This window comes from Anabrus simplex, chromosome 2 (genome assembly GCF_040414725.1).
Source record: "Anabrus simplex isolate iqAnaSimp1 chromosome 2, ASM4041472v1, whole genome shotgun sequence".
NCBI lineage: Eukaryota > Metazoa > Arthropoda > Insecta > Orthoptera > Tettigoniidae > Anabrus > Anabrus simplex.
In genome coordinates, this window is record NC_090266.1 from 981,075,716 (window position 1) to 981,652,431 (window position 576,716).

The 576,716-nt window shown below is 39.8% G+C and overlaps 1 protein-coding gene across 5 annotated transcripts; it reads right to left on the minus strand.

Annotated features, from left to right (window-relative positions):
- Positions 1-74,287: 74,287 nt before the first annotated feature.
- On the minus strand, positions 74,288-466,946 carry LOC136864599 (transmembrane protein 65). Of its 5 annotated transcripts, none has more exons than XM_067141817.2 (6): positions 466,867-466,946; positions 380,975-381,100; positions 282,185-282,226; positions 262,367-262,434; positions 196,999-197,202; positions 74,288-79,738 (listed from the first exon to the last, which is right to left on the minus strand). In XM_067141817.2, the coding sequence occupies exons 1-6, from the start codon at positions 466,889-466,891 to the stop codon at positions 79,631-79,633; spliced, it is 573 nt and encodes a 190-aa protein (XP_066997918.1). In that variant the 5' UTR covers positions 466,892-466,946; the 3' UTR covers positions 74,288-79,630. The 5 variants fall into 5 exon arrangements, with proteins under 5 accessions (XP_066997918.1, XP_066997915.1, XP_066997919.1 ...); XM_067141814.2 differs by having other exon boundaries at positions 466,441-466,945; XM_067141816.2 differs by lacking the exon at positions 74,288-79,738 and adding an exon at positions 191,025-191,147 and having other exon boundaries at positions 466,441-466,945.
- Positions 466,947-576,716: the final 109,770 nt, after the last annotated feature.

The following is a 576,716-nucleotide window of genomic DNA, read 5'->3' on the forward strand; positions in this document are numbered from 1 at the left end:
TTCGCCTATCGTCCTACCGAAAAGAAGAATGGGGAGTATCGACTGTGTGGAAACGTGATCTTACCATACTTCACAGAGCTACCCCACGATAAGATTCGACCCCCTAGTGAATGTATCACAACCTGACCTGAAAGACTCGCTGAAACAAGTGTGTCTAGGATTTTCAGCACGCTGGATCTCAACTCCTGATACTGGCAAACGGAGGTCGAGGAGAGTTACAGACCACTGACCGCCTTCATGACACCGAGAGGATTGTACCAGTTTACTGGAATGCCTTTTGGACTGAAGAATGCTCCTGCAACCTTCATGCGACTGATGGATAAGGTATTGTCAGGATATGTTAGAGAATTCTGCCAAGTGTATCTCGACATCTTAATTCACAACAAGAATTTTCAAGAAGACCTTGTGCATCTGAGGAAAATGCTGGAACGACTGAAGAATCATGGACTGACTTGCCAACTGGAGAAGTGCCACTTTGCCCAGCCCCGTGTAGAATATCTTGAACATGTCCTAACATCTAAAGGCTTAGAAAGGCAAGCGGAGAAAAATCGAGAAATCGAGAAATCTGAACGCCCGCGGACCAAGCAACAAGTAAGTCAATTCCTTGGCCTGTGTGGACGGTATAGCAGCAACATACGGAATGACATCCTGGACTGTGTTAAGGGGTGCTACATCTGCGCCTGCACCAAGGCGAACAACAGAAAGGCAGATTCCACTCAGTGAGGAAGACGGCCACAACGCCCTTAGGAGGTCATAGCCCTGGACTTGACGGGTCCTTACCCTTGAACACCACGGGGTAAATAAGGACTCCTAGTAATCACCGACCTCTTCACAAGATCGCCTTTCTGATACCAGAAGCCACGACAGGACGCATCACCAGTCTTCTACAGGAAGGGGTATTCAGCCACTACGGCTATTCACTGTGCATTCTGTCAGACAACGAGAGTCAGTTTACGTCTACGAAGTGGCAGCAAATGATGACTTAATGGGGTGTGGAGCACCGGACCACCCCTATCTACCGCACAAGGGCCAATCCAATAGAACGACGGAACCATGAGCTAAAACGGATGCTACGGGTCAACCTAATAGACAGAGGACATCGACTGTGGGACCGTCAGATACAACAGCCACTCTTTGCCCTGCGACGACGCATCAACCGTGTCACTGGCTATTCCCCAGCGGAGCTTTTCCTTGATTGACAGCTATACGGCACCGGGGATTGGGAGATTATTCCACCATCCACTTCCAGTCAAGATGATGCAGTTGTTTCCCTGGCAGAGTGGCAGCATAAGCAGCAACAGGACGTCCAGGAAAATCAATCTTTGGCCGAGAAGAAATCCCTTACCCAGGCCAAGGTTCAAGGTGTCAAAGAGACCCAGATCTTCCTAACACGCCAACAAATATTTCTACGTATCCACCCAGTCAGTAATAAGATTGGAGGGTTTCACGCATGCCTCACACCTAAGTGGATAAGTGGGTTGGAGTCGTCGAGGTGGATAAGCAGCTGGGCCATGGGGTCTAGGCTACTTACTAAAGACCAACCCTCCTATCAAGGTCCAGGCATCGGAGTTCGGCGAGTCACCCAACCGCTGCGTATACAGAGTAAGCCTGGTACTACCACGGGTCCACCTGGACGAGATACTACTAATGGCACTGTTACGAAAATTTGGATATGTTTATTTGCTCTTGGCCTCAAAAATGGACACTGGCAGGTTATCAATGTTTTACTTGGACTCGGTGGTGTGTGATACCTGATGGGACAGAAGAAGACAAAAGAGTGATGTATAATGGCGGTAGCCATGTGTATGTATCATGTTTTGTGTCGTGTACAATAAACAGTATGTTCTATCTTTTTGGTTAATACTAGTTCAGTGAATTAGTCCCTTAACGAAACAATATGGTGACCCCGACGTGATAATTAACGCGTAAAGTAAGAAAAGTTGCTATAGAATACGGTACGTAAGATTTCTTTTGTCAGTGAAAAATACCGACAGACGACTATGGAAAGGTTAGTGAAACAACGTAAACCAATTCGGGCGTCGTTTACAAAGGTGTATAACGAACTAATGCGAAGTTTAACTAGTGAAGTAGTTGAGCTGGAATCGGCACAGAAGATGCTGATGAAATTGGAGAGGTTAAGTGCTGACCTTTCCCCACTAGATGAAAAAATATTAGAACTAACATTGGAACAAGGGGACGATATTTATAACCGTGAGTACAAGGCAATTGAAACATACCGGTATAGAGAAAATTTGGACGAAGTTAAGTTAAAGATGACGAATTTATGTGCTGAAAATGTAGGCATAGTTAAAGATCACAGATCGGATATTTCATCTACAGCTAAAAAGAATTTAAAACTACCCAAATTGGAACTAGCCAAGTTTTGGGGGGAAATAAAGGATTGGCTCGGATTCTGGAGCATGTTTAAAAGAATCCATGATGACTGTGATATAGAATCTGAAGATAAATTTCAGTATCTGATTCAGTGCACCAAACCTGACAGTCGAGCCAGATAACTGGTAAATAGCTTCCCTGCCACTGCCGAAAACTATCCAAAGGTTATAGAGTGTATGAAGGAACGCTTTGGACGTGAAGATCTTTTGACTTGAGTATTACGTGAGGGAGCTTATTGGGTTAGTCATCCAGAATGTGTCCCATAAGAAAGATAAATCAGGGATAGCCGCTTTGTATGATACATTAGAGAGCAAGTTAAGGGCTTTAGAATCCATAGGTGTAACCAGGGATAAATATGGGTCAATGTTGTTCCCCCTCGTAGAATCGTGCTTACCTGAAGATGTTTTAAGGGTATGGCTCAGAAATCAATCATCAGTGAATGAAGATTTTATCAGTCCACATAAAGATAAAATGGAGACTCTTCTTAATTTCCTTAAACGTGAAGTGGGGGGAGAAGAAAGGCAGGTTTCAGTTTAGCCGATAGGAAAAAACAAGAAAAGGGAAGAGGGAAAATTTCTGAAGACACATCGCTACCAACTGCGAGTTCATTGTTCTCTGCAAAATTTGATGGCAAGAAGCGAAAGTGTGTATTTTGCAGTAAACCACATGAGAGTAAGGAATGCCATCTTGCTCAACAAATGAGCTTGGAAGAAAAGCGTAACAAGCTAGCCAAAGGAAACTGTTGTTTTCCATGTTTGAAGTTAGGGCACAGATCCAAGAATTGCAAGGCACACATTCGATGCCCCTTGTGCACTAACCCTCACTTTGTTATTGTGTGCCATAAACTAAATGTGAAAGTGGCTGAAGAGAAATTTGAACCTAGAACTCGGGAAGGTGGGGAAAACCAGAGCAATATATCCATGAACATTCAGAGTGCCACAAAAGAGGTGTTTCTTCAAACATTGTGTATCAAGCTGACACATAAGGGGAAACAGAAGAAGGTCCGAGCATTGATAGACAGTGGATCTCAGAGATCCTACATCTTGAAGAAGACGGCTAAGGAAATGGGTTACATACATTCGAAAACAAAGACGATGAATCATAAGTTGTTTGGAGGCGCTGAGACCTGTGAAGAAGACCACCATGTGTACAACGTAGAGGTGACCAGCTGCGATGGTTCATATAGTACAACGTTGCAGTTAATCGATCAGGAGGTAATTTGTGGTAAAATTCCAAAGTTGAAGTTTGGGCCCTGGATGAAGGAGATGAGAGAGAAAAAGTTATGGCTCTCAGATGTGGGGACTGATCGAGCTGAGGTGGAAGTTCTTCTAGGAGCTGATGTTGCTAGAAATATTTTGATGGATGAAATGCATAAGCTTGAATCAGGATTGGTAGCCGTTAAGACTGCGCTTGGCTGGACAGTGATAGGCAGTCTGAAGGAAGGGGAGAATGACACTCTAGCTCTATATACAACCTCACTGTTCATTCAATCTGCCTCGATAGCTGACTTATGGAACTTGGATACCATAGGCATATTTGATCCAGTGGAAAACAAATCGAGAGAAGAAATGGAAGAAGCCGCACGTAACTACTTTCAAAATACAGTAAGAATTAATGGCGATGGCCAATAAGAAGTTGCGTTTCCTTGGCTGGAGAGCCGTCAGTATCTACGGAACAACAAGGAGAAAGCGGAAAAGAGATTGATCTCTGTTTCGAACAGGCTGATCAAGGAAGGAAAGGTGTTTCAGGAGTGGATAAATGAGGACATCATTGAAGAGGTTCCAGAGGAAGAAAAAAATGTTCGATGTTACTACTTACCACATCGAGGAATATTTAAAGACAACTCTGCCACTAAGGTGAGACCAGTTTTTTTATGGTTCCTGCAAGTCAGAGGATACCCCTTCATTGAACGAGTGCCTCGAGAAAGGACCTAATTTGCTACTACAAATCCCCACACTTCTTTTGATGTTTCGGAAGAATAGCATAGGGGTGATTTCGGATATTAGAAAGGCTTTTCTTCAGATATCTGTCCAAGAAACTGACCGTGATTGGTTACGCTTCTTAAGGTGGAAGGATTTAGAGAGAAGAGAATTAAAGGCATTTCGTCACTGCCGAGTAGTATTTGGACTGGACTGCAGCCCATTTTGGCTGGAAGCAGTGTTAGATCTACACTTGAAACATAGTACAGACTACCGAGAGACAGCTGAAAGGTTGAGAAACTTCTTTTATGTTGATAATTGTATCATTTCTGTGGACAACGAGGAAGAATTATCTATGTTTATGGAAGAATCTACTGCATTGCTGAGCAGAGCACGGTTCAATCTTCGTAACTGGGAGCACACATGGTTAAATTCTTCTGAAAGAGATTCATCCGCTTCTGAAGTAACTTCAGTGTTAGGTCTTCGATGGAATAAAGCAAGAGATGTTCTTTCCTGTGAACAAATTGACGTATCGAGGATTGGTGAGAAGATCACTAGAAGAAATGTATTGGCTGTTGCCCAGAGCATCTTTGACCCCATCGGTTTTACCTGCCCTGTCTCTATAGTACCCAAGTTGCTGTTACAGGAAAGTTCGCGGAAGAAATTGGAGGACGAAATGAGGAAAACGTTTGAAAATTGGCTTCAAGAACTGAACGTATTGCCTGATATTAAAATTCCTAAACAAATAGCACCTTGTGAAACACAGGAATCTTGGAGCCTTCACACATTTTGCGATGCGAGCGGCGTAGCACATGCCGCAGTTATATTCCTTCGATCACAAGATGGTCGAAATTCAAATGTAACACTCTTACAGGCAAAATCTCGTGTAGCACCTCTGAAGAAAACTACTACCTATTTCTCGGTTGGAACTCTTAGCTTGTTCAATTGGAGCTCGTCTTGCTTCCTCCGTAAAGGCAAGTTTAGGAATTGGAGATCTTTCAACTTATTATTGGACGGATTCGACAACAGCGATCTGCTGGATCAAGAGGAAAGAAGTCTGGGGAACTTTCGTGGCCAACCGGGTGAAGGGAATTAAACAGTTGTCGAGCCCTGATAGCTGAAATCATGTGCGTGGAGTGAGTAATCCGGCTGACCTACCCTCCAAGGGCTGCTCCGCTACCAAACTTCTGATATCGAAATGGTGGGAGGGCCCTCAGTGGCTGAGATGCCCCAGTTCTGAGTGACCTGTTGACGATGCCATGCCTGATGAAGAAAAGGTCAATGAAGAGAAAAAGAAACGACTTTCTACTGTTTTTGTTTCTGCGAAACCAGAAGAAAAATGGTATCTTCAGTATTTTTCAAAGTATACGAAAGTTGTCAGGATGACAGCTCGGATTCTGCGATTCATCCGCAACACGGCAGGAAAAAGAGGACGACACACTTCAAAGGAACTTGAAGTGGAAGAATTGCAAATGGCTGAAAGGAGGCTATGGAAAATTGTGACGCAAGAGATGCTTGGAGAAGAGGAGCAGTTGTCCCTCAAATCTCTCAATGTGTTTGAAGATGAAAGTGGGTTACTTCGAGTCAAGACGAGGTTAATAAAAATAAAGGATGAAGAATTATTCCTTTCTCCCATTCTGATACCTGCAAACCATAAGCTAGTTCACATGATGATCATGGAGAAACATTTGGAATAGTCGCATGCTGGAGTACAAGTTCTGCTCTCTACTTTGCGAGAGCTGTTTTGGATCGTCAATGGTAGGAGAACCATAAGAAAGGTGATTTCTGGCTGTGTCAAGTGTAGAAGATACCAAGTGAAAGAAATTACCACAGAAGTCGCACCTTTGCCTGAGGATCGAATTCGAGATGCTTCTCTTTTTGAGATTGAAGGGGGTGGATTTGGCTGGCCCTTTACATCTCCGAGGGGGTGAAAAGGCGTGGATAGTGATATTCACGTGTGCGGTTTTCAGAGCTGTACACATTGAGCTCATCAGGACTTTGTCTACTCCAGGGTTTATTCAAGCGTTACGAAGATTCATTGCTCGAATTGGGAGACCAAATGTTATTTACAGTGATAATGGAAGGAATTTTGTGGGAGCTGAAAATGCATTCCGTGATCTTGACTGGACGAAAGTGAGTGTAGAGGCTAGTTGTCTGAGAATCGCTTGGAAATTCATTTTTTTTTTTTTGCTAGTTGCTTTACGTCGCACCGATTCAGATAGGTCTTATGGCGACGGTGGGACAAGGAAGGGCTAGGAGTGGGAAGGAAGCGGCCGTGGCCTTAATTAAGGTACAGCCCCAGCATTTGCCTGGTGTGAAAATGGGAAACCACGGAAAACCATTTTCAGGGCTGCTGACAGTGGGGTTCGAACCTACTATCTCCCGAATACTGGATACTGGCCGCACTTAAGCGACTGCAGCTATCGAGCTCGGTCTTGGAAATTCAATCCTCCCACGGCTGCATTGTGGGGAGGCTTTTGTGAACGTATTGTTCAGACGCTAAAGAAGTTGTTGCGACGACTCTTAGGTCGTTCCTCTTTGGATTACGAGGAACTGTTGACTGTACTAATGGACAGTGAAGCAGTTATTAATTCCCGACCATTGACTTACTTATCTGAAGACAGCGATGATTTTTTTTTTTAGAGGAAGTTGGTTGGTTTATTAATGAACAACACAGGCGATTAGCCCCAATACATGTTCACATTAGAGCATAATATTAACTAGCTACTACTACTACTGTCCGGCCATGTCATCACCCTTGGTGAGAGAAAGGCCACCCTCCCGTCGATGACATGGCCGGCCCTCTCCCTGGGGTCTAACTATGGACCCCCATAATCCTCACAGGTGACAATGTGATTCCCTCTCACCAATCCAATGCGGCCCATCCACTTCACTGGCGCCGCTCCCTTCTCCTATTCCTCTATTCCCATCTTATCTTCTTAACTCTAATCTGCGTGGGCCCCTCCCACCCCCTTCTTCATTTGGAATGGGCCCACCCCCACTCCGTCTTTATACATGACTAGGGAGAGAAAACCACATGCCATCCTGCACTCCTTTGGGCGCGCCATGGAGTCCATCAGATGCTCCGGAAACGTGCCTTCAAATATAGGTCACCACGGCAGCCATCCTTTTTTCCCCATGGCACGTCCATGCTTCCCTTCTAAAAAATACTCAATTCCTAAGCCACTCTACACTATCACGTCATATAAATAATTATTTGAATAAATAAATAAATAACTAAATATAAAATACCCCCTACCCACATATAAAATAATAATAATGATGTCAATAATAATAATAATAATAATAATAATAATAATAATAATAATAATAATAATAATAATAATAATATAATAAAATAATGATAATAATCATAATAATAAAGTAATAATAATATTAATAATCAACTGGCCAACGGTAGATTCCCTCTATGAACCGTTTGCCTTACTTGCAGTAAATAATAAACTAAAAATATCACATATGCGATCCCGGAGCAAGACTACACCTTTCACCGACTCTCCTTTCTTACTCAGCACATTCCCACACCGCCATTGTTTTTCTGTTTGACCTACTCTGCTTTGGTGTGCTCAGGCCAACCATGCCTATGTTTACCTTCAGCATTTTCATCACCTTTATTGTTCCCTGACCTACTCCAAAACAAACTACCACAGCAACATTACACGATTGGATACCAAACCAGCCATAATAACAACAATATTCCGTCATTACATTCCAATCCACCATACCACAACTTTTACAAATCCTCGGTAACATTGCTTCATTTCATTTCATTCCGTCATAGCACTCCATAATCAAATTACCTCTCCATCTCCAAAAAATTTCGGTAATCATATACCAACACCTCTCCAACATCATATTTCTTCGTCCCTTCTACACAAACAAACCAAAATTTACAAAATGATAATAAAATCATCTCTCTCCAACTCCAAAAATTCAATACTCATACCAGACACCAATACAATAATACCACCTCCCAACTCCTACGAATTCAGCCGTAAATAAACCATCTCAATACCAAGCCATACATCACCTCATAACCACATTTCCAACACCTCATTTCTATATATACCACTTCTACTTCTCCGGCAATTACACTCACCTTCTGCCTTCCACTATCTTATATCACCACTTCTCCCACACCACATAACACCTCATACAACACCAACTCCACATACAAATAGCCAAATTACATCACTACATCTTCATACTTTACCAACACCACATTTCAACATCTACAAATACCACCCACTCATATACCATCACATTAGATACAACTTACTCATGAGTACACCCTCACTTCTCCATACCTTTCCAACACCACATTTCAACATATACCACCTCTACTTCCAACACCACATTTCAGCTCTAGCACACACTCGTCTACCATCAAATAAATCTCCATCTACAAATACCATACACTCATACATCATCACAACCTTCAAAATATCACTTCATCTTCACCTACAAATACCAAACACTCATTCCTCAACACTACATTATTTACTTACTCGCTATATTATTGTTTTTTGCTTCTTGTTACAATACCCTCATTACTTTGCGCAACTCTCCACATGTCCCTTAAGCTTCTATTCCTCCCTCCGCTAAAACTCTGATTCTGCTCGAAAATCTCCCGGGTTAACACTGACCTTACTTTTTTACCCTGATCTTGCCTTGCTACACCACTACACTCGGCTCTCTCAGCTTCTTGCTGCTCACTCTTCTTGCCCCCATCACCCATTTGTTCTTCAGCCTCTCGACTGCACTGTCCGTCCACTGCTCTTTCCTTGCCGTTAGCACTTGTCATTTCTCCCTGCCTCTCTTCACACGGTACACTGTTACTTCTGGTATTTTGCCTATCCTCTCCACTAATCGCTGCACTACACTCTTTTTCTTCGGCCTGTCTTGACTTCTCTAACTCCATCAATCTATCCGCAGACCAGATCCTCTTCCAGCTTCTGTCTGACACCACTAGATTTTGACCTCTAATAGTTGCCCTCAGCCCCTGTTTTACAGCCAGTATCTTGTGTTTTCTGAGAATCCTCTCATTTCTGATCGCGTCGCTTCCAACGTCTCTTTTTATCCATATTTTCTCCCTCTGGACGTTTCCCGCATTTGTTAACACAACATCCGCCATCAACGTTGAAAATAATTGTAGCTTTATAGGCCTGTTGCCTCTAGTTCTCCCCACTCTCTGCACATCGTCAATATCTACTTCACTAAAATTTATTTTCATTTTCCCCTGTATAAGGTCCACTACTTTATAAGTAGTAAGTACTTTGCCTTCTCTCGACTCCTCAGGCACTCCATAAATAAACAAGCACTTCTTCCTTCTGTATAAAGTATTTGCTTCCACTTCTGCTTTCAACTTGCAATTCTCCTCTTCAAGTCTTCCTACTTTTTCCCTTAATGCTACCACTTCCTCGGTGTTATTTCTCGCCTGTGCAACGATGTCGTCCGTTTTTTCTCTTATCCATACTTCCATTTCTTCAATCTTACTGGTTTGTTCTTCAATCATCTCTTTTATTTGCCCAAAAGGGCAAACTTCTGTCAACACCTCTCTTACAGCTCTTTTGATTGCATCCATATTTTCCCTATCCTCATTTCTACCAGATGACGGGCCTGGGTTCAACTCGACCCCCCCAATACATAATAAAATTATAATCACTGCTGCCGATAACAATAGTTCTCCTTTCCTCTCCATATCCATTTTACACCCACCTGGCTTCTTTTCTTCTTTCTTCATTCTCCTCTGCCATCTTCCTATCGTCACTCTGTACTGCTCTATGCCAATCATTATCGGCCCACTTCTCGGCGACCTTCCAGCACTTCACACTCTCTAACTCCACTCCCCCTCTCGGGACCCACAGCTCACTGCGACCTCCTTCGTCCGTGGCTTAGGCAAGACTGTGACAGCGATGATTTGCTAGCATTGACTCCAGCAATGTTTCTTCAGGATATTCCTGGGGTGGGAGTGCCGGATATTGATCACATTGATCAGATAAGTTACGGAAAGAGATACAGATATATGCAGCATCTGAGGACAGAATTACGCAACAAAAGATTCAGGATAGAGTACTTAGGACAACTTAAACCGGGGAAAGGTCAGACGAACCCTCATCGAGAGTTAAAGGTTGGGGAAGTGGTGATCCTTGGAAGTGACGGAGCACGTATAATGGACTGGCCTTTAGGAAAATTGGTTGCTGTATATCCCGGGAAAGACAATGTCATCAGGGTGGTCAAGGTGAAGACTGCTGGTGGTGAGTTGGACCGGCCTCTGCAGAACATCTATCCACTGGAAGCAACTCCCATTGCTGAGTGGCAGAATGAAGAAGAGGTCCAGGAGAACAGCCCTGTTGTGCTTGTCTCTAGCAGAACTGTTCCACGAGTGGTTACTACAAGATGTGGGAGGAAGATACGAATTCCCTCTCGTCTCAATTTGTAGATTTTTTCTTTGCTTTTGTTTTGTTTTGGTTGGGAATTTAGTGGTTTTAATCTTGTCATTAAAAGGTGGGAGGACGTTACGAAAATTTTATTATGTTTATTTGCTCTTGGCCTCAAAAATGGTGGACACTGGCAGGATATCAATGTTTTACTTGGACTCGGTGGTGTGTGATGCCTGATGGGACAGTGAAGACAAAAGAGTGATTATAATGGCGGTAGCCATGTGTATCATGTTTTGTGTCGTGTGCAATAAATAATATGTTCTACCTTTGTGGTTAATACTACTTCAGTGAATTAGTCCCTTAATGAAACAGACACAGCGCAATCTGGTTATGAGGAGAACGCATCGACTATCATCGAGCAAGAGGCTGGCAGCTAGGCAACACCGACCCCCGACATGGCACGATCCGGTCAAGAGGAGGAGGGCACATCCAGCGACGTTGCGGAAGAGAGAAGATACAGTCTACGGCCAAAGCAAAGTCGACGAGTGTGATGGACTTTTGAAATTATTTCATGTTATAAGGGAGGATAATGACGCAAGTGTAATAGACTAATATAACTTGGAAACAATATTCTTTAACCCATGGGTAAATGATGCAAATATTGATCATGATTATTATAATTATGACTTGTGAGGTATGGCTATAAAGTGTTTACATCCATTTAGTATTATTATTATTTACGTAGTTACGTCCGGACTGTATTTTGTATCAATTACCATCATATTATGTGTGAGGTTATGTCATGAAACATCTGCCGTATGTATATTAATATGTGTTTATTTAATGTAAGAACACGTCATTAATAGTATGTATAATCCAATGTAACATTGTGCAACACACTGTAATAAACCCAGAACAATGCACTGAGTGACTAGATTTGTGTAGAAACTTCCTTACATTTGTAAGTAGGCTATTGGTGACTCTCGAATCTACGAGAAAATACGTTGTGTCATATTCTACTAGAAGCCTGGCAAGGTAACATATATATAAAGTGGCAGTCTTGAGTTGTTTTGATGAGACGTGTGTGGAAGTCATGTTAGCCAAGTGTTTGAAGACAAGTATGTGAATTCATTTTCTTGGATTGGTAGTTGACATGCCTCACTTGCAGTCTCTCTCTATTCTCCGTAGTAGTGTTTTGTTTATCAAGATGGCTGTTCATTAGTGCATGCATGTGGAAGATGTAAATACAATTTGTAAATAAATAGTGTACACAACTGACAGTATATTGTGTGCGTCTTCGTGAGTACAACACCCTCAAACTCTTTTCTTTCAAGTTGTCTAGATCCCATATCCTGGCATTCCTTCCTTTCTTTCTTCAATTTCAGATGGCATTTAATGACCAACAGGTTGTGGTCAGAGTCCACATCTGCTCCTGAGAAAGTCTTGCAATCCAACACCTGGTTTCTGAATCTCAGCCTAATCATAATGAAGTCTATTTGATACCTTCCAGTGTCTCCAGGTCTCATCCATGTATACCACCGTTGTTTGCGGTGTTTGAACCAAGTGTTAGCAAGGACTAAATTATGATCGGTGCAAAATTCAAACAGCCAGCTTTCTCTTTCATTCCTTTGTCCTAATCCAAATTCTCCTACTATGCTACCTTCTCTTCCTTAGCCTACCACTGCATTCCAGTCTCACATCACAATGAGATTTTCGTAACCTTTTACATATTGTATTACGTCTTCTATCTCTTTGTATATTCTTTTGATGTCTTCGTTATACGCTGAACTTGTAAGCATATAGTCCTGCACTATTGTGGTGGGCATTGGCTTGGTGTCTATCTTGACAACAGTAATTCTTTCACTATGCTGGTCATAGTAGCTTACCGCTGCCCTATTTTCTTATTCATTATTAAACCAACTCCTGCATTCCCCTTGTTTAATTTTGTGTTGATAATTCTGTAGTCGCCTTACCAAAAATCCTGCTCTTCCTGCCAACGTACTTCACTTATACCAACTACATCTAGCTTTAGTCTATCCATCTCCATTTTCAGATTCTCTAACTTACCACAACGATTCAAACTTCTAACATTCCACACTCCGACTCACAGAATGTCAGTATCCATCTTCCTGATGATTGCCCCCTCTCGTGTAGTCCCCACCCGGAGATCTGAATGGGGGACTGTTTTACCTCCGGTATATTGTACCCAGGAGGAAGCCATCATCAGCACATCATTCATACAGGAGAGCTCCGTGTCCTCCGGAGTTAGTTACAGCTGTAGTTTCCCGTTGCTTTCAGCCATGTAGCAGTGTCAACATGGCTAAGCCATGTTAAATAGTATTACAAGACCATATCTGTCAATCATCTAGACTGCCACCCTTGCAACTTCTAAAATGGTGCTAGCCCCCCATTTGATGAACAATTCGTTAGTCTGGTCTCTCGACAGATACCCATCTTATATGGTTGTACCTATGGCTTGGCTATCTGCTTCATTGGGACACACAAGCCTCCCCACCACATTAACGTCACATGGTTCCCGGGGGGGAATACAACATTACTTAACTTCTTATGGTTAAGAAGAGCAGAACAGAGCTCCTTCAATCACAATTAATTTCACAACGCTTATGGGTAGCATAATGAAGCAACGAGCGAATAAGTATCATTGACAACTCATATGCACTGAAATGAGGAGGGTTGAGCAGAAACGTTTGAAATTTTATTTCCTTTTTTTTTTATTATAGAAAATTATTTTTTGTGATAATGTTGTTTTTCCATAATAATTTCCCCTTTGACAGTAACATAATAAATTGTGAGGTGAAATCTGCAATAATTGTAGACAATCCATAATAGTTGGCACCTCTGAAAATACAAAAATATGGAGGGCAGAAAAGAATCCAGGTGATTAAAGAATGAAGTAGATAGAAAGTGCAGGACGAATGACTGAAAGAGGAATGCTAGGCTGTTGAAGGTTGCATGTTCATAGGAAAGGTAGATGCTGCACACACCAAAATCAAGGAAAACCTTAAGATGCGTTTTCCAAGGTGTGATTGTAGCCGCACGGCGACAGCAGTCTTCATCTCCACGTATGCGCAGTTTGAATTTGGTCTGCGACTCGCGGATATTGCGGCTTGAGCCGCCACACTGGTGCAGTGAGCAGTACTGGTGGCCGCAGTCACTGCGACAGAAGCAAGTGACTATTGCTCAACATCTCTCTGTCATTCTCCTCTGTCAATCAAGGACCGATAAAAGCCCAGCCACGCACAGATGTAAACAGTCATATCTTGTCAAGATTACTGGGTCATTATAGGAATGAATATACAGTGTAATATGTACTTTTAAATAAAATGTAAATCCCACTCTGCATTATCATTTTTATGCGTTTCTATTGATTCCTTCTTTTCCTAGATTGAGTAGTAGTACGCTAGACAGTTTTGCAACTGCATAAATTAAATTATGTCCGCTTCCACGAAATTACACCGATGGAATGGCATGTCTAAGTATGTAAATAATTAACATATTGGTGCAATTAATGTTGTGTCACTCAATTAAGTTGTGGGTTTGTTGACCTTGCAAATTTACCGGGCGAGTTGACCGTGCTGTTAGGGGTGCACAGCTGTGAGCTTGCATTTGGGAGATAGTGGGATCGAATCCTACTATCGGCAGTCCTGAAGATGGTTTTCTGTGGTTTTCCATTTTTACACCAGGCAAATGCTGTGGCTGTAACTTAATGTGGCCACGGCCGCTTCCTTCTAACTCCAAGGCCTTTCCTATACCATTGTCGCCATAAGACCTATCTGTGTTGGTGTGACTTAAAGCCACTGGCAAAATAATCTTGAAGTCTATTATGACTACAGATTTACTGATCGTTATGTCTTACTGTACAAACATTTATTCAGCTGAGCTAAACACTGTTAAAATAAGATTAAAATGTCCATACCTGAGAGTGAGTTCAAGTTTCTCAGCTGGGCTGATAGGCTTGTTGTACCGATTGCACGGGGTTTTCATAATTTCACTTTTTATAAGTTCGAGAATATAACTAAACTAACATTCAGTCTGAAATACTTCCTGTACTTTGTCTCATTTCTTAGAAGATGCCTATTAATTAAAATGTTATAGCATCCTTCCTCACAGTGCGATGCAAATATACTGTTGACTTTCCTTTTTTTTTTGGATCGAGGTACCACATTAACAATATTTCTTCTTCTTCCTCCACTAAAATGTCGAGGAAAGCCCTGCCACTAACAAAATTGCCTGTGCTCTCATCCATTTCTGATGGACTGGACTGCGCAACTGGAGTCGTGTCAAAGAAAACACCCCACGTGCCCGTCATTTACGGCTGCTGTTGCCAACGTATATGGCGACCCCAGTCGTTGCGGCTCTGGCCGCCATGGCGGCTACAGTTGCACTTTGGAAAACACCTTTGGAGGAAGAAAAGCTAGGTGTATGAATATTAAGAGCTCAGATGGAAAACCACTTCTAGGGAAAGAATACAAGGCAGAAATATGCCAGGAACATATCAACCAGTTGTATCAAGGGAAAGAATTTGATGATAAGGATTTTGAACAAGAAGAGGCTGCTGATGCTGATGAAATGGGAGACCCAATTTTGAGGTCAGAATTCGACAGCGCCTTGAGAGACCTAAATAGGAACTTGGCACCTGGAATTGATGACATACCCTTAGAATTACTGACTCCCGTAGGAAAAACTAGCATGGCGAGTTTATTCCATTTAGTGTGTTAGATGTAAGATATAGGAGAAGAGCCATCTGATTTTAGACACAATGTTGTTATACCTATTCCCAAGAAAGCAGGTGCTGACAAGTGTGAAAACTACCGCACTATTAGTTTAGTATCTCATGCCTACAACATTTTTACACATATTATTTACAGAAGGATGGAAAGACAAGTTGAAGCTGAGTTGGAAGAAGATCAGTTTGGTTTCAGAAGAAATGTAGGAACACTTGAAGCAATCCTGAATTTGATTCTGATCTTAGAGGATCGATATACTGCATTGTAGGGTGGTAATATTCTGCGTGAGCAGGCTACTGGAATGAGGTTTATTATGATTATCATCCCAAACACAAAGTAATAAAGGACAAATGGAAATAAAGATCACATCAGGTAAGAATGTGCAAAGGAAAGTCGTTATACTGAGTTATATCCCAAGCTCAGCGATGAATATCTTAAACAACTTCAATGAACTTTCATGTAAGTTGAATTTGCGTACAGTCTTTATTCATATTCTACTTTTTTATTTATTTATAATTTACATGCACTAACCGTATATCTACATTTCAGGTTTTCATTTCATTGCTGTAGAACAAGCATCTATGGCATACTTTGAAGACTTTATAATACTGTACATCAAGTGCAAACGGAACATTGGTGTAAATTGAGTTATTGGTTGACTGGCAAGAGTAAAATTAGTTCCCCACTGACAGATTTAATTTATACCAGAGATGCTTCAGATAATCTGCATTATCCAGCTGAAGAATCAGTGTGGATAAAGACCACAATTTCCCGATTCATCTGCAAAACTGCAAAATTCGTGTCTACCAGAGTATGTGGATGAGTGAGTGCATTTTTTCTGTTTGTACTGAAAAAATATCCTTTACTGATACACACCTCATCTTCTCTCAGCAGTCATAAGGAGCAGTTAAGCAAACAGACTTGTAAAATAGAAATTCTAATCTTACTTGACAAAATTGCTTGGGAAAGAACAGAACAATTTAAACATAATAAGTACCTAATCGGAAAACCTTTAAGTCGGAAGATATTAAGAGATCTGCCTGCAGCTAGTGTTGGGCCGCTCAGGAGCGAGTTGTTACTGATGAATGACTCTTTTTGTCGAGCGACTCCCCGTTCGCTCCTTTCAAGAGAGCGGACCGTTCAAACATAACACTCGCTCGTACTGAGAGCGTCAAGGGAGAGAGAGAGAGAGAGTGAGAGTGAAGTGAACTTACTTTGACTTTCAGCTCATCCCCCAAGCTCGCCCCGCTCCTCGCCATGCCGCTCTTTCCTCTCCAACTCCGCTCCTTAGACACGTACACGTAACCAGTCTGTCTGCCCGTAAATTATCACTTAAAATGGAATGAAATAGTGTTTAATACGGTAAAGTAATCCGGCTGCATTCCTATAATAATATTCTTAGGCATATAAAACTAGAAGCTAAAGTTTATGTACAAACTATTTACACAAACACATCACCCGAAATACATCACTCACTTAAATTAGAAATTAAAAATAAAATCTGGGACACTCGCTTTCCTGTGAGTTGGCTCCTTCTCTCAGTTATAGTCCATCCTGCCTTTGAAAAAATTCTCTCACAAGGCGTTGAAGTAGCGACTACACATAAACGCTTCAATGCCAGTTGGTGGAGAGAAGAGTACACATGTTGTCTTTCTGACCACCAAACAAATGGATTCCCTTTCAGAGGCAACAATGGCTCTTGAAAGAATTTATCCACTTGAATTATCGCAGCTGATTTTGGGTGTGGACTCCAGACAAAACAAAATGGACTTCTTATCAGGGAGGGCAATAGGAGAAACATCATCTGAGCTGACGGGAAGTTGGTGACTTTCACAGTTGTGGATAAGTCCTTGTTTGCAAGAGTTATAACAACATTTATCCACGAAACCATGTAATTTAAAGTGCGGATCTACTGCTGTTGCCTCTGAAAATATGGCATTCTCTTTGATATTTCTAAACCTTATCGTGAGAGCTTCCAGTATCTTTTGAACCATCTCCTGCACTTCCGTACACATTGCAGAGTTATTTACAAACTGGGTACACCATTGTTTAAGTGACTGGCTCAACAGAATCACTTTAGAGGCTGTCACTTGTTTCTCACTGCTCATCTCTTCAGTGACCAGTTTGAAAGCTCTGAGCGCTTCACAAACTTGCTTAATCTTCTCGATGTCATCGCTAGTTAGCTGCGGCAGATCAGGGTAGTTTAAGGCAATTGTTGAAATAAGAGCCCGTTGGACCTCAATAATCCTCTCGAGCATAACGAAAGTGGAATTCCACCTCGTTACCACATCTTGTTTAATACTCAAGACTGGTTCACCCATCTGCTCCTGCATTTTTTGCAGTTTGCCTTCAGCTTGTGAGCTGTGTTTGAAAAAGTCCACAATTTTTTTCACTTTTGCAATGATTTCTTTAACACAGTGGAGTCCGCACTTCACAACTAAATTTAAATTATGGGCAAAACATGGGATATGCCTCCAGGCTGTCTGATGTATTGCAGCCACAATATTTGCAGTGTTATCGCTACCAATACACACGATTTTAGTCTCCACTTTCCACTCTCGAGCAACTCTTATGAGTTCTTCAGCCAAGTTTTGAGCCATGTGCTTCTCGTTGTACTTGAAACATTCCAGTAGAACAGATACCAACTCGACTCCCTTGATGAAATGAGCCGTCATGGACAAGTAGGAATCGTTGTTCATAGAACTCCAACCATCAGTAGTTAATGTCACATAGGCTGCGGACTCCAATTGTTCTTTGACAAATTCTTTCGTCATATTATACAATTGTGGAAGAATTACTTGCGACAGAGTTTTTCTTGTAGGCAAGTTATAAGCGTTATTGAGTTTATGAATCAGTGTCCTAAATTTTTTACTTTCAACGATGCGGAATGGCAAGTAATTTTCCACAATTGTCTCCAAAACTAAAAAATCAATTTCTCTATTCCTTTTGTTAGAAAGAGGTCGGTGCATGTAGGAACTAATGGACGTCTGACCCGAATTCCGGTGCGCCATTCCTCTTTGCTCAGCTGATGCTGGTGTGACTGCACAATCATCATCATTAGAAGTTGCAATCGAAGCCACTCCTGACCTACGATCATCCGAAATTCCTTCTGAAGAGGGAAGAGCGGGCGTAAGCTGTTCTGTAGATAATGACATAGTAGGATGTAAATTTCGAACGTGGCGTGAGAGATTGAACGTACTGCCACTTTTATATGAAATCTGTTTTGAGCAAAAATTGCACTTTGTTTTCCCATCGCCTAAATCTTTAAAAAAGTTCCAAATGTCGCTCTTTTTCTTTTGCCTTAAAGCCATGATTCCCACTAAGCACTGTAGACAAAACTGACCATAGACCTATATTCGACAAACTCCAGTTCACAGTGGATCATTGGTGACAATGAATAAAACAAAAAAAGCAGGTAATGTTGTCTACTCGAAATTTTGATGCATTCGTTTTAGTATAAAATAATTAAAGAAAGACATAGGAATTTGTCGCGTTATGGAAGTGATCACATTCTGCATAAGAGAAATGACGAATTTTCTCAGTGTACACTGGAATTATGAGAATTTATTTATTAATGAATGGTTTACGGGTTGAGTTGGTCATTATGGCAGGGGCAGGTACATTGCAAATGACAGATCTGGTTAACATATGTTGATACCCTGTCTCTTCCTGTGTGATGTGTTTCTCACAATTGGTCGTGTTTCCAAGAAAGATATTCTTCGAGAAGAACAGTATTGCAATGCTATCTATTGGCTATTTGATGAATTACGTCCTAAACACAGATTGTAGTAAGGGGTGGGGGTGAACAAGGGTACAGCCTACCAACACAGATTGTTTGTCATCTTTATTTTTAAAATATTTAACAGGAAAAAATATTCTTCTTCTTGGAATTATATCATTCTAATATTCTATGCAAGGACATACATTAGAATGTATTTATTAATACTATAGATTTTAAACTATTTCCTTCCTTTCCTTCTCACAATGTCATTGGCAGCAGTGGCACAGACGCACACATCTTTAAATGAGAGAAGGAAGAGCGATACAATGCTGGAGCGAGTGAATGTGGTGTGTGGGGTGGGAGTGTGGAAGAGGCTAGGCTCTTTGGGCCGTGCGATGCTTGGAGCAAACCGCTCCTTCGAATGACTCCTTGGAGCTGACTCCATCTGGAGAGCGGAGCGAAAGAGCGCGCTCCTTTCTTTGAATGACTCCGACCCAACTCTACCCGGAGCAGATGGCGATGGTGAGGTATAATGGTTAGCTATATGTCCGGCCACCTTTCCCGCAAGAATTAACCTGGAACTCAATTTTGGTGTAGGCTGAGTGAGCCTCAGATCCATGTACACCTCCGGAAGTGGAAATCTGTTTTCTTAAATTATTTGACTGCCAGACGTGGAACTGAACCCAGATCCTTCTGGGTGGACTGACATGCCTTTACTATCTCAGTCAGGTAGCCCCTACGGAATCTGAAACCTTAAAATTATTCACGGTATGTTGACAGTGCGTGGAGGAAGAATATTCAGTCAAAAGCTAGCACGAAGGAAAAACAAGGAAATGTTTATAAAATGATTTGAACAGTAATACATGAGACAGATTCAGTTGTTTTTGAAAGAATGCTTCCTTCAGCAGTAAATAATTTAATGGACGATACAGACACCAATGAATTTTCCATGTACTTCTAAAGTAACTACACAAGAAATACATGATCCTGTGCTTATTGTTACAGTCTTGATAGTGGACTAAATGCCAATATGCACATTGAAAGAATGCATGGTACAGTTAAGTAGGTACAGATACTTCTTGCACAGGGAAATGATTAGATAATGATATATATGCCAATGCATTAAGACACTCTTTGACAGGTTAATTGTGCTGAATCTGGGACAACTGATGAGTAAGATGAAGGACATAAGAATAAGACATAAATGTTGCCTTGAAGTAAACAGCGAGATGAGGAAGAAAGAAAGAATATACTGTACTGGAGAGTACCGCCATCTTCAGATGTTATGCAGGCTATACTGTTCAAGAAAATGATAGTTCCTGCAATTGCAGCACATGCTTTTGCCAGAATGGATGTGCATGTGTAAACTACAGTATGAAATGGAATATGTGTAAACACACTCATTCCATCTGCCAACTGAAAAAACCTAGGTAAATAAATTAAGCAACAGATAATGACACTACTTATCATCTGGTTATAGATGTTGAACGCAAACGTAAGACCTATTATTGTTGAAGAAGCAGAAATACTGACCTAAGTAAACAAGAGAAGACCACCTGTGTAATATCTGTAAAATGAAGAAACATCAAAGTAGAGAATCATGGGTTTAGTGGATGGAATTACATCATCAAAAGAAAGAGTTTTTAAAATGATATATGGCATCCTTGCAAGGAACAATTCACACAGTTTGCAATCACGAAGGGCAGCACCCTTCCCCTAAGAGACAACTGCTTGAAAGAGGAATACTATGCCACATATAAGACTATTTTCAACAAACAAAAAAAAAAAAAGAGATACGACCTCTACAACAAACACTGACTAAACTTTGTGAGATGGAAGTTGAAAACATTACCATTTCATTCCTTCAAAGTTAGAATTGGGAGTGAATGGGTAAGTATGGGCCAGAGGAAGATAAAGTGTGACTTCAAGTTTCCTAGCAGTGGAGACTGTGTAAGAACTGCATGTAACAATAAGGTACAGCCAAACTTTCCTCATACATAGGAGAAAAAAATATATTATATGGACATGGGCCCGGAAACATTTTATTTCCATGTTAGAACCCATATTCTACAACTCCTACAGAGTACATTAGTCATGCGAAACACACAGGAACAGAACATACCAGCATACCACGTGAAACTCTCTCTTAGATGAAATGTTCAAAATGCCCTCCGTTAGCATTGATACATGCATGAACTCCCTATCGCAGGAATACATCAGCGCATTTGGGATTCAATGCTCAGTAACTGAGAAAACCCTGTACACCTGCCAGACAAGGTCCTGAAGCTCATCAACAAGCTTCGTTTCAGCAACAAGGAGAGGAAGAACAACAACAACGACAGCAAGAGGACATAATTGTGCCCTTTGAAATGTTTCTTACTAAAGCTTGAAATGAGACTCAATTTAATGAGCCGAAAATAATATATTTTGGCAAATATGGTTGTGTTTTATCAGCTGGTGTTTGGTGTCAGCTAGTGATTGGCAATGCTCTCGCTCGAGACTGACATCATGGATCTCTAGACTCTCGCCAGAATCTTGAGACTGATTCTCCTGTGCAGCAATCTCTGCAACGTCCCAGTAAATAGGAGTGTAAGCTTGATAGTATATCGTCAGCTGTTCTCATATGGAAAAGTGTGTGCTGATAAATTTTGTCAAAAGCCTAGGAAAGTACTGCAAGTTGAACGATGAGCCCCTTAATCCCATTAACGAAAGTGAAAACAGAATGTCAGTATACATGGATATTAGAGGCGTGCATTATTCAAACTTGAGACGGGGAAAGATGTACTTTGCTGCATATGCAACCACCATAACATGAGTGGAACGTATAATCTAAAGTACCCGAGTTTGCTCCAATTCTTTGGCGGGGGTGATGGGCAACACTCTCGAGACCAATTCTCGTGTGATGCGAGCTGTGCGATATCCCAGTAACTACGAGCGTAAGCTTGATGTATATCATCAGCAGTTCTCATATGGGAACTTGTGTGCCGATAAATACATTTTGTCTAAAGCCTAGGAAAGTACTGCATGTTGAACTATGAGCTCCTTAATATTATTAATAAAAGTGAAAACAGAATGTCAGTCAGTGGCGTATGCTGGGATCAAGACGTGGGCTACCACTAGACTTAGGTTACCCCTTTTCGATAGTCAGTTTGGTGAATGTCAAGCCCTAAGCATTCTGAGATGCAGCCAATAGCCAACAGAGTAGCCTACTGTATAGTCAGCCCTATTTCACAAGCTACTGCCCTGGGCTCTGCTACTGTCAATAATCAACACCTGATCAGTGAAGATAGTAGCCTAAGGTTTAGCAAGTTAAAGTCCGGCTTTGTGGCGAAATTGATAGAATGCTTGCCTTTGGTCCGATGGGCCCGGTTCAATTCTCAGAATCAACCCCCTCATACTCTTTAATTCCCCTGGCTTGGGAACTGGGTGTTTATCACGTCTTCGCCATTCATTTTATACAGATGCCATCCACCATTATTATTAAATTAAAATTTTGAATTTTACAACATTTCCAGCAGTGGTACCCATCGTTCACTGGTTTATTAGCTTTCTTCTTGGGAGATCAGTGGTGGTTTCAGACCCATGATCATAGGTTCGATTCCAACCAACCAAAGAGAACACTAAACCTGAAAGATTGCATTTCATTTTAGCAGATCTACCTATAAAAAGAAAACTGTATCACTCCTGTAACAGTAGGCCTGCAGTGACTTTCTATTCTCTTTGGATCTGACAGACCGAACCCCAGCACACATATTTCCCACCAGTCCCCATGCCAGTCGGACATTTAGCTGCAAGCCGTGTGAGGTGAGGACGGAGTGCCTGGGCTGCGATACCTTTCTCCGATGTCTTGCACTCAAAAATACGAGAGACGTTTTATCTCATTGTGTTCAAGATTTGTAAATGGAACAATGTGTCAGATGCTTACATTACAATATGTTCTAGATTTACATCATTCTCACTTGAGGATAGGGCTTCACCGATAGCCTTGGTAGCCCTCAGTATACGCCACTGATGTCAGTATCTTAAACTGCTCACGACTTATTTGAGGTGGACATCTTAGCTGAATAATCGTGCATAATTTGTAAATAACCTGTAGAAAGGATATACACCTACCTGGATACCTCGCCGTTGTTGCTGACAGGATAGCTTCTTGTGATGCAGACCGGGCTGGAGGTGTTTGTGATGATTCCCCTTCATTGATATTGTGTGTTTTTAAGTGTCAGATCATCCCAGAAGTATTTCTGCTGAGATATTGTACTTCTTTTGAAAAACAACACAACGGGCTGTGCTATGTGGCATCTCTTCATAATAACCGACATCTACAACTTATGTTGCGTTTCGGACATCCTCTTAAAGTTGTCGCATACAATTACACATTAAGACGCGAGTACTCTATAACATTGTAAGGAATTATTTCCTCTGTCACCACAATATCGGTAAACACAAGCAGTGGTCATGTGATATTGAATGTGGTGTCTGATAACGATGTACACCTACCTGTCGGAAGAACTGGAGAAAACTCAGGCATTTTAGATTACACATTCCACTCATGCGTAATGGTGGTTGCATATGCAGCAAGGTGCATCTTGTCCTGTCTCGAGTTTGAATAATTCATGCCTCTAGTATCCAGGTAGGTGTACCTACAGCAGCCTCTGTTTCTGTACTTAGCCTACTCATTCGTGTACTTACTGCTGCATATAAAGCCAGAAAGCATATCCTTTATAATTATGTTATACTGCGTCAAAATAGACCGGCAGAAATGAAAGCCTTAGTTGCTTGTTGACACGTATTTACGGAATGGAGAAGGTCCGTGGTTGGCTATTCGCATACTCGGCACAAACAACTTTCAGCTCCATCTACCTGTAGGCCTATGATATGCTGCTCGTCACACAATTAGGGGACAATGCTCTCGAGATTTCTTGAAATTTCTCGCGAGAAACAGTGCCTGCGCTAGTGTCAGCATTCCGCTCCAAACTCAAGCACTTTATTAGCAGTGTCAGAGCAGAATGGAAGATACAGATAAAGACAGAGGTCATGAATAGCAAACTAGATGTTGTAATTGCCCCATTTAATCTTTTCTTTCTGTATCAAAAAGAGGCTATGAATATGAAACTAGATGTTGTACTTAACCCATTTCATCTTTTCTCTCTGCTAGAACATAGAAGATAGTTGAAAGTATTCAGTTCACATGATGCTATGTGCATTGATAGCGATGATCTTGCTTTGCTCTATACTTGTGGCTTTTGAAGGTACAGAAGTAGGCCAAAACATGTACTATTTATGTGAATTCACTTCAAGTTTCTTTTAAGACACATTTCCTTGCATTCATCAGGGTGAAATAATTATATATTTTCTGTACTGAACAGTCAATATGGAACAACCCAAATATGAGAACCCCCGGATGTTAATGCAAAAACTGTTGTTTGTTGCATTAATAAGTAATGCAATGTGGACTACATATAAGAATTGCCACGATACAACTTAGAATTCCTTAACATAATCATGAAAAAGAACACATATTTAGGTGTTCACAAACTACTGTTTATTGTACTTCTTTTGAACAAACAACTCCTCTGATTATTTTGATAGGTAGGTATTTCAAAACAGGATATTAGGATAGAGGTGATGCATTACCTGTTGAGTCCCAACTTATAATACTTGTTTTACAATTATCCCTTTAAAGGGTACAAGTTTGGTAGCTGAAATATCATTCTTTGTTTCTGCTAGATCTACTTAAGGGAGTAGGTACATACAATAATAGATTAGACTGGAAAATTTCATGTGATTTGATCTTTTTGCAATAGAGACAAGGGGTATATTGATGTAGCCACTGTATTCCAGGGATCCCAGCTGCCTTAATCATGTCTGTTGTTAGTTCACCTACTCCTGCTGACTTCCCACTTTTCATTTACTTCAGGGCATTTTCTGTCTCTTTCCAAGTAATTGGAGGTTGTTCCTTCTGTAATTCATTAGTGACTTTGCTTACTTGTTCTTGTTCACACTCACCATCCAATAATTTTTCAGAATAACTCTTCATCTCTTCTCTGATAATGATTCTGTCTTCTATTTCAATAGCTTTAATTTCTTCCCTATTTGATGTTTTACTTTTCATTAACCTGTATAACATTTTCCGATTTCCTTTACTCAAGGCCCGATTTCAAGTAGTTAGCACCCTGGGCAAACAATATTTAGCCACCCCCCACCCCTGCTCATTTTCCTGTTCCTCTAAAAAATAATTGTTTACAAATTAAATATTACAGTTTTCAAGATTATAAGTTTTAAAACAGCACATTATGCAAATACAGTTAATTCTCATAATTAAACTTATCAAGCCAAATAAAGGAAACAGCCAAATAAGAATCAGGCTGTTTTTATTTTTCTTTAAAAAGCCGTTGGTTTGTATGTAAGTAAATAATTTTAGAAAGAAGACACATTTCCTTTATAAAATTTCAATATATAGATTAAATTCAGGTTTTAAATTAGAATAGTTCAAAGTGTTTTATATAGGCTAATAAAATAATTGGAATAATTTGTGGAATGTGAAATTAATTTGAGTGTAATGAATTTAGGATGTAATTCACACAGGTCACAATTACTCGATCCGCCAGCTGCCGCCCTTCAAAAACTGGCGCCCTGGGCAAATGTCCAGTCCACCCATTTGTAAATCGGGGCCTGCCTTTACTATCTTCCTCAATTCTTTTGGGTGAACAGTGCCCAGGTCTTCTCCTTTTCTTTTTTCACTACTCTTTTTACCTGGAGTTTCTTATTCCTGTTGCAGTCTTCCTATTTTTTCATCATCCATTGGTACAATTTCCTGAGCCTGATTATGTTTCTCAACATCTTTGTTTCTCTTTGCCATGTATCTTTCTTCAATTGTATACTTTACTCTATTATTCCACCAACTTGTTACTTTCTCCTTAACTTTACCTTTTCTTTTACCACACACCTCTATAGCGCAGTTAATTATTGTTGTTCTAAATGCATTCCACTCTTCAACAACACTTCCTGTCTCATATTCTGGTAATTCAGTCACTATCAAATTTTGGAAATCCTTCTTGATTTCTTCATTTTTCAATTTCCATTCTTTAATCTTTGGCAATCCCTTTACTGCAGGTGTAGCTTTAAGTATGCAATTTAGATCCAATACTAGAAGTCTGTGGTCACTATCCAAGCTTTCACTCGAGATAGCTTTCGTATCCCTCACTTTTTCTCCAATTAATTTATTGGTTATCACATAATCAATAACTGTCTTTGATTTCCCATCCCAGCCATATCTGGTAATCTTATGGCTATCCCATTTTTGAGGAATGTATTTTTATTAGAAGATTGTTCCTTACACACAAATTTAGAATATGTTCACCTGCTACATTTCTTGTTCCGTATCGAAAAGTGCCCATCACCAACTCGTACCCAGATCTATTGGCCCCAGCTTGGGCATTGAAATCTCCAATTATCATAACACTGTCTTCTCAGGATTTGATCTTGCAAATCATCCAGGGACGCTGTTTTCTCATCATCACTGCATCCTTGCGGAGCGGCATACACTTGGACTCTTGTAAAAGTATTCTTCCCTAAGTTTACTCTGGCTTTCATTATTCTATCAATTACAAAGGTAACATCTGTGACATGTGTGATATCTTTGTGGAGTACCAAATCTACTCCATTCATGCTTCCTTTCTTTTACCATGCCAGTACAGTTTATAGGTAGGTAAGGTAGGTAAGGGTTATTCTGCCCGAAGGCAGGTCCGAACCTCCGCAGAGGTGTTCCTGAGCCGGAGTTTACGTGCGGTAGGGTGGCCAGTTTCTTTCCGCTCCTCCATTCCCTTACCCCCCAACAACAGCACGTGGCAACCCATCCAAATCCTGACCACACCCAATGTTGCTTAACTTCGGAGATCTCACGGGATCCGGTGTTTCAACACGGCTACGGCCGTTGGCAATACAGTTTATAACCTCCTCTTAATAATTTTGAATTTGTCCCTTTCCATTTTGTCTTGCTCAAACCCAGTATATGAATCTTCCTTCTTTCCATCATATCTACAATCTCTTCACTCTTGCTTGTCAGAGTTATAATGTTTAGAGTTCCTACTCTCAGTTTGTGTTTGTATTTTAGTCCAGTCCAGGTATTTTGTCTTTCATTAATATTACTTCCTCTATTCCTAGGATTATCTTCAAACTCTGGAGAGATGCCATTCGTTCCAAGGTTACATGGAGTTTGGCCTAAATTTGGTTTATTTTTCCATCCGAGGCACGTTCTTAGATTGAAAGCAACGCATAATAACACTCTTCTGCTGACCTGCTAAGTCTAATGCATCAGAGGATTTTCATTCAGGGTTTACTCCATTAGCCTTTGAGGATCCCTCCTCTTCCCACAAGGCAGTGAGTTCCTTCTGTACTATCCCCAGATGGACGGGTTGCCTCCTCCGCCAGTTCAGCTGTATTGAAAACTTTCATTTTACGTCTTTACTGTCGTTAAGGTCTTCACACGTATCCCTGTGTACTGGGCCCATGTTATACCCCATGGGACTGGGTCCCCATCAGAACTTGGCCACTACTGTAGCTTCGACTACAACACCATTGCTCACCCCAGCGGCGTGGACGTGCCTGACAGGATTTATCCATGTAAACACAGATCATCTTTGACATGACATGGACTGGGTTAAGAAGGCTGTCTGATGCCAGCTCCAAGGCTCTTATAATAATATTAAGTTTGCAAAGTCCTTCACTTTCACGGCCTTCCTGGCCATTCTCTTTCTTTTGTTCTTCGACTTTCAGACACAAGTGGTTGAAGGAATCATTCTAGGAAGCTATTCTATCCTCACTAACTGAAGGGCACCTTATGCCGTATGTGTGTTCTGTTTAAGGCGAGTCTTAAAAGAGGTCTTTCGAATATAATTTCCCAAATTACTGAGATGTCCTTTCTTGAAAATAATGATACGAGAACACCATAAAGTTTGTGCAATACAACACCAGTATAATCTAGTGGGAAATTCAGATGATTGTCGATGTTTCAAAATAACATTGTAACAAAAAGCTCATGTCATTAAAATCCTATAGGCCGGCTATGAAAATTTAAAAACAACTGTTCAGTGTCTGTGTTAGGCCATGATACTTGTAATATTACGCAGTTTTATTTCTACCAAATCTATCAATATATACAAAATAACATGTCCTGACTGACTCACTGACTGACTGACAGATTCATCATCGCTGAGCCAAAACTGCTGGACATAAATAAATTAAATTTTGGGGATACATTTACATTACAGTGTAGGTGCTCACTAAGGAAGAATTCTTGGATATTCTGTCACTAAGGGGGTGAAAAAGGGGGTGGGGGTATTTTTAAAATGAGTATATCTATATCTCATGGTTTGTGGTGTGGGTTACTGAGTCACGTCCTAGGTCGTGAACCATGGGCAATGGCTGAGCAGCCTAGTAAGTTGTCCTGAGAGTCGGGATACCAGTTGCTACGGAATGGCACTGGGCATCTCGGACATATTCTGAGTCGTGGCCCTCCTTGTGCTCAGGCGGCTAGGACTATACAATTCACCGGTGGTCCATAACCCGTTAGAGGAGAGATCCTCACTTGGACTATGTGCAAATAGGGTAGCATCCTGCTTCATGAATTTACCGAGCTCAGAACATTTTAAGCAAGCCTCGGACCTATGGGAGTAATGGAGTCCTACTCCCATTTGACAGGCAAGGGACTCCTTGGAAACAACTTGGCGAACAAAATGGAATTCGATGGGGAGCTATCAATATTAATGGGGCTTATGGAAGAAAGAAAGTAGAACTGGCTGAGTAAGCAAAGAGAATGCATCTGGATGTGCTAGGAGTAAGTGATATTCGGGTAAGGGGAGATAACGAGGAAGAGATAGGAGATTATAAAGTGTACTTGACAGGTGTTAGAAAGGGAAGGGCAGAGTCTGGGGTAGGGCTTTTTATCAGGAATACCATTGCATGCAACATAGTTTCTGTAAGGCACGTAAATGAGCGAATGATGTGGGTAGATTTGTCAGCTGGAGGAATTAGGACTAGAATTGTCTCCGTGTACTCACCAGGTGAGGGCGCAGATGAGGATGAAGTTGATAAGTTTTATGAAGCATCGAGTGACATCGTAGTCAGGGTCAACAGCAAGGATAGAATAGACCTAATGGGCGATTTCAATGCAAGAGTTGGGAATAGAACTGAAGGATATGAAAGGGTGATTGGTAAATGTGGGGAAGATATGGAATCTAATGGGAATGGGAAGCGTTTGCTGGACTTCTGTGCTAGTATAGGTTTAGCAGTTACGAATACATTCTTCAGGCATAAGGCTATTCACCGCTACACATGGCAGGCTACAGGTACCAGATCCACAATAGACTATATCTTAACCGACTTTGAATTCAGGAAATCTGTTAGGAATGTACAAGTTTTCTGGGGATTTTTCGATGATACAGACCACTATCTGATCTGTAGTGAACTAAGTATCTTTAGGCCTAGGGTAGAGAAAGTGAAATCTGTCTGCAAACGAATAAGGGAAGAAAAGCTCCAGGACGAGGAAATTAGACAGAAGTACATGGATATGATTACTGAGAAATTTCAAACTGTAGACAGTAAGCAGGTTCAGGATATAGAAAGTGAATGGGATGCTGTAGTAGAAACAGCAAGGGTATGCCTAGGAACAACTGTGTGTAAAGATGGGAAAAGGCAAACATCTTGGTGGAATGATGAAGTGAGAGCAGCTTGTAAATGTAAAAAGAAGGCTTATCAGAAATGGCTCCAAACAAGGGCCGAGGCAGACAGGGATTTGTACGTAGATGAAAGAAACAGAGCGAAACAAATAGTTGTTGAATCCACAAAGAAGTCGTGGGAAGATTTTGGTAATAACCTGGAAAGGTATGAAAGGTATGGTATGAAAAAGGGAAACCTTTCTGGTCAGTAATAAAGAATCTTAGGAAGGGAGGGGAAAAAGGAAATGAACAGTGTTTGAGTAATTCAGGTAAACTCATAATAGATCCCAGGGAATCACTGGAGAAGTGGAGGGAATATTTTGAACATCTTCTTAACGTAAAAGGAAATCATCCTGGTGGTGTTGCGAACAGCCAAGCTCATGGGGAGGAGGAAAATTATGTTGGTGAAATTATGCTTGAGGAAGTGGAAAGGATGGTAAATAAACTCCATTGTCATAAATCAGCAGGAATAGATGAAATTAGACCTGAAATGGTGAAGTATAGTGGGATGGCAGGGATGAAATGGCTCCACAGAGTAGTAAAATTAGCATGGAGTATTGGTAAGGTACCTTCAGATTGGACAAAAGCAGTAATTGCACCTATCTATAAGCAGGGGAACAGGAAGGATTGCAACAACTATCGAGGTATTTCATTGATTAGTATACCGGGCAAAGTATTCACTGGCATTTTGGAAGAGAGGGCGCGATCAGTCGTTGAGAGGAAGTTGGATGAAAACCAGTGTGGTTTCAGACCAGAGAGAGGCTGTCAGGATCAGATTTTCAGTATGCACCAGGTCATTGAAAAATGCTATGAGAGGAATAGGCAGTTGTGTTTATGTTTCGTAGATCTAGAGAAAGCATATGACAGGGTACCGAGGGAAAAGATATTCACTATACTGGGAGACAATGGAATTAAAGGTAGAATATTAAAATCAATCAAAGGCATTTATGTTGACAATTGGGCTTCAGTGAGAATTGATGGTAGAATGAGTTCTTGGTTCAGAGTACTTACAGGGGTTAGACAAAGCTGCAATCTTTTACCTTTGCTGTTCGTAGTTTACCCGGATCATCTGCTGAAAGGTATAAAATGGCAGGGAGGGATTCAGTTAGGTGGAAATGTAGTAAGCTGACGACTTGGTCTTAATGGCAGATTGTGCCGAAAGCCTGCAGTCTAATATCTTGGAACTTGAAAATAGGTGCAATGAGTATGGTATGAAAATTAGCCTCTCGAAGACTAAATTGATGTCAGTAGGTAAGAAATTCAGCAGAATTGAATGTCAGATTGGTGATACAAAGCTAGAACAGGTGGATAATTTCAAGTATTTAGGTTGTGTGTTCTCCCGGGATGGTAATATAGTAAGTGAGATTGAATCAAGGTGTCGTAAAGCTAATGCAGTCAGCTCGCAGTTGCGATCAACAGTATTCTGTAAGAAGGAAGTCAGCTCCCGGATGAAACTATCTTTACATCGGTCTGTTTTCAGACCAACTTTGCTTTACGGGAGTGAAAACTGGGTGGACTCGGGATATCTTATTCATAAGTTAGAGGTAACAGACATGAAAGTAGCAAGAGTGATTGCTGGTACAAACAGGTGGGAACAATGGCAGGAGGGTACTCGGAATGAGGAGATAAATGCTAATTTAGGACTGAACTTGATGGATGAAGCTGTACGCATAAACTGGCTTCGGTGGTAGGGTCATGTGAGGCGAATGGAGGAGGATAGGTTACCTAGGAGCATAATGGACTCTGTTATGGAGGGTAAGAGATGTAGAGGTAGACCAAGACGATGATGGTTAGACTCGGTTTCTAACGATTTAAAGATAAGAGGTATAGAACTAAATGAGGCCACAACATTAGTTGCAAATTGAGGATTGTGGCGATGTTTAGTAAATTCACAGAGGCTTGCAGACTGAATGCTGAAAGGCACAACAGCCTATAATGATAATATATGTAATGTATGTGTCTATATCTCAAAAAGTGAAGATGGTACAGACTTGAAAATTAATATTATTAATCTCCTTTTAAAATAAAGAAATACGTGTTTTTTTCCCTTTAGAAGTGAAAAAGGGTTGAATCCTTTTCACGAGGATACTTATATCTCCAAAACTGAAGATGTTACAGGCGTGAAAATTGGTACATGGAATCTCCTTAAAAACAAATAAACATGTGCTTTTTTTTTGTTTTCAGAAAATCCACTTTAAGGGGTGAAAAGAAGTGAAAAAGTGGGTGACTTTTTAAAATGAGTATATCTCAAAAACTTAACATCATACAGCTGTAAAAGTGGTATTTAGATTGCCCTTTAAAAGTAAAGAAACACATATTTTTTTTTGTTTTTGGAAAATTCACTTCAGGGGTGAAAACATCCAAAAAATTGGGTAGAATCCTTTAATGATGATACTTATATCTCAAAAACTGAAGATTATTACAGACGTGAAAATTGGTATTTGGAATCTCCTTTAAAAGTAAAGAAACATGTATTATTTTAGTTCTCGACTTGAGAGAGGACTGCCTCTCACATGTACAGATTTATGTTGCATGTTCCAGAGTTAGCTCTGCCAGCAGCCTGGTCATCTTAGGCCCAAAAGACAATACCACAAACGAGGTTTACAAAGAGGTACTCTAGTAAATGAATCTCAATTTTTTTTGTGAGTTTTTGTAGGCCTACTTCAGGGATTTTCAGATAATGCCTTAGTGCAGTTCCGAGGAACGATTTCTTTGATCAAATCGTGAAATCCACGCGAGGGAAGCCGCAAGCAACAACTAGTATATATATCAAATAAGAGTTTTGTCTGTAAAGCCTCCATGGCTCAGACGGCAGCATGTCGGCCTCTCACCGCTGGATACCGTGGTTCAAATCCCGGTTACTCCATGTGAGATTTGTGCTGGACAAAGCGGAGGCAGGACAGGCTTTTCTCCGGGTACTCCGGTTTTCCCTGTCATCTTTCATTCCAGCAACACTCTCCATTCTCATTTCTTAGCATCTATCAGTCATTACTAAATCACTTTGGGAGTGGCGACCCTATCGTACAAATAGCCTATATATGATTCATTCATTACATCCCTGACCTGGTCAATGACTGGAAAACAGGTTGTAGGTTTTCATTTTCAGTTTTGTCTGTACATTCCTCAGAATTAAAAAAAGAATAGTATTTCTTTATTGGTCATGTGCACACTAAGAAGGAAATGCAATTTTTAATTTTCCATCATCTCTGTCTGTATGTATATGCATCACAAGAAAATGGTTGAACAGAATTTAGTGAAAATTAATATATAAAGTCAGGGAGTAAAGCATTACAATCTAGGCTATAAATAATTTAATCCACGCTGGATGAATCTGAAGTTTAGGGGAAGGCCTAAATAGAATTCATACCGAGCTCGATAGATGTAGTCGCTTAAGTGCGGCCAGTATCCGGTATTCGGGAGATAGTGGGTTAGAACCCCACTGTCGGCAGTCCTGAGGATGGTTTTCCGTGGTTTCCCATTTTCACACCAGGCAAATGCTGGGGCTGTACCCTAATTAAGGCCACGGCCGCTTCCTTCCCATTCCTAGCCTTTTCCTGTCCCATCGTCACCATAAAACCTATCTGTGTCGGTGTGACGTAAAGCAACTTGCAAAGAAGAAAAAAGAATTCTCAAATATACATGTTATTAATGGTGCTATCGATAAACACTACATAACAAAAGTTATACATAATACAATTTCAGATGTCTTATACAGTTTTACCATACTGGCTATGATAACAGAGATATTCATGAAATTAAACTTTTGTTGTTTGTCCACGTCAACACCGAGTATTGCTAACATAAATATATTGTTCAATGGTGGTGGTGGTGGTTTGTGTCAAGGTTGTCATAAGGTGATCATCAGCCCATATTAGCAAGAGAAATGGTAAAGATAACTATAAAAATGAGAAAAAAATATCGTGAAGGAATGTTGTTAAAGGAGGAAGAAGAACTCCCTTTATATTGCATACCCTAATATCATAGAGCTGGAAGGAAATTTAATAGACTATTACAGTTGCATGCCCAGTAGAGCAGCCTACCTGAATATTAGAGGGAATTAATAATGTTGTTTGCTCTATGTCCCACTAACTACTTTTACGGGTTTTGGAGATGCCGAAGTGCCAGAATTTAGTCCCGCAGGTGTTCTTTTACGTGCCAGTAAATCTACCAACACAAGGCTGACGTATTTGAGCACCTGCAAATACCACCAGACTGAGTCAGGATCGAACCTGCCAAGTTGGGGCCAACGCCTCAACCGTCTGAGCCACTCATGCCGGCATTAGAGGGTGATGATGATGCTTGTTGTTTAAAGGGGCCTGTCATCTGGGTCATCGGCCCCTAATGGTACAAAATGAAATGAAATGACAAACTGAAAGCCCAAAAACATCCACTGACCACAATTCAAAACGGGAGGACGAAGAATGAATGGATAGATGGATATGAATTTAAAACACTCAGTGGAACCGACCCACAGCTCCTCACATGCAGAGAAGCTGGCATAGAACAATAGTATTACTGCTTCTATAGCGCACTACTGAATCGATTATACTCGTAGTCAAAAAAAAAAAAAAAAAACCATAGCACTTAACACCCTTGAAAGGGCCTTGGCCTGCCCAGCGACCTGCAGATTACGAGGGGTCGTGTGGTCAGCACGATGCATCCTCTCAGCCGTTATTCTGGGTTTTCGAGACTGGGGCGCCATCTCACCATCAGATAGCTCCTCAATTCTAATCACGTAGGCGGAGTGGACCTCAAACCAGCCCTCAGGTTGAGAGAAAAGTCCCTGACCTGGCCGGGAATCAAACCTGGGGCCTCTGGGCGAGAGGCAGGCACGCTACCCCTACGCCACTTGTAATCGAAAGGTGTCCAAAATCCAAGTCAGTGGGCCCTCACAATGGTACTTATTGCTAGGAAAGTAGAACCATGGTATTTGTCATGTTGCAGTACTAATCAAGAGTAGCGTAGACTCGTGGTATTCCACACGTTATGGTACTACTCACAGGTAATGAAATTCGCACATGTATTAGAGACCTACACTGTTTCGCACATTGCGGCGCCATTTACAGGCAACGCAAACCTATGGTGTTCATCACATAAGGGTACTAACCACAGGGACTTGTACTATCCCATGGTGTTCCTCATGTAGTGGGTACTTATCATAGGCAAGCCAGAACCATGGGTTCCCTCATCCAATCAATCAATCAATCAATCAATCAATCAATCAATCAATCAATCAATCAATCAATCAATCAATCCTGATCTGCATTTAAGGCAGTCGCCCAGGTAGCAGATACTCTATCTGTTGTTTTCCTAGCCTTTTCTTAAATGATTGCAAAGAAATTGGAAATTTATTGAACATCTCCCTTGGTAAGTTATTCCAATCCCTAACTCCCCTTCCTATAAACGAATATTTGCCCCAATTTGTCCTCTTGAATTCCAACTTTATCTTCATATTGTGATCTTTCCTACTGTTAAAGACACCACTCAAACTTTTTCATCTACTGATATCATTGCACGCCATCTCTCCACTGACAGCTCGGAACATACCACTTATAATACCAATATAAATGGTCCGTTATTGGACATTATAAATTTTCCAGCTAACTCATTCCTGGTTGCCAGCGTTTCGCCCCAGTGTGCTAAGTTGGGCTCATCAGTTGGTAAATAGCACACCCACCAAGACGCATGGCTAGTGCGTACCGTGGAAGCCACTGCGTAGGCTACTTGGAGCCACTGGCAGTGCCAGTGCACTATAATGTCCAATAACGGACCACTTTTATTGGTATTATAAATTTACTCATTCGGCACAAATATTTCAGGTTCTCTATGGGTTTCAACATCTATATCAACATACCACTTAGACGAGCAGCTTGTCTCCTTTCTCCCAAGTATCATAAACAACAATGAGTGCCTAACACAGGCACTGAACTTCATGAAAGTGTTGTTTTAAATTTTCATAGCCGGCCTATAAGATTTTAATGACATAAGCTTTTTAACACATCTACAATCATCTGAATTTCCCACTGCACTATATTGGTGTTGTATTTCATAAACCTTTCAGTTTTGTCTTCTATCTTAATTTTCAAGGAGGGACATCTCAGTAATTTGGGAGATAATATCAAAAAAAACATTAAGAAGACAACATTTTACTGCTGAGTTCTTAGATATGTAACATCATATGTTGACAAATTGTAATTTTGTTTTGGGTCCTGGAAAGTATGGATGTTTGTATGATTTTTGATCGCCGATGAAGAGAATGGTCTAATTTGTCTCGAAACATGTACAAATAATGTAGATTAACTCTGTTTCAGTGTAAGCAATAAATATTGACTGAGCGGACCCACTAAAAGCATTAAGAAGACAGCATTTTAATGCTGAGTTCATCGATATGTGTTATTTAGTTGTCATAGTCAATATGGACCAAACAGGACCATAAAATGGTCGAATATGTTAATTCTCGGCAGTGAAGATGACGTCATGTAGGAGGACGACAATAACACAGCGGGGAAGTTAGCAGCACAGACAACAATAATTAATTGTTTTCTATTAACTGAGTAATATAAGATACGAGTATTAGAAAATTTTACATGATTGCGCTACAAGTGATCAATAATAAATGTAAATGGGTAAACAACTGGAAAAAAATCCACAATGAAGAAAAAGAGGGGGATGATTACATGAGTAAAAGAAAACCTATACTACTAAAAACAAACAGAGTTACACATCATTAGTTAATTCAAAAAAGTTATGAAACCTCAGCCTGAAAGCAGTGTAAAGATTAACACAAAGGAGAATTTCATAAGGGCAGAAAGATAATTTTTAATCAATAAGTTTTTTTTTGTGCTATTTTGCTTTACGTCGCACCGACACAGATAGGTCTTATGGCAACGATGGGATGGGAAAGGCCTAGGAATTGGAAGGAAGCGGCTGTGGCCTTAATTAAGGTACAGCCCCAGCATTTGCCTGGTGTGAAAATGGGAAACCACGGAAAACCATCTTCAGGGCTGCCGACAGTGGGATTTGAACCCACTTTCTCCCGGATGTGAGCTCACAGCTGCGCGCTCCTAACCGCACAGCCAACTCGCCCTGTCAATAAGTATCGAGAGGCAACTGGGACAGCTTGATGAATAATTTCAACCTATCAAATAGCACTCTCAAACTGTCACACATAAGAAGTTACGTCCACACAAGGTAACTATACCGAGCGAGTTGACCATGCGTTTAGGGACGTGCAGCTGTGAGCCTGCATTTGGGAGATAGTGAGTTTGAACCTCATTTTTGGCAGCTCTGAAGATGGTTTTCTGTGGTTTCCCATTTTCATACCAGACAAATGCTGGGGCTGCACCTTAATAAGGCCATAGTCACTTCCTTCCCATGCCTTGTCCTTTCCTATACCATCATTGCCGTAAGACCTATTTATGTCAGAGCCACGTAAAGCAGATTGTAAAAAAATAAAATAAAAAATCCACAGTTCTAACCCTTCAGGCAAGCAACTCAATGCTGAAAACATCCTAGGGAAATGAGCTACAAATTTTAGGTAAATAAAATATAATAAAATATGAGAATATATTCTTTCTTATTCCTAAAAATTACAATCCTTTATTAATCATCATTATCCAGTTAATTAGATTAGCAGTTTGCCTTTTTCTGTTCTACCACTACGAGCGCTAATGTGAATCAATGCAGAGTTTCACTTAAGCCCTTATAACTACATTCAGTGTGGGCATTTTTCAAAAAATCTAAAATTGCCTGAGGGTATTAAGCCAAGGAACACATTATGGAAAGAATTATGTAAATAAGTAAGTTTGGTTGCTTATGTCTCCAATTTCAGCCGGGAGAAAATTCCAAGAACATATGGTCTACGGTACAAATGAGTTGTTATACGTACTACTGTGGTGAGTGGAGATGGACAGCAGGGATCGTACTGATGATCTTGAAGGTGCTCTACCTGAAGGAGAAAGGTAGTTGAAATCTATTCTGAGGTAATCTGGTCTACCTTTTCGTAGTATTTGTTGCAGAAGAGTAAACAGCATGGTACTTATGTCTGTCACATAATCTTAACCAGGACAGCTGATGGAGGAATGGGCTGATGTGGGAATGAAGCGAAACATTTAGAATTAATCGAATACCCATACAGGCATTATGTGCCCGTTGAAGTTTAGAACCTAGTGAACAACTTATGTTATTACAGACCACATCACCATAATCAAATATCGGTAGTATCACTCCTTGAACGATCAGTTTCCTAGTTTTGACAGGTAGAAAGTCTCTCATTTTGTATAGTGAGTGTAATGAACCGAATACACGTTGACAAATTTTTGTTACGTGCTCTGACCAATTTAAATACTTATCAAAAATTATTCCAAGGTTCTTAATGGAGTCTTACAGTGTTATAGGTGTTTCATTGATCTTGATAACCAGTATACGGATGCTTTCTAATATGGCATGCACTTTGTTAGATCCATTAAAATCGCAATCCATCATAATAGGAGTGGCTACTAGTCCATTTGTTAATATTACATAGGTCTTCGTTTAATTTCACGGTTACTTCTTGTATGTCATTCAGCTTGGTATGAATATACAATTGGATGTCATCTGCGTATAACTGATATTACAGTTCGTCAGTTGTTCTAATAGGACATTCATGTGTAGGGAGAACAGAAGGGGTGATAACACCCCACCCTGTGCTACTCCCATCTCAGTATTTTGCCATTTAGACATATTATCTCCCACTGACGCACACTGTTTACATTCTCTGAGATAGCATAATACATTATTTGAAAATGGCATCATTTCTAATTTGGCTAGTAAAATGTCTTTGTCTATGCAGTCAAATGCCTTTGTAAGGTCGAGAAGAATTAGAACTGTCATTTGTCCATTATCCATTGCTAGCTGAATTTCGTTACTTTTACTAATGCTGTGTTGGTACTGTAATTTGATCTAAACCCTGATTGATATCTGTTAAGTAGGTTATGTTGTAAGAGATAGTCTGTCATTTGTTTGTGTACCGGTTTCTCCAGTATTTTTCCTAGTACAGGGAGAATACTAACAGGGCGGTAATCGTCAAGGGTTGTGGGGAATGGAAGATCATTTTAATTTTTTAATTTTCTTTTACATTCTGCTTTACGTTGCACCAACGCATATAGCTCTTATTGTGATGACAGGATAGGAAAGTGCTAACTTTACCGAGTTCGATAGTTATCTGTTTGTAAAATTCATAGTTAACATAGGTTTTGTAAAGTGTAATTTAGTATTAATTTATTTAAAACCCCAATTACTTCTTGCGATTTACTACTAAGATCTAATGTCTTTTCAAATCCATTTTGTGAGTTTGTGATGGAAAATAGTAAAATTTCACACTTTGCTCTGTATTGCAGTATCTATTATTGCAGCCACAAACACAGCACACAGCACTGCCAGAACGTTTTGACATTTCGCAAATAGTAATCTGAAGGTAACACTATGAAAAGATTGAAATAATACATGCAAACATCACACGTACTCCAACTTCTTACAGACAGCTATTAATAAACATGCCTCTAAAAGTCCTTGTAATATCCATTCACAGCAGCACATTGCTATATGCTCGGAACCTATATCAAACTAGGAACTGGAAACTTTGCACATACAGGCAATAACATAGCCAGTATAAAAACATCACGAGACGTGTTAATGTAAAGAAGTGATGGTTATGAACAGTTTGATGAGTATTTTGGCAAAACAATCACTGATTCCAATTTTCCTTTACCTCCCAATGGGGAGAAAGCATCTGTAGATCTGCACAACAATAAGGAAATAATTGTACCTTACAATATGATTTATATAGCCAATTAGAAAATGTTTCAAGACACAGTTTTTGAAGAGTGATGTATTTACAAAGTAGCGCAATCTTCAAAGAGTGCAACGGTTTTCATACTTCTTTTCTTGCTAGTCATTTAACATCGCAAAAACATAAATGTTTGGTGATGCTGGGATATGGAAGTGGTCACGGCCTTAATTAAAGTACAGCCCCAGAATATGTCTCAAATGAAAATGGGAAACCATCTTCAGGGCCATCTCCTGAATGTCAGCTTACAGCCACTCAACTCATACTGCATGGTTAACTTGTTTCGGTTCTCTCACTTTAGACGTCCTGAAACTTCGTGTCACATAGGTCTTTGTATCCTCAACAGGATTCAAGAAACTGTAGACAGACCTTAAGACTGCTTTCTTGATTGCAGAGCAATCTCAGCTAATTGGGAAATAACTACTTGTGCAATTCTTGATCATACACTCCACCTTTACAATACAAATTGCCTATCTTTGTTAAGGCAACATTAAAATTCGATACATGTTTCATCCTTTATCAGGACATCTTCAGTCAAAAAATAAATGTACAGACCTTAAAATTGTAACAAGGATACTGAACATCTTAAGTACAATAAATTCAATGATGATTGCGTCCAGCTAAAATGCGATGTATGAAACGTCATGTCATAACAACACTAAAATATCAGAATTTTAAAATAGCATAGATGAAAATCTCAGGTGTGCTATTCTAAATTCTGATATTTTAGCGTTGTTATGACATGATGTTTCATACGTCGCATTTTAGCTGGACACAATCGTCAATAAATGTTTACACTTAAGATCTTGAATTTCAATTTTTAGGCCTGTACGTTTATTTTTCAACTGAAGATGTCCCAATAAAGGATGAAACATGCATAGAATTTTAATGTTGTCTTAAAGACAGGCAATTTGTATTGGAAAGGTGTATGATCAAGAATTGCACAAGTAGTTACTTACGACAATACAGGCTTTACAATGAAGTTTATTTCAAGTAATAATTGGCAAATGACATAGAGGGATGGCAGAATATAATTTGGCTTAAAAATGTCTGGTACAACAAAATATCATCAACAAGGAAATCAACAATATGTTGTGAATAATAAATACAGAAACAAAGAGCATGGAATGACATCTGAATGAAGACTGATCACAAAATTTCTTGTACTAGGATAGCATTCTGGAGGAAACAATACTACAGATAAAATTGAAACATTAATGAACTACATTAAAAGCAATGTGTACATTATGCATTCCTATACATTTACATTGTAAGTTTTAAATGAACATCACATTTATAATTTACTACTTCTGTTCTCTTCAAAATTATCTTGAAGTATAGGTTGTGCAATGTACCCAGGGGTGCATGATGAGTCAGTGTGAAAGTATTTTAGATGTAAATAATAAGATCAAGTTGTAGATAGAAGTAATTCAGTAATTCTCTAAACAGTACTACCCATCATCTTACTAAAGATTAATTAATTTCATATTTATCTTAGTTACAATATTTACTTATTATTCTGAATTTTTTTTCTTACTTTTTTACATTGGTTCTTGTCTTATACTCTGAAGTTAATCTTACTCTGGGTACATTAGATAAGAGAAGTGTAATATTTTAGTGTATATATCGATGGTCTAAAACCATGTTGTTACAAGTCACATTTATGTTGTTTTACAGTAGAAACAATTTCATTTTAGAGCAGTCAATTTAAACCTTATTTATTATTATAGGCTGACTTGGTGACTTAATTAGATTCTTATGTAATTATAAGATGTATTAATGAACAAACCGTTCCAAACATTGGAAATAAATAGGTCAAAGGGAGGTGATGGTCATAGAACTAAATGACTTACTGAAATAGATTTATTTCAGAGATGAAGGACATAGAAAATTCATATTCGTTATATTCATTTTAACAAATTATTGTAATACACTATTATTCTCAGTTTCTGACATCATTGATACAAGTGTCACTTCACAAAACAGTTCCATACCTCTTTGTCTTCTAATGAGAAATACTTGTAAAGTGATTTTATCTTTATCTTTTTTTTGCATCAGTTTTACGGCTTGACAGTGCTAATTACTTTTGGTTGTGGTAAACTTACAGTAGAATTAGACCTCACCTTAGTGTGCACTAATATTTTATCTTCATGAAAATCACTATATGAAAATGAATATTTATATTTCACTGAACTACTACATTTTTCAAACTGTATAGGCTTTAATTTTGAGAATGGCACTTTTCTAAGATTTGATTTACGAGCAACTGATTTAAAATCAAAATAATCTTTTGGCACGATTTGCCTAACTTTGAATTTCTTATTTGACCTACAGTTCAGCATAATCCTGAACAAAGACAATGGACTATCGAGTTCCATAACTATAACCTCTTGAACAGCACTATGACCAGGTTCTTAGTATTTATGTTCTATAATGTTTATGTTATGGCTGTCGCTTTCCAAAAAATTAATTAAGGCAATGGACATGTTGTGTCTGACATAACGTTGGTACTGTAATTCTTGGATGTGGAACAGTTTGGTCCAGAAATTAATAGGAAGTACGGACATAGAGCAAAATAGTTCTGTTGATATCGGGTGTTTTAAATTGATCTCCTCCATCCCTACCATTCAAAGCATAGCTCTGGACATGGAACATTTGCTGAGCTTGATAACTAATATGAGTATTTTAATAAAAATGGACTTAGAAATGTATGGTTCTAGAACATCGATATATTAATTACACAGGATCTCACTAAAATGTTGCAAAGTATACTTGATAGCAGTTCATGATTTGGAGAACATATTAAATCAAAAGTTATTTGACAGATTTTTTTACAACTACTATGAGTATGGATAAGCAGGGTTTCATCTTTAGATTCAAAATCAGTACTACAAAATGAATCCTTTTTTGGTTGCAACGATGAGCGCATTTATCTGAGCAACAACCAAATCAAGCAATTACTGTATATTGGAAGGTATCATTACTGATTTCATAACTCACAACTACGCAGCTGAATACAAAGAGCTTCATAATAAAATACACTGAAGGAAATGGAAATTGCAACGCACAGAAGGAGTGGTGCTACATTGCTGCAATTCAACATGCAGGATGAGTGTTCAGTTGTACTTCGATGATTACACTTTCAGGTCCCTCCGACCGCAAGTTTGGACAACAATCAATACAGGATGTGCCCACCACGAGCTGCAATACATTGATGAATTTGTCGAGGCATGGAGTCAATAAGGCCCTGGATCACTTCCTGAGGAATTTTGGCCTATGCTTGCTGCACTGCATGGGTCAGTTGTTCCAGAGTTGTGGGTGGCTGAGGACGGTTGGCCAGTTGTCGACCCATCATGTCCCACATATGCTCAATAGGCCTGAGGTCCGGAGATCTGGCGGGCCATTCTAAGGTTGTGATGTCGTGGAGAGCTTCTCTGGAGATGTGTGCAGTGTGAACCCGGGCATTGTTCTGCTGAAACATCCCATTAGCAATGTTCGCCATCATAGGGACAACTACTGGATTGAGTACCCTATCAACGTACTGTCGAGCAGTCATAGTGCCCTCAACAAGCACTAATTGTGATTACACATTAAAGCCAATAACTCCCCAGACCATAATGTTTGGTGTTGGCCCTGTGTGCCTCTCGACAATAAGATCTGGGCAGCCCCTCTCCCCGGTACGTCGGCGCACACGATTCCGGCGATCACTGCGGGCAAAACAGAAGAGCGATTCACCACTTAAGACGACCCTACGCCATTCGTCGACCCACGTCGATCTTTCTCGACACCAGGCCAGCCTTACACGTCGCTGTTGTGGGGTCAATGAAACACCTTCTGCAGGTACATGGGTTCGTAAGCCAGCTGCATGCAGGCGATTACCAACTGTTTGTTGTGTAACGTGGGGTGCCACAGCTGCTCGAATTTGCGCTGCTGTTGCACAGGGTTCCATCCAGGCCATCCGAATGATGCGGCGATCCTCTCTCACAGTTGTCTGTCGTGCTGGGCCTGTGCCAGGTCTACGAGTGTGGGTACCTTCATTTGACCACTGCTGCCATGCACGTTGTACCGTAGATGCCTGTCGGCCAACACGTGCATCAACAGTCCTTAGCGATAATCCAGCCTCACACAGCCCAATTATCTGAGCCCTCTCAAATGGCGACAGTTGTTGATAGCGTGCTCTTCTCTGTCATCGAGGCATGTTTGACAGAGAACACTTCACTGCACAGACTGCAAGTCAACTACGCTACACCAGAGTTCGTATACTGGAGTTGATTCCTCCGCGACCAATCACGTGGGGAGACCTGTAGCAACAATCCAATGGGTCTGAAACTTTGATCGTTTACATACCTACATGGCATCGTTCCATACCTTGAAAATCAATACAAACGACCAATGCCTTCATGGTGTTGCAATTTCCATTTTCTTAAGTGTATTATCAAACTTTTACTATGTTAAATGAAGAACCTAATCTTAATGTAACTTCTGAAATACCTATCTGAACTTTTTTCCTGTACGTTTTCAAATAAGCTATTCAAGAAAATAATTTCTTTTGCATAAATAAGTACTATGCTGGGCATCAAGACGAATGATGCAGGCTTCAGGATACCAGGCAGTAACATTCTGGTAAAAGGAATCAGTGTTCAGTTTACATAGTGTGGAGGCCACACATCCCAGAAATGTGGACTTTTGTTTCCAAGCAAGTCATCAAGCTGAGTCTTAGCTAGGGTGATCATATGTCCTCTTTTACCCAGACATGTCCTCCTTTTTAGACCATTGTCCGGGTAGAGTTTTTTAAAAACCTGAAATGTCCTCCTTTTTTAGTGAATCTGCTTATTTTGGGATAATCTGTTTTACTACTTCATTTTTACAAGTGTTCTTTGTTACGTGTCAACATCATTGATATTATATTGATATACAGAAACGTGGTTATGGATTTACGGTACATGGCATTATTTCTTAACCGCATGTAAGTCCCCTAAGATGGAGCCTCCATTGCTCAGGCGGCAGCACACCGGCCTCTCACTGCTGGGTTCCGTGGTTCGAATCGCGGTCACTCCATGTGAGATTTGTGCTGGACAAAGCAGAGGCAGGACAGGTTTTTCTCCGGGCACTCCAGTTTTTCCTGTCATATTTCATTCCAACAACACTCCCCAATATCATTTAGTTTCATCTATCATTCATTAATCATTGCCCCAGAGGAGTACGACAGACTTCGGCAGCCGGCACAATTCCTATCCTTGCCGCTAGATGCGGGCTTCATTCATCCCATTCCTAACCCGGTCCTATGACGGGATACAGGCTGTGGATTTTCATTTTCTTGTAGGTCACCGAAGATATTAGATTCAATTTTTGAAAACAGATTAGGTGAAGTCAACTTTCGGCATTTACATTCATTGATGTCTGTATTTCATGCACATATTATGCAAATAGAAAGGGAAGAAAATTCTATTTTTGAAATAATGGAAATCCTGGATAACGTTTGTCAGATCCTTCAAAACAAATTGCAAGGGAAGTTAATTTGCCTCAAAGTTACAGAGAAGTTAGAAATTGCTAGAAAAGAAGGTCTTGATAAAGAAGTTGAAGTCAGTGTTTATATGGAGAAAGCTACGTTGTTGTATGAATCATATTATGGATACTTTAAATTATGGGTCTTGTTCTCTTTTAAATGGATGGTGCTGAAAAGTGATATGCATTATTGCAATGTTGGAAAAAAAAAAAAAAAAAAAAAATCTGTATTTGTAAGCTGTGTAAATACTTTCAAATTAACACTGTGGAATTTTTGACCAGTTCTGCAATTTTAAGCAATCCCTGAATAAGAGTAGTAATGAACCTGAATTTAAAAATATACCTTGCAGTCACAAATGCACAAAGCATTTCAAGGTATTTGCATGTGAATCTTTTTATACGTTAGACAAGCCAAAACTTCTAAAGGCAATTGGGTCTTCAGAAAAGTACCATCAGGGTGTGTAAATTAGTTTCATTATTTAAATTTTTAAGAATTTACTGTATAGTACGGAAATGGATACATGTATGTGAAAATGAGTATATATTAGAATATATGTCTATATTCAGTCTCTCAATGGAGAATTTTTGTGTCCTTTTTTCTCAGGCATTGTCCTCCTTTAATAGTTTTGTTCTCTTTTTTTATCTATATGCATCTGGTCACCCTAGCCTTAGCACTCCTCCTCATACCTTATCCCAGTAATGTCTATTGCTTGCAATCCATTATTTGGCTTCATAGGCATTAGTATTTGGATGCTATACTACTATTGATAGTCACAATTTCAGATCCAGTATAGGATGCAAGACAAGACGGATTGAAGTATAAGACACTGATAAGGCATAGCTTAAGACATTGAAGGCACTTTAACAACCAGACTGTGATATGTTGCCAAAAGTGAAACATAGCTGTATCCCTCTGTTCTGTGTTAGAACCTGGAAGTAATGAGTATCGTATTGCCAACCTCCATAATTAAGGTATTTTCTTGCTTCCTTTCTTTAAGAATGAATATGAAATTAAATATAAACAGAGCCATTCTAATGTAATTCAAACCATTTTTATAACACCATACATTTCATGCACTTCTCAATATTTCCCTTTAAGAAATCAATTTATGATTTAAAAACATAGAAAAATCTGTACCACAAACAGCTTATTTTAGGTCTTGAAGTGCCAAGTTAACTGCTGCCCATCCAGATAACCTACAGATACTGGAGTGACGCATAGCCAGCATTATGACATCCTCAGCTGTTTCATTTGACTTCTGTGACCAGGTCTGCTCCTCAGTTGGCCTCACGAGGCTGAGTTTCCCTGTTTCAGAATTAAAATCTTTAGACTGGCCAGGATTCAAACCTGAAGCCTCCAGTTAAGAGGCATACATGCTACCCCAATATCATAGGGGATTTAAGGGCATAATTAGGTTATATTTTTAGGATAAGATCAGATAAATTAAATAGCTCAAATTAAAAATTATATTTTGAGATTTAGTTAAGATTGTCAGTTGTTATTAATTTCGAGCCGAGGAATTTCAAAGCCATCAGTCTTCCATACTTATGTGTAGGTGGATATTGTCTGAGAGTCTGTATTTGTGTGCTGGGTGTAACAAATTCCGTGGCCAGCACTGGATTAGTAAGCCTGAAAAATGAAATAATGTATGCTCAGAGCATTTTTCTGAACGAAATATTCATAATTGCAATGGCTGCTCCCAATGCTGGAATTAAAAATCCAGATTCCTAAATAAGCAGCTTCCAACTGAACTGCAGCAGTGAGTTTAAGATTTCCTTGGAATAGAGATAAATTTGTGAATATCTTGGTTTAATTGCAAGTAGATGTGACTCCTGAAGATATTTTTTTGTTATCTTATAAATAAAGAATTATTCCTGTTTATATTGGCATTCACTCTTTTCAGTAACCTCAAGACATACCAAAACGCATGGTGCAACAGCCCCAAAGTGGCATGGCATAAAAAGCGACCGCTGCTCATCCCCAAAAGCCTGCAGATTATGAGGTGTTGTGTGGTCAGAACAACAAATCCTCTCGGTCGATATTCTTGGCTTTCTAGACCGGAGCCGCCATCTCACCATCAGATAGTTCCTCAGTTGTAATTATGTAGGCTGAGTGGACCTCAAACTAGCCCTCAGATCCAGTTAAAAATCCCTAACCTGGCCAGGAATCAAAATCGGGGCCTCCGGGTATGAGGCAGGAACGCTACCCCTACACTGCAGGGCCAGCAACCACCAGATATAGACATTTCTCTTCCTTGCTTGTTTACACACTTGAATTAGGATAACTTTCAAGGCTTCACAAATCACATTTATAATGGATCAGCAAATAACATACTGAAAGTGAAGAGATGTGCAAGTACAAAATTAAGATTTTATTCAAGAATTGAGAAGAATATTTCATGACTGCAGGACAAAATAATTGATATAACGTGTGCAAAATTAAAGTAACATACATACATACATACATACATACATACATACATACATATATACATACATACATTTTCATTATAGACTGGAGCTGCCATCTCACCGTCAGTCTGCAAGCCTCTGTGAATTTACCAAACATCGCTACAATACTCTATTTGCAATTAGTGTTGTGCCCTCATTTAGTTCTATACCTCTTATCTTTAAATCATTAGAAACAGAGTCTAAACATCGTCATCTTTGTCTCCCTCTACTTCTGTTACCCTCCATAACAGAGTCCATTATTCTCCTAGGTAACCTATCCTCCTCCATTCGCCTCACATGACCCCACCAGTGAAGCCGGTTTTATGCGTACAGCTTCATCCATCGAGTTAATTCCCAACTTAACCTTTATCTCCTCATTCCAAGTACCCTCCCGCCATTGTTCCCACCTGCCTGTACCAGCAATCATTCTTGCTACTTTCATGTCTGTTACTGCTAAATTATGAGTAAGATATCCTGAATCCACCCAGCTTTCGCTCCCATAAAGCAAAGTTGGTCTGAAAACAGACTGATGTAAAAAAGATAGTTTCATCCGGGAGCTGACTTCCTTCTTACAGAACACTGTTGATTGCAACTGCGAGGTCACTGCATTAGATTTATTACACCTTGAATCGATCTCACTTACTATATTACCATCCTGGGAGAACACAAAACCTAAATACTTAAAATCATCTACCTGCTCCAGCTTTGTATCACCAATCTGACATTCAATTCTGTTGAATTTCTTATCTAATGACAATAATTTAGTCTTCGAAAGGCTATTTTTCATACCATACTCATTGCACCTATTTTCAAGTTCCAAAATATTAGACTGCAGGCTATCGGCACAATCTGCCATTATAACCAAGTCGTCCGCATAGGCCAGACTGCTAACTATATTTACACCTGCCTGAATCCCTCTCTGCCACTTTATACCTTTCAGCAGAAGATCCGTGTAAACTACGAACAGCAAAGGTGGAAGACTACAGCCTTGTCTAACCCCTGTAAGTACCCTGAACCAAGAACACATTCTACCATCAATTCTCGCCGCAGACAAATTGTCAACATAAATGCCTTTGATTGATTTTAATAATCTACTCTTAATTCCATAGTCCCCAGTATGGCGAACATTATCTCCCTGGGTACACTATCATATGCTTTCTCTAGATCTACGAAACATAAACAGAACTGTGTATTCCTCTCGTAACATTTTTCAATTACCTGGTGCATACTGAATATCTGATCCTAACAGCCCCTCTGTGGTCTGAAACCACACTGCTTTTTAGCCAACTTCCTGCCAACCACTGATCGCACCCTCCCTTCCAAGATGCCAGTGAATATTTTGCCTGGTATACTAATTAATGACATACATTGATAGTTGTTGCAATCCTTCCTGTTCCCTTGCTTACAGATAGGTGCAATTACTGCTTTTTTCCTATCTGAAGTTACCTCACCTACACTCCATGCTAATCTTACTACTCTATGAAACCTCACCCCTGCCTTCCCACTATACTTCATCATTTTAGGTCTAATTTCATCTATTCCCACTGCTTTATGACAATGGATTTTATTTACCATCCTTTCCACCTCCACAAGCGTAATTTCACCAACATCATTTTCCTCCTCGCCATGACCTTGGTCGTTTGCGACACCACCAGGATGATTTCCTTTTACATTGAGAAGATGTTCAAAATATTCCCTCCACCTCTTCAGTGATTCCCTGGGATCCATTACGAGTTCACCTGAATTACTCAAAACACTATTCATTTCCTTTTTCCCTCCCTTCCTAAGATTCTTTATTACTATTCAGAATGGTTTCCCTGCTGCTTAACCTAGCCTTTCCAGGTTATTACCAAAATTTTCTCATGGCTTCTTTTTGGATTCAACAACTATTTGTTTCGCTCTGTTTCTTTCATCTTTGTACAATTCCCTGTCTGCATCGGCCCTTGTTTGGAGCCATTTCTGATAAGCCTTCTTTTTACGTTTACAAGCTGCTCTCACTTCATCATTCCACCAAGATGTTCGCCTTTTCCCATCTTTACGCACAGTCATTCTTAGGCATTCTCTTGCTGTTTCTACTACATCATACCTGTATGCCACCCATTCTCTTTCCATATCCTGAACCTGCTTACTGTCCACTGTTCAAGACTTCTCACCAATCATATCCATGTACTGCTGTCTAATTTCCTCGTCCTGGAGATTTTCTACCCTTATTCGTTTGTAGACAGATTTCACTTTCTCTATCCTAGGCCTAAAGATACTTTGTTTACTACAGATCAGATAGCGGGCTGTATAATCAAAAACCCCCGAAAAACCTGTACATTCCCAATAGACTTCCAGAATTCGAAGACGGTTAAGATATAGTCTATTATGGATCTGGTACCCCTAGTCTCCCATGTGTAGCGGTGAATAGTCTTATGCTTGAAGAATGTATTCGTAACTGCTAAATCTATACTAGCACAGAAGTCCAGCAAATGCTTCCCATTCCCATTAGATTTCATATCTTCCCCACATTTACCAATCACACTTTCATATACTTCAGTTCTATTTCCAACTCTCGCATTGAAATCACCCATTAGCACTATCCTATCCTTGCTGTTGACCCTGACTACGATGTCACTCAATGCTTCATACAACTTGTCAACTTCATCCTCATCTGCACCCTCACATGGTGAGTACACTGAGACAGTTCTCATCACAATTCTTCCAACTGCAATATCTACCCATATTATTCGCTCATTTACGTACCTAACAGAAACTATGTTGCGTGCAATAGTATTCCTGATCAACAGCCCTACCCCACACTCGGCCCTTCCCTTTTTAACACCCGTCAAGTACACTTTATAATTTCCTATCTCTTCCTTGTTATCTCCCCCTACCCGAATATCACTTACACCTAGCACATCCAGATGTATCCTCTTTGCTGACTCAGCCAGTTCTACTTTCTTTCTTCCATAAGCCCCATTAATACTGATAGCTCCCCATCGAATTCCATTTCGTTCGCCAAGTTTCCAAGGAGTCCCTCACCTGTTAAATGGAAGTGGGACTCCGTTACTCCCATAGGTCCAAGGCTTGCTTAAAATGTTCTGAGCTTGGTAAATTCATGAAGCAGGATGCTACCCTACTTACATATAGTCCAAGTGAGGATCTCTTCTCTAACGGGTTAGGGACCACTGGTGGATTGTATAGTCCTAGCTGCCTGAGCACAAGAAGGGTCGTGACTCAAAATATGTCCGAGATGCCCACTCCCATTCCATAGCAACTGGTATACCGACTCTCAGGACCACTTACTAGGCCACTCAGCCGTTGCACATGGTTCAAGAACTAGGATGTGACTATAGTAACCCACACCATGAGAATTCAAATAATGATAGAAAAATTATTAAAAATCTACTACAAATATATTATGATACAGACAGCTCAATAAAACAGGTGAAGTGATGGAGCCACTGTTTCACCATTTTCTTAGTAGTACAGTAGACAAGAATGAGATTTGGAGTCTGTTGATGAATTGTGAAAGATATTTTATCAGTTATATTATAGGCTTGCTCTTTGTTTGACTGTTACAATTGCAGAACTTCTGAACAAATTCATTAAACCAGCATGGAATTATAAATTTAAAAAGGAACAACTCATATAGTTTGCAACTAGCTTATTTTTTTCTTTTTTTACAATTTGTTTTACATCGCACCGACACAGAGAAGTCTTAGGGTGACGTCAGGCCTTAATTAAGGTACAGCCCCATTGCCTGGTGTGAAAATGGGAAACCACGGAAAACCATCCTCAGGGCTGCCGACAGTGGGGCTCGAACCCACTATCTCTCAGATACAACCTCACCGCCGCGTGTCCCTAACTGCATGGCCAACTCACCCGGTGCAACTGGCTACACCATTCTGATAAAACCTGGAGAAAGCTTTAAGATATTCCATGCAAAATATGGTGTACTTCAGACATCTGGTTGATATTTTTCTTAATTCAGAAAAAAAAACCAGCATATTACATTACACCTGTCGGATGAATAACACAGATGATCCCACAAAGCCCTTCTCAGCTCAAGCTGGCAGGTCGCACTCGGCTGAAACACATCAGCCTCGTGTAGGTAGATTTACTGGCATGTAAAAGAACTCCTGTAAGACATAATTCTGGCACCTCGGCATCTCTGAAAACCATAAAAGTAGTTAATGGACTGTAAAACCAATAACATCATTGTTACTTTACTACTTTTATCTTCTTATCCAGCACCAATTCAAAGGCGGCATGAGACTCAAAAACTTTGAAACTTTTCAGTACAGTAGTAATGTGTCTTTCATTTATTAAAGAATTGTTTTCTTGCAGTTAATTGGGAAATTTGACATACATGAACATAAAGCATGAAGGCATGGATCTAGTAAGAGGTACTAAATTATAGCACACATGGGTCAATGAAGCTACTTCCAAGCCCAAATTTTGTTGAAGAGGGGGCCATTTTCTTTTCAGTTTTGACTTAGTTGATATAAACTTTAAGTTTTCCAGTCTGTTAAAACCTATCAAACTCTTAAATGGGAAATGCACCTTTTAAAGCTGAATGTTTTTTCTTGCATTCTACAATAGGATGGGAAGTGATCAAAGAGTAGATTATGAGTGTTTGAACTGAGGAGCAAATAAGTTGATGATTTTTTCCAGGCAATGATGAGAGGATCACAGTTCAGATTTCAATAGTGGATAGTAGTTTGACTGTTACACCTGTCAGCAGTCAACTGACGCTGTGAAATATGATATGGGATGTAAAGGAAGTGAGGATTAGAGGCTGAAAGGTTAACAAGCCAGCTGCTTTTGCCCAAGTTCAGTGATTAAGGTGATATGGCCAAGAAGGGAGAATTGAATATTGAAACTGAAATGCAAGTGTAGCACTTGGTGTCAAATCAAAAACTTGCGATTGTAATAATAGACACCTTTTGTATTAAAATACATCAGCAACAGAGTTGCAATAGAAACCTTGTATCAATAGACATAAATCTCTTACATGAAAATGAATGTAACATTTCTTGCTGTTCCAAGGTCACGTGTACATTATAGGTTCATTTTATCCATAATGGAAGAGATTATTTTCAAATTGAAGTAATAAAAGCAGACCTGGCCAGCAGGTGGAAACTGCGTATGATGATGATGATGATGATTGAAATAATAAGATGCATATCTCATTTTTGGTATGTGCCTAAACCATGTTAATCCAAATCTTACCGCCCTGTTCAAGAATCATCATCATCATCATCATCATCATCATCATCATCATCATCATCATCATCATCATCATCATCATCTTCTTCTTCTTCTTCTTCTTCTCCTTCTTCTTCTTCTTCTTCTCCTTCTTCTTCTTCTTCTTCTTCTTCTTCTTCTTAAGGTTGACAATCCAGAGGTTTGTTGACAGCAGTTCTCCAAGAGTCATGCATGGTATTGTGTCAATCTCTAAAGCTCCACATAGGATTGGCAGCCCTGCTCCTCCATTAGCTGCCCAATGTAGTTCAGTGTAGGCCTGCATCTATAATTTCTTCCCTCCAAGAACTGAATAGAAGCATTGGTGCACTTTGGTTTAAGCCACTCTGGTGAAGCACACTATTCAACAACACAAAATTCATGGCACAATGGAGTTTTCATTGTTCTTTATATACCAAACAGTTCAAGTAATTATTGTCTGTGATTTACGAGATCATATGTTTACTACAAAAAGTAACTTTTTCCTATTTTGTACCTTCAGGCATGTAACATTTGGGCACAACTTTGATGACAAGAATATGAAACATATATTACTTCAGTTTAATGAAACTAATATTTTGATTCTAAACAGATCTGAGCCAACAGTCTGGAATTAATACACTTTGGTATAATAAATACAACTTTCTCACATCAGTTTCACAGGACTACTGATAATGTTATTGGTTTTACATGACACTAACCAATGTTATGGTTTTTGGAGAAATTATAGTGCCAGAAATTTGTCTCGTGACAGTTCTTTTACATGCTGATAAATCTACTGATACAAGATTGGTATATTTGAGCACCTTCAAATATCACCAGATTGAGCCAGGATCAAATTTGGGCTCAGAAAGCCAACGTTCTACTCTCCGAGTCACTCAGCCCGGCTTTTACAGGGAAAGATCTCACTTCTGACAAAAATAATTTGCGATATAGAAACTTATGCTTCAGGAATGTGTATCCATGTTCAACTTGAAAACTATAAAATATGGATTTAAGTCACTTTGGCAATAAGCTCTTCAATTCTAGCCATTCCTCATAGCCCTGATGTACCAATACCGCAGTGTCCAGAAAAATTAAAGATGGCTCATCTTCCAAAGATGAGGCAGAATTGGCTGGAGCTAACTTTGACTGCGATTTCTCACCAGAAGTTACCGGGAAAGAACACAAACATTTCGAGCAAAGAGCGCTAAATGACTTAGTTCGAGATCTTGGCCTTATGAAGGAATCTTCTGAGCTACTTGTGTGTAGACTCCATGAAAGGAACGTGTTGGCACCATGGACAATGTACTATTGGTACAGACAATTCAAAGAAGAATTCTAACCTTCTTTTCTGACAAGCGAACTTTGGTTTACTACAACAACATTCCGGAGGTTATGCTGAAACTAGGGGTACGACATTATGACCCCATTCGCTGGAGACTTTTCATTGATGACTCCAAGCGTAGTTTGAAGTGCGTTTTTCTTCTCAATGATAATGAACTTGCATCAATTCCTGTTGCTCATTCAGTTATTATGCGAGAAACAAAAATCTTGAGATGATGTTGTGTAAAGGGGCTGTATGGCCGAGGCGGTAAAGGCGTGCTCGGTTCGCCCGGAAGGACGTGGGTTCGAATCCCCGTCAGGAAGTTGTAAAATTTAAGAAATGAGATTTCTACTTCCGGAGGTGCATATGGCCCTGAGGTTCACTTAGCCTACACCTAAAATGAGTACCAGGTTAATTCCTGGGGGCAAAGGCAGCCGGGTGTAGAGCTAACCACTCTACCCCATCACATGCCGAGGGTAACAATGGTGGAAGCCTTCACCTTCCACTCCTCCAAGGGCCTTCATGGCCTGTACGGAGGTGACTTTGCTTTGCTTTGTAGAATTTTGTTCTAAAAAATAGTTAACCCTATGCATATATATATCCTCCATATTACAAGAAGGAAAAATAAAAACCTCTCCTTCACCGACAAAAAACTGTACTCAAAATTTGGATCATGTAAGTGAGGTGTGCAAACACATGCTCATGTTTTTTTTCTGGAATAAAATGTTAAAATCATATTCTTTCCTGGTCTTCCCCAACTATTTTCATTCAGCACTATATTTTGGAAGCAGGAAAGTGTATTGTCACCATTACAGTTTATGGCCAGATGCCTTTCCTGACACCACCCCTATGAGGAGGGATATATTCACTACTTTTTCCCCTGATCTAGGGGAATTAGCCAATCAGGCTAAAATACTGACCTGGCAGGAATCGAACCCAGGGCTCTATGAACTGTAGGTCGCTATGTCAAGGAGCCAGACGAACTGTATGACATGTATTATTAATCACTTAAGCCGGTTTGACGTACGTTGTATGTCCAGTGGACCATACTCGTTCAGCCAGTTCGACATACCACGAATGGCCAGTGCACGCAGAACTTAGAACGTCTATTACACACGCAACATTGCTGCCTTGCAGGATCTTTATTTTTTACCTTACAGACTGAGAAGTTGTGCACTTTCCTGCCATCTGTTTCATAATTATAACTAATAGAAAATTGATTGATATATATTGCTTTTGACTCGTATATCGATTAGCGATAGAACATGAAACGCGGTCTACTGAATTTCAAGGAAGTTGCCTTAGAATGAGGGTGAGAGAAGGTATCCTGTCCTTTTCTACCACCTCGAGAATGCTTTGTGAACTGTATCTAACATGAAAATTACCAGGCAAGTTGGCAGTGCGGTTAGGGGTGCGCGGCTGTGTGCTTACATCCGGGAGATAGTGGGTTCGAATCCCACTGTTGGCAGCCCTGAAGATGGTTTTCCGTGGTTTCCCATTTTCACACCAGGCAAATGCTGGGGCGTACCTAAATTAAGGCCATGGCCGCTTCCTTCCAACTCCTACACCTTTCTTATTCCATCGTCGCCATAAGGCCTATCTGTGTTGGTGCAATGTAAGGCCACTAGCTAAAAAAAAAAAAGAAAGAAAAGAAAATTCTTGTCACTTATAAAGGGGAAGTACCAAAAGCAAATATTTCGCAGCTATGTTTACTTTGTGCACTTAGTCGCAGAAGAATGGCCATGGAAAAATGCCATGGGTAGTTGTTAGGTCTGCCCTGTCAATATTTATTATAAACTCATTAGTTTACACAATTATTATTCATACATGTCTTCATCAGCAAATTTGACATCATAAACCAAAATTCCTCATATTTTAAGATCCGTTTACCTGACTTACAATAAAAACACAATTACTTAAAACTGTAAAAATTTTAACACACACAATAAAAAGTTTCCTTTATAATGCTTGTCTAAATTCTATTAATAGTTGTTGATCTCTTAGATGAAATCAAAAATTAAAACAATTAACATCTATGGTCTTGGTTGCTGTTGAAAAATCTTGCTAAGAAGATCTTCATCCAAAAGATTAATGGCAGTTTTTAATATGAACTTTTAAAGTGCTTCCTCAACATTAAGGACAAACTTAATAGTTATTAATGTAAATTAGACAAGCATTATAAAGGAAACTTTTTAGTATGTATGTGTTAAATTTTTTACATAATTAACTATGTGTGTTTTTATTGTAAGTCAGGGTTATGGATCTTAGAATATGAGGAATTTTGGTTTATGATGTGAAGTTCGCTGATGAAGAGAAGTGGCCATTTCTCTAAACATGTACGAATAATTATTGTTTAAATTAACAAGTTTAAAATAAATATTGACAGGGCGGACCTAACAACTACCCATGGAATTTTTCCATGAGCTTAATCAATATGGACCAATTTAGCACCAAAAATGGTCAAATTTGTTCATCTGACGAATGGGCAGGCCATCTCATCCTCTTATGGGCACAGAGGTTATTGCTTGATAAATGACAGTAATGGAAGTGATGTATTAGGAAGCAGTATTTTTGGTGGTGATATGGACAGTGACTGAATGGTCAGTGCTCAGGTCTTTGGTTCAGAGGGTCCCTGGTTTGATTCCTGGTCAGGTCAGGGATTTTAATCACGTGTGATTAATAATTCTGGCTCGGGGACTGGGTGTTGTGTTTTCCCAACACTCTCCTCTTCATATTCTGACAACACTCCACATTACCAACCACCAGAGAAACACGCAATAGTGATTACATCCCTCCATATTGGGTTGGTATCAGGAAGGGCACCCGGCTGTGAAACAGGGCCAAATACACGAGTAATACACTTTGCACCTGCGACCCCACATGTATGGGACAATTGGTAGGAGAAGAAAGGAAGATATATATGGAAAGTGACTATGCACAGCAAAAGGTTACCGCAGAAGTGGCAGACAGTGCAGATGAAGAAGAAAACATCCTCATCTGTAATAACTTATTCCGCTGTTCACTGGTTGTAGTGAGAGGTAGATTTCATCACAAGCACACACAAGATCCCCCTCATGGGTGTGGCAGGTACCAGTCTGTTTTAGATAGTTTTCTGTTGTTTTTTGATGATAAAATGATTGACCTAATAGTTTGAGGGACAAATAGGTATGCAGAAAAATGTATACTGGGCACCCCCTTGAAACAATAACAATTGCAAATCTTACCTCACAAACTTTCATTGCTACAACTGGCTGCAATAATGTCGCTCCCCAGTTCTATCAGCATTTACCAAGCCCAAGCACACTGCCTGCTCTTTGGCTATGTCACCACTGCTTCTTCCACCTTCGAGAAGATCAAGCTATACTCCATTATCTTCTGTGCACATTAATAAATAAGCCTGACCAACCACCCAGCTTTGGTGTAGTTGGAGGGCCTAGACTAGTGTTTTTTACCTCCACTTTTTTTCTGGACATCTGGGAACTCAAGTATGGACTTGTGTATGGTGAGCAAAGAAAGAGACACTTATTTATAATATGTCTGCAAATCTTCCTTTTCTGTCAGCATGAGGCTCAGTTCACTTTGAACAAATGAACAAACGAATAAAGGAGTTACAGTAGAAGTCCGCTATAGCGAGTACGGCATATAACGAGAACTCCGTTATAGCGGCAACATTTTTCTGTCCCTTCAAAATTCCTATATTAAACTGTGTATCGTCCTTCGGTTACAGCGAGAACCCTATCACTGGCGCATCCGTTATTACGAGCGATTAAGCGCGCGCGATTTTTCTGTTACCGATATTTATGCACCCCAGCGATGATATTGCATGCGATCGATTACCATCGGCATCGTTTCCTCGCTATGTGCACTAGCGATTTCTCTCGTCGACATTCGAAGGCGACGTCGGAGTCGATTAGTAATATCCGTCAACAGTTGTTCCGTAAAGAAAATTCGAAATGAAAGAGAGCATATTTTCGTAACAAAATGCGTAAATAACGTGTCCGATAACGGTTGTTAACTCGTTAAAATTAAGGCTGACTAAACGACCGCTTAATTTTGAGGCTAAATACTGCAATTAAGTAAGAATGGGATACACCTTGAGATATGGCAGAGTGCTTAATTGATGTCAGAGGTTGGTTTATATTTTGTCGCGTCTGGTTAAATTACGGAAAGGCTAATATGAAAATTTATAGCGAGAAAGGTATAGTTTCTCTACTGGCGCTTGAAGTGTTTTTTCATCATACGTATAGTACGGTTAAGTTAGGATACGTGACGCTGTTTGAATAAGAAAACTGAAACGTTTGCAACAAAATGCTATCGATCATCTTCGGTACGGTATACCGGTAGTTTTCTCACTTTGTGCATTTGCGAGCTCTCTCGTTGACATTCAAAGGCGATGTTGGAGTTTATTAGTAATACCCATTGACTGATGTTCTCTAAAGAAAATTCGAAATGAAAGTGAAAAACACGTTTTCGTAATAAATGCTTAAATAACGTGGCCGATAGCAGTTGTTACCTCGTTAAAAATAAAGACTGAACTAAACGATATCTTAATTTTAATGTTATATACGGAAATTAAGTAAGAATGTGATATACCTCAAGATATGGCAGAGTACATCACTGATTTCAGAGGATATTTCACATCTTCTCGCGTCTAGTTACGGCTATTTACATGTAAAATTTTCGCGAGGAGGTTATTTCTCTACATGCGTTTCAAATATGTTTTCATGATAGGATACATGTACGGTTAGGTTAGGTGACGCTGTTTGAAGAAGAAAGCTGAGGTGTTTGCCACAGTAATCTCTGTAGTGATACCGTATTCCTCCGAATCCAAGACTATTTTTTTCTCAGAATCTCATGCGAAAACTCAAGGGTTGTTGCATTCGCGGCCTGACAGTAAGTTAATGGATACCACTGGCAACTACCGCGGTAACCACGCTGCTTCTTTTCAGACAGGCATAGAACTCGTTGACAATAAACGACCGCCTCTTTACTACACATCGCTAGCCGCGACAACCGGTTGTACAGAGCCTGTGTGTTTCTCAAATCTGCAGAATAGCATCAAAGCATGCGACCCTTCGAATTCTTAGAAAAACCATGGCTACTCGGTGGCAGAGTCATAACGCGTCTATTGTACTTGACGTTTAGTAAAATTAAGGTTTATAGACAGCAGGAATATTTTCGTGATGGATAGTCGTGTTGTAAAGATACCGTACGTGGGAAAGGTATTGCCGGCAAATTTTCAACGGGTTCTAGTTGATATTATGATGCCAATTATAAGTTAATGTTTATTAAACACTCGGAAATGTAGAATAATTGTACAGCCGCAAGAAAATACGGCATAGGCCTAACTAAAGCCAATATTTGGCGTTATTGTGAAGACAAAGAGCTAAAAAATGCGTACTGTACAAAAAATGCATTCAGTGGTCCGCAACAAGGACGCTTTAAAGAAGTCGAAGATGAAATTGTGAGGTATGTGCACGAAAAAGCAAGGGCGGAATGGCCATACCGTGGCGCAATAAACTCGTTCGTTGACTTTCAACGTTCGCGATTAGGCCAATACATCGCTAGCCGCTGAATTTGGCCGAACCCGACAAGCGAGACGTGCGTGTAGCGGCAGCCGGTTATATCTGACGCTGCGTAAAAGTAACAGTTTTATAGACAGCAAGAATAATTTCCTGATGGATCGTTGTATTGTAGAGACGCATGGAATAGGTAATGCCGGAAAGTTTTCAACGAGTTCTCTTCGGTATTATGGTGCCAATATTTAGTTAATGGTCCTTAAACCCACGGAAATAAAGAATAATTGTGTAGCCACCAAAAATAAATACAGCGAGACGAAAGTCAATTTTTGGCGTCTAAAAATAGTCTAAAAATGCATAGGCCTACTGTACAACAAGGCGTTCATATGATTTTACAAACTTCTTTTTGAGCCTGATTTAAATTTTTTGAAGGGAAAAGTGGGGTTCATCTTGGATTCGGAGATATACGGTACTATATTTTTTTCAGAATGAAATTAAACATACACTTTCACGTAGTATCGGATTACGAAACAAACGAGTAAGCCGTAGTGTGGATATCATCCTCGGAAACGCAAGTTTTGACAAACTAATTGCCGTTTCATACCGATTTTAAAGTGCATGAAGGGTTTGCCGACTTTAATACAAAATTCGGATATAACGACAATCCGTTATAGCGAGTAAAATTTTCGCCGTTATGAATTCTCGCTATAACGGACTTCTACTGTATTTCGTTCCCACCCCAAGTAGTGGGGGTGGGCAGGCCGTTCAGCTAAACTGGTAGCTCTTAGGCCATAGTAATAGAAAATTGTAGAAGTTAGTTGTTTGGTGGGTATGTGTTGTACATACATATAATGAAACAACTGTTTTATTTTCATTGGTACAGAGGCGGCCGCAACCGACAGGACAGATCCCAAGGCAAGGCTGCAGAGCTGCCCCCAGAGCAGCACATCAAAAAACACCCTGTTTAGTGATCTTGGTACATTATACAGAGTATAAACATATGAAACAGGTAAATATTTACAAAGTACAAATAAACATGTTATCACTGAGTGCCATGACCTGAAGGAAAGCAAGTTGCAGAACAAGTTTATGTGTGCTGAATATAGGTCAGGTGAGTTCATTGCCTGCTTGGAAACATATGACACTCGTTACATAATGTTTTTCACAGTCCATTTCAAAATGGGGTTGTGAGATTAAATAATAAAGAAATACAGTTTACCGACACTAATTAAACACAGAATAAACTGAGCTGGAAATAAAATAAATAAAATAAAATAAAATAAAATAAAATAAATAAAATAACGCTCATGTCAGTGAGGTATACATAAGCAACAGAGAAACTACACAGCTCATCGTTACATTAAATAAATCTTGTTAGTGCCATATGTCTTCTGGCACAGTAAATACAAAGTGGTTATACCTTTGAGTAAAATTATTGCAGAATTAACACCAATTTTGTGGGCAAACTGAAAACAAGAAATAATAATAGTAATAAAAGTAATAAGAATTAATAATAATAACATTAATACAGTCATACTGAACCCATAATTCTACAATGAAAAATAATTCCAGATATTTATTTCAGCTACAAACAACTTTTTTGAGAGTAGCCATGTTTTTTTTTCAAGAGCCTCGCTATCTCGTGGGAACGAACTCACCGTGACAAGCGAGCCGCGAGCTCGTGAAATGCCAGGATACTTCGGTTGACCTCGAGTATTGAATAATTTATCAATTTCGAAAAATCCTTCATAACAAGAAACTTTGGCGACATGGTAAATCCAGGAATAAAGGATCTAAATTATTAATAAACCTAACGTGAAGATAGAATCCCAGGGTAAATATAAATGCAGTTAAGCCTGGAGGAAAGTTGGCATCCTACTCGCGGACTTGCGACACGTGCCGAGGTCATTTTCCTGAAGAAAGACCGCGAAATTACATGTCAGAAATAAATTCATTACACCCGTTGCAAGTATGGGAAAAATATGAAATGAACACCATGATGAATTATAAGTCTGTCCGAATTTATGGGATAAACTTCAAGAAAATTGGTCCAGTGGATGTGGAATTAGCAGACTGCACAACCGAGCTTCGTGGAGAGGGTGGCGTCCCCCCCAGAAGGTATATAAGAAACCCCCTCCACCTATTTTACACACACTGTCTCAAGTTCTGGACGGTGAAACCCACGTCGCTCGACTGCAAGAAAGTGCGGGGTTTAGTTCTCAAAATAACTTGGCATATATATTCGTGTCAATGGTTCAAGTAGAATATTAAATGGAAGGTGATAGAAATTTTTCTGAGCTTCCGCCGATGAAAACTGTGAAGGCTTAGATAATATGTTTAAAATATGTAGTTGAGTTTCTCTCCGTATTACAATTGTGTGTGTTTCATTTTTGTCAAAGGGAGTCTGGAGGCTAGCCAGTGAGGGCTGATTTTTTGTTATCTATTTGAAACACCTGGACAGCATTAGAGTTATGAAAGCAGAGTCCTGGGGAAACAGTGGCAGTCACAGGTTGAGAAGGGTCCTCGTCGCACGTTAAACGCAAAGAAAGTGCAGTATTTGTGGTGTTAATCGATACCAAGTGTAAAATCTGTGTAGTTTAAGTCAAATATATATATATAAGAAGATTATATCTATTGTAGCCATGAAAGGCTAAATAAGTGGGCAGCTGGCTAAATGTGGCCAAAATCTCCAGGATGTCTACGATTACAGGTCTGTGACTATATTTTCATTACTGTTGTAGTATAGAATTTGTTTGTCCCAATAAATTTTTCAATGTGTGTGTCAAATTAATATTTAATAATGATCAGGCGAATGTGTTACATTTCTGGTCGTCGTGTGAAACTCTTCAGGACAGTAAATTTCATGTCGAGAAACTATAAAATGCAAAGTTTAAATAATTTGTTAACATTCTTTGAGATAGTGTTCAAATTGAGTAAAGTTAGAAAAGTGACAACGATAATGTAGTCGTGGTGAATGCCTTAATTTCGAATATCGTATGAGTTCAGAAAATTTTTGTCGGAATAATAATAATAATAATATTTACAGTGGGATAAAATTTTCTATGTTAAAAGTGTATTTAACAGATATGTTCAGTAAGATTTGCGTTCGTCTCAAAATCCAGTGAAGTCTGATAAAGTTATGTTTTTTTCGTGGGAAGGTAATTTTGTGACATCATGTATGTCGGTGATATAGGAAATCACGGTGTGTTATTATATTCTTGAGGTCCAAAAGTTGTAGTAAAAATGAATGGAAAGGATTCGTATAAAGTTGTTCGTCACGGGAGTATTGAGGTGAATAGTTGTGGAACAGGAAGAAATTGAATGTGCCGGAATGATTCGTTGAGAGAATAGTTGTATGGATGTTGAAGGCAGAGGAAGCCTGTATTTAATGAGTAATGCCGCCGTGATAGGCGATGAAGATGAATTTTTGAGACAGGCTATATGTTGTTGATGGTGAAGAATTTTTGAGACAGGCTGTATATTAAATGTGATATTTCTGAGGCAGGCTGTAGTGAAATTCTGCTAACAATTGGGAACAGCTGACCGGGTGAAGGTTGGTTCGAAATGAGTACTTTGTGATGCACATTAAGATTTCAAGTCAAGATCTCCCAGTGGAAAACAATTCTGTAGAAGATTGTAGCTCTTGCCAGTTAAGTCCAAGTGATGATTTCTGTAAATTCAGCATAATGAATATTATAGTAGGTGACCTCAAGGGTAGAAGAGCATTCTGAATACACGGTTGTTGTTATTTGACTGTTATAACAAATTTCCATTCAGTAAATTTCATAAATTACGAGACGATAATTTATCATTAAATCGGAAACATTGTGGGATGAGATATTGGACGTTATTAGCGACAGTTTGGCTGTGTAGATTCATAGAATTTTGCTTCACTGGATAGTTTATGGATATGGATGTTTGGAATAGCGAGATGGTAGGCGAAGTTCGGGCCTCACCCTAGAATTAAAGTGTGGATTTTTGTGGTGGTGATGATTACTGTTTTGGCAATATTCACGTAATGTTAGACGTGGGCTGAAATTCATTATTATTTTTCTAAACTTCATTGCGTATGTCGAGATCGTGTTTGAGTTGTGGATTGTTTGCCACGCGTTATTTATTTTCAATTTCATGTTTTGTTGACAAGATAGGGACTTAGTTGCATTTCCCGACTTGCGTTCATTCAGTGGCAAGATTTGTTTCATTGTGTGCTATAGTTTCGACAAGGTTTCCAGCTAAAATATCAAAGAGTGTGTTTGAAGTTACGATTTCGCCTGACATTCTAGAGGAAGCGTAGACAAACCAGTTTCCGCTCAACAATAGATTTAGGATGTCGCACGTTATCATAGGTGTATACTGATGATAAGACGTCCCAGTTTACGCTCGATGATAGGTTTAGGAAGGTGTGTGTGTGTTTGTGTGTGTGTACATAGAGGTTAGTGTTAGGGTGTGTAGACATTATGTAGGCTCGACGATAGGTTTAGGTTGTCGTCTGTATATATTCAAGTCTTAGATTAGGTGTTTTGCGAAGTGACTTGAGCGATGTTAGTGTCTGCAGTAGTGTATGCAATGCGAAGAGTGTTAGCTAAGTAATACTGAGGCCATGTTTCGACAGCCCTTACCAGCTGGAAGGTGTTTACCTAAGATTATGGAATCACTAGCACCTGAACGTGAGGATTGTCCAATATTGGGTATTGAGCTAATGGTGATTGAGTATTTACTGTGGTTTGCCATACACATTTGAGTTCATTGAACTTAAGTATTTTATTTTAGTCATGGATTTAATTGTTTTGTCGTTCAGACGTCCGATTGCTTTGCTAGTGTGCGTGTCGACAGTTTATTTATGGGAGACTTGAGTTACAAATGCGGGTTCGATTCGTCAGCCGGGAATAGATTTTTTATTTAATTTTTGTCGTTCTTTCATTTTTTGTAATAGTTGATTGTGGTCGATCAATAACATTGTAGTTAGTTTGTTGGGACAAACAATAGTAGATGGATCTGTAATGGTAGCCGCTGTTGTGAAGGACAGAATTCCTAGATTGTTTTGGTATTTTGATTTGATTTTACCATGTGGACTTGTAATTTTATTAAACTTAACGTAACCGTTTATAACCTGAAAGTTGGTTTTATAAGAATATCTTTCAAGTGATTTACCACTTTTTATTTAACTTCAGTGTTTGGCATTTCTTCTAAATGCGTGATGAATAAGTGTTTCCTGCATTTCACAGTTTTGTTCCTTCAGAACGACTTAACGTAAGATCCTCTCGGATCGTATTGTTGTTGGTTTCTTCTGAACAGCTGTTTGGGTGATGCACGTTTCAGCATCGGGATTATTCTATAACTTAAGGGTGTCATGAGATGGCAATATATGGTGGAATTTTATTTTCAATTACGGATGCTGCTGTTAACTTGTAATGAACACCATGCTTTCCAGTAATATTTTGCAACCTATCCAAAGCAACTGATAGTCAATTTGGTTCGATTAAGGGTCCATTCGGCAGGTGTTCCCATATCCGACAGGGTATTTGACTGGTGGATAACCTTAGTTAAAAGTAAATCTGGAATTCTACTTGTTGAAGGTCAGATTTTCCATGGATCATGTGGATTAATTCTCAGTTATCGTTTGGATCAATAGGTGCCAAATTTTCAGATTTTCTTTTCATTTTTCTAGTTTTCGCTGTCCACTAATCTGTGATATTTCTGCTTTTCTCCGAAGAAAGTTCTTCGATACTGTAACTAATAAAACTAACACCATGCAATGTGACTGCATTTGAAACATTAAATAATTAAATTTGTTCTTGATCAATGATTTTATATAAATAAATGTTTGCATTTAATTCATTCAATAAAAGTTAGTAAGCACATATTTGCTCCTCATTCAAGTAGTTAGCCTCTCTTCTGAACCCCATCGTTTGGTTAAGATTGTGACCGAAATATTCCTGCTACGACCCCAAGATTTAAGAGTTCGATATTGCTCTACTGCAGCAGCTGTGGCCGACCAACGATGGAATGGTAAGTTAAAGGGTTCAATACTTTGATATTATGAAATGTTAAAGTCAAACTGTGCACTTAATAGCTATGATAAGGAGCGTGTCTTTGAATTGTTAAAAGTTATTTCCGTAAAGATAGGGTAAACCTCGGTAGTTTCATGATATGGTATTGTGATACGTTTCTAAATTCCTCTCAAAGTAATCCTTCATCCAAAAGTGTTTCTGGAAACTTCCCCTTAGGCTTTCTATTTTCACCCAGCGTGGGTCACAGAGAATTATTACCATGTAGGGGAAATTTTTTGTTGTCTTTTGTGCTATAAAATTCTTGCATTATTTTAATAACAGATTTCTACAAAGAGAAGAAAGGTATGTATGTATGTTTGGTCATCAGCCCTAAGGCTGGTTGGCTCCTCAACAGCTCCGCCATCAGCTGTCATAGATGGCCTAGGCATCGCTGAAGAGGCGTACTAGGGAAATGAGGAGTGAGGTAGTTTCCTGTTGCTTTCCTCACCAAGCCAGAAGTTGCTATTACATATCAGTCTGCCAAGCCCACTGAAATGCATGCATCACCCGACCCTATGAGCAACATTTTCACACCATTCATAGCAGGGACTGGCTGCATAATGAATGGCATTACTAGCATTGCTCATACCTCAGTCACTTTCATATTGTCAAAGCCAAGGATAAGACTGAGACAGGTCAATGAAAGTAACAAAATTGCTCTAGGCCATACCAGAAGACTTCGTGCACTGTAAACACTAGGTCCCCCAAGCAAAGGCAAAGTAGAAAGGTAAGAAGTTATAATTTAGTATACGGGTACATTCAACATTACTATATTTTTTGAACACATTTTAATATTATTGTGAACATTGGTTTGTATTTAATTTCCTTAGCTTTACAGATAGAAAATTTAGCATTTTGCGGGAAAATCTTAACTGGTATGGCGTTGATAAAGTGTACTTCGGATTTTTGCATATTTAATACCATAATTTTGCCATGTTTGACTCTTACATAAATAATGGTGTTACTATAATATGTTTTAAATATAATATCTATTTAAATGAACATATCACAAATTAACCAAGGTATCACAAACTTATCATACCCTTATTTTTCTTTTCCACGTTAGATGCCTCCAAAGTATTGCCAATACAAAAACTTGTTTAATTCAGTCAAGCTGGTAAAGGAGCAAAACTACTCCTTGTAAAAAACTTTGAACGAGTGTGAGGTGCCATGGTCCATTCTAAAATATTTTTTTAAACAGACAGAAGGTGAGGATGAAGCCAGGAACTGTGTCCTTAAACTAGGCAAACTGTTTGCTTTCTTGGGGAGATGGAACTAAGGATATATAAATGTGTTCTCTATACACAGGAACTGGGATTTCGTTTGATAGTTTTGCAAATACAAAAGTTTTCTATTGTGTATTTTGATTAACTCAAGGATACTGTGCCATCATGATGTTTGTGATGGGTGTTTGATTTAGTCGTAAACTCGCCCCCCCCCCCGCCCCCCCTGCAAATTGTATTTTCTGTTCATGTCTTTGTAATGGCTGTTAGATAAAATAAGGGATATCTTAATTTTATACAATAAATAACAGTGTTAATAGTATTTTAATAGACTTATTTAAGTATCATGAACTTACTAACGTACTATCACAGAATTACCAAGGATATCACGAAATAACGAATGGCAGTTAGTTGTGATAACAGGCGCAAGTTGCATAGAATAGGTAAGTTAAAGTATTATTTCATCCACAAATATTAACAGCCAAAATGTCAGTCTAATGAAATACAACTTGCAAATTTGTAAATATTCACATGGTTTTATGGTATTTAAATAATTTCCCGATTATCACAAAATTACCAAGGTTTACCCTAAGTCGTGAGATAAATGTGTTTTATAATGATGCATATTAAAAGTAATAATGATGCTAATAACAAAGTTATGATAATAATATTGATAATGTAACATAAATAATAATAATAATAATAATAATAATAATAATAATAATAATAATAATAATAATAATAATAATAATAATAATAATAATAATGTCAATAGCAATGAGAATTATTTTAATAATAATATTCTACTGGGCAAGTTGGCCATGCGGTTAGAGGTGCGCAGCTGTGAGCTCGCATCTGGGAGATAGTGGTTTCGAATCCCACTGTCAGCAGCCCTGAAGATGGTTTTCTGTGGTTTCTCATTTTCACACCAGGCAAATGCTGGGGCTGTAAGGCCACGGCTGCTTCCTTCCCATTCCTAGTCCTTTCCTGTCCCATCATTGTTATAAGACCTATCTGTGTTGGTGCGACGTAAAGCAAATAGCAAATATATATATATATATATTTTTATTCTGGTAATAATTATTACAAAAAATGTAATTCATACAGTTCACCTTGTGTGATTAAGGTAGTAAATTTAAATGATATGGTTAACTAAAATGAATGTTTACAATTGTAGTTTGGATACGGATGTAAATTTAATGAGTGAATGAATGAATGAATGAATGAATGAATGAATGAATGAACATGAGTAGAGATGTAAAGGAACTGGTCATATCATTAAACACTGCGCAACTCCCAGTCAGGGAAACACCCCGTCATTAGGTAAACTCAGGGTGTAAATGTCCGGCTCTATGGTTAAATGGTTAGCATGCTGGGCTTTGGTCACAGGGGTCCCGGGTTTGATTCCCAGAGGGTCAAGAATTTTAACCATAACTGGTTAATTCTGCTGGCATGGGGGCTGGGTGTATTTGTCGTCTTCATCATCATTTCATCCTCATCACGACGTCCAGGTCGCCTGTAGGCGTCAATTTAAAAGACCTGCACCTGGCAAGCCTAACTTGTCCTCGGACACTCCAGGCACTAACAGCCATACGCCCATTTCCATTTCAGGGTCTAAATCTGCCTCCACAATCTGATAAGGTTTTTCAACTTATATTTTATTTTGTGTCTAGCACCCCGAAATCTCCTCTTTCTAGGCACACACTGCTTAATACTCTTAGACATGAACCTCATATTTTTTCCTCGTTACCCAGAACGTCATATATATTATTATCACTCAATAATATTCCATCCATTGCCTTGTTGGATTCAGGAGCTACCATGTCCTTTATTAACTTATCCTTTTTTCAATCACTTCAAAATATTTTTTGCCGGGCTGAGTGGCTCGGATGGTTCAGGCGCTGGCCTTCTGACCCCAACATGGCAGGTTCGATACTGGCTCAGTCCGGTGGTATTTGTAGGTGCTCAAATATGCAGCCTTGTGCTGGTAGATTTACTGGCACATAAAAGAACTCCTGCAGGACAAAATTCTGGCACCTCGGCATCTCCAAAAACCATAAAAAGTAGTTAGTGGGACGTAAAGGAATTATCATTATTATTATTATTATTATTATTATTATTATTATTATTATTATTATTATTATTATTAATAAAATATTTTTCCAAACATTAAGATTTCTCAACCTGTGGTTAATTGTACTTCTGCATCTAACAACTTACTCAATGTACTTGGTCAAGCTACTGTATATTCAATGTTAAAATTCAACATTTTTCTTGGCAATATTATTTTCATGTGACTGAAAATTTATCATGCCCTGTAATTCTTGGATATGACTTTAATCTTCACACTGGTCTAATACTTGAATCTCTTAATTCTTCTGTTCATATTCACTTTTCTGATACCCATATACCATTAGTGAACAATTAAGATTTTCCATCTCAACATTTTTCCAAATTTTCTCAACATCACATTTACTGTGCTAGTATCCACACAGATCAAATTGATAATCTACTATGAGAATTTTCAGATGTTATTACCTCCACACTGGGAACAGTCAAAAGCTTTAAAGCTCATATCGATCTTAATGATGCTACTCCAGTTCGTTTCCCACCGTACCATTTAAGTCATCCCAGGATGAACATTTCATACAAAAAAATTGAGAAAATGCTAGCTGATAAAACAATAATTCTTCTTCTTCTTATTCAAGTTATGCCTCACCCAGATTTATTGTTCATAAACCGGATGGGTCTTCTTGTTTTGCTGTCGATAAGAGAAATCTTAATTCTGAAATACTTTATGATGACTATCCAGTGCCTAAGTTAAAAAAACTGCATTTCACTAATGCAGAATACAGCAGAGTCTCGCTCATCCGACCTTCGCTTATCCGACATTCCGTGTTATCCGACACTGTTAGATTTAATTTCAACTTTGGGTGGAGACTAAATTCAGGCACATCCGCTGTGGAGGGTGCGACCATGGGACAAGCACTGGTCTGAACGCTGGCGGTAGGAGTGGGTTTTTCTCAAGGACAGGTGCAGTGAGTCTTCAGTCATTGTAGTATTGGTTGGGTGCGGATGTTATAGTTTTCATATCCTCTGTGAGTATGGCGAGTAAATGGAAGAAAGTGATTGTTTCTATAGAACACAAATTGAGTGCATTAAAGAGACTGGACAAAGGGGAAATTCTTCAAAATGTGGCTTCAGATTATGGTGTTGGATGTGTTACAGTGGGAGACTGGAAAAAACAGAGGGAAGAAATTGAAAAGTTGTGCTCTACCAGAGCAGAGAAAAATCAAAAAATGTCAGTTCGAAAAAGTAAGTGAAGCACTATTTCTTTGGTATCTCAACACCGGGAAAACGGCCTGCCAATATCTGGCAGCATTCTGCAGGAAAAGGCTGTGTATTTCCAGAGGGAGTTTAATGAAGGGAACCCTAATTTTCCTGCCAGTGCTGGGTGGCGTGATCGGTGGCAAAAACGGTACGTGTTCGGTAGCTTAATATCTGTGGAGAAAAGTTTCTTTTCGTAAGACATCTGGAATGTTTTCGTTTAATACTGCATGTACTGTACAATTGAATTGGTAAAAATAGAGCATCGTAAAGCAAGCCATTATTTTAGCCTTCCTGTTTGTTTCAGTTCATTTTCAAAGTTATTCTGTATTATCCGACATTTTCGGTGATCCGACGTACTCCAGGTCCCGTTTACGTCGGATAATCGAGACTCTACTGTACTTTTCAATCTTAGACTTAAATTCAGCATATCACCAGATTTCTCTGGATGATAGAAGCTATAAATATACAGCCTTTATTATTCCTACTGATTCATTCCAGTTTACCAATGAAATTTGGGATCACAAATATGCAGCATTTTGCTGATTCTGTTTTTTTGCTGACATAAAATGCAAATACTTATTTCCATATATGGATGATATTTTGGTGTATAGTCCTGATTTTTATACACATATTCGACATTTGCACAAGGTTCTCTCCCTTTTACGTTCCATTAATCTGATGGTAAATTGCTCAAAAATTTCCCTAGCTCAACTTCCATACCATTTTTGGGACATATTCTTTCTTCTGATGGTATTGCAGTTGATTCGTATTATGTCTCTGCTAGTGACTGCATTGTACCACCTAAAAATTTAAAACATTTAGGGACATTTTTGGGGATGGTTGGAAACTTATCCCTCATTTTTGCCAGATTCCAGTGCCACTTAAGCTAGTGAAATGTAAACAGATCAAATTTCATTGGGGAGAACATCAACAAAAAGCATTTTATTCTTTAAAATCTGTTTTGACTCAAGCTCCCATCCTACAAATTCCTGATTCTGCCCCTTGAAATTTCTACTGATGACTAGCTGATATTGCAATTGGTGGCATTTTAAATCAGAATAAGGATGGCAAGATTCTTCCAATTGCTTATTTCAGTCATTTGCTTTTGCCTATGGAACACAAGTACTCTACTTATGAAAGGGATGCATTAGCATTGATCCTAACAATAGAATTTTTTTTTTTTAATATTTAGACCATAAACAATTCTGGTACAAACTGATAACCAAGCTCTTTCTTGGTTAATAAATAATGTCCCCGGTATAGGTAGAACAGGTTACTCAGACTCTCACAATTGAGGTTTTACCTTAAATTTGTTTCTGAATATGAAAACTTTGTGGCCGATGCCGGGTGGATGGTTTCGGAGGGACGAAGGGTGCAGAAATAGGCTTTAAGCTCAGCAGAGTCTGTAGGATTAAAGACATCTTCACAAACCCCGCGCCAGCCATGGCCGCATTTAATGACATTAAATAATAATTCATGACCTTGTTTGCCCTATTTTAAATTATATTTGAAGACAAAAATAATAATAAATGATAATGAAATGTAACATTTGAGACCAGGAATGTTGATTTAAATTGTAAAGTTGAAGTAACACGGTCCTCTGGCTTGCATCCTGCGTTTTGTGAGGGTTGACAGCAGTAAGCGAACTAGTGTCTGCACGGAAGACTTGAATGAGTGCGGTGATACTGGTCCATAGTTGTACTCTTTGGTTGTAACCTTTCTTTGTGTTCGTGCTTCATGGTGATTTTCCTGTATGCTATTAAGCTTTGAAAGTAGTGTGTGTTAATTTACCGGTGCAATTGTGATTTGGAACTGCTTGTGGTGATAGTGATATCCTTGTGATTTATTTATCTGTGTTTATGAATAATAATAATAATAATAATAATAATAATAATAATAATAATAATAATAATAATAATAATAATAATAATAATAATAATAATAATGCTGTGCCCTACGGTTGAAACTGGTAAGTTGAGCTCACAGTGCTAAATGTTAAATGTCCGTTTACATTTTAGGGTGGTTAATTATTCCTGCTTTTGAAAATTAATTCTGTGGACGCTATTTTCAAGAGCAGACATCTTTCTTTTGACAGTCGATTAGAATTGAAAAGGCTAGGACCTCCGAAACCTGATTTAAATATTACACAGGTTCAGAATCCTTGCAAAAGTAAAGCTGGCTACACCAGAAAATTAAATCCTACATTGTACAAGCATGCAGACTGGCTGTGTGGATGTGAGGTAAGAAATGCGTTCTTCAGCTACACGGGTTTGGTTATAAGAATTCTCGCGATCTCGCATGGTCAATAACTGGTGCCAGTTAGACAGTGCATATAGAATGAAAATTAAACAGTTCAATAAGGACGTATCGTAAAACCATTACATACTTGGTAAACTGACTGACTGCATTAAGGTTTGTGGAAAATCTGAGTTTGCATTGCGAAGACACATGAAAACAATACATCCAATAATACTGGAATTTTTTGTGGTTTGGGTGATTAATGGTTGTGCTAGACTCTACTTTTAAGGGGCACGTTGGAAAAAACTAACAGTCATGTTTTTCTGGGACTATCTACAACTACACAGAACAAGTTTTTAAACTCAATCTATACTGCACGCCTTCAGTTCATATGTGACAAAATTTCTCTGAGACAACCAGAACAACCATTACAGTCATCCAAAATCTTTACTCAGCTTATTTTTGGAGACAAAAACAGTTCTTACGCATCCTGCCCTAAAATTCAATCTAGTTGCAGATTTTTTCGGGACACACTTCTAAACGAACTCATCTAGTATGGCTGTCCGCTTGGAAGATTTGGAGAAAAACTTGCAAAATCCTTCTAAATTACTATTTTTTAAAACCTTTCACTTTCTTGCATACCGCTCGACAATCAAGTTCAATTGATGGGTGTAACAATGAACAAAGTGCGTATTTTTGTATACAGCCTTGATTCTTGTCTGTGCACCTGTATGTTGCCCGTTTATCACATTCCAACCATCATAGCTCTGAACTATTACTTTTCCACGGGACTTATTTACCTCCAGTTTATCTAGTTCGGCAAATAAAGCTTGATTAATTCCGTATGTACGTAATTTTCACATCAGATCCTTGGTGATGGTATCCTTTAAATGTATCATCATTGCATATCCAAACGGCAGAAACAGCTAATAAGGGCAGCCTTAAGATCTCAATTTGATCTTCTCTTTTCTGTCAAAGTTGTCAAGAAAGAGGTGTGGGGAAAAAGTACTGTGACCGCCCCCCTGTGGTCCACCGGCACCACTAGATAGGAGACAACCTCTAGAGCCACATCTCACTTAGACTAATTGAGGAATGTGATAATAACACCATATCTTTTGTTTTGTTACTGCCAAACAGTACTCCTACTGCCGCCTTAAACATAGCCTTCTTCAAATCACTGATGGAAAGAAACAAACTTGTAGACCAGTTTCAAAAGATCCCTTTCCTGCACTCTAAAAAGAAATTCTTCAAAAGGTCGCAGCAAATGAGGTGGAGAATACAAAGAGTGCTTTCCGTGCAGTGGGACTTCATCCATTTGATCCGGAGAAAGTCCTCAAAACATTGCTGACAATGAAACCAAACAGAATATTAATGTTGAGGCTTGATCTTCAAGTTTTGAGGAGATGCTTTGAAGCATTCATTACAGAGGGAAGTGTACCTTAGATAATAGATGAAGATGTAAACTGAAAGTTCTTTCAAGGAAACTGATTCTAGGGTATAATTTAAAAGATGGGGAACCCCATGATGTTGAATCAATGACTAAAATTTTGGTTGAAAGTAGTGAATTTTCTGGGACAACAAGGAACATGAAGATATGGAAGAGGAAAGGGTATTATAAGGAAGGGCATTTTTCCATTCAATTACCCACACAAGAATGGGAAACAACAACTTCATAGGCAGTTTATTGGTGTCATAACAAGTGTTGGTGTCAAAGAAGTGGAAGTGTGATTTCAAGGACCATACCAAGACAGTAAAACTATGTTTGCCTTCCTACAAATTCCAGATGATGGCAAACAAGCAAAAGACTAAGACCTACTGACTCCAAAGAAAAGACTGACTTGAAGGAAATAATCCTCTAACAATATTCTGGAAAGTTAACTTTGTTACCATGTGTTTTCAAGTGGAATTAAGAACTCCGTTAAACTCATACGTTGTAGTTTGATTACTGTTTTGATGTGAATTTTATTATCTACATTTACGTCCATAATATTGTGCATTTTGGGCTTTTAATGCAACAAATAACCCTCCGGCTCCTTGAGTGAACGGTCAGCACAGTGACCTTCAGTTCAGAGTGCCCCGGGTTCCATTCTCAGCTAGGCCAGGGATTTTAAGCATGTTTGGTTAATTCCCATTGCTCTGGTGCTGGGTGTTTGCATTTGTCTTAATACACATCTTCATTTACATAAAACGCACCACACTACAAACCACCACAGATGCAAGTAATAATGAATACATCCTTCACGTATGGCTGGCATCAAGAAAGGCATCCGGCCATAAAACTGGGTTTGATCTACAAACAGTCCTGACCCCAAGTAATTGGGAAAAGACCAGGAAGAAGAAAAATGCAAGAAATAATCATATTCTCTGCTCAAATATAACACTTAACATTTGAGATAACGCTACATTCAGCAAAATCAAGACACTATTGAGATAGAAATGAGTGTCCAAAACAACTCATCAGTGAAGTTGGATCAGCTGCTTTCAAAATATTGTTTTAAATTCTCATAAGACATATTACAATCATACAATATTTTCAAAATCACACATATCAAAACAAGATTTTCAATTATGGTAATTTATATATTTATATAACAAAATCCATCCAATACTACCCCACTTAACTATACTTCGAAGAGAATAACAGGAGAAATCTAAACTGGATGGGAAAATCACTAGGAGTATTGGGAAGTATTTTCTATCACAAAATGCAGAACAAAGTATCGAACAGAAATATGATACATAAATAAATACCAACAAAAACTAAGGAAATTGTGAACAAGGCATATTACACAACGTTTATAATGTATGCAACTACGACCTCACCAGTAACAAAGAAGAATGAAAATCAAATACAGGTAGTAGAAATGAAATTTCTCAGAAGTATGTTGCAAATGATGAGGAGATATGAAAATTAGGAGACGAAGGTGAGAGAGAGAAATGGAAACATCTGGAAACAATTAAAGTTGCAAAAGTTGAGTAATGAAACAGAGAAAAACAGACTCAGATAGTTTGGAAATATTAATCAAACAAAAGCCAGAGTTGAAAATGAAAGGTAAAAAGAGGTTGAGGAAACTGCAGATTACAATGGGTGGACCTGGTTAAGAACAGTATAGAGCAACAGGAATTGGACTGGAACATAGTGATGGATGAGGAAAAGTGGAAAGAGAGATTGAAATGGAGAAGAACGAAGTGGAAAGAGAGATTAAAATGGAGGAGAACGAAGTGAAAAGAGAAGAACTATATTTGCCACAATCAAATGGCATTTAAATAAGGGGAACAGATGGTGTTATGGTGCTGATGATGAATTCTGAACTGTGTTTTTGATTATCTTGTTCATGAACTACTGGATAATGAAAACCAAATTGTTTAATAGTAACAACAGGGATCTCCCATCCTACCAACTACTAGTAAGTTGTTGAAGATACAAAATTTCAGAAATATTCCATGTAAAAATTCATTTATATGCTACAGATCTAATGTACAAAGCTGCCATATTCAAACACCATGAAGTGTTACTGAACTGTTAGGAAACCTGCCATTTAAACTAACTGTACCTCTGAGACTAACTGATTTCCTTATTATTTATATACAATTACTGTATGTATTCCGGATATATATTGGTTTACGCATTTTTTAAATATACAAATATCAGTGCACAAAACAGCTGACAATGATCACTTGCATGACTACCAGAACCAAACACAACCAGCTCATTTAGAGCACATTGAACTTACGAGTACCATGACCTCTGGGTCTAGAAAAGTTGAAGAGGAAGTTCAGTATTTTATAAATTCATTTCATTATAACAAAATTAACATGTGATAGCATATCAGCAATAATATATCTTGCCTGTGGAAAGCAATGCAATGACACACCTACACAAAATCATTTCTGCTCCCATTTATTTGTAGAATTCTTTCATATCTATCAAGAAGTAAAGCCTATTCCGAATAACTATCAATATAATGCTCTAAATGGCTGCCATGTTGAGTGACTGAAACTTCAGTAATCTGTACTGCTAATACCAGAGGAAATTCAACACTTAAATTTTGGAATTCTTCTGTATACAATTACAGAAATATAAACACTTGGACACAAGTATCTCTCCCCCTAAATTTAAACACTCATCTTTGGTTAAAACTGGTAAAACTAGTACAAGCTTTGTCTTAAATTAATATGTGAAAAGTGATTAATACATCATTTAAGAAACAAATCATTTCTAACATTGCAACATTCAATTAAAAACATATTCTGAAGAAGGCTAACTTGCAAGTTTATATAATATCTAAAATAACTTCTACATGCCTGCATGTAGAACAACATAAATTATTCTTTTTTTTTTTTTGTACAACATCTTACTATACGTGTAGTTTCACTATCTGATAGATCAAATAGTTATTTTTCATGCAGTCAACAACCGAATAAAATTCCTGCACTACTAACTAAGAAGGAAATGCTGTAAACCAAAAGGAGAAATCTTCCATTTATAAATTATTTCCTACTTGTGCAGGTATTTTTTACAACAGCTTGGTATTCCAAACATTACAGGGTTGTACAAACTTCTTAACATCTAGAACTTTGCTACAAGAGTTGTATGACCACTCTAGGTCAAGGTAAATGATTTGTCTCTACATAATATTTGGATACTGAGGTGAATGAGCATGTTAAAGACAAGTTCCACGATAGGATTCGGAAGCCAGATGTGAGACATACAATCCCAGGCTACAACAACTTCTGTCTATTATGCTGAGTATGGATTTATCCAGGACGATTATACTTTTGCTCAATGTAAGTGCCAGGATAATATCTAGTTTCAAGTTCTGGAGTACATATCTCAATTGTACGTCCAAGTCAAAAAATTAACAAACTACAATAACTCATGGTACCCAACAGTTTCCCATCTAATAACCAAATCGTTCCCTTACCCTTACAATGAATCAACAAAGAAAATGAAATGCCAGGGCAAATGACTGGCTATTTCTATACAGCAGATTTCAAATAATGGAACATATTGTAACAATCACAATATAAATGTACCGGTAACAAGGATTAGATCAAAATAATCTACATCAAACACAAAAAGGCTAGTAATTTATAAAACAAAATAGCAAATTGTAATCATTGGAAAATAAATTGATAAAATACTTCATATACATAAAATCTAAACTTTTCTCCCCAATTTAATATTTACCATGTGTTTGGTGTTTTACTACTGTGTAAACAATAGACATATGTATATGCATAATAAACCAAGTTAACACTAGAACAGCAGAAGGGGTCAAAATGACACTCACCTTCAATTTTTATTTAATAATGTGTGCATTCTTTTATCATTTCTCTTCAAATATCTTGACTTTTCATAATTATTCATCCCATTTACAGTGATGTATCGCACTCAGCAAAATATTTACATTTTCATAGATTTTTGATATGACAACCTGGACAGCTGCAGGGGTTGTTTTGACACCTGTACAATTCCTTATTACAATGCAACAGTTCGCAATGTCGGACAACAGTGTGTTCCCAGCCTGGATTATTAGTATTGTCAGATGAGTGTTCCAGTCAGCGGGATTACTGTACTCATCTCATCATTTAGAAAGTGTACTTTTTACAGACATGTCTTGTTATGATCTTCTTTCTACTGACGAGGTGTCCCGTATGCTAGAAAATTCAGATGTTGAGTCTAAAAGTGAACTATCCAATTCAGATGCCGATTTCTTGCTTATGACAAGCAAAATTAGTGAGGGTGTAGATCATAATGAGGCAGAGGATGAATTATCTGCAGGAGAAATCGGAAGTGCTAATCTGCCTCCGAACTCGCCCCAAATGTCTGTCTCAGGTAAGTGTTTCATCAGTGAAGATGGTCGCCCAAGACGGAACCAACAGGGAGGTCTTGGATTTTTGAACTCTTCATCTAGAAGGTGGGGTGCCATGAATGTCCTGAAAGAGCGGGGTAGTCCTACCAAATATGCTTCCCGCAGAATTGATGACTCTGTCATTAGTCCCTTTTGTCTCTTCCTTGATGAATCGATGCTTCGTATAATGATACGACACACAGGATCGAATGCTCAGAAAGAACTCAAGAACATGGACTGAACCGAGGAGATGTGGTCGACCAAATGTCTCATAAATATACCACCAAGGCTGCATGCAGGAGGTGGCCAATGCATGTCTTTTACAATATCCTAGACCTGCCAGCTGTCAATGCTTGGATCATTTATAAGCAAGTAATGGGTAGGATTATAAAGCGGAAGAAGTTCATCCTCCCGCTGGCAAGTGAAATAACAACAACAACAAGATGAGGCTGTGTGACCGTGTCCATCTAAAAAAGCGGAAGAAGTGCCGAGTTGGTCTGTGTAATGGCAACAAATCTAGTGATCCCTGCAGCTGATGTCTCACAGCAGTGTGTGGAAAATGTGCATGAAAAGTAGAAGATGTTTGTGGAAAGTGTGTTTAGGGTGTTTTAATTTTCTTAAAATATTTCTGAAAATGTATAATTGTTACAACATGAATGGCTAACTAAGACAAGGTGTTCAATTGGTTAGTTTTGCAAAAACACCTTAGAGAAACAGATACATGATGCAGTTATTTGTGATTATTCATGTGTCCACGAGTAGTGTAAAAGGTTCACACACTAATGCCAGGTCTTCGTGTGTAATATAAATTTGTGGAAACAGTAGAGGAAAATAAATCTCTTATTGTGTACTATTTTGTATGTTTCCAAGCATTTCTAATGAAGTGTCAAAATGACCCCTTACTGCTGTTCTAGGAATGTGAGATTCTCAGCTGTTCTAGTGTTAAATAGCCTTTAAAAAAAAGGGAACATTCCAAGAAGGACTGGAGGCAAAAGCAACATGAACTCAAGAGAATTAATGGTATTAATCTGAGAGGGAAACTTCACTGGACAAGGATTGAAATGTTTCCTCCTCCCAATGTTATTTCAAAGACAGAAGCACTAAGAGAAATTACTACCAGCTCCTCCTCTCCAATTCACATTACCATACAGTATTTAGTTCATCTTCTGTGCAGAGAATAAATAAATCCTGTCAACTTCAAGTGGGTTTTGCTTCTTGCTTCTCTGATTCCCCATTCTTCTTTCCAAGAAAAAGTAGAGGGATCATACCAAGAAGACAGCCAATGGTAACACCAATCACACGACCCTATCAAAAAGAATGATAAAAAACATTTGTAAATAAATGTATTGCTATATTTTTGTCTAATTTCCACAAGATACAGTGTACTAAAATTCAATCAACAATGACAATCTGTTGTGAACACACTCTGATTTATATTTAACAAACATGGAAAATTATTTTTCCAAACTTATTTCTTCACATAAATGCGATGGTGGATGATGGCTACGGAGTTGGCGATGATGCTCTCTATAATAAACTTGAGATCATGACGTGAAATAGCACATGCTGCGAGAATTTGGGACATAGATTGAAATTTTTCAGCCTGTAACGAACCATCAATAGCAAATGCATTTTTCACCATCCCCTTTACATGGGACACATCGGAACGTGGCCTCTACTTTTCTGAGAAGATACAATACATAAATATGCAAATATATAACATCCCAGTTCAAATATACATTAATTGACTAAAAATTAATTCAGTATTGTAGTCTCCTAAAGTGCGCAGTCAACTTTATTTGCTTATTAAATCTTGATTAAAAACAAATGTAAATACCTCATATTAACTTCTTGTTCAATTGTGAGTGCTATAATACACTGATATTGGTGTTTAAAGAACATAATAAAGCAAAAGAATGTTAAGGGCAAAGTTATGAAAATCCAATCCCATGAAACTTCTTGTTGGTTTTGAGTCAGTATTATCTGATATTCTCAAAAAATATATATTGAACACTCTGGTACCAAACCATGGACTCCAGGGAGTAAGGACATACGGCATGTTATACAAGGAAACTACGCTACAGAGTTTTGAGCCAAGAGCCTGATAGAGTAATGGATGGAGTCGCAGCACATCACAGAACAAGGCTCAATCAAGGAATGTGGTATGAGACATAGTACAAAAGCATCTGAGAAAGATACAAGATAATACTGTTTAAATTTTCAAACGAAGCTGTTCTTCGACAGTCAAGCCAGGAGCAGGGACACAATACCAACATGACTATTATCATTCAGGCTTACCATCACAGAAAGGAGACCTAAAAATTGAGATATCATGGAATATGTATAATGAAATTAGGAATGGAAGTCAGAAGCTTGTTCTGACGAATTATTAGAAGCTACTGAATTTATAATATGCAATGCTTTATGTTCCCTGTGTAAATAGGTCGGCCCAGTGGTTTGCAAAGAGAAGTTTGCAGCTGTTTACAAAGGACAACAGATGTAGCGCATGGGGGTTCACCTATACTGGAAGGGATAGCATCAGCGACACCATTCTAATTAATTAAATATCTGAACATTGTATGATCATTTTCCAGTCATGACAACCCAGGACATAAAAAGTGAATGAGGGCTATTATTTGAGATATTCTCCAAGTTTCCATGATGGTTAACACCGGAGAAACTTACCCGGAATGTGTGTGTCATTTGTTTTCTACCCCAAGTGAATAAATACAAGTGAGGCTAAGGCCCACCATCTCAACTGCAGAAATGAACCAGAGGATACAGGATGTCACTGTGTCACATAGTTTTCAGAAGACAGTTGGAGTAGAGGAGACAGAATTTTTATCACTGTATCTGGTTGAATTAGAAAGGAAATATTGCAGTCTAAGAAACTTTCCTAGAGAGATTTCTATATTCAGACAGAGTATCAGATAGAAGATAGACAATGAGTGTTTCAACATAGATACACAGTCACCAGTAAATGTATTTAATGTATTTTCCTTGCGGGAGTTTGCAGCAACAGTCAAATTTTGCGAGTGACGATTATCTACGTTGCAGCATTGTTGTCAACAGGAGATGCAAGAAGGAAGACTTGGACAATGGAAGGATCCACCAACCCAGGACCTAGAAGTTCGTCAGCCTTACTAAGTGCAGTTATGCACGGCTAAGGGCATTATGTGAGTCCAAAGCTGACCCAACTCATCATCACCATGGGTTAGACAAGTACTCAAAATTAATCTAAGAATGCCAAAGTAATCAAATTAAATCACAGGTCCAAGTTATGGCCATTTATGAAACCACCTACACATAGGCAACACTGCTATGACAACATACAATATAAGTTCACTTTTCCACATAGTCCCCAGGAGACTGTAAACATTTCTTGGAACGGTCAACCAACTTTTCGATTCCGGATGTGTAGATATCACCTCCAGCGCTATGTAACTACCTGGAGACAACTGCTTTAATCTTCTCATCCTTTTTCAGCTTACCGAACACATGATAATCGCATGGAAAATTGCACAATAACGCAACACCTCACACGGCCCGCCAAAAAACTGAACTGCTGCAGCAATTCAAGTAGGAGTAGCAATATCCTCCATACAGTCCAGACTTAGCGCCATGCGATTATCATGTGTTCGGTAAGCTAAAAAGGATCTCGGTGGACGATTCCGAAACAATGAGCAGGTGAAAACAGCTATCTCCAGGTGGTTATATAGCGCTCGAGGTGATTTCTATGCATCCAGAATATTGGGAGGGAGATTGGGAAGGGAGCAAATTGGAAGAATATTGTAAGAAGGGTGAAGGATATACAAAAACAAGAGCTGGAGGCTGAATGCAGGAGTAGTGTGTCCCTCATGATGTTTAATAGAATTAGTCAAGTGATAAATAGTAAGACAGGAAATGTCAATAGAACAGAAAGAAGAGTATTGATATGGTGGTTGATGGGAATTTATATGAATAAGGGTTGGTCAATGGAAAAGGACAATACTGTATGTCTGTTGTATGGTAAAGAAACAAAAAGATTTTCATCTGTTAAAAGCATGTAAGGAAACTCTAGATACAAGAACAAAATTCATGAGTAAAGCATGAACAGATGAGGATATTTATTTTTACAACAGATGGCGCACTGTGATGGTACAATGTTTTGTTCCACTGCCTTGTATGCAATCTAGTATGGGAGCCTGTACACACGCTTACCATTCCTGAGGCAAGTTATTGCTAGAAAATGGTTGCCGCCGAAGATATGAGGATCATAGGCGCTGCAGCTGCAGTTATTATTGCCGTGATTTCTCAACGTTGCAGGAGAAAAAATTATGATGTTGCAACAGAAGGTGGTGGAATCGACCATGGGTTCAAAGGAGTGATGAAGATGGTATAGAATTGCACAGTTTATTAAATAATGAGCTACGACTTGAAGACTCAGAATCCTACAAAAATTTCTTGAGAATGGATGAAGTACAGTTCACAAAACTTCTAAATTTGGTAGAATCCCGAATCATAAAGATGAAAACCAACATGCGAGAAAGTATTTCAGCATCAAAGAGGTACGTATATGAATGTTAAATGGTTCCTATTTAAACACACTACCGGTATAACTTATAGGCCTACATAACCTAAAACCTAAATATTAACACTATTTCTCCTTTCAACAGATCAGTGCTGACCTTGAGGTTCCTGGCAAATGGAGAAAGCTACAAAAATTTAATCAAAACCGACTTTCAATCTATTAGGTTGTGTAACGTACATTTAGTACGTGTTGAAGAGATGTTAAGTACAGAACAAAAATGGCCAACCGGACACCAGTGGGATCCGATGTGAAATTGAGAGGTTGTGGGTTCGGATCCCACTGGTGTCCGGTTGGCCATTTTTGTTCTGTACTTAACATCCTCCAAAACGTACTATATGTACGTAACATGACCTAATAGGTTGAAAGTCGGTTTCGATTACAATGCGGTCGTGAAAATTCAATAATCATCTACAAAAATTTGATGTATTCTTTTAGGATTTCTGTGAGTACTGTCTCAACAATAATTCCAGAAACATGTAAAGCTATATATGAAAGCCTGAAAGATGAATATTTGAAGGTAGGCCTACAGATTTAATTATTCTCATATTATGTTGGTAGAAGGCCACAGCCGCTTCCTTCCAACTCCTAGGCCTTTCCTATCCCATCGTTGCCATAAGACCTATCTGTGTTGGTGCAACGTAAAACCAGAAGAAAAAAAAAAAAGTTAGCATGCTTAGTAGGTACCAAGGATATGTGCTATAGTATCTATATTTTTCATCAGCTTATGGCAACTATGGCTTGCTATAAGCCTAATTTCTGCAACATGTGAACCAATATTTCACTAAACAAATTCCGTTTTATTTGAACTGTGATTTAAATAAATGTTTCATGCTACTGGTTGGTTTCATTATTTGTTGAGTTTGTAGGCTACATTCTTATATTTACACTCTACAATGGAACTTATGCAGATCACTCTCCCTTTTTTTTTTTTCAGATGCCATCAACAGAAAGTGAGTGGCATGAAATAACCATGCAGTATGAAGAAATATGGAACTTTCCCACTTCCCTTGGTGCTCTTGACGGAAAACATGTTGAAATTTTTTTTTTGCTAGTTGCTTTACGTCGCACCGACACAGATAGGTCTTATGGTGACGATGGGACAGGAAAGGCCTAGGAATGGGAAGGAAGGAGCCGTGGCCTTAATTAAGGTACAGCCCCAGCATTTGCCTGGTGTGAAAATGGGAAACCACGGAAAACCATCTTCAGGGCTGCCGACAGTGGGGTTCGAACCCACTATCTCCCGAATACTGGATACTGGCCGCACTTAGACGACTGCAGCTATCGAACTCGGTCATGTTGAATTTAGGCCACCAAGGTGTATGGGCTCATACTGTTTCAATTACAAAGGAGAAAATAGTATAGTGTTACTTGCTATAGTTGATGCAGGGTATAAATTTCTGTATGTAGATGTAGGGTGCAATGGACGAATAAGTGATGGGGGTGTGCTGAGAAATAGTAAATTACATACAATAATGGACAAAAATTTAACCAATTTCCCTTTGTCAAAACAATTACCAGGGAACACAGTCAAAGTTCCCTATGTGGTAGTTGCAGATGATGCTTTCCCTCTACAAGAAAACAGCATGAAGCGTTACAAAGGGAATCTCACTCAGCAGCAGAAAATATTTAATTATTGCTTGAGCAGGGCTAGGCGTACATCAGAAAATGCATTTGGCATATTGTGCAATAGATTTAGTGTGTTAATGAAGAAGAATTGAACTTCCTGTGGAGGCAGTTGAAATAATAACATTATCTGCCTGTGCAGTTCACAATTTTTTATTAGCTACAGGTAATAACAGATATGTAGGGCAACTAGAAGAGAGAGAAGACAAAGACCAGTGTGTAGTTGTTCCTGGTGGATGGAAGAATGAGAATCTTGTACGATTACAGAAGGTAGAGAGGCAAAGGTCTGCAGAGGATGCCAGGAATATTTTAATACTACTGGTTTTGTGCTGCTACTGATGATGATGATGATGATGCTTGTTGTTTTAAGGGGCCTAACATCAAAGGTCATCGGCCCCTAATGGAACGAGATGGATGACATGATATATAAGAGTTAAAATTTTAAAATATATCCACTGACTAGAGTTAAAAAATGGTGATGAAGAAAAATGAGTATGAGATTAAAACAATCAGTGGATCTAATTTGCAATGCCTTATTTTCTAATAAAATAAGAGAAAATACAGAAAACAAAGCAATAAGGCATTGCCTGGAAGTGCAGATATATATATAATTTACGTTAGACATTAAAAGAACACATTAAAATAAGCAACACAAACTAAAATGAGGTCAATGGGATAAAAGCACAATTAACACAAATACACTAGGACAAAGGACATCATTACACACGATAAAAAAGAGTACTATTCCCCATAAAGCGGATGACGAGGTCTGCTGACTGCACATCATCTCGCAGGATGAGGGAGATGGTATGCGGGAGTTTTAGACTACGGCGCAGATCGACCAGGTCCACGCACTCCGTAAGGATGTGTACCACGGTAAGATGATAGCTGCAAGTACACACCAGAGGGGGTTCTCCTTTCAATAAATGGGAGTGCGTCAGGATACCGTGGCCGATCCGAAGACGACATAATACCACTGCTTCCCTCCAAGAAGCCCGAAGGGAAGTCCTCCGAACCTTCGTTGTACCTTTTATCGCTCTCAGCTTATTTGGAAGAGGAGTGGCCTGCCACTCCATCTCCCAATGGGACATAACCAGATGTCTCAGCTGAGAGCGAATATCACTTGCTGGAACCTTGTACTGCAACGAGGGCAGTGTAACTGCCTCCTTGGCAGGCTGATCTGCTAACTCGTTTCCCTCTACACCCATGTGGCTTGGGAGCCACATAAACGTGATTCTGCTGCCTGCATCCGAACACTCGGCCAGGAGGTCCTGGATCCGCTGCACCAGAGGGTGCCGAGGGAAACAGGTATCAATAGACTGTAGCGAGCTCAAGGAGTCAGTACACAGAAGATAGTGTTGGTGCTCATTGAACAGTGCGTACCGCAGAGCTTCACAGATACCACAGAGCTCTGCTGTGTATACACTACAGGTTTCCGAGAAAGCAAACAGAAACCTATCAGTGTCGACAACGAACGAACAGCCCACTTTATTGTCTGTTCTCGAGCCATCCGTGTAAACAACGACTGAGCCTGGATACCGGCCAACAACGGACAGGAAGAGCCTCTGATAAAACGAAGGGTCTGTGTTTTCCTTTGGGCCAGTGTGCAGATCCAGGATTATTTCAGGACGTCGTACTACCCACGGAGGTACCCCACTTGGTTGTCTGACAAGGTAAGGAACCAAAGGTACGTGAAACAATCTGTGACTGCTATCAAAGCGTATTCCAACCGGCTGCGTTGCTCGAGGACAAGCAGTGTACAGCAAACAGTTGCCATTGTTGAATACGGAAGGATACCTTGGATGAAGTGGCATCTGTTGCAAATTAGCAGCATACGAAAGAAGCATTTGCTGGCGCCTCAGGTGTAAAGGTGGCACACCAGACTCAGCGAGCAGGCTAGCTATGGGGGCTTGTACGAAAAGCTCCTGCTGCCAACCTAACCCTGCCGTGGTGGATGCTGTTCAGCTTCACAAGCACACTTGGTCTTGCTGAGCCATATGCTGCACTGCTGTAGTCTAGCCGGGATAAAATATGTGCCCTATAGAATCGTAGGAGCACCGTGCAGTCAGCTCCCCAATTAGTGCTGCTAAGAAACTTCATGATATTCAGCTTCTTAGTGCATTGCACTTTTAACTGCCGTACGTGTGGCTCCCACGATAATTTGCTATTGATAAGGAGCCCAAGAAATTGGTAAGTGTCAACAACAGGAAGAACGACTTTTCCTAAGTATAAGTCAGGTTGTGGGTGAAGAGTATGGAGCTGACAAAAGTGAACAACAGAGGACTTTACGGTGGAAAACCGAAAGCCATGTTCTAAGGCCCACTGTTCCACCCTTCTAATAACTTGCTGTAATTGTCGCTCCGTGACTGCCATATTAAGTGAGCTATAGTGCAGAGCAAAATCATCCGCATATAGTGGCGGTATTACGGTTGAACCAGCAGCAGCAGCAACAATACCGTTTATGGCAATCGCAAACAGAGTGACACTAAGGACCGATCCCTGTGTAACCCCATTTTCCTGAACATGGTATTGCGAATATGTCCTGCCTACTCAGACACAGAATAGACGGAGGGACAAAAAATTCGCAATAAATACCGGCAAGTGACCTCGGAATCTCCACTGATGCAGGACTGAAAGGATTCCATATCGCCATGTGGTGTCATAGGCCTTTTCCAAGTCAAAGAAAACAGCTACCAATGCTCTTTGTGGAGAAATGCATCCTGAATAGAGCTTTCCAGGCGTACCAAGTGGTCAGTGGTCGAGCGAGTGGCTCGAAAACCACATTGGTACTCAGAGAAGATTCCTCGTTTCTCCAGACACCACACAAGTCGATGATTTACCATCCTCTCAAATAGCTTACACAGGCAGTTTGTAATACAAATCGGTCTGTAACTTCCTGCAAACTTAGGATCTTTGTCAGGCTTGAGGACAGGAATGTTGATGCCCTCTCGCCACTGATATGGAAACTCACCCTCTATCCAGATTCGGTTGAACACACGAAGGAGATATAGTAGATTATCCTCACTAAGGTGTTTCAACATCTGGTTATGGATATTGTCTGGTCCAGGAGACGTGTCCTTGCAAAGCGCTAAGGCGTTGCGGATTTCCCACTCCGTAAAGGGCACGTTGTAGTTCTCTAAAGCTTCAGTGACAAAACTAAGGTGATGACGTTCTGCCTCCCGCTTCAGAGCGAGGAAATCATTATGGTAATTCCCGGAGCCAAATACATCCGCGAAATGGCTAGCTAGATGGTTAGCAATCGAGAGTGGTTCAGTGACGATATTGCCTGCAATGGAAATTCCCGGTACAGAAGATGAACCTTGGATACCCGAAATACATCAAAGTTTAGTCCACATTTGAGATGACGGAGTATGTGACGTCATAGATGACACATATCTCTTACATGAAGCTTTCTTACTTTGGCAAATAAGAACTCGCGCCTTAGCGCAGAGTTTCTTAAATGTTACCAAGTTGGCCATAGTACGCTGTCTACGGTAACGTTTATGAGCACGACGGCGTTCTTTGATAGCTGCTGCTGTTTCTTCGTTCCACCAAGGAATGAGTTTTCGGCGAGAAGTCACCAAGAAGGACGGAATAGACTCCTCAGCAGCAGCAAGAATGACTTGGGTGATGTAAGTTATTTCCTCGCTGGCGGTCCGCCTGGGGGCAAGGCATCTCAGAGCCCCATATGGGGTGATGGGCCTTAAAATTGGCCAATAACAGGAAGGGAGGTGGAAGCTGATCTTTAAGATCAGTGACATCATGTATGTTAAGAGGCAGGCCTGATGGAAAATAACGTTACACACTGTTGTTATAACAGGCAGAGGTACCCGCACCGCAATTGCTTCCAGTGGGGTCCTTATAGGAACCTCTTCGCTATAAATATCAGAACGGACAAAAATACCCATGCCACCAGACGCCCGGTGGGCATAATATCGTTCTGTCGAGTATAATCTGAAATTTCTCAAGACCGTATGATGACCTGGTTGGAAGTTTGTTTCCTGGATACAGACTATACTCGCTGTGTACGCACTAATGAGCTGACGTAGCTCAGCAAGATGCCTATCATAGCCGTTACAATTCCACTGTAACAGTGCCATAATGGGGACTATAAAAGGAGTGTTAGGTTATGAATGACAAGATGCTTGTAAGCCTAAATACTATCAACATCCACATCCGTAGATATAGATAACTGCGCGACGTCCACCCTGTCATGTCGATGACGGGGATGACGCCCAGAACTTCGACGCTTTTCGTGGGCGGGAAGTTCCCCTATGAGGAGAGCGTGCATGTTATGGAGCAGGAGTACCTGCTGGCGCAGACTCATACCCGCCAGATGGAGGGCACGATTTCTCCTTCACAGGGGAAGTGCGAGAGCGCATGGTAAGGGCGTTCTTTTTCGCCGCTTTCTTTTCTAGTTTAGATGGGCTGGGAGTTGGTTTCCCAGCCCTGCTCATCGATGCCACCTCCGCCAGCTGGGGCACGGCTTTTGCCGACCTCTTGGGGGGGGGGGGGGGAGACTTAGCCTTCCCCCTTTGCTGTGCAGCTTGGAACTGCCAGCCGGCACAGACTTCTGGTTGGTTGAAAGTGGGGTGGTCCCCCACTTTGAGCTTTTACTCTTTGCGATGTTGCTCTGAGGAGCAAGTCACCTTGGGCCCAGCGATCGGTACGGGTAATGATGTTGTGAAAGACGAACCTGGGAGAGACTGAGCTATCATGCTATAGTCGAGTGTACGGGCAGGTGTATTCGTGGAATTAAACTTATGGCACGCTTCCTGGTAGGAAAGACCATTCAAGGTCTTGATCTCCTGGATCTTCTTCTCACTCAGATACGTCAGACAGTTACGATCCGGAGGAGAATCAAAACCATTAGTGCACTTGTACGGAGTTGACCTTGACTTTCTCTGGTAACACTGACAACTTGAAAGAGACAATGAAGGCACCAGTGGCAACGTCTTCACCGGTGACCTTGCGCGTAATGCGCCGGACGTGTGTCATGCCATGGTTCTTCATGTCGCCCATCAACTCGTCGTCAGTGTTCAAAATAAGGTAGCGGTGAAAGATGACTCCGCGAACCAGATTCAAGGATTGTGCTCCTTCACTTCGACGGGGATTTCGCCAAAGTGGTCGCACTTAAGCAACTGATCGGCTTGCAGTGCTGTGCGAGTCTTCAAAATTAAACTACTGTTGAGCATTTTCTTGAGATCCTCAAGTTCGCCGTAGACGCCTTCAATGTGTCTACTAAAAAGGATCAATTTCACCAGTTTAAAATCATGCCCATCAGTTCTGGTAGCAACCAGAAACCTAGGGAAGCTGGATCCCATTCCTTCACACTGCGCATGTTCCCAGGGAGTTGAACTTCTCAGGGAAGCAAAAGTTAAAGACTTTGGTTGGGGACCACCTTGGGATGGGCATCTTCGTTTCGAAGCCATGCCCGAAACCAACCTCCCCGATTACCACCCACTCCAATCAGGGGTCTCTGTAGCTGAACCAAGCTGCCAAGGCAATACCCACCTGGTTATAGCAGGTACTGCCTGGGGTCCGATGTTCGACAATGCCTAATACGGGATGACTGAAGGCAATGAGCATTAGGACTCCCTTCCTCCAGTCACCCGCAATAGCATGTACCCCATAGCGTATACAGAGCACTAAATATAGATAAAAAAATTAAAAATAATTAATAATAATACGTCCTTCTGGCATTTGGCTGTGTGGGGACCTGTGTTGTCAGGCAGATACTACTGCCCGGGTACATGACGCTCCCACCCGCAAGATTCCTGGGTAGTCAAATGCGGGCTTTTGGGCGTAACCGCACACGTAAGAGCCCATCTCCGAGCAGCACGCAATTAAAAATTTGGAATGGTCTACAACTGACCCTCAAAAACACAATTAAAGAAATAAAGAGGGGACCATGGCCACATGACTATTTTGGTCGCCTTCTACGACAATCAGGGATTACCTGTGAACGTATTCAACCCCTCCCATCCACAAGAGGTCCAACACAATATATCAAACCGCAATCCATGTCCGCGCCTAGGTCACCCCTTTCAGTCACCTCTTACGACAGGCAGGGGATACCACTTGTGTATTCTACATGTGTGTACCCCACCCGCAGGGGGTTTGGTTTTGTGCATTGGCAGTGGGAGTAGATAAAGAATTGTAATTATTAACATAATTAAGAAGTATATTTTGAAATATAACTTACAATAAATATGAATAAAATAAATTAAATTTAAACTATGTGAAATGAAGTGTTCCTAGAAATTTGACTATATGTTCATAACGTTTAATTTCTTGCATTAACTAGGCTGGAAATGTAAAGTGTATCATAATTCATATTTTAATCTAAGTTATGCTTCTGTCATTCTATATGTAAGTGCTAGTATTTTATTTTTTAACCCTCTAAGCACCAACGTCCTTTTGAAAGCCCCTTTGGTTTTCATCTGAAAAATGCCAAGGTCCTTTCAAAAGGACGTTCAGTATTTGGTTTTTATTATTAAAAGTAAGAGTCATTTCCTTTCAGAATTTCCCAATATAGTTAGTTATAAACTTACTATTTTTGCAATAAACAGCCTCGTTTATTTTCTAGGCCATTCTTTCAGTATATTAGTCCAATCAGCAGGCATATTTATTGGCGCGCTTTACTTGGCACGGCCGTGCATCTTGTCCGCTCTGTGTCTGGTTGCTGTCAAGCTTTTAGTTGTTCATTTATTGCTGTAAAAATGATTAACATAAGTGTGTTTGAGAGGTCTTGGAAAATATACTTGTACTGAATTTTATTATTATTATTATTATTATTATTATTATTATTATTATTATTATTATTATTATTATTATTATTATTATTATTAGTAGTATGTTATGTAAGTGTTATGTAAAAGATGTTTGTACGGTATTCAGTAAGTACTGATATATAAACGAAACGAGTGTAGTTAGACTTATATTTTTGGCTCATTTGGATATATAAATTAATTATTTTTACTACAGATTTATTTTAAGCGCAAAATGAATTAAATTTTCAATATAGCTTCATAATAGATTGTACTATTCAATAAATATGTTTGCAATGTATAAAAAATTTTTTGTTCTGCCTAAATTTTATTGCAAAACTTTTGTTTTTTTAAATTAATATTTTTGGGTTTTGGCCGCCAAATGTTTACTCATGGTCATAAATGAACTGAGTAAGGCTTTATTCATATAGGCAATCATATCAGTAAATAAATAACAAAAATTTCACGTTTCTACCTACAATGACAGCTGAACCATGAGTGATCAAACAAAAGCTTTAAAAAAAACGGAAACTGGCCTCTGCGCTCAGCGGTAGGAAAACAGTAATAACACGCGGCGCTCAAAGGGTTAAATAAGCTTTCACTGGGTTATACTGTATCTGAAAAATAATACCACTGTAAATTACAATAAATTAACATAATAAATAGGAAAGAAAACAAGGCTGAAATTGTATTGATTGATTGATTGATTGATGTTTGTTGTTTAAAGGGACCTAACATCAAGGTCATTGGCCCCTAATGGAACGAAATGAGACAAAATGAAATGACAAATTAAAAGTCCAAAATCCTCCACTGACCAGAATTTAAAGCGTGAGGATGAAGAATTAATGGATGGATGGATGGATATGAATTTAAAACTATCAGTGGATCCGACCCACAGTGCCTCACATGCACAGAAGCTGGCACAAAACAATAGTATTACTGACCAAGGGACTGCTTCTATAGCATGATACTGAATCGATTATGCTTATAGTCAAAATGGGTCCAAAATCCAGGTCATCGGCCCCTCATAATGGTATTTATTGCTAGGAATGTAGACCATGCTATATGTCATGTTGTGGTACTAATCAAAAGTAGCGTAGATTCGCGGTATTCCACACATTATGGTACTATTCACAGGTAGTGTATTGCGCCCTCCCCCATGGTCTGGTACCTTGACGTGGTGGGGAGGCTTGCGTGCCTCAGCGATTCCAAGAGCGATGCCGGCGGGAGCTTCGGCTCCTGGCAGGTTCACCCTTGCCGGTAAGGTCGAGGGTGAGGGGCCCGACTAAATGACAGACCTTCAGCTGTAGGGCCTGAAGGAAGAAAATCTTTGTCTCAGGGAGTACGGAATGAGAACACCATCAGTCCTGAAGTCGCAGCATGGCAGGGGCAGAGGCCAAAAGAGGGCAGCCCCCTCACTGCCCTATAGGCACTGTGGGCCCATATCTCACATGCCCGAAATAACTTCCATGAAAAGTCAAAACGAGAGATACACCGGACTGCTGAACCCGATGGCAACATGGCGAGGAAAAAGGATTATGAGATTTGGAACATGGAATATACGAGGATTAGCTGGAAAGGAGAATGAACTAGTGGCAGAATTTGAGAGAGCAAGACTTGTAGTGACAAAAAGGAAAGGTCAAGGGGTGGATACAATGGTGAACGATCATGTACTCATTTATAGTGGAGTTAGCATCAGACTAAGGGCCAAATTAGGAGTAGCACTACTGATCCACAAGAACTTCAGAAATAAGATTCAAGAATGGAAATTCCACACGGATAGGATTCTAACGGTCAGCATATGATTAGATCCTGAGACAGAGCTGATAATGTTTATTGTGGTTTACGGAGTGAACGACGATGTAAGAAAGGAAGAGAAGGATGGGTTCCACGAAGAGCTCCAGAATGTGGTGGATGACACTCGAGGGGAAATCATTGTATTAGGAGATCTCAACGGCAGAGTCGGAAACCAGCCAGAGGGAAGTGGCAGAGCTGTTGGCCGGCATGGTGAACACATGGTTAACTACAATGGTGAGAAGATTGTTGATTTCTGCGTTGCCAATAATCTTGCCGCAGTGAACACCATGTTCCCACATAAGATGATACATAGTTGCACGAGGGAGGAACCCAGCCGAGATGAGCGCTCCATCACAGATTATGTTTAGTGAAGAGAGATCACCTCCAGAAGGTGACAGATTGTCGAGTATACCGTGGCTACGAAATAGGAAGTGACCATTTTCTCTTGATAACAACAATGGAAACAACAGCAAAGGTAAAGAGGAAACAACCTAAGAACAAGAAGCAAGAAAAGATTAAGGTGTACAAGTTAAGGGAGAACAAGGAGGTACAGGAGCAGTTCACACAGGAAGTGGAGGAGGAGTGTCAGAGGATAGAGGAGAGGATCAAGGAAATGGACCTGGAGGGAAAGTGGAACACGTTCAAGAAGATACTATTGGAAGTGGCAAGTAAAGTATGTGGAACAACAAAGGTGGCAGAGTACAAGAAAAGAACAAGCTGGTGGAATTATGACATCAAGGAAGAAGTAAGAAAGAAAAAGGAAATATGGAAGAAATACTTAAGAAGCAAGGATGCTGAGGACCATGAGCTGTATAAGGAACAAAGAAGAAAGGTTAAAGACCTAGTGAAAATAGCGAAAAGACAGTCTTGGGAAGAATTCGGACAAAGAATGGAGAAAAATTATAAAGAGAACCAGAAGCTGTTCTATAGAGCACTGAAAAACATGAGAAAGGAGAAACAATGCCCTCTAAGTTTATAAAAGATAAGGAAGGGAAAATATTAACAGAAGAGAAAGAAATAATGGAGAGATGGAAAGAATATTTTAATGATTTACTGAATGGAAATGAGAATGAAGACAGTCCATGGTCAAGTGAGGAAAGAGAGAAGACGGGGAGAGAAGGAGAGCAAGAAGAAGGAGAGGACTTACAGATAAATGAAATGCAATTGGCTATTAAACAACTCAAGAATGGGAAGGCCCAAGGGCATGATGGAATCGCCCCAGAAATGATTAAGAACTTAGGAAAGAAAGCCGAAGACTTTCTATTCAAGATTACGGTGGAGGTCTGGAGAACAAAAGAGGTACCTAGGGATTGGGAGGTAGCAGTCATCATCCCCATCTTTAAGAAAGGAGACAATCGAGAGTGCAGCAATCATCGAGGCATATCCTTGTTATCAGTGCCTGGGAAGGTCTTCTCAAAGATCCTGGCGATTAAGAAAGGAGGTAGAGGCTAAACTTGAAGAAGCCCAGTGTGGCTTCCACCCAAATAGAAGCATGCAAGATCTCATATTTACTGTTAGGATGGCCAGTGACAAGCTACTGGAGAAGAACAAAACCCTTCATGTTGCCTTTATTGACCTGAAACAGGCATTTGACAGAGTCCCGAGGTCCAAACTCTGGAAAGTCCTAAAGGAGTATGGAGTTAGCAAGTCAATTTGCAGTTCAATCATGAGTTTGTATAAGAACTGTCGGAATTACATGCGGACAGGAAATGTGAGGTCAACACAATTCACAACGAGACAAGGAGTCCGGCAGGGCTGCAGTCTTAGCCCTCTTCTTTTCATCGTGTACCTCGACCAAATTATGAAGCTGTGTCATGAGAGAATCAAGAAATTGACAGTCAGAAATTACCTCATGCGGCCAGTACGATTTTCTGACCTGGCATTATCTGATGACCTGATTGTTGTTGCCTCCAGCGAACAAAACCTGCAACACAACATCAATGTATGGGTGGAAGAGCTTAAGAAAAAAGGTATGGAGGTGAATGTGAACAAGACAAAGACTATGGTTATCAGCAGGAATGAGGAGACACACTGTATCATGGTCGATAGTAAACCATTAGAGCAAGTCACCAAGTTCAAGTATCTTGGCTCAATCATCAGCTCAGACGGGAAGATGGAGGAAGAAATAACAGAAAGAATAGGAACAGCAGGGCGCTTGTTTTATGCCATCCGAACAAACTTCCTCAACAAGAAGGAGATCTCAAAGGGCACAAAATTAGCCGTTTACAAATCCACCTTTGTACCCCCGAATCCTGGGCGCTAACAGAAAGAACCAAGAGCAGAATCCAGGCGGCAGAACTGAGGTACCTTCGGAAAGTAGAGGACAAAACCAGGAGAGATAGGATCAGGAATACAGCCATCCGGAAAGTATTGAATATGAAGCCACTGGAGAAAACCATCCAGGAATATCAATTGAAATGGTTTGGCCATGTCCAATGAATGTCGACAGACCGCTTGCTGAGGTTAATGAGGGAGGTGAGAGTGGAAGGAAGGTGGGCTCGAGGAAGACCACGGAAGACATGGGAGGAGGGGATTAGAGAAGCACTGCAGGAGAGGGGACTCTCTGTACAAGAGACCGTTGCCATTACCGGAGATAGGAGTAGATGGAGATCTCTCGTATTCTCGACACCTCATGGTACAAGAGGACCGGATTAAGTAAGTAAGTAAATAAGTAAGTAAGTAAGTATTGCGCACATGTAACACAGACCTATGGTGTTTCACACATTGCGGCGCTATTTACAGGCAACGCAAACCTACGGCGTTCCTCACATAAGTGGACTAACCACAGAGACTCGTACTATCCCGTGGTATTCCTCACAGAGTGGGAACGGAGCATAGGTAAGGCAGAACCATGGTGTTGCTCATATAGGGGAACGAATCACAGGTACTGTAGGACCCACATCCCGATTCACACACTGTCGCTACTAATCACAAACCTATTGCGTACCTAACATAGTGGTACTACGCGCAAGTAAATGTGACCCATGGTGTTCCCTGCGTGATGGTACTAATTACAAGTAGTCTCATGGTTCTAATTTGATCATCCCTCGGTGGCCCCTTTTAGTCACCTCTTACGACAGGCAGGGGATACCGTGGGTGTATTCTTCGTCTGCGTCCCCCACCCACAGGGGGTTGAAAATGTATTATTATTCAATCTATACTTCTGTCATTCCACATATATGTGCTAGTATTTTCATTTTACTATTATGTATCCGAAAAATTATATCAATGTGAAATTACAAGAAAGTAACATAATAAAGAAAAATTGCAGTATTAAATTAAATTAAAAACATCTAAACCAGTCTTCCTTTATTACTCACTCAGCGTGAGGTCTTCTTCTTCCAGACTCAGTATAACATAAAATATTTTTTCTTCCCTTAATTGACAAGGGCTTTGTTCTTTAGTTGTTTTAATGAACTGGAAACAAACACACTAACTGCATCCGGATCAGACAGCTGCTGTTTCTCCTTTGTCACAGAGTCCAGAACTGAAATGGCTTGTTGAAGGAGTTTGTCTTCCTTTTACACAATCAGTCTCCCTTTCTGACCTCTTGATAAGCTCCTTTTGCATGGTGAGGGTTGATTTGGTGACGATGGTGAAGTTGAAGCAATTAACAGTTGGGGTAAATCACTAAATGTTGATGGAACTGGCATCATCAATTTGCAGTCTCCAACTACAGGGACTTCATCAGGGGAAGAAACAGCTTCACATGTAATTCAACCTGAATTGAAGAATAACTGTTAAATGTTGGATTCACGTTTCAGTTTCCATAATTTATCATAATATAATACTAGGACATAGGAAATAGAATGTTCGTATTAATTTTATTAAAATTGTAATGGTTTCCAATTGATTTCAAATGTTGCTAGGCCTACTGTATTGTAGAAGTTAGCATAGATACTGGTATCCTCTTATAATAATAATAATAATAATAATAATAATAATAATAATAATAATAATAATAATAATAATAATAATAATAATAATAATAATAATAATAATAATAATAATAATATCCTATTCTTACATAATTCTTACAAGTTACCGTACTTACTGTATTGGCTGTTCTTTGGGAAGCATCATGTGTTCTGGATAGAGCTGCACTGCTGGTCCCTTTTCTGGGCTGGACATAGTCCTTCAAAAACATAAGTTTTTCGTAGTACCAAATTGAAGGTTTGTATACTTCGTCCATTCCAGCACCACTTTTCTTTGAATTATTAACTTTATTTACTTCTGCCACAAACATGGTACGTAAACTTTTAATTTTATTAATTATGTCACCATTTGTTGTCGATGGTCTCATTTCTTTTAAAGCATTGCGCACATTTTCCATAGCCACTTGTCTTGCATGTTTATTGTGGTACGAGGGCAACTTGTAGTTGTAGAGGCACGATTCTCTGCTGTAGATCTCAATCATGACATCTGTCGTGACTTTATACCACTCCATAACAATTAAAAACGAATAAAAATAGAAACTACAATATGTAGTTAATTTTAAAGTTAGCGATAAAATTACAGCAGAGTTACATGGTAATGTAACACACACTTCAAACTTATCACGTCAGCCCTTGCTCAAAATGGCTACCAGATGGTAAGGAATATAGCATGCTCCAATGGCATGCCATTTACAAGCGATTCCCTGGTATGCCAATAGATGGCATGCAAGGTGAATGTACACACGGAGACACCTCGACGTGGCGCCATCTATTGTACAATAAATGTCCTCGTCTGTTCATGGCTTAAGAGTAAGTTAGCTGCATTAATTCAGGAAAATAATGAACATAAAATCATGGGTTGGATGATAAAAGAATGGAAAAACACTAGTAGTACAAGTAGATTTTTAGATGTAATTAGACAGATGTGTGTAAGGAGGTTAAAGGAGAAACAGAGTGGAAGCTAGAGAAGCATGAAGCAAAAGTGGTATGTAAAAACAGATAGGGGTACTTTAGCTCAGCACAAAAGACAATGTTTATGAGGATGATTCCCCTAGTTATTGGCTATCCGAGCAGGACAATGATAGAGGATGTGTGTGCATGGGTGATCTTAGCCAGTAGAACTACTTATCTAACAGAAGTTTGGAAGGATAGAAGTAGCAGTGGGTGTTACAATGGTAATGTTAACGTACGCAGAGAGACCTTTAGAGCCAGTCATGCACATTATAAGATAGCCTCCTCAGCTACTGGTTATCTGTGAAGAGGAGGGGAGAGGGGAAGGCTAGGGCGATAATGGGGCAGGTCGGGTGGTGGTGGTGGGCTCCGAGAAGCTACAGGTTATCTGTAGAAGGAGAGGGGAGATCCTCAACTGGCCAGAGATGGTCACTGCCAGTCCACTCATACAAGGCAGGTTACTGTTATGACAGGAGACTGGTGGATTTTAGGAGGGATATGCACCCTCAGGTTGCTGCCTATCTGCAGGCACACACTCAGTAGAAGTAAGACTCAGACAAGTATTTATACCTTGTTTTTTTCAGGTGAATAAGGATCTAATTGGGAGCAATATGTATAGATCTAGAAGGAAATAAAGTTATTCTATTCTAAATTAATGAAAAGGTTTTCAAAGTAAACATCCATCGTGACTCTTCACATTTATATGTGTTTTTTAGTGAAGTGTACAGCCTGAGTCAGTTACTGATGGCAATATTAGAGTCAATGGTTCGTTTCCATGATGTTAACTGCCAATTTTATTATTTGACTCAGTTTTATTTGTTTAGATGAAATAAATTATATTTTATCTCTTAATCCATACTTTCTCATTCGAGTAGTTAGAAACTATGTATCCAATCCCATTGCCTTTCATATTAGTTTGGACTTGCTTATTCTGGATCGGACTACCTCATGAAATGATCACCCCTGAGAGAGCTTAGCTGGCACTTAATCAAGGTATGGCAAGGTGCAGTATATAAAAAAATTAAGAAAAATTTGAATAATTATTAGCTTTCAAAACCCTTCTATACTTGCTGGATTTCTGAGATACCTTTTATGGTTGTAAACATTAGAAGGTTATAATCCCAAGGTACTCTTCCTGAAAAATAAGACCAACTCTTCTCATTCTACTGAGGAAAACATTTCCGATATGATTTTACTTTGTGCAGTAATCTTGATTAAGTCCAGGGTTCCCATTTAATCTCCTTTCCACTTGCTTCAGTCATGAAATAACCTGTTCAAAAGATTCCCCAAGAAGTTGATGATCTGCATGAATGAGAAGTCGAACTATGAAGCGTCCATTCTTATCCCTCAAAGTTGTTTTTAACATGATCTTCACATTGGTCATGATCTTCTGCTTTTGGCAGCATGCTGATTTCCTCAGTTTCCCTGAAACTTCGTAACCTCTGATCCAAGTCATCAGTCTGCACAAAAAATGTATTTCTGATGATATTTTAGTTCACTTGCTCAATTTTTCCAGATAATATCTAGCCTATTTCTGTCTCGACAAAGGTAGGAATCTTACCAGATAATTCTTTTTTGTTGCATTTAAGAAGATTAAGGTACAATTCTGCATCCAGCAAAATGTCAATATTCCCAAGCTTGTAAAATGTGGGGTCAGGTAAAGTGATATCTTCAACAAGATATTTTTCAGCATTTGAGGACACTTATTCTCTGCTCCGCGTAGTAGGGAAAATGATAGTAATCCACCAGCTGTAAAAATAACATAACCACAGTGTAGATACGGTATATTAGATAGTATATTGCCTGATATATTTGAGTGTATCTTTGTGTATGGTAGCCTCTCGCTCCTTCAGCATTTAACCAAATGGCAGTTTTCATTTCTATTAGAGCATAGTAGGATAAAATAGTAGGCCTACTAATAATAATCTGTGTAAGCATTTAGCTTTGTTGGTAATCTTTGAGTAGTTCTTGCAAATTTCAAACTATAATTGTAATTTCCATTTCTGTTTGTGCTTAGTAATAACCTGTTGTAATTAGGATATGTCTGAATGTAGTTTATGTGAATGTTTGTTCAAAATGGCAGATAGATGTGTGAAGTGCTCCGAGAAATTTAAAAATAATAATATGAAGGTAAAGTGTAAAAAGTGCCTTAAGTGGTTTCACATGAAGGAAGAATGCATGAGGTCAACAAAACACGAAATAGATCACCTGCTTAGTCGTCCAAAAAAGGATAGGCTTTGGATATGTTTGACCTGCAACTCGGCGTCACTCGAACCTGAGCTTGACGTTCCACCAGACTCAAATTTACAAGACTCCATTTTCACAAAATTCAACGTAATATTAAGCAAACTTGGTGAACTAGAGTCAGTGTATAAAGAACTGAAGACTTCTGTCCAATTTGTCAGTGACAAATTTGACGATTTTAGGGTTGAGGTGGGCAAAATGCAATCAGAACTGATAGTGCTGAACAACACAGTACAAGACTTAAAATTGAATAACTGAACCCTTTCCGGAGAAATGACACAGCTGAAACTCGACGCTGAAGAACTAAAACAATATTCAAGAGCTAATAATATGAAAATATCCTGGATTCCATACCACTCAGAAGAAAACTGAATGGAAATTGTCCAGAAAATTGGAGAAATCCTTGATGTACCAATACATCCGGACAGCATCGACACTGTTCACAGGGTTTCTTCTTTCAACAGAAACACTGTGAAGCCCGTAATCGTCAGATTTGTCCAACGCTCAAAAAAGGATGCTCTTTTGAAACCAGCAAGACGCCAGAAGATCCTAACCTCTTCTCTCCTAGGCCTTGGTGGTCCAAAAGTGAATATATACTTGAACGAACACCTTACACCCTGCAATGAATCTCTCTTCAAGAAGGCTCGTGATGCTAGGACAAATGGAATTGATCGTACATTTGTGAGACAAGGGAGGATTCTGGCAAAAATCTCTGCCACCTCCCTCGAAGTATTTACAATAAAATGTGAAGACGATATTGAAAAATTGATTAGGCTCGCACAATCTAGGCCTAAATGAGCTGTCAGTCTTCACAGTTTCCTTCTTATGTTTTATATTTATGTATGTTTGTTTCTCTTCCTCTTCTTTTAAACTACACTAATGACAGAAAGACAATGGAACTCATACATTCAATGTAGTGACTTGGTTACCTCACTTGGAACAATTGCTCAATCCTTGAGAATATTGTATCTCAATTCTCGTAGCATACAAAATGGTAAGTTGGAGATGATTGCTGATCGCAAAGAGTTAATTCAGAATATCGATTTTATAGTTGTTGTCGAAACATGGTTGTCTGTAAATAGTGTTGAATCTAACTTTTACAATATCACAGGTTATGAAGCATTTCATTCCTTTAGAATTCCTTCTGAAAAATCACTTAAGGGTGGGGGAGTATCAATTTATGCTAAATACAAATTGTGGCAATATAATATCATCTACAATGTCCAAAAGCATCATAATATTCTGGTTCTGGAGATTTCTAAGTCAGGGTGCAGTTATATTATTATAGCTGTTTACAATCCATTCACTTCAAACTGGACACAGCTATGCGATGACAGAAATAATACTCAACAAAATAAAACATAGAAATATAATTGTTGTTGGTGACTTTAACATAAATATACTCTCAAATGCAGTATTAACCAATGAATATAAATTATTCACGCAGAGCTATATCCTTAAAAACTGTAACACAATATACCCTACCAGACTGAGTTCAAACAATTCAGTAATCGACCACTTTCTATGCAGCATAAAACTTAATAACTGGCCTGTAGATAACATAATTGATGATATGAGTGACCATAATCTCTTGCTCTTTAGTTTAGATATTTCAAAAACATCTATTTATACTCCCAGTGAGCCAAAACTACACTCATATAAACATATAGATTATGAAAGGGCTAGATCATATTTTGAGCAACACCAATTCCAGTCGGTAGATGGTGGGGACATAAATGCTTCATATGCTGCTTTAACCAGATACATTCAAAATGGTCTTGACGATGCATCAACAGTTAGACAATTCCATCGTCATAATGCAAACACCATTCTGAATGCATGGTGCACACCAGAACTTGCATCACTCTGCAGGCATAAAGCACTTCTCTACAGTAAATTGAGAAAACACCCACACAACAGTATAATTAAAGAAGAATATAAAAGTTACTGCAATAGAGTTACAACCCTGAAAAGGACTCTCAAGAAGTCGTACTATGATAATCAATTTAAAAACAATCTACACAACACTAAACACACATGGCAACTCATAAATGAAGTTCTTGGCAAACCTTCAAATTCAACAATCAATATTGCTTGTATCAAGCTAGGAAATGAATGTTTTGAAGATAAAAGTGACATTTGCAATGCCCTGAATAATCATTTTATCTCAGTCCCTGCCACACTATCTTCAAATATTGTTCCACATCCTGAACATACTGCTACAATCAATAATCATCCTAATTTCCTTTTTCTAGAACCATGTTCTCCAGAAGAAGTGTCTGCAATAATCAATTCTCTCAAACATGCTCGCTCAGTTGCTAGTGATGGTATTTCCAGTAAACTTCTCAAAATCTGTAATCGAGCACACTCTGATCCAATATCTGAATTTATCAACTCCTCTTTGGCAAAAGGCATTGTCCCTGATTCATTCAAGATCTCTAGAGTGGTTCCTATTGTAGCACTTAGAGCAATTAAAGCCGCAATTACCCCAAGTGACAGCACCAAAGGTCTGACCATGCACCCAAGGCACGGTTCAGATACATGGAAACGTGCCAGACTAACACTTTAAAAAGGAAGAAAGGCACTTACCATAAGAAAAGAACAGAGCCCCCAGAGGAGCGGATAAAGTGCACCTGGTCATATCAAATTATCACCCCTTTAAAGGAAAACACCAACACCTTGGGGAACAAAGAGATATTTAATCAGCAAAATTAATTAATTAACAAAATTGAAAGGAATATCCTCGCTGGAAAAATTAAATTAAATATAAAAACATAAAACACAAACCAAAAGCCTACGGTCGACCGTTAATAAAGAAAATAATTATTTAGTTTTTTTAAAGGACTTAGTAAGACTACGTAGATTAATGAAACAGCTCATCAACTCATAAGGTTTCTTACAAACCAAAAGGTTTCCTTGACCAGTAGTTAAGTTTTTCAAACATCTTTTCATCCTAGAAAAACAACCTTGGCAGAAACAGTTTTTTTTTGTTTTAACTGATACAGAAATCCTTGTTTAGGATGTATCCAAACGAGCCCCTACAAGGATGGGTAGGTATCACGTACACTTTTCTCGAAATTAAAATAATAATAATAAGGTGCGAGACACCGGGAAGGAAAAAACTGAAGGAAAAATTAAAATGCCCAAGAAAAATTAAAGGGACCAAGGTAAACTGCCCACAAGGCAGAAATTATAACAGGCACACCAATACAAGTCATCAATCCCATCACAACAACATCAACAACCTTAGCATTGCCATGGCAATGACCAACAATGGGTCAAGGGAAGGAAGGGGCCAATCACAAGCCTCAAAACAACAACAGGCGAAAACTTACAAAGGACAATAGAAAACCGGACCCAGAAAATTACCCAAATACCAATAAAGAAAAATTTAATTTAAAAATTAAAATTAAACAGAGAAGCAAGAAAAGAAAAAAGAACCGGAATAGAATATACACGTAACCCCCACATCCCTGGAGCGACTCGCTTGGTAAATTATTCCAGTTAAATAATAGCCTTTTACCACCAAACTTTTAGCCCTAGAAAGCCATTAATAAACATCAAGTTTCCAAATTACGATTTCGAAGAATCCAAAAAATTCGTTCACATAGCATGCAAGTCCCTAGTTAACTGACGTAAATTACACATGCTATAAGTTCCATTTAACAAGCCCAAAAAAAAAAAAAAAAAAAAAAAAAAAAAAAAATTCCACAAGGCAAGACTTAGTTTTTAGATGACGCCACATTACATCGTGTCGCACACACTTTCTTCACATAGGGAAATTTTCAGGTCTTGCACAATAAATCAGTAAAAGTTTAATTGGAGCAACGCTTACAGTTTCATCCAGATGAAGTTGTGAGGACGCTTCGGTAATACATTTTACTTACGTATTTTGCATAAAATACAATTTCCAGGCGAGGAATATTAAACAAAAATAACTTGCAGTTTTCACCAGGACAAAGCCCTACCAATGTAACCTTAACCAGGCTCGAACATTTTTGGAGAAATCATCTCGCTAGGGAGAGAGAACCCCCACACGTCCATCTCCTTCTTCTCACAAAACAGCAATGGCGTCTTCCCGAGATTCCACAGTGCACAGCCACAGCGATCACATGTACACAGAGGGTGAGCGACCGAGTGGTAACGTACTTCGCGAGGTAGTACATACCTACGCCACTAGAGTGCAGGAGAATACAGTAAGGCACAGACAGGATGTGCATACGGTCAGCTGGACAACAAATAACCTTTTCAACGGCGAAGTTTCCAGCTTATAAGTTTTGAAAAGAAGGAATAACGAAGCGGCGAACCACTATTAAGAACACAGTTTTTCTACAGCCATGTGGCTAGTTCAAAAATATTTACCGAGAGGGAAAAAATTGTTATGCAGGTAACAGTCTCCCTCCCCGAAACTTGACATGTACAGCACATGTTTACCATGATAAGGCGGTGGTCTTGAAGCAAACTAGTCTTTGGTAGAATAGTCCGAAAGTGAAAATGACCACCAATCGCCAGTCTCAGTTTATGCACCACCAGCAGGACGAGTCCAACAATCATTAAGAACCCAAACATATGTGATTAGAATTAAAGAAACAGTACAGTTCACTTAGACGACACCAAATGTCTAGCCACTTTCAATTATAATGAAGTTCCATGCACCAAACTGTGCAACACACAAGTCGCAGGCAAATTATTAATGGTCCAGATCACAGGGAATACTTATCCTCCAGATTTCTTGCTAAACTTTAATGCGAACAATAGGGATGTATAGAACTAGCACCGATAGAGCGCACTGCTGTTGTACTGGGTAAGTGCAATGCGCTCTTCATTTGTCTCCTGTGTACTCATGCCGCTAAATATCCGCGAATTTAAGTTGCTTTAATTGTTATTTTCGTGACTATGCCGAGCTATTACAGTGTTCCTCTTTGAAAAAATCAGGGAAGCCCATTTTCGTTTCACCAGTTTCCACAAAATAAAGAAGTGAGGAATACTATTAGAAGGAAAAATTTCGGTGAGAAGAATCTGACCGAAAATATTAAAGTGTGTTCCCATTATTTTCAACCCGATGACTTCACGAAAAATTTGTTGGGAAAGTACGATTTACGAAGGGAAATAATTCCTATTTTCTGTCTATAAACTGATTAGGCATTTTGATAACAACCACCGAATTTTGTTTGTATTTAAAGGTGAGAGAGCAAGATTAAAATCGGGCGTTGTTTCATCGCTTTTCCCGTGTACCACGAATACAACAAAAACAAGGAAGAGGCCATACACCAGAAAATTGCCGGATTACCATGAAAAGCCTACAATATCGGAATATGCAGAAATCACATCCTTTGAAGTACGGGAAGAAATCGTGAATATACCCGAAGAAGTGAATGTTACATTTGTGACTCCCATTATTAAAGACATCAGCACTCAAAAATACTACAGGTAATTTGGTTGTTGAGCAAACAATGAGTAATCCTGATGCAATATTGCGCTATACAGGGGTTGTAGACGTCCAACATTGTAATTTGGTGTTTGCTGTTCAGGGAGAAAACAGATACAATTTACAGATATTCCCTCTTAAACCCAGACTGTGTTTCTTCTTGACAGTTATGAATCTAAGGACCAACAAATCTGACAAAGAACTAAGCCTTAACTTCGGAATCCATGAAACTACTGTTGGGATAATATTTAATGTTTGGATTGATTTCATGTACTGCCAATTTAAAGAGTTGAACATGTGGCCTGATAGGGAAAATGTCCTTGAAAACATCAGACATAAATATCCCTCGACTAGATTTATAACTGGTGCAACTGAGATTATTATAGCAAAACTTGTTCCAAGGGCAAACATTCCCTTTAAACACGGCTGTCCTCAACCGTTTGGTACGGGGATACTGAAAATTTATAAATTTTAGCTGCATGTTTCTGAACACTGAATAATACCAGTCTTCGGGAAGTGCTCTAATGGGTAGCTTACAGCAGCAATATGCTTACAACATGCCTTGGGGCCTGCTCCAGCAAAACGTTCACATTCCATTCCTATAATGTCACCAGGTACTCCTAAAATAAGCTTCACATTAGGCATTATGTTTTGTGTACTCGGATTTCACAGCACTGCAATTTAGAATTTCACCCGATTGAAATTAACCTTTTATAAACTAAACAAACTTTTCGCTGAAAAGTCTGTATCCAGCATAACACAATAATTTGTAGTTGGAAACAGGTGCTCCATCTATTTCCGATTTTCTAAATACGAAATCATCCGTCAGATGCAAATCTGTGATAATGATCTTCACCTTATGGCTGATGGTCAAATATTCAAAGGAACCGGCCCTGGGAAACTCAAAAATGTCCACATGCCTTTGGTGGTGGATAAAAGCTGTATCTTCAGTTTCATGTAAATAAGCCATTAACCTTAAAAAAATACATGAATCGAAGTCTATAAGCAAGGGGAGCAAGTGCGTATTTAAATATCTATTCATGATTTAAGTCTTGTGGAGGTACATTTATATATTTATCGATGTACAACACTCAAGTAATTGTAATCTTTAGAAAAAGGCATGCTGACTCCTATTCATTATTTGGATAATAAAGCGTGTTAGAATTTTCTAATTACCGCTGTACTAATTCTTCATTACTCCCGCTAGTTTTAGTGTTTCTAGTCTGTAGCTCATTTTGCAGCTGTTTAACGCTTAAACGCTGAAAATCGTCCGTAATACGCTAGGGGATATACCTATACAATTAATTAATATAGTCTTCGAGTAAAATTAGAGAAGATACAATCCGCTTTAGCTCAGAAAACTCGGTCACATTCTATACACTACTCGCAGCTGACTGGGAGAAACATAAGACGATCGCCTTGCGCTTACCCAGTAGTACACGAGCGCTATCTGGCGCGAACTTTCTCTGCCTACATCCCTATTAACTTCCGCAAGTTCGTATGCGTCATCTGATCGAAGGTTACGCTACCTTGTGGTACATACACACCTTTAGGAAAAGTTCATAAATGTTTGCTTTTAGAACATTAGACCTTCTAGGTCTCAATTGCACTCGATCACATACCTATACTTAAATCACTACATGTTTGTCAAATTTGTAATTTTTTTTATAGGACTTGCGTTAGATAAGAAACGCCTTCATTTGGTTTCCACCCTTTGGTTTGGATGGTAACGACAACTCCAAAAAAGGAAAAATGCCCAGAAAGGGAAGGGAAGAGAGAAAACAACATTGGTGAGCGTAAAACACAATCACAAGGTCCAACCGGAAAATACTTAACCTAACCTTAAACTAGATTAACATGACTTAAGATTACGGTATGGCACAGGAACAGAATATGATAATTATTTAAACCATCCATACCCAAATACCTAATTACATAACATTTAAGGTATCATGCCAACTAAAATATATGGCCAAGGATACAATTTTTCAATACACAAGGAAAACAATAACCTAGGAAAGCAAGATAGGTATCTCCACAAAACACCTTTCAATACATACAACTAACCGTACCAGGATGGCTACACAATAACGTCACCATCGACAAACTGAAACCAGGAGGCTAACGTTACATAGGGGGAAAAAAAAAAAAAAAACCTACAGACAAGCACTAACTCAAGGATGCAGAATGATTCCCATAACAGAAATGCTAAGAGAAACTCCCGTCCATACATAATATTACGAAACCAAGACCCTGACCCAGGAAAAGGATGTTGAAAAATGTTACACAGAACTACAAGTTAATTAAGCTTACAACCTCCTTTTAGTTTAATTTAAAACAGAATAGAACCACCAATCAGTGAGCCAATTAACAAGACTAAAACCCTTTAAGTACATGACCAAGGTCAAGAAATAAATTTTGCAATAAATCAATTTTAATTCCACGTATACATTCCATGCAAAACCCAAATAAACAAGAAACAGGATTGGATATAGTTTACCTTTTTTTTTATATTACCATTAAGAGAAACTCCCAGAAACAGGATACTAGGTAAGGATCAAAATTCATGGGTTACAGTAAATAATTACTCAAGACAAGATGAATGTAGAGGCTGCAGTTGGAGACTTCAAGATCTTTCAGATGGAGGGTACGCGTATAGTTGGTCATCAGCAACGAGCCAAAAGCAACACCAAGCACAGAGTAAAAGGAGGGTAGCAGAGGTTATGAAACACAATCTTTAACACCATGATGAAACGGGACAGAAATTGGCCAAAAGGAAATAGGAGTGTTACCCAATCTAAAATCATATTTCTCACAATGTTACCACACATACAAACATATACCTTAACAATGGGTGACTCAATCAATTAAAAGGTTCAATAAAGCACCTCAATTAAGCCAACGCCTTTGAATATGAGAGCACAGATCTGACAAGATTCCCTACCGGCTATCCACAAGAAATCTCGGACAAATCCGGACTAGTAATAAGTGATATCCGTAGACTCACACTGTGGCCACTCAGTCACAGGTACCTCACCAAATATAGTACAAGGTAAATAAGATATGAAAGGTAGGTCACGAACCAGGTAGCTGGAAAACACTCCAAATAACAGAGAAACAAGAAACACCACTAAACAACCACATCACCAGATAGTGGGAAGGTTTTAATGCCGCCTATGAAACACCAGCTGATCCCATACTCAACTGGCGCACCGTAGGACGACAAGATGACAAACCGATAGCCAAGGTTTTCAAACACTCCAGAAGGAAAAGGACCAATAGGCTGGCAGGTTATTTCGAGAAGTACATTATAGTACAGGATAATTGCATGATGACGTCAGATTACTAGGGTATGCAGAGAATTAAAATCAAAAGAACAGACCAGGTCATACAGAAATCACACATTATATGCAAGCAGAAAAGACACATCTACAGTGAGTTGTAAATCCATGCCAGAATTTATTTCCCAATCTACGGGGACACAGGGTAAATTAAAGGCAACACCGCCCATACCGAAGCGCCATAACAAGTAACCAATACTACACGACAACAATACAACTATAATGGACCCCAACGGACATGCGTTAGCAAAAGGGAGGAAAACAGCAACTACCCTCAACAACATGTCGTGAAGCCATCATTCCACCTCACAAGGTAAACCTAAAACCAAACCACGGTACCGTTTACAACATTACTAAGTCAGGACCGAAACCAATACCTACTAGGCACGAAAAGAGACCGCACTCCTCAGGTTCAGGATCCATTAGTGCAATACGTGCAAAACACCACAATAACAAATAGACTGGGCAGGACGACATGGAGCTACAACTCATTTAAATAACATCCTACAAGAATAATACACCACATTAGAGACTAAAACCAGGGAAGTAAGGACTTCAGAAGAGTGTAGAATTAATACCACCTGCAAGCAGAAATACAATAAGAAACCATTAAGTTAACCGCCACTACCAGGAAGGAAAACCCAAAGAAAAATTTACCAAATAAGGTTTTCCGGGGCAGGATTTTTCTCACCAGAAAACCATCGGTACAAGAATGATTAGGAATAGATAACTCAGTAAACTGGGAATTCACAACAGATAACAGAAATGCTCCAGAGAAGGACATCAGAGCACTCGCAACCTAGGGAATCGTGTCACCAGAAGTCGGAGACAGAAGGCAGTGAAGACTGTGAAGTCCATGCCGTAAAGACAAACAGCCAAACACCACCAATTCCGATTGACAGAGTTCCGCCATTGCCGATACCCACAGGCAAAACAAAACATACCCAACAGGACCTAACACCGGGTATATCCAGATCCTAGTCAATTTACACCAACAAGATAACCAAAAGATAATTCGTTTCAACAAATGCACACCAAACAATACCACAATTGGAATAGATAACCGAAATATTACCCGCAAGGAATCAGATAACAAGAACTAGGACCAAAAACTAGAACAGGGCAAGATAAATAGGGGTTAGGAGACTAACAGCTTTCCTACCGGATTAACAACAACGCACAGAGCAGAAATTGCCTACAATTTTCCAAAATGAGTACCAAACCAAGGCAACAGCAGTCCAAGAGCCAATAAATAAATTTATGATCAAAATTTTGCAAACGTAAATGATCAGGATATAATCGAATTATGATAGACGGAGCTGACCTGCACCCAGACCCAAAGAGTAGTTAGATATTAACAATTAAGAAATTGGGTACCAATAGAGCAAGAGAAAGTACACACGCTTCTCGCAAACCACAAATACCTTTTTAAAATACAATGATTAGAACAAGTACACGCTAGAAAGTACTACATGGTCATGCCAAGAATCACCGGAGGCATGAACGCAGCAGATAAGGTACCAAAAGCTTAAACACGTGGTAAAAATTCGCACCCTACTAAGCAACCATTTTTCACAGGGAAAGAAGTTAAGTACAATAAGCAATACCGAAAACTCCACAAAATAAATACAGTACACGAGAAAAGGAAGAAAAAAATTACATGATTAAATTCACACCAGACCAGAATAATTACATAATAACCCACGGTGACCTATCAAATTTGCTCACTGAAAAGTAGCTCTCATCCACACATCCAAACATGCATTAACCTGTTTTTAACTGGGATAAATGAACCCATCTAATCCTCTTGGCGATGGGGTCACTCACCAGTACCGACACCGGAGATAAAAACTGTAAAATACACTGACTGATAGAGCAAATGCAACACCAAGAAGGAGTGGTCAGAACTTTATGCCAATTGCAGGGTAGACTGACGTCACTGAGGTATGCTCATGATGTGAAATGCGCCGCTGTGCTGCGCACGTAGCGAACGATAAATGGGACACGGCGTTGGCGAATGGCCCACTTCGTACCGTGATTTCTCAGCCGACAGTCACTGTAGAACGTGTTGTCGTGTGCCACAGGACACATGTATAGCTAAGAATGCCAGGCCGCCGTCAACGGAGGCATTTCCAGCAGACAGACGACTTTACGAGGGGTATGGTGATCGGGCTGAGAAGGGCAGGTTGGTCGCTTCGTCAAATCGCAGCCGATACCCATAGGGATGTGTCCACGGTGCAGCGCCTGTGGCGAAGATGGTTGGCGCAGGGACATGTGGCACGTGCGAGGGGTCCAGGCGCAGCCCGAGTGACGTCAGCACGCGAGGATCGGCGCATCCGCCGCCAAGCGGTGGCAACCCCGCACGCCACGTCAACCGCCATTCTTCAGCATGTGCAAGACACCCTGGCTGTTCCAATATCGACCAGAACAATTTCCCGTCGATTGGTTGAAGGAGGCCTGCACTCCCGGCGTCCGCTCAGAAGACTACCATGACTCCACAGCATAGACGTGCACGCCTGGCATGGTGCCGGGCTAGAGCGACTTGGATGAGGGAATGGCGGAACGTCGTGTTCTCCGATGAGTCACGCTTCTGTTCTGTCAGTGATAGTCACCGCAGACGAGTGTGGCGTCGGCGTGGAGAAAGGTCAAATCCGGCAGTAACTGTGGAGCGCCCTACCGCTAGACAACGCGGCATCATGGTTTGGGGCGCTATTGCGTATGATTCCACGTCGCCTCTAGTGCGTATTCAAGGCACGTTAAATGCCCACCGCTACGTGCAGCATGTGCTGCGGCCGGTGGCACTCCCGTACCTTCAGGGGCTGCCCAATGCTCTGTTTCAGCAGGATAATGCCCGCCCACACACTGCTCGCATCTCCCAACAGGCTCTACGAGGTGTACAGATGCTTCCGTGGCCAGCGTACTCTCCAGATCTCTCACCAATCGAACACGTGTGGGATCTCATTGGACGCCGTTTGCAAACTCTGCCCCAGCCTCGTACGGACGACCAACTGTGGCAAATGGTTGACAGAGAATGGACAACCATCCCTCAGGACACCATCCGCACTCTTATTGACTCTGTACCTCGACGTGTTTCTGCGTGCATCGCCGCTCGCGGTGGTCCTACATCCTACTGAGTCGATGCCGTGCGCATTGTGTAACCTGCATATCGGTTTGAAATAAACATCAATTATTCGTCCGTGCCGTCTCTGTTTTTTCCCCAACTTTCATCCCTTTCGAACCACTCCTTCTTGGTGTTGCATTTGCTCTGTCAGTCAGTGTAGTACAGGGACCATGATACCGAGGAGCAAGTTTGGCTGAAAATTTGTTAATAGCCTTGCTAATGGGATAGGTCTTGACAAAAACTTGATCTCCAACCTTCAGCCTAGGTGACTTTCTACCCTTGTTATACTTAACCCTGCCTTTCTCATAGGATACTGACAACTTCTTCTTGGTTTCATCCCAGATTTTCTGAACGTCATTTGGTTTAGACAAGTCTGGAAGAAGATCATCAATGCCCAGAAGATTGGATATAGGGGAGTACGGGGTGTAGCAGAACATAAGTGACATGGGGATTTTACCATGAGTTTCGTGTGTGGCAGAACTGAAGGCATGAGCCAACCAGTGCAGGCAAGAGTCCCACTTGGATTGGTTATTGTGATGATATGCAATTAGAGCAGATTTGAGGTTCCTGTTCATTCTCTCGGCGTAAGAAGGGTTAGGATAGAATGGGGTAGTGGTGACATGGGAAATGCTCAACTCAAAAAGGTACTTCTTAAACAAGTGACCGGTGAAAGCACTGGCATTGTCAGAAACCAGAAACTTGGGGGGGCCGAAGGATGCGAAGATAGAATTAAGGCAACTTATAGTTGTACGAGCAGTCGTAGATCTAGTGGGGAAAATCCAAGAGAATCTAGAAAACGCATCAATAGCAACGAAGATATGAGTGTTTCCCAAGGTAGAACGAGGGAGCGGACCTACAAAATCGATGAATAACCTTTCCATAGGACGAGAGGCTTGTGAGGAAGATAATAGACCCACACGGTTGTTCAAACTAGGTTTACTGATAGAACAAATTTTACAGGACCTAATCATGTTTCGGATATCACCATCCATTCTTTTCCAAACGAAGAATTGTCTAATTTTCTGCCTAGTTTTAAAGGTGCCTAAATGGCCACCAATGGGACAAGAGTGATAGTACTTGAAGATGATTGGCACTAAAACCTTGGGAACAACAATTTTGACATTAGCGTCCCTTCGACCTTTACAGCATAAGACACCCTTCACCAGAGAATAAGGTTTGACCACAATTCCATCACTAATTTTGTCGATGATTTCTCTCAAATCAGGATCAGCCTTTTGATGATCTGCATACTCATGGTACAACAAAGGTATCCGAAAGAATGGCACCCACACTAGAAACATTAGTTTCATCATATTCTTCAACCTTAGATTTTTCATCAAGACCAAAACTCCCGTCAAACATTCTACTAAGGCTGACAGCGATGACATTTTCCAACCCCCTAATATGCTTTACTTGAAAACCGAAGGCTGAGATCCTAAGCGCCCATCTAGTGATTCTGCCCGTTCTTTTGGGACGGTTCAAGACCCAAGACAGAGCCTGATTATCTGTTTCTAGATCGAAATTTACATGTTCAATGAAAGGTCTGAATTTTTCAAGAGCAAACAGCACGGCCAAACATTCTAATTCATAGATGGAGTACTTACTCTCCAGATCAATGAGGATCCTAGACACATAGGCAACCGGTCTACGACCATCCTCATATTCCTGTAAGAGTACACCAGCAACTGCTTTTCCTGAGGCATCGGTTTGTACAATATAGCGTTTACTAAAGTCGGGTATAGCCAACACAGGAGCATTTGACAAGGCAAGCTTCAGGGTCTCAAAGGCTTCTTGCTGGGAGGGGCCCCAGATGAACTTGACATCCTTACGTCTGAGATGATTTAGAGGAGCTGCTATCTCTGCAAAATTTGGAATGAACTTCCTGAAGAAGTTCACCATGCCCACGAACCGTGCGATGCTTTTGACATCTTTAGGGGGTTGAAAGTCCTTAATAGCCTCAGTCCTAGAGTGGTCGATGGAGACACCATCAGAGGAAACCACATGTCCAAGGAAAGACATACTTGGCTTAGCAAACGCTACCTTAGACAACTTAACAGTTAGTCCAGCTTTTCTCAAGCGATCCAGGACTTCTCTAACGTGTTCGGCATGTTCTTCAAAGGAATTTGAGAATATTACAAGGTCGTCAAGGTAATGAAAGACGAACTTGAATTTAATACCTGAGAGTATCGAATCTAACAGCCTCGTAAGAACGGCCGCACCACAAGAGATTCCGAACGGGAGCCTCAGAAATTCGTAAAGGTTCCAATCAGTAATGAAAGCAGTCAGTGGAATGGATGACTTAGACAACGGGACTTGGTAATACGCCTGATTGAGATCTAACACAGTGAAAAACTTGGCTCCTGAGAACCACCCAAAACAAGTGTGCAAATCGGGTAAAGGGATTGATTGCAAGATGATCTTGCGGTTCAAAGCCCTGTAGTCGATTACAGCACGATAGCCCCCAGAGGGTTTAGGTACTAGAAAAACTGGAGATGCGTAAGGAGAAGTGGACGGTCTAATGACCCCATCGGCAAGCATCTGATCAATAATCTTTTTGAGTTCTAACATCTTAGGTGGTGAAAGACGGTAAGGAGGAGATCTAACAGGGGTGTTATCAGATAGCTCAATATGATACTCAAGAACATCAGTAACTCCTAACTTGCTAGTGAACACATCGGGAAATTGGTGGCACAAGTCACGCACACGATTAGCTTGCTGATAATCCAAATGACTAAGATCCAACTGATCTATTTCGTTGTTCTCCCTAGGTAGCGGCCTACCTACACAAGAAACACTGAAGGTACCCAAAGGAGCATCAATAATATCAAATTTACAATTTGGGGAAAATTTAAAGTGAAATTTTCTAGCTTGGAGGTCCAAAATTAAACCAGTTCTTGACAAGAAGTCCGTACCTAAAATCATGCTACACGCTAGCTTTGGAGTTACCAAGCAAAGAACCTTCCAAGTAAAATTACCAATACACAATTTCACATCAACGGACCCTAAAATTTTCATATTATCCTTATTAGCCGCGACACATGCAACATTGACCTTCTTCAACACAGGCAGTTTACAAGGGGACCTCATTTCATCATACCAATTAGCATCAATTAAGGTGACGACGCTACCCGAGTCCATAAGAGCAACAATGGGTTCATTATTCAGTTCCACCTTCGCGAAGGTACTTTTAGACTCAACCAAAGCAGAGATCTTATTACATTCCTGCAGGCAAATAACCTTTTCAGAATCCATGTAAAATTCTGGCGCAAGCGATTCACCAGAATTACCATTAGGTCTTAGTCATTGACTGCGTTTTCGGAACGAAGTAGGGCAATTATTTTTAAGGTGTTGCCTCAAGCCGCACAAATAACAACAAGGACCAGAGCCACGCTTGACTGAGGGGCAAGCATTCCTAAGGTGATCATGTGACCTGCAATTATAACATTTTTTTGGAATTCCACTATCCCTAGTTTGAGGCGAAACAGGGTTCACAGTAGGAGGAGGGTGGCAGATAGGTCTTGCTGCATCCCCGTGCTTCACATCTTCAGCAAAGGTACACGCAGCTTCTAATTCAAGAAAATTAGTCGGACTCTTCGTGAGGGAGAGGTAGAATCGATAGGCAGGGGAAATACCTTTCAGAATATGGGCCACCATTTCCTCTTCTGGCACCGAAATTCGAAATACCTTGCAATAAAACTGCAAGTCTAGTACATAGTTTAAAAGATTTTCATGGAGCAATTGAGTCCGAAAGCAATACTGAGGAATCAAACTTTGCAATGCTAAGGAAGGAATAAATTTAGATAATACAAGTTCATGAAATTCCATAATCGTTAAATTATTTGAAATTGCTTCAGAGATTTCACGTTTCAAAATTCCCTCACAATGAGAGAATAGGGCTCGGAAAATTCCTAAGTCATCAACAGAATACACACGACACGACTCTGTCATTTCTACCAGGAACCTCAGAAACCTGGTACTTTCTTCAATAGAATTGACGGAGAAATTTTTAACTCCGTTGAAAAGATCCTTTAGTGAAGAGTGAGAAGGAGCACAATTTAAACGGGCTAACAGATTTTCAAGGACAGGGGAGACTGCACAACATGAAGCTTGATTATTAAGTGAGGCATCAGCATGACTAGAAGCATTGTTAGAATTAGGAAATGAGGAGGTTTCCCTCTCAACAACCGATAAATTCTCCATATCCTTACTTGCTAGCATAATGTCTAGTTCAGCAGAAATACTAGAAGCAATGGTTAACAGCTTAGTACTTTCAGAAACAAGACTGGGTTGGGGACACATAGTATTCAAATCTTGGATGCGACCTAAATAATGCCACACCCTAGCCTTAAGTCTGTTGATCTGCCCCTTAGTGGAGGAAGTTTCAATGAATTCTTGTCTGACAATCTCAATTTCGGTAAGAGAATCGGTAATTAAATTTAGGGACTCACCAAAGTTGCAGCACATCTTAACAGAATCTAGATTAATAGGAACCTGGACATGCGATGTCAGCAAAGCAGCGCACTCAGCAACAGTGTTAGCAGGATTGATACCCCTGATAGTGAGTTCATAAACTAGCTCTGATTTCCTGAGCTGGTATGGGAACAGCACAGCCCTCGCCATAGTTGATGTACATGAAACAATAAATTAAAAAATTAATCCAAATAAAAGCGTTCCTTTCACAGGAAGATACATTACAAGTTTCAGTTTTTACTCTCTTTGAATCCTCAAATAATTTAAAGTTCCCCCATGACCAGGTTTTTTTAAGGGGACAATGCAAAAAACCCAGGCAGTTGGCACAAACAAAATAGATAAGCTTAATGAAAGGGAGATTAAAGCATATAGTACACAGTGCAAAATAAATTTAATGAGGATACAACAGACCTACGGGTAGATCCAAGCAAGAGGCACACAAATCAATTAACCAGAGCTCTGCTGCCACGAACTGTAGCACTTAGAGCAATTAAAGCCGCAATTACCCCAAGTGACAGCACCAAAGGTCTGACCATGCACCCAAGGCACGGTTCAGATACATGGAAACGTGCCAGACTAACACTTTAAAAAGGAAGAAAGGCACTTACCATAAGAAAAGAACAGAGCCCCCAGAGGAGCGGATAAAGTGCACCTGGTCATATCAAATTGTCACCCCTTTAAAGGAAAACACCAACACCTTGGGGAACAAAGAGATATTTAATCAGCAAAATTAAGTAATTAACAAAATTGAAAGGAATATCCTCGCTGGAAAAATTAAATTAAATATAAAAACTTAAAACACAAACCAAAAGCCTACGGTCGACCGTTAATAAAGAAAATAATTATTTAGTTTTTTTAAAGGACTTAGTAAGACTACGTAGATTAATGAAACAGCTCATCAACTCATAAGGTTTCTTACAAACCGAAAGGTTTCCTTGACCAGTAGCTAAGTTTTTCAAACATCTTTTCATCCTAGAAAAACAACCTTGGCAGAAACAGTTTTTTTTTGTTTTAACTGATACAGAAATCCTTGTTTAGGATGTATCCAAACGAGCCCCTACAAGGATGGGTAGGTATCACGTACACTTTTCTCGAAATTAAAATAATAATAATAATAATAAGGTGCGAGACACCGGGAAGAAAAAAACTGAAGGAAAAATTAAAATGCCCAAGAAAAATTAAAGGGACCAAGGTAAACCGCCCACAAGGCAGAAATCATAACAGGCACACCAATACAAGTCATCAATCCCATCACAACAACATCAACAACCTTAGCATTGCCATGGCAACGACCAACAATGGGTCAAGGGAAGGAAGGGGCCAATCACAAGCCTCAAAACAACAACAGGCGAAAACTTACAAAGGACAATAGAAAACCGGACCCAGAAAATTACCCAAATACCAATAAAGAAAAATTTAATTTAAAAATTAAAATTAAACAGAGAAGCAAGAAAAGAAAAAAGAACCGGAACAGAATATACACGTAACCCCCACATCCCTGGAGCGACTCGCTTGGTAAATTATTCCAGTTAAATAATAGCCTTTTACCACCAAACTTTTAGCCCTAGAAAGCCATTAATAAACATCAAGTTTCCAAATTACGATTTCGAAGAATCCAAAAAATTCGTTCACATAGCATGCAAGTCCCTAGTTAACTGACGTAAATTACACATGCTATAAGTTCCATTTAACAAGCCCAAAAAAAAAAAAAAAAAAAAAAAAAAAAAAAAAAAAAAAAAAAAAAAAATTCCACAAGGCAAGACTTAGTTTTTAGATGACGGCACATTACATCGTGTCGCACACACTTTCTTCACATAGGGAAATTTTCAGGTCTTGCACAATAAATCAGTAAAAGTTTAATTGGAACAACACTTACAGTTTCATCCAGATGAAGTTGTGAGGACGCTTCGGTCATACATTTTACTTACGTATTTTGCATAAAATACAATTTCCAGGCGAGGAATATTAAACAAAAATAACTTGCAGTTTTCACCAGGGTAAAGCCCTACCAATGTAACCTTAACCAGGCTCGAACATTTTTGGAGAAATCATCTCGCTAGGGAGAGAGAAGCCCCACACGTCCATCTCCTTCTTCTCACAAAACAGCAATGGCGTCTTCCCGAGATTCCACAGTGCACAGCCACAGCGATCACATGTACACAGAGGGTGAGCGACCGAGTGGTAACGTACTTCGCGAGGTAGTACATACCTACGCCACTAGAGTGCAGGAGAATACAGTAAGGCACAGACAGGACATGCATACAGTCAGCTGGACAACAAATAACCTTTTCAGCGGCGAAGTTTCCGGCTTATAAGTTTTGAAAAGAAGGAATAACGAAGCGGCGAACCACTATTAAGAACACAGTTTTTCTACAGCCATGTGGCTAGTTCAAAAATATTTACCGAGAGGGAAAAAATTGTTACGCAGGTAACACTATACACAAACAGAATGATAGATCCGACCCTGGAAACTACCGACCCATCTCAGTACCACCTGAATTATCTAAAATCTTAGAAACTGTTGTCGAAGTTAAGCTTATTAGTTACCTCAAAAAATCCAATTATTTTTCCAGATTTCAATATGGCTTCAGAGAAAAGGCCGGGGTGAATCCTGCCTTAATGGACATTATAATTGAGCTACAAAATTATAATGATAAAGGTTACAAGACTGCTGGGTTGTTTATTGATTTAAAAAAGGCTTTTGATACTGTTAGCCATGAACTTATGATATACAAACTGGAAAAGGCAGGTGTGAGAGGTCCCTCGCTGCTCTGGTTTAAGGATTTCTTATCAAGTAGACAACAATATGTTCAGATTGGCATGAATAAAAGTGAACTACAAAAGATCTGCTTTGGTGTACCAGAAGGTTCCATATTGGGTCCAATTTTGTTTCTCATATATATTAATGACATAGCCCTCTGTTCTTTTAAGGGTAAAATATCACTTTTGGCAGATGATACTTCACTGTTCTATTCATCAAATTCTGAAGATGAAATATTTGCAGATATCCACCATGACTGTCATATCTTAGATGAATGGCTGAGAAAAAAAATCTTCTAACAGCCAATTACTCAAGAACTGTCTGTATGATGTTCGATAAATCACTAAATGACCTAAATGCAACTACAAATATATTATTTGGCACTACAAAGTTGCAATGGGTTAAAGAAGTTAAATATCTTGGACTAATAATTGATAGCGCCCTCTCCTGGACACCTCATATTAAACGTCAAAAATAAAATCTTTGTCTTGGTTGGTATCATTGGCAAGATTAAGTACCTACTAACAATTGACACTCTCTGTCTAATTTATTTCACAATGATACAATCTCAACTTTCTTACTTGTGTTTCATTTGGGGCAAAGCAACCCAAAATAACTTAAATACTTTGGAGGTCTTACAAAACAGGGTTATTAGATTTATGTATGGATTTCAACAACTATATTCTCGAAATAAAATGTACTCTGAAACAAATATATTACCTCTTAAGAAATTAATCTCATTAAATGCATCACTTCGTATTCATAAAGTCTTGCATAATAAAATGTTCACCAACTCTGAATTTCCTAAAGTCACTGACATCCATTCATATAAGACAAGGCAAAAAAATAAATTACATGTTCATCAAAATTATACAAGGTTTGGCACTAAGGGAGTGCAACACTTGCTAATATCTGAATATAACAGCATTCCTGACAATATAGCAATCATCTCTAAAACTGTGCCATTTTGTAATAAGCTTAAGAAGTACCTGTTAGGCACTATGAATGTGTAACAGTTATTTCTCTGATATTTTCATTTCCAAATCTTAAAAGTCAAAAAGTTGTTCCTCCTGTATTGTTACTCTGATAATAATCCACTTAATATAATCCTATCCATTAGGTAAATTGTGATACTTAAAGTATATGTAAATCCACTATTATTACTCCTTCACTTTTAGACCTTATGCGTTAATCTGCCATTGTTGTGATTATCTATGTATTGTTCCTCTTGACAGAGCTCTTGCTCTCTGGAACCCTATTTATCAATCAAATAAAAAATAAAAAATCTGTAGTAACTCTCTTACTAGAATTCTGTTGTAGTAATTAGGGTAGACTTCACTGCAGTTTAGAATTGTGTAATTCTTGAGTATTCCTTTCAGTTTTCAATAATTAACAGCAGTTTTCATCCTGTTAGGGTGTTGTAGGATAACAATTTAGTACAACTAAGTAGTATTGTAGTGTAGCAGTAGCCAATATTAATTACCTTATTGTCGTGCGACCTTTGTGTACTAACCAAGACAATATTTCTTTCCTTTCATTTTTATTTAGCACAGAATAAGTTATTTTATTTTTCCTTTAGTTTCATTATTCTGTAAAGAATTGATAAGGAGTGCAAGTGTAGGAACTGTGGGTATGGCCAGGCATTAAGGAGTATGAGGGAGAAGTTGGAGAGTTTGAGGGAGATAATTAGGATTCTCTCAGAGGACAGGAAAGAAAGTAGGCCTCTCTCAAACAATGTACAGGATACAGTAGGTGTAAAAGAGGGATGGGAAGGAAAGGAGGGAACTGTAGAAGACAGATGGTCTAATGTTTTAAGGGGAAGGAGATTGCAGGCTAAGGGCTCTATTCAGGATCAGAATTCAGGACAGGCGTCTGTGAGAAATCGGTATGAGTCACTGCAGGTAGAAATACAGAGGGAAAATTAGGAACAGGGAAATTTTGCTGAGAAGTGTGGAAGTAGGAAGAAAGGAAAAGGAAGGAAAGGGAAATCTAGAACAGAGGATAGGAAAAGACAGCTGAAACAGGGTCACGGGAGGGAGAAAAGGGAGGAGGAAGTAGCTTCTGCAGCAGTGATGAAAGATAGGGCTGACCAGGAGGGGAGGAGATCAAATGAGGCTCTGGCCATGGGGGATTCCATTCTTAAGCATGTGGGAAAAGTGTGTGGAGGAAAGGGAACCAGGGTAGAGTGTTATCCACGAATTAGGTTAAGGCAGATATTGAGGAAAGTAGAAGAGAAGGAGGAGGGAAAGAAGAAGGTGGTAGTGTTTCACATTGGTACAAACAACGTAAGGCAAGCAGGTATAAATATCAACATAGTTGAGAATGTGTGGGATCTGGTAAATGCAGCATGGGTGAAGTTTAAGGAAGCAGAGATTGTTGTCAATGGAATACTGGGTAGGAGGGATACTGACTGGAAGGTGACTGGGGATTTAAATGAGACTATGGAGTGGCTATGTGGAAAACTGGGAGTGAGATTTCTAGATTCTAATGGGTGGGTAGGAGATAGGGATCTGCGCTCAGATGGCCTTCACTTAAACTGCAATGTTACATATAAGTTAGGAAATTTGTTTATAAGGGTTACAGGGAGGTACATTCAGGGGAAACAGGGTGGTCTAGGGAGCGGTAATAAGCATACACAGATCTAGAAGTCAAGCAGGGATAACAAAAATGTTAGTGCTTAACTGTAGAAGTATTGTAAATGCTTAACTGTAGAAGTATTGTAAAGAAAGGAATAGAATTAAGTAATTTAATAGAAATGTGCCAGCCCCATGGCATAGGGGTAGCGTGCTTGCCTCTTATCCGGAGGCCACGGGTTTGATTCCTGGCCAGGTCAGGGATTTTTATCTGGACCTGAGGGCTGGTTTGAGGTCCACTCAGCCTACGTGATTAGAATTGAGGAGCTATCTGATGGTGAGAAAGCCAAGAATAACGGCCGAGAGGATCTGTCATGCTGCCCACACGACACCTCGTAATCTGCAGGCCTTTGGGCTGAGCAGCGGTCGCTTGGTAGGCCAAGGCCCTTCAAGGGCTGTAGTGCTATGGGGTTTGGGTTTGGGTTTGGAATAGGTATATACTATAACCTTTAAATGGTCTCTAGGTCGAGTATGAAGGAACCATTGAAAGTTATGATAAGAATAGACCAACAGAAACTGTGTAGAAGTACACATCCAGCAGGAATACGTCCAATCTATACGTCCAACAATGTACGTAAACCGAGATAACTCGCTCATTTAAGAGGAAATTTAATGGAATAAAATCAAGAGAAATTAATAAGCTCAGAACCCCATGGTATTCGGATGATTGAATTAAGAAAACATGAGTTGGGATATCAATAGAGACCAGCAAATAAAAGATCACATCAATAGCTGTGAAGAAGTTAAATCTCATATGTAACATTCAGATCTAGGAATGTCACGCGGTGGAGGCCATGGAACGGTTTGGAATAGTGCAAGTTTAATCATCAAGAAGGCATGTGTGGAGTAATGGATTGTATGCATTAAGAAGATGAATGAATGGCAGAGTGTGTTCCTTTGCGTATTTCCTTGAATGAAGAGAGCGACTGTGTTAGACAAAATGTTCCTCGAATTGTCAAAAACAGATGGAAGGGAGTTTTTTTTTTTTTTTTTTTTTTTTTTTACATTAAAATTTGAAGGGACATGTTTTGCCCTTTATAAGGGCATCATCAGCCTTTTTACACATATACCTCAAAGATAAAAATCAGGATCCTGATTGTCATGGTAAAAAATATAAAAATGAGAATATAAGATTGGAAATGAGTATTATACAATGTGAGAAATTGTTATGAGTTCTTAAATAATAATTTACAATTGAAATTTCATTTAAAATGTTTATGAAGAGAAGGATGAAGTTGGTATGATATTACACTAGTAATTTAAAAACCGGGCGAGTTGGCCGTGCGCGTAGAGGCACGCGGCTGTGAGCTTCCATCCGGGAGATAGTAGGTTCGAATCCCACTATCGGCAGCCCTGAAGATGGTTTTCCGTGGTTTCCCATTTTCACACCAGGCAAATGCTGGGGCTGTACCTTGATTAAGGCCATGGCCGCTTCCTTCCAACTCCTAGGCCTTTCCTATCCCATCGTCGCCATAAGACCTATCTGTGTCGGTGCGACGTGAAGCCCCTAGCAAAAAAAAAAAAAAAAGTAATTTAAAATATTTTATAAAATAGACAAACTAGTCCTTATCCACATAATAACAAGAAGGTCTATGGCTAAAGTTGCTGTATCAAAGTAACTTGATTTACATATTGAAGAGAAGCTTAAATGGACCTTAGTAGCTACTTAAGATGACATTGAAACTTTCTTGTTGAAAACTTGTGATATTAAACTGTAAAAAGACATGATCAACACTGTAGCAGAGATTGAATCCAATATTTCCAAACTCCCTTTAGATTTGCAGAACAATACCAGATACGAAATAAAAAAGAAGCTACCAACAGTCACCAAATAATTAATTAAAACTTCCGACTCCAATCACACAAATGTAATAAAAAGTCTAAAAACTAAGATCAATGACAACAATATCATAGTAACTAAAGCGGACAAAGGAGGGAGTACCGTATTATTAGATAAGAATGAGTACATTACAAAAACAGAAAACTTTTTTGCAGATGGGACTTCTTCAATAGTTAATAAAGATCCCAGCATCAGAATCCAACAAAATTTAAAAACACTAACAAAGAATTCAACTTTTTTACTCAATGAACAAGAGCAACAAAAACTATTCACCATGAATCCTAATATTCCCACAGCCAGAGCTTTACCCAAACTACACAAGAAAGACACACCCATGCGTCCCATAATTAATTGCAGAAAAAGCGCGACTTACAAGACCTCAAAATACATCCACCATTTCCTTAAAAGATACTATACTTTTAACAACAAATCCCCTTTAAAGAACTCGGTTGACTTTTGTGATATTTTAAAGAAATTTAACTTACTACCTAACCACATCATGTGCTCCTATGATATTACGAATATGTATTCTAACGTGTAAAAAAAAGAAACAGTAAACATTATCAAGGACAACCTATCCAAACATAGCAATCTTAGCACCCTTGAAATAGATGAATTCATCATCATTTTAAACTTTGTACTAAAGAACAACTATTTCACTTTCAACGGCAAAATTTATCACCAATGGGAGATCCTTTATCAGGCATCTTAGCAGACATATACATGGACTCGTTAGAACACCACAAAATAACTTCTTGTGGCCAGTGGCTCAGATACGTAGACGACACATTTGCAATAATTGGCAGTAATCTCAACAATAGCAACGAAATTTTAGATTTTTTAAACACCCTCGATCAAAATATCAAGTTCACTAAGGAGGACGAGGTCAACGGATCCATTAACGTTTTAGACTTAACTATAACGCGCGACAAGAACACATTTGATTTCCAAATTTACAGAAAACCCACCCACATCCCTATAACAATCAAAAATTCATCAATACACCCTAACTCCCATAATCAAGCTACTTTTTACAGTGTAATTTACAGAGCCTTAAAAATCCCTCTATCACCTAAGAATCTAAAAACAGAAATTCATTATATTAAACATTTAGCAAAATTCAACGGTTTTAAAATAGAAATAATCAACCGAATAAAAAATAAAATCAAATATAAACTAGCAACAAACCTCGTCCCTGATAAACCCAAAAAATCTAAATTCGCCACTTTTACTTACAATAATCCAGGCATTTACCAAGCAACAAACCCTCTGAAAAAACAAAACATTAACATAGCCTTTAAGACAACAAACACCAACCGCAGCCTATTTTTTAATCACAATACACTCAACACAAACAATAGTATTTACTCAAGCTCAGGCATATACAGGCTCAAATGCAAGCAATGTGAAAAATCATATATTGGGCAAACAGGCCGGAGCTTCCTTACTAGATATCAGGAGCATTATAATGCTAATAGACACAACAAGTTCTCAGCCATGAGTTCTCATATGAAAGAAACAGGTCATCATTTCACAACTATCGAACAGGACCTCACAATCATCAAAATAGTAGGCAAAGGAAAATTAATGAACGAATTAGAAAACATTTACATATATCTGGATCAACATTACAACAAAGACCTAAATCTCAATGATCCCATTGAAATAAAAAAAATCCCTTATATGAGACTTTACCCAATTTATTACAATCTTTAAATCCAAATTTAAACAAAATCCTTAAAAATCTTAAACTAACTTCCAATAAAGATCGCTCCTTCCCCTTAAAGCTAACTCCCTCCGTCCCCGCCCCTCCTAATCTTCCACAACCAACAGCCCGTAAGCTCAACGCTCTGCCCATCTCCTCTTCTCCATTAGATCCCCCTCCCTCAATTCCACATCTTCAACAGCCAACAGCGTGTAAGCTCAACGCTCCGCCCATTTCCTTTCCTCCATCACACCCCCCTCCCTCAGTTCCACACAGATACAATACACGACATTCAAATCTTACTTGTTCCGAGACCATACAGACAACCAGTTCATACCACAAAAATTGAGAACGTAAGTAATTAAATACATATCATTTCGTCTAATTCAACCGTTCTTTCCTCTAAACTTCATATTTTTTATCCTCTTTTCATTACAGATTCTTCACCAAATATCCTTCAATAGTCAATCTATATTTAAAGCTACATCCAACAACAAGTAAAAATGTTCTCATTTAACTATCAGTATAAGAGTTAATAACCACTCCAGCTAGCAAAGACCTACACGGCAACATTCATTTGTGAACTTTTCATGACTCTTTCAACAAAAGTATAGAGACCGCGGACCCACTTCACAAATAACAAGATTAATGGATTAATGGATCCAACAACATTATCATCTACACAGTGCCATACTACAGTTTAATATCACAAGTTTTCAACAAGAAAGTTCCAATGTCATCTTAAGTAGCTACTAAGGTCCAGCTAACCTTCTCTTCAATATGTAAATCAAGTTGCTTTTAGCCGAATTTCACTCAAACTTTGATACGGCAACTTTAGCTATAGACCTTTTTGTTATTATGTGGATAAGGACTAGTTTGTCTATTTTATAAAATATTTTAAATTCCTAGTGTAATATCATACCAACTTCATCCTTTTCTTCGTAAACATTTTAAATGAAATTTCAATTGTAAATTATTATTTAAGAACTCATAACAATTTCTCACATTGTATAAAACTCATTTCCAATCTTATATTCTCATTTTTATATTTTTTACTATGACAATCAGGATCCTGATTTTTATCTTTGAGGTATATGTGTAAAAAGGCTGATGATGCCCTTATAAAGGGCGAAACATGTCCCTTCAAATTTGAGTGTAATAAGATGTAAATCCTAACTTTGGAAACTCATTTGTATTGAATAGGGTGATCCTAATAAATTTTGGTAATATCTTAAAACTGATGTACATTTCAATACGGACCAAACATGAAATTTGTAACATGTAACTAATGTCAGTGTCGAGATCTTCTATAGAATGATTTGGTCGCATAATAATCTAGTGAAGTGCGACTATACTGTCCATTATGAGATGATTTTATACGTGAACAGTTGAGGTTCTTCGGACACATGCGCTTGTGTATTTAAATTAATGATGTAGGCATGGTGCACATTTTGAGGTAAGATATGGTAAATGTTAGGGTCGTCGAGTATATTATGGTGATATAATGTGATTATTATGATGTTGTTTGTTGAGATTGATATTATGGTAATGTAGTGAGTCTTCGAGAATGTCAATGAACCTAGATTGGTAATGGTTTAAATGAGATGTTCATCATGCGATGTTTTGAAGATTTTCAGATAGGCAGGCGATATGATGTGATAATAGTGTTTCAAAAGGTGTCCCGGAGATATTAAATGTTGAGCATGTGGAGATCATCAAAATATGAATTTATGGCACGGCATGAAGGTAAGAGAGTGTATTAATGGATGAATTTGGGAGGATTTTCAATAAATGACAAGAATAAACAGTGAGATGTGTTGTTTAAGAGGTTAATGTCACCTGCTGCAGTACGTTAGCATTCAGAGTAGTTGCTTGTAGTAGTTAATTTTGGGCAGTAGTGTTACTTACAGGAAATCTTTGGAGGAGAGCGGACGCAGTGTGGACATCCCGATATTACTGTTTACATTGAGTATGTCGGTAGTTAGATGTTGTTTATTTTAGGTACGGCAAAGCTGAAAGTTCCAGATGACTGCTGTCATCACCATGATTGGTTTATTTATTGAATTTATTTGGTCACTTTGGCTGATTAACAGATGATTATATTTTTATGCAACGTTAGGAAGACTAGATCGTTGGGATATTCAAGTTGTATGTCAGATAGTTAGATAATTGAATAATCAAAACAGATAGAATATGGGAAGGCATACTGTGGGCTGATATATGACTCAGATGAATGAACAAAGTGAATGATTACAAATTACTTTATGATTGGCAGATTTTCAGAGAACTGTTAATAATTCATTATTTCGTGGACAAGAATTTCAGAAATATAGTGATGAATTTATTTATGAATTTTATGAATTTAACGTCAGATAATGTTTATAATGTTAGTGGAAACCAACAAAGATTAATCAATGTAATATTCTTTTTATTATTCTCCATCATGTTTTCTAGTCAAATTATTATTTCCTTTTTATGAATAGTTAATTAAAGTGGAATATACTTCCAAAATCATATTGCGAACTTCTCATTCCATAAATTATAATTTAATAGACTTATGCAGTTCGGGAGGGCGTAGAATTTACTCTGTGTTTTGAGCCTGACGTTGAATGAAAGGGATATAACTGGTACTCGCCGAATGACCATGCCCGTGAGTGGAATTTCTTGCGAACCGTTGACACTAGCCAAGATTTAATTGAAAACAAAACATGTCATTTCGAACCACCCACATCCACGAACGGTTATAATACATACCAGATATTGTAATAGGAATTGAATCATGGCTGAGAAATGATATAATGCATGCAGAAATATTCTCACGGAAATGGAATGTATGTTGTTGTTTGAGTCATCAGTCCGTAGACTGGTTTGATGTAGCTCTCCATGCCACCCTATCATGTGCTAACGTTTTCATTTCTACGTAACTATTGCATCCTACATCTGATCTAATTTGCTTGTCATATTCATACCTTGGTCTACCCCTACCGTTCTTACCACCTACACCTCCTTCAAGATGTGTCCTCCTTAAGATGTGTCCTATCATTCTATCTCTTCTTCTCGTCAAAGTTAGCCAATACCAATATAATGGTCCGTTATTGGACATTATAAATTTTCCAGCTAACTCATTCTTGGTTGCCTGCGTATCGCCCTCGTGTGCTAAGTTGGGCTCATCAGTTGGTACTTAGCACACATACCAAGATGCAAGGATAGTGCATACCGTGGAGGCCACTGCATAGGCTACTTGAAGCCACCAGCAGTGCCAATGCACTATGGGAGACTATGTCTCACTTCCAAAAATTGATGCCTGCCTGGCCATCAGATGATATAGATGTTGATTCCCTTAGGGAGCATGAAATATTTGTCCTGAATGAGTAAATTTATAATACCAATATAATGGTCTGTTATTGGACATTATAAATTTTCCAAATCGATCTCCTCTCACCAATTCGATTCAGTATCTCTTCATTCGTGATTCGATCTATCCACCTCACCTTCAGCATTCTTCTGTAACATCACATTTCAAAAGCTTCTATTATCTTTCTTTCTGAGCTAGTTATCGTCCATGTTTCACTTCCATACAATGCCACGCTCAACAAGAAAGTCTTCAAAAACATCTTTCTAATTCCTATATCAATGCTTGAAGTGAGCAAATTCCTTTTCTTAAGAAAGCTCTTCCTTGCTTGTGCTAGTCTGCATTTTATGTCCTCCTTACTTCTGCCATCGTTAGTTATTTTACTACCCAAGTAACAATATTCATGTACTTCCTTTAAGACTTCATTTCCTAATCTAATATTTCCTGCATCACCTGCCTTCATTCGACTGCACTCCATTACTTTTGTTTCGGTCTTATTTATTTTCATCTTGTACTCCTTAACGAAGACTTCGTCCATATCATTCAACAGCTTCTCGAGATCTTCTGCAATCTCAGATGAAATAACAAAATCATCGTCAAATCTCAAGGTTTTGATTTCCTCTCCTTGGATTGTGATTCCCTTTCCAAATTCCTCTTTGATCTCCTTTACTGCCTGTTCTATGTAAACATTGAAAAGGAGGGGGGGGGGGGACAAACTGCAGCCTTGCCTCACTCCTTTATGGATTGCTACTTCTTTTTCAAAGCCCTTGATTCTTATCACTGCAGACTGATTTTATACAGATTGTAGATAATTCTTTGTTCTCGGTATCTGATTCCAATCATCTTCAGAATCTTAAATAGCTTGGTCCAATCAACATTATCGAATGCTTTTTCTATATCTACGAATGCCATGTACGTGTGCTTGTCCTCCTTGATTCTATCCTCTAAGATCAGACGTAAAGTCAGGATTGCTTCACATATTCCTACATTTCTTCTGAAGCCAAACTGATCTTCTCCCAACTCAGCTTCAACTTGTTTTTCCATTCTTCTGTAAATAATACGTGTTAAAATTTTGCAGGCATGAGATATTAAACTAATGGTGCGATAGTTTTCACACTTGTCAGCACCGGCTTTCTTGGGAATAGGTATAACAACATTCTGCTGAAAATCAGATGGGACTTCTCCTGTCTCATACATCTTACATACTAAATGGAATAACCTTGCCGTGCTGGTTTCCCCTAAGGCAGTCAATAATTCAGAAGGAATGTCATCAATTCCAGGTGCCTTGTTCCTATTTAGGTCACTCACAGCTCTGTCAAACTCTGACCTCAAAATTGGATCTCCCATTTCATCACCATCAACAGCCTCTTCTTGTTCCAGAACCAAATTATCTACATCTTTAACTTGATACAGCTGTTGGATATGTTTCTGCCATCTTTCTGCTTTGTCTTCTTTCCCTAGAAGTGGCTTTCCATCTGAGCTTTTAATATTCATACACCTACATTTCCTTACTCCAAAGGTTTCCTTGATTTTCCTGTATGCAGCATCTACCTTTCCCAGGACCATACAACCTTCGACATCCTTGCACTTCTCCTTCAGCCAGTCTTCCTTAGCTACCTTGCACTTTATATCCACTTCATTCCTTAATCGCATGTATTCTTTTCTGCCCTCTTCATTTCTAGCATTCTTGTATTTTCGTTGTTCATCAATCAGGTCTAGTATCTCCTGAGTTATCCACTGATTTTTGTTGATCTTTTCTTCCTTCCTAACATTTCTTCAGCAACCCTGCTGACTTCATTTTTCATGACTCTCCACTCTTCCTCTATTGTGTTTCCTTCAGCCTTTTCATTTAGTCCTTTTGCGGCATGTTCCTTGAAACAATCCCTCACGCTCTTTTCTTTGAACTTGTCTAGATCCCATCTTTTTGCATTCTTTCCTTTCTTCAATTTCTTCAGCTTCAGATGGCATTTCATGACCAACAAGTTGTGGTCAGAGTCCACGTCTGCTCCTGGGAAAGTTTTGCAACCCAACACCTGGTTTCTGAATCCCTCTGCCTAATCATAATGAAGTCTATTTGATACCTTCCAGTGTCTCCAGGTCTCGTCAACACATAAAGCCGTCGTTTGTGGTGTTTGAACCAAGTATTTGCAAGGACGAAATTATGATGTGTGCAGAATTCAACCAGCCGACTTCCTCTATCTTTCCTTTGTCCCAATCCGAATTCTCCTACTGTATTACCTTCTCTTCCCTGGCCTACCACTGCATTCCAGTCTCCCATCACTATTAGATTCTCGTCACCTTTTACATATTGTATTAAATCTTCTATTTCTTCATATATTCTTCCGATTTCATCATCTGCTGAACTAGTAGGCATATAGACCTGCACTATTGTGGTGGGCATTGGTTTGGTGTCTATCTTGACGATAATAATTCTTTCACTATGCTGGTTGTAGTAGCTTACCCACTGCCCTATTTTGTTATTCATTATTAAACCAACTCCTGCATTTCCCCTGTTTGATTTTGTGTTGATAATTCGGTAGTCGTCTGACCAAAAATCCTTTTCTTCCTGCCAACGTACTTCGCTTACACCAGCTACATCTAATGTTAGTCTATCCATCTCCCTTTTCAGATTCTCTAACCTACCAACAACGATTCAAACCTCTAATATTCCACGCTCCGACTCGCAGAATGTCAGTATCCATTTTCCTGATGATTGCTCCCTTTCGTGTAGTCCCCACCCGGAGATCCGAATGGGGGACTAGTTTACCTCCGGAATATTTTACCCAGGAGGAAGCCATCATCAGTACAGGATTCATACAGAGAGAGCTGCATGTCCTTGGGAGTTAGTTACGGCTGTAGTTTCCTGTTGCTTTCAGCCGTGTAGCAGTATCAACACAGCTAAGCCATGTTGAGTATTATTACAAGGCCATATCAGTCAATCATCTAGACTGCCGCACTTGCAACTTCCGAAAGGCTGCTACCCCCCTTTCGATGAACCATTCCTTAAGGTGTTACATTCAACAATACACATCTTACGAGGAGATAAAAACAGGGACGAATATAGAAACAAATGAATCGTTGAGAAAGCAAAAGTTATACATATTAAAAATAACCTTAACCACACATCTTGCAGTGCGAAAATATTTGCCTTGAATGATTCCTGAATACAAAACGCACGCGTACACACTTCTGAAGAGTCAGCAGGCAGGAAAAAGTAAGGTGAAACCTTAAGAGTTCTTCTGAGAAGAGTTCATCATTTTCTTTATGTTCCGACTAATTGATGAAGTCTCCCTTGAGTTCCTGATAAACATACACAACAGGAAAAACTCCTTCACTCTCAACAATAGCTATAAAGACCAACGGTAAATTGTATTTTAAATACTGTGCAGAGACGTGAAAGCATGATCTTGAACATGATATAACTTCTTCATTTAATCACTTTGAAAGCCTCTCTCTATATTACGTAGCTTCATTAACACCACCCTTCTGTAGATGCACAAAATAATCTTGTAATCTTCACAGGTCCGGTATTCAGCTCGACGAGAATATAAAATTGGTATTAAGGAATTCGTTTTCTGAGAGTTTGGAGGTTGACTGTGCCAGTATTTGTGGTGTATTGTTGCAGCGTTACGTGTAGGGTGGGGGCAGGTTTCTATGATGTTTATTGCGGGACATAAGGCGGTAAAGCTATGGCGCGAGATGAAGAGGAGCAGGGCGTGTTGGATAGTTTAGGTCTGGGGAGCGGCCATTGTTGGATTAGGAGGGGAGAGGGAAGGAGCGGTAGGGGAGGAGGAGTGGAAGGAGGGGAAATATGGGTGATGTGGTGAAAGTGTGTGGCGTGACAAAGTATTATGCATAATGTGAAAGACAGATCTGTTTTTCGGGATATTCATGTTTTTGAAAAATTCAATGAGAAAGTCGAATAGGATCATTATTTATTTGTCGCTCTCTAGAGCATCTACTTGGGGGTTCCTTTCGAACCCCAGGCTTCTGGGCTGCGAACATCAGAGCGTAAGTCGTGAGTGAATGTTGCATGTGTATATTGAGTGAAAGGTTAATGCTTGTGGCCGTGAATGGGTGTGTAATTGGATTAGAGTTGTGCTTCTGTGTGTGTTGTGCTGTGTGGATGTGTCGGGTTCGTAGTCCAGGGGCCTATGGCCAGTTGAAGGCCGTTTCTTTTGTAATATGTATTTTTCAAATGTTACATTCTAGTACGACTTGTATTTCTGTTATATTACCTGTGGGTAATAGATATATGTTCTCGGTTGTATGTACGAGGCCAATAGAAGTTTATTGGATTACTTTGAAAAGGTTCTTCAGTTATGGTATTGTAAATATGTTGTTAGTATTGAATAAAAGATGGATGAATTTACGGATGGAAAGCTCTCTGACCTCGGTCCACCTAGCTTCCTCTCTGGGCATGTTCCTGTTTCCCTAGGCCCTAATGCTAGCACCTTCTCATGGTTCAGAAAGTGATGGAATCAACTAGAGGGAAGAATATTCAGGATGTGGTGCTGGTAAAAAAATACGAGCCCTATAGAGAGACCAAAGTAATAGATGGTATTAGTGATCACGAAGCCTTTTTTGTCGTAGTAAAAATTAAATGTGATAGAAAGGAAGGTATTAAAATTAGGACCATTAGGCAGTACCATATGGCTGATAATTGCATGTTAAAAATCTCATTCCATATTGACAGTTATCACTTTACAAATAAAAAGTATTTATATGATCCTCCTTTTCAATACAAAACAACCATCTACAGTATATTAGATGGGACAATATCTATACATGTTTCAGCCTGATCTAAAGGCCATCCTCAGTAGAAGCTCAATATTACATTTATAAAAACAATTAAAAATACTGATGAAGTGTGTGGAATTAAACTACAATGATCATGATTGACAAAGTAAAAACATGTTGAGGTATAAAATCCTCTCGTCTGAAAACTTGTTTGATTGACATAAAACTTGCTGATTCTTTTTAAAAAGTTAAACACTCTCTTTCCAAATTCAGTAAATTGACTGTAGATGAGATAGACGAGTTTGTTCAGATCCTCAAATTTATATTGAATAATAATTTCTTCACTTTTAATAATACTGTATACCAACAGAAGGGTCTTCCTATGGGGTCACCGGCCTCGGGAATCCTCGCTGACATTTACGTTGATTTTTTTGAACACTCATATTTTAGGCAAAATTAACGGTATCAAACACTGGACACACTACATTGATGATACTTTTATTATCCTAGATTCCCATACTATAGATAGCAATACACTAGTTGAATTACTTAATAGCTTTGACCCTCATATAAAGTTCACGATAGAATCCGAAAACAACAACTCTCTTAACTATCTCAATCTAACTATCACTTGCAATCATAATAAAACCTTTCCTATGATATTTACAGGAAGCCCACTCACGCAGTAAACACAATTCACCAGACTTCTCTACACCCACGGATGCAGAAGAAGGCAGCTTTCAACAGTATGATTTTCAGAGCACTTAATGTTCCCGTATCCCATAAGATTTTTAGGAAAGAAATCAACACCATTTATACAATAGCTGAATGTAATGGTTTCAGTAAAGCCTTCGTGAACAAAATTCCTAATAAATTTAGAAGTAAACCGAAGACCACCTTAGAAAAAGAACTTCTTCCTAAAGAGATGTTTACCACATTTGCCTTTAATAATAATAACGTATATCCAATTTTTAATATTTTTAAAAAGTATAAATTAAAAATAGCTTTCAAAACCACTCACACCAATGCTAAAATAGTTTTCAATTCCCATATCGTCAATGGCAACAGCAAATTTATGAATTCTAGGGTATACAAATTAAAGTGCCAGTCTTGTTTTTCAACATATGTATGACAAACAGGGCATAGTTACAATGTAAGATACACTGAACATCTTAACGCCTTGATGTATAACAGCTACTCAGCCATGAGCAAACATTGTAAGGAACAAAATCATAAATACACAACTATTGACCAGGATTTAAAGATTTTACATTATGAACAGAAAGGTCCCTTACTCAATATACTGGAGAATATTTATATCGATATTGACCAATACAACCAATACAACAATTCCTCATACAACCTAAATGAAATCAACAAGAAGAAAAATGTATTATTGGAAACCTTTGTCCCGCTCATTTGTCAACAATTTATTAATAAAAATGAGTTTCACTACCGACGTTCCAGAACTAGACCTGCCCCTCCCTCAATATCCCCCTTCCCTTCCATATCTTACCTTACCCTTCCTCCTTCCCCTTCCAACCACAACAGCTCTAACACGCTGTAAGCTACACACAGGCTTAGTGTCAATGTGACATTAGACTGACAAGGTCGTACCATTTGAGACGACAGCCTTTTAAGAAGCAAGTTGATTCAGCCTTTTCTTTTCACACAATACTTTTGGTTTTGGTTTCATCCATTCATTCTCTTTCTTCTTTCTTCCCCATTACAGATGATGCACACTTATTATTCCCTTTATTGACGGTCTCACTTCGTTGTGCAACACAGTGTTTCAACTTTTTAAAAGAATCAGCAAATTTTATGGCAATCAAACTAGTTTTCAGATGAGAGGATTTCTTACCTCAACATGTATTTACTTTGTCAATCATGATCATTGTACTTTAATTCCACACACTTCATCAGTATTTTTAATTTGTTTGTATATTGAACTTCTACTGAGGACGGCCTTTAGATTAGGCTGGAACATGTATAGGTATCGTCCCATCTAATATAGATGGTGGTTTTGTATTGAAAAGGAGGATCATATAAATACCTTTTATTTGTAAAGTGATATGGCTAATAAAACAGGCAAGAGGCTTTTAAAAAAAACACACTACGATCGGTGGAAAACGGTAAATAAAAATGTAAAAAGACTCTGAGATGGGTTTAAAGCAACTGTTAAGGAATATGAAAACAGGTGTGTACCATTAAAAGTGGTAAGGAACGGTAAAGATCGACTATATTATAACAGAGAAGTAAAGAGATTAAGAATGAAGTGAAGATTGGAAAGAAATAGACTTAGAAATGGCTGTGGAAGTAAGGAGAAATTGAAAGAACTTACTAGGAAATTGAATCTAGCAAAAAAGTCAGCTAAGGATAACATGATGGCAAGCATAATTGGCAGTCATACAAATTTTAGTGAAAAATAAAAGGGTATGTATAGGTACTTTAAGGCAGAAACAGGTCCCAAGAAGGACATTCCAGGAACCATAATTAAACAGGGAGAGTGTGTATGCGAGGATCTACAAAAGGCAGAAGTATTCAGTCAGCAGTATGTAAAGATTATTGGTTACAAGGATAATGTTCAGATCGAGGAGGAGACTAATGCTAAAGAAAGTATTAAAATTTACGTATGATAACAATGACATTTACAATAAGATACAAATGTTGGAAACTAGAAAAGCGACTGAATTTCATAAGATTTCTGGGGATATACTAAAGACAATGAGTTGGGATATAATACCATATCTGAAGTACGTATTTGATTATTGTTTGGTTGAAGGAGCTATACCGAATAAATGGAGAGTTGCTATAGTAGCCCCTGTGTATAAAGGAAAGGGTGATAGACATAAAGCTAAAAATTACAGGCCAGTAAGTTTGACATGTGTTGCATGTAAGCTTTGGGATGGCATTCTTTCTGATTATATTACACATATTTGCAAAATTAATAACTGGTTTGATAGAAGGCAGTTCAGGTTTAGGAAAAGTTATTCCACTGAAGCTCAACTTGTAGGATTCCAGAAAGATATAGCAGACATCATAGATTCAGGAGGTCAAATGGACTGTATCGCGATTGACCTATCTGATAGGGTAGATCATGGGAGACTACTGGAAAAAATGAGTGCAATTAGACAAGACAAAAGAGTGACTGAATAGGTGGCTATAATTCTAGAAAACAGAACTCAGAGAATTAGAGGAGGCAAATTTGTATCTGTCCCTGTAATAATTAAGAGAGGAATTCCTCAAGGCAGTATTATTGGGCTTTTATGTTTTCTTATATATATATAAATGATATGAGTAAAGAAGTGGATTCAGAGATAAGGCTTTTTGCAGATGATGTTATTCTGTACAGAGTAATAAATAAGTTACAAGGTTGTGAACAACTGCAAAATGACCTGGATAATGTTGTGAGATGAACAGAAGGCTATTGTATGACGATAAATGGGGTTAAGTCACGTTGTGAGTTTCACAAATAGGAAAAGTCCTCTCAGTTTTAATTACTGCGTTCATGGCACGAAAGTTCCTTTTGGGGTCACTGTAAGTACCTATGTATTTATATAAGGAAAGATCTTCATTGGGGTAATCACATTAATATGATGGTAAATAAAGGGTACAGATCACTGCACATGGTTATGAGGGTATTTAGGGGTTGTAGTAAGAATGTAAAAGAGAAGTCTCTGGTAAGCCCCCAACTAGGGTATGGTTCGAGTGTATGGGATCCTCACCAGGACTACTTGATTCAAGAACTGGAAAAAATCCAATGAAAAGCAGCTCGATTTATTCTGGGCAAATTTCCGACAAAAGAGTAGCGTTACAAAAAATGTTGCAAAGTTTGGGCTGGGAAGACTTGGGAGAAAGGAGACGAGCAGCTCGAGTAAGTGGTATGTAATTAACAACAATTATAATAGGAAAATATTTATTCAATACTACCCGCCTTTCGGTGGTAACAGTTTCATACAATCATATCTCTTTATGGGACATGTTCGCTCACTTAATGAGCATCCTCAGCCTTAATTTAATCTTAAAATGATGACCTTGAACAATAGTGAACGTATTAAAAAGTCAATTGTCAGTATTAAAATTACTATAGTATCTATAACTAACTTACATTACATCTAAAAAGGACAACACTAAACACTTCTTAAAAACGTGATAACATGAGTGATTAAAATTATCACATTGTCAGTCCAAAGCCTTGTGTCTGAAACTAATAAAAAACTATAAGATGTAGTTCTATTAATCTCAAACAGCTCCAAGGTAAACTCCAATGTTACATAAACGAAACTGAATACAAAACTTATATGACGTAGTGTATCTGGCATATGTGTATTAAAATAGAGTGTCATCATGATGGATTGTGAAAACACTAGAATTCATATTGCCTGACACAACAGGCAGAACGCAGAATATGTGCGGAAGCCAAAAGTAAGACTCAATTGAAGTTGCTGTCAAATTTGTTTTCAATATAGATAATAGGTTGTGTTATGCAGTTTACGAAGTATAAAGCATCGTGCTTGACCTCTGACTAAGTTAAACAGATTGTGGGGTCTGTAATGAAAAAGGAAAACTTAATTTTGTGGATACGTGTGAGTTCTCCTAACTGACCTGTAAGTGGTATGTTTTGGGCTGTCAGTGGAGAGATGGCATGGAATGACATCTGTAGACAAATAAGTGATGTCTTTATGTCTTTAAAAGTAGGAAAGATTACAATATGAAGATAAAGCTAGAATTCAAGAGGACAAATTGGGGAAAATATTTGTTTATAGGAAGGGGAGTTAGGGACTGGAACAACTTACCAAGGGAGATGTTCAATAAATTTCCAATTTCCTTGCAATCGTTTAAGAAAAGGTTAGGAAAACAACAGATAGGGAATCTGCCATCTGGGCAACTGCCCTAAATGCAGATGAGTAGTGAATGATTGAAGATTCCATGAATCATGATCAATGTATAAACATGGTATGTTCCCTGTAATGCGAGGAAGTACCGAACAAGACATATTTACTTAAAAGAACACAACATGAGTAAAACTGAATCTGAACACTGTGTTTAGCCCTTGTGGGTACATTGTAATTCCAGTTATTGAAACTGGATCCCTTCTTTTCCTTAACACTAGCCTTTCAACAATTTCTTCTGTAATGAAATTAGATTGACTAGCTGAACATAACATAACACTGCAAGGCTGTGGCTTTCCATTTTTATCCTTTACCTTGACAATGGCTGTAAATAATGCATCCGAGTTCTCTAGAATTCAGTGAACAACGTAGTTGTTCTTCTCCCTCCTTTGCCTCTTCACAACTTACGTTACAAAGGGTTATAGCTTGAGATGTGGACATGTATCTGTGTAGTAAGTTGTTGTGTTTGCCCTTGCAGTTCCTACAAAGTCCTCCCTTACATTCCTCTGAATGGTTCTTTCGATATAAGGGATATGTATACAAGCATTTCAACTGACGAGACAATTAATATTATAAAGAAAAACGTAATGGAACATAATTGAATCGGTACACCGGAGATTGAAGATTTGATTAGTATTCTTTAATTTGTACTGGAACATAATTATTTTTCTTTAAATAATATGATTTACTGACAGAAAGGCCTTCCCATAGGAGCCACAGCCTCCGATATATTGGCCAATATATACTTAGATCCTCAAACACAAACTAATCATCAGTCAAACTGAGGGATTAGACCTTTGGGTGAGTTACGTGGATGACATGTATGCAATAATAGATCACAGGGATAATGACAGTAATAACATTTTTAAAATCTTAAATACCCTAGACACTAAAATAAAATTCACTTTAGAGGACAAAGAAAATGGATCTTTAAACTTTTTGGATATTACACGATTTGAAATAATAACTGTTTTTCATTTAAAATACATAGAAAACCTACTTCGCATTAACTAGAATAAAAAAGCACATTGATTCTTACATAAGTTTGCACTACATTAGCTGGTCAAACACTCACATTCCCATTTTCGTTCCTTCGTTCCCAAATGTGCAAAAAACATCAGCTTATTACAGCTTCGTTCACAGAGCCTTCATTATATCCCTGTCAAAACCCAAGGGGGAAAAGGAACTTTCATTTATTCATTAACAGGCTCGTTATAATGGCTTCAGTGCAAATGTCATAGACAAGATAATTAGCAAGTTTAAAGGTAAACAGCAATCAAATTTTTAAGTAGAACCAAAAAAGGTTGAAAAATATGTCAAGTTCACATATAACAACCCTAATGTCTACGCATTGACAAACTTGTTCAAGAAGCATAGTTACAGAATTGCCTTTTCCACAAATAACAACACGAAACATAAGTTTTTCAATAATAATACCATAGAATTTTCAAAGGAGAGAAAATGTTTAGACTTAGGAATTTACAAGTTGACATGTTCTCATTGTAAAACAACTTAGGTTGGACAATCTGGATGTAATTTTACAGTAAGGTACCAAGAACATGTTAATGCTGAGAGACATAAAAGGTTCTCAGCCATGGGGGGTCATATGAGCTAGACAGACCACAATTTTACAAGTATTGATCAAGATCTTATCATAATGAATAAATTGAATAAGGGTAAATTAATGAACACTTTTGAAAACATACATATTTACTTTGACAAGCTTGTCAACAAGGATAAAAATTTGAATGATATGATTGAGTATAAGAATCTCCTTTATGAACACATTTTAATTTATGTGAAAATATTAGGCAGGAAGCATGACAATCCAGTGAATAACAAAATATGGCTCAAGTCCCCAGGCTCCCAGTCGGTATCTTCCTCCCCTCATAAAGCAGTAACGGAAATTAAAGAGGCCAAGGACACCCCGCCCCCGAACTCTACCAGCATCCCTGCAATAGCGAGTAGATTCCAGCTAACACAAACCATTACTACACCGGGCATAAAGCCGGAGCTACGGAAGTGAGACCACTCCCAAGGTAGCAAAGATTAAAGGGACACTTCAATTATTAAGGGCAAATGTACATTGATTCTTACATAAGTTTGCAGTACAGTAGCTGGTCAAACACTCACATTCCCATTTTCGTTCCTTGGTTGCAGATTGAGTTGCAAAACAAAACCCACACAAGTACTATCAATTACATAACGTCTCACTACAACTGTTCAATGAAGTTTTAAATCCACATGATATACGACAAGTCTCATCACATTTGAGACGATCAGCAACTTGTCAAAGGATATGGTGACACAAGAGGACTCTTCATATGTCTTAGTTTTTAACAACTTGAGGTTACAAGATCATTCTAAGACTCCTTTAATAGACATTCGGACATGCTGTTATGTCTTGCTTTTAAGGATAGATTATAGTTACCCCTTCTTACACCCCCCCACCCCTCCCTCCCCACTATTCATCATATATTCAATGTTTTAAGTACTAGATAATGTTTTAAGACTATATATGAAGACCATATTTTTATACCCTTTGTTAAGATTTTCACCTAAACATGTTTATGGCTGATGATGTTTAAAGACTAAACGAAACCTGTACTACTAATTTACAAATTTGCTCAAGGCAAAATACATTGTGTCAATTAGGTGGAACAATTGTTGTTGATTTATCCATCTATTTTTCCAAACATACGTTCACCCAAATCCATTTTTCCTAATCGTTCTTTACCTGAATAAACATTTTTCCGATTTTATCATTTTTCTGTAACAATACTGTTTGAAAATTCTATAAATTGATATTGTTTCTAAGTAACAAATTCCTGAATAAATTCTCAGTAATTCTGCAAATGTAATTCTCTAATTCGTCAAATGATCTGTAATTTATATCTCTAATTCTTCTAAATGCAAGGTGAGCCTAATTTTTTTATTTTTTTTTTCCAGAAAAGGGATGTATGAAGCTATTATTGCACATATATATTCATTACAAAATTAGTTCTGGAAGACAAGATAAAATATACTGGGAATGCCAAAAAGCTAAGATTAAAAGAATGTTCTGTAAGAGTCATCACCATTGGCTATGAACACTGTCTTCAGATACTGAAGGGTGACAATGAATCACAACATTCACATCCTCCAAACAGGGAAGAGGCTGAAGTGGAGTTGGCGTGACACAATTTGAAGCTTGTAACTGAAGTACATCCAGAATTACATCCGGCTCAAATACTGCGCAATGAATTACGTGTTCTGTCTGCTGTATTAAGTCAGAATGTGAAAATTTAAAGAAGGTGATTAGAAGGGAGAGAAGACGTGATCTGATGCCTAATCCTCAATCTGTACAAGACCTTCTTGAAATTCCAGAACGGTACAGAAGAACTCTACAAGGCGAGCGCTTTTCATTGTTTTACTCGTATAGTGCGGAAGAGACAAATGAAAATCGTGTCATTATTTTTAGTACAAAGGAAAATATACAAATGTTGATGAGAAGTCAAGAGTGGTTTGCCAATGGAACCTTTAAGATGAGCCCACCCATTTTCATGCAATATTATTTACAGAACTAGACATCGTGTCATTATTTTTAGTACAAAGGAAAATATGCAAATGTTGATGAGAAGGCAAGAGTGGTTTGCCAATGGAACCTTTAAGGTGAGCCCACCCATTTTCATTCAGTTATTTACAGAACTGGGCATAATTAGAAGACCCGGAGTCCATGCAGATAATAATGAAGTTGAAATTGCAATACCATTAATATTTTCTATCCATTGTGCTTGCATACAAAAATTATCAAGAGGAAGATCGACGTATGGATTAACTTCATGCTCTTGCCCACAATTCCATTATATCTTAAGTCTAGATTTCATAAAATATGTATGATTCATTTTGTTTTTAGATTAAAGTGAACAATGAAATACATAAAATAAAATTTTCGGAAATAATGAATTTCGGAACAATGACTTTCAGAAATTTGAATTAGGAAAAAATATAGGAAAAATGTATTTTGGAAAAATGGTTTTGGAAAAATTTACAGGAATCTGCCACACCTAAGCAGCATTTAAAAATATCTGAAAATTCTAAAGAGTACAATACAGACATTTTGCCCGCAATGAAGATATAAGTTCAGCATATTATTGTTGACACACATTTAAATGTTTTCCTAATTTGGTGGAATATTATTCCAGCTCTGTGTGTGTCAATAATTCATACATTATGACTAGAAAATTTTAAGAAACAGACTTTTAAGTCAGGGTCATATACCTATGTACTGATAGGCGAACACACGTAAGTAATTCATGTGTATGTATATTTCAACAAATAATACAGAAATTAAATAGAAATTTGCTTATCAACAGCTTTTATCAATATTTGCAACAATGTACACCATGTACCATTTGATTTTGAAAAAAAAAAAATCCTGCTTTTCCATATTAAAAAATGACATAGTAAAAATAAAAGCATACCAACCCCCATGATGCAACTTCCCCGAAAGGCCATGGCCTACCAAGTGACCACTGCTCAGCCCAAAAGCCTGCAGATTATGTGGTCAAGATGACAAATCCTCTCGGCTGTTATTCTTGACTTTCTAGATCGGGGCCGCCATCTCACCATCAGATAGCTCCTCAATTGTTATCACATAGGCTGAGCGGACCTCAAGCCAGTCCTCAGATACAGGTAAAAATACCTGACCTTGCCGAGAATCGAACCTGGGGCCTCCGGGTAAGAGGCAGGCAAGCTACCCCTACACCGCAGGGACAGCGAAAAGACGCACTGTTCCTTAATATTTCAAGGTTGTAATGCCTCAAAGATATCAAAATGAACATTTAAAACACAGAAATGACACTGAAAGAATTGACTGGCATTTGAAAAAAAAAATGCTCTCTTTACAAATTAATTATGATTAATTACCAAAATACTGTATACTGTATTAATTTTTGAAACAGTTTTTACTACTTTACTACTTCTTATATGTGTATGTTATTCCTCTGCTCTCTGCACTTCAGTTGTATTTTTATTGTAGTGGTAATAATTTACTGTTTATGTGTTAACAGTGACTGCATTATCAACCAGCTCTGTTAATGAGAAAGAAGAGCAAATAGCTGCTTTCAACAATAACAAATTCATAAAGAGTTCAACAGCACAGTTTAAATTTGTTGCACATTATGTTGTCAAGCCCATCACTGTAGTTACGCAAGAGTGTGACCTAGGTGTAATATTCGATACAAAACTACAATTTAAGACCCCACATAGAAACATATACAACCAAGGCTATGAAATTACTAGGCATTCTCTATCGCTTCACAGAAATTTCTGCCCCATTGCTCTTCATCACTTCTTCCTAACAATCATTCAACCTCTCTTAAACTACTGCTCTCCGATTTGGACAACAGCCTCCCCCTCCAATACTAACCAGTTTGACAGAGCAGTGTCCTTCTTTGCTGCAATTGTAAGGAACAGAAACCCCAAGCTCAGAAATCCGTCTACACAGCAGGTATTAATGGCAATTAATATGTCACTGCTGCACATCAGGTGACAGGTAGCTGACCTGAGTTTCCTCCATGGGATCCTCAATGGGCATTACCGCTCGGAACATCTTGTCTCACTCTTCTCTCTCTGTGTTCCTTCCCGCTCCACCAGAACCAAAGACCTTCTATACATTCCCCACACACAGCACTCAATACTTCAACGATCTTTCCTAATCCGCCTCCCAACACTCTTTAACAATATTAATAGGAGACAAGAGCTTGATATAGCATCAGATAAAAGCATATTCGAGAGGGGTGTAAATAGTCTCTTAAAGATAAGTTGAGGTGAAGGGATTATACCTTCATCTTGACCCATGACGACTTGGCTATGAACATGAACATTCTCATGGTTTTCGATTTGGACAGTTGTTATTAGTAGGCTGTGTACCTGATCTTGTTATATTTTGTTATGTTTGTTATATTTTACTAGCAAGATACCCGTGCTTCGCTACGGTATTGTACTGAAATTTATAACTGAATGCTTATTGTTTTAGACATATAATCCGGCGAAATTTGCGATCTGATTCGTTTTCTGCCAGAATCCGCCAAAATTCGGGATCTGACTCGTTTTCTAATAGAATACGGCAAGTTTCCTCCAATTTTTCAATCTTTCTTTCTAGCAATCGATTTTGTACTTCGTACTTCCCGGGCTAGGTCTAGGTATTCCACCCGGTCAGTTGGGTCGCTAAATCTTTGCCATCTTTTCCTATAAGCATTTTTAATATGGATCAAATCCTTCAGGAGATCTGGCCTGGTGTCGTCTTGGGAGCCTTGGCAGAACTGAACCCGCGGTAGGACTGCATTCTTAGTCATTACCCATCCAGGATCCGTTTCCAGCATGGTCCGCACATTTGACGACGGTCCAGAACATTATTATTATTATTATTATTATTATTATTATTATTATTATTATTATTATTATTATTATTAGATGTTCTGAATCCCACAGCAAGATGCAAGACCGCTACTTGGCGGTAAATTACATCTGCTGCCACTGTCATTGTTGAAAATGTGACCAGCACCATTGTCGCGAGTAGGCAAGTGTGCAGGATTTCTGGCGATACGAATGACATACGTCCGTGCATTATTGACCCTATTATAGAGGTGAAAAATTTGACGGTCTATCCCATTCTTATCGTTTATTTCAAATGTGTTTAAATTTTTATTTATATGCCAGGAGAATCTGCTGTAATCTAAGAATATTCTCCGAAGGAAAAAATGGCTGTTGAAAACGAACCCAGGAAAGATTAAAAATTATCGGTTTATGATCAGAATAAGTACATCGAAAATCTACAGCCTGTTTCCAGTCATTCGACAGGGTCAGGAATGGAATGAATAAAGCCCGATCTAGCGGCGACAATAGGAATTGTGCCGGCTGCCGAAGCCTGTCACACTGCTCTGGGGCAATGATCGATGAATGACAAATGAAATGAAATATTGGACAGTGTTGCTGGAATGAATGATGACAGGGAAAGCCGGAGTATCTGGAGAAAAACCTGTCCCACCTCCATTTTGTCCAGCACGAATGTCACATGGAGTGACCAAGATTTGAACCACGGAACCCGGCTTTGAGAGGCCGGCGCGCTGCCGCCTGAGCAACGGAGGCTCCTTATAAGTACATTATGAATAGTAAAATCAATTGGTCTCACCTCATTTTACACCCTACCGCCGTTAAGTTAATTTTACCCCCCCCCCCCCCACAAAAATTAAAAGAAGGCGTGTTTCTTTATGTTTAAAGGAGATTCCAAACACCAATGTTCACGTCTATTACCTTCAGTTTTGAGATATAAGTATCCCCATAAAAATTATTCACCTTTTTTTCACTTCCTTTCACACTCTTCTCGCCCCCCCACCACCCCAAGTGAAAAAATACTTGTTTCTTTAAGAGTAAAGAATCTTCTAAATACCAATTATCACGACTCTAACTTCTTCAGTTTTTGATTTAAGTGTACTCATGAAAGGAATTCAACTCCTTTTCACTCCCGCCCCAAAAGATGGTTTCCCCCCAAAACGCGTTTTTCTTTGTTTATTAAAGAAGATCCAAATATCAATTTTCACGTCTATAACAACTTTAGTTTTTATTAGATGTATGTATTCTCACACAATTAAGTCAATTAATTTTTCAATTCTTTCACCCCACCCCACTTCATTGGATTTTCCAAGAATACGTGTTTCTTTACTTTTAAAACAGATTCCAAATATCAAATTTCACGTCTGTAAAATATCCATTTTTGAGATATCAGTAGCCTAATTAAAAGAAATCAACACCATTTTCAATAAATTTTAACCCCCCCCCCCTCTCCACCCAAGTGGTATTTCCGAAAACTAAAAACGCATGTTTCTTTATTTTTAATAGAGATAACAAATACCATTTTTCACTTGTGTAACATGTTAAGTTTTTGAGATATACTGTAGAAATTCTCATTTTAAAATTTCACCCGTTTTTAGTTCCCCCTAAGTGGAGTTTCCAAAAACAAATCACCTATGTTTCTTTACATTTACAGGAGATTCCAAGTACCCACTTTTTATGTCTGTAACATTTTACGTTTCTAAGATATTCTGTAGATATATTCTTTCAAAAAATTCCCCCCAATTTATCACTCCTGTTTAACCGCAATTAATTGGCTTTTCCAAAAACAAAAAATATGTGTTTCTTTATTTTTAAAGGAGATCCCATATACAAATTCTCAGTTCTGTAATATCTTCAGTTCCTGATATACATGTATCCTCATTAAAGGCATTCAACCCATTTTTCACCCTTTTACACCCCTCCTATTGGGATTTACAGAAAACAAAAAAATACGTGTTCCTTTATTTTTTAAATGAGATTCCAAATACCAATTTTTACATCTGTAAAGTTTTAAGATGTAGACTCACTCATTTAAAAAAAAAAATCACCCCCCTTTTCACACACCTCCTCCCATTATTTGGTTTTTCCAAAAAACGAAAAATACCTGTTTCTTTATTTTTAAAGTAGATCCCAAATACCAATTTTCAGGTCTGTAATATTTTCAGGTTCTGAAATATAATTAGCCTCATTAAAGGCATTCAACCCATTTTTTCACCCTTTTCCACCCTTCCTATTGGGATTTTCCGAAAACAAAAAATACGTGTTTCTTTATTTTTAAAAGAGATTCTAAATACCAACGTTTACATCTATAAACTTTAAAAGTTTAAAGATATAGATACACTCATTTTCAAATTTCACCCCCTTTTCACCCCCCTCCCCCATTAATTGGATTTTCCAGTACCAAACAAATACGTGTTACTTTATTTTTAAAGGAGATCCCAAACACCAATTTTCAGGTCTGTAATATCTTCAGTTTCCGAGATATAAGTATCCTCATTAAAGGCATTCAACCCATTTTTCACCCCTTTTCACCCCTCTTATTGGGATATTCTGAAAACAAAAAATACGTGTTTCTTTATTTTTAATAAAGATTCTAAATACCAATTTCTACAGGTGTAAACTTTAAATGTTTTGAGATATAGATGCACTCGTTTTAAAAATTCACCCCCCCCCCCCTTTCACCCTCCCATTAATTGGATTTTCCAAAAACAAAAAAATACGTGTTTCTTTATTTTTAAAAGACATCAAAAGTACCAATTTTCAGGTCTGTAATAGCTTCAGTTTCTGAGATATAAGTACCGGTATCCTGATTAAAGGCATTCAACGCTTTTTCACCCTTTTTTCACCCCACCTGTTGGGATTTTCTGAAAACAAAAAAATATATGTTTCCTTATTTTTAAAGAAGATTCTAAATACAAATTTTTACATGTGTAAACTTTTAAAGTTTTGAGATACAGATACACTCATTTTAAAATTTCACCCCCATTTTCACCCACTTAGCGAAGGAATATCCAAAAATCCTCTCTTAGCAAGCACCTACATCTTAATATGAATGTATCCCCAAAATTTCATTTCATTATGTCCAGTAGTTTTGGCTCGGCGATGATGAATCAGTCAGGACAAGTTATTTTATATATATATATATAGATTATGAACGTTTACATTTGTTAAATAGTTTGTTGACAGTGCAAGTAAAATTTGCTCAGTGTAGCTGTATCTTGTGCTTCGTGAATAAATAAATAAATATTCTAGCAGTCATTGTTGAGCCACACATCTTTCAATTTCTTAGTTTTGTTGGCTCAATCTGACCCTGGTCTGAGTGCACTGTTCGTAAGTACGAGTTCATGCAAATGCTAATGCTGGTGTGTCAGTCCTTGTGTTTTATTTATTGTACTTAGGGATTATTATTATTATTATTATTATTATTATTATTATTATTATTATTATTATTATTATTATTATTATTATTATTATTATTATTATTATTATTATTATTATTATTATTCCATTCAGTAAAGATAAGTTAATAGGAATAGTTTTTGTTGAGACATTTCTGCAACAATTGATACAAGTACTAAACATAGTGTTTATGTTGTTACTCTGTGCACAAGCTCTCTCTATAACGGAGCAAGGGATAAAATTCCAAAGAACATGGGATTGGATAGCTCAACATTAGCATGACCTTGTTTACATATCATAAGGCCCTGCATAGTGTTCAGATGGCTAGTATTTAAGGTACAGAAGTTGCTTACACTTCACTGCAGCATTCAGCCATTCTTCTACTCCCTGTCTGCTGTGACACAGTCATGCTCCTTTACATTAGAAAGGTATGGATCCTGCTACATGCCAACCTGAGTTGAGGAGCTAATGAAGATGAAATGAATGGTGGTGAATAATACTGGGTAAGGAGGTGGAAGGAATCAGCTGTGGCCTATGAATAGGAACAGTCGTGGCATTTGCCTGGAAGTGAAAATGGGAAACAACCGAAAGCCATTCTCACGACATCCAACGGTGGGGTATGAACCCACACATTTTCTGAATGTAGAGCTTGGTTCCATAGCCAAAGTGCATTGACACGCACGGTTGCTCAGCTTGGTTGAAAAAAAAACAACAACATACTAGTATGGAAGTCTATGGACCTTATTTGCGACAGAGACAGGGACTGTCTGTTGAATTCGTGTAATGTGGCAAATGCTTACTAGTGCTTACTGTGCCTCAAACAAAACAAAACACTTGGTGAAGCACCAGTGTACAAGTCTGGTCAGCAGTAGCAGTAAAGTAATAGCAGGGCTGTAGCCGCTGGTATGTTCGAAAGGTTCAAAAAATGTAATTTTGTTACAAATGAGGGAGCAAACATAATCAAAGCCCTAAACGTGTTCAGTAGGTCATCATGCCTCACACATTACCTGTCCACTGTCCTTTGTCATATGCTTGAAGGCAATTACTGAGAGATGGTTGCTGAAGATCTGACAATATGTCAAGTTTGAACGGATGTAAGGAGTTGGTCACACACCTGAAGTGAAGTGGTTCAATGCAGTCTCTACCTAAAGTACTACTGCAAGAATGTGTTACTCGCTGGAGCGTGGAAATGACTGATGAAGTTCATTATAGATCAGTGGAGTGAAATAAAGAGGGATAATAAAAAAATTCACTGCATAGACAGGGATATGGTGCAAGATTTGATAATTTACCTTCAACATTTTCAGGAAGAGATCATAATAATAATAATGTTATTTGTTTTACGTCCCACTAACTACTCTTTTACGGTTTTCGGAGACGCCGAGGTGCCGGAATTTAGTCCCTCAGGAGTTCTTTTACGTGCCAGTAAATCTACCGACACGAGGCTGACGTATTTGAGCACCTTCAAATACCACCGGACTGAGCCAGGATCGAACCTGCCAAGTTGGGGTCAGAAGGCCAGCGCCTTAACCGTCTGAGCCACTCAGCCCGGCAGGAAGAGATCAACAGGCTGAAAGCAGACAAGCAACCTACAACTTAGTATTCCCTCTTAATAGAGGCACAAATGAAAAACATACAATATCTGTTCCAAGCTTACCGGAAGGAATTCAGAATGGTATTTATATTCCTTCTGAAAGAAAATACATGCCACGAAGAAACAATGAATTGCCACATTTCTCATCCCACATTTCAGGAGCATAAAAATGATCGACCCCTCAGAGAGAGATCTCATAATATTCGAACAGCATGCGGAGTACAGGCTCTTCAAAATTCAGGGCACTGTTTCTAAATTTCTTAACAAAAGAATATATGGTTCATTAGAGATCATGGTGAGATCCTTATTAAGTGGATATGTAGATCAACACTGAATATAATGGCTCGGACATCTTGATGTTTCGGAATGACCAGGTAACGTTACCGCTACTTTAATGTAGATTAATGACGTTTATAGTTCACACCTTTCGTCACCTTATGAATACAATTACTTCCTTTTAATTTCGGAAAGCTTAACTCCCGAAACTTAGCGGGGCAGCATGTTTAATCTTGTGCATTCCAGTCACTACTGACTTCACCTAAAAATGTTACAGTACGGCAGAAAACATTTTAATTGATTATTTATTTATTTATTTTACAGCTTAACTCTTTACAGGCAGAAACACATATATATGCTCTCATTTTCTTTCTCTCTGGGTGGAAACATATAAAGTTTTATATATACCTTGTAAAGTTTTTTCTCTAGTTAGTGGGAGTTGTATAATACACACATTGCGTGATGGTTTTTTCGTGCGCGTACTTATTACATATTTTCATGGTTTTTGGGGAAATAGCATCGCAAAAACATATTAGTGATAGTGATACAGTGTCAATATTGGATTATACAGACAAAAAAGTGTTGGATTTTAGTTTATGTGACTCTGAGGATGAAAATTCTTTTTCCAGCTCGTCTGAGAGCAACAACCACACAAGTGATACTGGCAGTGACAGAATGAATGAGATGTAAGTAAGAACAGTCCTGGAACTATGACGATAATTCCAGTTCGTAATATTGATGAATCAATGCTGCCATCAAACTTCGATAAACACACCCAATAGAATATTCATTTTTATTTGTTACTAGCTGACCCGACAGACGTTGTTCTGTCAACAATAAATGACAATGGAACGAACTTAAATTCAGTCTGTATTGCACGCAAAAATCAGAATAATGAAAATGACGAATCATCAACATCAAATGAGTTAATTTTCTACTGCTACTAAACTACTGGAAAAACGTGTTTTCATTACCTGCAATATTAATATCTTGATTGTGAATAAGGAAATGCTCAAACAGGTCACAGCATATCACTACACAGAAATAACCCTGATTGACTGTAACGTAGATGGGAACTGTTCAGCGGGTCTTCAAATCCCTCACAGAGCCATAACTATCCCCCGTTGCAAATCAAGTAACTTGATAAGTCGATGGCGTGAAGATAATGTGGCAAAACTTACTCCTCTTTCTTCGTAGGAAATAACTATCATAGAAAACACTGATTCGAATCAACACTGTGAAGATATTTTTCATTGTAAAGCTTTAAGGTACACGATATTTTTTGTTTGATTACCTGGCGCGTAAACAAACAAAGTTGATGGTTTTCCAACACAGGAACAGGCAACATACAATTGGCCATGCGAGAAACATGGGTTTTCAAGATTAATGCCGCAAACACTCAATGACTGCCCTAGGATTTATTTATGGTCGTAGCAAAAGTGAGCTGCTCTGCAAACTGCAGTCATTTAAATTCAAATAGTATGTCAGTCGGAATCATAGGGATGCGTTGTATCAAAACGTCTTCTTCTTTATTATTCTCCGTTAGAATGGTTGCTTCGATAACGTTGTTCAGTAATGTTTTCACCGCTAGCCGTGTGCCATTACAAAGGCGCGGTTGGTTAATATTTCGCAACATTATGACCACTGATCCGACATTTAATTGAAGAATGTGAGGTGGCAATCCTGGCAAATCCAGCGAGTTCAAAAATTCGGGTGGATAGTTGACGACATCATCTTGGTTAGTAGCGGAATGAACTGATTTGTATGTCCTCAATTCACCGGCAATTTCATTTTGAATTTTGAAATTTAATTCATTTACATCCATGTTTTTGGCAGTCAATATAGCTCGTTTGCTCAACCAAATTTGATCTGTGTAATTTTGAGCAATGTTTGGGAACACCTCTTGAATGAGTTCGGTTTTGGATTCAGTCAACCGACAAAAATAGGCAGGAAAAGTAATGCAGCCAGTCAGAACGTCTGAAGGGAATTTGCCATTACCAATGTCAATGAAAAAAAAAATAATTGAAATGGCGTATGGCTTTTAGTGCCGAGAGTGTCCGAGGACATGCTCGGCTCGCCAGGTGCAGGTCTTTAGATTTGACTCCCGTAGGCGACCTGCACGTCGTGATGAGGATGAAATTATGATGAAGACGACACATACACCCAGCCCCCGTGCCAGCGAAATTAACCAATGATGGTTAAAATTCCCGACCCTGCCGGGAATCGAATCTGGGACCCCTGTGGCCAAAGGCCAGCACGCTAACCACTTAGCCAGGGAGCCGGACACCAGTGTCAATTAGTTGTTTTGAAATTATCTCTCCAGATGGATCATTTTGCAACTCGACACGCATATTCTGGCTTAAATTTAGTATCTTGATGTGTTTCTACAAAATTGATGACTTTAAACATGCATTAAGTTCATCAGCTGGCGTTGACCGTGGAATAACTGGCAATGTTTGACAAAAATCTCCTGCTAACAAAATCATCGCTCCACCAAATCGGTTTTGATTGTTCCGCCTCCAAAGACTTTTTATGTGCCATGATGTATTCATCCCACACTGTCAATTTACATTGCTGCAACACCTTTGCCACTGCAGAGTTCTTTGATATGTTGCAGGTCGGAGTTTCGTTGCTTTGCATATTCAACGGAAATTCAACGGGCTTCCAACAATGTAGCTGCAATGCCTGATGAAGCAAGTGCGAGTGCAATTTCATTGTGTGAGCGAATTGTTGCTAAAATCAATGAAATTAAGAAAGTTTTTCCTGTACCCCCGGGAGCGTCCAAGAAGTAAATCCCTCCAGTTCCATCATTTACAACTTTCATTAGAGTATTAAATACATATTTTGGTTGTTGGTTCAACAGCGGAAGATTTATTCGGAATGATTCTCTTAAAGCACCGGGATCGTACAGTTTTTCGCGTTGCAACTCTTGATTAAAAGCGTTGTGCATCGGGCGATTGGGCGCGGCCATGCCTAATTGAGATAATACTTTGTTTGACATTATCAAGCACATGTTCCTAATTGATATAAACACCTCACTGTACATTTCTTCACAGATTTGTAAATTTGTGCAGTCCGATTAGACTGATAATTGGTTTGGCTTGCAGCATTTCGAGTTCTTCGACCGAAGTTACTCCGCCCGCGTCTTATAGGTGGCATGAGTCATGAAATGAGTATACTGTATATGGAAGCACACACAAAATAAAGCAATCAACCAAAGAAATCGATGAACTTGTTTGTCGAGAAGCGAAGATTTAAAAACAATCAAGGTAGGCAAAGGTCTCTAACTACGACACTGCGTGCGACTGTCTGGAGAGCGTACGCGCGAAACCAAAACCCAAGGAGACATTCTTCCTGGCACAAACTGAGAACTAAGCAAGATAAGAACTTGGGGTTTGTTTCAAAAATAACTTCCATATCTGAAGACCATTTGCCTCGCTTTGAACCCCCATGCAAATTCGATAGCAAAGAAGTTGGCCAGCGACTGACTTTTTCGTGCTTGCACATAAAAATCTCTGAACACGACTGAAAGGAAACACAAACAGTGCATGTTTTTATCATTTAAATTTAAAAACAAACTTATCTACGTCGAGCTGAAATGTTCCTTTACCAGCAGTGAAAAAATTACAAATATAGTGAATATGAAATAGGAGATACGACATGATAAGTTCTATGCAATGAAGATTTTGCATTTGAGGTAACATTCCATTAACATTTTCACACTCAATTATTTTGTAAACCATTTTTCTGTTAACGGCATCAAATGCGGCTTGAAATTTTGAAATTTTGTACATAATTCGATATTTGCCCATTTTAACCGATAACACTGAGATTTACGGACATTTGGCAAACGCGCTGGATTAGAGGAGGACAGCCCTAAGCGCAAACGTGGGAGAAGGAAAGAGAGACGAACAGTTTGAATGGAAAAAGAGAAATGCTTTTACGGTTTTTCCTGGCATTTTTTCCAATTTTTCTCTTCATAAAAACCTTACTCAGACTTCGACGAATATTTGAAAAAAAGAATTAGCCGTATTGGTCCAGCCGTTCCCGAGTTTTGCGCTTAGCAACACATTTAGCGATTCATTTTTATTTATATAGATTTGTGTGGAGGCCTCCTACAAGGCCAACCCCTAGTCCATGTCGTAGGAGGTGGGCAACGGCATGAAGTAGGGGATTGCCAGTAGGGGTAATGTACAGTGGGGACTGTGTGTGCCCCATAACTGCTACGGTAGCTGTGAAGGCCCTACAGGAACCCTGAAAAGTGATGGCTAACGGGGCTCTGGTGAAGACCTCAATGGCAGCAACGGCGAAGGAGTCCTTTAGTACGGCGAAGCTGGCGGATGAGGCAACCCTTCTTCTTGGGGATAAATAAAGAAGAAACCACTGCCTTGTGGTAAAGAGGGATCTTTAAAGGCTAAGGGAGATAACCCCTACAGAAAAATCCTGCGGTCTAGCGCAGACAGGAGGCAGGCTAATAACTCGCACACCTGAATTAAACTTATTACAGAAACCAGACAAAATTTATGCCGGCCGGATTTTATGGAGATGACTTTTGCAATGAAATACAGGACACGAATCGGATTCTGGAATGTGAAAACTATGTATGAAACTGGCAGACTGAGAGAAATAATGGCAGAAATGAAAAGGTATAAACTGGTGACACTTGGGTTGAGTGAAACAAGATGGATGGGCTATGGAGAGGTGAGGACAGAAGAGGGTGGTGTCTTCATTTACTCTGGAAGAGAAGAAAATGATCAACATTCAAGTGGAGTGGGTGTCTTACTCACAAAGAAATAAAAAAATAGCATAATGGAATGGACCCCTGTATCACACAGGATAATTACTGTACGAATAAGAACCAAAGTTAGACCTGTGACTGTTGTGTGTGTCCTCCGCATCGCAAGCTCTGCGCCTACAAGCTCCGCAACCCGCCGCAGCACCAAAGTTTCTAGCAGCTACAAGGTGTCTTTACTGCGCCTGACACGCTCACCGATGACGTCAGCCAGCAATATATAAGGAGCTTCGTTCCGAGCCTCTCCAGGACTACCCCAATGTTCGACGACTAGACCACACCGCAAGCCAGACACAGAGGCATTCCTCTTAAAAACATGTTCTGAACAGGTGGACAAATTGCTGGCCATGAGGTCTCACCTTTGAACATTGCCTTATTATCCTGATCCCCGTAGCCACGTCGAGCCCCGAGTATAGCATTCTGCTACTCCCTTTAGTCCTCACCAGTGCTCCGACATCCAACTTAGCATTCTGCTATTTGAATAAATTAATACAAGTTCCTTGCAAGTATAAACCTAGTACCAGCATTCTGCCTCTCTCTACAAGTTACGCTTGTAATTTCACAGAAGATAGTTTTCGACTATCAGGACAATTTATCAGTGAAACAGACTATCTCCTCAAGATAGAACTAAGTGTATATAGAACTTTCGTATTGTATAATTGTACATATGCAACAGACATTCAATTTAAGATTTAATTTCAACATTAACTGCGTGCATTCAAACAAGTTTCAAGAAGAATTCAGTTTTATTTCTTATATATATTGTATCGAATCATTGAAACAAACTTACTGTTGTGTCACTGTATACCAAGGTCCTTGTATACAACACAACAAAATTGGCGACGAGGTAAAAGTAGACGGCCATATCGCCAATTCAACAAAATTGGCAACGAGGTAAAGTGCAGTGTAAATCTCGACAATTTAACAAAATTAGCAATGAGGAAAAGTTACGTTCAGGTCCCGCCAATTCAACAAACTTGACAACAAGGAACACTTTATTCGTGGTTTCGCCATATCACCAGCCTCACTACGGGTAACAAGTTCGCTACGCCAGCATTTCGCATTTGTGCCGTGCAATTCTTCCCAGTGTTCGCCCCGTTCGAACTACGGACAGCAGGCTATCATTTCACGCCTCACACATGAGCACCTGTCCCTACAGAGCATTCTCGCTGCGCAAAGCTCTCTTTCTCTCTCACTCACAGGCGAGCGATTGAAGGTCAAGCTCCCAGCTGGTCTACATACACGCTGTCTCGCAAGTTGTGCTCCCTATCTCATCTGTCATCATGGCTACTAGAGAACAGTTAGCAGCTATACTGCAGGCTTTGCAACAACAACAGCAACAATTCATGCAGCAACAGCAGACAACACTACTTACAGCAATCCAAGCCCTCTCTGCATCTACACAGCCCACTGCCGTTCCTCAATTTTCTACGTTCGACCCGGACAAAGAAGAATGGTCAGTGTACTTAGCCAGACTTCAACAACACTTCATCTGCCACTCCATCACGGACGACAAGCGCCAAAGAGCTCTTTTTCTCAGTTCCGTAGGAAATACTACCTGCGAACTACTCCAGAAATTAAGCCCAGAAGAGCAGATATCAGAAGTTCCCTTTACACAGCTCCTCACTCGTATCACTGAGCATTATGCTAAAGATCCTCATATCGTAGCAGCTCGCTACAAGTTTTTTCAATGCAGGATGAAACCGCAACAGACTCACACTGAATGGATTGTGGAATTACGAAGTCTCGCCAAGAGTTGTAAATTTACCTGTTCCAAGGATGGTTGTAACATGCTTTACACAGACTCACTCATTAGGGACATATTATTCTACATACTCCCCACGACAAGGTCCGTTTCGACGCTGTAAAGAGTAGTAACCCTTCTTTGGAAGAAGTACAGCGTATTGTCACAGTCTATGAGATGACTACCAAGACTGCAGCTGAAATAGCTACAAAACATGAAGTGTCTCACGTATCCCATACGGCCAGGATGCCTTCTGCTCCTTCGAACCGCAAAGTCAGCTCGCTCCCTTCCAAGCGTGCCCGACAGGTTCATTCTCGCTCTTCTACGAAGAAGCACAATTCTCACAACACTCCTCAGCTTCTGCCTTCCTGCAGAGGATGTTTTAAGGATCACGAACGTCGTGACTGCCGTTTCTTCAAAGCCACATGTGATCAATGTCACAAAGTAGGACACATCAAGACTGTCTGTAAAAGTACGTCCCGCCCTGCCAGTACCCTACCAGCAATGAAACCTAGTATGAAGACACGACAAGACATGGAAGTGGATCAAATCAATCTTATTCTTCCTACTAGAAATTCTAGCAAGATCATTATTCCGATCTCTTTCCCCGATCACACTACTAATTTTCAATTAGATACTGAATCACCTGTCTCAATCATCAACCTTGCTACATACCACAACTTGGGATCGCCGTCTTTCTCTCCTGCTGATGTTCAACTTGTTACGTTTAACAAGAAGAAAATTGACACTAAAGGCCAAATCACTATTCCTGCGAGCTATAAGGATATTCATAAGGTCGTTACCTTGCTCGTAGTCAATAACTACACTGCCTCTAATATTCTACGCATGGATCTATTCAATTTATTCGGTTTCCAAATTCATGACAATGTCAATGTAGTCTCAGCCTTACAGCCTACCTCTGATGTAACCGATCTCCTAGAACAATTTCCAAAAGTCTTCGACTCTACATTAGGCACAGCCAAAGACTACACAGCTCATATCAGGAGCCAAGCCTCGCTTTTTCAAAGCACGTCCAGTCCCACTTGCACTTCAGGACCAAGTTACTCACGAGTTACAAAGATGGATAGCAGACCGTATAGTAGTTCCCGTCAATTCTAGTAAATGGGCTACTCCACTCGTCGTAGTTAAGAAACCTATTGGCAAAATTTGCATTTGTGGTGATTTTCGCTCCACTATCAACGCTCAGGTTGAAACCGACGTTTTTCCAATTCCCCGTCCTGAGGACTTATTTCGCCGTTTAGCCGGTGGACAGTTCTTCTCTAAAGTGGATCTCAAAGAAGCCTATCTACAGCTACTTTTAGATGAAGAATCCAAGCAGTGTCTCACGCTGAATACCCCTCTTGGACTTCTCCAGCTTCAGCGCCTACCTTTCGGAGTCTCTTCCTCCGCTGCGATTTTCCAGCACTATTTAGCACAGCTTACTGCCTCTATTCCCGGTTGTGCTAACTATTTGGATGACATTCTTGTGACTGGCAAAGATCATCAAGAGCACCTGCATAATCTGCGCCTACTCCTCACCAAATTGAAGGAAAATGGCCTCCGAGCGAATCTCGCTAAATGTACGTTTTTTTCAACCTCAAGTTCACTACCTAGGTCATATCCTTGATAAGAATGGCATTCGACCTAGACAACGGAACGTCTCTGCCATTGTCAACATGCCCGCACCGCAGAACATTAAGCAGCTTCAATCATTCATAGGCAAAGCGAACTATTATACTAAGTTCATTCCATGCTTCGCTTCAGTAGCATGTCCTCTGAATGCCTTACGCAAGAAAGGTGCTAAATTTCATTGGTTTCAGCAATGTCAACATGCCTGGCAGACCATTAACAAGGCCCTTTTCCACGCTGTCAAGCTTACTCATTTTCAGCCCGGTAAGCTCCTCACTCTCGTCACGGACGCGTCTGATTATGGACTCGGTGCCGTTCTCTCCCAGAAGGATCGTCACGGACACGAACGTCCTATAGCCTTCGCTTCAAAGACACTCAACGAGCATCAACGTCACTATTCTCAAATCGAGAAAGAAGCTTTAGCTATTATATTTGGTATTTGCTGTTTCAACGAGTATCTCTATGGCAACCATTTCCTCATCATTACTGATCACAAGCCCCTTGTTCACTTATTCCACCCTGGTAATAAGATCGCTGAACATTCTCTAAGGAAACTGCAAAGATGGTCCATATTTCTGTCTGACTACTCCTATCACATTGTCTATCGTAGTACATCCCAGCATTGTAATGCTGATGCTCTCTCTCGCTTACCTGTAGGTCCTGATACCACTTTCGATTCTCAAGAATCTGCATGTCTTCAGTTAGACATAGAACTTGAAGACACAGTCTCCAGTTTTCCCATTGACGCTACTTGCATCGCCAAAGCGAGTGATAAGGACAGTACACTAGCTACAGTACGTACTTATATCCGCAACGGTTGGCCTCTTCAAACCAAGCTTCCTACCAGCCTTGCACCTTATCATCGTCTACAGCATCGTCTCACGACTCGAGCCGGAGTAATACTATTGGAAACAGGCACCCTCTTCCGAGTGATTATCCCACTTAGTCTACGCAGACAAGTTCTCGACTTATTACATGAAGGTCATTGGGGAATATCACGCACCAAGCAACTCGCCCGTCAACACTGCTATTGGCCCGGTATTGACGCCGACATTGAGCGCCTCATCCGCCACTGTGACCCATGTCAGATACATCAGAACGCACCGTCCTCTGACCTAGCTCCATGGCCTTATGCTAATTCTCCATGGGAACGAGTACACATAGACTTCGCTGGACCTTTTCTCAACTCTATGTGGCTCATAGTGATAGATTCTCTATCCAACTTTCCTCACGTCGTAGAAATGCATTCTACTACTACAGAAGCTACCATTCGTGGACTTCAGAAGATTTTCACTACTGAAGGTTTACCTCAAGTGCTCATCTCCGACAATGGACCCCAATTTACTGCCACTAACTTCCAGAACTTCTGTACACATAATGGCATTCGGCATATTCTAGCACTGCCTTTTCACCCACAGTCTAATGGTGAAGCTGAACGTTTTGTACAAACATTCAAGAAAAGCATGAAGAAAGCTGTATCTTCAGGTTTAAGTACAGATCAAGCATTACTCCAACTCCTAGGACGATATAGGACTATGCCTGGTTCTGACAACTTCACTCCAGCCCACAAGCTTCACGGACGCCCTCATCGCACTTTGCTTTCTTTGTTGCAGCCTCTTCCTGCCCAGCCGCAGCGCTCACAGCCTAAGTTCAACGTTCACGACAAGGTCTATGTCCGGACTTTCAAGTCCAATCCTCCCTGGATACCTTGTATCATCTGCCGTACCTTGGGCCATCGTCTCTATGACATCCAGACCGCAGAGAAACGCATCTGCCGCCACCAAGACCAGATCCGCCTCCGCTATCGTCCATCTCCTTCTGTTGATTCACTTGTCCTGCCTAACAAATCTATTGCAGAACAAGCTCTGGACCATTTAATCACCATGGGTTCTTTTCAGGACAATTCTACGCTCCTTCGTCCAGCCCAGGCTTCGGACAGCACAACTGACCCAGCCGACTCTCCAGCCCAGCATCGCTGCCGCCGCCAGCGCCGTCGCCGCTTCGCACCGTACCGGTGTAATTAGGAGGGAAGGGTGTTGTGCGTGTCCTCCGCATCGCAAGCTCTGCGCCTACAAGCTCCGCAACCCGCCGCAGCACCGAAGACGTCAGCCAGCGACATATAAGGGGCTTCATTCTGAGCCTCTCCAGGACTACCCCAATGTTCGACGACCAGACCACACCGCAAGTCAGACACGGAGGCATTCCTTTTAAAAACATGTTTTGAACAGGTGGACAAATTGCTGGCTGTGAGGTCTCACCTCTGAACATTGCCTCATTATCCTGATCCCCGTAGCCACGTCGAGCCCCGAGTATAGCATTCTGCTACTCCCTTTAGTCCTCACCAGTGCTCCGACATCCAACTTAGCATTCTGCTATTTGAATAAATTAATGCAAGTTCCTTGCAAGTATAAACCTAGTACCAGCATTCTGCCTCTCTCTACAAGTTACGCTTGTAATTTCGCAGAAGATAGTTTTCGACTATCAGGAAAATTTATTAGTGAAACAGACTATCTCCTCAAGATAGAACTAAGTGTATATAGAACTCTCATATTGTATAATTGTACATATGCAACAGACATTCAATTTAAGTTTTAATTTCAACATTAACTGCGTGCATTCAAACAAGTTTCAAGAAGAATTCAGTTTTATTTCTTATATATATATCGTATCAAATCATTGAAACAATAAACTTTATGTTGTGTCACTGTATACCAAGTTCCTTGTATACAACAGTGACCCTAGTACAGTGTTATGCGCAAACAGAGGTAGCAGAAGAGGAAGAGAAGGAGGAGTTTTATGATAGGCTGACATCAACACTGGCAGGGATAAAGAAGAAGGACATTGTGGTATTGATGGGAGATCTAAATGCAAAAATCGGTAATGAAAATGGAGGAAGAGAAATCATCATGGGTTGACACGGAATAGAAGTAGAAAATAATAATGGCCAGAGATTCACAGATCTATGCAGTAATTCTGGATTGGTTATAGGCGGATCATTGTTTCCACATAAGAACTGGCACAAGATCACGTGGGTGTCACCTGATCTCCGGACAGAAAACCAAATTGATCACTTGGCAATAAGTAACAGATGGAGACATTCACTTTTGGATGTGAGGAATAAACATGGAGCTGATGTAGGGAGCGACCATCACCTTATGATTGCTGATATTAGATTGAAGGTGGCAACACCAGTAAAACAGGCAGCAGTACGAATGAAAAGTTTCAACTCCGGGAAATTTGAAGAACAGGTTGAAGCCCTCGCCCAATAACCAGATGTAGAGGTAAATACTAAATGGAACACGGTCAAGGAACTCTTTCATGACACATGTGAAGAGATAGTGGCTACAGAGAGCCAGGGAGGAAAGAATGGATATCAGATGACACTTGGGAATCAATTCAAAAGCGAAGAGAGTGCAAGGCACTTGTTAACTCCAGTAGAACAATAAACCAGAAAGCAGTAGCAATGGAAAAATACAGGGAGGCCAACAAGGAAGGTCAAGAAGAAAGTGAGGAGAGATAAACAACTGTTTACAGACCAACTGTCAACACAAGCAAAAGAAGCAACAAGAGTCGGCAACAGCAAAGCAGTTAATGCCATTACGAGAAAGCTTTCTAGGAGGAGCTTTTCAGGGCAGAAACCAGTCAGGGATGCAAATGGAGTAGCCTTGACATCTGAGACACAACAATTGGAAAGATGGAGACATCACTTCATGGAAGTACTCAATAATCTTGGTGAGGAATCGAGAACTGAAGAAGTTGAATCCATTTTGGAGGATCCAGACATCTCGGTAGAACCACCAACATGATAAGAGATTGATAAGAGATAGCACAAGCAGTGAAACAAATGAAGAGTGGCAAAGCACCAGGTGTAGGTAACATTATCCCAGAAGCCCTAAAGGTAGATCCAGATATAACAGCAGAAATCATGGAGCCACTTCTAACACTAATATGGAACGAAGAACACCTTCCTGAGGAGTGGAAGAAGGGCGTCCTCGTCAAGATACTGAAGAAGGGTGACCTCTCAGATTGCAATAACTGGAAGGGAATAACATTGCTCTCATATGGGGGAAAAATGATGTCAAGAGTCATACTGAACAGAATAAGCATAGCCGTTGACAGGAGACTGCGTCAAGAACAGGCAGGTTTCAGAGAAGGTCGGTGTACTGTGGATCAGATTAACACACTAAGGCTAATCATTGAACAATTTGCTGAGTATCAGACATATCTGTATATACTTTTCATTGATTTTGAAAAGGCCTTTGACTCTGTCAACCGGAGGAAAATAAGGAAGGCTATGGAAAAGTAGAACATAAAGGGAAGCTGTCTGAACCTTTTGCTGTAAAATCAGGAGTAAGACAAGGATGTCTACTGTCGCCAATCTTGTTTATCATGACACTGAATTGTATGCTGATAGAGCCAACGAATAGAAAGCGTGGCATTCAGTGGGGATTAAATAACCAATTGGAAGAACTGGATTAGAATGGAAAATTCTAAATTCCCATGGAGGGAATTAGATATTTTTCACCAATAGAGCATGTCAAAAATGTCAAAAACATATCAGATGTAAGGCTTTTCAGGCGTTTGCTCTATTAACCAGTGTTTCGTCTTAGGTCTGACACTAGACTCATCAGAGTGGGATGTGTCAGACCCTACCCACTGACGCTGGGGTGTATGCAGATGAACTTATCAGAAGCCCTTATAAGAGGCACAGTCTGATAACTGCATATGGGAGATAAGTCTCCAAGACGAAACGCTGGTTAATAGAGCAAACGCCTGAAAAGCCTTACATCTGATATGTTTTTGACAGAACTGGATTATGCGGATGATCTCTCTGTCTTCTTGCAGAATGTTTTCGGGATATGGAAATCAAACTGAATGACTTAAAAATAGAAGCTAAATAAGTAGGCTTAAAGATTAATAACAAAAAGACTAAAGAAATGCACATAAACCATCGTAACAATTGTAGATTGACTCTAGATAGAATGGATATAGGAAGGGTAGAGGAATTTTGCTACTTAGGAAGCATGGTAAGCCAGAATAGAGGTGCTTTTAGAGATGTGGTGAGTCGTATAAATAAAGCCAATGGAGTTTTTGCACAGTTACGACCAATATGGAGATCCCCTCACATTCGTATGAAAACAAAGCTAAGGATATTCAACTCAAATGTTAAAAATCTGTGTTACTGTATGGAAGTGAGACCTGGAAAGTGACCAATGACATTACCACAAGGTTACAGACTTTTATAAATCGGTGTTTGAGGTACATTATGAGAATATGGTGGCCAAAGACCATCTCAAACAAAGACCTTTGGGAGGCCACAAGTCAAAGTCCCACATAGGAACAGATAATGAGAAGAAAATGGAGATGGATTGGGTACACCCTGAGAAGACCACAAGAAAGTATCACAAGGCAGGCAATAAGTTGGAATCCACAAGGCAGTCGCAGGCAAGGCAGACTGAGGATTACCTGGAAGAGAACCATAGACAAGGAGATTGCTGGAGTTAACAAAACATGGAGGTAGGTGAAAGCATTGGCGGCAGATAGAACAAGCTGGAGAAATTTCCTCGAGGCTCTATGTTCTACCTGGAATTAAAGGAAATAAGGATAAGTAAGGATTTTTGTGGAGCATGGGTTCAGCTGCTGCGACTATTCTTTGACTAATGTTTCCACTTGCTGACAAACAAAGACATAAAATGAAACCAAAACATCACTGAAAGTAGCTTTTAGTACATATAATTCATAATAGTGGACTAATGTGTACCGAGCAGAGTAGGCGCACTATGGCTATGGAGCCAAGCTCTGTATTCGGGAGATGCGCCATTTCAATCCACACAGTCAGCTGTCCTGAGAACTGTTTGCTGTGATTTCCCATTTTCACTTCCAGGCAAAGGCCGGGACAGTTCCTATTCATAGGCCACAGCCTTTTCCTACCACCTCTTTACCCCATTTAATTCCAGTAATTCATTTAATCTTTACTAACTTCTTAACTGAGGTTGATGTCGGGAAGGGCATCCGGCCGTACAAACGTGCCATATACATTCATCTCGCCTCATTCCAAACCCTGTACGAGGAAATTAGGACTAATGTGTACTTAAGAGTTAACTATTGTCAGATCATATTATGGAGTGTCCTTTGTGCCATTCTTCCCGTGAAAAAATTATGAGACTATTTATTTTATTTACTTCAGACCACTTCAAAGTTGGATTTCCATTCTTATACAAGGTATGTGGTTAATAATATAATTATTTTGTGTGGCTACTTCTAGCCCAGTGCAGCCCTTGTAAGGCTGACCCTCCGATGAGGGTGGGTGGCATCTGCAATTTGTAGGTAACTGCGTGTTATTGTGGTAGAGGATAGTGTTATTTGTGGTGTGCAGTTGCAGGGATGTTGGGGACAGCACAAACACCCAGCCCCTGGGCCACTGGAATTAACCAATTAAGGATAAAATCCCTGACCTGTCCGGGAATCAAACCCGTGACCCTCTGAACCGAAGGCCAGTATGTTGACCATTCAGCCAATGAGTCGGACAGGTATGTGGTTAATATGGGTGTATTTTCATAGTTTTTGTAAATTTTCAAAAATTTTGCATGCATTTTTTTATTTTTCAATTTTTTTGCCACCTACAACCATGAATAACCACAGCCTGTGGCGTCCATTCCGATTCTGTGGACAGACTGGTAAACCATGTACGCATTAGTTAGTAACACCATTCAGTGTCAATTGTTTGTATCAGTTGAGTATTTATCCTTTTATTTTTGATGCTTTACCACAATGACGCAGAACACCAGAGGTAACAGCTCAAGAATTCTTAAACTCTTAAATTAGGTAGAGCACCTACTGACAGCAATATTTTCATTTCAAACATTATCTTTAAATTACAATCTTTAAGTTATTTTAAATTACTTTCTTAAAAATAAAATTATTGTTTGATTTAACATTCTTTTTGTTGACCTAGCACTGATTCAATTAACTTCTCAATTAAAGTGAAAATGCTTTATTTAATTCCTCGGTGCATGTTCCTCTTAGCACCTCTCATGTGTTCATTTCCAAGTGACTTCGTAGTCTGGGAAATATGAACTATTTTTGGAGCTTTTTGGCCACATACCATGCATGGGTGCAGTGAGATTTCACTGTTTGTCCTGCAGTCGTACAGAGATAGCCATCACTCATGTACAGTTTCCATGCTCGTGCATGTGTCAGCCCTCCCCACCCAGCCCCTCTAACGTACCTGAGTAGTGTTTACTGTAAGAAGGATCAAGATAAAAATGCTGCTGTATGTGCATCTTTTTCTGACCTAGAGAAAGGGCAGGGCAAAGTTCAGTACAGCAGGAAACATTTTAACTGATTATTTTTTTTATTTAGTAGGATCAGATAAACCTTTACGTGCTCTAATAGTCTGAGTTCTGTTTTCTAGAAATTTAGCCATACATTTAACCACTCTTTTGACTGGTTTAATAATAATAATAATAATAATAATAATAATAATAATAATAATAATAATAATAATAATAATAATAATAATAATCTCTGCAAATAACCTCAGCCTCTGTGGGTGAGGTTAACTTCTAAAAGTAACCAGGGGAACCCGACCCCTACAGAGCGGGTCCCCAGGTGGTGGATAGGGGGCCCCTACAGTCTGTAGGGCTGGTTGAAATACCCAATACAACCTGCGGACCAACGGGTAGCCCAATTCCTGGGGACTTTAAAATACTGGGACACCCTCTCTCCAGGGGTCATAAATATGGAGGGCCCTTAGCCTGGGTTATAGGTGAAGTCCTCAACGGCATCTACGGCAGAGAAGATGACCTTCGGTACGGTGGAGATGGCAGAAGGGGCAAACCTTGCCTAGGGTTACTAGGTGAAAACTGGTCAACGGTCTCGATGGCGGATGAAGGGAAGAATCTCCCAACGGCAGAGAGGGCGGAATCGAATCTTGGTTGAAGAACATAAAATTCCCCAGGCGTCTGTTCCCAGATTGGGCGGCTTGAGGTCAGCGTCTGTACCCCAGGTTAGGGGCGGCTGGAAGAAACCTCCAGGGCTCACAACCTTGGTTGTAAACTGGTGACTCAAGTAGTTACCCCAAACTCATGTTTATCGTTCATGGGAAAGTGTAATGTGAAACAAATTACCTCAGGTGCACCGTTGTGCACAAGTAGACATTCGGATTCTGGGGAGTCTGCAGCGTTACACAAAGACAAATCGGAGAGTCTTGAAACCTCAAAGAAAATCAAATGCAAATACCAGAATTTCATAGCCACCTTCACTGCTAATTCTCTTCTTAAAACTGGAAAGTTAAAACACCTTACGGACACTCTCAGAAATCATCGAATTATCATAACGACACTTCAGGACACCAGATATATAGATGGAAACAACTTTGACTCTGAAGGGTTCAGGATATATAAGGGAAAAGTTGGTCAAAGAGTCATGAAAAACATGCCACACCTAGGAACTGGCTTCATAATAAACAAGAATGTCCTGGATTCCATAGTCCAGTTTGAGTCCCAATCTGAAAGACTATCAACTTTGGTTTTCAAATCTACCAATAGAATATACACTATTGTGAATGCCCATGCCCCCATAAATGAGGACAACAGAAAGAACAAGGAGAAAGTGGAACTCTTTTGGGATCAGTTGGACGATGTCATCCAAAGGGTACCTGAAAAACAAAACATCATACTAATAGGAGACTTCAACACCCAGATAGGGAAGGAGAGAAAGTATCGACATGTAGTCTGGAAATACCCAGCGCATAACAGGACCAATCAAAATGGTGTCAGACTTATACAGTTGTGCCAAGCCCACGGTATGATACTGAAATCCACAGCTTTTAAAAAGTTTCCTAGAAAACAAAAAATGTGGATCTCACCAAATCCTAACTTGGGTGAATTTCAACTGGACCATGTGGCTATTAGACTGAAGTTCAATAGGGAAATACAAAATGTCAAAGTCCTCAGGGGAGCTAATTTAGACTCTGACCATTACATATCGAAGATAAAGATATAAATCATCCCCAGAAGGAGAGACAAGGTCCTTAAACACACAAGCAAACGATATTACCCGGAGAAAATTTTAAATTCAGAAGAATACCATCTTGCGACAAAGGATATACACAAACAAAATTGGGATCAAATAAAACAGAACTTATTATCAAAAGCCGAAAAATTTGCCCCTATAACAAAAGTCAAAAAACATGCTTGGTGGTCGGAAGAATGTGACGATCTATTGAAACAAAGGAAGGAAGCATGGCACAAATGGCAGTCGCAACAAACGGAAAGCAATAGAGAAAATTTCTTGAATATCAATCAGAAAGATGGTCAATAAAAAATTCAAAACAATTAAAAAGGCTTACAAAAACCATATGCTTATTCAAATAGATGAAGACTTTACCAAAAACAAGACAAGAAGTTTCTACAAAATCTTTAAACAGAGAATAACGAAGTACAAGCTACCGACTATACAGTTACGGGACAAGAATGGAAATATAGCACATAACAACACTGATAACTGCAGGATACCGACTACTTTGAAAATCTCCTCAATTGTGAAAAGCCAGTAGAAAAAATGACATTTAATGTCCCAACAAATACCAATCCTGACTCACAGCCGCCAACCTTCGAGGAACTAGAAAAGATCATTTCGAGTCCCTACAAAAAGTTTTTGAAGAAATCTGGGTCAAAGAAAGAATTCCAGAAGAATGGAAGATGGCCCCCATCCACCTGATCCACGAGAAGGGGGATAAAATGAACCCCAACAACTATAGAGGCATATCACTTTTGGATATTACATATAAGATATTCTCAAAGGCCTTACTTAATAGGACAGAACCACAGTTAGATCATCAGTTGGGTGAATATCAAGCAGTATTCAGAAAGGGGAGATCCTGTCCGGAACAAATCCTGAACCTTAAAAATCTCATGGCATACCAGAAATCTAGGGCAAAAACATACGTCATCACCTTTATTGACTTCCAAAAGGCGTATGACTCACTAGACCGGGAAAGTCTCCTTTCTGTATTCAAAGAATTTGGTCTAGACAACAAAACAACAAACCTCATCAGGGAAACTCTCACCAATACATTTTCCAAAGTCAAATTCATGGGAGAATTGTCGGGTCCTTTTGAGATCAAAACTGGTGTCCGACAGGGTGACGGACTGTCCCCCATACTGTTCAATTGTGCCTTGGAGAAGGTAGTCAGAGAATAGGATAAGACAACTAGTGGTGGAATTTGATTGAGATCGGTAAACAAGGGTATCAAGATCAAATGTTTAGCTTTCGCAGACGGCATGGCCTTACTAGCTGAGACGTGGGAGGAAGCCAAGGAGTAGTCCTTCGAACTGCTGAAGCAAGCAGAGAAAATAGGTCTCATAATCGCCTTTGGAAAGACCAAAATAATAACCAACATTAAGAATCCTCCAAAATATTTGAAAGTGGGGGAACAAAAATTAGAGATCGTCACAGATTTCAAATACCTTGGTGAATGTATCAGTTGGAATGGTCTTGAGAAGAAAGCAATGCAATCTCGACGAACCAAAATAGAAACAGCCTTCCAGCTTACGAAAGACACCTATAACAAAAAATCCCTCTTGTGGAATTCCAAGATCAGACATTATAATACAGTAGTCAAGCCTGAAGCCCTTTATGCTGCAGAAACTATCTATAACTATGCATGGACCAATGGAAAATTTGGAGATAAAGGAAAGGAAAATACTACGAAAAATTCTAGGCCCCAAAATTCCATAATAACGAACTTTCACACATCAGCAATGAAACCCTGTATAGGAAATCAGAAAGGAATTCCGACACAATAAGGAAAAGGAGAATTGACTTCTATGGCCACATCCTAAGAATGGATCCGAAAAGGATAAATAAAATAATCTTCGACTATTTCCGTAATAAGAAAACCAAACCGAACTGATTTAAGGAAACTGAGAAGGACCTACGAGAATTCCAAATTACAGAAGAGATGCTTGTAGATGGATCTGCAAAGAAAATAACCAAAGATAAAATAAGGAGGTTTCAGGACAGGGTGAAGCCCAAGCGACTATACAGAATTTCTGAAGAAGAGTGGAAGGCAAGATCTGAAAGAATGAAAAAGTACTGGCAGGACAGGAAAACACGACTCACTAACCATTGATAGATCTATCGTACCCCAAAGAGGGTGAAACGGACAATAATAATAATAATAATAATAATAATAATAATAATAATGATGGTGTGGGTTACTGTAGTCACGTCCTAGTTCGTGAACCATGGGCAACAGCTGAGTGGCCTAGTAAGTGGTCCTGAGAGTCGGGATATCGGTTGCTATGGAATGGGAGTGGGCATCTAGGACATATTCTGAGTCATGGACATCCTTGTGCTCAGGCGGCTATGACTATACAATTCACCGGTGGTCCATAACCCGTTAGAGGAGAGATCCTCACTTGGACTATGTGCAAGTAGGGTAGCATCCTGCTTCATGAATTTACCGAGCTCAGAACATTTTAAGCAAGCCTCGGACCTATGGGAGTAACGGAGTCCCACTCCCATTTAACAGGCGAGGGACTCCTTGGAAACAATTTGGCGAACAAAATGGAATTCGATGGGGAGCTATCAATATTAATGGGGCTAATGGAAGAAAGAAAGTAAAACTGGCTGAGTCAGCAAAGAGGATGCATTTGGATGTGCTAGGAGTAAGTGATATTCGGGTAAGGGGAGATAACGAGGAAGAGATAGGAGATTACAAAGTGTACTTGACGGGTGTTAGAAAGAGAAGGGCAGAGTCTGGCGTAGGGCTCTTTATCAGGAATACCATTGCACGCAACATAGTTTCTGTTAGGCATGTAAATGAGCGAATGACGTGGGTAGATTTGTCAGTTGGAGGAATTAGGACTAGAATTGTGTCCGTGTATTCACCATGTGAGGGTGCAGATGAGGATGAAGTTGACAAGTTTTATGAAGCATTGAGTGACATTGTAGTCAGGGTCAACAGCAAGGATAGAATAGTGCCAATGGGCGATTTCAATGTGAGAGTTGGGAACAGAACTGAAGGATACGAAAGGGTGATTGGTAAATGTGGGGAAGATGTGGAAGCTAACGGGAATGGGAAGTGTTTGCTGGACTTCTGTGCTAGTATGGGTTTAGCAGTTACGAATACATTCTTCAAGCATAATGCTATTCACCGCTACACATAGGAGGCTAGAGGTACCAGATCCATAATAGACTATATCTTAACCAACTTCGAATTCAGGAAATCTGTTAGGAATGTACAAGTTTTCTGGGGATTTTTCGATGATACAGACCACTATCTGATCTGTAGTGAACTAAGTATCTCTAGGCCTAGGGTAGAGAAAGTGAAATCTGTCTACAAACGAATAAGGGTAGAAAATCTCCAGGACGAGGAAATTAGACAGAAGTACATCGATATGATTACTGAGAAATTTCGAACAGTGGACAGTAAGCTGGTTCAGGATATAGAAAGTGAATGGGTGGCATACAGGGATGCTGTAGTAGAAACAGCAAGGGAATGCCAAGGAACAACTGTGTGTAAAGATGGGAAAAGGCGAACATCTTGGTGGAATGATGAAGTGAGAGCAGCTTGTAAACGTAAAAAGAAGGCTTATCAGAAATGGCTCCAAACAAGGGCCGAGGCAGACAGGGATTTGTACGTAGAAGAAAGAAACAGAGCGAAACAAATAGTTGTTGAATCCAAAAAGAAGTCGTGGGAAGATTTTGGTAAGAACCTGGAAAGGCTAAGTCAAGCCGCAGGGAAACCTTTCTGGACAGTAATAAAGAATCTTAGGAAGGGAGGGAAAAAGGAAATGAACAGTGTTTTGAGTAATTCAGGTGAACTCATAATGGACCCCAGGGAATCACTGAAGAGGTGGAGGGAATATTTTGAACATCTTCTTAATGTAAAAGGAAATCATCCTGGTGGTGTTGCGAACAGCCAAGCTCATGGGGAGGAGGAAAATTATGTTGGTGAAATTACACTTGAGGAAGTGAAAAGGATGGTAAATAAACTCCATTGTCATAAAGCAGCAGGAATAGACCTGAAATGGTGAAGTATAGTGGGAAGGCAGGGATGAAATGGCTTCATAGAGTAGTAAAATTAGCCATGGAGTTTTGGTAAGGTACCTTCAGATTGGACAAAAGCAGTAATTGCACCTATCTATAAGCAAGGGAACAGGAAGGATTGCAACAACTATCGAGGTATTTCATTGATTAGTATACCAGGCAAAGTATTCACTGGCATCTTGGAAGGGAGAGTGCGATCAGTGGTTGAGAGGAAGTTGGATGAAAACCAGTGTGGTTTCAGACCACAGAGAGGCTGTCAGCATCAGATTTTCAGTATGCACCAGATAATTGAAAAATGCTACGAGAGGAATAGAGCCACTGTCGCTCAGATCGCAGCGCACCGGCCTCTCACCGCTGGATACCGTGGTTCAAATCGTGGTCATTCCATGTGAGATTTGTGATGGACAAAGTGGAGGCGGGACAGGTTTTTCTCCGGGTACTCCGGTTTTCCCTGTCATCTTTCATTCCAACAACACTCTCCATTCTCATTTCGTAGCATCTATCATTTATTAATATATCACTTTGGGAGAGGTGACCCCATCCTAATAATAGCCTATATATGATTCATTCATTACATCCCTGACCCGGTCACTGACTGGAAAACAGGTTGTAGGTTTTCATTTTTTTCATTCACGAGAGGAATTATTAAAATCAATCAAAATCATTTATGTTGACAATTGGGCTTCAGTGAGAATTGATGGTAGAATGAGTTCATGGTTCAGGGTACTTACAGGGGTTAGACAAGGCTGCAATCTTTCACCTTTGCTCTTCGTAGTTTATATGGATCATCTACTGAAAGATATAAAATGGCACGGAGGGATTCAGTTAGGTGGAAATGTAGTAAGCAGTTTGGCCTATGCTGACGAATTGGTCTTAATGGCAGATTGTGCCGAAAGCCTGCAGTCTTGGAACTTGAAAAGAGGTGCAATGAGTATGGTATGAAAATTAGCCTCTCGAAGATTAAATTGCTGTCAGTAGGTAAGAAATACAACAGAACTGAATGTCAGATTGGTGATACAAAGCTAGAACAGGTCGATAATTTCAAGTATTTAGGTTGTGTGTTCTCCCAGGATGGTAATATAGTATGTGAGATTGAATCAAGGTGTCGTAAAGCTAATGCAGTGAGCTCGCAGTTGCGATCAACAGTATTTTGTAAGAAGGAAGTCAGGTCCCAGACGAAACTATCTTTACATCGGTCTGTTTTCAGACCAACTTTGCTTTACGGGAACGAAAGCTGGGTGGACTCAGGATATCTTATTCATAAGTTGGAAGTAACAGACATGAAAGTAGCAAGAATGACTGCTGGTGCAAACAGGTGGGAACAATGGCAGGAGGGTACTCAGAATGAGGAGATAAAGGCTAATTTAGGAATGAAATCGATGGATGCATAAACCAGCTTCGGTGGTGGGGTCATGTGAGGCAATTGGAGGAGGATAGGGTACCTAGGAGAATAATGGACTTTGTTATGGAGGGTAAGAGAAATAGAGGTAGACCAAGACGACGGCCACAACACTAGTTGCAAATCAAGGATTGTGGTGACGTTTAGTAAATTCACAGGGGCTTGCAGACTGAACGCTGAAAGGCATAACAGTCTATAATGATTATGTATGTATGTAATAATAATGTTGTCAGCTTTACGCCCCACTAACTATTTTTACGGTTTTCGGAGATGCCGAGGTGCCAGAATTTAGTCCCGCATGAGTTCCTTTACGTGCCAGTAAATCAACCAACACGAGGCTGACGTATTTGAGCACCTTCAAATACCACCGGACTGAACCAGGATCAAATCTGCCAAGTTGGGGTCAGAAGGCCAGCGCTTCATATGAGCCACTCAGCCTGGCTTTGAATTGTTCAACAGTCCTCATTTTCGTTAGCAGTCTCCCATGATCTACCGTATCGAAAGCCTTGGATAGTTCAACAGCGATACAGTCCACTTGATCTCCTGAATTTGAAGTATCAGCTATATCTTGCTGGAATCCTACAAGTTGAGCTTCATTGGAGTGACCTTTCCAAAACATGAGCTGCCTTTTATGCAAACAATTAGTAATTTTGCCAAACATGTCTAATATAATCAGTAGGGTTCAGATGTTAAATTGCCAAAATATGTAGGCAAATATATTCTTCAAACAAATAACTTTTGCCACTAGTTCTTTTATATTAAAGCTACAATTCATTATACAATCTTATAGCACTCGTTCAATGAATTTCTTTACTAGTTCTTTTAACTTAACACCACTAGTCTCTATCACAAATTCATTATCACCAAGCTGGATGTGCGGTTAGAGTCGCGCAACTGTGAGCTTGCATTTGGGAGACAGTGGGTTCGTATTCCACTGTGAGCAGCCCTGAAGATGGTTTTCCATGGTTTCCCATTTTCACACCAGGCAATGTACCTTAAATAAGGCCATGGCCACTTCCTTCCAACTCCTTGTCCCTTCCTATCCCACCGTTGCCATAAGACCTATCTTTGTTAGTGCAACATAAAGCAAATTGTAAATAAATTTTAAAAAATCTTTATCAATCATTAAACTGTGGTCAGTACTGAAGATATTTGTGTAACGTAATGGTGACAGAGACCAAATCGCTGCTCCTGTAAACCAATGAAAATCATATTAGCTATCGGAATTAAGAATGCGCCGAAAGCTGCTGTGGGCACAAAATATTTAATTGAAGTAAATTGTAGAAGGAAATACATACCTCTTATTCCCCATTCATCTCAGCATTTTTGTGTCTATTAGTGTCACTATGCCACTGGACATTACAATGCTTTATAGTACTTACTTTAAATTTGGACACTTTGCAGAAGAGGATTTTTCCTTTGGTTGAGAAGCATTCCTCCCTGAACACTTTAATGGAATTTCTTTTAAAAAATAATGTCACTATATTTTCTTTAAGTATCCTTATATCAGCTCTATCATGGTTAGTATAAAGCCTTGACATGCCACCTTATCCTGCGTTAACCTTTTCATTTCTACCTAACTGCTGCATCCTACATCTGCTCTAATCTGCTTGTCATATTCATACCTTGGTCTACCCCTACTGTTCTTACTGCCTACACTTCCCTCAAAAAACCAACTGAACATGTCCTGAGTGTCTTACGATTTAAGATGTGCCCTATCATTCCACCTCTTCTTCTGGTCAAATTTAGCCAAACTGATCTCCTCTCACCAATTCAATCCAGTATCTCTTCATTCATGGTTCGATCTATCCATCTTACCTTCAGATTTCTTCTGTAGCACCACATTTCAAAAGTTTCTATTCTCTTTCTTTCAGAGCTAGTTGAAAATGAAAACCTACAACCTGTTTTCCAGTCATTGACTGGGTCAGGGATGGAATGAATGAAGCAGATATAGGCTATTAGTATGATGGGGTCGCCACGCACAAAGTGATTTATTAATGACTGATAGATGCTATGAAATGAGAATGGAGAGTGTTGCTGGAATGAAAGATGACGGGGAAAACCGGAGTACCCGGAGAAAAACCTGTCCCGCCTCTGCTTTGTCCAGCACAAATCTCACATGGAGTGACCAGGATTTGAACCACGGTATCCAGCGGTGAGAGGCCGACGCGCTGCTGCCTGAGCCACGGAGGCTCTTCTGAGCTAGTTATCATCCATATTTTACTTTCATACAATGTTCGAAGTGAGCAAATTTCTTTAGTGGTGTAAATTCAGACAAGATACAATAACCGTCAACTATTCAACTCTGAGGCCCAAGCTTCAAGTTTCATCACAATGCCTCCAACATATTTATACAAGCAACACTGAACAGTATTTTTCCTGTGCAAAATATTACCTTAAACAACTAAAATGGCAGAAATATGAACTAAATAATAAACAATGTTATGCATCTCTATGCCTTTATAAACCAAAACTCTGCCTGCTGTCATTTCTTGATGGATACAGTACTTTTGCATCCATCTCTCGGCACAGGCCAGAGCAAAGTGTAGCTTCCACTGAAGTCCCAGTCTCATCCATGGCTGTGACAATATGGAAGCTGCTGGGGTATGGGTGGTGCTGATTAACGACATTCAGAGCACAACCAGTGTGTCTGAGTGTCATGAAAGGTGTTGCTCATGGGGCTAGTTGTACTACAATAGCACTGTCTGGCCCAGTGAGGAAAGCAATGGCAAACTACCTCACTCCTCATCTTGCCTAGTACGCCCCATTTTGGTAATGCAATTGGTTTTTGTGGTTTCCCTATAACTGCATAGCCTTTGGTGGTGCTATTTGAGGATCCAACCAGCCTCTGGGCTGATGACTTAACAGACAGACAGACAAACTAAAACTAAATATGCTCAGAAAAGTCCAATAAATACCCAAAACGGGAGATGAGGGAAAAACGTGACATTTTCTGATCATCTGAGCCCTAATAATCAGAAATAATTATTTCCAATAGCTTACATGCAACACATGTCAAGATGACTGGCCAATAATTACCTGCTTTATGTTTATTGCCATTTCCCCTGTATACTGGGGCTATTAGTACTGCTCTCCGCTCATTAGGTATAGCTCCCTCACGGGAACGGTAATCAAATAAATATTTCAGGTACAGCACTATATCCCGTTGCCTTTAGTATATCCCCAGAAATTTTATCAACCCCAAGCTGCTTTTCTAGCTTTGAATATCTTTTTCCTTTTTTTTTTTTCCTGTTTTTTTTGTAGATAACTTTATTATCATAGGTAAATTTCAGTACTTTGCCAGTATTAGTAACCTCCTCTACCTGGATATTTTCCTTATATCCAACTATTTTTACATACTGCTGACCGAATACTTCTGCCTTCTGTAAGTTCCCACTTATACTTTCCCCTTGTTCATTTATGATCCCTGGAAAATCCTTCCTTAAAGTATCTATACTTACTTTTTATTTTTCCCTAAAATGCATGACTGCAAATTATGTTTGCCATCTTGTTATTCTTAGCTGACTTTATTGCTAAAGTCAATTTTCTCGTAAGTTCCTTTAATCTCTCCTTACTAAACACACTCATTCCTAACTATTTCTCTCAACCTGCACCTCCTTCTTAATCTCTTCATTTCCTCTGTTATCATAAAGTGTGTCTTTCCCATTCCTTTGCATTTCCTTGTTCAGCGCCACCATGAAAGCATAAGTTGTTATGTCACTTTTCCTAACAAGTGATTACATTACTACTCTGTAGATAGAAGAGAAATGTCACACAAAAAATACTTTAGATTGGATACACCTTTACAGGTTTCAAGCAAGAAGTCACTAGGTTTCATTTCAGTCTAGAACATTGTGGTTATCAGCAGAACTTTCTTTATCGTGTACAGCATCCTGGACCTGAAAGTATATACAGGTCCTGGACCCTATTGTATATGTAAAGAAGGGGTGGTACAGTATTTCTAAATAAAAACGCAAAGTTTGTTGAACTTGATTAACTGAGCTTCATCGCTGCAGTCGCTTAAGTGCGGCCAGTATCCAGTATTCGGACGATAGTGGGTTCGAGCCCCACTGCCGGCAGCCCTGAAGATGGTTTTCCGTGGTTTCCCCGTTTTCACACCAGGCAAATGCTGGGGTTGTATCTTAAATAAGGCCACGGCCATTTCTTTCCCACTTCTAGCCTTTCTTGTCCCATTGTTGCCATAAGACCTATATGTGTTGGTGCGACTAAAGCAACTTGCATGAATTTGATTATACTGTATAGTACACTTTGTTGTTGTTTGAGTCATCAGTACATAGACTGGTTTGATGCAGCCCTCCATGCCACCCTATCCTGTGCTATCCTTTTAATTTCTACGTAACTATTGCATCCTACATCTGCTCTAATCTGCTTGTCATATTCATACCTTGGTCTACCCCTACCGTTCTTACCACTTACACTTCCTTCGAAAACCAACTGAACAAGTCCTGGATATCTTAAGATGTGCCCTATTATTCTATCTCTTCTTCTCGTCAAATTTAGCCAAATAGATCTCCTCTCCCCAATTCAATTCAGTATCTCTTCATTCGTGATTCGATCTATCCATCTCACCTTCAGCATTCTTCTGTAAAACTACATTTCATAAGCTTCTATTCTCTTTCTTTCTGAGCTAGTTATCGTCCATGTTTCACTTCCATACAATGCCACGCTCCACACGAAAGTCTTCAAAAAAAATCTTTCTAATTTCTATATCAATGTTTGAAGTGAGCAAATTCCTTTTCTTAAGAAAGCTCTTCCTTGCTTGTGCTAGTCTGCATTTTATGTCCTTCTTACTTCTGCCATCATTAGTTATTTTACTACCCAAGTAACAATATTCATCCACTTCCTTTAAGACTTCATTTCCTAATCTAATATTTGATGCATCACCTGCCTTCGTTTGACTGCAATCCATTACTTTTGTTTTGGAATTATTTATTTTCATCTTGTACTCCTTACCCAAGCCTTCGTCCATACCATTCAACAGCTTCTCGAGATCTTCTGCAGTCTCAGATAAAATAACAATATAATCGGCAAATCTCAAGGTTTTGATTTCCTCTCCTTGGATTGTGATTCACTTTCCAAATTCCTCTTTGATTTCCTTTACTGCCTGTTCTATGTACACATTGAAAAGGAGGGGGGACAAACTGCAGCCTTGCCTCATTCCTTTCTGGATTGCTGCTTCTTTTTCAAAGCCCTTGATTCTTATCACTGCAGACTGATTTTTATACAGATTGTAGATAATTCTTCGTTCTTGGTATCTGATCCCAATCATCTTCAGAATCTTAAATAGCTTGGTCCAATCAACATTATCGAATGATTTTTCTAGATCTACGAATGCCATGTACGTGGGCTTGTCCTTCTTGATTCGATCCTCTAAGATCAGACGTAAAGTCAAGATTGCTTTACGTGTTCCTACATTTCTTCTGAAGCCAAATTGATCTTCTCCCAACTCAGCTTCAACTTGTTTTTCCATTCCTCTGTAAATAATACGTGTTAAAATTTTGCAGGCATAAGATACTAAACTAATGGTGCGGTAGTTTTCACATTTGTCAGCACTGGCTTTCTTGGGAATAGGTATAACGATATTCTGCCGAAAATCGGATGGGACTTCTCCTGTCTCATACATCTTACACACTAAATTCGAGGTGCCTTGTTCCTATTTAGGTCACTCACAGCTCTGTCAAACTCTGACCTCAAAATTGGGTCTCCCATTTCATCAGCATCAACAGCCTCTTCATGTTCCAGAACCAAATTATCTACACCTTTACCTTGATACAACTGTTGGATATGATCTTGCCATCTTTCTGCTTTGTCTTCTTTCCCTAGAAGTGGCTTTCCATCTGAGCTTTTAATATTCATACACCTAGATTTCCTTTCTCCAAAGGTTTCCTTGATTTTCCTGTATGCAGCATCTACCTTTCCCAGGACCATACAACCTTTGACATCCTTGCAATTCTCCTTCAGCCAGTCTTCCTTAGCTACCTTGTACTTTCTATCCACTTCATTCTTTAATCGCCTGTATTCTTTTCTGCCCTCTTCATTTCTAGCATTCTTGTATTTTCGTTGTTCATCAATCAGGTCTAGTATCTCCTGAGTTATCCACTGATTTTTGTTGATCTTTTCTTCCTTCCTAACATTTCTTCAGCAGCCCTACTGACTTCATTTTTCATGATTATCCACTCTTCCTCTATTGTGTTTCCTTCAGCCTTTTCATTTAGCCCTTGTGCAACATGTTCCTTGAAACAATCTCTCACACTCTTTTCTTTCAACTTGTCTAGATCCTATCTTTCCTTTCTTCAATTTCTTCAACTTCAGATGGCATTTCATGACCAACAAGTTGAGGTCAGAGTCCACGTCTGCTCCTGGGAAAGTTTTGCAATCCAACACCTGGTTTCTGAATCTCTGCCTAATCGTAATGAAGTCTATTTGATACCTTCCAGTGTCTCCAGGTCTCATCCCCGTATACAGCCGTCGTTTGTGGTGTTTGAACCAAGTATTGACAAGGACTAAATTATGATAAGTGCAGAATTCAACCAGCCGACTTCCTCTATCTTTCCTTTGTCCCAATCCGAATTCTCCTACTGTATTACCTTCTCTTCCCTGGCCTACCACTGCATTCCAGTCTCCCATCACAATTAGATTCTCGTCACCTTTTACATATTGTATTAAATCTTCTATTTCTTCGTATCTTCTTTCGATTTCTTCATCATCCGCTGAACTAGTAGGCATATAGACCTGCACTATTGTGGTGGGCATTGGTTTGGTGTCTATCTTGATGACAATAATTCTTTCACTATGCTGGTTGTAGTAGTTTACCCACTGCCCTATTTTCTTATTCATTATTAAACCAACTCCTGCATTTCCCCTGTTTGATTTTGTGTTGATAATTCGGTAGTCGTCTGACCAAAAATCCTTTTCTTCCTGCCAACGTACTTATCTTATACCAGCTACATCTAACGTTAGTCTACCCATCTCCGTTTTCAGATTCTCTAACCTACCACAACGATTCAAATTTCTAACATTCCACCCTCCGACTCACAGAATGTCAGTATCCATTTTCCTGATGATTGCTCCCTTTCGTGTAGTCCCCACCCGGAGATCCGAATGGGGGACTAGTTTACCTCCGGAATGTTTTATCTGGGAGGAAGCCATCATCAGTACAGGATTCATACAGAGAGAGCTGCATATCCTCGGGAGTTAGTTACGCCTGTAGTTCCCCGTTGCTTTCAGCTGTGTAGCAGTATCAACACAGCTAAGCCATGTTGAGTATTATTACAAGGCCTACCATTCAGTCATGTAGACTGTCGCCCTTGCAACTACCGAAAGGCTGCTACCCCCTTTCGATGAACCAGTCCTTAAGCTGGTCTCTCAACAGATACCCATCCGACATGGTTGCACCTGCTTCATTGGGACACGCAAGTCTCCCCACCGCGGCAAGGTCACATGGTTCGAAGGGGAGGAGTAAATAATGATAATAATAACAGACTTTTTCCTTGCTTTCAGAAGAGCAAACCTATTTATCACATTGTCAAAATCCATGTGGTTTAAAATTTAATTTTCTATAGTCATCAGTGCGAGAGAATTAAGCTTATCCTGGTGCAAAGTACTTCAAAGTTCATTTTTAATAAATTTTAATTTGGAAAAGAGATAATTATTGACTCAACCATCTACTCTGAAATCCGAAGTGGAATAAAATAATTTAAAAAAAAAGAAAAAGGAAATCTATGAACCTACAATACCACACCCTGTGGACAAGTTATTGACTTTTTAAATTTATTTCATAGTTTTAATCATTTCTACCTTTATTATTTTTATCAAGAACCTTTTAATGTCTCTTCTGGCATCAACTTTTTATATTGTGCTTACTGAATACATATCTGAAGGCATGGACAAACACTTAAGGGCATAAAATATTCCTGTATCCAGCGATACAATATACCTAAAAACGGGCTTGATTACACCTAATACACAATTTTCTTTTAAAGCGGCATGAGGCCTCCAGAGAGGCACCATGCAAGTCTTTTGAGTTGACGCCTGATAGGCAACCTGCATGTTTGTGAGAATGGGGCCCTACCTATGATAAATTCGGAACAAATACCCAGTCCCCAAACCATTGGAATTCACCAATTAAGGTTAAAATCCCCGAACTGGCTGGAAACCAAACCTGGGACCGCTTGAACCAAAGGCCAGCACGCTAAATATTTAGCCATGGAGCTGGACAATACACAAGTTACTACGGCGTAATCTGCATAGTAAATGACATTTATTTGCTTCCAGTTGATCGTGACATTCTTTTCTTTTTTTATAGTGGAAGGCACTTCCCTTCAGTTTCTACTTAGTTAATCTATAACAGTTTTCGACAGACTGTAGAAGCTAATGTATGGCTGCATTTGTAGAAAATAGCACTCACTGAACTTAAGTAGGTGAAGCACTATCTGATCATGTAACGATTAAGAGTGGGGTCTTGAAAGGACGATTATGTTTTCTTATTTCTTCTCTGTTTCCAAAGAAAAGCAGCACGATTTATTCTGGGTGATTTCCGATAAAAGAGTAGTGTTATGAAATGTCATAAACTTTGGACTGGTAAGCTTGATTCTTTTATCAACTTCATCAAGGAAAACTTGAAAAATGGCTTCAGAGTATAAAGGAGAGCCTGAATCAGAAAGTGACAGAGCAAAATAGACGGAAAAATATTCTAGAGAAGGTCTGACAAAACCAGATGAGCTTCATAGAGAAACATAAGTGATAGATGGTTTAAGTGATTTACATGCAATTTTTGCTGTACTGGCAGTTAAACACAAATATGATAGAAAGGAAGGGTGTAAAAGTAGGAATATAAGGCAATATCATATGGTCGGTAAGAGAGGCATGGGGGGAGTTTAAAAAAAAAAAAAAGTAATTATAATCAATGAAAACTGGTAACTATAAATATAAATCCCCTATAGGATTGGTTTAAAACAACTGTTGAGCAGTGTGAAAACAGGTTAGCCCCTTTAAACGTTATAAGGAATGAGAAAGATGCACAATATGTTAAGAGATTAAGCAAAAGTACAGGTTAGAAAGAAACAGCATTAGGAACTGTTGTGGAAATAAGGAGAGATTGCAGGAACTTACCAGAAAATTGAATTTAGCAAAAAAGAAAAATCAACTAAGGATAACATGATGGCAAACATAATTGGCTGTCATGTGAATTTTAGTTTTAAAAAAATGGAAGGGTATGTATAGGTACCTCTGTAAAGAACCAAAGGAACAAGAAAATGTCATTTGGTCCTTGTTTCAATGACAGTGAAATCCTGACATTCACCTCGCCGCGGTAGAGAGGGGGCAACGACTGCATATAAAAATAATACTTGATATGCAGGCGGCTAACGAATGAAGGGACCGAGTATCTCCCGGTATAAGGAGATCCCCTATACCAAGTGCCAACAGTCTCTTTGAGAGTGGATGAGCGGGTATGGGTGAGGGCACTCTATTGTCCTGAGGACAAGAAATTGTTCCCAAAGGCGGAGGAACCAGTTTGGTTAATGGCATTAGGATACAGAGGGCAACGGTAAACCACTGCATTAAAGATCCTGAGAGATATTCCAATAAATCCACATGGCATGGCTGCAACGTCAAGATTGGAGCTGGCCGTGTGGATCGTCTACCTCCGTTTGGAGACGACGTCTTAAGAAGAAGAAGTAGATGTATAGGTACTTAAAGGTAGAAACAGGTTCCAGATAGTACATTCCAGAAATCATTAATGAACAGGAAAGGGGGGGGGGGGGGATTTTGTTAAGAAAGAGGGCACACTTTTTCAGTGTCGACTCAGTTAATATAACTTTAAAATGTTTCAAAGTTGGAAAGGGGGAGTGTATATGTGAGGATTTACAGGCAGCGTATTCAGTCAGCAGTACGTAAAGATAGTTGGATATAAGGATAATGTCCAGGTAGAGGAGGTGACTAATACTGACGAAGTACTGAAATTTACCCATGATAATAAAGACATTTACAGAAGTACACAAAAGTTGGAAGCTAGAAAAGCACGTGGAATTGATATGATTTCTCAAGTACACTAAAGGCAATGGGTTGACATACAGTGCTGTATCTGAAATATTTATGTGCTTATTGTGTGCATCAAAAAAGCTATACTCACCGGGCGAGTTGGTCGTGCGCGTAGAGGCACGCGGCTATGAGCTTGCATCCGGGAGATAGTAGGTTCGAATCCCACTATCGGCAGCCCTGAAAATGGTTTTCCGTGGTTTCCCATTTTCACACCAGGCAAATGCTGGGGCTGTACCTTAATTAAGGCCACGGCCGCTTCCTTCCAACTCCTAGGTCTTTCCTATCCCATCGTCGCCATAAGACCTATCTGTGTCGGCGCGACGTAAAGCCCCTAGCAAAAAAAAAAAAAAAAAAAAAGCTATACTCAATGAATGGAGAGTTGCTATAATACCCCACTGTACAAAGGAAAGTGCAACACACATTAAGCAGATAATAACAGGCCAATCAGCTTGATGTGTTGCTTGTAAGTTCTGGTAAAGCCTTTTTTTATTTTATTATATAGACGCACTTTTTAAATTACTACGTGAGTTGCACACCAAATCAACCTCCCGCACTCGTTAGCAGCTTTCCGGCGGGCAGAAGGTGGTACACACTCTGAAACATTTCATCACCTCTTGAGTTGAGGATGCAGCTGTCCGTACATCAACGACAGTGCCGACTCCATAACAAAGCGTGGTATGTATTCCACCGGCCACACCCTCAGGAGGTTCAATCAATCAATCAATACTGATCTGCATTTAGGGCAGTCGCCCAGGTGGCAGATTCCCTATCTGTTGCTTTCCTAGCCTTTTCCTAAATGATTTCAAAGAAATTGGAAATTTATTGAACGTCTCCCTTGGTAAGTTATTCCAATCCCTAACTCCCCTTTCTATAAATGAATATTTGCCCCAGTTTGTCCTCTTGAATTCCAACTTTATCTTCATATTGTGATCTTTCCTACTTTTATAAACGCCATTCAAACTTATTTGTCTACTAATGTCATTCCACGTCAACTCTCCGCTGACAGCTCGGAACATACCACTTAGTCGAGCAGCTCTTCTTCTTTCTCTCAATTCTCCAAGGCTTTTGATAGGGTAAATCACAGGAGATTTCTGATAAGAATAAGGGCTACTGGGCTAGAAAGAAGGGTGGTTGAATGTGTGGCTGCATTTGTAGAAAATAGCACTCACTGAATTAAAGTAGGTGAAGCAATATCTGATCGTGTAACGATTAAGAGTGGGGTTTTTTGTAAGTTAAGAACTTCAAAGTTAGATACACAGAACACGTCAATGCCATTAAGTATAATAGGTTTTCTGCAATAGGCCAACACATACATGACTCAAAGCATAATTTCACTACCATAGAACAAGACCTAGAAATTCTCAAAAACATAAACAAAGGCCCTTTACTCGATGTTACGGAAAACTGTTTTATTCACTTAGATCAATTTTTCAATCCTAATCTAAACCTTAATGAAATTTCAGAAAAACCTAATATCCTTTTCGACTTTCTAATCGAAGTCTTTAGAGGTATCAAAATCACGGAGAGGAAATCTATCTTTTACGCTCTCCAAAACACTCTTCTATGTCCCACACCACCGCCACTCTGCCCCCCCCTGACCCGCCTTGAACTCCGCCTTCCCATCCCTTCCATTCCATTCCTCTCTCCTTCTCCCCCTCCCCCTCCTCTTCCCACTCCTCCCACCCTACCTTCACACTCACTCACTCACACCCATTTCACTCGTCCACAACTCTTCTCACAACATACAACCAGCACGCCAAACAAGGCGAGTCTCATATCCTATCATATTCGGCCGCGATCCCATTTTTAGCTATCCATTTCATTAACTTAGTTTTTTCTTCCTTTTAAGCTTCACCACCCATGTTGAGCTGAGACAACCTTCTAAATCAACCTTATTCAACCTCTCAACGTCAGGTGTCCCAGCCTTAGCCAAATATTTGATGGTCTTGCCAACCACATACAACACTGGACCTGGACTTATATATGTCTCCATTGAACAACAATAGAAGAGTGGACAATTTTATTGCATCGTTTTATTATCATATGAAGACTTTTATTCTCATTCATCATACCAATTTTATTGTATAATACTCACTTGCCTCATTAGACTATAATGCCTTTATGTGTTATACTATATCACCATATTTTACACATCATTCTTCTAGCTTTTAATGAGAAAACAGCCTATCATTTGTATTTTGCAATGTATGTATTATCTATACAACTTTTATAACATGTACTATGCCCACTTAGTGATTTCTAGCTGATGATGACGCCATTCAGCGTCGAAACCGGTACTAGTAATAATAAATAATATGTTGTGAACACCTTGTACAACAAATTTTGTATTGAATAGGTTGAACCTTCTTGAATTCTAATTGTAAGAGTGAGGTCTTGAAAGGACGATTATGTTTTCTTATTTCTTCTCTGTTTCCAAAGGAAAGCAGCACGATTTATTCTGGGTGATTTCCGATAAAATAGTAGTGTTATGAAATGTTGTAAACTTTGGACTGGGAAGACTTAGGACTAAGTGGTATGTTTTCAGCTGTTAGTGGAGGGATGACGTGGAATGACATTAAAAGATGAATGAGCTTGATTGGAGCTTTTGAAGGTAGACAGGATCATAATATGAAGACAGAATTGAAATTCAAGAGGACAAATTGTGACAAATATTAATTTACAGGAAGAGGAAATAGGGATTGGGATAACTTATCAAGGGAAATGTTTGATAAATTTCCAAGTTCCTTGAAATCATTTAGGAAAGGACTAGGTAATTGATTGACAACTTTGTCTAAAACCCTTATGTGTCTTGATCTCTTCTGTAATGTGGTCTCCAATTTTGGCATGAGTTGGTTGGTCCTAGGACTACTTCTTGATGATGTTCACATCTTCACTTTCAACCCTTGTATTTCAGCTGATATGGAAGAATATCAGGACTAAAGTTGTCAAAAGCTTATTCATAACCAACGAAGCAAGCAAAGACAATTTGTTTTTGGTCAAGGCATTTAAAAAACACTAAAACCTGAATAGATACACCCAGTACCAAGACTATTTCTAAAATCAAACCGAGTTTCACTGATGGTTTTTCCTCCATTTTTCTCCGTAAGTGGGAATGTAGAATTCTTAAAACCACTTTCACGCTGTTACTCATAAGACTTATAAACATCATTAAATCTATTTATTTAGGGTCAGCAACAGCGTAAAGTCAAACTACGAAGATCTGGAATATGTACAATAGTTATTAATCTAAAATAAAAAATATACAAACATTTACAGATACATACAATATAAGCTGTTCAACCTTGTATTTTACATATTTACATGAGCAATGACATAAATAAAGTAAAATTCACTTAAGAATGAGAGAAGAGACAAGAAAGTACCGGTAGGAAAACAATGAAGCTAAGTTGTGTGAAAAATATTATTACAGAAAGAAGGATACGATAAGAAGATATCTAGGTTCTTGTTGAGAGAGAAGATATTATACATAGCTGCCTCTGTGCATCCGTGGTAGAGTGTTGGCCTCCGGATCCCAAGATAGCGGGTTCAAACCCGGCAGAGGTAGCCGGATTTTTGAAGGGCGGAAAAAAGTCCATTCGACACTCCATGTCGTACGATGTCGGCATGTAAAAGATCCCTGGTGATATATTTGGTATTTACCCGATAAAATTAATTAAATCTCAGCCATAGACGCCCAAGAGAGATCCGGTTTACTCTGTCTGCCATCCAGCGGACCGAGGGTAAAACGGAACGTCGAAATTGACGAGCAGACAGCCAGATGGCGTCAAATCGAAATGTCTGCAAACGGTAGCTGAGGCCATACGATTATTATTATTGGTCTTCATTCTAGTACTACGGAAAGGGACATGGAGAGGAAGGTGGTGACCTAAATAAACTATTAGCTGTTTTGTATAGCAGCTTTAAATTTTTTTTAATAAATAATTTATTGCAGCCAATGGCCATACACACAATAATGCACAATGATTGGAATTTAATTATCTATGTAATCTATAGAGTAAAAAGGTACAATGTCAGATAGTCATTGTCAGGTCTTTACCAGCAGTCATAGTGGGGATCGACTTCCGTTCCGCTTGTAAGCAGGTCCGTACAGTGGTGCTCGTGTGTCCATGTGTTCCATCTGTGGGAGGACATTTAGAGCTGAACTCTGCCTCACACATATTGTAGCGCACAGTGATGGGAGGCCGTTTGCTTGTCTAATTTGCAACACTGTATTGAGATCGCATTTTGCAGGGCACAGTGATGAAAAGTCTTCTGTCTGCCTAATTTGCAACACTCTGTTGAACATGCCTCGTCCGCTTGTAGGTGCACGCGGTTCCTCTTTACCAGTCTTTAGCGAGTGCAGTAATGGATATTGTTCTTGCGGTGCAGTTGATGAGGTGGTACCTAGGGCATTTTCCACCACAGAGCCGGCAGGTACATTCTTCGTCTGGTTCGTGGTATCCAGCGGTTTGGCATACCTTTCCGTGGAACCCGTGGACGGCGAATCGGGTGAAGGTGTGGCGTAGGTTGAAGCCTGGCCCTTTCCATTCATCGTTTCTCACTGCCTCAGTTTCGTAGAATACTTCCGGGATTTGCTGTGCTTTTCGTCGTCTTTCTTCCAGGACTGCGGCGGATGCTTCGGTCTCGCGAAGGTTGAAGGAGGTTTTTATATACTCTAGGAAGAACGGCTCATCCACCAGGGTGTACACCAGTCTGTTCTTTGTATATTTTGATAGTTGGAGGATTCGCTTGAGGTATCTGGCTTTGATATTTTCAATCCTTTTTAGATTCGCTGTGGTTAGTTTGTGCCAGACTAATTGAATACCGTACGTGGCTACTGGGGCAACTTTAAGTTTGAACAATGCCACGGCCGTTTTCACTGATAGATTCTGGAGCTTGGGGATTTCGAACATTGCTCTAGCTGCTGCTATCGCTCTTTCTTTGACGTGTAGTGTGAAAGTTGCTCCTGTAGTCTGGAGTGTGATACCTAGGTACTTGAATGACGATACTATTTCTAGCTGGTCTCTGCCGTTTGAGAAAACGTCGTCTTTTGCGAGTCTTCCTCCTCTTCTAAATTTCATCACTTTTGTTTTCTCACTGTTGATACTTAACGAGTTTTTGTCTGCCCATTCTTGTAGGTTATTGAATGCCTTCCGGATTCCGATGGGGTTTCTTGATAGCAGAGCCATGTCATCGGCATACATTACAAGATTGACCCCTGCTGGTTCTGTTGCACTTGCGATGTCGGCTGTCATCAGGGTGAACAATACCGGGCTCATTGGGTCTCCTTGGAGTACTCCTTTGGTCTGCGTTATAGGTGTTGAGATTGTTGTCTCATCGTGGATTTTCACGTAGTTTACATTAAGTATAACTTTTATGATTTCCAATTCATGCTGCAAGTAGGTTGGTGTTAGTGTTGCTTCCAGTTTTCCTATTAGTATCTTCCTGTCGATGCTGTCGAAGGCCTTTTGATAGTCGATGAATATAGTGTACAGTGGTGTGGATGGTTGTGCTAGAGCGGTGTCTATTTCGTTTGTTACTTTCCCTATGGCTTGTAGTGTTGATTTTCCGTCCATGAATCCGTATTGGTTGGGTGGTATCTCTTCTATTATTCTTGGTCTGATGCAGGCCATGATTGCCTTTGAGAACATTTTGAAGATACATTCGAACCTCGATAATTCAAAATCGGTTCATTCAAAATCCCACGTAATTCGAAGAAGCTCTAGTTCCCGGAAACATGAGATACCGTTTTGCATGTTATTTAAATTGTTTAATTCGAAATACGGATAATTCGTAATTCGAAGTACAATGTCGGCCCCATTACCGAAATTCAGACTTTTAATTCGAAACTGCCTTTACATTTTAAAACAATAGAATGTTAGAGTAATTTCAACTCGAAATTTATCCGCGTCATAATAGAACGCGTGTTACGGAACGTGGAGGGGTACGGTAGCTTTCCGCACTTACTCACTTCGGTGGGTCTACAGGGCGCTTCATGATTGCCAAGTTGAATGAAATCGGAATTCTTTTGTATTCAAACTTTTCAGGAACGCCGTAATATCACGCAACAGGCAGTGTGCGGGAAAACAGAATGCGTGAACACTGGCGATGCCGACAGTTGACGAAAAAGCGTGGCTCATATAATAAATTCGTAGGCACCGAACAATACTGTCATTGCCGATGAAACTGCATTGCTTTATTTTAATGCGAGCCCAAACGGTCTTATGGTTTTAAAGGAGAAAGTGCCAGCCGGAGAATCGTACAATGGTCGGGGATGGGGGTCATTGTAGTGCGTTGCAATTGCAATGCACATGGAAGCGAGAAACTTTATCCCCTCGTCATAGAAAAGTTCGATAAGCTACGTTTTAAGGGCGTCGGGCACTTTCCATCCCAGTACAAAGCATCTAAAAATGCAAACAGTACAGATATCCAAAAAATAATGCATTTGCACAGGGGAACCAGCATAATTTATCCTCGTCTTTGAATTGTGTGATTTTTTTTCTTTCGTTGCGTGAGGTTATGTTCGTCAGTGATTTATCCAAGTGCATTATTTGAACATTGTAAATGCACCTTGTTGGATACATTTCGGAAATAGTTTTTCTATGGCATTGGAAAGGTTTAAACTGTGAATCGAGGTGATTGCATGTATTAATGGGTCTTAGAATACTTTGTGACGCGGCAAGTGTTTACATTTCTGAAGTACGAAAAAAGTGCCATGGCGGGAAATCGTACAAGGATCGAGTCATAGGAAAGTTTGATTTTAAGGGCATCGGGTACTTTCTGTGTAAATACAAGGCATCTAAAATGCATACAGTATAGTACTCCAATGAATAAAGCACTTGCACATGGGAGCCAGCATAGATTTCTCCTCGTCTTTGAATCGTGCTTTTTTTTTTTTTTTTCTTTCTTTCATTGCGTGAGGTTATATTTGCAGTGAGATATGCAAGTGTGTTATTTGAATACTGTAAATGCACCTTTTTGGATACATTTTGGAAATAGTTCTTTTTTCATGGCATTTGAAAGGTATAAACTGTGAATCAAGGTTAACTGCATGCAGTAACGGGCTTAGAATATTTCGTAACGCGGCAAGGGTTGGTACTTCTGAATTGTGAATTGGCGGTTAATTCGAAATCACGTAATTCGAAGTCCGATTTTTGAGTCCCAACGACTTCGAATTAACGAGGTTTTACTGTATTGCACTCCAGGGCGATTCCTCGGTATGAGCTGGGATCATCCCTATTGCCTTTGCCTTTGTACAGTGTGATTAGGTTGGCCTGTCGCCATATGTTCGGAGCTTGAGGTTTAATTTCCCAAGCACTTGGTTAGTGCTCAAGTTGCGACAGACAGACACTTTACAACCATCCCCAAAGAGAGAGATTTCACATGAATTGTGGAAAACAGTATCGATAAGATAACCAAAAAAAGGGCAAAATGAAGAGGACCTAGGACCAGTGGTACATCAGAGAGGGTTGTGGTGGGATAAGAACTGTATCCATGAAGGACAACACAATGTAATCTGTTACTAAGAAGGCTCTGAATGAGAGCTAGGAATGTTGACAAGTTCAGAAAGTCTGTGTGAAGGAAGCATGTGATCCACAGCATTGAAGGTCTTTGTGATATCGATATAGCATGAATCAAGTTGAAAATCCATGTGGATGACAGACGTGGCATAGTGGAGGAGTATAGCCTAGTTAGTTACACAGGAAATCCCAAAAAGGAAACCATGCTGCTAGGGGGATGTGTGTGGTATGGTAAATGAAAGCAAATGCTGATGAATGATCCTTCCACAAATACCATTTTCCTTGTGTGTTAGACCCCCTTTTATGGACACTTTTATAGCCACAAAATGAAGGGGGGAGAGGTCCAATATCAATGTGTGATAATCTCCTATTTTGTCCAGCGATTCCTGGGTATAAAGAACTATAAATTGTACATGAATGTATTCTACACTATTTTGTAACATATTTGTGATTGTATTCTGAGTCCGACTGGCTACCTTAGTTGGAAAGCAGCATTTCTAAATTTAAAAAAATAAATAAATGGTAAACACATGACTTCTACACCTACATATACTGTAAATATAGGTAGTTTTAGTTAGTCTTATATCACGTCATTCGTTTCAATTCATTAACTCCTCTGAAGAGGTTGACGTCAAGAAGGGCATCCGGTCGTAAAAACTGGCTACGAAGATTCATCTCACTTCATACTGACCCTGTAGAAAATAGATATAAAAGTTGGACATACAGTTTTATTTATCACACTATCCAATATTAATACAAAAGAACTGGCCAGTCACTTGTCTCTGTCAGCTGAACAGTAAACCTAATCACTGATTTAATTTTAATTATCATCGTCTTGTGCCGCCATCCTCTTTGCTACCTGCGTTGTTGTTTCAAATGATCTTCAAACTTTTAAAAATAGTTTCATTCCCAATTATAGAGTCCAGAAAGTGAGACTCTATTCACAAATGGTTTCTGGAGATGGTCTTAAGTTATTCCCAGTTTGTGTATGTGCAGAAGAAGCCACCCCTTCTGAATAAAGCCATGCTGTAGAAAGTGTGCCAACCCACCAGCTGATTGCTAGCATATGTGAATGTAATACATAGCGACTGGAAGCATTCTTTGGATAAAACTGCGGTTGTTGAAAGCCAGACCTTTATTTTAAAGAATATTTCATGCTTGTTCTCTACATTTATCACATCAGGATTTACCTAAACAACCGTAATTGAGATAAGAGGGACTGCACTCTTTAGGTTAGGTTTGCTATCACATGCCTGGATAGTGCCAGAAGTTCCATGATGAAAAAAAAAAAAAAAAAAAAAAAAAAAAAAAAAAAAAAAAAAAAAAGAATAAATAACAGGAAACTTGGTGGTCTATAGGTGTGGAGGTAATGCGTTTTATTATCATAATGTTTAATTTTCGTACGTTCGTTGTCTCCATGCTTTTATTAACGCACAGTATGTTTTGTTTGGCATCTCCAAAAACCATAGTAGTAGTTGTGGGATGGAAAACCAATATTATTATTTGTTAGGTATGTTGACGAGTAAAACAATAATTATGATTTGATTGTTCTAATCACCTTTTAAACCTACTTCTCCAAAAATTACCTACAGTATATTGGCCTGAGTTACAAAATATAAAATGATTACTTTGCTAATAATCTCACCTGTTATATAAATAGCAACAAACGTGAATATTCTTAACTAAAGTGAACTCGTGTCCCCATCCCGAGGTGGTGCAGCTCTTTTTTAGGCACGCTCTCAATGGAGGCAAGCTGCATGTACCATTTTACTATATATCAACCTTCCTGCCATTCATAAACCTCTGGCAGTACCAGGAATCGAATCTGAGCCTCCGAGAATGGCAGCTAATTGTGCCAACTGCTATGCTGGCGGACATTCTTAACTACAAAAAACAGACATATCGCACGACTGATGCGTGCTTGCATTGCGTGAGTTGGACATATGAAACTGTTCACCGATTTATGCGACGTCGTCGGAGCTGCAGTACGCTACGGAGGCAGGCATTCCTTAACTATAAAACACAGACGTACCTACCACATGACTTTGATGTGTGTTTTCATTGCGCGGGTCAGATGGACGAAACTATTCGCAAATTTGTGTGATGTCATCAGAGCTTCGAAGTGAAATCATTGTTCTTCTCCGACAAATTATGTTTGGGAGATCTTATATGCGAGCTTTTTTCTTTCGGATTCCTTGTCTTGAAAAGCCAGGGGGTATCTAATACACAAGGAAATACAGTAATGGATAAAGCAGGCAATATAGAGATCGGATGATAATTTGTGATATCTGAACTCTTTCCACAGTACTTGTGTGAGAGTTGCAAGTTTCCAGGAGCTTGGAAAGTAGCCGACTGAGAAGATATGACAGAATATCACACTAATAGGGTATGAAAGGACTACTGCTGTATTCTTAAGGAAGACAGGACTGAGACAATCCAGACCAGTGAGCTTATTTTCTGACCGAGACAAAAGTAGGGAGTACACTTCAGATTCAGCAGTAGAAATATTACTGAGGCTATGGGAGGTAACAGTTTTGATTTTAGGAAAATCAGCATACTGAACTGACTTAACAAAATTACAGGTAAAATATTCACTGAAAAATTCAGGTCTGTCTGCTCCACTGGCTACAGAATGGTCCCAGGTTACTACTTCCGGTATTCATTTGTTGTCCATTCTGTTGTTTGGTTTCTTTGGCAGGGTGATAATAGTTGATTTCAGCCATTTTGCAGGGATGTTTCCTGTGTTGTAGATGTGGTAGAACAGCTTCAAAAGAAAGTCATTATTATTAATATCAGTTTAAGTATTTCAGCATTAATTGGATCAAGTTCAGCAGCTTAGCCATATTTTGCTACACCTAAGGCTTTCTCCATCTCATCTTGGGGAATCTCTAGACCGTTCACTTCCCCTCGGACATCATCACATTTTAAGTAATAATCTCTGAAGAGATCTACGATGTAGTTCTTCCATACTTCCACTTGTTCTTCCTCATCTACACCAAACTTGTTTCCACTGTTAACTAATTTCGTGTTCATTCATTTCTGGCTAGTGAACATTATCTCCTCTAATCTCTTATGTAGACTAAAACTGTCATGCTTTTGTTTAAGATCTTCAATTTATTTACAGTGTTCATTAATCCACACTTCTTTTGCTTCTCTTATATTTCTTCTGGCAGTTCTTTGGTTCATAAGCTACCTTGTTATTCCTGTTAACTCTCTGTTGTTCCATTAGCCCATGAATCTCATAGTTAATCCAATCACTTCATCACTTTTTTTAAATTTCTTTTTATGAAGGTAGAAAATTCCTATTTGATCAACTTCTGTTTCTTGAACTCATTCCATGTTTCATCTAATCTGATTTCAGATCTGATATCCAGATTTGCCATTCTGGTACTGAGAGTGCTGTGACTCTGTTTCACACCTCCAGATCTTTCAAGCTCTTTATGTAGATTCACTTGGTCTGATGATGTATTAGATAGATTTTCAGTTGCAGTTGTACCTCTGAAAAAACTGGATTGAGGTCCGAGTCACCTTCTGAATGTGTTTTGTGTTTTTACACCTTTTTTCCAATTCCGGAAACAATTATTTATCATAATTAGGGCTTGGATGTTTAAGACCTAAGAATTGCATATATATGAACTTAAAAATGATTAAATATGATTCAAAAATGACAAAATATGACCTGAAATTGACTGAGTTTATGGCCATTTTACAATATATTGTAAATCAAAACTGCAATACCTTTGATGCAGAATTGTTAACTAAATTTTTCTTGTTGTTTTCATATAAATTTTCAGAATATACATGTTTAAATAGTTATGTACAGTCTAGTTTCCTTGATTCACTTATCAAACATAATATTATCTGAGAATCTGTACCTATAAAATTAATTTGGTAGGATGATCAGATCACGTAATATTTTAAAAGTCAAAATATATTTGCACACTGCATTCTTGGTGGTTTCAAATTAGAGAAAACTGGAAATCACTCTCTTTTTAAAAAGTTTAGAATGATGAATATATATTTTACATTAGTGTGTCTAGTCAAATGTGTACAAGTTTACATTGAACACCATGAAACGAATTCGGAATTAGTAGTCTTTCAATGCAAAACGGTATAGTTCAAACACACATACCTTTCTCATTCTCCTCTGCGGTTGGAATTAAAGTGTATGACGAGATTCTTCTTCAAAGTATCAGGTGGGAAAGACCCACAATTTTCACTAATACTGTACATTCTTGTAAGAAGAGAAACTCCTTTCTGTACCACAAATTTAAATATGTTAAATCACTGCTCTCGAGCATGCACTCATCTTCAAGTGTACTGGTACCTTCTCTGCTAAGAACATTATTTGGCGATAACTGTCATTTCATTGTATCACATTCTGAAGTTTGCATTTAAAATTGTCACCAACCATTCCATGTGATTGCTGTACTGCAAGTTCAACACTTCTCACAATTTCAATACTTTCGTGAATTTCTAAACTAGCAGCTTCTAAACAATTGCATTCAGTATAATTCCAAAGTTCACTTAATATATGCTAGGCTTTCTAACAAACTGCTTGAAAACAATTCTTGTGCAATCTTGATAGAAGAGGCATCACCTTTGTTGAAGCTTGTAACGGTACAAGAGTACAAACCCCCGATTTTAGGTAAGGAAATTTTCGTAAATTAATTTGTAATACAAAGTAGTGAAAATCAAGTAATTTTGTTAAGTTAAGAGGTAAGAACATATTATTACTGTATATGAGGGATTTGTAGTTATGGAATACTGAACATGTAAAGTATATCATTACATTTGTATAACTGTTTACTGGTTGAAATGTGTTGTTGCATCAGGAACCTTTAAGTAGATGTCACTGTACACTGACACAAATTACAAAATAATATCTTACTGTCAGTTAAAATTAAAATTAAATTAAATAGAAGGTCTGTCATCAGCTGTTCTGTCAGTTAGTTGATAAATAAAATGAAATGGCATATGGCTTTTAGTGCCAGGAGTGTCTAAGGACAAGTTTGGCTCGCCAAGTGCAGGTCTTTTCAATCGACTCCCGTAGGCGACCTGCGCATTATGAGGAGGATGAAATGATGAAAACGACATACACCCAGCCCCTATGCCAGAGAAATGAACCAATTATGGTTAAAATTCCCGACCCAGCCAGGAATCAAACCCGGAACCCCTGTGACCAAAGGCCAGCACGCTAACCATTTAGCTACGGAGGACAATGTTGAACAGTGCTGGGCTCAATACAGACCCCTGATGAACACCGACATCAACATGGAAACTATCTGAAACACCTGCAGCGATTTTCACCAATGTTAATTTTAAACCGGTTGAATGTACTACTTCAGGCATATTGTAAGTCTTCGATGAATGAACATCAATATAAAACTGTACACACTGTACTTGTAGACACACTATGATCTATCTCACTGCTAATTCAAACTGTAATTGACTGGTAAATGACCTAGATGGAGACATGAAGCAATGAAAGGGAATGCCTGAGTTACAAAATAACCGGAAAACCACTGGCATGCTGTTGATGAATGGGTTTTCCCGAGTTACAAAAGTACACGTTTCAACCAAAATGTGGACTATATTGATTTTAATGACTAAGAATATGGAATATATGTGCTAAACTCCAAAATTTGGGAAAATATGGAAAATAAACACTGCATTTTTCAAATCCACGTCATGACTAAATAATTATTTTAAAAAATTATAAATTATAATTATAAAAAATAATAAATAAAATCAATTTTAGTTTCCTAAATAGATATGTATTTACATAGAAATACATTCCCTGCTCATTATGCACTTTATCATGCAGAGTGATTGCAACATCTGCATCTCTGTGACATGCATTCGCCGATCAGGCTTCTTCTGCCTTACTCAACATTCAGAGCCGTACATGAGGTCAGGCCGGACAGTGGTTTTGTGCACTTTGCCCTTTAATTTGACAGTCATTCGCTTATCACACAGAACACTAGTAAGATACGGTAACATTTCATCCAACCAACATTGATAGGGTGCTTGACATCTGCGTCGATATTACCATCGGTTGTGATGACTGATCGAAGATATTTGAATTTGTCGGTCGTCATCAGTGTTCTCCAGCAAGGAAGACAGTGTTATGTGGGCTTGCCGAGGCTGTGCAAAGTTGAAGAACATATACTCTGTCTTACTGCATCTTATTCTTAATCAATTTGCCTCTAGTATTGCTCGCCATCATTCCAGGATTGCCTCAACCTCCTGACATAACTCACCAACCAAAACAATATCGTCTGTGCAAATTATGGTCCACAGCAGGTCTGTCATCAGCTGCTCCGTCAGTTAGTTGATGACAATGTTGAACAGTTCCGGGCTCAATGCAGACCCCTGATGTACACCGACATCAACATGGAAACTATCTGAAACACCTACAATGATTTTCACCAACTTCAACGCTGCCTTCCTAGACATTTTGTGGTACATTAAATTTCTTAGGTGACATGGCTTTGGACATACGTCTAACAACTGAAGCTAGGTGACTGCACAATTACATACCAAGTTTGTAGCTACTCGTGAAGAGGACATGTCCAACTGGATTGGAGTCAGTGCAGGAGGCCTGACTCCTACTCGAGCAGCCATTCTCTCCACATACCAAGCTGATCCAATACCCAAAACATCAGAAATAGTATTTCCCAGAGCAGCTGCAGCCATTGTTGATATCACCATCATAGTCCCCATTGTCATTTCAATGGTGTCACCCTGATAAAATAATACACATTATTAGTATCATACAAATACTGATGAATAAGAAAATTTCACACAATTTATAGACATGAATAAATTCTTGGAAATACAGGAATGAAATGGATCACTCTTAAGCCACATTTGCTTATTGTTGCAACACATTATAAAGTACGGAAGATTGCTTCCCCTTTCTGTAAACAAAATCCAGATCTGCATTCCTTTGTTCCATGTTTCCAACATCAGTGATGCTTTGTGGGATGTTCCTGAATTCTGGTAATATTCATACACTTCAACTTCCACTGACAAAAGCTTGACAGAACTACATTCATCACCTGATATTTTCCAATTCCTCTGACAATCCATCAAAAGAAAAAAGTCTCCTACTTCTGATGGCACCTTTTAAAGAGACCAAGCATGTAGAAATGGTAACTTCATTGGAATGTTACTGACAGGAATAACATGGATTCTAATTTCTTGTACGATACCCCCAAGGAATCTGTAATAAAAATACGAATGTATCTTTGGGCCTTATCTTGATGAAGCCAAACCTCTTTTGTCTGCATAATGAAAAATCAAATAATATTTTTTTTGCAACTACATCACCACTTTACCATGCTTTTGAGCAATTGGTGGAGCACCCATGTTCAGTTTAGGATCTGATTCATGCTCTTCCTGTCACCATATGCTAGTCCCATTGAACATTCTACCCGAAGTCACCAGGAAACTCAGGGTGGGAAGTGAATGGCCAGATAAGTATACCACCATGCCCCCTCCAAAAAACTGAGATACTGGGCAGGAACATTAGTTAGGTATTAGAGATAGGTGACTATCGTTGATCACTTGACATATTATGATATTGCATCCACCACTTTGTTGTAAGTCATGGGGAGGAGGAGCTGAGCCTGGAGTGGATAGTGACTGAGGTCATTGCGTTGGGGCCTCACTACACAGCAAACCTATCGCGAGAGTGCCGGGTGTGCATTCACCAGTGCTTCCACCTCGCTGTCTCCATCGCCCTTATTCGAGGCCTCTGGTGTTATGAGAAAGATCTGGATGGTGTGCTGAGACTGTTCGCTTTCAGGAGGACTCTGGAGATGTCTTCCTTCTCAAAGCATCCAAATGGGGTGGGCCCAGGTATTGTACCGGTTATGACCTGTACATGCATATTTTTTGAGAGTTAATTGTATTTAATCATCACGCGTATTACTCCGTGCAAGCCTGGTTTGTTTACATTCAGCAGGACGAGCGAGCAAGCTGAGAACAGCTGTATGCGTGACGTAGCCGCAGGGGCTAGTTAGATCACCCGCCTGTCATGCCACGGGCAGCTAGCCTGAACTCGTATGTTCCAGATTCAAGCGTCACACCTTCCGGAACATTCGATGGAGAAAAAATTTAAAACTCCTATAATAATTGTGGTAGCAATTTGATCAACATGTCATTTTAAAGTGAATTACATAAACGCCGCTATGCTTGAATTTCAAGAAAATCCATCGAGGGATTCAGGAGATAACCAGCTTCACGGCATATGTGACGTGGATGTCCCCAAACCAAATATAAGGAGGGCTCAATATAGACTGATATCTCAGTCAGTCAGACACAGTCGAGTAGTCAACGTGGCTCTACTCGCTGCCATTATCGTCGGAAGCTATCTTCGTGTGGTTATATTCTCACTGAGGAACTCTGAATTCTTCTAAGTCTTTATAAATGATACTTGTAATATTTACGTGTGTTGAGGAACGAATTCTTCTAAGTCTTCATAAATGGGACTTGTAATATTTACAAGTGTTGAGGAACTCTGAATTCTTCTAAGTCTTTATAAATGGGACTTGTAATATTTACCAGTGATGGACTCTAAATTTTCTCCAGTAATTATTCAAAGACTTGTAATCTCTACCAGTGATGGACTCTAACTTTTCGCCAGTGATTATTCAAAGACTTGTAATATTCACGAGTGATGAACTCTAAATTTATTCGAAGTTTCCATGAGCATAGACTTGTGATCTTTGCCAGTGATTACTTAAAGACTTGGTAATTTTTTTCATTGATGAACTATGACATTATTGAAAGTCTTCATGACCACGGACTTGTCATTTCCATGAGTATTTAAGAGTGGATACTTGAAAGTCTTTATGAACATTGTATCGTGATTTTACTAGTGGTGAGAAAACTAATTACTCAAGGTTTTCATGAACTTTGATTTATAAAGTCTGCGAGTGACGAAGAGCACATTTTTGGAGTTTGCATTGATTCTATCAACCTCCTTGTACTTGGATAATGTGATTACCCTCAACATCGTCAGGAACCAGCGGAGGTCATCACGAGCATCGGGAATTTGAGGCGTATTCCATGCAACCAACCTGGATGGTCCGTCTGCATCTTGACGGAGTACTTGGGCATCTTCTGGAACGTGTTCCAGCCGGTGCAGCCTGGTGAGCTGGAGACCCGGGCCATTTAAAGGACAATGTGGAAGACAACCCCTATCTACTATGAGGTGATGTGCAATTTAATATGCATTACATGAATAAACTCTTATCAAATCAGATTCAAACTTTTCTTGTAGATAGGACCCTGCCTCCTGTACCAAGCCCTAGCTATTATTCATCCAGTTTAGCCCTGAGAACTATTCCATGCCTGCGTTGAAAATAAATCTTAAAGTCGGGCTCTTTTACTGGTACAGTATATAAGACTGGCGAGACTTGCCAGTGCGGTCTGTTTGAGTTTGGTTCGGTTCAGTTGAAGTGGAGAGTCCAGTTGCGCTCAGTCGGTGAGCGAAGTGCAGTAAGTCTGTGTGTGAGTGATTGCCACTGTGCATGTTGACAGCCTGAGTTTGAGGAGGTAGTCTGTGGAGTGGTCTGTCTCTGGAACCGAGTATTCGTTCTGCCTATCTGTTATCGTGGAGCTGTCTCTCAGGGCAACTGCTATGAGTGAATGCCATGTTCTGGTGAGTGTGGGAGAGATCGACTGGGTATTGGCATGGGACAGTGAATGAAGACAACTGTGAGAAGTGAGCGGACAGTGTATGTCATACCAAACTGTGAGACTGTTGTGTGTGGGCTGTCAACTAAGGACTGTGATAGTGGCACCAAGAATAACTGCGGGACTGACTGAGGCTGAATGTGAATTAGAGTGACTGAATATTGAGAATGGTGCGAAAGCACTAACTAGTGTAGTTGAGTGTGCTCTGTTGTGTAAGTTGTACTCCTAGTGTGCCTGTGTGTTACTGTCTAGTAGGAAATTAATCAAATTTTAGAAGTTTAACACTACCAGGATTTGTGTTCATTTAATTACCCACCAACATATAACAATATTATTAACTAATCATTATAGTTGATATGGCCAGTTTCATGGAGTGCATTTCTATCATAATATCCTAAATAATCAACCATGAACAATGGCTATGATGCCTATTAAGCAGTCCTGAGGGACAGGATACAAGTGGGCATCTCAAGACATTCTGAGTTGTGAGTTTCCCTGTGTTCATATAGCACATCGTCATCATCCTCCTCCTTTCCCCTTATCCAGCTCCTGCTGGGTCGGGGCATTTATGGCACTTCTCCACCTTCCTCTCTCCTTTCACCGTTCCTCTTCCATAATTTGTCCCGGTCCAGGTTTCTTCTTCTTGCACTCATTTTTAACAAATCAATCCACCTTGTTCTAGGTCTCCCTCTTGCTCTCTATCCCTGAAATTTCAACTCCATCATTTGTTTTGGTATTCTGTTATTCTCCTTCATCTTTATATGTCCACCATAATTTACTCTTATCAATTCTCTCAGGTTTCCATTTTGACCTCCTTTCTCACATCTTTGTTTCTCAATCTGTCTTTCCTTGTCTCCCCTATCATAACTTCTTAGGTATTTCATTTCACTGGGTTGAATTGTACTCTCCTCCCTACTTGTCATTTTCTAGGTCTCAGCCGCATAATTCAATGTGGGTCCATAGTACATTTTGTACAATATCTCTTTACACTTCCCTGGTACTTCCTTATTCCAGACAAGGTTTCTTACACTCAGGTAGAATGCACTGCCCTGTTGCATCCTCTTGCTAATCTCCATGTCCAGCCTTGTATTCTGCATTAATTCACTCACTATGTATTTGAAAGTGTCAACAATTTCAAGGCTTTGACCAACTCTTGATATCACCATGGTCTTGCTTTTCTCTGTGCTGATTTTCATACCGTACTTTTCAGTTTTCTCGCTGAGTGCATGAAGTTGTTCTTGTACCTCTTTGCTGCCCATCCCCCAGACCACAATACTGTCTGCAAATAGTAATAACTTCATCTCCCTATTCCCATATACTTCCTTTGGCTCTTTTACAATTTCATCCAAAACCATTAGAAACAAAAGAGGCATTCATATAGCTATGACTACATTATCTACAAGTGGTCCCTAATCAATAAGAGTTAAAGAAGAAATTATTCGGGTATGTAAGCTGTGGTCCAATTGGGTTCCTAGATCCCAATGTTTCATTAGAAACTGTGCCTGGTATTTTTTAGGATCCAGTATTCAGTGGTCCAGAGCCTACAAGCCCAGATAATTTCTCGTACATTCATCATAATGCTGGTCGTCATAACCTAAGCTGTTACAAACAATCTTTGGGAGATTTTAGCTCTAGTGAAAGTAAGGTCAGCAATGTGCTTCACAAACCGAAGCACACTTTCACTGTCCCATGCAAGCTTTGGACGTATGGCAGTGATAGAGTCACACTTTAATCTGATAAGATCAAGCCTCCTCAGAAATGACTGGAAACAACCTGGTATTCAATTGGGTACTGTCAATATTAAATAGGCTTGTGGAAGGATGGAAGGAGAATAGATTGGGTCATGAAACAGGATAAAAATAGATAGTCATTCAAAAAAGAATGAGCACATGATACTGTATCTTCTTTGCATTGAATATTTTATCAGATTTCATTTTAATTATTATCAAAAAATATAATTCACCTCGCATGTAGATACAAACTCAGTGGATACCCATAGCAAGCATTACCTGTATGTATATATATAGGTAAAATTGCTTCTGAGAAAAGTGTACCTGCAATGTACTTATATAGTATGATGCACTCATTTTTTTTGTTTTGGCGAATGTGCACAATGCCTTTTCATCTTCCCCTATCCAACCACCAACGTTCCTCCTTCACCTTAGTCTGAGTCTCCCTCTTGCCCCTCTCCTATGTGGGTCTCCACCATCTGCTTTAGCAACCTTCCTTCTTCCATCCTCTTAACATGTTCAAACTATCTAAGTTTATCCCTCTCTAGTCTGCCGTAAAGCTCTTCCATTCCAATTTCCTTCCTGATGTCCTAATTTCTTACTCTGTCCTTTCTTGTCTTTCCTATCATACTTCTTAAAAATTTAATTTCACTGGTTTGAATTTTATTCTCCTGTCTTTCTGTCAGTGTCCAGGTAGTATTGGACAGTAGTACATCTTATACATCACCTCTTCACACTTAGTGGTACTTCCTTTTCCTCCACACAAGGTTTCTCTCATTCTGGTAGAATGCTTTTACTGATCTTCGTGTCCAGCCCTGCATCCTGCATCAAGTACCGTACTTAAAACTCTCCACAATTTCAAGCTTTTGTACTTTTATGGGGTCCAGTGTTGATCTTCCATTTGAAAGCCATATTGCTCTTCTTATAATTGTAATTGTCCTTCATTCCATTTCCAGTACCCTTTCAAATACTTGTGCTATCCAAGATACGTGTGTGAATCCTTGATAATTATCACATATCTTCTTGTCCTCCATCTTAAATATAGGTACCCCCTTCTTAGATATAGGTATTATTATGCCTTTACTCCAGTCATTTGGTTCTCTCCAAATACATCTAAATAGACTACACAGTCACTGTACGGGGTGAATCACTTACATACAGGTCAGTGTGTTGGGCGTTTGAGAATTGTATTTCTGTGAATAAAGATCTGAAGCGGGACAACGTACATCTCTAATCTATGATTATGCTGTCAATGTATTACAGAAAGGACAAACCTAATAACGTTAATTTCTATTAAATATTAAAATAAACTGCGTGGAAGTTTTCATGATCTGGATGTAATGACGGGACTGTCGAATGAAAACTACCGAATTATTCTATAATCGTCAACTACCGTTACAACCAATTGTTTCCGTTTGCATTCCGTCTTTCATTTGGATCACAAATTCCAATTGTTTCCACTAGTCACCACTGAAATCGGCCTCCTCTTGCGTTATGAAGTGAAGTCAGAGTCATTTATTGTAAATGAATAGATATCTGACACAAAGTTGTATAATGATAAATGCAATTTTATTCTTGTGCACTTTATCAATAGATAATAATGTTATAGATTTTATAAATACCTACCATATATTAACCATGAACCTCTAATGATTGAACATTAACCTTAAATGAATGGAATTATTTTAAAATTAATATATGTACTATTAGTTGGTCTTAAGAAAATATGTTGTTTTTTTTCATTTAGTTTAGTTTGCTGTATTCACATTACTTTAATATGTGGTGTCATTACAATAAGGTGTAAACCTAACCTTTGTCTAAAATTGCCTAACATTTGTTATTTTATGAACAGACGATCTTACATTCATTAACTTGTGGTTAGAGACACAAAAATGCATTTAAAAAAATGAACTGTAATGACCACAATTACTTTAATCTGGACATTATATTGTATTTTATAGACCAACGTGGGTATTTCAGTTTCCAATCACTTCACTCAAACATTGTGTAACGTTTGTTACTAGTCTCAATATTTCTGCTTATATCACTTTTACAATTACTTTTGCTATCCATAAGATACAAAAGTTGAAAACTAGAAAATCAGCTGGAACTGATAAGGTTTTGGGGGATATTCTATAGACAATGGGTTGGGATATAGTACCATATCTGAAGTACTTATTTGATTATTGTTTGCATGAAGGAACAATACCAAATGAATGGAGAGTTGCTATAGTAGCCCCTGTGTATAAAGGAAACGGTGATAGACATAAAGCTGAAAATTACAGACCAGTCAGTTTGACATGCATCGCATGTAAGCTTTGGGAAAGCATTCTTTCTGATTATATAAGACATGTTTGCAAAATTAATAACTGGTTTGATAGAAGGCTCAACTTGTAGGATTCCAGCAAAATATAGCAGATATCTTGGATTCAGGAGGTCAAATGGACTGTATCGTGATTGACCTGTCTAAGGCATTTGATAGGGTAGATCATGGGAGACTACTGGCAAAAATGAGTGCAATTGGACTTGAAAAAAGAGTGACTGAATGGGTGGCTCTGTTTCTAGAAAACAGATCTCAGAGAATTAGAGTAGGAAAAGCTTTATCTGTCCCTGTATTAATTAAGAGAGGAATTCCTCAAGGCAGTATTATTGGACCTTTATGTTTTCTTACATACAGGGTGTTAGGTGTATACCTGCAGATATTTCCTCTAGCAATAGAGAACGATGTGACAAACCACAATATATCAAACGTTTAGTAATCCTCGGAAGTTATTTTCGAGAGCAAAGAGAGGATGTTAGGAAAAACTTAAAACGGTCCACCTTTTCAATACAAAAATATTATATTTATTTATAACATGTATTTGCACTTGGAACTAGTTTCGACGCTGTGTTTGCGTCATCATCAGCCAAAATGTGGGAAATAGGCAAGATGTAGGCATTTATATTACACAAGGCGTTACATTAAACAATACACATCTTATAAGGAGATAAAAACAGGGACAAATATAGAAACAAATGAATCGTTGAGAAAACAAAAGTTATACATATTAAAAATAACCTTAACCACATATCTTGCAGTGCGAAAGTGTTCTTCTTGAATGATTCCTGAATATAAAAAACACACGCGCACACATTTCTGGAGAGCCAGCAGGCAGGACAAAGTAAAGTGAAACCTTAAGAGTTCTTCTGAGAAGAGTTCCTCATTTTTTCTATGTTCCGACTAACTAATGAAGTCTCCCTTGAGTTCCTGATAAACATACACAACAGGAAATTCTCCTTCACTCTCAACAATAGCTCTAAAGACCAACGGTAAAATTTTTATTTTAAATATTGTGCAGAGACGTGAAAGCATGATTTTGAACATGATATAACTCCTTCATATAATCCAGTTTTTTAATACAAGGTGTTGCATTAAATAATACACATCTTACGAGGAGATAAAAACAGGGACGAATGTAGAAACACATGCATCGTTGAGAAGGCAAGTTATACATATTAAAAATAAGCTTAACCACATAACCTGCAGTGCGAAAATATTTGCCTTGAATGATTCCTGAATACAAAACACGCGCGCACACACTTCTAAAGAGCCAGCAGGCAGGAAAAAGTAAGGTGAAACCTTAAGAGTTCTTCTGAGAAAAGATCATCATTCTTTCTATGATCTGACTAACTAATGAAGTCTCCCTTGAGTTCCTGATAAACATACACAACAGGAAATTAAACAATACACATCTTACAAGGAGATGAAAACAGGGAAAGTTATACATATTAAAAATAACCTTAACCACACATCTTGTAGTGCGAAAATATTCATCTTGAATGATTCATGAATACAAAACACACGTGCATACATTTCTGAAGAGCCAGCAGGCAGGAAAAAGTAATGTGAAACCTTAAGAGTTCTTCTGAGAAGAGTTCATTTTTTATGTTCCGACTAACTAATGAAGTCTCCCTTGAGTTCTTGATAAACATGCACAACAGGAAATCCTCCTTCACTTCCAACAATAGCTATAAAGACTACGGTAAATTTCATTTTTAAATATTGTGCAGAGACGTGAAAGCATGATCTTGAATATAATATAACTCCTTCATTTAACCCAATTTTTTTTTTTTTTTACACAAGGTGTTACATTAAACAATGCACATCTTACGAGGAGATAAAAGCAGGGACGAATGTAGAAACAAATCCATCGTTGAGAAAGCCAAAATTATACATATTAAAAATAAGTTTAACCACACAACTTGCAGTGCGAAAATATTTGCCTTGAATGATTCCTGAATACAAGACGCACGCGCACATGTTTCTAAAGAGCCAGCAGGTAGGAAAAAGTAAGGTGAAACCTTAAGAGTTCTTCTGAGAAGAGTTCATCATTCTTTCTATGTTCCGACTAATTGATGAAGTCTCCCTTGAGTTCCTGATAAACATACACAACAGGAAATTCTCCTTAACTCTCAACAATAGCTATAAAAGACCAACGGTAAATTGTATTTTAAATACTGTGCAGAGATGTGGAAGCATGATCTTGAACATGATATAACTTCTTCATTTAACCACCTTTGAAAGTTTCTCTCTATATTACATAGCTTCATTAACACACCATTCTGTAGATGCACAAAATAATCTTGTAATCTTCACAGGTCCGGTATTCAGCTCGACAAGAATATAAAATAGGTATTAAGGAATCTTTGTTGAGAGTGTGGAGGTTGACTGTGCCAGTATTTGTGGTCTAATGTTGTAGCGTTACGTGTAGGGTGGGGGCAGGTTTCTATGATGTTTATTGCGGGACATGAGGCGGTAAAGCTATGGCGCGAGATGAAGAGGAACAGAGCGTGTTGGATAGTTTAGGTCTGGGCAGCGGCCGTTGTTGGATTAGGAGGGGAGAGGGGAGGAGCGGTAGGGGAGGAGGAGTGGAAGGGGGGGAAGTATGGAGTGTGATGTGGTGAAAGTGTGTGGCGTGACAAAGTATTATGCATAATCTGAAAGACAGATCTGTTTTTCGGGATATTCATGTTTTTGAAAAATTCAATGAGAAAGTCGAATAGGATCTTTGGTTTCTCTGAGATATCATTTAAGTTTAGGTTGGGATTGAAATATTGGTCTAAATGAATATAGAGGTTTTCAGTGACGTCTAGGAAAGAACCTTTGTTTAGAATATCTATTACCTCAAGATCTTGATTTATTTCAGTAAAGTTGTGCTTAAATTCTTTTATATGTAGGCCGACCGCGGAAAAATGGTTGTGTTTTATGGCACTGACATGTTCTGCATATCTGATTTTAAAGCTGCGTCCTGTTTGCCCTAGGTAAGAACTTTTGCAGTCTTGGGAAGAAAACCTATATACACCTGATTTAGAAAAAGGACTACTTTTATTTATTGATGAAGAGTTGTGTAGGATCTCTGTGCTTCTGTTGTTAGTACGAAAGGCTATTTTAACGTTGTGTTTTTTAAAAACGTTAGTGACGTTGTAAATTTCTTTATTGAAGGTAAATGTGGAAAACGTGGCAGTGCTAGTATTGCCTTTTATTAGGGTGGTTTTTGGGCGGTGTCTGAATTTATTGATTATTCTTTCAATAAAGGATTCATTATATCCATTGAATTTTGCTATAGAGCGAATGGTGTTCAATTCTTTATTTAAGTTTTTTCTTGACATCGGAATTTTGAATGCTCGGTCTACTAAGCTATTATATGTAGCCGCTTTGTGTGTTTGGGGGTGTAGTGAGTCATTTCTTATAGTAGTGGCCGTTTGAGTGGGCTTTCTATAGATACTATATGTGAACGAAGAGGGGTGCCTGTTGATTGTTAGGTCTAGGAAGTTGATGGAGTTGTTTGTCTCTGATTCTAAGGTAAATTTAATGTCATGATCAATATTATTAAGGTTTTTGAGGGTGGATGGTGCGTCTATGGAGCGTTCATCTAGGATTATAAATGTGTCATCTACATACCTAGCCCAGAATCGGATATTAGCAAATTTGATGTTATTGTCAATGGCGGTGTGTTCTAGGAAATCAAGGTAGATCTCTGCTAAAATTCCTGAGGCTGGTGAAACCATAGCCAAACCATCTTGTTTGTAAATGATCTTATCGAATGTGAAGTAGTTATTGTTAATTAGTAATCTTAATATGGTCATAAAGTCTTGAACTTCTAGTTTACTTAGTTGATTGTTAGCAAGCAAGTTCTTTTCGATGATCGGGAATAATGAGTTGGTGTTTATACTGGGATACATGTTGACTATATCAAAGGAGTACATTGAATGATATGGTTGAAGCTTGAAACTGTTTAGTTTGTTCACTAATTCTACAGTGTTCCTGATGGATTTATTTGATGAGAATTTATAATGTTTATTAAGAAATTGTTGGATAAATTGAGATAATTTATATAAGGGGCTTGGTCTGTAGTTTATTATGGGTCGAATAGGGACACCGGTTTTGTGGATTTTGGGTAGTGCTTTAGCTGTTGGTAGGCCTGGGTTCATAGTAATTAACTTTTGTTTTTCTTGTTCAGTGAGGAGAAAAGATGTGCTCTTTAGAATTTGTTTCAATTGCCTTTGAATTGATTGTGTTGGGTCCTTCTTGACTATTGAAAAGGAGTCATTATCTAAGAAAGTTTTGGTTTTTTGAATGTAATCTGTTTTATCCATAATGACTGTTGTGTTGCCTTTGTCGGCCTTTGTAATGATGAGGTGGTTGTCTTTGACTTTCTTTTTAAGATTGAGAATTTGTTTTCTTTCAGTAAGGGAGTCTTTGTTGATTTTGGTGATAGGGGTCGCAGTGTGATTTTTTGAGAAAAAACTTTTGTTTAATTGTTTTTTTACGTCCATTCTGAGTTTGTCTTGTAGTTCATATGGCATTTTGCTGATAGCAACTTCTGATTCAACTACGAGTTTGGAGGCTGTAAGGGCCGAGTTGAAACAGGGCCAGTTGTGCTTTGGACCTTTCGAAAGAATTCTTATATCGTCCCCATCTAAGTTGGTGGTGGAAAGATACGAACAAAATGAAATTCCTATGTTTAAAAAAAAAGAGCAAAGAGATACGATGTTTTTAGAATAGGTAGTATGCCTTGTTCTTGTGAATGAATAGCTTCACTTTGAGAACAGGCGAGTCACGCGCCATTCGTGCCAAACTGGTTTCTGTTTATGTTTACGTCCAAATGTACCACTGTAACAGCTGAAGCTACCTGCGCAATGCACGAGATGTTACGTAACATACTTGTCAAACTGGTTTTATGTTCAAAAGCAACTGAGCTACGATAACAGCTGAAGGTGGCTACTACAGTAGACTGGTTTCATTGTTGTCAGTATTTAGTTTCCGTCTTAGGGGTTTCAGACAACCATGGTCATCGGTTTCGGACCCTGAAGATGTACCGAATTCTTAGCGTTAATACTGGTTCATTTGCTGTTGTGTCCTTTAGGGGATTGGGATATCTGTGGTCATCAGCCCCGTGGTCTAGTGAGTATGGAAATAACCTGAAAACCTGCATCGGTGCGGGACCTGTACGAGCGTGTGATATAATTATTGGTTGGGATAGGCGCGCCGGGACGTGAAATGAATCCTCTAGATTCAAAACCCCCTAAAGACCATATTTTTTGAAATTGAGATAAACATAGCAGTGGATTTCCAAGGATGAGTTCGATTGGTTCGTGAACCTCTGAGTCTCAAAACTTGCTAAGTTACTTAGAACGAGCTACTTGAAAATCACTGTTAAATTCAAAATCCTCTATATCCACCACCAGTTACGTTCAAAAGCCTGTATGTGTATCAACCAATGAGAAATTTCAGATATACTGAGGAATAGGAATGACATCACTTGTTTAGCAGTGCAGCCAACTCTTGCAATCTTCTCTTAAATAAACAGATTTTCGTATATTAATGGGCCCGAATGAAGACAAAACAGTACGATTGTCAGAGGATAATTTGAACGTATTCACGGGGATTTTGATTAAAGTAAGAGTCTTAATCACTGGAGAAAGGACAAGTTGCCCGTTCTTTCTACCACGGACAGGAGAATTCTAAAGCAGTATGTTGGCAATATGCGTTACTCTGATAGTAGGGGGCTTCCTAGTGCATTAAGGAGAAAGCAATTTATCGTCCATTTCCTTGGCATCATTTATTGAAAAATGAGGGACAAAACTTTTCTTGTTGCTAAAGCAACTCTACGAAGAGGGTGAAAAAGTTTGCGGCAGGTGGATATTTTGAAAAGGTCTAGGCAAAAGCGAGAAAGGTGAATAATGTTTAGCGATTCAAGTATTATTGAAGTGCTTAAAATTACATTGTTGACTGTGATTTATAAGTTCGTATTCATGATTACTAGGCCAAGAATGCAAAACAGTTGTATAAAATGTGACTCAGTGATCTTATATTGTTTAACATCATTTTCGTGACAAGAGCTGAAGTAAACTAGTTAGTTTCAAAATGCTCCATATCCAGTAGTATTCATGATTATGAGTTTCAAAATCCCCTATGTTAGTATTTGAGATTCAAAACCCCCTACGTTCATATTTAACACTGATTTTACTGCATATTAATATCTCTTAATGTATTTTATATAACTTATAATTGCTTCTAGATCCTCTTTGAATGTTTAGATAACACAAATTGTCCAATACCATTTCAAGAATAACCTGTCAAAGAAAAAGTCACATCCTGAACAATTTATACAAGTGGATATAGAGGATTTGGAATCTAGAGGATTCAAATACGGTACGATCCCCGTTGTGCATTGCGTAAAGGTAGAAGAAAGATGGCAGTTCCTTACGCCAACGAAAGCAGTCATGGGATGCCCAAATGAGTAGCATCGGAATTGAATTATCGAAACACATCGAACGTTTAGTTTCAAAGGAATAATGGACATGTTATACAAATAAATAAATTAAACGTACCTACATTTCGTGCCTCCTTCCGGGCTGAGTGGCTCAGACGGTTGAGGTGCAGGCCTTTTGACTCCAAATTCACAGGTTCGAACCTGGCCCAGTCCGGTGGTATTTGAAGGTGCTCAAATACTGTACGTCAGCCTCGTGTCGGCAGATTTGCTGGTACATAAAAAGAACTGGTGCAGGACTAAATTCGGGCACCTCAGTGTCTCAGAAAACCATAGAAGTAGTTTTATTTGCTATTTTGCTTTACGTCGCACCGACACAGATAGGTATTATGGCGACGATGGGAGAGGAAAGGCCTAGGAAGTGGAAGGAAGCGGCCGTGGCCTTAATTAAGGTACAGCCCCAGCATTTGCCTGGTGTGAAAATGGGAAACCACGGTAAACCATCTTCAGGGCTGCCGACAGTGGGGCTCGAACCACTATCTCCCGATTACTGGATACTGGTCGCACTTAAGCGACTGCAGCTGTCGAGCTCGGTGTAGAAGTAGTTAGTGGGTCGTAAAGCACTTATTATTATTATTATTATTATTATTATTATTATTATTATTATTATTATTATTATTATTATTATTATTATCAGGTCATTACAAGCTGAAATACGTGGAAGAAAATAGTAAAAAATATGCGTGGTTTAAGAGGAAACAAGATGAAATGTATGTCCGGTGAGTTAGCATCGGTCGCAGTAGTTACCTACAGATTACTATGCGTAAGACGGGAACCAGGTCAAGCTCGTGGGGATGAGTCAGCTGTAATATCGTATTGTATATAAACATCAAACATACACATCAACAAATATAAGAAACATAAACAAGGTTACACGTTAGAGACATGTAGCTATTAACCTGAACGCCAGGCCGACGGTCGCTTTCATGAGTACAGATGAGTTATCAAATTATACACAATCCACAGATGTCGAACGTATCTAAGAAGATTACGCCACAACTATATTACATTGTACTGTGATGGTGCGAATAACAAATCGCAGCAGCTATTGCCTTTACGTCGCACCTACATAGATAGGCCTTATGGCGACGATGCGACTGGAAAGGGCTAGGACAGGGAAGGAAGCAGCCATGGCCTTAATTAAGGTACAGCCCCAGCATTTGCCTGGTGTGAAAATGGGAAACCACGGAAAACCATCTTCTGGGCTGCCGAGAGTGGGGTTCGAACCCTCTATCTCCCGAATAATGGATACTGGCCACACTGAAATGAAATGTCGTATGGCTTTTAGTGCCGGGAGTGTCCGAGGACAAGTTCGGCTCGCCAGAAGCAGGTCTTTCGATTTGACACCCGTAGGCGGCCTGCGTGTCGTAATGAGGATGAAATGATGAAGACAACACACACACCCAGCCCCCGTGCCGGCAAAATTAACCTATGATGGTTAAAATTCGCGACCCTGCTGCGTATCGAACCTGGGACCCCTGTGATCAAGGACCAGCACGCTAACCATTTAGCCATGGAGCCGGCCTGAAAGCCGGTGATGTTGTGGTACATAAGCACCTGTATCCACGACCTGCGCGTCGTGATGAGGATGAAATGATGATGAAGATGGCACATACACCCGGTTCCCGTGCCAGCAAAATTAACCAATTAAGGTTAAATTCCCGACCCTGCCAGGAATCGAACTCGGGACCCCTGTGACCAAAGGCCAGCACGCTAACCATTTAGCCATGAAGCCGGACTTAAGCGACTGCAGATATCGAGCTCGGTAAATCGCAGCAGATTACGCTACTGTGTGTTAAGATGATGTCGGTAGAATAGAGTATACCTGTAAAGACATAAGGCTGCAGTAGAAGAAGAGGAAGAAGAAGGTAACGAGAGCCACATAGTCAAGCAGGGCAGAACCGAACAAAGCGCACATTAGTGACACAGACATAAGAGTGGCGTGGTCGTAGGAACTACAGTCGCATTAGTAACACTCTGTTGTAGAAAAATAATGAACTAACATACAGTACGAGCTCCGTAATTCCAGGTGGACGGTAACAAGACTATCTCGAATAGAAAAGTACGGATTTACGAACGTACATGAAAACGCCTGTAAACAAAAAAATGTACCTATGTTAAACATTACAGTACAACAGTTTAGAAAATAAAAACATACAGATTGCCTTACACTAAAATAAATTTAAAACTTTCTTTTGTAAATTAACAAAACACTCTAGGCAACCTTCTTAAGTTAAATGTTAACTTATCTTCCTATTTCAGTAATGATGAAAATAAAACAATTATTTTATTGAATATTTATACGTGATGATGATGATGATGATGACGACGACGACGATGATTGCTGTCTTAATGTCATCGGCCCTTTAAAACGCAAAGTGCCCTCTGTTTTATCTCGTAGTGAATAAGAAAAAAAATATAAATTGCTCGAAGCCTTTCCCGATAGATTCATGAAGGGCGACCCGTGTTCTGTTCTGCCACATGATACACTAGCAGCATATCATGGTATTCGTGGTATTCATACACTGGCATTATTCAAATACTACTACTGATGCTTCTACTACGAAGTAACTCGCGTACTAGTACGGACGATAATTCGCATCTCTGACAGCTGTTATTCAGGTCAAGGTCAGACAGACCGGTTTCATGTAGGGGCGGGGAACCAGTCCAGCCACGTCCCCGTCGCTAGGTACAGCAGACAACCCAACCGGCACGTGACAGGTCTAGTGATTTTGCCGAACTGCTTACGTGGAATATTCACCGACAGTGTGATTTCAATACCATGGATTCTTGGGACACCAACTCGCCGTATGCAGAAACACCCTGTGTTGACGTGTACGTAAATAAAGTTTCTTACGTCAACGAAAGAATGCATGGGATAGGGTTTCCAAGTGAGTAGTATCAGAATTGAATTGTCAAAGCACATAGAACGTTTTGCTTCATACCAATAAGGGATATGTTATAAAAATAAATAAATTAAACGTACCTTCCTTTCGTGCTTCCAAACAAAAAGAACATGTTTAATGGTAAATTAAAGCATTCTGCTTTTGCAGTGCCTATTAAACGTATCAAAATAAACGTTGCCAGGCTGAGTGGCTCAGACGGTTCAAGCTCTGGTTTCATGAACTTAGCAGGCTCGATCCTGGCTCAGTCCGCTGGTATCTGAAGGTGCTCAAATACGTCCACTTCTGATCGGTAGAATTACAGGCACGTTAAAGAATACCTGTGAGCAAAATTCCGAAACCACGCGTCTCCATTGGCACGTAAACATTTATTATTATTATTATTATTATTATTATTATTATTATTATTATTATTATTATTACTGAGCGAGTTGAGCGTATGATTAGGAGCGCGCGGCTGTCAGCTTGCATTCGTCATAAAGCCACCTACCAATATTACAATAAAAACTGTGTTAGTCCATTATTACTAACTATTATGAACTTAAAAGTTAAATGCCCCACTCACACTTCGTAGCTGGTAATCTGTCAGAAAACACTAAAGAATAGTGAACTTTTAACAAGTCCGAATTATTATTAATCTTATAATTGCGGACATGTCTCCGAAATTACCGAAACATGTACTTACAAATTGTTTTACGTCGCACCGACACAAATAGGTCTTACGGCGACGATGGGAGAGAAAAGGCATACAAGTGGGAAGGAAGCATTTGAGGCCTTAATAAAGGTACAGTCCCAGTATTTCCCTGATGTGAAAATGGGAAATTACGGAAAACCATCTTCCCGGCTGCTGACAGTGGAGTTCGAATCCTCTATCACCAAAATGCAAGCTCACAGCTGCGTGACCCTAACCGCACGACCAACTTATTCTAAGCTCTAATGCCGGACTGAGTAGCTCGGACGATAGAGCGCTCGTCCTCTGATCCCACCTTGGCAGGTTCGATGGCGGCTCAATTCGGTGGTATTTGAAGGTGCTCAAATACGCCAGTCTCGTGTCTGTAGATTTACTTGCATTAAAAAACACTGCGGTAAAAAATTCTGGCATTTCAGCGTTTCCGAAAACCGTGAAACTTAGTTAGTGGAACGTAAAAACATTATTATTATTATTATTATTATTAGTAGTAGTAGTAGTAGTAGTAGTAGTAGTAGTAGTAGTAATATTATTATTACGGAAGTTCTACTTAAGCGGGTCCATTACAGTCATCATTTTACCTATCGGCACTTACTGTCCAGTAATAAGCCTTCTGTCCGCCTCTGTGGTATAGTGGTTAGTGTGATTAGCTGCCACCCCCCGAAGGCCCGGGTTCGATTTCCAGATCTGACACGAAATTTGAAAAGTGGTACGAGGGCTGGAATGGGGTCCACTAAGCCTCGGGAGGTCAAATGAGTAGAGGTGGTTCGATTCGCACCTCAGCCATCCTGAAAGTGGTTTCCCGTAGTTTTCCACTTCTCCAGGCAAATGCCGCGATTGTCCCTAGCTTAAGGACACGGCCGCTTCCTTACCTCTTCCTTGTCTATCCCTTCCCATCCAGCCGCAAGGCCCCTGTTCATCATGCCAGGTGAGGCCGCCTGGGCGAGGTACTGGTCATTCTCGCCAGTTGTATCCCCAACCCAATGTCTCACGCTCCAGGACACTGCCCTTGAGGCGGTAGAGGTGGGATCCCTTGCTGAGTCCCAGCGAAAACCAGCCCTGGAGGGTAAACAGATTAGGAAAAGGAAGAATAAGCCTTCTATTACAATGCCCGGCGGCAATTCCACAGTAGCTCTTTTTCCTTTGAGCAATGTTCACGATGGATGCAACTACGGCTTTTGAAATTTGTCTCATTAATAACAATTTCACTGAATACTTATAGCCTTTCCTTTCAGTGTCCACCGTCCTTTCATTGACCTGAAAAGTTTATGAATAAGCATAGACAGCTCGCATTGTCTATTGTCAGAAATTCATCGAAGACTGTCGCAATAACAGCGCAGAAATGTTGTGCCCATTTTTCATTACTTAATAACTATTTTCTTTCATTTTGTCAGCTTGGATCACTGAGTAATGCCATTGACGTCTTATAAATCACACACAACTACACAACACTTGATTCACATGCATGTGCTGGTACGGATCTTCGACGTCACTGTAAGGATTCTGTGTACTTTTCACACAGACTACCCTAGACCGGTTTTCGAGTACAGCAAGTGGCCAGGTACGTGAGTCAACCTCTCCTACTTGTCAAGCCTTTAGGGGAAGTGCACAACAACATGTGCTGGCCTGCGATAAGAAACAGGTTCAACAAGCCCTATACTCTGCTACTGTACTTCCACTACGCGTGGACGGAATGACGTAATCGGCGTATCCTGCTATGGCCGTTCAAAACACATTAGGTCCTGAAATATTTGGCTCAGTTATGGGCAAACTAATAGGACAAGGTAAAAAGTACATAGCATATATTGTGAGATGTATTTTTCTTTGCCGATTACCTTAATATCTGCACGTATATCAATGATATGTGTAAGGAAGTGGAATCAGAGATAAGGCTTTTTGCAGAAGATGTTATTCTGTACAGAGTAATAAATAAGTTACAAGATTGTGAACAACTGCAAAATGACCTCGATAATGTTGTGGGATGGACAGTAGGCAACGGTATGATGATAAACAGGGTTAAAGGTCAGGTTGTGAGTTTCACAAATAGGAAAAGTCCTCTCAGTTTTAATTACTGCGTTGATGTAGTGAAAGTTCCCTTTAGGGATCATTGTAAATACCTATGTATTAATATAAGGAAAGATCTTCATTGGGGTAATCACATAAATATGATTGTAAATAAAGGGTACAGATCTCTGCACATGGTTATGAGGGTATTTAGGGGTTGTAGTAAAGATGTAAAGGAGAGGGCATATAAGTCTCTGGTAAGACCCCAACTAGAGTATGGTTCCAGTGTATGGGACTCTCACCAGGAATACTTGATTCAAGAACTGGAAAAAATCCAAAGAAAAGCAGATCAATTTGTTCTGGGTGTTTCCGACAAAAGAGTAGCATTACAAAAATGTTGCAAAGTTTGGGCTGGGGAGACTTGGCAGAAAGGAGACGAGCTGCTCGACTAAGTAGTATGTTCTGAGCTGTCAGTGGAGAGATGGCGTGGGAGGACATCAGTAGGCAAATAAGTTTGAGTGGTGTCTTTAAAAGTAGGAAAGACCACAATATGAAGATAAGGTTGGAATTCAAGAGGACAAAATTGGGACAAATATTCATTTATAGGAAGGGGAGTTAGGGATTGGAATAACTAAGGAAGATGTTCAATAAATTTCCAATTTTTTTTTGCGATCATTTAAGAAAAGGCTAGGAAAACAACAGATAGGGAATCTGCCACCTGGGCGACTGCCCTAAATGCAGATCAGTAGTGATTGATTGATAACAATAGAAGCAAGCTATAAAAATCCGTAGTATAACACAAAAATCCACATTTCGGTAGTTACTAACAGTAACAGCACAAAACGTATATTACTACTCTATAACCAATTTCAAACCGAATGAAAACTTCATTCGACAGTCACGCTTCACGGCAGTCTACCGATAGTTTAAAACATTCGATATATGCATCACTACCTGGATGTCTCCTAGCAGTTGGATAGTTCATATGCTATCCTTTTGATGTGTACTGACATTTCTTCTTATGTGAATGCCAATAGGATGGAGACGCATATTACTGTTACTAATTTGTTTTTCTCTGGTGGAGATGAATATTGTTTTTATGACTTCATTTACATTTCCCTGCCTGTCCAACTGAGTTTGTAAGGAACACATTTTAGTTTACATAGAGTCATTGCAATCGAGAGGAATAGGTATTCAAATGCAGAACTTACAGGTATGATCTAATTTATGGTGAAAGTCGTCGTAATCAAAGACAAGCAGCACAGTTATATGCTCAGTGCTTCCCAATAGGATACATCCACGGCATGGGTATTTCCACGTATATTGCGCATGACTACATAATACTGGCAATTTAAACAATATGACTAGATAGTGTCGGCAAAGGCAAAGATTGCCTGTGCAAGTGGCGGCTGTGTGGGAAGCGTTTGAAGAAAACCCACATACAAGCATGAGACAAATTGCAACAGCAACAGGTCTCTTACAGTTAAAGGTACATAGTATAATTAAACAGACCCTGCTGTGGCATCCATACAAATGGACCGTTTATCAACACCACACTTTGGACAGGTGAGTACACTCTTGATAGTGATGGGTGCATAAAACGACGGAATGAACACCATTACGCACTACATAATCCACAGTGAAAGTGTGGGGTGGTATAACTGGAAATCAGGTACTAGGTCCTAAGATCATCAAAGCAAATGTCACTGGACATTTTTATGCTCACTTCCTTGAAGACAGAATCCCTATTCTATTGGAAGAGTTTCCATTGTAAGGATGGCTTAATTTGTGGTACCAACAGGACGGACACCCTGGGCACACGTCTTGTGCTCGCCTGTATCAAGATAGATGGACTGGTTTCCATGATCCACAAGAATATCCTCAGTGATCTCCTGATATGACTCCAATGGACTTCTTCTTATGGGTTTATGTAAGGGATTGTGTTTATCAAGATCTTCCAGTGGACAGAAATAATCTGATTCAGAGAACTGGAGTTTCATTTGAATTAGTAACTCCAGAAACACTTTCTTGCGTGCGTCAATCCTTCATGAGACAGATAACGATGTGTACTGAGTGCGAAGGTGGCTATTTTGAACATTTCATATAAATAATCTTGAATTCTACCACACCAGTACTGCCATACTGATGATTATAACGATACAACTAATAATAATCATACATTTATTACCGAGCTCGATAGCTGGAGTCGCTCAAGTGCAGCCAGTATCCAGTATTCGGGAGATACTAGGTTCGAACCCCACTGTCGGCAGCCCTGAAGATGGTTTTCCGTGGTTTCCCATTTTCACACCAGGCAAATGCTGGGGCTGTACGTCAATTAAGGCCACAACCGCTTCTTTCCCAGTCTTAGCTTTTTCCTGTCCCATCGTCACCATAAGACATATCTGTATCGGTGCGACGTAAAGCCAATAGCATACATTTATTATTATACATATAATTCGCTGGGGCCATCAAGGACCACGTTAAGTCTTGTTGCATTTGACACTGAATTTGGCCTTCTTTAGAGCCCAAATTTCCCTCATTCTTTGTGAGCGGGCCTGCTTGCGCTCCTCTGTCCAAGGGGCGCCGTGTCTTCTCTTCGGTTGCTCGTCTCGGTTTAGCCCGTTCGTCAATATTTTCTTGCGGAAGAGATCTCTGTTAAGGGCGTCTTCAGCTGAGATATGTAGCATTTGCAGGTCTTCTTTGGTATTTCTAAACCAGGGAATTGTGGTTTTGGGGTTTGAATCAAAAAAGTGAAAGATTTCTTTAGTTAACTTTCTTCCGTCCATTCTTTTCAGATGACCATAAAATCGTGCCCGTCTTTTTCTGATTGTGTCGGTAATTTTCTCTATTTTGCTGTAGACTTCCTCGTTGGATCTCTTTTGATGGATTCCATTTCTGTACTTTGATCCCAAGATTCCTCTCACAATTTTGCGTTCTTTTTTCTCCAGTTCTTCTAGGAGTCCTTTGTTGGCATTTAGAGACAGGGTTTCGGCTGCATATAGAACTACTGGCTTCAGAACTGTTTCATAGTGACGTATCTTGGTGTTTTGGGAAAGGCATTTTTTGTTGTAGATTGTGCGGGATGTTTGGTAGGCTATTTCCAGTTTGCGTACTCGCTCCTGAAGTGCTTCTTTGTCCAGTCCATTTTTCATGATTATCTCACCCAGGTATTTGAATTTGTCTACTCGGGTGATGTCTCCGTATTTCGTATGGAGTTTTGGTGGAGCCTCTTTGATGTTAGTCATTACTTCCGTTTTCTCAAACGATATCTGCAAACCAGTTTGTTCGGCAATTTCCTTTAAAATTTCAACTTGAGCTCTAGCGGTTTCTATGTCGTTTGAGAGAACAGCAATATCATCGGCAAATGCTAAGCAGTCTGTTGCGATCCCCTTGGATTTGGTTCCTATTCTCAATGCAGTGTAGTTGGTTTCCTGTAATCACACCCACCAGGTTCTGATGATCTTTTCAAGAACACAGTTGAAGAGTATCGGGGATAGCCCATCACCTTGTCGGACTCCTGTTTTGATGTCCAAGGAATGCGAGAGACATCTGTGGAACTTCACCTTGGATTTTGTATCGGTCAGGGTGGCTCTAATTAAAGCCAGCAGTTTCAAATCAACTCCAAATTCATTTAAGATGTTTACCAGGACTTCCCGGTCAATGGAGTCGTACGGTTTCTTAAAGTCCACAAAGACAGACACATACTGCTTGGACCTTAGTGTACAATATCTGATGATCGTTTTGAGATTTTGGATCTGTCCGGCTGTTGAGCGACCTTTTCTGAACCCTTCTTGGTATTCGCCTATTCGACTTGTGCTTCCAAACGCTCCAGGATGGCAAGTGATAGAATTTTGTAAGTCACGGGTAGCAAAGATATTCCTCTGTAGTTGTTGATGTTCTTCATGCTGCCTTTTTTGTGTAATGGATGGATCAAAGGTATTTTCCAATCTTCGGGTAGGATCTCCTTGTTCCAAATTTCTTCTATTTGCTTTTGCAAGATATCAAGTGATTCCTCTGGGGCATATTTCCATAGTTCTGCTACTACTGAGTCTTCCCCTGGCGCTTTGTTATTTCTGAGACGGGCAATGTGGCGCTTGATTTCAACTCTGTCGGGTGGTCTGGAATCTGGGTACCTGAGTAAGGGTTCCTTTGTCTCAATGGGGCTTTGCGGTTTAGAACAATTAAGTAAATTCTTGAAGTAGTCTGCCAGAATGCTGCAATTTTCTTCATTTGACGTCGCCAGTGTGCCGTCCTTTCGCTCAAAGCATAGAGATGGTGGTTTATAGCCAGTGAGTTTGCGTTTGAAGGCCCTGTAGTACTCTCTGCTTTCATTCTTCCTAAAGTTTTGTTCTATCTTTTCAATGAGAGATTTTTCGTATTTACGTTTCTCATTTCTGAACACCCTAGCTGCTTGGGCATGTTGGGTTTTGTAGGTTTCCCAATCATTTTCTGATTTCATAGAGTAGTACTGTTTCCACACATTGAGTCCTTCTTGGAGGACTGATTCGCAGGTACCATTCCACCAGGCATGCTTTTTGCTTCTCTTGATTTCTGCAACGTCTTTGGCGGCCTCAACAAGGAGACTTTTGGCGTTGTTAAAGTCACAGTCATTTGGTCTAGCCTTCTCCTGGAACTCCTCGACCCTTTGCCGTAGTTTATCATTGTCGAAGCGTGTGATCTGTTTGGTTGTCTTCCTTGTGTTTGCGGGAATTGGTTTGAATTTGATAAGAGACATATAGTGATCTGAGGCTACATTGATGCCTTTCTTTACCTTGACATTCATAATCTCAGGGCTGTTTCTCCTGGAGATTGCAACATGATCAATTTGGAACTCTCCGAGAGTTTGGACGGGAGAACGCCAAGTCATTTGCTTTCTGGGTAGATGGTGAAAGTGGGTCGACATGATCTGCAGGTTGTGATTTTCGCAAATGGACACCAGCCTTTTGCCATTGGGATTGGTTCTTTTGTGAGCAGGGTAATTTCCTATAACTTTCTTGTACTTCTGTTCACAACCTAGTTGGGCATTGAAGTCACCCAAAAGAAGCTTGACATGGTGTTTGGGGATTTCGTTAAATTTTTCATCCAGTAGGTCCCAGAAATGATCAACTTCGTCTGGATCACACTTGTTCTTATCGTTTGTAGGAGCATGTGCGTTAACTAAGCTGTAGGTTTTGTTCGCGCATTTAATTGTGAGTATAGACAATCTGTCATTCAAAGGTTCGAAATTTGCAACCGATTTAAGGATCTTGGTTCTAACAGCAAACGCGGTTCCAAGTATCACAGCTCCATTGAGGATTCCTCTTTGCTCTTTGCTGTTGAAAAATCGGTAGCCTTCGGATTCAAAAATCTCTTCATCTGGGTACCTTGTTTCCTGAAGGGCCATTATGGATATCTGATTTTCGTGAAGAGCTTTGGTGAGGGTTTTCAGCTTGCCAGTTTGTGTAAGTGAATTTATGTTGAATGTTGCTAGAAAGGTTTTAGATTTTGGCCTGAGCTTTTGACTCTTCGGGATACACCGAGACGCTCCGACTCGTCTCTTGCATGATGTCGAGTCTCCCCCAGAATCCGAATGAGACTCGTGCGCCGTGGCGTTCACGACGAGGGATTTATCCGAAGATTTACCCCCTGGGGTATGTTTCTTGAAATGTTGTGCCATCATGCTTTTTGACTTGACTTTGCTTTGGACGGGTACCCATCCTTTTACAACTAGGGTTGTTAGCCCTAGAGGTTGCCTCAAGATGTTTTCTGGCTTCTGGTCATTTACCAGTCTTCGCCGTAACCCTGGCAAGGGACCAGTTCTTTTTTCACGGTGGTATTTTATTTCCCTACTACCCTCTGACTCTGCTGGCGGCAGAGCCAGCGAGCTTCCCCAATTCCAATGGGACGCGCCTGATGGAGGTAACTGATAAATCCCCACACGGGCATTTATTATTATTATTATTATTATTATTATTATTATTATTATTATTAGTTGTTTCCTTGATACCTTGTAGAATAAGGATGCTCCAAATAACAGAGAGATGCCCTTGATTCCAAGTGTTTGCTTCGAATACATAGACTCGTCACAACTTCTTGATTGAAACTGCTTGGCACAAACAAAATGATTTGAGTGTTTGGTATGAAGAATAGTGCAATATTTCAGGGACTAATGTAACTGTTTGAGGAAAACAGTGCGAGGATGTTCCAGACAACCTGAAACAGTTTCGTTTCATTCAGTAGTGTTTACATCATAGTCATAGGATTTAAACTCTCAAATGCCCCAGTACATTAGGCAACCCAAGCACATTGACATGTACGTAAGTGATTCACCCTGTAGACCAACAGGTCCTGCTCTTATTTCTGTACCGGAGGTACACCAACTCCGAACAATCAAACTAAGCGCCTCTTAGAAGGCCATCTATATAATGAACAGTGAAACTCATTTTGGAAGAAATTTGAACATTCATCTCCAGATGACTCTACTGTCAATTTTTGTGGTCCCTCTGGTGAGAGGATGGACAATTAATTTTCAAGATAATTTTTTTAGTCATTAGTTAGTAAAACTCAATTGTTTGTAGATTGTTTTTTGTGTTCTAAGGTTATCAGCATTTCTATCTTTTCTCGCCGGCTTAAAATGTTAACAAATAAGGAATTTTTGAAATTTATTTAATCAGCCAATAGAATTTGGGGGTGTGTTCAGGACTTTGGCCCAGAGAATTCTGGAACCTTCCTCTCCGCTACAAAAGCTGGGGCCTTTGGGCCATGTTGTCTTTCGATCGCTCCAGTCCAGCAGCAGAGTGTTTTCATAGAGGAGGCAGAGGACACGCCTCGCCCATCTATGGAAGGCCCTCCAGCTCAAGGTAATGGCAGACAACTTTTGATCATGTAATAAGTCTCAGAAAGATAATTCAAGGAGAAGGTTTCAAACTTCTTCTTTAATGTAATCTCGCAATGTAAAATTTCAATCTGGTTTGAGACCTTAATCTAAGGTTTAAAGACTGGGAACCCTCTTTTAATTCTCCTTCAACTTGGTATTGAGGTGACTATGGTTTCATAAACTTTAAAATTTACCTCTGCTTTATAATTTAAATCTTTCTCTGCATCTAGTCACCTCCATAGTATAGGCGTATCCTCTGTAACTTAGGGCCATCAGCCCACATAGGGTTTTTGGTATTTTCAAGTAAATTTCAAAGGATTGCAAGTGTTCGCATCCTAACATTTTGATTTCCGGCCAATAACTTTAACCTTTTCTTTTTTACTAAGGCCAGGTAGAATGGGCACTTATTGCCTCACTTAAGTATTCTTATGCAATTTCCTATTTAATGTAATGTTGACTGTTGAGCGATTAAGACAGTGGAATCTGGTTGTATTTTTGTCAAAGTTAAACTGTGCCTTTAAGAGGCTTGGATGTTGTAAATTTTGGAAAATAGTCTCCTAGAAAGTAATTGTGTGGAGCAAAAGCCACTCATTTAGTTTAGCAAATTTAGTAAATTTTGGGAACTCAGTCTCCTAGAGGTGTTACCGAATGGAGCAGTGGTTGCTCTTGTGAAAATTGTAACTGGGGAGCTTCAAGCTCACGTTGTAAAATCATGGTTGTCTGATTGCTCTAGACCAGGGTCAGCCAACTGGCTGGCATGTGGTGTAAGAGGACCCGTGTGACGTCGGAGAGCACATGTGACGTATGAGCGCAGAAGGTGGGGAGACGCTGTCGTAGAGTGAGACGAAGAGATAGCCTCGCTTTGTAGTAAACATGTGCAATGCCATACGTAGTGGTGGTGGTAGTGGTACAGTACAGTACATAAGTATGGATGAACCAGGCACATCACGGTGCGACAAGCTACCTACCCCTCCGATCTTTTTATCTTTATGGGAAGATCTATATTTATTTGTTGAAAATGATAGGAATGCTACAGCTAAATGTTTAGTTTGTATATGTAGAAATAAAGTTGCTTTATAACTCTTATGCTACTTTATAACAAAGTTACGTTACAATAAAATATGTAGAGAGAAATATGTACTACACATACCGCATCGTACCAGCAGCCCTTGGGCCTCCCTCTACGAATGACGTTGTGTTTCCCCTCGCCCTTCTAGCCTTCACTTCTCAGTTACAGTACTAAGTACTTTGTTTTGCTGCCCGAGCAGAGTGTGTGACCTGACATCACACGTACACGCAGTTGGCTGACCCTGCTCTAGACTTTTCTATTATTATTATTATTATTATTATTATTATTATTATTATTATTATTGCTGGAGCTCATGAGCTAACATCATCTTCCAATTGTTATTTGATGTTGTACATCTAAGTTCCAATTCCAACTGTGATTTGTTTTTGTTAAGGTTTAAAACTGAAAAGAAACAAAATAAAACAAAACAAGGAAAAAAATAAAATTTCAAATTTTAGAGTTATAAATTAAAATTTGATCTTCTCTCTATCCATCCATTCATGCCCACACCTTCTTACACCTCTGTAAAACACGGTATCCCTGTAACAAGTGGTAGCCGAGCGTGGTTCAATGGGTCCGGATAAAGCCCCTTTTGATAGAATTTGTTCATAGAATTTGAAACAGAACTCCGTAAAAAAAAAAATTCCGTTTCTGGAATTTTCTAAATGTTGTCAGTTTCTCTTTCACTATGTCTGGCCCTAGGGAAGTCCTTGCACCATGGTATCTATGCAAGGAGGAATTAATTTACAAACTTTTAATTAGAAAGGTCCAGTCTTCTGGCAAGGTTGCGACAGACACCACTAGACTTAAAGAATCGTTAGATTTTCCCATCTGTGTTCCAGTGTATGGGGAAAAGAAAATTGATGAGGCTCTGTCCACCATCACCACTAATGTCTCCGATCTTGCCTCTGATGTAAGTTTTTTTTGAAGTAGGTGAACCTTCTGGAAATCAATTTAAGCACGTTCAAGCCAGGGTGTTCCATTTTTACAATAGAGCTAGGGACCTATTGTCTCTGAATTTGAAGGATGATCATGCTAGTATAGCTAATACTCTAGTTGAAAACATTTCCAAGTTGTCAAGTAAGGTCAATCAATTGTTGTCTGGAGCCGCTAGTGCTAAGGGTGTCTATCCTCCTCTAGTAAATGTACAAACGGACGAGTCTTCTGAAAGTAGGGAACCTGTAGACCTTCAATAACAAACTTCTGCCCCATCTGAACAAGGAATTAAACATCCACAACAACTTCCACCCTTCATCATCAGTAATGCCGCTTTTGAACCCTCTCAACCTCCAATGCCGTCTCCGATTATTTCATCAGATTTCAGTAGTTTGCCCCACCCGTCAGCTATGTTGCTTAAGGGCATCTCAATTTTTTTTTTTGTAAATTTAACTAACTATGTGATCACCTTCCTAAGGTTTCTGCTTAGAATTTCAGGATCACGTTTTAGTGTTTTCTCTATTTCATTCTCAAATTCTCCAAATCATTTACCCATACTCTGTTGGCATCCTCTCTGATAAAACTGTAAAGGTAATAGCTGATAGAAGCTCTATAGAAGACTTCCATGCCCATCTCTTAGCGAATTTTCTTCCAGCAAGAGCTATGTCCTCATTGATACAAAAGGCTGGACAAGAATGACATACATACATACATACATACATACATACATACATACATACATACATACATACATACATACATTATCATTATAGACTGTTATACCTTTCAGTGTTCAGTCTGCAAGCCTCTGTGAATTTACTAAACGTCGCCACAATCCTCGATTTGCAACTAGTGTTGTGGCCTCATTTAGTTCTATACCTCTTATCTTTAAAACGTTAGAAACCAAGTCTAACCATCGTCGTCTTGGTCTCCCTCAACTTATCTTACCCTCCATAGCAGAATCCATTATTCTCCTAGGTAACCTATCCTCCTCCATTCACCTCACGTGACCCCACCATCGAAGCTGGTTTATGCATACAGCTTCATCCATCGAGTTCATTCCTAAATTAGCCTCCTGCCATTGTTCCCACCTGTTTGTACCAGCAATCATTCTCGCTACTTTCATGTCTGTTACTTCTAACTTATGAATAAGATATCCTGAGTCCACCCAGCTTTCGCTCCCGTAAAGCAAACTTGGTCTGAAAACAGACCGATGTGAAGATAGTTTAGTCTGGGAGCTGACTTCCTTCTTACAGAATACTGCTGATCGCAACTGCGAGCTCACTGCATTAGCTTACTACACCTTGATTCAATCTCACTTACTACATTACCATCCTGCGAGAACACACAACCTAAATACTTGAAATTATCGACCTGTTCTAGCTTTGTATCACCAATCTGACATTCAATTCTGTTGAATTTCTTACCTACTGTACCGGTTATGACCTGTACATAAGTATTTTTTGAGCATAAGTTACGTTTATTTACCACGCGTAATGTTCCGAGCACGCCTGGTTTGTTTACCAGCAGCGAGGACCAGCTAGCGAGTGTGTGACGACTGTGAGCTGTGACGTAGCCACAGGGGCTAGCTAGACCGCCTGCTCGTCTCAACACGTGTTACCAGCCTTGACTGGTATTTTCTGGATTCCACGTCACTTGTTCTAGAGAGTTCGATTGAGAAAATTTTGAAATTTCTATAATAATTGTGCTAGCGAGTCGAGCGATATGTCATCTTGTTTGGGATCACCTAAACGTCCCAATGCTCGAGTTTCAAGCAAATCCATCGAAGGATTCGGGAGATATTCAATCAAACCGTATTATGACGTAGACATCCCGGATCGAATAAAAAGGGGACCTACTGTAGCCTATTCACACAGTCTCAGCTGAGTAGTCATTGGGGACACTCTTGCTGCTACTATCATCGTGGAACTCTGTCATTATACAAGTGTGGGAAGACGATTCTTCCAAGTTTTATAAAGTGGACTCATAAGAATTCGAGTGTTGAAAAAAATTTTCTAAGTCTTCGTAATTGAACTTAGAATATTTACAAGTGTTCATTGAATGGACTTGTATTATTTACGTGTCTTTGAAGCTGGAATTTTTTTAAGTGTTCACTAAATGGACTTGTATTATTTACGTGTCTTCGAAGCTGGAATTTTTCCAAGTGTTCACTAAATGGACTTGTATTATTTACGTGTCTTCGAAGCTGGAATTTTCTAAGTGTTCACTGAATGGACTTGTATTATTTTCATGTGTTCGAGATCAGAACTTTTCTACGTGATCCTTGAATGGACTTGTATTATTTACGAGTATTCGAGATTGGAACTTTTCTAAGTGTTCGTAAAATGGACTTGTGTTATTTACGTGGAATATTTGCAACTGTTGAGGAACTCATTCTTCTAATACACAGTGATTGATTAACATTGCTAGTGATGAACTTTAACTTCCCAACGGCTTTGAACAAAGTTAGGATTTCACTTGCATTTACTCAAAGACTTGTACATTTGCCAGTGTTGGTTTAAAAGACTTGTAAATTTCGTCAGTGAATTTATTTATGTGAATGGACTTGTGTTTTCGTCAGTGGTCACTCAAAGACTTTATGAATTTCACCAGTGATTAACTTTAAATATATTCAGACTTCCAAGTGAATGGACTTGTGTTTTTTCGTTCGAGTTTAGGCAAAGACTTGCACCTTCGCCAGTAATGAACTTTGAGTTTAACTATAATTTCACAAGAAGGGACTTGTATTTTTCGTTGCCAAACGTTATTCAGAGACGAAGATTTTCCTAGTGATGAACTCTAAAATTAGTAATACCACTCATATCATTTTAGGAGTGTTGGAAGTCTTGACGTACAATTATCAAGATCTCTGCTTATAAGTTGATCATCCAAGGTGTTCATGGACTCAGTGCTACTAGTGACCTTGGGAACATCAATCCTCTCAGTCTCATTGGGCTGAGGCAGTGCATGACTATCTACAACATCGCCTGGATCATCGGGGTTCAACCCGGGCCTCAGAGTTCGAGACATCTCTACTTGCCGTCAATCCAGACAGTCCAGCTGCCTCTATCTGGAGTATCTGGAGTCCCTGGAATCCCTGGAGTCTTCTGGAACGTGCTTCAACCAGCTTGGCTTGGTGAGCTGGAGAACCCGAGCCATACTATTGGAATACGAGGAAGACAGTCCATTTCTACTTAGAGGTGATGTGCAAATTCATGACTTATTTGAATAAACTCTTATACAATCAGAGTCAAAGTTTTTCTGTAGATAGGACCCTACCTCCTGAACCGAGCCCTAGCTACAATTAATCCAGTTTTTCGCCCTGAGAACTCTATTTCATGCCACTTTAAAATTAATCTGAGAGTCGGGCTCTTTTACCGGTACACTACCGACATCAATTTAGTCTTCGAGAGGCTAATTTTCACATCATACTCATTGCACCTATTTAGCAGACTTTATTCAAGACATAAAATTTTTTACAAGGGTGTTCGCCCGTCATTACTCAGAAGGTCAGATGGTACAGACCATCATCGAAGGGATTTCTCCATCCTACAGGTCTTATTTATGTTTCGCTTCTCGACCTCAAACATTCTCTAAATATGAGGCTATGGCGGTGCCAGTGGAGGGAGTTATGTATGCTGACACCTTACGAGTCGCTAGGGAGCCTCCTCTGTCATCTAATAGTTCTCGGCCACCACCTCGCCAAACCTTCTCTCCACGCAAGTGTTATGCGTGCGGATCGGCAGAACATCTTCGAAATAAGTATCCTTTTGTAAAAAGTAGTGGAACTAGGAATGGAGCAGGGCCATCCCAGGGATGTTTTAAGTGCATGTCGTTCTTACATCTTGCCAAAAATTGTACGTCACCCAACAGCACACCTTCCTGTTCTACTTCTGGTGCTGCCTTCACTGACTTAGGTGATAGGAAGTGACTAGTGCACTCGGCTGAGTCACGAAGTTCAGTTTCTAGAGGCTCAGCCTAGGTCAAGTCAGGCACCGAACCATCAGAGATGAGAAGACCTAATTTATCTTTGAAAGCCCGAGGGAATGTCTTAAAATCGCCTGTGAGACCCCAGGATTTGTGCCCTTCCTCAAAATTGAGATAAATAATGAACCAGTCACGGCTCTATTAGACTCAGGAAGTGTTAGCTCTATTATTTCTGAGGAGTGGTATTCTAAATTGAAAGTTTGTTGTAAATTTCCTGATTATTTTCTTCTGTTAAATGTGTTTCGGTGAATCCTTCACTCTTAGAAATTTTAGGATTTATTTGTGCTAAAGTAAGCATTTCCAAATTTAGCTCAAAAATTAAGTTGTATGTTGCCAAACAGTTGTCATGCCCTGAGATATTAGGGGCGGATTTCATATTGCATTCTGGTCTTGTGCCCGATCTTCGGAGCAATTCTTGCACATTCAAATTTGAAAGTAATTTACATATTCCTCTTTTAAAATGTAATTCTGGTTCATCTTCACCAATCTGGCCTACCCAGAGTGAGATGTCGTTAGACCTTTGACATCTACCTGAGGACCGGGCAGACAGTATTCGAAAGTTATGCCAGTCTTTTCCCGATGTATTTTCGGAAACCCTTGGTGTTACTGACCTAACTGAATACAAGACCGAGGTAACTGATTCGATCCCGGTAAGGTTTCCTCCATATAGGCTATCTCCACCTAAGATGAAGGCTCTTAAGGGGAACATTGATTAAATGTTGAAGGACAGCATTATTCGACCTTCAAAGTCTGCGTATTCATTGCCCATTTTTCTTATACCGAAGCCCCAAGGTGGTTTCAGTCCTGTCACTGATTAAAGGGCTTTAAACCATTAGGTCGTATTATAATCGGTGCCCCTTCCTGATCTTCATTCATGTTTCTCTTGGTTTTGGAAGGCTAAGTTCTTCACCATCCTAGATCTTAACCAAGCATATAATCAGAGTCCTCTGGCGGAAGAATCGAAATATCTGACCACTTTCGCTATGGATTGGAACTTGTACGAATACAACTGCATGCCTTTCGTGCTCCCCACATGCGCTGCTGTTCCTACTAGACTGCTAGATATGGTCTTCTCCGACATCAAATTCGAATACCTTGACAATGTCATGGTTTTTTCTGAAACCTTTGAAGAACACTTAGATCATCTTAAGGAGGTCCTAAATCACCTTTGTAAGTGTGGGTTGACAGTAAAATTATCTAAGGTAGCTTTTGTAAAGCCTTCTATGTCCTTCTTAGGGCATATTGTGTTGCCCGATGAAGTTTCAATCATCCATTCTAGAACGCAGGCAATTTGTGACTTTAAGACTCCTAACGATATTAAAGGAATGGCTAGGTTCATTGGCATGGTGAATTTCTTCAGGAAATTTATTCCCAACTTTGCTAATAGGGCAGCACCCCTAAACCTACTTCGTAGGAAAGGTGTCAAGTTTGAATGGGGGCCATCGCAGCAAGTTGTGTTCAAATACCTTAAGTTAGGTCTCTGTAACGTCCCAGTCTTAACTATGCCAGATTTCTCTAAGAAATTCATCATTCAAACTGACGCCTCATCATCTTCAATTGCTGCTGTCCTTCAAGAAACTGAACTCAGAAGGCAGCCCATCGCCTATGCGTCTAAGATCTTATCGGCTCATTTATGAGTTAGAAGGAGTTGCAGTCCTGTTTGCCTTGGAAAAGTTCCGCCTGTATTTGGAACATGTTAAGTTTGAGTTAGAAACCGACAATCAGGCTCTAAGTTGGGTTTTAGCTAGGTCCCGTTGTACAGGACGTATCGCCTGTTGTGCCATCCACATCTCGGCTTTTCAATTTGATATGCGACACATTCGGGGATCAGAGAATGTGGTCTCAGATGGATTAAGCCGCATGTTTTCTGGTGACGTTGATCCCATTGAGCAGGAGGAAAGTTCTTCTCCTATTTCCATACCTTCTTGTGTTAGTGCTATTCTGACTGATGACCCTACGTTATTCCGTGACATTGAAAAATATCAATGGGAAGATCTACTGCTGCTCCTATTATGGAAACCCTTTCTTCTAGGAACATGTTGTCCCTTATGTTCTGAGGAATGGGGTTCTGTGTTGCCCTTTTAGGCATGATCAAAGGATGAAACCGCATCTCGCCCTATGGAATGCTTATACATAGATTACATCGGGCCCTTTCCTCAATCGAAGGGGAACAGGAACAAATTCATTCTTGTGTGCGTAGATGGTTTCACTCGGTTTTCATGGTTATTTCCGACTAAACTGGCCACTGCTCAGTCTACCATTTCTTGCCTTAATACTATTTTAGCTTCTTTTGGCCCTTGTCAATACATAGTCTCTGATAATGCCAAAAATTTTGTTTCAACTTATCCATCTCACACGTCACAACATCTGCTTATTACCCACAATCATCTCTTGCTGAGCGGGTTAACCATAATTTTGGATCTGCTTTGATAGCTTTTCATCATGAAGACCATTCTAGGTGGGATACTTCTCTGCATTGGTTATCTTTTGTGTTCAATTCGGCTGTTCACGAGTCACACAAGTTTACACCTGCTTCTCTCATGTTCAAGTTCGTTCCTAACACGCCGTTGTTTAACCTATGGTCAATCAATTAGATTCTGCCCCAAAGACAATAGATCCCGATAATATCAGGGACCTGTGCAGGAAGTCTAAAAGTAATCTTAAAGCTTCTCATGAGAAAGTGAAAGAAAGATATGATCATGGATGGAGACCCACCAATTTAAAGGTTGGAGACCAAGTTATGGTGAAAAATTTTGTTCCTGCAGGTAAGCTTGCCCCCAGATTTCATGGGCCGTGCATTATTTTGGATTTCTTAGTGCCGGTCACCCTCTTGGTGAGCAATCCAGACACAGAGAGAATTTTTAGGGTTCATCTTTCCCAAGAAAGGCCTGTACGATATCTCTGTTTTTCAGTATAGGCCACCAAGTAACGGCATTCCTAATGTAATTATACTTCTTTAACGGCTTAGAAACTTAAATTTTCATATGTAAGTTGAAAGATGAGGCCTTCTGCCCTGTTAATTCTGTAAAAATATTTAAGGTATTATCTTTTACAACCTTCCCTTCAGTGAGATTACTTTTTTCTCCTTTCTTTTCCCATCTGCCATTACCTTGCCCCTGCCTCCAAGCCTGAATATGGATTTCGCACATTCATCCTCGATGAATCATAAAACTTAAACTCTCTCCATAAAAATAGTCACTGTCGTCCAGGAAATAATTGTTTCAGTGCCCTAATGTCATCTGAGGCCGTGTCACAACAACTGGCGAGAGGTGCGGGTGTGGGGTAAGGGCCCATCTCACTCTGGTCCAGTCTCCTTCTCAACGCCAAACTCTAGCACCATCACTAGTGGCTAAGACTGAGATGCGGTTCCACAACCGCCCACTTCTGCCATTGGGCAGAACTTCTATATTTGGTCTGTGGCGACCATCACCATGGCTACCCCTCTCAAGGCACCGGGAGAAACGTATCTGAGGGTACTTCGGGGGTCGGGGGAACCCACCCTGGCATCGGCAGTGGCGGCCGCTCTTGCCGTCAAACTTGGACATTATTTACCGGACTTCTACAACTTCTCAAAGACTTCAAGATTTTTTTCCCCCTCAAAATAGCTGGTAAACGAACTTTCCATCAAGAACATTTTCTGCCTTCGACCTACAGTTTTCAAAATTTTCTAACGTGTAAAATTTCAAACTATGTCAACCATGGAAAGACTTTCGGGGGTGGAGGTCTGTACCGGAGGTACACCAACTCCGTACATTCAAACTAACTCCGTACATTCAAACTAAGCGCCTCTTAGAAGACCATTTATAACATGAACAGTGAAACTCATTTCGGAAGAAGTTTGAACGTTCATCTCCAGATGACTCTACTGTCAATTTTTGTGGTCCCTCTGGTGAGAGGATGGACAATTAATTTTCAAGATATATTTTTTTGTCATTAGTTAGTAAAACTCAATTGTTTGTAGATTGTTTTTGGTGTTCTAAGGTTATTAGCACTTCTATCTCTTCCTGCTGGCTTAAAATGTTAACAAATAAGGAATTTTTGAAATTTATTTAATCAACCAATAGAATTTTGGGGTGTGTTCGGGGCTTTGGCCCAGAGAATTCTGAAAACTTTCTCTCCGCTATAAAAGCTTGGGCCTTTCGGGCCATGTTGTCTTTCGATCGCTCCAGTCCAGCAGTAGAGTGTGTCCATAAAGAAGGCAGGGGACATGCCTCACCCATCTACGGAAGGCCCTCCAGCTCAAGGTAATGCAGACATCTTTTAACCATGTAATAGTCTCAGAAAGCTAATTCGAGGGGAAGGTTTCAAAATTCTTCTTTAATGTAATCTCGCAATGTAAAATTTCAATCTGGTTTAAGACGTTATTCAAACTTACGGAATAAAGAGTGGGAACCCTCTTTTAATTCCCCTTCAACTTGGTATTGAGGTGACTATGGTTTCATAAGCTTTAACATTTATCTCTTCTTTGTAATTTAAATCTTTCTCTGCATCTAGTCATCTCCATAGTATAGGCGTAGCCTCTGTAACTTAGGGTCATCAGCCGACATAGTGTTTTAGGTATTTTCAAATGAATTTCAAAGGAGAGCAAGTGATCGCCTCCTAACATTTTGATTTCCGGCCAATAACTTTAACCTTTTCTTTTTTACTAAGGTCAGGTAGAATGGGCACTAATTGCCTCTCTTAACTGTTCTTATTCAATTTGCTATTTAATGTGATGTAGACTGTCGAGTGAGTAAGACAGTGGAATCTGGTTGTATTTTCGTAAAAGTTGAACTCTGCCTTTGAGAGGCTTGGAATTTGTAAATTTTGGAGAATAGTCTCCTAGAAAGTAATTGTGTGGAGCAAAAGCTGATCTTTTAATGTAGTAAACTGTGGGAACTCAGTCTCCTAGAGGAGTTCTTGAATGGAACAGTGGTTACCCTTGTGAAAATTGTAACTGGGGAGCTTCAAGCTCACGTTGTAAAATCATGGTTGTCCAATTGCTCTAGGCTTTTCTATTATCATCGCTCGAGCTCACGAGCTAACATCATCTTCCAATTGTTATTTGATGTTGTTCATCTAAATTCCAATTCCAACTGTGATTTGTTATTGTTTAAAGTTTAAATCTGAAGAAAAAAAAAAAAAAAAAACAAGGAAAGAAATAAAATTTTGAATTTTAGAGTTTTAAATTAAAATTTGATCTTTTCCCTGTCCACCCATTCATACCCGCACCTTCTTACACCTCTGTAAAGCACGGTATCCCTGTAACAATTTCCACACTTAATTCATCTAACCCCGCTGCTTTTCCCACTTTCGTCTGTTCAACAGCACTTTCCACTTCTTTCATTGCGATTTCATTTTCAGGTTGTCTCCTCACACTCTACCGCTATCAACTCATTTTTTTTTTTTTTGCTACCTGGCGTTACGTTGCACCGACACAGATAGGTCTTATGGCGACGATGGGACAGGAGAGGGCTAGGAATGGGAAGGAAGCGGCCGTGGCCTTAATTAAGATATAGCCTCAGCATTTGCCTGGTGTGAAAATGGGAAACCACGGAAAACCATTTTCAGGGCTGCCGACAGTGGGGTGCGAACCTACTATCTCCCGAATACTGGACACTGGCCGCACTTAAGCGACTGCAGCTACCGAGCTCGGTCTCTATCAACTCATTTACACACCTTTTCACATTCAGAAGTTCATCAAGGTAATCCTTCCATCATTCCCTTATCTTCTCTGGTCACATTATAATCTCCCCTTTTTCCCTTCCATGTGCTTTATGTAGACTCTTTATTTTCTCTTCCTTCTTACAAGTCCATTAAGCATCCTTTTACTGTTGTCGTAGGTACGACATCGTAACTGGTAATGAATTATTATAATTAAAAAACCACCTTTCCAATACACAAAATCCTTATAATTAGGATGAAACCATTTTGATTACAAATTGGACATGTTTCGCTCAATCTTAGTGAGCATCATCAGCAATAGGTAACATAAATCATTGGTGGGTCAGGGCCCTGATCCTGTCGTATATCACAAAATAATGTCTAATATACATTGATAAAAATATATGAATTTAACACTTTAAAAATAATCAATAAGATTATTTGTGTCTATTAAAACAAAAATTGATTATTAAAACTGCTTGAAATGTAAAAATGGAATGGATGACTTGAAATGTTAAAAGTAATATATAGTAATTAGATGTTCTTAAAAATCGTTGTCCAATGTATCTACGCTCGATTGTAATAGACTGTTTATGAGACAATAATTTACGATACCCTCAGTTGTTTGAACATATATATTTGTGTGTGGGGGCTTTTATCTGCAGTTATCGGGCATTGTTGCATTGCCGTTAATTTATGTGCCCGTACTGTGGCTATTTAAAATGCATTTAAAATCCATTATTACGTCAATAATTTTGATTATCCTTATTGGCCCAATAAGCTAATCCTTGACTTGAGCATGCGTAGTGTCTCTCTTGAACGGAGCGCTCTGCAGTTGTTTCTCTGTCTCGTCAACTAGCGAGCGAGGAGGCTTGTTCTGAGCGAGCTGTGAGATGGACGCCATTAGCCTTGTTCCTTAAAAGACTTTGAAAAGTAACGAAATGGAGCTGGATACTCCCGGTTAGGCGGGAGATACAGTAGGCAATATGCCTAAATACGTTTTCAATCTTATGTTCCTCTAGTGATAGTGATTTGGTATTTTACTGATTCTTTTAATTCTACTATGTGAGTGTTGAGTGTGGACCTGCGTGCCAAGGCAGCCAGATTACCTCTGAAAACATGTTCTGGTGTAAGTTTGTGATAAAGGATTACACTAATTTCGATACAAAACCACCAGCATGTAAGTAATATTTATTCAAAAATTATTTTGGAGCAACGCCAACTTGGGTGGATTACTTGGAGGAGACATTGTTTACAACCGTCGTCTTGGAATTTTCAAAAACATTATCTTGTCCGTTTACGAACCAGCGTGTCACTGTTATTTAATTTTAGGCCTACCTCGAGTTATCGCCAATGTAGTGTGAATTGAATCTGAACTCTATACCCGGTATTTGGAAATTTAATAGCCGACTGAAAAATTTAAATCACTATTGATAAAATTCTCATGTAAAAGTGATATGTAAATTTAATTACGAGGCAAATTGGAAACTCGCGGTGAGCATATGTGCATTATATCATTCCTTCCTTGCTGTTATTGAGATTGTTATACGTTTTTGGTTTTCTGCTCCATATATATGGTGTGCGTATTGTCTTGGTTGTTCGTATTGTTATTTTATTATTATTATTATTGCACGGTGTGTTTCTCTCACTGCCTGTTTTCCCTGATTTTGAAATGCGTACTCTCATTGTATCTGATTTCGTGTGATTTTCCAAATTGTGTCTTGTGGCTATGTGATCCCTTTTTTGCCGATGTCTCCCGTGTTCAGTCTTATCTCATGTGCTCATTGTCGTGGTTCCAAGGCCACCTCGTAGTTAATTTAATAATGACCATCTTGGTCTTTTTTAAAATTATTCCTTATAGGAAATGCCACTTTCTACGAATTTAATCTCATGATACATGTAATTATTATTATTATTATTATTATTATTATTATTATTATTATTATTATTATTATTATTATTAGTCATGTCAGTACTCCTCGGTTGTAGAAATCCGAAATTTCTTTGCCCGGTTCATGAACTTCGAGGTGATTAACGCTCACATTCCTTCTTCTTATGTAGTTTTGTTTTCTTCTTGCTTTGTTACGTCACTAGCCTAAATATTTATTATCTGGTAAACGCTAAAATTTTGGCTGGCTTTGCCGATTATTAAATGAAAATTTTAATAGCTTGGGTCATGAGTTGCTAGCTGACCTTTAGCGTGTGTTGTTCTGTTTACATTGTGTAACATAATTTCTTTTTCCTCCCCTTGTAATATTGTATGAATTTGGGGAATATTTTTCTGGTTCCTAGTTATTAACTTTTGGTTCGTTTCTTTAATTTATTTTGTAATTTTGGTTCTGCTTGCCACATATTTCGGGTTCGTGTGTATGGTGTGTATTGCCTAGTGATTGACAAAAGGAAGATTGAATCCTTGTTGCAACAAGTTAATTATCTATGGCCAGTAATTAATTTACAAAGGTATAACTTAAAGTTTAGAGTCTAAGATTAAAATTTAAAATAATATTTTTACAAAAGGGATTTGTTAATAAGATTGTAATCCTATTCTGTATTATAATTCTGCTACTGTTCTGAGTTAGTACATTTAGTAATATTATATTCATTTATTTACCTTACTGCTTCTTTAATTATTAAAGTTTTGAAAGTAGGAATCTCTTACTGTAAGTTTTAATGAATTCAGTTCATTTATTTAAATGTTAAGTGTTTTGAAAGAAAGTTATTTACCCTTTATTTTTTTTTTAAGAAAGAAAGTATTTATTTAACTATAAATGCTATGAATTGTTTTTTGTTTTTTTTCTCTTTAAGTAAACATCTTATTTACAATTTTATTTCGTCTGTCATTTAGTAGTTAACAATGTTGACCTGCCAACCTGTCAAATGTTAATATAAGATCCTGCCCTTTTCACTCCCTATTTTGCCCTCCACGCTTTGTCTTTGGTGCTACTGCCCTTATGGTAAGTATTGTGTTTTGTTTTCATTGTTGTTTGGTGCATTTCTGGTAAGGTTGCAGTTTATGATAAATCAGTTTTTCACATCAGGGTGAGCTCTTATTATAAACTATGTTGCTGTTTTTTAAGAATATACATGATGATAAACGTTAAAAATCACGTATGATGGTTGAAAAACAAAGTTCACTGGTGGTAAAACATCGTCTAGATCGGCGTAAATTAGCTTTTATGGGATTCCTTGCGTGTGTTTCAGTTATCATTTGTGCAGCAGAGTGTTGACATTGTTCTCCTAACGGAGAATTACTGATCTAGTATGTGAAATTTAAAACGGATGTATCCTGTAAAAGAGGAAAAAGGGGAAATAATATGAGTGTCAGCTATTGGAAATTTAAAGACTGTAGCACTGTAAGGAGATGATAACGGAACATGCTTACCCGTGTGTGAACTGGTCCCTTGGATGTTTACTGAGGTTTGATGGTAACTGACTTACTGCTGCATGTGTTGTATGAATGCGGTCGTGGAGACGGGGAAGGTCGCCCCTTTCTAAAGCTAATCGAGAAAAAGAAATACGTTTCATCAAAGAACTAGCCATGATGAATGGTTTTAAACCTGATATGATCACCAGAATCATAGGTAAAATTAGATTAAAGAGTTCAACTACACTAGCTCCTGAAAAAAAAAAAATTGCTATTTTTACTTTCACCAACCCAGCTATTTACAATGTCACTAAACCATTAAAAAAACATAATATTAACATTGCATACCGAACCTGTAACACCAACCGTAACATCTTTTTCAATTCCAATTCCGTCAATACATTTTACGACAAATTCTCAAACTCGGGAATATATAGACTTAAATGCACACGGTGCAATTTTTCTTATATAGGGCAAACTGGCTGCAGCTTTAGAATAAGGTATTTAGAACATTATAATGCTCTGAAACACAAAAAGCATTCCGCTATGAGTATTCATATGAGGGACACGGGGCATAATTTCAGTACTATCGATCAAGATATGCAAATAATCAAATACGTAAATAAAAGCAGTTTAATGATCGGGTATGAAAATGCTTACATTTCCTTGGACCAATACTTCAATAAAAATAGTAATTTAAATGAAGTCTCGGATATTAACAGCCCTATAACTGAGCAAATCCCCAAACTAATTGCTAAATTCAGAATTAATGCTAATAATTTCATGAAGATTTTCCATTATAAACATGCTTTCAATCCTCCAGTAGCAACAGCAGCCACACTCACAACGCCTCCTACCATTGCATCCTCCCCATTGGCCGACAACTCGCGCAATGTCCCGCCTCCCTTCCCCTCACCGCTACCTTCACCGTCTCCACGATCGCATTCATACAACACACGCAGCAGTAAGTCAGTTACCATCAAACCTCAGCAAACAACCAAGGGACCAGTTCACACACGGGTAAGCATGTTCCGTTATCATCTCCTTACAGTGCTACAGTCTTTAAATTTCCAATAGCTGACACTCAATATTATTTCCCCTTTTTCCTCTTTTACAGGATACATCCGTTTTAAATTTCACATACTAGATCAGTAATTCTCTGTTCGGAGAACAATGTCAACACTCTACTGCACAAATGATAACTGAAACACAGCGCAAGGAATCCCATAAAAGCTAATTTACGCCGATCTAGACGATGTTTTACCACCAGTGAACTTCATTTTTCAACCATCATACGTGATTTTTAACGTTTATCATCATGTTTATTCTTAAAAAACAGCAACATAGTTTATAATAAGAGCTCACCCTGATGTGAAAAACTGATTTATCATAAACAGTCTAATACAATCGAGCGTAGATACATTGGACAACGATTTTTAAGAACATCTAATCTATATATAAAATAACTTGTCCTGACTGATTCATCATCGCCGAGCCAAAACTACTGGACATAATAAAATGAAATTTTGGGGATACATTCATATTAAGATGTAGGTGCTTGCTAAGAGAGGATTTTTGGATATTCCTTCGGTAAGTGGGTGAAAATGGGGGTGAAATTTTAAAATGAGTGTATTTGTATCTCAAAACTTTAAAAGTTTACAGATGTAAAAATTTTTTTTTAGAATCTTCATTAAAAATAAAGAAATGCGTATTTTTTGTTTTCAGAATATCCCAATAAGAGGGGTGAAAAGGGGTGAAAAATGGGTTGAATGCCTTTAATGAGGATACTTATATCTCGAAAACTGAAGATATTACAGACCTGAAAATTGGTGTTTGGGATCTCCTTTAAAAATAAAGTAACACGTATTTGTTTGGTATTGGAAAATCCAATTAATGGTGGAGGGGCGTGAAAAGGGGGTGAAATTTGAAAATGAGTGTATCTATATCTCTAAACTTTTAAAGTTTATAGATGTAAAAGTTGGTATTTAGAATCTCCTTTAAAAATAAAGAAACACGTATTTTTTGTTTTCGGAAAATCCCAATAGGAAGGGTGGAAAAGGGTGAAAAAATGGGTTGAATGCCTTTAAAGAGGCTAATTATATTTCAGAACCTGAAAATATTACAGACCTGAATATTTGTATTTGGGATCTACTTCAAAAATAAAGAAACAAGTATTTCTTCATTTTTTGGAAAAACCAAATAATGGGGGGGAGGTGTGAAAAGGGGGGGTGATTTTTTTAAAATGAGTCAGTCTACATCTTAAAACTTGTGATAGTATATATATCACACCCCCGAATTATATGTAGAAGTTAGAGATATTATTGTCCGTATTCGAATTATTATTATTATTATTATTATTATTATTATTATTATTATTATTATTATTATTATTATTATCAGTATTTCATTTGTATATTTTGCCATTTATATTGGTAAGCTGGAAGATATCCACATATGTAGGTATGAGTAATTTGTTTTGCACGAGTGGGAAAACATTGCTTTAATAACTCTGGTAATTTGGTTGAGTCATGTGGCTACCCCAGTGTTTGTTGTGATGTACTTGTGACGGGATATTCCATGAGTCATGTAAAAATCCCAGTGTCTGATGAAATGTGTTTGTTGATGTTGTTGTACTAGGGAAGTTCGGTGAGTCATTTAATAAACCCGAGTGTTTGTTATTGTCTTGGAACCTAGTATGAGTTCAGGGCATGGTATTGACCAGTAGAGATCACTCATGATTGGCGGGCAAGCACCAATCCAGATGTATCATCTGAGAGGAGGGGGATGTTGATGTCTATATAGGTTGATGATACGACGGCAACGGAGGTGATTGTAAAGGAACAAGAAGGAAGATAACTACAACCAGTGACATTGTATAAGAGAACTACAACTGACGCACTGTACGAGAAGGAAGTAGTGCTGATACACGGTACTGGAGTGACACGGCTGCAATGGACTGGACTTCAAACGTTCGTGGAGTGTAGTCTTGTTATGTTCGTGGAAAGTGGCTGATTGTGGAGAGTGCTTGCGCATCAAGTATTGTAGCACTTGTGGCAGCCTAGCATTATATGTTGGTGAAAGCTATCTCAGACTTTCCATAATTTATGTTGAGGATCGACAGACGTGTTTATATATCATTACAACAAGTGTTAAAATATGTGAACACAGTAGTACAAGGTACAGTATCTGTGTGATGTGATAACTGCCGATTATAAGAATCGGTAAGTCGAATTGATATAGAGACAGTGAAGGGTATTTATCTTCATACATGTACATTGTTCATCGGACTATCTACAAATGGTAGCTTAGTTCTCGCTTTCGTTTTCCCACGATTTTCATTATTGTTGTTGTTGTAAATATGGAGTCTTCCAGCAATGTTTTATGTGTGTATTATATGTATAATGTTGTATGTTGATGAGGTGCTCATGCACGGAATTTGTTAAGAATATAGTTAGCTATTTTAGAATCAGTGTTATTGATGAACCTAGGTGCAGTTCCTACCTAATTAGTCGTTTTCAGGAGGTTAGGTAAGGCCTGCAGCAGATGTACCAGTACGCAGCATTATGTACACGCCCTGGGATATACAGTTTATCATGCTCTTATCTAAATTCGAGGGATCCATTCTGGTGAACTCTGGCGCCCATACTACGGACATTTCGGTTAATTATGCTTATTAATTTTATTAAGTTTTTGAGTAATTTTATTTATATATTTTAATTCATGATTTTATTATTATTATTTATTATTATCATCAAAAAGTTACAATTGGCTTCCCAACGTGTGGCTGAATGATTGGTACATCTGTTAGGCTTATAAGCGTAGGTGCACTTGTCAGGTGTGGTTGGAATTCTGCAAACTATGTCAGTGAAGTGTTTTATATGTTTCATGCGTATTTTGGAGTATGAAGAAATGTTGTAGCGAGTCGAGTATTATAAGACTGAGAAATAGATAGGTTGTTGAAGTTGCTAGTACTATGAATCACGATAAGGGAAGTCAAAAGAATTCCACCACATCGAGTTTATCTAATTTAAGTGAGAACAGCGAAATGGCTGATAGTAGGAAAGATCAATTGGCAACGATAGGTGAGGAAGTGAGTAACCCGTCTCAAACTCAGAATGTAGGGGATTTAGAGGAGGCTTCCATTCGTAGTTTGCTACAGTTGATTCTTATCCAAAATAAAGAGATCACGGATGAATTAAATGTTGTTAACAATAAGATTGATAGAGTGTGGAGTTGTCCAGTAAAATCGATAATCAAAGTGTTGAATTAAATAGTAAGAGTGATGAAGTGTCCAGTAAGATTGATAGTCAAAGTAAGGAGTTAAATTCAGTGAGTGTTGAATTGTCCAGTAAGATTGATGGTCAGAGTAAAGAATTGAAGAGTGAATTGAGTTTTTTAAGCAATGGAATATACAGTATTAATAGTGAATTAAATTCAGTTGGTACGGAACTGTCCAGTAAGATTGAGAATCAAAGTAAGGAGTTAAATTCAGTGAGTGTTGAATTGTCTAGTAAAATTGATAGTTTAAGCAGTGCTGTGAATGGTAGAATAGATTAATTAAACCAGAAGTTTGACCATCAAAGCAGGGAAATTCAGGAAGTCAATAATAAGGTTGAAGCTCAATGCTTGGAACTGACCGAGAAAATTGAATGCCGAGTTAATGTAGTTAGGAAGGAATTTGTTGAAAACAGCAAGGAATGTGACAAAAGAATAAAAATAGTGGAAGATAAAGTCGAAGAAATAGATAGAATCAAAACCAATCAGAATGTTTTAGCGAAGCGAATAGATGAGAAGAATGAGAAATTGGAGAAAGACCTTAAGTTGGTAAAAGATGACATCAAGTCAGTAGAAGGAAATGCCAGAATGGTAGTGGAAGAAGGAATTAAAACATGTCATGTGAAATTAAGGCAGGAGATCAGTCAAATCCAAGTAGGTAGCAGCATATGTAATAGGTACGTATCTTGTACGAAGGACTCTGAATTACCCAAGTTTAATGGTCGGCAGTTTAATCCGATGGAATTCTTGAAAACGGTGGAGAAACGGTTTTCCAAGAATCTTAACGATGGTTTGATCGAGTGGAGTATGGTTGATGAGATGTTGGATATTGCATTTGTTGGAGAAGCGAGATCCTGGTTTCAAGTTTATAGACAGGGTATTTCGAGTTTGGAGGAGTTTAGGGAGAAATTTAGTTCTAAATTTTGGAGTGATGCTATTCAGGGAAGGGAAAGTGATCACGTGCTATTTGGCAAATATAGACCTCAGGAAGGTGTGTCTATGACGGAATATTTCTTGGCACATGTTCTGATCAGCCAGAATATTGAAGGTCTAGCATCAGAGAGAGATACAGTCCGCCAGATGTTGAGGCATTTTCCTGAGAAGGTCAGATTAGCTGCATGTATGCAGAATATTGTTACGATTAAAGAATTAGAGCAGCTGTTAGAGAGGTTTGATACTTTGGAAGGGCAGGGGAGGACTAGGCAAAGTGAAGGTAGAAATTATGGGGATAATGGGAGACAAGGTAATCAGGTAGGGGGAGATAGGAATAATCGGAATTTCAGTCATTCTGGGCAAGGGAATCAGGGTCGTAATTCTGAAAGGGGAAACAGACAGTCTAATCAGGGAGATAATCACCAGGAATATTTTGCAGAAGACCTAATCAAGGGGAATCAGAAAGTAGGGAGCGTACGGATCAAAGACCTCCAGGTCAAGTGCAGAGACATGATAATAGTGAACAGTCCACGTCAAGTAATTTAAACCGGAATCGGACTTCTTAGTTGGGTCAGATATGCAGTCCAATACCGAAATTCCTATTCACGTGATGAAACAGGTAAGTTATGATTTAGACGTGAAAGAGGAATTGTTGTATGACCATGTGTTTTGTGTTCAGGGAGATTTTGAGAATAGGGGGCGTGATCAAAGTAAGAAAGATGTGTCAGATGTCTTACTTTGTGCTAGTGGTGATGGTAATAGCGGTGTTGCGATCGATAATCTTGTGGAAGTTTCTGAAATTGAAAGTGAAGTTTTTGTGATGTTGTTGAAGGTTGTTTTGTGAGTGAAGAGTGTTTACGGAGTATACATCATGAGGATGTTTTTGTTGATTTAAGTGTACGTGAGGAGAGTCAAGTTAGGTCCATTATGTGTGAAGATGGTGACTTTGAGATTAATGAAACTTCTGGTAAGAGAGTCGAGAGTAGCAGTGTTGTTGGCATAAAAGTGGTGCAAGTGGGAGCTGATATGGAATGTGGTGAAGATGGTTTAATTGATGGGTCATTAAGTAGTAATGACAGCAATTTCAAAGTGTATTATGGTAATAATTTTAGTAATAGAGCAAGCGTAAGTGAGAATGGAAGTGTGCATGAGATGAAAGAAAGTCTATCCAAGCGAGTGTGTTATGTTTTATTTAAGGCTGAGAGTTGTGAGAGTGATTTGAATGACGTGCTGTATGATACCGATGTGGAATGCGTGAAAAAGTATGTGATCTGTTTACTTGTATTTATTATGGTTTGGTGGAAGAGGCAACGTTGTGAGATTTCCGCGCATTTCAGAAAGAGGGATTTCTTTGTTATGAATGTTCCGAATGAAAGCTTGTATGATTCTTGTGTGACTGGATGGTATGAATGTTTGTGGGTGAGATAATGTGGATTCTAGATGTAGTTAGTTTTTATTACGGTACGCATTCCTCGCTTATCGATGCCAGTGTTAAGTGTATGTATAGTTCATTCATATCAGGGTCCGTATACTGTGGACAGAAGAATAGGCAAGTGTGCTTATAGGCTCCTAACCACTGACAAAAAGGTCCTTGGAACATTTACTATCTATAGCCTTCGCAGATATAAGAGATAGGATCTGCACCTTGGATGTATATATTATCAATTTTAATGTATGTGTACAGTAGCATGAAGGAATTGTGTTCAATGATATATGAAACAATCAGAGTTGTGTGTATATAGCCATATTATTATTATTATTATTGTTTGGACAAATTGTATTTCGTGTGTGCGAATACAATGCAGTAGACGCAATGTATATATCATTATTACAGTAAATTATGTGTTCAGTTATGTCATTATAAGGTTATGTATGAAGTTCTGTTTTATGGTGAATCATAATATGTGATATCATCGATTCACCAAGGGGGCGTTATGTGATAGTACATATATCACACCCCCGAATTATATGTAGAAGTTAGAGATATTATTGTCAGTATTCGAATTATTATTATTATTATTATTATTATTATTATTATTATTATTATTATTATTATCAGTATTTCATTTGTATATTTTGCCATTTATATTGGTAAGCTGGAAGATATCCACATATGTAGGTATGAGTAATTTGTTTTGCACGAGTGGGAAAACATTGCTTTAATAACTCTGGTAATTTGGATGAGTCATGTGGCTTCCCCAGTGTTTGTTGTGATGTACTTGTGTCGGGATATTCCATGAGTCATGTAAATATCCCAGTGTCTGATGAGATGTGTTTGTTGATGTTGTTGTACTAGGGAAGTTTGGTGAGTCATTTAATAAACCTGAGTGTTTTTTATTGTCCTGGAACCTAGTATGAGTTCAGGACATGGTATTGACCAGTAGAGATCACTCATGATTGGCGGGCAAGCACCAATCCAGACGTATCATCTGAGAGGAGGGGGATGTTGATGTCTATATAGGTTGATGATACGACGGCAACGGAGGTGATTGTAAAGGAACAAGAAGGAAGATAACTACAACCAGTGACACTGTATAAGAGAACTACAACTGACGCACTGTACGAGAAGGAAGTAGTGCTGATACACGGTACTGGAGTGGCACGTCTTGTTATGTTCGTGGAAAGTGACTGATTGTGGAGAGTGCTTGCGCATTAAGTATTGTAGCACTTGTGGCGGCCTAGCATTATATGTTGGTGAAATTTATGTTGAGGATCGACAGACGTGTGTACATATCTTTACAACAAGTGTTAAAATATGTGAACACAATAGTGTTGTAAACAAAATAAGTATGTACAAGAATAAAACATAAACTTGTCTTGAAGCAAAGTAGATGATTAATCTTGAGAGAGTTTCTGTTTCTATACACTATGAACACGCTGAATGTATTTACACTCACTGCTATCTTGAAAAGGTAGTTCTTGGGAAAGATATAGTTCGTGATAATTGAAAACTATCATTTGCACTAGCATAGATTAGCTAAGAGAGTTCCTTCTAACTTGAAGTGTCTGAGTTCATAAGCTTGTACTAAATGAAAGCTATGTTCACAATTAGAGAATCTAATGTGTGTGTCGGAGCTTGAGTGAGCTTGGGATGTGTGGCATACAACATCGGGGCTCGACATGGATGAAGGAACTGGAAAGTGGAGCAGTGTGACCTGAGGTGAAACCTCATACTACCAGAATTCCGTCCACCTGGTCGAGACACGTTTTTAAGAGTAGTAGCCTCCGTGTTCGACGTTCGGTGTATTCTGGAGCAGGACACTGGGGAGAATCCTCATAAGTGACAGACAGGGAGCTCCTTATATACTGCACACGACGTAACAGATACGCGCACTGAAGACTGCGCATTGAGTCTCGAATGATCCACGCCTGCGTGCGTGCGGCTGGCTGGCGCTGAGCGAAGAGAGCGGAGGACATACAACAAGTTGTACAAGGTACAGTATCTGTGTGATGTGATAACTGCCGATTATAAGAATCGGTAAGTCGAATTGATATAGAGACAGTGAAGGGTATTTATCTTCATACATGTACATTGTTCATCGGACTATTCACAAATGGTAGCTTAGTTCTTGCTTTCGTTTTCCCACGATTTTCATTATTGTTGTTGTTGTAAATATGGAGTCTTCCAGCAATATTTTATGTGTGTATTATATGTATAATGTTGTATGTTGATGAGGTGCTCATGCACGGACTTTGTTAAGAATGTAGTTAGCTATTTTAGAATCAGTGTTATTGATGAACCTAGGTGCAGTTCCTACCTAATTAGTCGTTTTCAGGAGGTTAGGTAAGGCCTGCAGCAGATGTACCAGTACGCAGCATTATGTACATGCCCTGGGATATACAGTTTATCATGCTCTTATCTAAATTCGAGGGATCAATTCTGGTGAACTCTGGCGCCCATACTATGGACATTTTGGTTAATTATGCTTATTAATTTTATTAAGTTTTTGAGTAATTTTATTTATATATTTTTATTCATGATTTTATTATTATTATTTATTATTATCATCAAAAAGTTACAAACTTTACAGATGTAAAAATTGGTATAAGAATGAGATAGACCGTCAAATTGTTCACCTCTATAATAAGGTCAATAATGCACGGACGTATGTCATTCGTATCGCCAGAAATCCCGCACACTTGCCTACTCGCGACAATGGTGCTGGTCACATTTTCAACAATGACAATGGCAGCAGATGTAATTTACCGCCAAGTAGCGGTCTTGCATCTTGCTGTGGGGTTCAGAACATCTAGTAATAATAATAATAATAATAATAATAATAATAATAATAATAATAATAATAATGATGTTCTGGACCGTCGTCAAATGTGCGGACCGTGCTGGAAACGGGTCCTGGACGGGTAATGACTAAGAATGCAGTCCTACCGCGGGTTCAGTTCTGCCAAGGCTCCCAAGACGACACCAGGCCGGATCTCCTGAAGGATTTGATCCATATTAAAAATGCTTATAGGAAAAGATGGCAAAGATTTAGCGACCCAACTGACCGGGTGGAATACCTAGACGTAGCCTGGGAAGTACGAAGTACAAAATCGATTGCTGGAAAGAAAGATTGAAAAATTGGAGGAAACTTGCCGTACTCTATTAGAAAACGAGTCAGATCGCGAATTTTGGCGGATTCTGGCAGAAAACGAGTCAGATCGCGAATTTTTCCGGATTATATATCTAAAACAATAAGCATTCAGTTATAAATTTCAGTACAATACCGTAGCGAAGCACGGGTATCTTGCTAGTTACTATATATTACTTTTAACATTTCAAGTCATCCATTCCATTTTTACATTTCAAGCAGTTTTAATAATCAATTTTTGTTTTAATAGACACAAATAATCTTATTGATTATTTTTAAAGTGTTAAATTCATTTATTTTTATCAATGTATATTAGACATTCTGTTGTGATATACGATAGGATCAGGGGCCTGACCCACCAATGATTTATGTTACCTATTGCTGATGATGCTCACTAAGATTGAGCGAAACATGTCCAATTTGTAATCAAAATGGTTTCATCCTAATTATAAGGATTTTGTGTATTGGAAAGGTGGTTTTTTAATTATAATAATTTATTACTCTGAACTCCAATACGGTTGCAAAATGAGATTTATAACTTGTAATCGTAACTGGTGTAAAACCTTCAATTATTGCGGTTGGTATATTTTGGTCATATTTAAAAAAAATGCTAAATGATCTTTTATGAAATGTTAAATATGACTAATACAGGGTTTCCCCTGTAAATATGTATTATAAAATTTGTATAACCTCAAATACGTACTGTGTACAAGTTAAACCTCAAAATCTATATAGTCAAAAGCGGCAGAAAACTATATAATGTTCGTATATTAGATTTGTTCTGCTATAATTTGGTATATATGAAGGTTCTGGAAACTTACAGTAAGGTTTATTATCCAGATACATGTAGAGACATTAGGAATGTTGGAGAGATTTCCATGTGTATTGGTAAGCAGTAATGAAAGTTCTAGCCGAATCCATTACTGGAGTACTCAATTCAACTAGCTGGTCGATCGACGATTCGAGTGTGTTCCGTTAGAGTGTTCTAAAAACCCTTCCAGATATCGATAATTCTAGATGGCTGATCGAACGGTATATATATAGAGTCGTTAGTCAGTGAGGCAGTGAGTTCAAGAGAGTGTATGTTATAGTGCACGAGTCAGTGTTGTTGAGATCTGTACTTGTCAGAATCAACTTCAGGGTACTCCGCTATTAAGTGGTGTTGTGTCACTTGCTAGTGTGTATAATTGTGTGTTGTGACTTACAGTGACAATAAAATAATTTACACAAGGAAGTGAACGTGTTCTCGTGTGATATTTATTTCCATCAAATAAAATCCCATTTGGAAACGATAAATCAGTGTCACTTGCTAGTGTGTATAATTGTGTTGTGACCTACAGGGGGAATAAAGTAATTTACACAAGGAAGTGAACGTGTTCTCGTGTGATATTTATTTCTGTCAAATAAAATCACATTTGAGAACGATACTGTAATATACAACTTCTTCCAACTCTCATATAAATCCTCTGCAGCTCTCTTGCACCTTCTTTTCATTTCCTGATACTTTCTAATATTTTATTCCAATTCAATATTTGGTGTGCTTTCTTATATTTCACTGCTTCCTTTCCCCTTTCATTCCACCATGGGTCTCTTTACCCTTCACTCTTTCAGCTATACTGCCAAAAGTACTCTTTGCACAGCTTGCAAATGCCTTACTGAACATATTCCAATTCATTTCTACTCTCTCCATCTTAGTTCTGCATATGTGTTGTTACAATTTATTTTGGAATTTTTCTCTTACTCCCATATCTTTTGATTTCCATACTTTTATTTTCTTCTCTCTTATTTCTTTCTTTTCCACTATTTTTTCTACTTTCATTTTTGATACCATTACTATGTCGTCTCCATCAAAGGCCACTTCTGGCAAGGCCGTTAGAGCTAACAAGTGTCTATGATTTGCTCTTTCCAACAAGAAGTAATCAATTACTGTCTTTGTCATTCTGTTTTCCCATCCACATCTTGTACTCTTCTAATATTCGCTGGGCTGAATGGCTCAGAAGGTTGAGGCGCTGGCCTTCTGACCCTAACTTGGCAGGTTTGATCCCGGCTCAGTCCAGTGGTATTTGAAGGTGCTCAAATACGTCAGCCTCGTGTCGGTAGATTTACTGGCACATGAATGAACTCCTCCGAGACTAAATTCTGGCACCTTGGCGTCTCCGAAAGCTGAAAAGTAGTTAGTGGGACATAAAGCCAGTAACAATAACTTCTAATATTCTTCATCCAGAACCACATATTGCCCAGACTTAACACATTTCTCACACGAAAATCCACCTAGTTTACCCCCTCTTCGCTCCTGTTTACACACCTATCCGAAAGGTTTCTTCACTTCCTTATCCTACTAATGCATTAAAATCTCCTGTGTCAGTCAGTTCCAGATCCATTGTCCATATCTTCTTTGTATTCGGTCTGGGGTGCATCCACTTCCATGAAATCATTTACTCTGTTCTTAACTGTATCTTTATTATTCTAGGGAACATTTTATATGTACTTTACATGGGGGCTTCCCTTTTATCTAGACTTTCCATTTTTCTGCACAGAAATTGTGGTAAATAATATTATATATCATTATGTATTCCACTTTATCTATATACTCATCTACAATCCCCATTCCATTCTTTTTCTTATGTCCTCCACTAAAGTAGACTGTATTGCTTCCTCAAATTCTTTCCTTTCCCTCTCCACTTAATCTTACTCAATCCCAGTCATATTCTCCTTCTATATGAAATCAGTGGTTCATGTTTGTGGATTACTGTAGTCACGTCCTAGTTCGTGAACCATGGGCAACAACTGAGTGGCCTAGTAAGTGTTCCTGAGAGTCGGGATACCAGTTGCTATGGAATGGGAGTGGGCATCTCGGACATATTCTGAGTAGTAGCCCTCCTTGTGCTCAGGCGGCTAGGACTATACAATTCACCGGTGGTCCATAACCCGTTAGAGGAGATATCCTCACTTGGACTATGTGCAAGTAGGGTAGCATCCTGCTTCATAAATGTACCGAGCTCAGAACATTTTAAGCAAGCCTCGGACCTATGGGAGTAATGGAGTCCCACTCCCATTTGACAAGCGAGGGACTCCTTGGAAACAACTTGGCGAACGAAATGGAATTCGATGGGGAGCTATCAATATTAATGGGGCTTATGGAAGAAAGAAGGTAGAACTGGCTGAGTCAGCAAAGAGGATGCATCTGGATGTGCTAGAAGTAAGTGATATTCGGGTAAGGGGAGGTAATGAAGAAGAGATAGGAGATTATAAAGTGTACTCGACTGGTGTTAGAAAGGGAAGGGCAGAGTCTGGCGAAGGGCTCTTTATCAGGAATACCACTGCACGCAACATAGTTTCTGTTAGGCACGTAAATGAGCGAATGATGTGGGTAGATTTGTCAGTTGCAGGAATTAGGACAAGAACTGTGTCCGTGTATTCACCATGTGAGGGTGCAGATGAGGATGAAGTTGACAAGTTTTATGAAGCATTGAGTGACATCGTGGTCAGGGTCAACAGCAAGGATAGAATAGTGCTAATGGGCGATTTCAATGCGAGAGTTGGGAATAGAACTGAAGGATATGAAAGGGTGATTGGGAATGGGAAGCGTTTGCTGGACTTCTGTGCTAGTATGGGTTTAGCAGTTACGAATACATTCTTCAAGCATAAGACTATTCACCGTTACACATGGGAGGCTAGGGGTACCAGATCCATTATAGACTATATCTTAACAGACTTTGAATTCAGGAAATCTGTTAGGAATGTACGAGTTTTTCGCGGATTTTTCGATGATACAGACCACTATCTGATCTGTAGTGAACTAAGTATCTCTAGGCCTAGGGTAGAGAAAGTGAAATCTGTCTGCAAACGAATAAGGGTAGAAAATCTCCAGGACGAGGAAATTAGACAGAAGTACATGGATATGATTAGTGAGAAGTATCGAGCAGTAGACAGTAAGCAGGTTCAGGATATAGAAAGTGAATGGGTGGAATACAGGGATGCTGTAGTAGAAACAGCAAGGGAATGCCTTGGAACAACGGTGTGTAAAGATGGGAAAAGGCAAACATCTTGGTGGAATGATGAAGTGAGAGCAGCCTGTAAACGTAAAAGGAAGGCTTATCAGAAATGGCTCCAAACAAGAGCCGAGGCAGATAGAGATTTGTACATAGATGAAAGAAACAGAGCGAAACAAATAGTTGTTGAATCCAAAAAGAAGTCGTGGGAAGATTTTGGTAACAACCTGGAAAGGCTAGGTCAAGCAGCAGGGAAACCTTTCTGGACAGTAATAAAGAATCTTAGGAAGGGAGGGAAAAAGGAAATGAACAGTGTTTTGAGTAATTCAGGTGAACTCATAATAGATCCCAGGGAATCACTGGAGAGGTGGAGGGAATATTTTGAACATCTTCTCAATGTAAAAGGAAATCATCTTGGTGGTGTTGCAAACAGCCATGCTCATGGGGAGGAGGAAAATGATGTTGGTGAAATTATGTTTGAGGAAGTGGAAAGGATGGTAAGAAAACTCCATTGTCATAAGGCAGCAGGAATAGATGAAATTAGACCTGAAATGGTGAAGTATAGTGGGAAGGCAGGGATGAAATGGCTTCATAGAGTAGTAAAATTAGCGTGGAGTGTTGGTAAGGTACCTTCAGATTGGACAAAAGCAGTAATTGCACTTATCTATAAGCAAGGGAACAGGAAGGATTGCAACAACTATCGAGGAATCTCATTGATTAGTATACCAGCAAAGTATTCACTGGCATCTTGGAAGGGAGGGTGCGATCAGTCGTTGAGAAGAAGTTGGATGAAAACCAGTGTGGTTTCAGACCAGAGAGAGGCTGTCAGGATCAGATTTTCAGTATGCGCCAGGTAATTGAAAAATGCTACAAGAGGAATAGGCAGTTGTGTTTATGTTTCGTAGATCTAGAGAAAGCATATGACAGGGTACCAAGGGAAAAGATGTTCAGTATACTGGGGGACTATGGAATTAAAGGTAGATTATTAAAATCAATCAAAGGCATTTATGTTGACAATTGGGCTTCGGTGAGAATTGATGGTAGAATGAGTTCTTGGTTCAGGGTACTTACAGGGGTTAGACAAGGCTGTAATCATTCGCCTTTGCTGTTCGTAGTTTACATGGATCATCTGCTGAAAGGTATAAAATGGCAGGGAGGGATTCACTTGGGTGGAAATGTAGTAAGCAGTTTGGCCTATGCTGACGACTTGGTCTTAATGGCAGACTGTGCCGAATGCCTGCAGTCTAATATCTTGGAACTTGAAAATAGGTGCAATGACTATGGTATGAAAATTAGCCCCTCGAAGACTAAATTGATGTCAGTAGGTAAGAAATTCAACAGAATTGAATGTCAGATTGGTGATACAAAGCTAGAACAGGTCGATAATTTCAGTATTTAGGTTGTGTGTTCTCCCAGGATGGTAATATAGTAGGTGAGATTGAATCAAGGTGTAGTAAAGCTAATTCAGCGAGCTCGCAGTTGCGATCAACAGTACTCTGTAAGAAGGAAGTCAGCTCCCAGACGAAACTATCTTTACATCGGTCTGTTTTCAGACCAACTTTGCTTTACGGGAGCGAAAGCTGGGTGGACTCAGGATATCTTATTCATAAGTTAGAAGTTTGTTGTTGAGTCATCAGTCCATAGACTGGTTTGATGCAGTAACAGACATGAAAGTAGCAAGAATGATTGCTGGTACAAACAGGTGGGAACAATGGCAGGAGGGTACTCGGAATGAGGAGATAAAGGCTAATTTAGGAATGAACTCGATAGATGAAGCTGTACGCATAAACCGGCTTCGGTGGTGGGGCCATGCGAGGCGAATGGAGGAGGATAGGTTACCTAGGAGAATAATGGACTCTGCTATGGAGGGTAAGAGAAGTAGAGGTAGACCAAGATGACGATGGTTAGACTCGGTTTCTAACGATTTAAAGGTAAGAGGTATAGAACTAAATGAGGCCACAACACTAGTTGCAAATCGAGGATTGTGGCGACGTTTAGTAAATTCTCAGAGGCTTGCAGACTGAACGCTGAAAGGCATAACAGTCTATAATGATAATGTATGTATGTAATGTATATGAAATCAATCAATGCTTCTGACTTTCTGGTCAGTGACATGAGGTTGATTATTGATCAATCAATCAATCAATCAATCATGATCTGCATTTAGGGCAGTCACCCAGGTGGCAGATTCCCCATCTCTATTGGTTGCCCACTTCTCACAGTTCCCCAGGATAAGAACTGTGCATCACTTCCTGGAAATGTCCTAGCCTTTTCCAGGGCTGATTTTGTTTATTTCATTTCAATATAGACACCTGAGCCAAGGCTCTTCTTGGTGCAATACAAATAAATGACAATGGCAGCTATATTCACAACGTGATTACAAAATAAAATACAGTAAGTATATAATTTAACATGATGTAATAGATGAGATAGGACAAAGCTTCCTAACCATAATTACCATACTACTTCACGTATTTAGTTACATTACTCTTGAAGATAGATAAAGTTGGTAACATTTTTATATTTTTTGGAAGCGAGTTATACATAGTTATAGAAAAATGCCAAAGAGAATTTTGACCATAACTAGTGGAATGAATGTGATAGTAGTGAATATTATAGATAATTCTTGTTTCATAATTATGAATCTGTGAATTGGTAATTACTAGTGTGTCTGAGCGGACTAATTTGTTTTGAATTTTATAGATCATAATTATAGAAGTCTTTATGCGGAGGTCTGGAAGTGATAATATATTACAATATTTATACAGATCTTTAGTCGGTGTCAGAATGGGCAATTTGAAAATGATTTTTAGTGCTCTCTTCCTAAGGACCTCTACCCCTCCAAATAATTCTTTATTACAGCATGCCCAGACATGTATCATATAAGAGATGTGGCTTTCAATAAGAGCATAGTAAATACCCTTCAACAACCCATGAGAAAACTTATATCGCAATCTACTGAGGATACCAATCACAGGGATAATTTTATTACAAATAGTCTCCAAGTGATTACTCCATGACAGATTTTGATTTATAATCAGTCCTAAGAATTTAGTACTGTGCACTTTGATTACTCTTTGATTGAAGAAAAGCAGATTTTTATCCAAATTTAATACATATAAAGGTTTGTGAAAATTTATGTAGTTTGTTTTTGTTAGACTGATAGTTAATTGGTTGGAATTAAGCCATGTTTCAAGTAATTGAATATCCTGCTGCATATTTTGTTCAAGTTCATGATTGCTAGAGCCTGTATAAAAAATATTAGTGCCATCAGCAAAAATGGATAGTCTTCTATTTAATTTAAAGTGACCAATATCATTAATGAAGATAAGAAACAATAAAGGCCCAAGCACAGAACCCTGAGGCACACCAATGTGATCACCTTCACATTACTCTATTATTACATGTAACAAACTGCTCCCTATTAGAGAGGTAATCAACAAACCAATCCAATGCAATACCTCTAATGCCTGCTACTTCTAATTTATGTAATAAAATTTTGTGATCAACTGTGTCAAAAGCCTCTTTAAGATCTATAAATAAACCAGCTGCTAACATACCCGAGTCTAAAGCTTGTTGTAGTTTAATAATAATATCCTCAATAGCATTACTGGTACTTGAGTGAGGTAGGAAACCATACTGAAATTGATAAAAATATGTATTATTTAACAAAAAATCTAATAATCTTTTTTTTAACCATTTGTTCTAACATCTTAGATAAAGGAGGTAGTACCGAGATTGGTCTGTAATTACTTACATCAAATTTATCCATGCCTTTATAGATTGGTACAACTCTGGCGATTTTAAGTTTGGCTGGTACTTTACCCTCTGATAGAGATTTGTTAACTAATTTTGTGATGTGAGGTATAATAAATTTAGAGAGTCTCTTTACAAGAATATTACTAATACCAACACAGTCAACACTACAACTGTTTTTAAGATTATTCATTATTTGTTCAATTTCATTTTCATTAGTAGGGGTTAGTAAGGAATTAGATGGGCCAGGTTCAAGGTGAGGGTATTTACACTGAGGAATGTTCTTAGCTAAAGACAGACCCATATCAGTGAAATAGTCATTAAATATAGTAGAAATTTGACTAGAATCAGTCACCAACTTATCATTTACTTTCAGTTGTATTTCTTCATTTTTACTGTTATTAGTTGTTAGAATATTATAAATAACTTTCCACTGATTATTTGTGCTGTTTAACTTATTGATATAATAATTATTTTCTAGATCTCTTTTCATTCTAGTAACCCTGTTACGTATGTCTTTATAGTTTTGTATTAACTACTGTGAAATATAGCCACATCCCATACTAAATCTCATCTGTTGTCTTTTAATTTTATAATATAAATTATTTTTTTGTTTGATTAAATTTAACAGCTCTGAAGTAAACCATGGGCAAAAGGGTCTAACTTTCTTATTTAGATTAGGACTTTCAGTTTTAACTAAAGCAGTACTTTCTTTAAAATATGTCATTAATTTATTTGTTATGATATCCGAGCTATCCTCTTCATTTATAGTTAATGGCGTTTGAGACATGTATTTTTCCATAGATGGGACATGGTATTTTGTAGGTTGCATTACATAATTTCTTTGTGTATTCATTTTGGGTGTAATATTAATATCCAAGATTAATAAATTGTGATCACTCAGATAATTTATTATGTTATATAAATATATTTGCAGACTCTGTTTATGTAAAAATGATCTATAAGTGTACTAGTTGTCAATGAAATTCTAGTAGGAAAGACAGTGTTACATGAACTCTGATTATAACACCCACAGAGATTCTGAAGCTCAGTAGATATATGACTATTTTCTAATTTACTTATATTAAAGTCACCAACAGTAATACAAAATGTTTTATCACTTTTATTCCAAATATCTTCTAAACATTTTAGAAAATCTTTGGAAAATTCGGTATGAGGGTTATATACTGCTACTAAGTGAATGTCATTCACAAAACCCTTTATCTCGATTAATAATATACTATATGAACTGGCATTACTGTTAATAGATAATAATACATTAGCCTTATACGGTTCCTTTGTATAAATGGCAATTCCACCACCCCTATTATGTGATCTAGAGCAAAAGAGACCATCATATCCATTTAGATCAAAATATTTTTCTTCCTCAGGAGAAACCCATGTTTCAACAATTACAATGATTTCAGGATATTGTGCTTCCTGTATTGTATAAAGTAAATTACTCCACTTATTACGAATACTTTGGGAGTTGATGTATAGAGTTCTAATTCCATCTTTGTTAGTAAGCTCCTGTAGTTCATTTAGTTGGAATTCAGAACCTTCCATAAAGAATATCGTGGATTATTCATGTACCTACAAGTAAATAGCCTACCTAAATCCTAAGGGGAAGAGAGAGCTAAGACATCATCTATGTTTTGATATGTATAATGCTAGAAGTATCATTTCTCCTTACAAAAATTCTCCCATCCCTTGACCACACATACTTGAAGCCTTTCGCTCTAAGGTTTTTAGCTCTCTTAAGAAGACCTTTAGATTTAGCTGTTAGGTGGTCATTGATGTAAATAGTATGGTTAGTGGCATTAATATTAAGTGCAGAGGATGAAAGTTGCCTAACATTTTTCTTTGCAACCATAAGTTCATGCTTCTTCCATCTATTCACGAACTTAACCACAATAGGTCTAGGCAGAGATTTATTGGATGTTGGAATTCTATGAGCAATGCCAATGTCTGTTTTATTGATTACACAGCCAACTGCTGACCCAATATTCGTGACTAATTTATACACATCTTCACTTTGTAGTTCTGGTATACCAAGAAATTTCCACGTTATTACATCGTGAGTATTGATTAAGTTGATCAATCTCGTCACAAGATTTGGATTTCATAGTTTCAAGTTCTAGTTGCAGTTCTTTTATTTTTGTATCTTTTTCATTTACTACCTTTTTAAGATCTTCAATAATCTTCGTATTGAAGTCGATGCTGTCCTTAAGCCTATCAATTACTCTATCGATTAGTCGCTCAAGGATACAATCGAACAACGTAGAAGTACTCAGTATTTCACGAACAGTTGATTCTAGATTGTCAAGTCCACTTTCAGCAACTCAGATGTTAGTTTCGTCCACTTCGAGACACTTTAACTGACCCTGGGTATCCATCATGCTGCTGTTCTTGTTCTTATTCTTTTGCTTTTGCTTATTCCGTGACATAACCTACAATTACACTACCACAAAACGAGAATACGAAATTATATAATTACACAGCACTTTAAGGTTAGCCAGCAGTACGTGATTTTTCCTTTCAATAGTCACTAGGAAATGTACATTACTATAACGTAGGAAAACTTCAAACTCCTTTAATTACCCGCCACAAACACTATTTTAAGAGACAAACATACATCACACAATATTAGAGCCGCCATGTTATGGCATGTTGTTTTAAGAGTGCCATTTTCATTTTTGCCAGTTATTACAACAGAGTTGCCACTCGCAAAGGTATTTTAGAGCTACTATCAGCAGGTGATCAGGCCACTTCTAACATAGTGTACAGATGCCTTTTGCAACTGTCCTTAACCTGGGGTCAGATGCTACTTGATGGATTCCAGTGCCATTTCCTACACTGAGAGGATCAACACCCCACCTATGGGAACATACCCGTCCGAAGCCATTGGTCATCCTAGGGGACTGGGTTATTTACTGCCGCCCAAGACTTGGTGTTGAGATTCTGGCTGTACGGTATACTCATTACCATGGCGGGCAGGGTAACTGGCCAGACAGGAATTATAGATATTTGGGTAAAAAGAAGAGATGAACAGGTAAGAAATTATGCTACGTCCTTAACGGGACCAAAAGGGATACAACACACTATGTAGAGGTATTGTTCTTCATGGAGTGCCATGGGTCCACCTATTCAATACAAGACTAATGCTAATGTGACTATATTCTCATAATAGTCAGTTACATTATCATTCCAGTATTAATGTTGACTGAATAGGTGGAACCATTTCACTCTATTAAGTATAGAACTGTCAATACGGATCAACATGAAATTTATATCATACGAGGAGAGGGATTGTTCATCAGGAAAAGTATTTAAAACAACAAAGTTTCAGTTTGGTTGATAAATAAACAAGTGACAAGAGTAAATTTTGTGATTGCAAGCATTAGAACTAAGATTATCCTAGTGTGTTCATTATGAGAAGGAATAGATAAGGATGAGTTCTACAAGTTTTATAAGGCATTGAGCATGGTAATGGTAAGGGTCAACAACGTTGATAGTGCATCTCTTATGGGTGATTTCAATGCAAGAAATAAAAAAAATTTAAAAAAGAAGCATATGAGAAGATAATGGAGAAATATAGGGAAGATATGGAAGATACTGCAAATGAGAGATGCTTACTGGATTGCAGTGGTATTAAGGAATTACTCACTGCAAAGTCATCCTTCAGCAATAAGGCATCCCCTGTACTATAACATTAAGGGTTCATTTGGAACTTGTAAAGATATGGAAAAGTGCATACCAAAGGGGAATGCTGTACTCAGGCCAGTGAGTAAACCTAAAAGTAATGGTGTAGTTCAGTTTCACTTAACAAAGCAATGCTGAACTGAAAGCAATAAAATGCACATCTTTTATAAAAAAAATATAATACAGTAAACCTGTCCTCAGCAAAAACCCAAGGGACTTGAATTGCTTTTCTGCTGTATGCAGGATTTAGGTTTATAAAGGTGGTTAAAAATAAAATAAAAACCATAAGTACATACCTCAGTTAGATAAACAAGCAGTAGATTTATATGACTTTGTGCGGTAGTAGATACAATAACGACACTAATCACACATTTATATACACTAGCTCATCAGCACTAACACAAACTTTTTCTTGCTTAGAACTTCCTCACAGTGCACAGTAGTACAGTACATACGCTTATTTAATACACATTACATCTTTTACAGAAATAACACCAATAGTAATACTGTGCAGTACTGTCATTTACTACTTCCAGTAATCCAGCATTGTACGCTGGACACAACCAGTCCTGGCAACACAGTTCTCAATTAAAATGTGGGAACAGAAAATAATGTTGAACAATTACATGTCATTTTTCGCTAGCCAAAAAAGACAATGTCCTTCACAGCTGATATGGAGGAAGGTTTCAGTCTTGCCTCATTCCTTCCTACGGTAAAGGATGTCCAAACCAGACGGAAAATCCTCGTCATGGTCTACAGATAGAGTTGCCACCTTACAACCAGACAGTCCGAGTTCATTTCCTGGCTGAATGCTATCTCGGCCATCTTAGATCCATTTGAAATACATGTGTACTGAAAAGGGTTACGAAGATAATTTACACATTTTTTCTGTTACAATAGCAAAATTTCATTCTGTTTCTGCATCAGACAGGTTCTACTAATAATAGGTAAACTTACAGTTATATTAAATCACAATTCATAGGACCGGGAAAATATTTAGATATGGACAGTTTTCCGGTTCATAATGGTTCTGCTAAAGGCAGGTTTTACTGTAGGATATTACATTCTGAGGGCCTATTAACATATTAATTAATTAACAGTATTAGATAGTAACTGTCTAATACTTACCCAACCACAAAGTTTTAAATAAGAATAAACGTAAAATTTTAAGAAATTTTCTGGTAGAGAAATCTGCTTTCTGTTCGTTTTACTACTTGGGTTAACAAGAAGCTTCCTCGAAGTTAGAAAATGAAATTTATTTCCAGGTCTCAAATTGCACTCTTTCCAGTCAAGAAGCTAATGTTTTAACCCATGAAGGACTAGCAGTACCATATGGAATCACAGACCTTCTAAGAATCATTCAGTACAGTCAGCGTGTCTGTGTTATATGCCACGTTTAGTCGATAGTGCTCTGAATTGGCACATTCTTTATATGAAGTGAACATGGCTGCTTGTCTGAGGTAAGTAGCATTATTGATTGAACAAGGAAGTGTACAGGAACACTTCAATGCATTAAATGTGTTTGTACCAAGCAAGAGGCTGCACGGTTTGAATCACGTAGCTATCAGCTTACATTCGGCAGACAGTGGATTCAAACCCCACTGTTGGGAATCCTGGAGACTGTTTTCCATGATTTCCCATTTTCACACCTACCAATGTTGGGGCTGTATCTTACTTAAGGCCATGGCCGTATCTTTCCCCCTCCTATTCCACGTCACCAGACCTATCTGTGTTGGTGCGATGTAAACCAAATTGTAAAAATAAATAAAAATAAATGTATTTGTAATACATGAAAGGAATGTCAGAAATACCAACGAATACTATAACTTGATCTGCGAGCAGAAGAAACATGATGGTACTGCATGATCTCGCATGGTACTGCATGTTCTTTACAGTAGCATTTTATATTGTTCTGTTATTTCTTTATTTTTATACTAAGAAGTGGATTATTAAAAAAGTTAAGTTTCATAAATGTATAAGTTAGACCTGTACAGATAATTATCACATATTTTAGAGGCCTAGGGAATGGAGTGTTCTGAAATTCAAGCGTAGTAACTAGGTAATACGTTCCCTCTCCAGTGGCCTCAAATTAGAGGAAATATTACATGTAATGAAGGAGGGTGACAAAGAAATAAGGAATATACACGCTGAACCACTTGATATGGCTGTACATTCTGTAAGCACTCTGCAGGGGAGAATGAAGGGGATTTGGTAGACAATCTTACGTGATGGCAGTTGCGCGCACTAACCAAAATAGTTTTCAGCCAAGAACATGGTAAACAGTGTGATGTTCTCCTTGAAAAGGATTTCCTGGCAAGTAAAATGCCAAATGAAATGAACGAGCCCCCTCAACATAGAACCAGGATGACCTCCAGAATGAATCCTTATTGTTTTCCAATACTGCCATCCTCACTTCGGAATATTATCACTGAAATATTTGAATGCTCTTTGACGAGGAGTAAAACAACTTTTTTTCCATTGTATGTGCCTATATTTTTCTGCACATACATTTTCAGGTTATTTTTCACCCAAATAAGAGATCTCATGGGGTGCCTTTCGATAATTTTGCAATATAAGTGTATTACCAAACTTTGCAAAATTATTCCCTCATAAAGGACTGCAGTACCATATGGCACCAGGCTATTACTGACAACCTTTAAGGCCAACTTACATGAAAACAGCTTTTCCTCACTTCACATCAATAAATATCTTCAGATTTGATATAAAATAAACCAGCTGAGAGAAAAATAAAATCTCTGTCCTTCCTGGGTTAATGTCCGACCAATGCAGTTCACAGACTACACACAGTACACTACAATTCTAGTTGGAATTTTAAGGGCAGGCCAACCGCATTGTAAAACATATCGAAACCTAGAAATAATTTGAAGTGCATACTACTATACTACCATATTAAAATTCAGTAACAGAGATAAAATTTATTCACAAAATCATACTATACTCACAAAGAGAATCATGAAGAAGTTGTCCAGGAATCCAAATCCAATGAAAGGCAGGGCATTATGAAGTGTCACTACAATCAAGCAAACAAGAAGTCAGTTAGTTTCCTCCAACATGTAAATGTCATTTACAAAAAATACGTATGCATCATGAATGAATGACGTGAGTACAATGAAAGTCTCAACACATTGCCCTATGCTGACATGTCCCATTTGCGTCTAATGGCTTGTGTCTAATGCCCATTGCTTGCGCGGCAGTGCCACTATGAGGTGTACATGTCCCTCTGTCATTCATAGATGAAAGACGCCGAATAAGGTCTTAGCAGTAGTTTGAGCCACAGAGCTACGTTGCATGAACATGCAGCATGCCCTGGAGATGCCACATCGTCGGACTAAGGCAGGCTGCACACTTACCTGTATTTTGGAAGTTGCATTCATGTGTTCCTGTAGCTCAGTGGGTACAACATCTATGCAACAGAGCTTGTTGTCATACAGCTATCTGTATGTTACTAGGTTGAACAGCTGATAGCTGCCAAAATACATGGGCTTGTTTAGAAAGCTTCATAACTTCAGGAAATTTTTCAGATGAATATTAAAGCTCTAACCAGTGGGTGTGCACCACAAATTTGCAGTACCTGATGAATGTCACTTTGACAGATGTATTATTCACAGAATATGCACATATAATACACCAAAACATTCAGCATGAACTGGACTATTTGAAAAGTGGTTTGCATTTGTAATAGTATTTTTATTTTCCGCCCCGTTAAATGCCCCCTCAAAAAATCAAGAAATATTTTTCACTTAGACATCAAATATAAATGACGAATCTCTTTTTCATAAAATATTTAAAATACACTTTTTGTAGGGAAATTAATTCTGATTATAGGCATGCAAATTTTAAGTGAATAGTGTTAATACATCAGGAATTAATCAATAAAAAGTACGGTATTTGATAGAGCTCTAACCGGTGGGCGTTCATAACCTACGTCAGGTGGCACAACACCTCCATTCTACTGGAGTAGGCCTTGAATTTCCAGATGCATTTAATTCAATTACAATATCATCATCATTTAAATCCGAAAATGTAGCCATCATGTGTGCATAACACACAGTACACAATGAAAGCAAGTCACACAGAGCTGGAAACGGAGCTGTTGCTTCTATGATTGCAATCGGTAGTGCGAGTGCAGCGCTACCTCCGGTAGTCAACTGTTGCTTGGAAACCAATTGGTGGTTGCGGAGGGGGAGCGGAGGACGGAGCATCAGTACTGAATGTGTGCTCGCTTGCACTTCCAGTAATGGGGCGCAACGGATGTTGTAGCGATGTAGTAAATACTGTTTTATAAGTATGAAGAAGGCGAATACATGAAATATATACGTAAGGAACTTCATCTTATTTGTCCGTATTGAACTGAGATCACAATTATTTAAAGTCTATCAGGTTCCACCTTTTCACCTAAAGCCAACGGTTTTAAAGAGAATTTCATAGAACGAATAATAAACAAATTCAAATATCGCCCTCAAACAAGTCTGATGAAAAATAAACCAGAAGCTAAGGAAATTGCAACCTTCACATTTAATAAAGATGTACACAGAATTACAAATATTTTCAAGAAGTGTAACATCAGGATAGCATTCAAGACAAATAATAGAAGTACAACAGTTTTACATAATGCTTCTGTTGTCAACAAAGTCAACCCATATTCTAAATCAGGGGTATATAGATTCGAGTGTAAAGACTGTTCAAGCGGATACATAGGGCAAACTGGGCGTAGCTTCAACGTCAGATATCAGGAACACCTTAACGCTGTTAAATATCACAGATTCTCAGCAGTAGGTCAACATATCCATGAGTACAAACATAAGTTCACAGACATAGATAAAGACCTCGAGATCATGGAAATACTTTCTAAGGGACAGAAGCTTGATATTACTGAAGCATGTCTAATACATATAGACCAATACTATAACGCTAACCTCAATCTGAATGAAATTTCGGAAAAACCCAAGGTACTGTTTGACGTTTTGATTCTATTACTTAACAAGCTAAAAATTCCAGAAAATTCGAATGTGTTCCGAATGCTACGTAACAACTTTGTGTACTATTGTCTCCGTCCACAACGCCCCCCCGGACCCTCTCCTAAAAGTTCACGTTTCTAGAAACATCCCCTTTGCCGCCCCTACTTCTCCTTCACTAGCGCTTCGTCACACAGCACAAGATACTAGCACACACACTCATCGCGCGGTAGCCATCACGCGAAGTACACAGCCTTAGAGGTGAGTCAGCCGTATCAACAGTTAGATTCAATCAGCTTCTTTATCAATTTTCTCACTTTTCTTTTAATATTGGGTTTCATCATTGCAGGGTTCCCATTGAACTGAGAAGATAAGTCCGCCTAACAACAGCAGGACAAATTAATTACAGTTCCAACCACGCATAAAGCAATAAAAATACGAAGTTTTAGTACTTAATAAATATAAGAAGACGGCTCAATTTTCAACAATTATTATATATAATGAATTTTATCCAACAAAAGCAGCTAATATACATATGAAACGAACATTTTAACATCAAATAGACTGCATGCAATTTTAATTCCTCAATTTTAAGTGCTAATTAGACAGTACGAGAGCATAGAATCACAGACATTAAGGAATGTAAAGACAACTCGTCAACCAGATGAGAAAAAAAAAAAAAACTTTATATTCATGACTTACAAGAATTCTCTTGTCACATATTATGGATAATTAATATAGCATAATAGATATTTAGGATTTAACCAATATTCTGTTGTATGTAAATATGTATATGTATGAGTTAAGTATGACAATATTTTGTTTAATATTTAGATCGCCAAGTTTTTTTCACATTTTATAAATCAGCTGATGGTGACATAATAGGGCACCGAAACATGTACTGTAATAAATAATGTTGTAAATATCATCCGACAACATTGTATTGGTATTGAAAAGGTGGAACCTGATAGACTTTAAATAATTGTGAAATATATACATTCGCATTTATCGTTAACGTTTAATAATATATATATTTCCGATAAAAGTCCATGCAAATAGAATAGACCTTTTCCATTATATTACCTTTGAAGTGTAATATATATGATCGACTATAAGTACTCTCATACGTCCCCACGGTGTTGGAGTCAACGCGCCCGCCTGTCGCCCGGCGGCCCCGGGTTCGATTCCCAGCCGGGCCAGGGTATTTTTTAGTTGTAATGTTTGTGACGTCCTTAATCTTCCTTTCCTCACACACAACATTCCACACTACCGCCATTCCAATTACACGCAGGTTCGTACAATATGGTGAATGTAGGGGCAAAAGATCCACATGGGTCGACGGCCCGAACAAATAGCATTTTGAAGAAAATAACCAGTGTTGAAAAACAACGCGAGAAGAGCGACTCAATCCAGTGAACCAGTGCTTTTGGAGCTTGAACGCTAACCACTCGACTACCGCCATTTTGTGTTCGTGAACCCAAAGCACCAGTACATATTGGACGCAAAATGCTATCTTGCGATTTTCTCGGGAACGCCTTAGTAGTACGCCGTACTACTTGCACATTATGTTGTCCTAATGGACTACTAAATGTGTACAAAGTTGGAAGGTAGTCCATGATCCGAACGTCATGGCCTCCCCTTGTAAGTGTATTGTACCTGTATTCAGTCTGTGCGTATTAAATTTGCGTCTATATTTCCTCTGCTTGTCGTGCTGTGTAGGTAATGCAAAGTATTTTAGAAAATAATTGTGGTGTTGGTTTGATATTTAATCCCGTTTTTAGATGGTATTCGTGTTTTAGAATATTTAAACATACATACATACATACATACATACATTACATTATCATTATAGACTGTTATGCCTTTCAGCGTTCAGTCTGCAAGCCTCTGAGAATTTACTAAACGTCGCCACAATCCTCGATTTGCAACTAGTGTTGTGGCCTCATTTAGTTCTATACCTCTTATCTTTAAATCGTTAGAAACTGAGTATAACCATCGTCGTCTTGGTCTCCCTCTACTTCTCTTACCCTCCATAACAGAGTCCATTATTCTCCTAGGTAACCTATCCTCCTCCATTCGCCTCACATGACCCCACCACCGAAGCCAGTTTATGCGTACAGCTTCATCCATCAAGTTCATTCCTAAATTAGCCTCTATCTCCTCATTCCGAGTACCATCCTGCCATTGTTCCCACCTGTTTGTACCAGCAATCATTCTTGCTACTTTCATGTCTGTTACTTCTAACTTATGAATAAGATATCCTGAGTTCACCCAGCTTTCGCTCCCGTAAAGCAAAGTTGGTCTGAAAACTGGTCTGAAAACAGACCGATGTAAAGATAGTTTGGTCTGGGAGCTGACTTCCTTCTTACAGAATACTGCTGATCGCAACTGCGAGCTCACTGCATAAGCTTTACTACACCTTGATTCAATCTCACCTACTATATTACCATCCTGGGAGAACACACAACCTAAATACTTGAAATTATCGACCTGTTCTAGCTTTGTATCACCAATCTGACATTCAATTCTGTTGAATTTCTTGCCTACTGACATCAATTTAGTCTTCGAGAGGCTAATTTTCATACCATAGTCATTGCACCTATTTTCAAGTTCCAAGATATTAGACTGCAGGCTTTCGGCACAGTCTGCCATTAAGACCAAGTCGTCAGCATAGGCCAAACTGCTTACCACATTTCCACCCAAGTGAATCCCTCCCTGCCATTTTATACCTTTCAGCAGATGATCCATGTAAACTACGAACACCAAAGGTGAAAGATTGCAGCCTTGTCTAACCCCTGTAAGTACCCTGAGCCAAGAACTCATTCTACCATCAATTATCACTGAAGCCCAATTGTCAACATAAATGCCTTTGATTGATTTTAATAATCTACCTTTAATTCCATAGTCCCCCAGTATGGCGAACATCTTTTCCCTTGGTACCCTGTCATATGCTTTCTCTAGATCTACGAAACATAAACACAACTGCCTATTCCTCTCGTAGCATTTTTCAATTACCTGGCGCGTACTGAAAATCTGATCCTGACAGCCTCTCTGTGGTCTGAAACCACTCTGGTTTTCATCCAACTTCCTCTCAACGACTGATCGCACCCTCCCTTCTAAGATGCCAGTGAATACTTTGGCTAGTAAACTAATCAATGAGATACCTCGATAGTTGTTGCAATCCTTCCTGTTCCCTTGCTTATAGATAGGTGCAATTACTGCTTTTGTCCAATCTGAAGGTACCTTACCAACACTCCACGCTAATTTTACTACTCTATGAAGCCATTTCATCCCTGCCTTCCCACTATACTTCACCATTTCAGGTCTAATTTCATCTATTCCTGCTGCCTTATGACAATGGAGTTTATTTTTTTTTGCTAGGGGCTTTACGTCGCACCGACACAGATAGGTCTTATGGCGACGATGGGATAGGAAAGGCCTAGGAGTTGGAAGGAAGCGGCCGTGGCCTTAATTAAGGTACAGCCCCAGCATTTGCCTGGTGTGAAAATGGGAAACCACGGAAAACCATTTTCAGGGCTGCATGGAGTTTATTTACTATCCTTTCTACTTCGTCAAGCATTATTTCACCAACATAATTTTCCTCCTCCCCATGAGCTTGGCTGTTTGCAACACCACCATGATGATTTCCTTTTACATTGAGAAGATGTTCAAAATATTCCCTCCACCTCTGCAGTGATTCCCTGGGATCTATTATGAGTTCACCTGAATTACTCAAAACACTGTTCATTTCCTTTTTCCCTCCCTTCCTAAGATTCTTTATTACTGTCCAGAAAGGTTTTCCTGCTGCTTGACCTAGCCTTTCCAGGTTATTACCAAAATCTTCCCATGACTTCTTTTTGGATTCAACAACTTTTTGTTTCGCCCTGTTTCTTTCATCTACGTATAAATCCCCGTCTACCTCGGCCCTTGTTTGGAGCCATTTCTGATAAGCCTTCTTTTTACGTTTACAGGCTGCTCTCACTGCATCATTCCACCAAGATGTTTGCCTTTTCCCATCTTTACACACCGTTGTTCCAAGGCATTCCCTTGCTGTTTCTACTACAGCATCCCTGTATGCCACCCATTCACTTTCTATACCCTGAACCTGCTTACTGTCTACTGTTCGAAACTTCTCACTAATCATATCCATGTACTTCTGTCTGATTTCCTCGTCCTGGAGATTTTCTACCCTTACTCGTTTGCAGACAGATTTCACTTTCTCTACCCTAGGCCTAGAGATACTTAGTTCACTTCAGATCAGATAGTGGTCTGTATCATCGAAAAATCCGCGAAAGGCATTGTACAGGAATTTGTACCACAAATGCCACGAAGGCTGCCTGATGCATGGCATTTCTTTGAAATTACCGATGATAAACATCAGCGAAATGCACATTTTGCGGCCGCATTTACGCGACGGGTGGTAGTCGGCTTCAGCAGAAGAAAACAACATTGCTGTATTCAGCGAAACAGTTATGCTGTGAGAAAAGGGCATTGAATATACGGGTGAAATACCTTTACGTTGTCATGCCGCTACAGTACATTCACTCGGTAGTTTACTGGTTTACTCGGTACAACCGGATGATGACGTCACAACAACTGCACCGCTCCGTCCCAGCCACTAGCCAGCGCTCTAATGTCTGAACTACTCAGCCCGGTACAGCATATAAACAATTCCAATCACTTCATTCTCTTCAGTAATAAATGCGCTTTCTTTCTTTCTTTACTTCTTAATCTGCTTACCCTCCAGGGTTGGTTTTTCCCTCGGACTCATCGAGGGATCCCACCTCTACCGCCTCAAGGGCAGTGTCCTGAAGCTTCAGACTCTGGGTCGGGGATACAACTGGGGAGGATGACAAGTACCTCGCCAGGCGGCCTCACCTGCTATGCTGAACAGGGGCCTTACGGGGGGGATGGGAAGATCGGAAGGGATAGACAAGGAAGAGGGAAGGAAGCGGCCGTGGCCTTAACTTAGGTATCATCCCGGCATTTGCCTGGAGGCGAACTGGGAAACCATGGAAAACCACATCCAGGATGGCTGAGGTGGGAATCGAACACACCTCTACTCAGTTGACCTCCCGAGGCTGAGCGGACCCCGTTCCAGCCCTCGTACCACATTTCACATTTCGTGGCAGACCCGGGAATCGAACCCGGGCCTCCGGGGGTGGCAGCTAATCACACTAACCACTACACCACAGAGGCGGACGAAAACTGAATTTCAACAGATCAAAATCTGTTATTCACAGCGTAACAAAATAATGAGGCAGTCTTGAAACGACTGCAGCATTTGAATAACAAACGTACAAAGACACATGCATCTGTGGAATTGATACTGAAGCCTAAATTGTAATTCCACCCAAGATCACCATTACTACATTGCCCACATTAAAGTATTTGAATTTTCCGCCAGTGAATTCAATCGGAGGACTATCGGAGGTCTCCAGAGGAAGAGCGAAAACAATTGCTCCGCTCCGCTCCTACCGTTCTCTGCTCTAGGCAGTCTGTCTTCGTCTTAGCTATGTCATGTTCCACAGTTTCATCTGAAATTGCATCGGTTCGTCATTGGACGTAGAGCTGGGAACGGAGCAGTTGCTCCTATGATTGCAATCTTTTTTTTTTTTTGCTACGGGCTTTATGTCGCACCGACACAGATAGGTCTTATGGCGACGATGGGATAGGAAGGGCCTAGGAGTTGGAAGGAAGCGGCCGTGGCCTTAATTAAGGTACAGCCCCAGCATTTGCCTGGTGTGAAAATGGGAAACCACGGAAAACCATCTTCAGGGCTGCCGACAGTGGGATTCGAACCCACGATCTCCCGGATGCAAGCTCACAGCCGCACGTCTCTACGCGCACGGCCATCTCGCCCGGTGATTGCAATCGGTAGTGCGGGTGCAGTGCTCCCTCTGGTATTCTTTGGTAGTAAACTGTTGCTTGGAAACCAATCGCTGGTTCGGTCGGCGAACGGAGGGCGAGCGGAGGACGGAGGAACAGTATTGAATGTGTGCTCCCTTGCCGTTCCATCCGTGGTGCGCAACGGATGTGGTAGCGACATGGTAAATACTGCTTTATACGTATGACGAAGGCGAATATATGAAATATATACATTCTCACTTATCGTTCGTGTTTCATTTGTCGATTACTTTTGTAACAATTTGCTTTACGTCATGCCGTCTTATGGCGACGATGTGATAGGAAACGATTAAGGAGGGCAATTTCTAGACGTGAAAATGGAAAACGACGTAAAACCATCTTCAGGGCTGCCGACAGTGGGGTCCGAACCCACTTTCAACCGGGAGATAGTGGGTTCGAATCCCACTATCGGCAGCCCTGAAGTTGGTTTTCCGTGCGTTCCCATTTTCACACCAGGCATATGCTGGGGATGTACCTTAGTTAAGGCCACGGGCGCTTCCTTCCCACCCCCAGATCTTCCCTATCCCATCGTCGCCATAAGACCTATCTGTGTCGGTGCGACTTAAAACAAAACAAAAAAGTATCCCCGACCGAAAGTCTCAGGCTCCAGGACACTGTCCTTGAGGCGGTATAGGTGAGATCCTCTCTGCGAACGAGGGAACACCCAACCCTGGACGGTAAATTGATAGAAAGATTATTATTATTATTATTATTATTATTATTATTATTATTATTATTATTATTATTATTATTATTGTACTCCCATAACCACTTCTGTGGTTTTCTGCGACGTTAAGGTGCCGGTATTTTGTCCCACAGGAGTTCTTTCATGTGCCGGTACACCTGCCGACATGCGACTCTCGTATGTCAGCATCTTCAAGTACCGCCGAGCAAAGTCGGAATTGTAACCGCAGACTTGAGGTCAGAAGGCCAGAGCTCTACCGTCTGAACTACTCAGCCCGGTACAGCATATAACCAATACCAATCAGTTCATACTCTTCATTAAAAAATGAAATGGCGGATGGCTTTTAGTGCCGGGAGTGTCCGAGGACAACGGCTCACCAGATACAGGTCTTTTGATTTGACACCCTTAGGCGACCTGCGTGTCGTGATGAGGATGAAATGATTATGAAGACGACACATACAGCCAGCTCCAGTACCAGCGAAATTAACCAATTAAAATTAAAATTCCCGATCCTGCCGGGAATCGAACCTGGGACTCCTGTGACCAAAGGCCAGCACCGTAACCATTTAGTCATGGAGCCGGACGTACTCTTCCGTAATAAATGAGCTACACGTATAATACAATGTAAGAGCATACATGTTTACATGCACTGGAATATACTTATTGCTTAAACTGTTTTACTATTAATAATATTGTAAATGCATTTGCAATGGTATAATATGTGCCAATATTCAATCTACAGTATTCTATCCACCTGCACCTATTGCAAACTGAATCTCAGCAGATCAAAATCTGTTGTTCATAGCGTAACAAATAATGCGGCGATCTTGGAACGACTACAGCATTTGAATGACAAACGTGGGGGAACACATGCATCTGTGGAATTAGTACTGAAATTTAAATTGTAATTCCTCCTAAGATCACCGTTACAACATTGCCCACATTAAAGCATTTGAATTTTCCGCCCGTGAATTCAATCGGAGGACTACCGGAGGTCTCCGGAGGACGAGCGAAAACAACTGCTCCGCTCCGCTCCTACCGTTCCCAGCTCTAAAGTCACAACAAAATCATCACGTGTTTCAATGCTCTGCGAATTGCGACCTTCAATTGTTTCAAAGATATCGCACAAAAATGGATGTATTTAACAACGAAACCTTCCACATTCCAAGGAGAAAACATGCCTGGGTGAATGCTGCCATCTAACAGAAATATTCACATCATCTTCTAGCTGTATTTACTGGTTAAGTGGACCTGACGATCTATCGTCAGCGGCGGTTGAGATAGGCGCACACCTGCCGATCTATCGTCAGCTACCGGTTCGAGGGTTAAGGGGAACGTGAAAGTCACAAAATTCAGAGTGCTCTAGCGGTCTTCCCTGAGTCATCGTGTAAGTTAGCGTTGCGAGTTGCTAATGTAAATAGTGAGCAAGGAGTGATCATCGAGGGATATTTTCATTTATGATGGATTTAATACCGGGAATTTCATATCCAAAAGTTAATCAAATAATACCACAAAAGAGCACACTATTTCAAATGATATCATAGGTATTAAATAGCAGAAGTTTTTCTTTTCCAATTTGCTTTACGTTGCACTGACAAAGGTACGTCTTATGACGACGATGGGATAGGATAGGCCTCGGATTGGGAAGGGAGTGACCGTGGCGTTAATTGATGTACAGCCCCAGCATTTACCTGGTATGAAAAAAGATTACCTGGGCTGAGTGTCTCAGATGGTTGAGGCACTGGCCTTCTGAACCCAACTTGGCAGGTTCGATCCTGCCTCAATCTGGTGGTATTTAAAGGTGCTAAAGAACGTTCGCCTCGTGTAGGTAGATTTATTGGCACGTAAAAGAACACCTGCGGGACTAAATTCCGACACTTGGCATTTCCATAACCGTACAAGTAGTTAGTGGGACGTAAAGCCAATAACATTATTATTACTAAAAAGATATTAATCCCTAATGGACCGAGCTCGATAGCTGCAGTCGCTTAAGTGCGGCCAGTATTCAGTATTCGGGAGATCGTGGGTTCGAGCCCCACTATCGGCAGCCCTGAAGGTGGTTTTCCGTGGTTTCCCATTTTCACACCAGGCAAATGCTGGGGCTGTACCTTAATTAAGGCCACGGCCGCTTCCTTCCCACCCCTAGCCCCTTCCTGCCTCATCGTCGCCATAAGACCTATCTGTGTCGGCGCGACGTAAAGCAAATTTAAAAAAATCCCTAATGGTGTTAGATGGGGTTAAGACTGAAAACAAAAATACTAATTCCTCCAGAACCATTTAACATACAAAGACAAAATTCCAAATGGCGATATATATTTTTAAATCCTAGACGTAAAATAGGAAACATTTTTATACATTCCACCCGTAAGCCACGAAATTATTCATCCCTCCGAAACCATTTGATGTACTAAGTTGTCTGTACTTTTACATTAAGGTTATTCCTTTATGTCCTAGGTGTCAAATGTGATGTACTTCAAATAATAATAATAATAATAATAATAATAATAATAATAATAATAATAATAATATTGGTTTTACATTCCACCAACTACTTTTATGGTTATCGGAGACACCGAAGTGCCAGAATTTTGTCCAGCAGGAGTTTTTTCATGTCCTGGTAACTTTATCGACACGAGGCTGATGTATTTGAGCAGCTTCAAATATCACCGGTCTGAGCCAGGATCGAACCTGTCAACCTGGGCTCAGAAAGCCAGCATTGTAAGCACCTGAGCCACTCAGCGTGGCTTCACAATGTTTCCCCCCTAAGGAGTTTAGATGGGGGTTCACTATCGCAATGTTCATTTGTCCGAAAACGTTTCACGTACAAACTTAAAATTTTACACGAAGGTTGATCTTCTGTGTCCTAGATATGAAATAAGAAATATTTTTAAAACATTCTACCCCTAAAACAAAACATTCATTCCTCCATTACTGTTCGACATATGAAGTCAAAATTTCACTGATTGGTCACATCTACGTTCTAGATGTTAAATAACATAGGTTTTTAAAACATTCAATTTGTATGATGTTCAAATAAGTGTTAGATCCAAAAACAAATTATCATTCCACCACAACTGTTTGACGTACGAACTGAGTGTATATTTTATTGTATGTCGAATAACACCAAGGGGTCTATTCAAAACTTTACCTTTCCATCCGACGGACGAATCAGCATCAACAGTGCCATACACCCTTAGTCCATGTGAGCAATGCAGAGAGGTTTAGAATTTAATCCAGGCTTTTAGCACGCAATCTAGTGATTAGAAATTGTATACCACCCCCTCCCCTCCCCTTCCCTGCTGGCCAACATTCTAATGTTGACATTTTTTTGAGCAACGGGCCTTGAACCGGCTAACCATAGTGTCAGAACATATAAACTTCAACGATCATAGCTACCAGGCAGGATCTAACTTCAGTTATTATGGTTTGGACAAAACTTGCTTTCGTATCTTAGAAGTGAAGCTTCCACGGTGTGAAGAATTATTTAATTTATTTTCCGGGTTGAACCGTGTTGTACTTGTACGCATATCACGTACAGTTTGCCGACGTTTCGAATACATTGCAGTATTCATTGTCAAGGCGACTGAAATACCCCTACTCGATCCGTGGTAATCAGTCTCCCAGCAAAAAAAAAAAAAAAAACAACAAGAAGAAGAAGAATAGCATGACCTTAACTGCGCAGCCAAATCCCTCGGTACGCAAGGATGCGAAGTGCAAAGATTAGGATAGTAGCAACCCAAGTGCTTGCCTGGTGTGAAAATAGAAAAATATATTCACAGCTGCCGTTAGTAAGATGAAAACCTACCATCTCCTGAATGCAAGCTCACGGCTGCATGACAAAGCTACATAGGTGAGTAACTTGTGTTTGCAACTAGATTCATAAGTTTGTGGGTTTAACCCCCTCCACACACACACAGGGAGAGAGTGTGTAGCGGTCTATTGATAGGCCAAGGCTCGAAGCTGAATCGATGTTGTAGCAGTTTGAAGCGGAGCTCGGCTTCAATTACCTTTTAGAGTAAAAAGTAAGTTAGGGGCGAAAAGACTCCTTAACTTAAAAATGTATTATCCCCTCAAGTCTTCGTCTTGGATAAACTGATTTTTAGCTTAAAATTTATGAAAAGTTATCCTCAAACAGTTGATATGTAACAACTCATCCCTAACTGTTTCTTTTCAAAATTTCGGGGTAAAAATGGCTTTTAACGTTAAAAAACTTCTTGGACAATACTTTTTTATTTTTTTGCTAGTGGCTTTACATTACACTGACACAGATAGGCCTTATTGCGATGATTGGATAGGAATGGGCTAGGAGTTGGAAGGAAGTGGCCGCGGCCTTAATTAAGGTCGCCGACAGTGGGATTCGAACTCACCATCTCCTGGACGCAAGCTCACAGCTGCGCGCCCCCAACCGCACGAACAACTCACCCGGTGGATAATACTTTAAATCACTTTTGTTTAGAGTTAAAAAGAATAGGTTGGAGTGAAAACATCCCTTACCTTAAAAAAGTCATTATCTCTTAAACTGTTAGTCGGAGAAAAGTGATTCGTAGCTTAAAATTTATCGAACATTATTTTCTAACCAGTGATATATCAACTCACCCCAACTGTTTCTTTTCAAAGTTTTGGAGTAAAAAAACCTAACGTTAAAAAATTCCCGGGTAATACTTTAAATGACTTTTACAGCAAAAAATAGATTTGGGGTGAGAACAACCCTTAACTTAAAAATACAATATCTCTCAAATCAATCGTCTTAGAAAATTGAAATTTATCAAAAATTATTCTCTAACTGGTCATATACAGAGTGCATCCGTGATGATGTTACAAACTTTCAGGGATGATGGAGGACAGCAAATAGATCACTTTGAGATAAGGAACCGTAGTCCGGTAATGTTTGAGTCAAAAACGATTAACAATCCAAGTTGTTTAACGTCCGTCCGTTCTTAACAGACACCGGCCCTGTTTCTTGGCCCGCTCGTTCGCCTGATTTTACCCCACTTGATTTCTTCTTGTGGGGCATTGTGTAAAGCCTTGTGTATGAGACACCTGTCGAGACTGAAGAGGATCCCTTGGCAAGGGGGACACCATTTTGAACATTTCTTGTAAATGGAGCAGTTGGTGTAACTTGTGCAGGTGAACAGACTTAAATGAGTAGAATTTTGCTTAAATTTTGACACGATCGTTTCCAGAATATGGTTCCTTACCTCAAATTGATCCATTTACTGTCACCCATCATACCTGAAAGTTTAAAACATCATCACGTATACACCTGTATATCAACTCATCCACGACTGTTTATTTTCAAAGTTTCGAGGTAAAAATAATTTCGAAAGTTAAAGAAAAGGTTTTGGTGATACTTGAAATGACGTTTGGAGTTTAAAATAACACGTTAGTGGTGAAAACATCCCTTAATTTAAAAATTCACTATCTCTTAAACTGGTTGTCATAGAAAGATGCCCTTGAGCTTAACATGTTTGGCTTTCCTTGCTCAACATCTTCACATAACGATTCTGCTTTTTATCCGTATATTTGAAAACATATAGCATAGAGGTTCTTAGAACGTAACCAATTTTATATTTATTCTTCGTTCATGGATTATATTATGCCTTAACCCTCAGACCTCTATCTCGTCTTCTGCTTCTACCACAATCACTGCCTTCACCTCCGCTTCCTCTACCGAGAGGTTTGATACTCAGTTGGGCTAAGGAGTAAAGTATTTAAAATGAAAACACAAAGCATCTAAACATGCCTGTTGCCTCCCACAACCTATAAGCCCATAGCTACCGCACCTCACCACATGATGTTAAAAGTGGATCACTCACACCAACTACCCCTATCCTGCCCCACGAGCAATTAAAAAACGCGTCTAGACGATGTCTTATAGCACTCAAAAAGGTCCGATCACCGGGCGTGTTGGCCGTGCGGTCAGGGGCGCGTGGCTGAGAGCTTGCATCTGGGGGATAGTGGGTTCGAATCCCACTGTCAGCAGCCCAGAAGATGGTTTTCCATGGTTTCCCATTTTCACACCAGGTAACTGCTGAGGCTGTGCCTTAATTAAGGCCACGGCCGCTTCCTTCCAACTCCTAGGCCTTTCCTATCCCATCGTTGGTGCAACGTAAAACCACTAGCAAAAACAAAGGTCCGATCATGTCCAAAACAAGTTCTATCATACACAAAATAAGTCCCAAAAGAAGTTCTATAGCACCCAAGAAAGGTCCTATAATGCCCAAACAATGTCCTATGAGTCTGCGAGGTTAGCCTGGAGTGTTGAACTCGAAGTAAGTTTTAATTCCCTACGTTAGCCACCCATAACAGTAATGTATGCGCACTAGCCTTACAACACTTCTGAAGTCCTATACGAACCATGTATAGTCGCCATCTTGGATCACAGCTCCGAGTCCCTCAGGTCACCCTCCAATGTTTTCTTCTATAAGCAATGCATACGTATTCGCCCCTTACACCACCTACCTAGTCCTGTACGAACCATGTATAGTCACCTCTTGGAGCTCAGCTCCGAAGCCCTGAAATTGCCTCCGAAGTTATACCTACATACGCAATGCATATTTAAACCTTTTTAACACACAACTACAGTTACTACAGTAACACAGGTTATCAAACAAATTCTACATATCTATAAGTGCCCAAAGCTGATGACCATGATGTTACACAGCTCCGAATAAAAACAACAGCTTAAAATAATGGCTCGTTCATATGAGAGCATAAAACTTTCCATACAGGTAATGTGTAGCAGCCGTCTTGCCTATTAGGTCTTGCGCTAAAAGCCTACACGCTAATGTAAGAAAGGGCATCCGGTGAAGAAGGAAAAGAAGAAGGTGCCAGAAATGTCACTGTTTGTCCCCATATATAGCAGCCATCTTGCTCAGTAAGTTAGTTAAGGTAAGTCTGGAGTCTTACTGGCATCAAATTTGGGTTTGCAAAGTTTGGCAATCCCTCTGTCAGGTTGGCACACCTGCACCTGTATCTACCAAGTTTTAAAATTACCTACCAGAGTGCAGCACACACACCCATGTGTCATGCAAGCTGTCAAACACAACCGTGCCCAATTCTCTAACTGCCCCGGCAACACAACTTCAAATTTCCCGTGCTATTAAGCCATGCGCCTCAGCCAATCAGGAGCCAGCTCGCACTGCAGCGACATCAGTCAACCTGGCTGGCAACAGCCAATCAGTGCTAGGTGTATTACTCTTCTAAGCCCCCTCCTCTTCCTTCCACCAACGTTTGTATTTATGTTGTCCACTGATATAGCAACAACCTTCTCAAGTAGATTTAACTTGTGTAATACCTCAAAAACATTCAAAAAACAGAATTTATGAAGTTCCACCAACTAAATTTACTAACTCCAACACCTTCACTCCTCACACCTTTTTAACAGATGTTAATATCTGACCACAAGAGGCACTATGCTTTTACCCAAATGATCGGACGAATGGATTAACACTGATATGAAGCTGCTGTTGAAAGCTTTGTTTTGAACAGTACTTTTGTGTCTTTTTGTTCCAATGTACTTGAATCAGCACCAGCTATACTAGGTACTGAAATTAAATAAGAATGTGATGGTTCTCAAGATACGGCAGTATGCACCTCTAACATCAGAAGTGACGTTATCTACTCTCGCGTCTGGTTAAATTTCAGAAAGTCTGTTCCCACATAAAATAATAGTAAAAAGGTTATCATTACTCTGCATGGGACTTCAAATATGGTTTCATAATACATGCACCGTAAAGTTAGGTGATGCTGATTCAAGTAAAAAACTGAAACGTTCGCCACAGAAGTCTCTGGAGTGATGCTACTACAATTTTTATGAATGAAACTGGACATGTGCATTCACAGAGTATCGGAATTAGAAAATACCCTTTACAAAGTATCGTAATTTATAAAACACCATAACTAAATTCACGAAAGTGCAGTATCATAAGAATACGGAAGAAACATAGGCAAGATGACTTTCAATACTGTCTTGGATTGGGCACTCAAGTAGAGAATGACTCATACAGAACCTAGGAATACATGTAAAACAAAATCTTAAATAGGACACTCACGTAGGAAGAGTAATATATTTCTAAAGCAAACAAGTCCTTACACTTTGTGATGTGGGTGCGAAAGCATAGCAGTTCCCAGGCGAAAGTGCTGGGGGTATTTATTACTTGTCAGGTCAGTCCCACAATAAGGAGCATCCGTACGGTAACCGTACCAAACAGGGCTCATCAATGAACTAGAGATGGTACAGTAAAAGACTGCAAGTTTTGTGCTTAGTGATTTCAATCCTAGAAATACTGTGGAAAATCTGCTAGAAAAACTTGGCCGGGAGACACAGGGGCTAGAAGGAAAAGAGCACAGGTCAATTCCTGGGACATTATTATTATTATTATTATTATTATTATTATTATTATTATTATTATATTTGCTACTTGTTTTACGTCGCACCGACACAGATAGGTCTTATGGCGACGATGGGATAGGGAAGGCCTAGGAATGGGAAGGAGGTGGCTGTGGCCTTAATTAAGGTACAGGCCCAGCATTTGCCTGGTGTGAAAATGGGAAGCCACGGAAAACCATCTTCAGGGCTGCAGACAGTGGGGTTCAAATCCACTATCTCCCGGATGCAAGCTCACAGCTGCGCGCTCCTAACCGCACGGCTAACTCGCCCATATTATTATTATTATTATTATTATTATTTGTATCAATTTAGGAAGGCTCGGCTTGTGCCGGTAACATAATGGGCTGACTCGGCCTAAGCAAGGAGTCACCCTCTTGATTATGAAACTACAGGTACATATATGTACAAATATTTACAACAGAAATAATTACAACATATACATTTATACAATAAATACAAACAACTTCAGACTTCTTATGTCCCCGTTTTGGGAATCTGTTCTTCAGTATTACTGGAACTGCGACCTGGAACTTCATGTTGTTTGGCGTGAGTCAGAGGAAAAGTCGTTCCTAGGAACTTTCTCACAATGTGGCAGGTGCTCAGGAGGGTGGCTTTCTGTAGTTCTACGTATGTGTGATGATGCAGGTTTATTATTATTATTATTATTATTATTATTATTATTATTATTATTATTCACATGACCACCGCTCTGTTTCCTTACTCGTTTGCCGTTAGGAGGCTGCCCGCTTCTCTGTTTAACAGGCTACTGAAATGTGAGGATCTCCTTCGGGTGAAATATAGGTCGCCTCTTCCAATATCAGTCTGCTATCCCTTAATTACCATCAATGAGTATCAAGCCTGTCTCCTCAAAAATCCAGTCAAGGCATGAATTAATTGCATTATTGTAATGTATCTGTAGTCAACATCACGTCTGTATATCACTCCAATTGGGCATACTTTCGCTCCTACGAATTTATCCTGCACTTTCACTACAAGCTGTTTCAAGTCTTTCATTATTTGCGATGGTGTTGGAGAGCTGTTAATATAATTCGTGCCCGCAGTTGTTAAGATACGGGAGAATGCATAATAATGTAATCACTGTTCGTTACAATGAATTTATTTTATGCATTTATAGAATATTGTACTATATTTTTTCAAAATAGTTATTCTTGGTTAATTCGAATTTTGGATAAATCGATTTTTTTATTCCGCGTGGAGTTTCTTTCAAAAAGAGTCCACTGTACCTGATTATCTTATCAAACAATTCCAGATTAGCGCCAGCGCCACCCTTTCCAGATCTGTACACCCCAAAAAACATCAAGTTGCCTATTATCTTTAAGAGATGAGCATTGAACTTAGAATTTCATGCTTTTCATCCTTAACTTTTTCGTAGGTTACGAATTCCTCTTTCACCGGAATAGGCCTACTCACCCTCTTACCGTTTTCATCCTGCCTCCACGAAGAACACTCCAGTTCCGTAAGAACATTTCCGCATCCATAATATCACTTCTTAGCCATGATTCAACACACATTACAATATCTGGTATGTGTGTATACATATTATATACTGTATATACTTAATTATATTCCTTTCTTTAAAACAATTCGCACCGAGCTCGATAGCTGCAGTTGCTTAAGTGCGGCCAGTATCAAGTATTCGGGAGATAGTGGGTTCGAACCCCACTGTCGGCAGCTCTGAAAATTCTTTTCCGTGGTTTCCCATTTTCACACCAGGCAAATGCTGGGGCTGTACCTTAATTATGACCACGGCCGCTTCATTCCCGTTCCTAGCCCTTTCCTGTCCCATCGTCGCCATAAGACCTACCTGTATAGATGCGACGTAAAGCAACTAGCATAAAAATACTTCGCAGTTTAACACAAATAACGTTATGTCATCCTTACTGGGCTTCCACCTTCCTATAACATCACTAGTCCAGCCCGTTTCCCTGAATGTACATCCCTATACCCACCTCTCCTAATTGACTAGTGCTTTCTGAGAGGATATTACCAATTAATTAGCAAACCTCTAATAGCTCTGCTTTGGGATAGTAGGTATAAACCCATATATAGGCTGGTAAACTTGAATTCAAAACTTTTAGTATTATTAAAAACAGCCATGGTCAGTTGTGGCTTACTCCTGAGCAAGCAAAGCAAAATCTTTGCAAAGTTTTCTTTCCAGTCCATCTCATTTCATAATGGCTATTGCTTTAACTTATTTCAGTGAGTTTGGTTATGTTATTGCACGAATACTGGTTCATGTTCACTTCTTTCTTTCTTTCTTTCTTTCTTTCTTTCTTTCTTTATTTCGCCGGCCTTTTGCCCAATTTATTGTGGTCGACACTGCATGTGGATTTGACCCAGTATTACGACCGGATGCTCTGACTGAAGCCAGCCCTGTGTGGTGGGATATATTCACTCTTACGTGTTTCTGTGGTAGCTTGGTAGTGTGGTGTATTGTATGTAGATGAAGAGGTATGTATTAAACCGAACGCAAACACCCAGTACACGACCTCGAGGAATTCCTGGCCCGGCCGAAAATCGAATCCGAGGCCCTCTGAAATCGAATAGCAGTACTCTAACCAGCAAAGGAGCCGGACGGTCGCAGGCAACTAATAACATTCTGGCACCATAAGTGTCAATTATAAATAACGATCTAGGCGAGGGAAGTGTTTAGGAACATTCAGAAAAGTGTATATACAAAGGCGACACTGTCAAATGAACTGGCACAAGAGTACTGTACCACAAGTCACTCATTAGCTCGAACTGTACACTTCTATGCTTTGTATCTTAAACAAGTACGTCACAACATAGGTCTACATACCTCTCCATAACTCCTTCGTAGTTGGCGGAGGCACTGATTCAGCTGAAAGAGAGAACCACAAATCCCTATAACAACTCTAGTGGCGACTTAGCAGTCCAGTTACAAGTTACAGTACAAATTAAAGTAGTATTAAGTTACGATAAGATCAATGTACCGTAACAATTAATTCCATGTCAGTGATTTCCGAGAACAGGAAAACACGTGAAATTCAGAATAACATTAATGGTACAATTACAACCAGTTAATTATAACAATATGTATTAATTTTACAACCAAACGTCCAAAAAATATGAATACACCTGAAGGTATCGAACATTCTCCAGCATATAAGGGAAATGCTTTCATTAAGTACCGGTACCAGGCTCATAGGTCTTTATATGTCAGCCATTATAACAAATAACAATGACACGTTAAATATGAACTCTTCCCCGACAATGGAAGCTTTAACAATCACAACAAAAGTCAGTACGCAACCTAGGCTGTTTAAAACTATTCCCAGGCTTTATCCAAATGTAGTGTTTTTGGCAACAGTGTTGAAAAATGAAAATGAAATTGCATATGGCTTTTAGTGCCGGGAAATCCCAGGACGGGTTCGGCTCGTCAGGTGCAGGTCTTTTTATTTGACTCCCGTAGGCGACCTGCGCGTCGTTTTGGTGGGGGTTTGTTTTGCTAGTGGCTTTACGTCGCACCGACACGGATAGGTCTTATGGCGACGATGGGATAGGAAAGGTCTACGTTGTAATCATGGAAAACCATCTTCAAGGCTGCGCGTCATGATGAGGATGAAATGATGATGATGACAACACATACACCCAGCGTGCTGGCCTTTGGTCACAGAGGTCACGGGTTCGATTCCCGGCAGGGTCGGGAATTTTAACCTGAATTGGTTAATTTCGCTGGCACGGGGGCTGGGTGTATGTGTCGTCTTCATCATCATTTCATCCTCCTCACGTCGCGCAGGTCGCATACGGGCGTCAAACCAAAAGACCTGCATCTGGCGAGCCGAACTTGTCCTCGGACACTCCCGGCACTAAAAGCCATACGCCATTTCATTTCAACCTAATTGCAGAGAACCGCTCAATATCGAGGCCTAGATCATATCTTTATACATACGAAACGCAGTATCGGTAAGAACCTTATTTTCTATTAACATTCTCAGCCAATTTACTGTACTCAAAATAAACTCCAAGAAACGAGCACAGTACCGGTACACATTAAAGGTTCTCCAGTATCCTGAATCGCGAGCCGTTTTCATGCGTTCAGGTGTATCCATCGATTACGTAATGTACCGTAGTTAAAAATCCGCATGCAACATGCAACATGCGAATAAATAAGACGCAACGTACAGTGAGAAACATGCTATGCTGACTTGGTACATGCTTTGATTAGGGTGTAACACAATACCAAAAACCATTCTCATGCCTAATGATTACAACATACAAACACTGGTAATGCCGTACTGAGAAATCATATACAACTTAAATGCAATAAGTGAGAAAATACTTCATGTCGGACAAATACAAATGGAGGAAAAAAAAAAAAAAAAACAGAAACCCACCGATAGTGTACACATAACCTATTTCCTGTAGGTAGACTTCCGAGAAACTGCATATGGATAAATGCATCATATTGCAAATAAGGAGAAAATAACATTTAACTTATTATAATTATAAAAGTTCGCAAATTCGAAATTAATAATGGGTGAATAAGTTCAATGTACAATTACCAAATTCCGAACACAACAGGTGCACAAACGAACGAACGTAGAATTATGTTCACCCACCACAGCTGTGCTCCTTATACCCATAAGAGTGCGACACAAGAGAAGGAAGATGAGTACTGTACATGAAAGGCGATACAAGGAGTTCTGCTGAAACTCTGCTAAGAGATGTCTTACTTGATTGAAGTGAAGCAGGAACGACCGCAGCGTGCGAGACAGAACAATTACACATCAGCTACAATATTTACATAGATACACGGAGCAATTAAGCGATAACGAATCACTGATGTCGGTGCAAATAACTCTTCAATCACCGAATTTAACACTGACAAAACTTAAGGTATAATAATGGCTAATATAATAGCAGACAAGTCCATACTTCAAACACTTCAACATATCGCAAATGTAGCACTCAATTCATGTCCAGTTTTACAATCATTAGTTGCCTACACTTACAGATAAACAAAATTTTAACACTACGGATGGTTGAGGAAAGAGGATTAATGACCCTTTCTAACTAATTAACTAGTGGAGGTCGAGAGGGTAAAGGCTCCTAACTCTCCTGGCCTTTGGTAATACAAGTAGGCCTAATATCACCAGCAATATGCCTCGACCTGACTCTACCCCGCGAGAAATCCTTCCACCTATTTTTACAGTTGGCTGAATTAACCAGGTGTCGTTGAGAAGATAGGAAACAAAGTACAAACACTTGTTTCTATTGGAGACCAAACTTAGGAATGAAACAACTAAGTTGAGAGTATGTTTTGCTAGTGATTTAACGTCGCGATACACTAACATACAAGGATGGGGAAAGGCTGGTATTGGGAAGGTAGCGGACGCAGAATTAATGAAGGTATTCGGTGTGAAAATGGGAAACCACGGAAAACCATCTCCAGGACTCTCGACGGTGGGATTCTAACACCTCATCTACCGAATTCAAGCTCAGAGCCACGCGACCCGAACAGCGCAGCCAACTGGCTCGGTCTCCAGATTTCCTACGGGTCTTTTTTCAGTGATGCGAGGCTGAGCACCTAATCTGCCAACAATTTTTACGTGGTTCGAATATAGGTCCACATGAAAATGACGGAGCTAGCCACTCTTTGTATTATTCACCCGTTCCCTGCAGATACCTCGTGCAGAGATGATTTATATTCACTCACAATTAATTTTCAGTGAGTAAAATCAAAGCAATGTTGGTGAAGATTTTACGTAAATGCTGGTTCTCTCTTCACACCTATTCACCAACTTTTGTACGAACCAAGCACGCATTATGACTACAAATATTTTAACAAATGCCATATCCGGGAGATAGTAGGTTCGAATCTCACTACCGGCAGCCCTGAAAATGGTTTTCCGTGGTTTCCCATTTTCACACCAGGCAAATGCTGGGCCTGTACCTTAATTAAGGCCACGGCCGCTTCCTTCCAACTCCTAGGCCTTTCCTATCCCATCGTCGCTATAAGAGCTATCTGTGTCGGTGCGACGTAAAGCCCCTAGCAAAAAAACAAAAACAAAAAAACAAAAACAAAAAAACAAATGCCATAGCATAGAATAAATGGGAAGCTCTGACACTGTGGTGTACTGTAGGTACTCGGCTCCCAACCCGACAGTATCGGTTCGAATATCAGGATTCCACATAGAATTCTCAATAAGACCCGTGCGTGGCGACAAGAAGGACGTCGGGCCTTTTAACTCCCACTGACGAAGTCAAACTGAGCCTGATTATGGGGAGGCAGTATCTGCACATATATGCACAGCGGTTATTTTTTTCCAAAAAAATGTGTATATAGAACTTGTAGGCAAAAACATTTTGATCACTTGTTGTTTAATTCATTTTATGACAGGACGAGCCATTACTGATACCGTATATCTGCCTAAACCATTTCTGGTACTTTTCAAACTGGAGGGGGAAAATAAATAAATAAATAAATAAATAAATAAATAAATAAATAAATAAATAAATAAATAAATAAATAAATAAATAAATAAATAAATAAATAAATGTAAAACCGGCCTCCCCTGGGATGACTCTTCTTACATTCTTCTGTGCCATCTACCGACAGAGCATTAAACCCTATGTTACTAAGGTGTAATCTTGTCCTGCTGTCCAGTCTGCTAATTGGTTACCCTTCTTACTTCGTTCTGTGTGCCACCTACTTGTTAATGGGCAAACTTCTAACACAGTAATACGGATTTCGGGAGTGGTACACCGCCTTTTATTCCTAAGTTGGCACTGTGTCCAATGTGCAGCCAGCTCGCGATTCATAAAAGCAGCGTTCAGTTGTCCTGTCGTCGTGGAAAAAAAGACCTTTCTAGATCGGGCGGCTCGCAGCTGGGTAAGTTGTTTCTCAAAATGTAACCTGACCAGAGTTGGGAAGTGAATGAGTAAAAGTAACTGAATTACATGTAACGATTACTTATTTAATAATTTTTACTCCTAATCGTTACTTTTAATGTTTTTATTTTACTCGTAATTTACTTCTGAAAATACAATTGTAATCGTTACATTCTAGAAATCGACATACACCGCATCGATAGCTTGGCAACTTTGGAGCCCCAGAACTCGCAAGGCGTCGCGCCAAGTATTTAATTCCAAGATATGGCGTGCGGTCGTTCATTTACTCGCAGGTTGTCGTGTTTACTGATTGAGATCTAGATCATCTGTAGCGCACTACGTGGTCGAGATGGTGGTGGTGGTGGCAATTACTGTTTTAAGAGGAAGTACTGGGCAATCACCCTTTATTAATACTAATCAGAAGGTCCGACACTTCGAAAAGTGAAGGAATTGGCAGAAGAAAGGGAAGGGCATGAACATGAAAGACTCTCTAGGACTCTAAAACCTAACACCGTCGGGGTTGGGAAAGAACAATAGTTGAACAACGGTCAGACAGGAGAGTGGAATCAATGCCAGACTCACCTAGCAGAACCGTCGTCGCCAAACCACGTTCCCAAGGTGAGAGTCCTTGGCACCCCGGAGAAAGTCTAATGGGGCTTATGGTTCCAATCTGTAGCTAGCTTCAGGTAGTTTCCGTCCCCGATTTTAGATGGCGCTGGAGATCATTCATAACGTGTAGATAGTTGTAGGAAGGTTCCGTAGATGGCAGGCAAGTAGGCATAAAATGAGCGATATTTATAATTAAAGGCAGAATGTCTCGAAGTGAAGTATTTCAAGTCTAACGTCAATCAGTGGGCCCTTCTAACAAAGAATTAATCGTATCACGTCAAGTATTATGGAGATGATATTGCTGGATTGCACTGAATCCGACTTTATCCAATCGATTAACCTTGTTCGAACTTATATATCGATTTTAAGCGATAGTTCCCATGATGCTACAGTATTTGTGTTGTTTGAATTCCAAGTGCCCATGTGCTTGTGCTGTAAATCTTTGTTCCTTGTGCTTGTTTATTAGAAATATATCTTCGCCAGTCCTCCTGAAATCCTGTATTTCCTGTTTGAGTACACCTCAGGGGCTGAAAGCTGAATGGTTCTATTAATGTAGTTCTATATATTTCCTGTCTCAGTGCATTTAATTCTGTTATTTTTATTTTCATGTGGTACTTGGATATTGATGTGATACTCCATTCTCTTGCATATGGTGTGCTCTGCTGTCTTGCTTTTGAAGGGATTTCTTATTTGTTATAATATCAGCTTTGTGTTAATGTGTCAATCATTCACTTGAAGTTAAAGCTGCTTTGAGGTGTGTGGTTATGTTCTCAGTAACATAGTATGCCATGCGAACTAGGGGTATCAGACCATTGTTTACAACATGTACTTGGAAATAAAAGTATATGAATTACAATGTATTGGGCATGGAAGTAATAGAACTGCATTATTATCGACGGTAGCGGGGGGGGGGGGGGGCGGGCGGCAAGGGGCATGGAAAGGAGGGGGGAGCTGTAAGCAGAACCGGATATGCGTCACTGCGCCGGATGTCACTTCTCTGCGCTATCTGTTGATAATAGCAGTAAGGTATTGCACAAAATGCGCACTGTGGCGCTATCTCTAATCGGGGACTGAAACTACTAGCGCATAGTGGCTTGGTACCGAAATTTATCTTTGAGTTACATCTCTATTCTATTCTATCCTCTTTGGTCCTTGGTCTACCTTTGAGTCGCCTCTTACGACAGGCAGGGCATATTCTACCACCCACCCCCATAGGGTTACGTGGTCGAGACTGGAGCCGTAATATACATGTGACGGTGAAGGGGTAAAGGCATTTCCATTCCCCTACTTTGAACAAATAATTTGAATTAGTTATCCTAGAAATAATGAAAACACGACAGCGATATGCAAATTTTGCTTGGGAGCAATCATTTTGAAAATCTGATTAGTCTCACCTAGTGATGACAGCCACTTAAATGTCCCTATGCTAACAAACACAAAATAGAATAATGTACTTTTCCTTGCAAACTTTGGTACCATTCCATCCCCATGTGAAAAAATGTCAGTGATTCCCTAAAGACTCGCGTTCTGAGAATTAATTGTAACTGAGCCCAATTATTTTTGTTTTGTAATTTTCCCTTCATTGAATGTAATGGCAAATCTACTCCTCTGCTGGTAGACGGAGATATTTTGTCAACTTCGGGGTAAGAACTTGTTTTCCTATTAAATTTAAATTATGTAGGGACTTATACAGATTAACGTATTATTGCAGTGATGTAAGTGCCAGTTTCTGGCTATACGTTTTACAAGGATGTACGAGTGTTGACTTTGTGTACCCTTATTTTTCTTTCACTGCGACTAAGCTTTCAAAATGTAACTTTAATCGAACGTTTTGGAATAGTTTTCTCTCTCCCTAGTCGCAATTTAGTATGGGCTTATCTTCTGCTTCAATGGGCTACCTTGCCCCGTTAGATTTTTTCCTCAAGTTATCATTGGGGGATTGTGAATAATGTTTACTGTATACCCCTTTCTCTTTGTAACTTCTGTCCTTTTCTAAATTTCCCCCCTATTCGTTTGATCTTTATTTTCTCTTGTCAAACGTAGCGTGAGCCGATCTCCTGTTTGTGTAGAATGATATCCCGGTTTTGATGTAATGAAAATCCCTTATTTCTTTGAGGAAAAGCTAATGAGCGTAAAACTCGTACATGCTTTTGGGGTACCTGGAATATATCAAGGCCAATCTGGTCTGTTATTAATAGACTCCTGTATAAACCATCAATATAAGCATGAAACTATGCTGCAAAAAGTGCCTTTTTTTTTTTTTTTTTTTTACGTCGCACCGACACAGATATATCTTATGGCGACGATGGGACCGGAAAGGCCTAGGAATGGGGAGGAAGCGGCCGTGGCCTTAATTAAGGTACAGCCCCAGCATTTGCCTGGTATGAAAATGGGAAACCACTGAAAACCATCTTCAGGGCTGCCGACAGTGGGGTTCGAACCCACTATCTCCCGATTACTGGATACTGGCCGCCCTTAAGCGACTGCAGGTATCGAGCTCGGTAGTGCTCAAATATGCAATTACTAAACTCACGCGATTCACCAACGCTAATAAATAAAATCATTATCATGAATAAACAACTGAATGATAAACAAAAAATCACACCACTTACAGCTGCGGATGTTCCAAAATTTCAAATAATCCGTGCAGAGTTTGAAACGCGTATCAGTGTTCGCTGTTAAAATAATATGCATACGTCTCCTAGATAAGACAGTGTGTTATATAATACACATGATAAATCAATTAGTAAGGTTGTAAGACAACTGCGAAGTAACACAAATGTAAAGAAACACACTTAAATACACATTCCTCTCTCATTTTACACTGCAGACCCTACTTTTCCCGTCCATAATTTTCTTTGCAGTATACTACAACAGTCTTCTCCATGTTTTCTGGTATAAATAATTGGCGTTTGTCTGTTAAAACTAGCTTCAATGCGGAGAATGCTCTCTCTACATCTACGGATATGTCAGGGTAGTACTGCACGTAGGCTGAGCGGACCTTGAACCAGCCCTCAGATCCAGGTAAAAATTCCCGACCTGGCCGGGAATCGAACCCGGGGAAATATGCATGTACAGGGTTATTCACCTAAGATGTTACACGGAAACAACTTCTAAACCATTAAAAATATCGGTATTCTGTTTTCATATTCGTAAATGGTACGTAGGGTTTTGTAAAGTAACGTGCTACTTATTCTCATGGGAGTGATTAATAACCGAGATATTGACACTAACTCCATATTCTTAAATGGAACGGCAGGAATGCATACAGCTGGCCTTAGAGTTCAACTGCGTACAAGTTCAAATATCTAAGCATTTTCAAAATCGGACAGTTACTTTTTGAGATGTCAATAAGAACGCATTTGGGCTTTTGCGTGCCGCATCAGACAGCGTACGGTCGGCCAAGTACGTATTGGCACGCAAGCTGTTTCCTGGCATTGATTCCAGCCACAGAACAGATGCCAGGCATGTACTGTAAAATATCGTACACATAATTAGAGCTGGGAACGGTAGGAGCGGAACGGAGCAGTTGTTTTCGCTCGTCCTCCGGAGACCTCCGGTAGTCCTCTGATTGAATTCACGGGCGGAAAATTCAAATGCTTTAATGTGGGCAATGTTGTAACGGTGATCTTAGGAGGAATTACAATTTAAATTTCATTACTAATTCCACAGATGCATGTGTTCCCTCACGTTTATCATTCAAATGCTGTAGTCGTTTCAAGATCGCCGCATTATTTTTTACGCTATGAACAACAGATTTTGATCTGCTGAGATTCAGTTTGCAATAGGTGCAGGTGGATAGAATACTGTAGATTGAATATTGGCACATATAATACCATTGCAAATACATTTACAATATTATTAATAGTAAAACAGTTTAAGCAATAAGTATATTCCAGTGCATGTAAACATGCATTATATACGATGCTCTTACATTGTGTTATACGTGTAGCTCATTTATGACGGAAGAGTACGTCCGGCTCCATGACGAAATGGTTACCGCGCTGGCCTTTGGTCACAGGGGTCCCAGGTTCGATTCTCGGCAGGATCGGGAATTTTAATTTTAGTTGGTTAATTTCGCTGGTACTGGAGCTGGCTGTATGTGTCGTCTTCATAATCATTTCATCCTTATCATGACGCTAGGTCGTCCAAGGGTGTCAAATCAAAAGACCTGCATCTGGTGAGCCGAACTTGTCCTCGGACACTCCCGGCACTAAAAGCCATCCGCCATTTCATTTTTTAATGAAGAGTACGAACTGATTGGTATTGGTTATATGCTGTACCGGGCTGAGTAGTTCAGACGGTGAGCTCTGGCGTTCTGAGCTCAAGTCTGCGGTTTCAATTCCGACTTTGCTCGGCGGTACTTGAAGATGCTGACATACGAGAGTCGCATGTCGGCAGGTGTACCGGCACATGAAAGAACTCCTGTGGGACAAAATAACGGCACCTTAACGTCACAGAAAACCGCAGAAGTGGTTATGGGAGTACAATAATAATAATAATAATAATAATAATAATAATAATAATAATAATAATAATCTTTCTATCAATTTACCCTCCAGGGTTGGGTGTTCCCTCATTCGCAGAGAGGATCCCACCTATACCGCCTCAAGGACAGTGTCCTGGAGCGTGAGACTTTCGGTCGGTGATACTTTTTTGTTTTATTTTACGTCGCACCGACACAGATAGGTCTTATGGCGACGATGGGATAGGGAAGGTCTGGGAATGGGAAGGAAGCGCCCGTGGCCTTAACTAAGGTACATCCCCAGCATATGCCTGGTGTGAAAATGGGAAAGCACGGAAAACCAACTTCAGGGCTGCCGACAGTGGGATTCGAACCCACTATCTCCCGGTTGAAAGTGGGTTCGGACCCCACTGTCGGCAGCCCTGAAGATGGTTTTACGTCGTTTTCCATTTTCACGTCTAGAAATTGCTCTTCTCAGCCGTTCCTATCACATCGTCGCCATAAGACGGCATGACGTAAAGCAAATTGTTACAAAAGTAATCGACAAATGAAACACGAACGATAAGTGAGAATGTATATATTTCATATATTCGCCTTCGTCATACGTATAAAGCAGTATTTACCATGTCGCTACCACATCCGTTGCGCACCACGGATGGAACGGCAAGGGAGCACACATTCAATACTGTTCTCCGTCCTCCGCTCGCCCACCGCTCGCCGACCGAACCAGCGATTGGTTTCCAAGCAACAGTTTACTACCAAAGAATACCGGAGGGAGCGCTGCACTCGCACTACCGATTGCAATCATAGGAGTAACTGATCCGTTCCCAGCTCTACGTCCAATGACGAACCGATGCAATCTCAGATGAAACTGTGGAACATGACGCTAAGACGAAGACAGCCTGCCTAGAGCTGAGAACGGTAGGAGCGGAGCGGAGCAATTGTTTTCGCTCTTCCTCTGGAGACCTCCGATCATAGAGTTAGTATATTATACACTAGAGGTAGCATTGGCGCTGCAGTCGCGTGCGAAGTTGAACGAGCGCGCTGTTTGGCAAAAGCTGTATTGTTTGGCACTGTCACTACTGGAGCTTCTCGATAAATTGAAGTATATACTTCTGTGAAGGAAAATGCCAGTCTCCTGTGCAACTTATGGCTGCATAGAGAGGTTCATAAAGGGCAGTGGCGTATCATTTCACAGGTATGTTTCCTTGAAATTAATTTCCGTGCGTATACAATAATACTTTGGCCTACTTGGGCTGACTTCGCGACTGATTCCCCTGTCGGCGCGAATGAGTTTCTTTGGATCTTTCCTTGAAGACTGAAAATAAAGTTTTAGGAAATATAAGGGATGACATTTTCCTTTCGCTGAATGGCCATGCTTTTGAAAGCAAATATGCAGAAAAATCATGTGCATGATACCGAGCGAGTGGCTGCAGGCTTTAGGTCACGTAGCTGTCAGCTTGAACCCTACTGTCGGCAGCACTGAAGATGGTTTGCAATTTTTACACCTTAATTAAGACCACAGTCGTTTCCTTCCCACTCTTAGCCCTTTCCTGTCCCATAATCGCCGTAAGACCTATGTGTGTCGGTGTAACGTAAAGCAAATTGGTACAAAAAAGAAAATAAGAAAAGTTGTGCATGATAGCCTGGAACTGTGCTCCGTTTTTCAGTTTCTGTGTGTATTTATAGTATTAAAAGCTAATGGATATATTTTCTGTGTATACAATTTGTTGCTTTCCCTTCGTATAGTACGTGTACTGTAGCAGTCCCCGTTCATACCTTACCAAACTTTAAAACTTAGAGCCTAAATGTGCAACACCGTGTGAACATCTGAGTCCTTTACTTTCGTGAATATTATTCCCTTAAATGGCGATAGCACTACAGGCCTATACAAGCATAATACGTAAATTAATGACCGTGCCAGTTGGCAATGCGGTTAGAGCCACGCAGCTGTAAGTTTGCTTTCGAGAAATTGTGGGTTAAAACCCCACTGTCGGCAGCACTGAAGATGGTTTTCCGTGGTTTCCCATTTTCTCACCAGGCAAATGCTGGGGATGAACCTCATTTAAGCCCATGTGCGCTTCTTTCCCACTCCTAGTCCTTTCCTATCCCATCGTCGCCGTAAGACCCATCTGTGTCGGTGCGATGTAAAGCAAATTGTAAAAATTATTGTAATTTTTCAGTTCTCTTCAATCATATAATTTACGCTTTCCCTTTCCATTTTACAAGTTAAAATCTTAAAGCAAATCATACATTTCACGACAAGCTAAATAAAAACTCCATAATAGGCTAAAACCATAAGCGAGTGTCATATTTCCACTTGTAATTGCATTTAGAAAACATCGATGATGATAATAATAATAATAATAATAATAATAATAATAATAATAATAATAATAATAATAATAATGGATTTACGTCCCACTAACTACTTATGCGGTTTTCAGAGACGCTGAGGTGTCGGAATTTTTTCATGTGCCGGTAAATTTATCTACAAGAGGTTGACATATTTGAGCATCTTCAAGTATAACCGTACTGATTTAGGCTCGAACCTGCCAACTTGGGCTCAGAAAGCCAGCGTCTAAAGCGGCGATGACAATATTTGGTCTAGTTTACCCCAAAATCTCGCCAACGTTTTTAGGCCTAAAAACTCTCTCATTCGCTTCGTACGAGAGAGGACATTTTCGGTCATTGGGCAGAATTATAGCAAATTCCTGGCCATTTACACAAAAGATAGCAAAATATACGTGCCCTCCTTCTAAACGTATTTTGTTAGAAGACTTAATATGAACAGCAAATTGATTTTGTGTTACTTAACTGCACCTGAACACCGTCCTCTTTTATCACTCATTTCTCCTGTATTTTTGCTTTTAGGGCTCTCGTTTTTACTAGAGAGAAGCATCGCAAGTATACTGTAGTATCTGAGAATGTTTACATGTTAGAAATGTAAATCGTATCTACATCCACAGAGTTTTAAAAGTTCCCAATTTACATTGATGACTACGGCGGAGTGAGCCTTTTGCCAAACAGCTGCGATTTCAACATGCTCCGCTCGCTACAGTGATTCTCTCGTAGACGGTGGCGCCAATGCTACCTCTAGTGTGTTATTTACTAACTCTATGCCTCCGATAGTCCTCCGATTGAATTCACTGGCGGACAATTCAAATACTTTAATGTGGGCAATGTAGTAATGGTGATCTTGGGTGGAATTACAATTTAGGCTTCAGTATCAATTCCACAGATGCATGTGTCTTTCTACGTTTGTCATTCAAATGCTGCAGTCGTTTCAAGATTGCCTCATTATTTTGTTACGCTGTGAATAACAGATTTTGATCTGTTGAAATTCAGTTTGCGTCCGCCTCTGTGGTGTAGTGCTTAGTGTGATTAGCTGCCACCCCCGGAGGCCCGGGTTCGATTCCCGGGTCTGCCACGAAATGTGAAATGTGGTACGAGGGCTGGAACGGGGTCCGCTCAGCCTCGGGAGGTCAACTGAGTAGAGATGGGTTCGATTCCCACCTCGGCCATCCTGGACGTGGTTTTCTGTGGTTTCCCAGGTCGCCTCCAGGCAAATGCCGGGATGATACCTAAGTTAAGGCCACGGCCGCTTCCTTCCCTCTTCCTTGTCTATCCCTTCCGATCTTCTCATCCCCCCGTAAGGCCCCTGTTCAGCATAGCAGATGAGGCTGCCTGGCGAGGTACTGGTCATCCTCCCCAGTTGTAACCGACGACCCAGAGTCTGAAGCTCCAGGACACTGCCCTTGAGGCGGTAGAGGTGGGATCCCTCGATGAGTCCGAGGGAAAAACCAACCCTGGAGGGTAAGCAGATTAAGAAAGAAAGAAAGATCATTTATTACTGAAGAGAATGAAGTGATTGGAATTGTTTATATGCTGTACCGGGCTGAGTAGTTCAGACGGTAGAGCGCTGGCTAGTGGCTGGGACGGAGCGGTGCAGTTGTTGTGACGTCATCATCCGGTTATACCGAGTAAACTACCGAGTGAATGTACTGTAGTGGCATGACAACGTAAAGGTATTTCACCCGTATATTCAATGCACTTTTCTCACAACATAACTGTTTCGCTTAATGCAGCAATGTTGTTTTCTTCTGCTGAAGCCGACTACCACCCGTCGCGTAAATGCGGCCGCAAAATGTGCGTTTTGCTGATGTTTATCATCGGTAATTTCAAAGAAATGCCATGCATCAGACGGCCTTCGTGGTACAAATTTCTGTACAAATTTATTAAATGCCTTTAAATATTCTAAAACACGAATACCATCTAAAAACGGGATTAAAAATCAAACCAGTACCACAATTATTTTCTAATATACTTTGCATTACCTACACAACACAACAAGCAGAGGAAATATAGACGCAAATTTAATACGCACAGACTGAATACAGGTACAATACACTTACAAGGGGAGGCCATGACGTTCGGATCACGGACTACCTTCCAACTTTGTACACATAATGTGCAAGTAGTACGGCGTACTACTAAGGCGTTCTCGAGAAAATCGCAAGATAACTTTTCGCGTCGAATATGTACCGGTTCTTTGGGTTCGCGAACACGAAACGGCGGTGGTCGAGTGGTTAGCGTTCAAGCTCCGAAAGCGCTGTTTCACTGGATCGAGTCCCACTTCTCGCGTTGTTTTCCAACACTGGTTATTTTCTTCAAAATACTATTTGTTCGGGGCGTCGACCCATGTGGATCTTTTGCCCCTACAGGCACCATATTGTATGAACCTGCGTGTAATTGGAATGGCGGTAGTGTGGAATGTTATGTGTGAGGAAAGGAAGATTAAGGACGTCACAAACACCCAGTTCCCAGGACTGGGATAGTATTCATTACAATTAAAAAACCGCGGCCCGGCTGGGTATCGAACCCGGGGCCACCGGGCGACAGGCGGGCGCGTTGGCCCGAACACCGCGGGGACGTACGAGAATAGTTATAGTCTATCATGTATATTACACTTCAAAGGTAATATAATGAAACAGGTCTATTCTATTTGCATGGACTTTTATCGGAAATATATATATATTCTTAAACGTTAACGATAAATGCGAATGTATATATTTCATATATTCGCCTTCTTCATACTTATAAAGCAGTATTTACTACGTCGCTACCACATCCGTTGCGCTCCACTACTGGAAGTGCAAGCGAGCACACATTCAGTACTGTTGCTCCGTCCTCCGCTCGCCCTACGAAACCACCGATTTGTTTCCAAGGACTACCGGAGAATACCGGAGGGAGCGCTGCACTCGCACTACCGATTGCAATCATAGGAGGAACAGCTCCGTTCCCAGCTCTACACATAATGCGATGTACCGTAACATACCCTGGGTGTGTAACGTTATTGTAAGACTGGCGAACACACAACGGAGAAGGGAGATTATTCGGACAATATTAATTTTCTTTTCTAGAAGGTGGTCTTCCGGTGTCCTGTATTATGTTTATTTCTCAATTCATACAGTAGCATTTACTGTACACGCAAACCAGTGACAATTATAGCTTTCGTTATATTCCTTTGAAGTCAAAGTAATTATTTTATTCCTTTTAAAAACATCACACCTCCCTGTCCTGTCATGAGTTCGTCTGTCATACACACTTTGCAAACCCATCACATGTGTACGATATGCTTACATTCTTAGTATCCATTCTGTGGCTGGAATCACACCCATGAACCCGCTTGCGCGTCAGTATGTCCTTGCCCGACTTCACGCTGTCTGATGCGGCCTGCAAAACAGCGCGTTCTGTTCTTATTGATATCTCAAAAACTAACTGTCCGATTTTGAAAATACTTACATATTTGAACTTGTGCGCAGTTGAACTTTTAGACCAGCTATATGAATTGGTGCCGTTCTATTTAAAAAATATGGAGTTTGTATCAATAACTCGGTTATTAATCACCCCATGAGAATACGTAGCACATTATTTTACAAGCACCTGGGTACCATTTACGAATATGAAAACAGAATGCCGATATCTTTAATGGTTTAGAAGTTACTTCCGTGTGACATCTTAGATGAAAAAACCTGTATATGCACTATTAAAATTAATAATTCATCCAATTGCACCTTCAAACGCACTTCCTTTTCGGTTTTGGAGGTCTATATATCGGCAAAGAAAAGATGCATTTGCATACAAATTCGATGACTAGTTATTGCGTAGGAATATCTACTGCATATATCTTAGCGATTTTCTATTGCTCTGAGAATATAAAACGTGTTGTTTATATAAAGACTTTATTTACTTTTTAGGTTTACTTTGCTCTTATATCTCTATCAAAGTTGTCTATTTTTAAAGGGAGAAAAAGAAAATAAGACACAAACAGGAAATAGTATTTCAGACTTAATATACCTATTCTATTTTTTAGATGTTTTCTTCTTCCTATTACCTGACCGAGCGCTAAGGTAGTGGTGGTGGTAATTACTGTTTTAGAGGAAGTACAACTAGGCAACCATTCTCCAGACATAAAAAAGGAAGAGGTCCGATACTTCGAAAAATGAAGGTATCGGCCAAAGAAAGACAACGGCCACGAAGGGCGAGAAAATTAAAGACTCCCTAGCATTCGGAACTTAATAACGTCGGGGTTGGGAAAGTACAAGTGTTGACCAAGAGAGGTTGGATAGGATAGATGAAAGTGAGGAGCTTATCACAAGTAAGTCAAAGCTATGCCAGACCTCAGCTAAAGGCCCCGTGATTACCAACCCACGCTCCCAAGTTAAGAGCCCCTGGGGCGCCTTTTAGTCGCCCTTTACGACAGGCAGGGGATACCGTAGGCGTTATGCTACAACCCCCACCCACGGTGGGACGGCCTCAAGGCTCTGCCGCGTCTTATATCTCACCTCTTGCTGCTATCACAATAATAATAATAATAATAATAATAATAATAATAATAGTTATGGTAAATCATAATTAATGATGTGGCTATACTAACTGTGGGTTTCTCACAAGGTATTCCACACTCCAGGAAATACTGGGATAGCATCTTATATCAAGTACTAGAGCATTTATTCCCAAGGCCTAGCCCTAAATTATAATATACACATTACTACGGCTATCATAATACCACTGGTTAAACAGACAAGTACGAGAGAGTGATGACCTATAATGTCCTAAGCTCCTGAAGCTAATCATCAGTATCATTAAACTGACTACATATTGCTAACCGACACATTCTCTGTCTCGTGCCTGTCAAGAGGGTTAATGCTTGGTTCGATGTGATTAAGAATCAGTTCTCGAGTAGTTTGTAGATGCCACTAAGCAAGGATATTGGCCATCATTTAAGAAAAGGCTAGGAAAACAACAGATAGGGAATCTGCCAGCTGAGCGACTGCCCTAAATGCAGATCAGTAGTGATTGATCTTCTCCTGCCACACATCTCCACCAAACTGGAAGGTAATTTCATTCAAAATTTGGATAGCTATGTCATGCATTTCAAAACTATCCAGATGCTAATGTTACTCTAGGCGTAAATAATATTGATTATAAAATATATTTGCATCAGAGAACAGGAAAAGGCAACGCTATTTTTAAACCAAAATTATTTCCAACTGGCGAACCACTGTAATGCTCAATATAATAAACAATGTAGAAGAGTACTTGGCGTATGGCCTTAATGAACCAATACCACAGTTTCTGAAAACTAAAGAGAATTTACTAAACCGAGTGGAGTGGCCGCGCGTATTAACGCGCAACGGCTATGAAGCAAAGCTCCGCATTCGGGAGACGACTGAGTTCGAACACGACCGTCCGCTGTCCTGAGAATGGTTTACAGTGCTTTTCCCATTTTCACTTCCAGACACGTGCCAGGGACAGTTCTTATCAATCAATCAATCAATCAATCAATCAATCAATCAATGATCTGCATTTAGGGCTGTCGCCCAGGTGGCAGATTCCCTATCAATTGTTTACCTCATATTTACAGATGTGTACGTAGTATTTTCTTAAATATTTACAACGAACGTAGAATTGTATTGAACAGTTCCCTTGCTATCTTATTCCAATCCCTTACTCCTCGTCCTATAAATGAATATTTGACCCAATCTGTCCTCCTGAATTCCAACTTTATCTTCATATTATGATCTTTCCTACGTTTAAATGCTCCGCTTAAGCTTATCCTTCCACTTACGTCATTGCACGCTAACTCACCACTGACAGCTCGAAACATACGACATAGTCGAGCATCTCGTCTCCTTACTCCCAAGTCTTTCCAATCCAAGGTTTGCAAAATTTTAGTAATACTAATATTTTGTCGGAAATCACCCAGAAAAAAACGTGGTGCTTCCCTTTGAATTTCTTCCAGTTCTGGTATGAAGTAGTCCTGGTGAGGGTCCCATAGAGTAGGGCCATACTCTAACTGCGGTCTTACCAGAGACTTATACGCCCTCTCCTTTACATCCTTACTAAAACCTCTAAATACTCTCATAACCATGTGCAGAGATCTGTAACCTTTCTAATCTACCTCATTAATATGACTGCCCTAATGCAGATCATTCCTTATATTAACACCTAGGTTCACCATGAGGTACTATCACTTTGCAAACTAAGCCTCTTCAAACGTACAATCTTTTGAGTCTATGATCGATAATGACATTGTTACAACAATTACACAACGCAAAAATATACACTGCCTGACAAAGTTAAGCACCGAGAAGGAGTCGTCCAATATTATCCCATTTCGGTATACGGTACATGCATACCATTGATGTGTGGGTAAATTATTAGATTTACAACGATCTGTAATGTGTAGAACGCCAACCAGAGTGCATTCGTGATGGCACTGTCCTGTTGTTGATAACTTGTTACTAGACAACTGCAGTGAGTCAGATATTTAAGCAAGACGTGCAGAGAGGACTACGTACAGTACAGTACAGTACAGTACGAAGCACCCGCGACGCCTCGCAGACGCGTTAGACAGCCTTTCCACCAAGTAACAGCATTTGACAGAGGCCACATTGTGGGACTGCACGAGGCTGGTTGGTCGTATCGTGAAACTGTCAGGCATGTGGGCCAGTCAGATGTCACAAAGGCCCGATGTTGGACTCAATGGGTACATGGGGCCACCCAATCACATCGTGCAGGTTCGGGTCAACCAAGAAACACCACCCCGAGGGAGTACCATCGCATGGCGCGCCAAGCATTACGGGATCCCATACTTTCGCATACCTGCCAACTTTTAGAAACCAAAAATAGGAAGATTTTTTTATTCCTGGATTTCATCACATATATTCCACCACGGTCTAGGTGAAAAAAGGTCAAGATAAAAGGCATACATATCTACAGTTACAATGCGAATTGACCGTTAAATTTCAAATCTTAAACTACCAAAACATAAAAATGGTTACAAGAAAATGTACCTTATCATTATCATTTATGACACTTAAACGAATAATATTTATGGCACACCGACACACGCAACAAAATGCATAATATCGTATTTCCTCGCGTAATTAACGCACTTTTTGACGAAAAATACAGGCGAAAACTTCGGATGCGTAAATTATTCAAGGAATTAAGATATTTACAATTCATTTACATTTAAAAGATGCATCAAATATAATATAAAAACACAACTGGTTCAACTCGTTTGCGGTTATCGTCATTTGGCGTAAAATTCCGGAGTGAGATTTTTCCTGAAAATTCAAATAGGGTACATCAGGTAAGTTAGACACGTGGGATTGAAGTACCGACTGGAAAATATTCTTCCCATTACGAGCTGACAATACGACCTGGAGTGAAAACATGAACTAATAAAAGTACAATTCATGTAATGCCATAACAATGACATACCGGCAAAAAAAACTGTCCAACACGAGAAGGGCCGGGCATCGAAGGGGGGACCCTGCTACATTACCCCAAACCGTTTGTATCCAATCTTGTACGAGTGACGTGTCCATCCATCCTTCTTCTTGAATACGAACGTGGATCACTCGCGGAAATTTTGCTTTGGGCATTGTTTTTCGTTTTAGATCAATGTAAGGTGTAAGCTTTCTGAGATCAGCTGTTATAGCAAGCATTGCAGTACATCGTTGTTTTTTGCTTCCGGTAGCGCGTACGATAACACTGTATGATCCTTTCTTATCGATTGTTCGACTTTGTGGCATATGGAAAATGATTGGCGTCTGATCTGCGGTTTCTATAAGGGAGATCAAATATTCTTCACTTTACGCTTCTCAATCACAAAACGATGAAAATGGTTTAAATCATTCGTCATTTTTTGGCATGATGATGTTCTTCGCTGAAGAGGAAGTCCATTTCTCTTCATAAAATTAATCAAGACTCGGCTAACCTTCAAATCCGAGACACTGATTCCATGTGCAGCGGTTATTTCACATTCTTTAAAATACTGCATTTCGTGAGAAATTGCTTATCCAACGTTGAGTCACAAAATCATATATTTAAGCAGATCCTTCTCTACTTGCGGAAACTTGCCGCTTTTTGGTCCGCGAAATGCTTTGCGAGACATGTTGGCCGCTTGACGTGCACTTCTGTTACCGCGGTTTCATTTGGGCATTGAATACTCCCTGCCCTCTTCCCGTATGTTTCGGTGTAACTGATCACCGCGAGTTAGTATGATGCAGTATTACTCGAATACTGTGGACTGACAAACAATTTTGAGATCACAGAATGTCCCGTACCCGAAACACTCGTAAAACTAGTGCAGTGGGATTTCCTGCCGGCTAATAACAGCACGTTGCCCTGTATCTGGAATGCCCGCTTTCGCAATAGGAAGCCTGCTACTTGAGTAGTTGACATCTTTATTTCGAAACGCATCCGGAGCTGCGTGATGGATGTTCGAAGTTGTGGGGGCGTCAAATACGTGAACATTTTTTTTTTCCATTTGGACCCAAAAATATTGGGATGCGTAAATTATGCAAGGGCGTTAATTACGCGAAAGAATATGGTAGTTTCTTTATCAGACGGCAAAATGAACGGAAATTTATAGGTATCTCTGAACACTTGGAGATAACGTTTGTTATATTTTTGGCCTTAACGAGAAAATGAACTACCTGAAACTGTCACCGACACAACCCACTTAAAAACATTCAACTCATTAAAATGATGCACTTAAATACGCGAAACTACCACATACGAAACAATTCTACATGTCCCATACATTATTAACATACGACTTTGGCAGTGGGGGAAAGCATACAAATGCAAGAAAAAAAGGGGCCTAAAACTCCGACGAAACTACGCACAGAAACGATGTTAACAGCGCGCGAACAACAATAATAAACTCATTCTTTCATCCCGATTAACTGAGTCGCTAGCGCGCGCAAGCCTGTCTTGCTTGCAGGACAATTGCCGCCCCGAATCCCCAGCTGTATAAAGCGCACACGCTGCTGTGGTGAGCGGAAAACACGATACACGAAGGCGCAGGACGAAATACTCACGAAATAAAGTATCAAATAAATACTCTTGAAAATGAGGTTTCGTAAATTACACAAACACATAAGAATCTATAGTAGGGGAAGAGTATTGGCCGTACTAGAATTTATATTGGTCAAAAATAGGAAGAAGTAAAAATAAATCGGAAAATCGGAAGACGAGTTAAAAACCGGAAAGTTTCCGGGTAAATCGGAAGGGTTGGCAGGTATGCTTTCGGCACCCGTCATCCACAAACATGTACTGGAGACTCTACAACATCCTGCGAGTTCCCGCACAATGTCTCGACGACTCGCATCCGCCGGATCGGAGTCCTACCGCCACATGCGTCCATTGCCATTGACATCAAAACACCAACGCCTGTGTTTGGAGTGGTTCCTTGCCTTGGAGGCATAGACAGAGGTCGACTGGCGTCGCATAATGTTCAGTGATGAGTCCCGCTTCTCCATAACCACCGATGACCATCGTGTGCGGATTTGGCGGCGTCGAGGGCAGAGGGCAGATCTTGCCCATATTGTGGAAAGGCACACAGGTGTATTTCCTGTAATCATCGTGTGGGGAGTCATAGGATATGCGTTCAGGTCACCTTTAATAGTGCTTCGGCAGACTTTGACGGCACAGCGATACGTCACAGACATGCTGCGTCCGCACGTCCTACCCCTTATGGCACAGCACCCTGGGACAACAAGATAATTCACGTCCACATACAGCACGTGTGTCTATGGATTGCCTAGAGAATGCTGAGGTCCTCCTGTGGCCTGCAAGATCCCCGGACATTTCCATCATTGAACACGTGTGGGATGACATTGGAAGGGGACTCCGTCCCAGTACCAACACGTGGGATCTGGAGGGGCAGCTGCAACAACTGTGGACGAACTTGCCTCAGGAGAGGATCAAAAAGGCTGTTTGGCACCTTACTGACCTGGCGCCAACATTCCACCTGTAACTGCCAACGGCCTTGTCTCTTTCATCCCATATTGTAATCAGTTCAATAGCGACTCGTTGGCTGAATGGTCAGCGTACTGGACTTCGGTTCAGAGGGTCCCGGGTTCGATTCCGGCCGGGCCGGGGATTTTAACCTTCATTGGTTAATTCCAATGGCTCGGGGGCTGGGTGTTTGTGCTGTCCCCAACATCCCTTTAACTCACACACCACACATAACACTATCCTCCACCACAATAACACGCAGTTACCTACACATGGCAGATGCCGCTCACCCTCATCGGAGGGTCTGCCTTACAAGGGCTGCACTCGGCTAGAAATAGCCACATGAAATTATTATTATCAGTTCAATAAAGGCACATGGTCTTTCAGCATATGTAGCTTCATTCACATTCAACCACTCCTCCTGAGTGCTTAACATTTTTGTCAGGCAGTGTATATAAACCGCAAAAAATGTTGGAATATTGTTGGATTAGGCACGTTATGAGGCAGGGCGTGTGTGGTCCTGTTGTATGGTAGAGAGTAGCCTACTGCATACACCCAAGTTATTCAATTGCTTGTTTACAATACAGTTGATCACTGCCTACTGTCTGTACCGAGCCTGGAATGAACTACGCCATTTCAGGTGAAGATTAGTAGTAGTGTATACAATGCGCTACGAACTCCAGAAGGTGCTTACTTTTCATGTGCAAAACTTATTTCCCAGTTTGACAGATCTAGAATTGTGGCATTGATTCAAGATGGACATACCGCAGTATCACACATCCTAGGAGTTACTCAAAGTGCAGTGTCGAAAACGTGGAAAAAGTTCCGTGAGACCCATGACGTGATTGACACACCGAGGGAAGGTAGGCCGAGGGTGACAACGCCACCTCAATATCGGTATATCCGCGTAACAGCGCAGGGGACACCTTCTTCGACAGTAGCAGATTTTGAGGACTCCGGCCACCATCATACGCCCCTTCGAGAGACCTCCACCGCACAGAATATGCTGACTAAGTGTGCATGCTTAACCTCACATGACGTCACAGCGCGGGCGGTCTGAAATGCGGACTGGTAGCTAAGAGTACAAACATAACTTCAAATGACGTCACACTGACTACGTGTTCAGTCTTAACGTTACAGACCCGGATTCGACACCAGGCTTAACTTTACAAGGGCGTCAATTTTACAGACCGAGTTCAATGCCCAAGAGTGCACGCTTAACTTAACAATAAACAATATTCTGATGGCATCCGTGATATTCCAAACATTTTTGCAGTGTACACATTGATAAGAGCAGACATAAGTTTTCAAGGGAACGCGATGCCCAAGATACTCACGACCATAAAATTACGGCACTGTTTGGAATATTCTCTATTGATGGGGTTTTAAAGTCAGAAATAAAATCTGTGCTTTGCGGAATACGAATTAAGGAATTCGTGCAGAAATTGGCACAAAAATGTTCAGATTTTGATGCGATACAGTCGCTTCCGCCGGTTAGGGACCTCGCGATTGTTTTGAATGGAACTGTATGAAATAAATTGTAAAACGTGCTTAATTGACAGATGACCTACAACTAGTAGCTTTCACGAGACGCTGCCTCTTCAGATATGTTATGGTCTCCAAGCTCGCCAAGATTGGAATCAAATAATTTGGTTTGATTCCAAGTTAATTTTTACACACAACCTTGAGGTGTACTGCCGTAAACAGGCAGATGGTAATTTTCAAGTTTGTAACAAACGTCTAGTAAGTCCAATTGAAAGGACAAACCAAAATATATGTGGAGAAAACTGGTTCCCTTCAGTATAGCTGCTGGCTCTCGATCTATTGTACAAGAAAAAGCTAACGTACATTGGAACTTTGAAAAAAAAATAAAGGCCACAACCCAACTTTTTGGCAACGAAAGTTAATTAAATAGTAGCTTGTTTGGATTTTAAAAAACTGTACTCTAGTTTTCTATGTACCTAAAAGAACATGATTATTTGGCGATATCCACTATGCATCACGATGATGAGTCTACCAGTGAGTCGAAGAAATATGTAATAATTACAGATTATAATTCAACGAAGTTTGGAGTAGATACTCGTCTGCTGTATTAAAAGTTCGAATAATGGAGTTTAAACTTCGGTAACAATTTAATGGGTGCACCAACCTCAAACCTAATTGCACCAAATTACAGCTCCATTCCTTCTGCGTTTAAGAGTGGAATATAACGCTTTATGCATGGTTCCTTTCTACAGTTGTAATAGGAAACAAAAAAGAACGAGAGGAGGGTATTTTGAATGGTCCGGCCGCATCCTCTTCCTCCCGCGCCTGGAGACCAGGTCATCTGAGGCTCACTTGCTTCTGACCCAATCCACTGAGGATTACCTGCTTACGATCCAATCCACTGACGAAATCTCGGCTACGTATGAGACATCTACCGAGGATATCTCGGCTACGTGTGCAACCTTAACGTCACACACTGGCCAGGTTAGGGGCCTTAACGTCACAACTTCGATTAGAGTGAGGACTTGACCTCACACTTCGCTAAGTTTATGGGCTTAACCCCACACCTTGACTAACAGAGGGGCATAACCTAACCTGACTAAGCGTTAACCTAACCTAATGTAACCCAACTTAACCTAACCGAACTTAACGCTAGCTAAGTGTGCAGGCTTATCCTTACGCTGACCTAACCGGCTGGCGTTCCATTCACCAGCTTGGGTTACTAGGCAAGATGGCTGCTTCCCTTTCCTACCCCAGCTTGTACAATACGAGGAGCCTTGGCTATGTGCGCGGGCATAACCTGACATAGCTAAGAGTGTAGGTTTAACCTCACGTCTAACCTAAGCGGCTATCCTTCCCTACACCACCTTGTTGTTGGTGCTTTGCAACATCGCGGTTATCAGTCCAGAACTTAATAATCTGCGTTGCTCTAGTAGTGTCTTAAAATGTACTCGTGTTAGGGAAGGGATAAAACACAATTTAACCTAAAAACTCAATATTGGTTCTTCAAATCAATCGTCGTAGAAAAATGATTTTTAACTTAAAATTTATCCTCCAACACGTGATATAGATCAACTCACCCCGACTGTTTCTTTTCAAAGTTCAGGGGTAAAGGTGACTTTTGACGTTAAAAAAAGTCTCGGAGGATACTTGAAATGATGTTTAGAGTAAAAATTGGCTGGGGATGAAAAGGAACCTTAATGTAAAAATTTAATATCTTCTCAACTGTTAGTTGCAGAAAACTGGTTTATAGCTTAAAATTTATCAAAAATAATCTTCTAACCGGTGATATAGATCAACTTACCCCCGACTTTATTTCCAAAGTTTCGGGGTATAAATTACTTTAAGGTTAAAATAGTCTTGGAGGAAAGTTTGAATAACGTTTAGAGTAGAAAAAAAGTTAGGTGTGAAAACAACCCTTAACCTAAAAGATCGCTATTACCTAAACCGTCCGTTGCAGAAAAACGATTTTTAGCTTAAAATGTATCCAAGGTTATTCTCTTAAGAGGTGATATAGTTCAACTAACCTCTGACTGGTTCTTTTCAAAGTGCTGATGTAAAATGACTTTAGGTTAAAAAGTGTTGGAGGATACTTTAAATGACTTTCAGATTTAAAAAATAGGTTGGGGTGAAAACAACCCTTAACTTAAAAATGTAATAACTCCTAAATGGTCCTAGAAAATTGATTTTTACTTTAAAATGTATCAAAAATTATCCTCTAACCGGTGATACAGATCAGCTCACCCCGACCGTTTCTTTTGAAAGTTTTGGGGTAAAAATGACTTTCGACGTTAAATGGTGTCGGAGGACACATTAAATGACGTTTGAATTAAAAATAGGTTGGGTGTAAAACAATCCTTAACTTAAAAATTATATTTCCTAAATCGTTAGCTGCAGAAAACTGATTTTCAGCTTAGGTAAGGTAAGGGTTATTCTGCCCGAAGGCAGGTCCGAGCCTCCGCAGAGGTGTTCCTGAGCCGGAGTTTACGTGCGGTAGGGTGGCCAGTTCCTTTCCGTTCCTCCATTCCCTTACCCCTCACCAACAGCGCGTGGCAACCCATCCAACTCCTGACCACGCCCAATGTTGCTTAACTTCGGAGATCTCACGGGATCCGGTGTTTCAACACGGCAACGGCCGTTGGCATTTTCAGCTTAAACATTATAAAAATATCCTCAAAGTGGTGATATAGATCAGCTAACCCCATACCGTTTCTTTCCAATGTTTTCAGGTAAAATGACAACGTGAAAAAGTCTTGGGAATACTCTAAATGACTTTCAGAGTAAAAAACAGGTTGGGGGTAAAAAACGCTTAATTTAGAAATGTAATATCTTCTTAACTAATGGTCCTAGAAAAATTATTTTTACCTTAAAATGTATCAAAATTTATCCTCTAACCGGTGATACAGATCAACTCACCCCAACTGTTTCTTTTCAAATTTTGGGGGTAGAAAGTTGTTTTTGCTAGCAGCATTACGTCGCACCGACACAGATAGATCTTATGGCGACGACGGGATAGGAAAGGTCTAGGAGTTGGAAGGAAGCGGCCGTGGCCTTAATTAAGCTACAGCCCCAGCATTTGCCTGGTGTGAACACGGGAAACCACGGAAAACCATCTTCAGTGCTGCCGACAGTGGGATTCGAACCCACTGACTCCCGGATGCAAACTGGGGTAGAAAGTACGTTAACGTTAAAATGTATAGGATCATACTTTAAATGTCGTTTAGAGTAAAAAATACGTTGGGGATGAAAACATCCCTTAAGTTATAAAGTCGACATATTTTCAACCGGCTGTTGTAGAAAGCCGTTTGTGGCCTTAAAATGCTTCGTTTTACCTTCACATAACGTTTCAGCTTCTAATAACCAATATGCAAAACATACAGGGTAGGGGTGCTTAGAAAATAACTAATTTATAGGTTATGTAATGCATGCTTTAAGTAGGAGTAACTCAAGGTCGATACTTTAGCTAATTCTGTTAAGAACAGCAGTCGCTAATGAGCGGCGGATGATGAGTAGGGGCTAGGATGCAGCAGGGCTAAAGAGAAAATTACAAAAGGGCAAAAATGCTAATGCGCAGGGGCTAAAAGGCTAATGAGCTGGGGATAAGGGGCTAATGAGCAGGGACAAAGAGGCTAAAGGGAAACAGGCTAATGAGCAGTGGCTAATGAGTAGGGGCGAGAGGGCTAATGAGCTGGGACTATAGAGTTAAAGGGCTAAAGAACTAAAAAGGCTAATGAGCAGTGGCCAATGAGCATGGTCTAATGAGGATGGAAGAAAGGGAAAATGGCTAATGAGCGGGGGCTACGGTGCTGATGAGCAGCAGCAGCAGCAGCAGCAGCAGTAGTAGTAGTAGTAGTAGTAGTATTTATTGCTGAACATAACAGGCTTCCGCCCAATATATGTTCTTATTCACATCATGTTTTAAATTAAAAGTAATTAAAAGAAAATAAAATAAGTAAAATAAATTAAATTAAATTCTATATCTATATGAGCCTTGATCAACTCCTTCTCGGAGATTCAGTGGCCATGACATTTCGGCAAACATCATATGAGCTAACAATGGCAATTGGCAAATTAAAATGGCATGATAGAATAAAATAGTTAACGTAAGGTTAAGGCTTATAATAATAAAGAGCAAGATGTCGCAACCATGTGAACCTACTTATACCTCCTACCCTGTCAGCATGTCTAATGGAATTATTACTACATGCTGACGTTGTCTTAGCCTCTAAAATACTGAGTGCCAATCTCTTTCTGTCCTATTTATGCTGGCTACTTCACTATTTACATTCCATTCCATTACATCATATACTACCTCGTATTTCTCTGAGACATTGTTTTCTCACTGCGCATAAAAACTTATTCAAGCCACTGTCATTCCTCCACTGGTTTGCCATACATACAGTAATTTTTGTTCATCTCTTTGTCTACACATATTTTGCTGCATAGCATTTAAGAATTTTGCCCTTAATTTCTCTGCTCCTATACAATCACAAAGAAAATGCAAGTCATCATGTTCAGCCTCACATAGTATACACTGAGAGCTCTTCCAGCTCCTATTCCACCCTTTATTTCTATGCACCCCCATCAGCCACCATAGTAAATCACCCTTTAATCTTCCGTCCCCAAATCTTATACTTAATTTGGAGAACTGGTATACCTTGTAGAATAGGCTAAGCGAAGGCCTTTCCCTACATTCTTCCAAACATTTCTGGATCTGTATGTCCTTAATTCTCATTGTTAGGGCCCGCTGAATTCTGCTATTGCTCCCCTTCCATCCCTCTCGCCAAATATATCCCATACCCAGTTCCTCAACATAACTTTTGATTTTTGCTAGCCAACCCTCCTCATACATTCCTTCCACTTGATATCTATAGATTTCCTGCAATACAATGCCGCCGCTTTCTCGTCTTAGTCTAGTCCAATAGTTTAAAACCCTTTTTGACACAGTCCAACTCTATAAACTCTCCACATAAGATTAGCGCCCCCACATTAGCTGTACATTGCGGTAGCCTCATAACAGCCTTGCTGAACTTATATATTATTTTATTCAGGCTATCCCTTTTCTTTTCTAATCCCCGCAGTTCAACCACATATAGAGCTCTGCTTAGGACCAGAGATTTTAGTATTAGCCTAAGTATTTTATAGCTTGCTCCTGGGTAATTGGCGACTAGAATTTTTATTGCAGCAAGGGCTGCAAAACTCTTCATCTCTTTATGTGGTCATCCCAACCTCCTTTTCTATTCAGTATCATTCCTAAATATTCTAATCTGTCTACTTCGTCTATTATTGCCCCTTGTATCCACCATTCCCTTACTTTTTACCCTCCTTCTTCAACTTACAATCATCACCTTTGTTTTATTATAGTTAATTTTCAGCGACCACTTATTTGCATAATCTACTAATTTATCCAGACTTTTCTTCAGTCCACCCCTGGTCAGCGTCGTTAACAGAATATCATCAGCGAAGATCAGTCCTGGGATCTCTATATTACCCACCTAGCCTCTCCATGCTCATCCAATATATCATTTATAAATAGTATAAATAATATGGGCCGGCCCCGTGGTGTAGGGGTAGCGTGCCTGCCTCTTACCCGGAGGCCCCGGGTTCGATGCCCGGCCAGGTCAGGGAATTTTACCTGGACCTGAGGGCTGGTTCGAGGTCCACTCAGCCTACGTGATTAGAATTGAGGAGCTATCTGACGGTGAGATAGCGGCCCCGGTCTAGAAAGCCAAGAATAACGGCCGAGAGGATTCGTCGTGCTGACCACACGACACCTCGTAATCTGCAGGCCTTCGGGCTGAGCAGCGGTCGCTTGGTAGGCCAAGGCCCTTCACGGCTGTAGTGCCATGGGGTTTGGTTTGGTTTATAAATAATATGGGCAATAATTTACACCCTTGTTTGAGGCCCTGCTTGCACTCTATCGGTTTGCTTATTGAATTGTTCTCTAGATTGACGCTACTATATACTCTTTGATACACCGCACGTATCATTTTCTTACAGCCTCCGTAGTTTTTCTATTAACGCCTTCCTGCTCACCGTGTCGAACGCTTTCTCAAAATCTACTGCTGCTAGAAATAAGCTTCCTTTTTCCCGCACAATGTATTTCTCCGCCAGCATTTTTTCAATCATGATATTATCTATCGTTTGCCTTCCCCTCCTGAAACCTCCCTGGTATTTAGAGATTATGCCGTTGTTTTCAGCCCAGTCTCTTAGCCTATTGGCTAAGACACCTGTGTAAACTTTGCTCAATGAGTCTAACAGGGTTATACCTCGGCAGTTATTGGGTAAATTTCTATTTCCTTTCTTTTTGTATATTGGGCATATTATCCCATATTCCCATTCCTTCGGTACCTTTACTCCGTTGAAAATGCTGCTGAATAGATTTACAGTTCCTTCTACCATCTGACCGTATTTACTTATTTGTTTCCAGCATACATTACTAATACCACTCCTCCCCCCGCTTATTTTATCTTCAGATTCCCAATCACCTCCTTAACTTCTTCTATCGTGATATCCCTATCTAGTTCGTGGATGCTTACTTCCACGTTAGACCATACGGCCTGCTTTCTTTCCTTATACTCCCAATCGTCCCTTCCTCCTAATAGCTCGCTAAAATATGTCACCCATTTTACATAGTCAATATTCATTTTCTTTGGACCCTTCCCTCCTTTATTTATCATATTTATTCTCTCCCAAATTTTTCAGTCCGAGTCATACTGCATTCCTTATTTATTAGTTCAGATTGGTCCTTCAACCACTTCTTCTTCTTCTCCGCAATTTTCCTTTTGTACTCTTTCCTCAATCTACAAAATGCTTCACGAACATTGTTCCTTCCTTTTGCTCTGTATTATTTTAATGCTCCTAGCGCTGTTCTTCTACAAACCTCACATTCTCTATCATACCAGCCATACCATTCTGCTTTTCTTCTTCTGCTGTATTCAACTGCCTTTGTCACTCTCCTTATAGGGTATTCTAACAGCTCGAGCGCTCTGTCCATGTTATTTTCCATCAGCGCCCTTTCCCAGCCAATTCTAATTAACTGTATCTCCTTATCCATAAATGCATCTAGCTCTCCTTTTGAATTCTCTGTCCATATATATGTAATGTAACCACTCTCTCCCTCTATCGTACTATTCCTCTCTACCTCTTTGGTTTCCTCTCTCCTTACCAAACTCACTCATACCGGGGCGTGGTTCGATTCGTTCCAATCCTGCACCATTATGCTTTGGATGTTATCTAGCAAGTCCTCTGTACTCATTACTAAATCTACAACGCCCCCACCCCCCTGTTCAGTAATATATGTCATTTTTCCTTCTCTGTCCCCCTCCCAATAACCGTTCAAAATGCAGAAATTCCGACTTCGCACAATTCTAAAAGTTTTCTACCGTAGTTATTAATTACCTTATCGATACTACTTCTTCCTGATCCTACTATCGATTCTTCTTTACTATACCTCGGGCTTCGCTCGCCTATTCTGGCATTCCAGCCTCCAAATAACAATATCTCGAAGAAGTTATCATTTGCATATGGAGATTCCTTGGAGTGACAGTAGACAAAAGCCAAACATACATATTTCTCTCTCCCTGCCTTTCTCCCCAAGTTAAATCTTATCCATATCACACCTTCAATGCCACACTCAATATACTCTATACGTTCGTTCAATTCTTCTTTAACTAGCACGACTATTCCTCCTGGCACACGGTCCATTTTGCTCAATCTCTTCCTTGACTTGTGCCTCACCGTAAATCCTCCCCAAGTTATCTCCCTGCCTATTTCTAGCAATGTTTCCAAAAGCGCTACAATATCAAAGCTTTCTATTAAATTTTCACTTTTATATTGCCTATTTTACTCAATACACCTTCAATATTAACAAAGCCTTATCTTCCAACCTAGTTACGGCTTTTTTCCTTACCCTCCGAAGCACCCTCTTTATTCTTACGCCTCGTCACTCTCTCGTTCTCAGCTTCTACCTCCCTTCCATCATTCTTGGACACTTTACCGTCATCCTTCCTCTCTCTATCTTTTAAACCTTTATTCCTTCCCCCCCCCCCAGATCTTTCAAGCTCCTACTCCTCCCCTTAGTCATAAGGTCTCTCTCTTTCTTGTCACCCCCCCCCCCCAGGTCAGCAATCAATGAAACCTCTTTTCCTTTCGGAACACTATCTGATAACACTTATTGAACCTGCACATTTGATCTTCCACTCACACTACCTTGCACTGCACTGTTCTCTTGTCTCGTCGCTTCAGCCATCGTTACCACGCTACCTCCCTCCTCTTCGACGTCTTTCTGTCTGTCTTTTGGCTCCTTCATTCGTTCCTCTTCATCTCTTCTTCCATACCTTTTAGCTTTGCTACGGACCAAACAAGCCACCAGATACCGTTCGTTACCACCAGCCTTTGGTCCGTAATAAATGCTTTAAGGCCTTGATGTCTAGCTCGGCCTAAATACTTTCGTAAGATTTTCCAATTCTCAACTCCTTCTCTTCCCAAGTCTCTGTTTATCCATATCTTTTCACCTTGTAAATCCCTAGCGTCTTTTATCACTATATTCGCAATTAAGGTTGATATCAGCTTCACTTTCACTGGTCTCCTGCCTTTCACTTTTCCTACTCTTTCTACGTCGTCCATATCTACTTCACTGTAGTTAGTTATCAGCTTATTTTGGACGAGGTCCACCTCATTATATATAAGATTCACTTTATCATCATTACGCTCTTCCTGTAATCCATACATATACACTTAAGAAAATGGAAATTGCAGCACCTTGAAGGCATTGGTCGTTCGTGTTGGTTTTCAAGATATGGAACGATGCCATGTAGGTATGTAAACGATCAAAGTTTCAGACCCATTGGATTGTTGCTACAGGTCTCCCCACGTGATTGGTCGTGGAGGAATCAACTCCAGTATACGAACTCTGGTGTAGTGTAGTTGACTTGCAGTCTGTGCAGTGAAGTGTTCCCCGCCAAACATGCCTCGACGACAGAGAAGAGCACGCTTTCAACAACTGTCGCCGATTGAGAGGGCTCGGATAATTGGGCTGTGTGAGGCTGGATTATCGCTAAGGACTGTCGCTGCACGTGTTGGCCGACAGGCATCTATGGTACAACGTGTATGGCAGCAGTGGTCAAATGAAGTACCCACACTCGTAGACCTGGCTCAGGCCCAGCGCGACGGACAACTTGAGAGAGGATCGCCGCATCATTCGGATGGCCCGGATGGAACCCCATGCACAGCAGCGCAAATTCCAGCAGCTGTGGCACCCCACGTTACACAACAAACAGTTGGTAATCGCCTGCGTGCAACTGGCTTACGAGCCCGTGTCCCTGCAGAAGGTGTTCCACTGACCCTACAATAGCGATGTGTAAAGCTGGCCTGGTGTCGAGAAAGATCGACGTGGGTCGACGAATGGCATAGGGTCGTTTTAGTGATGAATCGCCCTTCTGTCTTGCCCGCAGTGATCGCCGGAATCGTGTGCGCCGACGTACCGGGAAGAGGAGCCGCCCAGATCTTATTGTCGAGAGGCACACAGGGCCAACACCAAGCATTATGGTCTGGAGAGCTATTGGCTTTAATGTGAAATCACAATTAGTGCTTGTTGAGGGCACTATGACTGCTCAACAGTACGTTGTAGGGTACTCAATCCAGTGGTTGTCCTCATGATTGCGAACATTGCTAATCGGATGTTTCAGCAGAACAATACCCGGGTTCACACTGCACGCATCTCCAGAGAAGCTCTCCACGACATCACAACCTTAGAATGGCCCACCAGGGAACCGGACCTCAGTCCTATTGAGCATGTGTGGGACATGATGGGTCGACAACTGGCCAACCGTCCTCAGCCACCCACAACTCTGGAACAACTAACCCGTACAGTGCAGCAAGCATGGGCCATAATTCCTCAGGAAACGATCCAGGGCCTTATTAACTCCATGCCTCGACGAATTCATCAATGTATTGCAGCTCGTGGTGGGCACATCCTGTATTGATTGTTGTTCTAACATGCAGTCAGAGGGACCTGAAAGAGTAATAATCGAATCACAACCGAACACTCGTCCTGCATGTTCAATTGGGTGTTGCAATTTCCATTTTCTTCAGTGTATATACACTTCTTCGTCTTTTCTTAATTAACAAGTCCGAGCTCATTCTTCAGGGACGCCACTTCCTTCTCCAGATTTTTCACCGGCTCTTTTAGCACTCTCGTTCTCCTCTATTCCTTTTTTCCGTAACTCCCCACTGCTCCATGATCCATATCTTCATATCTTCAAAACCCTTGGCTTGTTCCTTTCTCAATTCCTTCACCAGTGCATCTCCAGTACATGTTTTTACGGCATCTCCTATCAGCCCTCTGATTCTATCCCAGTCTTCCCAGCTCATGTCAGGGCCTGGATTCATCTCCACTCCCCCTATAATTAATAGCATAGTTACCACCATTGCTGCCAGTATAGCTTCGCCAATCTTCCTCAGTTCTCCCTTGTCCGCCTCATTTCTCTTCGTCTTCTTCTGCCTGCTCTGCCAGCCGCCGATCGCCGCACGATATTGCTCAATACCAATCACGTTATACTGCACTCGCCTTACCACATGTCCACACTGTCCGGTTGCTCAAGTAGTACTGATAAGCAGTGGCCAATGATCAATTTCAAGGCCTGATAAATGTGTTAAAACTCGTATTCGCTATGCGACCAGATCTGTTTTTAACACATTCATCTTTTAAGTAATGTAAGGGCTGTGAGCTTGTATCCGGGAGATAGTAGGTTCGAATCTCACTATCGGCAGCCCTGAAGATGGTTTTCCGTGGTTTCCCATTTTCACACTAGGCAAATGCTGGGGCTGTACCTTAATTAAGGCCACGGCCGCTTCCTTCCAACTCCTAGGCCTTTCCTATCCCATCGTCGCCATAAGACCTATCTGTGTCGGTGCGACGTAAAGCCCCTAGCAAAAAAAGTAATGTAAGAAAATTCGTCTATCATGGAACAGCCCATTCCTAGCTATATCTGCAAGAGTGCGGAAAAACGTTTCTCTGGAGTAATCACAAGAGACGTCATGAGATGTTTAGAACAATTTATTCAATGCAAGCACAGTAGCAGACAGACAGTTCAAGAACGCTTATAGCGGTCAACCTCATAAAGACGCATGTAATTAAAAATTAAAAAAATAAAGAGCTCAAACATATTCAAGCACATACTCATTTCTTTTAAAAGTACACCTCTGCGAGGGATTTTTTATTCTTCTTTTAGACATGTTACAAGTTCTGTTACTATGCACCCATCTCAAGATAGAGAGAAGCAGGATGATGATGATGATGAAGATCTCAACGTTTCTTTATTATCAGAGCTTTTTAATTTCAAGCCTACTACTCGTTCTGCTGCCGTGCAAATATCTCATGAAGAAGAGACACAAGATGAGGTAGAAGATTTCAACGCCTCATTGCCATCAAATTAGAGTAAGATTTTACTTACCCACGCTATCGCAGAAACACGTACTACTTCAAAACAAGTTCCTACACATCAACTGTCTGCATGTTGACTCAGAAAGCCTCTGTTACCCTATGTAAATGTAAGGTACTGTAAAGACCTTAACCTACTTGTAGAACGCCTGCAACTGCTTAGAGCTTATCAAGATGCTGATTGCACTGAGTATAAGGCAGATATTTTAGAAATAGAGGAAGAATTATGCCATGCGGGTATTATTGAGTAATAGCTCTTAATTCTCACCTGTAAGCTATCTCCCTGTACCCCAAACACCTCCCTATATAATTTTAACCTAACCCTAAGCCTCCTTTCTGTAACATATAGTAAGCAATAATGTTGCAGACTCCTTAATAACACCGTCAAGGTGATAACTCCGTCTCTAGCTGTAGAGCCAGTCTCAAGCCTTGATAAAGGAAGAGACACGTCGTAAATAGAACACAAGTTCACAGAACCTCAGCGCTTCTAGTAAATTTCGCTATCAGGCTTTTTGACGGATACTCGAACCCAAGTCCTTCTGCGTGAACAAAGCGCACCTTTACCACCTCAGTTAGGTAGCCCTGACAATGACTAAAGTACCGGTCGAGTTGGCCATGCGGATAGGGGCGCGCGGTTGTGAGCTCGCATCCGGGAGATAGTGGGTTCGAATCCCACTGTCGGCAGCCCTGAAGATGGTTTTCCGCGCTTTCCCGTTTTCACACCAGGAAAATGCTGGGGCTGTACCTTAATTAAGGCCACGGCCGCTTCTTTCCAATTCCTAGGCCTTTCCTATCTCATCGTCGCCATAAGACCTATCTGTATCGGTGTGACGTAAAGCCACTAGCAAAAAAATTACTAAAGTATTGCATCTCAACGTCGCTACTAAGAATCGAAACAGAGACTTGAATCCTAGCCTTTTAAGTATTTCTTGATTTGAGAATTATATCGCCAGCCGTTACCTCTAGATTCGCATGATTGCAGTCCTCAAATTGTTACAGCTAGCGGTCTAACAGGTGGTATCATAGCAAGCTTGCGAAGTTAGTAAATCTTCACGCCTGAGCTGTTAGTAGAAGTAAGATGGTACAAAGAATCAAAACTCAGAGTCAGAAGAAGCTCATCAACCTCTATACTCTTAAGAGTTATTTAGCCTATACGTATCTGTTGAACTACCTGTATACGTACCCCTGTTTAGCCTACTGGCCTGTATAACCCCACTAGACAATTCAAGGTCTTTAGTGCCTTTTAGACTTATAAAAGCCTGTAGTGCCTTTTATCCCTTTAATACTAATTTGTCCGTCAGTGCTCTTTTGTATAGAAGCCATCTTGTCCAGCAATCCTTGCATCAGGAGTCCCCGCTTTAGTCCGATAAAACAGATAGGTCCTAAGTTACAAGTTGTGAGCCCCTGAGGTAGTTACATAGACGCATTATCCCTTACGTCACCTTCCTAGTAATATATGACATATGAGAAATGCAACAACTATCAAAGTATAATTCCTTTTCACATCGTGCAACAGGCAAGTATTATTTCTTAAATATTATGTTCTAGTTACATGTCTCGGAAATGTTGCCTGTATATATCAGGAAAGTCTTAACCTCTTTCATTAAGCAAATAGCCAGAAATGTTTTCGGTTCACAACATAACTTTTTAATCTCTTAGTCATGTAAAAATGATGTCGGTTATTATAGTTTCTAGAGTTCTAAACTAGAGGCTCTAAAATGTAAAATCATAAATTGAGTGTTCTGGATTTTAGGATCCATTAGCCCTATAACCCTTTAGCCCATTAGCCACTGCTCATTATTCCTTAAACCCATATTCATTAGCCCTTTGTCCAAGATAATCAGCCACTGCTCGTCAGCCTTTTCACCTGCACATTAGCCCTTTGGCCCTTTTCCATTTAGCCCATGCTCATTAGCCTCTTACCCCCATGTTCATTAGCCATAGCCCCTGCTCATTAGCCCTTTAACTCCTTAGCCCCTAATAATTAAATCTTCATCCCATTCGCCCCTTATCTCTCGATCCTTATTCATTTAGCCCTTGCTAATTAGCCACTATTCATAAACCATTTAGCCCATGTTCATCAGCCAATTAGACCCTGCTCATTAGCCTATTAATCTTTAGTCCATACTTATTAGCCCTCTGGCCCTTAAGTCCCCGCTCATTATCCCTTTAGCCCCAAGTAGCACTTTAACTACTTAGCCCCTGCTCATTAGTTCTTTATCCGCATCTGATTAGCCCTTTAGCCGCTGCTCATTAGCCCTTTGCCCCTTTTTGTCTTTACCACATGCCCATGAGCATTTGCTCGTTATCCCACTTCACATTAGCCCTTTAGACCCTAGTCACTAGCCCTTAAGCCAATGCTCATTAGCCGTATAGCCTGTTTCAACTAGACCCTGTTCATTATCCTTTGTTCATTAGCCCGTAAATTCTTAGCTCCTGCGCATTAGACCTATTGCCCTTACCTCCTGCCCATTAACTATTTAGCCCTTGCTCATTAGCGACTGTTCATTAAGCATTGTGCCCATGTTCATTAGCTTTTTATACCCTGCTCATTATCCCTTTTGCCCTTTACCCTTGCCCATTAGCTCTATTGACCATCTGCCCTTTTGTCCCTGCTCATTAGCCCTTCATCCCCTGCTAAGTAGCCCGTCAGCTCGTGCTCATCAGCCCTTTTGCACCACTGCCCTTTAGCCACTGTCCATAAACCATTTATTCCTTTAGCCCCTGCTCATTAGCCCTTCAGCATTTTTCATCTTTAAGTCCTGCTCATTATGCCTTGAGACTCTGCCCATCAGCCGTCAAGCCCTTTTCAATTAAAGACCTGTTCATTATCCTGTGCTCATTAGCCGCTGCTCTTTATCCCTCTGCTCATTATCCCTGGTTCATTAGCCCATTAGCTATTGCTCATTACCCCTTTATCTCCTGCTCATTAGCAATTGTTCACTAGCCCTTAATGCCCAGCTCATTAGGCTTTGCTCATTAGCCCCTGGTCTTTAACCTTTAGGCCCTACTCGTTAAGCCCCTGCTCATTAGCCTTTAAGCCATATTGCCCATTAGACCCTGCCTGATAGCCGCTGCGCATTAGCCGCTGCTCACTGGCCCATTAGCTCTTTAACACCTGCTCATTAACGACTGCTCATCTTAACAGATTTTTTTTGCTAGGGGCTTTACGTAGCACCGACACAGATAGGTCTTATGGCGACGATGGGATAGGAAAGGCCTAGGAGTTGGAAGGAAGCGGCCGTGGCCTTAATTAAGGTACAGCCCCAGCATTTGCCTGGTGTGAAAATGGGAAACCACGGAAAACCATCTTCAGGGCTGCCGATAGTGGGATTCGAACCTACTATCTCCCGGATGCAAGCTCACAGCCGCGCGCCTCTACGCGCACGGCCAACTCGCCCGGTCTTAACAGAATTAGCTACAACATCGACCTTGAGTTAGTCGTACATGAGCAAGCATAGCCTATAAACATAGAAAAATAGTGATTATCTAAGCACCCCTACGCCGCATATTTTTCGCCCCTAACCGCACGGCCAACTCGCCCGGTAGGTGCATTTAAAAGAAGACTATATATAAAGTATATCTCAGAAAGGTAACATGTTACAGACATGAAATTTAAGGACGCGGCCGTGGCCTTAATTAAGGTACAGCCCCAGCATTTGCCTGGTGTGAAAATGGAAAACCACGGAAAACCATCTTCAGGGCTGCCGACAGTGGATTTCGAACCTACTATCTCCCGAATACTGGATACTGGCCGCACTTAAGCGACTGCAGCTATCGAGCTCGGTGGATGCATTTTTAAAATGAGCATATCTACAGTATATCTCAAAAACTTAACACGTTAGAAACGTGAAATTGGTATTTTGAACCTCTTTTAAAAATAAAGAAACATGTACTTTTTGTTTTCGGAAAATTAATTTAAGGGGGAATGTAAAAGAAAGTGAAAAAATAGTTGAATTTTTTATATGAGGATACTTATATCTCAAAAACTAAAGTTGTTGCAGACGTAAAAAATTGGTATTTGAAACTCCTTTAAAAAAGAAGCACGTATTCTTTTGTCTTCAGAAAATCCACGTAAAGGGGCAGTGAAAAATCCACTTATGATGCTGGGGGTGGGGGTGGAAAGAAGTGAAGAAACAATTGAATTCTTTTTATGAGGACACTTACATCTCAAAATACTGAAGATGTTACAGCCATGAAAACTGGCATTTGGAATTCCTTTTGAAATAAAAAACAATTTTTTTTCGACTTGAGAGAGGGCTGTTTTTCACATGAGGAGATCCATGTCACATTTTCCAGAGTTAGCTCTGCCAGTAGTCCGGTCATCTTAGCCCCAAAAGTCAATACCACACACGTGGCTTACAAAGAGGTTCTGGGAGAAATGAAACAATTTTTCGGTCAGTTTTTATACGCACTTTAGGGATTTTCAGATAATGTGTTTGTGCAATACCACGGAACGATTAATTTTATCTAATTATGAAATCCTCGCGAGCGAAGCCGCGGGTAACAGCTAGTCTATAATATAACGATAGACTCATGTAAGTTTCAAATTTTGTTTGGAACACTTATGGCTATGGCACATTGAAATGTTATCACGTTCAGAGGACGCACTTTGATATAACGTAGTTTTAAATTCGAGGATTGTCCGTAGAATGCCAGAAAACACGTTCTTTTTTTCGTCAGCCGCAGAAACGAACACAAGAAAAGTTGTATACCACTGTTAAGCGCAGAAAAATTGAGCTATAATTTGGTGTAATTAGGCTTGAGATTGGTGCACCCATTCAGTTTTTTATATAGAGAGTTCAATATCGAGTATCCGCACTTCTGAAGCCGACAGTATATCAGATGTGTTCTTATTTACGTGTCCTGCAACTCTCGAAGATGGCCTCTCACTATATTTTTTAATTTCCAGAAGATAAGTGCAATAGCCGCTTTGAGAACGAGGCAACTCGTAAGTACCAGACTTGAAAGAAGTATTTCTCTGCGCCCTCTTGCCTCAGAACTGATGAAACTGGCGATGTAAACACGAATATTCAAGAGCTGTATTCCACGAGAGGAAATGCCTAGGAACAGAAAGGAAGCGGTCGTGGCCATAATTAAGGTACAGCCCCAGCATTTGTCTGGTGTGAAAATGGGAAGCCACGAAAAACCATTTTCAGGGCTGTCGACAGTACGGTTCGAACCCACGATCTCCCGAATACTGGATACTGGCCGCACTTAAGCTTCTGCAGCTATCGAGCTCGGTTTCACTGAATGAATCGTAACAAATAAAAGTACTATAGCCCAGCGTGAGTTATACGACTACTTATTGACTGATTTCTTTCAATGTGAACATGAAACAGATTTTTCAAGGTCCAAAATTAAATCTTTTCAGTCTCCACAGGCATAATAATTAAGCGTTAGTATATGCCCAGTTTTCCTATATATATAAGAAATGAGTGAGTGTGATCAGATAGGTTTATTTGTCTATTCCTGAGCACAAAATAACGGGGAAAATACCCTTACTTTTATGTAAAACTTGTAATTAAAAGATATTACAGAAAAATGTTTCCTGATCGACTAATTAATTAATTGATTGGTCATCCGAATGAATGAATTTGGTGGTTGTAGGTGTCACGACTGTCTCTATGTATTCAAATACGTATGTGCAGGAATAGACTAAAATTAATAATAATGTTATTTGCTTTACGTCCCACTAACTACTTTTACGGTCTTCGGAGACGCCGAGGTGCCGGAACTTAGTCCCACAGTTCTTTTACGTGCCAGTAAATCTACTGACACGAGGCTGGCGTATTTGAGCACCTTCAAATACCACCGGACTCAGCCAGGATCGAACCTGCCAAGTTGAGGTCAGAAAGCCAGTGCCTCAAACGTCTGAGCCACTCAGCCCGACAAGAATAGACTAAAGTGAGGTACACAAATTTCATGAGACAATGAGGGATGTAGCTGTTTGGATTTTGAGTAATGGATGATTTCAATGTAAGAATTAGAAATAAAACAGAAAGGTATGACAAATTAATGTGAAGAGGTGGGGAGAACACAGGAATTAACAGGAATAGGAAACGATCACAAGACGTCTACGCTAGTATGGAGATACCAGTCGCTAATTCATTCTTCAAGCACAAGACTACACATATGATGGTAGAATTACATGATTCATTACAGCTTATACCATAACTGAGTTTCAAACCAGAAAATCTGGGAGGAATGTATGGTATTCGGAGAATTTTTAATAATACCACGCAGTATCCGGTTTGCTTTGCATCACGTAATACTGGATCAGTCACAAGGAGAAGACTATTAGGTAGACACCTCATTTGCAAATAAAGAGATTTTGATTTGATTCGAAGTACACCGACATTGTAAGATGTACATATATGAAGCGGAAATGACTACAGCAAATCTGCAAACCGATCCGTGTAAGGCAGTGGCGTAGCCAGGTTCGACCGATTGGTCGGGTTATGGGGGTTATAGCAGTAGAGTAGCCAGGATCGGCCGATTGGGGGGGGGGGGGTTGTAATTGCAAAATGATGGCAGAACACAATGAAGGTGTATGCATGACTTGTCATGACAAGGGAACTGATATAAGGGAATTACAAATTTGTTTGTTGGTTCTACAATTATGTCTCTGAAAGTTTATTCAGTTTATTGTTAGTTTATGTTCTTTCTTTTTGTAAAAATTCCATGGCGGTGGTAAGGGGTTCCAACTCCCAGTGACCCCCCCCCCCTTGGCTACGCCACATTGCAGAAAATGGATGGAATAGGCTACAGAGATTCTGCGAGACGGCACAACAGCACGCAAAAACAAGAGAAAAAGCGCACATCATGGTTGAATCATGTAGTCACGACAATGAGTAAATGTAAAAAGAAGGGATGTCAAAAATAGCTCTAAAGAAGATAGTGAACAGTACACAGAAGAAAAAATGGAGCCAAATACACAATTGCAAAGTCCAAAAGGAGAGGATTTTGGATTTATTATTATTATTATTATTATTATTATTTTGCTATTTGCTTTATGTCGCACTGACACAGATAGGTCTTATGGCGACGATTGGATAGGAAAGGCTTAGGAGTGGGAAGGAAACGGCTGTGGCCTTAAGGTGTGGTGTGAAAATGGGAAACCACGGAAAACCATTCTCAGGGCTGCCGACAGTGGGGTTCGAACCCACTATCTCCCGGATTCAAGCTCACAGCTGCGCGACCCTAACCGATTTTGGAAATAACCCAAGCGTCACTTCAACTGCTATAGATTATGATTAGGGCTCGGATCGATATGCTCGAAAACCATGTGTTATATTCTCAATAGATATGCTCGAAAAACCAATTATATACTCCATAAACCCATTATATACGGTTAAATATGTAGAATATGCTCGAAAAACACGGTTAAAAACTATAGAAAGGAAAGTGAAACGAAAAAACCAATAACGTATCTTTATAAAAAAAATACTGGTTCCCAAAATAGGCACACCACTAAAATACCTCACATTTCAAAGTGAAAGGATGCTTGGGGCTTCCAGAGCTTATCTGACGAGACGCAGAGGCCAATTAGGATGTGTGAATGACCTCACTAAAGGTTAAAAACCTGCGGTTTTATTATTCGCACCAGATAGGCTTTTCAATAATTATTTCTGTTTTCGAATCTTAAGGATGGTCAGGGCCCGAATTCGGGGGGGGGGGGGGGAATTCAAAGAAGAAGAAGAAGAACAACAATCTACTTAGACGGAAACCACAAGAATATACATCTATTATGCCGTTGCTGGCAGGACCTAGTGTTTACAGTGCACTATGTCTTCTGGTATGGCCTAGAGCAATTTTGTTACTTTCATTGATTTGTCTCTGTCTTATCCCTGGCTTTGACAATATGAAAGTGACTGAGGTATGAGCGATGCTATGTAGTAATGTCATTCCTTGTACACCCAGTCCCTGCTATGAATGGTATGAAAATGTTGCTCATAGGGTTGGTCGGTGCATGCATTTCAGTGGGCTTGGCAGAATGATATGTAACAGCAAATTCTGGCTCAGTAAGGAAAGAAACGGGAAACTACCTCACTCCTCATTTCCCTCGTACGCCTCTTCAGTGATGCCAAGGCCATCTATGACAGCTGATGGCAGAGCTGTTGAGGATCCAACCAGCCTTAGGGCTGAAGACTGAACATACACATACATGCATCTATTCCAAAAATCGCTGTTTTATGCATTTATATGCTCGATAAATTTAAATTCTGTTGGTCCCAGAGAGATGAAAATACCACCGAAAGGCTTCTTTCAATGTGTACTATTCGGCAAAAAATATGCTAATATGCTCGAATCCGAGCCCTAATTATGATATACGCCGGGTGTCAGAATTTCGTACCGCAGGGATTCTTTGAAGAGCTAGAAGGCAACAACACCGTGTTGTTGGATATTGTAGCTAGATATGGATAAAATAGGTTCACAGAGTAAGGTTGTTGGCATGGGATTTGGAGGTTATACCTTCCTATTTGACAAAGGCAGTAATTGCACCATTCTTCATACAAGGGAATAGGAGGGACTGCCACAAATACCGGGATAAATGTTTGATTCAGCATAGCAGACGAGGTAAAGTATAGTGACAAGGAGGGTGGCATCAATGGTAGAGATTAAGACGAATGGAAACGAAGTCGTTTCAGACTGAAAGGGGGGGGGGGGTGTTCGCATTTTCTCCTACTATTTGTTTTATGTCACACCGACAGAGACAGGTCTTCGGGCGACGATGGGATAGGAAAGAGCCAGGACTGGGATGGAAGCAATCGTGGCCCTAGGATACAGTAAGTGTTAAAATGAGAAACCACGGACAATTATCTTCAGGGCTGCAGACAGTGGGACTCTAACTCAGTGTGGCTCTAGCCGCGGTGCGAGAAGGGTCGTTGGTGACGAGCGCAGATGAGTTTATTATTGTGCGACAGTGTGCAGCCAATGATGGCCAGTGTTAAGTGACTAACACGTACCGGTAGTTCATGTTTTAACTATTAATCTATATTTAGGATAAATTAAAAAGATAATTGAAAGGAAATCAAGACAGTGATAAATTTCACTAACCGCGACACATCTGGACCAGTCCCATATGAGATTCATGAATGGATCTACGATAATCTAAAACTTGATGAAAGTGACGTCGATATTATACACTTAAACGGAATATCAAGGCAACTGTACATTAAGGTGAAGAATCGAAGAACATTGGACAAAATGCTTTCAACATTTTTAGGTTAGCAAGTTTTCCTTTACTGCAATGACTATCGTAGTGCAATTACAATGGACTCTGCACGACTTGGAACTCGTTTAGTACGTTTTTTTAACGTTCCAACAGGAATACCACATAGGATCAAGTATGAACAAGTATGGGACAGTATTATCAATATATGAAGAAACTTGGAGGGGTTAATTTTAAGTACAAAGTGTGTAATGGGGTGAGGGCGGTTAAAATGACATTGAATACACATATCCCCTCCTATTTAGATATTAGTGGTTACAAGGTTTTTGATTAGCTATGATAATCAGTCTACAACCTGTTCATTTTGCAACGGAATAGGAGATTTTAGGGCCAGTTGTCCCAAAGCGTAAAAAGCCAGTTAAGACGCCAGCTAACCGTGACACACCAACTTGGGCAACCTTGTCAACGGGTAAACCACCAACGCAGCGAATATTATTGCACAGAAGTCACCTAACATCAACACGAAATCAGACTTCAAAGTCGTCAACTCCAGACCTGACCTTTCCTGTGTTGCAAAGAGCTGACGAACCTAAACTGCGAGAGACAGATAAACAGCTCCAAGGTTCCTCTGACTCAATAAACTCATCCGAGCAAATTAACTGTCCAGAACCTGCCAAACAAAACTCTCCACCTGACCATGTTAAGACCTCTACTGAATTAGAAGAGCGGCAAAGTGACAGTCCCAGAGCTACCACCACATCTAAACATCCACCTGAAATTCGTCTCAGAGACCCACGCTTGAAATGACCAGGAGAGGAAAATGTCCCGAGAAAGGTACCGAAGCTTAACAAAAACCTTTAGAAATAATAATCTGGAGATAGGACGAAAACTCAGAATGTGGTCATGAGAATGACTTCACGTAATGCTATGGTGTTCTTTGTTATAATAGTGGTGTTATTACATACATGTGGTACGTTAAATGTAAACTTTCTCATGAACAAATGTAAACAAGTACTTGTAATAACATGTATTCGGGATTATGACCTAGACGTCCTATTCTTACAAGGAGTAAACACTGAGAAACTTTCCTTTCTGGGTTCACAATACAATTACGTTATTAACGCTGGGGAATATGTGAGAGGAACGGCCAGTCTACAGGAATGGAATATCAGTTAAACTACGTGAAACTCATCCGAGTGGCAGGATCATATCAATATTGACAGAAGACAATATATTCCTATTGAATATGTACCTTCACTCAGGGAAAACGCGCAGACACGAACGAGAAGACTCATATTCACAGTTAACGTACTACATCAGGCATAATTACACTAAAATAATTTTTGGTAGCGATTTTAACTGTGTCCTGAATGCCAAAGATACAACCCGTCATCAGCGCTCGGTATGTCCTGTCAAAGTCTACACCTGAAAGATGTCTGCGAAATGAAACACAGCACTCCAATACAGTTTACCTTCCGCCGAGGGACAGCGGCCTCGCGTACGGTATTAACAGATTTTACATTAACCAGGAATTCGCCTACAAAGTGCACGAAGTAGCAGTTAAACTACCGTCGTTTAGCGACCACGATAGCATAATAATGAAGACAGCAGCTGATAACCCTATACCACAGTATGGAAAAGGATTTTCGAAGCTAAATAATTCACCGTTACTAGATGAGGAAATTGAATTCTCTCAAATGTCGCGGAATGCCCTATTGAGAGTCTAACGGAAAAGTCCCTTTAACATTCAATCTTGGCTAAATATAGTTAACCAAAAATCCAGTCATTAATAGAGTACGAATAGATAAGGCACACAAGAGGAGGGCGAACGTACACTCCTATTACATGATATTAAATGATCTTATGACCCTCTAGCAGACAGGAGACAACGTCTACGATCATATTGTTGCAGTTAAAAAAAGAATAGTGTCTTTTCAGGAAAAAAAATCTTCAGGGCCCCATTACACGCTCACCATCTCCCTCTCTAGTGGAGAATGTAAAAGCTCAACTTTATCGTGTGGTTGCGTTACATAGAAAATAGTTATATCCTTTCTTCGTAATGATGGCAACAGGACATTAACAACATGAGACTGCTTGTTAGAAGCAGAATCGTACTTAACAAAGAATTCTGATAACAGAATTCTATTTCTGACCAATGAACTCTCCTGTCAACCATCATGCACAGCCAATCCGAGCAGGAACACGAGCGAATTAACTGTGAGATCACCGAGAATGAGCTATATGATGCTCTTCGGCCCAGGTGGAAACACATACACTCTCTCTAAAAAAATACTAGAAAATCATATCAGCGCTCCTCGAACTGATAGATATCCAACTGGAAAGCCCTCATGACTCCACTGGCCTCAGTGAAAGTAATATTATTCGAATATTAAAAAACACGAAGGATCATGTCAGACTTCCGATCCATAACACTACTCAATACGGACCATAAAATCTTTATGAAAACCATATTCAATAGGATGCTACCATTGATGAATACATTAATCAAACAAGTCAAACCACCGGGCGAGTTGGCCGTGCGATTAGGGGCGCGCAGCTGTGAGCTTGCATCCGGGAGATAGTGGGTTCGAACCCCACTGTCGGCAGCCCTGAAGATGGTTTTCCGTGGTTTCCCATTTTCACACCAGGCAAATGCTGGCCACGGCCGCTTCCTTCCCATTCCTAGGCCTTTCCTATCCCATCGTCGCCATAAGACCTATCTGTGTCGTGCGACGTAAAACAAATAACAAAAAAAAAAAAGGTCAGACCTGTAGCAATTCTAATCGAAATATCTCACACGACCTACAAACAGCAATGACTGCAATTCTAGCATTCGAAATGAATGATGTTAAGCAGGGAGCAAAAGTCAACCTGATTTTGAAAAGGCCTTTGACAAAGTCAATCATTCATATTTATTTGCAGTTCTTGCCCATGTTGCTATCCCGGCAAGCATACGAAATATTCTACGAAATCTTCACTACACTGCCAACTCGAGGATTATGATTACCACATGGTTCTCAAAGCCAATCCCAATCCGAAGGTCTGTTTGTCAAGTTTGCCCGCCATCAATGATACTTCTTCCCTATGTATGGAACCTTTAATCCTTGCCGTTCAAACACTGCTAAGCAGCACCCCCAATCCGCATGAACTCTTCACTACACGTGCCTACGGTGAGGACATCGCCATCCTTCTACAAAGTCACGAAGCAGAAAACGTCTGAAACAGCAATACAGCCGTATGAAAAGGCATCTAATGCAATAGTAGACTATCAGAAATAATCTACCAACGGAAAGCTGTTCCATATCAATGTCCGTAGCCAATATCCCGTTGCGAGAGACTATTTCAGTACTCGGCCTGAAATTTGCGAAGAATACTCAATAGATGATCGAAACAAACTGGACCACGATAATCAGCAAAGTGAGACACATTTTGTCGTCTAATTTAACAAATTAAGTGCGGCCAGTATCCAGTATTCGGGAGACAGTAGGTTCGAGCCCCACTGTCGGCAGCCCTGAAAATGGTTTTCCGTGGTTTCCCATTTTCACACCAGGCAAATGCTGGGGCTGTACCTTAATTAAGGCCACGGCCGCTTCCTTCCCACTCCTAGCCCTTCCCTATCCCATCGTCGTTATAAGACCTATCTGTGTCGGTGCGACGTAAAGCAACTAGAAAAAAAAAAAAAAAAAAAGAATGAAAATCTTTCTCAGAAGATCAGGCACATTAACCTCTTTGCATTAGCAAAGATGTGGAACACCGCACAAATCTTATCGCTACCCGAAAAATTCGCCGAAAGGGTACAGGAAAGGGTACAGCTTGGCATCAGCTATTATTTATGGCAAGGATACTTACTCAGAATAGCAAGGCAGCAACTCTCGAAACCTCAAGATCAAGGAGGACTGGGCCTAATAGTAGTGTCCGAAAAGTGTAAAGTCCTTCTCGTCAATTCAATAACGTTGGCCAAGAAAGGATTAGGTGACGAACAAGACACATTCTTCTGGAATAATCTCCGCTGTAGAATGATTTATCCTGCTATTTAACAAGGCTTTAAGCAAATATTAGACTTAGCAGACAAACATAACCGGATTTCAGACCCAGAGTCTCACCCAGGTATCAAAACAATCTATAGGAGGCTAATGAAAAACAAGCCAAGTATATCCCATATAATGGTAAAGTTTCCAAAGAGAGCCTGGAGTAAGATCTGGAATCAATTTAACCCAGATAAAGCTTTCTGAAGGATGTGTGCTGAGGTGTGAAAATATTCATCTATTGCATGTGTTTTTGAAGTATTGACTGAATTCGCACCTGTTTACATTCCCTACACAACACATTCTAACAGAATAGCCGTGAAATATTCTTCATTGTTGACTCGGCTTTTTCAGAAGTAATTTAAAAAGAGTGGGTTACTAAAAATGGGTGACTTGACACACCTTGGTAGTAAATGGGTTAGTAGATTTGCTTAATGTTTGCACGATTTGTGGAAATGATCAATGTTATGGCATCTCAGGAGGTTCCTTGAACAGACTAACCAGTTATAAGGGATTACACAAAGATGACCGATGTCTACGTTTGATTTTTGTGAGCATCCTTACAGAAGGACGTCAGCCGTTAGCCACAGTACTTTGAATGCAAAGCTTCTGTGAGCAAACTTTCCTTCTATTCCCTATATTAGCGAAATGCAGGCCTATCATCTATCGTGCAGTTATTCAAATGTAAGTCAGGTTCATCTCCCCTGGTGTGGGGGACCAAGCAACGGATATGTGTCATGGTTTGAGCCTTATCAAGGAGCTGGTACACCGCCGCAAAACTACGTGTTCTAACAAGGATGTGGGCATGTAGGCTACACTGTTTTTATGACGTATGTTGATCAGATTGAGAACTTTCTTAAGGAAACTATTTCGGCAATTTTAACATCACTACCCCTTCTGAAAGACTTATGCAGAAGAAATACACAGGCCACTGCAACGATAAAGACTGAATGAATCAGCAAGGACTGTGACACACGGAAAGGAGGTGACATGAAGAAGGAGCCTCGAGGAACTTTTGACTTCAGATTCCATACTAGTAACGACACGGAATGATAAGTGTGGGGTTACTGTGGTCACTAATTTGGCACTATCACTCCAGCTCACAAAGCGACAGGTTATTCAGAGAAGCGGAAGAAATGGACACCAATGGACCAACCAAGGTTCATTCACAATATTATAACAAGCACATGAGTGGTACTGATGGAGCAGATCAGTACATTTCTCCCTACTGGGTGTCGATCAGAGGAAAGAAAACGTACTTTCCCATAACTGCACATTGAATTGATGTCGCAGAACTCAATCCTCGGCAGCTCTATCTACCTGATTGAGGTAGGCTAGACTATTTAGCATTTTGCAGCAGCTATCCTAGAATCAAATCGCCAGGTAGGTTCGACCAGAGGAAGGCCATCTAAAGAATTGATTCCAGGTATGATATGATGGGACATTTTGAAGCAGACTTTTCTACAAATAGTTACGGGAAAAAAGAAGCAGCTTCACTGCTGTCACTGTATGAAGAAAACGACGACAGTGTGTGTGAAATGTGAGGTATCCCTCCAGGTTTCAAGTTTCATTCAGTATCACACTATAACCTGAGTCAGAGGTCACTTCTAAGTACACAATTGCTGTTCTTCCCACAAACAGTTCAGAGCATATGTATTCGGCTGACGTCCTTCCGGGAGGATCCGCTGGTTTTTGGAAACCTTTGGACAGAAAAATGTGAAACCAAGTTCATTGTGTCCTTTTGGATGCTTCTAAAGATTTTGTTGACAAGATAAAGCAGATGCTAACACAAAAATCAGCCTTATCTATGTACGTGCCTATAAAGCAGTGAACGAAATAATCGTGACAGATCAATTTTTTTTTTTTTTCATGACATTGTACAATCTCCACTTTACAGGCTATGTGGAAGAACGGATACGCAACACCACAGATATACCACTTACACGAAAATACGTGAAATCTGGACATGGATGTGCAGCACTATGCAGCGTGTAAACTGCTACAACAACCCGAACGACACCCGCAGATGCATCCTCTTCCTGGACATAATTAACAAGCAGAAGTGTTTTGTACAGACATGGCTGTAAATGGGCTTTCTCCACTGGATACAGAAGGACGGGAATGCTTGGTGAGTTTTCTAAAAATGCGAAAGATGAATACGCCATCTGGAATCCTTCTGTTTTCCGCAAGCTCTGCTGTGTTTGAAACCAAGTGAAGTTCAGCCTATAGCAGAGGGTAGCCCAAAACCTATTTTGTACCTAACATAGTGGTACTACGCGCAAGTAAAAGGGACCCATGGTGTTCCCCGCGTGGTGGTACTAATTACAAGTAGTTTTATGGTTCTAATACAATCATCCCTTGGTCGCCCCTTTTAATCGCCTCTTAAGACAGGCAGAGGATGCCGTGGGTGTATTCTTCGTCTGCGTCCCCCACCCACAGGGGGTACATCAAAATGGCAGGGGTGAAGCATTTCAAGTACTTAGTAGATAACGGACACGAAAGTAGCGAGAAAGATTGTTAGCACAAACACGAGGGAGCAATGGCAGGAGGGAATTCGCAATAAAGAGAAAAAGGCTAAGTTAAGAATGAAATCGATGGATGAAGCTTCGGTGGTACCGGTAGTAGAATACGAGGCGGACGAAGTAGGATAAGTTACCGAGCAGAATTATAGCCATAGAGGAAAAGAGAAGAAGAGGAAGACCTATGAGGTGATGGTTCGACTCTGATTTTAATGATATGAGGAAAGGAAGCGCAGGAGATGCAGCAACAGTGTTACTTGTAAACAGAGGGTTGTGAGGAAGCTTAGATCAATCGCAGAGGCTTTCAGGCTGACCACGCAAAGGCATAAAGAGTCTACGACATGGTTAAAACGTCGGACCTTAAGGAGCTTTAACTTTCAAGCCAAACCCGTACTACTAGCAATTGTCCTAGACTATATAACACTGTTAACGTCCAGGACAAAAGTAAATAAAATGTTAAAAACTGCAATTTAGAGATTAGGTGTAAACAGTGCTACTAATATTTCTGGATTACGTCGCGTGAAATAGCGCTATTATGTTCAGCTTTAGGCAGCTGGTGGAAAATTCCTTCCCCCATGTTGGTTATAATGCTATTATCTGAGATTTCCTACTTCATCTTGAATGGCACAAGGACAGTGAAATAGAAAATACACTTCCAAGACTTAGTGGATTTTAAAAGTCAACAGTCGATACGCAGTCGTTTACCCGTCAGAAATGTCTCCGAACATAGGTGACATAATTAAATTCTAGTTTTATTCACGGTTCTTCCAGGACGTCTACGACGGTAGGTTTCAGCGAAATCTAATTGAACAACATGTAAACGGTGAAATAAGCACCAGACACCAGCGAGATTCATTATAACTTAACCACACAATGGATTCATATAGCAAACGTTATACAAGCCTTTGGACTAGATTTAGAAATCATGGTAATATTTTTCAGTTAACATTCACAGTCCATCTGTACTGTAATTTAAACAAGAACAAAGACTAATTGCAGAGTGCTACAGCTTGACAGTGGGATGAAAGATACTAGTTTCAAAAAGCACACAAACCGCTAATTACAAGAGAAACTACAAGTGGACTCTCGAGACTCGAAGTAAACTGGCTTGCTTTAATGGTGGAGTAAAAATAGATTCAAACAACCACAGAAGATGAGAAGTTTAAAGGAGACAGACATAAGCAGCAGTCGTGAAGGAGTTTTCTAACGTTGATTCAAGGCTCTGCGAAGAATTCCTTGCCTATATAACGTCGAGACAAAAAATATTGCATAGCCATCAGAATATCAAATAACTGAGTAACATATTCAACGGAAATATTTAAAGTGCAATACGTACAGATATCAAGTTTCCACTCCGCCGTGATCACCACAACAAACAAAAGGATGAAAATTGAGTTAGATGCAGTCGATTGTACAACTTAATCTGAACTCCTGATATAAATCTAATACATGCGCTACTGTGGTAATAAATACTGTATGTTCATCGTCAATTATAGAAATTGTATATAACACAAAGTCAGTTGGGGATAGCAGCTAAGACCAAAGGGCAGTATGCTTAGCACTTACTCATTCTGATATCATTCTAAATATGAAAGGAATAAAGGTAGAGGGGCCTCCTAAAACTGAAAAAAAAAATTAAAAAAATTGACCTGTATGAAATTGGTCACAAAATACCACAGGAAGCAAAATAAAATGTCAGTTGTTAATGGATAGATACTGCGATGTATTCACGTGCGGATAAATGCTTATGCTACTCATACCCACCATCCACGATAGATAATCCTGCTTCCAACAATTTGCTTTACGTCGCACCGACAAAGATAGGTCTTATGGCGATGATGGGATAGTAAAGGGCTAGGAGCGGGAAGGAAGCGATCGTGGCCTTAATTAAGGTACAGCCCCAGCATTTGTCTGGCGTGAAAATGGGAAACTAGGGAAAACCATATTCAGGGCTGCCGGCAGTGGGATTCGCACCCACCATGTCAAGCATCGTTATGATGTGGGCCAGCACGATGCAATAACGTGAAAAATATTTGCATTTTTAAGGGAAATGGGATACTGCACTACACCAAATTGTCAGAGTAAGTCAATAAGTCAACTGGCGGGATTTGAGTGATTTGCTTTGCAGTGATAAGCAATGGCGAGCTCAGTGGGTACGGTACAAAATTACATACGTGATAAATGGCAGCCGCGCTTCCAAGTTAGGAGTTCCTAGAGTTCCCTCCTACGACAGACAGGAAATACCGTGGGTGTTATTCTACCACCCTCACCCACAGGGGGTAAAATTATGGAAGAAACTGGTTCACAGTTATCTACCACGAGTATTATACCACTCCTATTAAAGTGACACGTGATTTGAATGATAAGTGCATTCCTATATTCACATAAAGCCTTATGATGAAATGAAATGGCGTATGGCTTTTAGTGCCGGGATGTGTCCGAGGACTTCGGCTCGCCAGGTGCAGGTCTTTTGACTCCCGTAGGCGACCTGCGCGACATGATGACGATGAAATGATGAAGACAACACACACACACACAGCCTCCGTGCCAGCGAAATTAATCAATGATGGTTAAAATTTCTGACCCTGCCGGGAATCGAACCCGGGACCCCTGTGACCAAAGGCCAGCACGCTATTTATCCATGGAGCCGGACATTAATCTCTGCTGTCCTGTAGTTGTACGGAAATAAGCCTAAGTGTTTTAAGGCCTGAGAAAAACCTCTCAGCTCTTGAAGTTGGCACGGGAATTGTCATCGCTATTTTTTTAAACTTGAACAGTTCCGAGAGTAAATCCTTAATATAATAATAATAATAATAATAATAATAATAATTATTATTATTATTATTATTATTATTATTATTATTATTATTATTATGGCGCATTACCTCCGGAGAGGCCTAGTGCATGTTTTTTTTTTTCTAGGAGACGGCCTACAGGTGATCTAGGTACCTAATATGATCTCTAATGATGAAGACGGTGCACATACCCAGTCTCCGAGCCAGACGAATGAACCAATTAAGGTTAAAAATCCCCGACCGGGCAGAGAATCAAACCCGGGATCCTCTGGACCACAGGCCAGAAAGCTAACATCCTTAAGATGAACTACTTTCTTGAACTGGTTGGCAATGTCCTGTAAGTTATCAATTATTTTTCCTTCATTCAGCAAAGACTCATGAAACATTCCTCTGTGCAGCAAAAGACAATCATAGTCTAAATCATCTTAATGGAGTCGTAACATTTTTTCTTTCTTTTGCACCACTCCTAAGTAGAAACTGCCCGAATTCAAGTAAGAATTTGTAAGATATATATATGGCGTATGGCTTTTAGTGCCGGGAGTGTCCGAGGACAAGTTCGGCTCGCCAAATGCAGGTCTTTTGATTTGGCTCCCGTAGGCGACCTGCGCGTCCTGATGAGGATGAAATGATGATGAAGACGACACATACACCCAGCCCCTGTGCCAGCGAAATTAACCAATCATGGATAAAATTCCCGACCCTGCCGGGAATCGAACCCGGGACCCCTATGACCAAAGGCCAGCACGCTAACCATTTAGCCATGGAGGATGCGTCAAAACGGGAAACCAAACAATTAACATTGGTATACATGATTCCGATGAATGGACACTTGTACCGTTGTTAAACTGAATTAAACTGCTCAACTGAATTATCTTTAGAATCGCCATGCCGTTTGGAAACGTTTCTCCTTCTAGGCAGAGGGGTAAATGAAATTCTGCAACTTCAGTGACCGTTCACATATCTCGTCACGCACCTTTATGTTTATGTTTACACTGTTCGAAATTAATTCTAGATTGATAGTACGGCATGGTTCGTAATTGTGAGAACCAAATAACAGAAGGTTACTACCAGTGAGCATGCCTTGTTCGAATACCTCCACTTCTGACCCCATTCTGTTAAAACTCACACTTAAGAAATGTGTATGTTCCTATAACTCGCAATTCTGCACCTCTTTTGTCTGTACGTGGATAACATGTTAATTGCACTGAATACTTCTACGGAAACTCCAGGGAGTCCACGTAGCTGTGGTAGCTGTCAGTCAACTCGAGTCGCCCGAACTCATCGCTCAACCAAAGTTTCAAGGGAAGTAACCCACTCTCTTTCCAAACCTATTAGCAAGAACACGCCGGACTCTTTTGGGTATAACCCCATCAACGCAGCTCAACCAAGACCACACGAGATATACAGGCCCTGCTGCTCCCCACCAGCGATCGCCTTGTTTCATGCCCTTTCATGCCCTGTCAGCAATCTTGGCTGTTTGCGTGTTGTTCCTTCGATGCGTTCGACCTGTCCTTGACGTGGTTGATCTACTGTTGTGATATATCGTTAAATTCGAGTGTGGGTTACACCAGAGTGACTGAGTATACCGTCTACTTGTTACGTCCCAGGTTGCAAAAATGACTATGATCCTAAAAATCCCGTCAGTGTAGTTTCGTTTCCTAAACATACCACTAAATCTCGAATATGCCTTAGAGCTATCCACAGGAGTATTTACACTGCCAAACAAAAAAGTTAAGCACCCAGAAGGAGTGGTTGAAAGTGAATGAAACTGCATATGCTGAAAGACCATGTGACTTTATTGAACTGATTACAATATAAGATGGCAGAGACAGGACCGTTGGCAGTTACAGATGGAATGTTGGCGCCAGGTTAGTAGGGTGTCGCCCCCCGTCCTCCCCATCCTCCGGCCACAGTGCCGCACTTATGCGGTTCGGAATGGTGTCACATAGCCCTTGGATTCTCTCCTGAAGCAAGTTCGTCCACAGTTGTTGCACTTGACCCTCCAGATCCCGCAGGTTGGTACTGGAACGGAGTCCCCTTCCAATGTCATCCCACACATGTTCGATTGTGGAGAGGTTCGTGGATCTTTCTGGCCACGTGAAGACCTCAACATGTTCTAGGTAGTCCATACACGCACGTACTGTGTGTGGACGTGCATTTCCTTGTGGGAATACTGTCCCAGGGTGCTGTGCCATAAGGGGTAGAACGCAGCATGTCTGTGACGTATCGCTGTGCCGTCAGAGTCTGCCGAAGCACTATTAGAGGTGACCTGAACCCATATCCTATGACTTCCCACACGACGATGCCAGGAATTATATCTGTGTCTTTCCACAATATGTGCAGGATTTGCCCTCTGTCCTCGACGCCACCAAACCCGCTCACGATGGTCATCGGAGATTATGGAGAAGCGGGACTCAATACTGAACATGATACGAAGCCAGTCGTCCTCTGTCCATTCCTCCCGGGCAAAGCACCACTCCAGACGTTGGTGTTCGAGTGTCAATGGCAACCGACACATGGGGCGGTATTAACCCAATCTGGCGGATGCGAGTCGTCGACACTGTGCGGTAACTCACACGATGTTGTAGTCTCCAGTACATGTTCGCGTATGACGGGTGCCGAAGTTATGGGATTCTGCAATGCTTGGCGCACCATACGACGGTCCTCCCTCAGGGTGGTATTCTTTGGTCGACCCGAACCTGCACGAGGTGATGTACAGATTGAGTCCAACATAGGGCCACTGTGACTTGAATGGCCCACATGCATGGCAATTACACGATACGACCAACCAGCTTCATTCAGTCTCACAATGCGGCCTCTGTCAAATGCTGTCAGTTGGTGGATAGGCTGTCTAACGCGTCTGCGAGGCGTTGCGGGTGCTTCGTACTGTACGTAGTCCTCTCTGCACGTCTTGCTTAACTGTCTGATTCACAGCAGTTGACTGGTAACAACTTAACAACAGGATGGTGCCATCACGAATGCACTCTGGTGTAGTGTTGGCTAGCGAGTGCATGATTCGAAGCAGTGTATCGATTCATTCAAGTGTCCGAGTGAATCGATTCACAGGAGCGGCGACCCCATCGCACACGATTCTGCTGACTCGCAGCAGAGTGACGCAATCTCGGATCAGTGAGACAACACACACGATTCATTATCGACCAACTGGACATAGACGGGGAGCCGAACTTCCGCTGCAGCGAGGCATACAGAGCTATGGCACACTGAAAGAATCGTGCACAATCATGGATCAGTGAGACACAAAACACACACACACGCTCGTACGCTGTAACGAACTTCCGCTCTCAGCTCATTTGAAAATGCTTGCATTCACTGTTCTCTTCTTACAGGGAGTTTTAAATAATAGATGGATTTATTTACAGTGTTAAAAGCTAGTAAGTAGGCAGGCTACTAGGTTATTCTACTTATTAGTGTCTCCTTTTTCTACGGCTTTTCCCACACCTGATTCTACTTATTAGTGTAATGAATTATTATTATTATTATTATTATTATTATTATTATTATTATTATTATTATTATTATTATTATTATTATTATTATTATTATTATTATTATTATACCTTAGTTGACATTCGACAATTAATTCAACTCAACTCTAGCCTACCCTATGACTATGAGTCATGCTCATGACCACTCGAAATTGTCTATTTTATATTGGGGAGAACCGCTCAGTGTTCGTACGTCGCATCATTGCACAGTACTTCAATAATCGAATCGCGAGATCACCGGCGTACATGGACAGTGAGTAAGTGAGCATGCTGACGCAATGCCTTTTTTTTTTTAAAAGATTTTGAATCAGAAAACCAGAGGGCTACTGTACATCTCTGGTACCTATACAAAATATGACGATTTAAAAAATCTTCTGCTGATAGAAAAAGACATATTTTCAAAGATGACCGAGCGAGTTGGCCATGCGGTTCGGATCGCGTAGCTATGAGCTTTGCATTCGGTGGATGGTGGGTTCGAATCTTGCCGTCATGGTTTTCCGTGGTTTCCCATTTTCACACCAGGAAAATGCTGGTGATGTACCTTAATTAAGGCCACAGCCACTTCCTTGCCTCTCCTAGACCTTTCCTATTTCACCGGCGCCGTAAGACTTACCTGCGTCGGTGCGACGTAAAGCAACTTAATTGATTTATATGTAATATGTTGGCTACTTATTGTGAACACACATATTTTTACATCTAATTCTGTATATATCATAGAGTTGTGACTTTCAGAGAACTGGAAAACCGTAAGTCTATATACATAAAATAAGAGTTTTGTCTGTACACTGCTCAGAATTTGAAAAGAATGGTATTTCTGTATCGGTCATGTTCACAGTAACAAGGAAATGTACTTTTTACTTTACTGTAATTTCTGTCTGTCTGTCTGTCTATCTATCTGTCTGTCTGTACCGTATGTATGTATTATCCGCGCACTTTTTAGTGATAGATTTACACCCTAGTGCTGAAGCGGTCGTCTTTGGTTATCTTCGAGATTCGTATTGGCAACCTTTGAAACACAAACTAAGAATCGCTTATCATCGATGTGCGCCATCTGGCGTACACTTTAACTACTCGTACTGTTGTTGTTTACTCAGCAAAGCCAAACCATAGAATTCATGCTAGGAACAAGTTTCGCAACGGGAAATGTTATATAGTATTAAATATTGTGTGTGTGACACAGTTGTTTGCTTAAAATAATAAAGGTTTATAAAATTCATATCGATCGATCATATTATCGATTCAATTCAGATTTCATTTCCATTCAGTTGGCAGTATTGACGGAACCCTTCTTACTTCTCCAACGAGTACAAAAATCTATCACTAAAAAGTGCGCGGATAATATGTATGTATGTATGTATGTATGTACACGCATCACTAGAAAACGGCTAAAGAGAATTTAATGAAAATCGGTATGCAAAGTCGGGAAATAAGTCGCTACAATCTACGCCATAAATAATTTTATTCACACTGATTGAAATGGTAGTTTGGGGAAGGCCTAAAATTTAATTTTCAAATATTTATGTTATTAGCGGTCCTATCTTAATAAAAATTCGTATTCAAAGTCGGGGAATAAGTCGCTACAATTTAGACTATAAATAATTTTATTCACGCTAAGTCAAATGGTAGTTTAGGGGAAGGCCTAAAACTTAATTATTTGCCTTATTAGTGCTCCTATCTCATTGAAAATTAGTATAAAAACTAGGAGAAGGAGCCACTACAATCTAGGCTGTAAATAATTTAATTCACGCTGAGTCAAATGGTAGTTTAGTAGAAGGCCTAAAATTTAATTCTCAAATAATATTATTAGTGGTCGTATCGATAAATACTACATAACCAAAGTTATATAGAATTAAATTTCCGACCATTTATGTCATACACTTTTACCGTACCGGCTATGATAACACAGATATTCGTGAATTTGTATTTTTGTTGCTAAGTCCATATCAACGCCCAGCCACGAGAAAATGGGTTAACAGAATTTAATGTAAATCGGTATATAGAGTCAGGGAATAAGAAACTACAGCCTAAGCTATAAACAATTTTATTCATCTTGGATGAAATTGTAGTTATGGGGAAGGCGCCTAAAATGTAACTTTTAAACACCTATGTTATTCGTCTCATCGAAAAGTACTAAATGAAAGTTATAGAGAATACAATTTCCGGTTATTTATGTTTTATTGTTTTACCGTACCGACTATGATAAGAGTGGTATTTCAGAGTCGGAAGAAAACAAAATGTAAAGGCCTACAATATCGAAAGCGCATAACATTGATCAACAATAACATTACATTGACCATTGTTTGTTGTAATGTTCTTTGTCTCTTATGCTGCCTCTCTACTCCGATAGATGGGATTACTGCTGCGTACAGAGTATAATAGCCTGACTGAATATTGGCGGGAAACAGCCGGGGAGTTAGAAAACTTTCTTCTTTAGCATGCCATTCTTCTGGTTCATACATTTTCTGATACAGCTGGTACGTAACGCACTGGTTCATCATAGTATTCCAGCTATTCGATCCCTACTCTGACGCGCTGTTTTGAATGAGCAGTGGGCATACTTAAGGCAGAGGCTCACTTAGTAGAGTAGTATATGGCCTGGTCAAGAATAACAATTTAGCCCTATTCCAAATTACAGCACCACAATTCACTAAATAACTCAAAATTCAACCGTGAAAAGAGCCGTTTCTTAAGAAACGCTTTTTCCTCTTCATTTTTATTAAATTTTACATTCATTTTATTCCAAATTAGCAGTGAATTTGCCTCCCAAGTCAGATTCTTCCGCCGCCAGTGTAGTGAATTGATACTTTCCGACTCATCGGGTACTCTTAGGAATCAGATTAGTAAAACGGCATATTTTTTTGCCCTGGGAGTCGCCGCTATTCGACCCCCTCCCCGCCGAAAAGGGACGTAGTGTTCACGGCTCACGACCTGTATGAAAATGGTCACAAAATACCAGAGGAAGCAAAATAAAATGTCAGTTGTTAATGGATAGATACTGCGATGTATTCACGTGCGGATAAATGCTTATGCTACTCATACTCACCATCCACGATAGATAATCCTGCTTCCAACAATTTGCTTTACGTCGCACCGACAAAGATGGGTCTTATGACGACGATGGGATAGTAAAGGGCTAGGGGCGGGAAGGAAGCGATCGTGGCCTTAATTAAGGTACAGCCCCAGCATTTGACTGGTGTGAAAATGGGAAACCACGGAAAACCATTTTCAGGGCTGCCGACAGTGGGGCTCGAACTCACTCCCGGATGCAAGCTCACAGCTGCGCGCCCCTATCCGCACGGCCAACTCGCCCGGTCGAAAGTAGAAAACCATATTGTATTTTCAGCTATTATGCTACGTAGTAAGGTCTGTTTGGAAACCAATGATTCGTATATGTATATATGCGGTTATTATTTACTGCGGCCTGCATATATTTAAAATATTATGGCACGTCCTAGATGCTAATTCGACGATGAGAAACAGAGGAAAATAGATTACTGCAGTGGAACTCGTACCATGCATCTCTTCCCTTTGATCGCCGCAGCATAGTAGCTGATAATGTTATATGTGCGAAAGCACAACAAAGAAAGGGAGAAGCTGGTAAATCAGCATGTTACCTAGCAAAACCCGATAAACATGGCACTCAGCAAGAGTACGCCTACTTCAATCGTAACAGCAGTCGATCCAATAATCGAAGGAGCTGTCATATGAACCGTCTTCCCTCGAAATTATCATTATCGTGAATGGCCAAGGCGACACTAGATATCACTAGAACAGCGGAAGAGGTCAATTGCCTTCAATTTTTCTTTAATAATGTGCGCATTCTTATATCATTTGTCATCAAATATCTTGACGTTTCATGGTTTTTCGTCCCATTTACGGTGAAGTACCGCGCCCAGCAAAATATTTACATTTTCATAGATTTTTTATATGACATCCTGGACAGCGGTAGGGGCCATTTTGATACCTGTACAATTCCTTATTATAACGCAGCAGTCTGCACTGTCAGATGAGTGTTCCAGTTAGTGGGATTATTAATAATAATAATGTTATTTGCTTCACGTCCCACTAACTACTTTTACGGTCTTCGGGGACGCCGAGGTGCCGGAATTTAGTCCCGCAGGAGTTCTTTTAAGTGCCAGTAAATCTACCGACACGAGGCTGTCGTATCTGAGCACCTTCAAATACCACCGGACTGAGCCAGGATCGAACCTGCCAAGTTGGGGTTAGAAGGCCAGCGCCTTAACCGTCTGAGCCACTCAGCCCGGCAGTGGGATTATTGTACTAATATCATCATTTAGAAAATATTCTTCTTATAGACATGTGTCACGATCGTCTTTCTACTGACGAAGTGTCTCGTATGCTAGAAAATACAGATGTTGAGCCTGAAAGCGAACTGCCCGATTCAAATGGTGATTTCTTGCTTGAGACAAGCGAGACTAGCGAGGACAAAGATCATAATGAGACAGAGGATGAATTATCTGCAGGAGAAATCGAAAGTGCTAATCTGCTTCCGAACTCACCCCGAATGTCCGGCTCAGTTAGGTGTTTCATCAGCGAAGATGGTCGCCCGAGAGGGAACCGAGTGGGAGGTCTTGGATTTGAACTCTTCATCTGGAAGGTACTACCACATATGTTTATAACCGCACAGAGTTGACCATTCTGTCATTTGTGCCTTTCGTCTCCTCTTTGTTGAATCGATGTTTCGTCTAATGAAACGACACACAGAATCAAACGCTCAGAAAGAACTCGACGAACACGAACTGGACCGTGTCGTCGAGGAGTTGGAGGCTATGATTGCCATCATGCATACCCGTGGTGTCGTGTGTTCGAAAGGTTTGCCTGTGGTTGACCTATGGTCGCGTTTTAGTGGACAGAAATTCATGAAGAACACAATGTCAAGAGCTAGATTTCGAGAGCTTTTCAGATTCCTCAGTTTTAACGAGAAATCAACCCGAACTGAGAACCTGTCAGCTCTTGCTCTTGTCTCTGGGATAAATTTGTGGAAAATTGCCTTCATTGTTTTTGTTTTGTTTTTGCAAGCTGCTTTACGTCGCATCGACACAGATAGGTCTTATGGCGACGATGGGATAGGAAAGGGCTAGGAGTGGGAAGGAAGCGTCCGTGGCCTTAACTACGGTACTGCCCCAGCTTTTGCCTGGTGTGAAAATGGGAAACCACACGGAAAACCACCTTCAGGGCTGCCGACAGTGCGGTTCGAACCAACTATCTCCCGAATACTGGATAATGGCCGCACTTAAGCGACTGCAGCTATCGAGCTCGGTATCTTCATTGTTACCACCCAAGTGAAAATACACTGACTGACAGAGCAAATGCAACACCAAGAAGGAGTGGTCAGAACTTTATGCCAATTGCAGGGTAGACTGACGTCACTGAGGTATGCTCATGATGTGAAATGCGCCGCTGTGCTGCGCACGTAGCGAACGATAAATGGGACACGGCGTTGGCGAATGGCCCACTTCGTACCGTGATTTCTCAGCCGACAGTCATTGTAGAACGTGTTGTCGTGTGCCACAGGACACGTGTATAGCTAAGAATGCCAGGCCGCCGTCAACGGCGGCATTTCCAGCAGACAGACGACTTTACGAGGGGTATGGTGATCGGGCTGAGAAGGGCAGGTTGGTCGCTTCGTCAAATCGCAGCCGATACCCATAGGGATGTGTCCACGGTGCAGCGCCTGTGGCGAAGATGGTTGGCGCAGGGACATGTGGCACGTGCGAGGGGTCCAGGCGCAGCCCGAGTGACGTCAGCACGCGAGGATCGGCGCATCCGCCGCCAAGCGGTGGCAGCCCTGCACTCCACGTCAACCGCCATTCTTCAGCATGTGCAAGACACCCTGGCTGTTCCAATATCGACCAGAACAATTTCCCGTCGATTGGTTGAAGGAGGCCTGCACTCCCGACGTCCGCTCAGAAGACTACCATTGACTCCACAGCATAGACGTGCACGCCTGGCATGGTGCCGGGCTAGAGCGACTTGGATGAGGGAATGGCGGAACGTCGTGTTCTCCGATGAGTCACGCTTCTGTTCTGTCAGTGATAGTCACCGCAGACGAGTGTGGCGTCGGCGTGGAGAAAGGTCAAATCCGGCAGTAACTGTGGAGCGCCCTACCGCTAGACAACGCGGCATCATGGTTTGGGGCGCTATTGCGTATGATTCCACGTCACCTCTAGTGCGTATTCAAGGCACCTTAAATGCCCACCGCTACGTGCAGCATGTGCTGCGGCCGGTGGCACTCCCGTACCTTCAGGGGCTGCCCAATGCTCTGTTTCAGCAGGATAATGCCCGCCCACACACTGCTCGCATCTCCCAACAGGCTCTACGAGGTGTACAGATGCTTCCGTGGCCAGCGTACTCTCCGGATCTCTCACCAATCGAACACGTGTGGGATCTCATTGGACGCCGTTTGCAAACTCTGCCCCAGCCTCGTACGGACGACCAACTGTGGCAAATGGTTGACAGAGAATGGAGAACCATCCTTCAGGACAGCATCCGCACTCTTATTGACTCTGTACCTCGACGTGTTTCTGCGTGCATCGCCGCTCGCGGTGGTCCTACATCCTACTGAGTCGATGCCGTGCGCATTGTGTAACCTGCATATCGGTTTGAAATAAACATCAATTATTCTTCCGTGCCGACTCTGTTTTTTCCCCAACTTTCATCCCTTTCGAACCACTCCTCCTTGGTGTTGCATTTGCTCTGTCAGTCAGTGTATTACAGTCGATGAACAATTACTTCCAAGCAAAACCGAGTGCAGATTTACCTAATTTATGACAAACAAGCACGACAAACCTGGACTCAAATTCTGGAATACTGCAGACGTGGTCTCAAAAATACATTTGCAATGCCTTTCCATAGCTTGGTAAAGTCGACGCGCATCCTAATAAGCAGCCACTTGGAGAATACCGGTACGTCGTACTTCGCCTCTTGGAGCTGTTTCTAAACCAACGGAGAAACGTGATGACAGACGGCATCTTTACATCTCTCCAACTTGCTAAGAAGCTCCAAGAGGAAAATATTTCATTGGTGGGAATAATCAACTCTATTCGTCGGGAAATGCCTACTAAGGTGAAGCAGTCCAAGTCCGAATTATATTCTAGAACCGCCTTGCGATAGGCTGGGAACATACCGTGCACCTTGACAGTGTACCAAGGGAAGAAGAACGCCCTTCTTCTCAGCACATGGCACTCTCAAGCTAACAATGAGCACGGGATGAAAGAAGAAGCCAGAAACTGGAACTTTCTCCAACGGCACGAATCACGGTGTAGATGTGGTCCATCAAATGTTCCGTAAATGAACCACCAAGGCTGCATCAGGAGGTGGCCAATGCATGTCTTTTACAATATCCTAGACCTACCAGCTATCCATGTTTGGGTGATTTACAAGCAAGAAACAGGTAGGTAGATAAAGCTGAAGAAGTTCATCCTCCAGCTGTCAAGTGAAATGACAAGGTGGGACGAGCGTGGGCAATAATAACAACAAGAGGAGGCTGTAGGACCGTGTCCATCTAAAAAGCGGAAGAAGTTCCAGGTTGGTCTGTGAACTCTAGCAATGCTTGCAGTAAGTCTTTCCAAGCAGTCTGCGGAAAATGTGCGCGAAAAGTAGTAGTGCATGCAAAACGTGTTTCGGGTTTGTTTATCTTCTTAAAGTATTTCTGAAAATGTATAATTGTTGCAATGACTAAGAAAAGGTGTTAATTTGGTTAATTTTGTGAAAACACTTCAGAGAAACAGAAACATGGTGCAGTTGTTTGTGATTATTCATGTGTCCGGCTCCATGGCTAAATGGTTAGCGTGCTGGCCTTTGGTCAGAGGGTTCACGGCTTCGATTCCCGGCAGGGTCGGGAATTTTAACCATGTCTGGTTAATTTCGCTGGCACGAAAAACCTGCATCTGGCGAGCATCATGTGTCCATGAGTAATGAAATGAAATAGCGTATGGCTTTTAGTGCCGGGAGTGTCTGAGGACATGATCGACTCGCCAGGTGCAGGTATTTTGATTTGAAACCCGGAGGCGACCTGCGCTTCGTGATGAGGATGAAATGATGATGAAGACGACACATACACCCAGCCCCCGTACCCCGTCTTGTTTCGTAGGAATGCTTGGCTACAGCTGAAATATCAGTGTTTTGGTTCTTGGTGTGACGGATGGGTACTTTAGGCGGGTAGAGATCAGACGTTTTGCTTCACCAACATAGCACGTTCCGCAGCTACATTCAATGTAGTATACTCCAGGAGCCTGTATTTCTATTGTGTCTTTTACCGGTGGTAGATAACGGGCTAGCTTCCGGTGTGGTTTATAGATGGTTTTTATGTCGTATTTATAAGTACACGAATGAGTAGACTAAATACAGAAAATTACTGCTACGGTAGGTGTACATCGTTATCACACAATTTATCAGCCCCCACTTTCAATATCCATTTAACCAGTGTTTGTGTTTAACGACATTATGGTGACGAAGGATATAATTCCTTACAATGTTACAGAGTATTCGCGTCATAATTAGGTACTTCGGAAAATGACGGCGCAATGTGTAATTGTGTCTAAATGTATGCGCCAACTTTCAGACGACGTCGGAAACACAACGTAGGTCGTTTTTGCTACGGGCTTTACGTCGCACCGACGCAGATAGGTCTTATGGCGACGATGGGATAGGAAAGGCCTAGGAGTTGGAAGGAAGTGGCCGTGGCCTTAAGGTACAGCCCCAGCATTTGCCTGGTGTGAAAATGGGAAACCACGGAAAACCATCTTCAGGGCTGCCGATAGTGGGATTCGAACCTACTATCTCCCGGATGCAAGCTCACAGCCGCGCGCCTCTACACGCACGGCCAACTCGCCCGGTAACGTAGGTCGTAGACGTGGGATTATTTTGAAGAGATGCTACATAGCACAGTCCGCTGTGTTGTTTGTTCAAAAGAAGTAAAATACGTCAGCAGAAATACTTCTGGGATGATCCGGTACTTAAAAACACATAATATCACTGAAAGGGAATCGTCACAGAGAACACCTCCGGCCCGGTTTGCGTCACAAGAAGGTACCCTGTCGACAATTGCGAGGTATCCAGATAGGTGTACATCTTACCTACAGTTATTCACACATTATACAGGGTTATTCAGCTAAGATGTCTACCTCAAATAACTCGTGAACTGTTTGAGATCCTGACTTTCTGTTTTCACTTTCTTTAATGGTAGGTATTAAAGGAGCTCATAGTTGAACATGCAATACTTTTGCAGGGCTTTGACATCATTTACTGGCACACACGTTTCCATATGAGAACCTTATTACCGGGCGAGTTGGTCGTGCGGTTAGGGTCGCGCAGCTGTGAGCTTGCATCCGGGAGATAGTGGGTTCGAACCCCACTGTCGGCAGCCCTGAAGATGGTTTTCCGTGGTTTCCCATTTTCACATCAGGCAAATGCTGGGGCTGCACCTTAATTAAGGCCACAGCCGCTACGTTCCCACTCCTAGGCCTTTCCTGTCCCATCGTCGCCACAAGACCTATCTGTGTCGGTGCGACGTAAAACGAATAGCTATGAGAACCTTATTTCACGCAATAACTCCTGATGACATACTATCAAACTTACGCTAGTAATTACTGGGACGTCGTACAGATCACAGTAAAGGAGAATCGGTCTCGAGATTCTCGTGAGTCTCGAGACCTGTGACGTCAGTTTTGAGAGTCTCGAGCGAGAGCATTGCCCATCACTACCACACAAAGAGAAAAGCACAGTGGAGTTAAACTTGCACCTGCTCTTCATTTTAAAAAATGCGTTACTCCCGACTTCCTTGGAAAGGAATAATGGTTTTTTATTTGCTAGTTGCTTTACGTCGCACCGACACAGATAGGTCTTATGGCGACGATGGGACAGGAAAGGGCTAGGAGTGGGAAGGAAGCGGCCGTGGCCTTAATTAAGGTATAGTCCCAGCATTTGCCTGGTATGAAAATGGGAAACCACGGAAAACCATCTTCAGGGCTGCCGACAGTGGGATTCGAACCTACTATCTCCCAAATACTGGATACTGGCCGCACTTAAGGGACTGCAGCTATCGAGCTCGGTAAGGAAGAATGTAAACTGATGTGCCAGGTTTTCTGATGAAAAAATGAGGCTGCTCTCAAACTATGTCAGCTAGAGCTTCGAGATAACGAAGAACAATGTTGAGTGTACCATTTGTTTTTTAGAAGTTATAATTAAATGGTAGAAAATAATGGATATAAATCATGCACTTAAATGGGACAGATATAACGATAATTACTGTCACCCGGTGACATCTGTAGATCATGATGGTAATTATTTTGAGAAATTTTGTATTATGGCTAGAGAAATGAAGTTATGTTTTAGTTCCCGGAGAAAATGGAAAAATCGAGGAAAATGAACGTTAAACTCACATCAGACACTCACTGTTAGTCTTCTTCTTCTACCGCTTTTCCCCACACCTGTGGGGTCGCGGGTGCGAACTGTGTCGAACATGTGCATTTGGTCCTGTTTTACTGCCAGATGCCCTTCTTGACGCCAACCCTATATGGAAAGATGTAATCCCTTTTGCGTGTTTCCGTGGTGGTTTGTAGTGTGCTGACTGAATATGAAGAGGAAAGTGTTGGAACAAACACACAGTCCCCGTGCCAGAATAATTAATCAAACACGATTAAAATCCTCGACACGACCGGGAATCGAACCCGATACCCTCTGAACCGAAGGCATCATCGCAGGCCATTCAGCCAATGAGTCGGACTGACACTCACTGTTAGTGCTGTAATGGAAATAGTTGAATATTTATTAACTGCGTTACATTTCAAGTAGGCACATGTTGCTAGGTAAATTTCAGACATATGATTTATAGGCTAGGTTCGGGCAGTATCACCGAATGAGTGAAGCTTGTTATAATATTTTTGCTGCGCAAGTGATCGAATCAGATAAAACAATATGTAGGCCTATTATTAGGCATTTTCTGCTAAACCTTCTGCTGTAGAAATTAGAGATTGTAGTGGAAATGAACAAGATACTGAATGTGACGAAAATGTTGGGACTTTTTATATGTCCGAGTTTTAAGGAATTAGTCATGAACATGATAATGAACATATAAGTGAAGACGATATTGTCGGCATTACGCACATAGGAGACGACGGGGGCATAAATTATTTAAGTATGTTAAGTGTGAAGGTTGTATTTCATTTTTTGTATTCCTTGATAATTCACCAGTTCTTATATCAATGACAATACCGATCTGCATTTAGTGCAGGTGGCAGATTCCCTATCTGTTGTTTTCCTAGGCTTTTCTTAAATGATAAATGATAAATTGGAAATTCCCCTTCCTATAAAGGAACATTTGCCCCAATTTGTCCTCTTGAATTCCAACTTCATCTTCATACTAGCTGATGCATCCGTGCTCGCTACGGGATTCTCAGAAAGACTGACTTGGTGGTTTTCCTAACTGAATTCAACATAGGTCATTACAAAAACGTCAGTAGGAATGTAGCGATTGAAAGCAATGTTATCATATAAAATACTCGATCAAATGAAAAACCGCACACTTTCTCACTTTCAACGAACAGTACTACGGTGCCGATCGAACAGTCCAAAGTTCCAGAGCTGGAATAACCAGGTCGCAGACTGCCGCGAACACTCCTCTGTCATTATTCCGTTAAATATTCATAGTACTCATTCCAATCAGTGCCTCAGAGTAGGGATTGAATAGCTCGAATGCCATGATGAACCAGTGTGTTACGCACCAGTAATATCAGAAAATGTATGAACCAGAGGAATGGCATGCTAAAGAAGAAAGTTATCTAACTCTCCAGCTACTTCCTGCCAATATATAGGCAGGCTGTTACACTCGGTACGACCAGGCGAGTTGGCCGCGTGGTTAGAGGCGCGCAGTTGTGAGCTTGTATCCGGGAGACAGTGGATTCGAACCCCACTGCCGGCATCCCTGAAGATGGTATTCCGTGGTTTCCCATTTTCACACCAGTCACACCAGACTGTACCTTAATTAAAGCCTAGGCCGCTTCCTTCACACCCCTATTCTTTTCCTATCCCATCGTTGCCATAAGACCTGTGTCGGTGCGACGTAAAGCAAATTTAAAAAACCTCGGTACGCTGCAGTAATCCTATCTATCGGGGATGAGTGGAAACAGAAGATAAAAAGCACATCACAACAATCAATGGTCAATGTAATGTTATTGTTGATAAAGTTTATGAGCTTTCTATATTGCAGGCCTTCACATTAGTTTTCTTTCGACTCTGTAATATTAGGGCGTCTTACAAAATTATTTACATCGTAGACTGTAGTTCCTTATTCTCAGACTTTACATACCTATTTTCACTAAATTCTGTTTACCCATTTTCTCGTGACTCGGCGCTGATATGGACTTGGTAACAAAAATCCAAATTCATGAATATCTCTGTGGTTATATGCGGTACGGTAACAATGTATAAGAAATACGTGATCGGAAATTTAATAACTTCTTATATAACTACTACTAACTTACGACTTAAGTAAAGTTATGTTAGTTCTGTAGTATTTATCGATACGACCACTAATAACATAAATAACTTATTTGAGAATTACATTTCAGGCCTTCCCCTAAACTACCGTTTCACTCAGCGTGAATAAAATAATTTATAGCCTAGATTGTAGTGGTTCACACCCGACTTTACATACCGATTTTCATTAAATTCTCTTCAGCCGTTTTCTCGTGATGCATGTACATACATACATACATACATACATACATAGATACATACATACAGAAATTACGTAAAAGTAAGAAATACATTTCCTTGTTACTGTGGACATGACCAATACAGAAATACCATTCTTTTAAAATTCTGAGCAATGTACAGACAAAACTCATATATAGATTACACATTTCAGGCCTTCCCCTAAACTACCATTTCACTCAGTGTGAATAAAATTATTGAAAGCCTATATTATAGCGACTTATTCCCCGACTTTGCATACCGATTTTCGTGAAGATACGACCACTAATATAATAAATATTTGAGAATTACATTTTAAGCCTTCCCCTAAACTACCATTTTTCTCAGCGTGAATATAATTATGTATAGCCTATATTGTAGCGACTTATTTCCCATCCTTGTCTACCGATTTCAATTAAGATACGACCACTAATAATATAAATATTTGAAAATTAAATTTTAGGCATTCCCCTAACATGCCATTTCACTCAGCGTGAATACAATTATTTATGGCATAGATTATGTCGACTTATTACGCCGACTTTGCATACCGATTTTCATTAAGACACGACCACTAATAACAAATATTTGAGAATTAAATTTTAGGCCTTCCCCTACACTACCATTTCACTTAGCGTGAATAAAATAATTTATAGCCTAGATTGTAGTGGTTCATCACCCGACTTTACATTCCGATTTTCATTAAATTCTCTTCAGCCGTTTTCTCGTGATGCGTGTACATACATACATACATACATACATACAGACAGACAGACATTACGGAAAAGTAAAAAAATGCATTTCCTTGTTACTGTGGACATGTCCGATACAGAAATACCATTCTTTTCAAATTCTGGGCAATGTACAGACAAAACTCTTATTATTTTTATATATATATATATATATATATATATATATATATATATATATATATATATAGATTGTGGTCTTTTCTACTTTTAAATATACCACTCAAACGTATTCGTTTACTAATGTCATTCCACGTCATGTCTCCACTGACAGCTCGGACCAAACCACATAGTCGAGCAGCTCGTCTTCTTCCTCCCAAGTCTTCCCAACCCAAACTTCGCAACATTTTTGTAATGCTACTCTTTTGTTGGAAATCACCCAGAACAAATAGAGCTACTTTTCTTCGGATTTTTTCCAGTTCTTGAATCAAGTAATCCCGGTGAAGGTCCCATACTCTAGTTGTGGTCTTATCAGAGACTTATATGCCCTCTCCTTTACATCCTTACTGAATGAAAACCTACAACCTGTTCCAGTCATTGATCGGATCAGGGATGGAATGAATGAAGCACCTATCTTGCGGCGAAGGACATACATTGTGCCGGCTGCCGAAGCCTGTCGCACTCCTTGGAGCAATGATAAATGACTGACAGATGAAATGAAATGGAGAGTGTTGCTGGAATGAAATATGACGGGGAAAACTGGAGTAAAACCTGTCCCGCCTCTGCTTTGTCCAGCACAAATCTCACATGGAGTGACCGGGATTTGAACCACGGTATCCAGCGGTGAGAGGCCAACGCGCTGCCGCCTGAGCCACAGAGACTAATCCTTTACATCCTTACTAGAACCTTTAAATACCCGTGTAACCCTGTGCAAATATCTGTACCCTTTATTTACAATCCCATTTATGTGATAACCACAATGAAGATCTTTCCTTATATTAACACCTAGATACTTACAATGATCCCCATAAGGAACTTTCACCCCATCAACGCAATAATTAAAACTGAGAGGACTTTTCCTATTTGTGAAACTCACAAACTGACTTTTAACCCCGTTTATTATCATACCATTGCCTACTGTCCATTTCACAACATTATCGAGGTCATTTTGCAGTTGCTCACAATCTTGTAACTTATGTATTACTCTATATAGAATAACATCTCCGCAAAAAGCCTTATCTCTGATTCCACTTCTTTACTCATATCATTTATATATATATAAGAAAACTTAAAGGTCCAATAACACTTCCTTGAGGAATTCCTCTCTTAATTATTACAGGGTCAGATAAAGCTTCACCTATTCTAATTCTCTGAGTTCTATTTTCTAGAAATATATCCGCCCATTCCGTCACCCTTTTGTCTAGTCCAATTGCACTCATTTTTGCCAGTAGTCTCTCATGATCTACCCTATCAAATGCCTTAGATAGGTCAATCGCGATACAGTCCATTTGATCTCTTGAATCCAAGATATCTGCTATAAAATTGTGATACTTGCACAGAGTGACACTTGCACGGAGATGGAATTTGTTGGCACTTGCACGGAAAGCCTAAAATTCCCGGTTACTAAGCATGGCTATTTCAAACAGTGACACTTGCACGGAGGCCCAAGGAGGGTTGGAATGCAGAAACAGGGGAGGGGAATTCCCACCTGGTAATTGGAGTTCATTGCTACAGTTGATACCTGTGTGACAACTAGTGTTCCGCGTTGAACTGGTGATACTTGCTCCGCAGCTATGGAGTTTACTGAGAGCACCAAGGGAAAGCTTTTATTGATTTACAACGGACATCAGTATATTGTGGACTATACCAATAAAGATCAAATGACTAATTGGCGGTGCGTATATTTCAAGAAAAGTAAATGTAAAGGAAGAATAACAACGAAAGGTAATACAGTTTTAGGCGAGACAAGTCATGTTTGCAATCCGGACAACGCGGGGAATGAAGTGAAAAAAGTGTAGTAAATGAAAAAACCCTATGATTTCAACAATTTACCCCGAAGAATTAGGCCAGCTCTTCAATAGAGGCTCTGACCCAGTGAGATCGCTGCCATCACATAGAAGTGCCAATCAATCATTGCATCGCATCCAACGGAAAAGAACTGGACCTACAAAAGACTCGATCGATTCTGGAGGAGTAATAATACAGGAAAGACACATAGCAATGAACGACGGTGGAAAATTTCTACTTGAAGACGACAACAGGGGGCCTAAAGACAGGATATTAGTGTTCACCAGCGAGAAAGGAAAATACGCTTTAATTTCGAGAGCGCACCCGAATGTATATTCGCTGATCAAGACTCTTCGACATGACGCAGAGTACTACGGTCACCAATTTGACAGGATAGTTTTGAATATCGATGGGAAGAGAAGAAATAAATCAGCAGTGAAGATCCGTGAGAGGATCTCAAAGGCCTTAAAAAGACTTGAAGTTGATGGCAAACTAAGATCATTCCTAGTTTGTGTTGCTTACACTCAGAAACTGCAGTGAAACTATCCTGGAATATTACAGGAATTGTAAATATTGTAAATATATAAATATTCTGAATCATACTTAATAAAGAAAAACGTGACAATGGGATGTCACTGGATAATCATGCAAATATGTTGAATCAGCACTTAAAAAATAAAAAACTTAACGAACTTGCATAAAGTGAAAAAATATATCTATGGGGAACGCAAAGAGACTACCTCTCTGTGGTGTTCCCTGGAAACGGCGCTAAGTCGGCTAAATGTCTCTTACAATGTATAAAATTAACCAGAAAAACAAACCACATAGCGCAACACCCCGTGAAGGGCCTTGGTCTACAAAGTGACCGCTGCTCAGCCCGAAGGCCTGCAGATTACGAGGTGCCGTGTGGTTAGAACGACGAATCCTCACGGTAGTTATTCATGGCTCTCTAGATCAGCGCCGCTATCTCGCCATTAGATAGTTCCTAAATTCTAATCTAATCACCTCGAACCAGGCCTCAGATTCAGGTTAAAAACCTGAACCTGGCCGGGAATCGAACCCGGGCCTTCCGGGTAAGGGGCAGACACGTTACTCCTACACCATGGGTCCGGCATTTATAAAATTAACAGTTACTTCTAAACTGCATCTAAATTCACTACCGTGATTACTAGAGCTAGGATTTTCGATGACATGTCATCTTTTAATTGGTTCTAAATAGACATTGCTAACTTGTATAGAAATCCTTATCATAGTACCCATATTGTAGAAATGCTAATTACCGAGCAATTGGCCGTGCGGTTAGGGTCGCGCAGCTGTGAGCTTGCATTCGGGAGATAGTGCGTTCGAACCCCACTGTCGGCAGCCCTGAAGATGGTTTTCCGTGGTTTCCCTTTTTCACACCAGGCAAATGCTGGGGCTGTACCTTAATGAAGGCCACGGCCGCTACCTTCCCAATCTCCCACCCTTCCGTCGCCGAAAACCTTCGATGTGTTAGTGCGACGTTAAACAAATAGAAAAAAAGCTAATTTATTAGGTCATTTTTGTCATTTTGTATTAATAGGCCATTTTATAAAGTTGCAAGTCATTATGTGGTCATTTTATGGAATTTATTGTCCGGCTCCATGGCTAAATGGTTAGAGTGCTGGACTCTGGTCACAGGGGTCCCGGGTTCGATTCCCGGCAGGGTCGGGAAGTTTAACCATAATGGGTTCTGGGTTCATTCCGCTGGCGCGGAGGCTACGTGTACGACCCGCAGGTCGCCTACGGGAGTCAAATACAAAAAGACCTGCACCTGGCGAGCCGAAGACTTTTTTTATACTTTTTGAGTCATTTTCTTACATGTTGAAGCATTTACGTGTATGGTATTGGATTTCCAGTAGAGGCCAGTATTTATGTGCATCTTCGTCAGTGTACCTATCAAATTAGATTAGGTATCCAAAATTTGTTAGTATGACCATCCTGCTTCCGACTCATGTTAGATAGTGAAAGTCTCCGTACAAGTGTCACCATCCTACTTCTGACTCATCAGGTAGAGTGAAAGGCTCCGTGCAAGTGTTCCAACCCCTCTGCTATACCTTGCTGGAATCCTACAAGCCGAGCTTCAGTGGAGTAACCTTTTCTAAACCCGAACTGCCTTCTATCGACCCAGTTTTTAATTTCGCAAACGTGTCTAATATAATCAGAAAGAATGCTTTCCCAAAGCTTACGTGCAATGCATGCCAAACTGACTGTCCGGTAATTTTCCGCTTTATGTCTAATCATCCTTTCCTTTATACACATGGGCTACCATAGCAACTCTCCATTCATTTGATATAGCTCCTTCATGCAAACAATAATCAAGTAAGTACTTCAGATATGGTACTATATCCCAATCCATTGTCTTTAGTATATCTCCAGAAATCTTATCAATTTCAGCTGCATTTCTAATTTTCAACTTTTACAACTTTTTGTAAATGTCGATATCGTAGGCAAATTTTAATACTGTTTTGGTATTAGACACCTCCTCTATCTGACCATTATCCTTGTAACCAACAATCTTTACATTCCGCTGACCGAATACTTCTGCCTTTTTAGCTCTGACGCTCTTTTCTGTTATTTTACGGACATAGATGGAGCCTGAAATACCCATCAAATGTGATAAATATTTTAGCTAGAGGTTTAAGGGTGCTTAAAGGTATTATTAGCGAAATGTTTGAATATTAGTAATATTAGATTAATATTTTTAATTGTAAATGTCAGAGACCAGTAGTAGTGTCCGCGATGTTCGATGTCCTTGACAGTGTGGAATTTAGTGTATGTCAATCATATGGCAATATCCGGCTCCATGGCTAAATGGTTAGCGTGCCGGCCTTTGGCTACAGGGGTCCCGGGTTCAATTCCCGGCAGGGTCGGGAATTTTAACCATAATTGGTTAACTCCGCTGGCACTGGGGCTTTGTGTTTGTGTCGTCTTCATCATCATTTCATCCTCATCACGACACGCGGGTCGCCTACGGGTGTCGAATCATAAGACCTGCATCTGGCGAGCCGAACTTGTCCTTGGACACTACTCCCGGCACTAACAGCCACACGCCATTTCATTTCATATGGCAAGGATTGAAATATGTTTAAGAAGTATGTATTTACGTTTTACTAAGCAACTATAGTAAGTTAATAAAGGAAAAGAGAGGCGTGAGGGCAAAAAGAAAACTGGACAAGTTTACTAATAAGCAATATATCGAGATTGGAGTTTATTGTATTTTACATCCGACAGTTGGTAAATATTCTTCTAAAAACTTTATTTTTATACTTCTATATGCAGTTAAAGCAGGAAAAATTAAAATATTTACAGTTAATCACAACCAGGAAAGAAAAACAGTAATCGGAACAGGAACTACGTAACACGGCAGAAGGCAACGGGACCATCTTTCGTTGTGACGTCACAAAAGCAGGAGTACGGCATGTATATATAGTGTGGCCTTGGATTGGCTCAACGGCCACGTCACGCACACACACTGCTTGCAATAATCATCGTCCTGCAAAGCTTAGGCCCTCCGCACGCGAGTCGAATATTTTTCAACGCTACTTTGAAACCAATTGCACAAACAACCGTTTGGTGACCTTTCGCGTGTAAGAAAATCGGGTAGTCGTACATGGGTCGACAGAAACGGGACCGGTTTGAAATCAGTCTCCAACTGGTCACGCGTAATCGTGTTTGCAGGGTCGTGAAACGGTTTCTGTTGCACGGTTGCATTGTAGAATTGTTGAAGACGTGTTATTGCAGTGCTGTTTGTCGATATTCGAAACGAATGAACAGCCGTGAAATATAAAATTCGTTGAAGAGGTGGGAAAGCGTGAAGTGCTACATCATTATAATCTTCCTGCGTATTTCAGGAAAGACATCACTGAAAAAGAATGGCAAGAGGTAGCAGCCGAACTAATTACAGGTACGTACTGGTATTTATTTTACAACACACGGTTAATATTGATATTACGTAATAATATTATTCTCTATTTGTGGCACAGTGTACTTCCATTGCTAGGGTAGAGATGCATGAGAAAGAAAATAGTTCGCCAAAAAATTACTTACAGTAAACTGCCGAAGAATCGTCATGCATTACAAGTGGTCTTCTCATGCTAATAGCTACTCGCACTATCTCATTATCTTCTGCCATATCTGGCGGCCTGTAAGCAATCCCCCCCTCTCGCTTACGTACGCAGTTGTAGAGGACGCAAGCAAGCTTTTACAGTGTCATTCACTGTTTCTGCTTTTCGACGGGCCGATTTAATACCGAGACTTTTTCTGCTCCAAATTTCAAAGGAGTGTTCAATAATTTTCGTTCCCCGGCTTATCCTGTAATTGAAAATCCTTTTCACAATGTCTAGGTTTCTTTATGCATAGGGCCTCATGAAATTGCGCGACAATGAGAACGCCGCATCTCCCACAAAGTAGTAAGGAAAAGGACAGTTAGTTTCATCGTATCTCAGCGGGGAAGGCGAGGAATGTCAGAACATCCTTGGGTCATCCAAAATGTCACTGCACTGGCGTTAAAAATACCTCCATCCACAATCCTGCAGTGAGGACCACCGCGCAGCACTCGCAAACCCACGGACTCCGGCAGCCCAGCCCGTGCAGTGTCGTCCTCTTCTGACGCGGCCGCTTATTGGCTCACCGCACTGGGCTGGCTGAGTAGTCTGCCTTGACTACTTCCTCGCAATAACACGTGCGCCATGTGCAACGAAATGTTAATTTCATACTTCTATTCGGATCGCTCGCTATATTAATTCCCGTACGCTAATGACAAATTGTAACGTACGCTAATCGCAGTTTGAAATAAAACGATACAGATCTCTCCTGAACTGGAAAACAATAATAATAATAATAATAATAATAATAATAATAATAATAATAAAGAAAAAATACAGGCTGGACAGAAACACGCAGAAAGGAACACAGTGAAAAAATGAAGAAATATTGGGAAGAAAAGAAGAAGAAACATTGTGCAAAATAAGTTCAAACGCGCTCCACAGCTGGGCACAACGAATCAAAAAAAAAATAATAATTATTAATTGAACACAAACAGAAAATTCATTAGAAACACTAATAATAAATAATAATAATAATAGTCTGCAACTGGCATCAAGTTAACTGAAAATGAATCTAAATAACACAAAGCATATTAAAGGTGGTAGTGGTGATTATAGTTTTAAGAGGTGCAACTGGGCAACCATCCTCTATTAACGCTAATCAGAGTTAAAAACTGAAGGGATCAGGCACTTTGAGAAATGAAGATATAAGCTAAAGAAAGGCAAGGGTGAGATAGTGAAAGACTCCCTAGGCCTCGGATGCCCTTAATACCGTCGGGGTAGGAAAAGAACAAGAGTTGACCAAGGGAGGTCGGATAGGACAGATGAAAGTGAGGAGCCTGGCACAAGTGGAAGCAATCCCAGGACTCGGCTACGGGCCCCAAGGCAGGCAATTCACACTCCCAAGTTAAGTCAATCAGGCCCCTTTTAGTCGCCTCTTACGACAGGCAGGGTATACCGTGGGTCTTATTCTACCACCCCCGCCTACAGGGGGTGCATGTACAAAGGGTCTCTCTCGCGTTTAACTCAATATGAACTAAAATACTAACTAAAACGACATGAAAAAACCTGACCACGGCTTTTACTTAGTTGATTTGCGTAGTTTGTTGGTCACTGATTAATAGTGGTGGAATTACTGCGAATAAAAGAAGAGCATAAACATTGTCTGGGTGCAGAAAGGACCACCATGCATTGAGTATGAGGCCCACTGAATTGAAACTTCTCTCTGAAACTGAACTTGACGCTTGCATACATAGTTCTTTCTTGGCGATTTGGTGAAGTTTTGGATCGTTGGATTTGTTCTCCAATTAGATGTTATATATGCTTCCATTGCACAGCTTTGGTTTAAATATCTTCCCATGTCAATCTGTTGGAATAGGACCATCTCCAACGTCAGCCCAGGAAGCAAACTTCATTCATTACTTCGGAAAATTATGGTCTAGTCGTGGAGTTTGATGACCAGGAATGATTGGAATGTCCGTCATTCATGCACGCCTTGTTCAGATCGTTCAGTACACAAAATGAACGTATTTTCCATCACTGTCAACTACAAGCTTGAATACGGTACATATACGACTTTTGATGTTCGGATCTAGTTCAGAAATCTTGTATTGTCCGGTTTCTAGTTTTTCCTTTACTTCACGTTTTTTTTTTTTTGCCAAGGTTTCTTTTCTTTTGAAGCCACAGTCCGCATTCATTTCCGAAAACAGAATAGAAACCAAACCCCATGGCACTACAACCCTTAAAGCGACCGCTGCTCAGCCCGAAGGCCTGCAGATTACGAGGTGTCGTGTGGTCAGCACGACGAATCGTCTCGGCAGTTATTCTTGGCTTTCGAGACCGGAAACAGAATAGAAGGGGAAGTCAAATAGAAAACCACAGCAAACGTGATCGTCTCCACTCGACCGTAAAGCAACGCACTCCGCTGACACGCAGTACAGAGCCCACAGAACTAGTGTTGGCTACTGAATGCATGATTCGAAGCAGTGTATCGATTCATTCAACTGTCCGAGTGAATCGATTCACAGGAACGCCGAGCTCACGGCACACGATTCAGCTTACTCCCAGCGGACAGTGCTGAGTGGTGCACTCACTGGACGTTGACGGGGAGCCGAGCTTCCGCTGCAGCGAGACATACAGTGAGCCATAGCACACCGAAAGAATCGTGAACGAGCACGGCTCAGTGAGACACAAGATACACACGGCTCCTTATCGGCACACTGGACACTGGCGGAGAGCCGGGCTTCCTCTGAAGCAATATATACAGAGCCATGGTACGCTGAAAGAATCGTACGCTAAATGGACTTTCGAGCTCAGCTCATTTGAAAATAATACCCACTTGCATTCACTGTCCTCTTCTTACAGGGAGGTTTAAATAATAGATGGATTTATTTTCAGTGTTAAAAAGGTAGTCAAAACATAATTCTAAAGTAGGTAGTAAGTACGTAGGCTATTAGGTTATACTATTTATTAGGTTAATGAATCTTAGTATTATAACTTAGTTGACATTTGACAATTAATTAAACTCGACTCTAGCCTGCCCTATGACTATTAGTCATGCTCATGACCACTCAAAAGTACCCGTTTTATATTGGGAAGAACGGTTCAGTATTGTCTCAGTTCGTATGTCACATCGTTGCATAAGACTTCAATAATATGTGGACAGTAAGTGAGCCGACTGACGCAATAATTTAACCAACAGTATGTTGAATCAGAAAACCGTACATCTCGGGTAGCCTATACAAAATATGACGATTTAAAAAATCCTCTGCTGAGAGAAACATACAGTAGGCTACATATTTTCAAAAATTACTTAGCGAGTTGGACGTGCGGTTAGTATTGCGTAGCTATGCGCTTGAATTCGGGGGATGGTGGGTTCGAATCCCACCGACGGCAGCCGTTAAGATGGTTTTCCGTAGTTTCCCCATTTTTACACCAGGAAATCCTGGAACTATACCTTAATTAAGGCCATGGCTGCTACCTTCCCAATCCAGGACCTTTCCCATCCTGTGTCGCCGGAAACCTTCGATGTATTAGTGACACTAACATTTTTTTCTAAGAAAGGAGTTCATAGTATGAAGACCAGATGGCAGCAGCGAACAATGAATGCTGTTGCTGCTGTCTTACCATTACATACTACACAGATGCAGTAGGAGCGGTGACTCTTAATGTGCCGTGAATCGGATCACTGTATTGATAAAGTAACGTGAACGGAGGAATCAAATGAATTGATTCAGTAAAATGAATCGAATGTCACATCACTACATAGAACTACCACAGCGCTGTCCCTGGCTCACCGCATACGAACGACAGAGCGCTGTCTAGACCGGTCCGTGCGATGATGTCCCGGGCTTCTTATGTTCGAGCCTTTTAAAGCCCATTGCCGTCTATTCCCGAAGCAGCTCACGGACTGGGCCACTGTGCAGGACTCTGCCTCCATCAGTGTTTCGTCCGGCGTAACCTGCTTTGATGATGGAAAGTCCATCTGCATTACAGCACGACATTAGGACGGTAGAACATGTAGTTGTCATTTTGAGAACAGATATTTGGACATTTCTGTATTCGGATATGCTTCCCGTCCACAGACAGACCCACTGCCGTTGAGAAGGTTTCATATCATTTCAAAACGATCAGCAATCTTTTATTTCATTGATCGCCGGGCTGAGTGGCTCAGACGGTTGAGGCGCTGGCCTTCTGAACCCAACTTGGCAGATTCGATTCTGGCCCAGTCCGGTGGTATTTGAAGGCACTCAAATACGTCAGCCTTGTGTCGGTAGATTTACTGGCACGTAAAAGAACTCATGTGGGACAAAATTTCGGCACCTCTGCATCTCCGAAAACCGACAAAAAGTAGTTAGTGGGACATAAAAACCAATAACATTATTTTCATTGATCTCCTGTAAGTACAGGCACATACATTTCATTCAATACGTCCCAGATTATTTTCGTAGTATCTTTAACAATGGCTCCGAATGCGGTCGCCCCTCTTGCAAAAAAAAAATATTGCCTGACAAAAAATTTGAAGCACCCTGGTGAAATGGTCGGATGTCAATGTAACTTCGTAAACGTACACACAATCCGCGCGTATGCAAATTATTACAGTTGCAATTCTCTATGACTGGTAGAACGGCCACCAGAGAGCATTAGTATTGTTACCAAGCCTCGCAGGGTAAGAGCGTCAGATGTTGAGTATCACTGAAGGACACGGAGATGTAGCATACTCGTGTGAGACTGCGTTATGAGCACATGGCACAGTTTGAAAGAGGCTTCATTGTGGGACTCCATTAGGCCGGCTGGTCGACTCGTGCAATATCCAGATTTGTGGGGAATTCGGATGTGACAATGACCCAGATGCTGGACTGCATGGGAACGTGAGGGCAGGCATATTCGTCAAGGTTCCGGTCGACCACGTCTGACCACCACAAGGAACGATCACCGTATTTTGCACCAAACACATAGTAATCCCTTCAAATCTGCGCCTGCCATCCGGAAACAAGTAATGGCCTCCCTGCAACATTCTATGGCATCTCGCACCATTGGTCGGAGACTAGCAGCAGACGGACTAGGGAATTACCGTCCCATGCGTAGGCTGCCGTTAACACCACAACACAAACAGCTGCGTTTGGAGTGGTGCCGTGAACGGGAAGCACGAACTTGAAAATCCACAGCCTGTTTCCAGTCATTTGACCGGGTCAGGAATGGAATGAAACTCCATCTAGCGGCGAGGATAGGAATTTTGCCGGCTGCCGAAGCCTGTCGCACTCCTTTGGGGCAATGATTAAAGGATGACAGATGAAATGAAATTGGAGTGTGTTGCTGGAATAAAATATGACAGGGAAAACCGGAGTACCCGAAAAAAAGCCTGCCCCGCCTACGCTTTGTCCAGCACAAATCTCACACGGAGTGACCGGGATTTGAACCACAGAATCCAGTGGTGAGAGGCCGCCGGAGCCATGGAGGCTCTGGGAAGCATGAACTGCTGATGAATTGCATTGCAATGTGTTCAGGGATGAATCGCGGTTCTGCACTACCTAGAATGACCATCGTCTGCGAGTCTGGTGGCAACCTGGAGAGTGGTCCCATTCTTAGAATGTTTAGGGGAGAACACCGGTGTTACTCCTAGCGTTGTAGTATGGGGAGCCATCGGGTATGATTTCAGGTCACGGCTGGTAGTGACTAAGAGAATTGACGGCACAATGGTGCGTCATGGATATCCTGCGTCCTCGTGTGTTACCTCTCATGCGACAGTCTCGTGGTGCCATTCTTCAACAGGACAATGCTCGCCCACGCTCGGAACGTGCCTCTATGAACTGAGTAATGGTGGGGTACTCTCATGGTCAGCTCGGACATCAACTCCGTCCTAGTGCCAGTATATCAAGGCCCAATTACAACAGTTGTGGGTCAACTTGCCTCAGACAAGAGGATAGAAAGGCTTTATGGCACCCTTCCCAACCGAATCAGTGCATGCATCTAGGCCACACGGGGTGCGAATTTATGCTGATAAAAAGGCTCGTACTGCCAAAATCTTCGTAAATTTGATTCGATTTTGTAATCACTGAAATAACACCACATACCTTCCCAACACGTGATGTTTCATTGTGTTTCCTCCTGTGTGCTTCATTTTTTTGTCAGGCACGGTGTAAGGAAAGTAACATGAATGTATATCAGGTAGCCACATACCTGTAAGGACGGAAATAAATCAAACATAAACATGAAAAACATTTATTTATTTTAGTGTCACTGTACTTGAACATTATGTTAACTGCATGCTATTTGGCAGATGCTATGCAGTTTTGTGTGCCATTCATAAAAGCGTTACCTCCTGCGTCGTCCAGATGTGGCACAAATGCCACAGCACGAAACGACAGACAACATATCAGAAAATTTCGAAAGATGTGAGGGTGTCAGTGACCCACTGGAAGATTCATCAGGCATGGTGCAGTCTTCAATAGCACCACGAATTCTGATGCAAGCACCATCCACCCGTCTCTCTCCGGCATCGCCTGAAAGAACAGTGTTGCTGCAACAGACACGAATTAAGAAAAGCCTGAAAGTAGAACTAAATCGGCAGCGGATGCAGATAATTGCGTAGCTTAATATTCCAAAGCAAAAAAAGGAAGGGCTGGAAACACCTGCGACTAGCTCTCACAAAACTGAAAGGAAAGAGGCTATTAAGATGTTTCTACTTAGTTTGATACCTGAAATATAATTTACTGATTCTCAAATTAAACTATTCAAACGCAAAATCTGCAGTGGTATTGATGTGGTATCACCCTCATCACAGTCCACGCTTCACCATTATCACAATTGTCTGATTCTAAGCATACTTGTGACATTTCACATACCTCTGCAATTCCTCCGGTTTCAGTCATTATAGGCACAAATATAGCCGGTACATGAGGGGTTTTTGCCAGCTTTGCAGGGGGTATAAAGTGCAACTATTACAACATGCGAAAAATTTACTTCAACTACATTCCTTAAAATATGAACTGAAGTGTCTTTCTGATTTTTTATTGTATGTCTTTCTTTAAAGTGTCAACTTTCTTTAAATTGGACGTATGCAATTTTTTGAACGAAAATAATGAGTAATAAATAAGCTTACCTCAAAGTTATCAATATTATTTCTTCTGCAGTCACACACTTCCTATTTTTGTGTCCATATTCTGCATGGTAAAACGCAAAATGTTATAAACGTGTGTGATTCACTTGTTCTGCTGCCACGAACAGCCTGCACTTGCTATTCCTTTATATATACGGATGGCGCGAACATTCCCTTCATACTGTTCTTCGTAGTCTGCGGTATTGATAATAGTCACCTATGCCTTCATCTGAACTACTAGTTGAAATGTTGCTAAAAACCACCTTCAAGAATAGGTACTAAACATGTTTCGATCACTACACCGTATAGTACTACGAAACTGCCAACTGATCCAGATTCAGTAGCATTCGTATGCGGACGGAGAACATAAATCGATTGTAAACCAGCAGCAGAATAGTTGATGTGCAACCGGTTGCAAACTCGCGTTCTTAAACAGTCGACCCGCGTGTGGAAGGCCTAAACGCAAGCAGAATACAATACACTTCGTCCAGTCTTTTGATGCTCCTCTGTCAATGGCGTCATGCAGCAGTTTTTCAACATCATTTGGAAGGTGATGTTGCGACCAGCTACCTCACTTTTCACTTGTACTCATATGATCTCTATAGGATTGTACTGTGAATGATATTGGGGCAGCCGAATTATTTCGTAAACCATTTTATTTGCAGTTTTATCGAGCTCGTAGATTTTTTATTTCGCCGAAAACATGACAATTTGTTTTCTTAGCCACCGCTGAAGTCGGCCTCCTTTCAGTTTGAACGTGGGATTCGGTCTGCTTGAATGGAATGGTAATTCGCATTATCAATGACAATAATGAAGCTTTCTTTCAGCAACATAGGAAACTCAACAAACCATTTCCTAGACACTGCATCATTCATTTCTGAGTGATAACCCTCATCCAGGGAGTGTTTGTAGGAACGAAATATCAATTTGCAACCTTCTACAAAGCCTGTTTCTTCTGACCCAATACGGAGAACGATTATCCTACTCCTCTTTTGACTGGCAAGTTTAGCCTCCCCCTTCCTACATATCTTCCTTTTTAGCCTAAGACTTTTAGTGCTGGAGTGTCCGAGGACGTGTTCGCCTCGCCAGTCCTATGCCTGTTTTCCGGTATACCTCCGGGGGGTGAGCTACATGCACCGCAGTGGAAGAGTGTTGCCTGTTGGTATAGGTGCAACTGTACGGGCTAGGAAAGGGAAAGAATTGGTTGTGGCCTTGAGACAGGTATGTTTGTGTGTATATAAATATATGCTCACATCAGCACTTGTTTCTAAAATACTTATTTTTAAAAAACCGAGAAACGAAGGCAAAAGGCGCGGTAATCTCATCGCAGTGCGGAGGTGAAATGTGAAACCAAGGAAAATCATTTCAAGGATGGCCGATGGGAAACTCAAACTCATCTGTCTCTCACCTGCTCTTATTCACGAGAATCGGAGCATCTTCTTTTTCCACGTGGACATAAATATAGTTCATTGGATAAGCAACCGCGCACTCATTCGACTGTATACCAGCTCAAAGAAAAATAGTACGTCGCATTAATTTATTATTACTATTAGAAAGTTTGGAAGGGCATGTAATCAAATTAAAATATGTTAATAATATATATTACATACATTTGCACTTGTTTCTAAAATGCTGATTAAAAAACGAGAAATGAAGGCAAAAGGCGTGGTAATCTCCTCGCAGTGCGGGCAAGCCCCGAGTTTTACAATGCGGAGTTAAGGTATCGCATCTCGCATCGGCAGTTAGTGTGTCGGTATTCATTGTGGGAGAAATGGAGCAAGGGGTCGGACCATCGCATGTTGTGAAGCACGTAAGAGGAAATCCGCTCAGAAGTGACCATAGGCAATTTACTGTGAATGTGTTCGATAAATTAAGTGAACCTAATCCAGGTTCATCGAAAGGGGGGTAGCAGCCTTTCGGAAGTTGCAAGGGCGGCAGTCTAGATGATTGACTGATATGGCCTTGTAATACTACTCAACATGGCTTAGCTGTGTTGTTACTGCTACACGGCTGAAAGCAACGGGAAACTACAGCCGTAACTAACTCCCGAGGACATGCAGCTCTCTCTGTATGAATGATGTACTGATGATGGCTTCCTCCCGGGTAAAATATTCCGGAGGTAAACTAGACCCCCATTCGGATCTCCGGGTGGGGACTACACGAGAGGGGGCGATCATCAGAAAGATGGATACTGACATTCTGCGAGTCGGAGCGTGGAATGTTAGAAGTTTGAATCGTTGTGGTAGATTAGAGAATCTGAAAAGGGAGATGGATAGACTAAAGTTAGATGTAGTTAGTGTAAGTGAAGTATGTTGGCAGGAAGAACAGGATGTTTGGTCAGGGGACTACCGAATTATCAACACAAAAAATCAAACAGAGGAAATGCAGGAGTTGGTTTAATAATGAATAAGAAAATAGGGCAGCGGGTAAGCTACTACGACCATAGTGAAAGTATTATTGTCGTCAAGATAGACACCAAACCAATGCCCACCACAATAGTGCAGGCCTATATGCCTACAAGTTCAGCGGATGATGAGAAAATCGAAAGAACATATGAAGAGATAGACGATTTAAAACAATATGTAAAAGGTGATGAGAATCTAATTGTGATGGGAGACTGGAATGCAGTGGTAGGCCAAGGAAGAGAAGGTAATACAGTAGGAGAATTCGGATTGGGACAAAGGAACGAAAGAGGAAGTCGGCCGGTTGAATTCTGCACACATCATAATTTCGTCCTTGCCAATACTTGGTTCAAACACCACAAACGACGGCTTTATATGTGGACGAGACCTGGAGACACTGGAAGGTACTGGAAGGTATCAAATAGACTTCATTATGATTAGGCAGAGAGATTCAGAAACCAGGTGTTGGGTTGCAAAACTTTCCCAGGAGCAGACGTGGGCTCTGACCACAACTTCTTGGTCATGAAATGCCATCTGAAGCTGAAGAAATTGAAGAAAGGAAAGAATGCAAAAAGATGGGATCTAGACAAGTTCAAAGAAAAGAGCATGAGTGATTGTTTCAAGGAACATGCCGCAAAAGGACTAAATGAAAAGGCTGAAGGAAACACAATAGAGGAAGGGTGGAGAGTCATGAAAAATGAAGTCAGCAGGGCTGCTGAAGAAATGTTAGGAAGGAAGAAAAGATCAACTAAGGATCAGTGGATAACTCAGGAGATACTAGACTTGATTGATGAACGACGAAAATACAAGAATGCTAGAAATGAAGAGGGCAGAAAAGAATACATGCGATTAAAGAATGAAGTGGATACAAAGTGCAAGGTAGCTAAGGAAGACTGGCTGAAGGAGAAGTGCAAGGATGTCGAAGGTTGTATGGTCCTAGGAAAGGTAGATGTTACATACAGGAAAATCAAGGAAACCTTTGGAGAAAGGAAATCTAGGTGTATGAATATTAAAAGCTCAGATGGAAAGTCACTTCTAAGGAAAGAAGACAAAGCAGAAAGATGGCAGGAACATATCCAACAGTTGTGTCAAGGTGAAGATGTAGATAATTTTGTTCTGGAAGAAGAAGAGGCTGTTGATGCTGATGAAATGGGAGACCCAATTTTGAGGTCAGAGATTGACAGAGCTGTGAGCGACCTAAATAGGAACAAGGCACCTGGAATTGATGACATTCCCTCTGAATTACCGACTGCCTTAGGAGAAACCAGCATGGCAAGGCCATTCCATTTAGTGTGTAAGATGTATGAGACAGGAGAAGTCCCATCCGATTTTCGGCAGAACGTTGTTATACCTATTCCCAAGAAAGCCGGTGCTGAGAGGTGTGAAAACTAGCCGGTGCTGAGAGGTGTGAAAACTATCTCACCATTGGTTTAGTATCTCATGCCTGCAAAATTTTAACACGTATTATTTACAGAAGAATGCAAAAACGAGTTGAAGATGAGTTGGGAGAAGATCAATTTGGCTTCAGAAGAATTGTAGGAACACGTGAAGCAATCCTGACTTGACGTCTGATCTTAAAGGATCGAATCAAGAAGGACAAGCCCACGTACATGGCATTCGTACATCTAGAAAGGCATTCGATAATGTTGATTGGGCCGGGCTGAGTGGCTCAGACGGTTAAGGCGCTGGCCTTCTAACCCCAACTTGGCAGGTTCGATCCTGGCTCAGTCCGGTGGTATCTGAAGGTGCTCAAATACAACAGCCCCGTGTCGGTAGATTTACTGGCACGTAAAAGAACTCCTGCGGGACTAAATTCCGGTACCTCGGCGTCTCCGAAGACCTTAAAAAGTAGTTAGTGGGACGTAAAACAAATAACATTATTAATGTTGATTGGACCAAGCTATTTAAGACTCTGAAGGTGATTGGGATCAGATACCGAGAACGAAGAACTATCTACAGTCTGTATAAAAATCAGTCTCCAGTGATAAGAATCGAGGGCTTTGAAAAAGAAGCAGCAATCCAGAAAGGAGTGAGGCAAGGCTGCAATTTGTCCCCCTTCTTTACAATGTTTACATAGAACAGGCAGTAAAGGAAATCAAAGAGGAATTTGGAAAGGGAATCACAATCCAAGGAGAGGAAATCAAAACCTTGAGATTTGCCGATGATAATGTTATTTTATCTGAGACTGTAGAAGATCTCGAGAAGCTGCTGAATGGTATGGACGAGGTCTTGGGTAAGGAGTACAAGATGAAAATAAATAAGTCCAAAACAAAAGTAATGGAGTGCAGTCGAATGAAGGCAGGTGATGCAGGAAATATCAAATTATGAAATGAAGTCTTAAAGGAAGTAAATGAATATTGTTACTTGGGTAGTAAAATAACTAACGATGGCAGAAGTAAGGAGAACATAAAATGCAGATTAGCACAAGCAAGGAAGAACTTTCTTAAGAAAAGAAATTAGCTCACTTCAAACATTGATATAGAAATTAGAAAGATGTTTTTGAAGACTTTCGTGTGGAGCGTGGCATTGTATGGAAGTGAAACATGGACGATAACTAGCTCAGAAAGAAAGAGAATAGAAGCTTTTGAAATATGGTGTTACAGAAGAATGCTGAAGGTGAGATAGATAGATCGAATCACAGATGAAGAGATACTGAATCGAATTGGCTAAATTTGACGAGAAGAAGAGATTAGAATGATAGGACACATCCCAAGACACCCAGGACTTGTTCAGTTGGTTTTTGAAGGAAGTGTAGGTGGTAAGAACGGTAGGGGTGGACCAAGGTATGAATATGACAAGCAGATTAGAGCAGATATAGGATGCAGTAGTTACGTAGAAATGACAAGGTTAGTACAGGATAGGGTGGCATGAAGAGTTGCATCAAACCAGTCTATGGACTGATGACTTAAACAACAACAATCCAGGTTTAGCAGTAGACGTAGAGAAACTATGTGCAGAGTTGTGTGGTGTAGCAGCCAGTTAGATCCATCCGTGCGGACAGAGTTTAGAAATTAACAAAGCTGGAAAAGGAACGTAAACAATCTCAAAGGGTCGAAGAGTACGGCGATATAGTAAAGAAATGGAATTATAAGGAAAATTCACGAATTCTTTTTACGGAATGAACCACCTACTTCACGGCAAGTATTATACTGTGTGAATAATAACTAGGGGGCGGATGTTGATGGCCTAAAAATCACTGAAAAGGATCAATAAAATGCCCTTAAGTTTACGGTAAAGTGCTATAAAATAAGTAAAAACGTCTTTAAAATACTATACCAAACTGAATTCTGCTGACACTCTAACAACGGTTTTACAATATGTCCCTTTTCCTATTTACTGCACAGCTGTTGTTTTTACAGAAATAATTATCTCCTAATTTACTTGGAAGGGTATACAAATATGGGCATAATGATTTGGTGGATGTAGTGCTAATACTTTGCCCCCGAAGAACCGGGGAACACATGTTCTTCGCACTCGTTATAGCTTTCGGATGTCTTTCTCGCTTAATGTGCTGTTGTACAACAACCTTCCTTTCCGCACTCACTTTAACCTTGCACAATATTAAAAATAAAACACACCCGTCTGTTGAAAGCATGCCTTTTCCAAATTCATTCACTAGCTGAAATAAGAACACACTTTTTGGCGGTTTCACTGTTTACATTTTTCTTGCACAGAACTGCTTGGGATGATAATTCTGTACTGAGGTAGAACGTTATATAAATGTTAAAAACAATTAAGCTCTTTAAGTCTTTAGGCTTTTTCAATCATGAAATTACCAGCGTTTCGCCCCAGTATAGCAGTGGGCTCATCAGATGGAATGCTACCTTTTTATATATAAAAATGTTGTTTCCGATCCCTTCTCGTTTCCATTTGTTCTTGGCCTTGAGGTACGCGGAGGTGAATGAGTGCAGGACCCTACTACTGTATATATAGTCCAATGACTGTAGAGTAGAGCTGGGAACGGAGCTGTTGCTCCTATGATTGCAATCGGTAGTGCGAGTGCAGAGCTCCCTCCGGTATTCTCCGGTAGTCAACTGTTGCTTGGAAACCAATCGGTGGTTTCGGAGGGCGAGCGGAGGACGGAGCAACAGTACTGAATGTGTGCTCGCTTGCACTTCCAGTAGTGGAGCGCAACGGATGTGGTAGCGACGTAGTAAATACTGCTTTATAAGTATGAAGAAGGCGAATATATGAAATATATACATTCGCATTTATCGTTAACGTTTAATAATATATATATATTTCCGATAAAAGTCCATGCAAATAGAATAGACCTGTTTCATTATATTACCTTTGAAGTGTAATATACATGATAGACTATAACTACTCTCGTACGTCCCCGCGGTGTTGGGGCCAACGCGCCCGCCTGTCGCCCGGTGGCCCCGGGTTCGATACCCAGCCGGGCCGCGGTTTTTTAATTGTAATGAATACTATCCCAGTCCTGGGAACTGGGTGTTTGTGACGTCCTTAATCTTTCTTTCCTCACACATAACATTCCACACTACCGCCATTCCAATTACACGCAGGTTCATACAATATGGTGCCTGTAGGGGCAAAAGATCCACATGGGTCGACGCCCCGAACAAATAGTATTTTGAAGAAAATAACCAGTGTTGGAAAACAACGCGAGAAGTGGGACTCGATCCAGTGAAACAGCGCTTTCGGAGCTTGAACGCTAACCACTCGACCACCGCCGTTTCGTGTTCGCGAACCCAAAGAACCGGTACATATTCGACGCGAAAAGTTATCTTGCGATTTTCTCGAGAACGCCTTAGTAGTACGCCGTACTACTTGCACATTATGTGTACAAAGTTGGAAGGTAGTCCGTGATCCGAACGTCATGGCCTCCCCTTGTAAGTGTATTGTACCTGTATTCAGTCTGTGCGTATTAAATTTGCGTCTATATTTCCTCTGCTTGTTGTGTTGTGTAGGTAATGCAAAGTATATTAGAAAATAATTGTGGTATTGGTTTGATATTTAATCCCATTTTTAGCTGGTATTCGTGTTTTAAAATATTTAAAGGCATTTAATAAATTTGTACAGAAATTTGTACCACAAATGCCACGAAGGCCGTCTGATGCATGGCATTTCTTTGAAATTACCGATGATAAACATCAGCAAAATGCACGTTTTTCGGCCGCATTTACGCGACGGGTGGTAGTCGGCTTCAGCAGAAGAAAACAACATTGTTGTATTAAGCGAAACAGTTATGTTGTGAAAAAAGGGCATTGAATATGCGGGTGAAATACCTTTACGTTGTCATGCCGCTACAGTACATTCACTCGGTAGTTTACTGGTTTACTCGGTACAACCGGATGATGACGTCACAACAACTGCACCGCTCCGTCCCAGCCACTAGCCAGCGCTCTACCGTCTGAACTACTCAGCCGGGTACAGCATATAAACAATTCCAATCACTTCATTCTCTTCAGTAATAAATGAGCTTTCTTTCTTAATCTGCTTACCCTCCAGGGTTGGTTTTTCCCTCGGACTCATCGAGGGATCCCACCTCTACCGCCTCAAGGGCAGTGCCCTGGAGCTTCAGACTCTGGGGCGGGGGATACAACTGGGGAGGATGACCAGTACCTCGCCAGGCGGCCTCACCTGCTACGCTGAACAGGGGCCTTACGGGTGGATGGGAAGATCGGAAGGGATAGACAAGGAAGAGGGAAGGAAGCGGCCGTGGCCTTAACTTAGGTATCATCCCGACATTTGCCTGGAGGCGAACTGGGAAACCACGGAAAACCACGTCCAGGATGGCTGAGGTGGGAATCGAACCCACCTCTACTCAGTGGACCTCCCGAGGCTGAGCGGACCCCGTTCCAGCCCTCGTACCACTTTTCACATTTCGTGGCAGACCCGGGAATCGAACCCGGGCCTCCGGGGGTGGCAGCTAATCACACTAACCACTACACCACAGAGGCGGACGAAAACTGAATTTCAACAGATCAAAATCTGTTATTCACAGCGTAACAAAATAATGAGGCAATCTTGAAACGACTGCAGCACTTGAATGACAAACGTAGAAAGACACTTGCATCTGTGGAATTGATACTGAAGCCTAAATTGTAATTCCACCCAAGATCACCATTGCTACATTACCCACATTAAAGTATTTGAATTTTCCGCCAGTGAATTCAATCGGAGGACTATCGGAGGTCGCCAGAGGAAGAGCGAAAACAATTGCTCTGCTCCGCTCCGCTCCTACCGTTCTCAGCTCTAGACAGTCTGTCTTCGTCTTAGCTATGTCATGTTCCACAGTCTCATCTGAGATTGCATCGGTTCGTCATTGGACGTAGAGCTGGGAACGGAGCAGTTGCTCCTATGATTGCAATCGGTAGTGCGAGTGCAGCGCTCCCTCCGGTATTCTTTGGTAGTAAACTGTTGCTTGGAAACCAATCGGTGGTTCGGTCGGCGAGCGGAGGATGGAGGAACAGTATTGAATGTGTGCTCCCTTGCCGTTCCATCCGTGGTGCGCAACGGATGTGCTAGCGACATAGTAAATACTGCTTTATAAGTATGACGAAGGCGAATATATGAAATATACACATTCTCATTTATCGTTCGTGTTTCATTTGTCGATTACTTTTGTAACAATTTGCTTTACGTCATGCCGTCTTATGGCGACGATGTGATAGGAACGACTAAGGAGGGCAATTTCTAGACGTGAAAATGGAAAACGACGTAAAACCATCTTCAGGACTGCCGACAGTGGGGTCCGAACCCACTTTCAACCGGGAGATAGTGGGTTCGAATCCCACTGTCGGCAGCCCTGAAGTTGGTTTTCCGTGCTTTCCCATTTTCACACCAGGCATATGCTGGGGGTGTATCTTAGTTAAGGCCACGGGCGCTTCCTTCCCACTCCCACACTTTCCCTATCCCATCGTCGCCATAAGACCTATCTGTGTCGGTGCGACGTAAAACAAAACAAAAAAGTATCCCCGACCGAAAGTCTCACGCTCCATGACACTGTCCTTGAGGCGGTATAGGTAGGATCCTCTCTGCGAACGAGGGAACACCCAACCCTGGAGGGTAAATTGATAGAAAGTTTATTATTATTATTATTATTATTATTATTATTATTATTATTATTGTACTCCCATAACCACTTCTGTGGTTTTCTGCGACGTTAAGGTGGCGGTATTTTGTCCCACAGGAGTTCTTTCATTTGCCGGTACACCTGCCGACATGCGACTCTCGTATGTCAGCATCTTCAAGTACCGCCGAGCAAAGTCGGAATTGAAACCGCAGACTTGAGCTCAGAACGCCAGAGCTCACCGTCTGAACTACTCAGCCCGGTACAGCATATAACCAATACCAATCAGTTCGTACTCTTCATTAAAAATGAAATGGCGTATGGCTTTTAGTGCCGGGAGTGTCCGAGGACAAGTTCGGCTCACCAGATGCAGGTCTTTTGATTTGACACCCTTAGGCGACCTGCGCGTCGTGATGAGGATGAAATGATTATGAAGACGACACATACACCCAGCTCCAGTACCAGCGAAATTAACCAATTAAAATTAACATTCCCGATCCTGCCGGGAATCGAACCTGGGACCCCTGTGACCAAAGGCCAGCACGGTAACCATTCAGACACGGAGCCGGACGTACTCTTCTGTAATAAATGAGCTACACGTATAACACAATGTAAGAGCATCGTATATAATACATGTTTACATGCACTGGAATATACTTATTGCTTAAACTGTTTTACTATTAATAATATTGTAAATGCATTTGCAATGGTATAATATGTGCCAATATTCAATCTACAGTATTCTATACACCTGCACCTATTGCAAACTGAATGTCAGCAGATCAAAATCTGTTGTTCATAGCGTAACAAATAATGCGGTGATCTTGAAACGACTACAGCATTTGAATGACAAACGTAGGTGAACACATGCATCTGTGGAATTAGTAATGAAATGTAAATTGTAATTCCTCCTAAGAGCACCGTTACAACATTGCCCACATGAAAGCATTTGAATTTTCCGCCCTTGAATTCAATCGGAGGACTACCGGAGGTCGAGCGAAAACAACTGCTCCGCTCCGCTCCTACCGTTCCCAGCTCTACTGTAGACCCCAAGTGTGAAGGCTGGTGCGTTCCTTGGGCCTGAGACACGCCAGGAAATACTTTCTCGTAATTATCAGAGTTCTGTATTGTGTTCCTGCAAGTATCTCGGAAACAAGACTCACATTTATAAATACCTCCATACCCTTCCTTAATCGCCAACAACTGCCGGTCCGTTTGTTTGGCCATGAAAGATATATATTTAGCAAATTTAACCACTTGTAAGGGAAGTTTATAAATTTTACGTTGTCACTTGTGGATTTTTATCAGTCTGACGATAAAGAATAGATGCATACGTTTAAGAAAAGATCTAAACATTCTTCGAGGTGCCATATGTTGACCTAAAACCTTCTTGTAAGTTTAAATAATTACTGATCATCCTGAATCGGCAATAAATGCAAAATATAAGCATGTTGTTATAGTTTGTTACATTGCAGAATGAATTAAATTCTATAGTACTGATTAACGTCCTAATGCAAAGGGGAAAAGATGACCCACTAATGGCAACCCTTTCAGTTTAATTACACTGCACAAGCTTTTAAAAGACAGACTTCCAGTTTGTTAAAAGAAAACTTCGCGCAAAGAGAGTTCGTTCGAAACTGCGTTGACTGTTACTACACCAACTTTTTAGTGACATTATACATTTCTGTCGAATAAATGTGTGATAAGTAACGGAGATTGGGAATTAGAAGTGGTGAGCGAAAATGCACAGACAACAAAAAGTACCCGGGTTTGTGGGATATATATATATGATGTTTCTAAAAAGTTACAAAATGATAAGTGTTGTAAATGCTCTCTGAGCTAATTTCCACAGAGAGGTAAGGGTTGACATTTTACCAACTTAAGTGTCGTAAAAATAGTTTTTGAGATTTTGATTCAATGCTTACTTTCTTAATCTGTTTACCCTCCAGGGTTGGTTTATCCCTCGGTCTCAACGAGGGATCCCACCTCTACTGTCTCAAGCGAGCCGTACTTATGTTTGTCATTACATTTAATAGGAGCGTGAAGCATTGGGTGGGAATACAACTGGGAAGGAGGACCAGTGCCTCGCCCAGGCAGACTCACCTCCTATTCTGAACAGGGGCCTTGTGGTGGGATAGAAAGATCGGAAAGGATAGACAAGGAAGAGGGGAAGGAAGCGGTCGTAGCCGTAAGTTAGGTACCATCCCGGCATTCGCCTGGAGAAGAAGTGGAAAACCACGGAAAACTACTTCGTGTATGGATGAGGTGGGAATCGAATCCCCTCTACTCATTTGACCTCCTGACGCTGAGTGGACCAGCCATCGTACCACTTTTGTGATTTCGTGGCAGAGCCGAAAATCGAATCCGGGCCTCCGGGGATGGCAGCTAATCACACTAACCACTACACCACAGAGGCGGACTTGATTCAATACTATACAATAAAACTTGTAGCAAAGGAACAATATTACACATGTATTACCATTAAATATAAGTACGGCGTGATTATACAATTAAAAATCATTTAATATTTTTAACTGTATGAGTATGTATGTTGGGTATTCAGCCTGAAGGCTGGTTGGATCCTCAACACGTCCACCATTAGCTGTCATAGATGGCCTAGGTGTCACTGAAGAGGCATACTAGGGAAATGAGGAGTGAGGTAGTTTCCCGTTGCTTTCCTCACTGAGCCATAAGATATTATTGCCTATCAGTCTACCAAGCCCACTGAAATGCGTGCATTATCCGACCCTATGAACGACATTTTCACGCCATTCATGGCAGGGACTGGCTGCGTAAGGAATGCCATTACTAGCATCACTCATACCTCAGCCACTTTCACATTGTCAAAGCCAAAGATAAGACTGAGACAGGTCAATGAAAGTAACAAATTTATTCTAGCCCACACCAGAAGACATAGTGCACTGTAAACACTACATCTTGCCAGCAAAGGGGGATATACACATTGAGAAACTGTCAGACACTGAAGAGATTGCTAGACTGAGGAATCGTGAGTTATGAATTTCATTATGGTCTGTATTGACAACTGATCACTATCAAAGGGTAGGAATAGGTGGACCCTTCCTACCCTTTGATAGTAGACTGAGGAATATGCACGGGTGAATCATACCTCAATGTCCATTACCTTGAAAAAAGCCTCCTGCTACTGTTCCTCACAGCACAGGCAAAGTCCCACTACCGTACCGGTACTTGATATGTCGCTATACTAAGCGACGAACGACATTCTGTGCGTATTTCCGTTAATACTTTTATGCTCGACGATGCCAAAATATAATTATTGTATGCCAGAAAACTGAATCTTAATGAGGCTCATTATAGTTCAAATTCCATTATGATACCGGTTCTCCACCAATCGGAGTTCAGATTTTCATAATGATACAACTGTTTAACAAATTAGGTAACGATAACATTGCACCTGTGCTCAACCACGGCACATTCCCGCAAATTCACTTCACCAACTATACAATAAACAATTTGTATTTGAAATAAAGCTAGGTTATGATAACCTTCTACCAAAGCTTTGAAAACATGACATTGTGAAGGTCTCTGATCCACTTATGGAAAATCAATAACCCAGCGCATGCGCTCTACGCTCTGTTCAGTAAACTCAACTGTCAAGCGACATCTCAACAGAAATTTATGAATATTTAAAAAATAGAGTTATAATTATCATCGAGCATAAACAGTCGTACGAAACTCGCCTATAATGGCAATTAAGACACTCGTATAGAAATTATAAAACCTGCTTCAGTCGTTTTATAAACATATTCGTGTCTTAATTATTGCTATTATGGGCTTGTTGCATAATGTACTATTGTTTATAACTAAACAAAACAGGGAAAAGAATTAGCTGATAAGACAACAGGGCTTGCACAAATTGTTTTCTTTAGTAATTCATATAATGCTTAGTTTCAGCCGGCTAAAATGGAATTAAAATGTAATATCAATCACCACTACCGTACTGTATGTGACGAAAGCTAAAGTTACATGTTAAGCAAAATTTTTGCGTAGTTGTATGATCTCAGGTACACTATACATCAAGAAAGTAACGTATAACTAAAATATATTTTGTATCCATTTTCATTCCTGTAATTATTTTTAAATAATTTGGTGCAGCTCTGTTGTGAGGAGCGTGCTGCAGTATTACAAGAGATGGCAAGGGCAAGCATTGTTTACAGCTGTTGCTGTGTTACGTTCAACACAACCAAAACAACTGCTGCTAGATGCAATCACATGGCAATTCTCTATGTACAAATTGTAAAATCAAACTATTTGACTAATCCGACCTGACCATTTCTGAACAGAGTGACATTAGTCTTTATTTATTCATTTTTATTTATTTTCGAGGAGGCTGTGGGTCCCCTCGAATGCCCGGTTTTACCTGCATTGAATGTTATGCCCCCTCTCCTGATTAAGATTATTATTATTATTGCTTAACATATCTTAACTTCTATCGGTCTGAAATGATGTCGAAGAACTGCAATCTTGTCCTGAAAATGGGTTCTTCAGCGTTCCACTAAATCTACGAAGAGAAGTCATCAAATTTAAGCATTAATACATGCTGACCAACTGCATCAGGATTCGATTCTGCAATCTTGAGCTTTATAAGTGAGCGCTAAACCAGTAGCGCTTCTCTACAGGCTGAGTTCATCACAGTACAGAAGCATTCATAGATATCAATTATTACAACAAATCCCAGGAAATACTCTGTCCTAAGGAGGATGATATTTTTAAAAATGGCAATATGTTTAGTCAGCACTTTATTGAAGTGAAATCCTGACTGTCTAAGGTTCACGGAGAAACAAAATCTAGTTTCATGAATATACATAGAACCTTGAGCCCAATTAAGCTATCACTTGCCAATTTCCAAAAAAGTACAGAAAATGCAAAACCATTCAGTTCCTTGTAGCGGCACTTCAGTAAAGTGAAGGGATGTTTTGTCCATGGACTTGCCCACGGACTTCTGGGTTTCGTACATGAAAAGAGCCCTTAGAAGTTCGAAGCCTTAGGCAATGGACCCCTCTAAGGGAGGCACATGGCCGGGAATGGAACAAATTCAGCTTAGAAATGCTTCCGTCAAGACTTCTGGAGTGGAAGTTAGGCTGCAGGGGAACAGACAATCTGCAGGTTCATCAAATAGAATGCGCGGATTCTCGTAAAAAAGTACAGCCCTGAATAGGCTACACTTTTCAGAGACCGGAAATAAACTTTCCGATGGAACATGGACCAGGATTTTATCCAAAATTATCCTGCTAAATGCGTGGGTCCTCCTTTTCATAATTCTCTCCACCAGTGCTATTTTTTGAAGTCCTGTACATTTGTTTGTACAAATTTCAATGAAATTTCAACAACATATGTAAATTGTAATGAAGATACATTATTTCATAATGGAGAAAGAAAGAGATGGCAATTTGAAATATGATAGCAACCTTATTCTTGAAAATACCCAAGAATTAAAACACACACAAAGAAAGATTCCACGAAGTTAGAGTTTTAAATGAGCTATACATGATGTGCAGAAAAATAAAAAACCAACCAGAACAGATTTACACTTTCTTGTTAAAGGGGAGAAAACTCCTTCAGCCACACCATTGCAAAACATTGTAATATGCTACCTTCCAGAATTAGAATACCAGGTGCTGTTGAGTAGAAAGTAACTACATACGCATATCAATTAACCTGATGAATACTAGACAGCTAATATTAAACTCGTATCTGTTAAGTTTTTGGTTAATGGGGGGAAGAAAAGAATGTGCATAATGGACAGATTACAAGTCCCAACCTAGCTGATTTATATAACTTCTAAATCTGAAAAATATACCTCTGAAAAAAAAAAAAAAAAAAAAAAAGAGAGAGACTCAATTTTGCTATGAATTATCAACAACATAATTAACCAGAACAAGTTGTCAGACAACTGGATTGTTTGTTTTAATCGAATAGTACTGAAACATACAGAGAAAAATACAAACTCAAACAGTTGACACAATGAAAGGTACAATCTCAGAGCAGCTCAGCGTAGACAACCTTGGCCTGGAAGCACTATTCCCGAGAATATCACAAAACAACTTAAAAATACCGCATAAAGAGAGTGCCAAGGAATATACCAAGTTCCCAATCACCATATTAGTTCCTGAAAATCAAACAATGCAAACAAGAAACCATCATCAGCACATGCATTTGTAATGCCTCCCTGATATCACTGCAAGTTAGCCGAGATCTATGAGTAATATAAATTCAATGCTTAATCTTTATAGACAAAAAAATAGCCATAGTAAACTTTCTTCTCAGTCCCAAACTCACAGTGATATTGGAAAGGTATTGGGGTACATAGTTAGTACTTTTACAAACAGTACCACACCGTACCGTACTTGCGTAGAAGCCAGTCCTCCGGTACAGGACAATACGAGCCCGTGGGGTCCACATCTCCCAGGCGAGGAAGTTTGCTGGGTCGGCCAAACTTGGAACGCCATCGATTGCCCGCCAGTTGACCTGCTCCCGACATACACACTTAGCACTCAAACACAACTTATACACCACTGTGCCATCAAACAACAACACATCATTATGTTACAGGAGGGGCAAGACAGAGGTTGCTTGCAACAAACTTTCCACGTCACTGAACTGAAACCCTGAAACATGCCACTGACAATAATGAATAATACAGTCAACAAAATTTCATGTGTGGCTTAAAACTTCTGCACAATGCATTGCAAATGCTTTACAAAGGTTATAATACCAATGTTAAGGAGCATCAAACTATGGTCAATGGTAAAAAATTTAAGGATAAAATTTGCTAAACACGGCATCGCCTTGTATGGACATTCTGAACCCGCTGGAAAGATTTGGGCTGCCAGCTCGTGACGAGGAATCACAACAGCGCTAAACTTCAATACAACCTTATTTAGTCGCTGTAAGACTAGTTCGTACATGGTGAACGGAATTGTATACAGCCAGTGTTCAACATAAAGACATCCTAAATCTAAATTTTGCACTGCAATAGAACAAATGATGAACAAATTTTAGCACAGGGAAAAGAGATTTTACTACATGAACAGTTCAGTTCATTATAGATGGTACATTGGTAATTCTGTGAGCAACACTGGCAACAGAACAAACTGCATAAAACTTTACTCAAGCATATCTATTTTTTAGAATAGTGGTTCTTGCTATGGCTTTCTACAGTTACAGCCTACTTTGAAAACCATTAGCAATGGCTGACTGGCCTAGTAAGTGGTCCTCAGACTTGTTGTGAAATGGGAGTAAGCATCACAGATAAAAGTGCTGAGATGGCCAGGACTAACCAATCTGTTGGAGGTCACTACAGTAAACTGTTGGTGAGTCAAAATCTTGCCGGGACTATGCTTTAGTATGACTAACACCTTATTTCACAAATATTTATCAAATTACCTTAACCACATCTTTGAATACGGCTTTACCATCTTGGGGTGGAGCATAAAATTGTTTGGGCTCTCTAAATTCATAGAAAACTTTAATTATTTAGCATTTTATACTATACAACGTAAGTGCATTTTGCTTTAAGAGGATAAACAAGAAGTCTCCTTTCACACAAGAAGGTATTCACAATTAACTCACCAATCAACGAGCCTTCATTGATAGTTTTATATATTCATTTCAAAGGCTGCACCAACATACCATCACGTATAACTTCGAAAACTAAGCCTGTGGTTAATTCTATGAAACAGTCACATTCTTCAAATCAGTTAAATAGATAAACATGAACATACACTGTGGGTAAAACAAACTTCCAGCTCAATGTGACAGTCAGTTAAGAATGTCCTCACTCCACCTTTGAGTTGAGAGAATGAATGAATGAATGAATGAATCAATCAATCAATCAATCAATCAATCAATCAATCAAATCACTACTGATCTGCATTTAGGGCAGTCGCCCAGGTGGCAGATTCCCTATCTCGTTTTCCTAGCCTTTTCTTAAATGACTGCAAAGAAATTGGAAATGTAGTGAACATCTCCCTTGGTAAGGTATTCCAATCCCTAACTCCCCTCCCTATAAATAAATATGTGCCCCAATTTGTCATCTTGAATTCCATCTTCATATTGTGATCTTTCCTACTTTTGAAGCCACCACTCAAACTTATTCGTCTACTGATGTCATTCCACGCCATCTCTCCACAGACAGCTCGGAACATACCACTTATTAAATAACAGTAGTATGTAGCTCTAAACTTCTCAACATATTAAGTTAACATCTCAGCAGTCGAAGGGAATTTCATTACACACTTGGTTACCTACTGACTGACAACAACTTTTACTAAAACAACGTTCCATTTCGACTAGTACGCTTACTTCAACATGTCCAACAACAAAGAGCCACACGTATCACAAACTCTTCCCACAAATACCACACCAAGAAGATGGCCTAATGACGTCTACCTAAACTTTAATATGGCCTACGGCATCCAGCATTCAAACTAATATTATCTCAAAAAGAACCACGCCATATGAAAATTCTTCAAATTTACAAGCACATTCATTTAAAAAAAAATTAATACTTATCAACTTCAAGAACCAAGGACTATTACCAGCCAAAAAGAAAGTTTAATGCTCAACATTCCTAAAGTTTTTAAACAATTTTAACAATTAATTGGAATGTGCTTTCCGATTTTTAACTTTTTTGTAATATCTTTTAATGTAAGAGAGGTAACTTAAACGGTCCACCTTTTCAATACAAATAAATGTTATAATGGTTAAGTTACAACATGTTTCCTTGGGACTAGTTTCAACGCTATTTAGTGTCATCTTTAGCCAAAACCATTATAACATTTATTTGTATTGAAAAGGTGGACCCTTTAAGTTACCTCTCTTACGTTCTCAGTTCAATACGGATATAAGATGAAATTCTTAAATTTAAATATCTTTTAATATCATGAATCAACCACCTATTTCATAATTCTTAAATAATTGTCATGTTTTTAGATTCAAATATTAACACAAACATTGTTAAGCAAATAGTATACCACATTGCATATTGTAATAGTTGTTTAAGGATCTCTAATCCATTTTATAAGACATAACTTAGTTATTTTTCAACAGTATTCATAAGTCATTTCCAATCAGGTACCTGATCTATTCCTAAGGTAAAAATATGGCTGACGATGCCTACTACTGATATGCAAAACATGTACCATCCAATGTATTAATTTTATGTTCACAATTTTGATAAGTACAAAGTCTTAAATGGGGCCAATGACCTTAGATGTTAGGCCCCTTTAAACAACAAACATAAAGTCCTAATTTTTAAGATTGTATTGTATTGAATAGGTGGGTAAACAATAAAAACATACTAGTGTTATTTAATACAAATACTTTCAATACGGATCCAAAAATTATTTTTTAACATGTAATTTGTGGTATGTTTCGAGTTGTCAGTGGAGTGTTGGCATGGAATGACATAAGTACAGGAATAAGCTTGAGTGGAGGTTTTAACTGTAAGAAAGATCATAATATGAAGATTAAGTTGGAATTCAAAAAGGACAAATTGGGGCAAATATTCATTTATAGGATGAGGAGTAGAGGATTAGAATAAATTATCAAGGAAAATATTCAATACATTTCCAAGTTCTTTAAATATGTTTAAGAAAGTGCTAGGTAAACAAATGGTAGGTAGTCTGCCACCTGGGTGACAGCCCTAAATGCAGATCATCGATGACTGATTTGAACTGTGGGAGAAAAATATTATTTGGTATTATAAGGAATTATAGGAATGAATCAGTGAACACAGGATTTGTAAAGAATAAACAAGGAGTAATATTGACAAAACCAGAAGAGATTATGAACAGATGGAAAGAATATTTCAGTGAACTGCTGAACGTGAGAAACCAGACATGTGGAGAAGGTATCTAGGCAGCAGGAATAGAAGAAGTAACAGAAGGAACCAAGATTACAATGACAGAGGTGAAATGGGCAGTTAAATAGATGAAAATGGGTAAAGCTGTGGGAATAGATGAAGCAGCCATAGCAATGATCAAAGCTGCAGGACCAGCAGGACTCCAGTGGACTTATAGAATACTGAAGTGTGTATGGAGAGAGGAAGTGCCCAAGGATTGGGAAAAGGGGTTATAATACTAATACTCAAGGAAGGAGATAAGACTGTGCTGTAACTATTGAGGAATCACCATCCTCTCCCATGTTGCCAAGATGATGAAAAGGATATTGGAAAGAAGAATTAGAGAAAAGGAGGGAAGTCAATTACAAGAAGAAAAATGTGGATTCAGAAGTGGTAGGTCAACAGTAATATCCATTTTTCATTCTGAGACAGATCATGAACAAAGCTGGGAATATGAAAAGGATATTATAGACTTAGAAGAGGCATACAACAGCATTCCCACATGAAAAGTTTGGAAAAGCCTGATATACAGGGGCATTGGGAAGGAACTAGTAAGAATGATAAAAGCAATATATAACTAAATAAAATTCGGGAAATTCAATCATAAAAAATTACCAGTGTTTCTCCCCAGTGCGGCATGGGTTCATCAGTTGGATACTGCACCTTCCCAATACACTGGCCGGCTAGCACGCTGGTAGCGACATCACTATTATTATTATTATTATTATTATTATTATTATTATTATTGTATGGCATTTACAAGCATGTGTAAAAATATACAATGAACGTATAAATTAAAATATAGAAGTAATAAACTAGAATGTCCAGCATCAACAACCAGTCCACTGCACTGGGTGTCAATTCATGCAGAGCCCGTAAACTGTCCTTAAATGCTGACAGTGGACAGCTCTCAACAACATGAAGCAATGTCTACTTCTGAGCACCACACTCACACACAGCACTTTCACAATATCCCCACTTTTTCATCATATATTGGCACCTGCCGTGGCCTGTTATGAAACGGTTGAGTTTTGACCACACATGTCGAGGAAGATCGAAACCTGGCACTTCTTCGTTGGGTCTTTAATCAGAAAGACATTCGTGGGTGGACATTGTTCCCATCGCTGTCTCCATTCTGCTGTTACAATGAATTTTTCATGGGAGTGTAGATCAATCCAGAGTGGATTCCGGGATTTTAACCTCATCACAGGTGGACCTCGTAAGGCATTGAACAAGAGTGAGTTTCTGTGTGCTAAGATCTTCTTGAGCAACTGTACTTTCGCTGCTTTTCTCCTCAGATCTGGAGGAGCAATGTTTGCTAAAACAGGCAGCCACTGAGTAGGAGTGGACCTCACTGTACCAGTAACAACTCTCATGGTTTCATTGAGCTGTATGTCAATCTTGCTCGAATGTACCCCACACAGGAGCGCAGTACTCACCAGCCGAGTATGCTAGGGAAAGTGAAACAGTGCGAAGACAGTTTGAATCTGCACTCCAGTTGCTGCCCGCTAGTTTATGCAGCAGATTTACTCTTGTACTCAGCTTCTTTGACAGATTCAGGCAATGCAGTTTGAACGACAAGAATCGATCCAGCGCGACACCCAGATATTCTGGGAAGAAGCTGTGGGAGACTTCTGCTCCATTAAAAACCACATGTAGCTTCCGATTAGCTTCCATGTTATGCAAGTGGAATGCTGTTACTTCCGTTTTACTAGGATTTGGCTGGAGTCTCCATTTGTGGAAATAGTCACACATGGTAGCTAGGTTCTCTGTAAGTACATCCTCACAGTGTGCCAAATCCTTACTCTGAGTAATTAAAGCTATATCGTCTGCAAACTGTATCTTCTTTGAAGTTGTTCTTGGCAGGTCATGGATGTAAAGATTGAATAGAATGGGAGATAATACTGACCCTTGAGGTAAACCATTATTTAGAGATCTCCACCTGCTTCTTTCATCGTTCAGAAATACAGCAAGTCGATGGTTGGATAACATGTTGTTTAGTAAGCATGCTAGCTTCTGACAAAGGATGACTTGAACAAACTTGAGCAACAGTCCCTCTCTCCAGACTGTGTTGTAGGCTGATGAGCGACACCACTGCAAGCTATACATGTGATAAGCACAATGTAATGCCTACGAACTAGGGGAGAATAGCATCTCCACTTGCTATATATGTCCTCCCAGGTTTTTGATCATGCTAGTCACCAACCTCCAGATTTTTACCTTCTCTTTTATGTTTCCTTCCACCTGTCCTTTTCTGCACCACTCCATTCTTTATGCAAGTTCACTTAATTCGCTTTCAAATGTGAGATCGAACTTTGGAGGCACTCATGATTTTCGCAAGTTCCTGAACTGAGGTGTTGGCAAGTTGGGTTTTGATTTTGTCCAAAACAGCAATTTTTTTGCATGACAAACATTTTTGCAACATTTCACTCGCAATGTGATATGAATCCGTATCACCTAAGTGTACTGAAACTACAATTGTTTTGGTATGTTTGTTTTTTGTATTTGTCTCAACTAAACACCTGTCCCCCGATCGACTCATTGGCTTAATGGTCAGCGTACTGGCCTTCGGTTCAGAGGGTTGGGGATTTTAACCTTCATTGGTTAATTGCAATGGCCCGGGGGCTGGGTGTTTGTACTGTCCCCAACAACGCTGCAACTCGCACACCACACTATCCTCCACCACAATAGCACGCAGTTACCTACACATGGCAGATGCCGCCCACCCTCATCGAAGGGTCTGCATTACAAGGGCTGCACTCGGCTGGAAATAGCCACACGAAATTAATTATCTGTCTCCCATATCAGATGTGTCTCAAAAGTGGATCTGACTGTATTTACTTGTTCTCAAGTATGCCTGTTGCATGTTCCAGCGTACAGGACCCTCACTAGCATTACCTTATTCAAGAACTGGAAAAGATCTAAAGGAAAGCAACACAACTTGTTCTGGGTGATTTCCAACAAAAGAGTGTGTTACAAAAATGTTGCACTCCTTGGGGTGGGAAGACTTGGGAATACGGAGATGAGTTGCTCAACTGAGCTCTATGTATAACCCAGTATACTTGAGGGTCCACCTATTCAATACACAAAATAATCTATTATTATTATCTCATTAACTTTTTATTTGAGGTACATGTTTCGTCCAATATTCAGACATCAGCTGCTACAGTAATGAGAGCTATCCTGTCTAGTATAAAATGATTGAAAACATTAAAGTCAATGAAACCTAAAACTACATATTCTTGCTTATAGCAGTCCTTATTAAAACACACACTTGTAATACACATAAAAAAACATACTTGTAATAAGGAATCTTGACTTTGAAGAGATTATATAGCTTGTGGAACCTTATACATCACTGGTTGTCAGGTGTTATTAAAATGGAGCCTTAAAAATCATTGTGTAGAACAGGGGACTTCTCAGGTTCTTATTTTAAAATGGGCCATGTATAATCCTTGTGAACATTTTTCTCAGTGGGATTCTTTCCAAATATATGTTTTGATTAAAATGTTAAATATTCTATCCAAAAAGCAGAACACTACTAACAAATTGAAGAGTCTCAAAAATACCAGACCAACAGATAAAAACAATAAAACAACACAACCCAAGAATTTTAAAATAATGAAAGATAAGCTTCCTCTTACAGACGATCTATCAAAAATTCAGTTTTTAGAAACTGAAATCAATATCCTTAATAGAGGACCTAAATTTAACTTCCCCAATCCTTCTAAAGAAAAGGATCTTTTAACAAGTATTATGGAAATAGAATCCAATATTCAAAACTCTCTATCAAGCAGGAACAAGATCTAAGGTATGAGATTAAAAGGAAACTTACCATTTTAGTAAGCAGTACCAATGACAATTTTTCAAAAAAACATTAATAAACAAAATAGAGAATTACAGGAAAAAATACAACAAAACTATATCATTGTCACTAAGGCAGATAAAAAAAGACTTTTGCGATAATGGGCAAAAAAGATTATAAAACAAAAACTGAAGCATTTTTTCTGAATGATTTCTTCAAAACAGGGAATAAAGATCCCAGGACAAGCATTTAACTCAAGCTCACGGTACTACTAAAAAATTAGCCATTCATATTAAACTAACAAGACTCACAAAAATGTTACAAAAATTACACAAGACCAGAGTCTCCATTAGACCATTAATAAATTTTACAAGCAGCCCTACTTGCACAATGTCACAATTCATAAATGGATTTTTAAAGGAAAACAGCATTTACAATAAATCACCCATAAAAAAATTCTGTGGATTTTTGCAATAGACTAAAAAAATTAAATATTTACCTCATCACATTATGTGTTCGTATGACATCAAAGATAATTATGTACTCGAACAGCCCAACAGGGAACAATCAAAATAATCAGTGATGTGTTGTTTGAGTCATCAGTCCATAGATTGGTTTGATGCAACTCTCCATGCCACCCTATCCTGTGCTAACCTTGCCATTTCTACGTAACTGCTGCATCCTACATTTGCTTCAATCTGCTTGGTCTACCCCTACCATTCTTACTGCCTACACTTCATTCAAAAACCAACGGCACAAGCCCTGGGTGTCTTAAGATGTGTCCTATCATTCTATTTCCTCTTCTGGTCAAATTTAGCCAAATCGATCTCCTCTCACCACTTTGATTCAGTATCTCTTCATTCGTGATTCGATCTATCCATCTCACTTTCAGCATTCTTCTGTAACACCACATTTCAAAAGCTTCTATTCTCTTTCTTTCTGAGCAAGTTATCGTCAACGTTTCACTTCCATACAATGCCATGCTCCAGATGAAGTCTTCAAAAACGTCTTTCTAATTCCTATATCAACGTTCGAAGTGATCAAATTTATTTTCTTAAGAAAGGCCTTCTTTGCGAGTGCTAATCTGCATTTTATGTCCTCCTTACTTCTGCCATCGTCAGTTATTTTACTACCCAAGTAACAATGTTCATCTACTTCCTTTAATACTTCATTTCATAATCTAATATTTCCTGCATCACCTAACTTCGTTCGACTGCACTCCATTACTTTTGTTTTGGACTTATTTATTTTCATTTTGTACTCCTTACCCAAGACTCAATCCATACCATTCAGCAATTTCTCCAGATCTTCTGCAGTCTCAGATAAAATAACAATATCATCAGCAAATCTCAAGGTTTTAATTTCCTCTCCTTGGATTGTGATTCCCTTTCCAAATTCCTCTTTGATTTCCTTTACTGCCTGTTCTATGTAAACATTGAAAAGAAGGGGGGACAAACTGCAGCCTTGCCTCACTCCTTTCTGGATTGCTGCTTCGTTTTCAAAGCCCTCGATTCTTATCACTGCAGACTGATTTATATACAGATTGTAGATAATTCTTCGTTCTCGGTATTTGATCCCGATCACCTTCAGAATCTCAAATAGCTTGGTCCAATCAACATTATTGAATGCCTTTTCAAGATCTACGAACGCCATGTATGTGGGCTTGTCCATCTTAATTCGATCCTCTAACGTCAGACGTAAGGTCAGGATTGCTTCACGTGTTCCAACATTTCTTCTGAAGCCAAATTGTTATTCTCCCAATTCAGTTTCAACTTGTCTTTCCATTCTTCAGTAAATAATACGTGTTAAAATTTTGCAGGCATGAGATACTAAACTAATGGTGCAGTAGTTTTCACACTTGCCAGCACCGGCATTCTTGGGAATAGGTATAACAACATTTTGCCAAAAATCGGATGGCATTTCTCCTGTCTCATGCATAATCAGTGATAATCTGTTAAATCAAAGTTATATCAGTAAAGTAGAAACATGAAGTTTGATAATAATTTTGGAATTCATGTTCAACAGCAATTAATTTACGTTCAATCAATAAAATATACCACCAAAAAGGTCTTAAGAGAGCTCTGGCCTTAGGTATTTTGGTAAATATTTACCTAGATTATTTAAAACACACAAAAATCACAGATCAAATACAGGGCCTAGAGACGTGGATACATTATGTGGATGACATGTACATCCAAATAGATCAAAGATACAATATTAGTACTAACATCCTTCAGTAACTAAACTCATTATATAGTAACATTAAATTTACAGTTGAAGATGAGGTTGACAGATCCCTCAATTTTTTAGAGATCATGATTACATGAGAACGAGATAGGTTCACTTACAAAATTTACAGGAAACCAAAATTTTTACCAATTACAGTTTAAAAAGCAAAAAAAAAGAGCAGCGTACTATAGTCTAGTGTATCGAGCCTTCAACCTTCACCTGTCACAGGAGGAGTCAAACAAGGAGATACAATACATATGAAGTTCAATGGTTTCAATGTTGATACTGTCAACAAAATTATAGGCAAAATAAAAAAAAAGAAACTTTCCAAATCAATCCCTGAAATAATACCAATATAGTTGGTCCGTTTTTGGACATTATACATTTTCCAGCTAATTCATTTTTGGTTAACCAGCGTTTCGCCCCAGTGTGTGAAATTGGGCTCATAATTTGGTAAATAGCACACCTACCAAGACGCATGGCTAGTGCATACCATGGAGGCCACTACGTAGGCTACTGGGGCTACTTGCAGTGCCAATGCACTATGAGAGACTGTCTCATTTTCAAAAATTGATGCCTGCCTGGCCATCAGATGATATAGATGTTGATTCCCATAGGGAACCTGAAATATTCATTCGGTACAAATATTTCAGGTTCCCTATGGGAATCAACATCTATATAATCCCTGAAATGCATAAAAAAATAAAAAAATAAAAATTTGCAATCTTTACATATAATAATCCTAACATAGTGCATATAATAAATTTATTTAAGAGAAAGAATTTTCAAGTCACATTTTCAAACTGTAATCTTTTCTTTAATCACAATAGCGTTAACTCCTTAAACGGTCAATTTATGGGTTCAGGTATTTACGAACTTAAATGTTATTTATCGGTGCAAAGCAACATACATTGGGCAGACAGGATGAAGCTTCACAACCAGATATATGCAGCACGTGAATGCCAAAGCTCATCAAAAATTTTCCGCAATGAGCATGCATATGGTTGAAACTGTGCACTCATACACGGGATTTAGATACTCTTAAAATTAAAAAGGGTAGCATTATGACCGCATCTGAATATATGTTCATATTCATTGATCAATTTTTTAATAATCATGATAATCCTGTGGGGGTTTTCCTGTTCCTCTATCGGGCACGTCCCAGGTGGCGGATCGGAGGGCTCGCCAGAATTGTCCGGAGGGTCTGAGGGAAATAAAATACTTCTCACGGACCAAAAAGAGTTACAGCCAGAAAACATCATGAGGCAACCTCTAAGGCTCAACACCTTAGTTGTACCAATGAGGTTGACGAAGGTCAATCTCCCCATTTTCTTCAACTTAGTCAGGACACTACTACCCCAGGCCCAAGTATTCATACTAGTCTTTCTCGGTCATCGGATTCTGGGGGACCACAAACATCATGCGGGAATGGATCGGAGCTTCCCAAATCTCGTCGCCCAAAGCGCAAACATTTCATTGGCACCTCAAACACCAATACTCTTCTTAAGACTGGAAAGCTAAAACGACAAACACCGGGCGAGTTGGCTGTGCAGTTAGAGGTGCGCGGCTGTGAGCTTGCATTCGGGAAATAGTGGGTTCGAATCCCACTGTCGGCAGCTCTGAAGATGGTTTTCCGTGGTTTCCCATTTTCACACCAGGCACATGCTGGGGCTGTACCTTAGTTAAGGCCACGGCTGCTTCCTTCCAACTCCTAGGCCTTTCCTATCCCATCGTCGCCATAAGACCTATCTGTGTTGGCGCGACGTAAAACCACTAGAAAAAAAACCAACAACAAACAAACATACTACATATATTCAATATCCAAATTTTAGCACTCCAAGAAACCAGGTATGCTGATGAAAATCATTTTGATTCAGACTGCTACAAAATTCACAAAGGTAAACCAGCAATTTCTCTCCCTAACAAGCCAGTTTGGAACTGCATTTCGGTGAGGAGAAATCTTACAAACTAAGTACTGAACTTCACGTCTCCTTCTGAGAGAATTTCATTACTCCCAATTAAGTGAGAAAACAAAGCCTATACACTAATCAATGCACATGCACCTACAAACAACTACAATCAAAAAGATCCACAGAAAGTAGACAACTTTTGAGAACAACTAGAGGAAGCTACAGTCAAAATTCCGAAGCATCATGTCAAAATAATTTGGGGAGATTTTAATGCCCAAATTGGCAAGGAAAAGAAGTTCAGCCCATCGTGGGACACTATCCAGCTAACCAGAGAACCAACAGAAATGGAGAAAGATTAATTGGCTTCTGCAAGAGTTTTGATTTAAAAATGTCAACTCATTTCCTGGCACGAAAGCAAACAACTTGGAGATCCCCTTTCATTTAGGGGAATTCCAGTTAGATGATGTAGCGATTTCTAATAAAAATCAGAGGTAAATTATGAATGTTAAAGTCAAGAAAGGAGTTATTGACCCTGATCACCACTTATCTCTAGGTAAAGTCAAATTTCAACCTAACAGATCCAAAATTAGAACAAACATGAAACTGCAAATCGACCCAGAACATCTTAAAGAAAACTCGGGCTCCTTTATTGCAAATATCTCCAACCAGAATTCATCCAACTGGTTAGAAATCAGCATTTGTAGCAGCTTCCAAAAGTATAGGCATCCCTCCCAGGAAACGCAAACACAGATGGTGGAATGAAACCTGCGACAGGGCCACAGTACTTAGAACGAGAGCCTGGAGAGATTAGAATTCCCATAAAACTGGAAAATCCTGGCAGGAATTCATTAACATCCAGAAACAAACCTCAAAAATCATCAGATGTGAGAAACGCAAATATTATCACAGAAGATTGGCAGAAATTGAACTGGAATTCACAAAAAAACACAAAACTTTTACAGAACTTTCAGAGAAGAAATATCAAATTACCAGGCACCTAGCCTGTGTTTCAAACGTCCGGATGGAACTCTTAGAAACAAATAACCAGGAAAATTGCAAACTGTTAGCAAACCATTTTCTGAAAATTTTAAACTATGAATCTCCTGGAGAACTCACCTTTGAAAAACCCACACCAAATTCAGAACCACCTACATTAGAAGAAATCAAACAAATTATCAGTGAACTGAAAAATAACAAAGCTCCAGGTGAGGAAGGTATAACTGCCGAAATGTGGAAAATTGGTGGCGAAAGTCTTGTCTCGAAACTTCATGCTACAGGCTCCGTGTGTTGCTTGGAAAAATGCACCGCTGCGCTGTGAGTGGCGAACATTGTAAGTTAATGCGATCACCGCGCACATCTGTCATTTCACAGCGTGTTGCCATGGCCGACTAAATAATAACAGTGGGATTTCAGAGTGTTTTATGCAACAACAATCGGCCAAATTATTCCAAAATTTCCAGAAAAGGTTCATGTATTAAATTTACAAGAAAAACTGCTTGCAGGAAATAGCAACAGAGCGAATAACTGCAAATATGATAAGAGAAAAACGTTGGTTCACTAGATACACTACCATTTCACGATAGAGGCAACAAAGTAATTTACGAGGGCGGTTTGAAAAGTTCTCGGAATCACCGCTAGATGTCAGTGCTAGAGCAGCGAGGTTCCTGCGCAATAATCACACATCCTTTGTGAGTGAACACGTGGCGCGTCAGTGCTCTAGCTGCAGGAGTGTGGTAGTGATGACTCTTTGTTGTTGTTCCCGCGTAGTGATTTGTGAAAATGGAAAAAACTGAGATTCGAGCAGTGATTAAATAATTTGTAAAGAAAGGTATGAAAGCAAAGGAAATTCATGCCGACTTTCAGAACACACTGGGGGACTCTGCTCCTTCATTTTCAACTGTTGGCAAGTGGACCAGCGAGTTTAAATTTGGTCGGGAGAGCTTGAATGATGATCGCGTAGCGGACAGCCAAAAAGTGTTACGACCCCAGAATTTATCGCAAAAGTGCATAAAATGGTCATGGAGGATCGTCGACTGAAAGTGTGGGAGATTGCTGAAGCTGTAGGGATGTCTTCTGAATGGGTATATTAAATTTTAACCAAAGAATTGGGTATGAAAAAATTATCCGCAAGATGGTGCCGCGGCTCTTGACATAGGACAATAAACGCACCAGATTGGAAATGTCCGAACAAAGTCTGGCCAGTTTTCAGTGCAACCAACAAGATTTATTGCACCAGTTTGTGACTACAGATGAAACTTGGGTCCACTACTATACCCCAGAGACAAAACAGCAGTCAAAGCAGTGGAAACATGCTGATTCACCACCACCAAAGAAAGCAAAGGCAGTGTGTTCGGACAGAAAGGTAATGGCCTCAGTTTTCTGGGATGCAAAAGGCACTCTGCTGATAGATTATCTTCCTACTGGCCAAACAATTACAGGGCAATACTATGCAAACCTCCTAGACCAACTACAGGAAAAGATACACGAAACAAGGCCTGGTTTGACAAGGAAAAAGGTCATCTTTCTCAGGACAACGCTCCGCCACACGCAAGTGTTATTGCCATGGCAAAACTTCATGAACTGGGGTACGAATTCTTGCCACATCCACCTTATTCACCTGATTTGGCACCATCAGACTTTCATCTACTCCCCACGCTGAAAATTTTCCTCGGTGGACGGAGATTTTCTACAAGGGAAGAACTGACAGCCAAATTGGAGAGGTATTTTGCAGGCCTGGAGGAATCTCATTTTCGAGATGGGATCAAGCCATTGGAACATCGCTGGACCAAATGCATTAGTCTACAGGGAGACTATGTTGAAAAATAAAAGCAGTTCCACCAAGGTAAGATACTTAATTCTAGTACATTCCGAGAACTTTTCAAAGCACCTACGTACAGTACAGTAGAGTCTCGATTATCCGACGTAAACGGGACCTGTAGTACGTTGGATCACCAAAAATGTCAGATAATACAGAACTAAAACGAACAGGAAGGCTATACTGTATAAATGTTTTACAGTACTCTATTTACTGACTTATCAACTCAATTGTACATTCCAAATGTCTTACAAAAAGAAACTTGTCAATAATGTCTGCTTGCCTGCTGATTCACGTTTTCTTGCTGAGAGATTCCGTCATCGACTTATAATCCTTCACTGTGAGTCATCGTACTCTCCTTTTGTTCTGCAATGCCTCGTTCTTCTTCATCATCCCCATTTTCGTTAGCATTCACAAAACCAATAATACCAGGGTCAGTTAGTTCAACAGCTGATCTTGTGCACACCACTTACTCACATCTTGAGTCGTAGCATCCTCACAGCCAGGAATGCAATTCAGTAAGGGAACAATGTGTTCCATGTCTTCTTGTCCCACCGCCTCTCGATGTTCAACCTCAACTCAACAATATGTTCCAAGACTTTCTAATGTCGTTATTCCAACTTCTTCCCATGACTGCGTTATCCAGTATGCCACATCTTTCATGTATGTTTCGTTTTAACTTTTCTATAATGTCACTGCCATTGTCTATTTTCTGTATCAAGGATGAAAGGAGTTTCCGCCGATATTTCCTCTTCAATGTTTCCAACACACCTTGGTCCATTGGCAGCATAATGACGTCACGTTAGGAGGGAGAAACATGGTTTTGATGTCACCACTTCTAAGTTACTCTTCATTTGGGTGTTATGGAGCATTGTGTAGTAGAAGAGCGTTTCTAGGGAGGTTGTTTGAAGCTAGAAATTTTTCTACATCTGGAAAAAACTGTGTAAAGAAACAGTTTTTTAAGATGTCAGCAGACATCCAGGCAGCCTTCTGATTCGGGTAATGGACTGGAAGAGCAATAACAGAATTATTTTTTTTTTTTTTTTTTTTAATATCCTAGGCTTCTTTGCTTTACCGATCATAAGCAATTTTGCTTTTAAGTTCACAGTAATATTACTACAGGCAAGAACAGTACCTTACTCTTTTCTTACTACGCTTGTAGCCACGTACAGACGTCTTGGCTTGGGCTGCGAGAGATTTGATGGCAGCATCTTGAAATTCAGCCCAGTCTCATCACAATTAAAAATCTGATCACTAGTTAATCCTTCAGCAAGAATTATTTCTTGAAATTTTAATAACACATGACAACCAGCTATGTATAAGCTCTTCAAAATCAAGATCCAAGTCAAATTTTTTTATTACAAGTGTTTCTTTATTTTTAAAAAAATGTATTTTAATAAGGACTGACATAAGCAAGAATATTTAGTGTTTTCACTGACTTTAACCCCTTATAGGTTAGTGACTAAATATGTAGCCACCGCTTTTTTCTCTGTACGCTCAACTTAAATTTTTAAAGACCAATGTGTTTTGACTGCTTATTATCACTGCTGTTCTGGTATTGGGTGACAAAATATTTAACTACTATTCATCCAGGTTCAGAAAGAAAAAGATGGTCAAATATTTGTGGACTAAGTGTCCACATATGTAGCCACCAACCATCTATTCAAAAAGGGCATGAAGAAATGCGAGCGTTAATGTATTTAATAATTATATACTAGACAAGATAGTTCACATAAGCTTCAACATCAGGAATATTCCTTAAAAACCTGTGTTTATTTTAATATCAATTTTAATCTTAGTCATTAATGTAGCAGTTGATGATGTCCAAATATTGGACGAAACATGTACCGCAAATAAAAGGTTCATGAGATAATAATCTATAAGTATGAAAGATAAAATTCAAGAGGACACATTGGTGCAAATATTTGTTTATAGGAAGATAAATTAAGAGCGAATGTAATGACATTTGCAGATGATGTGAACTGGGAGAAGATGAGGGGGAGGCACAACAGTAGCTGAATTTACTGAATGTATTGAACAATGAGGATTGCATATGGAGAAGAGCAAGACAGTGGTGATGAATAAAGTAAAGACGGGAAAAGGAGCTATCAAAATTAGAAACAAGAAACTGGAAACAGTAGAACACTTCAAATACTTGGAAAGGGAACAGAGAGAAAACTGAAGACTGGATACGGAAATTAGTAGGATACAAATGGAGAATGCCTTATACCATCAGGTACGGAGATTAATATGGAATAAAGATGTACCAATGAAGGCTGAAGACGTAGTGTACAAGGGATATTACTTACCTATAATGACATATGTAGCAGAAACCTGGACAATGACTCAGAGAGATGAGAGCAGAGTACAGGCAGCTGAAATGAAATTCCTGAGGAGTATGGTACAGAAGACAAGGAGGGATAGAGTGAGAAACGAAGACATACAAAAAGAGCTAAATATATCATGATCTATGACAATGAATGGAATGTTACGAGCACTGAAAAATTTAGCTGTTCTTTTATCTATGTTAGTTTTTAAGCTTTCAGAAGTCTTAATTAAGAAATCTGTAATTTGAGATTGGTGTGATAGTCATTTGGACATGTTGCTACAGGTACAGACAATTGACTCGCTAGAATTGTAAACAGATAGTGGCGATGCCGATTTATCTGAACAGTTATCATAGCAGCGACCTGTGGGAATGTGTACTGTACAATACTTTTCCTACCTATATCAATTTTCTGTCCTTTATCACATTTATTTTTGTGCATTCCAAACTATGAGCCCCGAGAAGTAGTATAGTCATAATTTTTGTTCACCGTTTTCTTAATTTTAAAGCATAACGACCAATGAGCTATCAATTGAGGAGCTTTTGAACTCTCATATAACTTATAGTTTTGGCATTTATGTTTTAACATCTTTCTTCCATTTTAAACTTTCAGTTCCACTGGTAAAGCAAGATTAAATAATGTCCTCCTTCCTACCTCCACTCAAAGTTGGAATTCAAGAGGGCAAATTGGGGCAAGTATTCGTTTATAGGAAGAGTAATTAGTGATTGGAATAATTTACCAAGAGAGATGTCTGCTAAATTTTCAACTTCTTCAAAATCATTTAAGGAAAGACTAAGTAAACAACTGATAGAGAATTTGCCACCTGGGTGACAGCACTAAATGCAGATCAATGGTGACTGATGATGATTTCTCTTCACAAAGATTGAACAAAACACAAAAAACCGATGTACTCAAGTGACACAAAGCTGTCATTCTTAATGCTGCCGAGAAGTCCATTTCATCTTCCTCTAGGATTACTCGACAAAAAAACAATCAATCAATCATTAAATCAATCAATCATTAAATCAACAATGATCTACATTTAGGGCAATCACCCAGGTGGCAGATTCTCCATCTGTTGTTTTCCTAGCCTTTTCTTATATAATTGCAAAAAATTTGGAAATTTATTGAAAATCTCCCTTGGTAAATTATTCCATTCCCTAACTCCTCTTAGTATAAACAAATATTTACCCCAATTTGTCCTCTTTAATTCCAACTGTATCTTCATATTTTGATCTTACCCTACTTTTAAAAACACCACTCAAACTTATCTGTCTACTAATGTCATCTCTCCTCTGACAGCTCGGAACATACCACCCGTGATATAGGTGTTGATTCCCATAAGGAACCTGAAATATTTGTCCCGAATGAGTAAATTCATAGTACTAATATAGTTGGTCCGTTATTGGACATTATAAATTTGCCAGATAACTTATTCCTGGTTGCCAGCGCTTTGCCCCAGTGTGCTAAATTGGGCTCGTCAGAAGTTAAACAGCACACCTACCAAGATGCATGGCTAGTGCATATCGAGGAGGCCACTGTGGAGGCTACTTGGTGCTGGTTTATATTATGTAATTAATAAAACTATTGTGCAGAAATTGATAAGTATTGGAAGGTGGGAACCTACTTATAACTTAACCTTAGTTCCGTTAGTTTTTGGCATAATGAACTGAAAGTATTCGCGATCAAACACGTATATGGCAAAATCTGTCCAGTAACTGAGCCCATTGTACCTTTCCATCACCCCCTTCTCCTTTGGCACTCCTGTGAAGACAATTCTACCTGCTAAAGTTATTTACAGAAGCGGTTGACCTTGGTGCAAAACCTGACAATCAAAAGCTATCTTCAACTGTCCTTATGCTTCCTTTGCATCTGTCGCTTTCTACTCATCTGTCTCTTTCTATACAGCTTACCCTCCTAATTAACATAAATATAGATTTCTAAGAAAAATAGTTGTAAGAATTTACAGACAATTAAGAGATGTGAAAACTCCGTCTTTGAGACAAATGCAAGCAGGTATACGAAAATGGAAGGAAAAGGATAAAAACATGACAAAAACAAGAAAATTCATGGGGAAATATGGCCACAATATGAAAAATTACTGGAAAATGACAAAAAATGTTAAAAAAGCCAAAATATGACTTTATATGACCTGCGAAAAATGCACAATTTTAGTGACCATAGATAAAAACATACTTAACTTGTATTTTCCATGGAAATAATTTCAGGAAAAAATATGACATGTCAAACATCCGGGCCCTATTAATTACCCTTCAAACATCATCCCCAGAGATTCCGAACGACGTTTTTATACTGAATGTGTAAAGATGTCATTATAGGATTTTTGTGGTAGGACCTGTTGACCAATATCAATATGTTGGTTTTATAATAGTATTAAATCTTGTTTAAAATGTTATTTTAGCTTCTAAATCTGTCTTAATTATCCAGCTGAAGAAGGCCTAATTGCAGTTGAAACATGTAATATTAAATGTCAGATATAATTTATTGAATTGGTGGATTGACCTTTGTGATTTCTTTGGAAGAAATTTTACCTGACTTCTAGTGTGACTTCAATCTGTCTCGGACCACCTGGTTTGGCTAGATAGTTCTAGTCAACATGCATTTCTCTGGAAGTAGCATTTAACCGCTGTTCTCTTAGACTTCGAGAAAGCTTATGATACCATGTGGCACTTATTCTTTCAACCCTGCATCAATGGAAATTCCAGGGCAACTTGCTGGTTTTCACTGTGAATTTTGTACTCCTCCATCTATACAGTGTCTGAAGAGAGAACATATTTACAATATTACACGGTGGTCCATATTTATACATATGATTTTTAATTTTTTTTTTGCTACTTGCTTTACGTCGCATCGACACAGACAGGTCTTATGGCGACGATGGGACGGGGAAGGGCTAGGAGTGGGAAGGAAGCGGCCGTGGCCTTAATTAAAGTACAGCCCCAGCATTTGCCTGGTGTGAAAATGGGAAACCACGGAAAACCATCTTCAGGGCTGCCGACAGTGGGGTTCGAACCTACTATCTCCTGAATACTGGATACGGGCCGCACTTAAGCGACTGTAGCTATCGAGCTCGGTATGATTTTTAAAATGTCACACAATTACAATACAATTACAGAATTTAATGCATACAAATATACAGTGGAACAGAACACAGAAATTGAGCTAAGCTCCGTTTCATAGTCTACCATGCATCCATCAAGGTTTATACACGTTTCCAGATGCAACTTCACATTATCACAAGGACTTTGACACACATCCACAGGAATATTGTTGAATTCCTTGACTATTGCGGTATGAGGTTCTCCTCCACAAATCCAGAAAATGTTTGTCCAGCCATCCCTGAACTGTGAACATTATGGGGAGGGGCACCATCCTGTTGCCACCACAAAAACAAACAAACAAATCCCATGGCACTACAGCCCTTGAAGGGCCTTGATCTACCAAGCGACCGCTGCTCAGCCTGAAGGCCTGCAGATTACGAAGTGTCGTGTGGTCAGCACGACGAGTCCTCTCGGCAGTTATTCTTGGCACTCTAGACTGGGTTGCCACCACACTGTGTCCATTTAAAAAATATGGAAAAAGATGTAAGAGGAACTGCTTACCTACCTTACATACGTAACATGATGGATCGTATTGCCAAAATCTTACATAGGTGCAATATACAAACTGTATTTGGAACCTCAGTTAAGATTAGGCAACTCCTGTGACCAACTAAGGACAGTTTGCCTAAATTGCAACAACTGGGTACCTACACAGTTCTCTGTACTTGTGGCAAGGTTAATTCTGGGCAGACTTGAATAACCTTGCTTTGTAACAATAACAGAGATAGGTCTTATGGCAATGATGGGACAGGAAAAGACTAGGAGTGGGAAGGAAAAAAAAACCACACACACAAAAATAATCGCTGAAGCAGTAGAGGATGAAGAGTGTGAGCTAGCAACTCAAAATAACTGTCTTCTGTGATTGTGTTGTTGAGGAACTGGCACTACCCCACATCATGATTCCAGGGATCTGGTTGTTCACCTCAGTGTCCATATGTGGATTTGCAGGACATCAGTATATGCAACTGTGATGATTTACGCTATCTAATGCATGAAATTTTGGTTCAACAGTCCGTCACATAGAATGCCAGCTCAGGATAATCTTCAAGCATCGCGAACCAGGTCTCGGCAAAATGCACATGCTGTCTGGATCTACCTCGTTGAAGAGATGCGAATGGTATGGTCTCAACCTGAACTCTTTCAACATTCTTTACACACTTGTTCAAGAAACACCAAACTTGATAGACAAACACCATTGTGATTTGTTCTTGGTGGGCAAGCTGGCTAGTTCATTCTGCAACCACCGTTTGCTGTCCTCATTAACCACATTCCTTGCTCTACGTGCTCCTTTGGCATGTTGTACACTGCCTGTTGAATAAACTTTGAGTAACACTTCTGATCGTGATGAGAGACGGTCCAGGAAACCTGTACTCGATGGCCATACGGCGTTGAACCTCCACATAATTACTGCAGATGGCATGCAGCCATATACATTAGACTTTCTTTCGTATGGTTAATCGATGCACCAACATTTTGTGGAACTTCCCACAAAACTGCCATCTACCAGACACTTCCATACCTAACCATAGCTATAATATAGTAGCTCTATTAAAATTACTTTTTAAAATATTTGGTCATTTTAACACTCATTTATATAAACATAGACCATTCTGTATATTCAAGAACATGGAGTTCCCCAGGTACTCAATGTCACACAGTTTGCAATTGTCATTAATGGTGTACTGTCACTGTATGTAGACAATTTCGCTCAACATTACAGTTCACAAAATATGGCAAATGTAGAGTGACAGTTACAAGCTACACCAAGTGTGGAATGGTGGAACTTCGAACGCAATTTTTGGTTCTCTAACACTAACACCTCGGTGGTACTCTTCTGCCAAAAGTACAGCCATATACATTAGACTTTCTCTCGTACGGTTAATCGATGCACCAATATTTTGTGGAACTTACCACAAAACTGCCATCTACCAGACACTTCCATAACTAACCATAATGTAGTACGGTAGCTCTATTAAAATTAATTTTATAATATTTGGTCATTTTAACAATCATTTATATAAACATAAACCACTATGTATATTCAAGAAAATGGAGTTCCCCAGGTACTCAATGTCACATAGTTTGCAATCGTCATTAATGGTATAGTGCTACTGCTGCTTCAGCAGTCATACTGTCACTGTATGTAGACAATTTTGCTCAACATTACAGTTCAAAAAATATGGCAAATGTAGAGTGACAGTTACAAGCTACACCGAGTGTGGAATGGTGGAACTTCGAACGTATTTTTGGTTCTCTACCAATAACACCTCGGTGGTACTCTTCTGCCAAAAGTACATTCTCCATTCCCACCATGAGCTTATTTTGGGAAATGTTGCTCTACCAGTATTAGATAGTTACAGATTTCTTGGACTCGCTTTCGACAGTAGGTTAACGTGGTAGTCGCACATGTGGCAACTTAAAGTGAAGGGCACTCAGAAACTGAATGTTAAAGTTACCTAGCAGCACAACGCGTGGAGCTGATCTAACGGTACTCCTGCGTTTCTATACAGCACATACTTTATCACTCTTAGATAATGGCAGTAAGGTGGTGGAGGGTAACTGTACACGCCTAATGTTTAAGCCCTTATAATATTTTCATTTAGATTTTCACGGCCCGTGTAACTATTCATGATGTAATACTTTTGGGATTATGCTATGTAACAAAGTATACAAACACACTCAACGCGTGTTTCGAAAGGTACCTTACCTTTATTTATCAGAAGAAAACAGAAACACGACATCAGTGGGAGAAAGCAACAAAGAACTTTTTATACGGGCGATATTGTTTGATACAGGCAAGAACATCCACTCCTTGAAACATGACGTCATGACCAGGTGTTAAAGCATGGTCAGCAACAGCTGATTTATCAGGCTGGTTGAGTCTGATACACCTATTATGTTCCTTAATGTGAGTACACGAGTTATTCAAGTCTGCCCAGAATTAACCTTGCCACAAGTATATTGTACCTATGTAAGATTTTGGCAATACGATCCATCATGTTACATATGTAAGGTAGGTAAGCAGTTCCTCTTACATCTTTTCCCTCAACAGACATCCGATTATGCAGTAGAGCAGCAGAGCAGTAGAGATCAAAGCTTTGCTATAACTGTTGTCCTCAAAGGTGGTTCTCAAGGTGTAAATTTCACCTTGTAGAGCAGACACTTCACAAGTTCTCCAAGCCCTGGTAGTTGTAACGATACCATGCTTCTGGGCAGGGTGATAGAGAGAGAATCTGTGTGGAGTTATACAGGGTCATCCGTTTGGGATGTCAGAAAAGTATAACGTTATAGCTATTATGTTAAAGCATATACTGTATTGTCCCCGTCAAATTTGGCCTATAATGAACATTTTGTAGTGCAGTCAACTAACAGGCTACTATTTATTTCGTACAGGCCAGACATTTCCGTTCCCGGGTTACAGAGACGTGTTCACATGTTGGGAATCTGTTTTAGCCAGCCAGAACGGGAAGTCTTGATTCCCCGAGCGAGCGATCAGCTGAGGCCTCGTGACCCAGTACGGGCTCTCAAGGCCGCTGCGAGAAGAAACACGCATGACAAGTGCCTACAAATGAGAGCACTTTCCAGTATTCTAATAACCTATCAGGAGGAAGACGGCAGCCAATTATAAGATGACGTGGAGCCACACCTATCTCGGGAAGTTGATAAATACCTTAGTTTTGCGAAGAAATACTCTCTTGCTACTTTGCTCTTGCTATTTTGCGATCTTGTTCTGCTGAACGTCTGAATCGACGCTCTCCATTATTCTACAGAAAATTCTGAACACGAGCATTCTGTGGTTGGACTCGAAATATTATCCTTTCACGTACAATAACCTACGATTCTGATGAACTTCACAGGCTAAGTTAAGTGTCGTTCATCATCTAAACGCAGCGTATTTATGTGTGAATATTTCCTAAAGACTTGTGTTAGTTTCAGCTTATACCGCATAAGAAGAAGGAAGAGGATTACCACGTGGCTACTGCAGTACCTCAGGATGCTTCCACAAATTTAAGAGGATCCCTACATAATTCCTGCATTGAACTTCGGTGCTACCATGGTATTCTAAGTGAAGGCGAAATCTAACATGGGGAGATAACGACAGAAGCAGCCATCCAACACCATGTGATCCAGAAATTCCAGATCACCGGAAGATATCCAGCTCCATCATGCATTTAAGTACTTTTTAAAAAATATTTCTCTGTTCATCTTTGTAGAAGTTATGCTTGCTTATTCATTTGTGTTGATATTTCTTCTACATTTGCCGTAGTAATTGATGTTTCCATTCTTCTTTCACTGGGAGGTGGTAGTGTTGTCAGGTTGAGTGTGAATGACTAGTAAACCTTATTAGTATAGATAGGATATGTGTGTCTTCTGAGATTAATCTAAAGGTCCCATTTAATAGTCTAGCATTAACTAAAAATCATTATCCACGACGATAACTAATAATTTGGATATGGAATATTTTAAACAAGCAAACAATGTGGGACAGATTTCCGGCATTCCTTTTGCATGCCGAATTTCTACGTAAATTCCTTCTTGTTGGATTTGACACGTGTTAGAGTCATCTGGCTTATTGTTAAGCTTTGATTCACGTAATATCTTGCGCACATAATAATAATAATGGTGATAATAATAAGAATTTCATTTCGGGTTAAATGAATAGTGTAAATTTTGCTCGATTTTGTGTCGATGTTCATGTGTGCTCAATGATAGTGAAGAGTAGCCTGGAATATGGCAGAATTCTGACGGATCAATTAATGTAGTGGTTGAATGGTTGAAATCCATTCATTGAATTTTTATTGAGGAATGTATGCGTGGTAAACTTATTTTCTTCAATTGCTGAGCACGTGTTAATTTGAGAATGTAGAATGGAGTAATAATAATAAAGTCGTGACTCATGAGCCATAAACGTGAATGCTACATTTGACCTGTGTTATGTGCGCGTCTGTAGATGACCAATTTTCCAGAGATTTACTGCTAATGCTGTTATAACCAACGTTGTGGAATCTGCATCATCTTTAACCAAGTGACCATTGAAGTTTTGTCACATATCCGAGAATCGAAAGTAAACTCTTTCTTTAGCTGATATCGTCATCACGAGGATTCGAATGTCCAGGGTTAATAATCAAAATCATAAAAATCAAGAACTAGAGTTCATTGTAAATAGTGCAGATAATTCGTGTGTGTCTTTGTGTAAATGTGGTATGTGTGTGTTGTAGTAATTTCTGTGACTGGCGATATATTTTCTTCTTTTGAAATGTAATTTTGACATGGCCTTATGTTTGTCAGGTTGGGTCCAGGTTGTTAGCACCGTTGTTCGAGCTGATTTAATTTATTTGGAGTTTAACCTTTAGTAAATTTTATTTAAAAATTAAGTTGAGACAAGATTACAGTTTCAAACGCCAATGAATAAGGAGGGGTTATTTCAATCGTTTGGACAAAGGTTCATTGTGTTCTAAAGTTTAAGATGCAAAAGTTTACCAAGGCGTCAGAGGTTTAAGGTCAACCTTATGTGTTGTTCAATTGAATATTAGAGAAACTTTGTGGGAATAATTATTGTCTGAATACAGTTCAATGGAAATGAGTCCGATTAAGGTATTCTGAATAAGATTTGTCGACTTAGTTTGAATAATTTCACGCTTATTTAACAAGATAATGTGACAAATTTACCCATGAATAGAACAACGTGATTGAGTATTTGTTTCTAGTGGACTTAGACACCTAATTTATTTAATTATTTAATAATTTAAATTTTATTTGAAGCAATAAACATCGTCAAGGAGAGATCTGACAATTCAAAGGTTTAGAATCATTTGCGAAGCAAATAGCCTATTGAGATCTGCTTATTCTCATCTTGTAAAATAATTCAAGGGTAACCAGGAGAAAAGTTATCCCAGCATAAAATTTTATTTTTGTATTTTGTCAAGCCAGGTGTGGGCTAATATTAATTTGTATATTTACAGAGTTATTTAACGTCAAAATGGGAGCGAAAAATTTAGAGCTGTATCTAGAGAGAGACCGGCTGAGAAGATGTCTTTTTTTGCCATCAAGATTTATAACAAGATGTTATTTTGTTATTTTCATTTAGTGCTAGTTGACAATAAATGTCAAAACCTGTTGTTTGATTGTCGCCAGTCCTTGTTTCTTTCCCTGTCCTCAAAATTAAGCAAAGCTTGACAGCAAACGGTCCACCTCTGAGACCCTCGCTCTCTGGCTGAGCATGCCCGGTAAAAAGGGGGCAGTATGCAATTTTCTGTAATGTACATGACAATGATGGGAGTTAACAATGACTCTTTGCAACAATGACTTCCGCGAGACAACGTAGCAGAGTAGTTCATAGTGCAATCAACAGATGTCAGGTACAGAGGCGTACAAGTAAGCTCGCGCGCTCAGTGCTCAGTGTTGATACAGAGTTGAGTGAAGAGGGTCGTTACACCACAACAACGTGCTCAGTGTGTCATATGGTATGCCAAATTTTTGCGTGTAGTGGAGACCCAGCGAGCTTTCAGACGTCAGTACAACGTTAGGCATGTCCTATCACATCGGGACATTGTTAAATGGTACAACATGTTTTGGAAAATGGATTGCAGATGCCTCACACAGGTGGAAGGCGGCGTGATAGCAACAAGGAGGAAGATATTCGACAAGCCAATTAAACAATTAAACCTCATATTCAACGATTGCTGGTGCGGCCGTGGTGAACACATCCCATGGCCTCCTAATAGCCCTGCCCTAACCCCTCCAGATTATTATTATAATTTTTTTTTCTGGAGGGGGCTACGTCAAATCGACAGTGTACGCACGAAGACCACAGAATCTGGCTGACCTACGGAGGGAGATTACAGCGGCCTTTCAGCAAATCACTCCAGAAATGCTGCGTGCCACGTGGTGCAACATGGATTCGAGGTATCGTTTTTGCTGCACGCGCGATGGTGGACAAGTTGAATGCTAATGTGCTGTGACACAAACTCCAGACTCTCCTTAACATGTATGTACCATTAACAAGCAATGAATGTGCAGAGTTTCTTGTGTATAGCGTTTTACTTTTCTGACACCTCAAACGGATGACCCTGTATATTGGTGAGTTTTGGCTTATGGTAAACTCTGTGTCCTAAAGATCTATCCATTTCCTTGGTGACAAGGGCATCTAAAAATGTTATTTTGCCATCAGATTCCATTCCATGGTGAAATAAATGAAAGAGTGCTGGCAACTGTGGTGATCCAGGAAATGATCGTCTTCACTTTCCGTCCAAACAACGAAAAGAAAGTATCATCCACATACTGCCACCATATTTTCGGTTTGCAAGGTGCCGAAGTAAAAGCTTTCTCTTCGAAATTCTCCATGAAGAAATCAGCTACAACAGGAGAGAACTTCCCATGGCCACACCATCAGTCTGCTCATAATATTCCCCATTCCATAAAAGCAGGAGGAGGTCATGCAGTGATAGAAAAGTCCTGCAATGTCTTCAGTAAAAATGCCATTAATGAGAGACATGACACCATCAACAGGTACTCTCGTAAACAGAGACACCATGTCGAGACTCACTAAGATATTATCTGGCTGAAGTGATATAGCTTTTAACTTCTCAATGAAGTCTGTGGAATCCGTAATATAGGAAGGGTTATTACCCAGAAGCGATTGAAGCAGTCTACCTAAATAATTAAAACAGAGCATACGTAGGGGGAACCAATCATACTAACAATAGGCCTAAGAGTAACCCCTTCCTTATATATTTTAGGAAGCCCATACAGTCTTAGAGGAATAGCATCCCCTGGAAGGAGAGTCTTCGCTATATCTTCTGCAAAAGAACACTGCTTGATCAATTTGACGGCGACATTTGAGTAGCAATTTGTAGGATCATGACTATTAATCCTGTATATAGGATCTCCTAAAAAAGATGAGATTATCATCATACTCGTCCTTATCCATCACAGCTGTCGCGTTACCCTCATCAGCGGGGAGAACGATTATATCAGAATTGTCCCTTAGATCTTTAAGCGCTCGGCTTTTGCCTTATTTTAAGTTGATGTTAGGTGGCCTAGCGGTCTTCAGAACTCTAGAACATTCTTGTCTAACTTCCTTGGCCTCTTCAGGTGTGAGGTAATGTACCCAGGGTTCTACAGATGTAATAATTTCCTCAATTGGAATTCTTGTAGGAGCTACAGCAATGTCAGGACCTTGAGCGAGAAATGCCTGTTGGATTTCATTTAGAGGCTTGGAAATATGTCTGCCCCTTACCTGATCTGGTATGCTGTTGGCTTGCACTGCAGTAATACGATCAAAGAGCATCCATAATTCCTCATTTACAAAGTTTGAGAGGCGCAGATGAAGCTGTAGCAACTCCCTCGAGATGAAATCCAACCTCTTACGAGTCTGCCTTATCCTATCAGTAACGCCTTGCTTATACAACAACAGATCCTCATAGCTTTAGGTGTTTTGAAGGTATGCATCAACATAAAATTTGGTAGCGCATCATGGTCCCGGCATCTTAGGAGACAGGTGAGTGAGGAAATAAGACACACCTTCTTCCATTGTAACCTACTAAATTTAGACATCAATCGGAAGATATCCCCCCATAGAGGTTTCTGCATTATCATTTAGACTTTCATGGCCCCTGTAACTATTCATGATGTAATATTTTTGAGATTATGCCGTGTCAAAGTATATAAACACACTTAACGTGCGTTTCGAAAGGTACTTTGCTGTCCTTCGTTAGGAGAAAACAGAAAATGGAAACACGACGTATCAATGGTTGCTAAGAGAAAGCAAAGAAGATGTAATAGGGATGCCATTTTTGCCCCATGCCAGGAACAATGAATGGGAACAGTAAGGCATCACTTTCAGATGGTTCTGATAATAGGTAGCCACGATTCACTGAGCTTGTAACCTGTATCGCGGTTGAAATTATCTGGGTGTTTACGTATTTCAACTGCCTGCCTGATGATTCCAGTACCATAATTTTTTATATAGGCAAGAACGTCCCCTCCTTGGAACATGACATCATGACCCGGTGTTAAAGCATGATCAGCAACAGCTGATTTATCAGGTTGGTTGAGTCTGATACACCAGTTATGTTCCTTAATGCGAGTACATATTGTACTCAAATTCTGCCCAATATAAACCTTGCCACAACTAGATACCTGGTTGTTGCAATTTAGGCAATTTATCCTTGGTTGGTCACAGGAGTTATGTAATCTTAATTGAAGTTCCAAATGCAATTCGTATATTGTACCTATCTAAGATTTCAGCAAATGTATTTAGAACTTCAATTAAGATTAGGAAACTCCTGCAACCAACTAAGGACAGTTTGCCTAAATTGCAACCAGGTATCTACAGCATTCCCTGTACTCGTGGCAAGGTTTATGTTGGACAGACTTTGAGAACGATGTGTACTCGCATTAAGGAACAAGACAGGTGTATCAAACTCAAGCAACCTGATAAATCAGCAGTTACTGATCATGCTTTAACACCGGGTCATGATGTCATGTTCCAAGGAGTGGATGTTCTTGCCTGTATAAGAATTTATAGTCCTGGAATCATCAGGGAGGTGGTTGAGATATGTAAACACCCAGATAATTTCAACCACGATACAGGCTACAAGCTCAGTGAATCGTGGCTATCTATTATCATAACCATCAGAAAGTGGTGCTTTACTGCTGCCATTCTTTGTCCCTAGCATGGGGCAAAAATGGCATCCCTATTACATCTTTGTTGCTTTCTCTTAGCAACCAGTAATGCATCCTGTTTGCGTATTATGTTTTCTCCTGATAAACGGCAAGGTACCTTTCAAAACACATGTTGAGTGTATTTACGAAGCGTGTTTTTTTAAGTAAGGTCCGTTTTGTTGTAGACACTAGAAATTCACGTGCATATCGCAACAAGCACATGCGTCGTGTACCGGCATGCCTCGGGAACAACTGTGTTCAGTTTCAGCTCTGTAGCTAACCTGTAAGAATGTTTAAGACTATCAACTCGGCCACCGCGTGTGAGGTTCGGTCCGTGATATGGTTTTTGTCAGCAAGGAACCAGTCTGCTGCAGAAATTCATCGACAGATTTGCGAAGTGTACGGTGATACTGTTATGAGTTAAAGCAAAGTGCGTAAGTGGGTACTGCAATTCAAAGATGGCCGTGACAACGTCCATGATGAGGACCGCTCCGGTCGCCCTTCTTTGATTACAGACGATTTGGTGGCTTCAGTTGAAGCGAAGATTCGTGAGAACAGGCGCTTCACAATAACAGGTCTCTCAAACAAATTTCCTGACGTGTCGAGATCAGTGCTTTACAACATTGTTTCTGAACACCTAAAGTTTAAGAAACTGTGCTCCCATTGGGTCCCGAAACTTCTAACAGAGGACCACAAAAACAAAAGATTTGAGTGTGCGATGAACTTCTTTACTCATTATGACGAAGAAGGTGACGGCTTCTTGAGTCAGATCATAACTGGAGACGAGACATGGGTTTCGCATATCACGCCCGAATCGAAGCAACAGAGCATGGAATGGAGACACACACACACTCGCCTGTGAAGGTGAAGGCAAACAGACTCTGTCCCAGCACAAAATCATGGCGTCGGTGTTTTGGGATAGGCATGGTGTTTTGTTGGTCGACACGCCCGAATCGAAGCAACAGAGCATGGAATGGAGACACACACACACTCGCCTGTGAAGGTGAAGGCAAACAGACTCTGTCCCAGCGCAAAATCAAGGCGTCGGTGTTTTGGGATAGGCATGGTGTTTTGTTGGTCGACTTCATGCAACGAGGAACCACCATCAATGCAGAAGCATACTGCCAAACCCTGAGAAAGCTACACAGAGCGATTCAAAACAAAAGATGCGGCATGCTGACAAAGGGAATTGTCCTTCTCCATGACAATGCAAGACCTCACACTGCAGGTCAGATCCACGGTTTATTGGACAGTTTTGGCTGGGAATTTTAGACCACCCACCCTACAGTCCTGATCTTGCGCCGAGCGATTACCATCTGTTCCTCCACCTCAAACATCACCTCAGTGGCAACCATTACAATGATGACGACGACGTTAAAACAGCAGTGAACTCTTGGTTATCGGAGCAGGCGGCAAGTTTCTATGAAGTGGGTATTTTAAAATTGGTTACAAGGTATGATAAGTGTTTGAACAAACTTGGCAACTATGTTGAAAAATAGAGTAAGTATGTACTTTCTGAAAATAACTTTACTTTTTTGAAATAACCTTTCATTGTGTACTTATTTTCAAATGGACCTTACTTAAAAAACACGCCTCGTATATACTTTATTACATGGCATAAATCCAAAAATAATATATATGGGGTCAAGGGGCTGCGGAAGTCTGAATGATAATTATTAGAAACCTCTATGGGGAGGATATTTTCTGACTGATATCTAAATTTAGTAGGTTATGACATTTCACTCACATTTCTCCTAAGATGGCGGGACATATGATATTCTACCAAATGTTATGTTGATGCATACCTTCAAAACACTAAAAGCTATGAGGATCTCGCAAGGAGTTGAATTTCATCCCGAGGGAGCTGCTACAGCTGCATCTATGCCTCTCGAACTTCGTAAATGAGGAATTATGGAAGATCTTTGATCATAATACTGCAGTGCAAGCCAACAGCATATCAGATCAGGTAAGGGGCAAACATATTTCCAAATATGAAAGGTTAAGTTAGATGCAGAAAGTACATGCCATTAGACATGATGCCAACAAAGTTGTCATAAATTTGTCCAGTATGCCTCTACACGATACCCAAAAGGCAGTTCTCAACATTGCTGTAGTGCCTAGTAGTAGTCCCATTGAGCAACCTACAACACCTATAGAATCCTTGGTACATTATCTCACACCTAAAGAGGCCGAGGGGTTAAGACAAGAATGCTCCGGAATTCTCAAGACTGCTACGCCACCTAACACAAACTTAAAATAAGGCAAAAGCCAGGCGCTAAAAGCTCTAAGGGACAATTCTGATATAATCGTTCTCCCCACTGACAAGGATATCGCGACAGTGGTGATTGATAAGGATGATTATGATAAGATCTCATCTTTGTTAGCAGATCCTATATACAGGATTAATAGTCGTGATCCTACAAATCGCTACTCAAAATGTCGCTGTCAAATTGATCAAGCAATCTTCTATTCCAGAAGATATAGTGAGACTCTCCTTCTAGGGGATGCTATTCCTCCAAGAATGCATGGGCTTTCCAAAATATATAAGGAAGGGGTTCCTCTTAGGCCTATTGTAAGTATGATTGGTTCCCCTACATATGCCCTTTTTTAAATACTTAGGTAGACTACTTCAATCGCTTCTGGGTAATACCCCTTCCTATAATAAGGATTCCACACATTTTACTGAGAAGTCAAAAGCTATATCACTTCAGCAGGGTGATATCTTAGTGAGTCTCGACTTGGTGTCTCTGTTTATGAGAGTTCCTATTGATGGTGTTATGTCTCTCATTAATGGCATTTTTACTGAAGACATCTCAAGACTTTTCTGTCACTGCATGACCTCCTCCTGTTTTTTATGGAATGGGGAATATTATGAGCAGACTGATGGTGTGGCCATGGAAAGTCCTCTCCTGTTGTGGCTAATTTCTTCATGGAGAACTTCAAAAAGAAAGCCGTGTTGTCAGCACCTTGCAAAGCGAAAATATGGTGGTGATATGTGGATGATACGTTTGTCGTTTGGACGAAAGGTGAGGACAATCTTAGTCATTTCCTGGATCGCCTTAATCGCCAGCACCCTTCCATTTGTTTCACTGTGGAACTGGAATCTGATGGCAAAATACCGGTTTTAGATGTTCTCGTCACCAAGGAAAAGGATGGATCTTTAGGTAGAGCTCTGCACGGATGCAGATATCTGGGGATTTAACTGCGAATATCCACTAAGTTAGTGTCTTGGACGATGCAAACTGTATGGAAGTGCGGATGATTTCGCGGAAAATTTCTAAATAATGAAGTTTATTGATTTTCACTCAGATATGCTCTTATTTTTGCTTGTGGTTAGACGACCCTTGACATTGGTATGGGAGAATGGTGATATATAAGTAGCCTTGACACCATAAAGCCGTAAATCTGACCTAATTCTAACTGGCTACTGCCCGCAGTTAATGGAAAGAAGGAAAAAAAGATCAATACGCCGGTAGTGTTGCAAGAGAAAATACCTCATAAGCCTGTGACTGTAGGGGTTCTGATGCTATGTACCAAACCTATTGTATTATGTTAACAGATTTACCTGTTTCAATATCTTGGGTGTAATATGCTATAGTTAAATATTTACATTATCGGTGGATAGCCATTGGGGGATGTGGATAACCACTCGCGGATGCGGATGAAGGAAGTGCAGATACGGATAATATTTTGTATATCCACGCAGGGCTCTATCTTTAGGACACAGTGTTTACCGTAAGCCAATACACATAGATTAACGTATCCACAAAGACGTACACGAGATGCTGTCAGTTGGTACAATTATTTTTTTCCCATCTATTTACAAATTAACACACACATAACCTTAAACACTGCTGTCACAAAAAAAAAACCACTCACATCACAAAGCCGCCATTTTAAAACAACTGCCAATCGTTGCACATGGAGATTACAACCTTTAACACACAGTTGAAACAGATGACTGCGTAAGAGCATGTCACAACTATAATCTTGCTACGCCATAACTCTACTGAACAATGTCTCGCCTAACCAGTAACTTTTCCAATAACTCCCTAAACAATAACTCGTCAACCAGTAACTCTCATTACCATCAAGACCACCTCCTTATATATGTGCCTGGCCAGGCTTCCAGAAAGATACGTTACAAAAAAATCCAGAAAGATACGTTACAAAAAAAAAAAAAAAAAAAAAAAATCTTGAAAATTCTGGAGTGCCTAATACATAGATTATAATTCTCCATCGTTCTCCTCACCTATTACCATTCTGGAAGTTACAGTGTGTTTCACAATTATGGATTACAAATTATATATACAGGTAAGAATGAATTACATACAGGTTCTTACATTAATTGAACTAATATAAATGTTTATGTACAGCACGATTCATGACATAACTTCACACACAATACGATCATTCGACTACGTAAATAATAACAATAATACTAATACTAAACGGATGTATTAGTATACATAGCCATACATACAAGTAGTAGTAGTAGTAGTAGTAGTAGTGTTATTTGTTTTACGTCCCACTAACTACTTTTACAGTCTTCGGAGACGCCGAGGTGCCGGAATTTAGTCCCGCAGGAGTTCTTTTATGTGCCAGTAAATCTACCGACACGAGGCTGTCGTATTTGAGCACCTTCAAATACCACCGGACTGAGCCAGGATCGAACCTGCCAAGTTTGGGTTAGAAGGCCAGCGCCTTAACCGTCTGAGCCACTCAGCCCAGCAATAATAATAATAATAATAATAATAATAATAATAATAATAATAATAATAATTCGACCTCAATGCTTGTATTATTTACCCATGGGTGAAAGAATATTGTTTTAAAGTTATATCTATTTATCGCACTTGCGTCAATATTCCCCCGTAACTTGAAACCATTTCCACACTATATCACACTCTCTTGGTCCTCACCATTTAACTACACACTGACTACCTCAGTCACACAGCCCCCCCTGTTGGCACTGTCAGCCCGGTGGTTCCATCGGGGACCACCACCTTCCCATGGTGGGTCTGCTGGGTCCGGTCGACGGTGTCTTTGTTCCTGGTGATGGTGATCCGCAGGTCCTCGCGTGGCATTCAAAGCACTGCTGGCTTTCCCCTCATTCGTACCTTTGTGTTCTGTCAGGTGGCACCCTCGTTTGTTGGTTGTCGGTTCGGATCCTCTGGTTCTCCGTCTCCTAGAGGGGGAACCATTGGCTGTGTCATTGCCAACGCTGCCTCCATCTCCTGGGACATCATCTGAGGCCTCCCCATAGTTCTGCTTCATGCTGAACATCCTCCCTGGACAGTTCACAGTGCCATGGAGCTTACTGCGGCTGTCAAGCGCCTCGCACTTGGTGTTGTACTAGTACGGCCCATTCACCATCGCGCCATCTGGCTGTTCGGTTTCGGCGTCGAATACCTGCTGCATTTCGTTGGTGCGCCGAGTCCTCTCCTGCAGCTGGACTCTGTAGTCAGTTGTCGGTTGGGGGGCACTGCCACGCCCGCTGAATTCTCCCACAACTTCCTCGCAGGTCGAACATGACTGCGGGCTGCATCGTACTCCCATCTCCTGCCCACAAAGTCCAGTGATCGGGTATTCGGCTCCCTCTTCTGACGTCAATTGATCTTGAACTGGGCCCCAATTTTCTCCTCGAGTTTTCCAAACTGGGCCTCGATGTTCACCTCGAGTTTTCCAAACTGGGTCTCGATGTTCACCTCGAGTTTTCCAAACTGGGTCTCGATGTTTTTAGCCAAGAAAATTAACTGTTTAAACATCACCATGGTCCTCTGGTCGTTCTTCATTTTAGAGTCTAATAGATTCTAACAGTCCTGTCACACGGTCACAGGTTAATGTATCCACAACAAAGCACACGAGATGCTGTCAGTTGGTACAATTATTTTATTCACATCTATTTACAAATTAACACACACATAACCTTAAATACTGCTATCACAAACAAAACACTCACATCACAAAGCCGTTATTTTAAAACAACTGCCAACTGCTGCACATGGAGATTACAACCTTAACACACAGTTGAAAACAGATGACCGCGTAAAAACATGTCACAAGTATAATCTTGCTACATCATAACTCTACTGAACAATAACTCCCTAACCGATAACTCATCAACCAATAACTCTCGTTACCATCAAGACCACCTCCTTATATATGTGCCTGGCCAGGCTTCCAGAAAGATACATTACAAAAAAAAAAATTTTTGAAAATTCTAGAGTGCCTAATACATAAGATTGTAATTCTCCATCGTTCTCGTCACCTATTACCATTCTAAAAGTTACAGTGTGTTTCACAATTATGGATTACAAATTATATATACAGGTAAGAATGAATTATATACTGGCTCCTACATTAATTGAACTGATATAAATGTTCATGTACAACACGTTTCATAACATAACCTCACACACAATACCATCATTCGACTACGTAAATAGTAATAATACTAACACTAAATGGATGTACCTCACTTCATAGCCATGAATACAAGTAGTAATAATAATAATTAAAAAAAAAAAAAATAATAATAATAATAATTTGAGCTCGATACTTGTATTATTTACCCATGGGTGAGAGAATATTTTTTTCAAGTTATATCCATTTATCGCACTTGCGTCAATATATCTACACACAGATCCTATCACCCTGCCCAGAAACAAGGTATCGTTACAACTCTAACTACCAGGGCTAGGAGGATTTGTTAAGTGTCTGCTCTACAAGGGGAAATTAACACCTTGAGAACCACCTTTGAGAGCAACGGTTATAGCAATATTTTGAGCTGTACATTTCTGAAACCGACACAAAATCGGAAGTCTGTTGAGAAAAGAAGGTCCTGTGAAAGTTGTAGTGTAAATGAAGGAGACAACAGTAAAACGAAATCTGCTGATGATGATGATGCTTGTTGTTTTAAGGGGCCTAACATCAAAGGTCATCGGCCCCTAACGGTACGAAATGAAAGAACAAAAATTGCAAAGGCATCCACTGACCAAAATAAAAATAAAATATGGCATGAAGAATGAATGGATGGACAGGAACTCAACAAAACACAAAACAAACAAACAAAAACCAGTGGATCGGACTCAATGCAGATCGAAAATAACATTATTACCGACCAAGGAACCACTTATAAAGCACAATGATGCTTGGTGTCTAAAGGGGGGTGCAAAATCCACGTCTAAGGCCCCACAGAATGGTACATGTCGCGAGTAAAATAGAACCATGGTATGTGTCATGTTGGGGTATTAATCAGAAGGAGCGAAGTCTCACGGTGTTCCACAAAAGATGGTACTACTCACAAGTATTGCAATACGTACAAGTAACGCAGACCTATGGTGTGTCTCACACAATGGCCCAACTCAGAGTCAACGCAAACCGAGAAGGTTCCCCACCTAGGTGTACTAAACACGGGCGCCGGTATTCCCGTGGTGTTCCTCACATAGTTGGTACTAATCACAGGCAGCGCAGACCCACGGTGCTGCTCATATAGTGGTACAACTCACAGGCTACGCCCAGACCCGCGGTGTTGCACACATGGGTACGACGCACGGGTACTGGAATCCACCAGGCCAGGCTTTTACTGCTACTAATCACAAACCTATTTCGTACCGAATTTAGTGGTACGACTCGCAAGTACAGGCAACCTATGGTGTTCCCCGCGTGATGGTACGATTCAAAATTAGTTTCATGGTTCTAATTCAGTCAGCCCTTGGTCGCCCCTTCTAGTCGCCTCTTACGACAGGCAGGGGTTACCGCGGGTTTATTCTACATGTGCGTCCCCCACCCGCAGGGGGTAGTGTGTTTGGTCCGCGAGAGGTATTTTATTTCCCTCAAGTCCGCCGGCAAGCCGGTTAGGACCCCCCTATCCGCCACCTGGGACGCGCCACGTGGGAGTATCACCTCTCCCCCTGCTACGCCATCGTAGTAGGTTCGTGGTAAAACGAAATCAGTGGGGAACACTATCCCATCCTTAGATAGTATATTTTCTCTTCTAAAAGAACTAACCGAAGAAATTCGGCAAATGAAAGAAGACCAAAAGACAAGAGAGACTGATTTAGGGAACTCACTCGAACTGTGTCATAAGAAGTTGGACGATACGGCCCAGCTTATTTCAAAGCAACAAACTGATCTCGATAAGTGTTTTAATCACATAGAAAACCTGACTCAGGAAAACTGCAATTTAAGGGAAAAAATAAAATCCCTAGAGTGCCGAGTGAATGACGCGGAAATGTACTCAAGAAGGAACACAATTGAAATCCAGGGGGTTCCTGATATCCAAAACGAAAGTGTACTGGACACAGTTAAGAAGATTGGACGGGCTCTGGACATAGAGGTAAAGAAATGGTGGACGCGTGTCATCGCCTCCCGGAAGCCCCGCACCAACAACACTGCGGAATTATAGTGAAGCTGGTAAGGCGAATGGACAAAGATCTGTTCATGGAAAGACGGCGAGTGAAGAGAAACCTCTCCACCAGGCACGCAGATCTTCCAGGCGACAATGTCATCTACATCAACGAGAGCCTGTCACCGCAGAGAAGAAAACTGCTAGCCCAGGCCCGAGCAATCCGCAGAGAGAAGGACTACGCGTACATATGAGTAAGAAACTGAGTCATTAAAATGCGTAAAACTCAGGGTTCCAAAGTAGTTGTAATTAACAACCAGGATGATCTAAATAAGCTGTAAATTAATGGATGACACTAGGCTTAATATTTATTATCAAAATGTGCGCGGGTTAAAAACAAAACTTGATGAACTGAGTCAGAACATTCAGGCCAATGAATATCAATTCGTGGCCCTAACAGAGACTTGGCTGGACTCTACTGTGTTCGACAGTGAGGTCTGTAGTGAGCAGTACAGAGTGTACAGGGCTGACCGTAGCACTAGGAGGGGTGGGGGTGTGCTCACTGCTGTCAGGAGAGGATTAACTGTGCTCAAGGCCGAACGGGTCACAAATAGTTTTGAGGGGCTCTTACTGAAAGTTGTCATTCAAGGAAAGGTATGTTATTTCGGTAATGTGTATGTACCACCTTCCTCAAAATCAGCTGTCTACAGTGAAATATTTGGATGGCTAGAATCTCATTACGAGCTACACGACAGTAATGTCGTCACTGTCGGTGATTTCAACATACCGTCAATAAGTAACATGAACAGTGATTTGAACACAAATACGCAAAGTCAACAATTAAGAAATTTTATTAATCTTCATAATCTCTTCTTACGTAATTCAGTTCCAAACTGTAATGGAAAAACATTAGACTTAGTAATGACTAATCAAAATATTTAAAATATTGAATGCACAAGGAGCACAGACCCGCTACTGCCAGAGGATGTACACCACCCAGCCTTAGAAATAGAGCTACGATTTACATTGCAACGGGCTAAACCTAACACTACTCCCCAGACTTCATATAATTTTAAAAAAGCGAACTACGAACGACTGTTCATGAGGCTTAGGGACACAAATTGGAACTCTCTCTATGAATGCACTGAAGTTGATGCTGCAGTAGATTTTTTTTTACGGCAACCTTTATTCAGCTATAAACGAATCGGTTCCCACGAAAAAAACAGGTAACGGCAAAACATACCCCATTTGGTTTACAGATAGCATAATTCGAAAACTGAAAGAAAAATAATATTACAGAAAGCGGAAGCACATTACGGAACATTATGATAGTCAATATAAAGTTCTGAGAGCGCAAATTAAATCTGAAATTAAGTCCGCACACAGAAGATACATTGAGACAGTGGAACAAGGTATCAACAATGACACTAGATCTTTCTGGGCATACGTTAAAAATAGGAGAAAGAATAGTAGGGATTGCGACTCTTATAAATATGAAAATATCGTATTAGATACTAAAGATGAAATTGTAGAAGGCTTTGCGGACTACTTCCAATCAGTATATTCCCTGCATAAGGCACAATATTGCATACCTAACGCTCCATCTTACACTAACGATACGTTGCATATTGACAACTTTGCTTTAGAAGAGGTTGAAGTAGCACTTAAAAAGCTGAAACCTAAAGCATCTGCAGGACCAGACCATGTACCACCGTATGTGATAAAAGGATGTTCAGAAGTTCTTAAGCATCCACTTCTATTTATTTATAATTTGATTATTAAAACATCTATATTTCCATCCGCCTGGACGTTATCACGAGTGTGCCCCATACTTAAATCAGGGGATCCCACACTAATAAGCAACTACCGGCCTATTTCTATTTTATCCGCGATAGCAAAAGTTTTCGAATTTATGTTATGTAATCGACTAACAACATATTTAAGACCTCTTATATCAGACAAACAACATGGTTTCCTTTCACGACGTTCCACAGTCACAAACTTGGTTAACTTCACTCACCGAGTGTCCACAGAACTTGACACGGGCGGACAAATGGACATAGTATTTACAGATTTCGCAAAAGCATTCGATAAAATTAATCACGATGCTCTACTAAGTAAGTTAAACCTGTTCGGTTTCTCGAAACAACTCTTGCATTTTTTCAGTTCCTATCTGGGTGATAGGAAGCAGTTCGTTTCTTTCCAGAGACATTCTTCTCGGGAATACCCTGTAAATTCAGGAATAATTCAGGGGTCAAATTTAGGCCCTTTGGTTTTTCTCGCATTCATCAATGACTTGCCTGAACAAGTGAAATATTCCAGCTGTCTGCTATACGCCAACGATTTCAAAGTGTTCAAAGCCATTGAAAACAAACGACTGTGAACAGCTTCAGCTAGACTTGAAAAGTGTATTGGAGTGGGCGACTGAAAATAAATTGTACTTAAATGTAGAAAAATGTGTATCGATGTCGTTCACCAGAAGGAAAACTCCCGTCCACTACACTTACAAACTAGGTGACAGTGATTTGCGATCAGTTTGCGAGATGAAAGACCTCGGGGTTTTATTCGACCACGAGCTTACATTCAATTCGCATATACTGAAAATGGTAGCTGAGTCGTACAAGACCCTAGGATTCATTATCAGGAATATGAAACCCTTCAAAAACACACAAACTTGCATTCGTCTGTTCAATACCATAGTAAGACCAAAAATAGAATATGCCAGCATCGTTTGGAGCCCTAGGTGTCAAACATATGTTTATCAGATTGAAAAATTACAAAAAAGATTTTTTAAATACTTACAATATAAAAAAACTGGCTGCTATCGCCGTATGGTACCCTATAGTGATATCCTTTTAAATTTCGGAGTGGAGAGTTTAGAAATTCGCAGACGGAAGGATGCAGTAAAATTTCTTTTTAAAGTTGTAAACTATGCTGTTGATAATCCTGAATTACTTTCTCTCCTAAATTTCCATGTACCTCGCTTCAATTCCAGAAATAACATTTTAAAATGTAAAATCCAGGACGTGTGCCCATGATAACTCGCCGGTAAACAGACTCTGCAGTATCTTCAACAGTGCCATTCAGAAAAATAATGGCCTTGACTTCAGTTTGCCATTGAGTGAGTTTGTAACTGAACTTCATCGCGCAATTATATGAAGTCCTAAAAATAGGGGAAATTGTAAGGTGAAGTTCTATAATATTATGCAATATAATGTATTGCTTTATTTATTCTATCATTTTACTTTGTTGTGTGTTGTTCCACCGCATTAACATAAGCCTCTTTAGTCTTTAGAAAAATACTTTCATATTTTATATCAATAGTATAGGAGATTAGATAAAATTGTAGAATATAGTTTAGATATAAGTTTCACCATTTTAATTGTAGCTTATCTGTCATAATTGCCACTGTAATTGGGACAGTAAGTCCTGTAGTGTGCAATAAATAAATAAATAAATAAATAAATAAATTACATGGCATAATCCCAAAAATATCACATTGTTTATAATATTGTTTTCCATGACTATTTTTGTAACTTTAACAGATACTTTGATAGAAGGGAATATGAAAACTATTTATATAGTGTTAAAATAATGTACAGTGATAATGATTTATTCTGACACTCAAGTTTCGATAAGGTGGTGTAAGTGAACACTTAGACGACATATGCAGTGTGCACAGGTCTAAGCATGACATTTTTTCCTCATAACATTTTCTTTCATTTCACTCAACCACAATAAACTAACAACTTTTTAACAATGATCAGAAACAAATCCTTGATATCCTTAATATAACATGCACAACTTATGCCACCACTCACCACATCACCTAATCATCATCTTCACAAGATTCTTGACACCCACGACAGACGTACAGATCTGAAGACTGTTCACCTCTAGATATGATAAGGTCAAATGTCAGCTTTTGTATAATTGAAGGTTTTGGATGGCCCCTTCACATTGTATTACTTTTCTTTTTTGTAATTTTTGACAGCTGAGCATTTCTATTTGCAAGCTGTTTTTCAGTCCTTGCATTCAGTCTTTCTTGTTTCTTCCTTTCTTCCTATTCCTTTTATTTTCACACTTGGGTAAGGGATGAACGTTGGCGATTGGTATTTGAGGTATGGCGATGGGGCTGATTGTCTGAATTACTTTATTAGTTTGCGACTCCCGGATTTTTTCTTTGTCATTCATTACTACTTCTTCTCCTTCTTATTGTTTATTTTCATCTTCATCCTGCTGATCACTAGTTATTGACTGATCAAGAGGTTCAACAATTGGCAAGTCAATCGTAGTTACTTCAGAGGGCAAGAAATTCTCTTCCGTGATCATATGAGGACTGTATGGATGAATGCCTGTGTCTCTGAAAATAACAGTTTTTCCAGCAGTTAACGTCCTCTCAAAGACCATGCGAAACAGACCAGCCACTTCTATTTGTGTTACAGCCCTCTCTAGATTACTGCAAAGCCATTTTTCTAATTTCTGAGCATAGAATTTTTTCAAAGGGGGTAAATATCTACCTTTTCCTATTTGCTTTACGCCGCACCGACACAGATAGGTTTTATGGCGATGATGGGATAGGAAAGGCCTAAGAATGGGAAGGAAGCGGCTGTGGTCTTAATTAAGGTACAGCCCCTGCATTTGCCTGATGTGAAAATGGGAAACCACGGAAAACCATCTTCAAGGCTGCCAACAGTGGCGTCCGAATCCGGGTAAATATCACTTTATCTAATGGCTACCTGCATATGACTAGCATGAGGTGTCAAAATCAGTAGGACAATGCTGTTTAGTCACCCTAATGAAAAGCTCAGAATTCATGTTGCCAAATTCACATAGAAGTCCAAGAGTTCCTGTGGGAGCATTATTGTCGAGGTCTGGCTTATTCTGTTTACAGGGAATAATCAAAGCTGGTAGGATGAAATATCCTGTTGGATTCACACAACAAATAGCAGTCACCATTTGACCCCTCTATGAAGATTTTCTTTCCTTCACTAGTATCTTCCCCTTTGTAGCAGCAACTTTGGCAATCTTGTCAGGAACAGTCGACACGCCAGACTCTTCCATGTTGGACGATCTTTGGGAAGGAAATTTATACTTCGCTAAACATTCCCTAAGGTACTCAAAATAACTGTCAACTTGCACCTTGTTGAAGCCTATTGCTCAACCTAAGCTACACTGTTCAGATGTTCTTAAAGAAAAACACAAACCTGCAAAGAACTGGTACACCCAGTCTTTGCCAGCAACCTTTACTTCATTATTAAAGAGTTTCCCTCTTGTATTTCCCTCATTTTACTTAAACTGCAAGAAATAAATACAAATAGTTACCTTCACCATATATAATATGGTCATGTCTGGTCAAAGTAAGTAATCATAAGAAAGTCGAGTTACTGGTTATTCCCTCTGCTGTGTCTGTGCGAGTGGGCGATGCAATAGCCGCCTGACCCAGTGATGTCATGGTCTCAGCTAATCTGCAATACGCTTCTGCGCGCGAAATTGGCTTTTATACAGCTGTAGTTGATTGATTTAAATTTTAATCAATTTAAATTCAAGGAGTTAATATAATAATTTAATTGACATTAAACTATTTATAAAAGAAATTAACTGTTTCAGCTCACCAATCTTAGTCTTTCTCTAAGCATTGCTTCATTACATCCTATTTTGTTAGCAGTCCTCTAACTAGCTCCCTTATTAATCAGCCTTTTCACTTCACAAAGCTGGGCTTGTATGAAACATGATTTGCCAGTTTCCCTTTTGTATTTCCCTCATTTTATTTAAACTGCAAGAAATAAATACAGATAGTTACCTTCACCATATATAAAATGGTCATGTCTGGTCAAAATAGGTAATCATAATATAGTCGAGTTGCTGGTAATTCCCTCTGCTGTCTGTGCGAGTGGGTGATGCAATAGCCGCCTGACCCAATGATGTCATGGTCTCAGCTAATCTGCGATATGCTTCTGTATGCGTAATTGGCTTTTATACAGCAGTAGTTGATTGGTTTAGTGCATTTCATGGCCTCTGAATTAAGTGATGAACAGCATATTTTCATGTGCTGTAGAATTTTTAAGCACGAATCTGCTGGGAGGGTGAGAAGATAAATCTGCAAGCAATTTCCTGGAGCACAAGCACCAATTAATTACAGAATTAAGGATATTGTGAATAAATTCGAAGCTGTGGGTCCAGTGCTAAACAAAACACAACTTAAACAACAGACTATCTTAACTGACGAAAAAATTAAACTGGCAAAGAGCCAATTTGTAAAGATCAAGATTTTGATGCCATATATTGAGTAAGAATATTAACTAGAAGTACGCTGTGTTTCGGCGCCTTTTCTTTAGTAATTTCCCTAACAATAAACAAAAATATAAAAACCATTCACGTTCTAAGTGTTTTTATGGTAGAAAGCGATACAAATTGTCATCTTCGGAACCTCCATAGAATGTGTGTACCCCTTGTCACAATATTGTGATTCACCTTCCCGGTTTGCAACTTTCAGCTCGAGTTGGAAACAGTGTGGATCCTGTTATGGCATGGACACTAATATTTAGTGAAGAAATGACAAAATTATTAGTGCGATGGACAAATGTGAAACTCAAGTTCAATGAGAAGTAATTACCAAAAGTCTACCCGATCAAAATTACAAAATGTTGACGCGGTTGAAATGAAAGCCTTTCTATGCCTCCTTATTTATTTAGCGGTTTTCAAATCTAACAAAGAAGACATCATTTCAGTCTTCACAGCCAACGGTACAGGCCGAGAAATATTGTGTGTTGTGATGTCAGGTATGAGGTTTTCCATTCTTTTGTGCAGCCTGCATTTCAACAACGCTGAAGACAGAATGCAGCAGAGAGAGACAGATCCTACTGCACCCATATCTCAGCTTCTGAATATATCGATTCAGAACTCTCAAAGGTGTTACACCATTGGCACAAATGCAACAGTAGACAAGATGCTAATGGGTTTCAGAGGTCGATAATAAATAATGTTATTTGTTTTACGTCCCACTAACTACTTTTTTTTAAGGCCTTCGGAGACGTTCAGAGGTCGGTGTAAACAAGCCTGTGAAGTACGGAGTGAAATTGATGTGCCTAACAGACACAAGAAATAGTTCTTTTTACAATGCGTATATTTATGCAGGCAAGGACACTGATGGAATAGGTCCTTCAAGGGAAGATAGGAAATTTTCAAAGCCAACTCAGGCAGTTCTTGGTTTATCAGAACCAATACAAGGCACCACTAAGAATATAACAGCCGACAATTGGTTCGCCTCAGTAGAGCTTGTTCAAGAGTTCAGGAAAAGGGAACTCGCTTATGTTGGGACAGTAAGGAAGAACAAGAAAGAAATTCCAACTAACTTCTTACCTTCCAAGTGGAGAAAGGTCAGTTACTATGTGTATGGCTTCACAAAAGGCATTACTCTTCTCTCACACATTCCGAAAAGAAACAAGGCTGTTTTGTTAGTATCCTCTATGCACCATGGGAAAGCAACTGATGTGAACACAGGGAAGGAAGAGATGATTCAGTTTTATAATTCTGCCAAGTGTGGAGTAGATACTTTGGATGAGATGTCAGCCAAATACTGCATAGGTAGAAGAACACGAAGGTGGCCGATGGCAATCTTCTCCTGCATCGTCGATATTGCAGCTGTGAATGTGAATATCTTGCATCAGAATTATCGTGAGAGCCCCCAAATGACCAGGCAATATTTTTTGAAAGAACTTGCCACTCAACTCACTAGGCCACACATGATAAGATTACCAAACCCCAGGACCCCAAGAGATATAAGAGGTGCTATCCCTAGAATTATGAGCATCCCTGAGGAGTGTATCATCACTCCCGAGAAGCTTCAAAAACAGATAACTTCTCATCTGTGCCCACCAGCAAGGAAGAGGAAAACATAGTACAAGTGCTACAGATTTGAAAAACCAGTGTGCTTGGAGTGTACGAGAAAGATATGTTTTGAATGTGTTAAGAGAGAGTAACACTGAAGGCCAACTTCAGTGCTTGCAATTTCCATCCCAACAAGAGATCAGTCTCATGTGTGGTTAATTCCAGTGAAATGTTAATCAAACATCTTTAATACACAAGTTATAATCCATTTCTGCTGATAGTGTACAGGATGTGTTTAAATGGAACAGTGCATTCTGAGTAATGTAAATTGCTATGACTGTAATCTAAAGGTACGAGGGTTCTATAAATTAACAAATGGAAAATGTTGTTGTGATTTTGGGTTGAATAAAGTATAGTTATTCAAATGAAAACAGCTAGCAATCTCATTAACTATCTCTTCTGTAGTCACATTAATTTTGATGCGGTCTCTGTGACCTCATGTCCATGTTGATGTAACTGAAAATGTACGTCCATAGTTAGGGTTCATTAAGGTACAGCCCCAGCATTAAAAAGGAGGTTCTTCTTCAGACATGGAAAGATAAACGTGAGGTACAAATGATTTCTACCATTCATGTAGCAGATATCAAAATGGTTCATACTCAACAGGGAGTAACTGTAAAGAAACCTACGTGCATACTTCATTACAATAAGTACATGAAAGGTGTAGACAAGGCAGATCAGTACCCTTCCTACTACACACTGCTAAAAAAGAATCAAATGGGGAAAAAAAGTGATGGTTTGGCTAATAAATTGAGGCCTCTCCAATGCATTTAGACTCTATAGGTATCAGTATCCAGGGAATATGACATAAAAGAACTTTCTAATGGCAGCAGCAAGTTACTGGGCAGGGTTTGAGATGCAAGAAGGAAATGAAGTGGAAGAAGAGGTGCATGAAGCCCAGCAAACACCAAACCCTAGAACACCACAGCATGATCCCCAAGGATGACTCTCAGGGCAGCTCACAAAACACAAATTAGACTTTTTTTACAGCATTTGCCTGGTGTGAAAATGGGAAACCATCTTCAGGACTGCTGACAGTGGGGTTCAAACCCACTAACTCCCCAAATTCAAGCTCACAGCTGCGCGCCCCTAACCGCAAGGCCAACTCGCTCGGTGCTCAAATTAGAGTCTATTGAAGCATCTGGAACAAAGAAATACCCAACAGAGCCATTCAAAGAGTGCATTGCCCACCAGAAGAGGAAGGAGACAAGATATGTCTGCAGTTTCTGCAAGGTCCCACTGCACAAAGGTATCACACCGTGCAGAACTGCTAAGCAACCTGACGAGTACATGTCTCAGGTTTCAGGTCGATATCTAGAATACTTTTCGAGTTACATGAGATTGAGTGCAACAGTGTAATTTTCTTCTTGCAGGCTTCGACTATCCGGTCAACAGGGGGTTGGAGCCTCCGTTCAGACCCGCTCACCAATGTGTTAAGAAGGAAGCCGTACTTTCCAGTGTCAACTCAGTTAAATGTAACTTAAAAGCTTTTCACTCTGTTGAACACACAAGTTCAATATAAATATTACACTATTGAATACCTGTAAAAACCACACTATTAAACAAAGAATAAAAATACACAGTATTAAACAAACACTTGTTTATCAACACGCAGCATAAAGGATGGCAACCTTTACAGCAGAGCTCTATGCCATCCTGGAAGCTCTGCAGTATGCACAGTCAGTACACACTTCCTCATGTGTTCTGACTCTCCGAATTGTTAACAGTCAATTGATATAAGTTTCCTGAAACTCCCTTTGGTGCAGTGTATTCATAACCTGCTAGCTGGATTAATTAACGTCAACACCAGAATCACGTTTATGTGGCTCCCTAACAACATGGGTAAACTCCCTTATGCTAAGAGTACAACCTTACTCTTTCTCCCCTGTTAATACCAGTTATTTTCTAACTGTTGGGTTCGATTCAGTGTCACTAACCATACAGTTTAGGGACCTACTTGCCAATACAACATTTTACAGTTACTGTTAACCTTGCATGTTGACACTATATAGTCATGGTTTTTTTTTTTGTTACTTGAGAGTTTACATATTGCCACTGCTGTATTATCAAATCACTAGTGTTACATTTCCGGGTATAAGTAAAGCATATTTTCTTTTTCTGTAGGATTGTAAATCTGTTTGGATAATACCACGTAAGTAGAATTATGGCATGTTCAAATAATACAATTAATAACTAAGCTGGTGTTAAATTATGAGCACAGCATTTTAATAATACGGTCTTATTTAGAAGCAAGAAAAGTCTGCAAGAACTCCTCCGAAAAGGAAAGCAACATTACCTCCTCTACAAAGATCAGTTCAGTTGAAATGGAATGTCTTGTCACGACTTTGGTATGGTTTGCAGACTTAGCCTTTGTGTATTTTCACTGACTTACGGCATATGTACATGTAATATATTTACTTGTGTGTATTATTACAGCAAGGTTTCACTTCAGTCCGAAAAGTAATTTCAAAATTCAAGAAGGGAGCTGAATTATTTTCACCAGGCAAACACAGAAGAATAGGGTTATAGTAATGCTTATATCAAAACAAAGTGAGGGCGAGAGTTATGTGTATTTCTTTAATTCCTCACTGAGCTTGAAAACCAACTTAATTATGAATATCTTGATTGATCATTTACTTGAATAAGGGAACCTCCATTACTGATACTTACTAAGGTTGGTTTTTGATGGTTATGTCTCATGATTTCAATACGTAACTGGTCAAGTTGGCAGCACTGATTAGCCACAAAAAAGACTGCAGCGGCAATATTTGTTTTTTAGTGTATAGTCTTACGTGACTAGTACTAAATCGTGGGGACAAACTGGCTGATAAGGCAGCATGGGAGGCAGTTGCACTGTCGCCATTAACTTACAAGGCTTCAGCTAATGATATTCGCTCTCAGCTGAGACATACTTTAATGTCTCATTGCGAGGGAGAGTGGCAGGCCACTTCTACTTCCAACAAGCTGAGAACAATAATGAATATAATGAAGGCACAGAAGAACTCTTTTCGAGATTCCCGGAGAGGAGTGGTATTGATGTGTTGTCTGAGGATCGGCCACAGTGTAGCTATGTACTTTTATCTCTAGGGGAAAGAAAACCCCCAGTGTGTATTTGTGGCTCCCAACTCCCTCACAGAGTGTATGGATCTGGCTAATCTCTGAAGAAATCTGAACTGCCCCTGACACCATCTCCCTCATAGTGCAAGATGATGAGTAGTCAGTGGAACTAGTCATCAGCTTTATGAGGGATAGTGGTTTGTGTTATAGATTTTAAATGAAATTTTTAGTAAACACAGATTCCTCCATACATTGGAGCCTCGATCAATCCATCAGTCTCTTAATCGTATCACTCATTTTAACATGCTTTTTAAACTTTTAATTGAATCTCTTATAATTTAGAATTCAAAATAAGAGTTTTAAAACATATCTTTCTAATATGATAAATTTGATGTGGCATAGCATTAAAATGCAGACTTATTTTACAAATCAGTACCTTCTTTACTTTTAATTTCATTTTATTAGTCTTTCTAAATCTATATATATATATATATATATATATATAATAAGAGTTTTGTCTGTACATTGCTCAGAATTTGAAAAGAATGGTATTTTTGTATCGGTCATGCCCATAGTAACAAGAAAACGTACTTTTTACTTTTCCGTAATTTCTGTCTGTATGTATGTACACGCATCACCAGAACACTGCTGAAAAGAATTTAATGAAAATCGGTATGTAAACTCGGGAGATGAGCTGCTACAATCTAGGCCATAAATTATTTTATTCACGCTGAGTGAAATGGTAGTTTAAGGGAAGGCCTTAAATTTAATTATCGAATATTTACATTATTAGTGGTTGTGTCGATAAATACTATATAACTAAAGTTATATAGAATTAAATTTCCAATCAATTATGTCTTATACATTTTTACCATACCGGCTCTGATAACACAGATATTAATGAATTTGTATTTTTGTTGTTAAGTCCATATCAACGCCGAGCCACGAGAAAGTGGGTTAACAGAATTTAATGAAAACCGCTATATAGAGTCGGGGAATAAGAAACTACAGTCTACGCCTGTAAATAATTTTATTCGCCCGAGATAAAATGGTAGTTTAGGGGAAGGCGCCTAAAATTTACTTTTTAAATACCGGTACCTATATTATTGGTGCTATCGAAAAGTACTACATAACAAATGTTATAGACAATACAATTTCCGAACATTTATGTTTCATTTGGTTTTAATGTACCGACTATGATAAGAGTGGTATTTCAGAAGGCCTACAATATTGAAAGCGCATAACACTGATCAACAATAACTTTATATTGACCATTGTTTGTTAATGATCAACAATAACTTTACATTGACCATTGTTTATTGTGATGTTCTTCCTTTCTTATGGTGCCGCTCAACTCCGATAGATGGGATTACTACTGCGTACCGAGGATAACAGCCCGACTGAACATTGGCGGGTAATCGCTGGGGAGTTGGAAAACTTTCTTCTTTAGCATGCCATTTCTCTGGTTCATACATTTTCTGATACTGCAGGTACGTAACACACTGGTTCATCATAGTATTCCAGCTATTCGATCCCTACTCTGACGGGCTGTTTTGAATGAGCTGCATGCACACGTACGGCAGAGGCTCACTTAGTAGTAGTAGTAGTAGTAGTAGTAGTAGTAGTATGACCTGGTCTAGAATTACAATTTAAGCCTATTTCAAATTATAGCAACACAATTCACTAAATAACTAAAATGTCAACACTGAAAAGAGCCGTTTCTTTAGAAAAGCTTCTTCTTCTTCACGTTTATTAAATTCTACATTCATTTAATTCCAAATTAGCAGTGAAGAGGGGACTTCTCCTCTGGCTTGGAGGAAAAAATTGCCTCCGAGTCAGATAGATTTTTCCGTTGCCATTGTAGTGAATTGAGATTTTCCGACTCATCGGGTACTCCTAAGAAACAGATTAGTAAAAGGGCATAGTTTTTGCCCTGGTACTCTCCACTATTCGCCTCCCCTTCCACCCCCACCCCCCACACCGCCGAAAAAAGACGAAGAGTGTTCACAGATCAGAGCTGTCTGCGGCTTGGTCATTCCAGCTCTGGAATTCCAGCATAGTAGTTGGTTAAAAGTGAGAAACTGTGTGGTCTTTCATTTGATGGAGTATTTCTTATGAAAGCGTTGCTTTTATACGCGCCATTCCTACTGACGTCATTGCAATGACCTATGTTCATTTCAGTTGGGAAAACCATTAAGACAGTCTTTCTGAGGATGTAAAATGACTGGTGGAGAGTGTCTGCCATTATAATGAAAACTCCCCAACCTGATGGTGACTGATGGTAGGCAAGCGGACCTATCATTACAATGAAAATTCCCCAACACAGTCTTCATATGAGAAAAGACGTTTGGTGACTTCCCCGTCGCATTTCTAAGGTAACGTTAAGAGCTATGCAATTTAATACAATCTTGCTCACAACGTGTACACTACCTAGCCTAGAATTCTGTATACAATGTAGAATTCCGTAGCGAAGCACGGGTACATCAGGTAGTCATTTTATTAATAATAATAATGTTATTTTGGTTTACGTCCCACTAACTACTCTTTTACGGTTTTCGGAGACGCCGAGGTGCCGGAATTTAGTCCCGCAGGAGTTCTTTTACGTGCCAGTAAATCTACTGACACGAGGCTGACGTATTTGAGCACCTTCAAATACCACCGGACTGAGCCAGGATCGAACCTGCCAAGTTGGGGTCAGAAGGCCAGCGCCTTAACCGTCTGAGCCACTCAGCCCGGCAGTAATTTTATTAAACTTAGGCATTGGCATTAGTCTTTCTGACTATTTTACTTACATTAACATAGTCAACTTAGTCTGTGGATATGTTTGGGTAATTATTACTCATTTCACTTCATGTCTTCAGAGGATGATGACCTAGCTGTTACATCCCCTTAAACATCATCATCAGTTAAAAGCATAGGCAGTGAGCACAAGTTGGACATAACTAAGAATTTAAATTTTAAACAACAATGCATCATCAATTATGTGAAATTAATGGTATTTACCAAAAATATTTAGAGTTTGTGATAATTAGAGAATTATTGCTGTTAAATAAAACATTTTCCCACTGGTCTGGACTTCTTCGATAGAAAAGTATCTTTTTGCCAATGCTGATCTCTTCACCAATATTCCATTAATTTCACAACAAGATAGTAAACTCGTACCCTCGTCCTGAGGTGGTACAGCTCATTTCAGACACACCCCCAATGGAGGTGAGCTGCATGTACCATTTTAACCACCCTGGTATCAGGAAAGAACACGCTGGACTGACAAATGCCATAGTGTTGTCTTAAGCGATGAACTGTGGAACTAGAAAGTGAAATGATTGCATCAGTGCCGAAGCTCTGTCCTGCATGCTGAATTACAGCTTTGCTGTCCCACTCCCTCTTGGGGTTGCAATTTCCATTTTGCTCAGTGTATATTCACCATACAGCTTTCTGCCTGCCTCTGGCTGTGACAGCATGAACACAACAGATTCAAAAGTTAGCAGTGACTAATAATGTGACAAGCAGCAAACAATGTATGGAGACATATACAGTATAGCACAAAACACTTCATTCTACGACACATCCATGAAGAAGCAGGGATTAAGATAACTTAATACATGAAGTACATATATAACGTACTATTCGTCCGGTACCCCAGTACGGTAATGAGTCTACACTACAGCCAGGGTCTCAGTGCCAAGTGTCTAAATAACCCAATCCTCTAAGGGGACCAACGGCTTGAGGTGGATGAGTTTCCTTAGGTGGGGAGAAGGCCCCCCACCATCAGTGTAGGAAATAACACTGGAACCCGTCGAGCAACAACTGATCCCAGGTGAGGGGTGGCTGCAAAAGGCATCTGTTCTCCATGTAAGGAGTGGCCTAATCACCCGCTGGCAGCAACTCTAAAATGCCTTGCCTTTGGGAGTGGAAAATCCCTCACTATAAGAGCCTAAAAGTAAAATGGTACCTTTAAATCAGCCTCTAAAAAAGCCATGACGTTCCCCAGAGGAAATGCACAGTTCTTATGCTGGGGGAACTGTGAGAAATGGACAGCCAGTAGAGAATATTATGGAGGTGGCAATAATCAACCTCGTGTCACTGAGTCATGAAGAAGGAGAACACAGCTATGATGGGATTGAGTAAAGTTAAGTGGAGAGGAAAAGGAATGTAGTAGTTTAGAAAAGGATACACTCTCTACTGGAGTGGAGGACATAAGGTAAAGAATAGAGGTGGGGATAACAAACAAGTTCTAAGATAAGCATGTGGATAAAGTGGACTACATAAGAGATAGAATAATAAAGATACAGGTAAGGATGGAGAATGAAATACAGGATTTCATCTCAGCATATGCACCCCAGACGGGATGCAAAGAAGATGTAGACAAATTCCTGGAAACAATGGAAGGGAGAAATAAAGGTTGTGGAAGTGACTGTCATGGAAGATGTCAATTAAATGGTGGGATGCAACAGAAAAAGAATGAAAGAAGTAACTAAACCTTTTGGATATGGAAAGAGCAATGAAGATGGAGAGAAGCTGGTGGATTTTTGTGTGAGAAATGGGTTAAGTGTGGGCAATGCACGGTTCAGGAAAAAGAATAGTATAAAGATTAAAAGAAACAAAAGGCCATGTAGACGTTCTTTTGCAGCAGTGTCCAGACATATGGGGAGGACTACTTCTTGGTGGAAAGAGCAAATTATAGACAGTTGATCAATGTAAATTCCAAGAAAAATTGAAACACTTACCCTGAGTTGAGGTGGACAGGACAAGAGTTAAATGGGACTTGTTCAAGAAGACATCTGTAAGCTGTGCAGTGTGTGCTTGTGGTTGAATAGATGAAAGAGTGAAAGAAAGATTTTTTTTTTTTGCTATTGGCTTTACGTCGCACCGACACAGATATATGTTATGGCAATGATGGGACAGGAAAGGGCTAGGACTGGGAAGGAAGTGGCCATGGCCTTAATTAAGGTAAAGCCCCAGCATTTGCCTGGTGTGAAAATGGGAAACCATGGAAAACCATCTTCAGGGCTGCCGACAGTGGGGTTCAAACCTACTATCTCCCGAATACTGGATACTGGCCGCACTTAAGCGACTGCAGCTATCGAGCTCGGTAAAGAGTGAAAGATAAAGAGAGCCCATGGTGGAGTGAGAGGGTAAAGGAAGTAGTGAAAAATAAGGAAACATGGCGAGACCAGAAAAGGGATATAATGGAAGAAAGTATTAGGGACTGAAAAGAACATCAAGAAAGTAGTATGTGAAGAAAAGCTGGAAAGGATTTACATGAGAGCTGGAAGAGGATGTACATAATGGTAAAAGGATGCTATATGGACTTGTAAGAAGGAATAGTCTACACAAAAGAGGTGAAAGGCAGGAAAAAAAGGAGAAATCATAACACAACAAGAGGAGATAAGGAAAAGGTGGATTACTTTGATGAATTCCGGAATGTAAGAAGGGGTGTAGACGGCATGTGAGAAGACATTCCAAGAGTGAAAACACAATGGAAGAGACTGCTGTCAAATGAACGAACGTTGAAAAAGTAGCAGGAATGGATGATGTGAGTGTGTAAACGATAAAAACCAGCAGATCCTGTTGGTGTACAATGGCTGTATAGGCTATTTAGATATATTTGGAAAGAAAAATCAGTACCAATTGACTGGACTAAATGAGTAATAATAGCTACAGTATATTTATGAAGGGGGACAGGAAGATATAAGATAATTATCGAGGAATCCTAATCATGTGTCAGGTACTAGAAGAGAGAATGAGAAGAATGGAGGAAGAACAATTATATGAAGAGCAATATGGTTTTTGAAATGGAAGATAAACACTAGACCCCATCTCAGTATGAGAGAGTTAATGGAAAAACATTAGAAATACAGAAGAGATATGGTGAAAACATTTAATTGATTAAAAAAAAAAAAAAAACAGTATCCCCAGAGCAAAGGTACGGAAAGTAACACAACAGAAAGGATTTGGAAAACAAATGATAAGACATTCTTTTGCAGCAGTGTCCGGACCCATGGGAAGGACAGAGTGGTTTTGGAATGAAACTGGACTACAACAAGGAAGTGTGGGATCACCACTGTTATCCAAAACGGTTTTGGACAAAACTGTGAAGGAGACAAAGGAAAAATATGGGGACCGGGAGCTGAAGGTAATACTGTTTGCAGATGATATTGTGGTGTATGGAGCAAACAGGGAGGAACTACAAGAGCAACTTGGCATGTTGAGCAAGATTTTAGAAAATTATGGAATGAAAATCAGAAAAGAGTAAGACAATGGTGTTGACTAGAGGAGAAAGGGAAGGGAATTATAAAAATTGAGGGACAAAAGCTTGAAATTGTGGGAGAGCTTCAAGTACTTGCGAAGCAAACTGATGCAGGATGCAGGGATGGACATGTAGATCAGCAAAAGTATTCAACAGGGAAATGCATTCCACCAGAATGTGAGAAACCTGGTGTGGAGGAAGTACCAATTAAGTGAAAAGAGGGGGATTGTACTACTGCCCAATACTGACCTTGACATTAACAAAAAGACAGGATAAAAAATTCCAGGCCAATGAAATGAAATTTTTAAGTATGATAAGAAAGACAACAAAGGACAGAGTAAGAAATGAGGATGTCAGGAAGGAAATCGATGTGGAAAAGCTTTAAGACAGAATGGAGAAAAATCATCTTAGATGGTTTAGACATGTTAAGAGGATGGAAGAAGGAAGGATACCGAAGCAGACAACTGAGACCCAAACTAAGGTGGTTGAAAATGATCAAGAATAGTATAATCAGAAAAAAACTGGATTGAGATACAATTGCGGAGGAACAATGGAGGTTGGATTCCAGGAACATAGAAAAGGTTCCATAAACATCCCAACCCAGCAGGAGCTGGACGAGGGGAAACTTCTGTTATATAATGTACCAGAAAACATTCACATCATCTTCTGAATAATTTACCTGGCCTAGCCCCTCAAATGTTCATGATGTGGCCATGATGGCAGTAGATTTGATGACACAGTGGAACTGCAACATACAGATTGTCACAGCTTGCAGTATTAAAATCAAATTAATCTTACAATAATTACAACACATTTCTCTTCAGTCACTGCCACTGTACAGCAAATTTGCCTGGAAGAAAAATTTGAAGATTTTTTAAAAAATCACTCCTTAAGACATAATTCATCAAGGATAAGTATGGCAAAGTAACATGAGAAGATCCCAGCAGCAGAAATGAACAGTACCTTTCTACTAACAAGAAATATTCCAATATTAAGCAATATTTCTCAGCTAAGAATTCTGAGAATATACATCAAAATAAAATGCAGGTTAATACGAAGTTATGCAAAGAAATATTCACAGATTAAAAATCTCTGAACAAAAGAACACATTTTTTCAAATAAAGAGAGAAGTGTACGGTTGTTCAAAAAACTGATTGCATGGTGTAAGTTCCTCACAGGCACACTTTTCTTGTTTGTTGCTTGTAATTTAAAGGGGCCTAATATCTAGGTCATCGGCATGATTAATTTTCTTCAAAACAGCTGAAGCTATAGATATGTTTATCATGGGTATCTATAAGATTTGTATCTATATGGGAGGTGAATTATACTTTGATAATAATTAATATTAAGTCTAATAAAATGCTCAATGCGAGGAACATACAATACTATGCATTCATTCTTCTTTTTGCAAGACTATACTACAGTACATCTGTTAGAGCTAATGAATTCAATTTTCTGTGGGATACATATACTACCTTGAAGAAATTACATTACTGTGCAACCTGATGATACAGACCTCTACTCCATGGTCTAACAAACAAACCACTGACTCAATTTTAGCATTACAGCTGGAGTATTATGCTTTCCATTTCTCAAGCACACTGAAAAATTAATCTTAGTTAAGCTTAAAAATGTTATAACAGAGTTCCCAATATCAGCAGTGGCTACATACAACCTGTGACAATAAAGTTCAGTGAATAGTCCTGTACTATCAACATAGATGAACAATGCACGACAGTGACCTTACTGTTCTTCGAAACAGTCCACTCCCATAACTACGCACTGCTGAGATCGGTGATACAGCAGTCCTGGAAACTTTGCAAGAAGGCTTCCTTTGGGATGGTGTTCAAAAGCCTCGTCACGTTTCATTGGATGTCAGGAATATCGTCAAATCTCTTTCCTTTCAAAGCAAGTTCGAGTTGTGGGAATAGGAAGAAGTCTGGAGGCTTGAGATCTGGCGAGTATGGGGGATGTTAAAGTTGCACCACCCCCTTTTTTGCCATGAACTGTTTGATGATATTGACTGTGTGTGGGTGAGCGTAGTCATGAACAAAAAACCATGAACCTTGTTGTGCGTACTGGGGTCGTACCCTGCGTAGACGTTTCATGAAACGGGTCAAAATTTCAATGTACCGTGCAGCACTCAACGTCGTTCCCTCAGGTAGAAATTCCTTGTGGATAATGCCTTGATTATCGAAAAAGGTGACGAGCATTGTTTTGATGTGTGACTTTTCGGCTCTGACCTTTTTCCGACGAGGTGATCCCGGAAAACGCCATTCCATGCTTTGCCATTTCGTTTCAGGGTCATACCTGGGACACCAGGTTTCATCCTCAGTGACTATACAGTTCAAGACATTTGGTGTCGCATCCGCCGTTTCGACAAAATCCTGTGAAGCCTCTAAACGTGCCTGCTTCTGATCGTCAGTCAAGTGATGTGGCACAAGACGAGAACACGTTTTCCTCTTCCCTAACTTCTGGGTTACAATTTGTCGCACAGCTTCACTGTTAATCTGCAGTTCATCCGCTATCATGCACACAGTTAATCACTGATCGTTCATGATTAATGACCTCACCTTCTCAATGTTTTCGTCACTGATGGCAGTCGCCGGTTTTCAGCTACAGGGGTTATCAGAAACACTTTCCCAGCCTCCTTGAAAACTGGCGAACCACTCATACACACACTTCAAGGACAGTGTTGCAGTTCAGAACCAATGTGCTATACAAGCACTGTGTCAAACAGGTCTTACACGGCACACACACGATGCCCAACTGAACAACGTTGGGAGCAAGTGGTCAAAACCTGCGGCTGCGCAGGTGCAGCGTTGTGTGTTGCCAGTGTTGCTGGATAGACTGTTCTGACTTCATTCACCGAACTTTATTGTCACAGGTTGTATATAATATATTCTCATTCTATACACCTGGCGTGCGGTTGGAATGTATGTGGTATCAATCAAAATTGATGAGTTTGTTCCACTGGAAGAGCAAGCGAGAAGAAAGCAACAAACTGAGTTTTCTGCAGGTAAAATCCATTAGACAGACATAAGGTAAACACTATTGTCAATCAATCACCATTGATATGCATTTAGGGCATTGTTTTTGCTAGTGGCTTCACGTCGCACCAACACAGATAGGTTTTATGGCGATGATGGGATAGGAAAGGCCTAAGAGTTGGAAGGAAGCGGCCGTGGCCTTAATTACGCTACAGTCCCAGCATTTACCTGATGTGAAAATGGGAAACCACGGAAAACCATCTTCAAGGTTGCCGACAGTGGGATTCGAACCCACTATCTCCCGGATGCAAGCTCACAGCTGCGCGCCCCTAACCGCACAGCCAACTCGCCTGGTGCAAAGAATTTAGAAATTTATTAAACATCCCCCTTGGTAAATGATTCCAATCCCTGACTCCTCTTCTTATAAACAAATTTGCACAAATTTGTCTTCTTGAATTCGAACCTTATCTTCATACTGTGATCTTTCATAGTTTTAAACACCACTCAAACATATTCGTCTACTAATGTCATTCCATGCCATCTCTATACTGACAGCTCGGAACATACCACTTATTACATGTTATAAATCTCATTTTTGGTCTGTATTGAAAATTTACAGTTCAACAACAATAAAGGTGTTTTAATTTAATCCACCTATTCAATACTTTTATTTCCACTTATAGTGGTTACATAAATAGACTCACAGTTAAATGGGACATGTTTTGCCCTCAATTAAGGGCATCTTCAGCCTAAGAACAATCAAGAGTACAACTAATATTAAAAGTAGAAGCTAAAAGTTTAGCCAGTTATTAAAATTCGGGACATAAAAATGTGAAAAATGATACAATATATAAAGATGCTAATGGAAACACTGTCATTGATTAAACTATAATCTTGTCAGAGACTAAAACTTCTTCCATTAAAATTCCAATTAAAACAGTTCATTTAAAATGTTAGTGGAAAACCAAAGTGGTAATAGTATAAAGCCAACGACATGAGGGCGTGAACATAAGCATAAACATGATTGTCATAAATATAATATGTCCAAGGCCGCTGATGAAATTTGTCAGCATGAAGTGAGACAGAAGCATCAGTTGAAAAATTGTAAGTGACCCATAGCACCGTAGGTAATACTATTAGCTGAAACCTTGCCAGGAAATGTCAGTAGATACTGAAATAATGTTTTCTGTAAGAGAAGGAAAAGATGAAATAAGAAGTTGAACGTAAGGAGAGAATTCGGATTACATAAATTAAAACAGATGAGGACTTGCATGTTAGTTGAAATTTGTTATTTGTTACCTACTGTTGTGTTGGTTGCTGCCCTTCTGTTGGCTCTGAGTCTCTAATACTCCTCCCATACCTACAGATATTAAGCCCATTTCCAGCAATATGGTTGACTCCGCCCCTTTGTCAGCTTCGTCACAATTGACTCCACCCATCCTCTCCTCCCTTCCACACTCCCCTATTCCCTCCCCTCCGAGTTCACTGCCGCCTCTGCAGCACAGTTACAACACCAGACTCAGAGCCAACAGAAGGGCAGCAACCAGCACAACAGTAGATAACAAATAACTTTCAACTAACATGTAAGTCCGCATCTGTTTTAATTTATGTAATCCGAATTCTCTCCTTACGTTCAACTTCTTATTTCATCTTTTCCTTCTCTTACAGAAAACATTATTTCAGTATCTACTGACATTTCCTGGCAAGGTTTCAGCCAATAGTATTACCTATGGTGCTATGGGCCACTTACAATTTTTCAACTGATGCTTCTGTCTCACTTCATGCTGACGAATTTCATCAGCAGCCTTGGACATATTATATTTATAACAATCATGTTTATGCTTATGTTCACGCCCTCATGTCCTTGGCTTTATACTATTACCACTTTGGTTTTCCACTAACATTTTAAATGAACTGTTTTTAATTGGAATTTTAATGGAACAAGTTTTAGTCTCCGACAAGATTATAGTTTAATCATTGACAGTGTTTCCATTAGCATCTTTATATATTGCATCATTTTTCACATTTTTATGTCCCGAATTTTAATAACTGGCTAAACTTTTAGCTTCTACTTTTAATATTAGTTGTACTCTTGATTGTTTTTAGGCTGAAGATGCCCTTAATTGAGGGCAAAACATGTCCCATTTAACTGTGAGTCTATTTATGTAACCACTATAAGTGGAAATAAAAGTATTGAATAGGTGGATTAAATTAAAACACCTTTATTGTTGTTGAAACATACCACTTAGTCAAGCAGCTCGTCTCATTTCTTCCAAGTCTCCCCAGCTCAAACTTAGCATCATTTTTGTAGTGCTACTTTTTTTTGTCAGAAATCACCCAGAACAAATCAAGCTGCTTTTCTTTGGATTTTATCCAGTTCTCGAATCAAATAATCCTGGTGAGGGTCCCATACATTGGAACCATACTCTAGTTTGGGTCTTACCACAGACTTATTTATCCTCTCTTTTACATCCTCACTCAAACCCCTAAACACCCTCATAATCGTGAGCTGAGATCTGTGCTATTTATTTATAATCCTGTTGATGTGATTAACCCAGTGAAGATCTTTCCTTGCTAACACCTGGGTACTTTCATCCCATGAACACTGTAATTAAAACTGAGAGGACTTTCCCTATTAGTGAAACACGCAACCTGACTTTTAACCCTGTTTATCAACATACCATTGTCTGCTGTCCATCTCGCAACATTGTCGAAGTCTTTTTGCAGTTGCTCAGAATCTTTTAACTTATTTGTACTCTATACAGTATAACATCTGCAAAAAACCTTACCTCTCATTCCAGTTCTTTCATTTCATTTATATATATAAGGAAACACAGGTCCAATAATACTGCCTTGAGGAATTCCCCTCTTAATGATTACAGGATCAGATAATGCTTCACCTACTCTAATTCTCTGAGTTCTATTTTCTACAAATATAGCCACCCATTCAGTCACTCTTTTGAATATTCCAAATGGACTCATTTTTGCCAGTAGTCTCCCATGATCAAGATGGAGTGCGAGTAAACTAGCTCTGCAATTCACCTGCCATATTAGCAAGTGAACCATTGTTTTATAATTCAAGGGTGTGCTAGTACATCACTTTAATTGTCAGGTTGAACAATAGTAAAGTACTATGATGCTGAAGGCCATGAAGGAACGTCTGACGAAGTTTGAAAATCAGATATCTAATTTTCAAGTTTGCTTGGAGCAAGCCATGGCTGCTGGTGCGGCAAGTGCTGCCAACCCCAGCGACACTAACTGGCCTTGCATCAGACTTTGAGGCCTACCAAAAAATTATATCTGCGGAATTAAGTGACATGAAGAAGGAGGTAGGCCACCTGCAAGAACGTCTAGATCAGCAGGATAATCTACTTGACAAGGCAGAACGATACAGCAGAAGGAACTGTCTTCTCCTTCACAGTGTAATTGAGACTGAGGATACCTATGCTGTGGTGTTAGAAACTTTGAAAATCAAGCTGAACATTCAATTGTCTATGGGCAGCATAGATCAGTGTCACAGACTGGACCGTATGAAGAGGATGGCAGCTGAGATTGTGTCTGTGGGCAGTAGACCTATTATTAAATTCCTCAGGTACCATGAACGAGACCGCATCTGACATGCCAAGCAAGCTCTGAAAGGTACAAAGCTGCTCATCACAGAATCCCTTACGTCCACACGGAAGTACTAAATAAAGCATGGGTCTTCTGGGGAATGTGCAGGGTTTTGACGCAGGATGGCCGCATTATTATTCATCTAGATCAGGCACTTCAAACAGTGCCCACATTAAGAAATCGCATGGCCTAGAAATGACCTTGCACGCCTGTAGGCAGAATTTCTCCTCTATAGGTAGGAGTTAGAGAAGTTGAACAAACGTACTTTCACTCACAGTAGGGATGAGTAAACTGGAACTCTTCATGCAAAGTGAAACAAAAGGATGATGCAAGATGAATGGTAAGAGGAAAAGGTACGGTAGATTTGTTCCAAAATGATTGCAATTTTTGTAAGTCGCAAACATGAAGGTGAAGCTCAGTGCTTAGTGTGTAAAACGCAATCATCTGCAAAAGTTTAATGGGTTTTTTTTTTTTTTTGCTAGTGGCTTTACGTCGCACCGACACAAATAGGATAGGAAAGGCTTGGGAGTTGGAAGTGGCCATGGCCTTAATTAAGGTATAGCCCCAGCATTTACCTGGAGTGAAAATGGGAAACCACGGAAAACCATGTTCAGGGCTGCCGACAGTGGGATTCGAACCCACTATCTCCCGGATGCAAGCTCACAGCCTCGCGCCCCTAACTGCACGGCCAACTTGCCCGGTAAAGTTTAATGTTAGGTGTCATGAGCTGTATCTTGCACATCAGTACAGTGATATTACTGGCGATGAGAGGCTGAAATTAACAGTGGAACCATGAAGTACTTTGAAAGCTGTAAGTATAGTTAAGTGATGAGTTAAAAAAAAAGTAGTTTGCTAGGAAAACACGAGACAGTAATGTCTAATCAATGGTAGCTCCAAATATTAGCTTTTTTTAAACAAGAAATCCTGTCAATCTTTGAAAGTATTTACAGATGTGAACAGTTCTTTTCCAGGATGAAGATCAACAAATCAAGATTCTGATCTTAGCTAACACACATACATCTCAATGCAGTAATAAAAATAGTGTCGGCAATCACCATCTAGCCTAACACTGACCAAATTATTGCCAGCAAACGTCAACAGGGCTCAGGTAATTGGTCACTTTTAGGCAACTTATTTTTTTATTTTTCAGAGGAAATGAAACCACAATGGCCAGGGTGTAGACAAATGCTCACCAGAATGTTTCTAAGTCATTTCATCACTCTTTTGTTTTGTCAACTAGAATACCCTTTAATTTATTTCTTTGTGTGTCTTGAGCATGTCAGAATTTGATTCTTCGTTCAATATTTAGATAAAGTGTGTACTATTTATGTAGCCTACAATTCTCTTGTCTTTGTAGATATCAATAATGTGTTTATTATTATTATTATTATTATTATTATTATTATTATTATTATTATTATTATTATTATTATTATTATTATTTCATGTAAATTAACAACTTACGGTGCCTTATGAAAGATATTGGTGAAGGGCAGTTCTCATTTAGAGGTAGCACACTTCGTTCATAATGAAGGAAGGAATACTGTACACTCCAAAGACATCTCCTTCGACTTTCTCTGCTCAAGTCAGTGTGTGCCAGCCGAGACCGCATGGGAGTAAGGAAACCCTGCACGCAGATCGCCTGGCGTGCGCTTGATCTTGACATGCCTGATCTAGACGATGGAAAGAAGATGCAAATTATTATACCTTGTGAATTGAATTCACACTTGAGGCGACTAGGTGGATTATCGGAGGGATGAAACCATTGTGATGTGCCTTCAGAAAATTGTTGGTATTACGTTGATTTTGTGTGTGTGTTTGTTTTCATCAGCTTATCCAGGCAAGATTTCTGTCTTAGTTCAAGCATGTCCGTTACCAGTTAATTACGGAACCACCCTCTTGACAGTAACCGTAGCTCTAACAATAGCACTCCATTCAAGCCCATTGATACCGGTAGCCATCTGAAACAAGAATTTTCACTGTATCCTCATGCCCTACAGTGTTGTCATTTGAACAGCCTAAGCTTACTCGCACACCTGAATGAAATTAAGGGTATATTTAACAAACATTGTATCCATATGATAGGTACCAGTGATAGTTGGTTGTCTCCCTCAGTTCCAAATAGTATGGTTCACCTTGATGGCTATAATATCCATCGTCAAGACCATACCAATAAGAGGGGTGGAGGTCTCTCTCTTTAATGTAGAGATGACCTCAAGAGCAGTGTCATTTGCACCCCATCGACCAGTGCGTTACCGAGGGTAGAGTTCTTGTTCGTTGAAGTAATTGCGAGTGGACAGAAAAGACTTATTGGAGCCTCGTATCGCCGAATTTGAGATGTAGGCTATCTCCTTAATTTACTACCAGTGTGTGAACATGTTATAACATTAGGGGACTTTAACACTAATCACGGAGTTATGACACTAAGAAATTAGAAGACCGTTTTCGTCACATAATATGACGATCCTTCCCTCTCACCCAACTAACCAAGTGTATACTGCTAACCACATTTCACATACATTAATTGATCTCGAAGTGACTGATAACCCTCAGAAAGTTGTAACTCGTGGAAAACTTTCAGTTCCGGCGATGTCCACTCATGACCTTATATTTCTTGCTTACTCGCTTCGTATTCCAAAATATAAACGCAGATATGTTGATATGGAGGAATTTAAAAGACATCGACATGTATCAGTTAAGATTCGATGCCTACAGTCTTCCGTGGCATGACATTTTAAATCCAGAAGATATTGACACAAAAATTTGTAAATTTTATTCATTAATGCATAGCCTATATAACAAACATGCACCAGAGAGACAGATAAGAGTGACCCGGAAACCTAATCCATGGCTAACCTCCGAAGTTAAAAACATGATGTCTCTGAGTGATTCTCTTGTTCGAAGCTACAAATGTACTTGTAATTCCACATTCCAAGAACTTAGGTTTGAAACTTCCATCTGATTACCATCAAATTCCTATCCTTCCTGCCCTCTCCAAAGCACTAGAATGGTTGGTACATATTCAAATATAGGAATACCTGCACTCTCACTCCCTTCTGGATTCGCTACAGTTTGGTTTCAAGAAAGGCCGTAGTACAGCAACTGCCTAATTGAAAGTGACTAATGACATCAGACAAGCAAAGAACGAAAGACAAGCGACTATACTCGCACTCCTCGACTTTAGCAGTGCTTTTGACATGATCAATATCCAGATATTGTTAAAAAAATATCTTTAATCCTTTTCGGTACTTAAGCTTCAAAATTTTTCCGCTCTTACCTTGCAGATGGTAAGCAGTGTTATAGCTCACAGGAAGGCAGGAGCTCCACGGAATTCTGTCCTTTGTCTCTCCTGTTTGCCTCTATATCAATGATATCTCCTCTAAAATAAAGTATTATAGATATCACCTTTTTGCTGATGACCTCCAAATTTACTGCCACATTAATATAAAAGATATATTGAATGCAATAGGAGATATTAACTCCGACCTGCAACAAATCAGTGTGCACGCTAGTAAAATCTCTCTCCTCTTCAACACTAAAATATTCAAAACAATTATAATCGATTCTCAGAAATTATTAGCTTAAATGTCATGTATAAAAATTATACTATTCCTCCAGGGACATTAAATGCAACTGTAATTCCGTTCAGTAAGGAAGTGCAGAACCTTGGTATGTCTCTGGCAGACTCTTCACTGGTCTGCACACGCAAGAAATACATGTTGAACGATGTACGCAACGCTACACACTCTGAAATGACGTAAGGACATTTTGCCACAAGATGTAAAAATAAAACTTCTCCAAACTTTGATACTACCAATACTTGACTATTATGACATAGCCCACGTTGAGACAACCCATGAACAAACTACATAACTTCAACGGGCATTGAACTCCGGTCTTCGATTCGCTTTTCACTTGAGTTATGATGCTCACATAACCCCTAGCTACACAGCTCTTTCCTGGCTGAAACCCAAGAATCGACGGAAGTTTCATATACCTACGTTGGTATATCAGGAAAATCTACCCAAATATATTTCTTCAAAATTCCATTTATTATCCTCATTCCATAATTGTAACACTAGATCTGGCGCTTCCCTTGCTATTCCCTTCAACCATTCTTCAATGTATAATGTATCTTTCGTTGTGGATGGGTCATGACTTTGGAATTCACTTTCAGCTGCCGCCAGAAAAATCGAACTCAGTATCAAAATTTAAGACTGGATGCAGACATTACCTGTTGAATACCGCTGATTGTTTTGTGCGATTGAGGACGTATGATAGATTGTGTGATTGTGGTAGGTAGGGTATTAATATTGCAATTTTACTGTACAGCTAAAGAACACTGTTGTTTCTTATAATTAATATTAGGTTATTATTATTATTATTATTATTATTATTATTATTATTATTATAGTGTAAATGTACATAATATTTAGCTTTTAACTCCTGTACACAGATAACTGTTTAAGGCCATGCTTGTATTTCTGTTACTTTATTATGTATTGTGCTCTATTTACATACTGGTTATTGGAAAGGTAATGCGAACGACAGGAAGCATGACCAACAAGTGGCAAATAAACTAAAATGGGAAGGACAGCTGATTCAGAAAGTGATGGAACAAACTGGAGGGAAAAATATCCTAGACGTGGTGCTTGTAAAACCAGATGAGCTCTATAGAGAAACGGAAGTAATAGATGGTATTAGTAATAATAATGTTATTTGCTTTACGTCCCACTAACTACTTTTACGGTCTTCGGAGATGCCGAGGTGCTGGAATTTTGTCCCGCAGGAGTTCTTTTTACGTGCCAGTAAATCTACCGACACGAGGCCGACATATTTGAGCACCTTCAAATACCACCGGACTGAGCCAGGATCGAACGTGACAAGTTGGGGTCAGAAGGACAGCGCCTCAACCGTCTGAGCCACTCAGCCCGGCAGATGGTATTAGTGATCATGAAGCTATTTTGTCATAGTTAACAATAAATGTGATAGAAAGGAAGGTCTTAAAAGTAGGACTATTAGGCAGTACCATATTGCTGATAAAACAAGCATGACGGAGTTTAAAAAAAGTAACTATGATCGGTGGAAAATGGTAAATCAAAATGTAAACAGACTCGGGGATGGGTTTAAAGCAACTGCTGAGGAATGTGAAAACAGGTTTGTACCTTTAAAGGTGGTAAGGAATGGTAAAGACCCACCTTATTATTAAAGAGACTTAGGAGGAGGTGCAGATTGGAAAGAAATAGAAATGCCTAACTAAAGGAACTTACTACAAAATTGAATCTAGCAAAGGAGTCAGCTATGGATAACATTATGGCAAGCATAATTGGCAGTCATACAAATTTTAGTAAAAAATGGAAGGGTATGGATAGGTACTCTTAAGGCAGAAACAAGTTCCAAGACAGACATTCCAGGAATTATTAATGAACAAGAGAAGTGTGTATGTCAGGATCTTCAAAAAGCATAAGTATTCAGTCAGCAGTATGTAAAGATTGTTGGTTACAAGAATAATGTCCAGATAGAGGAGGTGACTAATGCTAAAAAAAGTATTAAAATTTACATTTGATAACAATGAAATTTACAATAAGATTAAAAAGTTGAAAACTAGATAAGCAGCGGGAATTTATAAGATTTCTGGGGATATACTAAAGACAATGGGTTGGGATATAGTACCATACCTGAAGTACCTTTTAGATTATTGTTTGCCTGAAGGAGCTATACCAAATTAATGGAGAGTTGCTATAGTAGCCTCTGTGTATAAAGGAAAGGGTGATAGGCATAAAGCTGAAAATGACATGCCAGTAAGTTTGACATGCATTGCATGTAAGCTTTGGGAAGGCATTTTTTCTGATTATATTAGCATGTTTGCAATATTAATAACTGGTTCAATAGAAGGCAGTTCGGGTTTAGGAAAGGTTATTCCACTGAAGCTCAACTCGTAGGATTCCAGCAAGATATAGCAGATATTTTGGATTCAGGAGGTCAAATTGACTGTATAGCGATTGACGTGTCTAAAGCATTTGATATGGTGGGTCATTTTATTTATTTATTTATTTATTTATTTATTTATTTATTTGACTTTAGCAGTGGTGAAGATAGGGCTCATCTGGTTTTACCAGCACCACATCCAGAATATTCTTCCCACGGGTTGGTTCCATCACTTTCTGATTAAGTTGTATTTTCCAGATTGATGATGCTTGTTTTTTAAAGGGGCCCAACATCCCAGATTAACTTACTTGCCATTTGTTGGTCAGGATTACTGTTTTCTGCATTACCTTCCCAACTATCAATTGATAAATTGAGATCACCCCCCTACAATCACGTTCCTTTGCGGTTTCCCACATAGCTGATTATCTTATCAAATAATTCTGAATCAGCATCTGTGCCACCCTTTTCAGGTCTGTACACACCATAAAGTCAAGTTGCCTATTATCTTTAGAGATGAGCATTACACCTAGAATTTCATGTTTGTCATCATCTTTTTCATAGCTTACAAATTCTCCTTTCACCAGAATAAATACTCACCCACCTACCATTCCTATCCTATCTCTACAATAAATACTCTAGCTCCGTGAGCAAATTTCTGCATCCATTATATCATTTCTCAGCCATAATTCAACTCCTATTACAATATCTGGTAAATTAAATTACTTAATTCTATTCCTTCTTCAGTTCAACACTAACATTTTTGTGTCTTCCCTACTTGACTTCCAGATCCCTGTACCCTTAGCACCGTATCTTAGTCCACCCTGTTTCCCTGAATGTACCTCCCTATAACCCTTCTAAGCAAACTTCCAAACTTGTACGTACCACTGCAGTTCAAGTGAAGTGCATCTGAGTGCAGATCACTATGTCATACCAAGCCATTAGGACCTAGAAATCTCACTCCATAGTTTCCCCACATAACCATTCCATAGTCTCATTTAAATCCCCGATCACTTTCCAGTCAGCATGAGTATTGTAAATAAAAGCACAGCATAGGAACTGGAGTGATAAACCTGAATGATATTTGTTGTTCTAGCGTCCCGGTACATGATTTTATAGATCTAATCCACCAAAACTAACTAGGCCTACTGAAGAAGTATGAGGGGCATGTGAAACTTATGTTGAAGACAATGAAGCAGCTGTAAAACACATTGAACAGGACTAGTCGAGTTCACCATTCACAGCCAGCAGAACTTTGGAAAGTCTCTAGAATGTGGATAAATAAACAATAAACATGAGCAAAAATCGTGATTTACTCACAAGTAACCCATCCCACTTTGAAGTTGGGAAAACACCACAAAGCAACTGGTTTCTATGCACAACCTCTTCCTTTTTCCCAGCCCTTTTGCCAATGGTCTGCGGATGGTACTCACGTGGATAAAGCCCAGTTCTCCTCCGTCCAGATTCTCTTCCTGACATTAACCCTATATGGAGGGATGTATTCACTATTGCATGTTTCTGCAGTTGTTGGTAGTGTGATGTGAAAATGTAAATTAAGATGTGTATTAAAACAATCACAGACACCTAAACTTCAAGCTAGAGGAATTAACCGACTGCAGCTAAAATTCCCAGCAAGCCGGAAACCAAATCCAGGACGCTCTGAACTGAAAGCCACTACGTCATTCAGTCAAGGAGCAAGACAGTTTGTATGCACAGTATTAACTTCTAATGAAAAACCTTGTGCACAGGAGAATGATTGAAAATTTACCATTGAGTGGTGAGAAAAGCATAGTATTATCAATAGAAGGTAACAGTTACATTTCACAAAGTAGTAATCTCGAGAATTCACAGAATGATCAGTGCAATCTTTTAATTTGCATTGTGAGCGAATAATGGACTGTACTGAGCATAAAAGTTCACTCCATCCAAATCAAAAGTGAACTCCTTTGATGAGGTGAACTACACCATATAACAAAAAAAAGATGCACCAGGAAGGAATTGTCCGATGGCGATAAAAATCGGTGGATGTGAGGAACAGACATAGAAAAACAAACGATCAAACGTGCAGAACAATCGAATGATTTATTGCGGAGTTAAATCGTTACAAAGTGAGGACATCTAAGGTGTTGGTCCACCCCTGGCCTGGATGCAAGCTGTCACTCGACGTGGCATAGACTGATAGTTCCCGGGTGGTGTCCTTCGGAATTTCGTGCCAAATGGTCTCCAACTGTTGGGCTAAATCTGTGACATTCTGGGATGTTCGCAATCGCCTTCCCATGACGTCCCAAATGTGCTCTATGGGAGAGAGATCCGGCAACCGAGCTGGCCAAGGAAGGATAGGGCAAATTGAAGACAGTTCATAGCAACACGTGCCGTGTGCGGCTGGGCATTATCCTGTTGGAAAGTAAGGCCTGGATGATGCTGAAGGAACGGTAACACAACCGGCCGTAAAATGTCATCAACATACCGCTGTGGTGTCAGTGTGCCAGGAATGACTACCAGAGGGGTCAGGCTGTCAAAGGAGATGGCACCCCAGACCATCAACCCGTGTTGTGCAGGTGTGTGGCATGCGATAGTCAAGGCAGGATCCCCACGCTGGCCTGGACGTCTCCAAACATGTCTGTGGTTGTCGTCTGGGTGTGATTGTGGAGCTACCTCACAGACCATCCACCAAGTAATTGCCGAGTGTCCACGGAGAGCATTTCAAGGTCCTTTGGAGGACATTCATAACACAACTGAGGAGGCCTTGAAATGGATCAATGGACTTGATTTGGAACTATAGGCTTCTGCTTGTATATATTGTATATATTGTATACTTATTTATATAATCTATCTGTGCACATCATACGATAAATAAATAATAACCGTTGGAAACTGGACTCGTCACTAAAGTCTATACGTCCCCGGTCAGCGCAGTTCCTCGAGCGCGGCATTACTAATCTGGCTTGACAGTGAACAGGCGTGAGTGGTAAGCGGCGAAGCGGGCGGAGCGAGCGCAAATTCCTCTCGTTCAGGCGTCTGTTGATGGTCATGGTGGACACGTGTGCGGGTCACACGCTGGATCGTTGATGACGACTCCGTTGCTGTGACAGCTGTTCTGACAATCGCTCTGTCTGCCCGTGCTGTTGTGGCCCTCGGTCGACCACTGTCGTAATGACGCTGATGCCTGCCGCTACTGACACATGCTTGCCAGCATCATCTGATCGCCGCATCACTTCGACCCAAATGTCCAGCAACAGCTCGATTCGACCAACCAGCTTCTGTCAATCCGATCGCACGACCTTTTTCAAACTCTGACATCTGCTCGTAATGAGCACGAATCCTTCGGCATGGCATTCTTACAGCCGACGTTAAGATAGCGCAGTCGAATGCAACAGCTACTTTGAGCATGCGCTTCAGAATTGCGCCTTATATACACCGATTGCATGCGCAGTTCGGATGTGCGGGAGCTCCCGGTATTAATTCATTGGACACGAAACTTTAATCACTTGCATGTTCGGTCCGAATGTCTTTGCATACGCAATTTCCTTACAATCGGACAACGCCTTCCCGGTGCGTCTTTTTTTTTGTTTTGTTATAGAGTGTATTTAGGGCAATCATATAGACTAAAGTCAGATATAATAGGTACAAGTGAAGTACGTTGGCAGGAAGAGCAGGATTTTTGGTCAGGCGACTACAGAATTATAATTATAATAATAAACTATGACATCCCCTGAGACATACAGACCACAACACACAGGCCGAAACCCCATTACATAACAGCGCAGGCAAGCCCCCACTACCTGGCTGTGACACATACCTTCCAGAATGCTCATGAGACAGCCAGGGCTTACGTCAGCCAGAAAGGCTAGGATATAAAAGGCCAATGCCAGGGCCACTCTAGTAGTGTAAATTGCTGCCCGGGAGACTGATTACCTTGGATCGAGTAGGGGTATTTCATTCGCCTTGACAAAGAATACTGCAATGTATTCGAAACGTCGGCAAACTGTACGTGATGTACAGACAACCACAACATGGTTCAATCCGGAAATTAAACCAAATAATTCTTCTTACTGTGGAAGCTTCACCTGTAAGGTAACAGAGTGCAGTCGATTGAAGTTGGGTGACATGCAGGAAATACGAGATTAGGAAATGAGGTCCTGAAGGAAGCAGGTGAATATTGTTCCTTGGGTAGTAGAATAACTAATGATGGCAGAAGTAAGAACATAAAATGCAGAGTAGCACAAGCAAGGAGGATCTCTCTTAAGAAAAGAAATATGCTCACTTTGAACAATGGTGTATGAATTAGAAAGATGTTTTTGAAAACTTTTGTCTGGAGCATGGCATTGTAAGGAAGTGAAACATGGGTGATAATTGGCTCAGAAAGAAAGAAAGAAAGAAAGAAAGAAAGAAAGAGAATACCAGCTTTTGAAATGTGGTGTTATAGGAGGATGCTGAAGGTGAGATGAGTATACTGAGTCACAAATGATATACTGAATCAAGTTTGTGAGAGGAGAATGATTTGGCAAAACTGGACCACAAGAAGACATAGAATGATAGGACACATCTTAAGATACCCAGGATTTGTTCAGTTGGTCTTTGAGGGAAGTGTAGGTGGTAAGAACAGCAGGGGTAAACTAAGGTATGAATACGACGGATTAGAGTAGATGTAGGATGTAGTTATGTCTTGAAGGCAAAGTTAAATTGTACGATGTAGAATTGATTGGCTTAAAAAGAGAAATTCCCCACTGGCGCTGGACCCGATGCTCTGGTATGGCTTAACTTTGTTCTCAAGTTCCAACGTGCTTTTCTACTAGGCTGTTTTTCTTCAATACTTTTTGACATTTAAAAACACTTTTAGGAGTTCTCCCATTTCATTTGGTCCCAATATACAATCCTAAGTGCTATATTTTCTGAAGAGGAGAAAAAACTCTACTACGTAAGAATAATGTTAACTTATTTTCATTAAATGAAATGGCGTATGGCTTTTAGTGCCGGGATATCTCAGGACGGGTTCGGCTCTCCAGGTCCAGGTCTTTTGATCTGACTCCCGTAGGCGACCTGCGCATCGTGATGAGGATGAAATGATGATGAAGTCAACACATACACCCAGCCCCTGTGCCAGGGAAATTAACCAATGATGGTTAAAATTCCCGACCCTGCCGGGAATCAAACCCGGGACCAGTGTGGCCAAAGGCCAGCACGCTAACCGTTTAGCCATGGAGCCAGACACTTATTTTCATTAAGACATCACATAACATATTTCACTTTTAGTGAGTGCTTTTAATTCTATGTACTTATTTTATGGTATACAGTAATAAAACTGCATTTCAGAGGCAAACTGACCTTTTCTCCACGACATCAGTGGCATGCTTTATGAACTTTAAAAACAATAGTGTTGGTATGCAGTACATTCAAGAGAACTATTTTAACCTTGAAAAATTCTGTATATTTTAGCGATGGAATTTTTGTCTAATGTTTCGTAGCGGAAGATCTCCTAAATCAGGATGAAATGTGTACCATTTGATACAATAACTGTATATTCCTTTAATTAATAGAATATAGTATGGTATGGAAAAGGTTTTCTGTCAAAAATAAGGTATTGCACTTTTTCTTTGTCAATAAGGATTTTCAAACATGAAGTTTGTTATATGTAACAGTAAAGTGTATCAGACACCTAGTATTCTACGAACTTACGCATAGAAAATGTTCAATACGAAATATGCTACTGCTTTCTCATGTTTTGATTGTGATATGTCAACCAAAGAGTGAATAAGATTTTTTTTAAAATAACTGGTAGGTTCTTCAGTCTGCCTAAACTAATCTTGAATAAATAAATTTAAAAAAACTACTTAAAAAAGAACCAGCTTAATTAAAAATAGAATGACATGTTTTGTTTTTGGAAGGAACATAATCAGATTCTATCAAATGACACAAAAATATATAGAAATGTATACACATTTATGTTTATTTCTCTTTTAAAACTTGGAAGTTTGGAACTTATCTCCTCACTTCTCTCCACTCTAGCATAGAATGCAAGTTGTTGCAATACCGGTACTCTGTCGTTGGCATGAGTCCAGCTGGCTAGTCGGTTAACCTTCTGCTACACCTCGACCCTGCTCTGGCTAGGTCAATGACACTCTAAAACTTTACTCTTAAGTGTTTTATTTTTCCTATTATTATTAATCATATTCAAATTGTTTTGTAGATGCAGGGGTTCCTAATGCACATTTTATGGGCTGCCTATTCAACCGGTAATTTTCTGTTGTGTCATTATCAGCTTACGGCAACTGTTTTGGAACTGTATTTGCAGTTTATTGTTATTATTATCATCATAAATGTATTTTATTTCTTTACTATGTTGAAGTCTTTGGCCTGTACTTGTAGTTTTTATTATTATTATTATTATTATTATTATTATTATTATTATTATTATTATTATTATTATTATTATTATTATTATTATTATTATTATTATTATATGTGCTTTCTGAAGGCTGAATGCAGATTGTATCTAATCACCCTTTTATCAATTCTTACTTTGCTCAATCAAGTCATTAACAAATTCAATCCCATGCACACAATAATAATGCTATGTATATTGTTCCATAAAAGCCATTCACATCAACAAAAATGACATAATGAAAATTAAAGGAAAACCAGACAGTCCATTCAAAGCTCCTTACACAAGCCATAGCATTGCAACATACATGAGATCATACAACAAAAACAATGAAAATGGTAGTGTAATTTGATTGAACTCAAATGTCAGGTAACAAACTGCTATGCCACTATACAGGCCAAGCAAAACAATTTCACACTTAATTTTTTTAAAGCGATTAGATACAATTGTCATTCAGCCCTCGGAAGGCACGCATACGATGATGATGATATACATGGGTATTAAGAAAATATTTATTTAATACAAAATAATAATACAAAGCAGAAAATGACATACGGTAACAGAAAATTACTGGTAGGCCTACAATAGCCTATAATGCTCACTAAGAACCCCTGCATAGTTCACAAAACAATTTAAATACAACAATAATAATAATTTCAAAAACAATTTAAATTATAACAACAACAACGATGACGACGAAAATAGTAGTGTAATTTGAATAAACTCAAATATCAAGTAACAAACTGCAATGCCAGACAGAAAGAGGAATAATTAGAATCTGCATAAATAAACAATATCATGTTAATGGACAATGGAGAATAACATTAAATAAAGCAGTCTGTAAGGAAACTGAACCAATATACAGCACGTTTAGAAAAAAAAAACTTATATCATTCTTTGAACATCCTGACACTGGAATCAGCAGAAGAATAATTGAAAAATTATGGAATAACAAGACCAAGATTAAATGGATTATGGAAATTAAGGATTATAATAAAGAACTCCAAATAATAGATGACCTTAAGAACAAAACAGACAAAATTAAAATACTTTAAGACACACATGCCAAGTTACAGACCAAGATTAATAAAAGGTGTAATGGAAGGGTGTTTTCAATTGCAGAGTCCAACTCAATGGCTAAATGGTTAGAGTGCTGGCCTTTGGTCACAGGGATCCCGGGTTCGATTCCTGGCAGGGTCGGGGATTTTAACCATCATAGGTTAATTTCATAAGTTATGAATTCCATTATGGCCCGTATTGACACTTTATCACTATCAAAGGGTAGAGAAGGGTTCACCTATGCAATACCATTAGTTTGTAGTCTATATTGTCTTATAAAACTGGGACTATTTTCGACCCCATATATATATTGGGTCATCTTCAACCACGCTCCAATTGGAAGACACATGTATACATACAAGCAGACCCGGCCAACACCTAGAAACTGCAGATGATGATGATGATGTACACATATAACCAATAATAAATTAAACAATCTGGTATGTCACAATTTACAAACTTAATTTAAAACATTTATGAAGGCCAAACAACACATCTAAACTTGAACCCAAATGACACATCAAAACTGCTGTGGTTGATGCCGAACTATGTCGTCGCTCCTACAGCAACCAAATGTTCCTGAGTTGATTTGGGAGCTGGCATCCCTATCTGTATAGACGAGCAACTTGATTTATAATTTATGTTTGTTGGAGGAGGGATGTGTGAGGGGGGCGGGTAGGAAGGTTTGAAATGATTGGTAACTTACCGTATCTTTTTTCCGCTTATATTTTGTGTATATAGGAATGATTATATCAAACAGAATATTAGATTTTTCATTTATTTCATTAATATTATGGTTAGGCTTAAAGTACTGTTCTAAATGAATGTAACAATTCTCCAATATGTTGAGCATGGTGCCCTTCTTATCCACTTTTAATACGCTTAGATCTTGGTCAATTGATGTAAAATTATGTTTTAAGTCTGTCGTGTTGTGCCATGGCAGAGAAACTATCGTACCTTGAAACATTCACATGTTCCTTGTATCTTATTAAAAAATTACGTCCCATTTACGCTATATATGTACTTTCACAGTTATTGCACTGCAGTTTGTAGATACCCGATTGAGAAAACTTATTAGTTTGATTGATAGTACGTGTATTAAAGAAATTGGAAAAATTGTTATTATTTGTTTTAAAAACTATTTGTTGGTTATATTTCTTGAATATATTAGCAACTTGGTATATGTTTATACTAGCAATTACCCGCGGCTTCGCTCGCGTGGATTTCGTAATTTGATCAATGTAATCATTCCTCGGCATTGTACCAAGACATTATATGAAAATTCCTAAAGTATAAAAACTCACCCAAAAATTGAGTTCCATTTACCCCAGAAATACTATGTAAACCATGTTTGTGGTATTGCCTTTTGGGGCTAAGACAACCATGTGACATAGAACTGTACATGTGAAAAACAGTCTTCTCTCAAGTCGAAAAAATAAATACATGTTTCTTTATTTTTAAAGGAGATTCCAAATATCTATTCTCAACATCTGTAACATCTTAAATTTTTGAGATATACCGTACATAAGTATCTAAAAAAAAAAATTCAACCCCTTCATCAGTCCTCCTCCCAACCTCACCCCCATCCAAGTGTATTTTCCAAAAACAAAAATACATGTTTCTTTATTTTTAAAGGAAATTCCAAATACTAATTTTACTAATTTTCATGTCTGTAACATCTTTAGTTTCTAGGTTATAAGTATCCTCATAAAAAAATTCAACTATTTTTCAATTCTTTTTGTCCCCTTCTCCAAAAACAAAAAGGTACAAGTTCCTGTATTTTTAAAGGACTTTACAAATACCAAGCCTCTTGTCTCTAACATGTTAAGTTTTTGACATATAATGTAGATATACTTGTACTCATTTTAAAAATTCATCCGCTTTTCCAATTATCAGCCCCTTAACTGGATTTTCCAAAAACAAAAAAATATGTTTTTCATTATTTTTAAAGGAGGTTCCAAATACCAGTTTTCATGCCTATACGTCTGTAACACCTTCAGTTTTTGAGATAAATGTATACTCATAAGAATAATTCAACTCCTCCTTCACTTCTTTCCCTCTCTCTCCTGCCTTAAGTAGACTTATGGAAAATTCTAAATTCCCATGGAGGGATATCTGATATGTTTTTGACATTTTTGACATGCTCTATTGGTGAAAAATATCTAATTCCCTCCATGGAAATTTAGAATTTTCCATTCGGAATTGCTAGGCGGGCAATAATTCCATTGTGGAGATTTATCTCCCTATGCAGTTATCAAACGGTGCCTCTTATAAGGGCTTCTGATAAGTTCACCTGCATACACCCTAGCATCAGTGGGTAGGGTCTGATACATCCCACTCTGATGAGTCTAGTGTCAGACCTAAGACGAAACGCTGGTTAATAGAGCAAACGCCTGAAAAGCCTTACATCTGATATGTTCTTGACATTAAGTGGACTTTCCGAGAAAAAAGTTTCCTTATTTTGAAAGGAAATTCAAAATATCAACTTCCACGTCTGCAACAGCTTCAGTTTTTAAGAAAAAGTATCCTCATGAACATATTTCAACTCATTTACTTATTTTCAACCCCACACCCCTTACGTCGATTTTCCGAAAAAACAAACAAACAAATGCACGTTTCTTCATTTTTAAAGGAGATTCCAAATACTAATTTTCACATCAGAAACATATTCAGTTTTTGAGATATAAGTAAACACATAAATGTAATTAAATTCCTTTTTCACCCCCTTCCTACCCGTTAAGTTGATTCCCCCCTCCCCAAAACTGCCAGTTGCGTTCTTTTTAAAAGAGATTCCAAGTACCATTTTGACGTCTTTAACATCTTTAGTTTTTGAAATATAAGTATCCTCACACAAAGAATTCAACTTATTTTTCAATTAATTCACCCCCATTAAGTGGATTTTCAGAAGACAAAAGAACACGTGTTTCTTTGAAAGAAGATTCCAAATACAAATGGTCATGCCTCTAACAACTTCAGTTTTTGAGATATAAGTATCCTCATAAGAATAATTCAATTCCTTTTTCACCCCAGCCAGTTAGGTTGATTTCCCACCCTCCAAAAATGCCTGTTTATTTATTTTTAAGGTGATTCCAAATACAAATTTTCACGTGTGTAACCTTAAGTTTTTGAGATATAAGTTTCTCCATAAAAAGAATTACATTTTTCACTTCCTTCCACCCCCCCCCCCAAGTGAATTTTCCGAAAACCAAAAAACTTGTTTATTTATAAAGGAGCTTTCAAATTCCACTGTAACATCTTCAGTTTGGAGATATATGTATCCTCATAAAAAGGAATTAAACTCCTTTTACACCGCCCCCACCCCCCAAAATGCATGTTTCTTTATTTTTAAAGGAGATTCCAAATACTAATTTTCACGTCTGTAACCTTCAGTTTTGAGATATACGTTTCTCCAGAAAATGAATTAGATTTGTTTTACTTCTTTTCACATTCCCCCACTCAAGTGAATTTTCCAAAACCAAACAGTACCCATTTCTTTAAAATAGCTCCCAAATACCAATTATCACGACAGTAACATCTTCAGTTTTTGAGATATATGTATCCTCGTAAAAGGAATTAATCTCCGTTTTCATCCCCCCCCCCCCCCCCGCCCTTCCAAGTTGATTGTCCCATCAAATGAGTTTTTCTTCATTTTTAAAGGAGATTCCAAATACCATTTTTCACATTTGTAACATTTATATTTTTTGTATATTTTATATATATATATATTCTCATACAAATATTTCAACTAATTTTTCAATTCTTTCACCCCCACCGTTAAGGTTTTTTCTCCGAAAACTAAAGAATACATGTTTCCTAAGTTTTAAAGGAGATTCCAAAAACCAATTTTCATATCTGCAACACGTTAAGTTTTTGAGATATACTGTAGATACGCTAATTTTAAAAATTCACCCCCTTTTTCAGTTCCCCTTAAGTGGATTTTCCGGAAAATTACGTATTTACTTTTACAGGATATTCCAAATACCAGTTTTCAAATCTGTAATATGTTACGTGTATGAGATAATTTGCAGATACAGTCTTTTTAAAAATTCACCCCGTTTCTCAATCCTGTTCACCCCCTATTCATCGGATTATCCAAAAACACAAAAATACATGTTTCTTTATTTTCAAAGGAGATTTCAAATTTCAATTTTCATGTCTGTAACATCTTCAGTTTTAGAAGTATAAGTCTCCTAATAAAGTGTGTTCAATCTTATTTCCCCTCCCCCCTTAATTGGATTTTCTGAAAACAAAAAAGTACGCGTTTCTTTATTTTTAAGGGAGATTCCAAATACCAATTTTTATGTCTGTTAACTTTAAAGTTTTGAGGTATAGATGTCCTCATTTCAAAAATTCACCCCCCTTTTCACCCCTTTAGCAAAAGAATATAAAAAAATCCTCCCTTAGCGAGCACCTATATGTTAATATGAATGTAGCCCCAAAATTTCATTTCTTAATGTCCAGTCGTTTTTGCTCGGCGATGATGAATCAGTCAGTCAGGACGAGCTATTTTATATATATAGATTACTGAATGTGAAGGAGGAATATGTTTCTTTTTTCTTTCTACTGATTCTCTGTTTAAAGTAGAAAATTGACATGTTAATTGTGTTGATGATTTTATTGACAAATTGTGCATTATACCAGTTTGATTTAGCTATTGATCGTATAACATTTAGTTCATTATGAAGGCCTCTTTTGGATAGGAGATAGTGAATGCTCTATATACCATACTACAGTATGCTGCTTTTTTATGGGATTGGGGAAGGAGAGAATCATTTTGGATTGTACTAACCGTTTGAGTTGGTTTTCTAAAGATACGATAAGATAGTTGAGATGTCTAGTAATACTTAAATCTAAATAATTTAGACTCTGTTGGGATTCAGATTCCAGTGTAAAATTGATATGCGGATCTCGGGCGTTTAAAATGGATAAGGTATTGGCCTCATTTTCAAGGTCTTGATTTAATATAGCCAGAACATCATCTACATAGCGAGCCCAGTAGCAGATATTATTTTATACAGGTTTGTTTAAGATCTTTGTGTATTCTAAATTATCTAAGTAAATTTCTGCCAATATCCCTGAGGCTGGCGATCCCACACATCCCTCCTCCAGCCCCTGCCATCATAAGCTATATTCCTGCTTCCTCTCAACAGTCAATCTGGTGTTGGTGTCCGTACCAGTTGCACACAACTTACGAAGAACAGAGGGGTGAGTCTCATATATTAATCTCTATCTTCTAGCTTCCCTTCTTTTCTTAATAATTTACTTCAAATTATTTCTTTTCAGACATTCACTTCAAACCAAATTAAACAATAGATCACTACATCTGATGAAAAGGAATACCTATTCAAGTTAAGAATGTTCCCCTTCAAGCTACATACAAGTCATTACCCATATTATTATTGAACAAACATAAATTATAAATCAAGTTGCTCGCCTATACAGATAGGGATGCTAACTCCCCGCTCAACTCAGGAACATTTGGTTGCGGTAGGAGCGACGACATAGTTCGGCATCAACCAAACAAGTTTTGATGTATCATTTGGTTTCAAGTTTAAATATGTTGTTCGGCCTTCATCAATGTTTTCAATTAAGATAGTAAATTGTGAAATAACAGATTGTTTAATTTATTATTGGTTATATGTGTACATATGTCTTCCAATTGGAGCGTGACTGAAGATGACAGAAACTAGTCCCAGTTTTATAAGACAATGAATTAGGTGGACCCTTCTCTACTCTTTGATAGTCATAATCGGTTAATTCCGCTGGCACAGGGGCTGGGTGTATTCATCATTTCATCCTCATCATGACACGCAGGTCGCCTACGGGAGTCAAATCAAAAGATCTGCACCTGGCGAGCCGAACATGTCCTTGGACACTCCCGACACTAAAAGCCATACGCCATTTCATTTCATTTGAAGAAAGGAGGGCAGCAACTCTCAGAATGAAAAAATACTGACTAGCCAGCTGGACCCATGCCAACGACAGAGTACCGGTATTGCAACAACTTGCATTCTATGCTCGAGTGGAGAGAAGTGAGGACTTCATTACGTAAGTTCCAAATTTCAAGTTTTGAATGATTTAAATAGAAATAAACATGAATGTTTATATGTTTCTAAATATTTTTAGTGTAATTTGACACAATCTGATGTTCTTTCAAGAATGAAACATGTCATTCTATTTTAATTTAGTTATTTCTTTCTCAGGTATAATTCTGTTGCCATGTTTTCTTTTTCAGATAGTTTATAAATTTATTTACTCAAAACAAGTTTCAGTAGACTGAAGAACCATACAGTTATAAATTAACTGTAAGTAGAAGCCGAAAAGAGATGGCTTCAGATATCACAAAAAGTTAATACCTTGCTCGGCTGATGTAAGATGAAGACATTCACGTTGTAGCCATCCAAGACACACATATACGTCAGATGGCAATCAAAGGGCTAGGGGTAGGATACCTGGCTATGTACTAATAGACATAGACGCTATTCACAGTAATGTCCATAACATAGCAACATACATGAGATCATCCACTACAAAACACCAAGTCAGACTGAAGGAAATCTGCGCTAGCAGTTGTCAGTGGTGCCACTACTGTTTCGGAGTGCTAACTGGCCAAATATTCCTTTGGCAACTTTCCCAAACCCAGCAATATATGTAGACTATTTTAACTCTTACAATGAAGTCTGGGTAAATGACCATAATGCCACTAATGGTACCTTGCTTCAGGATGGGATTATGCTTAAGAATATGCTATCTATTTACAGTGCTAAAGATGAAAGCGCATTCAAGATGCCAAGATGGAGTATACACCTGAATCTCACTACTACCATATGTTGATCCCAAAGGAGGTGGTAATGTACCAAAACGTCACGTTATCAACACATTACCTCAGTCAGCACTGACCCATATTGGTTCACTATGGAATGCAAGAATTTGCCACAAATTTCCAACGAAAGCCACATAGGAACTTCCAGAAGGCCGACTGGCAAGTCTTTGCTACAGATCTAGATCAAGTAGAATTTATTCCTGCACTTCCGGAGGCATTTTGCAAATGCCACTATTTCTGCAGATGAACACCACACTGCACACAGATTTCATAACCCACACATCCCTGGTTAAAATGAGCACTGTAATGAACACAATGAGGAGTACCAAGAGACATTTGATATTGACAGTGCTAAACAGCTTTTTATTGAACTGAATTTTCACCTAAAAATAAGATGGCAAAAAACATGGAAAACATCAACTTTAATAACAGATCTGTCCAAAGATGGCCTCCCAACGAGTGTTGATCCCTGCCCTCCTGATAAAGCTGGCAAGCAGAAACCAGTTCGTCAGGGGTTGAGAAGAAATGGATATGGAAGAACTGAGATTGATGAGGAAAGAGCCTATCTAGGACTACAAATAGGAAGGTCATATTCACAGGACGTGTGCATTAGTATGTTCTGAAAAAATGATTAGCATTTGAACCAGGTTCAAAGTCCACATCGATATCTTGGCGCACCACCACTGACTGGTAAAATGTGCCTGCGGCTCTCGTCGCTATAATCTGAAAGTAATGGATCGGTGTGACTTGAGCAGATGTGCAGGATGCCTCGCTGACATATGCGAGAACCGCACCGTCAAATGAGCAAGTTTGAAAGAGGGCACATTATTGGCATGAGAGAACATGACGAATCCATCCGGGAAACTGCTGCTCATGTGGGACGAAGTATGTTGGCAGTGCAATGGGTGTGTACAGAATGGTTCACAGAGGGCCATAGAACACGAGATGGGACTGGTCGCACCACCCAGACCATTGCCCAAGAAGATCAACACCTCGTCCAAATGGCATTGCAGGACAGATCTGTGTCCTCCTCGCTCTGGCGCAACAGTGTAACATATCGCGCACTATCAGGAGTGACAGTCCGTCACCGTTTAGCATGGTCTGGGTTACTGGCGCGTCGTCCACTTCCCTGCCTACCTTTGACTGCAATGGTGTATGGAACGAAGTCACTGGGGACAGGAATGGCAGCAGATAGTGTTTTCGGACAAATCCAGGTTCTGTTTGTTTGAAAATGATGGCTGCATTTTGGTTCGCCGCAGACAGGGGGAGAGAGGAGAGACTGCAATCGTACAAGACATACAATGCCAACTCAAGGCCTTATGGTGTGGGATGTTATTGGGTACAACCACAAATCACATTTGGTGCGTGTCCAGGGCACTGTGACCAGTTTGACCTACGTGAATGACATTCTGCGACCCGTAACAATACCCTTTCTGCACGACACACTAGACGCCGTATTTCAGCAGGAAAATGCGCGACCACATGTTGCTGCACGAATACGTGCCTTCTTGTTGTCGCAGGATGTCAGACTGTTGCTCTGGCCCACCCGATCACCGGACTTATCCCCAATAAAAAATGTGTGGGATATGGTGAAACGACGGGTGCGGCGCTATGACCCAATGCCAACCACCAAAGATGAACTGTGGAACCAGGTGAATGCAGCATGGATGGCTATACCCCAGGACGCCATTCGCGCCTTATAAGTGTCGATGCCATCACACATGGAACAAGTTATCAGTGCCCATGGAGGACCAGTGCTTACTAGGCAACAAGACACATGCTGAACCTAGGCAACTGAAATGCTACTTGTTTCTGCAGGCTACTATTGAACATGTCCTGTGAATATGAACTTCCTATCTCTAGTATTTCAAGGTGTTCTGTTTTTTATGAACATGAGTGTAGTTAGTATGTTTACTGTTAAAGATCTTACGTTATTGTTGTAATCATTATTTAAATATGTTAACTGTGGTTAATGATGTTATTGGCTTTTCCCACTACCTACTTTTACAGTTTTCAGAGACGCCCAGGTGCCAGAATTTAGTCCCGCAGGAGTTCTTTTACGTGGCAGTAAATCTACCGACACGAGGCTGATGTATTTCAGCACCTTCAAATGCCACCGGACTGAGCCAGGATTGAACCTGTGGTTATTTCCTGTAACAGTTTGTGTATTATTTCTAAGGGGTTGGGTACTAGCCGAGGTATTTCAAATACGCATATTCAAATTGTGTCATAACATGTGTTTCGTAAATCATTTTTAAAAGTTTGTGTATACACTTGACATTTCACGTGCAGAAACCATTCAAATTATGCCATAACTTGTGTTCATTGTTTGTAAATCATTTGTAAGAGTTTGTGTGTATTTACTAGACATTTCATGTACAAAAGTCAATTAAATTGTACCATAACAGTATAAGTTGACACTCCGCAGCCGAAAGTTTATAACATTACAGTATAAGGAAGTGAAAATAATGCAAATCTTACAGTCTTTCCGTGCACAGCTGAATGTAGTGAGTATTGGCTGCAAAGTATCAACCATTGATGAACTCTCTCCTAGGAACTGTTCTCCCAACTGAATCATGCTTGTAATACCCTTGAAATAAACTCATCCTGAAGATGACTACAGCTTAACACACTCGAATACACATTTTAGGCTGCTTGTTGACTCATCCAATCCTACATTTTTCTTTCCATAGAACAAATAATTTACCAGTTTATTTGAGATAATATGTAGGCATGATTTCATAACTCTTACAGTACCTATTCAATTTGTGATGTTCTTTTCACTTTAATTAGCAGGTCTACAAACATCAATGTAAGCTAGACTGAGAAGCCCTGATAAGTTAGGCAATAAGTCATGTGAAAGTGGGTGTTTTTTTATTTTAATTAGAAATGTAGCTCTGTTGATCTTATAATGTCACTACTATATCTAAATGATACTTTTCAACAATTCATAGACTCTCAACAAAACAGGATCTATCTAAAAAATAATTTCTTATTTAAAGTTATGCTTGAAGTGAGTTGTCATACCATGGTAAATAACATACAAGAGAATATTTTCTATTGCCATTATGCCCAAGACTCAGCTTAAAGCCATAAAAATCAAGATTAAACATTACCACAGAAAATGACATTACATTGGCTCTAACAGTAGGCTGTTTTAAAAATTATGATTAGTAAATCAGAAAAAGTGAACAATTCAGTACCAACAGAGTACGAAGATTTCATGAAAACTTACACTTTAGATCAATTATTCGTTAAAAAACTCAAAGTGAAGTAACAAACATTAACATTGTCTTAATGAAGGCACATTAAATTACAAAATGACTACTATTTGATTAAAAAAGAGACAGCACAATAGAGGTATCCAGAACAGTTTTTAGATTGCCCGAGTAATTTTTAACAGAATAAGAAAATATATTCGACGATGAACAAATTAACTATACGATGACAGAATGGACGAAACACGATATGAACAAATAACCACAATAGTTTAATAAAAACGTACCGTAGCATACACAAAATGACATTTATAAACACTAATGCAAAACACAATAAATTCTGAACTGCCGTATGGTGATTTTGCTGAAAGTTTCAAATATATATTGTACGGTGAAAGTACCTACTTAGCGATTCTCAATACCACCATTGAATATTTATCAAAATATTGTAAAACAGCCAGGCCTAACTATAGGCTACATGTGAGAACGTAAGGAAGGGGAACAAATTTTCACTAATCAATTTATTGCATATACCTTCGTATTCAGCTTTCATTTTCTCGGACTGGAATTCCTGTAAAGCACATAATAGTGCACTTCTCTCTTCACCTGTAAGCCGCAATATCAGGTCCTGCGCTTGACGTTTCGTTAAAGGAGCAGAAATAGATTTGTCCACTCCGGCTGACATAGGAGAGGTATTGAACAAAGCTATTAACTCATATCTATAGCTTTTCTTCGTCTCTCGATCATTATAATAGCGAAAATTCTTCGTCCATACAGACTTTGAATACATTGTTCCCCAGTTTAAATTTGGCGCCTGACGGAAAGAATGAACTAATCTTCGCCCGTATTTCATAGGAGCAGAGCCACCACAACTCCAGAAACTAAATAAACTCTTAATACCAGCATTAATTTCACTACAGTGATATCTAGGAATTACATTCACAAGCTTCACCATACTACCTAGTGGCGCATGCGAACGCATCATACAATATTACAGCCGTTCCAACACATCCAATCATGCACTGAACATATTCACACCCTGCACCTGAAAACTTCTGAAACACGGCTATAATCAGTGTCGCCATTAGACATGAATGAAATTACCCCAACATTGTAAAAAAATTACCCTAAATTATCGTAGATATTTAATAATAATATTATTTTTGTTTATGTCCCTACTATTTGACGGTTTTTCGAAGACGCCGAGGTGCCGAAATTTTTTTCCGCGGGAGTTCTTTTACGTACCAGTTATAATACAAGGCCTGGAAACAGAGCCCGTAAAACGCTATGGAAGTGGTTAAACGTGTTCATTAACTGAGTTGGTTGTGAATGTATTATGTATTTGTCTGATGTTAAGCATTCGCAGTTCCAGTCATGGTTTATTCACGAAAAATTAAAGGTAGTGGAATTTCGTTTCACAAGTTTCCAGTGAATGTTCAATGTTCGAAACATTATACAGAGGAAGTATTACGCATGAGATACGACTTCAAGCTGATCGAAGTAGGCCTCTGTTCCTAAGTTTTGATCCGAGTTACGTCATAATAATCGGGCGATCCCAAAATTTGTCACTGGACTTTTTAAAAACTATGCTACCGTGACTGGCAATCATTTGAGAGGTATCTTCAAACTCAGAAATCTTAAATTAGAAAACCAACGAGGAAAATAATTTGCCCAACAAATTTCACGAAAATGAATGTAGCAAGAGCTAAAAATATTGTATTTTCCCCTGAAACAATCTCTGATTTGAAAAGTATGGAGGTGGTTTTCTCCCGAGAGCATAAAATACAGTTTAAAATAAGCCATTTGCTTTATGGAGCATTTTATTAAATTGTTCAATACGCATAACGTCTGCAACACCTCACATGAGACATATTCAGGAACGAGAACAAACGAGCATCTTTTAACGGGGCGAGTTGGTCGTACGGTTAGGGGCGCGCGGCTGTGAGCTTGCATCCAGGAGATAGTGGGTTCGAATCCCACTGTCGGCAGCCCTGAAGATGGTTTTCTGTGGTTTCCCATTTTCACACCAGGCAAATGCTGGGGCTGTACCTTAATTAAGGCCATGGCCGCTTCCTTCCAACTCCTTGGCCTTTCCTATCCCATCGGTGCGATGTAAAGTCACTAGCAAAAAAAAAAAAAAAAAGAAGCAACTTTTAGTACCGTACTGAAGATGAACTCCTCAGTTGGTTAATTAATGATTTCCTGTCATATATTAAGAAACTTAAAATGCATTCAGAGAAGGTAAAAAAGATTCATGAGAGAAATGTATCAGGCATAGATCTTGACTACCCAGTCCATTGTGGCCTGCGTAAAATATCTCATAAGTATACATTTGCATTATGCATTGACGAGGAACCTAACGAGCTATTACATCGAGCTCTTCTTCAGCTACCTAAGACGCCAAGTGGAATACAATGACATTATGGTTCGTGTGGCAAAAGAAAAAAAACAGACTGTAAAGGCTGTTTAGAACATATCTGTTCTCCAACTACTCAAAGTCCAACATTGTGTCTTATTAGTGTTCAAAATCGAGGAGCCCTCAGATAGGCCCTACCGAAAATCATCGTCTGTGGCACTTCTGCAGTGAACGAAGGAATTTGTCACTTCCGCTACGCAGTACTTGTCCCGAAGACAGTTACTAAAAGGTGTACGTTTATTTTTTCGAAAGACATGCTCAACAGTGAAATTAAGTGTGGAAAGTGTAAAAGCGACAAAACACCTCTTTTTCTACTCTGAACATTTCTGAGACCTCTGTTAGACAACATTGCTTTGAGCCACAGAAGTAGAAGAGAGAAAGTTTTGAAACTTGTTAAGAAGCCCCTCAGAAGGAAAGTTTTGAAACTTCAATGACATATCCAAGCCAATGCAGCACCGCTCTATAAATAAAGTACTGTCAATACTCGCAAAATCATTCAGTTCTTTTTATTTAGGATATCTTATTGACGTATATGGCCATGCGAATACAGTTCCGCTTTAGCCTTAGCACGAGCAACACGTATCTCGAGCAAGTGTGTACAAGTGTGGAGCCGTACAGTGAAGTGGGGAAAGCCCTTTTGGTTTCAGTGTTTTGCGTATTATACGCTTAGGGAACTAACGACATTACGGAACGATGATAGTTGAAAGGAAAAATACAATCGTCATCACTTTCACAGAACGAGATATACCAAGACCAGCCCCCTACGAAATCCACGAGTGGATTTTTGAAAATTTGAAACTTGATGAAGCCGACATCGAAACATTACAGCTCAACGGAATTTCCCGACAAGTCTTCATTAAGTGCAGGAGGCAAGAGCACTATGCAGGTGAGCAATATTTTGTTCATAGCAATGGCTGTCGTAGTAAAATAACTGTTGATTCGGCCGGCCTAGGGATTAAACTTGTGAGAGTTTTTAACCTCCCCACCGAAACATCTCATGGACACATTTCAGACGTTTTGCGTCAGTACGGGACTGTACTTTCAGTAAGTGATGAAACGTGGAGTTCCAATTTTCGATATAAGGTGCACAATGGCATACGTGCAGTACGCATCATGCTTAAAAAACATATCCCTTCCTACGTAGACATAGCAGGAAATAAGGCTTTAGTAAGTTATGATAACCAACCACTAACCTGTGCCAGCTGCAGTAAGATAGGCCATTATCGTAGTGAGTGCCCAACGCGCCGTTTACCAGTTCAAACACCTGCTACACCCGACAAGCCAACCTGGGCGACCTTGACTTCAGCCTTGGGGAAGCTACCGACGCAACGTATACCTCTCACAACAACACAATTCACCCCAGATTTTCCAGAGGTGGACACACGATCAGCTGATACACCAGACTCACATGTAAACACACCGTCCGCACAACAGGCAGAAATAACCACAGAAAAGGAAGAGACACAAGTAGTGCAGCCAGCACACAACCACCTTGAGGAGACAACAGAACCTGTTTGCGATAGAAATTCCCCAGTGGAACAGTCGCTCAGCTTATCAACCTACCAAAATAATACCCAGTTAAATGATTTACCGGTACTATCAGAACCACCCTCACAGCACCAGACACAACTTTGTGAACCTGTCAGCGAACCGTTCCCGACACGTACCAGTGACATGAATGGCTTAAAAAATGACACCACCACACAGTCTGTGCAGACGCATTCCGCACAGTGCACAAACAAAGTAGGCGGTGACGAAGGTAGTTTAATGGAAACGGAAACCACCAATTCAAAATCCAACCAAGCAGTTAGTCACAGGGATCCAAGATTAAAAAGATCGGTTGAGGGGATTGATAGGAAGAAAGTAATAAAATTAAGTAAATGTCTTTCACAAACCTAATCTGAGGAATATTTACGTGCTGTTGGGTAACGCCAAACGAGTATGGAAGCTGCTAATGTTCTTTTCTTGGTAATCTTAGCTGTGACGTCAGTAGTTAGCTGCTACGGTACTCTGAATGTGAACTGCCTCCGAAGTCAGAGCAAGCAGGTCTTGCTAAAAGAATTTGTTAAAGATTATGATTTAGACGTAGTTTTCTTGCAAGAGGTTAACGTCACGAACTTAGCTTTCCTTGGATCTCAATACAGTTATATAATAAATGCCGGAGAAAATTTAAGAGGAACTGTCATCGTCTATAGAGCTGGGATAAATATCAAACTCAGTGAATGTCACCCGAGTGGAAGAATTTCATGCATACTTACCGATGCTGTTATATACTTACTTACTTATGATTAATATATATCTACACTCAGGAACACACAGACGCCAAGAACGGGAAGATTTCATTCAGAAGGAACTGCCTTATTTTCTGCGTCACAATTATGATAACATTATTCTCGGAGGTGATTTCAACTGTGTATTAAATGCAAAAGATCAGACATGTGAATTCCATCCCTCCCTGGCATTAGGGAGAGTATATCGCGAACTTCGGCTTTGTGATGTGTGAGAAGTTCTTCATGGTAACAGAGTCGAATATACTTTCTTCCGAGGTACGGCTGCTTCACGTATCGACCGCTTTTATGTAAATAAAGAATCAGAGAATAATATCCGAGCAGTAACTGTTAATGTTGCACCATTCAGCGATCATCATGCAGTAGTGATGAAGACTGCGGGGCATAGACCGGCGGCACAGATGGGAAGGGGTTACTGGAAAATAAACAGCTCCTTACTGTCTGACGACGATATACAAAATGAATTTTCACTCCTGTGGAATGATCTGGAAACTCGAGTGCGAAGAGGTGGACAACTTTCGATCAAATCTTGGCTATACAAATTTAAGCCAGCTATTCAGAGCTTTTTCAAACGAAAGGGAGTAGAAAAGGCCATCAACAGACGCCGTACGCTGCATTCTTATTACGTGATTCTTCACGATCTTGTCACCCGTCAGCAAGCCGGAAATGACGTATCCAATCATTTGACCGCTGTTAAACGCCGAATCAACTCAATACAGGAAACTATTCTCCGAGGAGCAATCATTCGCTCCCGTGCAACATCAGTCATACACAAAGAGAAAGCACAGTTGTACCACCTTGCCTCCGAAAAGAATAAAGCGAAAAATACATTCACTCGTTAATTACAGATGACAATAGGAGTCTTACCACTACAAGAGACTGCATTACTGAAGCCGAAAAATTCTTCCAGAGAACATGTAGTGAAAGTGAGATATCGATACCCGACCAAAACAAAATACTATCCTACTTAGATCAACGTTTGCCTGAGGAAGGAAAACAGCAGCTGACCCGTGAGATCACCGAGGAGGAAGTTCTAAAGGCCCTGCGCACTGCAAGTGACAGATCAGCTCCTGGCCCAGACGGTCTCAGCTTCACCTTCTACAAAAAGTACTGGCCAGTCATTAAACATACGCTCGTAGAATTGATGAACATTCTATTAAACAACTCCGAAGAATCAACTGGATTCAGCGAAGGCATAATCATTCTTATTACAAAAGTGTCAATGCCCCGAACTTTATCAGACTATCGTCCTATAACCTTACTAAAGGCAGACTACAAATTATTTATGAAAATTCTGGCCAACAGGTTACGGCCGTTTCTGGCAACCATCATTCAGCTAGGGCAGACGTGTGGCATTCCGAACAAGAAAATCACTTTTAATGCTCACAATGACGCAGCAATACTTAATCGTGACTTTGAAAAGGCTTTTGATCGAGTTCACCATGGTTATTTGTTTACGATTCTCGATAAGTTTGGTATTCCACAGTCAACATGTAGTATCATTAGATCTCTATACACTCATGCTCATTCCCGAATTCTCCTCAATGGTCATTTCTCCAAACCTATTCCAATACGAAATTCAGTGCGACAAGGATGTCCTCTATCTATGATCCTCTTCGCCTTAAGTATAGAACCCTTCATTCGAGCTGTCCATCACCTCCTAAAGGATGTACCAAATCCGCACAAGATGTTTACCGTCCGAGCGTATGCTGAGGACATAACACTTTTATTACGGAACCGAGCCCAAGCGGATCAGCTGATTGGAATAATATCTGTGTACGAAAGAGCCGCCAACGCGAAAGTGAATTATCAGAAATCTGTCTTGTTACCTCTCGGTACCTGGCCAAGCCACATCACAATTGCTGGAATCCCTGTCAACGAAGAAATAACAATTCTCGGTTTGAAATTTACAGGCAAATTTCAGGAGACAGTCGAAAAGAATTGTACTGCAGTCATCAACACTGTCCGGAACACAATGACGAAGGATCTCAGCAGAAATCTTAATCTAATACAGAAAGTATGGCACATTAACTCATTCGCTCTGTCCAAGATATGGTACGCGGCTCAGGTCTTCCCCATTTCAGAGAAACATGCACAAAGAGTAGAACTTGGAATTAGTTACTATCTATGGAGAGGATACATATATCGCATATCAAGAAATCAGCTCAGAAGGCCAGTTGATCAAGGGGGCCTAGGACTCATCGCCGTCCCCGCTAAATGCCAGACTCTGCTTCTGAGGTCAATTCTACTGGCAAAGAACGGACTCGGGGATATTAATGATATGCATTTTTGGACATCACCTCGAACTGGAAGCTTTAAACGAGTACTGCATACTATTGAATCTTTCTATCCTCATGTGAATCAACAGTGCATTCCACCCACGCAAATCATCTACCGTCGTCTTTTAAACCGTCAACTTGTTACCCCACAGATCAAGGAAAAATTCCCCAACAGAAATTGGAAAAATATCGGGAAGCAGTTCACAACACAAGAGATCCCAACAGACTGGAAAAGTTCAGCATACATAGCAGTGGCGTGCGGTGGTTTTGAAAAGTGGGTATGCTGTCCAAGGTAGGACGTACTAATTACCGGACGTAGGAAGTATAATTTAAAGAGCATCATTATATAAACGAATGTAACCAAGCTGTAACCATATAGACTTACGGGTACCTATGTGTAATCTCATGAAAATTGAAGAACTTCTAACCAGAGCGTACGGTATCATGTCAAATCCTTGGCTCTTCAGGAAACACAAAATAACTAGTGACATCACATCTATAGATTTAAAAAATCAATATAATTTTTAAAGCTGCAATTAACTTATTGAGATGTATAGAAATAGTTTATTTATGCGCAATGACATTGCATAATCCGTTTAAAAAATAGGAAGACAAACGTGTCATTCTTGCATTTTTGTATAAAAATTGTTATTTTATTCAGTTTCCTACATCAAAGTACATAGATTAGTAGAAATCACGTCTATTTCATGTATCACCCCTCACTATTCAGTTTAAAAAACTCTTTGATCTCTTATGTATGTATCAGAAAACTCTCTGTCATGTTACACTTTTCACCCTTCAGCATAGAAGCCAACTTGAAATACCTCTGACACTAATGCTACAGCATCATGCATATTGCATTGTACATACAGGCCTATCAAAAATTGATAGTAACTTATTTGCTACGTGTTTGTGAGACGTTCTTCTATTGTCCACCGTATGCTCTACTACTAACAAAACTGTGCATTAAGTCCCTCCACAAGATTTTTAGTTGCTTTGAGTCTACTTGAAGGTGAAATCTAGTCGTCTCTCTTGTTTTGTGAATGTTGTGATGACATTATCATAAAATGTGTCTGTGCTTTTGAGTTGGTGCAGAACTTCCTTTTCTATGGACAGAACTGCCAAGCCTGATAGCCGCTCTTGACTCTGTGTTGACCTCTGATAAGTCTTAATCCTCCTGAGGGCTGAATACAATCTTTCAACTGACGCTGTTGGTGCTTGGAACAGTTACTATAAGTACACCCAATTTGTACACTTCAGACAGGGCTGTATCTAATTGTTTGCTTTTCAGAGAACACACTAACTGATGGGGGTGTTGACCATAAAATTCATCAAACGAATACAGCACGGTAAGTTCATTCTTCAATCGGATAAAATCAAACAAGTCTTTATAGGACAGTTTAAGACTTTCAAAAGCAGAATGAGGAAAAGTAGCTTTGTACGCTTCATATTTCAGAGGATCCAACAAGGAAGTAAACTGTAATTCGTTTAATGACCCAAATCGTTCGTCTAATTGTACAATAATGTTGTCAAAAATAGAGCGGTGAAGGAATTTCCTTGACATTATTAGATCTTCTTCCCGACATTGTCGTTTAGTTGGTAGAGAGTCTTCGACACCATGATAGACCAGAGACTCGGCTCAAATTACGTCGCACTTTTTCCTGAGGTTTAGTATCTCTCTTTTGATTTCCTGAACTTTTTGGGAGCAATATAGGACGTCTAAATGCTTGGATTGAAGGATATTGAAAAGGATATCAGTGAAGGTGAAAATGTTGCTCAAAATCAGTAACAAAAAGGAAGTTTCAGTGCTGGTTAGAAATTTCATGAAACCTCATGCCGCTACAACTGTTTCACTGTCCCAGTTTGAGCTTTCATCTAAAACATTCCGAAAGAATTCAAGGAATGAAGTGCGATGTTCTTTCACTGTGTGAACAAGACGAGATGAAAAATTCCACCGTGTTGAAGCATTTCTAGGCATCGTCTTTGCGGTAAATTATTTCAGTTGATGAGATCGTTTAGAGGACTTGTGAAAAAATGATCCTAATTCCGTTAAGGTCTGAAAAAATATTCTACATTCCTTGATAGAGGAAAATGACTGTGACAAAAACAGATTAAGCTTGTGAATAAATAAATATGTATAAATATGGCCTTCGGAAAGAATTCTTGTACTTGTGTGGCCGCCCATCACAGCTGCTCCGTCGAACGTTTGTGCAACCAACATGTAGTTTGAGTCAAACTCAGTAACAATGTTCTTCACATGTACAAACAAACCACTGGCTGTTCGATCTGCGCTGACATCAGTGAGAGAAATGAACCTTTCGTGAACTTTACCACTTTCAGAATCAACGTATCTCAGAGTGGTTGATAGTTGAGACAAATTCATAATGTCTGAAGTCTCGTCAAGAAGAAGGGCAACGAAAATAGCGTGTTTTATTTCTGACTTCACTTTTCCAAAACTACATCACTGACTGCCCTTATTAAGTCATTTTTTTATCCTGTTTGAATTCCCGCGGAACACGGTCAATGTTTCTAGGTGTGTACTTAACGTCGCATCGTAAGTGGCGAGTAAGTTCAATGCACCCAAATAAGCACCCCTGTTCAAAGAATCTTCACCCTCAGAATGTCCACGGAATGGTGATTCTTGAGTAGCTAAAAAACACACAACATCAATCAATCGCTTGAGCACCTTCCTGTTTTTCCGAACGGTCTCATTATATTGCACAGTGCTTGCACGCAATTGAGCATCAAGCTGAACATCAATTCTAGATTTTCCAAACGTAATAGTGCAGAAATGTGTGACTGCGATTTTTCATGCTTTTGAATGGCATTGTGCAAGTTACTCAGATTATCATAACCAGTGTCAGACCAAACAGTCCGGTCTCTTGCAAAGAGTAAACATGGCCAGCAAACAGTTTATTAAATTTGGAACTTCCAGCAATCCATTCTATTTTACTGTACTGTGAAGTTTGGAAATGACCCAGGTACTCTTGACTTTTGTTTTTATGCGTCCCTTTAATGTTGGGCATATCTGGAGAAGATTTTCCAGATTGAACAATTTCTAGTTTCTCACATGGCAAATATTACGGTAGTTGAAACTAATAAGAAATTACCGTACCGTATATTTCACTAATACTTCTACGTAAATACACAATTATGCACTCACGACACAGCATTGTCCACGTTTCATGTTATTATTATGAAAATTATTAGAACGTACACCCCTACAAACATGCCACATGGTCCACAGCAACCCTGGTACCTACTATATACAGTAGTAGGCAAGTTTTTCTCACACTGTTACATTTAAGAAAAAATAATTTTCAATTCTAAAATGAACTGGGTATTCGTACTTTTAAAACGTTCTTCACTGCTGTCAGTTATCACTCGCAAGAGCTGTTTCAGCAATAGGCCAAATTACAATAAATAAACGTATCATAAACCAGCACAAAGTTGCTTCACACTGCTACACTATGCGATCAGCAGCGGGCAGCGTTGAGCTGTCGGCTTACCAAGCTCGCTTACTGGCGCGGTTACTACGCATGCGTCACTTTGAACTCAACGCTGGGCAAGCCAAGCGGTAGGTGTGTCGCGTACCCTCGCTAATGCAGAAATTCGTACTGCAGAATAACCTTCCTGCATACTGCAGAAAACCATACTGCAGCAAATGCTCTTAGTTAAAAAAAATAGTATTGCCAACTGACAAGATAAAATTATTCGTTGCACTTACAGTTGCATTATTGCTTACTTTGCTTCTCAAGTCCAACGGGTAAGCCCGGCTTAGCCTGCATACCCACAATGCACGCCACTGATACATAGCCATCCAAGATGCCATACCAACCGAGGAGAAAAAATTTCGCCACAACTTGGTCCAGTCACCCTTGTGCCACAAATGTGAGATTCCAACTATTGACACACAACTCCACAGACTAACTCGATGTGATGGTATGATGGACGTTTGGCGATGGACACTGACTCTGGTGCAGCAGTTAACATCTTCCAATAACCCTAACGATATATATCGTATCTTGTTAGCTTTGGACATACCCAACAGGAACAACAAGTTTGCCCTAGTATGGCTAGCAATGGGCTTTCTTCATTATGCGCAGACCAACGAGAAATGCTCTGTACAAGGTTTTAGGCAGTGTCTCAAGACAGCGAGACAAAAACTGAAAGTGTATAGTGCTTCTGGAGGTCAGGAGAAATTCAATGAACTTTCTGTTCTTAACTTGTGATGATACAGATTGTGTAAATAATACTTTGTTTCTGTTTGCATTTATTTGTTTCTCTATTTAATAATCTAAATTAATGATGTAATTGTATAGTGTATCGTTCACCGACGAAAGTGGATCGCCTTCCCGTTCCTCATTAAAGTGATGGATCACGTGTGTTAATTATATATTTTTTAAACAAGATATCTTAATGGTCGTGATATCTCTCAAGATTTTGTTTGGTGTTTTTTTTGTTGATTTTGTATTTGATGTTTATCTGTAACAGTATGTCTAATTTACGCAGCACTGTAATTAATTATGTATCCTTTACTTTGCTCTAGAAAATAAAATAATTATTTGAAAAAAATACAGGGGGGAAAGACCGCGATCCTAGCGGCTGAATGGTGAACTAGGAAGCAGCCCGTTTCCACGAGTGCATTTCAAGGCCTTGTATTATAGCGTAGGCAACGATTTGAGCACCTTCAAATACCACCGGTCTGAGCCAGGATAGAACCTGCCAAGTTGGGGTCAGAAGGCCAGCGCCTCAAACGTCAGAGATCGTAGATGTTTAAAAAGCCGAAATGTTTTTAAAAAAGTGAATAACTTATGTTAAAATTAATAGTTTATTTAAAAATAGGATGTAAGTACCGGTATATACAAAGCTTACAGCTGGACATCTTTCTTAAAACTGACCACAACCAGAGCCATCTAAGCTAAAGACGGAAGGTGCGCTTGGCAACGCTGTACCTGTCTGTCAAGCGGAGGTCGAAAGAAAAGGGAGCGGATCCGACTTTGAAAGACTTCACCCATATTCACTACATTTAGACCAACACGATGATCACGATAAATGCACACTCTTCGTAAAATGATGCTAAGAAACAAACACATCAGTAAATGCATTCAATGAAGTTAGAAATACACATTTTACGTGAATAATAGCAAAACACAAGAAGAGTACTCACAAGCTCAATTATTGGGGAGTGTTGACAGCTTCCTCCGCTTAATGTTTTTATCCTCACTGCTGGCATAATTCTTGTTCTTCATCTGTTTTCTATAATTATTTATCAGGACATTGGAAAATGTAGACAATAAACAATCTAGCAAACCATTATTGTCACGCCCACAGTGACCACATTCAAACCAGAAATGTTGATTTTCCTAAAGCAGCTCTAGATAGAGAGAAGAAAAATTCTTTATGATTTTCACAATCCAGGTAGTCTTCCTTGTAGTCTGCAGATACTAACAAGGTAAATATTCCGGCCACTGTTACTCAGACACACGCAACACAATCTGTACTCTGCAGTAGACAAAAAAAATGTGTCACAGCTTATCCTTCTTGATATTGTTCTTACTACATACCCAGAAATGTACAGTATATTTCCCCTGATATCTCAAAATGCCCACCAAATATTCAGATGATAAAAGTGAGTCTAACTTGTTTGTTACTTCCATATTGGGCCCAATTTAACTTGTCTTGATGAAATCAGACATTTCTAATTGGCTACAACCAAACTGCGTTTTTCCATACCACCACCACTGCAAGCCTAGAACGCCCTTAATCCTAATTTTTATCCCGCTTTCTAGAACTGGCAGTGTAGTAATATTGTAACTACAACCACCAAGCTATATGTACTGACAAAACCTTCTAAGTTATCACTTTGGAATTTCCCTAACAGTAAATTCTTTGGTTTCACATTTACCGGGCGAGATGGCCGTGCGGTTAGGGGCGCGCAGCCGTGAGCTTGTATCCAGGAGATAGTGGGTTCGAACCCCACCATCGGCAACCCTGAAGATGGTTTTCTGTGGTTCCCAACTTCCCATCAGGAAAATGCTGGGGCTATACGTTAATTAAGGCCACGGCCAATTCCTTCCCACTCTTAGACCTTTCCTATCCCATCGTCGCCATTCTAACACGCCTCCTTACATTTATTTGGAGAGACTTATATTAATTTGAATTCAACAATTCTCTAAATTTTACAAATTTGGCTTTACATGATGACTTAGTAAATATATTGGCAATGATTTCATTTGAATCTACTTTATGATTGCCTATTACACCATTCATATACCACTCAGTCATAAAATAATAGTGTACTTTAGTACAATTGGAGTATTTTGAAAGGTACCATATTTTGCAATATTTACTGCCCCTAACTTATCTTCATGCACTTGAACAGATTACTTAAGATTTACATTAAAAGTTGTTAGTACATGTAAGACTAACCTAAGTTGAGTAACAGCTTTCGATAATGTCACATATTCTGCAAAAATGGAAGATTTAGTGACAATTCTTTTTTCTCGATTTCTAATATAATGAGTTTCCAAATAATCCAAATACATACCAGACGTAGCTTACGATCTACGCCATCAGCGGTCTAATCTGCGTATACAGAGCAATCTAAAAATTCCACGTTTTAATTCTTACAAACATTTATTTTCAAATCTTTCGTTAAATACACATACGGTACTTTAATACTCTTAACGTACACTTGAAATGGGTTACATTATAACAATTCTGCAATCTGTTTAACTGATATCTGGTTTAGTTCCTGAACTGATGTACAAAACAGCACCTATCAAGTTTCTACACCTGATGTCTCGACATACTCCATCGGTGTATTATACAATGTTGAGTTAACAATTTTATACTTTAAAGCTAAGGAATTTACGTAATTTTCTTAACTCAAACTCATAACATACTTTAATAAATAAAGAATTTATTGCGGCCGAATGGCCGTAATGATACATATATGTCATATTCTTTTTTAGAATTTGACGTACATAGTAATACAGCATATTTCCTAGTTCTGAGCGGTCATGCCACTCCTTGCTATATTCCACTATTGATCTGGTTCGGTTTGGGCACGTGGTTATGTGGTAAGTTCCGCATGTATTGTTACATAGTTCACACAAGCAATTTTCATCTGGATCATGAATAACTTTTTGGGAGCAAATCCTGTGGTGGAAACCATGAACTGCAAGCCTGGTCACGACTTGCCTCGTTTCACACAGGGGTTGCGTCCATCTTCTGTGTAGCATTGCATTTGTTGTGTGGAATTCCATCGGTATAACCCGCTTTTTATTCTGTAGAACTTGGAGGAGCTTGTTATAACTTTACGTAGTCGGTAGTAGTAGAGATATCCGTAGATCCTCTATTAGGAACGTTTCTCTTGCAAGCTCGTACACCAGTCTGGATCTGGTTGTCTTTGATACACCAAGGGCTCTTTTGAGATATCTGGATTTTGTCTTTTCTATCTCTTCCAATTGCCTGTAATTAAGGAATTCCCATATTAGCTCTAGTCCACATGTCAGAACGGGCAACACCTTCGTTTGAAAAAGTGCCATTGCTGTTTCCAGTGAAATTACATTTAGATGTCCAATGTCGTTTATAGCTTTTATTGCTGCGGCTGTGTTTTATTTTATGTGTAGCCTAAAACTTCTTCATGTAACCTGTAGGGTAATGTCTAGGTATTTGAAATTGTTGACTATTTTCAGTTCCTTGTCGTTGCAGGTCACTTGGTCGGAAACTGCTGGCCTTCCGCCGTTTCGAAAAAATAACATTTCCGTCTTGTCCTCATTGACTGCAACTTCGTTTTTCTGGGACCAGTCACGTAATATGTCTACTGCCTTTTGAAAGTCATTTATCTGCTCTGAAGCTATTGCCATATCATCCGCATATATGTATAATTTAGCCTTTGTTGTTCTTCGAATTCTGTCACCAACATCATATGCGAGCACATTAAATATGGTGTGGCTCAGGGGATCACCTTGAAGTACGCCATTTGTTTGCATTATGCAGTTTGAATTCCCAACTCCGTCGTAGACTTGTATGTAGCTTTCTGCTAATATACTCGATATGAGGGTCATTGTTCTTGTTCTGCCTGTTAGCGTTTCTAACTTGTTCAAAAGTATAGTTCTGTTGACTAAATCAAAGACCTTCGAGTAATCAACAAAGACTACATACAATTTGCCGTTAGGTTTCTCCAGCGTCATTGTTCTATGTCGTAGTAGATTCTCTACTGCCATGAGTGTTGACCTTTGCTTACGGAAGCCACACAGATCTTCTGGCAGCAGTGGGTCTATAATTAAAATTATCCTGGATGTCATTATCCCTGTTAATAGCTTCAGGGCAACCGACTCCAATGCAATTCCTCGGTACGAGTTTGAATCATCAGTACTCCCCTTTCCCTTATACAGTAGCTTAATTGTTGATTTCTTCTATTGAATTGGTATTCACCCGAGTTCTAAACATTTGTTTAATAGCGCCATCCATAATGGTAACCGTTCATCTGTAGTCTGCTTAAAATGTTCAATTCTGATTCCATCCGGTTCGGGAGATCTATTATTTCTCATCTTCTGCATAGCCTTTAAAATTTCCATTTCTGTAATGGATTCCGTCATATCCTGGTCTTCTGGGGGTCTGATTTTGAGTCTTGATTCTTTCGCACAGGTTACTTCCTTGATATGGTCTTCCCAGATTTCCATTGATATGCTGGGTTGGAATCTTTGAATTTTTGGTCGTAGGGTCCTATACGGGTCTGACTCTGCTTCCGTAATGACCTTTCTTCGTGCCTCTTCTATGTATTCCTTTTCTTCCTTTTGAGCATGTCTTTATAGCTTTTCCTCTGTTGCCGGTATTCTTTCAATGTTTTGTTGTCTTTCTTTTGTCTCATGTTGTGAAGTTTTTTCATTGTCTCCTTCCTCTGAATATAGCATGATTCGTCAAACCATGGTTTTGCTTTTCTCCCTTGTACATATGGGGCTGCTGCACTATTGATGCAGTATTGGATCCATTTTGCAGTGTCATCAATATCTCTTTCCTTGATCTGTTCTACTATCGTTGGTATATCCTCCATAATTTCTCACACTTTGTCTATGTTTATTTTCTTGATTGTATTGTTATTTGCTGTTGCCGGAATATCGTCCTTAATTTCACCATCTACGTCTAAGCTCACTGGGATATGTTCGCAGATAGGAGCTCCTTCTGACAGTATTGTATTGCACTCCTTTTTCCAGGCATTCCTCTGGTGCATATAAGGTCTATTGTACTAGCCCCATTGTGACTTATGTATGTCCAGTCTCGGCTTCGTTTACGGACATGAAAACCTTCCATCCTTAGGTAACTGACTACTTCATTACTCATTGAATTTTCTATATCCATTCTACAATTTAGATCACCAACTAGAACAGCCTTTCTTGTTCCTTGAAAAGTATTTAAAGCAGCTCCAAGACAGTATATTATGTCCGTAGAGATTTGTTCAGGCTTAAAATAAGCCGCCACTATCACACATGGTTTTGTTTCTACAACTAATATATCCTCCTCTCTCCATAGTAGCTTTATTGGGGCAGGTGTGGTTTGACTATACAGGCAACGCCACCGGACGGTCTCCCTGTATTTGTGTATTGTCTTGCGTATGGATGAAAATTGTAGAAATTCGGAACGTCAGATCTCGATTCCTCTCTAACCATAGTTTCTGTGAAAATGCAATTAGGATTTCTTGTGATAGAAGGTTCAGTAGACTTCGTAGTCCTTAAACATTCCATGTTAGCATCTTTGTTGTCCCGCTAGTATGGGCTTTTGTATATCCATGGTTGTCGAAAGGGACGACAGTAGACGTCAGATGACCAACATTGCAGTTGTAAACTAATTCCCATTTCTCAATGAGTATGCCTACTTTGAAAGCCCGACTTCCAATTATTTCATTCACCATATCGCAGTGGATCCTTCCTTCTACTCCATTTTCAATTAAGAATGCAACTATGTTATCTGTAGTAGTGTCTTGACATATTGTATAATACTGTAATCTACAGAGGTGTGAAAATTATTAGACTTAAGTTGATTTTCTTTTAAAATGAGCACATTTTATTGTCTAAGAACAATTTTTCACCAGTTGAACAGTATATTAGTAGTTTGTGTGCATGTCTTTCTTCTTGGTGAGCAGTTCAACACTCCTTGGTATGCTTCTGTAAGTCTTGAGCATGGGTTTTTGATATCATAATCATGATGCCATATTTGGATCAGCTTCTCGATGAGTTGTAATGTTGCTTTTCCTCAACTTCTCCTAGACGCTTGCCCATAGGGTCTCTATTCGGTTCATGTCTGGGCAATTCCCAGGCCATGGCAACGTTTTTACGTTTATTTCAGCTAAGAACTGGGTAACTGACTTAGCCTTATGGCAAGGTGCACCATCGTGCATGAATAAAAAATCTCCCTCAGGAAACCAGTCCTTTACCTGGGGTAGAAGCCTCTTTTCCAGAATTATCCTATACAGAATTTGATTCATTGTACCTTACACAGTATAAAGACGGCCTGCACCCCTTGCCTACATGACACTCCACACCATAATAGATGTGGGATTTTTTACGGTTTGTGTTACACAGAGCTCAGAAAATTCCTCTTCAGTCTTTCTTCTCACATATTGGCTACTTTCTTCATGTATAGAGATCATAGACTCGTCAGAAAAACAGACCAGAGAAAGAAACAATTTATTCATGATAAACCCATGATTTTAAATGCTACATGCTTATATATACAGTACTGAACAGAGGAGAATTTCCACTTGCATTTTTGCTAGGTTTGTATTGAGATTAAATTATTATATTTTATGAGGAATTTCACATACAGATTTCTAAGTTCCTTTAATATAGATTATTTACTTTGCTCCAATCATCTCCAAACTGACTTCTGACTTCATGAGCCCATTTAAGTCTGTTTTGCAGCCATTGCCGGGGTAAGTTTTTTTGCATGAGCGACGTGACGGAAGACCTGCACTAATAATCAGTGGCGGATTTAGTGGGTGGTCTGCAGGACTGCAGCCCCCCCCCCCAGTTCTTCACACGTAATTTACACGAAGAAACATTACATTATCAATAGGGAAATATTGCCAACCTGTTCTGCGATTTCCTTTAACACTTCTTTTTCAACTCCGGAATAGTGCAATAATTGAACGCTACTCTTCACATGATAATGTCCTATGATTCCACTTCTCTCTCTTGGGACTGCCAGGACATGACTCTGTTTTCTGGCCATAAGGCTTTGAATCCGCTTCCCTCTCCGTGTGCGCTATAAGGCGCCCACCAACCCCGCTCTAGTGGTCTGCATGCAATGCAGACCAGTGTGTCTTATTTGTTGTCCACCGATCACGATAGTAGAAGTTCTAACAACAACATGAGTATTGTTAACTCAGTACAGTTTTTAAATCTATCAACTTAACAGTTTAACCCTAAATGACAAGTGTGATATTAAAGCTCGAGGAAAACCTACCCCAGAATTGAAAATCTCCCAGACTGGTAAGAGCCGTGACAAAGAGTACACAAGAATATACAGTCCAGATGTATATAGTAACATGAATGGTTGTGTGGGTGCGAAGTTCAAAATGCACGTTCTTGTTTCCCGTGCCTTAGTTTTGGAAGTGCCAGTGAAGGAACAAACAGTGCGTGGGTTGATGCCGGTGTTCGTGATCTGAAGAGACTTAGTGATAAAATAAAGAAATATGAAAAATCAGAAAAACATGTGAACAGTGTGCTAGACTTAGCTCTTCTAGGTTCCGTAGATGTGCGCCAGGGTTAAAGTAAGGCCTATGGGGAATCTGTACAGCGTCATAACAATGAAGTAAGCAAAAATCGGCAAGTACTATCCAGAAAAATAAACTGCATTAAGTTTTGTGGTTCAAACGAACTGGCGTTGAGAGGACATGACGAGAGGCCACACTCCGAGAATCCTGGCATATTTCTGAATTTAATTAAATACACCAGTGAATTAGAGTCTGTTTAAGTCAAATCTAGTGATTGCTTCGTGTTTCAAAGGAACATCGAAAATGAGCCAGGAAGAATTGTTGCAGTGTATGCTGGAGTTATGCAGAGAGGTTATTTTAAAAGAGGTATCCGAGTCTGAATTCTTAGCAATCGTGGCTGACGAGACGACAGATGTGTCGGATGGATTTCAGCTTGTTCTTGTGCTAAGGTACTGTTAAAGTTAAGGTAATGATGCAGAACGGTTTTGGGGAATTTTTAATCCTTCTGCTCAAAATGTAGAGGCTCTTTCAGAATGTATCCTTTCCCAGATTGGCTAAACTCATTGCCCAGACGTACGATGGTGCGTCTATTATGAACGGTGCCGTCAGTGGCGTGCAGACGAGAGTTAAGGAAGTGTACCCGAACGTCCATTTCATACATTGCTTTGCACACCAACTTAATTTGCTGATGGAGAGAGCTGGTAATCTAAACACGAAAGCAATAATACTTTTTGCAAATTTTTCTTCAATACCGGCATTCTTTTCCCGAACACCCAAAAGAGTGTCTGTTTTAGATTCTTGTGTGGCTAAACGGATACCTGCTGCTGGAGCCACAAGATGGAATTTTAAATCGAGAACTGTCAATGCTGTATTCGAGAAAAAAAGATGCTCTAATAGATTGCTTTGAACTACTAATGGAATCTGAGTCTTCAAGTGACATCACAATCAGAGAAGCATCGGCTTTGCACAAGTACCTTCAGGAGGAAGAGTTCAACTTCTGGATTAAATTCTTTCATCATATCATGCCTCATGTATATATTTTATACAGTCAATTTCAAAATCGGCAAATTCGTTTCCATGTTTCAAACTTTGTTAAAACTGTTAATGATGTGAGAAATACAATTCTGGACTCCAACGAAAATTCTGAAACCGTAAATGAAAACAAACGACGTCGTGTTCAGGAAACTGCGACAAGAGTGTCTGCTGCCAAGGAAGTCTGCGATGTCATCAAAACCAAGGCAAATAGCCGGTTTCAATTTACAAATCATCTCCAAGTGTCAACTCTGGAGATGCCATCATATTTTTCTACCTTCAAATCAGCTTTCCCTGAGAAAGGGCTAAACGACTGTTACGACTTTTTCCTACTTTTGACAAAGAAAAACTACAAACTGAACTATCTGTTTTATACTCCAGAGAAGAATTCGGATCACTGTCTGGTGCTATCCAACTGCTTCAGTTTATTATCACGAAGAAGAATCTTCAGTCATCACTTTCGAATGTAGTGAAACTTCTTCGCATTGCAGCAACTCTGCCAGCTACAACGAGTAAATCAAAAAGGCCATGGAGAGGATAAAAACGTACCTACGCAGCACTACGGGTGAAGAAACACTGACAGCTCTGGCAATGCTGTCAAGGGAAACAAATTTAATGAGAAGTATACCAAATTTAAATGAGAAGGTTATTAACATATTTTCAACCTACAAGTCCCGCCGAATGCAGCCCATCTATAAATAAGGTAACATTCAGTAATTATACACGCAGCCCCTCCCAGTGTTAAATGCACGAGCCGCCACAGCTAATAAGCCTTCTGCGAACTGTGGAGGTACAAACGTCGACTCCATACGTCTCCAGATACTTCTTTAAATCTTGACTGGTAGCTCTTCTGTTTTCTTTGGCCATCTGGACAATTTTGCGTTGAGTTCTCGGAGATAGTTTGCTCTTGCGTCCACACTTCCATCGACGTGCAGGAATGAAGTTATGTCCATCTCTTGCTGCCTGGCAAATGCGGCTTACAGATTTTTGAGAAATTTGTAACCTATTTGCTATTACACGCTGTGATTACTGTTTTTCTCCCAGTAACAACTTTACAGTTGCAACTTTTCTTGGCGATAGATCATTTTTCCGACCCATATCCCACAAAATCTGAGAATCACTCATAATAATGGAAATATATCTATATTTCAGGCTAAACTGCGAACATAAATACTCATAAGTTATTATTTAATGAGTGATTTAAAATTAAACACACCTAGAGCATCTTCCAGATGAATTAAACCCGCTCTAAAACAGAACCAACCATGTTCTCGGCACTCACAAAAAAGATAGTTGACTAGGGATGGGCGCGACTGAAGCCTGGAATCGAGAGCGTCGACTCCATCGACTCCTAACACCGGTCTCGGTTCGCATGAAGCCTCTCGACTCCAAATTAACCTGATGCGCATTGCGGGGCCGCACGGTCGCTTCGCATGAAGCCTCGAGACTCCAAGCGAACTTGACTCTCATTGCGGAGCTGCTAGCGTGTCGAGGCGCGGAAAAAAAACATGAAATATCCTACTAGTGGTGCTGGTGAGGACGGAGCGGTTCGGTTCGGAGCAAGTACTGTGACGTCATTACTCGGTTAAACCGAGCACAGAACCGAGTACGACTTTATAGCGGTAAATTTAAACTTTATAATGACCTTCTAAGCTACAGTTTACATTCATAAAGAAGATTATCAATTATTATCAGTGGTACAATGCTCCGTACTATTTATTATTGGTTATTTGCACAATTTTTATAATGTAATATAAATTTAACAGATAACGAAACAAAGAGTTAACTACAACTCTGTGCTTAATATGAGGCATATCAAGTAGACAGTAATAAAGAAATAAACATACAAATGAATAAATACATACAATAAATATTAATGCATATGGATGAACGTACAGTATTCCATAATGTGATCATTGACGAAACGAAATCTAGTGTTTTGAAATGTGCCTAAACTCATATAATGTCAAACATTTAATTTATAACTATGTGGTAAGGAGTTAAAAGAAAAATCTGTTAACATAACATCAGTAATGGATCATTAGTCCAGCCCGGGAGGCACTCACTCGTAGCGACTGTCGTTTGTTTCCTCGCTCGCGGCCTACTCGGAAAGGATGTTCTCTAGCAGTGCTCAGTGCTGCCAACCTCTGTACTTAGGAACTATGCTTGCTTCGATAGTTGGTAGTGGTGGTGGTGATTATTAGTTTGATTCTTGCCGTGGACAAGACCATTGGTCTGGATAGTTAGGATTCTTGCCGTGGACAAGACTATTGGTCTGGATAGTTAGGATTCTTGCCGTGGACAAGACCATTGGTCTGGACGGTTAGAAGCCGCGAAGCGGCGTTAGGCCCCTAGTTTCTTGAGGAAAGACGATTGGTCTGGACACTTAGAATTCTTGCCGTGGAGAAAACCATTGGTCTGGATAGTTAAGATTCTTGCCGTGGACAAGGCCATTGGTCTGGACGGTTAGAAGCCGCGAAGCGGCGTTAGGCCCCTAGTTTCGTGAGGAAAGACGATTGGTCTGGACGGTTAGGATTCTTGCCGTGGCGAAAACCATTGGTCTGGATAGTTAGGATTCTTGCCGTGGACAAGACCATTGGTCTGGACGGTTAGAAGCCGCGAAGTGGCGTTAGGTGCCTAGTTTCGTGAGGAAAGACGATTGGTCTGGACGGTTAGGATCTTGCCGTGGAGAAAACCATTGGTCGGGATAGTTAGGATTCTTGCCGTGGACAAGACCACTGGTCTGGACGGTTAGAAGCCGCGAAGCTGCGTTAGGCCCCTAGTTTCGTGAGGAAAGAGGATTGGTCTGGACGGTTAGGATTCTTGCCGTGGAGAAAACCATTGGTCTGGATAGTTAGGATTCTTGCCGTGGACAAGACCATTGGTCTGAACGGTTAGAAGCCGCGAAGCGGCGTTAGGCCCCTGGTTTCCTGTGCGCGGCCCTAGTCCTCTTCTGTCGTGGTGCGCTTTTATTGTGCTGCGGTTGGTAATGCATTATGATGAAGTTCCTCCTCGGGAAGGAGATCACGTGCCAGTTTACATTGGCCAATAGGAATACAAGAAGCTACTTGAGAAATGAATATGGCGTGTAATAATCTTACTTAGGTTATAAAAGTAAATGTACTTTTTGGGGCGGGTTGGTGGGTTCCTGGACATCGCAATGAACACATCTCTCCTCTCGGACGCTCTCCAAGTAAGATTGCATTAATTTCCACTCACTTATAACATTAAATGTAGTGCCTCCCGGGCTGGATTAATACCAGTAATGGAAATAAGTAATGTATACAAATGAACCCAATTCTTCATCTTGTGACAAGCATTAAAATCAAGACACAACACGTTGTGCATAGACAGTGTGGGAAGTACCGTTAGTGTTCTGTATTGCATGGAACAGATGTTATATAGGAGGGATTTCCATTCAGAAATATCAGAGTTTCAGCTCGTTTTGCTGAGAGCGACGACCTTCGGTCTGAAAGAATTTGTCCAGCACATGAAAACACCTCCTATGCGGGCACAGATGTAGCAGGTACGCTAAGGTAAGCAAGAGCAAGTTCACTTAAGGGTCAATGAATATTGAAATTTCACGATCGCATTGTAATGGAAATCGACTTTCAACATATTAGGTCGTGTTACGTAGATTTAGTACGTGTTGAAGAGATGTTAAGTACAGAAAAAAATGACCAACCGGACACCAATGGGATCCGAACCCACAACCGGCCGACTTCGCGTTGGTAGCTCTACCACTTGAGCTATGGTGGCCTAGTTCTCTCTTGTTCTGTTGGAAAGGATCTAACGGACAGGTCTGGCTCTATCCTCTTATAACCCTCAGTGACTTCATGTCTTCGCATACAAAAGTAGCCAAACTCTTATGGAACTTATTTTTTTTTTCCTGCACTGTCTCATCCATGCATAAGAATGGAATTACTTTCACGACGTGCAACTGTATTTGTACCATGTCCTTACGATGCGCCCACTTTATGTGATTCCATAAATTTGATGTTCCTCCGCCTGTACAATAGATTTGATTGCAAATTTTACAAGTAGCGGATTTTCTACCTTGACTGCTAGTAAAATACTGCCATGCTTGGGACGACTGTCATGGCATTATTGGTTCTTTCTAATACATACATCGGTAGACAATATAGCACAACAACTTTAAACAAATATATGTAGTCCGCCTCTGTGGTGTAGTGGTTAGCGTGATTAGCTGCCACCCGATTCCCGGCTCTGCCACGAAATTTGAAAAGTGGTACGAGGGCTGGAATGGGGTCCACTCAGCCTCGGGAGGTCAACTGAGTAGAGGTGGGTTCGATTCCCACCTCAGCCATCCTCGAAGTGGTTTTCCGTGGTTTCCCACTTCACCTCACTTAAGGTCACGGCCGCTTCCTTCCCTCTTCCTTGCCTATCCCTTCCAACCTTCCCATCCCCCTACAAGGCCCCTGTTCACCATAGCAGGTGAGGCCGCCTGGGCGAGGTACTGGGCATACTCCACAGTTGTATCCCCCGACCAAGAGTCTGAAGCTCCAGGACACTGCCCTTGAGGCGGTAGAGGTGGGATTCCTCGCTGAGTCCGAGGGAAAAGCCGAACCTGGAGGGTGAACCTGAAGAACCGAAGAACTCGCCCCGTCCCCACCACTATACCTATGTTGCCATTGGGTTTTTGTATTGTAGAGTGAAGTACGATATCGTTAACGAAGACGACGAGCGTAATGGTGTAGTTGAAATAAAACTAAACGTGTCAAGTCAGGAAGTATCGGCATAGCAGACCACGGACATTTCATTTCATGTCTTTATTTGTCGTGATCAGGAAATTGATAAAGAGATATAGATGGTAAATTATTATGAATTGCACATGAACGATGAAAACAAATCTAATCTAACATGATTCGAACATAGATTTAACCACAAGAAGCCTCCGTGGCTCAGGCGGCAGCGCCTTGGCCTCTCAACGCTGCATTCCGTGGTTCAAATCACGTGAGAGTTGTTTTTCTCCAGGTACCGGTACTCCTGTTTTCCCTGCCATCTTTCATTTTATTCATTCATTTCATTTCATCTGTCAGTCATTCATCATTGCCCCAGAGGAGTGCGACAGACCACAGCAGCCGGTACAATTCCTATCCTCCATTACTGACCTGGTCACTCATCATCATCTTCTGTTTACCCTCCAGGTTCGGCATTTCTCTCGGACTCAACGGGGGATCCCACCTCTACCGCCTCAAGGGCAGTGTCCTGGAGCTTCAGACTCTTGGTCGGGGGATACAACTGGGGAGAATGACCAGTACCTCGCCCAGGCGGCCTCACCTGCTAAGCTGAACAGGGGCCTTGTGGAGGGATGGGAAGATTGGAAGGGATAGGCAAGGAGGAGGGAAGGAAGCGGCCGTGGCCTTAAGTTAGGTATCATCCCGGCATTCGCCTGGAGGAGAAGTGGGAAACCACGGAAAACCACTTCCAGGATGGCTGAGGTGGGAATCGAACCCACCTCTACTCAGTTGACATCACGAGGCTGAGTGGACCCCGTTCCAGCCCTCGTACCACTTTTCAAATTTCGTGGCAGAGCCGGGAATCGAACCCGGACCTCCGGGGGTGGCAGCTTATCACGCTAACCACTACACCACAGAGGCGGACGACCTGGGGCCTATTCCACGAACGAACTTTGCAACTTTTCACTTTTCACTTTGCACTTTTCAGTTCAGATTTTGTTCCACCATCACTTTTCAGATTTAACTTGCAAAGTGAAAAGTGAAAAGTGAAAAGTTAGGAATCTTTTCACTTTTCAAGCCTGTTATGTTCCTCCATTGGTACAGAAATGCAAAGTGCAAAGAAATGAAGTGAAAAGTTTTCATAAATCTTGCAAAGAGATGATTCCCTTTTCATATGTTAATTAACAAGTATGTACACTAGTTTCTCGGCGTAGAATTTGGTTTAGTGATATAAACACGTTACGACGTGAGCTTTTATTAGCATTAGTGAGGGCAGTGATGAAGAATACAATAAGAGAACGTACAAAGACGAGATTAATTTTCATAACCTCACTTCGACGGACTTTCGCGAGTGATTTCGTATTACCCCAACACAGGCTCATTATATTCTTGAAATGATCGGACATTTATTGAAACATGTAACAAAAAGAAGTCAATCCCTTCCCGGAAAAGAACAAATTCTTATATGCTTACATTGGTTAGTAAATGGTGCCCAGCTGCACGGTGTAACACCAATGCATGTGACATCAAAACAATTATTTGCGAACTGTTACCACAGTCGTAGATGTTATAGTAAATGTAATATTTCCTAACAGTACGTTGGCCTGATAATCCACTCAATATAGCGACGGCATTTCTAATGAAGGGTGAATTTCCTTCTGTGTGTGAATGTGTTGACGGCAGCCTACTCTCGTTAATATTGATGTGTCATAATTTGAGAGGTTATCTTTAAAGTTGTCGAAAAAGTATGTCACGTTTCTCCTTGACAACTTCCAGCACAGCCAGCTACTTGTAGTAACCTTTTTTCCCATGATAGAAACGTAAACTGTACGACAATTATACCGTCAAATTCGCCGCGAAAAGTAAAGCATTAAAATCGTAGAGTATTAGGCCTATACAGTTTGCTCATGGAATAAACTCGATCGTATCACTCATTCGCAAAGACTTTTCACTTTGCGAAAAAATTGAAAAGTACAACCTAGACCATGGTGGAACAGAAAGACTTTGCACTTTGCAAAATTTGAAAAGTGAAAAGTGCAAAGTTGAAAAGTTGCAAAGTTCGTTCGTGGAACAGGCCCCTGATCACTCACTGGCTGGAAAGCAGGTTGTAGGTTTTCATTATAAATCAAGGACCACGTTCAGTCTTGTTGCATTATTATTATTATTATTATTATTATTATTATTATTATTATTATTATTATTATTATTATTATTATTATTATAAGCAATAACCGATTGTTGTCATACGTAATACGCTCGCCGGTGTTTTGTTATTATGTAATTGAATTTCATATAGGCGATTACTTACGATTCTGTCATAACAATTGGTGAAACATGTGTTGTAATATTCCATTAGTACATGAAAGTTGTTTGTATTATGTACTTCAAGTTCACGTTGGCGATTATTAAAGATTATTCTATCAGAATATATAATTATTATTATTATTATTATTATTATTATTATTATTATTATTATTATTATTATTATTATCATCATCATCATCATCATCTGTTTATCCTCCAGGTTCGGTTTTTCCCTCGGACTTAGCGAGGGATCCCACCTCTACCGCCTCAAGGGCAGTGTCCTGGAGCTTCAGACTCTTGGTCGGGGATACAACTGGGGAGTATGACCAGTACCTCGCCCAGGCGGCCTCACCTGCTATGCTGAACAGGGGCCTTGTGGAGGGATGGGAAGATTGGAAGGCATAGGCAAGGAAGAGGGAAGGAAGCGGCCGTAGCCTTAAGTTAGGTACCATCCCGGCATTCGCCTGGAGGAGAAGTGGGAAACCACGGAAAACCACTTCCAGGATGGCTGAGATGGGAATCGAACCCACCTCTACTCAGTTGACCTCCCGAGGCTGAATGGACCCCGTTCCAGCGCTCGTACCACTTTTCAAATTTCGTGGCAGAGCCGGGAATCGAACCCGGGCCTCCGGGGGTGGCAGCTAATCACGCGAACCACTTCACCACAGAGGCGGACATTATTATTATTATTATTATTATTATTATTATTATTATTATTATTATTATTATTATTATTATTGGTAGTAGTAGTAAAAGTAGTAGTAGTAGTAGTAGTAGTAGACACAAAAGCCCCTTTTCGCGACAGCCCTGGTAGGCCTTGGCCTACCAAGTGACCTCTGCCCAGCTCGAAGGCCAGTAGATTTCGCGGTGACGTGTGTTCAGCACGACGAATCCTCTCGACCGTTATCCTTGGTTTTCTAGACCGGGTCTCTACCTCACCGTCATCACGAAACCTGAGATACAGATAAAAATCCCTGATCTGACTGGAATCGATCCCGGTGCCTCCCTAGACTGCGGAGGCGGCTATTATGACGTACAATGTTTGGTAAAATATTTGTTGTAAAGTCATACTCTACGCACTCGCTTTTTTTCTGTTTTATGCCCCAGGCCAGGGGTATTAATCATTTACAATTTTTAAAAAACTAGCCAGGCCGGGAATCGAACCGGGGACCGCCGGGTAACAAGTGGACGCGGTGCTCCGTACACCGTGGAGCTGAACTCGCTGAAGTTAATATTGGCGAGTATGTAAACGTATACTGTCAGATAATTATTACCACTACTACTATCGTCATCATTATTATCATCGTCGCCAAAATAGACTTACAACATTAACACTAACGATGATAAAATCCCGAAACAATATTTAATGTTTGCTGGCTAATAATCATCTTGTATTCATCGTATCACAAGTTACCAAGGGAGGAAAGTGGAACTATACGGTAATTCCAAGCAGTTCCGACAATAGTTGTTAGATGGCGTTAGTGCATCAGTGGAGTCGACACTGGAGTCGAGGATTCGCGACTCTGTTCGGCGTCAGTGCTGCCAAATCTGCATTATGCATTCAATTGAGTAAAGTTGTCAATATCACGTGGCTAGTGAGGGAAACTAGAAAATATCAAAGTTTTTGCTTTGAATCTAATAATTTTCACACCTCTGTATATTAATTCCAAGATGAGCTTTTACTTGAAATACGTCTTGCATTTTGAATTGCATTGTTTTAACCACAGATTCTTAAAGTTTTCTATTTCGTTCCTTTTACTACAACAAATTAATAGGTCATTAATGAACATGATTAAATAAATTACAACTTCTCCATCTATCAAAGTATACAGACAATAGACAAATTCACATCTTGTAAAACGTTGATTTCGGAAAAGTCATTGAAACAATCATACCATGATCGAGGACTTTCTAGTAAACCATACAACGCTTTATTCATCTTACAAAATTTATCAGTAGCATACTCATTCCCTTCCGGCTGTTTTTTGAAGTCTTCTGACAAGACTTTGTTATTAAGAAACGCAGTCTCTACATCCATTTGTTCAATAATTATAACATTTTGAAAACAGTATGGCAGCAAAGGTTTCAATGTCTGCATCTTAGCGACTTGTGAATAAACACCATGTACAACTGGTCTTTACTGTTTGCTGAAGGTCCCTTACAACTAACCTTGCTTTATAAGTGTTTTCTGATATATATTTTTTGCACAAACACACTTAACATTCAGAACATTGACATTCTCTGGTTTAATGTCTAGTTTCCATTTTTCGTTTTTATATAAGCAATCAATTTCCTTATCCTTTGCTTGTTCCCAGTATTTCGACTCGTTACAATTAATCGCCTCCTCAATATTTTCTGTACTATCAGCACTGCACAAGTTTACATAAAAAAATTTACTACAAGCAAAATCAATAAATCTATCTGGCATTTTATGTTCCTTACCTGACCTTCTCAACTCGTAATTTTGATCATGTTTATGATTCTTTAGAACCCCTTTAACAACTCCTTCTTCCATTTCCTCATTTACAAATTCACTTTCATTTTCCGAGTCAGTCTAACCTAGTCAGCGTTCGGTGACAGCCGTACTGAGTGAGGTGCCGGTAGAGCCGGTGTGGAGTGTGACCGGTGAGTGGAAAAGTAAGACGGGTGGGAAGAGGAAGATGATTGGTGTGGATCAATATCGTGCAGCTATTGGAAGGTGGCAGGGGAGATGGAAAAAGGAAACAGTTAGAAATAAAGGAGGTAAAGTGGAAACAAGAATGATGGGCGAGATGATACTGGTGGCAGCGGTGATTATGGTACTGTTAGCCATAGGAGGTGTGGAGGTGAACCCTGGCCCGACTTCCAGTGGCAACATGAACTGGGAAGACGTCGAGGTCATAAGATGAGTGGTGAAAAAAGTGGTGGAAGAAGTATGTCCGTTTGAGCAGTTTAAAAATATGATGAAAGAACAAATGAAGGAATTTGAACATATGAGGCTTTGGATACAGGGAAAAACAGACGAGATAATGAACAAAGTGGAAAACAGCGAGAGATAAATGATATCACTGAAGGCAAAAATAAAGGAGATGGAGGAAGAGGTGGTTAAGCTGAAAGCAGAAATTGAAGACAGCAACCGAGAACGCAGGAAGAAATGCTTATTTTTATAAGGAGTGCCGGAAGACAAAGAGGAAGACAAAGTGCTGACAACCTACAAAGTTGTGGAAGTTATTCAGAAAATGATGAAAATTAACTTTAGTGAAGTTGATATTGATGATGTGGAAAGGATAGGTAGAAAACGGGGTGATAGTCCGACAAAACTGAAGTTGTTTTCCACCCTGATGGCGGAAGTAGTGATAAGAGGCGCAGATAATATACGTGGCACAAAAATTTGGATTAAAATAGACATGGGAAGAGAAGGGGTAAAGAATATAAACACTCTGAAAAAACACGTAGTCAGGGCTAAAATACAAGGTTAAGAGCCTACATTAAGGGTCTACAACTAGTAGTATCCGATGGACTATGGACCAGAGTGTGGACAGCGAAGAAATTACAGGAAATGGAAGAGAATAGGAAGGACGAGGGGGTAGTAGGGAAGAGAGTGGAAGAAAGGCAAGTCAGAGACAGTAAAGTGGGTGAAAACGGACCTGGAGATAAAGAAAGAACCAAAGAAAATAAGACACTGGACCCAGGCTCGCAGCAAGAAGAAATTAACTTGATAGAATCTATTTACAAATCGATCGAAGAAGGAGCCAGAGAGGTAACAGCTGAGATGAGGAGGGAAATAAGGAAGGAAACCAGCGAGACCAGGGCATTCATTAAGTAGCTGAGGACGAAGGCCTGTGAGAGAGAAGAAAGGAAGATACAGGAAGTGATCGTGGGGACGGAAACACAAGATGTGACAAGAGCACACAAAGGAAGTGAAAATACGGCTGGGAGGCAGGAAGAAGAAGCAAGAGGTACCCTGGCGAAAGGGAGAAGTTTGAGCCTAAGGGAGATATGGGGTAAGAAGAACAAATTGGACGAAGACATAGTGGCAAGAAGCAAAAAAGGCAATTTGCAGTAGAAAGTAAATTAGTGTACACATGAGAATAGCGGAGTTTGTGTGTTATTCGTAACTATGACAAGAGTGAGTAAATAGTTAAATTCGTAGGCGGTAAAGTGTGCAGTGAATGAGGAAGAGAATGATTGTAAATTGGATAGGTGTTAAGGATAAAGCTAATATGTGGAGATGGTTGGTATATGAGCTGAGGGTCCAAGTTAATAGTGAATGAATATGGTTTTCAGTTAAGGTGGTGATTTGTCTGGATTCTATAGATAATAAATATAGTGAGACAATAGAGTTCAAATAGTGGTCAACAGTAACGAAACGTAAGGTGAAAAATTGCACACCGGCACTACAGTGGATGAAATACGAAGCCAGGTTTGCAACTTAAGTAGAAAACCAGAGAGGTCAGTGTTCAAGAAAGAATATGCTGAGTGCGAACCCGGCCGGAAGTGGTATACCTTCTGTTTAAAGTGCAGATGCAAATCTGACACAACATCGTACTCTACATAGCAATATGTTACCAGTTTAGCTTCTCATTGCCATACTGTCATACTGTCTTGTTTAAAGTGCAGATGCAAATCTGACACAACATCGTACTCTACACAGCTTTTTGTTACCAGTTTAGTTTTTCATTGCCATACTGCCATACTGTCTTATACTAGGGACAACAGACCATTCTGCTTCGTTGCCATTTGATTATTATTATTTATAGCAATATGGCTTTTTCCTCTTTTGGTGTCAGATATGTTTATTCTACAGCAATTATTATATGTGTATGTTAGATTAAGCTGCCTAGGTTGGGCATTATTATTTTTCTCCTTAGTAGATCAATAATGTTTCAATGCTGTAGATCGGAGGAAAATAAAGGCATTTACTTTACATTTTCCGAGTAACTAAAACATTCACTGTCTGAATCATAGCCCTTTACACTAATAAATCTGACATCACTCTCTACAATATGGACATGTCTTGCGACAATAATTGTATTGTTAACTAATACTCTGTAACCTACTTCACTAAACCTAATAACATTCCCATATCAGCTTTAAGACCCCACTTTGGCTTTATTAATTTTTCTGCTACCCGTACAAAAATCCTGTTCCCATATGACATTAGAGGTTTAACATTTAGTTTTTCCCTAATAAGATTTCGTAGAGAGCTTACATTTATATAGTATTAGTATAGTATTAGTTTTAAGGTACGCAGCCGCACAGACTACTTTAGCCCAAAATCCACAATCTACATTCGCTTCTGCACCGTGATATATCCATGACAGGACTGTTGTGTCTCTCAGCTGTACCGATTAATTCACGTAACTTACATAAGGAGGGTAAGCATTTAAAGCAATTCCTTATTCATTTACATATTGATATGTGTCTGACTTTAGATACTCTTTTCCGTTATCACACCTCAGTTTCTTAATAGACTTACCTGTCAAATTTTCAATTCCTTTAACATATTCGACAAAATAATAATAAACATTATTTTTAGACTTAACAGTGCAAACAAGAATTGCCTTACTATACTCGCCAATAAAAGTTAAAATATCTTTCTCCATGCGTGCGAAGGGTTGAATGTGGCCAATTTAAATTGTAAATAATTTCCAAAAAGATTCTCTGTTTAGCTTCTATTTTGTCAAAAGGTAAATTGTGCATCTTACTTTCTACACAAACTTTATATTTCATAAATTCTGCCTCTAAATTTTCAGGTAATCCATCTGCTAATTGATTTTTTACACAAAGTATTTAGAAAGTTAACATTTACATGGCCCAGTAATGTGGTGCCATCTCTCTTTCGCCGTCATTCATATCCTTGTTACTACAATGTTTACATTAACCTCTTTCTAAAAAATGCCACTTGTTATTTTATGCAGCCTTCCATTTCTCGAAGCATTTGCAATTAGCCTCTTATGTTTTTTGCAAAAAGTTTCATACATTTCTTATAGGTACAATTTTGTGTTTATTATTTTAGCATAACTAAGCAAATTTATATCCATGTCTTGAACACATAATAAATTTTTATTTAATTGGAATCATTTTATCATAAACTGGAAAATAACCAATTATATTTCAAAGTTTTACCGTCCACGATTTTTACATTTACAGGTTATTTTAAAGATATGCACTCGAAAAAATACCCCTCATTATTTACAACATGATCTGTAAAACCACTACCCAATAACTAATTCATTTGTATTTGATCCTTTTTATCTGACTCAGTTTCATTTTGCGCCACCATGGACAAAAAAGACCTACTACTTGTGTGGACTTAATTATCACAACAGGAACTCTGTCACAAAACGACTCATACCATATATTATGACTTATCCTTAACTGTGTGATCTGTTTGACACTCCTTAATCCGGTTTTAAAATTGCCTTATCATGTTCATTCACTTCAATTTATTAAACTTAAGAAGAAAGTAAGATAATGGAAAAATTACTTCATCCGGAACGTGGAAGCATTGACCCAGAATCGAGTAATGCTCAAGAAGAATGGAAGCATTGGTGCAGCACGTTCAGTAACTTCATTTTGACGTATCAATTGACGCTGGCAAGTTACGCATATTGATCAACCGTGTTTCACCTAACGTTTACGAATATATCAATGAAGCCAATACTTATAATGACGTCATTATTACCTTGGTTAGTATTTTTTCCAAGCCCATGAACGAGATATTTGTCTGAAACAAACTGGCTACTAGGAAGTCCTTATCTGGCAAAACTCTATTTATATAAATACAACCTTTAAATCTTCTGAGCATGGATTGTAATTTTAAAGCTGTGGCGATAGAAGTGAACAGAGATGATTATATTCGCGGTGTTTTAATGCCGGACTTCTCGACTCAAAAATTCGTCACAGGTTATTGGAGAGTCCTAACCTCACTCTCGAGGAGGCTTCGATTAAAGCAAAAGCTTTTAGTGTCGGCACTGGAACAATCTATTCAATGCCAACGACCTGTTTTAGTCAAAACTGTCCAGGAGCATCGTTTCTCTAGTTCATCTCAACCAAACGGCGATGGGCGTGAATGTAGCTCGACGGGTAATGAAATATCAGGTGAGGTTGTCGCTGCAATAAAAGGACCTGCTACATGTGTGGACTTAATTATCACAACAGGAACACTTGCCCAGCATGGGAGGCCACTTGCCGTGCCTACTCAAAAATCGGCCACTACGCAAAGGTGTGTAAGAGATCAAAATCTTCAATGTCCACCACATCTTGCCTTGCCATTGTCATACTATACTTCTAGCTTCTATTTCTTCGCTGGAGTGTTTACCTAAAGCTATACTACCCATCCGTTTGAATGGAATGAAGACCAACGCTCTTGTTTATACAGGCAGTTCAACAAGTTTTATTTCCGAGAAGCTGGCCCAAAAGCTCGAAGTACCTATTTCTGCTAAAGGTCTCACTGTCACTATTGCTTCAACGTCACTTAGCTCTTTGGTGAAAGGAGCCTGCTATGCAGAGACAAAATTAAAGACCATATTAACAAAGATGTGGAACTGAATATTGTGACAGACATTTGCTCTAAAGTCATTTTAGAACATGATATACGTGGCCGCCATTCATCTGTAGAGATTAAGTTTGGAGGTCACAGAGAACGTCTGAGTATTTGCGAATTAACAGTCGCGAAGTTCGAACCTGTTTGACTACTCCGATATACCTCCAGGTTGCAAGCCAATCGCCACAAAATCTCGATTCCACGCAGCATCTGATACCAAATTCATAGAAAAAGAAGTTCAGCGATTTTATAATAAGGATGATATAGATGAAAGATATTCTCCATGGCGTGCTCAGGTTCTTGTCACCCAATCGGAAAGCCACAAGCGCTGTATGGTAATTGAATATTCGCGAACAGTAAATCAGTATACCAAGCTAGATGCTTACCCATTCGAAGATATAGTCAGCAAAGTAGCAAATTATGAAGTGTTCAGTTCAGTTGGTTTGAAAAAGGCCTATTATCATATCCCCATCACTGAGGAGAATCGCCCTTACACAGCATTCGAAGCATGCGGTGGACTTTGGCAGTACAGACAGATTGCATTTGGCCCCGCAAATGGAGTACCTCGTTTCCAAAGGACAGTAGATAAGATCATAAAAAATGAAAGACTTGCTGGGGCTGCAGCTTTCCTAGACGACATCATTTTTGATATCAAGAACAAATAGAACACAATTTGAATTTGAAGAAATTCTTCAAAGCCGCGGAAAAGTATGAACTCACAATAAAGGAGAAGAAAATTATCTATTCGGTCAAAAATAAAGCTACTGGGTTATATCATCTCCAATCATGAAATTCGCCCAGATCCCGGTCAATTGACTCCTTTACAAGAGACCTATTACCAAATGACACTGCTTTTCTTAGAAGAGCGATGGGAATGTTCACTCATTTTGCCAATTTAACCCCGACATTCTCTCAGAAAATACATAACCTTACAAGTGGATGTCTTCCATTAAATGACAAAGGCATTGAATCTTCAAAAGCGCTAAATTATGTTGGGGAAATGCACTGATTTCAGCTGTAGATAATAACGATAAGTTCACTGTGGAGACTGATGCTTCAGAACACACCATTGTAGCAACACTAACACACAATGGACGCCCTATTGCTTTCTTCTCTCGCACACTCAACCGAACTGAACAACGACATTCATCCTTGTAGAAAGAAGCGCAGGCTATTTTTGAATCTGTGAACAAATGGAAACATTACCTGCAAGAAAAACACTGTCGACTCATCACTGACCAGACCTCTTGGTAAGGTGAATGAGGACATACTGCGCTGGAGGCTGGAACTCTCTTGCTTTGATTACGAAATAGTTTGCAGACCAGGACAACATAAAGAACCTGCAGAAGCCTTCTCCAGTGTTTGTTCGGCTGTTCAATGTTGCGGACCTAAACGAAAGATCCTCCATGCAGCATTATGTCACCCTGGTATAACACGGCTTAATCACTTTATTCAGTCGAAGAACTTGCGTTATTCACTGGAAGATGTAAAGAAGGTTATGTCAGCTTGGAAAATTCGCGCTGAATTGAAAAAAGGATTCATAAGGCATGAAGTTAATCTCGTCAAACAACCCGTCCCTTTGAGTGCATCTACATGGACTTTAAAGGGACCTCTACCATCCAAATCTAGAAACAGTTATCACCTCATATTAATTTATGAATATTCCAGATTTACCTTCGCCTTTCCTTGACTACATATCACCCCGTCCACTGTTATTTCTAAACTTAAGCAACTTTTCTCCATATTTGGATTTCCATCACATGTTCACTCCAATCGAGGCTCGGCATTCATGTCCCAAGAAATGAAGACACTCTTCAGGCTGTTGGTGCGGCGACGAGCAGGACGACACCATGCAATCCAATCCAATACAATCCAACATACCTGCTGTATTCGTGTGTATCTTTGTGTGTGTACCTTTTGTGTGTATCTGTTAGAGCATAATATTAATAATAATAATCTGTCTAAGCATTTACATACCATACATACATACATACATATCTTTATTGCCCACCCTAGTGTACACCATCGGCTTACAGGCAATAAAGACAGACAGAGCGAAACAAAGGAAAACAAGCAATAATAGCAACTACATCTCTCTTAAAACTACTTAACTACATTTACTACCTCTACATCTACTCAGTATCATCCCACACGTACGCGGATAGCCAGCACACATGCAGGACGATACCGCACTACTAACTACCCAAAACCCAACCCCTGACTACCACCTAAAAATAATATTAAAAAAATAATTAGACTGGTCGCTGCAACAGCCCTGGCATGGAACACACGCCCACCAACCCGTCTACAGCAGCCACCAGCCTTGCCACGTGAGAACTGGTATCGTATCTCACCGACCCTCGCTGACAAACACTGTGTTCCTTTCCTTATCATGTGTTACAAGCCACCCTGGCTGAAACCAGACCCAACAGGTGGCCTGCAACACACTTCCGCTATGTACGTCACACATACAGTACTCTTGTCCATTGTCAGCACACTACCTTCCCTATCCTTTTCATTTCCGTGCAGACATGCTCAAGTCTAACTTCTTTGGAGTGGGGTCAAGTCCCCCACCCCTCCCTCTTCCCTTGATACGTCACCCTCACCTCTCACGCACTACTCCCGCTATCTACATCTCACCTTATAAAACTTAAGACTTAAACATCAGGTAACAACCATTTAAAATCCCTCATCAACGCAACTAAAACAATTAACACTTTTTTTTACACAGACAAACTTTTTTCATTCGAAGTCCATTAGTTCACTCAGACTTCTCCACCTACCGCACCACACTTCATATATCAAACCGACTCACCTTATTAAGCTTCAGACTTAAACATCAACTAACAATCATTTTATATCGCACTTAAAACAATTTGACTTTTTTTAACATTTCACTTACACACAAACAAACAGTTTCCATTCCAAATCCATTAGTTCACTCCGTCTTCTCAGTCTACAACACCTCGATTACATCAAACTGTTAGATCCCATTTCTTCCATCCTATTAAACTTAATACATAAACATCAAGAATCCCTCAATTTTACACCCCTCATCTAGGCACCTGCACCATTTAAATTTAAAAAAATTTTATGACCTACTTTCATAATTTCCATACTGTCAACATTTTCTCCTTAACTACATTCCCACTTAATCTATCACAATTCTATCACATATACCTTCTTTATACTCCCTCCTCACACAAATACACTTAAACAATCCATTTTTTCACTCCTCACTTACACACCAACAGACAGTACTCCATTCCAAGTCCATTAGTTCACTCAGTCAACTCGCTTTTTTTTTACTTCCACCTAAGCTTTACACTTCCCTCAAACCTACTCAACCTCCCCTTTTCTCAGCGCTTACCTAATTTTCTCAGGCTTTCCCTTTGCCCCAGGCGGATCACCTTTCCACAGGGCAAGGTGTTCTCCCCCTTTCCCCTAACACTACAGCCCCTCTTCTGATATCATGATTACCATGATACCCTTCCCGCATTTGCTCAGGGCGGATATCCATTCCTCTGAGCAGAATGCCTTCCCCCTTTCTCCCTCAGCACGAACCACATTATCTGCACAACCCCTGTTACTCCCTCAATTTCTTTATAAATATAGCTCTGGCCACATTTAAGAATTTCGCTATATTCGTTCCTTTCTCCCACTCACTACATAACCAAGATGTTATCTTATAGCTTTCCCCTACCATATGCAGCTCCTTCTTACTTAGTAGTTTGATCTTTATCTCCGCCAAAGGTCGGCATTGATTAAAAATATGCAGGTCCTCCCACTTCTCTCCACATAACACGCATCTATCCCTATTCTCACTACCTACCCACCCCCTATTCCTCGGAACACCCAATAGCCACCAATACAAACCTCTCTTATCCCTTCTACCCTCAAACTCCGTTTTCGGGTTTATTACTTCCACCAATTTATTTAATACTGATAAAAAGACTCTCTCTCTACATTCCCCTATTAAGCTCTGTCTTTCAATATCTAGTAGTCTTCCCTTTATTCTTTCCCATACCCATTTATTCCTACCATCCCCCCAGACCTCTCCATGTACCCCCAATCCAATCTTTTGTAACCATTTTTTGCACTTATTCACCCAGTAACCTTCATTCGTCATACCTTTCTGAAAATTAAACGTTTATTGTACTAACGCCCCACCCTTCCCTTCCTCCAATCTAATCCAGTACTTGAACACCCTCTTAGCTATTTCAACCTCTATCGATTCTTTACAGACTAATCTGGCCCCGGCATTGGCTGTACAATTCGGTAGGTCCATCATGATCTTGCTAAATTTCGCCACCACCTGGTTTAGTTCACTCCTGTCTTCCTCCATTCCCCATACTTCAACCCCAAATAGCATTTTGCCCATTACCAGTGATTTAAACACCGTTTTCTGAATTTTGTATTTAACGTCTGGAAATTTCTTTTCTAATACTCCTACTACCGCAAGCGCTCCTCTTCCTTTAAGTTTTGCCTTCTTACACTGGTTTTTCCAAGAAGCATTCTTACTAATTATTACACCTAGGTACTCAATTTTTCCCCCTGGTTTAATTTCTTCCTGCTCCAGCCTCCAGACTTCCTTATTCTTTCTCCCACCCCTTTTCCTACACACCATTATCTGAGTCTCTCTTACATTTACTCTGAGAGACCATTTCCTAGTATATTCAACTACCTTGTCCAACCCTTTTTGCAACCCATTTGCCGTCAAAGCCAAAATCAATAGGTCATCCGCGAAGAGCAACCCCGGAACCTCCATTTTCCCTACCCAAGGGCATTGCCATGCGTCTCCACCATGACCCTCTAAAATATTATTTATAAATAATATAAATAACATCGGGGATAGCTTACATCCCTGTCTCACCACGCTTTTCGATTCAAAACACTTACTCAACCTTCCATCCTGCAATTTAATCATCACAAACACTTCCTCATAAATAGTTTCAATTGCCACCCTCATTTTTTTCGACATTCCAACCTCCCCTAATCTCAAAAATAGCGCCTCCCTACTGACCGTATCAAAGGCTTTTTCTAAGTCAATCGCTGCTATAAATAATTTACGCCCTGCTATCCTCACATACTTTGTAATCAAAGTGTACAGAATCCAAACATTATCAACTGTATTACATCCTTTCCTAAATCCATTTTGGAACTCAGATATCCTACCGTACTCTTCCGCCCAATTTGTTATCCTATTCGCCAAAACCCCTGTGTACACCTTTGACAGCGAGTCTAGGAGTGTAATTCCTCTATAGTTGTTTGGATCACTACTAGCTCCTTTATTTTTATAAATAGGGCATAATACCCCCTTCCTCCATTCTCTAGGAAATTTCCCCGTTTCCAGCAACCTATTAAAGAATTTCACAATCCCTCTCAACATCGGTTCATTTGCCCCTACCTCTTTCCATACACTATTGGAAATACCATTCACACCTCTTGCAGCCTTGGGTCTAGCATTTTTTAATACTGTAATTACCTCCTGCCTTGTTATCTCCCCATCCAATATTGTAATGCCTACTTCCAGTTCCCTTCCAATTTGTGACTTGTCTATTTCTCTACCCAATTTCCTCTCCCCTTCTAAAAGCCTTTTAAAATGCCTAACCCACTCGTTTTCTCCTATTTTATCCCCCTTCCCCTCCGGTTTCGTTCTTCTGATCTTGTTTATTGACTCCCAAATCCTCTCAAAATTCTTCTCTCTACAATATATATTTATTTTTTCAGCTTCCGCCTCCTTCCATCCTCTTTTCTTCGCATTCAATACTTCCTTATATTCCCTTCTCAATTTACAATATTCCTTCCTTTTTTCTTGCACACCCTCCTTCCTAAACTCCGCTAGGGCTCTCATTACAACCTCACGTTTTCTCCTACAGTCTTCATCAAACCATCCATTCATTTTATTCTTTTTTCCCTCTACCCTTCTCCTCACTTTCTTCCCCACCCTCCATACAGGGAGTTCAATTAGCACGTTATCCATATCATTCCCTTCTACCGCCCTTTCAATTCCTACCCTTAATATATCTCCCTCCACTTTCAAATGCCGTCTTAATTTCTCTTTAGTATTATCATCCCATACATACTTCCATCCTCATTCCTATACCTCTCCTTACTTTCCTCCATCTTTCCCTTCTCATCAGCGACCAACGTTCTCAATTTTATTTTGATGGGCATATGTTCTGTCAACCCATATTCTAACACCTCAAAACTTATTATTCTCCTTAACGCTATCTCTGAGCTTATTCCTATGTCCACCACACTCCCTCCATTTGTTGTAATATACGTCAAATCTCTCACACTATCCCCCTTCATCCACCCATTTAAAGTAAATAAATGTTCTAGAGCACATAACTCTAATAACCTTTCTCCATAACTATTTACAACATTATCCTTACTCTTCCTTTGCAGTACCCCGTCTACTTTTTCTTCTTTCCCGTATACCGGTACTCTATTGCTCACTCTCGCATTCCAATCCCCCAATAAAATCATCCCATCTTCTACATACATTCCTTTAATTGTGTTTATTTCTTCAATCAGTTCGTCAAAAAAATGTTTATTTGCATACACTGAATCGCTCGGATGGTTATAAAGCAGTGCCAGACAAATTGCTTCCGCTGCCCCCTTCCCCATTTTTACTCTCAACCACACTACCCCTTCTACCCTAGTCTGTAACGTCTCCACCCATTCAGCTATCTCATTTCTTATTAAAACTACTATGCCCCCTGGGTTTCGGCCCCTCTTCCCTATTTTTTTCCTTAACACGTTAACTACTCTATAACCGTCCCATGTAATTTCAACCCCCTTCCCTAACCACGTCTCTACTAGAGCAATAATCTCAAAATCTTTCACTAAATCCACAATTTCCTTATTCCCTAACTTCCCCATCAACCCCTCAATATTCAGCATCCCTATCACCATATCTAGTTATTTATTTCCTCACCCTCCCTCCCTATAATTCTGCATTTCACCACTTCCCCCCTTACTTCTCGTGATTCTTTCTTTTGGCTCAACCCCATCCCTCTCTTTCTTCTCACCCCCATCCTTCCCCTCTTCCGTGCCAGAGCCTTTTTTCCCACCCCATAGATCTTTTAAACTTAAGGATCTCGCCTTATTTAACGCCTGCTTTCTCTCCAGGTTTATTTCTGCATTATTCCTATTCGGGGAGGTTGAGTCACTACCCTGACTCCTTTCCCTTCCCGTCACCTCTTCACTACCTGTATCCACTTCACTTCGGTCTAGTGTCCTACTTGTTGATTCACTCCTTCCTGGGCTGTTCTGACTCACCAAGGACTCTGCTGTCTTCGCTACCTGCCCGCTGACACCACAGTCCCCTCTTCTCTCTTCCTTCTCCGTACTGATGTCACCCTGCTCTCGATTTCTGCAACTCATTTCCTCCTCACATTTTTCCATCCTCAGCAGTTCCTCCTGTGTCCACGATCGCGACCAATTTCTGCCTGAAGTTACCAGACACCTCCCCACTATCTTGACTAGCAATCCCTGCGCTCTAGCTCGCCACATATGCCGCTTATAGACATCCGACCGCATCCTGTCTTCCTTCTCTATCTCAGCCTTGAAATAAATGTTCGATCCTTTCAAATTTCCAGCATTCCTCAGAAGTATATCAGCCATCAGGGTTGATATTAATCTTAACTTCACCGGCCTATGTCCCTTGTTCCTTACCACTCTATATATATCATCTATATCAACTTCAGAAAAGTTTATCTTCATTTTGTTCGAAACTATGTCCACCACTTTCAATACTAATTCCACTTTTGATTCTGTTCCTTCCTCAGGTACACCATACACAAACACATTTTTTCTTGCTGATTCGTTCCTCGCTAACCTCACTTCTCTCTTCATTGCTGTTAATTCCTCTTCCAGTACCACCACCTTCTTTTTCAAGCTCCCTACCTCATCTTCTATCTCCGCTAACTTGTCATTTACACCTCCAATTTCTTCTTTTATAAAACTTTTTAAGTCCTTCATCTCCTTCATTTGGGTTGCCTGGTGTTCCTTCATCATTTCCTTAATTTCTTCTCCTTTGCTTGCTTCCTTCACCACTCTCTTGATCTCTTCAAGCTCCTCCCAGCCGAACGGTCCCTGGTTTGGACCCGGATTTTTTTCTATACCTCCTACCACCAGCAGCGTCGCAATAACCGTCGCACACAACATAATCTCCAAAAGTCCTTTATAACCACTAATTTCTCTTCCTCTCTCAACTCCACCTTCCTTCCAACACTGCCTTGCACCATGCCATCTTCCAATTCTTAGCCTGTATTGCTGTATCGTTATTCCCATATTGCGCACCTCAGCTCATTCACACGTCCGCACTTCCCGATGTCTCGCTCGTGACTGTGTGTCTAAGCATTTAGCTTTGTGGGTAATCATTGAGTACAGTAGTTCGTGCAAATTTCAAATTTGCAATTTTAATTTCTGTCTTTGCTTAGTAGTGACATACGGTACCGGTATTGTAATTAGGATACGTCTCAACGTAGCTTAAATTCATTGCATTGTACTGTACAGTAGTATACGAGTAATATCTTATTAGAAATTAGCGTGCTTATTTTATTATTGTAAAATATTTGTGTAGTATAGTATACGTATCTGTAGAAACTCTCTTACTAAAATTCTGTTGCTGTAATTAGGATAGGCTTAACTGCAGTATAGAATTGTGTAATTCTTGTGTATTCTTTCGGTATTCAGTTATTAACAGCAGTTTTTATCTGTTACGGTGTTGTAGGATAAAATAGAGTACGACTAAGTAGTATTGTAGTGTAGTAGTATATTAATTACCTTATTGTTGGTGATCTTTGGAGTACTATCCTAGACAACATTTCTTTCCGTTCATTTTTTTGGTACAAAACAAGTTATTTTTCCTTTTCTTTTAATTTCTTCCTTAAGAATGGATAAGGAGTGCAAGTGTAGTAACTGTGGGTGTGGCGAGGCATTGAGGGGTATGAGGGAGGAGTTGGAGTGTTTGAGGGAGATAATTTGGATTCTCACTGAACACAGGAAATAAGGTAGGCCTCCGTCAACCAATGTACAGGTTACAGCACCTGTAAAAGTCGGCTGGGAAGGAAAGGGGGAATTTTAGAACACAGGTGGTCTAATATTCTAAGGGGAAGGGTATTTCAGGCTAAGTGATCTATTCAGGATCAGAATTTAGGACAGGTGTCTGTGAGAAATCGGTACGAGTCACTCCAGGTAGAACAACAGAGGGAAGATGAGGAACAGTGAACTGTTGCTGAGATGCGTGGAAGTAGGAGGAAGGGAAAAGGTAGGCAAGGGAAGTGTATAGTAGAGGATAGGAAGAGACAGGTGAAACCGGGTCATGGGAGGAAGAAAAGAGAGGAGGAAGTAGCTTCTGCAGCTATCAGGAAAGATAGGGCGGACCAGGAGGGGAAGGGATCGAATGAGTTGGGTAGGGTTGAGGCTCTGGTCATGGGGGACTCCATTTTCAGACATGTGAGGAAAGTGTGTGGAGGAAAGGGAACCAGGGTAGAATTTTATCCAGGAATTAGGTTGAGGCTGATTTTGAGAAAAGTAGAAGAGAAGGAGCAGGGGAAGGAGAAGGTGGTAGTGTTTCACGTTGGTACCAGCAACCTAAGGCAAGCTGGTTTAAGTACCAACATTGTTGGGGATGTGTGAGATCTGGTAAATGCAGCACGGATGAAGTTTAAATAGTGGAGATTGTTATCAGTGGAATACTGTGTAGGAGGGATCCTGACTGGAGGGTGATTCGGGATTTAAATGAGACTATGGAGTAGGTATCTGGGAAATTGGGAGTGAAATTTCTAGATCCGAATGGGTGGGTAGGAGATAGGGTTCTGCGCTCAAATGGCTTTCACTTAAAGCGCAGTGATACGTATAAGTTAGGAAATTTGTTTGGAAGGGTTATAGGGAGGTACATTCAGGGAAACGGGGTTGTCTAGGGAGCGGTGATAAGGTACAGAGATCTGGAAAAAAAGTACGGATGTCATAAAAAGGTTAGTGTTGAACTGTAGAAGTATTGTAAAAAAGGTATAGAATTAAGTAATTTAATAGATATAGATTTACCAGGTATTGTTATAGGAGTTGAATCACGGCTAAGAAATGATATAATGGATGCAGAAATTTTCTCACGGAACTGGAGAGTGTATCGTAGAGATAGGATAGGAATGGTCGGAGAGGATTATTCATTCTGGTGAAAGAAGAATTTGTAAGCTACGAAAAGCTATGGAATTCTATGTGTAAGGCTCATTTCTAAAGATAATAGGCAACTTGATGTTTTTGGAGTGTACAGACCGGGAAAGGGTCGCGCTGACATGGATTCAGAATTATTTGATAAGATAATCAGCTATGTGGGAAACGACATGGAAAGGAATGTAATTGTAGAGGGAGGCCTGAATTTACCAAATATCAATTGGGAACGAAATGCGAACGACAGGAACATGACCAACAAATGGCAAATAAGCTAATATGGGAAGGGCAGCTGATTCAGAAAAAGACGGAACCAACTAGACGGAAAAATGTACTGGATGTGGTGCTGGTGAAACCAGACGAGCTCTATAGAGAAACCGAATTAATAGATGGTATTAGTGATTATGAACCTGTTTTTTCCGTAGTTAAGAATAAATGTGATAGAAAGTAAGGCCTTAAAACTAGGACTATTAGGCAGTACCATATGGCTGATAAAGCAGGAACGAGGCAGTTTTAATAGGTAAATATGATCGGTGGAAAACTGTAAGTAAGAAGATAAACAGACTCTGGGATGGGTTTAAGGCAATTGTTGAGGAATGTGAACACAGATTTGTATCCTTAAAGGTGGCAACGAATGGTAAAGATGATTTATATTATAACAGAGAATTAAAGAGACTAAGAATGGGTGCAGATTGGAAAGAAACCCAGTTAAAAATGGCTGTCGAAGCAAGAGGAAATTGAAGGAACTGACTAGGAAATTGAATCTATCAAAGTAGTGCAACCGCTCACCTTCTGAGTCCCAGGCTAGCATTAAGCTCAGGGGTGACCAGTTCTTAATACATGTCAAAATAAATCAGAATATAAATATAGGGGCACAAATAAACACAGGGATGAACGTGGCATGCAAATTAAGGTAGGGGAAGGCTCATTCATAGACCCAAATTAAAGGACTCCACAATGGGTCTGGAAAGTGGCATATTCCATGGGCATATTAGACTAACTACAATAAAAAGATATGAAAACTCTTTCCTATTGAATTTGTTATAAGGAGCAATTTATTAACTAAATTCGCAAAGAGCTAGTGATGATTATTATTACACTTTAGAAATTCCATCCTGAAAACGAATGCATAAATTTGGTTTCACCTCACTACTCTGGTAGTGTGAATAACATTTGGTGAATTTGACCCGCGCATCACTGTGGATCGAATTCACGTCCTTATGAGTGGACATTTCACCACTGGATATCCTATTTCGGAGACGCGGGCATGAAAGTAAACATGATTTACCATCATCTCCACGTTCCGTGGGATATGAGTCACCTCCGGGTATAGACATTCAGGTAGGCCGGTTTCCCACCGTGGAAATGTCATCGTATCTAAAACGGGAATTAATTGGACGGACGAAACATAGCCTACATAACCAGATTTACGAACATGCCAGACATAGCTCGTCAACTCAAAGCTTAACTCAAATTTACATTTGTCAATACGACAATAACGTACGGGAAGTTTATTAGTTATGCTCGCATAATTATGATATGTGCCGTCCGTGGGTTAATTCTTCCATACTGCCAAATATCTCCCATGTGGAGTATCAATTACGTTTCCGACTAATGCGACACACGATGGCTGTCTCTATTATATTTTCCTATTATTGTTATATAATTATCATTATCATGATTTATCTGAGTATTAACAAACATTTTGATTACCATCATTTAATTATTATTACTTATTTCGAATATCGTCCTTTATTTTTTAATTATCATTTATCATTCGGGATGGGTAGTGATTAATGATTTAAGAGGAAGTACACTTCTATTCCTCACCCTTGTTAATAAAGTTCGAATGCCATGATTTTTAAATTCTAACTATGGTGTTAGAACAGGGTTTGAATCCATAATGTTTCTCCTTAACAAAATATGATGCAGGGCAAATGTATCCCCTGCTGAGTAGTAAAATCATTGTATCTGCACAGTGGTATGATTTTTACTCTGTTAAGTTAACTAAATACAATACAGATGTTGCATGTGTTCGAATCCCTCAAAATCCATCTCCTTAGGACAAATATTGTTTATGGTACCCCCTGCTAAGTAGTAACTAAAATCATTTTATCTGCAGTGATTAAGAAGAAGTATAACTGTACGTCGGCATCTGCATGGTTTTAGTGATTATTGATTTACGAGGAAGTACACTTCTATTCCTCTCCCTTGTAAACAACGTCCGAATCCCATACTTTTTATTCTAACTATGGTGTTAGAACAGGGTTTAAATCCATGATTTTTCTCCTTAACACAATATGATGTAGGACAAAGGATTCCCTGCTAAGTAGTAAAATCATTTTATCTGCACAGTAGTATTTTTTAAAATTCTGTTTCGATAACTAAATCACTCTACAGATGTTGCATGTGCTCAAATCAAGCAAAATCCATCACTTTAGGACAAAGGTATCCTCTGCTAAGTAGTAATCATTTTATCTGCAGTGATTAAGAAGAAATATGTCGAATAGAGATATAAAACATTTGCAATTCTATGTGTGCACGCTGATTGCGGAGAAGTGCGTTTGCATCAACAGAGATCTTAATCCTATAATGTACGTACAGAACAGAGTTCGAATCTCATAATATTTTGCGTTATAATTATTTCTGTTCTGGACACTAATTGTTTACATGACTTGTTATGTCGGAAAAAGACATACAACATTAGCTTGTTCTACAAACAATTCTAGTGTGTGCTAATTGTAACAGGATGGTACTTGTCTTGTCAAATAGACACATGGAGCACAATAACTATTATGTTTGCGTTATAAGTATTTCCTGTTTAATAGTCAACATATTTTCTCATGTTGGATGGAGACATACAGCATTAGCTTTTTCTACAATCAATTCTAGTGTGTGCTAATTGTAACAGGATTGAACTTGTCTTGTCGAATAGAGACATACAGCACAGTAACTATTGTGTTTGCGTTATAAGTTTTTCTGTTCTAAACACTAAGAGTCAAAATGTTTTCTCTTGTTCTGCAATCAATTCGTGTGTGTGTGTGTGTGTGCTAATTGCAATAGGATTGAACTTGTCTTGTCGAATAGAAACATAGAGCATACTATGTATTGTGTTATAAGTTTTTCTGTTTTATAGTCAACATGTTTACTCTTGTCGAACGAAGACATACAGCATTAGCTTGTCAATTCTATATTTTTGCTAATTGCATTCTGTAACTGGATTGAAACTGTTTTGCCTTGTCGGATAGTAACATGAAGCGTTTGCTTATCGTATATTCAATTCTATATTTTTGCGTGCTCATTACAATCGAAAAAAGTATTACATTTTCCTTACCGCATCCTCCTCCTACCGCTCCCTCCTCAATCGGAAAGGGTAAAATCTTATGCGACGAGAACAGGAAGACAACGTTACACCAGTTTAATAACGTAAGTATATCTGCATAATTATTTGTCACATAACGTTCAGTTCAGGCAGGCATCTGTCCGTATGAGGAGAGATTGAGCTAATCTCAGTAACTGTAAGGAGGAGTTGCCCTCTTGCGAGGAGGAGGAGGAGCCTTTTGCCCTACAGATAAGGAGGAGGTGTCTTTTTCCCATTTGCCCTTTTCCTACACGGATGAGAAAGAGGAGGACTAGGGCAGCTGTGTCCCGTGATCTTTTGCCCTTTTGCTATACGGATGAGGAGGAGGAGGAGGAGGAGAAGGAGGAGGAGGAGGGCAGCTGTGTCACGTTGGAGGAGGAGGAAGAGGCCATAAGATTCTATGTATAGCCGCCATCTTGCGCAGTAGCCCCTGGGCTAGCGTTCTCCATGAGAGCCTGTGTATAGCCGCTATCTTGCCCAAGCGCCCTTAGGCCGTCTCCTTAAATCCCGTATCCTCTAGACCAGCTTTCTCGGTAAGAGTCTATGTATATCCGCCGTCTTGCGCAGTAGCCCCTGGGCCCAGGTTTCTTCATAAGAGGTTGTGTATAGCCGCCATCTTGCACAAGCGCCCCTAGGCCGTCTCATACGAGCTTATGTATAGCCGCCATCTTGCACAGTAACCTCTGATTCAGGTTTTAGGAGTTAGTCTCATAAAAAACTATGTATAGCCGCCATCTTGTGTAATTGCCCATGGCCGTCTTCTTTCTCCATAAGAGCCCGTGTACAGCCGTCATCTTGTACAATGGTCCTTGGCCGTCAATTTTATCTATATAATAGTCTATGTATAGCTGCCATCTTGTGCAGTGGTCTATGACCGTCATCTTTCTCGATATAAAAGTCTATGTATAGCCGCCATCTTGTGCAGTCGTCCATGGCAGTCATATTTCTCCATAAGAGCCTATGTCTAGCCACCATCTTGTGCAATCACCCATAGCAGTCATATTTCTCTATATGTGTCTATGTATAGCCGCCATCTTATACAATCGCCCATAGCAGTCATCTTTCTCTATATAAGAGTATACGTAGAGCCGCCATGTTTTGCAATTGCCCATGGCCGTCATCCTTCTCTATATAAGAGTCTATGTATACCCGCCATTTTGTGAAATAGCCCATGGCCGTCAATTTCTCCATAAGGGCCCATTTATAGCCGCCATCTTGTGAAAGCGCCCGTAGCCGCCATCTTCCTCCATAAGAGCCTATGTATAGCCGCGATCTTGCCCAAGCGCATTAGACCGTCTCATAGCCGCCATCTCGCGCAAGAGCCCTTAGGCCGTCTTTGTATTACCGCCGTCTTGCGCACGCGCCCCTGGAAAGTCTCATAGCCGCCATCTTGCGCAAGCGCCCTTAGCCGCCTCATAAGTGCTGCGGTCATCATGCGCAACCACCCCTGGGCTGTATCATAAGAGCAGACGCCATCTTAAGCAAATACCCGTGGGTCGCCTCATAAGAGCAGCCGCCATCTTGCGCAGGCGCTCATAGGCTGTCTTTGTATAGACGCCATCCTGCGCAAGCGCCCCTGTGCTGTTTCATAAGAGCTTATGTATAACCGCCATGTTGCGCAAGCGCCCCTAGATCCTCTTTGTATAGTCGCCATCTTGCGCAATTAACGTAGGGAAGAGCATCTCGTAGTAAAACTGAGGTTGAGCCCTCCAAGATAGCATCTGTGAGGTTAGGCTCGCTCTCTTATGAGTCGAGAAGTGGATGTAGCCGTAAAACTGAGGTCATGCACCTCAGCATGGCGACTGTAAGGTTAGGCTTGCTCTCTTATGCAAACCCGCAAAATCGACATTGTACAACTACTATACTAGGGGTCAATGATCTCGGGTCAGAACCCGCATTGCTACACTACTATACCTCCGGTGCTGACTCAGTAAAAATAATTCTGACGCTATGGCTGTGAACTCTCACTGCTCCACTACTCATGAGGTATCTGATTATATGCCTGATTCAAATCCAAATTTTTTTAAATTTTGGCGTTTGCAAACCAAGAAAAACATGAGTGAAGGTCATGAAGGGGAACAGACTGAAGTACAAATTTACTGTTCAACATACGATAACCAACGATGGGACGAAATCCACGTTGCAGTTTAGTTACGAGGAACATGGGAGAAGAATTCGCAGATATAAAAAACGTATTACACCGTCAGCAAGCATTTACCAATTAAGGCCATAAGGGTTTTCATTTTAGGTGGAGACAGGCGATATGCAGGGGAACGAACAGGAAATTTGTCGTTCCCCTTAATTTATACTCTAAAACGTTAATTATAACTAACTTGTCGGTAAAGACATCTGGAAATTCATCACAGTTTTTCTTGAGCTGGTTGGCCTGATCATCAGGCAAATGATCAAAATCGAATGCTTTGGGTTCACCAGTATCTTCAGGAATAGCATTGACATGATAAGGAAGTATAGAGTGGCGGTTACAAAACTTATAGTTCTCATAGATAATTTAAAATGGATATCATCGAACTGCAGATCCAAAATCATTCTAGTTTTAGCAATATTTTTTATTACTATACACATACACATGAATTTGCAATATTTACATAAGCACTTAACAAGGGACATGATGTATAGAAAAAGAAAACGTGATATCTTCATTTATCACCCTTAGCACTTTTTTGCACCTCAGTGTCCTGGGCTTATCACCCTTATATCATTAACTATGCACTTACATCAAAATACATAACTCAACATAATACATGCAATTCACTAAGGAACACAGTCTATGCAATGCTACTTGTCGTTAGCCCCGATCTTCACTGTAACACTACGTGTCGCTGAAATTCGCACCGCTTTCCAGCACATTTGTGACATGGATTGAATAAAGAAACGTTAACACACACGAGATATCGTTGGAAAATCTGGACACGGGTGAGACAACATACCTGAAAATATCGTATACTTTGGAGTTCTTTTATAAGTAATCTGGCGGTGGGACTACCACATCTTGCTATTTTCCGTTGACATTCTCGTAAGTAGCTTCTGAAGGAAGTCAGGAATGCCTTGTCATTGGTTTGAGTGTAAAACAGATACCCCATACTAAGCCAAGTCAGAGCATGTCTATGAACACGTCTGCTAATGTCCAAAGTCTACATTGCACGATACACCTCATTCGGGTTTTTAGATCCCATCAACCTGTTGAACGCTACTCTGAGCCACTGCCAAATGTCCTTGACGGCTCCACAACTAGTCAGTCTATGAAACTGAGTGCCAATTACCCAGCATTTCGCACATAAGGGCGATTGGGTCATGCTGTGGAGGAATTTCTTTTCTTCTGTCGGAAGTAACGCGTTTACAACATTATAGCTAGCTACTTTCCATTCTAAGGGGATGCAAGACATTTGGAAAATTGTCCAAATATTAGTCCAATTGTAAGTGGAGTATTTGACCATAATATGTGGAAGATGTCCATGCTTCTGTAGCAATTTATTATAAATTAGTTTAACAGTGAGGATATTGTGGTTGGGAAGTTGCAAGCTGTGCAAAGCCTGCAGACACGATTTAAAACCAGACGATCGAAGATATTGATTATTTTCCACAATGGGGAAGACTGGAGTGCCCTCTCTTGGTCGGACGACGAATACTGCACAATTTCTCTGATCACGAGAGCTGTGCATTTTTCGGAGACTGCTACGAGGCCTAATCCCCCTTGGTCAATGGGTTTCCTCAGTTGTGGCCTGGCAATACGAAAATGATATCCTCTACAGAAGTAATATACGACACAAAGTTATATCCGTTGGGCAATTCTTTCTGGCATCGGTAAAATTTGCGGAGTGTACCATAGTCTTGAGAGTGCAACCAAGCTGATATGCCATACTTCTTGTATTATGTTGATTTTCCTGCTCAGGTGTATCGATAGGGTCGAGCGCACATTTTTGAGTAATATTGTTCCAGTTTAAGTCGACTATTTTTTCAGTGATTGAGGTAAAGGTGATCCCTAGGGTTTTAACACGCTCTTTGATTGGTACGTCAGCTAATATTGCTGCCTTCGACCATCTACCGAGAGGAAGAAGTTCCGATTTCTGATAACTTACAAGGGCGTTGGAAGCCATTTCGTACGTAGGTATTATTTCTGTTAGCTGTTGAGCGACTGCAGGGGTCCGAAGATGAATAATGACGTTATCTGCGTAAGCTCTAATGGTACACAGATTATTTGGATTAGGTATTGAGTTAATGACGTGATGAACAGCACGTACGAATGGTTCTATGCTCAAGGAATATAAGATCATAGACAAGGGCATACTTGTTGTACTGACTTCTGAATAGGAATCGGACGAGAAAAAACATTAAGTAGAATTCTAGAGTGGGCGGATTGATGAACATTATGTTTAAATGTTAAAGAGAGCGTCGGGGAAACCCATATACGTCTCATGACTCCCAACAAGTATCCGTGATGAACTCTATCGAAAGCTTTCTGAAAGTTCAGACTTAAAATGGCACCAGCAATAACTGTATTCCTTGCATAGAATAGCACCGTGTTCCTAATGCCTTGAAGATTGTGTGTTATTTTTCGAGTTGGAATACCACACGTTTGACCTTGTTTGATGACTCTTCCCATGAAAGCATTATACGACGTGCAAGAATTTTCATAAATATCTTATAATCAGTGTTGAGAAATGTTATTGGACGGAATCCTGATATTGTTTTGGGCATTTTAACCTTGGGGATGAGTATTATTATACCATCATAGAACCCGGTACAATCTGGCAGTTCTTCGAGAAGTACATTCATTAGCTCCACAAAGGTATTTTTGATAATAGGCCAGTATGTCTTTTAAAAATATAGCTAAGGCCATCCGGGCCTGGTGCGGACTTGTGACTAGCTGCGTGTATTGCCTCAAATACTTCCTCTTCAGTGATTGGACCGATCAAATGCTGTTTTTATTCTTCACCGAAGTGCTGCTCTACAAATGATATCATTTTTTGTTTCTTGGCGACTCAGTTCCCGTTATCTTCAAATGTTTCTTTGCAGTATTTCTCTGCTTCCTCTAGGCATTCTTGTGTACCATTGAACTGCCTACCATCTTCCTAGTGTATGGTTTGTACACATTTTCTCTGAGCCTTTCTATTCTCCATGGCTATATGGTAGAGTTGAGCTTTCTCTTCCGCCAGGAGGGAAGAAGGGCAGGACCGCACAAGGGAACCTTGAAGAATGTGGTCCTGGATAGATGCTATTCGACGTTTGAGAGCTGCTATACGTTGGAGGTATCAAAGCCTGCCTGTTGTCGAATCAAGAGGTCATTGAGGATTACATAGTAGGAATGTAGGGTTTGTCTTCTGTTATTTGCCATTTTCACCCCCATGTCGTTTAAAAAAGGATTGAATAGCAGGCTTCAATCCGTACAACCATGTTGATAAGTTGAGGGTGCCTCTGCCTTCGTAGTCGGTTAAGTAAGTCTGTCCACATCTGATTAACTTCTTCTTTTATTTCCTCCTTATTTAATAGGGAGTCGTTTAATTTCCAGTATCCCCTCCCTATCCTGGGTAAAGAATCATCAGATTGCATTTTCAGGACAACTGCATGATGGTTACTGAACGGTACGATGTTAACTGTTATGTCATGAACAGTGGGAATAGTGTATTTATTAACATAGAATCTATCAAGATGGGATACCGCTGATCCTTGGAAGTACGTAAACTGAGCAAGCGGGCGATATTTGGAATCCCTCACATCACGAAGTTGGAGAGCTGTATAAAGTCGTTCAAGCGCTGGCGACCAATTGAAGTGACCTTTTTGATCTTTGGATTGCAACACGCAATTATTCGCAAATAGTATGATAGCTGTGTGGTAACAAATTCCTCCCTTTCATGTCTTTTGTGTGTCCCTGAGTGTAAGTTAATGTTCATGTAAAGTGTGTTGCCTACTGTTAATATAGATGTAATCCATCCTCTGGGATGGCATTCGGTTAACTTGATGGGTATATTTGCTCTAAACAGTATAGTGGTACATCTGGACTCCTCTCCGTGGTTGGCAATGATGTTAACCTCGTGCAGGAAAATGATGTCAATGTCATGATCTCCAAATTCTCGGAGAAGGACTTGTTTACTTCAACTTCGCTGGCAGTTCACATTAAGGGTAGCGTAAGTGCTAAGGAGTAATATAAACAAAAGAAGAAATACTTTAGCAACCCACATTTGCCGATTTGTCTGGCTGGTTGAGACGAATATTACGTTCATGTTCCTTGATACGGGCACCAATGGACCAGCATGTTTGGTCAATGTATACCTTCCCGCAAGTACAGGGAATTTCGTGTACCCCAGGATGTAAAAGTGGGGACAGGTTTTTTTGTTATTATTCTCGCGAGTTTCTTCCAAATGAGAACTCTTCCAACGCAGAACAGCCGCCAGCAGTGACTTCACACCTGCTGAGATTACTAGTATTGGCGACGTCCCATCCACATCTACGTGGAATCTTGTAAGAGTCGTTTTAGCATGCGATATTCTTCACAAGTTATAAAGTGCCGGGCTTGAATGGCTTAGATTAGACAGAAGACTGGCTGGCCTTCTGAGCTCAGATTGGTGGGTTTCATCCGACTCAATCTGATAGTATTTGAAGGTGAAGCCTCGAGTCGGAAGACTGAGCAGTGCGTAAAAGTACTCCTGAGGGGTAAAATTTCGGCACCTTGGAGTCTCTGAAAAGTATAAAAAATAGTTAGTAGGGAGTTAAACCGGTATCATTAAGTTACTAAGCCCTCTCTGAACTACGATCAACGAAAATTAAGCAATGAAAATACTAGACAATAAAGTCGAACTGTTTCTCTGAGGGCGCGAAAAGCACGTCTCTGAACTGACCCATTTGCTAATTTTTCGTCGTCAAATGTTGGCAAACTAAGATTGATACAGGCGATAGACATTTATTTAGTGGCTATTAATTAACGGTTTTATATTACAAATGTTTTTGATAGTAGCTTACGTCAGTAGTTCTGGAGAGCAGTTATTTAATCATTTCTGAGCGAATTGGCCACGCGATACGAGTCTTGTTGTTGAGAACTTGCATTCGCCAGATGGTAACTAGATTCCTATTGTCGGCAGCTCTGAAGATTTTTCTGTGGTTTCTCATTTTTATACCAGGCAAATGTCTGGACTATTCCTTAATTAGGGCCATGGCCTTTCCTCTCGTATTGTCGCCGAAAACCCATATGGAATAGTGTGGCGTTAAACATAGCAATATACAGTATATAGGTAACATACCATGCCTTTGCTGGCAGGACCTAGTGTTTCTGGTATAGGCTAGAGCAATTTTGTTACTTCCATTCATCTGTCTCTGTCTTATCCTTGGCTGGACAATATGAAAGTGACTGATGTATGAGCGATGCTAGTAATGCCATTCCTTCTGCCGCCGGTCCCTGCTATGAATGGTGTGAAAACGTTGCTCTTAGGGTCGGTTGGTGCATGCATTTCAGTGGGCTTGGCAGACAGATATGTAATAGCAACTTCTGGCTGGGGAGGAAAGCAACGGGAAACTACCTCACTCCTCATTTCCCTAGTACGCCTCTTTAGTGATGCCTAGGCCATTTATGACAGCTGATGGTAGAGCTGTTGAGGATCCAACCAGCCTTAGGACTGAAGACTGAACATACATACATATACCCACATTTACTGACCATTTTTGATCTGGCCCCAAATTTTTTCTTGCGAGAAGTTTTTTAAGAATTTTCCGTCCTCGCTTATTACTGAAGTCGCAACGGGGCATTTTAAACTGGGGTCTCTCGAACAAGTGCCCGAAGATTTGATTATTCGGACATCCTGCTCTGTATTATCATGTGAGTTGGTTGGTAAGGAAAGTGTTTGTAGTTGACCTGTACCATTATCCAAGACCTGTTCCTGCACTAGAACATCTGGAGTAGAAGGATGTTCCGCTGGATCAGCTATCATTGCTTCTTCGTCTTCACCTATATGTTGTTGGTCGATTATGGATTCAAGTTCATGGGGAGGGCAGTTGTTGTTGTTGTTCTGGGACATCCAACGCCGAGGGAGAAGAATCTTGTTCTGTAGACTCATCAACTGATATTGAAGAGAGGTTTGGGGCAACAGTCACGGCGTCGCGTGGTATGTAGACGCCTAAGGCAAAGCTTAATTTGGCGTCCGCCCCCCCCCCTCCGGTAAAACTCGAATTTTTGTTCTTCCAGTTTTGATTCGGGGGGATGATACCCTAGCTCTACAGAGCCACTCCATTACCCACCAACTATGGACCCGCCGTGTTCCGGACTGGAAAAGCCGGCAGCTATCATAAATAATAGCATCACGGACCACCACCCTCCACAACATATTTTATATACATATAATAAGATTTGTTTTTATTTATATACAAAGTACAGTCTTTGAATTCTTGTCTTTGGTGCTCTTTTTGTCGTATATATGTACAAACTTCAAACTTTGACAGGCATTCGCCTGGCTTTTGCATGAGTAAATGTTGTCACAATTTCTCTAAAGTCTAAATATTTTTCAGTGTCATTTTCTATTGCTAGAATGGTGAGAGAGTTCAGCCTTTCCTGTGCCATTGTAGAGCGCAAATAAGTTATTATAAGCTTAAGCTCACTAAAGCTTCGTTCGGTACTAGCTACTGTCACAGGTATTGTCAGTAACACTCTTAATGTGACCCACAATTTTGTAAACAAATCTTTACTGTTTGTATTTTTTTTATCATAAACAAGACTTCTTTTGGTGTGACTTTGTTCTATCCATGATCCAAAATCGAACTTACATGTAAAAGTTCAAGATACAGTTTATTGCCGTTGATGTCAGTTACTTTGTTTGCTTTGTCAATTAAATGTCTTTCAAGGTGCAAACAGCTTTGTTTTGGCCGGGCTGAGTGGCTCAGACGGTTAAGGCGCTGGCCTTCTAACCCCAACTTGGCAGGTTCGATCCTGGCTCAGTCCGGTGGTATTTGAAGGTGCTCAAATACGACAGCCCCGTGTTGGTAGATTTACTGGAACGTAAAAGAACTCCTGCGGGACTAAATTCCGGCACCTCGGCGTCTCCGAAGACCTTAAAAAGTAGTTAGTGGGACGTAAAACAAATAACATTATTATTAGCTTTGTTTTAGATTCCCTTTCCCTGGAAGTTGAGCAAAATTACCCAAAAATCCCCACACTTGTTGGTGTTCTTTCAACGCAGTTGACCTCTTCCCAAGTGAGTTCAAACCTTATCCACAGATGGATAAAAAACTTCTCTCATGAAGGTTTCTTCAGTTGCCGATTGCGTTTCCTTAGAAGACTCATTCAAAAAACCGCGTTTTCGTTAGCGAATCATTTTTTCGGGAAAACAGGCTCAATACCAAGGTGAGCAGCAATTTCTTTAGCGGAGATTACTGCGTCCACATATCCATTCTCGCTAAATCTGTTTAAAAACTCCAAACACTTATTGAACTTTTCAGAATGCTTTTACTGACCAAATTAACATAAAAAAGAATGTCATTCCACAAGATCAAAGTAACGATGAAGGAAAAGTCATCCATCTGATTAGTCAAAGATTGAGCTTCAGAGGCTGTTTGGGGTCATCGATTTTGTTGCCTAACTCAATCAATCCATCCCTAACTTCCGCGTATTTGTATATAACAGGCTAAACAGCACTTATGCGAGATTCCCAACGCTTTTCACACACTTGCTTTAAAGTAAGTGCTTTAGTATGGTCGCTTATTGCACACCATCGCTTAGTTGAACTAGAGAAGGTGGTAAAGAGGCTTTGTAAAATACCAAATAAAGATGTAAACTTAACTGATTATTTTGTTCCATCAGCTATTACTATACTGAAATTCAAGTCAAGAGCTTAGGAAAAGTATCCTTCCGCATGTGAGCACGTCCCCTGTTCCCCCTTCCCGTCTCGTCGCCGTTCTCCATCTCCGCCTTATCATTAACGCCGTGCGTCCATCTGACAAGTACAGTACTTCATTCTGAAATCGTGAAGCATCAAACGAAATCACTCCCTTTCACATAGCTGTACATACTGTACTTTGATTACGTACTATACCTATTTATTCCTTTATTGACCATGTCAAACCTACAGATTACTGACGAATACCGAGGCATGAGAATCAAGGTTTATTTTTATTTCATAATGCAATTTGTGTGAGGCACATGGAGACTTACAACATAAGTATACGATTCCGCTCTCGTGCAACGACTGTCAGTGACGGTTTCTCACAGTTAAAAAAGCTGAAAAACCCACCCGTGAGTGGGATTGCAAAATACAATGCTTCCAGGAATGTTATAAATATTGTAGTCTCGTCATTCGGAAGGTAAAAACGAACTCATGATCCTCTCATGACAACATTTCTGCAGGTAGAGGGCGGTTACGAATATAAAGTAAAGTACACATTATTATTATTATTATTATTATTATTATTATTATTATCATGCAATAAGCCAAGGATCCTATTCCCATACCGTGTTAAGGCCCTTCCTGTTTTATCTACGGCGGGTGCTGAGCTGACACATCGATCCTTCGCTGGAGACTTGGATTTTCCGTGGAGTTTAAATTCCAAGCGAGCGGCGTAAACACTGTACACAGAAACACCGATCAGCTCGCGGTCTTTTTCACGTCTTTCACAGCCCACCGTGGAATCTAACCTCGTAGGCTGCTGTAAACGTTTAAAACAATTTGGTTTAGATTTCCTACTTAATTTTTCTTCACTTTTGTTAGCTTTAATGTATTTCACAGGGGACTCAAGCGTCACAGCATCACACACGTCTTGCTCACAGCTGGCAGCCATTATGAATACTTATAGTGATGGGAAGTGATTTGCAAACCTGCTACTAAATCACTGCTAGTGTGAAATCACAGTTTAACCTGCTAGTGGGTTGGCCAGACTAGCAGGTCTTAACTGCTATTGTGATGATTCGCAGAAGGCAGCGCTGCGCTGCGAGAAATCCTTAAACTAACGTGATCAACCAGCGTAAAACGCACAGCAAGGCCAATAGCAACCAGTAGCAGTTAGCAGTTAAGAAAGCAGTAGCAGTAGCAGATAACCTAATCAAGTACCGGCAGCGCTGCGAGAAATCGCTAAACTAACGTGATCAACCAGCGTGAAACGCACAGCAAGGCCAATAGCAGCCAGTAGCAGTTAGCGGACTAGCAGTTAAGAAAGCAGTAGCAACTAATCTAATCAGTAATCACAGCATCACACTCACAAGTCCAAGTCTAACTGTGACACACACCACAGTCGCAGTTGCGGCTGCACTGTGATTGTAAACACCTATTGTCGACATTGTCATACGATCACAGGAAGGGAAGGTGAATAGAATCTGTGGCCGTGAAAGCCATCTTGCCCATTTTTGAAAGGAGCTATTGTCGTGTTGTGGGATTTATAACCCCCCAACCTGTGATTTATTTTAGTCTTCTCATTATCTCATTCTGTTTATTGGGTTGTGGCTTGTGGTTGTAGGTCTAAAAGTGAAAAATTGTGATGGTAGCAGTTGAGTTGTCTAAGTATTTTAATCAGTGATTTGCGACGTTGCAGGCATAAGATTTTGCCTACCGTTTTTGTTTTTACACTATTGTACAGTAGTATAAATATTCGGTACTAAAATTAGTGGTATTGCAAACAAGAGAATTGGCAGCAGGCGAACTCTGAGTGAGTTTTGGGCATTTTATCAGAATAGTATTTTCCTCCTCCTGTCCGACTCCTTGGCTGAGTAGTCAGCGTTGAGGCCTTTGGTTCAGAGGGGTCCCGGTTTCTATTCCCGGCCGGTCGAGGATTTTAATCGCGTCATATTAATTCTTCTTGTATCCAGGAGATAGTGGGTTCGAACCCCACTGTCGGCAGCCCTGAAGATGGTTTTCCGTGGTTTCCCAATTTCACACCAGGAAAATGCTGGGATTGTAGCTCAATTAAGGTTACGACCGCTTCCTTCCCACTCCTAGGCCTTTCTTGTCCCATTGTCGCCATGCCCCAGCATTTGTCTGGTGTGAAAATGGGAAACCACGGAATGTCATCTTCAGGGCTGCCGATAGTAGGATTCGAATCCACTATCTCCCGGATGCAAACTCACAGCTGCGCACCCCTAACCACACGGCCAACTCGCCCGGTCTACCGAGTGTAACAGCCTACCAGAATATTGGCGCGAAGTAGCTGGGGAGTTATATAACTTTCTTCTTTAGCATGCTATTCCTCTGGTTCATAAATTTTCTGATGCTACTGGTACATAACACACTGGTTCATCATAGCATTCGAGCTGTTCAATCCCTACAGTGAGGCACCGACTCGAATGAGCAGTGTGCATATTTAACGGAATAATGGCAGAGGAGTCTTCACGGATAGTAGTATAATTGGATGGTTCTGGCGCCTCCTCCCGCAGGAAATTTGAATTCTGGCGGGTAATTTGAATTTTTGGCGGGAAATTTGAATTTTGGCGGGAGATTTGAATTTGTAAACAAAGCCACGTGCTTTTTGACAGCTGTCATCGACAACAACGCATCGCTAACCTCACTGCTGCCATCTTGACGGGCCTAAACCTCAGTAGCGCCAACTTAACCTAACTAGTGCGAGGTAAACAAAGCCACGTGTTTTTTGACAGCCACGTGCTTTTTGACAGACAACAACGCATCGCTAACCTCAGTACTGCCATCTTGACGGGCCTAAACCTCAGTAGTGCCAACTTAACCTAACTAGCGCGAGGTAAACAACGCCACGTGTTTTTTGACAGCCACGTGCTTTTTGACAGACAACAACGCATCGCTAACCTCACTGCTGCCATCTTGACGGGCCTAAACCTTAGTGGTACCAACTTAACCTAACTAGCGTGTGGTAAACAAAGCCACGTGCTTTTTGACAGCTGTCATCCGCCATCTTTAAACTACAGAGCACTGTGCTGCCCTCTTTATCGTAGTAGATGTAAATTCGTCACCTGTCATCGGCAGTGCTGCCATCTTGGCGGGCCTAAACCTTAGTGCTACCAACTTAACCTCACTAGCGTGAGATAAACAAATCCACGTGCAGCTGTCATCCGCCATCTTTAATCTATAGAGCACAGTGCTGCCCTCTTTGTGGTGGCGGATAATTTGAAAAATGCTTTTTGATAGCAGCCATCTTTGAGCACCGTGCTGCCCTCTTTAGCTACTTACCTTTGAAATGTGGTGGCGGTAAATTCCACGTGCTTTACAAACCTATATGCTTTTCTGACAGCTGTCATCCGCCATCTTTAATCCAGAAAGAACAGTGCTGCCCTCTATGTGGTGGCGGCAAATTCCACGTGCTCTTGTTTGGAAACAAATCAACATGCTTTTTTGACAGCTGTCAACCGCCATCTTTAATCATCGTGCTGCCCTCTTTAGCTACTTACCTTTGAAATGTGGTGGCGGTAAATTGTACGCGCTCTTGTTTGGAAACAAACCGGCAATTTCGTTAGCTGTCATCCGCCATCTTTAATGAACAGAGCACCGTGCTGCCCTCATGCGGGGCAATTTCGTTAGCTGTCATCCGCTCGCATACCCGCAGTGATGCATGTTTAGACTTGAACACACACATACTACTGTTCAAAACTTATTACAACTTGAACTGCATACTAGTGTTCGATGTTGATGAACACTGCATTGTATAACTAGAATCGAGCACTGTTTAGAAAGAAAAACAAAATATCTTTTCAACATACAGTGGTTGATCATATTATTAGGGCCACTAGGTGAAAGTTGAATTTTTTCAAACTTGATAAGACATACACAATTAAACTTCACTGATATACATTTAATTAATCTAAAATGGACTTTTGACAAATATATTACACTATTTTACATTTCAAATATTAATGAAAATCATGAAACACTAAGGAAACTAGGAAAATCTAATAATTTGTAACACCTCCCTTCGCAGCAATTGCCGCTTCGACTCTATCTGGCATACTACAAATGCATCTGAGGCAGCCTTTTTTAATTTCATCATCATGATGCCACACATTGATTAGTCTTTCGATCAGTTGGATCTTATTCGTGACATCATGAGCACAAATTTTCCTCTTCATTAGCCTGCAAAGGTTCTCGATCGGGTTGAGGTCAGGAGAATTGCCAGGCCAGTCCAGAACCTTCACTTTGTTGTCCAGAAGGAACTTTATCACAGTTTTAGCCTTGTGACAAGGTGCAGACTCATGCATAAACACAAATTTGCCATCTGGGAACCATTCACGAACTTGTGGAAGTAGCCGTTTCTCCAGAACCTTAATGTACTGGTGTTGGTTCATGGTTCCTTCGACAATATACAGGCGGCCGGTTCCATTACTACTGATGACGGACCACACCATGACACTTAACGGGTGCTTAACGGTCTTGACAATGCAGTCACTATTGTATTTCTCACCCTTGCGCCTCCTCACAAATACAGATCTGTCGTCAAGGATATGTATTGATGACTCATCCGAGAAGCAAATCTGGAAAAAATGTAGTTTTGTATTAAAACCTGTTTACGCCAAGTTCGGTTGAGCATAACAGGGAGGAAGTAAACAAATTACAATTTTTTGTAAACAGCTTACCCTTTTCCAATCATCAGCAGTCCAATTTCGATGTTGTTTTGCCCATAATAGTTGCTTCTTCATCATGGTTGGTGTCAATGATGGTTTCTTTGCTGGACGATGATAAGCGAAACCCAGCTCTTTGATCCTCCGACGAGCTGTCAATGAAGATACGTTGATCCCCGCTTGTCGAATCTTTGTTGTAATGACTTTCATTGAAGCTTTTCTATGTTTAATGATGATATTTCTTAACAGGCGCTCTGCTCGTGGAGAAGTGATTCTTTTGCGGCCACATTTACCCACCCATTTAGGTGACAAATTCGTGCCTTGGTCAAGTTTTTTCTTAATTCTGTCCACTGTTGACTTTGAAACAGAAGTTATAGACGCTATTTGTCTATGAGAATAATCAGTATTCTTTAAAAGCGTTTTTATATCCGAAATTTTACTAGGAGAAAGGTCTTTAGCTTTCCCCATGATTGTTTTCTAAATACCCGTATTTTTAAGTATATACTGAACTATAATTAACTGTATTCTACTCTTGTCACTTCACTGTATCACTTAAAGAGCAAAATTCGCACAAGAGATGCAAGGAAACAAATCTACAATAAATCACGTGTGTTACTCCAACAACAGTCAGCAAGCAACTGTAACATAATTGGCGACTCTCTCAATTCTTGACCAGAGTTTTCATTATTATGCTCCTTAATGTAGGGCTGATTGTTGAATTTAACTATGGAAATGTGTAATTAATAATATCCAACCATAAAAATAAGCAATAAGTAAACACTTAGAAAAGAATAATGATCCAAACATAAATTCTTCAATTTTTACCTAGTGGCCCTAATAATATGATCAACCACTGTACTTACTAACTGCTCTTCTTCCTCTATCAAGCTACATCTCTATCGAACGTGCATTGCAAAAGCAAGAGTATTGCAAGTTTAGACTTGAACACATACTACCGTTTATAGTTCGATGTTGTTGAGCACTGCATTGCAATCAAACACTGTTTAGAAAAAAAATCTCTTCTCAACATGAGCTAGACAATAACATACTTACGAATCTGCTCAACACCTTCTTTCTTGCTTTTCTTCTTTGAGTAATAAACAAAAACTCTATCTTGCAAATAAGGAGCGGGAGGAAGGTAATACCTAACCTAAAATAAAAGAATATGCCAATTCTACATTATTTATTTACATCTTGTATGTACAAGTTTTATCTCGAATCATTTTACCCTAGTGATGTTTGCGTACTTCTCGACGCAATTCTTGAATGTACAAGTTTAAACTTGCCGTACTACTCTCTCAGCGTACCTCTGCCTACAATATGTACAGTGAATTGTGATGTAAGACAACGTAACGTAAGTACACACCTCTAACATAATGTTTACACACACATCTGCTTTATGTAAAGTAGTACCTATCAATACTACTATGCCCCCAGGCTAGAGTGTTGGTAGAATTTGGAATGACAAACCGTTTGCAATCAACATTATTAAGGGCTACCTTACTAATTAAATGAGTGTACAACTGGTGCTTCTTGCTTCTAATGACAGGCATTTGCTTATGCAAAACAGGTGGATTACTTTTAATGCAATTGTTATAGTTTTCAAAACTTAGCTGATTCTGAACGACATTCTTTTTAACCCCCTTCAATCTCTTTATTTGTAATTCATTTAAGAGTTTTATGCAATATGACTTGGATTTAGTACCTACAAATGAATCGATAATATTCCCAGCACATTCATCTTTCATTTTACCTAGAACCTTTTTGTTCACTAGCGGTAGATGATATTGATTATTTACAGGATAGTTACTTGTATCAAACCTACCCAAGTCTGGCTTTATATCATTGTAATAGTCATCAGTTTTGATTTGATAAATAAACGAATCGGTATCTGTGTAGAGCAATTGCGCATTATGCGCGTACTTCTTCATCATACAATCGTAATGGAATTCATACATGAGTGTTTTAGCCAATTCAAGTACTGCAAAGCCGACGTAGGTAGGTTTGTCATACTTAACCTTAACACGATTCATCTGTATAATAACTAAATTCTCATGTATGATGGTGCAGCTGTGGAAATTTGGTTTACTTATTAAATAGTTAGCACCATACCTTTTCTTAATATTATCCCAGTTTGTAATCAATTTTACATCAACGCGTTTGTCAACATTTTCCATAGTCTTACCAAACACACTGTTATTCATGAGCTTGTAGAAATCTTTTTCAAACTCGTTAACCGCATTCGTTCTTAAATTATTGTTCAGATCGATATATGGCTTTAGCCACGGTGACTGATTAAATTCTAGTACGCAATGAATTTTGGATAACTTCAAACCATGCTGCAAACAATGTTTTAAATTTCGGTAATGAATGATATACTTAGATTTATCGCACAAATTAGCAATTAGCATTTTCGTCGTTGATGCGATGTACGGGGGCTTCATATTTTCAGGACAGAACGGTAGGTCATTATGAGAAGTGCGTAACTCTTTAGGATACTGTAAGTCAACTTCGAGGTAATAGCCTTTATCAGCTTCATCGCCTAGGGCGTGTAGCTGTAAAGCATCAATTTCGCACTGCGTTAGCCAGCGGAAACCACTCACCGGTAGATGCTGACTCATCGCCCACCCATACTGATTATTAGCATCGAGGTAAACGATATACTGAGATTCCTGACTAGAATCGAAACTCGGCATGTACTTATTATTTGCCTTGGAATACCGCCCGCTGCACTGACTTAGACCGCCTCGAATAGATGATTTTATAAAGTGCACCATATCAATATCAGTTAGCAGTTCCAAATTCACCTGCGTGTGTTTTAACATCGCGTCCCAACTTAACCCAGGCGCAGTAAAATACTGACATGGGTCAAGGCTGTAGGTTTTCTTGCAAACACAGCGAAAATTTTCAAAAACATCAGCTAACAAAAGTACATCCGTCTTTAAATATAAATCGGAGTATTCACCCAGCGTTTGAATGTGGAACTGCTCCCAGATATGTTGTGCATGTAAATAGTCATCATCACTAATATCTGCTGAATTCAGCGAGCTGTAAAAGGATTGTTTCGATGGTAAGGCACGTTCTTCGAGGCGTTCTAAGCAGTCAAGATATTCATAAAAAAACACCCTTATGCCGAAGTAAATTAAACTGCGCTTCTTCGGGAAAAACGCGTCGAATTTCCGTAAAATGTTCAGGTTGTAAATGACTAGAAAGTTTATCGAGGCTACTCGCCATAAAGCGAAAAGAGTCAAGGAATCTCAGTTTTATAGAATGCTCAGCATCTACTTTTACAGACTTTGCAAACGCAATGTACCGCTCTTTATTCTGAGGGATTATATCTACTTTTTCATCTGAAGCTCCAAATTGTGAAATGATGAAATGAGAGTCGTAACCAGATAAGTTATGAAAAATTACAGGGATAAATTTAGGAACGCTATACTTAAGATTACAGCTATAATGAGCGGCACATCTGTAGAAACCAGTTAAATGATCATGATCAAAAACTTTAGGGTCATTTTCGGAAAATTCCCCATCACAAATGCTACACTTTGTAGCACGTTCATGATCATTTAACTGAATTTCGGTGAGTGGCTTCATAGGAATATTACTATTTAGAATACGACCAAGACGAACTGCATCACTTTCAAGTCTTTCTAAAAATACTTTAGCAGCATCATGTCCTCGATACAGCTCTAACTTGTTAAGCGTACTATCGTAACTACACTTGATGTAATACGCGAAGCTATACGGGACATGCATGTGCGTAGTATTAGTGAAAGAGTTGTAAGGATTAGGTAAGCATGTGTTGCATGGCGTGAGGATGGCTTCAAAGTCTGCATAAATCACGAACGGTACCCACATCAGCTTGTGAAAATTTGTAAATTTTAAAACATTATTGCCTGTAGTAGGTATCTCTGTACGTACATGATTGCAGTCATTCTTGGGATGGTTCGTTAACTGATCTTCAGTTCTAAAATACTGCAAGCATCCATCACATAGCCACTTTTTGTTACACCTGTTTGACAACTGACTACCAACAAGTCTACTCAGATTTTTAATCCAGCAAAAGTGGCTATTCTCACTGTTTTCAATATAGAGTAAATTAACATGAGTACTCTTCTTATGACATGTATAATACAGAGGACCTACTACAGACTTTTTCTCTACACCATACACATTAATGCTAATGTTATTTAGTTCCTCAAAGCGCTTAATATCCTTTATCTGCACAGAAAATTCTATACTATCGAAATTTAGTTACGTTGAATAGTGTGGATACGATGATGTTCTATTCGCTACATTCCGTTTCACAGGATTTAAAGCCGACATCACCGCCCATGCAAGACATGCCTCGTCATTGTTTTGGATGTTTACAACAGCTTTTCTTTGCTGAATACATGTCGGCAGCTCGATGTACGATGAACCTCGCATGGGATTGTACTTATTGATGTTAACTTCTAGATACATTATCTCAACTAAAGCCCACCCTGATTCCTTTTCCTGAAATTCCTCGCTCTTAGTTGAAATAATGTTAGAGACATCCCTAAGTACATCACCAAAATTAGTCGACTCACTTATGACAAAATTCTTCGTATTAAATGATTTAATGTCCGTTATTTCGGATTCATCCGTGCTTTTAATGTACAAGGCGAAAAGTTCAAAATTAACTTTAAATAAATTATGATTGGACAAAGATTTAGCAAGAAGCTGTTGTACATCCGGTTGAACGTAATTTAAAAAGTTTGAAGTGCTCTGAAACTTTTGACTGGTGCGAATTCTGTAACTAGCAATCCTACTTTTAAATGCTGTATTAATTTCCTCGATGTTTGCGTTACTACCACTTCTACACGCATTATTTTTATGTGCATTACTCCGTAAGTGTCCCTGAAAATGCGAAGATGGTACATCAGTGTTACAGTGCTCGCAGTGAATAGTTTGAAGTTCATGATTTTTTCTAGGTTTTTTACTACTAGTACTTTCTACAGCTACATCAGTAGCTGCACGCTTTTTCCCTACTACTACCTGAGGGCAAGTAGATATTTGATGTACCTCTACTAAGTGAGCCTCGTATCGCTCTACGTTAGCGAAATACACACTACAAACTTTACATAAAGCAGATGTTATGCTAGGGTGTTTTGATTTCATATGGCGCATGAAGTTATCTCGCCTTGTAAACGTTACATTACATTCCCCGCAGCAGGGGAACATCTGAAAAGAGAACGACCAATAGAGATTAGGCGAAAGTTACGATGTTCGGAAGAAACCAAGTTTCTACGTATAGAGGTCGGACATGGCTGTGAGTTTGAAATTATAAGATTAACCTCTTCTATAGCATGAGGATTGAAGAGAACGACTATTTATGAATAGACTAAAGTTACGATGTTTTAGAAGAAACCAAGTTTCAGCCTGTTGAGGTCAGACATAGCTATGTGTGTTTGAAATTATAAAATTAACCTGGTCTATAGCATGAGGATTGAAGAGAACGACTATTTATCAATAGACTAAAGTTACGATGTTCGGAAGAAATCAAGTTTCAATGTATAGAGGTCGGACATTGCTGTGAGTTTGAAATTATAAGATTAACCTCGTCTATAGCATGAGGATTGAAGAGAACAACTATTTATGATTAGCTTAAAGTTAAGATGTTCGGAAGAAACCAAGTTTCAACGTATAGAGTTCAGACATTGCTATGAGTTTGAAATTATAAGATTAACCTCTTCTATGACATGCAGATTAAAGAAAATAACTATTTATCAATAGACTAAAGTTACGATGTTTTAGAAGAAACCAAGTTTCAGCCTGTTGAGGTCAGACATAGCTATATGTGTGTTTGAAATTATAAAATTAACCTGGTCTATAGCATGAGGATTGAAGAGAACGACTATTTATCAATAGACTAAAGTTATGATGTTCAGAAGAAACCAAGTTTCAGCCTGTTGAGGACAGACATAGCTATGTGTGTGTTTGAAATTATAAAATTAACCTCGTCTATAGCATGAGGATTGAAGAGAACGACTATTTATCAATAGATCAAAGTTACGATGTTTTAGAAGAAACCAAGTTTCAGCCTGTTGAGGTCAGACATAGCTATGTGTGCGTGTTTGAAATTATAAGATTAACCTCGTCTATAGCATGAGGATTGAAGAGAACAACTATTTATGATTAGCTTAAAGTTACGATGTTTTAGAAGAAACCAAGTTTCAGCCTGTTGAGGTCAGACATAGCTATGTGTGTTTGAAATTATAAAATTAACCTGGTCTATAACTAAAGTTACGATGTTTTAGAAGAAACCAAGTTTCAGCCTGTTGAGGACAGACATAGCTATGTGTGCGTGTTTGAAATTATAAGATTAACCTCGTCTATAGCATGAGGATTGAAGAGAACAACTATTTATGATTAGCTTAAAGTTACGATGTTCGGAAGAAACCAAGTTTCAACGTATAGAGTTCAGACATTGCTATGAGTTTGAAATTATAAGATTAACCTCTTCTATGACATGCAGATTAAAGAAAATAACTATTTATCAATAGACTAAAGTTACGAAGTTTTAGAAGAAACCAAGTTTCAGCCTGTTGAGGTCAGACATAGCTATATGTGTGTTTGAAATTATAAAATTAACCTCGTCTATAGCATGAGTATTGAAGAGAACGACTATTTATCAATAGACTAAAGTTATGATGTTCGGAAGAAACCAAGTTTCAGCCTGTTGAGGACAGACATAGCTATGTGTGAGTTTGAAATTATAAAATTAACCTCGTCTATAGCATGAGGATTGAAGAGAACGACTATTTATCAATAGATCAAAGTTACGATGTTTTAGAAGAAACCAAGTTTCAGCCTGTTGAGGTCAGACATAGCTATGTGTGCGTGTTTGAAATTATAAGATTAACCTCGTCTATAGCATGAGGATTGAAGAGAACAACTATTTATGATTAGCTTAAAGTTACGATGTTTTAGAAGAAACCAAGTTTCAGCCTGTTGAGGACAGACATAGCTATGTGTGTGTTTGAAATTATAAAATTAACCTCGTCTATAGCATGAGGATTGAAGAGAACGACTATTTATCAATAGACTAAAGTTACGATGTTTTAGAAGAAACCAAGTTTCAGCCTGTTGAGGACAGACATAGCTATGTGTGCGTGTTTGAAATTATAAGATTAACCTCGTCTATAGCATGAGGATTGAAGAGAAAAACTATTTATGATTAGCTTAAAGTTACGATGTTCGGAAGAAACCAAGTTTCAACGAATAGAGGTTAGACATACCTTAAAATCTTCGCACTGCAGACTGTTACTCGGATGAATAAAATGCGTACTTTCAAGCCTGTAACTCGAATGATAATATTCTGGTCGTACCTAAAAGAAAAGAACAAACATATATGAATGTAGTGTAGGGTACATCAGTTTGCCTAGCTATCTTTACAAATCAAAGTTCGAAAACATACCTTAAAAATGCACATGCTACAGACTGTTACTCGGATAAATAAAATGCGTACGTTCAAGCCTGAAACTCGAATGATAATATTCTAGTCGAATCTAAAAAGAAAAGAACAAACATATATGAATGTAGTGTAGGGTACATCAGTTAACCTAGCTATCTTTACAACTCAAAGTTCGAAAACATACCTTAAAAATGCACGTGCTGCAGACTGTTACTCGGATGAATAAAATGCGTACTTTCAAGCCTGTAACTCGAACGGTACCTAAAAAAAGAGAAAAGAACAAACATATATGAATGTAGATGTCTATTACCTAGCGTAGAAGTTGCTTTGCAAACAGTAACTAACAGTTCTAGCTTACCTTAAGATAAAGGCTGAAGAATAATATTCACAGCAGACAGTACTTAGACGGGAGATGTGTACGTAATAAACGCATACAGAGAACTGTGAGCACTTCACGCAGACTGCAGCGAGTCAATATGCTGCTTGTTACCAAGCGGATGTGAAAGTCGCTGACAACTGCAGTACAGTCGGAACTAAATGTTTATGCAACAAGAGCTCTCCTGAGGGTCTTACACTGAGTTCTGCAGGCTGACGTATTTAAGCCGGAATCGAACCTCCTGTTGATGCCGAGGTGTGAGAATTTAAGAGTTCTGCCGCGGATCGAGCCTTGGAATGTTAGCGCACGATCCTCGACTTCTGGACTTAAACGGGAGGGTACTAAGCTACATCCGTGGTATTCCTTACCTGTAGGCACTTAAAGGTATTGAGCTAAAACTGCATTTAGCTAGATCATGTAGTTACACATTATGACGATCGCGCAGGTCCCCCTCGCCTAGCATTTGCTATTTTTTACGGCTTCTAACAGTAGGAGTTCGAACCCACTATCTTCCGAAGTAGAGAGAATGATTGAAGAGTGTTGAGGGTGATTCATTTGTCGGATGGAGGCGTTAAGCTATGTGCAGGCTTCTTCGGTGGGAGTAGGCTATGTGCCGGTACCGGGACATCTAGTTATAAAACCCGCTACAACAAATTTATCGCGTATACTGGGATTTAAAATCCTAGTCAGGAAGGGTAACCGGTTGTAAAACTATGGTGTATGATCTAAGAGGCTATGTGTGCAAAAAAGCCAGCAATAAGTAAGGGCTGTTGATAGGGGGCGTTAAACCTTGTGCAGGCTCCTTCGAAAGTGATTTTGAGTACAAGACGTTGATGGTGATTCATCTGTCGGATGGAGGCAATAAGCCTTGTGCAGGCTTCTTCGGTTGGAGTAGGCTATGTGCCGGTAACGGGATATCTAGTTATAAAACCCGCTATAACAAATTTATCGCGTATACTGCGATTTAAAATCCTAGTCAGGAAGGGCAACCGGTCGTAAACCATGGTGTATGATCTAAGAGGCGGGGTGTGCAAAAAAGTCAGCAATAAGTAAGGGCTGTTGATAGGGGGCGTTATACCTTGTGCAGGCTCCTTCGAAAATGATTTTCAGTACAAGACGTTGATGGTGATTCATCTGTCGGATGGAGGCAATAAGCCTTGTGCAGGCTTCTTCGGTAGGAGTAGGCTATGTGCCGGTACCGGGATATCTAGTTATAAAACCCGCTATAACAAATTTATCGCGTATACTGCGATTTAAGATCCTAGTCAGGAAGGGCAACCTGTCGTAAAACTATGGTGTATGATCTAAGAGGCGGGGTGTGCAAAAAAGCTAGCATTAAGTAAGGGTTGTTGATGGGGACGTTAAACCTTATGCAGACTCCTTCGAAAATGATTGTGAGTACAAGAGTGTTGAGGGTGATTCATTTGTCGGATGGAGGCGTTAAGCTGTGTGCAGGCTTCTTCGGTAGGAGTAGGCTATGTACCAGCACTGGGTTTTACCCTCTCCCAACGGTAGTATATTACATTCTTAGGCAGTTTCGAGGGTGTGCAAAAAAAAGCCAGTATTAAGTAAGGGCTGTTGATGGCAGGTGTTAAACCTTGTACAGGCTCCTTCAACAGGAGAAGCCTACATGCCGGCGCCGTGCAGGCTCTTTCGATAGGAGTAGGCTATATGCTGGCACTGTGTTTTAACCTCTCCGTACAATCATGATATTTTATGTTAGGAACTTACATAGGCTAAATGCTACACATTCCGTGGCAGAGCCGGGAATCGAACTCGGGCCTCCAGGGGTAGCAGCTAATCACACTAACTACTACACCACAGAGGAGGACTATTTCAGTTTGACAGAACAGAATATTTTACAACCTTAATACGCTTATAATCTAGCAATAAGACGTTCTATGAGTTACAAGTTGCTTATCAGCACACCGTGTCTTCGTTCAAGGTTAGTGCAGCCGGAAGCCGAGTGTACAATTTCAGCCAACACATAAATTCCGCACCTCGCTCTGAATGAGTGCGCCGATACAACTTCAAAGATAGTGTTCTATGTAGTATAACAGAAAATGTAACCCATAACCCGTTCCTAAAGCTTAAAACTGTAAATGTTTGAAGCTCCTGTTTTTACAGCTAGATGTGGTTACTAACGTAGCAGGGCCGGGATTAAAAATATGTTTTAAAGCCGAGTGCCTCCTCCTGACGCAGGAGTTTAAAACGCAAGAATTTGTTTTACGACCGGTTGCCCTTCCTGACGCGAGATTTTAAATCATAAGAATCCGTTTTACAACTGGATACCATCCTAGGATTTTAAATAGCAGTATCTAGCCTCTTACATCATACACTATTGTTTTCGACCGGTTGCCCTTCCTGACGTCAATGAACTGGGATTAAGAATCTGTTTTACAACTTCTAACACGAGAATCGGGGTTTTACAGCTAGATGCACTTCTTATATTTTAAATCGCTGTATCACGAACTATTGTTTTACAGCCGGATGCCCTTCTTGACGCAAAACTAAGATTTTAAATCGCAAGAATTTGTTTTAAGACTAGTTGCCCTTCCTGACGCAAAACTAGCAGTATCTAGCCTCTTACATCATACACTATTGTTTTCGACCGGTTGCCCTTCCTGACGTCAAAGAACTCGGATTAAGAAACTGTTTTACAACTTCTAACACGAGAATCGGGGATTTATAGCTAGATGCTCTTCTTAGATTTTAAATCGCTGTATCACGAACTATTGTTTTACAGCCGGATGCCCTTCCTGACGCAAAACTAAGATTTTAAATCGCAAGAATTTGTTTTAAGACTAGTTGCCCTTCCTGACGCAAAACTGGCAGTATCTAGCCTCTTACATCATACACTATTGTTTTCGACCGGTTGCCCTTCCTGACGTCAAAGAACTCGGATTAAGAATCTGTTTTACAACTTCTAACACGAGAATCGGGGATTTACAGCTAGATGCTCTTCTTAGATTTTAAATCGCTGTATCACAAACTATTGTTTTACAGCCGGATGCCCTTCCTGACGCGAAACTAAGATTTAAATTCGCAAGAATTTGTTTTAAGACTAGTTGCCCTTCCTTACGCAAAACTGGCAGTATCTAGCCTCTTACATCATACACTATTGTTTTCGTCCGGTTGCCCTTCCTGACGTCAAAGAACTCGGATTAAGAATCTGTTTTACAACTTCTAACACGAGAATCGGGGATTTACAGCTAGACGCTCTTCTTAGATTTTAAATCGCTGTATCACGAACTATTGTTTTACAGCCGGATGCCCTTCCTGACGCAAAACTAAGATTTTAAATCGCAAGAATTTGTTTTTAAGACTAGTTGCCCTTCCTGACACAATACTAGAAGTATCTAGCCTCTTACATCATATACTATTGTTTTCGACCGGTTGCCCTTCCTGACGTCAAAGAACTAGGATTAAGAATCTGTTTTAAAACTTCTAACATCAGAATCGGGGATTTACAGCTAGATGCTCTTCTTAGATTTTAAATCGCTGTATCACGAACTATTGTTTTACAGCCGGATGCCCTTCCTGACGCAAAACTAAGATTTTAAATCGCAAGAATTTGTTTTAAGACTAGTTACCCTTCCTGACGCAAAACTGGCAGTATCTAGCCTCTTACATCATACACTATTGTTTTCGACCGGTTGCCCCTCCTGACGTCAAAGAACTCGGATTAATAATCTGTTTTACAACTTGTAACACGAGAATCGGGGATTTACAGCTAGATGCTCTTCTTAGATTTTAAATCGCTGTATCACGAACTATTGTTTTACAGCCGGATGCCCTTCCTGACGCAAAACTAAGATTTTTAAATCGCAAGAATTTGTTTTAAGACTAGTTGCCCTTCCTGACCCAAAACTAGCAGTATCTAGCCTCTTACATCATACACTATTGTTTTCGACCGGTTGCCCTTCCTGACGTCAAAGAACTCGGATTAAGAATCTGTTTTACAACTTCTAACATGAGAATCGGGGATTTACAGCTTAAAGATGGCGGATGACAGCTGTCAGAAAAGCATATAGGTGTGTAAAGCCCGTAGAATTTACCGCCACCACATTTCAAACGTGAGTAGCTAAAGAGGGGGCAGCACGGTGATTAAAGATGGCGGTTGACAGCTGTCAAAAAAAGCATGTTGATTTGTTTCCAAACAGAGCACGTGGAATTTGCCGCCACCACATAGAGGGCAGCACTGTTCTCTCTGGATTAAAGATAGCGGATGACAGCTGTCAAAGGTAAGTAGCTAAAGAGGGCAGCACGGTAATTAAAGATGGCGGTTGACAGCTGTAAAAAAAAAGCATATTGATTTGTTTCCAAACAAGAGCACGTGGAATTTGCCGCCACCACATAGAGGGCAGCACTATTCTCTCTGGATTAAAGATGGCGGATGACAGCTGTCAAAGATACGTAGCTAAAGAGGGCAGCACGGTGATTAAAGATGGCGGTTGACAGCTGTCAAAAAAGCATGTTGATTTGTTTCCAAACAAGAGCACGTGGAATTTGCCGCCACCACATAGAGGGCAGCACTGTTCTTTCTGGATTAAGGATGGCGGATGACAGCTGTCAGAAAAGCATATAGGTTTGTAAAGCACGTGGAATTTACCGCCACCACATTTCAAAGGTAAGTAGCTAAAGAGGGCAGCACGATGCTCAAAGATGGCTGCTATCAAAAAGCATTTTCCAAATTATCCGCCACCACAAAGATGGCAGCACTGTGCTCTATAGATTAAAGATGGCGGATGACAGCTGCACGTGGATTTGTTTATCTCACGCTAGTGAGGTTAAGTTGGTAGCACTAAGGTTTAGGCCCGCCAAGATGGCAGCACTGCCGATGACAGGTGACGAATTTACATCTACTACGATAAAGAGGGCAGCACAGTGCTCTGTAGTTTAAAGATGGCGGATGACAGCTGTCAAAAAGCACGTGGCTTTGTTTACCACACGCTAGTTAGGTTAAGTTGGTACCACTAAGGTTTAGGCCCGTCAAGATGGCAGCAGTGAGGTTAGCGATGCGTTGTTGTCTGTCAAAAAGCACGTGGCTGTCAAAAAACACGTGGCGTTGTTTACCTCGCGCTAGTTAGGTTAAGTTGGCACTACTGAGGTTTAGGCCCGTCAAGATGGCAGTACTGAGGTTAGCGATGCGGTGTTGTCTGTCAAAAAGCACGTGGCTGTCAAAAAACACGTGGCTTTGTTTACCTCGCACTAGTTAGGTTAAGTTGGCACTACTGAGGTTTAGGCCCGTCAAGATGGCAGCAGTGAGGTTAGCGATGCGTTGTTGTCGATGACAGCTGTCAAAAAGCACGTGGCTTTGTTTACAAATTCAAATCTCCCGCCAAAATTCAAATTTCCCGCCAAAAATTCAAATTTCCCGCCAGAATTCAAATTTCCCGCGGGAGGAGGCGCCAGAACCATCCAATTATACTACTACGGATGTCTACGGCCTGGTCATTCCAGCTCTGGAACTTTGGACTGTTAGATCGGCAACGTAGTACTGTTCGTTAAAAGTGAGAAAATCTGCAGTTTTTCATCTGATCGAGTATTTTATATGATAAGGTTGCTTTTAATCGCTACATTCCTACTGACTTTGTTGTAATGACCTATGTTGACTTCTTAGGAGAACCACAAATTCAGTCTTTCTGAAAATCCCGTAGGGAAGCACGCTTACATCAACTAGCAATGATTAAAATGTAGTCCTTGTTGATTCGTACGGTGGCGTACTTTTTGAAAAAAGGTAATGTATATAACGTTTTAAAATATGATTCTGAAAAATGAGTATTTATTTTCAGCGTTAGCGCGAGTTCGCCCGTGTACTGAATGCTGCACGACAACGTACTCCTCGGTACTCCTGTAGATGATGTAAGTGATGATGGTCATATTTCGAGTGGCATTGTATCCTAGGTGGCGTTAGCTGAATCACAGTTAATCACAGCTAAAAATCACTGCTACTTCAAAATAGCAATCACAGTTTGACCTGTGAGTGTAAAATCACTGCTAGTCACATTACTAAATACTGAACACGCTGTTGCAGCCAGTATTGCCAACAGTTTTCTTGGATCCATCTTCAACGTCGCACATATGATGCGAACTTATCAGCAGTGGAATGAACTCGAACTTACTTACTAAGTACACAGTGCAATAAGATATCAATACCATATTAAATTATTATTATTTTGCTACATACACCACCGAGAACAATAACTATTCATAGCCATCTACGTATAAAATGTAAGAGTTGGTAACAAACCCGAATAACATACAACCTGTGATATATTTTCCATATTTATACAGGGCAAAAATTTTAATTCGTCAAGTCAGTTCACCAGAATATCTACCCAAACTGAAGAAAGCTCCTGATTTCAGGAACAAGTAACAAACCTAGGGAACTATTTGGCGCTGCGGAAGCCTTTTCACCGACCAGAAGTCTGACTAACGTCAAAGGGACCGCTAAGGTCTTGAGTTGACTCTCAGTAGGTTTAGGCTATGGCCAGTATACCGGCTTGAACTCCTTTATGTACACCTGCCATGTTGGCGCCGTTATCGTATCCTTGACCACAGTGGCGTATGCTGGTATCAAGACGTGGGCTACCACTAGACTTAGGCTACCCCTTTTCGATAGTTGGTTTAGGGAACATCAAGCCTTAAGCATTTTGAGCTACAGCCAACGGAGTTGTCCGCTGTGTTGTCAAGGCTGCTTCACAAGCTACTGCCCTGGCCTCTGCCACCGTCAATACTCAACACCTGATCAATCGAGTTGGTAGCCTAAGGTTTAGCAAATTGAAGTCCAGCTTTGAGGCTAAATGGATAGAATGCTTGTCTTTGGTCCGACGGCCTCGGTTCAATTTTCGGAATCAACCCCCTTATAGTGTTAATTCCCCTGACTTGGGAACTGGGTGTTTATGACGTCTTCGCCATTCATTTTATCCTTATTAGGTCACCACCAAGGCTATGTAGATGCCATGCACCATTATTATTATTATTATTATTATTATTATTATTATTATTATTAACATCATAATCGTTAAATAACAATGTTGAATTTTACAGCGGTCGTACCCATCGTTCAATGGTTAATTGTCTTCCTCGGAAGATCAGTGGTGGTGTCCGACCCTTGATCACGGGTTCGATTCCAACCAACAAAAGAGAACACTAAACCTAAAAGATTGCGTTTCATTTTAGCAGATCTACCAATAAAAAGAAAACTATACTAATCCTATAACAGCAGCCCTGCAGTGTCTTCCTACAAGGATGTAGAAGTAAACGGGAGTGAAATACCAGCACTCCCTTATCTATATATTTAAGGCAGAAGGATGAGGTGAGGAAGTATATACGATGAGTAACACATGGTGATAGTTAGCAGTGGCGATCTGACGGACCGAAGCCTAGCACAGCTATCCTCCGCCGGTCCCCGCGCCTGTAGGCAGACAGCAGCAAGCCGCGTGAGGCGAGTCGATGGGAAGGGACGAGAGTCTGGCCTGCAATATCAGTCTCCGAAGCCTTGTTCTCAGAAATACGTGCGACGTGTTTCTCATTGCTTTCAAGTTTTGCAAATGGAAAAATGTGTCAGATGCTTACAATATAATGTGCTTTAGAGTTCCATCGCTCGCATTTGAGGTTTGGGCTTCACTGATAGCCTTGGTAGCCCTCAGTATACGCCACTGCTTGACCACGATAGTTTGTCATGTTCAAACCACACTCTTCAATTTCTTTGTTCAGCAATTCAGCGAGAGGTTCTCCAGTGCTTTCTTTGGCAATTCGATAGCCTATAAAGATTTCTTCAACTTTGATCTCCCATCATCATCTTCAGTGACGTAGCGAATCGTTAATGAAACTTGCTCCTTGTGACCTATGTCTGGAGTACAAACAAGGAGAGCGGAAAAATAACTGGCTTCCTTTAGTTTCGTCAAGATACTTTTTGCTTTACTGAGTCAGTTATTAGCTCATTTTGTATTGGCACACTTAATAAATTTAATTGTGTTTCATTGTTATATTTATATGTCTTAAGTGTTCCATTACTGCACTATCAAATTTTCCTAAAAGTTGCACAAGTCCAAGAAAGTTTCCATTATTTTTTTGAGAAAAGTTTGGAAGATGACCCACGAAAAGCCATATCGTGCTCTGCTAGATATAAAGTAATTTCCTCTAAGCGACGCAAAAGACCCTCAGTTTCAAATGCTTCAGGATGTGCTGGTTGATTGATGTGTCTCCTTTAATTATTTTTTCTACTTCAAGCCATGTAACTATATTTTTGAAATGGTCTGGTGACAACTCATGGGATTTTAAACGGTTTGCCTATATTTTTCAGAAGTTAAAACACATTGCTTGACCAAAATATGACTTTGATGAGGGATTGAACAATCTACAACAGAACCAATAGACAGAATCTTATCTTTCTGAATAAATCAACCATCGCTTTGATATTGTTCTCTTTTTTCCAAAAACTGATACCGAAACTGGATTGAAGAGTGCCTATTTTCGTAATTTTTTGGGTAATCATGGTCTTCTTTAGAATATTCAGTCGGCCCTTTCACAATAAACTCATCACGCTGAATGTGCATAATATGCGCTGGCCACGTTGCAGGATGCAAAGTAATCATCGGCATCTGCTTCGATTTGGAAATAAATTCAATGCAATCGATTATTTCAGAAAGCAGCCAAGTGTCAAAAAATGAAATAATGAGTTGAAGGCTGAATATATTACCAAGAGGGTATACGCATATTTTGCCGCTTGCCGGGCTGAGTGGCTCAGACGGTTAAGGCGCTGGTCTTCTAACCCTAACTTGGCAGGTTCGATCCTGGGTCAGTCCGGTGGTATTTGAAGGTGCTCAAATACGGCAGCCCCGTGTTGGTAGATTTACTGGCACGTTAAAGAACTCCTGCGGGACTAAATTCCGGGACCTCAACGTCTCCGAAGACCTTAAAAAGTAGTTAGTGGGACGTAAATCAAATAACATTATTATTATTATTATTATTATTATTATTATTATTATTATTATTATTATTTTGCTGCTGAAACCAGTCAAGAAACGTCCTCCTATAATGGTCAGGTACTACGTTGAATTTCGTATTTAGTTCAGAAACGGGATAAGTGACACCGCTTGGCTAATTTCTGCAGTGAACTGCTGGTATATATTCCGATGTGCCGCACCTAGCCGGTTGGCGCTGCTGCTCTGAATCCAGAATAGCCAGCTGTTCAGCTGTTCTTATTGTCTTTGCTGTGTTTCTGCAATCGCATGTTCGTAGTTTTGTGAACAACTGATTGAAAAAGTGTTTGTTTTGGTTAGTGTAGTGTTTCTATAATCGAAGTGATATGTCTGAAAGTTCAGAAGACGAACCTGCATCTAAAAGGAAACGAGGAGTGGTAGACAAACAAACTCACACATGTAATATTATTCGGAATGCAAGGTTAAAAGGAGGTTATATTTCTTACTCAGGCAAGGATGTACCTGGTCTGAGTCCTACATTATTCCTTGTTATTGTCTGTTTTACTGTAGTACCCATCAATATCAAGAATATACGTGACCTGAATGCACTAAAACCTTACCTGATGGGACATGAACACTTTATGACAGCATTTTACAAAGGCCTACTGCAGAGACAGAATGTGCTGTGGAGTTTGTTTATGAGGATTGATTACCTCCTGACATTAGGAGCAGGCATTGCTGATTTCATTCTTTTAATAATCACATTTGTATAAGCAATGTAGTCTAAACCTATTAAAATGCTTTCTATTTCCACAAATATTGGGTTTATGACAAAATCCTTTCAAAATTCAATAATTATTCCATAAAAATATGTTTGCAACACACTTTTATTTCAGAAACCCGTTAAGTTGAAAAATTTTCGTATTATTTCACACCAAAGTCAATAAGCACAAAATATTTTTCTTTAGATAGAAAGTATTAGGAGATATAATACTTTCAAGCTAAAATATTAAAACCCCTACCATAACATTTTGTCTGATGCTAGCTAGTTTCTTCCATTTTCCCCAAAATGGCAGATTTGGCGCTTGACTGGTTTCTGAAATAATCGATTCAATTTCAGTTTCAGTGTCTGTTGACAGTTCTATCACCCTTTTATTGCCATTATAACTATGACGATCAATGTGGTCACAATAACTTGTAACGGTATCATCTGTAGGGGAAGGTACAGGTACAAATTCAGTGTCTTTGGCCTCTTGGCTGCTACTCTGTGAGGAAGAACTACAGCTAGGTGCAGACATACTGGTCTCAGCCGCAGCAACATTATGTGTTGTATTAGTTAAAAAATGAATCAACATTGGCATTTAATAAAGCCTCTTTAGCCCACCCACGCGCACTGCGGGTGGGGAGAGCTGTTGATGTCGACACGCCGGCGCCGAAGAGTCACGACTCCAGTCCCACCCTCACCACCTGATACAACAGCGGACAGCGTTGCTCAGTATACACAGTTATTACAGTACATTATGCATAGAGAGAATTTGTGCGCACTCACCCAGGCATCGTTTGTATTATTGTTTAAGACAGAGACCAATACAGTCATCTACAGAATTTGACTACAAACTCATAAAATATATTTTTACCCATAGCAGCGCCCCCCACGATCTCGGCGCCCAAGGCGACCGCCTCGGTCGCCAACACCCCCCCCCCCGCGACGGCCCTGACAACAGTTATCTTGTCTGCACTTGTCATATCTAACTTACATTTCTCAATGATTGTATCAATATCCATGAGGGGTTGTAGTGGAACTTGTTTGGAGTTCTTTGGATCCCCATTCTCTGGTGGTGTGAAATCAGGTACTGTGTCAACTGTGTGTGTGTTGTTATTGTCCGCTGGTGTAAGTTGGGCTGCTGATAACGGAACTCGTTTGGTCGGGAGTCTGCCACTCGCTAATGTTGCCCAGGTCGGGGCATCGACCTCGGCCGGCGTTTGTACTGGATGTTTTCTTTTGGGGCATTTTCCTCGCAGATGACCTGTTTCACTGCATATCAAACATGTTATGGGATGGCTTCCTTAGATGATTAAAGCTCGGAAACCACCGATATCAGTACAGGAAGGGTTATACTTGTTTTAACATGATTTTAACTGCTCGGACATCATAATTTACTTGAGCCCCAGGTCTTATCATTAATGAAAAGCACTGTACCGAATTTACCTATCCGATCGGAAATAAGTCTATGTGGCACTTCTATCTGTAAGTTGAAAATTCTAACCAATTTGGCGCCTTGGCCGGGAGAGTCTATAGTCACTGTACGTTGGAAACCATTACTATGAATAAAGGTGTGCTCACCTGAATAATCTTGGAGTAATCGGTCCGATATTTCAGAATTCTTGCATTTAACAAAGATTTGTCTTGATACGCCGTTGAGCTGTAGCATTTCGATCTCGTTTTCCTCAAGTTTCAGGTTGTCGAATATCCATTCGTGAACTTCATACGGTAAAGGTCGGAGAATATTGCGACCAATTAAACTAATCACAATTGTGCTTTTCGTTTGATTACTGTCATGTTGATTTGTCTATTTATCGTTGCCAATATGTACAAACACCTTGTCTGGAATTAGTAATAAAGTCAGTGTTTGAAAAATTCCGAACACGACCAATACAACGGGACTCGTAACTGCCTCATCACGCTATTACTAGCACGTCCAACGCGCTCGTAAGCACAGCAAGAACTAAAATTAGAAGCTGAAATGATTGACAAGATAAATCTTTGGAAGCCAGTATAGGCATTTCCCGTGTAAAAGCACAGATTCTAATGTTGACATTTAGAGATCCTAGTATATTCAATGTGTTAGAATTAGCAGCTTGGTAAGTTAAAAATTCCGATTTCAGGGAAGGAAAGTTACAAAGAGTTTTCATGGAATTACACCAATTCTCGCTCATCAATGTGATGCTACTTCCTGAATCTACCAATGCACATACAGGTTCATTATTTACTTCTAAGCATATGTAAGGTATCTTGCAAGGGGATAGTGTAAATGCCATAAGACTGCGAAATATTAACATCATCAATAGCAGAAGGTTCATACTGAGACTTAACATCAGACCTAGGTGAATATTCCGTGAATATGCAATGACAATAAACAGAATTTGAAGTACCCCTTTGGGAATTATCACAACAATTTTCGTTTAGTCATCTTTGATTACTAGTGCCAGGACGTCTAGGTACAAAATAAAAAGAATTAAGTGTGCACTGCCAGGAAAAATGCCTATTTGATCCACAGTGCTACCGGTGGATGAAATTTTACCCGTAATGGGTTTTGAATTGCTTAAGGGTCCATTCTTAGGACCATTCCCCTTGAAATGTTCAGGAGAACCACAACGACAACTAAAACACACACGAGAACTACATGGCTTTGTAGAAAGGTAAGAGGCGGCTTTAGTAACCTGAGGAGAACGTGGACACAACACGTAGCTTGTCGGCATACCTTCGGCAGAATCAGTGATAGCTTCCAATTGAGCAAATATTGCTGGTCATGGTATGAGTAAGATATGACCGATAGTTAAGAGCAAGACCCTCAACGATGCTGGCTACTATTTGAGATTCAGAATAACTAAGCATAAAGATCCTAGCGTAGAATTTGATATCCTGAAATTACACCGACAAAGATTCATTCAAATGTTGAACTCTAATATAGTGTTTCTGCATTAACGAAGACAAGGCACTTGAAGGAATCGATAAATCACGTACATGCGCAGGAATATGATCAACGGTCCATAACCAAGAAATGGCTCTAATTATATGCTCAGAAAGAGCTCCAGACACATTTGGATATAAGATTTGTAAAATGTGATCATTGCTCAGGTTATAACAATAGCCTGATATTTAAATTCCATTAAAAAGCGACGGAAGGAAATGACTTCCTAAATAGAATAGGGAGTAAACTTAGACACTCCTTTAAACTTAGTTGTCAAAGGTTGTGGTAAATTGGAGAAGATCTGGGAATTGGTAGCGGCAGAAGATGCATGGGAAGGATTGGAGTAGACCTGAGAAAGAATTACAGCTGCATTATCACCATGATTTGAGTATACTTGAGAAAAGCATGGAGTACTGAAGGTGAGGTTAGGACTAGCATTAGGGTGTAATGCAATAGGTGCAGAAACTCCCATCTGCGAAAAGTTTTCACAAACCATAGGCGAATTAACTAACTTGGTAGGGGTTGTACAACCTAAAAGAACACTTGGGTACAGAAGGTACTTGGATAGGACGAGGATAGTTGTGCACTTTGGAATGAGAAACTGTCTTGTAATTTTTTGATGATAATAATAAATAAAATCATGAATAAAAATATATAAATAAAATTACTCAAGAACTTAATAAAATTAATAAGCATAATTAACCGAAATGTCCGTAGTATGGGCGCCAGAGTTCACCAGAATGGATCCCTCGAATTTAGATAAGAGCATGATAAACTGTATATCCCAGGGCGTGTACATAATGCTGCGTACTGGTACATCTGCTGCAGGCCTTACCTAACTTCCTGAAAACGACTAATTAGATAGGAACTGCACCTAGGTTCATCAATAACACTGATTATAAAATAGCTAACTATATTCTTAACAAATTCCGTGCATGAGCACCTCATCAACATACAACATTATACATATAATACACACATAAAATATTGCTGGAAGACTCCATATTTACAACAACAACAATAATGAAAATCGTGGGAAAACGAAAGCGAGAACTAAGCTACCATTTGTAGATAGTCCGATGAAAAATGTACATGTATGAAGATAAACACCCTTCACTGTCTCTATATCAATTCGACTTACCGATTCTCATAATCGGCAGTTATCACATCACACAGAGTCTGTCCATCGCTCCCCATAAATTATGAAAAGTCTGAGATAGCTTTCAAAAACATATAATGCTAGGCCGCCACAAGTGCTACAATACTTAATGCGCAAGCACTCTCCACAATAAGCCACTTTCCACGAACATAACAAGACTACGCTTCACGAATGTTTGAAGTCCAGTCCATTGCAGCCGTGTCACTCCAGTACCGTGTATCAGCACTACTTCCTTCTCGTACAGTGCGTCAGTTGTAGTTCTCTTATACAGTGTCACTGGTTGTAGTTATCTTCCTTCTCGTTGCTTAACAATGTCCTCGGTTGCCGCCGTATGATCAACCTTTATAGACATCAACATCCCCTCCTCTCAGATGATACGTCTGGATTGGTGCTTGCCAGCCAATTAAGTGTGATCTCTAGTCAAGACCAAGCCCTGAACTTCTCCTTGCTTCCAAGAGACAAACAAACTCTGGGGTTTATTACATGAGTCAACGAACTTCCCTAATACAACAACAAGCTCATCTCATCAGGCTGGGATATATACATGACTCATGGAATATCCCGACACAAGTACATCACAACAAACACTGGGGTAGCCACATGACTCAACCAAATTACCAGAGTTATTAAAGAAATATTTTCCCACTCGTGCAAAACAAATTACTCATACCTACATATGTGGATATCTTCCAGCTTACCAATATAAATGGCGAAATATACAAATGAAATACTGATAATAATAATAATAAAAATAATAATAATAAATCAAATACTGACAATAATATCTCTAACTTCTACATATAATTCGGGGGTGTGATATATGTTCTATCACAGTCTGTGCAGCAAAGGATGGCTGACACTGAGAAACGATATATTTACAAATAGTTGGTGCCACTGTAATATTGGCTGGCATGCTAACATGTACAGAAAACACATTAAATGCGTAAGATTTAGTTACAGAACCACTAGAAAAAAAGAGTAGGAGAAACTTGGGAAATGTTACCCACATTAGAATCGTACACTCGAGTAGTGATTAAATTATAGGACATCTTAATGCATGATTAGAAGAAATAGCAATATTACCTACTTGTGAAAGTCTAGGACGACATTCCTGAATAACATAATTAGCACTGGTAACCATAGTACATGCTTGAGAAAAGGTAGGCAAACAGGATGCGCACCGTAGTGAAACGCTAGAAGTGACAGGTTCAGAAGCTGTAGAAATGGATATTGTACGCGGAATTTTTAGTGATATATTTTTGTACTCGTTTGAGGAGTAAGAAGGGAGCACTGTCGTTTCCGGTAGTACTGCCAACTGAATGGAAATGAAATCTGAATGGAATCGATAATATGATCGATCGATATGAATTTTCTAAACCTTTATAATCTTACGCCAACAACACGAGGAGGTGTGGACAGGACGGCTGCGATCATGCGACATGCCTTCAGCTGCGTAGAGGGGCGTGTCTTAGAACCACGTGATCAAGTATGTTTCCAATGTGACGAAGGTTCATGTTTTCCGTCCTGTCCTACCGCCTCGATGTGTCTTTTGAAAGCCATTGTTGCATTGTGATTCTTTACGATCACGATTTTAGATAACTGCTTTTCGTTGTCATTACTGAGTGCAAAAGTAGTTCACGGTCAAGGGTTGTGTGTCTTGAAAGCTATTTTGCAGTGTGATTCTTTTCAAATTTTAGATAACTGTTTTTCATTGTGATAATGGAAAGAACATATGAGTATTGCGACAAACAGTTCACAGTAAGAAAGAATTTATTTGCTCATCTGCGAATCATGCATAAAGTAGAACCTAATGTTTCAGATGAAAAGAAATTGAGTTGTTCATTGTGCGATTCGTAACACAAAACATACGAAGGATTACGAGACCATTGTGTTGAAATACATAATAAAAACATTTTCAAGGAAACAAAATTATTCAGTTCCTTAGCCGGTAAGTATACAGTACAATAACAGAATAATTAGAAAGCCTGTTTTTCCATATTTTCTTAAACAAGCGTACTAATGTTTTCCCCATATTTTCTTAAACAAGCGCACTAATGTAGGCTACTTTTTTCCGACAGATCTACTTTCATGGAAGGATGCGAAAGAAAAGGAAATGCAATGCTCTTATGAGAAAATGACGGGTATAAAACAATCAAATTAAAATAAAAGGTCATATTTCATTTGCCACCGTTCAGGTTCAAGTAAAGAAATGCCTAATTCAAGAAAAGCACAGAGAAGCCAGGGTCTAGTGAAAATGGGTTCATGCTGTCCTTGAACACTTGAACTGAGAGAACATACTGATAGCGAATTATTTGAAGCCACATTATTCACACCACACATTGGTCATGAATGTTCACTAACATACTTAAAACCTTCCAAGGCAGAAAGAGCTGAAATAGCATGTAAGTTGTTTTTTTATATATAGGGGAAGCATGCTGCATATTACTATTGATGATTGTGAAATTAGTATTAATATTATTTCTATAATTTCGGGTAAAATTCAATAGGGCATATCTTTCAATAGAATCTTGGATGATGTAAGAGGCAGCATAAACATGGAACAGTCCGTGGAAAGAATCCATCTCCTTAGTCGACAAGATCTTAGGAATATTGAGAAAGAATTTTTGTTAAAAAGTGAATCTCAATTGCATAAAAATGATACTGTAAGTGTAGATCTGTGGGTTCAGCAGATGTCCAAGTTCCACTGAATGTTCTCCTGTTTTATTCTATAAACCACAAGGTATGGTGAGTGAGTCTGAATTGTTCAAAGATGATGATTTTGTTCTGATAATAATGACATCTGCTCAAGAATCACTACTGAAGCATTTTGGTAACAAGAAGATTTGTATTGATTCCACTCACGGTACCAATCAGTATGATTTTCAGTTAACATCACTTTTGGTTGTTGATGAATATGGTGAAGGAATACCAGTGGCATTTTTGCTTTCAAATCGTGTTGATACTAATACTCTTACACATTTCTTTAATGTGCTAAAAAGTAAGGTAGGGTGAATAACATGTGAAGTGTTTATGTCAGATGATGCTCCTAAGTTTTACAGTGCTTGGACTAATGTAATGGAACGTCCTGAACACCGCCTGCTGTGCATTTGGCATGTCGATAGGAACTGGCATAAGCAGCTCAAAAAGGTACAAGGGGATCAAACTCTGAAAGTTCTTGTATATAAAAGTATAAGAATGGTAATGGAGACAACTGATGAAGATGAATTTTGTAAGGTATTGGATTCTTTGTTAAATGAGTCGCTTTCTACAGAAAACACCAAATTGTTTGGGGAATATTTCCAAGAATATTATGCTGGAAGGCCAAAGTGTTGGGCATACTGTTATCGTAGAGGACTAGGGATTAATACGAACATGTATCTTGAATCCATGCATAAATCATTGAAATATGTTTATTTGGAAGGAAAAAAAGCAAAACGAGTGGACAAATGTATTGGTGCATTGATGAAATTAGTGCGAGATAAGTTATTTGACCGTTTGAGGAAGAAAAGAAGAGGTAAGCATACCTATAGATTAAAAGAAATTAATGATAGACATAGAAGGGGTATGTTGATTACACAAGATAACATTGTGGCAAAGGATGAATATATATGGGATGTGAAGCCGGAGAGGAGTAACTAGTATTACACTGTAAAGTTGTTGACAAATGTATGTAGTGAAGGTTGTAAACTTGTACGCAAAGACTGTAGAGTATGTGTTCAATCAATCAATCAATCAATCAATCAATCAATCAATCAATCAATCAATCAATCAATCAATCAATCAATCAATCAATCAATCAATCAATCAATCAATCAATCAATCAATCAATCAATCAATCAATCAATCAATCAATCAATCAATCAATCAATCAATCAATCAATCAATCAATCAATCAATCAATCAATCAATCAATCAATCAATCAATCAATCAATCAATCAATCAATCAATCAATCAATCAATCAATCAATCAATCAATCAATCAATCAATCAATCAATCAATCAATCAATCAATCAATCAATCAATCAATCAATCAATCAATCAATCAATCAATCAATCAATCAATCAATCAATCAATCAATCAATCAATCAATCAATCAATCAATCAATCAATCAATCAATCAATCAATCAATCAATCAATCAATCAATCAATCAATCAATCAATCAATCAATCAATCAATCAATCAATCAATCAATCAATCAATCAATCAATCAATCAATCAATCAATCAATCAATCAATCAATCAATCAATCAATCAATCAATCAATCAATCAATCAATCAATCAATCAATCAATCAATCAATCAATCAATCAATCAATCAATCAATCAATCAATCAATCAATCAATCAATCAATCAATCAATCAATCAATCAATCAATCAATCAATCAATCAATCAATCAATCAATCAATCAATCAATCAATCAATCAATCAATCAATCAATCAATCAATCAATCAATCAATCAATCAATCAATCAATCAATCAATCAATCAATCAATCAATCAATCAATCAATCAATCAATCAATCAATCAATCAATCAATCAATCAATCAATCAATCAATCAATCAATCAATCAATCAATCAATCAATCAATCAATCAATCAATCAATCAATCAATCAATCAATCAATCAATCAATCAATCAATCAATCAATCAATCAATCAATCAATCAATCAATCAATCAATCAATCAATCAATCAATCAATCAATCAATCAATCAATCAATCAATCAATCAATCAATCAATCAATCAATCAATCAATCAATCAATCAATCAATCAATCAATCAATCAATCAATCAATCAATCAATCAATCAATCAATCAATCAATCAATCAATCAATCAATCAATCAATCAATCAATCAATCAATCAATCAATCAATCAATCAATCAATCAATCAATCAATCAATCAATCAATCAATCAATCAATCAATCAATCAATCAATCAATCAATCAATCAATCAATCAATCAATCAATCAATCAATCAATCAATCAATCAATCAATCAATCAATCAATCAATCAATCAATCAATCAATCAATCAATCAATCAATCAATCAATCAATCAATCAATCAATCAATCAATCAATCAATCAATCAATCAATCAATCAATCAATCAATCAATCAATCAATCAATCAATCAATCAATCAATCAATCAATCAATCAATCAATCAATCAATCAATCAATCAATCAATCAATCAATCAATCAATCAATCAATCAATCAATCAATCAATCAATCAATCAATCAATCAATCAATCAATCAATCAATCAATCAATCAATCAATCAATCAATCAATCAATCAATCAATCAATCAATCAATCAATCAATCAATCAATCAATCAATCAATCAATCAATCAATCAATCAATCAATCAATCAATCAATCAATCAATCAATCAATCAATCAATCAATCAATCAATCAATCAATCAATCAATCAATCAATCAATCAATCAATCAATCAATCAATCAATCAATCAATCAATCAATCAATCAATCAATCAATCAATCAATCAATCAATCAATCAATCAATCAATCAATCAATCAATCAATCAATCAATCAATCAATCAATCAATCAATCAATCAATCAATCAATCAATCAATCAATCAATCAATCAATCAATCAATCAATCAATCAATCAATCAATCAATCAATCAATCAATCAATCAATCAATCAATCAATCAATCAATCAATCAATCAATCAATCAATCAATCAATCAATCAATCAATCAATCAATCAATCAATCAATCAATCAATCAATCAATCAATCAATCAATCAATCAATCAATCAATCAATCAATCCTGATCTGCATTTAGGGCAGTCGCCCAGGTGGCAGATTCCCTATCTGTTGCTTTCCTAGCCTTTTCCTAAATGATTTCAAAGAAATTAGAAATTTATTGAACATCACCCTTGGTAAGTTATTCTAATCGCTAACTCCCCTTCCTATAAATGAATATTTGCCCCAGTTTGTCCTCTTGAATTCCAACTTTATCTTCATATTGTGATCTTTCCCACTTTTATGAACGCCATTCAAACTTATTCGTCTACTAATGTAATTCCACGCCATCTCTCCGCTGACAGCTCGGAACATACCACTTAGTCGAGCAGCTCTTCTTCTTTCTCTCAACTCTTCCCAACCCAAACATTGCAACATTTTTGTAACGCTATTCTTTTGTCGGAAATCACCCAGAACACATCGAGCTGCTTTTCTTTGGATTTTTTACAGTTCTTGAATCAGGTAATCCTGGTGAGCGTCCCATACACTGGAACCATACTCTAGTTGGGGTCTTACCAGAGACTTATATGCACCCTCCTTTACATCGTTACTACAAACCCTAAACACCCTCATAACCATGTGCAGAGATCGGTACCCTTTATTTACAATCCCATTTATGTGATTATCCCAGTGAAGATCTTTCCTTATATTAAAACCTAGATACTTACAATGATCCCCAAAAGGAACTTTCACCCCATCAACGCAGTAATTAAAACTGAGAGGACTTTTCCTATTTGTGAAACTCACAACCTGACTTTTAGCCCCGTTTATCAACATACCATTGCCTGCTGTCGATCTCACAACATTTTCGAGGTCACGTTGCAGTTGCTCACAATCTTGTAACTTATTTATCACTCTATAGAGAATAACATCATCCGCAAAAAGCCTTATCTCCGATTCCACTCCTTTACTCATATCTTTATATATATAAGAAAACATAAAGGTCCGATAATACTGCCTTGAGGAATTCCCCTCTTAATTATTACAGGGTCAGATAAAGCTTCACCTACTCTAATTCTCTGAGATCTATTTTCTATAAATATAGCAACCCATTTAGTCACTCTTTTGTCTAGTCCAATTGCACTCATTTTTGCCAGTAGTCTCCCATGATCCACCCTATCAAATGCTTTAGACAGGTCAATCGCGATACAGTCCATTTGACCTCCTGAATCCAAGATATCTGCTATATCTCGCTGGAATCCTACAAGTTGAGCTTCAGTGGAATAACCTTTCCTAAAACCGAATTGCCTTCTATCGAACCAGTTATTAATTTCACAAGCATGTCTAATATAATCAGAAAGAATGCCTTCCCAAAGCTTACATACAATGCATGTCAAACTTACTGGCCTGTAATTTTCAGCTTTATGTCTATCACCCTTTCCTTTATACACAGGGGCTACTATAGCAACTCTCCATTCATTTGGTATAGCTCCTCCGACAAAAACAATAATCAAATAAGTACTTCAGATATGGTACTATATCCCAACCCATTGTCTTTAGTATATCCCCAGAAATCTGATCAATTCCAGCCGCTTTTCTAGTTTTCAACTTTTGTATCTTATTGTAAATGTCATTGTTATCATATGTAAATTTTATTACTTCTTTGGCCTTAGTCTCTTCCTCTATCTCGACATTTTCCTTGTAACCAACAATCTTTGCATACTGCTGACTGAATACTTCTGCCTTTTGAAGATCCTCGCATACACACTCCCCTTGTTCATTAATTATTCCTGGAATATCCTTCTTGGAACCTGTTTCTGCCTTAAAATACCTATACATACCCTTCCATTTTTCACTAAAATTCGTATGACTGCCAATTATGCTTGCCATCATGTTATCCTTAGCTGCCTTCTTTGCTAGATTGAATTTTCTAGTAAGTTCCTTCAATTTCTCCTTACTTCCACAACCATTTCTAACTCTATTTCTTTCCAGTCTGCACCTCCTTCTTAGTCTCTTTATTTCTCTATTATAATAAGGTGGGTCTTTACCATTCCTTACCACCCTTAATAGTACAAACCTGTTTTCGCATTCCTCAACAATTTCTTTAAACCCATCCCAGAGTCTGTTTACATTCTTATTTACCGTTTTCCACAGATCGTATTTACTTTTTAGAAACTGCTTCATGCCTGCTTTATCAGCCATATGGTACTGCCTAACAGTCCTACTTTTAAGACCTTCCTTTCTATCACATTTATTTTTAACTACCACAAAAACAGCTTCATGATCACTAATACCATCTATTACTTCAGTTTCCCTATAGAGCTCATCTGGTTTTATCAGCACGACGTCCAGGATATTTTTCCCTCTGGTTGGTTCCATCACTTTCTGAATCAGCTGTCCTTCCCATATTAACTTATTACACAGTGCCACGGCGGACATTGGAGTACTACAGATTGGCGAGGGAGCAATGAGTGATATATAAGTGAAATAGAAGAAGGATCGAGTGAAGACGTAATGTTTAGTTGATTAGTGAGATGCAGTTAAGTGTTCTGGATATGAGGAGGTGGTAGTAAGTGGTAAAGTTTGGGTTAAGTGGAGTAGGAAGCGAAATTTTGGTTGCACGTGAATCTGGGCTAATAGTGAGGTTAAGTAATGTAAGTTTGCATACCGTCTAGTTGAACAAAGAGCCTGCCAAGGTCAATCATCCCACGACCGTGATACCAGTAAATGTCTTGCCGCACAGATTGCAGCGGTGGTTTTTCTCGCCAGTATGAACGACTGAGTGCCAATATTGCATAGGTGTCTTCCCTTACCAAAGTGAGTCAGTGCATGCAATCTTGGTTAGTACACGCTAACACTTAGTGCAACCGCAGTGTCTATCCTCTGGGTGAACCAAGTTGTGTGGGGTCTCGTGTGGTCCTGTATAAGAGATAGAAAGGAGTTTTCAAGCTCAAGACTAAGTGAGTATTTGACAAGGTAAGGTGTGAGCAGCATATCATGATCGGCATAGAGCAATATCGTGCGGCGATAGGTGGCTGGATGGGCAGGCAGAAGAAGGCGTCAAAGCAAGCGGCGAATAATGGAGAACTGGGGATGATTGGTGAAGTCATTTTGGTAGCATCGGTAATAACGGTGCTACTAATTATAGGAGGTGTAGAGATGAATCCCGGTCCTGACATGAGCTGGGAGGACTGGGAGAGAATTAAGGGAATGATAAGTGAAACGATAAAAACAAGCACTGGAGAGATATTGGTAAATGAACTCAAAAAGGAACAAGCCAAGGGTTTCGAAGACATGAAGTCCTGGTTCAAGGATCAGTGGGGAGCCACAGAAAAAAGAATAGAAGAGAATGAGAGAGCAACGAGAGTGCTAAAAGAGCAGGTAAAAGATCTGGAAAAGGAAGTGACGTTTTTGAAGAACGAGCTCGGCATCGTTAACCAACAAAGGATGAAGAAATGCATATATATCTATGGGCTACAGGAAGAACGAAATGAAGATAGAGTTAAGCTTATATATAAAGTGGTGGACCTTGTACAAAATAAGCTGAAACTTAACTTCAGTGAAGTGGATATGGACGATATCGAAAGAGTAGGAAAAGTGAAAGGTAGGAGACCAGTGAAAGTGAAGATGATGTCAACCATAATGGCGGACATAGTGTTAAGAAACGCAAAGAACCTACAAGGCGAAAGGATCTGGATAAACAAAGACTTGGGAAAAGAAGGGAGTGAGAATATAAAAATCCTACGGAAACATTTAGGCAGAGCTAAACATCAAGGCCTTAAAGCATTTATCAAGGATCAAAGGCTAGTGGTAACAAATGGTGTATGGTGGCGTGTTTGGTCTGTAACAAAATTAAAAAGGATGGAGGAAGGGCTGAAACAGGAAGAGGAACGTTCGAAACGGCCAAGAGAGAGTCGGGAGTACGCTCAAGATGAGGGAGGAAATGTGGTAACCATGGCTGAAGCAACGAGGCAAGAAATCAGTACAGTGCAAGATAGTGTGAGTGAAAGATCAATTGTGCAGGCTCAAGAAGTGTTAGCAGACAGGGTTCCGAAAGGAAAAGAGGGTGCTCTGATTACCGATCTGGGGGGGAATAAGAAAGAGGGAGACCTTACGACCAGGGGAAGAAGCAGGAGCCTGAAAGACCTATGGGGGAAAAGAAATAAAGGTGTAGAAGATAAAGAGAAGAAGGATGACAATAAACCGTCGAGGAATGATGGAAGGGAGGTAGAAGCTGAGAGTGAGAGGGTGACGAGAAGTAAGATTAAAGATGGCGGTCTGGAAGGTAGGGAGAAAAAGCTGTAACTAGGCTGGAAAATAGGATTTGTTAATATTGAAGGTGTACTGAGAAAGATAGACAATGTAAAAGTAAAAACATTAATAGAAAGCTTTGATATTATAGCGCTTTTAGAAACATGGCTAGAAGTAGGCAGGGAGATAACTTGGGGAGGATTCACGGTAAGGCACAAGTCAAGGAAGAGATTAAGCAAAATGGGCCGCGTGCCAGGAGGAATAGTAGTATTAGTCAAAGAAGAGCTGAACGAATGTATAGAGCATATCGAGAGTGAAATTGAAGGGGTCATGTGGATAAGATTTAATATGGGGAGAGAGGCAGGGAGAGAGAAACATGTGTGCTTGGCTTTTGCCTACTGTCACCCCAGGGAATCTCCATATGCAAATGATAAGTTCTTTGAAGAATTATTATTAGAAATTGGTATCATTAGAGGGAGGTATGAGGAGGACGGTATATTATTACTTGGAGACTGGAATGCCAGAATAGGCGAGCGAAGTCCAAGGTATAGTAAAGAAGAAGAATTGATAGTTGGAGCAGGAAGAAGTAGTAATGATAAGGTAATCAATAACTATGGTAGAAAACTCTTAGAATTATGTGAAGTCGGGAGTTTCTGCATATTAACTTATTTGCCATTTGTTGGTCATGCTTCCTGTCGTTCGCATTTCCTTCCCAATTGACATCTGGCAAATTCAGATCTCCCGCTACAATTACATTTCTTTCCATGTCGTTTCCCACATAGCTGACTATCCTATCAAATAATTCCGAATCCGCGTCAGTGCTACCCTTTCCCGACCTGTACGCTCCAAATATATCAAGTTGCCTATTATCTTTAGAAATGAGCCTTACACCTAGAATTTCATGTGTCTCATCTTTAACTTTTTCGTAGCTTACAAATTCTTCTTTCACCAGAATGAACACTCCCCCTCCGACCCTTCCTATCCTATCTCTATGATACACACTCCAGTGCCGGGAGAAAATTTCTGCATCCATTATATCATTTCTCAGCCATGATTCAACTCCTATTACAATATCTGGTAAATATATATCTATTAAATTACTTAATTCTATTCCTTTCCTTACAGTACTTCTACAGTTCAACACTAACAATTTTATGTCATCCCTACTTGATTTCCAGTTCCCTGTTCCCTTATCACCGCTCCCTAGGCCATCCCGTTTCCCTGAATGTACCTTCCTATTACCCTTCCAAACAAATTTCCTAACTTATACGTACCACTGCGGTTTAAATGAAGGCCATCTGAGCGCAGATCCCTATCTCCTACCCACATGTGAGTGCAGTGATAATTACATAAGATGTAATTTGTGTAAACATATACATAGCGTTTGCAGCATGTTGGGTGCTGTAAGATACACACCTAAGGGTTTGAAAACTACAATTGTAAGCCGAAATGAAACTGAACAACATGATCACAAGCCAATTGCACTACACAATAGTCAAATGCATGACTCCAACGACTGGATTAAATCAAATTTGAACCATTTACTAGCATATGTATCAAATACCAAACTTGATGCTGAACATGCACTGAAATTAGAAAGAGCTCTAGATGTAGCAATTGGTTTGTGTCAGTCTGCTACACCAGTATCAAACAGGGAACCATCAAATAAAACTATAAATAGGCAAATTCGCTTTGAAGGCACTAAAAAGAGACTGAAACGTTACCATGAAAGTGCTGTAAGTAAACCCAGTCTAGTGGAAAAGCAGGCCATCAAGAATCTTCTTAGTGGGCCTGATGATGACTCAGATCATATGTACTGCAAAAGACAAAAAATCTTTGAATGAATATTATTAAGTGCTGTACTTATAGCTTACATTGACATTTTTCTGTACTGTGTGATGATATAAATTGTTGTTAATTACTGTACGTATAGCATCCTTTGACGGTTTTCTGTACAGTGCGCTGATTTCAAATGATGTGTTGTAACCTATGGCTTTAAGTAATAATGTAGGTACAGATCTATTAGGGAACAGATTCTTGTTTCATCTTGTTTCTGGCTGTCCAGTATAGGGCTGGTAAGTTGCCTTGTTTTTGTTGGTTCGGGTCCATCCAGTAATTTTGCAGATGGCACACTTTTCCATCTGGTATATTTTGATTGTAGCTAGATGTGCAGCTAAGCAATAATGTCCTGTTTCTAATCTGAAGATCACCACTGCTTCTTTTGTACCATAGGTCATTTTTTCATTTCTTCATTGTAGTAAGTTGGGTAGGTAGTTCCTTTCTTCCATTTTTCAAGGTATTTTTTTGTGATTATCTACCAAACACATCAGAGACAAAGCAGCCTCAGCAGTCGCAGCAAAGAATTACATCAAAGTTCTTCGTCAATTATCTATAGAGACAGCAATAGCTTTATTCCATATCAAAATCTCCCCTGTCATGACATATGCATTAGGGATTTTCTGGGAGTACCTAACAAAGGACAACCTAGCTGTACTAGATGTGAAGGCCACGTATTTCAAGAAAGCTCTCTGCCTGGCAAAGAACGCTCCTTCGAGGTTAACCTATGAGCTGACGAAACAACACTTCTGCATAGAAGATCTACGATTAAGATTATCATTGCCTTCCACGACACAATACCAAGCCTTATTTCAAGAGCTACATGATAAAAAAAGCCAATATTTGGATATATTTCTACCGAACAGACGCCATGCTGACGTCAGAATGGAAGAATTCTGGCTATGACCTGCGACACACCATGACATGCTTTGCGCTACCTGGATTTCACTACAAATGTGTGATAGAAATTATTTCCATGAACCAGATGGAAAGTGTATTTGTGAACTGTGTGGAAAAATTAGCCAAGGGTATCACGCACAACTGTGCTCCAAAAGAACAGTACCTCTACTTGAACTATGCAATTAAGGCAATTTACCTTTCCTATATGCACGTTGTGTGCTATCCTCATATAATAATTTGTGATTACCTTTTTCACTGAGTTACCTGCCAGAGGATTTGTTCTCATGTAGTTACTAGTGCCCCCTTTTTTGTTAGTTAATCTGCCAGTTCTTTGCCTTCTACTCGTACATGTGCAGGGATCCATTGTAAAATGATGTTTCTCTTTTAAATTTTTTTAATTTTGTTGGTAGATGTTTAATATCATGCATTCTTGATGAATGGGGTTTGATAAGATACAGCTTGTATGACAACTAGCGAATCTGTGAGTAGGACTGCTGTATCAAATGAATTGTCTCTGTAAATCAGATTTGTAGGGCAAGATGAATGGCATGAGCCGTCTCTGAAGACTCTTAACCACTGATCTTCAGGATGTTCATCGTTTAGCATACGAAGTGCTGAGCTTCTCAGCATTACTGACATACCATCTCTCTTTTTGAGATTATCAGGGAGAGGTAGGTTGGTTTGTATTCAGGTGTAGTCCAATGGATTATTGGTTCAGGGATGGTTTCAATTTCAAATGGTACCGTATACTTAGTGCTTTTAAAACATTTCTACTAGCAGTTATAGGTGTTTCTTGGTTTTTTTAATCATTCATTGTGTCTTATTCTGGGTATCCAGTTTGCTTTTCATGATGCTTCCATTTTAACTAAGTTTATTGCACTTTTTTATTTATTTTGTATTACTCTTTGTATTGGTGGGTTATTTGTATATAGCACAGTGCTGTGATTGGTGTTGTTTTAACTGCTCCTGATGTTAATCTTAAGGGATTTGATTGTATTCTTTCAAATTGTTGTAAACATGTTTTATTTCCTGTGACTATTACCTCCATTACATATTTAATTATAGGTTTCACATATGTATTATAGGTGATGTTGAGTGTGATTTGTGTACATCCCTATAGTGCCTGCTAGTCTCATCAGGTTAATGGCTTTATAGAAGACCCCAAAGTTTTGTTAACCAAGTCTCTCCTGTCTTGAAAGGGGAACCTAAGTTCTGGGAAGCGATGAAATGAATAAAGTGATTGATACCTTGGTGTTTAATGTTCTACGTACAGCCTACATTGACATTTTTCCAGTGGCGAAGCGTGCTAGTATCCACTCTTACCACTGGTAACAGTTTGAAAATATAAGAATGTAGTACTCTTTAATATTAATATATTTATTTCTTTGCCAGAACGTGTTGGGACACGTCCTTGCATTGGTTAGCTTTCGTTTTGAATTCGGCGGTTCGTGAATCTCATAAGTTTACTCGAGCTTCCTTGATGTTTAAGTTTGTACCCAACACGCTGCTCTGTAACCTTTGGTCTCTTAGTGGTATTCTGCCTGAGACAATAGATCCAGATAATATTAGAGATCTTTGGAAGAAGGCTAAGGCCAACCTTAAAATTTCTCATGAAAAGGTTAGGGAAAGATATGATCGTGGACGGAGGCCCACCAATTTAAAGGTAGGAGACCAAGTTATGGTCAAAAACTTGGATCCCGCGGGCAAGCTTGCCCCCAGATTTCATGGGCCGTGCACCGTTTTGGATTTCTTAACCCCGGTGACATTATTAGTGAGCAATCCAGCCACCTAGAGGATCTTTAGGGTTCACCTGTCTCAGGTGAAACCGGTGTAATATAATTGTTAACTTGCCATCTGTGTCTTGCAACGGTATAAAGGTTATATCTTCTATTAATGTTAGGCTTTCTGCCCTTTGTTTTCTCATCTGCTCTGTATAAATATGTAAAAACCTTCTACTAGGGTCACTCTGATGTCTCTTCTTTGCGGCCATTACCAAGCTCCCGTCTCCTGCTAAACCATACCAGTGGCTGTAAAAATAAAAAATAAAATAAACACATTTTCTACGCCGCTGGCCCCTCAGCCTCTCCTCCAAGATAGTACCCTAAAACACTAGTTCCAACAACAATTCTTCCGCCGAGATTTTATTGTTTCAGCGCCCCGCAACCGTTCGGCGCCTTACCGCCACAGTGCTGGCGTGCCGGAGTCTATCTCCCGGCACAGGCTGAAGTGCGGCGCACCCAACCGCAATCTTATCTGGAGACTGTAAACAAACGTCACATCTGCGGCATCCTTCGCCACGACTACCCCTCTCATAGTGCAGGAGAGAGGTATCTCAGGGTACTTGAGGGGTCCGGGCGAACTCGACTGGACATTCGCAGCGGCGACTGGTCTGGCCGTCATAATTAGCAACATGTACTTGGCAGCATACAACAAGAAAAACACTCTAAGTCTGGAATTTATCTAGTCATCCACCAAATGGACTTTGAAAAAGAATGTTTTCTTTCTTCAAAATTCTTCTTCTATTCAACATTAAGTAACTATTTCATCTATTAATGTTTCTGCCAAGTACTTCAACAAATCTATCACCAGGGAAGCAAAATTTTCTTCAAGTTGGGTTAAACTTGGACTTTTTTTTGGAAAATAATTTAATTCAACATCCTTCTGTGTCACCCCTTGGAAGGACTTTGGGGGGGGGGGTCGGTCTGTACCGGTTGGTACACCTATACGGCGCACATTTGAATTTTCCGCCTTAAAATACTCCTCTACTGCTGAAACTCTGAACTTTAAAACTGAATTAATTCAACTGTTTATCTCAAGATGTCACTGTGTTAATTTCGAATTGTTTTGTTTACTAATTATCAAGAAGTGTGGACATTCTCTCACAGATGTCTCTACCAAAAACTATGATCATGCACCCTGGTGCAGATATTTTGTATTCATAAGTTGTTGTCTTTACTAAATTTCGTTCTTTCGTTGGTGGGTTGGCAATATTAATCCTTTCTTTCCGCCTGTTTTTTTTTGCTAGGGGCTTTACGTCGCACCGACACAGATAGGTCTTATGGCGACGATGGGAGAGGATAGGCCTAGGAGTTGGAAGGAAGCGGCCGTGGCCTTAATTAAGGTACAGCCCCAGCATTTGCCTGGTGTGAAAATGGGAAACCACGGAAAACCATCTTCAGGGCTGCCGATAGTGGGATTCGAACCTACTATCTCCCGGATGCAAGCTCACAGCCGCGCGCCTCTACACGCACAGCCAACTCGCCCGGTTCCGCCTGTTTTGAGTTTACCCAATCAGTAATTTCTGTAATTAATTTCCCTCCAATCACAGGTTTCATCTTCATTTTTGACTTGTAACTTTTACCCGACCAATAAACGCATGTGGGTGTGTCTTAATTATTCATGAAAGGCTTCGAATCTTCCACAAGGGTATAAAAGCTGCTGATTTTCTGGTCTCTCGGCCACTTGTACAACATCTAGCTTACGGTAGTGTATGGAAGAATAGCAGGAGGCGGGAAGCGACTCTTTAATCAGTCAGCAGCCCTTCAAAAAGGTAATGGCCGTTTAACATCTTTAATTTCTTGCTAGCTCAGCAGTTTAATCTTCGGGGAAGGTCCGAAACCGTTTTGATGTAACCTATACCATTTCGATGTAAAATATTCATGTTACTTTAACTGTAAATCGGAGATAGAGAGTGCCTTACCCTCTCGAGCTCCCCTTCATTTTGATCTGAGGTGACTACGTTTTTATAACCGATTTTCTTCTCTTTACTAACGTATTCAAATTTTCTTATACGAGTCACCTCCCTGGTGTGGGAATAGCCCCTGTTGAATTGGCCTAGCGCCACTTATGTTTTAACTAGTTACATATAGGAGTGTAAGTTCTCGCCTCCATTCCTTTTGTATTTAGGACCGTTCAAATTAACCTTTTTTTTAAAATTGAAGGCCCAGTAGAATGGGTACAAGGTACCCCGGTTAATTTGTAATTGTGCCTTGAGAGGCAGGCAATGCGAAAGTTGTTGTGGCCTTTAATAGGCTTGAGAGATTGAGAGCGGTCAGCTCTTCATGGTGTTTTGGAAAGGTGCCTCTAGGAGGCTGGACATTACTATATGGGAGCAAGTGCTCAATGTAATGAGGGGTTTTCTGCCCTTTGGTAATTTGTGGTTGTGAGCTGAGAGCTCAGAGATTGTAAAAGGTGTGGCTTGAAGCCCAGATCATTAATTTCTCTCTAAATCCTTGATTTTCTGGTCTTGTACCTGATTATTGGATAGCTGTTGACTTGTTGTACTCGTTAGGTTTTCAAATTCTATGTATAGATTTGTTAAATTTTGTTGTCTATTGAAAATATAACCTTTATTTAAATTTTTAATTCATCTTTCGGATTTGTAGTTAGACCCATTCCAGCCCGCACCTTCTTTCACATCTGCTGTTCCACAGATACCTCGGAACACTTCTAAAATATGATTTTTATCTGCTGATGGCTTTAACCTATAACTATCACACATGGGTCCAAGGGACCCGAGACACACAGAATTTCAGTGTCCTGTATCAGCAGTTGGAAGCCTGGAGCTGGACCAATATCTGTGCCCCCACTCTTCAGTTAGCTTTGAGCTGCAATTGCATTCAGCTCATTCTCGTACACTGTCTGCTATAAATAACAGTCATCTGGTTATTTTTTAGTGTAATAATTTTTGTTAAATGGTCTTAGTTGGTTTTGTGTTATGGGGGGGGGGGGGGGGCAATTTTGATGATGAGCAACTTTTACAGCAGACGTCTGGTTATACTGAAGATACAAGTGCATCAGAAAGTAAATTTGAGTTGAGTTTGCTCTTCATAGAAAGACTGGAAGTCTTGTACGGAGTGTGCCAAGTGCAAGACATGTGGCTATGTAGTGTGTGCGAAATGCTACAAAGAATAGGCTAATTGTTGGAATGTTAGTAGACAGTAGAGATTCTGTACCACCTTGAAGGCCAAAGTAAGCAGTACAAATTAACAAACTGTGTTAGTGGTAATTTTTGTGTGGTACCCTTCCAGTCGCATCAGCTCATTTGTATAAATATATATATAAATGATATGAGTAAGGAAGTGGAATCAGAGATAAGGCTTTTGGGGGATGATGTTATCCTGTATAGAGTAATAAATACGTTACAAGATTGTGAGCAACTGCAAAATGACCTCAATGATGTGAGATGGACATCAGGCAATGGTATGATGATAAATGGGGTTGAAAGTCAGGTTGAGAGTTTCACAAATAGGAAAAGTCCTCTCAGTTTCAATTACTGCATTGATGGGGTGAAAGTTCCTTTCGGGGATCATTGTAAGTATGGTACCTAGGTGTTGATGTAAGGAAAGATCTTCATTGGGGTAATCATATAAATGGGATTGTAAATAAAGGGTACAGATTTGTGCACATGGTTATGAGGGTTTTAGCAGTTCTAATAAGGATGTAAAGGAGAGGGCATATAAGTATCTGGTAAGACACCAACTAGAGTATGGTTCCAGTTTATAGAAGCCTCACCAAGACTACTTGATTCAAGACCTGGATAAAACAAAAGAAAAGCAGCTTGATTTGTACTGGGCGATTTCTGACAAAAGAGAAGCGTTACAGAAATGCTGCAAAGTTTGGGCTGGGAGGACTTGGGAGAAGGAAGACTAAGTATTCAACCGGGTGGTGTGTTCCGGGATGTCAGTGGAGATATTTGCGTAGAATGACATTGGTGGACGAATAAGTTTGAGTGGTGTCTTTATAAGTGGGACAGATCGCAATATGAAGGTAAAGTTGGAATTCAAGAGGACAAATTGGGGCAAATATTTGTTTATTGGAAGGGGAGTTTGGGATTGGAATAACTCACCAAGGGAGATGTTCAATTTCTTTGCAGTCATTTAAGAAGAGGATAGGAAAGCAACAGATAGGGAACCTGCCACCTGGGTGATTGCCCTAGATGCAGATCTGTAGTGATTGATTGAAATGGATTGCTAACAATTTCATAGACTTGTTGCCGCCCTCCCTAGCTGTATTGCTTAGATAAAAGAACATTTCTTCAGTTTTGTTGCATTTTAAGACCAATTTATTCCCTTTTTCCCGTGCCAATGACTCCTGGTACCTCTCCCTGTTTTGAGTAACTACATTTTTCTAATTCTTTATCTTCTATTATGAGAGTAATGTCATCTGCATAGAGTACAGACTTGCCTGAGAAGTACCCAGAAAGTCATGAATATATATATATATAAGAAACATACACTGACCTTTGGACTACTCCCTGCAACTCTCACACCACATATAACACTATCTCCAATCACAATAACATGCAGTTACCTACACATGGCAGATGCCGCCCACCCTGATCGGAGGGTCTGCCTTACAAGGGCTGCACTTGGCTAGAAATAGCCACACGAAATTATTATAATAGCACTATTAAATCAATTTATTTGAAGAGGGAGTTGGACATACCATAATAATCTTCTGTTTTGGAATAACTAATTTCTGTAACTATTTTTTTAATATCGCGCAGTGTCACTTCTTCCCATGTTAACTTTGATTTGTCAGTTAAATTACCTCATCAGTCCTTTGACTGTAGGCATAGTTGTAGGTTGAGTCTTGTCTCTCTATGGAATGATTACCAGGATTGGCAATATTTCGTATTGAGTTCACAAAAAGTGATTGAGGACATCTGGTTTGACTGATAACTGCAGTCACTTAAGTACGGTCAGTATCCAGCATTCAGGCGATAGTGGGTTCGAACCCCGTTATTGGATGGTTTTTAGTGGTTTCCTATTTTCACACGAGACAAGTACTGGGGCTGTTCCTTACTTAAGGTCACAGCCGATTCCTTCCCACTCCTAGCCCTTCCCTGTCCCATCGTTGCCATAAGACCTATCTGTGTCGGCGCGACATAAAGCAACTTGTAATTTAAAAAATTAAACAAATCTGGTGCAATGGGAACTAGTTCCTTTCTTACATTCCCGTCTATTTCCTTATTTATAATTTCCCAAGCAGCTTTACACTTTTAGCGTTTCTAATATGGTTTTAATTGGTCCTAACTTTTGCCAATTTAATTTCCTTGCTGTATATTTGTTTTATGTTGTTGTACCTATTCTTATCTTCTGAAGTACCGTTTTCAGATATCCTATAAAGGGGTATCATTTGTTTCCTAATGTCCGAAAGATAGGGAGTTTATCACTTATACGCATATTTACTTGTATCGTTTGTCATATTTACTACCTTACTTCTTTTGGGACAGTTTACTTTAAATACTGCACAGTGATTATTGTTTTACAAGGAAGAACAACTGGGCAACTATCTATTAGCACAAAGTGGAAGGGGGCCTACACTTTGAAAAATGAAGGTATCGGCCAAAGTAAGATAAGGGCCACGAAGAGTGTGAAAATGAACTGAGGAGCCTGGCACAAGTTAGTGGAAGCAATGTCAGGATTCGGCTAAGAGGCCCATGGTCGCCAACCGAGACTTCCAACATAAAAATCACTAGCGCCCCTTTTAGCGGCCCCTTACGACAGGCACGAGATACCGTGAGTGTTATTCTGCCCCCACCCCCGTCACCAATAGAGGGTATTTTTCTGCAGTGTGATTACTGTATTTCAATGAAAGTTATTAAATAGGCTACTATACATGTAGCTTAAATTGACGTGTTTCTATACATTGGGCTGATTTCAATGAATGTCCACCGGGCGAGTTGGCCGTGCGCGTAGAGACGCGCGGCTGTGAGCTTGCATTCGGGAGATAGTAGGTTCGAATCCCACTATCGGCAGCCCTGAAAATGGTTTTCCGTGGTTTCCCATTTTCACACCAGGCAAATGCTGGGGCTGTACCTTAATTAAGGCCACGGCCGCTTCCTTCCAACTCCTAGGCCTTTCCTATCCCACCGTCGCCATAAGACCTATCTATGTCGGTGCGACGTAAAGCCCCTAGCAAAAAAAAATGAATGTCCAGTCAAAATTGTTGGCGTGCTGGTCTTGATTCAAAGGGTCCAAGGTTCGATTCCCAGCCAGGACAAGAATTTTAACATTCGCTGGTTAATTCCGATGGTTTGGAGTCTGGGTGTGTGTGTGACGCCTTCAGCATTACAATTCATGATGGCCAAGGCCAACAAGAAAGACAGGCCCGGGCGTGCACATGAACGAGCGAAGTCACATGACCCATCCAGTCTTTGCCGAACAACTGCGCTTATACGGATGATCCTTAGATTTGCTCATATGGAAAACCTACCATTTTTATTTATTTTACAAGCATTCATACACTGTGACAATAATCTCTGCATCTTACACGACCAGCTACATTACAAATTGCAAGCGACTGAATAAAAGAACCGTGAAAAGTGCAGGGGAAATAAACACCTTAATTTGAGGACTGAAAGTTATCTCTAGACATTTTTATTTTAATGGAATAATCAATGCAATTCTTTGTGATTGGAAATTATACTTTTTTTTTAGCAAAATACTAATTAGATTACGTAATTAAAACCATTTCATACAATACACTCCCTTGTTACTGCATGAGAAAACAAAAAAATAACTTACCAACTTACCCTAGTTTTCCATTGTCCTATTTCTCTCTTCGGTTCTACTGAATGAATGTTCATAACGTGAAATAATATTCTTCTGCTGTATTTGTTCATTTATATTTCATGAGTGAAGTCATTTGAGTGCACTACAGATGATGTCCCTGAGAGAGGAGTGGGAGGTCTGGAGAAGGTAGGCCTAATAAATGTTTTTGAAAATGGAAAATAATTACTGTGAACAATATTTTTGAAAAACATTAATAATGCAGGAGAAAGGTGTGCCAAAAGAAAGGAAACAAAGCAGAGTTGAGAACCAAAATCATACTCAACAAGTTTGAAATATATTAGAAGATTAAATATGAAACTCATATTTTAATTTCGTGACAATATGAACCGAAAAATATTATGACAATGAATTTACTTCCCAACTCTAGCTCTGAAAACTATTGAAATAAAACAATGGTATTTGCTGTACATATATTTATTTACAATCTAAGTTCAAACATGGCCATTCCATATAAAATTGGGCCAGGATCATATAAAATTTGAAAATAAAAGTACATTTATTTAGGATTGTCACCCCCACACCCCCTATTAACCTGTTTTAAATTTCTTAAAGTTGTCTGTCAGCATTACATCTTTTTTTCAAAAATTATTCAACATTATTTTACAACCACGGTTACTAATATTTACAAGTTTTATGGCACTTTGCAGGACCACAAACAAGATTCTTCAGAATCTGCTACCATTCTAGTATTGCAATCTTTCAGATAGTTGGTCAGTACCTGTGAAGTCAGAAGTACCATCTGATTCATGCAAGCTAAAAATTTGCCCTTGTAATTGTCAACTATGATATGCATTACAAACCATACAGTAATTAGAGACTGTTCTGAGGTTAACATAAGCATACCTCTATCTAATACCTCAATTAATTTGAACTCAGATAGTGTTTCAACATCCAAAGTTTTCTTTCTTCGCAGCCATGAAACACATAATTCATAATTTTGTCGTACTTCATGCCTGTCTACATACCCTGCAATGTAACTTAAAATTGGAAGTACTTCTTCAGGAATGCATGGTATTGAAAATTCTGATTTCAAAACTGAACCGAATAGTGTAATGTCCACAGAGCTCTATGGTTCATCACAGCATGGTGTTGTTAATGAAACATTTCCATTCTTGCATGTTAACAACTCTACAGACTTAAACCTGAGTTTCCTCTCACTCTCAATTAACTGCAAGAATGATATATGATACTTACTGCCACTTAACTGCCTGTAGCACCCAAACCTTCGCTCGGGTCTTGTAGATAAGCTGACTATCTCCCATTCCGTTCTCAGAATTTTTTAACCTAAATGGCGAATTCTGCCATGTCAAAAAAAAAAAAACAATTTGTAAGTAATAATTAAATGCAAATATTTTTCAAGCGCTAACACTGTCTTAACACGGTGGCCATGACGAAACTATGACATCATGAGTTACAGCAGAAAACGATCACTCCACATCACATGATGCGTGCTGGTGATATAAATTCACTATAAAAATTACAACAAACCATTAAAATACTGGAAAAAAAACAAAGGAAGAAAACATCAGACATCGCTTTGATACCGCTTGAGCACACGATCATTATGGAGCAATTAACGGTTCCCAATTTACGAACGTGGGTGCATGTTTAGGACCCGATACGTGACAGAGATGGGAAGAAATCCTTCCTTTATGCTTGTCAGGGACGCGTCCCAGCCAAAAAGGTGTTATTACCCACACATAAAACGGAGGCTACATTACATTGCAAATTCACACGGTAGCAAGAATAGAAAAAGTAGTGTGTTAAAATGGTACTCACAGAAGGTTACTTAGGTATCCATTGCACGTACTGCCAACATCGTCTACAAAGCCAGCCAGCATTAATTTGAAAGCACTCGAGATTACTTTCATCTCACTTTGATATGCAATTAACCGATTAAAACGTACATAAATCCACCTTGAATATACGAATCATTCCTTAATTACATAATACCGTACAGTATGCATATAAGTGCCATTAATTAAATATGCTAATTCGAATTGACAGTAATGGCACAACTATCACGACCACGTGGTAATTGCTGCAAGTAACCGCTCGTCCATCTTCGATCTACACATGAACATAAGAAGTACCAACCTAAGGAACATAACCACTTGGCGATTATCTTCAACCCCTAACGCTAATACTTAACTGTTTAGTGATGAAAAATTAAATCATATGATTACATTTGTACTTATAAATTTCACGGTTTTTATTCGCCATGGTTATGTACTTTTTTCAATAATCCATTACGAGCCTCGCACATGTGTATAACCACCGCAGGTGTTACGCCCCCTTCCTTCCACGAGGAAGTGTTTGCGGCCCTTACATACGTCACATTCTTGCAGGTGTACTATACTGAAATTCAACCCAAGAGCTTAGGAAAAGTATCCTTCCGCACTTGAGCACGTCCCCTGTTCCCCCTTCCCGTCGCCGTTCTCCATCTCCGCCACAACCAGCTTATTATTAACGCCGTGAGTCTATCTGACAAGTACTTCATTCTGAAATAGTGAAGCATCAAACGAAATCACATCCTTTCACATAGCTGTACTTTGATTACGTACCATACCTATTTATTCCTTTATTGACCCTGTAAAACCTACAGATTACTAACGAATACCGAGGCAAGAGAAGCAAGGTTTATTTTTATTTCATAATGCAATTTGTGTGAGGCACATGGGGACTTACAACATAAGTATACGATTCCGCTCTCGTGCAACGACTGTCAGTGGCAGTTTCTCACAATTCATAAAGCTGAATAAAACACATGTGAGTGGGATTGCAAACTACAATGTTCCCAAGAATGTTGTAAATATTGTAGTCTCGTCATTCGGAAGGAAAAAACGAACTCATAATTCCCTCGTGACAACACTTCTGCTCCCCTTGTGGGTGGGGGCGGTAGAATAACACCCACGGTATCACCTGCCTGTCGTATGAGGCGACTAACAGGGGCCCCAGGGGCTCTGAACTTTGGAGCGTGGGTTGGCGACCACGGGGCCCTTAGCTGAGCCCTGGCATTGCTTCCACTTACTTATATCAGGCTCCTCACTTTCATCTATCTTATCCGATCTCTCTTGGTCAACTCTTGTTCTTTTCCGACCCCGACGCTATTAGGTTTGCTAGGGCTAGGGAGTCTTTCATTTTCACGCCCTTCGTGGCCCTTGTCTTCCTTTGACCGATATCTTCATTTTTCGAAGTGTCGGATCCCTTCCATTTTTCCCTCTGATTAGTGTTATATAGAGGATGGTTGCCTAGTTGTCCTTCCTCTTAAAACAATAATCACCACCACCACCAACACTTCTGCAGGTAGAGAGAAGGCGGTTACGAATATAAAGCAAAGTAAAAATTATTATTATTATTATTATTATTATTATTATTATTATTATTATTATTATTATTATTATTATTATTATTATTATTATTATTATTATTATAGTTCGACTCGTTGGCTGAATGGTCAGCGTACTGGCCTTCGGTTCAGAGGGACCCGGGTTCGATTCTCGGCTGGGTTAATTCCATTGGCCCGAGAGCTGGGTGTTTGTGCTGTCCCCAACATCCCTGCAACTCACACACCACACATAAAACTATCCTCTACTACAATAACACGCAGTTACCTACACATGGAAGACTCTGGGATGGGTTTAAAGAAATTGTTGAGGAATGCGAAAACAGGTTTGGACCATTAAGGGTGGTAAGGAATGGTAAATACCCACCTTATTATAATAGAGAAATAAAGAGACTAAGAAGGAGGTGCAGACTGGAAAGAAATAGAGTTAGAAATGGCTGTGGAAGTAAGGAGAAATTGAAGGAACTTACTAGAAAATTGAATCTAGCAAAGAAGGCAGCTAAGGATAACATGATGGCAAGCATAATTGGCAGTGATACGAATTTTAGTGAAAAATGGAAGGGTATGTATAGGTATTTTAAGGCAGAAACAGGTTCCAAGAAGGACATTCCAGGAATAATTAATGAACAAGGGGAGTGTGTATGTGAGGATCTTCAAAAGGCAGAAGTATTCAGTCAGCAGTATGTAAAGATTGTTGGTTACAAGGAAAATGTCGAGATAGAGGAAGAGACTAAGGCCAAAGAAGTAATAAAATTTACATATGATAACAATGAGTTGAAAACTAGAAAAGCGGCTGGAATTGATCAGATTTCTGGGGATATACTAAAGACAATGGGTTGGGATATAGTACCATATCTGAAGTACTTATTTGATTATTGTTTGGTCGGAGGAGCTATACCAGATGAATGGAGAGTTGCTATAGTAGCCCCTGTGTATAAAGGAAAGGGTGATAGACATAAAGCTGAAAATTACAGGCCAGTAAGTTTGACATGCATTGTCTGTAAGCTTTGGGAAGGCATTCTTTCTGATTATATTAGACATGTTTGCGAAATTAATAACTGGTTCGATAGAAGGCAATTCGGTTTTAGGAAAGGTTATTCCACTGAAGCTCAACTTGTAGGATTCCAGCAAGATATAGCAGATATCTTGGATTCTGGAGGTCAAATGGACTGTTTCGCGATTGACATGTCTAAAGCATTTGATAGGGTGGATCATGGGAGACTACTGGCAAAAATGAGTGCAATTGGACTAGACAAAAGAGTGACTGAATGGGTTGCTATATTTCTAGAAAATAGATCTCAGAGAATTAGGGTAGGTGAAGCTTTATCTGACCCTGTAATAATTAAGAGGGGAATTCCTCAAGGCAGTATTATCGGACCTTTATGTTTTATTATATATATAAATGATATGAGTAAAGGAGTGAAATCGGAGGTAAGGCTTTTTGCGGATGATGTTATTCTCTATAGAGTGATGGCAGATGCTGCCCACCCTCATCGGAGGGTCTGCTTTACAAGGGATGCACTCGGCTAGAAATAGCCACATGAAATTATTATTATTATTATTATTATTATTATTATTATTATTATTATTATTATCATCATCATCATCATCGAATACGTGAAGGGTCCTATTCCCATGCCGTGTTAAGGCCGTTCCTGTTTTATTTACGGCGAGTGCTGAGCTGACACATCGACCTTTCGCTGGAGACTCGGATTTTCCGTGGAGTTTAAATTCCAACGCTGGTCAGCTGCGCGGTTTTTTTCACCACGTCTTCCACAGTCCACAGCGGATTCTCATATCGTAAGCTACCAGTGGCGTATACTGAGGGTTACCAAGGCTATCAGTGAAGCCCAAACCTCAAATGCGAGCGATGGAAATCTAAAGCACGTTATATTGTAAGCATCTGACACATTGTTTCATTTGCAAAACTTGAAAGCAAGGAGAAAACACGTCGCACGTATTTCTGAGAACAAGGCTTCGGAGACTGATATTGCAGCCCAGACTCGCGCCCCTTCCCATCGACTCGCCTCACGCAGCTTGTTATTGTCTGCCTACAGGCACGGGGTCCGGCGGAGGATAGCTGTACTAGGCTTCGGTCCGTCAGATCGCCACTGCTAACTATTACATTTTTTTCGGGGGGGGGGGGCGAAGCCCGCACCCCCGCGTGACCATCGACTCAATCTACATGGCCTCCGACATGCTATTAGTTCTAAGAAGAAAGAGATATCAGGGAGGAGTGGAAGTGTGATACTA

Excerpts from the sequence above, each read along its gene's own strand:
- LOC136864599 (XM_067141814.2), bottom strand. The coding sequence starts at position 466,891 with ATGATGCGTTCGCATGCGCCACTAGGTAGTATGGTGAAGCTTGTGAAT. Across the intron at positions 381,101-466,440 it reads AATGAAAGCTGAATACGAAG|GTCAACTGGCGGGCAATCGA; the intron begins GTATATGCAATA and ends TGTCGGGAGCAG. Across the intron at positions 79,739-196,998 it reads CACGAGTAGCTACAAACTTG|GGTCGTGTGATTGGTGTTAC; the intron begins GTATGTAATTGT and ends TCTTTTTGATAG.